Below are 539,332 nucleotides of genomic sequence, written 5' to 3' on the forward strand. Positions count from 1 at the left end.
AAAGCAGATATTGCTAATTTAAAATACGCAAAAGAAGCCAGACAGAAAAGAAGAGGGACCAAGAGAAGAAACGAAGATCAGTATGATTCAGATGATGCTCAGTATGGTGCAGGAAAATATTAGTGGTAAGTGATTCTCATCAACAACTTTACTTTCAGGTACCATGATTTGATAAAGTATTGGGGTTAGAAACATGAATATTTTTAAAATTTGTATTGCAGGTGGTAATAAGTTAATAACAAAGAAAGCTAAATTTTACTAGTGAAAGAATCAAACTTTTTTCCTTAAAAACCATAAGAGGTACTATGTTCATTTTCATTGTAAGTTGAGGCATATAGTTATGTATACGCAGTAAAAATTTCATTGTTTTATCACTTATAGTTCTTTTGAAAAGTGTACCTTTTCAAAGGGTAAAATAACATTGGCAGAGTAGGGATAAAAATTGCCTTCCTTCTCCCCTTAACCAACGGGTTTAAATGAACATCCTGGCACCTGATCATCCATCTGAACGCAGCAAATTATGTGCAACATGCTGTATCCAACCCTAAAACTTTGAACGTTTCTGGCTCTCTAAATAAAATTGATAGAAATTCGGTTCAAACTGATATGTGTACAGCTAATTTACATGCAGAGTGCCCATAATTAAAGTTCCAGTTTCAAAACGCTATAGAAAGATAACCGTTGCTCAGAATGGGTCAAATTTGAACAGCATCTTATTGACGCAAGGGGAAACGGCATGGAACGAAAAATGTGCACACAGACAGACACGCGGTACACGGCTGTTTCTCCGGTTGCATCCGAGATGCCCAACATGACTGACGCCATGAAACATCGCGCATTCCGCGAGCGGAGACTGTGCGCCTGTAGCCCTGCCCAAGTCCTGGACACTCAAGGGTATGAAAAATGGAATTGGCCAATGTCTGCTAACGGTCTGGAGAAAATGATTATGTTGTTGTTGTTGTTGTTGTTGTTGTTGTGGTCTTCAGTACTGAGACTGGTTTGATGCAGCTCTCCATGCTACTCTATCCTGTGCAAGCTTCTTCATCTCCCAGTACCTACTGCAGCCTACATCCTTCTGAATCTGCTTAGTGTACTTATCTCTTGGTCTCCCTCTACGATTTTCACCCTCCACCCTGCCCTCCAGTACTAAATTGGTGATCCCTTGATGCCTCAGAACATATCCCTTCTTCTAGTCAAGTTGTGCCACAAACTCCTCTTCTCCCCAATTCTATTCAATACCTCCTCATTAGTTATGTGATCTACCCATCTAATCTTCAGCATTCTTCTGTAGCACCACATTTCGAAGCTTCTATTCTCTTTTTGTCTAAACTATTTATCGTCCATGTTTCACTTCCATACATGGCTACACTCCATACAAATACTTTCAGAAACGACTTCCTAACACTTAAATCAATACTCGATGTTAATAAATTTTTTCTTCTTCAGAAACGCTTTCCTTGCCATTGCCAGTCTACATTTTATATCCTCTCTACATCGACCATCATCAGTTATTTTGCTCCCCAAATAGCAAAACTCCTTTACTACTTTAAGTGTCTCATTTCCTAATCTAATTCCCGCAGCATCACCCGACTTAATTCGACTACATTCCATTATCCTCGTTTTGTTTTTGTTGATGTTCATCTTATACCCCCCTTCCAAGACACTGTCCATTCCGTTCAACTGCTCTTCCAAGTCCTTTGCTGTTTCTGACAGAATTACAATGTCATCGGCGAACCTCAAAGTTTTTATTTCTTCTCCGTGGATTTTAATACATTCCGAACTTTTCTTTAGTTTCCTTTACTGCTTGCTCAATATACAGATTGAATAGCATCGGGGAGAGGCTACAACCCTGTCTCACTCCCTTCCCAACCACTGCTTCCCTTTCATGTCCCTCGACTCTTATAACTGCCATCTGGTTTCTGTACAAATTGTAAATAGCCTTTCGCTCCCTGTACTTTACCCCTGCCACCTTCAGAAAATTCGAAAAGTCAGGTTCTTTTGAAGTGTAATGTGACAAAGGGAGGAGAGCAGTTCATCCGACGTCTGTCGAAGATGTGGCCACAGCTTTGGAGGAGGGGTCGAGTGGTGGTGTGGAAACATGCAGTGCAAGGGAAATTGCCTGAATGTCCGACATTCCTGCGAGCAAACTGCATAAAATCCTACGAAACGTCCTGCATTGCTATCCACACAAAATCATAGATGTTCAGGAGTTGCTTCCAGCTGACCTGCCAGCTAGACAAATGTTCGCTCTCGAATTTCTTGCTCGCAGGTAAGTAGAAAATGAATGAGCATGGAAGAGTCTGTGGACAGATGAAGCCAATTTCCATCTCCAAGGACATGTCAACGCGCAGAACTGCAGCATATGAACAACGGAAAATCCGCACGAACATCAACCGGTACCACTTCAGTGTGCAAAGGTGACTGTGTGGTGCGGATTGGCGGCACCGTTTATCGCAGAGCCGTATGTTTTCGAGGAGATGAGTCCTGTGGGTCGTGTTTGTTACCTGTACCGCCACTGGTAAACGCTATGAGAGTCTTTTGCCCACCGTCGTCGTTCCAACCTTTCAACAGCGTGGATGTGTGGGTAGGATCATTTTTATGCAAGATGGCGCTCCTCTGCACGTCGCACAGCCAGTGAAGCGGCTACTGCAGAGGCATTTCGGTAACGCTAGAATCACCACCTGTCATTTTCCTACAGGTTGGACACCGATATCACATGATGCTGTGTTCAATACTCCAATTACGAACGTAGCTGAACTGAAGGCACACATTGCAAATCGCATTCAAAACGTGACCCTCGAGACACTTCGGTCTGTTGCGAAACAAGCTTTTTCTCGATTTCAGTTCGTAGCAGTAAATACTAGATATATTGAACATATTAGAAACCGATGTCATTTTGCCTTTTATGCGACTTTTGGCCGCAGGGCAATTAAAAGCCGATGTCATTTTTCTTTTCATGCGGTTTTCGGTCCCAGGACACTTAGAAAACTACTTTCGCCGTCGGATGTGGTACGACCTTGCCATGGCGGTTGGTTGGTTGTTTTGGGGAAGGAGAGCAGACAGAGTGGTCATCGGTCTCATCGGTTTAGGGAAGGATGGGGAAGGAAGTCGGCCGTGCCCTTTCAGAGGAACCATCCTTGCCATGGTGGACAGGCGTATCTAGCTAATTGTGGCACAACTGTTGACTTCACATTGAACTACTCGGATGCTGTAATGTGCAACTCAAACCATATTCATCGTACTGCGATTGATCTTTCATTTGTAGGTGACCTCATTTACGACAAGACGCTATCAATTGCTAAAATTTTCGTTTCCTTTTTCTTTGTTTTGTTTTGTTTCTTGACATTGCCCCCTACGTCAGTAATACACTGTTAAATTTGACGTCATTTGAGCAGTGGTGCTCATTCTACAGCGTTTTGAAACTGTAACTTTAGTTATGGCCAACCCGTACATCAGCTACATGGTAAGAAAAACTGTAACTCGTTGCTGCACCTTTATGGAAAATAACTAAATACACTACCAAGGTTTTGAACATGGCTGTGCTTTAGTGTGCATGCGAGAGCTTCAATGGATTAGAAATAACAGCCTATCAGTTGCAAAATACAGGTTTATTAAATCTTGACCATAGTTTCGAAGGTTTTAGAACGGTCTTCTTCAAAAGAGGTAGGATGTATTAACAGATTATGACATTGTGTATGGAACAAAGATAGTAGCATTACAATAAGGAAAATTACAGGAAATGTTACAAAAAAACTTTTAGAGACGCATACTCACGTAAAATCATATTATCTATAGTCAATGTGGGAGTCGTTACCTCACGCTAGTACATGCCATACACTTAATCACCATTTATGGTACATTATATAAAAGTAGTAGCGGTCCACTGCAGGGCTTTGTCTTAAAACTTTTAAAAAATGTCAGTTTTATACAAGTCTTTAAAGTGGTATACCATATGTTGTTGTATCCTGCGTCAAATATGTGATGTATAGAAAAAGGAAATGTAAGTTTTAAGACAAGGCCCTACAATAGATGGGCACTACCTTTATATAATGTTTTTTAAATGGTTATTAAGTAGATGACATGTATTAGACTGAGTCAACGACTTCCACATTGACTATAGATAATGTGATTTTACGTGAGTATTCTTCTCTAAAAAAATTTTGTAACATTTCCTGTAATTTTGCTTATTGTTATTTTACGATCTTTGTTCGACACGCAATGTCGTTAACTTGTTAGTAAGTCCTACGTTTTCTGAAGAAGACGATTTTAAAACCATCGAGACCATGGTCAAGGTTTAACAAAACTGTGTTTTACAACTGGTTGGTTGTTATCTCTAATCCACTGAGCTATTCAATACACTATGTTCATAACCCCGTAAAATAAATAACTTTTATTACATTTACCTACCTAAACTATCAATATAATTATTACACATTTTTGCCTCCGGTACAGTGGTTAACTTGAATGTTACATTGTTATTCATTTTTTTGTAGTTGTTTCCTTCTCTTTTTCTCTTCCCGAAACCTCTTCATTCTTTGGCTGGGTTCCTGTTTCCCTTGCTCTGTCCGAATTCTACCTTTTTCCTTCCTTTCTTTTACTTCAGTTTTCGTGTTCATAATTTTCTTTCTGAATTTCACTCTTTCATTTACCATTTCTATACAGATCCCTGCTTGTTTTAGGCCTTCTTCTATTTCTGTAAACTATGTTCTTTTGATTGAACTGTTTACTATATAAAAAATCCTCCTTGTGAGTCTGTTGTTCATTCTATGTATGTGTCCAAGTCTGCGTTTTGTGATCATGTTTGTGAGCCTGTGTGTGTGTGTGTGTGTGTGTGTGTGTGTGTGTGTGTGTGTGTTAATATAATAATAAGACAATGTTGAATAAAAGCTGTGAGAGACCATCTCTTTGTCTGACCCTTATATGTATCTCGAATGGGTTTGAGATTTCTCCAATAAATTTTATTTTGGATATGGTATCTGTAAGTGTATGTTGTACAAGTGTCCTAGTTTTTCTATCTGTACCATATTCTTCTAATGTGACAAAGAGGACCTGCCTGTCTATGGAGTTGTACGCCTTGTTAAAGTCCACAAATGTGACTACAGTGTTATTCGTCTGTCTGACCTTCAGGAGCGTTCGCAGGTTCCAAAACCGTTCAATACAGGACCTTCCTTTTCTGAAGCCTACATGGTAGTCACCTATCTTTATCAGCGTGTGGTTCTTATTATTTTGTAAATTACAGATAGAAACACCTAATCTGAAAAACCTTCCTGTACCACTGACGTCCACAGATTGGAAGTCTAGAACGTGCTGCATCCTTGAACCTATAGCAGCAGCGAGGGGAGCGTGTTCCGACTTCCCGCGCTATCATCGTTCGCCCGGCGTCACTGGCCAGTTACGGCAGTACTGTTGGTTGCGTTGCTATTATTTTGCGCTGACCTCTTCAGCTGTAATTCGGAGCCTATTGTGTATTCCGCTACCCAAATTGTTCTCTGATAATCCTGTGAACACACTAGATAATTTAGGGAGTATAATGAATCAAAGAGCGCCTCGATGAGCTTCTGCTAACAAGGGAACCTCCCCATCGCACCCCCCTCAGATTTAGTTATAAGTTGGCACAGTGGATAGGCCTTGAAAAACTGAACACAGATCAATCGAGAAAACAGGAAGAAGTTGTGTGGAACTATGAAAAAAATAAGCAAAATATACAAACTGAGTAGTCCATGCGTAAGATAGGCAACATCAAGGACAGCCTGAGCTCAGCAGCGCCGTGGTCCCGTGGTTAGCGTGAGCAGCTCCGAAAAGAGAGGTCCTTGGTTCGAGTCGTCCCTCGAGTGAAAAGTTTACTTTCTTTACTTTCGCAAAGTTATGATCTGTCCGTTCGTTCATTGACGTTCTGTTCACTGTACTAAGTTTGGTGTCTGTGTTTTGCGACCGCACCGCAAAACCGTGCGATTAGTAGACTAAAGGATGTGTCTCTCCAATGGGAACCGAAAACATTTGATCGCAAGGTCATAGGTCAACCGATTCCTCCACAGGAAAACACGTCTGATATATTCTGTACGAGACTGGTGACGGCATGTGCGTCACATGACAGGAATATGTTGTCGACCCACCTAACTTGTACACTTGGCGAATGGGTAAAAAGATTCTTCTACCTTGCCCGATTTAGGTTTCCTTGTGGATGTGATAATCGCTCCCAAAAAAGTGATGAAAACACAAGAGTTTGTCACATAAACTGCAACAAATCAATGCAACAGTTTCACAGTCGGCGCAGTTACCTCGCATCGGACGGACGGGCGGACAGATAATAATTGTCTGAAAATAAAAAATTAAACTTTTCACTCGAGGGAAGACTTGAACCAAGGACCTCTCGTTCCGCAGCTGCTCACGCTAACCACGGGACCACGGCGCTCTTGAGTTCAGGCTATCCCTGATGTTGCCTATCTTGGGCATGGACTACTGAGTTTGTATATTTTGCTTATTTTTTTCCTAGTTCCACACAACTTCTTCCTGTTTTCTCGATTGATCTGTGTTCAGTTTTTCAAGGCCTATCCACCGTGCCAACTTACAACTAAATCTGAGGGGGGGTGCGATGGGGAGGTTCCCTTGTAAGAACAATAGTTCTGGTCTTCGAACAAAGGGCTTACTTTACCGTCGCTTTCCATAACACAGGAGGTCAGAAGTCTCGATCAATTTCTAAGAAATAATGGCTGCATTTACGCAATAGATAATTATAATCGATTCTAGTGATATCGTTGGCTAATTACTTTTTTTCGGAATATTCAAGAAGAATACTTACGATAATATATCGTGTGGCTGGTGTTAGTCTCCGATTGCGCGGCTTATCTTATATGGCAATCCAAAAGGCGCTCGCTCTAAAATTTTACATGCCAGCAGAAACAAGAGCAAACATTCGCTTACTAGAAAATAAGTTCCAAAGAAATGGAAACTTTGCCGATGAGTCACACTTCGGAGACATCTTGTTCCACACGAGACGGTTCAGCGAATCAGAGGAGAAACCCCAAGAAGTCAGAATGCATCAACCAGTCGTTTTCATGAACGAGTTAGAGGTGGCCAAATGAATGCGCCGAAAGCTTTACACTTAACGCTAATGAAAAAAGCTACCATATTCAGATGCTTCACATATTAGACCACAAAGATTACGTAGCCGGCAGAACTGTGTGTTACGATCTGATAGAAGCTGCACACAGCGAATACGTCATGCATCGCATTTTGTTTACTGAGGTCACATTCCGTATCTGCGGCAAAGTTAACTAACATATCTGCTACATATGAGGTAATGGACCACCACACGCTATCACTGAATGGCAAAGACACACGAAAAGTGAATGTGTGACTAGGATTCAAAAAAGCCACAGTTCGTGGATCCTCAATTGTTGCAAAAGAGTCAGTTACAGGATATACTGTGATATGCTGGAATAGTTCCTGGAACCATAGCTTCAGTAAGAAGATGGAATCACAGCACATTGTTGAACTTGGAGTTCCGCAACAGACTACCCCTATGTGGTCACATGCTGACACAGCGACATCTTCAGTTACGATTACAGTGGTCACGGAATCAACGCGATTCGACCGTCGATCAATGGAAACGTGCCGGCTCTTCGGATAAATCAATTTTTGCTACACTAGGTAGACGGTCGTCTCCACAAACGCCGTCATCGAAGTGAACGGCGGCTCGAAACGTGCAGCGCGCCACGGACGCAGGCTGGTGGGAACAGTATTATGCTATGGGAGGCATTCTCCTTCGCTTGCATGGAACCTCTATTAGTAATCGAATACGCGCTGACAGCTGCCAACCGCCTTCATACCTTCATGCTTGATGTTCTGCCCGACGGAGATGTCCTCTTTCAGCAATGTAATTGTCTGCGTCTCGGAGCCAGAACCGAGCTACAGAATTTCGCCTGATGTAAATCTTATGCAACCCATCTGGGTCGCTATCGGGCGCCATCACCGCGTACGCAAATCAGCAGCCCGTTATTTATGCGAATTACATGACCAGTGCATAGACACCTAATGCCACACACCTCCACAAACATATAAATGAACTGTTGAATCCGTGATGTATTTTGTTCCCTAGACGGACATACAGGTTAATAAGCAAGTGGTCATGATGTTTTGGCTCATCAGCGTACATGGGTATTACTTAAATGCATTCGTAAAATTGGTCTAGATTTTATGACCGCTCTGTACATGGATCTCCAACATGAATAGCTTTCTTATTTTTAACCAGAAGGAAAAAATGACGTTAATCTCGCAATTTTTTTGTCCATTTATTGAGAAAAGGACTTACGAATCGAGTTATCAGAGTTACTTATCAATCAATTTTAATCACATGTCAGGAAACTGAAAAAAGAGTAAACTATCGACAAAAACTGAAATGGTTTAGTCGTAGAATTTATTGTTTGCTTGCAAGAAATCAAAACGGATTTTTTTCGAAAAATCTGTACCTTCCAATAAAAAAACGTAGATGTAAGGGTCGAAGACTACACCGTACTAGAAAATGCCCTTACAACCTGGAACCTAGCTCGCACGAAAATAAATGTTTGTAAATAAAGGCAAAAAACCGTGTTTCGATAAGTTTATAAATATACAATGTTCCACCAAGATCATGCAGTTCAGTTAATTAAAATGCTAAATAAACTTTTTTCATAGCTCTGAAGAAAAAGCAGCGATTCTTACTTTTATATATGTACGAAAATTTTTCTTTCACCCATTGTTTTGTTTGTTATAGAGAAAAATATATTATGTGAAACACACTACAAAAGAGAACTGACTTTGTTGTGTACTTCACATCATTGAACGCTTCCTTTGACAAACAGACAAAAAACCTACCCACAAAATCTACACAGTAAGCAGGTGATGGCACTAACTCTAATATTTGATGTAATGCCATTAAATTTAATTAATGTGTAAGTACAGGAACACTAAATCCTTGATTCATAAACACTTGCAGCATAGAAGAAAGCCGCATTTAATATACAGGTGAGAAGTTCTAGACGAATGATCGTGTATTGTCCTATTTGGGCCTCGAGTCGTACAGCTGTAACACGTTTGACGACAGTTTGGCGGAAAGGAAACCGTTAAGATATGAAATGAGTACTCATTCTGATGAAAAATATTCTATTGACCAGCCGCTACGCCTTTAAAGGATATAACTGCTCTAGCTATAGAAACACAAGCGCTTGTACAGAACCGTTTGCTCGTTTATGATTTTCGACAGCCTCGTAAAACTTTGAACCTCGATTTCTCGCAAACGCCTGAGAAGCGCAACGTACTAGAGCAGCGTGTGTATTTTCTACACCGCATGAAAAAAAAGAGCAGAATCAATGACATTTGCGTATATGCATCATTTGTCTGTGCTGATATTCATGGAATCGTGATTACTCAGCTAGCTGCAAGGAAACTTAGCTTCCATTCTCCAAAATCTACGTCTAAGACATACCCCTCGCCGTGAAATCCTCTTCGATGCCACGTGTTGCTCGTGGAGACTATTTCACTAATTGACACACTGTATAATACTGATTTGGAAAACAGCGGCTAAAAGTAATTATCTGTCCTTTGTAAAGCTCACAATAAAATTTAGAGGTAGGGCAGGAGTTTGTGCTCTCATTTCTCATGCAGAAATCTGTTCTATGTCACAATATTGTGCCGGTTGTTACATGGATCATTTGAAAGCTTGATGGCTGATTCACGCTGAAAACATATTCGTCGAAAATCACTGTATTCAACAACATAACGCAGCATACTTTAATTCCCAGCTGCTTTCTGTATAGTATCCTTTTTTAATGCAAGTAGCAGGATGGCAGTATCGAAATCCTGACTCGAATACAACCTGACATTTCTCGAATGTTCTGGGAATAGCGAGATTATGCATCACCACGAATATCCACATCCACCTTGATTGCAAACGTAAGAGAAGAATGGGCTGCTACACATCCATCCAAGAGGACATAGAACAGACGTGATAAATCGCTGTAAATGATGGTTAATATTTCTCTGTAAACCCCAAATGTGTTGTTCGAAGAAGAATGGAGAGCTTCTTGTCTCGAATAGGCACGAGATCTAAAGACAACGGATAGCAGTGCATTAGATCCGTAATATTTCAGTATAGGGTCACTTCAAGGTTTTCGTAGCGCTTCCAAGATACAGCGAATGTTTGTTACAAGTTGGTGTAAGATAATAAACAGGACAACATCTGATCGTAGCTACATTGAGATATTCAATAACGCCTGTAAAGCTTAAAGTTGCCCCAGAAGCTGCAGATTTCAAAGTGTGCAGAGCAGATTTATACCAGTCTGAATGCTTCTCACGGCGATGAAATGACGGAGCCATGTATACTGAGTCTAAGAATCTAGGAACTGGACCACAAACGACTGGAAAATGATAGTTTTGACAGATGAATCCTGCACCAGGAAACAGAATTATTCCCGCCATACATATGCCTGAAGCGAAACTGGTAGCTGGTACAGACGTAATGTCCGCCGCTCGTGGTCTCGCGGTAGCGTGCTCGCTTCCCGAGCACGGGGTCCCGGGTTCGATTCCCAGCGGGGTCAGGGATTTTCACCTGCCTCGAGATGACTGGGTGTTTGTGTAGTCCTCATCATTTCATCATCCTCCAGGAAAGTGGCGAAATTGGACTGAGCAAAGATTGGATAATTGTACGGGCGCTGATAACCACGCAGTTGAGCGCCCCACAAACCAAACATCATCATCATACAGACGTAATAACATAGGCTAAAGACAGCAGTCAGTGATAGGATCCGTGTGCAAAGAATAATCAAATGTATAAACGTACGGAGGAAGGTGCAGGCCCCTGGTCAGGTTCTGAAGGGTGCGGTAGGGGTGATGTGCCCTCCCCCTATCTCTTTTCTCTCACTTCTCTCTCCCTCCATCAAATATAATACATCAGTGCTGAGTACATTTCTTTTGATTTTTGGAGAGAGAAGAGTCATTATCCCATAATCTCGTAACCTCCCTTCCCATTCCCCATCCGTCGAATACACACTTGTACGAAGCTTCACGTTCTTGCTAGAGCCGGAGATGCGCTGTAAATTGTCCGAGATATGGAGGTCAGGTACAGCAGTGGCCTATGCGACTTCCTTTCATTGACATTAACACCGCCCGTATCAAGCTATTCTAGTAAATGAACCTATCGTGGGTAAAGAAATATGTTAGATGGATTGGTCGTCAATATCTGTAGCTACATATACAGAATAATTCAGCTGCCACTATCGATAGGTTTTAAACAACACGCAACACCTACAGAAAACATGTGCGAGATATTCATATTCTCTCGCTCGCCACCCACAAACTATTAGTACTGCATCAAACATCAAGGGGACCTTTTTGTAGGAAATTTAGAGTAGCTAAATTTTATACTGTGGTACGTTTTCGAGTTATTCAACAAAAGCACGTTTTAAGGTTACTTTTGTAGGTTTTTCTTGAATAACTGGAAAACTATGGCCTCTGGCGAAAACATAGTACCAAATTTAACTACATTAAACTTCCTACGAAAGGTCCTGTTCATTTTTTCTGTAGGACTAAGAGTTTGCGTGTAGCGAGCAACAGTATATGAAGATCTTGTGCGTGGTATCTGAAGGCGTTGCAGGTTACATAAAACCCAAAAACAGGGACAGCTGAATCACCCTGTATACTGCGCCAGCCGGTATGCAGAGTCTGGCAGAGGGTAGTTTGTAGCAATATCAGAGATTTTCTATCCCATTCCATTCGCCCAAGGAGCAAGCCAAGAATTACTGTCTGTATGCAATTGTATGTGCCCCGAGCTTCATCTTGTTCTCATGACCCTAACGTGGGATATACGATGGAGCTAGCAGATTGGTCGCAGTCGTTCTCGAACTTCAGATTTACAAACAGGATTTCCGGAAACAGCGTCGTCTTTCTTCCGAAGATTGCGATGTAAGTTCTCTCTGCTAAACTTCCGTATGGGCTATACCGACCTGTTACTATTCTAGCAACGTGTCTCTGAATTTGTTCAATGTCTGATATGATGCCTACTCGATAAAGACATCAAACGCTGGAACAATACTCTAGAATTCATTGCACAATATTGTTAAATTCAAGTTTTCCTTTAAAGATGCAATATACTTTCGAAGAACCTTCCCAAGAAATCTATGTCTCTAATACTGAGCATAAGTTTTCGCCCAGTTTCATACAGCTTCTTGGTATTACCGCTAAATACGAGGGGCCTTCAGTAAGACCGCAACTCATTTTATTCTGAAAGCAGGTTGGTTTCATTCAGAATTCCAATACACCATATTATTTCCGACTTTTTTGGCCACAAAACCCTATTTTTCGACATAATCTCCGTTCAATGCGAAGGCCATACGCCACCTTACTGCGAGAGCCAACGTCTTGCAGCATCAATACCCTCCCCATCACCCAAATACTGCTTCCCGCGGAGTGGATCCTTCTTTGGGCCAGACAGATCGGAGTTAAAAGGTACGTGATTAGTCTGTATGATGGATGAAGAAGAACAGTCCAATGAAGTTTTATAACCTCCTTCCAGGTGAGCAGACTTCTGTGAGGCTCTACATTGTCGTGGAGAACGGGAAGTTCGCTTGCATTTTTGTGGTGACAAACACGCTGAAGTCGTGTCCTCATTCTCCTGAGTGTAACACAATAAACTTCAGAGGCGATCGTTGCACCATGAGGGAGGACATCGGACAGAATAACCCCTTCAGAATCCCAGAAAACCATCACCGTGACTTTACCGGCTGAAATAGTTCAAATGCCAGAGGGTTCAATGAACCAGCTTCAAGCTGTCTCTCTACCATTCCACTCTCTAACGGCACGCGGGAAAAACGAGCACTAAAATTTTTCTGTGCGAGCTTTGATTTCTCTTATTTTATCGTGATGATCATTTCTCCCTATGTAGGTTGCTGCCAACAGAATGTTTTCGCAATCGGAGGAGAAAACTGGTGATTGAAATTTCATGAGAAGATCCCGTCGCAACGAAAAACGCCTTTGTTTTAATGATTGCCACTCCAATTTACGTACCATGTCTGTGACACTATCTCCCCTATTTCGCGATAATACAAAACGAGCTGCCCTTCCTTGTACTTTTTCGATGTCATCCTGAAACTTCCCCTTCGAACATTAGTTAATTCATTACACGGTGGCGCTAACACGCTGCTTTCGTCTTCACTGTCATTTCTCAGTTTTTCTTTGGAGCCTAGTATTACGTTTTTCACACGCCATTATTGTCTCAATATTTCACACGATAACACAGAAAAGCACAATTTGAAGAGCAAAAATAAGAGAACACATTAACATAGCACTGAAAATAATATCTACTTAATTGCAAGCGCAGCTGCGAAATACTTCGTGCAAATCTACATGCATGCCACAACTGTTTTACTGTACAACAATGAAAGACTGCAGTTACAAAGGAGATTCTCTCTACAATTACGCGATAGCATTTCCCTTCACAGGAATTGCATACGGAATTTTCTTTTAAACTACTTGGTAATTTTTTTGGTAGAATAACTTCTTGTGGTGCACCACTTTAATTACATAAACATTGAGATGTGAATATACGTTTCTGCATGTGGGTTTGTCATGTTTAGATATAAGTTAATGCATTTGCTACTGCTGTTTACCAGACATAGTGCTACTGAATTTCACTTTGTATTACTCTGTTAAGCCAGTTTTACTACTGATTTATTTTTCTTGTTGCTGCACATTGGCTCATATTAGTTGTAATGTTGCATTTGCTTGGTAATTTAGATTTACTGTAGCTTGCTTTGACAATTTCCATTTTTTTTCATTGCTGTTTGTATTAATTGTTTTGTGCTGCTGCATTGCCTCGTCTCTTAGTTTAGCATCTGAGCTCAGTAGATTTAAGTTAGCTTAAGATGGGGTAGGCTATATAAGAGAACGAGTTGTGATGAATTGGAAGAAATGCATTGAGAAGCCATAAGAAAATGGTTTGGCCAAAAAAGTATTTTGAAAGAGGATATGAACCAAAAAAGTAGGGTTTAGGGACAACAGGTTTAGGTAGGATTTTCTTGGAAATAAATGATGAGGTAAGATAATGGAAAATAAATAATGAGGTAAGGAATGTGTGAACATATAAATACGGAAAGCATGCTTGGATAGAATTTTTTTGGTGGAAAGAAATGTTGAAATAAGAGGAAAGATATATGGAATGAAGTTTTGGGGTGGACTGCAGTACCAAATGTCACACTGAAAACAAACCCTGTCCTGTATTTTTGTGTTATTACACTATGTGAATTTGTGTTTTTCCTGTCTTAATGTGTTTAGCTAATTAGAGTTATGTTGTAGAATTTTTCTGATGATATGTTATTTTCTTTGTAAAGATGTTTAGACACTATTTATTCTGTTTTGTTTTAATGCTCATTTGTGAAGTTGATGTTTCGAAAGTTATTCTGATCTTTTATGTATGTACTCATGTCATAATTCCTGTAACACTGATGTATATGTTTATTTCTATTCTTTTGTAAAGTCTATGTTACTACAAATGTTATCTGTACTGATTTGTTTTTAATGATGTATTTTGTACCATTATTATTGTATTCTCATGTTATAATATTGTAATTGACACCAGTTCATCAAATTAAGTAACTTGTAAGCATTCATTTCACTGCACACATTTCTGTTGGTCATAGTATATGCAAAATATGTGAAAAAAAGAGGACTGTTAGTGTTTGGACGTGTGTTGATAATTCAGCAAGGGACTGGTTACCAGCATTGCTGGTTCTAAGGACAATTCAAAAACTCTGTGAGTGCACAAGTGGTGGTTTATGGACTTGCTATATTCTACGCAAGACTCTTCGATGGTGATTGTGCACCTGCACAGTCGCAACAGATGGCTGTTGGCCGTCTCTACAAGGTCTACAGTGGGTCTGCACCTTTGATGACCCACCAATACCATTATTTCTACAAGTACTACAGTGTGTCTGCATCTCTGGTGGCCCACCAATACCGTAACCTCTACCAGGACTACAGTGGGTCTACTCTGTGATGACCTACCTACCAATATTCTTCAAAACTTCGACTGACTCTGCGGTGGGTTTGCTCTGTTGTGGCCCATTACCTGTCTGCATGTCAAGAGTCAGCACTGTCTTTCCGTTGGAAGGACAACACTACTTCTTCAAGACTGCATGGAAATCCACTACTTCCGTGTGCATTTTCTTTTACTGCTCAGACTTTGAGAAAAACACTGCTATTTTACTGTGATGAATGATCAGGACTGTCTTTATGGACTGTGAGAAAATTTTTGCTTTTGACCAACATTCTATCAATAAGTGTGTGCATTTGATATCTTTGTTATTGTAATTATGAAAAATTTTATCAAATCATTATTGGCCACTGCCCAAAACAATTTGTAAAATTTTTTGTGGGGAGCGTGGGGGCTACGTAAGTAGGCTGTTTAGGTTTTCTTATTGGTAACGCCACGTAGCGCTCTGTATGAAAAATCACTGGCTGTGCTGTGTGCAGTCTGTGGCTAGTTTGCATTGTTGTCTGCCATTGTAGTGTTGGGCAGCCGGATGTTAACAGGGCGTAGCGTTGCGCAGTTGGAGGTGAGCCGCCAGCAGTGGTGGATGTGGGGAGAGAAATGGCGGAGTTTTGAAATTTGTAAGACTGGATGTCATGAACTGCTATGTATATTATGACTTTTCAACACTATTAAGGTAAATATATTGTTTGTTCTCTATCAAAATCTTTCATTTGCTAACTATGCCTATCAGTAGTTTGAATCTTTTATTTAGCTGGCAGTAGTGGCGCTCGCTGTATTGCAGTAGTTCGAGTAACGAAGATTTTTGGTGAGGTAAGTGATTTGTGAAAGGTATAGGTTAACGTTAGTCAGGGCCATTCTTTTGGAGGGATTTTTGAAAGTCAGATTGCGTTGCGCTAAAAGTATTGTCACTTTAGTGAATGTTTGAGTACGTTCAGTTTTGCTCAGCTGTTTGAAAAGCAAATAATGTAAGAGGTTTATCAGCACAGTAATTCAGAAATTGTTCTAAGGGGAAGTTTCAATCCGTCAGTCCCACCTGATGCGGATCCCACACCGCACAGCAATACTCCAAAATATGGCGGACAAGCGTGGTTAAGCAGTCTCTGTAGTAGACCTGTTGCACCTTCTAAGTGTTCTGCCAATGAATCGCCTTCAGATTTGTGTGACTTATCGCGTAATCGAAATTTAGCTGATTTCTTTTAGTAATCATGTGAATAACTTCCCACCATACATATATCTTATCTAAATCGTTTTGCAAGTCGTTTTGATCATCTGATGACTTTACAAGACGGTAAATGACAGCATCATCTGCAAACAGTCTAAGACGGCTACTCAGATTGTCTCCTACGTCGTTAATATAGATCAGGAACAATAGAGGGCCTATAACACTTCCTTCGGGAACGCCGGATATTACTTCTGTTTTACTCGATGACTTTCCGTCTATTACTACGAACTGTGACTTTTCTGACAGGAAATCACGAATCCAGTCGCACAACTGAGGCAATACTCCGTAGGCACGCAGTTTGGTTAGCAGACGCTTGTGAGGAACGGTGTCGAAAGCCTTCTGGAAATCTAAAAATATGGGATAAATCTGACATCCCCTGTCGATAGCACTTATTACTTCATGAGTATAAAGAGCTAGTAGTGTTTCACAAGAACGATATTTCCATATTTCTAACTTATGTAGAACTTTGCCAATCTTGGGGATTTTGTGTTCTTGTAAATTTGGCATGCTTTTTTCGTTGCTTCTGCAACAACGATCTGACCCGTTTGTTAAATGCCCCTCGTATTTATATGGTGTGACGAGCTCAAGAAATTTGCGACAAATTTTGTAAAAGGATACTGTCGGGTTTCTTCCGTTTTCTGTGGGAATTATCTAACCTTTATCCGCACTTAACGAGAGGAGACATTCTTTACAGCAAGTGGAAAGTATTTCAGAACGTATCTGCATTTTCTCACGATCGCGTTGCTACGACGCTTTCCTGTAGACGACACAATCGTGAAAGGATAAACTGACACTGCAACTGATCTAACCCGACAATTTTTTTATGTATATTGAGGACATTACGGGCCGTATTACGCTTTCTTGGGCATAACGATGTTACTTTCCTTTCTGTTTGAACATTCACAGCTATGTAACTTACTGGATTCTGTAGTGAATTTTCCATCGATCGAAGTTCTCATCGAAAATTTGCAGGGAGATACTCCATATAAACATATCTCGGATATTAGCCAATGATGTGGTTCAGTGTCTATCGCGCTTCATAAATCTAGGAAGACTGAACTCTCTGCAAACTGCATCTACTGCTTGAAAGATTCCGTTTAGAAATAAAGGAAGCTGTATTTCACACGAGTCTTCGGACGTAAACTATGATCTTCGTATCAGATGTTACGTAATTTCACGTAGTGGAAACAGTTTTCTGTGAAGCGACCTTCGTTTAAGTTTTAGCTTATTCTGTAAATCTGCCAGTTTCGTGTTCAGGAGCAATGCTTTCAATTCTATTGTACTTAAAGTTTGCGAATGGTATAATCTTGATCTGTCCGCGATCAGGCGTTAATAGTTGCCTTCATCTACTCTGAGGCTTTGTTGCTCAATGTGCTTTTAGAGAAAGTTTTGAAATATTCATTTTTGCAGATACTAAATACACACACAGTAGCTTTCAGCAGCGGTTTTAGAAATTAATTCAAGAGAACTTTAATCTTTTGGAACAATAAACATGGTGAATGATACTTAAGTTTTTGAGAGAATCATATCTGTATTCGTAGTTAATTTCAGAGACTGGTCACCAATACACTTTGCTAGGCTAATTCATGTAATAATTAGAGCAGTATTAATGCCACCAAGCATTCAAAGATCATTAAATAAACCTAGATATTCGCATTGTCACAATGTGTGTTGGGTAGTAGGCGTATCTAGTGCAATAGTGTCTAAGGTGAGCCGTCGTACACAATCTGCCGTAGAAAATTATCAACGAAGGGTAATAATAGCTGTAAACGAGTACTCTGGAGTGGTCACCGCCAACTACTGAAAAGGATCGTCACAGTGATAATTAAAGTGTTGTCAGGAATCAAGAAACACCTCATAAATACGTTCTCCGCAACCACGAACGACGTGAATTCCAGAAACGAAACAGTTGCAGACTTTTAGCTATCGTTCGGTTGAAATTTCACTCCACTAACCACTTGCAGCTGAAATAGAATAACACCATTGGAGGAGACCTCATCCATCTTTTAATCGATAAATGGTTAATGTATGTGAATAATCCTGTATCCCCGATGATAATTATGCACCAGACTGTTTCCTAGCTTTTAATATGGAGGTGACTCTGTGATAAGTTGAATAAAAGTTATGTGCTATGCCGTCATTTATAATATTACTGTCCCATGGACGTATTACGGCCTAGGTTTACATGAATATTTCAGGTGCTTAAGTGCTTCATACCTTTTAAGTAATGTCCTGTGGCAACGGTGCCTATCTGAAAATCACCTGTATCGCATTAACACGTGTGTTGAGATATGGTATGATGAACGTATGAATAAACGTCCAAACCTTACCCGGCCTTTCCCAAGATCCCGAACTCAATATTAGTGAGAGTCTGTGGTAGATTTCACTACATGAGATTTAATGTATATTTCTCTTACTTCATAGCTGATGCGTCCAAGTAGCGAATCGCAAACGAATGCTAAAAATGGCATCACGTAGTATATCCATCCATCGCGCAATGGACTGTAGCTGTATGAGAGCTAAATGTGATCCAGAGCAGTCTAAGGTAAGATAATCAGGTAATTACATTGTTTTATTGTGGCAATCTGTGTAACATAAAATATTTCGCTACCTCCATTCATACACGCAAGTCACCATGAGCTGTATGGTGGACTGTGCATAGTGAATGAGTGTTATTTTAGTCTCAGCTTTCTCCGTTAAAAGAGGCGATGGTTCCACCAGGACTGTCTTATTCGAATAATATGTTTCTTTCTTTCTTTCCTTTTTTTTTTTTTTTTTGTTCGTTGCGTTTTGTCTGGGTGGACGTCACAAGACATCCGTTCAAGTTGATCGTTGATTCCTTTTACTCAGTTTTTTATTACAGAGGGCGAGGAGCCCCTCTGACCGAACATGCTGAGCTACCGTGCCGGCGATCCATTGAGCCACCGAGAGTACAGAGTACAGTGCGACTGCAGGGACTACGTCGCGCACGCCTCCCGCGAGACCCACAGTCTCACCTTGTATGTCCACACACTATATTCCTAGTGTCAAACCCCAACACACTCATTACTCGTGGAAGACATTCTTACCAAGTCCCATATGAGTTCGGGGAATATGTTTGCATCCGCACAGAAGAAGGTCATGGCTGGTATTGCCGGAACTATATGCATATGTGGATATGGTGTCTGTTCTTTCGGAAGCGGGAGGCGTGAGCAGATAGTCCCTGCAGTCGCACCGTTCTCCGTGCAATCGGCGGCTCACATGGAAAGAGCGTATGTCATGTAAGGAGAAGATCCAGGGATCGAGTCCCGGTAGGGACACACATTTTCACCTGTCCCCGGTGATATATATCAACGCCCGTCAGCAGCTGAAGGTATTAAATTAAATATTATTTCGTTCTAGACGGCTGCAGGTCATCAATGGTGATCATATAAGTGTACTGGCCGATTTCGATCACATTGCCCTTATCAAGTGTAACGTACATGTAATCATACACAAAGTGCTCAGCAGCAGTCCGAATAGCTTGTAAAGAGGTTGCAGGAGAAAGTTGTGCTGAGAAATAATTGTTAAGAAAAAACTGGGTACGCTCCGCCTTTCAGAGTTATTTAACACTGAAGTTATCAAATCAGGAGTCGCGCGAGCTACTTCAAGCACCTGTCAGAGGCAGTGTCGCCAAACTTTTTCTTAGTTTCGTTTCCTCAAACTGAACAAACTTAGCTTTTGTTGATCCACCTTAAATTTATCACGTCTGAACAGTCAAATTATAACTAGTAAAGAGCATTTCAACAAGTGGTAACTCACGGACCCACAGACATCTGCGTATTAACTCATTATAGCGGGTGCCAGTGTCTGAATTTGAGCGCGCAACTCCTCATTGGCTAACTTCGGTGCTAAATAATTCAGCAACGGCGCAGCGTATCGAAGTTTGAACTTAACAACTATTCCCCAATACAATCTCCCCTGCAACGCCCTTACAAGCTTTTCAGACTGTTCCTGACAATCCTGCCGGCCGGAGTGGCCGAGCGGTTCTAGGCGCTTCAGTCTGGAACCGCGCGACCGCGACGGTCGCAAGTTCGAATCCTGCCTCGGTAATGGATGTGTGTGATATCCTTAGGTTAGATAGGTTTAAGTAGTTCTAAGTTCTAGGGGACTGATGACCTCAGATGTTGAGACCCATAGTGCTCAGAGCCATTTGAACCATTTGAACCTGACAATCCTGTGTCCGAAATATTCATATAATTGATTCGCCTTGATGCATAATGGATCAGCCTTCTTCAGGGTGGATGCACAAGTACGTCTGACCTCCTGCGGGAATCTCAGAGTAGCGGGCATGGAGGGATGGACACGGACTGGGGATATGTGGCGCTCGGTGGGAACCTGGGTCGACCGTGAGGCATGCTGAGGTAGTCCGCCCAGTTGCGCTGAGCAGTATGTCCTTGGAGGCGCAGTACTTAACGCACCTGCTTGGTAAGCAAGAGATTCTTTACACTGAATTAATCCTGGTGTTGTAGAGTTTATCATGACCAACACTCGGATAGCAGGACTATGCGTCAGGTACCGGGTTTCACTCCCAGACATCTCCTCATGCAATAAGGCCATGTGAAACTGTTGTTGGTGACTCAAAAATTGCATTGGGATCAGTAGTACGAGAGGTATAGGCTATTTATTAGGTTGGTATATAAGTTTTTGTTTTGCATGTAGGTATTGGGGTTGCTATAGGTTCATTTATCGATTATCATCTTTTATTTATAGTTCACTGTTGATATATGAGATAAAATATTGTCGTTTCGACACAGTGAGGGAAACTGTCGACGTCGTAGAATGAATGCCAAGAGGAAATACCGAGCGAGGTGGCGCAGTGGATAGCACACTGGATTTGCATTCGGGAGGATGACGGTTCAAACCCGCCTTCGACCATCCTGATTTAGTTTTTCCGTGGTTTCCCTAAATCCCTTCAGGCAAATTCCGGGATGGTTCCTTTGAAAGAGCACGGCCGGCTTCCTTCCCCCTCCTTCCCTCATCCGATGGGACCGATGACGTCGCTGTTTGGTCCCCTCCCCAAATTCACCAACCAACCACGTGGAAATACCGGAACGCTTCCGACATATTCTTCTGTTTGCGTTCAGTAGAGTGCAGACAACCAGAAACATTTGCGCTGTGTATGGGAATAATGCCACTGGACAGAGAACATCAAGAAAACAGTTTTCTCGTTTTAAGGAGAATCGTTTGGCATCAGGAACTCTCCACGTTCAGGAAGATTTTCAGGGTTTGATGAAGATCGTTTAAACGCATTAACCCACAATAATTTACGTCAGTGTACTCGGTAACTGACAAATGTGATGAACTGTGATCGTACGACATTGTCAAAAATCGGGTGTATGTGTGCCGCATGCTCTAAGCCAAAATCAGTGGGTGGCGATTTGTGCATCTCTGCTTACTCTTCATCTATTGGCTAGTGAAAAACACCGACCGTTTCTATCCTGTATCGTTAATGGTGACGGGAAATGGTATCTTTATTTTAACATAAGGAAACATAAACAAAGTAACAACTTCCCGTGCAAAGACCTGCGCACATTCACAATAAACAATCTTATGCATCTGGTGGAACAGCGATGGTGTGATGTACTATGAACTGCTTCCCCGAGGTCGAATCATCACTGCTGACTGTTATTGTCAACAAATGAGGCGTCTATAGACGCAATCCGGAAGCAACAACGAGGAAGGATGAGTGCAGTGATGTTACTCCACGATAACACCCTCCCGTATTCTGCTCGTGTGACAAAAACACTATTCGGGATTTGGGTTAGGAAACCATTTCGTACCCACCTTATTCATCTGATCTTGGGCCGTCAGATTTTCACATTTTCCGTTCGATATCGAACAACCTTCTAGGAACTTCCTTCCCGAATGACAAAGCACTCCGAACGTGGCTCGACGAATTCTTCGCCTCCAAATCGCGTGATACCTACAGTCGTGGAATCGAAAAGTTACCCCAGTATTGCCAGATTGAGAATATATTATTGATGAGTAAATTTTATGTTATATGTCTCTGTTGTGTTCATTAAACTTTTGGAAAAACGCTACGTACTTATGCACCACCTCAATAATTGTACTGGGCTTCTCCCTCACCAATAAAATAAACCAATAAAAAAGTCATTAACGGGAGGAATACTGGCAAAGAAAAAAGGCTAGGATCTGAACAGCGCTCGTCATGAATAGGAGTCCAATGTTTTATTACTACGTCATTACAGTCCGTCTCTCACCACAGACGCTTATAATGTAAAGATACGTACACACATACACGCGCATGCGCGAAAAAGGGAAATGATGTCAATACACACAAAAGAAGAAATTCCGTTCAAGAAGGAGACTGAACAACCGTGCGAAATCTCTGAGCCGGCCGGAGTGACCGTGCGGTTCTAGGCGCTACAGTTGGAACCGCGAGACCGCTACGGTCGCAGGTTTGAATCCTGCCTCGGGCATGGATGTGTGTGATGTCCTTAGGTTGGTTAGGTTTAAGTAGTTCTAAGTTCTAGGGGACTGATGACCTCATAAGTTAAGTTCCATAGTGCTCAGAGCCATTTGAACCACTTTTTGAAATCTCTGAGCCAATTATTCCACACGACTTCCTGTTCATGGCCTGATGATGCAGTGCCAGAATGTGCTGTTGTATCATTGTGGCAGTGTAACTTTGATACATTGCTGTTTACGAACTCTGGGTCCACACACATAGCAGTATGAACACTTTCTCAGTAGAAATTTAACGTTTCTGTTTCTCGCATGATACTGGTACCATAGAAGACATGAAACTCGTTGGCTGTTAACGTGCCGACGTACTTCATAAATTAATCTCTATTAAGGTCCCACACGCCATAAAAGCGTAATGCACTATGGGATCATTTCTGGACATTAAAACCTTTCGCCTTTATGATGGCTTGCCAACGGCCTTGCCACAGTGGTAACACCGTTTCCCGACAGTTCACGGAAGTTAAGCTCTCTCTGGCTGGGCTAGCTCTTCGATGGGTGACCATCCGGTCTGCCGAGTGCTGATGGCAAGCGGGGTACACTCAGCCCTCGTGAGGCAAACTGAAGAGCTACTTGACTGAGAAGTAGCAGCTCCGGTCTCGTGAACTGACATACGATCGGGAGAGTGGTGTGCTGACCACATGCCTCTCTGTATCCGCATCCAGTGATGCCTGTGGGCTGCCAGCTGTCGGTACCGTTGGGCCTTCATGGCCTGTTCCGGCGGAGATTTTTTTATGGCGGCTTTAACCCTTCTGGGAAAACTTTCAACGAGATGTCTGAATGTCTGTGCAGGAACGGCAGCCCATTCTTCCTCAATAGCCGAAACGAGAGAAGGTAGTGGTATTGGACGCTGGTGTCTGGGCCAACCTCAGTCGTTTTACTCATCCCAAAGGTGTTCCTTTGGGTTTATGTCTGGAATCTGGGCAAGGCATTCCATTTTCGCAACGTTATTGTCCAAAACGTATTGCCTCACACTACTGCACTATGTCAGGGCGCATTGTCGTACTGATACAAACAATCATAGTCGCCGAACTGTTCCTCTATTATACGCAATGCTGTAAAATGTGTTCATATTCTCCCATACTTAACAGTTTCAGCACGATAAGGGGACCACACCACACCAACGAAGAATACCCCATATCGTAACACAGTCTCCTTCGTACTTCATTGTTGGCACTACACTGATGGCACGTATCATTGTCCAGGCATTCGCCGAACCCATACTCTTCCATTGGACTGCCACGGGATATAACATGAGTCAACACTACAAATCACTTGTTTTCAGTCATACACTGTCCTGTGGCGACGCCCTTACACCACACCAAGTGTCGCTTAGCACCGGCTACTGATATGTGAGGTTTATGAGAAGCTGCTATACCACTGTACCACATTGTTTTTAGCCCCCTAAACACAGTCATTATGCTATATGGACTGCCGTTACAGCTTTGGAACTCACAAGTGATTCCTTCCGCTGATTCGTGCAAATTTTACAAACACCGTCTGTAAAGCCTGAAGGTCCCTGTCCGTCGGTGCACTATGTATGTCTGCTCTCGGTTTGGCTGTATTTGTTCTTTCACGTTTCCACTTCAAAATCACGAACGGTCAACTTTGGAGGCCTGACGGATTTGCTGTTGGGGTGGCTCACGTTCGAATTCACTGAGCTATACTGACCGATCTGTTCTTCTTTACGAGTAGTCTGCAAAATTCCGAATAGATCGGTGAGGTAAAGATCGTTGTCTAAATGCAAAGTGATTTTATTAACCCAATATTGCACGTTTTTGGGTGTACCAGCATCTTTTAAAATAAAATAAATCACACAACTACATATGAAATAAAAATAGTTTACAAAACCAACATAGGCATACAATAAAAACATTAAAATCATGAGACGTATCCTGGAGCTTCAAGTAACCAATGGACATAATAGTTACATGTTATACTGGTAACAAACACGAGTAAGATTATAAAAGTGGGTATGCCGCTCTACAGCAACATCGTATGAATTTCATACGACTTACAAACAACATTAAACCAAGAGAATTCAAAGCAATTCACAATAAAAGTGAGAAAAGTTTACAGAAGATAAGCGTAATTTAAAATAATTACACAGCATAATTTACAGCATTCCCGGTGTGTCTATTCACGAGGATACACGTGCTGGACCCCAGAGGGTGTTGTATGTAAAAGTACGACGCTACATAGTGGCACAGTTTTAATTGGTGGTATATACAAGTATAATACTTAAAAAGTAAGGGCATTCACTATAAAAAATAAGCATGGCTTGCTAAAACAAATAACATGAACAGTACAGTTCTCTACCTGTTCTAAACAAAAAGTAGCGTACCTAAATGCTAATAAAGTCTCATGTGCTGCATGGCGTAAATAGTTACAAAGAATTAAACATTTACTGCTGAAATATTAGCACAACAAAACAAAATAAGGAACTTTATAGAAACATGTACAACTGAAATTAACCATAATAATCAGAACAGACACTGTGTAACATTTTAGGTATACAAACAAGACAATATTAAAACGACCAGAGGTTCCTGGTCAAGACTAAAAATGAAAGCCGTATACATAACTACACTGGTGTCCAAAATAAAACCAACAAACAGAAATTTTGCAAGGTTGCTTCTATTTTTCCGCAAAACAGTATAATCAGATGATAGTAAAGTAGAAACAATATAAAGAAAACAGAACGTAAACTCAGAGCGAGGTGGCGCAGTGGTTAGCATACTGCACGTGCATTCGCAAGGAAGACGGTTCAAACCCGCATCTGGCCATCCTGATTTAGGCTTTCCGTGATTTGCCTTAATCAAATGCCAAGATGATTTCTTTGGAAGGGCACCGGTGGACAAAAAAAGTTTTTCAGTTTTTGCCAACATTAGGAATTTACACACACATTTCGACAACTGGTTAATGTGCTCAATATGGGGTGTGACCACCTTGGCAGAAATACAGACCTAACAAACGACGGGGCATGCTGTGAATGACGTCATCAATGTCATGGAGAGGCAATAACGCCCATTCTTCCTGCGGAGCTGCACGCAAGTCTTGGGGATGGGTTGGTGGATGCTGACGTGATGCAACCCGTGTCTCTAGTGCATCCCATAGGATTCAAATCGAGTGAGCGAGTAGGCCATGCCATGCGTGCAATATCTTACGTTTCCAGGAAAACATCAACCACACGTGCTCTATGAGGTCGAGCATTATCGTCCAGCAATACTAAGACCTGATGAGATGGGGCATTGCCATTCATAATAAATCCAATGTCATTTAGGAACATGGAGTCCAACAATGGCTGCAAATGGTCTCCAAGTAGCCGAACATAAACATTTCCAGTCAATGATCAGCTCAGCTGGACCAGAGGACCCAGTCCATTCCATGTAAACACAGCCCACACCATTATGGAGGCGCCACCAGCCTGCACAGTGCCTTGTTGACAACGTGGGTCCACGGCTTCGTGGCATCTGCACCACACTGTAACCCTATCATCAGCTGCTACCAACTGAAATGGGGACTCATCTGACCAGGACATGGTTTTCCAGTCATCTAGGATCCAACCGATAAAGTCACGAGCCCAGGAGAGCCGCTGCAGGCAGTGTCGAGCTGTTAGCAAAGGCACTCGTATGGGGTGTCTGGTGTCGCAGCCTATTAACGCCAAATTTCGCAGCACTGTCGTAACGGACACGTTCGTCGTACGTTATGTGTCACATTGATTTCTGCGGTTATTTCACACAGTGTTGCTGGTCTGTTAGCACTGACAACTCTACGTGAATGCCGCTGTTCTCGGTCGTTAAGAGAAGTCCCTCGGCCATAGTGTTGTCCGTGGCAAGAGGCTATGCCTGAAATTTTGTATTCTCGGCACACTCTTGACACTATAGATCTCATAATATCGAATTCCCTAACAATTTCCGAAATAGAATGTCCCATGCCTCTAGCTTTCAAAGTCTGTTAGTACCAGTCGTGCGCCTATAATCACGGCGGACACCCTTTCACATGAATCAGGTGAATCCCTTTTATAACTTGTGTAAACGATACTACCGCCATCTGTATATATGCATATCGCTGTCCCATGACTTGTGTCACTTCAGTGTAATTGATATGATGGCGCTATACAGCGCCTCCCCCACTTTTGCTACGCCATCTGGTGTTCAACATTTGTGTAGTTGTTTAATGATCAATAATCTCTTATCAGTCTGCTCATGTGTTTTACCAATATAACGTAACTGTTATGTCCACTGGTTACTTGAAGTTACAGGGTACGTGTCGTTTTATGATTGTGACTGTTTTATTAGACGTATATGACACTATTGTAGCCGATTTTTATTTCATATACTGTTCTGCGATTTATTATATTTTAACGGATGAAACGCGTAATGCCGGCCGCGGTGGTCATGCGGTTCTAGGCGCTGCAGTCCGGAACCGCGGGATTGCTACGGTCGCAGGTTCGAATCCTGCCTCGGGCATGGATGTGTGTGACGTCCTTAGGTTAGTTAGGTTTAAGTAGTTCTAAGTTCTAGGGGACTGATGACCTAAGATGTTAAGTCTCATAGTGCTCAGAGCCATTTGAACCATTTTGAAACGCGTAATACTGGATTAATATAAAGTCATTTTGCATTCAGTCAGTGACGTTTCCTTCAGCGACTTATTCAGCATTTTGCAGACTAGACATATATTTCGACATGGTCGCATACCTCCTTCGTGACTTTGTATCCTGGCTATGCCATTCTGTTATCACCGTGTCCTCATATTTTTCCTTTATTGTCATTCATTCGCCTCACCTAGTATTGGCGGGGGGGTTGTAGGCGGAGTGGGCTATCAGCGGGTAGAAGTCGCCGCTCTTCAGCCACAGAGGGACAGTTGTAAAAGTTAAAAAGTACAAAGTCGGTGTGTTCTCCGTTGAACATAGGGATACATGAGTGGAATGATGAGTGAGGCTAGACTGCCAAGAAGAAGGGTATCATGGGAATTTAGCAGCTGTGGTAGTGCGTAAGAGCGTGATTGTGTATGCGGATGTTTGGAAGAGGAATGCGAGAGAGTGAAGACGGATGCCATTCCGCACCAATCCTTAGGCTGTGGGTGGAGAGGAGTGAAGAGGGAGGGGTTCCTGACCGGATGAGGCGCGTTGGGCTCTGTTTAGATTAAGAAGGCTAGGTATATATTAGGGCGGATTTCATAGTCGTGTAAGGGAGGGCGATTAAAATTTCGTTGTGAAACAATGTGGAGAGTGTGGATGTGTAGTGTTGGGGGAATGTGGTAGTAGAGGTGCAGTAGAGTACCAGGAGCAGTGAGCAGTGTGAAATTATGGGGTGGGGAGTGTCGAGTTTGTGGGTAATGTAGGGTATTCGAAAGTGTTCAAGACGGAAGAGGAGGGAGGGAAATTTTATACATTGGTAGAGGATGCGGGTCGGGGGGCGTAAGCAGATCCCAAAGGCTAGGCAGAGTGCATGGCGTTCTAGGATCTGTAGGGCGTGATACGAGGAAGGAGGAGCGGAAGTCCATGCCACATTTGCATAGCAGAGAATGGGTCGGATCAGCGACATAGCTATGGAGGATTGTGGAAAGATGCAATCGCCATCTTCGGCTGGATAGTAGTTTTAGTAATTTTAGTCTGCTCTGGGCTTTCTGTAGAATGGTTAGTAGATGGGGCTTCCATGTTAGTCGGCGATCCAGTGTTGGTCCGAGGTATTTTAGTGTGTCAGTTAACTGGATAGGGCGGTTGTAAATCGTAAGATAAAAGTTGTCGGAATGGAATCTGCTGGTGGTACGCTCAATTATTATTGCCTTGGTTCCGGTAGGGTTGATTTCGAGGAGCCACTGGTTGCACCAGGAGATGAACTAATTGAGAAGGAGCTGGAGGGATCTCTCTTCTAGGATATCCTAGAAGAAAGATTAAGGAAAGGTAAACCTACGATTCTAGCATTTGTAGACTTAGAGAAAGCTTTTGACAATATTGATTGGAATATTATCTTTGAAATTCTGAAGGTGGCAGGGGTAAAATACAGGGAGCGAAAGGCTATCTACAATTTGTACAGAAACCAGATGGCAGTTATAAGAGTCGAGGGGTATGAAAGGGAAGCAGTAGTTGGGAAGGGAGTGAGACAGGTTTGTAGGCTATCCCCGATGTTACTCAATCTGTATGTTGAGCAAGAAATAAAGGAAACAAAAAAAAAGTTCGGAGTAGGTATTAAAATCCATGGAGAAGAAATAAGAACTTTGAGGTTCGCCGATGACATTGTAATTCTGTCAGAGACAGCAAAGGACTTGGAGGAGCAGCTGAACAGAATGGACAGTGTCTTGAAAGGAGGGTATAAGATGAACATCAACAAAAGCAAAACAAGGATAATGGAATGTAGTCGAATTAATTCGGGTGATGCTGAGGGAATTAGATTAGGAAATGAGACACTTAAAGTAGTAAAGGAGTTTTGCTATTTGGGGAGCAAAATAACCGATGATGGTCGAAGCAGAGAGGATATAAAATGTAGACTGGCAATGGCAAGGAAAGTGTTTCTGAAGAAGAGAAATTTGTTAACATCGAGTATAGATTTAAGCGTCAAGAAGTCGTTTCTGAAAGTATTTGTATGGATTGTAGCCATGTATGAAAGAGAAACGTGGACGATAAATACACTCCTGGAAATTGAAATAAGAACACAGTGAATTCATTGTCCCAGGAAGGGGAAACTTTATTGACACATTCCTGGGGTCAAATACATCACATGATCACACTGACAGAACCACAGGCACATAGACACAGGCAACAGAGCATGCACAATGTCGGCACTAGTACAGTGTATATCCACCTTTCGCAGCAATGCAGGCTGCTATTCTCCCATGGAGACGATCGTAGAGATGCTGGATGTAGTCCTGTGGAACGGCTTGCCATGCCATATCCACCTGGCGCCTCAGTTGGACCAGCGTTCGTGTTGGACGTGCAGACCGCGTGAGACGACGCTTCATCCAGTCCCAAACATGCTCAATGGGGGACAGATCCGGAGATCTTGCTGGCCAGGGTAGTTGATTTACACCTTCTAGAGCACGTTGGGTGGCACGGGATACATGCGGACGTGCATTGTCCTGTTGGAACAGCAAGTTCCCTTGCCGGTCTAGGAATGGTAGAACGATGGGCTCGATGACGGTTTGGATGTACCGTGCACTATTCAGTGTCCCCTCGACGATCACCAGTGGTGTACGGCCAGTGTAGGAGATCGCTCCCCACACCATGATGCCGGGTGTTGGCCCTGTGTGCCTCGGTCGTATGCAGTCCTGATTGTGGCGCTCACCTGCACGGCGCCAAACACGCATACGACCATCATTGGCACCAAGGCAGAAGCGACTCTCATCGCTGAAGACGACACGTCTCCATTCGTCCCTCCATTCACGCCTGTCGCGACACCACTGGAGGCGGGCTGCACGATGTTGGGGCGTGAGCGGAAAACGGCCTAACGGTGTGCGGGACCGTAGCCCAGCTTCATGGAGACGGTTGCGAATGGTCCTCGCCGATACCCCAGGAGCAACAGTGTCCCTAATTTGCTGGGAAGTGGCGGTGCGGTCCCCTACGGCACTGCGTAGGATCCTACGGTCTTGGCGTGCATCCGTGCGTCGCTGCGGTCCGGTCCCAGGTCGACGGGCACGTGCACCTTCCGCCGACCACTGGCGACAACATCGATGTACTGTGGAGACCTCACGCCCCACGTGTTGAGCAATTCGGCGGTACGTCCACCCGGCCTCCCGCATGCCCACTATACGCCCTCGCTCAAAGTCCGTCAACTGCACATACGGTTCACGTCCACGCTGTCGCGGCATGCTACCAGTGTTAAAGACTGCGATGGAGCTCCGTATGCCACGGCAAACTGGCTGACACTGACGGCGGCGGTGCACAAATGCTGCACAGCTAGCGCCATTCGACGGCCAACACCGCGGTTCCTGGTGTGTCCGCTGTGCCGTGCGTGTGATCATTGCTTGTACAGCCCTCTCGCAGTGTCCGGAGCAAGTATGGTGGGTCTGACACACTGGTGTCAATGTGTTCTTTTTTCGATTTCCGGGAGTGTAGTTTAGACAAGAAGAGAATAGAAGCTTTCGAAATATGGTGCTACAGAAAATGCTGAAGATTAGATGGGTAGATCACATAACTAATGAGGAGGTATTGAATAGAATTGGGGAGAAGAGGAGCTTGTGGCACAACTTGACTAGAAGAAGTGATCTGTTGGTAGGACATGTTCTGAGACATCGAGGGATCACCAATTTAGTATTGGAGGACAGCGTGGAGGGTAAAAATCGTAGAGGGAGACCAAGAGATGAATACACTAAGCAGATTCAGAAGTATGTAGGCTGCAGTAGGCACTGGGAGATGAAGAAGCTTGCACAGGATAGAGTAGCATGGAGAGCTGCATCACACCAGTCACAGGACTGAAGACCACAACAACAACAGCAACTGGAGGGACCGTTGGGATTTCTGTAAAATGGTATAGAGGAAGAGGAAGGCGGAGTCAACGGCATTCTGGTGGAGATGAGAGGGGGAAGGGGCATAGGTATGTCGGCGGTACAGATGACATGCAGGACAGGAGAACCTTGGGGCACACCTGCAATGGGATGGAGTTGAGTACTGCTCTGTTTATGCATGTCATTAGTACGGATGTCTTACAAAGTCCTGTGTATTATGCTGGAATTGATGACATGCTCTAACCATAAGACATGGCCATTATTTATGTAATGACAGATGTTATGTTATAGCTGAAACTGTTTTAACCCTAATCCGTGAAGATGGTCTGTAACTGAAACCGGTCGATATTTGGGTTTTACATAAAAAATCATCTGATGGTCAAACATACCTTTTATATATTTTTTTCCTGGTGAGTTCGACTGACCTTCTCTCACAAAACAGAGTAAGACGTTACTGTGTCGCTATAATTTTGTTCTAGCGTATCTGGAACTGATATTTCATCACAGATTTGAAGCACAATATTTAACATCTCATCTTTATCACAAACGGACGTAATTTTCCATAATCTGAAGGGCAGCCACAAAGATGATCCTATATTGTGTAACTTCCGAATTACGACTGTCTCCTCTATGAAACGGAGACAGCACATTGTCGGTGCTCGTACTATCTACAGTTAATAGACGATAATACAGTTCTGGTATATTGACAAAATACCAATTACAGTGAAATAGAGTTTATCAGTTAAGTCCATCTTTCATTTGCAGGACACACAGCGTGTGTTAGACAAGAAACCTGGCTCTACAGTAATTTAAACGTGCCTATGTATCTTCAGACACTGCGTTAGTATGAGTTTTCATTTTACGCACCCATAACAAAACGAACTGACTATAGGTTGCTTCTCGCCTTCGAGCACTTCTATTGCATCTTTGAATGGCTCTAAAAACGTCACGACTTCATTTACAGTGTTATTATCGTAACCAATAAGATTTTTAAAGACGTCCTTCTCCTTAAGCAATTCCTTGATTTTGTTGCACTGTCTGACTACCGGGTGATCAAAAAGTCAGTATAAATTTGAAAACTTAATAACCCACGGAATAATGTAGATAGAGGGGTAAAAATTGACACACATGCTTGGAATGACATGGGGTTTTATGACACACATACATGCCCGAGACAGGATTCGAGCCTGCGACCGTAGCGGTCACGCGGTTCCAGACTGAAGCGCCTAGAACCGCACGGCCACATAGGCCGGCGTTGCACGCCCAAGTTCAAGCACTAAAGTACGTTAATACCCAGACATCTGGGGCTCTCTGAGTTACCACTTGTTCAAACGCTCATTATGAGTTAAAGTGTGCCTTTTTCGAAAAAGCTAAATTTAATTTCGATGAGGATAGAAACTGAATTAATGAATCAAAATTTGTGCCAAGATCAGGACTTAAGCCCCAGGTCTCCTGCTTACCAGGCAGATATGCTAACCATTATACCATCGTGGTAGTGTGGCTCACACAGCTTCTATCCTTATCGAAGATAAAGTTGAGACTCATATCTCTGCAGGAGAATGTAATTCTATCAGATCAATAGATCACCTATCCCTGTGGTACAGGTGGGATTCCCCATTACGTACAAAGCTGGGGTGCTATTCCAATTTCAGAGAGCATCGGCAATACTGGCGTTTAAAGAAGCGGAAAATGTGCTGAAGGGTTTGTGTGGTGGCGCGGAGTGGCTTCGCGGTTAGAGGCTCCATGTCACTGACTGCGGGACCGCTCCCGCCGGAGGTTCGAGTCCTCCCTCGGGCATGGGTTGTTGTTCAAATGTGTGTGAAATCTTGTGGGACTCAACTGCTAAGGTCATCAGTCCCTAAGCTTGCACACTACTTAACCTAAATTAACCTAAGGACAAACACACACATCCAGGCCCGAGGGACGACTCGAACCTCCGCCAGTCGGGCATGGGTGTGTGTGTGTGTTGTTCTTAGTATAAGTTACTTTAAATAGTGTGTAAGTCTAGGTACCTATGACCTCAGCAGTTTGGCCCCTTAGAAATTCACACACATTTGAACATTTTTTTTAGGTTTGTGTTAGGGAGGGGATTAGACTAGGATAATCCGTGCAACTGTCCGAGCCAGAGTGCCACAGAGATGTAGTGGTTAGCGCATCTGCGTAGTAAGCAGGAGATTCAGGGTCAAGTCTCAGCCGTAAGGCAAGTTTTAATTCATTACTTCACCTTCTATTCTTATCACAGATTACGTTGAGGCTCATATGTCTCCAACAAAATGTAGTTCCATCAAATCACTTCATAAATTTAAGCTACGGGAGCAAAAGCTACGGTTGTTCAGTTTGAGGAAACCAAACGAAGTAGAAGTTTGGCGACACTGTCTTTGGCAGACTGCTTGAATTTGTATACGTATATGTGGTGAATGTTCTTTCGGACATGTCTGAAAGAGCAGACACCAAACTTGATCCTGCAGCCTTATACGACAGTTAATCAAGGGAATAATGATAGTAGCTGCTACTGCGAAATGAATTATGTCATTGGGGGAAGTTAGAAAATTCGTACCGGACCGAGACCGAACACGGATTTCTTCGTTTCTCGTGGACGGTCAGCATTACAGCCTAGGCCGTCTGGACACGGTCCCTGACCGACCGGGATGGCCGTGCGGTTCTACGCGCTACAGTCTGGAACCAAGCAACCGCTACGGTCGCATGTTCGAATCCTGCCTCGGGCATGGATGTGTGTGATGTCCTTAGGTTAGTTCGATTTTATTAGTTCTAAGTTCTAGGCGACTGATGACCTCAGAAGTTAAGTCGCATAGTGCTCAGAGCCGTTTGAACCAACCTGGCTGACCCTTATTTACGACTTTACGACACACTACAGTGAAACCTCACTTAAGGAGCACCTCCCATAACGCCCAATTCCCATAACGAGCAAAACAAATTGTAAAAATATGACTTGATTAACCAGCGACGTATCGCATAACGAGTGACGACGATTTGGTGTGGCGTCTCCAACCGTTCGCGCGTGTTGGGGGAAACGTTCAACAATATGAAAACCTTTCACTGTCGGCAGCGGCATATGACCGACGTCTTTTGAGCGTACGGCAATCTCGGTTTAGCGCTCTTCCTGCTACCATCTTAGTGCAGCTTGTGATTTTTCTAAACTCGTGTTTACACAGTGGTTTTTGTGTGAAAATTTTAATAACCTTCGTAGAAATGTCCCCGAAGATAAAGCACGAAGTAGACGACCATAAGAGAAAGAAAATGACCCTAGAAATGAAACGTTGAATCACTGAAAAACGTGAACGTGGTGTGAGCGTTGCTGATTTAGCACGCACATACAATCGGTCTACATCAACTATTTGCACTATCCTCAAGAACAAGGACAAGATTAAGGAGGCAGATGTTTCAAAGGGAGTGACGAGAGTATCTAAACAACTGTTCCGTATTTTTGACGATGCTCCTTATATGGATAAATGAAAAGCATTTGCAAGGCGGCACTACTAACGAGAACATCATTTGTGAAAAGGCGAGAATGACTTTCGCCGACGTCGTTAAGAAGACCCCAGGATCATCAGCGGTCGAAGAAGTGTTTAAGGGAAGCCGTGGGTGTTTCAACAAGTTTAAGAGAAAAAAAGAATGGTTCAAATGGCTCTGAGCACTATGGGACTTAACATTTGTGGTCATCAGTCCCCTAGAACTCAGAACTACTTAAACCTAACTAACCTAAGGACATCACACACATACATGCCCGAGGCAGCATTCGAACCTGCGACCGTAGCGGTCACGCGGTTCCAGACTGAAGCGCCTAGAACCACTCGGCCACACCGGCCGGCTTAAGAGAAAAACCGGCATCCACAGCATTGTGAGGCACGGCGAAGTAGCCAGCTCTGACTCAGAGACACCAGAGAACTTCGTCAGGCATTTCAAGATGATCGTAGATTCTGAGGGTTATCTGCCGCAGTAGGTTTTGAATTGTCACGAGACGGGTCTATTCTGGAAAAACACTCCAGAGTGTACATTTATAACAGCGGAGGAGAATGCATTGCCCGGTCACGAGAAAATGAAAGCCCGTCTCACTCTTCTATTCTGTGCCAATGCAAGCGTCAGTTTGAAAATGAAACTATTACTTCTTTATCATTCGGAAACTCCACGCGCCTTCAAGAAGTGTAAAGTCCAGAAGAACGTGTTAAATGTGATGTGGAAGTTCAACGGTGAAAAAATATTTGCTTCTTGAGATGAATCTGCCACCCCATGTCTTGCTTGTTGTGGACAACGCTCCTGCCCATTCTCCAAGCCTACAACGCCACCACCTTGAAGAGTTTCAATTCATCAAGATTCAATTTCTGCCTCGCAACATCACTCCGTTACTCCACACTATGAACCAGCAGATTATTTCTAACTTTAAGAAGCTCTACACTAAAGCACTCATCGAGCACTGCTTTCAGTTGACTGAAGCTACCAATCTTACCCTCGGAGAGTTTTGGAAATACTTCAACATCGTTGCCTCCGCCAAGAGAACTCTCATTTCTGTTTCGAAGAAGCTTTGGCCGGAGTGCGTTGTCGAATGTGACTCTGTGGAAATTGCTTGAGATAAATCTGCCACCCCATGTCTTGCTTGTTACCGAGCGAGGTGGCGCAGTGGCTAGCACACTGGACTCCCATTCGGAAGGACGACGGTTCAATCCCGCGTCTGGCCATCCTGATTTAGGTTTTCCGTGATTTCCCTAAATCGCTCCAGCAAAATGCCGGTATGGTTTCTTTGAAAGGGCACGGCCAGCTTCCTTCCCCGTCCTTCCCTAATCCGACGAGACCGGTGACCTCGCTGTCTGGTCTCCCCCCCCCCTCCCCCAAACAACCCAACCCAACTTTTCTTGCTTGTTATGGACAACGCTCCTGCCCATTCTCCAGGCCTACAAGACCACCTGTAGTTCACGAGATTGTATCTTTGGCCAAGAGCATGGGACTAGAAGTGGATAACAATGATATCGATGAGCTTGTGGAAGATCACAGCCAAGAAATGACAACCGAAGAGCTTATGGAGGTACAGTGAGTTTCACAGCAGGAAGTTGTGGAGAGGAGTTCTTCAGAGGGAGAGGAGGAGGCGGTAACAGTTGCATCGTACATTGAAAGCCATCATCCCACTAAAGCAGTGGCTATGCGCGCTAGAAATTTATTTGACGATAATACTGTGTCGCATTTTTTGCAAGTGTTAAAGCGTCGGCAGAACAAAAAACTGTAGCTAGCTTTCTAGTGAAAAAGAATTAATTAGTATCATGAATAATGAAGTACATAATACTGTATGTGTAATTTTCTTCGAATAAACGGCATGAATAAAATAAAACTTTTAGTACTTTTTCTGCATGGGTAGCATTGTCGTATTTTACATTAATCTGTATGGGATAAATTGTTGCACTTAACAAGTGTTTCGCACTACGAGTAATTATCCTCAGTACGCGAGGTTCCGCTGTACTAACGTAGTGCCCCTGCCCATTACGCTCATTACTCGTAGCCATCGCTGATTCCCTTAGGAGTTCAGGTGTGTGTGTGTGTGTGTGTGTGTGTGTGTGTGTGTTTCCGCACAGAAAGGACCATTGGGCCGCCTCTCTCTGTCTCTCTCTCTCTCTCTCTCTCTCTCTCTCTCTCTGGCACTGATAGGTCAAAACAAAATTTTAACAAAATGGTAATTCCGCAGAAACCACTGGAGTTCCAACGCTTAACAGGAACCATCCCAGGATTTGTTTCATGTGATTTGGGAAAAGTTATGGAAATTCACATCAGGATAGCTGGATTCTGAGAAAGTCTAGAGGTGTTGAACTGTTTGTTGATGAAAAGAAATGTTCTTAGTTATTTTATTACAAATTACCCAGATTGTCTACTTCAGAAACAATCGGTTACGCAGTCAAGTAACGAAAAGGAAATTGCATTGAACTGTTGTAATGTACGTTGCTCGATCGAGCCGTCAATGATCTCTGCCAATCTTCACAACTGTCCATGGGTTCTCGGGCTCCAGCTACATTTCTCATTGCATGACAGACTCTGATGGTGTGTAACAAGCCTAAGAGAATTTATCTTTAAACTTTTAATTCGTCATTTGCTCAAAAACAAAGGTGATTTTTGTATTTCATTTTAAAAAAATATTAATACGGTCAGGTATTTGAACACGAATGTTCGCTAGAACAGTGCTGAATACTCAATTTTCAATACAAAGTACAGTAGCGCTCATTTAACCTAATTTCAAGAGGCCAGAATATAGTCAATTCTGTTTAACAAAATTTAAATTAACGATTTTTTTCGTAAAAATATACGACTGTTCAGTTTACTTTCTGTCTTCTTATGGGCACCAACGAAAGAGGGTGTTCTGTTACCATAACCTCTAAAAAATTAATGAAAATAAGTACACTGTACATGTACAAAAAGTATTTCTGGCATTTGTGTAATTGATGAAGTATATGTACATATTGTCAAATGCTTGTTATCATTTTTTTTTAAACAGTGCAGTTAAGCCTACACATATATTGTGGAACAGTATTGTACCCATCGAACTAGTGCATCATGTAATAGAAAAAGCTATAATCTTAAGAGACACTGATTTTATGCCTCTTCTGAAAACGCCATAGCCAGCCCTAGGAACACACAGATCCAGAAATTCCCTGACTCTGGATGGTCTGACGAGCCTTTTCTTGAAGCTTGGACAATAAAATTTGCTGTAAGTGCTGCGTCTTCATCACACTAAGTTACAATCAGAACACATGCTTTAGTTTACAACAATTCTTATACATTACACATTTTACTTGTATACATTAATTTTGGAAAAAAAACCTTAATTATTATTTGTTGGATTGTTGGTCGTAATACTATGGCACTCTCTGAAGATACCAAATCCGGAGAAGCCTGAAATGCCATGGAGACATCAGAAATGGCATAGAGATATCAGAGGAGGTAACAAATCTCTGGAGAACAGCGGCTGCAGCTGCCACTTAAGCGCGACTTTCCGGTGGCATATCTTCATGTTCCTCCTCAGAAAATGGCAGTAAAATATTATCATTCTCTTCTCTATCATAGTCAGAGCTGATGACTGGTTCCTCGGCAGCAAAGATGTTGTCTGCCTGCGACGATACTTCCATACTGACGATACAAGAGGGCACCAGCCCGGTATAAGCCAGCAGAAGAGCAGCATCTGAATCAAAAATTGTATCCGCATTACGAGTAATTTCAAAAGTTGGAGCATAAGTTTCCTCTTCAGTTTCAACTATGTTATCAGTTGCTGTCCAGGTCTTCTTTAAACAGTTAGTTATGGTTTCATCCGAGGTAGGAGATACGTTACAGATAGCTTGCAGTACATTCCAATGTGAAATTGTTTGTTGTAGTTAGATTACACTGATTGGCAGAGCAGCGGTCAAAAGTTAGCAAAGGATTTCTCTTCTTCGCAGCCATTTCTTGTTGAACTATCAAGAGAGAATTGGTCATCCAAGCATTATTACTATTCTCGGAGTGGCATGGTAGATTGAATAGCTTGAAATTTTTAAAGCAACGTGGATTTTTGCATTTGACAATCACTAATAGTTTGTGCTTCTCAGAACGATGTGAATTACAACACAAGACCACCGTCAGTCTCTCCCAGCTGCGTTTTTCTCCATGACGTTTTTCGTTCTCAACATACGTTTTTTAGAGGCATCAAGATGTATAAATGGCCAGCTTCAGCCATATCAAACACATCTCTCGGGTGATACATTCTCGTTTACTCTATGTGCCTCCCCACTGACACCGGCAGCACTGATTTTATGCCTCCTCTGAAAACGCCATAGCCCTCGGAACACACAGACACAGAAATTCCCTTTCTCTGGATGGTCTCCCGAGCCTTTTCTTGAAGCTTGGACAATAGAATTTGCTGTATGTGTATGTCTTGGAACAATTCAAACAGAGAATCCTCCACTACTTCATGTTTGGCTGACCTCATGCGCTTCCTACTGCCGCTAAATGAACAGCTTGCAGGACTTGCCTATAATTTCCGTCTTGCAGTTATTCTCGATGACAGAGTAAACTTCGAAACATGAGAGTGTTCTGCAACCTGTATTTTAAATCTCCACTCCACTGTCGACGATATGTAATTTTCTGATTTTGTTTTACAGTCAGAGCTCGTTTCTGTTTCGACGGCATATTGTGAGTGGTGGAGCGGAAGGACGGAAAACACATTCACCGTTCACGTTGTTGAGTGTCGCACATTCACTCATATTCATAGACCTTTGCAGAATGTTTACGGAGACCTGGCAGTAAACAAAAGCACGGCGAGTCATTGAGCAAGGCGTCTGTCATCATCGCAACAAGGTCGCGCAAACCGGTCCGACCTCCTACGTACCGGCTGGCCGCACACTCCTGCAATGTTGGAACGTACCGACCTTCTCATCCGAGATGATCGACGGACTGCAGTCAAACACCTAGCTGCACAAACTGGACGTCTCTGTTGGTAGTGCTGACACACTCGTCCACCAGTTGGGGTACTCAAAGGTGTGTACCCCCTGCGTTCCTCGGCGCCAAACAGAAGACCATAAATAGCAACGGAGGACCATCTGCACACATTTGCTTGCGCATTACGTGGCTGATCGTGACAGGGGATGAAACATGGGTCCATCACTTCGAACCGGAAGAAAAACGGCAGTCCATCGAGTGGTGCCACACTACCTCTACTCTGAAGAAGAAGTTAAAAGCCGCTGCCTCAGCCAGTAAATTCATGGCGATGGTCTTCTGGGGTTCTGGAGGGATTATTCTGTTTGATGTCCTCCCTCATGGAGCAACGACCAAATATGAAGAGTATTATGCTACCCTCAAGAAATTGAAGAACTCACTTTAGCGTACTCATCGCCACGCAAATACAAACGATCTCCTCCTTCTCCATGACAACGCAAGGCATCACACAAGACTGTGTAGGCGAGAGAAGCTCTCAAAATTTCATTGGACTGTTCTTCCTCATCCACCCTACATCCAGGATCTCGCACCGTCCGACTTCCATATGTTTGGCCCAATGAAGCATGCACTCCGCGGGAAGCAGTATTGGGTTTATGGGGAGGTTTCTGATGCAGCAAGACATTGACTCCGATATTGAGTGGTACCATGCGGGCATACAGGCTCTCCCAGTAAGATGGCGTAAGGCCGTCGCACTGACAGAGGTTATGTTGAAAACTAGCGTTTTGTCGCCAAAGGGGTGAGGAATAATATGGTGTACTGGAATCCCGAATAAAACCAACCCGATTTCAGAAAAAAAGTGAGTCGCATTACTTTTTGAACGCCCCTCGTACATACTTATCCGGTTTAGACGAAGAATAAGATATGTAATACGTAATGTGGAGACCAAATTTTTGTTTTTAGTACGAAACATCTGAAATTCGGTTTAAGCGGTAAGTTTTTCGATGTAATTATGGGTTAATCAAATGTTCGGTTTACCCAATTTCGAAATAACGACTGTTTGCTTTAATACTTTACTTTCTCACACTTTCATTCTTCAAGTTAACAGTGGCCATACTGTGTAGAGCATCTCGTTTGGAACGTGATACGTCACAATTATCGAAATCTGTTAATATTACGTTCCAGTAACAACAGTTCGAAACGAATTCCGGCAAGGATTTGTGATATGCTTGAGGTTATCACACGGTGACTAGGTATGGCACGGAGTGGTGACAGACGATAACGAAGGAATTCCCATAGGCACCAAGAGCTTATAACTTACAAAACAATGTTCAAATGTGTGTGAAATCTTATGAGACTTAACCTCTAAGGTCATCAGTCCCTAAGCTTTCACACTACTTAACCTAAATTATCCGAAGGACAAACCATGCCGGAGGGAGGACTCGAACCTCCACCGGGACCAGCCGCGCAGTACATGACTGTAGCGCCTAAGACCGCTCGGCTAGTCCCGCGCGGCGATAACTTACAGAAATGTTGATAATACAGTACGTAAATCATACCTGAAATCGCAATAATGACTAGTGCGTGATATGGCAAGTCAAAACATTTTTATTTGCAGTCATAGAAACAGGAAACCAAACCTTTCTTTCACATTCAACCAAGACTAGTTCAGGGAAATTTGGAATTTCAGTTTGGAAATCTCAGGCAAATTTTTGGACGAAACCATGTTGCCACCCATTCAGTTTACTTTTTACTCGATAACAGCTTGATCTTCCGTCTCAAAGGAGAGAATGGGGAGATGATATGGAGAGAAAATAAACCTATTCAGCAAACTATTTCCATTCTATAGTTGAAACTAAAGCAATTGCAACTTTCAGTATCAGAACGATCACTGTGCTTTTGTCTGCAGGAGACCCTTCAAATCCAGCGTCAGCACTGCTATGTTGCGACACAACCACTACCGAAAGAAGGATGATCTAACACTTACGATGTTGCTATACAAGTGCACATTCCATTTAATATTACAATTTATAACATTTTCCATTCTAAGAAGCTCTCGACGGCAAGACAATGATCCGGTTTTAAATCTCCTCCTGCTATCCGCATTCATAGGTGGTTTTAGTGCGCCTTATACGCAAAGTGCAGTAGCGTGTGTTGAAGTCCTCGTTGAGGTAAGCAGTTACAATAGAATACAATGTCATTTTTTTAATATTAATTTACGTTTTTGGCGCATTCGTCAATCATCGTGCCGTAAGATACTTCAACTGCAACAGGAGATCATTTTCAATTAATGTCAGAGCTATTATTGAGAGTATAAAGTGCATACATAAAGTTTTTTATTTTTTTTATGTCTGAAAAGCTTGTCTCAGGTGAAGCACTAGATGCAGAAATAATCAGAATAACTTCTAAGAGTTTTACAATTTCACAGTATGCGATCTGGGGTACATTTGACAATAAATTTCTATAAATCACCAACACTTCTATGATGCATTTCTCTGGAAATATATGCAACCACTAGCTGTGGTATTAAACAGGGAAAACCTGAAACCAATCCATAGCAGTCTTTTAGTGAGTTTAATCCAGGTTCAGGGTAACATGGTTTATACTGATCAAAATTACCTACATTTAAAAGTTGCAAAAATAACAAAGAGTCCAAGTTACTGTATCCATCTTGTAACTGTCACAGCACTGTGTACAAAATTTCACGGGCAATTCTTCCAAAGTTTGTTTCCAAACTGACTGCAGTAGGGTTATTATTCCTAGGATGTTTAATTGCTGGTTCAAACTTATGCTAGTCATGAATGACTCTTTCCTACATTCTTTCAGATCCGTCACATTTTGTCTTTAACATTTATTCGGATTCATTAATTTTGTTAGTCAATAGCCTATGTAATAAGCCCTGGTTTGAAATATATCAAATAATATGTCAGTAAGAGGGCAATTATCTGAAAAAGTGTGTTGAACGAAATTTAAACTTACATTCTGCATCGTGGTTTCAAATGCACAAGTAGCAATATAGGCTACTTCGTCCCACATATTTTGATTTATCACAGCCTTTAAAAGTGAAACTAGTTCACTGTACCATTAGATTTTAACGAGAAGGGATGCACAACTCCACTGCTTAGCATATACTCCAGAGAACCATTTCTTTACTGTTTGTTCTAGAGTCCAAGACCTTTTTGCTGACTTGAAAAAAAAAAAAAAAGTTGCATGACTATTCGAAGCGAAGAAAAATTTCTGCACTCTTAGATTTTTGACACGGCATACGATAGTATTGAATTTAGTCGATGGACTAAACAGTGAACGAACACTAAAAATGTTTATCGCTCTCGATTACAGTCCAATCAAATGACGAGCCAAACACCGTTCCATCGTAACTATGAGCATGTTCGTGAATTTTGGAATCATTTAACGAACTTGACTAACAGCTGTGACATAGTGGAGAACTGATGAAACCTGCGAGAAATTACGCACATCAGCTGCTTCACCCAGAATAACTGAGGGAATATTTGGTTAACTTTTCTCCTTTCTTATTTTATTCACGACTGTGTCTGAAATAGAGACAGTCAAGTCATTCTGTAGTAGGTGTGACAGTTCTGTAAATACAGAAGAATGTGCTAAATGGTGTTTCAGCTTTTCATGTGTGTGCGTGAAATCCTATGGGACTTAAGTGCTAAGGTTATCAGTCCCTAAGCTTACCCACAACTTAACCTAAATTATCCTAAGGACAAACACAAACACCCATGCCCGAGGGAGGACTCGAACCTCCGCCAGGACCAGCCGCACAGTCCATGACTGAAGCGCCAAAGACCGCTCGGCTAATCCCGCGTGGCTCAGCTTTTCACTCAGAGGCTACAGAAGTTCAACATAATTGTTGTTTAATCAGATTTTGCGTATTAGGGTGTCCTCACAGCGACTCGTTGCTGTTGTAAAGTTATGCAATGAAATACCATATACAAGATTTCTAGTTATTATGCACGATTCAATTGTAAGTCTATCCATTTGTATTATATCATTCGCCTCTTGGAAATTGCGGACAGCAAAGTTGTTCAGCGGAGTCCCATAATCACACTGGACTGCCCCGCTTCGATTTTTATGATTCTGCTGCTCAGTGTACGATACGCAACGGGCCAGCTTCTTTATCCTATCGCCAACAACAGCACGCCTGTGTGATGGCTATTATAAACTGTTAAGGCTGTTTATAGCGTTGACGTAACATGAACCTACAAACCACATGTGAAATTAGGGTATGTTTTCCGTAGCACCAGGAAAGTTATTACAACATTTAACTGTTACAACCCCACACCAAGATTCCCAGTCGGCCCACTGCGAGACATGGTAAGCTGGTGGTCAGCCACACATCTCGGAGCTCCAGTTGCCACTTGTACACCCTGTTCAGAAAACATCAGACCTTACCTAAATCTTAAATTATAGAAAGCGCGAACTTACGAATTTTGCTAACGGTTCTGAAAAATTGGCAGTACAAATCCAAAAAAAAAAGGAAAAAAAACATAACTTTTGTCAGTCCATGTGAGGAACGCATTTAAAATTTAATTTTTCCTTCAGTTTCGTAATTGTTTCCAATTTACGCAGAAAGCAGTGCTTACCTTATATCCCTTGAATAGACGTTACTGGCCTGGGGCTCTATGACTATCTGCTCCAAGGGTTGAACTGTCAGAAATCTGAAGCTGACAGAGGAGTTTATTTTTTCTATACACGTAGTCTCATATACTTCAGCATTTTGATTGAGCTTTGGCATGACGCATTTAAACAGCTCAGTTGCTGGTAATCAGCAGATAACATTACATATCTTCTGTCTATGGCAGAACAGAAAAAAATCAGAGAGATTTACAAGAGGTCATAGCAAGTGCTTCTGGACTTGATGATTCTGATAGAGCTGTGAAAAGTCATCGGTAAGATGGCAGCACAACAATAACTGGTGCATTCAGGGACGTCTCCAAAAAATACCTCGGAGACATTGCCCAAAACAACTACAAAATATTTCATTTAAAACTGTAGCGTGCGGAGGGACGGGCCCGTACGTAGCCAGTCACTCATGTTTCTGACACATCTGCACCATGCGGGCTGCTGGTCCTCCTTTGGAGACAGTTTACGCACCACGCTAATACATCGAGTATTTGGATTTCACTGATTACAGAAGCTCTGTTTACAGGCTTAACCATCAGCATCGTTCATAGGTAGCAACGCAGCAACTACGACGGCGCTGCTATCGGGTTCCACCCTCCCTCCGCGGGTCAAGTGGTCTTCAAGATCCCAAGTCCACAGCTCGTGGTCTACTGGATAGCGTTAATACTCCCGGATCACGGAGTCCTGGGTTCGATTCCCGGCTGGGGATTTTCTCTGCCCAGGGACTGGGTGCTCGTGTTGTTCTCATCATTTCAGCATAATCATCATTCGTGACAGTGGCTAAATTGGACTGAGTAAACAAATTGGACTGTCTGAAAAATTGGAACTTCGTATGGGCGTTGATGACTGCGCAGTTGAGCGACCAACAAAACCAAACATCATCATAGACGAGGAAGTTGCAGTGCGACTCCAGTCTCTCGAAACCAGCAGGGCGGGAGGAAGCAATGGGATCACAAACATCCTCCTCGAGAATTTGCCTCAGGGGGTCCATTGGCTTGTGGCCGACATCTTCAACCAAGTTTTCCTTTGGAGGACCCACCCTTCCGCGTGGAAACACGCAGAAGTGTCGGTATCCCGAAGACGAACGAGAAGCCTCGGCTGGCGTCGAACTACCGGCCTATCAGCTTGCTCCAGTCCCTCTCAAAGGTATTCAAGAGGCCATGCATGAAACACCTACTGGAGCACGTCAGGCAGTAACGCTTACTTCCAGATGAGTAGTTTGGTTTCTGGAGTGTCATGTCACCTCTCACCAACTGCTGCGCCTGGTGGATCTAGCCATGGGAGCACTGGAGACGAGAGAGTACATCGGGGCGGTACTCCTGGATGTGTCTAGGGTCTCCGACTTGGTGTGACATGACGGCCTCGTGTACGAACTCTCTGTGCACGGGGTTTCGACGTCATTCGGAGTCTTCCTGTGGTCCTACCTCTCTGGCATGACCTTTTATGCTATGGCGAAACAATCAACGTCGAGCCGGCCGTTGGTGGCCGAGCGGTTCTGGCGCTACAGTCTGGAACCGCGCGACCGCTACAGTCGAAGGTTCGAATCCTGCCTCGGGCATGGATGTGTGTGTTGTCCTTAGGTTAGTTAGGTTTAAGTAGTTCTAAGTTCTAGGGGACTTATGACCTCAGCAGTTGAGTCCCATAGTGCTCAGAGCCATTTAAACCATTTGAATCAACGTCGACTGCGAAAACCATATGTTTAGGGGTGTCGCAGGAGTCGGTACTCGGCCCCTTACTATGCATCGCCGACGCGCCGTCGGTTGCATACGTGTGTTTGGCACTCAATGCTGTCGACACGGCCCCGTTCACCCACAGTATGAACGTCGCACTATGGCACGCAGCCTCCAGCTTGGATGTGTTGCCTTGGACGCCTGGGCCACCAAATGGCGGCTCAAAATCAGTGCTGGGAAGATTCAAGCGGTCGTCTTTAGCAGATGGAAGGTGCCGCCGCCTCTGCCCCATCATGTGTACCAAGACGGCTGCCTACCTCGGAGTAAAAATCAATTAGCGTCTTACCTGGCTGCCGCATAGACGCGACATCAGAGACAGGACTGCAAGGCGTTTACACGCGCTCTACCCGCTGCTCGACCCCGAATCGACGCTTTCCCCTCTCCATGGCCTCACGCTTTATCTGACACTGCTTCGTACAGTGTTGTAGAACGCGACCGTGATGCGGGGGTAAGCTGTCGACTCCCACATCTCTATCCTACCGAAACCTTCCCTGGCTTTACCCCACGCACCAGCTCCATGAGGATGTGGGTCACCCATTGTAGATTGATGGGTTCCGACAAACAGCCCATACATTTTATGAAAAGGCAGGCCTCTCCCGCAACCGGCTCTTCAGTAGCGTGGGGCACCAACACAATCACCGGCTGACTACGCATTGGCTGCACCTGTTGTCAGAGTGACACTCTCCGCAATTGCATGAGGATCAACCTCCTCGAATAACTTGCGACCGATCCAGCACGATAGGCCACGATCCCCTACCACGACAAGAAAGGCAGGAACAGCACCTCAGCGCTTACCCTGTGACAGGTCGATTTTTGTTTGGTCGCCCATAACTGTGACTGCGACTCCAGCAGCCAGCTGCAGATGCAGCTCCGCTTGAGACAATTCGCACCGGTACCTACGGCGACCCATCTGTTACAGCATCAGCCGACCTCTGCACCAAGCCGAACCGCTACGTTACGTCGCCCAGCGGCTACCAGCAGCCTTCCTTGGCACTCAGTGCTACTGTTTAATTGTGCTACAGTGAATATTGGATTGACATTCTTTGAAGTTTCATATGTTATTTCTTGCTCTCACATTCTATCATTTCTGTTATTACTGCCAAAGGTGGAACATTAGTTTTCTGTAGCGAGGCTGCAATCATCAATCATTTGCGTGCAATTGCAGACTAGAGAACATAAACCAAATATCACCACCAAAAAGTCAGGATCCATCGTCCTATCTCCAGTAATTTTTATGGAGAGATGGTTACAGCATAGGTTCCAAAAACACTTTAAAAACTAGATTCTGCGTTGTCTGAGAGTTGGAAACTGTTCCTGGAAATGACCATATCCAATACAGTAGGTCGCAAAACATACAATTTAAGGAGAGAGAAATCATCCTTTTCGATTTGTGCGCTACACTAGCTGTGTAGAAAAGGTCCTGTAGCGCTTGATCAATTATAATATTATCTGTTTCCCAGCGGTCATTACGCTTCTCTTTGGTTCGAGAGTTAGTTTGACCTTTCTAAAGGCATAAATACAACACCTTGAAGGCATATGTAAATTGGACATTAAGCGGAATCAGCGTCGACGAGCGAAAATGTGTACCGGACCGAGATTCGAACACAGGATCTCCCGCTTACCATGAAGGCGCGGCAACCACGGCACATCCTGGACACAGCATTATCGCAACTGGGCGGACTACCTCTGCCCAGCTAGGCTTATCAGTTATAACTATGCGTGGTTTCTGATCTTTCGGACATGGATCCACTATCTTCAGTGCAAATGCACAAATACGTCCGATCTCCTGTGGGAATCTCTGCGTAGCGAAAGGGAGTAAAATAGACAGGTGCTGCGGAAGGTGGCGCTCGGTGGGAGTGTGAATCGGCCGTGAAGCGTGCTGAGATACACTACTGGCCATTACAACTGCTACACCACGAAGATGACGTGCTACAGACGAGAAATTTAACCGACAGGAAGAAGATGCTGTGATATACAAATGATTAGCTTTTCAGAGCATTCACGCAAGGTAGATGCCGGTGGCGACACCTACAACGTGCTGACATGAGGAAAGTTTCCAACCGATTTCTCATACACAAACAGCAGTTGACCGGCGTTGCCTGGTGAAACGTTGTTGTGATGCCTCGTGTAAGGATGAGAAATGCGTACCATCACGTTTCCGACTTTGATAAAGGTCGCATTGTAGCCTATCGCGATTGCGGTTTATCGTATCGCGACATTGCCGCTGGCGTAGGTCGAGATCCAATGACTGTTAGCAGAATATGGAATCGGTGGGTTCAGAAGGGTAATACGGAACGCCGTGCTGGATCCCAACGGCCTCGTATCACTAGCAGTCGAGATGACAGGCATCTTATCCGCATGGCTGTAACGGATCGTGCATCCACGCCTCGATCCCTGGGTCAACAGATGGGGACGTTTGCAAGACGACAACCATCTGCACGAACAGTTCGACGACGTTTGCAGCAGCATGGACTATCATCTCGGAGACAATGGCTGTGGTTACCCTTGACGCTGCATCACAGACAGGAGCGCCTGCGATGGTGTACTCAACGACGAACCTGGGTGCACGAATGGCAAAACGTCATTTTTTCGGATGATTCCAGGTTCTGTTTACAGCATCATGATGGTCGCATCCGTGTTTGGCGACATCGCGGTGAACGCACATTGGAAGCGTGTATTCGTCATCGCCATACTGGCGTATCACCCGGCGTGATGGTATGGGGTACCATTGGTTACACATCTCGGTCACCTCTTGTTCGCATTGACCACACTTTGAACAGTGGACGCTATATTTCAGATGTGATACGACCCGTGGCTCTACCCTTCATTCGATCCCTGCGAAACCCTACATTTCAGCAGGGTAATGCACGCCCGCATGTTGCATGTCCTGTACGGGCCTTTCAGTATACAGAAAATGTTCGACTGCTCTGTTTGACTCAATGCCCAGGCGCATCAAGGCCGTTATTACGACCAGAGGTGGTTATTCTGGGTACTGATTTCTCAGGTTCTATGCACGCAAATTGCGTGAAAATGTAATCATATGTCAGTTCTAGTATAATATATTTGTCCAATGAATATCCGTTTATCATCTGCATTTCTTCTTGGTGTAGCAATTTTAATGGCCAGTAGTGTAGTTCGCGCAGTTGAAATAACGCTGTGTCCCGGATGGCGCCGTGGTTATCGCACATGTCTAGTAAGCAGGAGATGCCGGGTTTGAATCTCGGTCCGGTACACATTTTCGCTCGCCGCCGCTGATTCCGCTTAATGACCCGCTGCAGCTGAGAGCAGTGGTCTCCCTCCAATTTACATATAATGATTCACAGCTGCGTATTCTGAATGGTGTCTGTTCTTTCTGACATGTTTTAAAGGAAAATATCTGCACAGAACGGCGACAAGAGTGGACCAGCAGTCATTGGAAACAACCTGTAGATGGCAACGACTCTGCTTGCCGAAATATTGTGGAGAACATACGACATGCCCAGGGTGGACACATGAGTTTCTAAAAGTAATATACCCCAGAGTAACGAGGCCTTTTTATACCACTGCTTGACCATCAATTAAGCAAGCTTTCATAAATCATCTGTGAGCAGCTTTCCACACAACACACTGCATATTGGCACTTGTTACATATTAAATCACTGTTTTAGATCGTAGGTTCAGTCATTCTGCAATATGGTTTATAAGGGGACAAAAAATTATTTTCCATTCACTGGGTTACAGGAAGTAGCAAGTCGGAATGCTTTTCAACAGCAAATGAAGTTCAACTGTACCACTAAATTTCTCATCTGCTACAAATTTCAGTGCCCTTCAGGCAACTAGCTCAGACTGTATGAAACTAACGTTTGTGCATACAAAGTCAATAGGAGAAGGAGTCATTATGTTGGGTAATAGTCTATGTAGGAATTAACAGATAAGTGTATTTGCAGGGCAGACTTTGCAGCATATTGTATTGCCACCTTGTATGCTACAATCTTGTTCAGGCATAGGTTGATATTTTGCTGGGAGAAATCGTGGCTGGATGTGAGGGAGGACAGGACAATGTAATTAGATGGAACACAATGCCTTGGCTTCCTTCTTGCAGTGGCTAAGGTAAGATGGGGTAATTTCAATGTGCATCTTGGTTGAGCACACGTCTCGGGTTTCTTTTTCTAGTAAAACAGCCACACAAGTGTAGTGCTTCTAGCTTTAAATCGTTTGTATACTGTAGTTTAATAATATTTTGTTTTGTGATCAGAAGGCAAGAAATGGTATTTTGGTTGATATGTTCCCTGTTTATTATATGCAATCTATTTTTGGGGATAAGTTATCAAGTCTAGCTATAGTTTTCAGAGTCCAAAAGCATACAATAAAAACTATTTGTGATGTGAAATCAAGAATGTGCTACAATGCCTGTTCAGGGAACTGGGAATGCTACCTACTGCTCTGCAATATATATACTATATTACTTAATGAAATTCAACATAAATAATATATTTCTTTTTTCAGACTAACAGCTCAGCTCGCTAAAAATAAAAATAATTTACATAAAGATTTAAATTCTCTCACTTCGGCCCAAAAGCGTGTCTATTATTCATGAAAAATCATTTTCAGTTACTATTCAATAGGCACAAGAAGTTTATCTATTAATGAAGGTCAGCCATTTATTAATAGCTAACTACTGTTACTCCATTGATGAATTTCTTGGGAGAACCAATTTATATGTATATACACTGGAGCCCAAGAAACTAGTACACCTGCCTAATATCGTGTAGGGCCCCCGCGAGCACCCAAAAGAGCCGCAACACGATGCGGCATGGACTCGACTAACGTCTGACGCGCTGCTGGAGGGAAATTACGCGATGAATCCTGCAGGGCTGTCCATAAATCCTCAAGAGTACGAGGGGATGGAGATCTCTTCTGAACAGCACGTTGCGAGGTATCCCAGATATGCTCAATAATGGTCACGTCTGAGGAGTTTGGTGGGCAGCGGAAGTATTTAAACTCAGAAGAGTGTTCCTGGAGCAACTCTGTAGGAATTCTGGACGTGTGGGGTTTCGCATTGTCCTGCTGTAATTGCCCAGGTCCATCGGAATGCACAATGGACATGAATGTATGCAGGTGTTCAGACAGGATGCTTACGTACGTGTCACCTGTCAGAGTCGTATCTATACGTATCAGGGGTCCCATGTCACTTCAACTACACACACCCCACACCGATTCAGAGCCCCCTACCAGCTTGAAGAGTCCCCTGCTGACATGCAGGGTCCAAGGATTCATGAGGTTGTCTACATACCCCTACACGTCCATCCGCTCGATACTCGTCCGGCCAGGCAACGTGTTTCCAGTCATCAACAGTCCTATGTCGATGTAGAGGGGCCAAGGTGAGGCGTAAAGCTTTGTGTCGTGCAGTCATCAAGGGGGCACAATGGACCTTCGGTTCCGAAAGTTCATATCGATGTTTAGTTGAATGGTTCCCACGCTGACACTTGTAAGGGCTGCATTTCTGTCACATTGAGCGATTCTCTTCAGTCATCTTTGCTCCCGTTCTTGCAGGATCTTTTTCCGGCTGCAACGATGTCGGGGATTTGATGCTTTACCGGATTCCTGGTATTCACGGTGCACTCGTGAAATGGTCGTACGGGAAAAGCTCCACTTCATCGCTACTTCGGAGATGCTGTGTCCGTGTTCCCATCGCTCGTGTGCCGACTATGACACCAAGTTCTTCTTCACTTAAATCTCGATAACCTACCATTCTAGCAGCGCTCGACCGGTTAACGCACTGCTTTCCGAGCGGGAAGACGTGCCGGTCCCTGGCACGAATCCGCCCGGAGGATTAGTGTCGAGTTCCGGTGTGCCGGCCAGTCTGTGGATGGTGTTTAAGGCGGTTTTCCATCTGCCTCGGCGAATGCGGGCTGGTGCCCCTTATTGCGCCTCAGTTACACTATGGCGGCATTTTTGTGCAAACACTGTCTCCACGTACGAGTACACCATAATTACTCTACCACGTAGACAATTGAGGTTACATTCGTCTGGTGTGGGACGTTCCCTGAGGGGTCCGCTGGGGGCCGAACCGCGCAATAATCCTGAGTTCGGTATGTGGCGGTGGTGGGGTAAGTGGACTGCTGTAGCCTGTTGTGGTGTTGTGAACCACTGAGGGCTACGGCGGGGATGAAGCCTCTCCGTCGTTTCTAGATCCCCAGTTCAATACCATACAACACAATAGAATTACAATACAATTCTAGCACCAGTAGCCGATCTAACAATTGCACTTGATGTCTTACATAGGCGTTGCCGACCGCAGCGCCGTACTCTACCTGTTTACATATATCTGTATTTCAATACTCACGCCTATACCAGTGTCTTTGGCGCTTCGGTTTATGATTAATAATACAGTGACGGGAAGCAGTTGAAACACCAAAAAATAATTAACATAGATTAATGAAATATCGGTAGAACGTTTGTCTAGGCAACATATTTAACTGATTAACGTTGCAAGATTACAGGTTAATGTAAGCGCGACATATGTCATTGCAAATGTGAAAGACTTGTACATTAATACCCAGTGTAACGGCCAGAATTTTGAAGACCAACATGCAAACGTGCATGCATTGTGTTGTGCAGGTACTAGATTTCAGTTTGTGGGATGGAGTTCCATACCTGTTACACTTGGTCGGTCAATAAAGGTACGGTTAATGCAGTTTGTGGATGACACTGGAGTTGTACTCTCGTTATGTCCCATACGTGCTCGATTGGAGACCGAGAAGGCCAAGGCAACATGTTGACACTCTGTACAGCATGCTGGGCTACAATAGCGGTATATGGGTAAGCGTTATCGTCTTGGCAAACAGCCTCTGGAATGTTGTTCATGAGTAGTAGCACAACAGGTCGAATCACCTGACAGCCATGAGATTGCTCCTGCTGTCATATGATCTCGCATTGAAGACCATAACTCCAGGTGTAGGTCCAGTGTGTCTAGCACACAGACAGGTTGGTTGAAGGCCCTCTACTGGCTTTTTTCTAGCCAACTCAGGGCCATCACTGGCACCCAGGCAGAACCAGCTTTCATCAGAAAACACAGCAGCCCCCCCCCCCCCACCCCTGCTCTCCAATGAGCTCTCGTTTGATACCACTGAAGTCGCAAATGGCGGTGCTTAGGGGTCTGTGGAATGCAGTCTACAGGGCGTCTGGCTCCGAGCTATCCCTTAAGTAACCGATTTGTAACAGTTCGTTGTGTCACTATAGTGCCACTGCTGCTCAGATTGCTGGTGGAGATACAGTACGATGCGCCAGAGACATACGCCGAACACGATGGTCTTCTCTCTCGGTAGTGCCACATGGCCGTCCGGAGCCCAGTCTTCGTGCGACTGTACATTCTCGCGACCACCGCTGCCAGCAGTCATGTACAATGACAACATTCTTGGCAAATCTTTCTGCAGTATCGCAGAAGAAACATCCAGCTTCTCGGAGCCCTATTATGTGGCCTATTATGTGGGTTAACAGCGTCTTTGTAGCCTTAAAGGCATTCTTGACTGACAGCAACTCACCACGTCCAGTCTTAAAGGTAACTAACGTTCACGACCGTTAGAGCGTGTATTTATAGCAAACCTGATTTTCAACATAGTAATGACGCTACTAGCGCCACTCTTATATGACTGCTCCGAAATTTGAACAGACATCATCTTTCAGTTAGATAAAAACTGAAGAAACTGCAAAAAGGTGGGAAATTAAGGAGATGGAACCTGGATAAACTGACTAAACCAGAGGTTGTAGAGAGTTTCAGGGAGAGCATTGGGGAACGATTGACAAGAATGGGGAAAGAAATACAGTAGATGAAGAATGAGCAGCTTTGAGAGATGAAATAGTGAAGGCAGCAGAGGATCAAGTAGGTAAAAAGACGAGGGCTAGTAGAAATCCTTGGGTAACAGAAGAAATATTGAATTTAATTGATGACAGGAGAAAACATAAAAATGCTGTAAATGAAGCAGGCAAAAAGTAATACAAATGTCTTAAAAAGAGATCGACATGAAGTGAAAAATGGCTAAGCAGGGATGGCTAGAGGGCAAATGTAAGGATGTAGAGGCACATATCACGAGGGGTAGGATAGATACTGCCTACAGGAAAATTAAAGAAACCTTTGGAGAAAAGAGAACCACTTGTATGAACATTAAGAGCCAGTTCTAGGCAAAGAAGGGAAGACAGAAAGATGGAAGTGGTATACAGAGGGTCTATACAAGGGCGATATACTTGAGGACAATATTATGGAAATGGAAGAGCATGTAGACGAAGATGAAATGGGAGATATGACAATGCGTGAAGAGTTTGAAAGAGCACTGAAAGATCTAAGTCGAAACAAGGCCCCGGAAGTCGACAACATTCCATTAGAACTACTGATAGCCTTGGGAGAGCCAGCCCTGACAAAACTCTACCATCTGGTGAGCAAGACGTATGAGACAGGTGAAATACCCTCAGACTTCAAGAAGAATATAATAATTCCAATTCCAAAGAAAGCAGGTGTTGACAGATGTGAAAATTACCGAACTATCAGTTTAATAAGTCACAGCTGCAAAATACTAACGCAAATTCTTTACAGACGAAAGGGAAAACCTGGTAGAAGCCGACCTCAGGGAAGATCAGTTTGGATTCCGTAGAAATTATGGAACACTTGAGGCAATACTGACCCTGAGACTGATCTTAGAAGATAGATTAAGGAAAGGCATTTGTAGACTTAGAGAAAGCTTTTGACAATGTTGACTGAAATACTCTTGTTCAAATCTTGAAGATGGCAGGTGTAAAATACGGGGAGCGAAAGACTATTTACAATTTGTGCAGAAACCAGATGGCAGTTATAAGAGTTGATGGGCACTGCTTAATGGTTGGGAAGGGAGTGAGACAGAGTTGTACCCTATCCCCGATGTTATTCAATCTGTATATCGAGCAAGCAGTAAAGGAAACAGAAGAAATATTCGGAGTAGGAATTAAAATCCGACTTTGAGGTTCGCCGATGACACTGTAATTCTGTCAGGGACAACAAAGGACCTGGAAGAGCAGTTGAACGGAATGGACAGTGTCTTGAAAGGAGGATATAAGATGAACATCAACGAAATCAAAACGAAGATAATGGAATGTAGTCACATTAAATCTGGTGATGCTGAGGGAATTAGATTAAGAAATGAGACACTGAAAGTAGTAGATGAGTTTTGCTATTTGGGGAGCAAAATAACTTATGATGGTCGACGTAGAGATGGTATAAAATGTAGACTGGCAATGGCAGGGAAAGCGTTCCTGAAGAAGAGAAATTTGTTAACATCGAGTATAGGTTTAAGTATAGATTTAAATGTCAGGAAGTCGTTTCTGAAGGTATTGTGTGTAGTGTAGCCATGTATGGAAGTGAAACATGGACGATAAATAGTTTAGACAAGAAGAGAATAGCAGCTTTCGAAATGTAGTGCTACAGAATAATGCTGAAGATTAAATGGGTAGATCACATAACTAAGGAGGAGGTATTGAATAGAATTGGGGAGAAGATAAATTTGTGGCACAATTTGACTAGAAGAAGAGATCGGTTGGTAGGACATGTTCTGAGGCGTCAAGGGATCACCAATTTAGTACTGGGAGGCAGCGTGGAGGGTAAAAATCGTAGAGGGAGACCAAGAGATGAATACCCTAAACAGATTCAGAAGGATGTAGATTGCAGTAGGTACTGGAAGATGAAGAAGAGTGTACAGGATAGAGTACCATGGAGAGCTGTATCAAACTAGTCTCTGGACTGAAGACCACAACAACAACAACATCATATTTCATATGTAGAAACACGCCTACAGACTTTTATTTATGTCGCACAATTCCTTCTTGTTACTGCGTAAAATCTGACTTGTGGTACTGCAGTAATAAGATCATTGTAAACAAGTGTTGTGAACTGATTTCTGTTTGATGGTGAGTGGGTACAACAGCCGCAGAATTATCGCATGGAACTCAATGTATTGTACATGTACATGTTTTGTGACACATTTGTTATTACTTCTTAGAGAAAATATGTTTAAGATTTTTTGACTTATTCCAGATCCATAAGGATAACTACACTTAGGATCTGAGGAAGGGACACAAGCAAATCTATTGTTTTTTGTGGATATCTGTTGTGTATTCCCGTTTTATGAGAAGTTCTAAATCCTTTAGCATTTCCTCATCTTGAATCTATGAAACATGAAGTGTGTTTTACCAAACCTAATCTGATAATAAAATGAATGTGGTCTACACACATACTTAACAATATCTTTTTTCCCTGGCTTTCAGAATTTTCTAAAACTAATTTATCAAGATTATGATGCAATCAAGACAAAGGAATGGTACTTAAGTCTTCTGGAAATAATACAACAAATATACCAAGTAAAGATAGTTTTCTTATGCGTACAATGACACGAAAGAGTTGGGGATACATAGAAATGTTGCACTTGGCGCAGGAGGAGAGAACTATAAGAGTGTGATACCCTTCCGCGCCATTTACTCATGTTGTCGATTACAATTGTGCACCAATTACAAAATGAACAGTTGTGGGTGGTGAACAACAGAGTAAGGTCCATTAAGTCAACAATTACGTGATTTAAATTATTTATGAATACACCGAAAAGGAAATGGAAACAAACCAACAATGAAGTCTATCCAGCTGATGTTTTGTTATTTAGTAGAGTTCAAAATGGTTCAAATGGCTCTGAGCACTATCGGACTTAACTTCTAAGGTCATCAGTACCCTAGAACTTAGAACTACTTAAACCTAACTAACCTAAGGACATCACACACATCCATGCCCGAGGCAGGAATCGAACCTGCGACCGTAGCGGTCGCGCGGCTCCAGACTGTAGCGCCTAGAACCGCTCAGCCACTCCGGCCGGCTTAGTTGAGTTGAAGATTACTGGATGGAGAGGGAATGAAATAAACAGAAGAATAAAAATCGCCTGGTGTGCTTTCGGTAATAAAAAAGTGGTACATGTGCATTCAAAAACTCATCTACAAATGGTAACACATCTACAAAATACATTATAGTAACCTTAAATTATTTCGTCTTGAAAAAAGTAAAACTCTTTATGATGATAATTTATTTGGTAAACTCAGTTTCCCTCAATCAGTTGCAGTTTCAAGATCAGTCTAATAGAAACTGCAATTATATTGTTTTGAAAAGAAATAACTTGACTTGCTAGAAATTAAGCATTTACACCGTGTGGGAAGATTTTATAATATGTAGTGGTTTCCATTCTTGTATTTGGCATAATGCACGTAAACATTTCTATTGTTTTGGCAGAGAGCAATGTTCTGTGGAACAATGCACACAAGAAAAAAAAAGTATGAGGATGTAGTGGTAAATATTCTCGGCTGCCTTCCCAATGTCGCGTTGATGTATAACACAAGTTCAGATAGGGCAAGAACAGATAAATTTGGTATGTCCTTTCTTGATGAATCATCTTGGCATTTCAGGTAAACGTTTAGAGAAATCTTAATCTTGATGACTAGACAGGCATTTGAAATCTGCCTCTGAATTTGAAACCAGTGTGAAAGAGAAAAGTTAGACTTCAATTCATCATTGCAATTGAAGGGATTAGTCATGGGACATTAGCCTAGCTGCAATGCGGATGTTACAGATAATCTCAAAATCCACAAGAGACAATTTGAATGACAAATTCAGCAAACCTACACCACTTCCTTAAGTGTTTTCCCTTCTTGAAAATCTCATAAGTATAGATTAACTACTAATATGAACCTTGTTTGGGTAACTAATGATATAAAAATACCATGCACAAGCTGCGACATAATATGACATACAGTCACAGTCCAGTTACTGATTTTCAACACAGACAGAAGTGGAAAATACTGAAGGGTGTCATCAGATAGAGTAAAACTATCCCTTACACCAAGAGAATGGGAAGCTCATTCCCAAAAAATTTCAAAAATATATGTTCCCAGAATGAAATTTTAAGTCTGCAACGGAGTGTGCGCTGATATGACACTTTCATATCAGCGCACACTCCGCTGCAGAATTAAAATTTCATTCTGGCAACATCGTCAATCTGTGGCTAGGCCATATCTCCGTAATATCCTTTCTTCCAGGAATGCTGGTCTTCCACGCTTCGCAGGAGAGCTTCTGTGAAGTCTGGAAGGTAGGAGACGCGGTACTGGCGGAAGTAAAGCTGTGAGGACGGGTCGTCATTCACACGTGGATGCTTCAGTCGGTAAAGGAGTTTCCCACGAAAGGCAAGGGTCCGGCACGCAGTTTCGACCTGCCAGGAAGTATCATATCAGCGCACACTCCGCTGCAGGATGAAAATTTCATTCTGGAAACATCCCCCAGGCTGTGGGTAAGCCATGTCTCCGCAGTATCCCTTCTTCCCGGAATGCTAGTCTCGCAGGTTTCGCTGGAGAGCTTCTGTGAAGCTTGGAAAGTAGGAGACGAGGAACTGGCAGAAGTAAAGCTCGTGGGTCGTACTTGGGTGGTTCAGTCGGTAGAGCACTTTCTCGTGAAAGGCAAAGGTCCCGATTTAGAGTCACATAGATTTAACCTGCCAGGAAGTTACAAATATATGTTATTCGGTGAAGTAGGTGTCAGAGAAAACAGTGACAGGTGTATTACATGAATTTTGTGTCATGGATAAATGAAATTGCTAGCGATCTACCATGTTTGTGAGAGATGTTGACACTGAGTTAAATGTGATTGAGGAACTCCTTGGTTTGACCCCAGAGCATGGCGTGACTGATGATATATTTTCTTGCTTAGAAATTAGAATGACAAACATGACCTTTGTTAGGAAAGACTTTCCTAGATCACAACAAAGCTCCAGCAATGACTGGTCACAAGCCTGGTGTCGTTGCTTTGGTGAGATAAAAGTTGGAAGAATTTGATATTCCGCAGAAAATACTAGCAATACAGTGTGTTCTACATCACATTTATCTTATAGCAAAATGTTTTAAAATAAATGGCGTCACGCATGTAGTTGTAAAGAACTACTGGTTAGATCACACTACGGTTAACAGGTAAGGGCACAGTAGCAAGCCGCGCCAATGACGTCAGAGTCAACCCGACCAGCGCTCAGTAGCCTGCAATTACCATAGCGTATTATGCTGTGATCGCGTTTGCGAGCGCGTTTACGGCATGTGCCCTCGGAGTCTTTTGCGGCGGCATGTCTGAATAAAATCTTCTCGTTTTCCAAGCCGCATCAATTTCGAACTGACGCTGCTTGAAAACGGAGGATACTTTATTCGTTGCTTACGGGGTTGGGGTTGTTTTTGGGGAAGGAGACCAAACAGCGAGGTCATCGGTCTCATTGGATTAGGGAAGGACGGGGATGGAAATCGGGCGTGCCCTTTCAAAGGAACCATCCCGGCATTTGCCTGGAGCGATTTAGGGAAATCACGGAAAACCTAAATCAGGATGGCCGTACGCGGGATTGAACCGTCGTCCTCCCGAATGCGAGTCCAGTGTCGAACCACTGCGCCACCTCGCTCGGTGTTGCTTACGGTAGTTCGAATTTTCATTAATGACTGGCGATTGAGTACAAAGTTATGCTGTAATTATAAGTGTACTGAGGGATTTTTTGAGTGAGAGTTTAAGTGAAAAATAATGGTCTCCTGCACGATCGCCAGTTGTACTAACCACAACAGACAAAAAAGTAAGTTAGGAATTAAAGAAGATAGGTTTCATATATTTCCTAAAAAAAGAAAAGAAATGAAAAAAATAAGACGAAACGAAAATGGATAAACGCTTTTAAACGTGCAGATTCGTTTCCAGTTGAAAATGCTTGTGTCCGCTAAATACATTTTACTGATTCGCGTTATGAAAGGGATTTGAAAAGTGAACTGTTGAATATTCCTTCGAAAGGCAAAGCTGCCGTAAAGAAACTGAACGTATTTCACGGGTATATATATTACTAACTAATGAAGAAAATGGTTCAAATGGCTCTGAGCACTATGGGACTTAACATCTATGGTCATCAGTCCCCTAGAACTTAGAACTACTTAAACTAACCTAAGGACATCACACAACACCCAGCCATTACGAGGCAGAGAAAATCCCTGACCCCGCCGGGAATCGAACCCGGGAACCCGGGCGTGGGAAGCGAGAGCGCTACCGCACGACCACGAGCTGCGGGCAACTAATGAAGAACTGTGTACTAGAGAAAAGGTAAGCCTTGACAACAAATACTGCTGTGAATGCGACAATGGGTGCTTACGCCACCAGTCGAAACTATGGAAACAGCAATAAAAGATTTAGGCAAAAGAATGCAGCTTTATAGGATCGTCTGTATCGATGTAAAGCTGAGTTACTGAGAGTAAAACATGTTCCAAAAGTGACGCTGGGCTCTTTTACTGACTGTCATAAACAAGTGGTTATGAAAGGACGGTATACTAACCGGCCATCTGAAGATATTCTAAAGGCTGCGACTTTACGTTGCCTATCTTATGAAGCGTTATGTTTTGCCAGGGTCGTATTGAAATATTCTCTTCCTAATGAAGTCGCTATTAAGAGAAAGTTTCACTGATTTAAGCCTCAAAACTAAATTAAAATTAATAACAATATCTGAAAAAGACTTTGCTCTTAGCTGCGATGAAATGAAAGTAAACGCTGATCTATGTTTTGACCAGGCTTAAGACATTATCAGAGGGCCACACAACAATGCTCAAGCTATGGCCATCAGAAGTTTGGTAGGAAATAGGATGCTTTGCATTTTCTATAGCCCTACCTTTGACAAAGCCGTTTCTAAAAACTTGTTGACTAAAACAATTCAAGTAATAGAAAATTTTCAGTTTAAAGTGAGAGCATTTGTGTGTGATCTGGGACCATCAAACAGAAGAGTTATAGAAAATCTAGAAGTTACTTTTGATAACTTAGGGATAGAAAATCCATCAAGCCAAAGCAGGAATGTAAGGGTTTGTTGTGGCCCTCCTCATGCCTTAAAATTCTTACGGAATCATATGCTTGACTATAGTTATCGATTAAAATCTGGTAGTTTTCTCACAAAATAACCGTTCATTAAGGTAGCTGAACTTAAAAACACTGGCGTAGATTTACATTATACCCATACAGTAACTAAGAACCATTTGTTTATTGCTGATACGGAAAGGCAAAACGTAAGGAAACCAGCTGAGTTGTTTTCTCTCACTGTAGCGCAAGTCATTTGTCACAACCTTCCTGAGTTCGGTTGTAAAAGTCATAAAAAATGGATTTGATGTACTGAACTCCAGAACCGCTGTTGATGAATACAAATTAAAAAGTGCAAATGGAAATTTTTACCCTAATAGAATAACTTGTCAGAACTGTACGATCTCATTGTCACAATGAGAGAAATAAGCTAACAGAAACCAAACCCACGCCTGACAGAATATCTGCCCGAAGCAGCTGATCTAACTCCATAATGACCCTTCTGACAGAGCTGTTCACTTGGGGCCGGTCGTACCGCATGAAAGCAGGAACCAAGCCAACATTTGTATGGTTCCTTGCAGAGGCTGTTTTATCCAAGTCACATTCAATATTGTCGCCCTAATCCCTAACAATACTGTTTAGCGCTCCACACACTATCACAACATGATCCTGCTTTGTAAAACCCTAACTCAATGATCCCACATCCTCTATCACTTGGCTAAGACAGGCACTGGGCTTCAAAATACTTGTGACCTAGTACCTGTCACTTAATTTTTCCTGCAAGATTTGGTTCACATCTCTCTCATGGCTACTACCTAACAACAGATCTTTCCTCCTACTTTCTACTTTTTTTTTTAAACTGTTGGTTTCCTGGTGAAAGTCTGTTGAGTATTAACTAAATTTACATCTGCTTGAGCCTCCTCCTTAGTTAACTGTGGTAGCAAGGCAAATCTATTGTTTATGACATTGATGAAACTGTCAGATACTGTTTTCTTTCTGTGGCCCTGTTCTTTGCTACCAGTTCCCACCTATTTCCACCCTTCTCTCCCCTTAACCTCTTCAGTTCCTCCCTAGCACTATCCATTTCAGCCTTGCGGACTCTAATGTCCCTTGCTCTTCAGCTATTTTCCTGTTCCATAAACATACTTTGTAGTACAATATAAGACACCCATTTACTCCGCCACTTCCCATGCCACTGCATTCCTATCAATGTAACCATCTGCTACAACAGCTGCATAGAACCCCAGAACTAACTTTCCTGTGGCAGATCAAACACTTCTCGTCCATGGTGTTTACAAAAATTATCTTGTCATTAAATGTATGTGGAACACGAATATACCTGTATACTATTAATATCGTAACGTAATTCGCTCAAAACAACGTTAAAACTCAAAACCTGTATACCCAAAAAAATAGGCCAAAGATCGCGTATGCGCAATATGGAATTTAAGCGTTTTGAAAAGAAATAAAAAATAGACTTAAAACCTTTAATTCCCTGAGTAGATACAAGACTACTAATTATATGTGTAACGAAAACAACCTAAATGCTTTGGCTTAATACTTACTCAAACGACTTATATTTCTATGAAAACTTTCGTCTAAAGTACGTTGAAACCTGCCGTTCGTATTTCTTTTCGATAAATACGTTGAGACAAGTGAAAAATTCAATAGATAAAATGAAGTAGACTCTACGTAACTTTCTTAGGGTGTAATATTAACTTAATTGACAGTTATTACAGAATTAACTACTTATCTCCACGACTTCAATATTCTAGCATGTGCGGTCTGCGCCAGGGCTTCCTACAGAATGTCGCAAACCTGTTGCTACTATTGGTACGGGGGAATTCACAAGACATGATTTGCATCTAAGTGAGAGAGGGGAGGGTAAATTGACCGGGATGATAGCAAAATCTTTAGATGAGCTTCTTGTTTGTTTAGAAGATTTAAAAATTGAAGGTGGAATAAATGTACTATGGCTGTCCGGACATCATATAATCACAGACATGCAAAAGATAAATGTTGGTGATGTAAGCGTTCAGAACATGTAAGTAGAGACACTGCGAAGAGAGGATGGATTGCCATATCTGCTAAAATTTATCATAGTGTGAAAAATTTAGAAACTAAAAATTCTGTGTAGATAAACATACAGAACCATGTGCCTACGAGCTCAACCTATATAATGGTACTTTTGTAACTGTAGCTGTGTATAGGTCCCCACTGAGAAATTTTCAGCTATTTCTGAAAAGAAACTTAGATTATTTGTTGTGCTATATTTCAGACAGAGGGAAGCAAATTATTGTTTGTGGGTATTTCAACGTAGGTTTTCTGAAAGAGTCCGATAGAAAGCTTGACCATGAAGTATTACTTGATTCTTTCGATTTGATATCATTTATTGATTTTCCTATTCGGGAAATACAGGAAATCAGCGCACTGATAGACAATGATTTTGTACACCAAGATAAATTTAGCCAAATAAAAACTTTTCCTGTTAAGAATAGTCTTTCTGATCATCATGTACAGCTAGTTACAGTAGATGACATAGCTCCATATAGTAATGCAAAACAGTCCTCCAGAACAGTACATTTAACTAACGATTTACAACTGCAAATTTTAGGGAAAGTTTGCAGCACTTAGACTGGGATGAGGTTTACAGGGAGGGAAACTGTTGCTGATTTAAAGTGTAACCTATTTCGTGATACCGTTGTGAATATATTTGTAAACAATTTCCCTAAGAAAACAGCGAAGCGTAATTGTAAGAAACCATCTAAAAAGCTATGGCTTACTAAAGGGATAAAAATATCTTGTAAACAGAAAGTAAATGCAACTTATACCTAGAAGGAGTAATGATCCTGAAAAAGTCAAACATTATAAAAACTACTGCACTGTGTTAAGAAACGTTATTAAAAAGCTCATAAGTATGTACACAATGTCTGAGATTAGCACCTCCGATAAGGAAATTAAAACAGTCTGGAATATTATTAAAACGGAAACAGGACAACCAAGAACACAGGAAGACTATTTTTTATCAGACTCGGTGACAAGTTTCTTACAAAGAGTGGGAAGTAAAAATTTTTTTTAATAATCATTTTCAAGTATTGTAGAGAAAATAGGATACAGCTGTTCAATAGAAAATGCAACGCTGTGTATAAAAAAATCAATACCAGTGCCGTTTGATAAAACTGAAGTTCAACCCACCTCTCCTACTGAAATTAGGATAATAATAAATTCACTCGAAAGTAAAAGCTCACCTGGAACTGATGGCCTTTCCAACAGAGTACTAAAATCTTGTTCCGAACAGCTATGTAGGATTCTCAACCACATATGTAGTGGCTCACTGGAACAGGGCATTTTTCCAGGTAGACTGAAATGTGCTACTGTTAAACCATTGCATAAAAAAGATGATAGGTCTGATACTAACAACTACTGCACAATTCACTTCAGACAGCTTTATTCAAAATTCATAAAAAAGTTATGTATTCAAGAGTACCTTCACTTATCTATGAAAATGAAGTACTACAAAAATGTTAATTTAGTTTTCAGAAATGCTTTTCAACAGGAAACGTTATATATGCTTTCACTGATGAAATAGTAAATGCTCTAAATAAATTAACATCACCCACTGGGATTTTTAGTGAGCTCTCAAAGACTTTTGACTGTGTGGATCATGAAATCCTTCTAGATAAACTTAAGTAATGTGGTATGAATGTGACAGTCCACAATTGGTTTAATTCATATTTAACTGGGTGAATGCAGAATATTCACATTAACAGTACAGATAGTCTACAAAAATCAACAGAGTCCTGTAACTGAGGACATATCAAGAACTGTGTTCCATAAAATCCAGTCCTGAGTCCCCTATTGTTCTTAGTATGTATTAATGTCTTGCCACTCTATATTTACGAAAATGCAAAGCTAGTTCTATTTGCTGATGATACAAGATAATAATCACACCCATCAGACAAGAATTAGCTGAGGAAATCGCAAATAATGTCTTACAGTAAATTATTAAGTGATTCTCAGTAAATTTTGAGAAAACACAGTATATACAGTTCTGTACAGTAAATGGCATAACACCAGTGATACGTATAGACTTTCGAAAGAAGTTTGTTGCTAAGACAGGATATTCAAAATTTCTGGGTGTGTGCATTGATGAGAAAGTGAATTGGAAGAAACAAATTGATGATCTGCTGAAATGTTTGAGTTCAGCTACATATGTTATTAGGGTTCTTGCAAATTTTGGTAATAAGCATATCAGTAATTTAGCCTACTATGCCCATTGTCACTCACTGCATTCATATGGCATCATATTTTGGGGTAATTCATCATAAAGGGGCTCCGGAAAGGCTCAAAATCATGAAAAGTTCAATTTTTACTTTTTTGCGTTTTCTGAATCTGCAGATTATTACCTTTTAATAGATATATAATTTATTCAATTCCAAAGACTACAACTATTTTTAAATTTTTTTTGAAATGTGTTCTACATGGGCGTGACCCACTGTGGCGCTGTTAAACTGCTGTCAAATGGTGTTATTATTAACGTCCGTGTTCATCAGGTACATTTTAGTGATGTGAGATAAAGTATGTGTTGTGGCTAACCTGTGATGGTTCAATATATATCACTGGTGTGATTGTCGATTGTTTCATGTTTATTTACGCTGTCGTTATCTCGAAAATATTCGTAATTAATTCTGTTTCTTGAGTCTCTGTTTTGTTGAAGTATAATACTGAGTAAAAGTAAAGTTATTAGAAATCCTCTGAAGGCTTTTAAGAAAAGGAGAAATGTTGGAAAGCCAAAGGTATGTGCTATTACTGTAAACAATAGAGACGATAACCAAGTGAGTGAACCTAACCTCTCAAGTACACCTGCCCATAGCAGTCAAAGTGGGAAAGAAAATACTTCACAGAAGAAGCTTGGTTCAATGAGTGAAAACTATGAATGTTTTATGGGCGAATCGGATGTGAATGAAATATGTCGGTTCTCAAAGGAATTTTTTCAAACTGTGTAAGATGTATTCATTGTAGTGAAGTTGATCTGGAACTCTCCATAATAAAGCACGTAGGACTTGCTAGTGAAATACAATTGAAATGTGATAAGTGTTCATACATGACCACCTTTTGGAACAGTGTTGCAGTAACTGCAACTGAAGAAAATGGTAGCAAAATCTACGAACACAACAACGAGCGATGCTTGCTTTAGACAAGGTACGCCTTCGGGCTGCAGACAGGACTGTAAAGAGTCTAGAAATACAAGCAAGAGTAAACAGGAGGAGGAACAAGAGGAAGCTGGAGGAGGAGTTTGCAGAGGATGAAGATAATCCATCTTATGGACATGGAATGCACTAAAAAGTTAATCCAATCTTTGTCGCTCGATTCCCAAAACTTTTATTTTCTCATACTAATTACATGTTTTCTAAGGATCTTCCAAACATATTTGTTTCAAACTTTCAGTAAATGTTACACAGTACCTTCTGCATAATTTAACACAGCCTTTTTCCAAAAAACTGTATATTTTTGAATATATAAATACAAAATTGCAAAAAAATGTTGTGAATTTTCATTACAATTGAAAAAAAATCATCTTTAAGAACTGAACTAAAATTTTGTAAAATCCCTGTGTTAGGTTGTAGCCCATATTCCAATAAATAATCTGTAAAAAGTTCAACTTCCTACCTCAAATACTTTGTGAGGAAAGATGTAATTTATAAGCATTATTTTAACAGTGCAAGTATAGGGCGTTCCGGAGCCCCTTAAGAGAAAAAGTATCCCTTGCACAAATGCATGTATTCAGAATAATAGATGAGCTCACTCAAAATCACCTTGCAGACATTTATTTAAGGATCTAGGGATATTTACAGTACCTTCATAATACCTATATTCACTTACGAAGTTTGTTATTAATAATCTATTGCAATTCAAAAATAACAGCGAAGTGCATAGCTACGACACTAGAAGAAAGGATGATCTTCAGTAGGATTTTGGAATATACACTGTATTCGAACATTATGAAGTACCTCGAAGAAAACGCTTTCCTGACACATAGTCAGCCTGGATTCAGAAAATATCGTTCTTATGAAACACAACTAGCTCTTTTACTCATGAAGTAATGAGTGCTATCGATAGGGGATGTCAAATTGATTCCATATTAGATTTCCAGAAGGCTTTCGACACCGTTCCCAAAAAGCGCCTTCTAACCAAACAGCGTGCCTATGCAGTATCGCCTGTTGTGCGAGTGGATTCGTGATTTCTTGTTAGAAAGATCACAGTTCGTAGTAATAGACGGAAAGTCATCGAGTAAAGCAGAAGTAATATTCGGCGTTCCCCAAGGAAGTGTTATAGGCCATCTATTGATATTTATCTATATTAACAACATAGGATACAATCTGAGTAGCCGTCTTAGGTTGTTTGCCACTGATGCTGTCATTTACCTTCTTGTAATGTCGTCAGATGACCAAAACGAATCAGGGCTCGCACAAAAAAAATTTAAGAGCTCGTTTTTTCCGCGTGTGGGGCGAATGCAGTTGGAGTGATATGGGACCCCTGATACGTCTAGATACGACTCTGACAGGTGACAGATACGTAAGCATCCTGTCTAATCACTTGCATCCATTCATATCCATTGTGCATTCCGACGGATTTGGGCAACTCCAACAGGACACTCCATACTTCCAGAATTGCTGCAGAGTGGCTCCAGGAACACTCTTCTGAGTTTCGTCCGAATTAGTACTTACGATTGTATACTGCAATACTGTGAAATTAGGCAGCTTGTAAATACAGTCGTATATTTTAATGATAATTCCCAGCCCCTAAACAAAAAAAAAAAAACCTTGACGCTCGATGGGTTCTTAGCCATAAACAGTTTGGCAGGAATTGCTGCAGCGTCGAGGGAACAAGCTCCATTCATCGTACACAGCGCCGTCAATCAATATACGTACAAGATTTGTGGTTCTAAAGTACGAGGGCAGTCCAGAAAGTAAGAACGTTTGCACTTACAGTCCGAGCACCTGTCTTGCGGTAGTCGCTTATTGGTTTTTGGTGTTGCGGACAGTTGCCACGTACCGCTGTAAGTCAGATCTCGTCAGGTGATACGTGGAGAGATAAGGGTGACCGTGGCTGTACTGACTGCGAATCCCACCGACTGTGAGGTGCGATGTGTTATTCATTTTCTGCAGGCGGAAAGTAATAGACCATGTGACATTCACCGCAGACGTGCTACCGTTTAAGGCGAAGGTGTAATGAATGCAGCCAGAGTCCGAAAGTGGTGCATAATGTTTAAGAATGGGAGAACAGTTGTTCATGACGAAGAAAGATTAGGGCGATCCTCCGTCATCACAGATTCGTTGAAACAAAAGGTGGATCGTATCACCGGAGAGAATAGACCAGTCACGATTAGCGACATGCAACGAACGATGTTAGGAAGTGTGTCGTTCAACTGTACACGACGTTGTCACTCAGCAATTAAGAGTACCACAAAATCTGTGCACGGTGGGTGCCACGCGTGCTCACGGATGACCAGAAAGACGCGGGAATGGTTGCTGCATTTGCGTTATTGGAGGGTTACAAAAGGGATGGCAACACTTTCATTCACCAGTGTTACAGGCGATGAAACATGGGTTTCCCACAACACCCGCGCGACAGTCTATGGAGTGGTAGCCAACGTCAAAATAAAAATCGGATGGCAGCGTCCTAAAAAGGATTGGCAAAAAATGCACATGTAAAACATGTATGTTAAAAAGAAATGTACAAAGATTGAACAGTAGAAGTAAAATATGTTTGTTAAATCAAATGTAAAGTAGTTAAGCTTGAGAGCCATGAGATACCTTTTGTTACAAAATCAATAAAATAGAGTGACGTCGCTAGAAATACGATATGTGCGATGATCAGCAAACAATGGGCTGTCAAATCGCAAACCGTACACAGTATATGCTACAAAAGTCAGCCAACGTACTGGAAGGGGGTGGGAAACTATAAGAAGAAAACAGAATTTATATCTAAATATGCACAAAATTTATTATCAAAATCATTTTTTTGATTTAGTTAGAAGTCTCTATTGACAAGAATATCTCTTGTCCTTAACACTCTCTCTCTCTCTCTCTCTCTCTCTCTCTCTCTCTGTAAGTCTGGCCTGGTATTAATTCGTACTGAACTTTTCGCCCACTTAAACAAATTGTGCAACGCGATCTGACTAAATACTGACAAACGGGACGTCGTCGAGTTACAGCAAGGGAAGTAACCAACTCTCAAATTAATCTGACAGCTTTTGAATACAGCACAATGGCAAGGAAATCAACGCATTTATTGAATTAAGGCCGTACATTCTGCCGAGCTGCGTTATCACCATATCCAAAACGACAGTAAAAGCGACTTTGCCGACTGTCTGATTGCGGATCCCGCACCGTTAGTAGACGCTCACTGCATCTCTGAAACCTGCCTACTCACTTGGACTAATATTATCCGTAACACTCCTCTCTGTGAACTGTTCCGGTATCGTGAGGTGTGCGAATGAGATCAGCTGCTTGCCCACTGTCCAGATAAAGACAGTCTCACTACAAGCACGATAAAATAAAAAAAGCATTTCTACTACCCAACTGCTCTTTCAGCCACTTAATTCCCCGCACTGCTTGCAGAGTGACGAATATATAAGGGACGGGGGGGGGGGGGGGGGTGGAACTTTAATAGTGGCAACTATTTATTTACAGCTCGTACAAAATAGATACGTGCTTCGAAGTTTTACTGACCTTCAAAGTAGTCACCAGCATTGTGTATAACCCGTTGCCAGCGATGTGGAAGTCCTAGGATACTCTTAGCAGTGCCAGTTGTGTTGACGGTTTCAATGGCGCGGTCTATTGCCAGACGAATTTGTAGCAATTCTGAAGCGAATGCCGTGAAGTGTTTCCTTTAGTTTAGAAATCGAATTGAACTCACGAGGGCTTAAGTCAGGGGAATGCAGTAGGTGGTATAGCACTTAGCAGCCCCATCAGTCAAACAAATCAGTAACAGCTTGCACTGTATGTGCTTGAGCATTGTCCTGCAAAATAATGGTCAGTTACCGCAGAAAGTGTCATCATTTCTGTCCCTAAGCTGGTCGTAGGTTGTGTTCCAAAACTGAACAGCATAGAGACAGAAATGATGCAGGATCTAACCATCATTTTGAAGGACAATGCTCAAGCACGTACAGTGCAAGCTGTTACTGATTTGTTTGACTGATGGGGCTGCTAAGTGTTATACCACCTATTGCACTCCCCTGACTTAAGTCCTCGTGAGTTCAACTCGATTTCTAAACTGAAGGGAACACTTCACGGCATTCGCTTCAGAACTGCTACAAATTCGTCGGGCAATAGACCGCACCGCTCGAACCGTCAACACAACGACTTTCACATCGCTGACAACGGGTTATACACAATGCTGGTGACTACTTTGAAGGTCATTAAAACTTTGAAACACGTATCTATCCTATACGAGTTGTAAACCAGTAGTTGCCACTATTAAAGTTCCAACCCTCGTACATTTCGTTTCATAGAGACGCGCTGGTACATCTACACGATAATCAATCGCAGCCTAAGGGCTACTCTGCTGTGCACAAGTTGGCGCAAATCGAGACACGTCCTCTCCGCTCCCGGTGAAGGCTCAGATCCCTCTGCTCTTTACACAAAACTAACAGCTCCGCTATTGCGAAAGAAGATCACAAGGACCGCACATTCCTGCTCATTCACAGGACTCGACTCTAAATGAGTGCGCCCTTCCTACTTCGAGTCATACAGCCTGTCGCCGATCCGCGCTAGTTCACGTAGCAATCGAGCATAAATTTCCATCAGAACTCCCATTCCTGCCCAGTTTTTCAGAAAAGCTAATGGCTGTTCGTTTTTGAAATTTAAGCTGTGGCCATTGGACTGCAGCTGTGCTAGAGCCGTTTCGCCACAACAGACTTTACTTCCCACTCCTCCATGTGCAAACTCTCAATGGCCAGAGTCCTTATAAACGTGTACTACTAACAAGGGGAGGCCTCCAATTGTGAAATTCAGATTCGATTCATACTGCGCATAATAAAAGCTCATGGCCAGAGGTGTAATGTGGCAAAGCACCAAGATGCACTTCTCAGCCGTTGTCGAGAAAATCGACAGTTAAAAGAAACCGTTGCGGTGAAATACTCTCTACGATTAATAATTCTCTACAGCGGCGTGGCGCAGCGGTAATCGCTCGGGTTCGTAATCCGAAGGTCGCCGGATCGAATCTCGCGCTATGCAAGCGCTCGGGTTTGTAATCCGAAGGTCGCCGGATCGAATATCGCGCTATGCAACTTTTTTTTTTTTAGTATTTGTTTTTCATAATTCAAATATATAAAGTATTAATTCCCGGCAATCAGTTGCAGCAATTATGCATATAAGTTGTTGAAAGTCGTTTGTCGTGGAAAAATTGGCGACATAATTATGTTTTCTGCAAACAAAGTTGTATTTCACAAATGTTATTAATTGTCTTCATAATGTTAACCACGTATAGTTAACGGAAGACGTAGAAACGATATTCCGAAACGAATACGTATAGCGTAAGTCAAACGTTCGAATTAGAATAGAGACCCCACGAACACAAATTTGCTGTGGCAGGTATGAAATATAAACTCCGTTACTCGCTCGTTACACTTGAATGACAGATGTTGAATGGGCCGAAACGAGCCGCCGCATAACAGCGTAGTTGCCTGCTAACTTCGATAGAAGGTAGATGCGGTCCCTAGCGCAACTTATAACATTGTCGAAAATCAGTGGGGACGGGAGAGCTTTGGTATACCCTGTTAAAAAAAAACGGAAAAATGGAGGCGGTACAATTGGAGAGCGATCCGCCTTCACCAACATGCATAAGCAATTCATTAATACTTTTTATATATATATATATATATATATATATATATATATATATATATATATATATATATATATTTGAATTACAAAAAACTAGTAGTAAAAAAATTGCATGGCGCTAGATTCGATCCGGCGACCTTCGGATTACGGACCCGAGCGCTTACCGCTGCGCCACAACACTGTAGAAAATTATTAATCGTCGAGAGTATTTCACCGCAACGGTTTCTTTTAACTGTCGATTTTCTCGACAACGGCTGAGAAGTGCATCTTGGTGCTTTGCCACATTACACCTCTGGCCATGAGCTTTTATTATGCGCAGTATGAATCGAATCTGAATTTCACAATTGGCGGCCTCCCCTTGTAAGAGGCCTGCGTCCTCCGTTGTGCCGTGGACACCGGCACGCGTCCTCCCCCAACGACACCGCCCTGAGGCAGCCCATGTAAGAACGATGTTCCGTCCCTGCTAAGCACCGCAGGAGCAGCCCGCTGGTTCGCAATTATCCCTTGAGCATTCAATACAGACGATAAGTAACGCCATCGTAATTGTCTGCATACATCAGTGTTCTAAATACACTACTGGGCATTAAAATTGCTACACCAAGAAGAAATGCAGATGATAAACGGGTATTATTGGACAAATATATTACACTAGAACTGGTATGTGATTACATTTTCACGTAATTTGGGTGCATAGATCCTGAGAAATCAGTACGCAGAACAACCACCTTTGGCCGTAATAACGGCCTTGATACGCCTGGACATTGAGTCAAACAGAGCTTGGATGGTGTGTACAGGTACAGCTGCCCATGCAGCTTTAACACGATACCACAGTTCATCAAGAGTAGTGACTGGCGTATTGTGACGAGCCAGTTGCTCGGCCACCGTTGACCAGACGTTTTCAATCGGTGAGAGATCTGGAGAATGTGCTGGCCAGGGCAGCAGTCGAACATTTTCTGTATCCAGAAAGGCCCGCACAGGATCTGCAACATGCGGTCGTGCATAATCCTGCTGAAATGTAGGGTTTCGCAGGGATCGAATAAAGGGTAGAGAAACGGGTCGAATCACATCTGAAATGTACCGTCCACTGTTCAAAGTGCCGTCAATGCGAACAAGAGGTGACCGAGACGTGTAACCAATGGTACCCCATACCATCACGCCGGGTGATATGCCAGTATGGCGATGACGGATACACGCTTCCAATGTGCGTTCACCGCGATGTCGCCAAACACGGATGCGGCCATCATGATGCTGTAAACAGAACCTGGATTCATCCGAAAAAATGACGTTTTGCCATTCGTGCACCCAGGTCCGTCGTTGAGTACACCATCGCAGGCGCTCCTGTCTGTGATGCAGCGTCAAGGGTAACCGCAGCCACAGTCTCCGAGCTGATAGTCCATGCTGCTGCAAACATCGTCGAACTGTTCGTGCAGATTGTTGTTGTCTTGCGAACGTCCCCATCTGTTGACTCAGGGATCGAGACGTGGCTGCACGATCCGTTACTGCCATGCGGATAGGATGCCTGTCATCTCGACTGCTAGTGATACGAGGCCGTTGGGATCCAGCACGGCATTCCGTATTACCCTCCTGAACCCAACGATTCCATATTCTGCTAACAGTCATTGGATCTCGACCAATGCTAGCAGTAATGTCGCGATAGGTTAAACCGCAATCGCGATAGGCTACAATCCGACCTTTATCAATGTCGGAGACGTGATGGTACGCATTTCTCCTCCTTCACGAGGCATCACAACAACGTTTCACCAGGCAACGCCTGTCAACTGCTGTTTGTGTATGAGAAATCGGTTGTAAACCTTCCTGTCAGCACGTTCTAGGTGTCACCACCGGCGCAAATCTTGTGTGAATGCTCTGAAAAGCTAATCATTTGCATTTCACAGCATTTCTTCCTGTCGGTTTAATTTCACATCTGTAGCACGTCATCTTCGTGGTGTAGCAATTTTAATGGGCAGTAATGTAACTTGTACTTGATTTCTTAGCGTAATTAAAATACAAGTGCTGTTCTACACTGAAGAGCCAAAGAAATTGGTACACCTGCCTAATGTCGTGCAGGGCCCCTGCGAGCACGCAGAAGTACGGCAGCACGACGTGGCATGGACTCGACTAATGTCTGAAGTGCTGCTGGAGGGAAATGACACTATGAATCTTGCAGGGCTGTCCATAAATCCTTAAGAGTACGAGGGGGTGGAGATCTCTTCTGAACAGCACGTTGCAAGGTATCCCAGATATGCTCAACAATGTTCACGTCTGGGGAGTTTGGTGGCCAGCGTAAGTGCTTAAACTCAGAAGAAACTTGCTGGAGCCCCTCTGTAGCAATTCTGGACGTGTGGATGTCTCATTGTCCTGCTGGAATTGCTGAAGTTCGTCGTAATGCACAATGGACATGAATGGATGCAAGTGATCAGACACGATGTTTATGTACGTGTCACATCTCAGAGCCGTATCTAGCCTTATAAGGATCCCATATCACTCCAACTGCACTCACCACGCACCATTACAAAGCCTCACCCAGCTTGTACTGACCCCTGCTGACATGCAGGGTTCATGGAGTCATGAGGTTGTTTCCATACCCATATACGTCCATCCACTCGACACAATTTGAATCGAGACTCGTCCGACCACGCAACATGTTTCCAGACGTGAATAGTCCAATGTCGGTATTGACGGGCCCAGGCGAGGCGTAAAGCTTTGCGTCGTGCAGTCATCAAGTGTACGCGAGTGGGCCTTCGGCGCCGAAAGCCCATATCGATGGTGTTTCGTTGAATGGTTCGCAAGCTGACACTTGTTGGCCGAGCATTGAAATCTGCAGAAATTTACGGAAGCGTTGCACTTTTGTCACGTTGAACGATTCTCCTCAGTCGTCGTTGGTCCCGTTCTTGCAGGATCTTTCTCCTGCCGCAGCAACGTCGGAGATTTGATGTTTTACAGGATTCCTGATGTTCACGGTAAACTTGTGAAATGATCGCACGGGAAAATCCCCACTCCATCGCTACCTCGGAGATGATGTGTCCCAACATTCGTGCGCCGACTATAACACCAGATTTAAACTCACTTAAGTCTTGATAACCTGCCATTGTAGCAGCAGTAACCGATCTAACAACTGCGTCAGACACTTGCTGTCTTACATAGGCATTCTCTACTGGCCTGTTTAAATATCTCTTTATTTGAATACGCATTCCTGTACCAGTTTGGTGCTTCACTGTAATTTCTTCATGTAAGACGTCCATAAAATCCCACGCCTTACAATACTGATGACCTGGAAGGAATTGAACACGCATATATACGAAGTGTAATTATAAACTGTAATAAAGTGTGCAACAATTGAAGGGCAAGTGTGCATTAAATCTTATAAAACCATATAAAATTATTAACAAAAGCTTTTAAACAGACGATAAAACCATGTTTCAAGTGTTAAGCAAACAGACATTTAAAATATAGCATCATTATTATGTAAAAGGAGCTAAACAAAGGAAGGTTCAAATGGCTCTGAGCACTATGGGACTTAACATCTATGGTCATCAGTCCCCTAGAACTTAGAACTACTTAAACCTAACTAACCTAAGGACAGCACACAACACCCAGTCTTCACGAGGCAGAGAAAACCCCTGACCCCGCCGGGAATCGAACCAGGGAACCCGGGCGTGGGAAAACAAAGGAAGGTAAACTGTTCAGATTTTATCATCAGTTTATGGTGACACCATGTGCCATTGGAAGAGCGGTGATTCTTTGAACTGTTCAGAATACTGGAGACGAGGCCGGCCGCTGGACACGCGTTACCGGGAAGCACAAGTGAGCTGCACTCTGGTTTCAATAGAACGGAGTGAACGCCGCAGACCCACATGCGTGCTAGGGTCCCAAGCGCGGTTTTACACGTTGACTTTGTGTGAGAACCGTGCCTGCAGCGTATCTAGATGCTAAAGAGAAGAACACGGCAAGTGCCATCACCCGATTTCCCAGAAGCTTCTTTCAGTGAAAGATGAATCAAAATAACGAACACGTGTCTCGACTTATCCCTAAATGCTCAATCGTTTCTGGGAAAACGGCGGTCAAAGTTTTCGAGGTAGTTTACATGGCTTTTAGAGCGCAATAAGTTGAACCAAAGCGGTGGTACAATGCCTAGCATCGAGGCGTCACACATTTGCGCCCTGCGTTCGAAACCCGGTTATTGTTTTTAATTTGTTTTTGTTTTTCATTTATATAGTCACGTCCGTAAAACGTTACTATACAAATGTTTTCCATTGTATGTTGAAACAATGCTGTCCCTATGCATCTACTAAATGTCTGTTGAATCAATTCAATAAAACAGTAACAGGAAATTATTCGAAATTGTTTTCGGTAAAATTTCTATAGTGTATCTACAGCGCCAGTTTTGAGAAAAATGATCCCTAAGTGTGGTTTGCCGTGAAATTATTGGCAACACATGAAATGTTCAGCAATGTTAAAGACGTTTTTTCCCGAATGAGATTCAAACGAAGAAATGCCACTGTGGTATACCTGCCTTCGCGCGGTGCTCATGGTGTTCGGAATTTCTGTGTCAAATGCTCCTATGATCGGTACCATCCGAGGGGATGCACTAATACTTCCTGAAGAAGAATAAAATGTAAGAATCAATATAAGAATTAATGTAAGAATGAAATGTAAGAACAGGAGCAGTTAAAATGATTGAAACCCTCAAAATACCATAGATACATATTATATAGTAAATGTACGACGCTTATTGTGAAACACACTTGCAATTTCACAATTAATATAACGCCCTTGTATCTCCTAATTTGATACGAAACATTAGCATAGTAATCTTCAATGGAAATTGGTAGAGAAATAAAATAAAATAAAACCAACAACCGAGTTTCGAACACGGAGAGCAAAAGTGAAAAGTCGCGACGCTAGCCACTACGTCCCCGGAGCGGTTAAACTTATTGTCGAGCCAAAACATTATGACATCCTTCTTAATAACTTGTTGATCCATCTCTGAAACGCATTACGTCACCGATTCTGCGTCTCATGGATTCGACAGATTGTTGGTAGGTTTGTGGAGGTATGGCGGACAAGATGTCCACGCACAAGTCACGTAATTTCCGCCGGCCGCTGTGACCGAGCGGTTCTAGGCGCTTCTGTCTGGAACCGCGCTGCTGCTACGGTCGCAGGTTCGAATCCTGCCTCGGTCATGGATGTGTGTGATGTCCTTAGGTTACTTAGGTTTCAGTAGTTCTAAGTCTAAGGGACTGATGACCTCACATGTTAAGTCGCATGGTGCTTAGAGCCATTTCAACCATTTGACCTTTCACGTCTTCCGATTGGCCCTGATACAGATTTTGACGCTTCTGCTGCATCTTGTTGTCACATCGATGCTCAGAATTCTGAATTGCTTCCATCTTTTCCACTGAACTACAATCAAATTGCACAGGCCACTGAAGCTGATCCAGATTTTAACATTTTGCTAACATACATTCGCACATCTTCGCCTCACTCATTGAATAGCATAAAGAACTCTGTAGTGCGCCGATACTTTACACGTCGACATAGTCTCGCTGTACAAAAAGGTGTAATTCTTGTTTAAAATGACAGTGGACAGCTACGAGTGTTGATCCCTAAACCATTGCAAAAAGAAGTGTTGCGGCTACTTCACCAAGGACACTGGGGAATTGTTCGTACGAAACAGTTAGCGCGTCGACACTGTACTTGGCGGGGTATGGACACCCAAACGCCAGCCGGTGTGGCCGTTCGGTTCTAGGCGCTTCAGTTTGCAACCGCGTGACCGCTACGGTCGCAGGTTCGAATCCGGCCTCAGGCATGGATGTGTGTGATGTCCTTTGGTTAGTTAGGTTTAAATAGTTCTAAGTTCTAGGGGACTGATGACCTCAGAAGTTAAGTCCCATACTGCTCAGAGCCATTTGAACCATTTTTGAACACCCAAACAGAGAAGATGATGTCACAGTGTCACGCATGTGCGGAAAATCAGTCCGCTCCGCCACAAAAATGCTCTGTTTGGCCTAAGTCTCAGTCACATGTGCACATAGACTTTGCGGGACCTTTATGGAATTCTCGATGGTTTATTTGGATTGACTCGTATAGCACATTTCCTTTTGCTGTGCTAGTAAACTCGACAACGTCACGTAGCAGAATTCAGGTGTTTTTCTCTAGTTTTTGCCTCGAAGATTTACCTGAAGCAATAGTGTCAGACAACGGACCTCAGTTCAAGTCAAATGAATTTGAAACATTCTGTGAACACAGTGACATGTAGTATCTCACTAGTGCACCGTTCCATCCATAGTCAAGTGACGAAGCGGAACGTTCTGTCAGAACCTTCAAGCAGCAGATGGCCAAACTTCGCTCTGCACACACCAGGGATCAAGCATTGCAATTGTTTCCGCCTCCTATCGTTCGTACCCACGAGATGGACCTTCGCCGGCGGAATTGCTTCACGGCCTCGGCTATCGGACGCTGCTGTACCTGCTCCACCCTCCTCAGCATCCGACAGGGTTTTTAGTCGCAGCAAAGGGAGGGCGCGAGGTGAGATCGTACGCCGACTTGGCACTTGCATGTACTATTGAGTGGTACTTAAGACAGGTAAATAAATTAGTGAAATCAATGTGAAGTGAAGTAGAAATTAGAAAATAAATGAAAAACTTAGTTTAGTTTAGAAGAATTACACAATGGCAAACAGCGGACATAGCAGCAGTGGCAACATCCGGCGCTTGCAAGTCAGCACGTTCAAGAGAAGCCACCGCCCTCCCCACATAAGCGGAAGCTGTAGATTCAGCCGTCTGGGCATCACCCGACCGGCTCACGTGTTTCTCAATTGTCACATGTGATCAAAGGCCCTCGCCTACATTCTAAGAGCCAATGACCGACGATAAGAAGATTATTCGAGAAGCTTTTCAACGTGACAGAAGAGGCAATGACCATGAAGTTGTTCACCTCCAGTGAACTGAAGTGAATAAATACGCGAGACGCAGTGGGCCCGACAAGAGTAGTTTTCAGTTCAGTTTCGGTGCTGAAGACCATCATGCAGGAAGAGACTACATCGTACACAGAAGCACCAAGTCCGCCGCTGTTATGGAATAGCAAGCAGCAGCTTCGCCGCCAGAAGATAGAAGTTAGAAGGTGTTTGAAGACTGATTTTTACGTACCCGGGTGACTCGTGAGGACGGGAAGGAGACGGCCTCACATTAGCAGTCACCTGTGAGCTGGTGATGAAGATCTGACAGCCGAAGACAGGCAAACTGGAGTCCGTTGTTCGAGTCCAGGATTCTGGCCTTCCCCCGCCGCACCGCTCCGCTGGCCGACGCACAACACTGAGACACGCGGCCATTTAGAGAAGAGAAACACTGGGACGCCGCATCCAAGGTATCACCATCCGATTGACGACTTCGTTCTCAATAACTAAACGGGCCACCGCACGAGGTGCGTCTCCAGTCAACTGGGGCGAGACGGCGACACGAGATACACACCGCCAGGCGTAATCAGACGCCGCCGCTCACGCAGCATGAAGGCTTCGCAAACGACACAGCTGCCGCTCTCCCAGCCAGAACAATCCAGTAAGGAAACCATTGTACAAATCTTTCAATAAAAGTTGTCTCATGTAAAAATGCTGATTCATTCTACCTCATACCCGAGCCAAGGAAGAACCCACCCTGCCCGCATGTTGTTAAGAGAGAAAAAGTAATTTATTCAGTGTTTTTCACCCTGACATAATGCTTTAGAATCAAATACCCATTGCCCGCATCTCGTGGTCGTGCGGTAGCGTTCTCGCTTCCCACGCCCGGGTTCCCGGGTTCGATTCCCGGCGGGGTCAGGGATTTTCTCTGCCTCGTGATGGCTGGGTGTTGTGTGCTGTCCTTAGGTTAGTTAGGTTTAAGTAGTTCTAAGTTCTAGGGGACTGATGACCATAGCTGTTAAGTCCCATAGTGCTCAGAGCCATTTGAACCATCAAATACCCATTTAAAGTAATGCTCATCCTGACAACTGACTAGCATCAAAAGAGAGGAAGCCCAGTTACAGTACCTTATTTCAAGTCCAGATGGCTTGCAGCGCCGACATCAAAATCAACCTCGCCCCTGTCATGTGCACGATGATCTTTCAGTGTCTCTTGCCCCAGATTCACGGATCCAGAGGGCACCGCGGCCACAGCAGTCGCCAGAGGGTGTCATCACGACACCGCGGGACAACACCACGGAGATAGAATCTTCGCCTCCTCTGCCTCCTCTCGTCCTAAGGATGGAACTGGACCCGCCCACACCGGAGCAGTCGCCGCTTTCTTCATCTGGTTCATGGCAGCTGGAGGTGGACACCTATTCTTCTGCTCGTTTTCTGGAGGACGTTTATGCCAGAGCATAGGCCGGATGGTGGGGTACGACCGGAAGCTTGACTTCCCCTGCAACCACAGCTTCCCGTCCAGCGATGCGCCCACACTCCTGCCTCCCCCGCCATGGTCGCACTTCCTACACGACGACGGTCCGTCGACTTAGGGTGGGGGAGGGGGGGAGGAATGTTCCGGAGTAACGATAAACGCCGGCAGTAAGATGAAGAACGCAACAGCAGACTGGCTGGCTCTGAGCACTATGGGACTTAAAATCTATGGCCAGCAGTCCCCTAGAACTTAGAACTGCTTAAACCTAACTAACCTAAGGACATCACACAACACCCAGTCATCACGAGGCAGAGAAAATCCCTGACCCCGCCGGGAATCGAACCCGGGAACCCGGGCGTGGGAAGCGAGAACGCTACCGCACGACAACGAGCTGCGGACGGACGCAAGAGCAGAGAAGGCTGTGAGACGACGTCTGCCAATAGTTCGCTGACTAGGACCGCACCAAGACAGGAGCGGCCTCTAAATCCACACTAGTTTGAAGTTCACTGAGTGCCGCTGTTCATGGTGTTGGAATTGCAATGTCCAGAAGTGAAACTGCATACGGAAAGAAGTTAAATGAAGGGCGGTATGTATGGTGGTGTGATTCGTAACGTGACAATATAATGTACATTTTCAGTTTTTCCCAATCTTACGCCAACCCTGCATTACATCTCACTGCCCATCATACTTAAATAAATACATATAACAGGAAAAACAGAGCTCAAACAACTACTTCCATGAACATTGTTGGTTGTAGTCGAATGAACATATATAATTATTATACTGATGAAAATAGCGTAATGAAGCAACATACTGTTCTATGACGTAAATGCGGCAGGCGTTTGTTAATATAGCAATCCGTAGCGTGACACCAAAAGGTGTGCGTACAGGGGATAAGCAAATTAATATGAACAGTGGTAGTAATGGGATGGTTGTGATTGACGGTCAAAAACGCAGGTAAGGCACGTGTCGCGCCGGACTTTAAGTGTTCAGTACGGACTAGGAATCACTGCAGGTTGTTGAGGAATAGTGCATACTTCGTATTTGCATTCAGAGGCCGAGGACGATGTGCAATGAAAGACCTAATAGAGTTCCGAAGAGGGCAGGCTGTGGGGGCCCGATTAGCTGGAGCGCCGGCCGGTGAGGCCGAGCGGCTCTACGCGCTACAGTCTGGAACTGCGCGACCGCTACGATCGCAGGTTCGAATCCTGCCTCGGGTATGGATGTGTGTGATGTCCTTAGGTTAGTTAGGTTTAAGTTAGTTCTAAGTTCTAGGGGACTGATGACCACAGAAGTTAAGTCCCATAGTGCTCAGACCCATTTGAACCATTTTGAACCGTTCTGGTGAAACACAACTGGCTCTTTATTCACACGAAACAATTAATGAGTGCTATCGACAGGGGATCTCAAATAGAGTACATATTACTAGATTTCCAGAAGGCTTTTGGCACCATCCCTCAATCAAACCGCTTGCATGTGGAGTATCACCTCCGTTTTGCGAGTGGGTTCGTAATTTCCGTCAGAAAGGTCATCGTATTCAGTAATTGACGGAAAGTCGCCTAGTAAAATGGAAATGATATCTGGCGTTCCCCGAGGCAGTCTTATAGGCCCTCTTCCATTGTTGCCGGCCGAAGTGGCCGTGCGGTTAAAGGCGCTGCAGTCTGGAACCGCAAGACGGCTACAGTCGCAGGTTCGAATCCTGCCTCGGGCATGGATGTTCGTGATGTCCTTAGGTTAGTTAGGTTTAACTAGTTCTAAGTTCTAGGGGACTAATGACCTCAGCAGTTGAGTCCCATAGTGCTCAGAGCCATTTGAACCATTTTTTTCTTCCATTGTTAATCTATACAAACGATTTAGGAGACGACCTGAGCGCCACACTTGTATTGTTTGCCGATGACGCAGTTGTTTACCGTGTAGTAAAGTCATCAGAAGATCAAAATCAAATGAAATATGATTTAGAGAAGATACCCGTATGGCGAGAAAAGTGACAGTTGACGAAAAGTGTGAGTCACCACATGAGTGTTGAAAGTAATCCGTTAAATTTCGGTTAGACGGTAAATTACACAAATGTGAAGCCCATCAATTCAACTAAATACCTAGGGACCATAATTAGGAACAACTTAAATTGGAACGTCAGGCACTTATGAATGAATTGAGAGTAGTCATGCAAGCGTACATAGAAAGTACGGCATGGCCCTTCTCAAACTATCGAATCCATATTCGCAAGAATGCTGTATATCAATGAGAATGCCACTGCATAATCTTTCCTATTGTAGAGACTGTACATGGTGTTGCACCAACATAATTTGTGGGGTGTCTCTGAAATATCCGAGCATGTGGTATAATCTGTTCTGGCGTAACGACAAATGCCGGCACAAAGATAAAGAACGCAGGAGCAGAGAAGGTTGGTTGGTTGTTTGGGGAAGGAGACCAGACAGCGTGGTCATCGGTCTCATCGGATTAGGGAAGAATGGGGAAGGAAGTCGGCCGTGCCCTTTCAGAGGAACCATCCCGGCATTTGCCTGGAGTGATTTAGGGAAATCACGGAAAACCTAAATCAGGAGGGCCGAACCCGGGATTGAACCGTCGTCCTCCCGAAGCAGAGAAGGTTGTGAGACGTCGTCAGCCAATGACTTTTGAACAATATTAAGGTTGTTCTCTATCAAAATCTTCCATTTGCTAAGTATGCCTATCAGTAGTTAGAGCCTTCAGTAGTTAAAATCTTTTATTTAGCTGGCAGTATTGGCGCTCTCTGTATTGCAGTAGTTCGAGTAACGAAGATTTTTGCGAGGTAAGTTATTCATGAAAGGTATAGGTTATTGTTAGTCGCGGCCATTCTTTTGTAGGGATTATTGAAAGTCAGATTGCGTTGCACTAAAAATATTATGTGTCAGTTTAGTGATGATCAGAATAAGTAAAGAGATAAATGTCTGAGTACATTCACTTTTGCTCAGCTGTTTGAAAATCAAATAAATTAAGAGGGTTACCAGCACAGTAATTCATTAATTTTCCAAAGGGGACGTTTCAGACGGTCACTGAATACTGATCGACGTGAGTAGCATTATGGTGGGACAATAAACTACAGTGTTGATGGGCCACGATCCTCGTGCTTTCGAATTTCGACTCAATCTGATAGACGTTTCTCGTTAACACATGAAGCATAACACGATCTTCTTACAAGGCATCAGTATTCAAATGCTGTATATCAATGAGAATGCCGCTGCGTAATCTTTCCTGTTATAGAGATTGTACATGGTGTTACACCAATATAATTTGTGGAGTGTCTCTGAAATGCTAAACATTTGCATATCCGAGCATGTGGTATAATCTGTTCCGGCGTAACGAAAGATGCCGGCACGAAGATGAACGCAACAGCAGAGAAGGCTGAGAGACAACGTCGGCCAATAACTCGCTGACTAGGACCGCACCACGGCAGCAGCGGCCTCTACAAGAAGTGAATATAAGTGCCGCGCCTGCCAGCTTGGGCCGGACGGTAGAAGACGGACACGAGCAGAGATGTCACTTGTGATCCATATCCATTACTAGCATGGGCATTGTATATAGCAAAGGACACTGATTGTTTGCAGGTCGTCAGTTGCAGAGCACTACATAAGCCGTGACGTGTGATCCATATCCATTACTTGCATGGACATTGTATATGGCGAAAGACATCGATTATTTGAAACTTCCTGGCAGATTAAAACTGTGTGCCGGACAGAGACTCGAACTCGGGGCCTTTGCCTTTCGCAGGCAAGTGCTCTACCAACTGAGCTACCCAAGCACGACTCACGGCCCGTCCTCACAACTTTAAATCCGCCAGTACCTCGTCTCCTACCTTCCAAACTTCACAGAAGCTCTCCTGCGAACCTTGCAGAACTAGCACACCTGGAAGAAAGGATACTGCGGAGACATGGCTTAGCCACAGCCTGGGGGTTGTTTCTAGAATGAAATTTTCAATCTGCAGCAGAGTGTGCGCTAATATGAAACTTCCTGGCAGATTAAAACTGTGTGCTGGACCGAGACTCGAACTCGGGACCTTTGCCTTTCGCGGGCAAGTGCTCTACCAAAGTTGTGATGTCGGGGCGTGAGTCGTGCTTGGGTAGCTCAGTTGGTAAATTTCAATTGCAGATGCAATAACGGAGGGGTATCTATTGAGAGGCGAGACAAACATGTGGTTTCCTAAGAGGGGCAGCAGCGTTTCCACTAGCTGCAAGAGCAACAATCTGGATGATTGACTGATCTGGCCTTGTAACATCAAGCAAAACGGCCTAACTGTGCTAGTACTGTGAATGGCTGAAAGCTAGAAGAAACTACAGCCATAATTTTTCCCGAGGGCATGCCGCTCTACTGTATGGTTAAATGATGATGACATCTTCTTGGGTAAAATATTCCGGAGGTAAAATAGCCTCCGTTCGGATCTCTGTGCGTGGACTACTCAGAAGGATGTCATGCTCGGGAGAATCAAAACTGGCGTTCTAGGGATTGAAGCGTGGAGTGTAAGACCCATTAATCGAGCAGGTAGGTTAAGAAGTTAAAAAGTGAATGGATAGGTTGCAGTTAGATGTAGTGGACATTAGCGAAGTTAGGTGGCAGGAACAACAGGACTTCTGCTCAGGTAATATGGGGGCTACAGTTACAAAATCAAATAGAGGTAATCCAGGAGTATATTTAATAATGATTAAGAAAATAGGAATGTAGGTGAGTTACTATGAACATCACCATAGCCGAGATATACACGAAGCCCACACCCACCACAAAAAAATGGTTCAAATGGTTCTGAGCACTATGGGACTTAACATCTGAGGTCATCAGTCCCCTAGAACTTAGAACTACTTAAACCTAACTAACCTAAGGACATCACACACACCCATGCCCGAGGCAGGATTTGAACCTGCGACCGTAGCGGTCGCGCGCTTCCAGACTGAAGCGCCTAGAACCGCTCGGCCACATGGGCCGGCACTCCCACCACAGAAGTACAAGTTTATGTACTAACTAGCTCCATAAACAATGAAGAGATTGATGAAATTCATGATGAGATAAAAGAAATCATTCAGATAGTTAAGGGAGACGAAATTTAATTGTTATGGGGGATTGGAATTCGACAATAGGAAAAGAAAGAGAAGGAGAAATAATAGGTGAATATGGAATGGGGGAAAGGAATGAAAGAGGAAGCCGCCTGGCAGAATTTTGAGCAGAGCATAATTTAACCATTGCTAACGCTTGGTTTAAGAAACATGAAGAAAGGTTGTATATGTGGGAGACACGTAGAAACAATGGGAGGTTTCAGACTGATTATATAATGGTAAGACAAAGATTTCGGAACAAGATTTTAAACTGTAATTGCAGATGTGGACTTTGATAACAATTTATTAGTTATGAACTGAAGAATAAAACTGAAGAAACTGCAAAAATGTAGGAAATTAAGAAGATGGGATCTCGATAATTTGAAAGAACCAGAGATTGTTGAGAGTTTCAGAGGGGGCATTATGCAACAATTGACTAGAACAGAGGAAAGTAATAGAGTTTAAGACGAATGGATAGCTTTGAAAGATGAAACAGCGAAGTCGGCAGAGGATCAAATGGGGTAAAAAGACATGGCCTAGTACAAATCCTTGGATAACACAGGAGGTATTCAATTTAATTGATGAAAGGAGAAAATATAAAATGCACCAAATGAAGCAGGCGAAAGGGAATACAGACGTCTAAAATATGAGATTGACATGAAGAGCAACATACCGCCACAGGAAAATTAAACAGACCTTTAGAAAAAAGAGAAGTAGCTGTATGAATATCAGATGGGAACCAGTCCTAAGCGAAGAAGGGAAAGCTGAAAGGGGGAAAAATTGGAAATTTGTGGTACGTTCCTATGGGACCAAACTGCTGAGGTCATCGGTCCCAAGGGCTACACACTACTTAATCTAATTTATGCTAACGACAACGTGTTCACACCCATGTCCGAAGGAGCCACGCGAACCGTGGCAAGGAGCCTGAGATCGCGTGGCTGTAATTTACCGTCTAGTAAGGTCATCCGAAGACCAGTATCAGTTGCAAAGCGATTTAGAAAAGTTTGCTGTATGGTGTGGTGGTGTGGCAGGTGGCAGTTGACGCTAAATAACGAAAAGTGTGAGGTGATCCACAGGAGTTCCAAAAGAAATCCGTTGGAATTCGATTACTCGATAAATAGTACAATTCTCAAGGCTGTCAATTCAACTAAGTACCTGGGTGTAAAAATTACGAACAACTTCAGTTGGAAAGACCACATAGATAATACTGTGGGGAAGGCGAGCCAAAGGTTGAGTTTCATTGACAGGACACTTAGAAGATGCAACAAGTCCACTAAAGAGACAGCTTACACTAGACTCCTTCGTCCTCTGTTAGAATATTGCTGCGCGGTGTGGGATCCTTACCAGGTGGGATTGACGGAGGACATCGAAAGGGTGCAAATAAGGGCAGCTCGTTTTGTATTATCACGCAATAGGGGAGAGAGTGTGGCAGATATGATACGCGAGTTGGGATGGAAGTCATTAAAGCATAGACTTTTTCGTCGCGGCGAGATCTATTTACGAAATTTCAGTCACCAACTTTCTCTTCCGAATGCGAAAATATTTTGTTGAGCCCAACCTACATAGGTAGGAATGATCATCAAAATAAAATAAGAGAAATAAGAGCTCGAACAGAAAGGTTTAGGTGTTCGTTTTTCCCGCGCTCTGTTCGGGAGTGGAATGGTAGGGAGATAGTATGATTGTGGTTCGATGAACCCTCTGCCAAGCACTTAAATGTGAATTGCAGAGTAATCATGTAGATGTAGATGTAGAAAGGTAGAAGCAGTTTATTAAGGATCTGTACAAGGGAGACGAACTTGGAGGCAATATTACAGAAATGGAAGAGGACGTAGATGAAGATGAGATGGGAGATACGATACTGCGAGAAGAATTTTATCAAGACCTAAGTCAAAACAAGGCCCCTGGAGTACATGGCATTCCGTCAGAACTATTGAAAGCCTTCGGAGAGCCAGGCATGACAAATCTCTTCCATGTAGTGAGCAAGATGTATGACACTTGGGAAATACATTCAGACTTCAAGAATATTATAATAATTCTAATTCCAAAGAAAGAAGGTGATGACAGCTATGAATATTGTAACAGAAGAATCGTGTAGTGGTTATGATACTAGACCGTTGCATGTATATTTTCAATTTCTATATTCGGTTCGAGTACATTCTAGAGGTATCCACAAATATCAAGAATCATTGTACTGGAATGTTTTGTAATTGTATATATACCGTATGTGTTCTGGTCGGAGGCAGTTCGCTCCACGCTCTTGTACTCAAGTGCTGAATAAACCATCGTTAAGTGAAGTTAGTGTTCGTCATTCATCTAATTACACCTTCTTCTACGTGACAATATTATCGAACTGTAAGTTTACTAAGCCATAGTTCCAAAATACTTACACAAATTCTTTACAGAAGAATGTAAACACTGGTAGAAACCAACCGTTGAGAAGATCAGTTTGGATTCTGGAGAAATGTAGGTACACACAAGGCAATACTGGCCCTACGACTTGTCTTAGAAGATAGGTTAAGGAAAGTCAAACATTCGTTTATAGCATTTTTAGTCTCAAAGAACGCTTTTGACAATGTTGAGTTGAATACTCTCTTTTTGAAATTCTGATGGTAGCAGGTGTAAAATACATGGAGCGAAAGGCTATTTACAACTTGTGTAGAGACCAAACGGCACCTATAAGAGTCAAGGGCATGAAAGGGACGCACTGGTTGATAAGTAAGATAGCGCTGTAGCCTATCCCCGAAGCTGTACATGAGCGAGCAGTAAAGAAAACAAAAGAAAAATTTGGAGTAGGAATAAAGGTTCAGGGAGAAGCCATAAAAACCTTGAGGTTTGCCGATGACGCTATAATTCTATTAGAGACAGTAAAACACTTGAAAGAGCAGATGAGTTTTGTTATTTGGGCAGCAAAATAACTGATGATGGTCGAAGCAGACAGGGAATAGAATGTAGACTGGCAGTGGCAAGAAAAGCATTTCTGAAGAAGAGAAATTTGTTAACAGCGAATATAGATTTAAGTGTTGAGAAGTCTTTTGTGAAGGTATTTGTGTGGAGTGTAGCCAGATTACGATGTGAAACATGGACGATAAACAGTCTAGGCAAGAAGAGAATGGAAACTCTCGAAATGCGATGCTGCAGAAGAATAGAAAAACATTGAACATTAGGTGGGTAAAGCCGGCTGAAGTAGCCGAGCGGTTCTAGGCGCTACAGTCTGGAACCGCGCGACCGGTACGGTCGCAGGTTCGAATCCTGCTTCGGGCATGGATGTGTGTGATGTCCTTAGGTTAGTTAGGTTTAAATAGTTCTAAGTTCCAGGGGACTGATGACCAGAGCAGTTAAGTCCCATAGTGCTCAGAGCCATTTTTTTGGGTACTAATGAGGAGGTACTGAATAGAACTGGGGAGAAAAGGAATTTGTTGCACAACCTGACTACAAGAGGGGATTGATTGATAGGACACATTCTGGGCCGTCAAGGGATCAGCAATTTAGCACTGTAGTGAACTGTGGGTGGTGGAAACCGTAGAGGGAAACAAAGAGACGAATACAGTAGAGAGATTCAGAAGGATGTAATAGATATTCGGCTGTGAAGAGGCTTGCACAGGATAGAATAGCATGGAGAGATACATTAAACCGTCTTCAGACTGAGACCACATCAACAACAACATCATTCGAAATTTTTGGAGAGGGTATTGAGAAATTTAACCTTGCCTCGGTTGAGAAATGCAGACACAGAGTTGCAGTCACTCATTGCATGGAAGAAGAAAATATACTGCCAACGTTCTTTTCCACTGCACTTCCTGAACAATAGAGTAGCTGAGGGATTGTACCTCCTTCTGGCTTGAGAAAATATACATTGAGGGCAATTTGGAGACTATCATTACGATCAGAAGTCAACAGCTTCCCTCGAAATTGTGACACATTTGTGAGCTAAAGCCAGGGATTCTGTCGCCCCGCTATCAGAGTGTCTGCATTATCAGCTACCTCCTTGGAAGCGATTTCACTTTAATTGCGTTTTTACATCAGCAGGGTGATTATCTTTGTTTTTCACAGTCTATAGAAAATTTAGTTGTGAAATTGTTGGTGTCATGGTGCTGCTAAATTGCATCTCCAGAGACTGCTTTTTGCTCGATCTCCTTAAGCACTTCACGGACTTTGTAGTCTTCTGTCTATCCAAGTAAAACATTGAACACAACTTTCGCACTTTGATTGTACTTACTTCCTACATAATAGACATATGAGTTGCAAATTTATTCGAAGTTATGCCCACTCGACCCTACGAGTCAGTATAACAATAAAAAAAACATAAATCACACATACTGTACTGCTATCCAGCAGTGTGGTATCTGGAGGAGGTTTAACAGCTTTTTACGAAGCAGATTTTGTGCCTTTTTCACAATCCACCCTCATCAAACAAAGTTAGGGGATATGCAGCCAGTTCGTAGGTTCTGACGTCCTCTACTTCTTCTTCTGACTGTTTGGCGATAGGCATCCTTTGAAACAAAGTGGTTGGCTCAGTAACCACATTAATGAGGATGACAGAGCTCGCTTGAACTTGACGGTTTTGAAATCATTCCCAGCAATCCCTTGATACCTTAGGTTCCGACCTCCCTGGCCAAGTGACAATTGATTTTTATATCCTTTCATAACCCCATTGTTGACTGATATTGGCACTTGAGGTGTTGGTGAAACCATTCTGAGGCGTAGCGCCTTGTAACGATCCTGCCTTGGAGGCGGTTAAGTGGGAGATGTGTCTAAGAGCTGGATAGTGACAGAGGTGACACGAGACTGGATGCGCACGTAGTTTATGTATCAGCCGAGAGAGGACAATATTGGATAGGGGGACTGTGATTTTAGTTTCGATTGTGCCCACTAGAGTGCACTAAAGTAATAGAATGTTTTTCATAAACTGTTCTAGTATTTTCATAAAGTGTTATGTCTTTTTGTGTATGTAAAATGTTATAAATGTGTTTTAGCAGTATGAATGATGCGTGAGTGTGGTTTAAGATTAATATGAAGATAATTGTAGTATTTAGTGTGGGAACATTTCGAAGAAGTATGGATATGGACAAAGGGGAGTTTTGTAGAATAGATTTGTAAAGTACGTTTATGGTAAATGGAAAGTTAATTCAGGTATAAATAACAATAGTAAATAACTTTATGCATAATCAAAGTTTCAGCATATTAGATAATAACGTCGGCAAAAAGTGCAGTCGTTAGGTTTACTATTTTGAGATTGGTTATTGATGAAAAGCGCGGACTGACGCGGGAGAGTGTTGTTTTGCTATTGGCTGTTGAGTAAACTGACCAATGGTAAAGCAGTATTCTTCGCGCGCCTTTCTCTGCTGGTAGAGAAGACTTAGAGTACTCTAGAGAAGAGTCGAAACCTAACCATGAAAGAGATCGGACGTGTGCAGTAGTAGTAGTTCCGATGGAAATGATAAGTTGCCGGATCTAGCAGTGTTCCATTCGTCAGAAGTGTGGTAAAGTGACGGCATAATTATTCCGATGGGCGTGTAGAAATTTCGGAATTTTTAAGTGAATTTTGTGACAACAAAAGACATATATTCCGCGTGGCGTGTTGAGCAGGGCGGTGGCTAAAAAACTGTGACTGCATTTGGTACCGACAGACTTAATATTTAGCGAGCATTCTCAATCAAAAACAATCAGTATTTTTGTAGCTATTACGTTTTCGGGAAATGCAACACCATAAACTTATTAACTTGAGTGAAAGGGATTGTGAGTGACTGTGTTAAGACTAGCACGGGCTTGGCAGTGATATTTGTTCACCTAAGTTTCAGAATATATTAATTGAGGACAAAATTTCCAACATTTCATTTCTTGTGAACACTTTCACCCGAAACGTAGATTAGTGACTTACATTGCAGCCTGGTTCACGTCGAAGTACAGTAGGTTTCACTCGGCTTTCCTTCTGATGATCTGCTGAGACAATGTTCACAGGTAGGTGCAGGTCCGTCGTAAAGGGACGGAAAGAACCGCGCCGCCGCAATTCCAACCTTTTTTTCGAACAGTTGTCATTATTTACTCTTGCATCACGACTGTATACATATTGGTCAGTCGTTGCAAAGTTTACACCGCAAAAATCCTCAGTCACGTTTGTGACGTATTGGAGCAAACTCATTCAAAGCCTTCACCTTGCCAAGATGTCGGAGCTAAACCCACATGCTCTACTCAGCCCTCTTTCAACCTTCACATCGCTCCATGTTCTGCACCAGCATTTGTCACTGCGTCGAATAGTGAAAACGTTTTTCAAAGTGAATGCTTGAAATTCATGAAGTGGCATGGAGTGCTCCAGAGTGAGCATATCGTGCACTTGGCGTATACATATTGTCCGCTGGTATGGTTATATGGTAGTATGTCTCGTGTGACTTACAGGTGTAGCTTCCAATTTCCCATGTGCTTAGATTCAATAAATGTCAACACCAAAGTTATCATCTGGAACTATTCAATTCACAGATTTGAATTGTGGCCTAGACTGGGATACACTGAAACTGGGTTTCGATTTTTTGTGAAATTTCCTTCCCCCAATCTCTGTCATGTGCATCCAGTGGTCCACTTTAGTCCCCACTGTATAAAATTTGCTCAACATCGACTTGGAAAAGTTTATGGACGGTATTATCACCATACCAAGTGCTCGCAAAACCAATGGGTTCAAATGGCTCTTAGCACTATGGGACTTAACTTCTGAGGTCATCAGTTCCCTAGAACTTAGAACTTCTTAAGCCTAACTAACTTATGGACATCACACATATTCATGCCCGAGGCAGGATTCGAACCTGCGACCGTAGCGGTCACGCGGGTCCGGACTGTAGCGCCTAGATCCGCTCGGCCACCCCGGCCGGCGCAAAACCAATGTATGTCCTCTGAATGCCCTGGCATAGGTATGTATTTTTACAGTGCTGTCGGCTGCGTAGACAGCGTTGAATTTTACTGACAACCCTCTCTCTTCCATAATATACCCCACAGTCCCACTGAAAAACATAAACAACCTATTCATTTGACCACGGCATGTAGTTCAGGGTCTCCCACACAGCTCACTGCCGCATCTCATGCTGTGACGTAGTGAGGCTGATCGAAAGTGATGAAAGTTTTTGCTGCCCCAACGAATGTGTCTTTCCAACAACAGACAACAATTATGTGAATATCGTGTTGTATTCCACAGAAGCTGCATTTATAAAAGGTTGGCGGTCTATGAAGGTTGCCTGGAAAGGTATTTCTTCGGTTACCTCCTTGATAAATTCCTGGAAGATTTCCTGTGCAGCCACAGCAGGAGTGGCACTGATGGAACGATGGTCTCAGTATGAGCGTATGATGTACTTGACCCATTGATGTCAATAGCACCTAAGCCGACATCATTGTTCCTTTCAAAATGTTTCAGTGGTTAAGCTCGTAAGCTTCCAACGATTTATGCTGATGGTACATCCTTTATCCGTTCAGCCTTTTGACCCAATATAACGGATTTTTTGAGAAGGGGGGGAGGGCGAGGGGAAGGTGTGGGGCATCGGATTCCCTCCCATTCTGTGAAATGTGTTTCGTCCATCGAGAGTTTGAATGCTGAAAATGGTGTTGTCGCAGATCATCTGGCAAAGTTCTCGTTGGTTAACAGCCATTATCTATGACACCTCGAATCGAGTTGCTTCCTGCACAAGGAACAAAACTCCATGGAAGAAAGGACATCTGTCAATTGGCGAGAACCCTCTTCTTTGCAAAGAAATACTGCTAAGCCGATCTGAAGAGGGGAGAGGAATGAAACAGGCTACACAGCACTAATCACACGCTATGTGTAACGGCTGCTGATTTTTTCTTCCATTTCTCGAGACCCCTTCGCTTTTTGCTGAGCACCACAGCGTCGATTAAAACTCTAAGAGTCTCAGAAATGAGATCCTCAGTTTCATGTAGAAAGCTTTCTTCCCAGGGTGGGAGTATTCAGTCAAGTTATGTACCTGCGATCTAATGTCTTCCTCAATGGCACGCTTTTCTTCTTTTTCTAGCAGCCTCAGAACGTCTTGATACCAGCATTCATTAGTGTTTTTTTGTCCATTGACTATGAAACATACAACGTAATATCTGCTTGTTGTACCCAAAGTATCATCGCCATATTTCTGAAGGAGATGTCTTCTAATACTGCTTGGATACGGACACAAACCACCTTCAATTATGCTCTATCAATTCTTCCATGGTGCATTGGCATTCTTCATCAGTTTTTTCTAGGAAACAGTAAACTGCTTGCATAGCATCTTCCACCTCACGTCCAGGGGGTCTGCCAACTGCATTGATAGTCTGTGTGGTCTGGAGCAGAGTTTCCATGCGACAGAAAACTGTACTGTGCATCAGCTACTACCAAGTCAGTAACTGGCTATACACACTGTACCACACAGCGGTGACAAGGTGACAACAAACATGGGATACCTCCTAATATCATGTCATACATCATTTTGCCCTGCATAGGGCAGCAACTCGATGTGGCCTGGACTCAATAAATCATTGGAAGTCCCCTGCAGAAATACTGAGACATGGTGCCTCTATAGCTGCACATAATTTCGAAAGTGCTGCTGGCGCATGATTTTGTGCACAAACTGACCTATCGATTATGAAGTATAAACGTTTTATGAGATCCATGTCAGGCGATCTGGGTGGCCAAATCATTTGCTCGGATTGTCCAGAATGCTCTTCAAATCAGTCGCAAACAATTGTGGCCCAGCGCCATGGGGCAATGTCATCCACAAAAATTCCATCATTTTTTGGGAACACGAAGACCGTGAATGGCTGCAAATGGTCTCCAGGTAGCCAAACATAAACATTTTCAGTCAATGTTCGGTTCACGAGGAGCAGAGGACCCAGTCCATTCCATGTAAACACAGACCACACCATTGTGGAGCCACCACCAGATTGCATAGTACCTTGTTGACAACCTGGGTCAATGACTTTGTGGGGTTCCTCACCACACTCGAACCCTACCATCAGCTCTTACTTGCTGAAACTTCGACTCATTCTACTAGGCCACGGTCAGCCACTGCGTTGTCTGTGGTGAGAGGTTAATGCCTGAAATTTCGTGTTCTCAGCACACTCTTGACACTTTGGATCTCGGAATATTACATTGCCTAACGATTTCCTAAGTGGAATGTTTCATGCATCCAGCTCCTACTACTATTCTGTATTCAAAGTCTCTTAATTCCCGTCATGCAACAATAATCACATCGGAAACCTTTTCACATGAATCACCTGAGTACAAATAAAGCTCTGCCAATGCATTGCCCTTCTGCCCTTTTATACCTTGTGTTTACCATCTGCATATGTGCATACCACTGTCTCATGACTTTTGGCACCTTAGTTTATCCTTCTCGTGAATGTGATCGCATTTTCTGAAACGTTAATTTCCTTGCAGGGTGCGCCAAACGATGTTTTGAGTGAGCCTTTTGGTTTGTTTCTTGACATAATGCGGAGGCACCTCCTCTCCAGATGAAAAGCAATGAGTTTTAAAGGCAAAGTCAGGTATAACTGAGAGCAGCAGTTTTTATTCAGGGTTTTATTGGGGCCTCTTCAAATAAGTAGCAATTGACTTTTGTCACGTAATTCTTCCTACATTTGTCATGAATACCTCTTAAATATTAGTCTTACCACACCGTCTCTTCGTACTGTCTTGGATAAAAGATGTCAATCCTTATGAATTCTTCTCGGGTTATCAGCCGAGTGGTGGCGTCGTCTTGTGGCAACGTTTCAATGAGTTTGATGATGGGTACGAAACTCATTGAAACGTTCTACATCTACATTTATACTCCGCAAGCCACCCAACGGTGTGTGGCGGAGGGCACTTTACGTGCCACTGTCATTACCTCCCTTTCCTGTTCCAGTCGCGTATGGTTCGCGGGAAGAACGACTGTCTGAAAGCCTCCGTGCGCGCTCTAATCTCTCTAATTTTACATTCGTGATCTCCTCGGGAGGTATAAGTAGGGGGAAGCAATATATTCGATACCTCATCCAGAAACGCACCCTCTCGAAACCTGGCGAGCAATCTACACCGCGATGCAGAGCGCCTCTAATTGCAGAGTCTGCCACTTGAGTTTATTAAACATCTCCGTAACGCTATCACGGTTACCAAATAACCCTGTGACGAAATGCGCCGCTCTTCTTTGGATCTTGTCTATCTCCTCCGTCAAACCTATCTGGTACGGATCCCACACTGATGAGCAATACTCAAGTATAGGTCAAACGAGTGTTTTGTAAGCCACCTCCTTTGTTGATGGACTACATTTTCTAAGCACTCTCCCAATGAATCTCAACCTGGTACCCGCCTTACCAACAATTAATTTTATATGATCATTCCACTTCAAATCGTTCCGCACGCATACTCCCAGACATTTTACAGAAGTAACTGCTACCAGTGTTTGTTCCGCTATCATATAATCATACAATAAAGGATCCTTCTTTCTATGTATTCGCAATACATTACATTTGTCTATGTTAAGGGACAATTGCCACTCCCTGCACCAAGTGCCTATCCGCTGCAGATCTTCCTGCATTTCGCTACAATTTTCTAATGCTGCAACTTCTCTGTATACTACACCATCATCCGCGAAAAGCCGCATGGAACTTCCGACACTATCTACTAGGTCATTTATATATATTGTGAAAAGCAATGGTCCCATAACACTCCCCTGTGGCACGCCAGAGGTTACTTTAACGTCTGTAGACGTCTCTCCATTGATAACAACATGCTGTGTTCTGTTTGCTAAAAACTCGTCAATCCAGCCACACAGCTGGTCTGATATTCCGTAGGCTCTTACGTTGTTTATCAGGCGACAGTGCGGAACTGTATCGAACGCCTTCCGGAAGTCAAGAAAAATAGCATCTACCTGGGAGCCTGTATCTAATATTTTCTGGGTCTCATGAACAAATAAAGCGAGTTGGGTCTCACACGATCGCTGTTTCCGGAATCCATGTTGATTCCTACATAGTAGATTCTGGGTTTCCAAAAACGACATGATACTCGAGCAAAAAACATGTTCTAAAATTCTACAACAGATCGACGTCAGAGATATAGGTCTATAGTTTTGCGCATCTGCTCGACGACCCTTCTTGAAGACTTGGACTACCTGTGCTCTTTTCCAATCATTTGGAACCCTCCGTTCCTCTAGAGACTTGCGGTACACGGCTGTTAGAAGGGGGGCAAGTTCTTTCGCGTTGCGACAAAACGACGCCGAGAAAGACTGCAATCGCAGATATCAATCCTTTCCCTCTCACAGCACTCGTCTGTGTCCCATCTTTTAACAGTCTGTCACAAATTACACAGTCGGGACGAGACATGCATGCACATAACGACAAAAGCCTTTAAGATCCAACGATGATGTGTTGGTCATTCCGAGCTGACTGACCCACCACAAGGTAAGAGTAGATGGGCTGCGAGACGCTGGAATGGGCCTGGAAGGGAATGTGAGCAACAAATGAATCGTAGGAGCATCCCGTTAGGGGGAAGGGAGTGTGTTTGGTCGTCCTCAAGGAGGCTCACAAAAATATTCATCTCCACAAAATAAAAATGGAATTAAAACGCAGCCAACTTGAAATTAATTTCTAGTGAAACTTTTCGCTCTTTTCATTGTTACCCAGGGATTTTCATCTTTTATTTATATAATTCAGACTTCAGTCATTCAGTGTAAGATTCCATAAAGCTATGGGGTGTACAGACCAGGCGTGCCACGCCAGATGGACCTCTGACGACAGGTCGCAGGTGTCTGACGAGGCTGTCCTCAAAATTTCTATGCAAACAATTGTGACACGCAGCGCGGAAGAGACAGATGGCAGACAAATGCAGTTCGATTCAGCTCACGGATATAAGATAATAAAGTGCAGTCACGTTTTAGGAGCGCGAAATTAATGTACTTTCACGTGGCACAGGGGTTTTTGTTGTTAACATTTATAATAATTTTCGAGTTGTAGGAGGGGGGGGGGGGGGAGGAACGGGGGAGTGGCCGTTTTTGACGTTTTCGCAGAAGGATCAAAGAATCGCTATTTTATTAGCACGATCTAACACCGATACCGCTCGTCACAAAATCGAAGCTGACTGGTGCATTTAGTAGGAATTTGACCAATTTTGTATAGTACGGTCATCTTTGAAAAACGCACAGTTTTAGAGAGGTAAGTGAAAAACTAACAAAACTGCGAAATTTTTTAGGTTTTTTTTTTTTTTTCGTGAAGTCAACAACTTGAGATTCGGATTCGACAGCCCCAAAAATATATACAACAGCCGAGGAAGAAACTTCCGCAATTTTAGTCCGAAAACGGCAGTTCTAACCAGTTGACTGGATTACAAGGAGCAGTCTGGATCTAGCAACCAGACGAGGCGGTGGTTGACCATTCTCCCCAAGACAGCAAGTAAGGGAAACACTACACCATACGGTAACTACTCGGGTATGTGTGATCCTTCCTAGGTTTTTTAAAAGTGGAATTCGAATTGCCTCTCATCATGAGTTGGGAAAGTTTCCAGACACCCAAATGAGATTAAAAGGGGGAGGAGGATTTCTTTATTCTGCCCTGTGAGATGTCATCATATACCATGCTACAATGGACACTGTCATAACCAGGTGACATGACATGAGCTGCAGATAACACAGAAGCCAGCTCCCACATGGAGAAGGGGGCAGTTGTATCCTTCACAAGTGCTGGAATTGAAGTCCAAACTGCTCCTCTCAGCAGCCACCCTGTAGCTATGTAGTGAATCGTTACTGGCGGTGGCTGTACCCTTGACAAAATAGGTCGCCATATTCTGGGTAATGTCTCACAGGTCGGTCTCACCTCTTGACATATGAGGGTTTATAACGCACTGGAAGCATTGTCAAAAGTAATTGTCTTGATGGTCCAGGTGTTATAGTGTGGGAGGGCATAATGTTGCATGGGTGTACTGACTTCCAAACCTCTGAACACAGTACACTCACTGGTCAGTATTATTGTGGCACAGTACTACCTCCCCATGTGCCCCTTTTCAGGTATGTACTTACCGCTGAATTCATTTTTATGGATGCCAATGCACAACTGCATCACTCTGCACTGGTGGAGTGCCTCTTGGAACAAGAGAATCCATGAATGACCAACCAAGAGCTGTCAGCCACACTGTTGGAGGATGGAATGTGGCCAGGATGGGAGCACATTGCAGAGCTATGCATTGCCACCCATGGTAATCATGCACTCTATTATAAAAAATATCCCACCTGTCGTAATGTCTCTCTGGCCGGGGTGGCCGAGCGGTTCTAGATGCTACAGTCTGGAACCGCGCGATGTCTATGGTCGCAGGTTCTAATCCAGCCTCGGGCATGGATGTGTGTGATGTCCTTAGGTTAGTTAGGTTTAAGTAGTTCTAGGGGACTGATGACCTCAGAAGTTAAGTCCCATAGTGCGCAGAGCCATTTGAACCATTTTGTTGTAATGTCTATGGGACCATCATAAATCGCAGTCACTTCAATGTAATTACTGTCTTTGAATACAGGTGTCATTTCTGTTCATCTCATTCCTAATTTCTTTTAGTTACCTTCTGCATTATATCACAGCAGTTCTTTCTATGTAAGATCAAACTTTCAGTGAGCTATGTAACTTGGCTGTGACACATCATGCAAAAGCTACTGTTGTCCTTAAGTTTTGCACCCTGGCATAAGTCCACATTAGTACTTGTTATTTTCTGTACTGTGAAGAATGAGTATTGGGTTCATTGCAACATTGCTGGGAAACTCGTGAACTTTTCCAAATCTCTGTGTTCCTCTTGTTAGTCATCAATATTCATTAGAGGTATCTAATACAACAAAGATAAATACATATCATATGGATCTGAACTTCATCAAATTCTTTCTATTTGATGCTATCTGGGCAGTTTAAGTATCAGTTTTACTGGGTATTATACCAAGCAGCTTCTTATTTGGACTCATAAGCGTAGGTAGACTCAGTTCCAGAAAAACATATGGCATAAAAATCTGGGGCTAGCAAGAACTGAATCCTTGACTTGTATGTCACTTACAGGGGCACTAACCACTAGCCAATGGAGGCACTCTTAGGACTCTGTAAAGATCATTTGTTTGGTATTAGTCAAGTGAGCTGGCTTAAAACAAGTGACAGATTATTGCTTGTAAACTGAATGGTGTTTTAGACATTCTATCAGCTTGCTCATATGGCAATCATTATGAATAAATGACCAGACTTTTGTTTGTGACATATGCCATTAACCCACTGGGAAAGATGTCAAAACTTTCAAAACTTTTTGTTTTCTACATGTACAGTGTAGCTGTGATGTAAGACGTGTTGCTTATCTTCTTCACATTTTCAAAGGACCTGGCCTACAAGAAAAGCATAAAAATGTTCCATCAAACGTGTGCTCTCACTTCCCATTCCTGTCTGTAAGTTTCACGTTTCCATAACACCTTTATGATAATGCAATTTACATAAGCTGTTGTATAATTGGTGGAAAACTTCAGTGAGCATTTTCAACTATAAAAGAGTATATTTATTAAGTATCCATTCATCAAAGTTTTGACATAGGATATAGCTTACTTTGTACATTAGTATACAGTTTTAAATACATCGAGGATCATAAACTCCATAAATGAATGGAACGAGATAAGGACCTCTGACAACCTCGACCTGTCTGAACCAATAAGGCAAACAAATGGAGTACTCCAAAGAGACCCACTAAGCCTACTCCTGTTCATTCTGGCAGCAAAGGACATTATGGAAATCACTCAAGACGAAGATGTCGAAGCATATGACTACACGGACGACATTGTGATAGGCTCAAAAAACTTAAAGAAACTACAGGAGACTATAGAAAATGTGGAAAAATGATGCGCAAAACACAAGTTCATAATCAACACCAACAAGACGGAAATGATGGTATTCAGACCAGGTGGGCAAATCCAAAAAACGACAAGAACTGCACTACAAGGAAAGCAAATATCTATCACAAAAGATTACAAATATCTAGCGATAGCACTCCAGCCCTCTGCAAAGTGCTTCGCTAAACACACAACAGAGAAAGCGACACAGGCCATCAGAGCGATAAACAAAGTAAGTTCCATCAGAACACTAAATCTAGACACAGCTATGGCACTCTTCAAATCAAAAATAATACCGATACTGGTTTATGGGATAGAAATTATATGGATACACCTAAATCAAAAGAACTTAGAAACATTGGAAAGATTAAAAGCAACCTATATCAAAAGAGCATTAGGGGTAGCAAAAACCACAAGATCAAGATTAGTCTACCTTCTCGCCCAAGAGTCTTTCCTCATAGAGGATCTAAGGACAAGGTTCTTACTTCCCAACACATCAGCATTGGAGAACCTACTAAGACCACTACTCAAGAAAAGAGAGGAAGTACCAACGGAATTCTATGGATCCGGGGCCGTGATCGACCACACTTGGACAGCAGCAAATTTTGAGGTGAGACACGTACTTACAGGACTCACAGTACACGGATTCCACCATGAAATTTGTGCAAATACAATATACCACGAACCATCAAACCTTTGCAAGTGTACACTATGTGGACAGTCTTGTGAGAGATACCATATAGAAATATGCAACAAGAGGACCAGATCAATTAGAGACTATGCAATAAATGGTTCAGATGATAATCTGTTATAATACCTGCACTGAATGTAATCTACTACTAAGAATCATGCAGACACTCAATACATCCTTGTAATTCACTCTCAAATGATTGTAAACTAATATATAACCATAATGGCTATTTTGCTGCAATAAATAGTTTATTAAATACATCGTAAATTGATTGAATAACGTAAATAATTTTTAGCACACAATATGATACAGTATATCACTGGAATATAATACATTAGAATAATAGCACAAGATAATATATAGTACAATAGGTAGCAAAAGCAATTTGAGATACATAATACAAAAAAAACCAAATAATTTAAATTTGTGTCAACAGATTTGTTTACAGTGCAATAGCACCTGTGTTCCCACTTTGAACTTTTGTATTTCTTTTATTGTCTTGATGTGGACAGGAATTTTATTGTAAAATCTTTTGCAATTTGCAGTGGTCCATTTTGTCTGAGAGTTGTGCTTACATACTCACTGTCAAAGTCCAAATTTTTTCTGGCATCATATGCATGAACTGCTTGATTTGTGCAAAGTTAGTTGTATTTAGCCTCTGAGATTCTCTATATATAAGTAACTCTCAAGAATGTACAGGCATGGCAGTGGTAGTACCTGGAGTACTTTAAAAAGGAGTTTGCAGAATTTCTGGACATAGTATTTTCAATTAGCCTAATATTCCTCTTCAGTGTTATGAAACAGCATTTGCTGAATGGTGAGTTGCCCCAAAAGGTCATCCCATATCATAGCAGTGATTGTGCTTGGGCATAATACAAATTTTTCAATATTTCTTTCATTTCACATCTAGCAATATTTTAAGCCAGAGTATAATATCCTGAGCTTCTTGCTTGTGTAACCAATGTGTGCGTTCCACATCATGTCATCCTGAATCTGTATTTCTAGAAATTTTGTTGACTTTACAGTTCCTAATTGCTTATCAAATAAATTCATGGTGAAGGTTAATAGATACTTGTTTTGTGTGGTATGAAGGTGCATTGCAACAGTTTCCTCTGTGTTAACAAAAAGATTGTTATTAGTGAACCACTCTGCAATGCGTGTGGTGCAATTTCGTACTTCATATTTTTGTTCTGCAGCAGTTTGCCTTCTATAAATGTATTTGTTTCTTTCTCAAATTTTATATATTTTTGGGAGTTGCTGGATGGCTCTAGATCACTGGTAAATATCAAGACCAACACTGGGCCCAAAACAGAACCTAGAGGCACACCATACTTAAGTTTAACATCATTAGTTATTTTATTTGGCATTGTCATTCCAAGGAGTGCATACTACAATCCATAAAGGCTATTTTTAAGTTCTTAAATGACTTCGATTTACTGTGATTACATTTATGCACTGCAAACAGACTTGAAGCTAATACTACCATTTTGTCCCTTTCTTTGTGAAGAATAGTCACTTATAATAGCTTTTAATTTTTTTGCAGCAGAAGATGTGTAAGTTCTCATCTTTATCTGGGAACAAATCATATTTACTACCTTCCTTGCCAATATTTTGGGACAAAGCTGCTGAATGACTATTTATAAATTTACTAAAACTGCCAGTTTCCAACTGCTGAAACATCTTTCAAATACCCTGCTTTTATCACATCAATAGTTCATTATCTATTGACATTAGAGTATCTTCCATAGGGGCAGAATGTTTCCAAAAATGAAAGTCAGTCTCTACCATGATTAATTCCAGTGCCTCTTCTTGTGCTGTAAAAGATAGAATTGTTAATGTTGTGGTGGTCTTCAGTACAAAGACTGCATGTATCTCCATCTCTGAATAACTACTGCTACCTACATCCTTCTGAAACTACTTACTATATTTATCTCTTGATCTCTCTGTACAATTTTTACCCCCCCCCCCCCCCCACCTCCCACCTCACACACATACTTTCCTCAGTTCCTAAACTGGTGATCCCTTGACGTCTCAGATTGTGTCCTTCCAACCTGTCCCTTCTTCTAGTCAGGTTGTGCCACAAATTTTTCTCCCCAATTCTATTCTGTATATACTCATTAGTTATGTGATCTATCCACCTAATCTTCAGCATTCTTCTGTAACACCATATATCAAAAGCTTCTATCCTCTTCTTATCTAAGCTCTTTATTGTCCATTTTTCTCTTCCATACATGGCTACACTGCACACAAATACTTTCAGAAGAGACTTCCAGGTACTTATATCTGTATTTGATGTTGACAAAATTCTCATCTTCAGAAACACTTTTCTTGCCACTGTCAATCTACATTTTATATCCTCTCTACTTTGGCCATCATCATTTATTTTGGTGCCCAAACAGCAAAAGTCATCTAGTACTTTAAGTGTCTCAGTTCATAACAGAATTACAATGTCATCAGCAAACATCAACGTTTTTATTACTCCTCCCTGAACTTTAATTCCTACTCCACATTTTTCTTTAATTTCCTTCACCATTTTCTCAATGTAAAGATTGAATAATGTCGAAGATAGGCTACAACAATTTCTCACTCCCTTCTCAGTCACTGTTCTCCTTTCATGCCCATTAACTCTTATAACTGCCATCTGATTTCTGTACAAGTTGTAAATAGCCTTACGCTCCCTGCGTTTCACTTTTGCTACCATCAGAAATTTAAATAGTGGGCTCCAGTCAACACTCCAAAAGCTTACTCCAAGTCTGCAAATGCTATAAATGTAGGTATACCTTACCTTAACCTATCTTCTAAGGTAAGTCATAGGGTCAGTATTGCCTCGCATGTTCCTGCATTTCTCCTGAATCCAAATTCATCTTCCTTGAAGTTGGCTTCTGCCAGTTTTTCCATTCTTCTGTAAAGAATTCATGTTCTGATGGAATGTCATCTACTCCTGGAGCCTTGTTTTGACTTAGGTCTTTCAATACTCTATCAAAGTTTTCTTGCAGTAACATATCCTACTCTATCTTCACCTACACCCTCTTCCTGTTCTATAAATGTTCCCTTCAAGTTGCATAGAGCCTCTGTGTACTCCTTCCACCTTTCAATTTTCCCTTGTTTGCTTAGGAACAGATTAACATCTGAGCTCTTGCTACTCATACAGTTGTTTCTCTTTCCTCCAAAGACCTATTTAATTTTCCTGTAGGTGGTATCTATCCTTCCCCTAATGATATATTCTTCTACTTCCTTATGTTTATCCTCTAGCCATTCCTGCTTAGTCATTTTGCAATTGTCATCAATCTCATTTTTTAGACATTTGTATTCACTTTCGCCTGCTTCATTTCCTGTATTTTTATATTTTATCCTTTCATCAGTTAAATTCAACAGCTCGAGTTCTCAATGGATTTCTACCAGGCCTTGTTTTTTTTTTTGCCTATTTGATCCTCTGCTGCCTTCACTGTTTCATCTCTCAGAACAACCCATTTGTCTTCAACTGTATTCCTCTCCCCTATTCTAGTCCCTTGTTACCTGATGCTCCCTCTGAAACTTTCAACATCCTTTAGTCCTTTCAATTTATCCAGGTCCCATCTCCTCAGTTTCCTACCTTTTTGCAATTTCTACAGTTTTAATCTACAGTTCATACCAAATAAATTGTGGTCTGAGTCCACAATTGCTCACGGAAATGTCACAGCACAGAGGTGATAGTAAGTAAGTGAAGAAACATTTAAATCATCGTATATACTTTTGTCAAATAAATTTGGAAAAATAGCTGCTTATCAGGTATCAGCTGAGACTGACAAAGGAGAATGCAATGGCAGTTTTTACACCCAAAAGAAAAGAAAAGTTTGGGAAGATGGGACTATTCAGAGGTGACGTGAAGTGACAAAGCAACCACTGCCATGAGGTGGTCAAGCAGAAAAGGAGAATGGAGAAGCACTGAAAAGTCATTAGGTAAAATGAGACCAGTGGTAAGGTCCACCACAAGGAACAGAAACATATTTGTCCTGTAATACTAATGATAAAAATTAATGAAAACATATATTCATAAAACCATGATGAACATTTGCATAAAAGTATTTAATGAGTTCCCAGTAAATACAGTGTGTCAGATGTGTAACAAGTTGAGAGAATGTCTCACTGGCATGCTGTACTTGAAGATCAAGATGGGACACAAGATAACCATGAGAATTGTTTGCTTTTTAACATTATCAATAAAGATAAAAGTACCTTCTCAATACAGCAAAACATTAATGGTCTGAACGACATTGGTAAACACAATAAAACTCTAACAGTTGATAAGCTTGAAATTATCTAGTCAGAACTCAGAAATATCAAAGGAATTTGCTTGAATTAACACTGGATTATGAAAGTCTATCGCTGTTCTGAATAAACTGGAAACTTTCAAAGTTGTTAGTAGCTTTTTTAGAAGCATCTGATGTCTTGGAGGCTCCTGTAAACTTATTGAAAATGTGTTGCAATATAAAAAGGACATGATTTTTAGGCCTCAAATGGAGAATTTATATTTGAAAGCTGCTATGTAGAATTAGGCCAATTGTTATTCAATTATTTCATAAACAGGAGTCTAGCTGCTGAAATAATTATTTTCAGCAAAATTGTAAAGTCTTTTTGAGAATTTTAAGAAAAAAGAAGGAAAGAAATATATACTGAGTACTGCTGATTTCAACATACAGACAGCACGTGAATCAAGCATTAATACATAGTTTACTGATCTAATTTAAGAATCTGGTTTAAGTCTAAATTTCCCTAATTTTACTAGGGCAAACTGAAGGTCAGAAACATACAGACAATGTTTTAAGAAAATATGCTTATGACTCTACTCATAACTTCTGTTTCAACCCAGGAATTTCCCATCTCTATGCTTAATTGATTGAATTGCCAAAAAGTAAATGTAAAAAGTGCTGGGAAAATCTCTACCAAAAGAGAAGTCAGTGAGGAAAACATATTTTTTCTATTGTAGATTAAACAAGGCTCAGTGCAAGTGCAAAATGAATAATAATCTTGTGAAAACATCAGGAGAGTTTTCTGCTGATCTTCAGTCAAACATTTTCACCAGTAGTCTGCCAGAGAAAGACAACTAATAAATTGAACTAGACTATTGTTGGCATAAAAAGATCTAATGGCAAAAAGAAAAGAAAATTACATGCAGAACTGTTATACCAGTACAAAACAAATCCAGAGTTTCTAATTAATGTTAAAAATTATAAACAAGATATCTAAGGAGCTTTTAAAGGGAGGAAAAGAAATGACCAACAATATAATTCATTCAGAAGCAAAGAAACCAATCAAAGGCAATTGGGCAGTTGTTAAATCAGAACTTGGAATTAAATCCAACAATCAAGAAATTTCAAAAATTAAAATATAAAACACTTTCATTGTAAATCCTACTTAAATACCAGAACAGTTCAATGATTTCTGTAAAAATGGAGCGCAATATGACGTCGATGTAGAACATTACCTAAAAAATAAATATGTATTTCTTTGTATCATAATGTGACTGTATGATTTGTAAATTTGATGCAGTGACTTACAAAAAGGTGGGAAAAACAGTACTACACTTAAAAAACTAAAAATTCTCTAGGATGGGGTGGCATAAACCCCTCCTCTCCAAAGTTTCTTAAAGCAGCTTTCAGTATAATAGCTGGCCCATTCATGATTATAGATCGATCATTTGAAAGGGCTATACTTTCCAGATAAATTGAAATATTGTCATGTTCTGAGTATGAGTGTTGCCAAAGATTGGGTGGCACTGTTTGTGAGAAGTGAATTAGCCAGTTGTCCTATGTGAGAGGGAGTCTTGACCTGGCTGTAATGTTAAATCCCTTATTACAAAATGTAAGTATTGGGAAGTAACTCGAAATAACCCCAGCTAGAAGTGGTTTGAAACTTTTAAATTTATTCCAAAACAGTTCCTACTTGCCTTGAACAAGTACCCATGAAGAGATCAAGTGTTAGTACAGAGATGGTGACTGGCTAGCACCATTCTATCTTGCTTTAAAATGACACAGACTGTATTAACTGAGCCTACACCCAATATACAACACACACATTTCTCCAGCTAGTTGCCTATGAGTTCATTAACTGCACTGATACTACTGCAACTACCTTTGTCTAGCCCCCCCCCCCCCCCATCCAAGTGGATAAAGGATGGAAAAGAACCATCATGGATTAATAGCAAAATTCCGAAGACACTGAGGAGACAGAGGTTGTTGCACTCTCAGTTCAAAAGAGAACGCACAAATGATGACAAATCAATGGTTAATAGAGATTCGTGCATCTGTGAAAAGATCTGTGTGTGAAGCATACAACTACTAATGTCATATCTCAGCGAAAGATCTGGCAGAGGACCCAGGAAAATTCTGGTCCTATGTGAAACTGCTAAGTGGGTCTAAGGCTCCTATTCAGTCCATTGTTGACCAGTGTGGTGTGGCAGTTGAAGACAGCAAATCAAAAGCTGAATTTTTAAATTTCACGTTTGAGAAATTGTTCATGCAGGAGAATCATACACACATACCGTCATTTGACCATTGGACAGACTCTTGTATGGACGACATATTAATAAGCACACCTGGAATAGAGAAACAACTGAAAGATTTGAAAGGAAATAAGTCACCAGGTCTGGGTGGAATCCGAATTCAGTTCTACAGAGTACTCTGTGGCACTGGCTCCTTAGCGAGCTTGTATTTATCATGAATCTCTTCCCAGCACAAAGCCCCAAGGGACTGGAAAAAAGTACAGGTGATGCCTGTATATAAGAAGGATAAGAGAATGGATCCACAAAATTACAGACCAATATCCCTAACTTCAGTTTTCTGCAGAATTCTTGATCATATTCTCAGTTTGAATGTAATAAATTTTCTTGAGACTGACAAGCATATGTCCACAAATCAGCATGGTTTCAGAAAGCATCACTCATGCAAAACTGAGCTTACCCTTTTCTCACCTGATATACTGTGAACTATGGATGAAAGACAACAGGCAGATTCCATATTTCTAGATTTCTTAAAAGCATTTGACATGGTGCTCCATTGCAGGCTGTTAATGAAGGTACAAGCATATGGAATAAGTTCACAGATATGTGAGTGGCTTGAAGACTTCTTAACTAATAGAACCCAGAATGCTGTCCTCAATGGTGAGTGTTCACCAGAAACAAGGGTATCATCAGGAGTGCCCCAGGGTAGTGTGATAGGACTGCTGTTGTTCTCTATATACATAAATGATTTGGCAGACCGCATGGGCAGCAATCTGCATTTGTTTGCTAATGACACTACGGTGTATGGTAAAGTGTCAAAGTTGAGTGATTGTAGGAAGATACAAGATGATATGGACAAAATTTCTAGTTGGTGTGATGAATGGGAGCTAGCTCTGAATGTGGGAAAAATGTAACTTAATGTGGGTGAGTAGGAAAAACATACCTGTAATGTTCCGATACAGTATTATTAAGTGTCCTGATTGACACAGTCAAGCCGTTTCAATATCTGGGCTTAACGTTGCAAAGTGGTATGATATGGAATGAGCATGTGAGGGTTGTGGTAGTAAAGGCGAATGGTCTGCTTCAGTTTATTGGGAGAATTTTAGGAAAGTGTGGTTCATTGGTAAAGGAGACAGCTTATAGGACATTAGTGTGACCTATTCTTGAATAGTGCTTGAGTGTTTGGGATCTGTACCAAGTCAGATTGAATGAGGACATTGAAGCAATTCAGAAGCAGGCTACCAGATTTGTTATTGATAGTTACAGACAACATGTAAGTGTTATCAAAGTGCTTCAGGAACTCAAATGGGAATCCCTGGAGGGTAGGCAATGTTCTTTTCGAGGAAAACTACTGGGAAAATTTCGAGAACCAGCGTTTGAAGCTGACTGATGAATGATCCTACTGCCACCAACATATATTGCGCATAAGAACTATGATGATAAAATAGTTGAAGTTAGGGGTCATATGGAGGCGTACAGACAATTGTTTATGCCCCTTTCTACTTGCAAGTGGAAGAGGAGATCAAATGACTAGTAATGGTACAGGGTACTCTACATCATGCACTGTATGGTAGCTTGCAGAGTATCTACATAGATGCAAAAGTAGAGTAGTGTCAAATTAAAATCCAGTTTTCTTAGACATTTATAACCATTTTTGTCATATTTCTTTCCATAGGGTTACATTTTCTTTTGTGTCAATTTTATATTTCATTTTGATACAATTATAATATTTTTCTGACATGAGATAATTACATTTTGTTACACCATAAAAGTTTCTCTTTGTCTGTTTCTAAAAGATGTTGAGCAGTCTTGCTCTTTTGGATTCCTTTCATAGATCACTATTTCCTCAGTACTACTGTTACAAGATCTTTGCACTAGAATGTTTTCTGGGCCCTGATTTACAATGATAATTGGTACACATATTCGTCCACAACAATCATTGTCATTAAAGTGTTTCCATACAGTTCTAAAGCATTCCATACAACATGTACATTATCTACAAAAATAGATCATCATAACTACTATAATCAGTGTTATACTCACATATATAGTGATGGAATAGTGTGTTAGACACCTGAATTGCCTCATCTTTTCCTGCTGTTTAGTGACCATTCTTTCTGCATCATTTAAACTCTTTCTGACAACTTTCATATCATCTAATTGTGTGACTACATGATCTAATGGTAACTATTAAGTTAGCAATGGAATGTGTGTATTCTCCTTATTTACTATACAACCATCGATTTTTAACTCTATTTGTCATGTTAAACCCTTCTCGGTTTTATTTGTACATATTATTTTGTCTGTTTGTATGAATGTTCTTGTTCCATACCCTGTACATTGACTGTTGAAGTGCACTTTCCCAACTCCTCCCAGTACTACATCCTTTGGAGCTTGCTTCCCACATAATACTGTCAGACCATTCCTCCTTAGGAACCATGTATAACCACTTATTGTTATTTAAATGTGTTCAAATACTTTGATTTAAAGATACAGTCATCTTTACACACTCACTTGGCGTATTAATTACTGTCTGAAGCAACTTTGCTTCACACATCTTCCTGATCAAATGCTGACAATAGTGAAAATGTTTGTCTGCAAAGCATTCTGTTCTTATTTAATTCTTTAGAATCCAATAGTTTTGCATACTCTCTCTTTGCATCATTGATAAGTAAGATCTCCTCCTCTGGTTGGATGAAAACATACTTCCCTGATGGCTGAGTGATTGCTTATAGTAAAGGAAACATTCCATATAACATAAATATGTCATTAGCTACTAAAAGTAACTTTTTTTATATATCCTAACATGCTTTCCCCTACAAAGGCATCTACATTGATAACCTTTAATAAGAGTTATCTGATGATTCAACTAGAGGAACAGAGAACTTCATGTCTAAGTTCGCCTTTTGTTAAACTGAGGAACGTCACAATTTGTGGAGCAATTATTATGTGAGGCTGCAATATTCTATTCTATGCATTAAGTATAGCACTTATCATTTGTTCATATTCTGATTTTATCTCTAAATACATCTACCAATTGTGGCACTTATTTGCATATTGTTACAAATGTTCAAACTCTTTTAAATCCTATGTCTGCCTCTGTAAAACACAATTTGATAAATCTTTCATTCCAAACTTTAAACATTTTTCTTTTCCTTTATCACACTTACTATTCTGTTTACCCCTGATAATATGGCTCTTACAACTGCCACTTGTTTTACATCATCTCAAAAGCCTTTTTGAATTTTTCTCCACCTCTTTTCTGTGCTCCTTGCAATATGTAGCATCAGCTTCATCTAGTGTGCCAAGTGCTACCATCCTTAGCTCCAAATGAAGTTAAACAGGCCATTCTTCTTCTTTTTTCTCATTGTCTCATGCTGTTTCAATTGATGCACCAACTTCTGTAATTCTGTTATTCTTTCTGTATGACATGTCACATATTTGCCTAGCAAGCAACATCCTATTCAGCCTACATGAAGTTCCTTCAGAGTGCCACTACACCTCTGTACTGTTAATTTGCCACATTGTTCAGAATTCTGAAAATGCTCATGTATACCATCAAAATTTACACATGTTACAATTCTGCATGATGTACAATTCTCCATGATGTACTTCTCCTAAATAATTATAGTACAGTTCTGAAGATGTCTCTATTTCTGAAACTTTGAACTCCATTGGAAATTGTTCTGTGTTGGTGCTTTCTGTGATTACTACTACTATTTGAAATGTAATCATGTATCTCTTACCTGTGCTTGATACCTCTAAAGCGCCCACTATGTCCACTGAACACTTTTCAATTATACTTTTCTCAATGTCTGTTACTTTCAGTGGCAATTTTTGTCTTCACCTGCATAAATTTATTTTTTATGGCATGATGGAAATTTCTGTACATATTCTTCTGCCTCACATTTCAATCCTTTCTGTTGTATCTACTGCTTTATCCTCTTGAACATTCTATAGCTGCCCATTGCCCTATTAATAGATTACATTTATTTTATTTAGAATATTTTTCTTTTCTTCCAGACTAATTTCGGTTTCCTTAACCTCTGCCCTGCATTTTCTGCTGACACATTCAGCATTTACCTGTGCCTGCCACACAGTCACCTGACTACCTCTTTCCTTTCTGTCCATCTGATCCCTATCAGTATGGATTAGCTCACTGGGATGTATTCTACTAAGAGCATCTGTACTGATATTCATCCTAGCTGGCTTGTAGATAACCTTGTAATTGTACTTTTCAAGTGTAGGTCTCCAATTCAGGAGCCTCAAACTAGGATCCTTTCCACTGAATATCCATATTAATGGCTTATGTTCTGTTGGCACTGTAAACCATTGTCAATGTATGTACTGTCGCAACTGTTTCACTGTATATCCTGTAGCCAATACTTCTTCCTCTTTGGCACTATAGTTTAATTCTGCCTTGTTTAATGACCCAGGTGCATATAAAATGGGCAAGTCATCACCAACTTTCTTGTCTTGTGATGTAATTGCTCCCAGAGCTGCACTGCTTGCTTCTGTTGTCACTATGAATGGCTTTCAAAAATCTGGCTACTGATGTAATAGTGGATTAACCAACTTCTCCTTTAGTTCCTCAAATGTATCATTTTGTTTTTTGTAGCATTCATATTCTATTCCTTTCTTTAGCAATTCATGAAGTGGCTTCACAATAAACCATCAGTAGTAACCAATTAGATCTACAGTTCTTTCATTGTTCTCGGCTGTGGAAAGAATTACACCTTTTCCACCTTTACCATGTCTGGTACGATTCCCTTCTCTGTAATACAATGACCCAAGAAAATCGTATCTTTTCTTAATAACTCACACTTATCTAGTTGCAGCTTTAATTTATGCTTTCGAACCCTATCAAAATTTAAACAGAGCTTCTCATTATGCTCCTGCAGATTTATTCTTTGCCACACTATATCATCTAGATACACAAAACATGTTATCCCTTGCAGACCTGCCAAATCTTTGTTCATCAGTCACTGAAAACAAAATGGATCTCCTTTCAGTCCTACTGGTATTTGGTTATACTCATAATGTTGATGGTTTGAGCTTAATGCCATCTTATCGCTGTCCTTTTCATCCACCAATATTTGATGGTATTCACTTGCAAGGACAAGCATCAAAAAGTACTTTGCCTGCCTTAGGTGTTCCAAGATATTGGAGATATTTGGTAGTGGAAATGCATCACCTATTGTGACCATGTGCACTTACTACGCACATGTAGCCCACTATAGTTGTCAGAACCAACAATAAAGGTGGGTTCCACACACTCTTACTTTTGACAATTGTTTCATCTTTCAGCATCTGTCTATCTGCTCTTTTGAGACCTCTTCCTGTTCTTCAGGCATTCTGTATAGTCTAGTATTCACCACCAACCTCACGTTCTGTTGCTATTGGTATTCTACACATGACTGTGGATGTATATGAGACTTTCTCACCTGGTAGATGGAATACATTTCCATACTCTTTGCAGACTGCTTCTAATGCATTCTTTTCTTCTGCATTTAAGAGATTCACTCTCAATTGTTTTTGCAAAGTGCTTGCACAGTTTCCTTCTTTTCTATGGCTTCCTTACTACCTTTTATTTCACGCACCTTTACTAATCACAATAATTCTTCCATTGATAACTTGACATTTTAAAAATTTTTCTTTGGCCTCTGGCAAATTTATTGCACTTACTATGCACCTGCCATTTCACACTCTCTCTAATGACTCCAGTATGTATACCTAAGGTACAATTTTTTTTATCAGGATAATTACTTCCCTTTCACTATGAACTTTATCGTCCATGTTCAACCACATTCTCTTTTCCTCGCATGGTCCAATTTCCCCATTGGACTCCTGACTCATCTCAAACTCATATCCTTTCAGTTCCTCCTCCACTTTTAAGAGCATGTCTTGCCCTTGGAATCCTAACACTTTTCCTGCGTAGTCTAATTGTACCTTTTGCTGTATTAGAAAATCTCTATCAGTCAACCTGTCATATTGGATGTCTAGTCCTGACCCACAGACATGAAACTTGTGTCCTATTCCTCCAGTATCCTTCAAACACAGATGCATTTCCACCACATCTAATGTACTTACTGCTTCACTGGTGATACACTTCAGCTGAATCCTTTCTGCTTCATCCATTATAACTGCACAATTTACATGGATACTATTTCTCTTGAACAAGTTAAACTGTGCCCCCATGTCTACTAACAGCTTTAACTTCTTACTTAACTTTTACAATATAACACTAGCACTTTTTTTTGTGGCACAGTCTATGATCTGCACAATGGGCTTTCTTAATGCAACAATGCCTGACTGTGCTGCTTTGTCATTTTCTTGTTTCCCTGAACTTCTTACTTTACCTTGGCTTGCTATGCACTGGCAGTCTACCCTTCCTCCATGCATGCCAACATGCCAAGGTCCTTTATGACAATCTATAGCACAGTGCCCAGTTTGTTCACATTTGCAACAAGTCACATCTCTTTCTCTGATACACAGTACACCACAGTTACGCAGAAGATCACACTGCAAGCATCCCCATTCACTCAGTGAATGTGATCCATTTACCTCTCTAGAATTCTCTTTTAACATGTTTGGATCTATTTCCATCACTTCTTGCCCAAACCACACATTCCTCACCTATATGACCTGGTTTTTCACAACCATAGCAAAACTTTATGAATTTTTTGGTGTCATAGCCCATATCCTTCCTTCCACCCTTTTTCTCCTACATTTGCTTACTGTATGCCCTCACAATCCACACACAAAACATTTCAATTCCTTACTTTCATTAGGTAATGATATTGGTTCATTTGTATGCTCAGTACTTGTTTGTGGACTTATTCCTCTATCTCTCATTGACAACAGTATACTTTCTTCCTGCAGTGCTAATTCCACTGCTAGGCTAACGTAATTTTGTCACTGTGATTTCTAATTGTCATTTGAATTCTATCATTAGTCAACCCTTGTATGAAACATGCTCTTCCTAAAAATTCTACAAACTCTGTGGCATCTTTATGGTTCTCTCTATTTGTAGCCCTGTTTACAGCTGCCAAAAAGTGTCTCTGCATTTCATCAATGTTATTTGCCCACAACAAGATTGGTTCCCCACAGCCTAGTCTCGCCTGAAATATCCTGCAAGCATAAAAGTCTATTGTCCTCTTACTCACATAGTTCTCTTTTAGAATGTGCTTCACTTCTTCCCACATCCCATTCTCTCACAAACAGATTTAGCCAAAATTCCATGTTCACTAATTCAAACATATATTCAATAAAAACCCTTAGGTCTCTCCTGTTACCATCAGAAGAGTTTGCTATAACACACTATGTTCCTTCAAGAACATACATTGCCATTTCCTACTGAACTTATTTTGCTAAGTGGAGCTGTTTTAAACATCTTACAGCTAGTAACTTATAATTATAGTTACGACTATTACAAGTTACTTCAGGTTTGTACCATTTTATTGTGGTGCTTTGAGACAAGTTTACTGCACTGAGTCAATGCCATCACTCACTCTTGCCGCTGCTACTGCTGCTGCTGCTGCGACTGGGCCCCTGGTCCCGAGCTCTTGGACCTTCAGTTGCTTGGGCATGTCCTTATAACCACAATCTGATGCCTCAGCCATTGACCTGCTTGGCTATGTTGGCCCCACACTCATCCTTGACACCGCCTCTGCTACCACAGCCCACTACCAGCTAGGACTCCGTATGGAACTCTGCTGTCATGGAGCAGAATTTCTACTAAGCTAAAAGCTGCTAGCTGCCATAACTTATTGCAATTTTCCATAGTTGCTGTAGCAATCCAAGTAAGTTGGTTACCTTCCACATGACTTTGTGAAAGCCTTTTGTTTGCCCCATACCTGGCACCAAAATTATTTCTTTCTGTCATGTCTCAAGCATGAGTGTTGATAGAGTGTGTGACACAGTTCAAAAGAAGGGAATTAAGGGAATTATCCAGTTGGCCTATGTGAGAGGGCGTCTTGACCTGGCTATAATGTTCTTTCCTTTGTTACAGAAGTGACTTGAAATAACCTCAACTGGAAATGGTTTGCAAATTCTAAATTTATTCAGAAAATAGTTTCAAACTCTTGCCATAGTTGCCTTGAAGGAGATGTACACATGTAGAGGCCAAGTGTTAGCACAGAGATGGTGACTGGGCTAGCACTGTTCCGCCTGGTTTGAAATGAGACTGTCAGTATTAATTAAGCCTGCACCCACTGTATGACACAGAGTTCCCCAGCTATTCACCTATGATTAAATTAACAGTGTTGATGTTAAGACTTGGCTATCTTCTATGGATACAACAATATGCTGATATCAAACCATTATTCAAGAAAAGGCTCCAAAGAAGATATGGAAAACTACCATCCCTTCTCTCATCTTCCAGCATTTTCTAAAATATTTCAAAAGGTTGCTGCAATACAAGTTAGAAATTTAATTTAAAAAATTTATGTCATCTCAGTAAATTAATTTGGTTTCCAAAAAGAGAAAACTCAGGAAACTACAATAACTTGTTTTTTACTTACCAAAAACCTTTCACAGTGTAAACCACTATTTACTTATACACAGATTGGAAAAATATGGCATTGAGGGCTGCATTTTACATTGGTTTAATTCATATGCTGTCATTCAACAGAAAATGGAATCAGAGTGGAAAACCATTTTAAAAGGAATTTCACAAGGCTCGGTATTAGAGCAAACATCATTTTTTATGTAAATGACTCACCACTCAACATAAATTCTCATTCAGTATTATTTACAGTTGGTGCAACAGTGCTGATTGAATACAGCAATGCAGACATACTTCCCAAAAATAATGCACATGCCCAATGCTGATTGAATATAGTAATGCAAACAAACTTCCCAAAAATATTGCAGGTTTCCTAGAAAAATTTAATACCCAATTTCACTGAAATGGATTAAAATTAAGTATTTCAAAAAATTCAACCATTGCAATTTAAAACCATACAATCAAAAGCAAATCATATTCAGATAAAGCAAAAAATTCAGGAACTAAAAGAATCAGACTGTGTCAATTTCTTGAAAATGCATATGGATGAAAAACTGTCATGGTCATCACATATTGCACACTTTGCAAATAAATTAAACAGCCTGGCATTTGCTATGGCAGTTGAAACCAACACGACAACATGTACACAAGAAAAATAGTGTGCCATAGTTACTTTGAACCCATGCTAAAATATGGCATTGCCTTTTGGGGAAAGACAGGTAACATGAAAAGAATACTGACCTTGGCAAAAAAAAAAAAAAAAAACACCAAACAAACAAATTATATGAAACATGCACAAGGAAGGCCAAGAATGCCTTGTCAACCACTACAAAGGGATCTGAATATATTAAGTGTTCTGCCCCTGTACATACATGGATTATTGCACACATCAAATCTTGTCCATTTTTAATAAATAGTTTCCAGCATACATACAATTCAAGGAATTAAGAAAAGCTCATGTTTGCAACCCTCAGTTTTTCGTCCACACTTTGCACTACATAGGAATGATGATTTGTAACAAATTAAAAGATAAAATTTAAAATAGGATCAAGAATAGTTTTCTGAAGAGAAAATTGTACAGCATGCTAGTCCAAAAGTGCTATTACCCAGTAGAGGAATTATTGAAGGATAATGTTGTTACTTGACAAAGAATACAGCAGAAGGAAATAAAATATGTAAACCTACATTATTTCAAATAGTGATCAGTTTCCATGTAGCTTATGAAATTAAATGATATATTATAGTTAAACTGTACATGAACACAGTACACTGAAACTGGACTTTTAGTATAACATTGGTGAGTCACTAGTATGTAAGTTTATGATTTAACTTTTAAAGTATATTATGTGAAAATAAGTTTATAATTCTGATAGCTTTGTGATGAAATAAGGATGACCACATTTCCTTCTCTCTCAATAAAAATGTATTATGTACATGTAACAATTTTAAATTTATTTACAAAAAAGTGACAAAATGCAATCTCACATTTATCAGATACACACTGAATATGGTACAATTTTATGAGGCAGTGTAATCACATATATGGCATGAAATATTTTATTATTAATATAAGTGCACAATCACTTTGCTGAAAATCTGTTATTTAGCTGTCTAGCTTTTGACATTCCACTGTCCAGTCATCTGGTAAAACAGGTTTCATCAGATCTACAAATTGCTGCAAATGACACTTGTCTGTGCAACCAGGAGTGTTGAGAACATGTGGCTCACTGTCAGAAGCATTATTCAAATACAATACCTGTAACAAAGTCAACATTAATTTAATAATACATTGTGTGTATAAGGTGATATTTGATTGGTAAAATATTTTGTTATTATAATGAAAATCTTGATTGAATATAGTGACATGTGATGAAAGTTAGCCATCCACTCACCAGTGAAGTAATGCAACCATGAGAATAACAGACATACAAAACAAACATCCTTTAATCCATTTCTAGAAACTTTGAGTTCTGTTTTCACTTAAGATACATGAGATAGAACTGAACAGGGTCCACACATTTATTATAAAGATTCAAAGGTGCCATGCAAGCTGTATCGTAAACTTCTTCACTATACCAATTAGCACAAAAATTTCCAAACCCAAAACATAAACAGTCTGAAGTATTACTAGACAAAGAAAGAATACTCCACTTCCAGACATCATTTTTTTGAAAATAAGCCATTAAAAAGATAACAAAAATCATAAGGTCACTGAAAAACAGCAAATCTTTCAATTATAACAGTATAACAAGTTAAATACTAAAATGTTGTCCTAACTTGATTGTGCCTCATCGAGTCACCTTTACAATACTCTGATGCATCAAGGTATGTTTCATGAATGACTGAGGTACACAGTTATAGCAGCTGCTTGTGAAAGCTGTAAAAATATATTACTTCAAACTGTAGCTCAGACATCACCCTTTCCAAGTTCTTAAAATTTCTAAGAAGGTAGCTTATTACAAAGGAATGTTGAACCATATTTCTTAAAATTTTATTAACAACTCAGTCTGGATTCCACAAAGGCTTCTCCACAGAGAAACTGATATTAAACACAGGAATAAGATTAAATTCCGAGTGGGAAAACATAAATATTGAGCCCTGTAAGCATCAGTGCTTGGTAGACCCTTGTTGTTGACTGGCATAAATAATCTGTCTGTGACATCTGAGGACTTTTCTGAATTATGATGGCTATTGATGACAGTTACACTGAAAAAGATCCCACAAAAAAACTGGAGAATTATATAATATGACTACAGCCATTTCATAGCAAACACTTAAACATTTAATCGTTGAGATGGTCTGCTTGCTTTGCATTTATAAATTTTACCTTATCTACCGCTCCTATAATTTATAAGAGAATTTGGACTGAAGCTGTAAATTCAACTTAACTCTGATGTTTGTATTAAACAGGTTTTGACATTGTCATTAGGTACACAACTAATATTGTTCTGTGTAAAGTTACATAAAACAGTTACTGAGCTGTGTAAGTGGAAGAGTAGAATCCAAAATAGCTACTTTTCTCACAGTATACCCATATGAAGTAATATATACACATACCTTGGTATCAAATAGACTGCCTAACAAAAAAATTGAAGCACTCAGAAGGGGAGGAGAAGACAAAATAAAACTTAATGTGCTGAGAGGATCTACATCTACATCCACACACATACTCCTGAAGCCACTGTATGGTGCATGATGGAGGGTACCCTGTACCCCTACCAGCTATTTCCTTTTCTGTTTCACTTGTAAATAGAGTGAGCAAAACATGACTAACAATATGTCTCTGTATGTGCCCTAATCTCTCTAATCTTATCTTCTAGGTCCTTACACAAAATGTGCATTGGCAGCAATAGAATTGCTCAGAAGTGAGCCTCAACACTCATTACTTGCATGTTGCTTGAACCTACTGGTAACAAATATAATAGCCTGCCTCTAAATTGCTTCAATGTCTTTCTTTCATCTGACATGGTGCAGATCCCAAACACTTGTGCAGTACTTAACAATGAATCACACTAGTTTCCTGTATGCAGTTTCCTCTACAGATGAACTGCACTTCCGTAAAATTCTCCCAATAACCCCAAGTCAACCATTCAGCTTCCCTACTACAGTCCTTGCCTGCTCATTCCATTTCATATTACTTTGCAATGTTATGCCCTGATATTTAAATGAGGTGACTGTGTCAAGCAGAACACTACTAATATTGTATCCAAACGTTATGGGTTTGTTTTCTTTACTCATCTGCATTAACTTACATTTTTCTACATTTAAAGCTAGCTGCCATTCATCACACCAACTACAAAATTAAATATAAATTTTGTCTAAGTCACCTTGTATCATCCTACAGTCACTCATAACAACACCTGCCCAAACACCATAGTACTATCAGCAAAAAGCCACAGACTGCTACTTACCATGTTCACCAGATCATTTACGGGACACTCATGATGATACCCTTGTCTCTGATGAACACTCACTGGTGAGGACAATTTACTGGGCTATGTTACTTAAGAAACCTTCAAACCACTCACATATCGTGTACCTATCTCATATGCTTGTGCCTCCGTTAACAGTTGGCAGTATAGCACTGTGTCAAATGTTTTATGGGAATCTAGGAATATGGAATCTGCCTGTTGCCATTCATCCACAGTTCACAGGATTTCATGTCAGGAAAGGACAAGTCACTTTACTTTGATGATTACAAAATTAGTCAAATTTACAAAGAGCCCATTTACCAGTTTAACATTTCAGCCCCTCTGGCCTGTAAGCATGTGCTGGTTCAGCTGGGAAAGGTGTCATAAAGCTGTTGTATACTACCCTAAAGTAAACTGGTTTACATCTTTTGTAATTGGTCCTTGATTTCCCAGACACTGGCACCAGGACAAAGTTGACATCTGAGCTGGCCCCACGCATGTTCTATTGGGAACAGATCTGAGGATATTTCTGACCATAGTAGTACCTCAATACCATGCAATCAGTTAATAAAGACACATACCATGTGAGGACAAGCATTGTTCTGTTAAAAAATGGCATGAGAGGAAAAACTTGAGGACATATGATGTCCATAACATGCCATTGTGCCGTGAGAGTTCCCTCAATCACTTCCAATCACAACCTTAAATTCACACCAGATTGGCTCCCCACACTGTGAATCCAGGAGTATCAGCCCTATGCCTCTCCAAAACAGTTGACAAATAGGATGTCTCCCAGGCTGCCTCCATACAAGTCAGTGGTGGAAATCCAGGGTAGTGCAGAACTGCAATTCTACACTGAACATAATGACACCATTCATCAGCAGTCCATGCTTCCAATGCTTGTAAGTTATGAGACCACTCAAAGTGCAGCCAGGGATGTTAATTCCCTATTCTGGCTGCTGCTAGCCTATGACCAATGGTGTGGGATGACACAATGTTGCAGGGAGTCAATTACTTGTTTCTGGATGGCACGCGCAAATGTGAAGAGGTTATGATGAGCTTGGTGGATATTACAGTGATCATCTCTTGTGTTGTCAGATATTGTCAACAAGAATCTTGATGATGCATATGCCTGCTGTCACATTCTCATGTGGTCCAATACCAGGACACTGTCACATCCATATGCCCCACAAATATCTGGATATTGCACAATTTGCCCAGCTGGCCAAATGAGGACCCACAATGAGGCCCCTTTCAAACTCTGTAAGCTGCTGATAACACAGTCTCATTAGATGATGAAATATGTCCATGCCCTTCACAGTGAGCAGCCAACATTGATGTTGTTCACACCCGTTATAAAACCTACCAGGCCTGGTAACAACACTACACATGAACAACACAAATGTATTCCAGTGGCTGTTCCACCTGTCACACATAATTACAACTCTAATCATTTACATACCCACTGATGGTGTGTACATGTATGAAGTTACAATGACATCTGACCATGACCATGACTTCCAGGTGCTTCACTTTTTTTTATCAGGTGTTGTAAAATGATACATGTTTATCCTAATGTTTTAACTCTATATTTCGGATCACTTTCCGACATGGGCATCTGTCATATGGGACAACAAGGAAATCTGAACAGGTGAAAAACTTTCTACTTCAATGACATTTCATCTGTTCCAGTGTCTTCAGGGCTGAATATAGTTCTACAATTCGCTGATGAGCCATAACATTATGGCTAGTTACATAATAACATGTTGGCCCTTTTTGGAACACAATACAACAGCTATTCATCATGGCATGGTGTCACCAAGTCCTTATTACTTTCCCAGAGAAATGTGCCCACAAGTAACAGACTGATGGTGTGTGAGCAAGGAACTGACATTGGATAACACCCCAGCTGTGTTCCATCAGATTCACATCAGGCAAATTTGGTGGTCAAGGCATCAGCCTGAGCTCAATATCATGCTCCTCAAACCACTGTAGCATGAGTGTGGCATATGAAATGGGCAGTTATCCTGCTGGAAGATGCCATTGCCATTGGGGATGACATCTAGTGGAGAGGGCTGCAGGTGGTCCACAATAATGGTCACGTAGTCTACAACTGTCATGGTGCTTTCAATTACTACCCCAGGTACCACAAAAATCAAGGTGAATGTCCCCCATATCGTATCACTGCCTCCACTAACCTACACCAAGGGTGCAGTGCATGCTTTGAGTATCCTTCCACCTGGGTGATGGCATATGCTGACATGACCATCAACTTGGTGTAACCACAAATTTGATTCATCTGACGAAGTGACATGTTTCCTTTGGTCCACAACAGAACAGTAATGAGGACTTGGAAAAATAGGCACCTGCCAAGGGTGCAAACACAGAGGGAGAGTAAAAAAGTCCATTGAAAAAAAGACAGTTCAAAAACTACCAAGGAGAGCTAAGCTAGTTCTGCTACCCCTCATTTTGTTATCTTCTGCCTGCAAGAAGAAGTCTTTCCCTCTGGCAATGATTATAAATGTATGCTGCTGTTACAGTGTCATTTTGTCCCAGTATTATCATAAAGAAATGAGTACCACTGAACAGATGTCTACCATTAACATGAATTATTTGGCAACAGAGTGCTTGGCTGACACAGCTGCATCAATGGATTTTTTGCTGCGGTGATGTAGTTCCTCAAAGCAAATATATGCTTCTGACCAAAGGCTGTTTCAGCTAAAGTATATAACACAATAATACATGAAATGTAACGTAGAGCTTACATATATCACACTCCTTCATCTTACTTACCTGTCAAAAAACACTGTAAATGAAACCTCTGTATCTTATCCTGAAAACTGTACAGCTGAATTTGCTGACAAATAAAAATTGCTGGTGGTTGAATTTGAACTAGTGGCCCGCAGCACACATGCTAACCTCTAGACTGGACTGTATGCACAACATCTCATGGCAATATTGGCACAGACAAGCTAGTTAACAAAATAGCTGCTTTCAGGTTCCAGCTGAAAGAACAGGTGAAAAGCAGTGATATGGCCCCCTTTTGGATATTTGTAAAGGATAGGTCAAGGAATCCTTATCCAGTCATCACAGTAGCTCTAAGGATATTTAAGGACAACACCAGTGATTGCAGCACACAATTTTAGATAATAAGAGAAGCTACTTAAGGTCAATTATGGTGAAAACTGACTGTAAAATTTAGATATTTTGTCAACAGAACACAGCTGCTAAATGTGACTTTTATAACATAATCAATGAACTTGTTTCACTCAAATGAGGAAATTGCAAATTAAAATTGTAACCCTTTTTATTTTATTTCTGATAAGTAATTTAAGCACTACTAAAATAGGGGTGTTCAATAAGTAGTGCAACATTTCTTTTCTGAAAACAGATTGAAGTATACCATATTATTCCCCACTCTTTTGGCTACAGAATTCTATTTTTCAACTTAATCTCTGTTCAATGTGATGGCCTTATGCCACCTTACTGGGAGGCCCCGTATGCCCAAATGGGACAACTCTAATGGTTGACATCAGAGCCAACATCTTGCTGTGGTAATAACCTCCCCATCATCCGCATACTGCTTCCTGTGGAGTGCATCCTTCATTAGGCCAAACCAATGGAAGGTACAAGATCCCCAAGCTGTAGGGTGGATAAAGAAGAACAGTCCAATGAAATTTTGTGAGCTGTATCTTGCGTGAGGCCTTGGTTATCATGGAGAAAGAGAAGTTTGTTTCCATTTTTGTGGCAATGAACACACTAAGTCACTTCTTCAATTTCCTGAGGGTAACAACACAATTCTGAGTTAATTGTCGCAACATGAGCGAGGACATCACTCTTGTTTCTGGTTCGAAGTGATGAACCCATGTTTCAGCACCTGTGACGATGTTCAACAAAAAGTTGTCATGATCAAACCTTGTAATGCACAAGCAATTCTGTACACATGGTCTTTCATTGCTCTTTATGGTGTTCTGTTAGGTGGCGAGAAACCCAGTGGGTACACACCTTTGAGTACTCCAGCTGGTGGACAAGTGTGTCACCACTACCAACAAAGACATCCAGTTGTGCAGCAAGGTGTTGGATTGTGATCCACCGATTACCTCATGAGAGTGTCCTCATGTTCCAGTATTGCATAAGTCACAGCTGTGTGCAGCCAGCCATCACGTGGGAGATCAGACAGGTTTGCACAACCTTGTTGCAATGATAACAATGCCTTGCCCAATGACTCACCATGCTTTTGTTCACTGCCAGGTCTCCACAGACATTCATCAAGTGCATATGAATATCTGTGATGCTCTGGTTTTCCACCAAAACAAACTGAATGACAGCTCTCTGCTTGGAATGCACCTCTTTTACAGGTCCCATTTTGAAGGCTATGCACAGCACTGCAACTTATCAGAACTTCCTGAAACTATAGGGACTGAAGCAGGAATATTCCATGATGTCCCACAACAAGTTCTGAATTTTTCAACCAAAATTGGCTGAGGACAAAAATGGGTTGCATTACTTGTTGGAGGCCCCTTGTAGTGTATGAGAAACAAATAAAATGTATTATATATCATACTTAATACAGTGTGCAATAATTGTCATAAATAATAAAATTTAGATTTTTTTACTTTCAGATTTTCAAAAAATTTATACAAGGTTTAATTTATTTACAACATTGATACTTTTAATTTGCTGTATGTAATATTTTATATTATCAATACAGTTAATTTAAGCAATTTTTTCAGTAATGTTCCATTTTCATTAAACTATACTTACAAGAGTATAAAATTTGCTAAATCTGTGTAGGAAAAACTGCAGGAAAATAGTTTCATGGCAGAGGAGGTTGGCATTCAGGCAAGGGGGAGGGTGGGGTTGGGAGTGGGGGGTCAGCGGAATGGAGTGGGGTGTCACAACTTTGGCAGTCCTACCAGGGGTTCAGTATCACCTTAGCATGACTCTGATCCAGAGTCCAATCTTGATGATGCCATGCCAACTGCAAGCATATTTGACAATGCTATCAGATCATCAAGGGAACATATAGGCAATGTCTGCTGCAGAGCCCCACGTTGAATGGTGTGCTCTGAAACACTTGTGCCTGCATCAGCATTGTACTTTGTCATCAGATCTACCACAGATGACTATCTATCTGGCATATAGTGGGCAATCCTTCAACATCCATGTCCTATAATGATGCATAGACATCCAACACTTTGTTGCCTATTGATGATTTCACTATCCTTCAACCATTTTCCATAGATGCTCACAAGTGTAGCATGAGAATAGCCAATGAGCTCTGCTGTTTCTCTGATTCTCATTCTTTGGTGCCAGCCTATAACAATGTACACTTTGTTGAAGTCATTTATGTGTCAGTGGGTTTCCCCATTTGTTGCCCATATCATTTCAAGAATGATTCCGTAATTGTCTCTGCTTCATTTATATATTTTCTTTGCCACATCACTTGCTTGCACCACCAACAGGTAGTATTCAGTCTCATGGTGGCAATGGTGAAAATGCTTTGGCTCATCATTGTTTATACACCACAATAAAGTTGAGGTAAATACTTGTTTAAAATTTTACCGAATAAAACCTTAAATATATGTACAAAGCTCATTTATTTTTAAATTGTTTCAAACCCAAGAAGCCAAAGAGGCACCCTCTCAGTCTTTATTCATTCTTCACATCCGCCTCTAAAACAGAAGTTTTATTTGGATTCAAAAGGCACTGTTGCTTACAGATTATGAAATGGTTGTTACATTTGCGGGCTGATATACGTGGGGCCTCACCAGTCCAAACACAGACTGGGAATAGGGCTCATTGAAAACACCCCAATGACTAAATTAATTCCTCACAGTACACTGCACATGAATTATTTTAAACCTATCATCCCAACCCAAGTTGGTATTACACGAAGACTCTGTCGAACTAGGATACACAGGCTGCTACCTATGACATACTATGACACACATTTTAAAACATCCAGAGCTTTCAAGAACCTTACGCTCAGGTCCATATGATGTAGCAGCCATGAAGTTTAAAATCAAATGTGCTCCACAAACCTCATACAGGGAGTTCAGAAATCCCCATTACAAAGTTCTACAACTTGTATAGGGGACTCAATAAAGAGTAATTTGAAGAGGAACCCATGTCCAGATGCGTACTGCTTCTGTTGTATGATGGTTTCAATTCAGATGTTTAACTCATCCACTTCTGCTTGAGGAATTGAATTAGGCATGACACAGTACTATTATTAGGTAACAGTTTGAGAGGAAATGTAACAAAACATTCATTTACCACTTAAGGACATTTGATTGTATTAACACTTAAACACTGAACATTACCTGTTTACATTACTCCAAAACAAAAAAGAACCTAGCATACTCTATGTACAGAACATAAAATTTGCCTAGAGATGATGTGGTCATTACTGACGGTTATTCAAAACAAATCTTTCACCAGGCAAGTAACATGTGATGTTGCCCAATCTTGGATGAAAATAGTGGTGTGGACACAGTTGCATTTTTGCAAAGTTGGAATCACATGTCGCACAAGGAGGTCCTTATATTAAGCAGATGCCAGTGTACACCTTATAGGCCTGTGAGGTGTCATCCTCAAAGAAAAACAGACAGAGAATGAAGGAGCTTATAAAATCCCATCACTCAGTCACATAAGTCATGTGTAATGGATGTTCCTGCACAACCCCATATGTGACAATTCTGGACATACACAACACTGTGCAGAGTAAAATGCGCTTTGTCCACCTTAAGGATATTCCATGGCCACGTGTCACCCAGTTCCATCTGTGCCAAAAAATGATAGACAAAGTCATGGAGTTGTAGCCTTTCTTGAGGCTTCATTTGATGCACATTCTGAATACTGTACGGGCACTAGTGTAAAATGCATCACAAACTCTTCTTAACTGTTTCCCAGGACGGAGAGAATTCCCATGACACAGCCTGAGCACTGGTTGCAGAATCTGAAGCACGTGCTGCATGGCAGGCTATAGCTACAACAACTTCATCAACAACTTCTGTGGGAATGAGTTGCCTCCCTCTCCCTCCTGCACCACCTTACACATCCGTTTCTTCAAATTTCTTTATTATATTTTATAGCCCATTTATTAACATCAGGCTTCTTTGCAGTTGTTTCTGTTGATGATATTCCCACAATGCAGTGCTGCTATTGCTGGCATTCTGATAAAACAACTTTACCAGCAGTGCATGATCTTTCTTCTCAACAGTCATTACATTTCGTATGCAAAACTTAACCCTTTATACCAACAGTCACTTCACAAAAGAAGTCAACACGCATTGCCCAGTGACAAACAGCATACTGACATTGAAACAGGGAACATTACACATGCATTCTGATTGCTTACAGCACCATATTTTCACTTAGTGGCAGAAAGTGGAACTATTATCTTTTTCAGCGTACTTCGCAAATGCACTCATTAATGAACATACCTATGATGATGTCACCATCCTGCGATGTATATGGCCTGCACTGCATCACTCAGAACTCTTATGTTTAAATGTAACCACCTAGTATTTCCTATGCAGGTGGTAAGGGCAACACTTTAAGAGCTACTCGAGCATGTGTAGTCCTTCCCAAGTTTTTAATATGGGATTGAAAAAGCATTGCTCCACCAATCATGAAATATCGCATTACCTAAATACATTTTAAAAGGGTGAGGGGGGCATATCTTTAATTCTCTTGCTATGAGCTCCTGTAGCTTACTGTAATAGACTATCATGACCAGGTAATATCAGAAGCTGCAGACAAAACAAATTCAAGCTCCAACATGCAGAAGGGATTACTGTAAGCTTCATGACTGGTAAAACAAAAGTCCCAACAATCCAGATCTACAAACACTTTGCATTATTGGAAAACTGGATCCTAACTAGCAGGGGCAGCAACCATGGCAAAATGTTCCACCATTTATTAGATTTCCATTTGCATTACAGCAGAAACTTGATAACTTCTCTAAATGGAGTGGTCAAGAACTGTTTCTCTTCTTAATAACTCAACAATATTTTATCTTTGCAATCCATAAGGCTGTTTTTTCCAACAGCTGACTTATCTTGAATGCAGACAGAGCTGGGAAACTAACTTTGATTGCAAAGTGGCACTCGAAAGTGGCAACAGAAATGACTTGAGCCTTTTCTAAATCACTCAGAACAATTTGTTACTTCAGTAACCTACAATAAACTTTAGCTAGTTGCTGAATAAGTTGTTTTGCATGAACTCTGTATAATTGTAGAAGTAATTCATTATACCTAGCTGCCTTTTCTCTGGTGGCCAAATTTTATCTGGATTTTTCCACCAGAGTTTCTTTTTAAGGTTTAGCCTACCACAAATAAGTTCCACATCATTATATATTTTCATCCACAGAAGACATATTGAAGACTTCACAGCATCAGAATATTTAAGAGTTTCAAGGAATCATGTAAAAGAAGACTTTACATATTGGCACCAATCATTAACTCCAGAATCTTTCTACTTCAATGGTCAACAAGAAAATGATATCAGACGTAAGTAATACAGTACATAAACATTTTTTTTTAAATTACAGATAATATTTTATCAGCAGGCTGTTCTCCACCAGCAAAATATCTCCACTTAAAATGCTCTACATCTGAGAAATCTCATTCCTTAACTAGTACAACTTTGAAAGACATTCTCCAAATTATTAGGAATATGAAATTTCCCTCTTATTTAGCCTCAGTGATATACCTAGCTACATAATAAAAAGAGGTTGGTAATGAGATAAAATTTGTGTGTGATACAATCAAATGTTCCTTAAGTTAGTGTCCTGGGATCTGTCATCACACAGATTCATTTATTTATTATGACTGCATTTGGTTCTCTGACTGCTTTTGGTTCTCTGAAAGTCACCAGATCTTGTGGAGCATGTATCTTCTGCAGTTTATATGCCTGTTACACATGGGCCACATGCATGTGTTGTCTTCCTTGAAAGCAACTCCTTATTAACAGCACATCAGTTTGGCATTCATAAGAAAATAATTCAAACACTGAAGCTCTCTCTTCATTTAATAATCTGAAACAGTGTGAGTCAATCTAAAACATTACCCTTCTAGTCTTTTTATGAATCCAACAATAGCCTTTGAACTAGTAAATTAATATCTACTCTTACATAACTGGATATATATGGTACAAGATGTGTCTACAATCAGTTTCTCCAATCCTGTCTGTCAAATATAAGGCATCTGATGGAAATAACAACACTTGATGGAAGAACAACTCCTTCAAATAAATTATCCATCACCTCAGGAGAACCACAAGGCTCAATGCTACATTTAATACTCTACATTTGTTAGTACTGATCTCCCTGGAAACCTACTATCAACAGTACTTGTGTTATTTGTTGATAATGCAGCCTTCTCCTCACCTAACACTTCACAATGGCAGAAAAGAAATGACCTAGACAAAAGCAATGAAAGGCCCTTGTACTGGCTGAATGAAAACAACCTTTTGTTGAACATGAATAAAACAGTCAATATGAGCAGAACTACCTTGATGATCTTCTGCTCATGAAAGCACGATCTATCATATTTTGTAGCTAGCATGACTAATTACAGGAATAAATATATAGAATGTCAGTGCAGTCAACATAAATGTAAGACATCTAATTACTATTTTATATGCAATGTCAACATACCTTAACTTCATAACCACTGTCATTTGTTGAATGAAGTTCAATGATAACTGCTGCACCATACTGTGGCTTTAATAGCTCTGTGAACCCCATAGTTTGGAGAACATTCACAATGGTAACATCGTGGGCAGAAAACATGAGAAATTTTGGAGACACAGTTCTTGAAGTGCTTCTTTGTGACTGGATTTTTTCTATAATGTGTTTCACTAAAGGACCTGAAAAATTTAAAATTATTTTAGAATATCTTACAGAATTATTGCACAGCTGCTAACATAAGTCAGAGAAGCAAAAGACAAACCTCCATTAAGACGTTTCATCGTCTGACTTTCAGAAAACAAAGCCAAACTTCTGGCAGCCAGTGTCCTTAATTTATCTGGATAATAACCAGCAGTCCAAGCAGGAAGCTGCAGTTTACGTTTTTCCTGTAAAAGTTAAAAAACTGACAAGCAACACACTAAGCATTTCATCCTGGGAGAATGCCACAAAAAACAGTGTGCTATCAGTGCCATATAATATTATTCTTAGAAAGTAATAGAAGTGGCTATGAGTGGTAATTTAAAAGTAGTTAATCACTAGCTAGTGGAAATTTAAGAGCGAAAAATTATTCAGGTTTCAAATAACGGAAGGAGTATAGACAACATCTACAGTATAGTTGAGGAATTGAGTGACCAATAGCCATGTTCCCAAATTAATGATGGGAATCTCTGGTGATGAAGTACAGAAGACTTGCGCTATTCACAGGAGAACTTCTCACAGTGTGCATTATAGGGTAGCTTTGTAGCATATCGGATGAAGCCTGCGAGTCTAAGCAGTTACTGCAAAGCCCACATTGACAAACAGGACTGCATTTTGGTATGATTTTTCAACATCCAGTCACTTGAAGTTAGTTATAACTAGCAGTGTTGACATTGGCAGTTTCATGCACAATTTTAGCCAACTTTTGAGAGAATGTATCTATGTGTGCTGATAAGTTTCTTCTATCATCAAAGAATACTCCTAAACACCTGTAAACATTGTGATGTATACTTCAACTGTAGTCTAGTTTACAAGTTGGATTCCAGTTTAAGGAAATTTTGCCCCTTAGGCAATGTATATGTAGTTTTATCTGCAGTCATTGGTAATGTCATATCCTTGCAGCAACACTGCATCTTTGTATGTGCAGGGTTTAATTTTCTTTAAGCTTCTGTTTACAGCCCCAGAGACCACTTTCAAGCTATCATCAGCATAAGCCAGAATTCAATCTGCTTAATCAGTGCCATCATACAATTCTAGCAGTGTCTCAGTTATCAAGATCTAGAAAATCTGTCTACATCATTGAGCCCTATAGCCAGTTCTTGGCAATCTTTTTTATTACCTTGTGCTATCAAGTAAGCCATTTGCTGTACAACCTTACAGAAGTCCATGAAAGTTAAATGAAATGGCTCCCCACAAGACATACAGGATTATCATCACAGCACCTTCCTTTACTGATTTTTCTGGAGTTCCCTATCCAGGAAGAAATGAAACTCTGCTACTCACTTTTTTTGACCTGTCACTAACCTGTGTAGAACATGAGCATATACACTCCTGGAAATTGAAATAAGAACACCGTGAATCCATTGTCCCAGGAAGGGGAAACTTTATTGACACATTCCTGGGGTCAGATACATCACATGATCACACTGACAGAACCACAGGCACATAGACACAGGCAACAGAGCATGCACAATGTCGGCACTAGTACAGTGTATATCCACCTTTCGCAGCAATGCAGGCTGCTATTCTCCCATGGAGACGATCGTAGAGATGCTGGATGTAGTCCTGTGGAACGGCTTGCTATGCCATTTCCACCTGGCGCCTCAGTTGGACCAGCGTTTGTGCTGGACGTGCAGACCGCGTGAGATGACGCTTCATCCAGTCCCAAACATGCTCAATGGGGAACAGATCCGGAGATCTTGCTGGCCAGGGTAGTTGATTTACACCTTCTAGAGCACGTTGGGTGGCACGGGATACATGCGGACGTGCATTGTCCTGTTGGAACAGCAAGTTCCCTTGCCAGTCTAGGAATGGTAGAAAGATGGGTTCGATGATGGTTTGGATGTACTGTGCACTGTTCAGTGTCCCGTCGACGATCACCAGTGGTGTACGGCCAGTGTAGGAGATCGCTCCCCGCACCATGATGCTGGGTGTTGGCCCTGTGTGCCTCGGTCGTATGCAGTCCTGATTGTGGCGCTCACCTGCACGGCGCCAAACACGCATACGACCATCATTGGCACCAAGGCAGAAGCGACTATCATCACTGAAGACGACACGTCTCCATTCGTCCCTCCATTCACGCCTGTCGCGACACCACTGGAGGCGGGCTGCACGATGTTGGGGCGTGAGCGGAAGACGGCCTAACGGTGTGCGGGACCGTAGCCCAGCTTCATGGAGACGGTTGCGAATGGTCCTCGCCGATACCCCAGGAGCAACAGTGTCCCTAATTTGCTGGGAAGTGGCGGTGCGGTCCCCTACGGCACTGCGTAGGATCCTACGGTCTTGGCGTGCATCCGTGCGTCGCTGCGGTCCGGTCCCAGGTCGACGGGCACGTGCACCTTCCGCCGACCACTGGCGACAACATCGATGTACTGTGGAGACCTCACGCCCCACGTGTTGAGCAATTCGGCGGTACGTCCACCCGGCCTCCCGCATGCCCACTATACACCCTCACTCAAAGTCCGTCAACTGCACATACGGTTCACGTCCACGCTGTCGCGGCATGCTACCAGTGTTAAAGACTGCGATGGAGCTCTGTATGCCACGGCAAACTGGCTGACACTGACGGCGGCGGTGCACAAATGCTGCGCAGCTAGCGCCATTCGACGGCCAACACCGCGGTTCCTGGTGTGTCCGCTGTGCCGTGCGTGTGATCATTGCTTGTACAGCCCTCTCGCAGTGTCCGGAGCAAGTATGGTGGGTCTGACACACCGGTGTCAATGTGTTCTTTTTTCCATTTCCAGGAGTGTATAATGCCCATGTTGATAAAAACATAAAGGAACTTCCAGAATGAGATTTTCACTCTGCAGCAGAGTGTGCGCTGATGTGAAACTTCCTGGCAGATTAAAACTGTGTGCCCGACCGAGACTCAAACTCGGGAAAGTCCCGAGTTCGAGTCTCAGTCGGGCACACAGTTTTAATCTGCCAGGAAGTTTCATAAAGGAACTTTCTATATCATTTCATTGTTTTTCATATTGAGCCAACATAGCTTCACAGCATATCAAAACAATCCATTTCTATCATATTCAAGTTACATTCTACAGTTCATTGCATTTTCTTAATTTTTCTCCAGTATTGCTGTCAATTTTTTCCTGTCTCTAGCATTTCTATAGTGTTACATGTGGTTAGTATCCACACTTCCCTTTCCTTGCACCACTTATTGGAAAGCACCATATTAGTTGACATCCAGTATCTCCTCATTTCAGTTTTTTCTGAAGTTTTGCTTATTGTGCCTGTTACTGTGAACAGTACCACAAGTTTTTGTTCCATGGTTGCAAAGCCAGGAAAACAAGTGTGGCTTTAATATATATTGCTACTGTAAAGGGTGTGTGCATGTTCCATAAATGTTGCCACTTGACATAGCCAGTCTGACAGTCACACCACATACATTTTGTTTAGATCAACTGTATTCCATTTTGATGGAATAAATTGTTTGAAAGATATAAACACTCTTTGAACAACAACAGGCTTACTGTACAAACATTACCAATACTGTTCCCAATTTTAAAATGGCAGAGGTGTCACTGAAATCTAGCATTCTAAAAAGTAAAAGAAACTGTTGTCTGTACATCACTTCACTGAAAACTGGATTGCTCATAAAAACTTCTCTGGATTAATATCTGCTAATTTTTAGCTGCTTTGTGGGAAGCATGAGAAAATAAACAGATATGAAACAATACATTTCTTCACATCCTGTATCTATCCCCTTTGATAATCATGAATGCAGTGATTCTAAAGCAGTTTCCTTGAATAAATAAAACTGACTGCCTCGTCACCATACATGTCATCATATCTACTGTGAAGAATAACAAGAAGTCTAACAGAGTGCTTGGATCATTTCCTGGTTGACACTTGTGTCCACATGGTGAATCATCAAAACTGTGATTAACTGGATGAAAATCATTTTCTTCCCTGTCAAATTTGTGACTAAACTGTAATTTCTTTCTAAGCATTTCACTATCACTTTCAGAGTCTTTGAATTCACATGAACTATCAATTACATCTCTTGTTGAAGCATAGGACTGTGGTTTACACCTGTTAACATTGATAGCTTAGGACTTTTGCTTTCAGAATATGAGTAGTAGTTATCACTTACATCAACATTGAATAATTCATCTCCACCGTCATTCCTCAGTGAAACTATGAAACCTTTCTCATTTTCTTTGTAGAACAGATGATGACAAAAGCCTTTTTTACCAAATCCTGATGAATATTAAAACACGAAATGAAACTAAATGCAGAAAAATGAGATCACAACAGACAAATTACTGGAAGAGAACTCAGTGACCAGAACTGTAAAAAGCTAATGAGGTGTGGAGCAGAAAATCTGCTGTACATTTAAACTTACCAACAGCACACTGGTACCAGAGTTGTTGCATATCTATACTTGGGATTAGCACTCAGGGATCAGCATGGATGCACAAGTTAAGCCATCAACTGTGCTGAATGAGAACCCAGAGGCCACACTTAAACTCATCAATAGCACCTGGGGAGCAGCGGGGCATAACAAGTTAACTTGTCAATAGCAGTCAAAGGGTTAACCAATCAGCAAGAACTTCATGGTGGCTGACTCCATAAATCATATTTAAATTGCCCATTTAGAAAATGCTCCAGCATTTCTTCTTAGTTCCTCAAGTCTTTGTTCTATGTACCTGCTTACGGTGCTGGTATGTATTTTGTCTTGTGTACCTCTGATCCTTCCTAGTAAATGCTGATGGCTCGGGGTGGAAGAAACTATTTTGCAATGTGCACTCCATGCAATTTTATCCATAGCGCAATGGAAGTGAGATCATGGTTGTAATTTAATAACTCATGAGAGTAATTGGTTCCAACCACTTGTGTAATGTTTATCACCTTAAAATATGATCACATTAAAACTGATGTGTTCACTACATCTCTCCATACAATATTTTTATTATGCAATCAAATCATCTGCACCCATCTATTATTCTGAACTTGTCAGTCTCCAACTACTGGTACCTTACTCTAAACACATCTCCACAAGTTTTCCAATCTTTTGTCATTTTATTCCTGCCTTCAAACACCATTGCTCAACTATATCCACTCCATATTCAGTGAACCCCCTTGTCAACCCATTGTAACACGCAGCCCTTCAGCTTACTCACTTCTTCCATCAACCAGATCTATCAAAACTCCCTCCAAATGTTTCAAAAAATCTACAAGCCAGATAAATCCAGAACACTGGTGTCAACCTATCCACTATTAACAATGATTCCATAGAAGTTTTTTCCTATTCCAAAGGTCTAAATTCAGTCATGCTGGGTTTGTCAAACATCTATACCCCTTCGCAAGATCTGTATAGTGGAAACACTTTCCTTCCATCAACCTCACTGATCAAAATCAAGTGAAATCTAACTCCGAACCTTACCTTTCTGTAATACCTCTGTCCAAGCATTACCTTCTTCCAATCTTACCCAACCAGCTCTGATTACCTTCCAGGAATTCCTTACCTCCAACTTGGTCTCAACTTCATTTCCCAGGTCTCTTCTTGAGAACATAAACCCCTTAGTGGAGGAAAGAACAGTTTCACAATTGTAAAAGAGATTCTGATTTGATTATCAGCCATGCAGACAAAGGTTCTGCCACTATCATGAAGAACTACACTGATTACCTGACAGAAGGTATTGGTCAACTGTCTGATGCTCTCACCTAAAGGCTCAACAACAGTTGTCCCATCCTAGAAGTTCATCATAAACTCTAATACCATCTCAAATTCCTCAGCTGATTCCGGAAACTCCACCTGAGATCATCTCCCTCCTCATCTAAGATATCTCGATGCACAGTCACTTTTTATGTACTTCCTAATATTCATAAATCTAACAATCCTAGATTGTTCCATGGTAATTACTGTGCACCCATAAAAGAAAGCTTTGCTCTCGTTGCCCAACACGTCCAATCCACTGACCACAGCTTAATTTTCTATATCAAGGACACAAATCACTTCCTTCATCACTTCTCCAATCCTCACTCTATTATGACCTGGATTCTTGCTTATCACAATGGACATCATCTGCCCACACATCAATGTCCCTCATGCCCATTACATTATCACCACCAAGCAACATCTGGTGAGCTAATATCTGATGGTCTAATATCTCTGGCAGATGTACGTCCATGAAGCTCTTGATAACTTAAGTGATTAATATTGAAATAAGAGGTAATTTAGTTAATATTACATTTTAGACTAGTGCATTTACTTCTTTGCTAGGCTATCTATTGAATGTTTCACTTTTCTGAGCGTATTTAGATCAAAAAGAAAATATTTCATAAAAACTGATAGTCTTTCATTTTGTTTACATTTTAGGTATAAATTTTGTGCGAGTGTAGATCTTTATGTATTTATTTATTTTTTTACTAGACTGAGCAGTTCAAAGTTAAATTAATTCATGTTGATCATATAGAGTATAGGTAGTTAGTTAATACTTTCGAAAGTAAGTTTAAATGTTCATTTACATTAGCATTTAGTTATATATTACTACAGGCTACAGAACTTCAGTGCTCTTGTGCCTAGTTATTCTCTGCTTTTGTGCAAATTTTGTATAAATTTTTCTGTCAAACTATGTGTGACTAATGTGGCAGTTGCCTTAGAAATCTGAAGGAGGGGTGGGGGGAGGGGGGGTGTTCTGTCAAGACTGTAGGTTATGGTTTCATTGGGGCGAATGTAGCAGTGAGGAAACAGGGTATATAATGAGGCCCTTCCATGGTAACGTAGGTTACATAGAAAGGACAGAAAAATTGCTGAACAGGAGGCAAAAATTTGTACCGTTATGGCTCAATTATCAAATGTGAATTTGGAATTATGTAGGCTATGGGGGAAAAAAGATATTGGGTGCTGGGAAAAGGTAGCAATCAAAAGGCGAAAAAGGGGAACTGCTGAAAAAACTATAGAAATTAAGTTAGTAAACCAGTTTGGCTTTCTATCTGAAGTAGTGGAGGAAGGGCCTCATCCAGATGTAGTTGAATGTAGGCTGAAGCAGAATATTAGCTTAAAGAAAAATGACAGGTCGGCAACAAATCAGAATAGGAAAAGAAGAATTCTGCTTTTAGGTAGCAGTCATGGGAGGGGTGTAGGCCAGCAGCTTCCAGAGAAATTAGGTGCAGGGTACCAGGTCGCAAGTTTTGTGAAACCAAGTACTAGCCTCAGCCAGGTGACAGGAAACTTAGGTCAGCTATGCTGTGACTTTGAAAAAGAAGATAAGGTAATTTGTTGGGGAAGCAGGAAATAGTCTGGCTATGAATCCAAGATATAGTATTAGGAGTGACGTGGACAAAATAGGAGCAGAAACTGGGTGCACAAATGTGGGGTTTGTGGAGGTCTTTCAGTGCCACGATTGGCCCTGGGTAAATGTTGTTGTAAGACATGTTAAGACTGAGCTGAACAGGATGCTACAGTCACCAGCAAAATCTCACAAGTGTTCTTCCAGTTGATGCTATTGGTAGGTAGGATACACTATACATGGCCTGCACCCAAATAGGAAGGGGAAAGATAAGTTAGCTCCACTGCTAGCAGATACTGTAAGGGAGGGGGGGGGGGGGGGGGGAGGCAGTGTCACACAAGGAGTGATCCCTATGGTTAATGGGACCAGGGAAACCGCTTTTTTGGGTTAAAGCCAAAGTCCAGACAGACAAGGACCGAGAAAAAATAATAGAAGAAGTTCCACGTACTCTAAACAGAGATTAAGCTAAGGGTAGTATCAATTTATTTCATCAAAATATCAGTGGAATAAAAAATAAAGTAAATAAGTTGTTAGTGTGTTTACATAACCTCAAACATAAGAATGAGATTGATATGCTTTGTCTGCCTCCACACCATACAACTGTGGCAATGGAAAGTGTCAGTATAAATGGGTATAATTTAGCATCTTACACTTGCAGATTTAGCGTGGATAAAGGAGGAGTTGCCATTTACACAAAATGAGGGCACAAGTACAATACTGTAGAAGTAAGCAAATTTTGTGTCAATCAGCACTGAAGTTTGTGCATGTGAACTACAGGCAGACAATGTAGCGTTGATATTAGCACCAGTGTACGGGTCCCCATTAGGAGATTGGGAGCTATTCATAAAAAGGTTTGACTTCCTATTATGTTGTCTGTCAGACAAAAGGAAGAAGTTATTTGATGATTTCAGTGTAAACTTTCTAAACATTTCTGATAGGAAAAGTGAACTGGAAGTGTTATTAATGACATATAACTTACAAGGGAACCTCCCCATCGCACCTCCCTCAGATTTAGTTATAAGTTGGCACAATGGATAGGCCTTGAAAAACTGAATACAGATCAATCGAGAAAACAGGAAGAAGTTGTGTGGAACTATGAAAAAAATTAGTAAAATATACAAAATGAGTAGTCCAAGTGAAGATAGGCAACATCAACGACTATGGGAGTCAAGGAGCGCCGTGGTCCCCTGGTTAGCGAGAGCAGCTACAGAACGAGAGGTCCTAGGTTCAAGTCTTCCCTCGAGAGAAATGTTTAATTTTTTATTTTTAGTTTATGTGACAAACTCTTACGTTTTCATCACTTTTTTGGGCGTGATTATCACATCCACAAGAAAACCTAAATCGGGCAAGGTAGAAGAATCTTTTTACCCATTCGCTAAGTGTACAAGTTAGGTGGGTCGACAACATATTCCTGCCATGTGACGCACATGCCGTCACCAGTGTCGTATAGAATATATCAGACGTGTTTTCCTGTGGAGGAATCGGTTGACCTATGACCTTGTGATCAAATGTTTTTGGTTCCCATTGGAGAGGCACGTCCTTTCGTCTACTAATCACACGGTTTTGCAGTGCGGTCACAAAACACAGACACTAAACTTATTACAGTGAACAGAGACGTCAATGAACAAATGGACAGATCATAACTTTGCGAAAATAAAGAAAGTAAAATTTTCACTCGAGGGAAGACTTGAACCAAGGACCTCTCATTCCACAGTTACTCACGCTAACCATGGGACCACGGCACTCCTGAGTTTACATTCTCCTTGATGTTGCATATCTTGCGCATGGACTACTTAGTTTGTATATTTTACTAACTTTTTTCATAGTTCCACACAACTTCTTCCTGTTTTCTTGATTGATCTGTGTTCAGTTTTTCAAGTCCCAACCACTGTGCCAACTTATAGCTAAATCTAAGGGGGGTGCGATGGGGAGGTTCCCTTGTTAAAATCAGTGATCAACTTCCCTTCATGTATATATCAAGACAGTAGCACTCTAATAGATAATGTATTTGTACAGCAAGAGGATGTAAAACTAACACATGCCTTCCCTGTGATAAATGGATTATCAGACTGTGATACACAACTAATTAACTTGCAAAACCTGGCAGGGTGTATAATTCAGAAACCATTAAGTAAAGCTGAAAGTCTGGTCAAGCCGGTAGCTATAGGGCACTTCAGAGAGTGTTTAAGAAATGTTAATTGGGGAGATATATATAATGAGCCAATTACTAATGATAAATACAACATGTTTCTTGATACATTTGTATCACTTTTTGAACACTGTTTTCCCAAAAAAATTACTAAATGTAACATCAAATAGTTTTCAAAGAAACCTTGGATTACTACAGGTATTAAAGTGTCTTCAGAAAGAAAAAGAAAATTGTATGAAACAGTAATAATTAGTAAAGACCCAGAAGTAATTTTACACTATAAAATTATTGTAACATACTTAGAAAAGTTGTCATAAAATAAAAAAAATATGTATATTAGAGATGAAATTAACGACACAGGCAATAAAATCAAATCAATATTGAATGTTATATGGATATGGTGTCTGTTCTTTCAGACATGTCCGAAAGAACAGACACCATTGATGACCTGCAGCCATCTAGAACGAAACTGGAATTATTTTAATATCTTCAGCTGTTGACGGGCATTGATACATACAACGAGGTCAGGTGAAAATGTGTGCCCCGATGGGGACTCTAACCCGGGATCTCCTGCTTACATGGCAGACGCTCTATCCATCTGAGCCACTGAGGACACAGAGGATAGCGCAACTGCAGGGACTATCTCGCGCACGCTTCCCGCCTCTGACAATACTGGCCATGACCTCCTCCATCTGTGTGGATGCACACATATTCCCTGAACTCTTACGGGACTTGGTAAGAATGTCTTCCACAAGTAATGAGTGTGTTGGGATGGGACACTGCGAATGTAGTATGTGGACATACAAGGCGAGAATGTAGGTCTCGTGGGAGGCGTGAGCAAGATAGTCCCTGCAGTCATGCTATCCTCTGTGTCCTCGGTGGCTCAGATTGATAGAGCATCTGCCATGTAAGCAGGAGATCCTGAGTTTGAGTCCCAGTTGGGGCACACATTTTCACCTGTCCCCATTGATATGTATCAATGCCCGTCAACAGCTGAAGGTATTAATATAATTCCAATATGGAATGTTGTTGGAAGAGAGACAGGAAAGTGACCACTGGGGTAGGTAGTGTTACTATTCAAGAAAATGAGACCATATTAACCAACAGTACACAAGTAGCTAATGTATTTAGCAACCATTTCTTAAGTGTAGGTGAAAACATTGGTGAGAATAGTCCAAAAGAAAAAGCTAAGTAGTACATGGAAGAGTCGGTTTTGAGAAATCCTTGTCAGATTAATTTTCATCTAACAACCTCTTGTAAAATAAGGAAAATCATTAAATCTTTGAAAAATAAATGTTCTATTGGAGTAGATGACATCTCTAACAAGATATTAAAACAATTTGGTGCAGTTAAAGTTCATGTCCTGAGTTACATCTGTAATACATCACTAACATAAGGTGTTTTCCCAGACAGGTTAAAATATGCCATTGTCAAACCTCTCTACAAAAATAGAGGACACCACGGATGTCAATAACTACCAGCCAGTATCCTTGCCCCCCCCCCCCCCCTCCCCATGAACCATGGACCCTGCTGTTGGTGGGGAGGCTTGCGTGCCTCAACGATACAGATAGCCGTACCGTAGGTGTAACCGCAACGGAGTGGTATCTGTTGAGAGGCCAGACAAACGTGTGGTTCCTGAAGAGGGGCAGCAGCCTTTTCAGTAGTTGCAGGGGCAACAGTCTGGATGATTGACTGATCTGGCCTTGTAAACACTAACCAAAATGGCCTTGCTGTTTTGGTACTGCGAACAGCTGAAAGCAAGGGGAAACTACAGCCGTAATTTTTCCCGAGGGCATGCAGCTTTTCTGTATGATTAAATGATGATGGTGTCCTCTTGGGTAAAATATTCCGGAGGTAAAATAGTCCCCCATTTGGATCTCCGGGTGGGCAATACTCAAGAGGACGTTGTTATGAGGAGAAAGAAAACTGGCATTCTACGGATTGGAGCGTGGAATGTCAGATCCCTTAATCGGGCAGGTAGGTTAGAAAATTTAAAAAGGGAAATGGATAGGTTAAAGTTAGATATAGTGGGAATTAGTGAAGTTTGGTGGCAGGAGGAACAAGACTTTTGGTCATGTGAATACAGGGTTATAAATACAAAATCAAATAGGGGTAATGCAGTAGTAGGTTTAATAATGAGTGCAGGTAAGCTACTACAAACAGCATAATGAATGCATTATTGTGGGCAAGACAGACATGAAGCCAACACCTACTACAGTAGTACAAGTTTATATGCCAATTAGCTCTGCAGATGACAAAGAAATTGATGAAATGTATGATGAGATAAGAGACATTATTCAGGTAGTGAAGGGAGACAAAAGTTTAAAGTAGGTGAACATGGACTGGGGGTAAGAAATGAAAGAGGAAGCCGCCTGGTAGAATTTTGTGCAGAGCATAACGTAATCATAGCTAACACTTGGTTCAAGAATCATGAAAGAAGTTTATATACATGGAAGATCCCTGGAGATCCTAAAAGGTATCAGATAGGTTATATAATGGTAAGACAGAGATTTAGGAACCAGGTTTTAAATTGTAAGACATTTCCAGGGGCAGATGTGGACTCTGACCACAATCTATTGGTTATGAACTATAGATTAAAACTGAAAAAACTGCAAAAAGGTGGGAATTTAAGGAGATGGGACCTAGATAAACTGAAAGAACCAGAGGTTGTACGGAGTTTCAGGGAGAGCATAAGGGAACAATTGACAGGAATGAGGGATGAAATAGTGAAGGCAGCAGAGGATCAAATAGTTAAAAAGACGAGGGCTAGTAGAAACCCTTGGGCAACAGAAGAAATATTGAATTTAATTGATGAAAGGAGAAAATGCAAAAATGCAGTAAGTGAAGCAGGCAAAAAGGAATACAAACGTCTCAAAAATGATATCGACAGGAAGTGCAAAATGGCTAAGCAGGGATGGCTAGAGGACAAATGTAAGGATGTAGAGGTTTATCTCACTAGGGGTAAGATAGATAGTGCCTACAGGAAAATGAAAGAGACCTTTGGAGAAAGGAGAACCACTTGCATGAATATCAAGAGCTTTGATGGAAACCCAGTTCTAAGCAAAGAAGGGAAAGCAGAAAGGTGGAAGGAGTATATAGAGGGTCTATACAAGGGTGATGTACTTGAAGACAATATTATGGAAATGGAAGAGGATGTAGATGAAGATGAAATGGGAGATATGATACTGCATGAAGAGTTTGACAACTCACTGAAGGACCTGAGTCGAAACAAGGCCCCCGGAGTAGACAACATTCCATTAGAACTACTGACAGCCTTGGGAGAGCCAGTCCTGGCAAAACTCTACCATCTGGTGAGCAAGATTTATGAGACAGGCAAAATACCGTCAGACTACAAGAAGAATATAATAATTCCAATCCCAAAGAAAGCAGGTGTTGACAGATGTGAAAATTACCAAACTATCAGTTTAATAAGCCACAGCTGCAAAATACTAACGAGAATTGTTTACAGATGAATGGAAAAACTGATAGAAGCCGACCTTGGGGAAGATCAGTTTGGATTCCGTAGAAATGTTGGAACACGTGAGGCAACACTGACCCTACAACTTATCTTAGAAGAAAGATTAAGGAAAGGCAAACCCACATTTCTAGCATTTGTAGACTTAGAGAAAGCTTTTGACAATGTTGATTCGAATACTCTCTTTCAAATTCTGAAGGTGGTAGGGGCAAAATACAGGGAGCGAAAGCTATTTACAACTTGTACAGAAACCAGATGGCAGTTATTAGAGTTGAGGGGTATGAAAGGGAAGCAGTGGTTGGGAAGGGAGTGAGACAGGGTTGTGGCCTAGCCCCGATGTTATTCAATCTGTATATTGAGCAAGCAATAAAGGAAACAAAAGAAAAGTTTGGAGTAGGTATTAAAATCCATGGAGAAGAAATAAAAACTTTGAGGTTCGCCGATGACATTGTAATTCTCTCAGAGACAGCAAAGGACTTGGAAGAGCAGTTGAACGGAATGGACAGTGTCTTGAAAGGAGGGTATAAGATGAACATCAACAAAAGCAAAACGAGGATAATGGAATGTAGTCGAATTAAGTTGGATGATGCTGAGGGTATTAGATTAGGAAATGAGACACTTAAAGTAGTAAAGGAGTTTTGCTATTTGGGGAGCAAAATAACTGATGATGCTCGAAGCAGAGAGGATATAAAATGTAGACTGGCAATGGCAAGGAATGTGTTTCTGAAGAAGAGAAATTTGTTAACATCGAGTATAGATTTAAGCATCAAGAAGTCGTTTCTGAAAGTATTTGTATGGAGTGTAGCCATGTATGGAAGTGAAACGTGGATGATAAATAGTTTAGACAAAAAGAGAATAGAAGCTTTAGAAATGTGGTGCTACAGAAGAATACTGAAGATTAGATGGGTAGATCACATAACTAATGAGAAGGTATTGAATAGAATTGGGGAGAAGAGGAGCTTGTGGCACAACTTGACTAGAAGAAGGGATCAGTTGGCAGGACATGTTCTGAGACATCGAGGGATCACCAATTTAGTATTGGAGGGCAGCGTGGAGGGTAAAAATCATAGAGGGAGACCAAGAGATGAATACACTAAGCAGATTCAGAAGGATGTAGGCTGCAGTAGGTACTGGGAGATGAAGAAGCTTGCACAGGATAGAGTAGCATGGAGAGCTGCATCAAACCAGTCTCAGGACTGAAGACGACGACAACAACAACAACATCCTTGCCTACAGCATTTTCAAAAATTGACGAGAAAGGTATGTACACAAGAGTGGTCAGCCATGTCAACAATAATAGGATACTTAGTAAATCACAATTTGTATTTCAAAAATGCTGTTCTACTGAAACAGCAATATACAGTTTCACTGCCCACATAACAGAGTCTTTAAGTAGTAAAATGTCACCAAAAGGAATACTCTGTGACTTATCCAAAGCATTTTATTGTGTGAACCATGACATTATGTTACAGAAATTACAATTCTACAGCATAAATGGAACAGCATATGAGTGGTTTAAGTCATATCTAAAAACAGGAAGCAAAAAGTTTCTTTATATGGATTAATTGACTTAAGGAGGGTTTGACCATGGGTCCCCTTCTGTTCTTGATGTATGTGAATTACCTCCTTTCTTCTCTGAAACAAGGAGCTAAATTGACACTGTTTGCTGATGATACAAGCATCATTATTAATCCATTAAAAAAATAAAACTCCAATAGAAAATGATACAAACAATTTCTTTGGAAAAGTTAGTGATTGGTTTTCTGCGAATGGGTTTGCTCTGAACTTTGAAAAAACACAGTGCATCCTATTTTCTACTGCAAGGAGTACAGTTTCTTCAATAAATATAACACATCAATAGAAGTCACTAGCCAAGGTAGAGCAGACTAACTTTTTGATTGTAGATACAGATGAGAATCTTAATTGAAAAATTCATATTTTGGATCTCCTGAAGTGACTAGGTTCAGCAACTTTTGTAATCACAATAATTGCTAATTTTGAGGATACAGAAATTAGCGAGCTAACATAATATGCACACTTCCACTCCCTGACATCATACGGAATAATATTTTGGGGTAACTCAACACTTAGGCAAAAAGTGTTCACTGCTCAAACAAAAGTGTTTGGAATAATGTGTGGGGCTCATAGTCACACATCTTGTCAGCATCTGTTTAAAAGGTTAGGAATTCTTACAACAGCCTCACAGTACATTTACTCAGTAGTAATATTTGTTTTCAAGAACATGGACCAGTTTAAAAACAACAGTGACATTCATGATTATAATACCAGAAGAAAGAAAGACTGACACTATCCTCTACGTAAACTATCTTTGGCACAGAAAGGGGTAAAATATGCTACTGTAAACCTTTTGATAAATTACCAGGTGAAATAAAATGTCTGACAGACAGCAGTAATAGTTTCAAAAATAAATTGAAATCATATAGGTATAATAGATGCATTTTATTCCATTTAATGGAATGGGGTTATTTAAAAAATTTTCAAGATTTTTCCTTTTTTACACTACTGGCCATTAAAATTGCTACACCACGAAGATTATGGGCTACAAACATGAAATTTAACTGACAGGAAGAAGATGCTGTGATATGCAAATGATTAGCTTTTTAGAGCATTCACACAAGGTTGGCGCCAGTGGCGACACCTACAACGTGCTGACATGAAGAAAGTTTCCAACTGATTTCTCATACACAAACAGCAGTTGACCAGCATTGCCTGGTAAAACATTGTTGTGATGCCTCGTGTAAGGAGGAGAAATGTGTACCATCACGTTTCCGACTCTGTCAAAGGTCGGATTGTAGCCTATCGCGATTGCGGTTTATCGTATCGTGACACTGCTGCTCGTGTTGGTCGAGATCCAATTACTGTTAGCAGAATATGGAATCTGTGGGTTCAGGAAGGTAATACGGAATGTTGTGCTGGATCCCAATGGCCTTGTGTCAATAGCAGTCGAGTTGACAGGCATCTTATCCGCATGGCTGTAACGGATTGTGCAGCCATGTCTCAATCCCTGAGTCAACAGATGGGGACGTTTGCAACACAACAAGCATCTGCATGAACAGTTTGACGACGTTTGCAGCAGCGTGGACTGTCAGCTCGGAGACCATTGCTACAGTTACCCTTGACACTACATCACAGACAGGAGCGCCTGCGATGGTGTACTCAATGACGAACCTGGGTGCACGAATGGCAAAACGTCATTTTTTCGAATGAATCCAGGTTTCGTTTACAGCATCATGATGGTCGCATCCATGTTTGGCAACATTGTGGTGAACACACATTGGAAGCATGTATTCATCATTGCCATACTGGCATGTCACCTGGCGTGACGGTATGGGGTGACAATGGTTACATGTCTCCGCCACCTCTTGTTTGCATTGACGGCACTTTGAACAGTGGACATTACATTTCAGATGTGTTACGACCCGTGGCTCTACCCTTAATTCTATGCCTGTGAAACTCTACATTTCAACGGGATAATGCATGACCGCATGTTGCAAGTCCTGTACGGTCCTTTCTGGATACAGAAAATGTTCGACTGCTGCCCTGGCCAGCACATTCTCCAGATCTCTCACCAATTGAAAATGTCTGGTCAATGGTGGCCGAGCAACTGCCTCGTCACGATATGCCAGTCACTACTCTTGATGAACTGTGGTATCGTGTTGAAGCTGCATGGGCAGCTATACCTGTACACGCCATCCAAGCTCTGTTTGACTCAATGCCCAGGCGTATCAAGGCCATTATTACGGCCAGAGGTGGATGTTCTGGGTACTGATTTCTGAGGATCTATGCACCCAAACTGCGTGAAAATGTACTCACATGTCAGTTCTATTACATTTGTCCAATGGATACCCGTTTATCATCTGCATTTCTTGGTGTAGCAATTCTAACGGCCAGAAGTGTAAAAAGAACCTTTGATTCATGTGTGCATTTCTCATTTCTTATGCAGTTGACACATTCCACATTGTAACAGTTTCTGTGAGACTGATCAATGTAACACACACACACACACACACACACACACACACACACACACACACACACACACACACACACACAACTCCATGGTTCTGGCAGTCAGTTGACACATAGGAGCCTAAATGACATTAGTGGGATGAGAAAACTATAATGGAGAATGACATTTAACATGGGATGCTAGTTAAAAAGCAACGAACATGGTAGAAAGGTAAAATGAACAATTACAATGACATTCCTTCTTTAACAGGCCATTTGATGAGAGTTTCTAGATCAACCTGTGTTCATGATCAAAAAATTAAATCTCCTTTGTCAAGCTGCTACAGTAAGTAAAGAGTAGAATACATTCTAGAGCCTGTGCTGTATCTGCTATAACCTTGTATAGCTCAGATGGCAAACACACATTAAAGTGTAAGGGGTTAAAAAAATGATGTTGGGTTAGAAAGCAGGGTGCCATCAGTGTTTTATTAGAGTGAGAGCAAAGAGGTGCAGGATCACTGCATAACAGATGATGACGACTGAGAAAGACAGAGCCCTATATATAGTCTAGCTCCCCCACAGAAATGAGCACTGTATGTGCAAGAGGGATAAAATGTTCCTACATATAGCAATGCTGAGATCATCCATAGGGACAGAACTGCTAGAAAGCCTGGTAGTAGAGTTGCAGCCTAGTAGCAGCAGGAGCCGCCTCATTTCCTGACCTGTGTCCAGGGACCCATGTAAGAGATACATTAGTGCCAGCATCAGTAAGTGAAGGCATTCATGGATCCACTCTACTAAAGGGAGGTGTGTGTACATCACACTAAGGCTCTGGAGAGCACCAAGGAATCAGAGCATGTAACAGACTCAGAGATTCCATGTCCATGAATGTACAAGATGGCCTGATAAAGGGTAAACAGCTCTGCAGTAAAAATTAAACACAGATCTAAAAGACAATATCTGAAAACTTCTTTACCCATAACGAAAGAGCATCCCATACCATGATCATCCTTAAGGCCATTGGTGTAAATGAAGGTGGCCTCCCAGAACTACATACAAAGGTCCAGAAATGTAAAACAAATTACTGTAGCCAGGGTAGTGTTCTTTAGTATTGAAGTAAGTTCAAGATGGGCACAGACCTCTGCATGGAGCCAAGGAGAGGAAAGACTCTTACCTTACAGAAACATAGCACATAATGCAAGATGGAACTTTTGAATGATATAAAAGTGAAATCTCGGAGGCAACAAGGGAGTAGAGCTAGTGTCATATTGCCAGTCAAGGGAGTCATTAATGAGGGAAGCATAAGATGGATAGGTGGACACCAAGGAGAATAGGCAAGTATATTTGCAGAGGACATCATATCAGAATGACAGTGGTAATTTGGCAGCTCCTGGATAGAGGCTCATGACTGAACTGGTAAGGAACACACCAGTAACCAAGTGGATTCTGCAGTGATGAATCATGTTAAGGCTGCATAAAATGAATGGTCATGCAGATGAATGTAAGATCCATCCATAGTCCAGCTTCGATCAGACTAAGGATTGATACAATTGAAGAACAGTCTGGTCCACTCCCCATGACGTGCCTCTTGGAAACTGCACAACATGCAGAAATTGGACAGAGTGAGATGCCAAACAGGACTTAAGAGAGCACCAACATAGTTTTCTGTCAGCTGTTAACACCAACCATTTCATGGTTTCAATGAAAAGGGGTGCAGTGGTACCAAGATGTAAGTATGATAAGAGAAATTCCTTTTGCCAACAAAAATTCTTACGGATAGTTTGTTTAGAGGAAAAGAACATAAGAAAGCTGTGTTCTGCAGAAGGAGAGGTCCAAGTGTGATAATGAATGTGTCAAATTTGAAAGAAATGTGGATTCGACTATGTTGAAGGAAATAATATTAAACTGATTCAGAATATCTGTCATGAGTGTGCATCCTTCCACAGGTTCTGAGAGGGTCCTATATAGGATGGTAGGTCACAGAGCAGCCAGAAAATTGTTGAGAGCTTGGTGATAAGTTGTAGTATATATGCCCTTGTGAGAATAAATGATGGGCAAATGTAGGTGTTGCAAAGAGAAAATGTAACACCAATGAAGGGAGATACAAACAGCAACAACTTGCAATTACATGTTCTACAGAATGATATGGCTATGGACATCCAACTGGATGAGCATCATTACACCACACAGAGCTGGACTGCCCTCCTGAGAGGAAGATTGTAACATACTGGGGTAAAGTGTGGAAGATTGAAGCAGTCTTGAGGCTGTATTTTTGTTTCTCACAGGCAAATAACAGCTGGGGATTGTGAACATGGTAGAACTGCAGATCTGTCCTATGCAGCCTGATGCCCTGTACATTACATTGAAGGATAGCCATACTTAAGGATGAGATATGGAAGTTGCGTTAGGGATGATCATCTTGGCAGTTTCAAAGTATCTTGTTCCATACACATTGAACTTTAGGGTTCAGAAGCAGGAAGATCCTACTCCATTATTTCTTCTGAGGTAGGAGTTTCCTCTCCTGGTCAGTCAGCTGTCTCTGATGTAGAGGATTGGCTGGCAATCCACACTGGTAAAGTGGAGTTGGTCAGAGCAATGTCTTTGCATGGTGTTGATGTTGGAGGAGGGTCTCCAAGTTGTGAAAGGGGAAGACCTTACCCTTTATTTGTCTTCTTAGTTGCTTTGCATTTGATGGATGAGGAGCCAGACATTTGCTGACCAGAGGTAAGCAGCAAATATTCTCAGGACCATTCTCTCCATATGAGCTGCAAGAGACTTCCTGTGATATTATGAAAATACATAGGTAGTAGATGAGGATGTTGCTTTAGTGTTCAAGGATTCTGCAAGTGTGATGTTGAGTTGCAGATCACAGATCTGTGTGGCCACACCCTTTATTGATCATGGTGCAGTTACAATAGTGCTGTAATTGCCAGATAATTGTACATAAGGCTTTTGGATGACAATATTTTCTGGGCAACAGTAAGTGAAACCTTTCTCTCAAAAAATGGTTCAAATGGCTCTGAGCACTATGGGACTCAACTGCTGAGGTCATTAGTCCCCTAGAAATTAGAACTAGTTAAACCTAACTAACCTAAGGACATCACAAACATCCATGCCCGAGGCAGGATTCGAACCTGCGACCGTAGCGGTCTTGCGGTTCCAGACGGCAGCGCCTTTAACCGCACGGCCACTTCGGCCGGCCCTTTCTCTCATCCAGATCTCCTGTATAGCCTGCTTATGAAGGATGAAGTCGCATCATGTCCTATGTATTTAATTCAGTGGGGAGAGGATGTGCAATCTCCCTCAAGTGCATTTCTATAACAATTTATGTATATGGCTGTATTTTTATAGGACATGTAAGTCTGTCTTAAGTGTTGACACTGGTAGCAATGCATCAGGTTTCATATACAGCATCTTATGTTGATGGTATTACATGCTACCTCTATCTTTAGTCAGAGTCCATACAACAAAATGTAAGGAATAGGGTACAGGCAGGCTCCGAGTCAGTTTCTATCCTCTTCTAAACTTGATGGACAGCTTTTATGCCCGGATCAGAAAGGTAACTACAGATATCAACCATGATCATGCCATCAAGCAGTAGGGTGGTAATAAGTCCATGTGTGTAATTCACTGTGCAATATGCTCTACACAGATGAGGTATCCACAGAGGAGCATCAACAATTTTTTGCATGTGAACTCCATTGTCTTGATCAGCAGGGTTCCAATATGTAGATGAGAGGATGACTTAAGAGGGTTTGCAGTTTCTTTCTTCCATGCATACAAATTCCCTGGACTAGAAAAGAAAGAGACAACAGCATGGAATTAATAACAGGACAAGCTTGCAGTATGGAAAAAGAAGCACTACTGCATGGGCTGAGGGCCCATGCTCACCATCGAGTATTCACAATAAGAGTTGTGAGCCCTCAGGGGAGAACCCTCTTGTCTGTTTCATCTTCATTGATGATATGTTCATGATGTGGACCCTGAGCCAAGACACACCATGCTCATACCTGCACAGGCTCAACAGCAGCTCCCCTAGCCATTTAACCTCATCAGTGCATCCAGAACAGCCACTGTCCATGTAATGGCTACCTACGATCAATAGCCCCTCCATTTTAATAGCTATCATCCTTTCCACATTAAAATGTTGCTAATACAGTCTAGTTATCAATGAACAATGCATCTACAGTGACAGACACTGCCAGATTTGCTGGTCTTACTAAGGCCTTCACCGACAAACAAGTTTCCAGATAGGAATTTGAATCCTCCTCCTCTGAAACGTGAGTAGAAGTTAACTATGGCATCACCTTGCTGGGTATCTGTAAAGTTCCTAATAATTCAGCAAAAGCTTTCAGTTTTATAAATTTGGGTGACAAAAGTCATGGGATACCTCCTAATATTTTGCTGGATGTCCTTTTGCTTGGCGTAGTGCAGTAACTTGATGTGGCATGGACTCAACATGCCAGGCCACAGTTTTACAGTCATCTAGGGTCCACCTAACATGGCCACAAACCCAGGAGAGGTGCTGCAGGTGTGCTGTAAGCACAGGTACTCACATCAGTCATCTGCTGCCTCAGCCTGTTAACACAAAATTTCGCTGCATGTCCTAATGGATATCATTCCACATTGATTTCTGCAGTTATTTCCTTCAGTGTTGCTTGTCTGTTACAACTGACAACTCTATGCAAATGTCACTGCTCTTGGTCATTAAGTGAAGGCCTCTGGCCACTGCATTGTCTGTGGTGATTGGTATTGCCTGAAATTTTGTATTCTCAGCATGCTGTTTACACTGCAGATCTTTAAATATTGAATTCCCTAATGATTTCCAAAATGAAATGTCCCGCTTGTCTAGCTCCAATTACCATTCTGCATTCAAAGTCTGTTAATTCCCATCGAGTGCGCATAATCAAGTAAGAAACCTTTTCACATGAATTGCCCAGAACAAATGACTGCCCTTTTATACATCATGTACCTATTATGTGGTGTCACCGCCAGACACCACACTTGCTAGGTGGTAGCCTTTAAATCGGCCGCGGTCCGTTAGTATACGTTGGACCCGCGTGTCGCCACTGTCAGTGATAGCAGACCGAGCACCACCACACGGCAGGTCTAGAGAGACGTCCTGGCACTTGCCCCAGTTGTACAGCCGACTTTGCTAGGAAAGGGTCACTGACAAATACGCTCTCATTTGCCGAGACGATAGTTAGCATAGCCTTCAGCTATGTCATTTGCTACGACCTAGCAAGGCGCCATAGCATTTGATATTTATCTTGAAGCATGTACCGTCAGACCAATGTACACCCCTTATGGATTAAAGTTAAGTATTCTACCAGGACCTCCTGTTTTGCTAGTCTTATTTCTCTGACCTGTTCCAGACCTCACGCCAGTCTGCGTGTAATTAAAAGCGTGCATTTCAGCCTCCTCTAGCAACACAGTGTTGGCTCTACTGCCAACACTTCATATTACACACACACACACACACACACACACACACACACACACACACACACACACACAAATATTTCTCTGAACTGAACAATCACTAAGAAGATATTAGAAAATCATGAAAACTATGACATATGATATGTAATTAAAAGTCATGCAGATAAACAGATCAGGTTTATTTCAGACCTGTACAACCACTACTATGGTATCAAACAGCTGTTTTGTGAAGTCACAATAGATTTAGTTGAAAGCTTAATCCAAGTAACATTTTTAAGATACTGCCTGTCTAATTCTTTGGGAAATTCACAAGCTGACTGCTGAATGGCTAGCTGCAGAGGGGCTACTTTGCTCATGTGTTCAGTCCAGACAAAGCTGCTTAGAGGTGAGCCAGTGAGAAAGTCGTATCTACTTTGCTGGAGAAGAAACAGTTATGTTCACAGGAACTTGTAGTAATTAAGATCACTGAGCATAGTACCAGAACTGTGGTGTGATATGGACATAATTGCTCCAAGATAATGGCTGCTGGATATTATTGCTAGACTTCACTCCATCCTCTTGTTTCCCAATGATAGGAAATGACTCTCTACAGTACCATAGTTACCATTAATTAAGTGCACCATAATTAAATTGTAGACAGAAGATAAGTAAAAAACATAACAGGTTTGTGTGAACATATGACACTAAATCATGCTGGCTAGCAACAGGTCATATTCTTGGATAAATTCTGTTTTAAATCTGATTGCAATGATGCAAGACTTTTACTGATTGTTGCTGAGATGATAGCCATATTTAAATGTGTATTCTAAGGTGTCAAACTGTGTGATGGAGTAACTGTAGTTATTTCACTTCCTACAAACTATAAATATTTTCCATCATTGCTGTTGCCTAATGAAAGCAGTAAACTGTTTGAATCTGCATACTTCTGGATCTATGTTCTCATTTCCTAACATCACATCAACACCATTCCTTTTTTGGCCTGTCCAGTCTACATCTACTCCAGTACTCCAGAAATGACTATGGATGGCATTGTGGAGCGCACTTCATATTAATTTGCTTCTCCTTTACATGTTGCACTAATGAATGCAGTTGGGCAAGAATGATTGTTTGAAGACCTCTGTAAGCATGTTAATCTCTCTTCTATTGTCTTGGTACTTACATGAGGCCCCCAATGAAGACAGAAGAATTGTTTTGTCTATTTTGAATACTGATTCTTCAAACTTGCATAATAGCATTATACAAAATAACTGTCTTCCTTTCTAAAGATTTCTATGTAAGATTCTCGTGCACCTTCACAAAACACTAATTCTAATTCAACCAGTCAGTTAAAAATTTAATAACATGAATTCTTTTGATTACCTTCTTTAATTAGACCTGCAGAGGATCACAAAGATTTTCAAACAAAAGTCTCTTTCGCAACCTAATTTGCAGCTGTACTACAAACTCCCAGAATTCTCCCAACAAATACTAGTCATTCATTTGCATTTACTAAAACTTGTTCTATGTATACTTCCTACTTCTTATCATTAAACAGAATTATGCCTAGATATTTAATCAGAGTCAGACAGCCTATGTACCACCAATACTGTACTCAAAAGCTACCAGTTTTTCTTTTATAGTCAAGTAAATGATCTCTGATTTATCCACAATCATGGCAAGTGGCGATTTATTACACCAGGTGATACTTTGTCCAACATTATCAATTTTGTTGGAGCTAATCATTGGGAAGACTGTCCTCTACCATTTTTGTATGTTTTCTAACAGTTAGGAGTGTCATTTGGTGTCAGATATACTATAATTCAGAAGTACATTAGAAGGGTATCTTTTCCTTCTCTTGTATCTACAGTTTATGAGATACTGTGTTAAAACAAAAGTTGCAACACACACATCATATTTCCTAGAGCTGAGCTGAGTTTCAAGGAGAATATTTTTATTCTTTAATCATGCCATCAGAATATTTTCTGGGATCCTATAACAGACAATCGTTACTGATATTTCTGACTAACTTCATACATATGCTCTTCCATTTACACCTACATCTGTATCTATTAGGTTGGTGTACAAATTCATAGCCTTTTTGTTTTGCATGTCAGTATTCTGGTTGCTAAGGGTCTGTTTATCGACTGTTATTTTTTTATTTGTAGTTGACTATTGCTATCTGAGTTTACATATCATTATTTTGTCATTTGAAGATAGTGAGTGGAGCTGTGGATGTTAGAAAATGGAGTGCCAAGCGGAGAAATTGGAATATTTCTGACATATTCTTCAGTTGAATTCAACAGAGGGGTGACAGCAGCAGAGGCAGCCAGAAATATTTGTGCCATGTATGGGTATAATGCCACTGGACAGAGTATGGCAAGAACATGGGTTTCTTGTTTAAGGAGGATCGTCACATTAGTGAATCTCCATGTTCAGGAGGACCTTCAGGTTTTGAATAAGGTCATTGAAATGCATTTATCCACAATGACCAATGTCAGTGTAACTGAGAAGCAGCAAATGTGATTAACTGTGGCGATTCCACCATCATACAACATCTGCATGTAATTAGGAAGGTTCAAAAATCGCATGTGTGGGTACCGCATACTCTAAGCCAAAATCATGAAGATTAGCAGGTGGTCGTATGTGCATCTTTACTTGCTCATCATCAACTGGCTCATGAACAACAGCAACCATTCTTATCCTGTATCGCTACAGGTGACAAGAAATTTTATCTTGATGCTAACATAACGAAAATAAAGGAATGGTGCAGCTCAAACAGTGCAGCAGTTCCCCATACAATGACCTGCATGCATCTACGAAAGATAATATTACACACCTGCTAGAACGCTGATGGTGCGGTGTACTACAGATTGCTTCCCTAAAATGTAACCACCAATGCTGACATTTATTGCCAACAAGTAACATGTCTTGCAGACACAATCAAAGAACTGCAACCAGGAAAACTGGAAGACTGCATTAAATGATGCTACTCCATGATAATACTTGCCCACATACTGCTAGACTGACAAAAACACTATTCAGGAGTCAGGCTGGGAAATCATTCCACACCCACCTTATCTCATGCCTGAGATCTTCACCTTTTCTGATTTCTATCAAACAATCTTCAAAGAACTTCCTTTCTGGATGAAAATGCACTACAAACATGGCTCAACAGGTTCTTTGCCTCAAAACCACATTATTTCTACAGACACAGAATTGAAAAGTTACCCCATGGGTGGCAGACTGTTGTAAATAGTGAAGGATAATATAGTGACTGAAGTCCCTGTTATGTGTATCTGTTGTGTCTACTAAACTTATGGGAAAAAGAAACACTACAAGCTTATGCATCGACCTAATATATCTATATCTATACTCCAAAAACCACCTTCCAATGTGTGGTGGAGGATGTTCTGTGTACCACTGTCACTTCTTCCATTTTCTGTTCCAGTCACAAATGGTGCATGGGAATGACAGCTGTTGGTAAGCCTCCATGTGTTTTTGAATCTAATTTTCCTTAATGGTCTTTCCACAATATGTATGTAGGAAGAATCAGTGTATTATTAGACTCTTCTAGAAATGCATACTCTTGCAATTTTTAAAGTAAATCACAAAATTGATGCACAAGACTACTTACTAAATGAATTGTGCTGCTATTCTTTTGATCTTCTCTGTCAACTAATCCTGTTTAGGGTCCCAAACTAATGAGCAATTCCCAAGAATCGGCCCAAATGAAGGTTTTGTAAGCTACTTCCATATGATATCACCTCCATGGGTGGATCACACTTCCTGTGGATTCTTCCAATGAATCTCAGACTGGCATCTGCCTTTCCTACAGTTGGTTTTATGTGACTGTTCCACTTTGAATCACTCTGTATGCTCACTACCACATTCTTTAAGTATGTTACCATTTCCAGTGAGTACTGAACAATCATGTAATCACACAATAATGGGTCTTTCCATCAACTTATGTGCAGTGTATTACATCTGTTTATGTTGAAGGTCAATTGCTGGTCCCTGCTCCAAATGTTGACCATCATCAAGTCTTCTTCCTGAGTTTTGCCACAATTTTATAGAGTTATGACTTCTCTACATACAACAGTATCATCCACAAACTGATGAATATCAACTAGAGTGTTTATGTATTGTGAACAGTGCTGGTCCTGCATCACTCCTTTGGAGTGTGACTGAAGTTACTTTCATGTCAGAAGATTTCACTCCATTAAGAATGAAATGTTGTGTTCCATTTCCTACAAACTTTACATTTCAATCACAAAGCTGATCTGATATTGTGTGCACTCACTTTTAAAAAAAATTAAAGATGTGAGTAACTGTATGAAAGACCTAACAGTCGAGAGTCCAGATTGGAATATCAGCAATATTATGAAAAGCAAAGTGTGCTACTCATTGTTAAGATGACAGGCTAAGTTGCAGATAGGCTCAACAAAAACACTGTTACACGCTGAGTTTTTGGCCAAAGTCTTTTTCAGAAAAGAAAAGAAAACACATGCAGTCACACAAGCAAGCACATCTCAAGTACACATGACCACTGTCTCTGGCCATTCTTGCCAGAGCAGCCGCAGATAGAGGCTATGTGTGCAGGAGGTGTGCTTTGTTTTGTATTTTTCTCTTTTCTCAAGATGACTTTGGCCACAAGCTCAATGTGCAACAGTCTTTTCATTGCACCTGTCTGCAACTCAATGTGTCATATTTGTGGTGAGTAGCAATATATCCTTTTCATAATATTGTTGTACCTAACAGCCTCTAGAAGTCTAGGAATACCACAACAACATGATCATTATCAACTGTCTACTGTGTCTCATGAATGAACAGAGTCAGCTGCGCTTCACATGATACACATTTGTAGAATTCATGTTGATGGCTACAGAACAGATTTTTGGTCCCTGTAAAAGTCATAATAGGCAAGCTTGAAACGTGTTCTGAAATTCTACAATGAACTGACATCAGCAGGATAGGCCCATAGTTGTGTGCATTTTTTAGCTAAAGCTTCTTGAAAATGTAAATGACCTGGACATTTTTACGTTCATTTGAAACACATGGAAGAGGCCTGGAGATACTAAAAGGTATCAAATAAATTATATAATGGTAAGACAGAGATTCAGCAACACGGTTTTAAATTGTAAGACATTTCCGGGGGCAGATGAGGACTCTGACCACAATCTATTGGTTATGAACTACAGATTAAAACTGAAGAAACAGCAAAAAGGTGGGAAATGGAGGAGGTGGGACCTGGATAAACTGAAAGAACCAGAGCTTGTAGAGAGCTTCAGGGAGAGCATTAGGGAATGATTGACAAGAATGGGGGGGAAGAAATACAGTAGAAGAAGAATGGGTAGCTTTGAAAGATGAAACAGTGAAGGCAGCAGAGGATCAAGTAGGTAAAAAGAGGGGGGCTGATAGAAATCCTTGGGTAACAGAAGAGATACTGAATTTAATTGATGAAATGAGAAAATACAAAAATTCAATAAATGAAGCAGGCAAAAAGGAATACAAACGTCTCAAAAATGAGATCGACAGGAAGTGCAAAATGGCTAAGCAGGGATGGCTAGAGGACAAATGTAAGGATGTAGAGGCTTATCTCACTAGGGGTAAGATAGATACTGCCTACAGGAAAATTAAAGAGACGTTTGGAGAAAAGAGAACCACTTGTATGAATATCAAGAGCTCAGATGGAACCCCAGTTATAAGCAAAGAAGGGAAAGCAGAAAGGTGGAAGGAGTATATAGAGGGTCTATACAAGTACCATGTTCTTGAGGACTATATCATAGAAATGGAAGAGAATGTAGATGAAAATCAAATAGGAGATATGATATGGCATGAGGAGTTTGACAGGGCACTGAAAGACCTAAGTCGAAACAAGGTCCTGGGATTAGACAACATTCCATTAGAACTGCTGACAGACTTGGAAGAGCCAGTCCTGACACGACTCTACCATCTGGTGAGCAAGATGTATGACACAGGTGAAATACACTCAGACTTCAAGAACAACATTATAATTCCAATCCCAAAGAAAGCAGGTGTTGACAGATGTGAAAATTACCAAACTATCAGTTTAATAAGCCACGGCTGCAAAATACTAACATGAATTCTTTACAGACGAATGGAAAAACTGGTAGAAGCCGACCTCAGGAAAGATCAGTTTGGATTCTGTAGAAATGTTGGAATACGTGTGGCAATACTGACCCTACAACTTATCTTAGAAAATAGATTATGGAAAGACAAACCTACGTTTCTAGCATTTGTAGACTTAGAGAAAGCTTTTGACAATGTTGACTGGAATACTCTCTTTCAAATTCTGAAGGTGGCAGGGATAAAGTACAGGGAGCAAAAGGCTATTTACAATTTGTACAGAAACCAGATGGCAGTTATTAGAGTCGAGGGGTATGAAAGGGAAGCAGTGGTTGGGAAGGGAGTGAGACAGGGTTTTTGCCTATCCCTGATGTTATTCAATCTGTATATTGAGCAAGCAGTAAAGGAAACAAAAGAAAAATTTGGAGTAGGAATTAAAGTCTCTGGAGAAGAAATAAAAACTTTGAGGATCGCCGATGACATTGTAATTCTGTCAGAGGCAGCAAAGGACCTCGAAGAACAGCTGAACAGAATGGACACAGTCTTGAAAGGTGGATATAAGATGAACATCAACTAAAGCAAAATGATGATAATGGAATGTAGTCAAATTAAATTGGGTGATGCTGCAGGAATTAGATTAGGAAATGAGATGCTTAAAGTAGTAAATGAGTTTTGCTATTTGGGGAGCAAAATAACTGATGATGGTCGAAATAGAGAGGATATAAAATGCAGACTGGCAATGGCAAGGAAAGCATTTTTGAAGAAGAGAAATTTGTTAACATCGGATATAGATTTTAGCATGAGGAAGTCGTTTCTGAAGGTATTTGTATGGAATGTGGCCATGTATGGAAGTGAAACGTGGCCGATGAATAGTTTAGACAAGAAGAGAATAGATACTTTAGAAATGTGGTGCTACAGCAGAATGCTGAAGATTAGATGGGTAGATCACATAACTAATGAGGAGGCATTGAACAGAATTGGAGAGAATAGAAATTTGTGGCACAACTTAACTAGAAGAAGGGATCGGTTGGTAGGGCATATTCTAAGGCATGAAGGGATCACCAATTTAGTATTGGAGGGTAAAAATCATAGAGGGAGACCAAGAGATGAATACACTAAACAGATTCAGAAGGATGTAGGTTGCAGTAGGTACTGGGAGACGAAGAAGCTTGCTCAGGATAGAGTAGAATGGAGAGCTGCAGCAAACCAGTCTCTGGACTGAAAACCACAATAACAACATTGGAACACTTTGTTCCCCTAGTGACCTATGGTAGGCTGCTGCTACTAGAAGAAGAGAACATGCTGTTGCATACACTATGTAGAATTGTAAAGTTATTACATCAGGCCCAGTTACCTTCCCCTCTCTTGAGTATTTTCAGTTGTTTTTCTATCGCACAGTCACTCATTTTGATATATGCTATTTTAGCATTAGTGCAACAACTGAAAAGAGGAACTGCACAGAAATTTTCTGCAGTGATGCAATTTTGGAAGAAGTAATTTAGTATTTTGACCTTCTCGCTGTCACCTTCTGTTTCAATGTCATTTTGGTCACTGAGTATATGGCATGGTGGGTTTGATATGCTTACCAATTTAACATAGGATTAAAACTTTTTAGGATTGTCTATGACCCTTATAATGCAAGAGGGTAATCTATAATGTCTTCCACTCACATGTAACTGGATAATCAGTTTAAAACATGAGAGGAATACCGTACCGACAGGTGCTTCATTTGATGTCACAAATGCCTTCCAACATGAAGGGCACTTATATCCACCTTTAATTACTGAATTTAACTTTTCAAATTTACATTTGTTGTCCTCTATTTTACCACCAAATTGATCCATGAATGGTAGTACAGAAGTTTGAAATTCTGTTATGCCTAGTACAAAACCAAGGTGTGTGATTTATACCTATATATGGGAAGAATCTGCCCAAAGAATCTTAACTGGTAAGTTTAAATTTTATGTTAAATTCAAGATAGATTTTCTTATTTAATTTTGCAGGGACTGTGTGAAATTTAATTTATGATCTTATTCTGTGCAATTTAATGCTTCATAATCTACTATAGCAAACATTTTCTGTTATATCCTAGCCAGTAATGCCACCCGAGCCCGCTGCCAAAAGGTTGGCAGCATCGAAGTCCGGACGCCGTCCGCATAAGCAGCGCCAGCGAGACAGGAAATCGCCGCAAGTCTGCGTGCGCCACCGCTGGCTTCTGGTTTCTTAAGCGCTGGAGTCGCGAGCGCTAGGACAGTTCTGTATTCGCCGCTCAGTTGTATACTCGCCACCGAATTGTGTACTTGCTAGTCAGTTGTGTGTTCATCGCACCAGAGTTGTTGTTTGTCGTCAGCCGACGCTGACCTAGCCGCTCCGACTCGAACTAGACAGATTTCTGTAGACACGGAGTTCACTACTCTTTCTGTATCTTCGTTAATAAAGATAAGTACCGACTTTTATTTTATCAATGTTTGGGTTTTCATCTTTCTGTTCACTGTTCCAGCGGACCGGTCGGCCCGCTATTAAAAGTGTGGCGGTGACTTCGTAGGCCGTTTCTACAGCGAATTGTTTGTCGCTACGAACGCCGCCACAAAACTGGCGACGAGGACTTCCGAACTCGTGTGCAGGGCTGGTTCAACTTGTTTCTTGTTATACTAGTTATAGAGATAAAATTTTGGGGGCTGGTTTAATTTGTGTTCACTATGTCTGCCGAATTACAACAGTTGATCTTGTTACAGAGTCAGCAAATACAAAGTTTGGTGGAAGCAATCGCCAAACAAGCTTCTAATCCTCCAACACAAAAGGAACAAGCACAGGCAGCACCACCTTTCCGTGCTTTTGATGCATCAAGAGAAGAATGGCGAGAATAGTTCGCGCAGTTGCAGGCCCACATGACAGTCTACAAAATCACGGGTACTGAGCGGCAGCTTTATTTAATTTCCACTGCAGGCGTGGAAGTCTATCGACTACTTTGTAAGTTGTTCCCGGAATCCAAGCCAGAAGCTTTAGACTATGACGTTGTTGTTAACAAGCTTGCTGAGTATTTCGAGTCGCGAGTTCATGTGGCAGCAGCCAGATTCAAGTTCTTCAGATTAAAGAAACTGCCACATCAATCTAATAAACAGTGGTTAACAGATTCACGGGGCCTCACCCGTCAGTGCCGATTTAATTGTGTGTGTGGAGCTTCCTACAGTGATGTCATGTTACGAGACGCTATTACTCAAAACATTGCAGATTCTCGTGTTCGTGCTGCTATCTTAAAGTTGCCTGACCCGTCATTAGAGACTGTGACGAACATCATTGAAGCCCAAGATACTTTTGACTATGCTGAGTGTGAGTTAGATCAGCCATGTATTTCTCAAATTGCCTGTGCTAAGCAAGTTATGTCACGCCCGCGGCCCCACCGGCAGAGTCAGACTGTAAACACTAGCCGGCCGCGTCATGTTAAACACATTCGTCAGCCGCGTGTGCAAAATGATAGAGTTAAGTCTTGCCCTAAGTGTGTTCTTGCTCATCCTCGTGAACGTTGCCCGTTAAGAAACGCGGTTTGTCACTTTTGTCAAAGGAAAGGACACATCCAGACTGTTTGTTTGCGTAAACGCAAGAACAATTCTAGTGCTGCCCAACCCATGGATATTCATGTTCTTCAAAGCCAGCCCGCCCAGAAGGTCGCGTTTAAAGACTCTTCCACGGTTCGTGTGGGTAATAAACTTGTTCGCAATAAGCCACCCACCCAGCCCTCTGCTATGCGACCCAAGCGTAATTCAAACGCTGTAAAACGTAATGTACAGACTGCAAGTGAAGCGGGAGTTGTTGTTCCACCCGCCTAACCCACGAGTTGTCGTAAGCAGCGAACACGCGCTAAACGCGCTGATTTTGTGTCTTCCGCCTCCACTGCACCGATCCAGAGACAGTGTAATAAACTATTTGTGAAGCTACGCATCCAGGATAAGACCTTCAATTTTCAATTAGACACTGGTGCGTCTGTGACTCTCATAAATAGTGCTACGTATGCGGTTATCGGCCGCCCTAAACTTTCAGCGGCAAAACATTCTTTGGCTACTTATAGTGGGGAACAAATTCCTGTGTTAGGTGTATGTAGCGTGCCAGCCACATTTCGTGGCAATACAAAAACAGTTTCATTCACAGTGCTCCGCGCTACAGACAGTGTAAACATTTTCGGATTAGACTGTTTTGACTTGTTTGGCCTGTCTATCCAAGACAATGTGTTGCAAATTAATTCTGTTGTTGTTCCTCAAGACAGCATAACCGATTTGTGTAAACAATACAGTGACATATTTAAAGACGAACTAGGTTGTGCTGCGAACTTTTCCGCTCATATTACGTTAAAAGATAATGCTCAGCCTCGATTTTTTCGTGCTCGTCCAGTGTCTCACGCCCTCCGGGCACCTGTAGCAGATGAACTTCGTCGTTGGCAAAACAACGGTGTTATTCAACCCGTTTCAGCATAGCCAGTGGGCTTCTCCCTTAGTTATTATAAAGAAACCGTCTGGCAAGTTACGTTTGTGTGCTGATTTTAAGTCGACAGTTAATCCTCAGACTGTCATTGATTCTTTTCCTCTGCCTAGACCGGACGAGCTGATGGATAAGTTAGGGGAAGCTCGTTTCTTTTCCAAAATTGATCTCCGTGAAGCATATTTGCAATTGCCCCTCGACGAGCAATCACAAAAGTATTTTGTCATAAACACGTCGTTGGGGTTGTTGCGTTTTCTGCGTTTGCCTTTTGGTTGTGCGTCAGCTCCAGCTGTTTTTCAGCGTTTTTTGTCACAACTTCTGGCTAATGTGCCATCGTGTTGCAACTATTTAGCCGATATTATTGTGTCCGGTCGGACGCCTGCTGAACATTTCCGTAATTTGGAGTGTTTGTTTACAGTGTTGTCTCAGGCAGGCCTACGTTGTAACATCGATAAATGTTCATTTTTCCTTACGGAGATGGAGTATCTGGGACATGTTATTAATGCTCAAGGCATTCATCCCTCCCAGTCACATTTAGCAGCTATTCGTGATTTGCCCGCCCCTCGCAATCTGCATGAATTGCAAGCAGTTCTTGGCAAATTGACATATTATGTTAGGTTTACACCTAATGCATCACAGATTGCTGCACCGTTGCATCGTCTCCGCCGTAAGAATGTTCCGTTTGTGTGGTCAGCTGATTGCCAATCAGCCTTTCAGCAGCTTAAAGAGGCTTTATTGAATGATCGTTGTCTGGTCCGTTACGACCCTAACAAGCCTCTGGTGTTAGCTTGTGATGCCTCTTCTTTCGGCCTCGGTGCTGTGTTGTCTCACCGAGTCGGTACCACCGAACGTCCTATTGCGTTCGCATCTAAATTGCTAAACAAAGCTCAGTGTAATTATAGCCAATTGGACAAGGAAGCGTTGACTATTGTGTTCGGTGTCACAAAATTCCATCACTACCTCTATGGTAGACCATTCTATTTAGTAACAGATCACAAGCCCCTGACGTCACTGTTTCATCCGTCTAAACCAGTTCCTCAGCGGACAGCTCAGAGACTACAACGTTGGGCTCTTTTGTTATCACAATACCAGTATGAGATACTGTATCGCCCTGCAGCTCAGCATGCAAACGCTGACGCGCTTTCTAGATTGCCGATTGCTGCGGATGATGTCTTCGATTCCTCTGACGACTCTTGCCATCAGATTGACGCCGATGAGCATCAATCCCTCCGGGATTTTCCGATTGATTATCGTCAGGTGGCACGTGAGACAGCTACGGATCCTCATCTGAGTTTACTATTAAGTTTTGTTCAACGTGGTTGGCCGTCCAAGGCAAAGGACATATCGGATCCTGTGGTTCGTCGCTATTATCCGCAACGTCATCTGTTGTCTGTTTCGCACGGAGTTTTGCTGTTACACACCGAGAATGACCAGCTTCGTGTAGTGGTTCCCCAAGTGCTCCAATCCAAGGTCCTCGACTTGTTGCATCAAGGTCATTGGGAAGTGGTCCCGCACCAAGCAGCTTGCCCGCCGTCATTGTACATGGATCGGCATTGATAAGCAGATTACGCAAATGTCTACAGCTTGTTAGACGTGTGCCGAACACCAAGCTGCTCCGCCTCAACGCTATTTTGAGTGGGCACGCCCTGCCGGTCCCTGGCAGCGAGTACATATTGATTTCGCTGGTCCATATTGGAATTCTCGTTGGCTCATCGTGATAGATGCATTTAGTAATTTTCCGTTTGTTGTGCCCATGCAGTCTACAACGTCTGCACAAACTATACAGGCGTTGACTTCAATTTTTTGTATTGAGGGTCTTCCAGAAGTTTTAGTGTCTGACAATGGTCCACAATTTACCTCTGCTGAATTTGAAAGTTTTTGTTCTGCCAATGGCATTCGCCATGTTCTTACTCCGCCGTTCCACCCTCAATCGAATGGTGCAGCGGAACGTTTTGTATGTACATTCAAGGATCATATGTACCGCCTTCGTGCTATGCACTCTCGTCAGCAGGCCCTCATCACGTTCCTGTCGTCGTACCGGACCACGCCACGCGACGGCCCTTCGCCTGCGGAGCTTCTCCACGGCCGTCGTCATCGCACCCTACCACGGTTGTTGCACCCCCCGGATCGACCCGCCGCTTCTGAGCATCGCACGCGTTTTCAGCGCAACGACGCCGTTTTTTTCAGAGTTTATCACGGTCGCCGTCGTTGGGAACGTGGTACCGTGATAAGTGTCCAGGGTCGCGGTTTTTATACTATTCAAGGTGCTACTGGGGTGCACAGGAGGCATCAGAACCAGTTGCGCCGCGCTGGCCGCCCGGATTCTGCCGCTCGTTCTTTGTCCACAGATTTGGTCCGCGGCGGGTTCCAGCCGCGCCTTCCGACTTCGCTGCCGCCCCCAGGGCAGCAGCAGCAGCCGTCGCCGCTACCACGCCGACAGCCCGTCCCGTTGATGCCTCCCGCGCAGCTTCTTCCGAGAGCGCCCCAGGTGGTCGCTCCGGCGCCTGCGGTCCCTCTTCAGTCGCCACCGCCTTCGGAGCTGATGGACGTCGACCCCTCAGCCGGGCCGCCTTCCCAAGCGGTGGCTGTGCAGCCTGTCCTGCAGCCGCTTTCCTTGGGCACCCCCAAGGAGTCTGACACCGCAGCGCCTTGTCCGGCGCCCACTCAGCAGCCGTCGACGCAGCGTCTGGAGACGCTGCCTCTCTTCGTGGGTCCCGCCGCCCCGTCGCGTCCAGTACCAGAAGCTGCGCCCGTGGTCACAGGTGTGCACCCTGACCTCGATTTTCAGTCGGTGTTTCCCGAGGCCCCGCGCAGCCAATGCTGGGGTGCGGACCGGGGACTGCCACCGACAACAGTCTCCGCCCCGGTCTCTTCTGCTACGCCTGCGGCCAGACCCCTCCCCCGCCGTCGACGCTCGCCACGTCATTATTCAACGACGGTGTGGCGATTTGGGGGGGAGGAGTGTTATATCCTAGCCAGTAATGCCACCCGAGCCCGCTGCCAAAAGGTTGGCAGCATCAAAGTCCGGACGCCGTCCGCATAAGCAGCGCCAGCGAGACAGGAAATCGCCGCAAGTCTGCGCGCGCCACCGCTGGTTTCGGGGTTCTTAAGCGCTGGAGTCGCGAGCGCTAGGACAGTTCTGTATTCGCCGCTCAGTTGTATACTCGCCACCGAATTGTGTACTTGCTAGTCAGTTGTGTGTTCATCGCAGCAGAGTTGTTGTTTGTCGTCAGCCGACGCTGACCTAGCCGCTCCGACTCGAACTAGACAGATCTCTGTAGACACGGAGATCACTACTGTGTTTCTGTATCTTCGTTAATAAAGATAAGTACCGACTTTTATTTAATCAGAGTGTTTGGGTTTCATCTTTCTGTTCACTGTTCCAGCGGACCGGTCGGCCCGCTATTAAAAGTGTGGCGGTGACTTCGTAGGCCGTTTCTACAGCGAATTGTTTGTCCCTACGAACGCCGCCACAAAACAATACACTGTGTCTACCCCTTTAATGTGGAGAGTGAGCGTCTTACCATTTCATCCTGCAACTGTGCAAAGGCATTGATAGGACGGCTCCAGTGTGCTGCACCGTGGGCCGCGTTGGATTTTCTGTGCCATATAGCTCCACTCGGTTGCACGGCCTCCATTTGCCTTCAGATTTTGGAGAGGAAATCTTGAGTAGAGTATAAAGGGGTCGGTTGTTTTTTGAAAAACTCTCCTGGTACAGGCAAAGGTTCTCAATACACCAGTTTACCTGGGAGGGTGGAGGGGGCAGATGTGGCTGATTGTCTTCTTTTAATGCATTGCACAATCCCAACAGCACTACTGGAAGGGTGTCAATCCACGAATCCGTCATATGGTATGTTATAAAGGCTTTCAAGGAACGGTATATGAACTCCACAATGCAGTTTTGCAGCTGTGTGATACAGTGAAGTTCTTGTCCCGTACAGCTGGGTCACTGCACAGGATATTTCTGTATCCCACTGCCAATCCTGGTCGACAGTCTCTTGCTGGGGACAGCAATAATGTGAAATCCGTCTGCAGCCAATAATGTGAAATCCATCTGCAGCTGAACATGTGTATCGCAGTTGGTACTTCCAGTGGAATACATTCACCCAACTGGTGTATCTTCAATCATCGCGAGGCAGTATCGGCAGTTACGTGCGACTGGGACTGGGACTGGTCCTACAAAGCCCAAGTATACATGTAAGAATCATGTCTCTCGGATGTTAGTTCTTTGAGAATGAGACTCGGAGGTTGTAATGTCTATTTGCATTCTGCTGTAGCGCGTCACTGATAGTGCTGAATAAGGTGCCCTTCAAAATCACTGGCGGGGCATTGGCAATTGTATGTGCAAGGAGCGTGACTTGCATGAGGCTTGTTTGGTAGGCTTCAGATGGTGCTTGTATTCATCAGTTCAAGTAACAGGTGAGGTACAATGTACTTTGGAGCCAGTGAGAATGGCATAATGGCATGGAGTGGCGTTTGGGCCTCAGCAGCGTGGAGCAAAAATTGTCAGGGCAAGTTTATCTTGCAGGTACCGACGCACTTTGTGAACAGTTTTGTGACCAGGGAGGATTTAAGTGTGGCTTATGTACCAGTTGCAGAAACTCAGAATCCCAGAAATTTCACTGCATTACCACCGATGGTGCAAGCACCCAGATTGATGTGGATTCTGTAGTCATCAAAACTTGGGAAAAGTGTGAGTAGATGTCTTTCATATTTTCCTGACGATGACGATGTCTGTGTATGCAAACCAGAAGCCTAGTCCCCACAAAATCTCATCGATAAAGTGTTAGAAAGTCTGTGCTGTATTCCATAGGCCATATGACATTTATGGGAATGGATGTAGTAACTGAAGTTTTATGGGCAGTCTTCGTTGCCACAGATGGGTTTTAATAAGTTGGTACTCAAAATCTTTGATGTGGTGCACAGGTTAGAGGTCGGCAGTTGTCCAAGCGTTAAGTCCTGTGTAGGCGGCACAGGGGCGTCAGCTGTTCGGTTTCTTTGGTACCAGATGAAAGGGAGAAGCCCATTTGCAGTCTGATGGTCATGCCGTGCCTGCCTGGATCATTGTGTCGAATTCTGCTTTTGTGATGAGGAGTTTGTTGCGAGCCAGTCGTTTGGACCGCGAGAAAACAGGAGGCCCCTCGCGTTGTCCTGATGTGATGCACTGTTGAGTGGTGTGGCGGCGGGCGGCGCGTCGGGGATGGGGGGGTTGTGTGTTTGGGGGGGGGAGGGCAATGACTCGTCTTTGGCGGGTCGCGTAACTGATGCAACTTTCAATTACGTGACCAGATCCAAAACAGACATGTTCTCACATCATGGTTGAAGTCACAGGAAGACAGGAAAAACACCCTGATGGTAGTGTGGGTCTCATCTACAGCCACAAATCGCCACTCGAAATACTTCTATAGATCGATATTCAAATTTAAAGTCACGAACCCATATGTAGGTATGAGTGAACCATTTGTGCGTGACCACGTTAGCTACAGCAGGCACCTGAGAAACACACATATATCTGTGACTGTAACCACCAGAAACTGCATCTTAGTGGTTCTATCTGTTATCAATACACGTTGCGATAGTTGCCTGGGCCGATGTTGCTGGCAGAATTGCCCGCCAGGCGAGTGAGGCTACAGTTCGCTTTTCCTAGCCAGGAAAGCGGGATTGCACCTCTGTGTTCTGTCGCCAAAACGACAGAGGAAAAAGCACTCATTCCAGTCTGGCGAGTGTGAGGTGCGCACGCTGTGTTGTTCATGTGATGGCGTGCTGTCTTGTAACTGCCGCCTGCCGAGTCAGCCTGTCTCTGGCGGGCGTTGCAGTAAACACCTGAGGAATAGCGGCCCCGGATACCTTGTCCGTGATCTCTGTCAACTTGCAGAACTTCACCTCTTGAGTTACAGAGAGAGAGTTTGATACTTTACTTTCCGTGCCCAGGAGAAGGACATCACACTTTTCCTCTCCAGACTTCCACAACCTTTGTGTGATCTACTGTGGCATTTAAAACATATTTCTGAGTACAGGCTGCGTCTGTGTCTTAGCATACTAGTAGATGCTCCGCAGCTCTATTAACGTCTTCCTCATTCCACATGAGATCAATTTTTTTCCTTTCTGTGAGACTCCTGTTCTTAATCTATTATGGGTTCTCCAAGTAATTTAGAGTAGGTGGTGAGCACAACTCATTTATTCATTTTGAGTGTAGCCCTCTTGCTTAGGAGCACTTTACTGTCACATGTATAAAGTCCGGCTTGACGTCTATTGGGACATCTAATGGTTGAATTCGCTGCAAAAGCTTTTTCTTGACTTCAGTGGACGTAGTGTAGGTGTGTAACTGTACGTCAAGTGTTTCGGGTTTTCAGTCTGCTTCTTCTGTTCTATTTCTCCCACCACTCTGTGTCTTATGGGTGGGGATGCAATGCCAACTGACTGGTTGATCTTTGGGACTAAGACTGGTCTAACACACAAAATAGACTGAGTTTTTTGATGCAACGACCACATGCCAGTTATGGATTGATGGTCCACAAAACTGTGCTCTATATTCTCCCACAAAGAAACAGAGACCAGCGCTATTGACTGGAGAATGTGCGGAATTTTTACCTGTGTAAATCTTGTCGACTGTCTCAAGATGTTGTTTCTGCTGCAGATTTTTGCTTTAAAACCTGTACAGTACGTTATAAAAAAAAAGGTTGCGATTCAGAGTAAGTCTAAGGCATATTAGGATCTCACAGGGCTGAATAACCCATAGTCTCCGATTAATATTCACTTTTCTTTCAGCGTCTCTGTTTCTTAAGTGGAAAGCACATCCTTGAGTCTTCTCTAGATTGAGCTTGAGATGATTCTCCCCATTCTCAGCCATTCAAGTGCGTTGCTTATTTTAACTTCAACTTTCCATAGATCCTCCCTTGGGTCGTCACAGCTGTTATCTTCATAGATAATTGCCTTGGATCTGGAAGGTCTTGTTGATCTACATTTGCATCATACTCCGCAAGCCACCTGACGGAGTGTGGCGGAGGGTACTTCTCGTACCAATAACTGATCCGCCTCCTCTGCTCCACTCGCGAATGGCGTGTGGGAAGAATGATTATCGGTAAGTCCTTGTAGTTGCTCTAATCTCCCGAATTTTCTTGTTGTGATCATTTCGTGAGATGTATGTGGGACGAAGTAATATGTTTTCCGACTTTTCCCGGAAAGTGTCTCTCCTAATTTCAATGGTAAACTTCTCCGTGGTGCACAACGTTTCTCTTTTAGCGTCTGCCACCAGAGTTTTTTGAGCATCTCTGTATTGTTCTTGCACCGACCAAACGATCCCGTGACGAAACGTGCCGCTCTTCGTTGGATCTTCTCTCTCTCTTCTACCAGTCCTAACCCAGCAAAGGATCCCAGACTGATGAACAATACCCAAGAATAGGTCGATAAAGTGCCTTGTAAGCCACTTCCTTTGTCGATGTGTTACATTTCCTTAAGATTTTTCCTGTGAATCTCAGTGTGGCATCTGCTTTTCCTCCGATCTGTTTTTTGTGTTCACTCCACTTAAGGTCGCTCTGGATAGTTACTTCCACATATTTTACAGTAGATATTGTTTCCAGCAATTTGATCATTCATATATATGTTGTGGTCTAGGCGTAGCGTCTTTGATTCATAATCAAATACGTCTTCTATCCCGGGTTCGAATCCTGCCGCTACATTAATTCTGATTAACAATCAGCAGTGGCAGCCGAAGAACTCCGGCATAAGAAGTCACCCTAATTCTGCCAACGGCCTTACCAAAGAGGGCGGAAGAGCGGACAGAGGTTCAGAGCACTCTCTGTCCTAGGAATGGGAAACTGCTGCTAAGGTCGGAACAATCAGCAATGATCAACGGCATGAGGATGCAGAAGGCATTGGAAACCACTGCATTCAAGACGCGTAACATGTATCCACAGGACATGTGGCCTGTAATTGAAGAAGTGTCATGATGATCTCTCCAGTGGCAAAAGATTCCGGAATAGTCGCCCATTCGGCTCTCCGGGAGGGGACTGCCAAGGAGGAGGTTGCCATGACAAAAAGGCTGAATAATCAACGAAAGGATAACGTTCTACGAGTTGGGGCGTCGATTGTCAGAAGCTTGAACGTGGTAGGGAAACTAGAAAATCTGAAAATGGAAATGCAAAGGCTCACTCTAGATATGGTAGGGGTCAGTGAAGTGAAGTGGAAAGAAGACAAGGATTTCTGGTCAGATGAGTATAGGGTAATATCAACAGCACCGGAAAAGGATATAATGGGAGTAAGATTCCTTATGAATAAGAAGATAGGGCAGAGAGTGTGTTACTGTGAACAGTTCAGTGGCAGGGTTTTTCTTATCAGAATCAACAGCAAACCAACACCGACAATGATAGTTTAGGTTTACATGCCGACGTCGCAAGCAGAAGATGAAGAGATAAAGAGTATGAGGATATTGAAAGGGTAATACAGTATGTAAAGGAGGATGAAAATCTAATAGTCATGGGGGACTGGAATGCAGTTGTAGAGGAAGGAGTAGAAGAAAAGGTTACAGGAGAGTATGGGCTTGGGACAAGGAACGAGAGAGGAGAAAGACTAATTGAGTTCTGTAACAAGTTTCAGCTAGTAACAGCGAATACTCTGTTCAAGAATCACAAGAGGAAGAGGTATACTTGGAAAAGGCCGGGTAATGTGGGAATATTTCAGTTAGATTACGTCATGGTCAGACAGAGATTCCGAAATCAGATACTGCATTGTAAGCTGTACCCAGGAGCAGATATAGACTCAGATCACAACATAGTAGTGATGAAGAGTAGGCTGAAGTTTAAGACATTAGTCAGGAAGAATCTATAGGCAAAGAAGTGGGATACGTAAATACTAAGGAATGACGAGATATGGTTGAAGTTCTCTAAGGCTATAGATACAGCAATAAGGAATAGCTCAGTAGGCAGTACAGTTGAAGAGGAATGTTGGTTCAAATGGCTCTGAGCACTATGACACTTAACATCTGAGGTCATCAGTCCCCTAGAACTTAGAACAACTTAAACCTAACTAACCTAAGGACATCCATGCCCGAGGCAGAATTCGAACCTGCCACCGTAGCGGTCGCGCGGTTCCAGACTGAAGCGCCTAGAACCGCTCGGCCACACCGGCCGGCGAGGAGGAATGTGTGTCTCTAAAATGGGCCATCACAGAAGTTGGGAAGGAAAACATAGGTACAAAGAAGGTAACTGCGAAGAAACCTTGGGTAATAGAAGAGGTACAAAGAAGGTAACTGCGAAGAAACCGTGGGTAACAGAAGAAATACTTCAATTGATCGATGAAAGGAGGAAGTACAAAAATGTTCCGGGAAACTCGGGAATAGAGAAATACAAGTCGCCGAGGAATGAAATAAATAGGAAGTGCAGGGATGCTAAGACGAAATGGCTGCAGGAAAAATGTGAAGACATCGAAAAAGAAATGATTGTCGGAAGGACAGACTCAGCATACAGGAAAGTCAAAACAACCTTCGGTGACATTAAAATCAAGGGTCATAACATTAAGAGTGCAACGGAAATTCCACTGTTAAATGCAGAGGAGAGAGCGGATAGGTGGGAAGAATACATTGAAAGCCTCTATGAAGGGGAAGATTTGTCTGATGTAATAGAAGAAGAAACAGGAGCCGATTTACAAGAGATAAGGGGATTCAGTATTAGAAACAGAATTTAAAAGAGATTTGGAGGACTTAATATAAAATAAGGCACAAGGGATAGATAACATTCCATCAAAATTTTTAAAATCGTTGGGGGAAGTGACAACAAAACGACTATTAACATTGGTGTGTAGAATGTATGAGTCTGGCGACATATCATCTGACTTTCGAAAAAGCATCATTCACACAATTACGAAGACGGTAAGAGCTGACAAGAGCGAGAATTATCGCCCATTCAGCTTAACAGCTCATGCATCCAAGTTGCTTACAAGAATAATATACATTAGAATGGAAAAGAAAATTGAGGATGCGCTAGATGACGATCATTTTGGATTTAGGAGAGGTAAAAGGCACGAGAGAGGCAATTCTTACGTTGTGGTTAACAATGGAAGCAAGACCAAAGAAAAACCGAGACACGTTCATGGGATTTGTCGACTTGGAAAAAGCGTTCGACAATGTAAAATGGTACAAGATGTTCGAAATTCTCAAAAAAAATAGGGGTAACCTATAGCGAGAGAAGGGTCATATACAATATGTACAACAGCCAAGAGGGGATAATAAGAGTGGACGACAAAGAACGAAGTGCTCGTATTGAAAACGGTGTAAGACAAGAATGTAGCCTAAAGCCTGTACTGTTCAATCTGTACATCGAGGAAGCAATGATGGAAATAAAAAAAAGGTTTAGGAGTGGAATCAAAATTCAAGGTGAAAGGATATCAATGACACTATTCGCTGATGACATTGCTATCTTGAGTGAAAGTGAAGAAGAATTACTTGATCTGCTCAACGGATTGAACAGTCTAATGAGTACAGAGTATGGCTTGAGAGTAAATCGAAGAAAGACGAAGGTAATGAGAAGTAGTAGAAATGAGAACAGCGAGAAACTTAACATTAGGATTGATGGTCACGAAGTAGATGCAGCTAAGGAATTCTGGTACCTAGGCAGTAAAATAACCACTGACGGACGGAGCAAGGAGGACATCAAAAGCAGACTAGCAATGGCAAAAAGGGTATTCCTGACCAAGAGAAGTGTACTAGTATGAAATATCGGCCTTAAATGGATGAAGAAATTTCTGAGAATGTACGTCTGGAGTACAGACTTGTATGGTAGTGAAACATGTACGGTGGGAAAACCGGAACAGAATTGAATCGAAGCATTTGGGATGTGGTGCTAGAGACGAATGTTGAAAATTAGGTGGACTGATAAGGTAAGGAATGAGGAGGTTCTGCGCAGAATCGGAGAGGAAAGGAACATGTGGAAAACACTGATAAGGAGAAGGGACAGGATGATAGGACATCCGTTAAGACATGAGGGAATGACTTCCATGGTACTAGAGGGAGCTGTAGAGGTCAAAAACTGTAGAGGAAGACAGAGATTGTGATACATCCAGCAAATAACTGAGGATGCAGGTTGCAAGTGCTACTCTGAGATGAAGAGGTTAGCACAGGAGAGGAATTGGTGGCAGCATCTATGACCACACACTGCCTTAGGTAATCCACTCTTCTGGTTTCTGCAGCAGCTCTTCTTACCTTTTAGCGTTTGTCATGTCATCTCTGTTCCACCATTCTTAAGTAGTTGATGAGCTATTTCATTCGTCATTACTCTCGTGAATTCCTCTAGTGACTTTTTAGGAACATTGCTTAGATTTTTAATTAGTTTCCATGCCCTCCTACCGTTTTGATGCATATCTAGATCAGCTAAAGGATCTGACCCATTTTACCTTCTGTGATATGTCAACAGTTTCACCTGTTGAATGGTGTTTTCAGCTAGTGGATATCTTTCACATTTATCTTGATAGGTCTCAATTAGGCTAAGTATGTCTGGTTTAAGGCCTGTATGTTATTTAGTTCGGCACCCACGAGATATGTGTTTCTGAGCGATCTTTTTTATTAGGGCTGCGAAACCCTCATTCGATTTAGCAGTCGCTTTAAGTTTTGGAGCTGCACTATCGAGTCCTTTTCAAAAAGTTTCCCAGCGCGCCTTTTTCAAATTGAATTGTCATTTAAAGGAACTTCTTCTGGGCTGATAACTCCAGCCACTGTACAGATTATGGCATTTTTTTTTTTTTTTTTTGGTTTCCATTCCTCGACTGTTGTTACCAAAAGTTGAGCTGCTTGCGCACTGATAAAACATTATCCGGATTATAGCCCTTGCGCCATCTTCCACTTCGAAAAGAAGGTCTCAGTTTCGGGTCATGTATGAGTCTCAGGCTTTCCCTTTCCACCCAGCTCTCCAGCTCATCTCCATTGTTGTCTGTAAGCCCAGCTTGAGCGTCTGCAATTGAAATCTCCCAACACAATCTTGATACTCTTCGAGTTGCATTTAATGGGTTCATCGAAACTGAAGTCTGCATTATGTGTTTTGTAGACAGATGTTATTATGCAGCTTACTAGCTCTGTTGGTAGCAGTTCTATATTGTCCCAGCATGTCAGACTTTCAGATTTAACAAACCCTGGCATTATAGACTCATCTTCCATATTGTTCATAGTGACTTTCTAGGACAAATCAAGTTCCTTCAATTTTTGCGGATCTCCACAGAGGCAGGTGGAGGCAGGTTGACGACTGTGGCTCTGGTAGAACTGATGTTGACAGTTGGTGAGCGATCAACAGGCAGGATGCCTGGGCACGCACTTCCCTAGAACAACTCTTGCAGATAAGTTCATAGTTGTTCCTAGTGTCGTGCCCATGTCTTTCATGTGCTGCACCTACAGTGGCAGCTGCTGTTGCCGTACAGTTTTTCCTGGTGTTGCAACTGTTGCTTTACTTGTTCCATTGTTTTTGTTGCTGTTCTAACTGTTACACGATACTGTCCTCGAAGTGACCACTTTTTAGGACATAATAAATGGCACTCTTCACCTAAAGATAAGTTTCTTTATAGATCTGCCAAATAACAAGATAGATGACAACGGTTACATAAAATAAAATTCCTGACAAAAATAGTGAAGCACCCAGAAGGCATGGTTAGATCTCAGCAGGGCCGACGCAAGCCCAAGTGCCGCTCCGTGCGAGCTGCTAAATTGCCGCCCCCCCCCCCCCCCCCGTTTTTTTTTTCTTTTTTACAAAACGTGTGTGGAATTTTATTTAAACAAATCTGTAGGAAATGTCAGCAATCAATAGCAATTTTTGTTTGTACTTTTCAGATCTACCTAGGTTTCGGCCACTGAGTGGCCAGTCTAAAAATGGTACAAATGGCTCTGAGCACTATGCGACTTAACTTCTGAGGTCATCAGTCGCCTAGAACTTAGAACTAATTAAACCTAACTAACCTAAGGACATCACACACATCCATGCCCGAGGCAGGATTCGAACCTGCGACCGTAGCGGTCACGCGGTTCCAGACTGAAGCGCCTTTAACCGCACGGCCACACCCGCCGGCAGTGGCCAGTCTCAAACCTTTTAATATGTGCTTACATCCAAACCGTCTAACATTACCACGGATAAGTGTTTCCCGGCGATGAAGTAAGAAGTCAATACACTTTACCTATGAAGGAAGGCATGAGACAATAGATGACCCAACAAAACGTTACAAGATTGAATTCTACTATTATCTTTTAGATATAGTAACCACATCTTTGGATGAAAGGTTCAATCAACTGAAATCTCATCGTGATTATTTTGATTTTCTCTACGACATCGGCGAGTTGAAGAATGCACCTCCTGACAGCCTGGACACAAAGTGTAGAAACCTCGCAGCGATTTTGCAAGATGATGAGTCAAGCGACATTGATGCACTGGAGTTGAGGGAAGAACTAAAAGTGCTTTCAACATTGTTGAAACCTGGAATAGGTCCAAAAGAGACTCTAAAGTTTATAGGAAGATATAATTTTCGCCCTAATGTTAACATTGCTCTGAGAATTCTCCTAACACTCCCAATGACAGTAGCGAGTGGAGAGAGGAGTTTCTCAAAACTGAAATTGATAGAGAATAACGATGATGGGATGTTGGGCTTATAGATTTGAATGATGGACGTGGATCGGTAGTACTTGTATGTAGTTTGGGAACGCAAAACAATGCGAGCATATCCGCCGCATGGTCAAAACACAGTCCTGTCACAGTAACTCAGTTCACTCTGTTTCTAGACAGGCTGCAGAAGGTGGCGGATATGGCTTTGTCCGACTTATGCTCAGTTCCGACTTAAAATGGCATGATCACATGCGCAAAGCTGTATAAATGGGAGCAGTTGCAAGATGTGTAGGGACTAACTAAGACCATGTTGGATTTTTACTGCAGCAGATAGGTTCGAGAAAGGTGGCTCATTTCGAGATATGATTCAATTGTGGCTGTGATCCTTCTCAATGAGTCATCGCGTTTAACTCAGTGGATATATATAACGGAACATCTGACATGGTATCGAGGCAGAATACGTTACACATACTGGATAAATATCTAGCGGCGTGAGGGAGTTGCAAATACTGGTCACATGCTGCGTTCCTTAGCCGAATGACTTTCAAAATTCATCGGGCGGGTGTGTGATATGTCCACATTTGAGGATCAGGTTTATAAAGTATATCTGTTTGCGTAAAGGAAATGTCTATGTGCTGTTGTAGGGAGGGTGTGGATTTGACTTGGGGTACTGTGATAACGATGGGAAGAGTATGTCTAGTGCTAAGGAAGGTACAGGTATTTCCAGAGCCACAGCATTCAACAGAGAGTATTTCCAATACTTCGTTCATTGCTGAATACCGTACATTTGAGACCTAGATCGTAAGATTTAATTGTAAGTATAATGATAGAAGAAATATTGAGGCATTTTATAGAATCTGTTCGTGTATGCAAAGTCTGTGGTGGTACTGATTCGCGTTCCCACGTTAATGATAGTGGTCCTCCGATGCAGTGGCCTGTTGGAGTGTAGGAATGTATGATAGTTAACTTTACCATGTTCTAGACGACTGAATAGCGAACTAAGTATGTGCTAGGATGCTTTCGTGATCAAGTGTAACTTTGAGAAGATGGCGCGTTTGGGGTGGAGCGTTATTCCCTCTCAAGTAAATTGTTCAGTCGACTGCTTCTGCACATTTGTTGCCTTTATTTAGTTGAGGGAATATGGATTGTAGTGTGTTGGACACACGTTTGCCTGTTCTCTAGACGTGGGAAAGACCATAATTAGTTTGTAAACAAAATTGATCATGTGGAATCTGTTAAATCACTGACTTCGGTATGCGAGAGTGCGAATATCAGTTTACTCTACTTGTTTCTAGTTAGTCAATGGTTTACAGCACACTGCGCCTCGCTAATGTTTGGTGTTTATGGAGAAATAATTTACAGTCTACATCTGGCGCATTATGTTGCGTTAGCGATCGGGTGGCTAGTGCTGTGTGCTTGATATCGAGAAGAATGGTGGAAATTGTATAATATTATGGCTAAAATACTGGTGTTATTGTAATCGACTAGTCTGGAGATGACTGTAGAAATGCGAGCAAGAAAGCAGAAAGAGTAGAGCGTTTATGCCAAGGGGAAATGAGCATGTCTTTGAACGTCAGTTCTGAGAGTGCCTTCAGTTCGCTGATGTAAAGGGGGTGATTTGATATGGTTGGGGATATGAATTGCTCCAGTATTCTTGCTAGTATAGTACCTATTTGATGACTTGTAGACAAATTTCCCATGTTTAGTTGTCGGTGCAAAATGGTGATCAATGTAAAATAGTTTATTACCACTGAGTATAGCATCTGTAGAAAGAATGAACAGGTTGGGGGTGTATAGATTGAGGGAACTGTCTGTGAAATTTAGCAATCTTTGCAAAATAATCGCTAGAAGTCCGAGAAAGAAAAGGTGGATGGTGCTTCAATACCTGCGGCATAAGTAATTCTACTGGTAAATTCGATAAGAGCAAATGAGAATGCTCGATTGATTGTGGTGGGATATAGAATCAGTGAGAACATTTGTGTATGTTGAGAGCAGGAAGGCTATCACGTTATGTCCGGGAGGAAGACTGGATTAGGCGATATTTTGGTAAACAGGTTCTGTTAGGGTGAGAATTTCCGTGCATACAAGCTGAGGCATGATGAAAGTGGGCGTTAACTGTTTCTGGGACACTATACAATTCCTGAGAGGAAGACTTGGCTCTTTTTTTTATTATTTTTTTTTATTATATGGAGAGATGAGACGTAAGATTGGGAAGGTTGTTACATGAGTTTGTAATTATGCACGTGCACTTGGTGGTGTTGCGTCGGTCATGCTGGGGGGGGGGGGGGGGGTACTTGCAGTTGATCGCATCTGTCAACACACTCTATGCTCTTGTGCATTCAATGGTAAAGACAGGTGGCGCCTGAAGATGCCTCGAATATGAGACTGGTGTAAGTGCTGCTTGGAATGCAACTTTCACCGGTGTTCGGTGGCAGTGGCTGGCAAATGCGACGGAGCGGGTGGGGCCCGAGCTGTGGCTGCCTCCCTTCGTGGGGATTTGTGGCGCACAAGATGAAGCGTCAGTCAATCGTCACTTATGGTCCGTTAGAATCGCTAAGGGGGGAAAGCAGGTTCTGCTATTGTGGAATGGAATTCTGAAGTGTCTTCGCTGGACCGTAGTTAGACTTAGGGTAGCAGGGAAGGCCAAATGCATGTGGCTCTGCTTGGAGTGCGCATTGTGTAAATAAACGCCTGGTCATTCGCAGCATCTACATACAACTCTGGCCTGCGTTCGGCTGCAGCTCGCAGTTGCGCTCCCGCCCAATCACATCAGCATGTGTGTGTAGTCGAACACGTATTTGGATAGGAATTTCCCAGGTATTACGTATGAATGGGAGGTGCGGCCACCTTATGCTTGCAGAAGCCAAGCAGGGGCTGTGCGTGGTTTGACATCTGAGGTATATGTCACTTATCACTACCTCCTGTGTACTCAATGGACTGGGGGCTGTGGACTGTCCTTGCGTGTGTTGATTGCATTATTTCAGGAATGGGTCTGTAGGCCTTCATACGTGGTATTTGAATAGTTTACGAGTACTTAGCATGTCTACACATCATTGTGCTGTATTATTTAAGAGCAGTTTGCAGGTCTGCACTGAAATTATTTCTGAAAATTAAGAGTTGTTTGGCTATTTGGACGTAAATGTTTTACATTATTTACGAGCAGTTCGCGGGTCTGTAGGCTGTGCGATGCGTTATTTTTAACTGTTTACAATTAGGAAGCGTGTGTATAGAGCATTATACATGAGTTATGTAGGAGTGGTTTGCAGGTCTGTATGGTGTGGGACATGTCAGTGCATGTGTTCTGTGATACATCTACTCCATCCCTAAATAAAGTACATTTGTTCGACCATCCATGGGCCTAGTGCAGGCTGAGTCCTTTTACCAGAAACCCTTGGGAGAGGTTGCATCCTGGAGGCTTAGTTTAGTGGTGATGAGCTTTGTTTGCAACAATTTTCTTAGGTTGGTGGCAGAAGAGAAAGTGACCTTTCTTTACCGGCAGAATTCAAACTTGACGCTGGTTCCTAGGCGGAAGTGGCAGTGGGGTGGCTGAGGTTAGTACAAGTGTCCCTTCTTTCCAACAATTTTCTTAGGTTGGCAGAGAAAGTGCAAGTGACCTTTCTTTACTGCCAGAATTAAAACTCAGCACTGGTTCCTAGGAAGAGGAGGCAGTCTGGACCTTGAAAAGTAGTTGAACGCCTTTTCATACTTATATGAATCTGTAAATTGAATTATTTAATATGATTAAAACTGAAATGCAATTAAGTACTTAGGCAATTGATAGCATAGATGCACAATGTGGGTGTTAGCATATTTACAGAAGACTATGTCCGGCGCATGCATGGAGGTGGCAACTGATGGTGTGTGACATAATCGGTCGGACGCCTGTAGGGTGGCGGTGTGGCAGGTGTCTGGTTATAATGCGCACGCGAGAGAGAGGGAGAAGACGATCTCGAGTCAGTTAACTTAGCGAGAGCCTTCTTTGTCGAGCACTCCACATGGTGGACCAGTGGTTGTGTGACGTCTGGGCAGATTCCACTCTCCAGCAAACAACTTTGGCGCCAAGTGTGTTCTTCGTCAGCCATGCAACCACATGGTGGATCGCTAACCGACCACTGTGATGTCGTCATTGGCAGGTTCAAACCTGTCCAGGAAAACAATTTTTGCGCCATAATTGCGGCAGGGCGTTCTTTTGTCCACCAAGTGCTGGACCAACAGACTGACCGTTATGTGACATTTGGGGAGATTCCACTCTTGGGTGACCAATTTTGGCGCGAAACATGTGGGAGGGACGAATACACTTGATGAACGGACAACCTACCATTGTGACGTCAGAATCGGCTGTCCTAGTGGCCACTTGACCAGTGACATGCTCGTGGGCTGCCGCCGACTGGTGGCGCCAGGGGTAGCCTCCTCTGTTGGCGACGATTTGAACTAAGTCAGTTGGAGTTTGGACCTAGTGGCAAGTGCACTGGATGTTGGCATCTCAAAGAAGTGTACTAAGTCTGTTGGAGGACAAGTGATGACAGTACTGCTTGAAATAAAGACATCAGTCCTTTTTTCCTGTAAAGTCAGAGGATGTGAATTACGTTAGTACAAGTGCAGTTTATTATTTGACGCGATTTTGATAGGTTAGCAGTGAAAAAACATAAGTGATGGTCAAAGTTCGTAGGATGTGGACTATTTCATATGCATGATCGATGATGGTGTTGGAGATTTTTGTTATAGATGCAAGGCAAATGGTTTTCTTCGCGCCGAAATTGGACTTCTTAAGTAAATAATAAATGCTAATAATAAATAGAAGTACAGTTTTCCAGACATTATCGTGTTGGAATTTGAATTTGGCCCAATTTTCTAGTGGAGGTAGACCAATAATAATAATAATAATAATAATAATAATAATAATAATAAATGATAATAAACAATAATGAATAATAACGAATAATAATAAAGATAAGTATGGTTTTGCAGCCATTATCCAGTTGGAATTTGAATTTGGCGCCAATTTTTTCTGGAGGGTTTGGTTAGTGGACATAGGACAATTGACCTACTTTCCCGCCAAAATTCGAATTACGCGCCAGTTTTGTGGGGGTTAGGTTAGTGGATGTAGCCCAATTTTCCCTGCTAAAATCCGCCATCTTGAATAACATCACGGCAGCGCTCTCTGGTGGCAGGGGTATGAACTAACACAGTTGGACTCTGGTCCTCGTAGTGAACACACGTGCATGGTGTAAATAATAATAATAAATGATAATAAATGATAATGAATAATAATGAACGATAACAAATGATGATAAATGATAATGGATAATAGTAAAGACAACTATGTTCATCCCGCCATTATTGTGTTGGAATTTTGAGCCAATTTTTGCTACCTTAGTGGACATAACCCAATTGACCTATTTTACCACCATTATTCATATTTCTCGCCATTTTTCTGGGGTTTAGGTTAGTGAAAATACCCCAAATGACCTATTTTCCCGCCATAATCCGCCATGTCGAACGACGTCATGCACTATTACCAAATCTACACGCCACCATCTTGGATGACGTCATCGCCGCCATCTTGAATAAATTTGGCAACAATGCAGAGTGGAACAGAATGAAGGTAGTCCCACTACTGGCACAGTCCTTTCAACGTTTGTGGCAGGGGAAGCTGTTGGCTGTAATTCACTTTTCTGGACAGAGGTATGATTACAGCTTTTGAGACATTGTATCCCAGGAATGGTAGCTCTTGCTTGGCAAAACAACGTTTATCCAGATTTACCATGATTCCAAAATCTTGTAACTTGTCGTAAATAGTGACAATGGTGTTCGAGGCTGCGGGGAAAAATCAGAATATAATCCATGTAACAACATGAAAATGGAAAGTCTTGCAGGGCTTCATGCATAAAACAGTGCAATGTTTGTGCTGCGTTGTGGAGGCCTTAAGGCATCATATTATAATGGAAGAGCCCAAATGGTGTAGCTATGACAGTTTTAAACTAATCCCTCTTCACCACTGATCAGCAAGAAGGCTTTTGCACAGTCAATAACACTGAAGATACATGGGCCCACCACATTTGAGTTCAAGTCCATTACATTCAGCACTGGGTACCTATCTGGAACCGTATGGGAACTGAGGCTCCGATAATCACCACCTGGGCGGGATGTTCCGTTTTTCGTCTCGAGCATGTGCAAAGTAGAAGCCTATGAGGATTGAGATCTAGATACTGAACCATCTGATAGCATTTTACTGAACTCAGACTGAGTTGCTTGTAATTTATCAGGAGGTAGGCATCGTGGGTTTGCGGCCACCCGATGCCCAGTAGTCTAGGGATTGAAATGTCGTGTAGAGTGGCAGCGGTTTTTTCAGGCCAGCGCTGGATCAGTAAGCACAGGATACTTGCTTAGCAGCTGTACACCAAGATCGTTGGCCTCCAGCGCGCGGGCAAGCGAGGGAGGGACAGCGGAGCAAGGGTTCCTCATAGCGGTTGCATGCTGAAGGTCATGAATTGAGGCGTGTGTGGTCGATAAGTCTTCAGCCACGGCAGGCAATTCGCAGCGTAATTCTGCATTACTGTCGCGCAAGCTGGCCCTGGCACTCATTATGGCATTGCTGTGGGATTATATTTCAGATATTTGAGCTACTCACATATGACAGCCCTTCTGTAGCTTTGTTGTCTCAGTGGAAGAACGAATCGACACCTTCCAGCATACCACGCGGATGTGTGGTCTGAGTGGATATGGAAACGGTAACGAATCCTGTTGATGCACTAAGTCTGGCGCGGTTGTTGTGGTCATCTTCGAGTGATGGGGCTTGGTGGTATCACTCAACAATGCAATCTGATTTGGCAGAGGTAGGAGGAGAGTATGACACTTTGTAGAGACATTGATGCACTACATCTAGAATGACAGAAAAATGACGCTAAAAACCCGGGCCTAAGATTGCGTCTATGACATCAGCAACCACAAAAGTCCAGGTGGATTGTAGCTTACCGCCGAAATCCAAAGTCAACTGCACTTTTTCAAATGTTCCAATGTGTGAGCCATCAGCTGCTGTGAGAATAGGTACTTGTTCACTAGAATGGCACACAGTATGTGACTTGTGCTAAACGCTAATTTCAGAGCCTGAATCCATCAAGAAAGTGTCTCCAGTGCACCTGACCATTAGGAAAAGTCTTTGTGATACTGTCACCTAGGATACTTTTCTGTCGTGTTTGACTTGCAGGTGCTTTAACTGACCTCGAGAAGTATGTGCACCTACTGGCATTCGTCTGGGAAGTTTGGGTAATCATATGGTTTGGTACAATGTCGAGTTGCTTTTCTGAACCATTTGTGAAACCAGCACCACCTGAATACACAGCTATTATTAGAAGGTGGGCGAGTGGTATCTTCATGTCGCTGCAACTAGGCGTTAAGACCGGCGAGTTCAGTGATGATATGGGCCATAGACAGCATCAGAGTGGATAGCAGCGGAGAAACAGTGCCCCTTGAAACAAATGAGGCCACAATGCTTGGTTCAGGGCTGCCCACCATAACTTCAGAGTTCATTCACACAAACTGGATCTGCATAAGCAATCGCCACAGAGTCTGCTTTTCACGCTAGTTCACCAATGGGAAGGTCAGAGAAAAGCTGATAATATTATCCGAACATGTGGAGGCAAATGATGGAACCCAAGAGGCTTCAGTGGTTGTTCAGATTTCAGGCCTTGTCCTGCCAACGTGTGTAGGGAACAGAGCATTTTGAAGGGGTAAGTACCAGCTACTAACTCACTCTCCGTGTTTTTTTGTAAAACGCAATTCTGCAGATGGCATAAAATGTTCCAAATTAGCATCCTGAAAAAAGGCAAAAGATTGTTTGTCAAATACATCCGCCAGTTGTTCACTATATAATCATAAGATCTACTTGCCAAATAACAATAATAAATTTCTGCATGTCAGAATCAACACCGCGAAATCAAAATATGGCTGTGACTTGCATTAAGCACAACTGTTCGATGGTTAGCCAGGAAAGTGGAATTTTTATATTCCTGATTCTCATGCGAATACTGTTATCAACAACTGTAACTGGTGGCTGAGTTAATCCCTATTGTGAGGTCTGAGGCTCTTCTTTCAAAAATATGGTTCAAATGGCTCTGAGCACTATGGGACTTAACTGCTGTGGTCATCAGTCCCCTAGAACTTAGAACTTCTTAAACCTAACCTACCTAAGGACATCACAAACATCCATGTCTGAGGCAGGATTCAAACTTGCGACCATAGCGGTCACGAGGTTCCAGACTGTAGCGCCTAGAACCACACGGCCACTCCGGCTGGCAGGCTCTTCTTTAATAGAGATGGTGGGCTCCACAGTGGTGCATAGTATGTATCGGAATGCATGTAGAAAGTAAACTGTTGAACTTGGGGTCACCAATTGTGGGAGGAAGGAAAATTGGGTTTAAGGTTCTGTCGTCTTTGTCCTCATTAGAGATGGCGCACAAGGTCAGATTGTGTCAAAGATGGCAAAGGAAATCAGCCATGCCCTTTTAAAGGAACCATCCTGGCTTTTGCCTGGAACGATTTAGTGAAATTGTGGGAAACCCAAATCTGGATGGCCCAATGGAGGTTTGAACCGTTATTCAAATGGTTCAAATGGCTCTAAGCATTATGGGAATTAACATCTGAGATCATCAGTCCCCTAGACTTAGAACTACTTAAACCTAACCTAAGAGCAACACGCACATCGGTTCCCGAGACAGGATCCGAATCTACGACCGTAGCAGTCGTGTGGTTCCGGACTGAAGTGCCTAGAACCGCTCGGCCGCAATGGCTGGCTGAACCGTTGTTCTCCTGAGTTCAGTGTGCTAGCCACTGTGACACCTCGTTAGGTACGGTACCACTTGTGCGTTCCAGTGGTATACTATTCATTCGAAGTATGCACACAAACAATTTAATTACTCACTAAATACACTGATACAGAAAACACCACACATGAGACACCCATGTAATAGTGTGTCCATAATCCAGTCTCAAAGAACACAAAACAGAAAAGATAATACACGTTATGCAATAGTCTAGCTTTTGATGGTCCATCATGTCAAATCAAGCATGCTGCAGTAGCTAATAGCAATCGTCAAGTACTGTTCACAACAAAATGTGCAAATTCTAAAACTTTCACGTACAGAATGTCACTTGAATTCAATTTTTTCTGTCAATAACAAGTTGCTAACTGTAACTCTTCAAGTTAATGAAGTGCCAATAAATTTTTAAACTGAGCGGGGTTGGCAATATCAATTGTTAACCTGTAGGCATACTGTAAGTTAGGAATGTCATTATTAGCAGACTTTCAGTGTTTCACTCAGGCTATAGCAGTGAAAAGACTGTTTACAACTGATTTTGTATATAAACAGTACATGAAACAGGCTTCATTCGTAGTTGTACAGTGTGTAGGTTCCTGGAGTATAGAATACATCTTGTATGTTTGTCATACTATATGAAGTTGCAACCTAACGATAAAGTGGTGGTTTACCTGCCTCATTGATTTGAAGGATAGATATACTAGCTTGTCATCATCTGAGCATTCATCTTAATTGATTCAGGGAGTTTGCAAAGAATTTCAGTCTAAGTATAAATGTGAATGCAATGACTAAACAGTTTAGTAAAACTGTTCTAGGGAGGTACTCCTAAACACCTGATGGCTATGACTGATTCTAGAGACTAAATGTCAGTCTCATACTGAAACAGTATCCAATATATTTCACATATTTACATGTAGTATGCTTCATTCACGTTGAGACTCAACTGATAATCTTCGCATCAATCTCTTACCATCTATAGGTCTAATAAATTCGTAACAGTATCATTTCTGTGTGTACAAGTATGTTATCTGCAAACAGCCTCATGTTTAACTATTAGGTTAAGAAACATGGCACGAACCTCAGCACTATTAACTACTATCTTCTGGATTTCAAGAATGAACAGAGCGAGCTGAATCTGAGGACTGAAAATCTTGAGTCTGAAGATGAATTTGCAATTGACCACCTGTTTGAAGCTCTATTATATAAATTAATAAATAATAGGTATTTCATCTGATATATTTCTTCTTGGAATTAGCATGAATTGGAAAATTTTCCTATGTTTTATTAGAAAAAATTCAATACGTCATCAATCTGAGAACTGATTTGAACAGCACAGTGTTTTGCTGGGTAAATATGGTACTATTAGAACTGCTACCTTCCTCTGACCTTTAAGCTGACTTAGTATGTTATAGGGGGACCTGCAGTACAATACTGACTTCAAAACACATTGCAACTTGGCAATTTTTGTATGTACATTTCATTGCCAGAGATTAAAGATGAGGCAAGCAACAGAAAAAACCTGAGTACCAGCAGAAGTTTGAACCTTGGAGCTTCACCTCTGACACTTACCCAGTTCCCCATCAAGCCGCACCTTTTACATTTATTTTTTATTTATTCATCCAAAATGTCTTTTCAGATTGTTGGATAAACTATTTACATACTTGTTCAGTAACCCCACAAGATGTGTGAATCGAATAGACAGACATACTGATATGTGTAACATTGCCCATGTCCAGCAGTGGTGCCTGTGATGTGAAAACTGATGATATCACAAGCTAGTTACACGGATTTCCTGACAAGACACATGTAAGGCCTCCTGACCACAGATTTTTTCTCAGTTGCTGTTACCAGACTTTGCTCACACAGGTGAACTATGACCACTATTGATGTTTACTTGGGCTGATTTAGATTTATGTTACATAGTGTTTTTCTTATGAACATGTGGTTTTACACCACCACCAGGCTTCATGGAATTTTGTTGAATATCATACTTACAGAATGTATATGCAGTAAAATTAATAGTACTTGGATTTATTTTAATTTCAGTCATGATAAATCACATATTAATTTCTATTTGGAACTATGGCTTATAATAATTTCTCTTGTAACACAAGGCGCTTGTGCTCAATAAATGTTGCTGGCTTAGAAGTGAGGATTACAAGAGCTTTCAGTGGCACACCTTTCATAGTCTTGTTTCAAGTTTCCTGTATTTCAAGTATGCCAAAAATGCTGCTGCTGAATGGGAGTGATCTAATAACATTGTTCTTATGGTTTTACAAAGAATTATTATCTCCTGTAGAAAACTATTGTAAACTTGTATCACACTATTTCTAATGGAAGTTTTAAAAGCTGATCTCCTTACGGACTCAACACAAAATCTTTTTTACTGCCTTGTATTATGTTCATAGATATTAAAATATTTACTTATTTGTTTCAAATTCCTTCTGATATATTTACAAGATTCTAGTATATACATAAATAGGAGTGGGAGGATTGACAACTTTTGAAACAGGGGCTTGCAAGGATCTGTTTGGCTAGCATGTTACCTTGCTCTTAAAATTCTCTTCCGAATTAAAAAAATGACTGTACTAGAGGGCATATTACCCTACTCCCATCCCCCTTATCCATACGTAATTACGTGCAGTAGGATGTTGTGGAACTAGGAAAGCAGGCAATTCAGACAGTGTGAACACTTATTTCAACAGAAAGTTGGGGCTGTTGCGGTTGAACCGTCTCATGTATGGCATCACTAGTGCACCGGTCATCTTTCAACTTTACTTGGAACAGCTCTTGTGGGATGTTCCCAGATGTATCAACTACCTCAACAACATCATCGTCACCGGCTGTACTGTGGATGAACATCACAGTCATCTGCGACAATTACTCCTGCGCCTGTGGACTGCGGGCCTAAAATGCAACCTTGTTAAATGCTCCTTTTTTTCAACCTGCTATGTCCTACCTGGCTCACATCATTTCCCAGAATGCCATATCTCCTACCTGCTGCCACGTCGCCACTATAGAGGCCCTTCCTTGTCCGAGTGATGTCCACCAATTGCGGTCTTTCCTGGGTAAAATTGTGTACTATCGAAAGTTCATTCCCTCCACTGTTCACATTTCGGCGACCTTCTATCGCCTATGCTGAAATACGGTGCCTTTTCATGGGTCCTCGGCTTGTGTCGGCTTTCTGAACCTTAAAGCGAGGATTGCACTCGGCTGAGAGTCTCATGCTATGGACACCTCAGACTTTGGTATTGGGGCTGTCCTTTCGCACCATCTACCGGATGGATCAGAATGCTCGGTGGCGTACATATCTAAATCCCTTACCGAGGCCCAAAGCAAATATTCCCAAATTGAGGAGGAGGCCCTCGCCATCCTGTTTGCCTGTACCAAATTCCGCCTGTACCTTTATGGTACCTAATTTCGTTTCATCATTGACCATAAGCCCCTTGTGGCCTTATTTTCACCAGCAGCCCAGTTACCCACGAAGAGTTCCCACCGTCTGCAGCAATGGGTCCTATTCCTTTAACGTTTTAGGTACACCATCCACTTCAAGCCCACTGCCCAGCATGCCAACATCGAAGCCTTGTCTCGGCTCCCCTCCAGCCAGGATTCGACGTTCGATTCATTGGACATCCTAATTTTTCAAGTCGATGAAGACATACAGGTAGCGTTGGCGGCATTCCCCGTCACAGCTGCACAGATGGCCCCCACGACGGCCACAGATTCGCTCCTGCAACTGGTGCAGAGCTATATTCTCTGCAGCTGGCTGACGCTTCCTCTGCCTCACACCCAGGCTGACCTCCGATTCTTTTTCTCCATCTGCCATCAACCGGTAGCCATGCTCCTCCATGTGGAACATGACACCTATCCACAAGTCATCGTACCAACATACCTGTGGTCCCAGATTCTCAACGTCTTACATCAAGGTCAATGGGGTATTGTCCGGACAAAAACCCTCACACCTTGCCATATCTTCTGGGTTGGCATGACAGTAGACGTGGAGAGCATGGTCCGGGGTTGTCAGCAATGTACCAAGGCCCTTCTCGCTCTGTGCTAGTCATTCCAATACTGGCCTGCGGCTTCCCTCCCATGATAACGCATCCAGGTGGATCTTGCGTGACACTTCCTTGGCGCTTACTGGTTGCTCATCATGGATTCCTACGCCCAATTCCCTTTCATTGTCCAATGCTCCTCTATCATCACAGAGACTACTATCATGGCCCTGTCCAAAATATTTTCCATTGAAGGCCTACCAGTCACCTTGGTCACTGATAACGGCTCGCAACTTTGCAGTCAAGAGTTCGCCAAATTCTGTCACGATAATGGTATCCACCATGTCTTTACCCCACCTTTTCATCCACAATCCAATAGCAGGGTAGAGAGCCTTTTTTGCACCTTTAAAACTCAGATGCAGAAGTACACGGAGGTCCATTCTCCGGAAGATGCTCTTACGATATTTCTCAGTTTCTACAGGACCACGCTGGTGAGTGACAAGAGTCCAGCCTACTGCTCCATGGTCACCAGCCATGAACGCTACTCCATCTCCTCCTGCCTTGCGCCCGACCTGACGCTTCCAGATATTCATCCGGCTCCAAGGTATGGGCACACGGATTTGGGTCCCAGCCCTGCTGGCTGCCAGTGGTCATTCTCTGGACCTGTAGTCGACAACTGTTCGATGTCTGTCCAGACGACAGGGTGGTTTTGCATCACTGCAACCAATTCCGTCCTCATTTCCTCAACCAGCCGCAGCCCCAATCACCGGATTCTCTCTCTCTCCCATTGCCGTCCTCTTCCGTGAGGCCTATGTTGCTGCCCTCTCCTCAGTTAGTGGGGGATCTTTGAGGAAATGGCCAACAGTCGCGGGCTGCTAGCCCCACATTGCCACCGCCTCCTCTGGACCTGGGACAACCCCGAGACCATCCCCGGGATCCACTTCCTGGCCCCTCTTCGGCGCCGCCCTGGTTGGACAACACAGACGTTCCCATGCTGCTTGCCCAGCCCACTGTTGCCTCGCAACTGCCACCTCTTCGACATTCCCTCAGCATCATGTGGAAGGCGGTGTCCTATTCACCAGCACTCGGATTCCACTGCCTCCGTCAGGACGACTTTACTACCGATCAGCCTATGGCACCAGGCCACATTGGTGCTCTCTCCCGCACAGTCACCCCTGCTGCACCAGATCTTCCAAGGGGGGACAGGTGTTACGCCGTTGTCACGGTAGCCCGTGCAGGCTGGCAACACATCTAACACCACACAGGACTGAGGTTGTCTATGCCCAAGGCGTAAGCAATGGCAAACATTAGCTGTGATTGTGTCTCTTAGCTGTTATTCAGTCATTTCCATTTAGACTCCCATAAATAAAAGTTGTTTTGTAACAACTTTCGAATTGTCAGTTACAACAGTCTGAAAAGCAGATGATGATGTAGTATACAGAGAAGTTGGAGCATTAGAAAATTGCAGCAAAATGCAGGAAGATCTACAGCGGATAGGCACTTGGTGCAGGGAGTGGCAACTGACCCTTAACATAGACAAATGTAGTGTATTGCGAATACATAGAAAGAAGGATCCTTTATTGTATGATTATATGATAGCGGAACAAACAATGGTAGCAGTTACTTCTGTAAAATATCTGGGAGTATGCGTACAGAACGATTTGATGTGGAATGATCATATAAAATTAATTGTTGGTAAGGCAGGTGCCAGGTTGAGATTCATTGATAGGGAGAGTCCTTAGAAAATGTAGTCCATGAATAAAGGAGGTGGCTTACGAAACACTCGTTCGAACTATACTTGAGTATTGCTCATCAGTATGTGATCCGCACCAGGTCGGGTTGACAGAGGAGATAGAGAAGATCCAAAGAAGAGTGGTGCGTTTTGTCACAGGGTTATTTGGTAAGTGTGATAGCATTACGGAGATGCTTAGCAAACTCAAGTGGCAGACTCTGCAAGAGAGGTGGTCTGAATCGAGGTGTAGCTTGCTGTGCAGGTTTCGAGAAGGTGCATTTCTGGATAAGGTATCGAATATACTGCTTCCCCCAACTTATACATCCCGAGGAGATCATGAATGTAAAATTAGAGATATTCGAACACGCACAGAGGCTTTCTGGCAGTCATTTTTCCTTTGAACCATACGCAACTGGAACAGGAAAGGGAGGTAATGACAGTGGCACGTAAAAAGCCCTCCGCCACACACCGTTGGGTGGCTTGCAGAGTATAAATGTAGATGTAGATGTAGAAAAGTCAGCAAACTGGTAGGGAGAGCAGTATTGCTGATTGCATCCCTGTCTGCACTGCATCCACATGACACTGCATTACAGAGACAGTTACAGATACTGGTCAATGTCCTTTGGAACTCAGGGCCTGGCTCAGGAGCTGATTTTTTTTATCATGCTCTTGGCATACAACAAAAAAGTAATTGATATTCTTGTAATTTGGAATAAGACAGTCAGAGTAATGACAAGGGCTGATAAAATTATAAAGTGTATGATTTTGTTCGTTAATATAAAATCTTAATAGTGATCAATTTATACATTTTGGGAGTTTTAATTACATATGTCTTGAACTACCTAACATGATTGTAACAATTCAAAGACATGAGTACAGTGCCAGATCATGTACATCTCTACTCTTACCGCAGAAAATATTAGCAAGACCTAAAAACAGCAGAGTTTATACGGCAACTGAAATAGTCCATAAAACACTTTTTCTAAATACAAAGAATGTTAATAAAACTGTTAAAGAAAATGCTGTACTGTCTCTCATTAGAAACCTCATTCTATTCACCAGAAGAATTCTAAGAAATGCCCAATAGAACATAACCACATCAAACTATGTACATAAAATTTTGCATTAAAAAGAATTAATATTTCAAGCATTTACATGAAATTGTACTTATTCCAAATGACTAACCTGAAATCTGAATAGTTGAAAAAAAGTATCAGTTATCACATTACTGTCCTCTTAAATGTTTTGAGAGTAACAGCAAGGGCATATAACAGAACATACTGTAAGTTTTCATTCACTAAATTCAGTTGGAAACCCGAAGGAACCACCTCCTCTTCTCATACTGCACCCATATGTTCAGAGAGAAGAATGTCAAGGGAATAAAATTTGATTAAGTAGAGTTTGGCAGAAGTATAGTTCATCCAGATGTTCCTTTTGTAAGACGAGCAGCAAGAGTACTTCAGGTAAATCTTACTCTGGCATGCACAGTGACAGAGTTACATGTTACGAGTGTTGTGTCTAGTAATCCTGCATATTCCGTTCACTAGACAAACAGTCAAACAACTTCCATTAATGAGTTTTATTTACAACAAGACAAGTACAAATACTTAACTTTGATCTGAGAATTCTTGTAACGACTGCTGATCTCTATCTGTGTGAAACAGAGTTTGCTAATAAAGAGGCTACAATGTGATGGCTAACAAAGTGGCTAATGTTGAAGCTACTATCAAAGTAGTTGCCACCAGTCAGGCGCGGCGCTTATGTTGTCTTCACCTAGTAGCCACTGTTGTCGTATTGTCCTCCTGGAGGGAGGTCAGTCAGCATGAGATTGGCTGACCTCTTCTCAGAGCCTTCCCTTCATTGTCGTTTCAGACTGGCACTGAATTTACACCATAACAATGAGCATCTTCACTAAATGCAGAATGACTTCTTTTCATCTCATCCAGTGCACACATAGCAGTGAATCACAGTGCCATGCAGAGAGTGAATTGTACCAATTCTGCAGTAAGATGTTCAGCCGAGGTGGATACGTTACTGATGATAATGCTGTGACTAATTGAGTAGTATGGAACTGTAAACAGTTCCTTTTACTCCACAGATATATACAAAACATTATAGTTCACATACAAACTGTTGCTTCTCTCAGACTGGGAAAGCACATAGTGACACTAATACATTGATAAAATGTAACTATATACATGCATAATGATCAGGTTTTTAAATTACTAAGAAAGATGCTCAATATCACTCTGTATTATTTTTTTAATCCCTTTGCTGATTACTAATGTCTGAAAGACTATAAGCTAAGGTGAACTTTGTGGGGCCCTCAGCTATGCACAGCAAAGGATGATGAGGAAAGTCTCACAGCATCAGAATTTCTACTAATCAAAGCTGCATTCATCACTATCTCTGAAAAATGGTCATTTGAAAACAGCTGACATATTATTCATTGAGTATAACACAATACCATGTTACCATAAACTGTGAAGACTGGTCTTAGATTTTGATCCCTCTATTGAATATGAATTCAGTAGAGGGATCAAAATCTAAGACCAGTCTTCACAGTTTATGGTAACATGGTTTTCTACTCAGCACTCTGCAAGGTACAGTATCGAATGTGGGATATGGTACACAGTATCATTATAACTCTCTTCTGGCACTCATATGTATAATTATACACAGACACAGAATTAGCAGTTGTTCCTTGTATCTTTACAAGGGTTCACTAATGTTGGTAAATTCTGTGTAGCATTTCTTATACATTACGGATTATGTATGTATGTGTGTGTGTGTGTGTGTGTGTGTTTGTGTGTGTGTGTGTGTGTGTGTGTGTGGGTGTGCGTGTGTGAGAGTGTGTGTGTGTGTGTGTGTGTGTGTGTGTGTGTGTGTGTGTGTATGTGTGTAAAGGGGTGGGGGGCTGTTCATAGTAGAAAAGAGTAAGCAATCATAACAGTATCATGAACTCACCTTTCTTTTACCATTTCTTATCAGACCTTGTGAAGAAAGTGTATATTATACACAGTTCTCTTTTAAATTTTATGGGGGAATGACAGGTAACAACAAGTGATGAAGATATGAATAGCTGAAGGAATGTTATTTTGATTGCAATGTAAACTTTAATCAGCTTCCTGACAAAGAAGCCATAGAGAAATTTCATAAGCACAGGATGAACAACTATATATCACTTAATTATATTTAAGAGCTTTACATGACTGCAATGGATTCTCATGGTATAGAGAAGCCGTGTGGGGCTGAAAATTGGACTATTTGGAAGTTTGCAGTACAAAATTTATTACATGCAACGGCCAGTGCATATGAAGTATTTATTGGCAATGTAGAAAAACCGGCGCCTTTGCCAGCAGATGCAACATCGGCACAAATACATGTGTTTACCACTTCTTATCAGACCCTGCAAAGAAAATGTATATTATACACAGTTCTCTTTTAAATTTTACAATGGAATAAGGGGTAACAACAAGTGATGAAGATATGAATAGGTAAAGGAATGTTATTCTGATTGCAATGTAAACCTCAATCAGCTTCCTGACAAAGAAGCCATAGAGAGAATCCATAAGCATAGGATGAACAACTATACATCACATAATTATATTTAAGAGTTTCAATTTGAAATTTTGAATGTTCTGATTATAACAAACCACTGATACTCCACACAGTGATATAATAATCATTATTCAATGAATTGACATTGTCCTTATGGCAAACTCATTTATTTAATTATTACATTTTCTTTACATAACATTAAACCACCTTTCAACACACATTACATAGAATTGACATCAAGGGAAATCTCTTTGCCATCGAACTGATTGACCCGTACTAATCCACCAGTAAGTAGACAGCTTCCTGTGTACCTGAAACACGAAACAGTATTGGAGCTTTCTCACACACAAAGCACTTGTTCTATATTTCATTTATAAAAATGCAAGAATTGGGAAATAGGCAACAACTGAAGAAACCAGAGCGCCTTACTGAAATGATACCGGCTAAAATAAATGAGTCAAAGTATTATACAGAGGCTATTAATTCTGTAGACCATGAAAACTGGAGAAGAGCAATGGAGGAAGAAATGAGTTCATTGCTCTTCTCCAGCGTTCATGGTCTACAGAATTAAGAAACTCTGTATAATTCTTTGGCTCATTTATTTCAGCCAGTATCATTCCAGTAAGGCACTCTGGTTTTTTCAGTTGTTGCCTATTTCTCAATTCTCCTTCACTACAACTTTCTTTTGTTGAAGTTAATTGTTTATACTAATCTCTCGGCTGTGTACTATATCTATGTCTTTGATTGGTGTCATAAAATAAAATACATGAGTCTTATTATAGCAACTACGTCATGTGTATGCTTTATGTAGTGTACTTTAGTTCTTGGCTCTGAGCACTATGGGACTTAACATCTATGGTCATCAGTCATACTTTAGTTCTTTCCTGAAGTTTCTGCAGCAGGTTATGGGCCCAGTACATGATTCAAGAAAGGAATTGGGTATTACAATTTTACATTTCGTGGCATGAGAAATGTGTTAGCGTGTGTTATGTGCTATAAATAGTTTGTATTGTATATATAAGAACAACTGCTGCATTTTCCTTTTGTGGAATTTTTGGGCTTGTAAATCTGAACTGTTTTAAGGGACTGCAAAGGATTTTCATGGTATAGAGAAGCTGTGTGGAGCTGAAAATTGGACTATTTGGAGGTTCACAGTTCAAAATTTGTTATGTGCATCAGACAGTGCATACAAAGTGTGTATTGGCTTTGCCAGTGGATTCAACATCAGCACAGATAGATGTGTTTAATGTTGCACTAAAAACATGGGACAAAGCTGATAGTGCAGCGAATCAGGTTATTGTTAGAACTGTGGAAGAAAAAGTCATGGCATTGTTGGTTGCATGTGAGACTGCACGGGACAAGCTACATCCCATGTTTGAATGGAAAACAAAGCAAGCTGCGTATTCTGTTCATCAGAATTCCTAAATTTTTACATGAGTTCAGGCGATGACATGGTGACACATCTCACTTGCTATGAAAACTTGGTTCTTCGAATGCAACAACACAATGTGAAACCTGATGAATCATTGTTAATGGTTTGACTACTTGACACACTGCCTGACAGCTATGAAAGTCTGTGACAGTCATGGTGAACAAGATCTGAAGATCAACAAACACTAAAACATTTGATGGACATGTTAACTTCTGATGACAGTCCTCGTGCTTGTTGGAGGGAGAAATGAGACAAGGTAGCTGCACTTTCTGTTACCAAAGCAAACATTAAAAATGCAGACTGCACCATTATGAGGAATGTTACTTTGTCAAACAAATACGAAAAGTCTACAAACAAAAAGAAGCTCAATGTTTCAGTTATGGATTTCGCCAAATTAAAAAAAATATGTCCAAATGGGAAAAACAAGCAAAAAAAAAAAAAATCCACAACCAAAATAAAAGTGATTTGCCTAACCAGGCTTTGATTGGTGAAGTAATAAATGCAGAATAGGGTGAGGGCTCATGGATCGCTGATTGTGGAGTGACGAATCACATGCTAAGAAAATACATCATTTACTAAGTTTGCAACACCACTACAGATATGCATGGGCAAATATTCAACTATGAACACACTAGGAAAAGGGACTATTTATTTTGAAGCCTTTGTCAATGGAAAATGGAAGTTATGCCATATGGATAATGTTTTGTATACTCCAGAAGGGTGAAGAAATCTCTTTTCTGTATCATCTGCTATGGACAAGGAATTGGACTTTTATTCATCGAAAGACAAGTGTGAGTTCCGAAACAATGGCATTGTAAATGCATGTGGCATACGTAGTGGCAACCTATTGAAGAAGTTGATTCAAGTGACAAAACAAATTCAGCCTTGTGATCCTGAGGTAAGTCTTGCATCAAAGGACTCTCTGCAAATTTGGCATGAACACTTGGGTCATCGAAACAAATGTCATGTCCAACAATTCTTGAAGCAGTGTGGTGTTGAAGCTGAAGATGTTGGTGAAGAATTTTGTGAGGCATGTGTTAAGGGGAAGCAGCATCACAGCAATTCTCAGTTAGGACAGCAGCGTGCCACACAACGTGGAGAAGTGACTCATGCTGATCTGTGTGGACCTATGGAGTGTAAATCGCTGGGAGGAGCACAACATTTTCTTTGCTTCACTTGTGACTTTTCAAGATTATGCATGATATATTTTCTCAAGCAGAAGTCTGAGACTGCAGAGAAGATTGCATAAATCGTGAGCATTGTGAAAAATTTTTGTGGTCAACTACCTAAAGCATTTCAATGTGATGGTGGACGAGAATTTGATAATACTGAAATTAAGATTTGATGAAATTAAATGGCATACAAATCATCATCACAAATCCTTATACTCCAGAGCAGAATGGATGTGCTGAGCGCACTAACAGAACAGTTGTCGAACTGGCTCGAACCGTGCTTCAAGCTCAGGGCCTGCCTTAGTTTTTGTGGGCAGAAGCAGTAAAAACAGTTGTTTATGTGTTAAACAAAACTGGCACAAGTCATGTGCATGGCAAAACACCTTATGAGGTATTCACTGGAAAGACAATACAGCTAAATAAACTTCATATTTATAGAATGAAGCGTTTTGTCCATATTCTGATAGAAAAGCTAAAGAAATGAGATCAAAAGGGAAAAACAGGAATCTTTGTTGGTTATTCTGATGGCATTGATGGCTTTTGAGTGTGAATTGAATCAGAAAAACGGATTATTTGGAGTAAGGATGCTGGCCGATGTGGCCGAATGGTTCTAGGTGCTTCAATCTGGAACCACGCGACCGCTACAGTCGCAGGTTCGAATCCTGCCTTGGGCATGGATGTGTGTGATGTCCTTAGGTTAGTTAGGTTTAAGTAGATCTAAGTTCTAGGGGACTGATTACCTCAGATGTTGAGTCCCATAGTGCTCATAGCCATTTGAACCATTTTTGGAGTAAGGATGTTATTTCTTAACCTGAGAAAACTGGTAAGACAATGGTGTTACTCCAAAGTGAAGCAAGCAATGAAGGACTGAAGAATCATGAAGACACAAGTGTGTTAAAGGAACCTACAAAAGAAAGTTCTAGGGAAAGAAAATTGAGAAACAAGCAACTACTGTAGAAACCAGAGTGTCTTATTGAAATTATGCTGGCTGAAATAAATGAGCCAAAGAATTATACAGAGACAATTAATTCTGTAGACCATGAACACTGGAGAAAAGCTATGGAGGAAGAAATGCCTTCATTGAAGGAAAATGCTACGTGGACTTTGGAACCTCTGCCACCAGACCATAAGCCTATTACAAACCATTCGGTTTATAGAATTAAACATAAGACTTTTGGTAAAATTGACTTTAATGAAATGTTCATTCCTGTTGCTAGATACAATACAATTAGAGCAATTTTGAGTGTTTCTGCTAGTGAGCAACTTCAGTTGGCACAATTCAATGTAAAATCTGCTTTTTTGAATGACTTCTTAAAAGAAGAAATATATATGGAGCAGCCTGAGGGATTTAGTGATGGACCAAATCAGGCATGCAAATTTCATAAAAGTTTATATGAACTCAAACAATCTCCAAGATGCTGTAACCAAGAGTTCAAGGACTTCCTAATAAATCTTAGGCTTGTGGGAAGTAAGGCAGACCTGTGATTGTTATATTGAGAAAACTGCAATGACAAGTTGATGGTAGTTCTGTATGTTGATGATGGATTAATATCTGCAAGTAAGAAGAAGGATACTGAAGTTTTCCTAACAGAAATTCAACATGAGTTTAAAATTACTGTTCAGCCAGTAGGGTATTTCATAAATATTAATGTTGTATGACATGATAATGGACCAATAGAGATTAATCAAGAAAGTTATGCTAAATATATTCTTAGACGGTTTAACATGACAGAGGGAAATCCTGTGACAACTCCAATTGAGCAGTATCTGCAGCCAAATGAGTTAACCAGTGATAAACCAACTAACACTCCATATTGAGAAGCAGTTGGCTGTCTATTTTATTTATCTGTTGGTACAAGGCCCGATATAGCATTTGCAGTGAGCTATGTGTCAAAATTTTTAGAGACTCCCTGAGAAAATCACTGGTCTGTGGTAAAAAGAATCCTAAAGTATATAAAATTTCAGTGTCACTGGGTATAACATGTGATGCTAGCCATGCAAAAGCTGGAGATATATACTGATGTTGATTATGCCAGTGATCCAACAACCAGACGCTCAGTTAGTCGAGTGGTTGCAAGATTTTGCGAAGGAGGAGTTGCCTGGGCTAGTAGGCGGCAACATTGCATATCAATGTCAACAACATAGTCAGAATATGTGGCTGCCAATGAAGGGGCAAGAGAAGGAATATGGCTATCTAAGCTCTATGAAGAAATTTCACCACTGGAGAGTGTTCCTGTTCTTCTTGTTGATAATGCAAGAACTATTAAACTGGCCAAAAATTTTGAATTTCACAAGAGGTCAAAGCATATTGACGTTCACGTGCACTACATCCTTCAGAAAATTCTAGAAGGCCAGCTAGCCATTGAATATGAACCAGGCAATCAGCAAGCTGCAGATATTTCCACCAAACCATTGCCACATGTTCAGCTTAAATATTTAAGATCATTATTTGTAATGTGTTAAGTATGGCATTTAGCAAGAAAAACATTTAAGGGAAGTGTTGAAGTGAAAGGTTTATATTAATCTCTCTTCTGTGTACTATGTCTTTGGTTGGTGTCATATAATAAAATACATGTGTCTTGTTATAGCAACTATGTCATGCGTATGCTTTATGTTGTGCCCTTTAGTCCTTTCTTGAAGTTTCTACAATACTGTACACAGTACCTGTAATATATACCAGTTAGAAATTTGGAAAATTTCCAACCTACACATTAAACTACTGTTGGTATCTAGTATCACTGTACCATGCAGGTTTTAATCTATCCACAATAATGAGTTTTGAAAATTTGCTGCTTTATATCTTTAGAAATTTTCCTTGTCTGCAATCAAGTTGGAGTATACAAACAATGGATTTTCACTTTTGTAGCAAACCTTAGGCAAATGTTCTCCTATAGTCTAGTTGTTGCAGATCCAAGTGAGACAATATCATAAGGTCATAAACACCCCCACACCCCCCGCCCCCACCCCCCACACGTACCCCCACACAAAAAATAGTTCAGTAAAGACATTTATATTTTTACCTATACTAATTTCTAAATTTCTCAGGAAACTTTCAGGGAATAAATTAGAATGACAACCAAGCACCTTGAAAATGACAAATAAGGCTAGGGAATGACAAGCTTCATTTAACACAGACTGTTCTTTTGTTGTTAGCCTATAGAAATGGGATGTGGGTTCGACCAGAAGCAGAGAACATTCCAGTTGGATAAACAGGCCCGTTCACAAAATGACTTTACCTGGTGCCAACATCAAACCTGACATGGTTTGTTAGCACACAAGTAGAGCCAGCGAACTGGAGGAAAGTAAGGAAGGCAAGACAGAAATGGAAAGGTGCTCCTCTGAGTGTGTGTGTGTGAGAGTCAGACAGAGAGAGAGAGAGAGAGAGAGAGAGAGAGAGAGAGCGAGAGAGAGAGAGAGAGAGAGAGAGAGAGCGAGAGAGAGAACATATTGAAACAAATGAAAGAAGCAGCATTCCAATTATTTACATGCCTGTATTGCTATAGTCTCGAGAGTTTTGTTCAAAGTAAAGGTGCTAAGTGAAATACTGTTAATGGTGGGTACAGGCTATAGTTTCATATTACATAAAATATCACACTGTTAAAGTTGGAGATTTTGAAATAATATCATCACTGGCATGTAGTGACAGCAATACTGATTTTAATTAAAAAGCTACCACCTGATATACAGAGCATTTTTATTAACGTATGACTAGTTTCAATAATTAAAGCACCATACTCTGACATAAAATACTTGACTATCAGTACCCCGTCAATGTGAACTGTAGTATAATACGCATATCATACTATAATTCACATTGCTTTGCTTCTGTCATGTGAAAGACATATATCTTCTCCAGCAAGCTTCCTTTTCAGGTCTACAAGCAAATTTTGGCCTACTTATGTTTTAAATTATACAGGGTGAGTCAAAAAAAATAATCCAATTAAAAAAAAACCATGACTGTTTTCTGTTCTATGATTTGCGCAGTGCCGGTCAATAATAACGGTTCACCGTGACTTTTGTATTATGTATGGTGTGGATCCTCCTACAGTACAGAGCATTAGATGATGGCATGAACAATTCCAAGGAACAAACTGTTTGTGTAAAGGTAAATCACTGGACATCCCCAAGTGTTTGAGACAGATCTCGAACACATCTGTCATAGTTTCCCAAGGTGTTCATAGAAATCAGTTCACCTTGTACCTCAACAGCTCGACATGCCCCCAGTGTCCATCTGGCATGTGTTGCGTTGATGTTTACACATGAAACCACACAAAATTCAGCAAAGTACAAGCCCTTCTTGATGGTGACAAGGCATTTACTTAACGATTGAGAACAGCATTGTTTGCTTATAGTTGTCAGTGCTAACAGACAAGCAACACTGCGAAAAATAACTGCAGTAATGCTTGTGGGATGTACAACAAACTTATCTGTTAGGACAGTGCAGCAAAATTTGGTGTTAATGGGTTATGGCAACAGACAAACAACACGAGTGCCTTTGCTAACGGCATGACATCAACTGGAGTGCCTCTCCTTGGCTTGTGACCACATCAGATTTTTGGAAAACTATGATCTGATCAGATGAGTCCCAGTTTCAGTTGGTAAGGGCTGATGGTAGTGTTTGAGTGTGACATAGATGCCACAGAAACCATGGATCCAAGTTCTCAATAAGGCACTGTACAAGCTGGAGGTGACTCGATAATTCTGTGGGCTGTGTTTACATGGAATGGATTGAGTCCTTTGGTACAACTGAACCGATCATTCACTGTAAATGGTTATGTTTGGCTAGTTGGGGGTCATTTGCTGCCATTTGTGGTCGAATTTTTATGGGTAACAATGCACCATGTCATTGGGCCACAATTGTTCACAGGTGGTTTGAAGAACATTCTGGACAATTTGAGCAAATGATTTGGCCACTCCAATTCCTCAACATTAATCCCATGAAAGATTCATGAGACATCATTGAGAGGTCAGACCATGCATAAAGTCCTGCACAGGCAACATTCTCACAATTATGGCTATCTATAGAGGCAGCATGGCTCAATATTTCTGCAAGGGACTTTCAATGAGTTCTTGAGGTCTATGTCATGATGAGTTGCTGCACTACGCAGGGCAAAAGGAGGTCCAACATAGTATTAGGAGGTATCCTTTGACTTTTGTCACCTCAGAATAATTAGCTTCTCACAGTATGAGCTCAGGAATATCTGTTTGAAGCACAATGCAGCTGAAAGCATGAGACTGAATGTGCACAACTTTTTTTAAAATAAAGAGATCTATGTATACATCTGTAATCTCACTCCGCAAAATACTGTGAAGTACATACCAGAGGGTACTCCCATTATGCCCCGTATCTGGTTCTCCTACCATTCCTTTCACTTACGTGTCTGTGTGCTCTGTAATAAGTCTGATTTGGGCTATAGGCCCCCACAAGAACAATGCACAGTCCCTGAACTAGTTCTCTACATTTCTCGCTTAATACTGTTGCCTGGAACATGATAAGTAGGCTTTTATAGCATAGTTGATGTCTATCTTCAGGCATCTGTCAGGTCAGATTTTACAGCATTTCCATTATGTAACTATAGAAAACATTTTAATGGAGAATAGAACCGTGATATTCATGGAGCATGTTAAAACAGTTTTGATCATAACCGAACATTTTCTAACAAACTTCAACCAGTTTCAGTCAAATAGCAATCACCTTCAGATACAATAAAATAGGTACAAGGTATATTTACTTCTATATCTGAATTGTACTTATGTATCAGTGTATATGGTCGTCAGACTGTCTTTCTTTCAGTCACTTTAAGACTGAATTCAGAGTCTTTTAATAAATATTCTATTCTGATCTAAACAGTTTTAAGTTTAATTTTAAGAAATTTTTGTGATTCTCTCTTGTAAGTCAAAAATACCTGGCACAATTAATGCCATCCTTCTCTGTAAACAATCAGTATTCCCATATATATGTGAGTGATTTCAGTTGTGACTCATTGAATTTGTTGTTATAGGATATTATGCATTTGCGTTTCTTATCTCTCCTCCTCTTTCCTTCCCCCCTGATCCCCCTCCCCATAATATCCCGCCAGAATTTTGGTTTTTCAGGCTAAGCAGGCTGCACAGAATAATATGACAATTAAGAGCCACACTGCACATACTGGTTCATTTGAAAAATCAGCCACCTAATTATAATTTTCTTTCCTACTTTACAAATACTGTAATTCACTTGTACCAAGGCTGGGATTAGAACCCAGGTCACCTGCTCACTAAGCAGACATGCTACCTCTTCACCACCTTGGAACAGTGAGTTTACCCAACTGTGTTGCCAACCCTGCAAGCCTCCATCCTCAATCCTAATTCCCGTTCACTCCTCAACCACCTTGGTGTTCCTAGTTTAGGGGGAATATTACGTGGGCTGAGGCATGATAGGGAACTGGGATTGAGGAGGGAGGCACGCCAGGATTGGGTGAGCAGCTGTGCAAAGGCACTGTACCAGTGTGGCATAGCGGTAAGTATATCTGCATAGTGAAGAGGAGACCCAGGTTCGAACCCCGGCCTCAGTACAAATTTTCAACCTCAAATCATGTCACATTCCACATCTGATGCCATCACTATATCCTATAAACTTTCCTAAGGATGTAAAAGCTGTACAAAAATTTCAACCAGTGCCTCAAAAATGAAAGATCCTGAGAATATGGTGTTGACTAGTATTTCCTATAAGAAAAAGTTGGAAATCTTTTATGCTTCTAACGGCACAAACTGTTCAAATGAGGCTTCAAAATATGAAGCAACATGAAAGAGTAATGCTACCTGTTGTATTGTGACAGGAACGGTTGCAGGGTTGCAGCTAACAAAAACGCAGCAGGACGGAACGGGAGTGGCCCGCGAACAAAGAAGATGTACGAACGGGAATGGAAGGACAAACACGATGACAGACAACCAAGCAAGACACCAAGATCAAGAACACAGTAGTAAGCAATGGGGTCACAAGAGATAAACTCACAAAATCAAAGCAATGCCCACTCGTAAATGGGAAGTAAGCACACGCAACATTAACACGATGTCTGTAAGCGAGATATCAACTGACTCAAGGCGAATACCAGGCTGCCTCACTAAGTGAAAGGAAGCCACCTAAATACACAACAGGTTATGTTGATATTGGCCGCTGGGACCACGGGCTCTACAGTGGCACCCTCACGTTAGAGTCGGGCCAGAAACACGCACAGCCACGGCTTAGGTGCGACTGCTGCAGGGACCTCTAGTGGGGATCAAGTTAAATGCTATCTGGTGTGGATTTGAAACCCATGGCGCTCGGTACCAGATCACCAACACTAAGAGGAAATTTAAAAGAAAGTATAAAATCTCTAGTTCTGACAATGACGTGGCTAGTGAACCTTCACAAGTAGACACCAAAGATGATATCAATCTGGATCTTGATGATGATTCTGTGGATGTTATCTGTGCACTTTGCCATAAGAAGTTTTCTGACAATTTCTGTGGAGAACAATGGCTTATGTGCTATTTGTGTTTCAACTGGAATCACAAATTTTGTGATGCAGTGAATAGTGAATGGAGATGGTACACATGTTATTTCTGTCTGAATAACTAGCTCTTAAATTTGTTTTACATAATTCTGGCATAAATAAGCTCATCTGATTAAGGAACCGTGTATTAATTTTCTAATAAATTATAAGTTTTTGTCTTATTTTTTATTTAAATCCACTTACAAAAGCTAATTGAAAATGTGCTCTTCCATTTTCAAACAGGTGCTCCTATTGCCTGGAGATAAAGTAGGAATGTGCATTCATAATATTTAGAACCCAATCTTGAAAAATTTTTGGTTATTGCGGTTTCCTAGTTTATTCAAACTAGCACAGCTTAAGAAGGAATATGGCTAATGCAATCCAAAGGAGGATAATTTATAGAAATATGCATTAAGTTTTTGACCTCTATTTCACAAAACAGGAGGCTGATAAACAGAGTAATAATTATGGTAGACAATATTTGAGGCTCAATACACTTTTAAATCATCTTTCTCCTTGATTTTGCTGTGAATCATAGTGACTATTTCCAGTCAGACAACTATCTGAATGATGTATAGTTTACTGTCACTTCTTCCCTGACAAACTATGTGGAAATAATTTGCCAGAGAATTGCTACTGAATTGCATTAAAAATATTTTGTTGTAAGACCACAGTAACATTGTTTCCAGAAATTAAATTTATAAACTGGGCTGTGAATCGTAACATTGCAGTTCCATGCATGATGATTTATTTTGCAGGTTCTAATGATACAACAAAAAACAGCAACAACTAAAAAAGATCACTATAGGTTAATGTCTAACAACATAAAAGTCACTGGATATGCACGTTAGGCAGGACAAAAAGAAAGGAGGAATGAGCATTTGCCTCGCTGAAAGGAATGTCTTGACAAACCCTGAAAGTAAGTTAGATAAACCTAAACTAGGTTAGAACGGCTGGCATATGAACTGCACCGCTACTAAATATGAATCCAGTGATGTGACCACAGTAACACAGATCTAAATACAGCTTGAAATAAATAAAGTGGCAGTCGACCAAATATCCAGTCTGATAAAACAAAGCTGGCATGGGTGTCCGTGCAGTTCTAGGCGCTACAGTCGCAGGTTCGAATCCTGCCTCGGGCATGGATGTGTGTGATGTCCTTAGGTTAGTTAGGTTTAAGTAGTTCTAAGTTACAGGGGACTGATGACCTCAGCAGTTAAGTCTCATAGTGCTCAGAGCCATTTGAACCATTTTTTGATAAAACAAAACTGAAGCACCGACAGGATATGGTCAAATATAAATGTAATTTCATACGCACAAATACCATTGGCTGGTATGTAAGTGATTAGAGTTGTAGTTCTCTGTAACAGGCAGAAAGGCCAATAGAGTGCATTAGTTTTGTCACATTCAGTGTTGTTACCTACACTGCTCGGATATATATGGGGAGTGAACAGCATCAGAGATTTAGTTATTCCTGTGAAGGACATGGAGATGCCACTCACATTAGACAGAATTATTAGCACCTGACAGAGTTAGAATGTGGTCTCATTGTGGGTTCTCATCCAGCCAGCTCAGTAAGCTGAAGATTATCCAGATTTGTGGGGCATTTGTATGTGGCAATGGGCCATTGTTGGACTGCATGGGAGTGTAAGGGAATGCATACTCATCATCAAGGTTCCTGTCAACCACATGTAACCACCACAAGGGAGTATCACCATACTGTACGTGAAGCACTTCATAACCCTGTCAGATATGCACCTGCCATTTGAGAACAAGCAAGAGGCTACCTGCACCATCCTGTGTTATCCTGCACCATTGATCAGAGACTAGTAGCAGCTGGATTAAGCAATTACTGTCCCATTTTTAGGCTGTCAGTAAACATCACAACACAAACAGCTGCATTTGGAATGATGCTGTGCACAGGAAGACTGGAGTACTGATGAACAGCATTGAATTGTGTTCAACAATGAATTGTGGTTCTGCACTAATCTAGATGATCACTGTTACTGAGTATAATGGCAACCTGGAGAGAGGTCACTTTCTTTTAAGTGTTTTACTCATATAGAGCCACAGCACTGTTATTCCTGGCATCACGGTCTGGAGAGCCATTAGGTATGACTTCTGGTTACAGCTGGTAGTCAGTGAGGGAATTCTGATTTCACAATATTTCAGCAAGAACTTCCTGCCTCTTCATGTGTTACTTCTCAGGCAACACTACTGTGGTGCCAATTTTCAACAGGATACTCATCACTCACACATGGAACATGTCTCTATGAACTGGCTGCATGATATTGCGGTAGGCTACTCTTTTGGCCAGCAAGATTCCAGATCTCTGCCCAACGAACAAGTGGGGGATCAGGTCGGACATCAGTTCCATACCAGTTCCAGTATCAACGATACCAAAGGCTAGTTACAACTGTTGTCCAGCCCTTCCCAGGAGAGGATATAACAGGTTGTATGCACTATTCTAAACATAGTCAATGCATACATGCAGGCCAGAAGAGATATAACGTCATACCGATTAGTGAGCTCTATATCAATTTGAACTCCTATTGTAATATCTGAAATAACATCACTTACTGTATTAATCCATGAAGTTTCATTTTGTTTCTTTCTCTCATTCTGGGTGCTTTACACTTTTTGTCAGGTAGTGTATACTGTTTCCAAATTAACAAAGAACATGGGCCACTTGTTTTAATAAACAATCTTTAATTTTTTGCACTCATGTCAGAGTTATATGTTAAGAATAAAAGTGTTTTTTACTTTAATGCAAATGGTGAATATAATACATCATGATCACAAACTGTCATTTTGTTAGCCAGCTGATGTGGCCGAGCTGTTCTAGGCGCTTCAGTCTGGAACCGCACGACTGCTACGGTCGCAGGTTCGAATCCTGCCTCAGTCACGGATGTGTGTGCTGTCCTTAGGTTAGTTAGGTTTAAGTAGTTCTAAGTTCTACGGGACTGATGACCTCAGATGCTAAGTCCCATAGTGCTCAGAGCCATTTGAACCATTTTTTTGTCAATTTGTTGGTATCTCTTCATAACATATATTCACTAATGACATCTGTCTTAAGTAATCCATCACTGTTTGAAATGGATATTAATACTCAGATCTTCATCACCACAAGAAACAGTACAACTTTATTACTGACAGCTAAAGCTTTCAACAGCTCAGAAACATTTGAAATATGCTGCCATAAAACTATTTTACCACTTACACCAGAACAACAGGTATATCAAGTGTCAATATAAACTTAAATTGTTTCTTCTCCTTCTATTCTAGAAATGAATACCTATTTACAAACTAGAACCACCTTGGAAGAGAAGAGAAATATGAATTTGTTGTTGCAGTACCATGCTGTTGTTCACTTAAACTAACTTACTAAGTGACAAGGCTGAAATGAAGATACAATGAACCAAATATTGCTGAATAAGGCCTTGTTATAAGTTTCAGATTTTTAAACTGGCCTGATAGTATCTTAGGTTTTCTGGAAATTTCTGACATTATCAACTCAGCTGAGTATTAGATCAAATGACTGTACAGCTTACTGAAATGCACACTTGATGCACTTTACACAACCTCCTACTTCATAGCATTAAAACTGATCATAACATGCACTAGAAGAGAAAGTAGGAGGTACAAGAGTTAAGAACATGTTTCTCATTTCTCAGAGTCTGGTACTCAAGGATATATGAAGTTGGTAAGTCAAAGTCTTGCCTTATACAAGAAACTAAAAACTGAAGGAGCATTTGTGATCGAAATAAATAAAAAAATTAACATCCTGTCATTGCCTGAGGAGACATCAAACATAGATCTGAAAAGTAACTAGCAATTTAAATTAAATTATACACTTAATGTTGAAAATAACTAATTTCAGAAAAAAGCTTACTACATGAAAGTCACCATCCCTAACACCATCACAGTAGGTATTATGTAAACCAGATTCAGTAACACTGTAAATTGTTCCTTTTCATTCTGGTCATATATATGACAGATAACTACTAAGTACAAGGGTCTTCTAACATGACAGGTAAATCTCCATGAAAGAATGGAACATTTTTGTTGAGCTTTCATGACTGATAAGCCTGATTATTCCAAGGATTGTATAAAGAAATTAAACAATCTATAGTGTACAGTACATTGTTGACATCTGTCTAAATTGGTCAGTGCGTCGACTATAATTAAAAATGGAGAACACTGAGTTTTGTGCTGCTATTAAACACTTCCATTTGATGAGATGGACTGCCGCACAAATCAAAACGGGATTGGATGAAGTCATGTAGTCTTTGCACCATCATAGGAGACAATTTATTTTTGGATTAATGATCTTAAATGCAGTCGAATAAGCACTGAATATGAAGTACGCTCCTGCTGTCTAATGGAGGTCTCAACAAAGGAAGACATTGATAAAAGCCGTGATATGGTAAGGCAAGACCAACTACTAAAAATTTGTACGCTTTCTGAGCTTTTAGGCATCTCAACTGAGCAAGTGCATAATGTTCTGTACAGAGAATTACCTATGAAGAAGCTGTGTGTGAAGTGGACTCCGCAATTGTTCACAGTTGAGCAAAATTGCATTTGCCACAACATCTCAACACAATGTCTGGTGATGTCTGCAAGATCTTTTGTGTTGATTTGTGACTGTTTATGTAACCTGGATCCCACATGACACACCATCAAAACAATGAATGAAGGCTGGTGAAAGCGCGTCAGAAAAGGCAAAAACAATTTTGACAGCTTGTATGATGATCGCCTCTGTTTTATGGGATTACCAAGGAATAATCCTTATAGATTAACTGTAAAAAGGCATTACCATAACTAGACCCTATTATGATTCATTGTTGGACCATTTGAGTCTAGAAGAGGCTGAAAAAAAAACAAGGTCGGCATGCACATTAGTGGTGTTTCACCAGGATAATGCACCATCCAACACAGCAGTGGTAACAATAGCGCAAGTGCTTGAATTGGGCTTTGACATAATTCCTCATCCACCAGACTTAGCTACAAGTGACTTCTTCCTATTCCCTAACTTGCAACTTTGGTTTGCTAGGGAGAAATTGTCCTCAACTGAAGAAGTGATAGTTGTCATCAGTGAGTAATTTGCAGATTTTGACAAAACATATTTTTATTATGGAATGAAAAAGTTGGAGGATCACTGGACCAAGTGTATATCCATCAAAGGAGACTAAGTCCAGAAGTAAAGTGAGTTGCTCATGAAACAAACATTTTTTCTCAATTTTTTACCAGACATACCAAAACACCATCTCAGATTCTTTTCATATTTTGTAACATGATGAAGTCATTTAGGGTGTAGTGCTACATCCTTCTTATCAGATTATTTTGGAACAGTTCTATAGTTCAGATGACAGCCCTTTGATATATCCTCAAATGTGGATCCTACACTTGTATAATGGTCCTGTTGGGTTGTTAAAACATAAACAGAAGTAGATGTAACTTAACCATTGCTAACAGGAGTTTCTTGTGAAGTATATCTCACAGTGCCCTTACTCTCAACAATCCTCATGATACACTATCCTGTAGGAATGTGTTAAATATGGTAAACAACATTGTTTTTTCAGCAGGCTGGTATTAATATTTGGTAGTTATTTTGTTTTCCACAATTACCTTTTCCACTTGTACACAGCAGTTTACCTCATTAACACTTAGCATTTTTATAAGAATAATAGTCTCCAGTTATCATTTGCCATGATGATGTGTAAATTATATCTGAGGCTCCAAGTAAACAGGTGCAACTGAAGAACTATTGAACATTGTAGTCTCTGCTGCTCCAGCGCTTTCTCAATCATTCATTGTTTATGACTGCACACCAAGAATAGTCTTATTACATTTTTTAAATTATAAAACTGAAGAAAATGACAAACTACACTGCTGAAATGCTTCTAAAATATGAGTAACTTGACTGCATATCTTGCTGTACCTTATTATTTTAATGTTAACTGTGGCACGACAAGCATCCAAGGAACATATAGGGCCCACACTCACTATGAGACTGAAATATCTACACTACTGGCCATTAAAATTGCAACACCAAGAAGAAATGCAGATTATAGATGGGTATTCATTGGACAAATATATTATACTAGAACTGACATGTGATTACATTTTCACACAGTTTGGGTGCATAGATACTGAGAAATCAGTACCCAGAACAACCACCTCTGGCTGTAATAACGGTCTTGATACATCTGGGCATTCAGTCAAACAGAACTTGGATGGCGTGTACAGGTACAGCTGCCCATGCTGCTTCAACACGATACCACAGTTCATCAAGAATAGTGACTGGCGTATTGTGATGAGCCAGTTGCTCGGCCACCATTGACCAGTCATTTTCAATTGGTGAGAGATCTCGAGAATGTGCTCGCCAGAGCAGCAGTTGAACATTTTCTGTATCCAGAAAGGCCCATACAGGACCTGCAACATGCATTCGTGCATTATCCTGCTGAAATGTACAGTTTTGCAGGGATCGAATGAAGGGTAGTGCCACAGGTTGTAACACATCTGAAATGTAACATCCACTGTTCAAAGTGCCATCAATGCGAACAAGAGGTGAATGAGACGTGTAACCAATGGCACCCCATACCATCACACCGGGTGATACGCCAGTAGGGCTATGACGAATACATGCTGCCAATGTGCGTTCACCGTGATGTCGCCGAACACGGATGCGACCATCATGATGCTGTAAACAGAACATGGATTCATCTGAAAAAATGACGTTTTGCCATTTTGCACCCAGGTTTGTCGTTGAGTACATCATCGCAGGAACTCCTGTCTGTGATGCAGCATCAAGGGTAACCGCAGCCACAGTCTCCGAGCTGATAGTCCATGCTGCTGCAAACATCGTTGAACTCTTCATGCAGATGGTTGTTGTCTTGCGAACGTCCCCATCTATTGACTTTGGGATCGAGACGTGGCTGCATGATCCGTTACAGCCTTGCGTATAAGATGCCTGTCATTTCGACTGCTAGTGATACAAGGCCATTGGGATCCAGCACGGCATTTTGTATTACCCTCCTGAACCCACGGATTTCATATTCTGCTAACAGTTGTTGGATCTCGACCAACGCGAGCAGCAATGTCACGATACGATAAACCACAATCGCGATAGGCTACAATCCGACCTTTATCAAAGTCGAAAACCAGATGGTATGCATTTCTCCTCCTTACATGAGGCATCACAACAACATTTCACCAGTCAACTCCGGTCAACTGCTGTTTGTGTATGAGAAATCGGTTGTAAACTTTCCTGATGTCAGCACATTGTAGGTGTCGCCACCGGCGCCAACCTTGTGTGAATGCTCTGAAAATCTAATCATTTGCATATCACAGCATCTTCTTCCTGTCAAATAAATTTCGTGTCTGTGGCACATCATCTTTGTGGTGTAGCAATTTTAATGGCCAGTAGTGTAGTACATCAAGTCTATCAGTACGAGCATGGTGAGGCAACATTCACCATATCCCTCATCAAGGAAACCAACATTATATCCACAGCAACAACCTCACTCCATCACTTAATATCTGATCCCAAGCTTATGATCCTAACAGCCAACAAAAGCTCCACCCCTCTGGTTACGAACTGCAGGGATTACCTAGCAGAGGGGTTCCACCAGCTGTCTGATATACCCACCTAAAAACACTGTCACAAAGAGTCTATTCCAGAAATCCAGCATGATCACTAGTCCCTCCTCATATCCTTAAGTCCATCTCAGAGGCTCTCCGTTGAGTCTGTCTCTCTCCTCAACACCACCACTCCCCACAGTGCTACCTTCTACATGCTTTCTGAAGTCCATAAACCCAACCACTCAGGATGCCCTACTGCCACACTGAGGGCACCTCTCCTCTTGTGCAGCACTACATGCAGCCTATAACCTGTAACCTACCCTCTAATATAAAAGACACTAACCACATCCACTGCCAACTCTGCACAGTTCATTTTCCTTTACCACTCAGAGCCCTGCTCAGCCCTATCAATGCCACCTCCCTCTACACTAACATCCCAAATGACAATGGCCCTGTTACCATTTAACATTGACTTTACCAATGGCAAACCAACTCCAAACCTGCAATCTCCTTTCCGGTCACCGTGATCAATTTTATTCTCGCCCACAATTACTACTCCTTTGAAGGGATCAACTACAGATGAACCTGTTGTACAGCAATGAACAACCACAAGTAAGCGTTCTATGCCAACCTATTCACAGGCTATCAAGGGGAGTGCATCCTAACCACTCAGAATCTAAAAACAGTAACCTGGTTCAGATTAACTGATGACATTTTTGTGATCTGGACCAAGGGTGAAAAAAACCCTGTTGACATGCTTCCAGAATCACAACACCACCTCTCCAATCATTTCACCTAGTCCTCCTCAATGCAACATGCCAACTTCCTTGATGTTGACCTTCACCTCAAGGATAAATCAGTGCCTCTGTCTCCATCAGATGTGTCAACCACAACCAATACCTCCATTCTGACAGCTGACATCCATTTCATACCAAGAAGTCCCTTCCATACAGCTTCAGTACCACTGGTCCTCACATCTTTAGTGTCATACAGTCACTCTCCAAATATACCAAGAATCTCACTGAGGCCTTCACAGACCGAAATTAATCTCTCAACCTCACCCAGAAACAGATCTCCCATACGTAGTCTCTCAACTTACCTAACATCTCTCACACATCCATTGTGTATGAGGATGGATCCCATAGTGGAAATAACCATCTACAACTTAAGCACATCAAAATAAATTAACGAACAGACAACAGATTCTGTAGGGTTGAAAGTAGTATTAGTTGTTGGGTAACTCATTAAGAGATTTTTTTGTAGTTTTTATTAGCAGATTTAGTTGTGGTACTAAAAGAATTAAGTACTAGAAATACATAGTTAATAAATATATTGCTATTGAAGTAAATGTGATTTGTGTGCCCTGTTTTAGTTTTTCAGGTAATATACTGTAATTATGAAGAAAAAAATATCCACTGTCTGGCCATAATGGAGAGCTATCCTCGAGGCTCAATACCTCTAAGGGCTGGAGCAAGTCAATCACATTCTCTGCCAGTGTTCTGAATACCTCTAGCCATGACTGGAAAGGAGAAATATCCTACCTACTATACTCACCACCCCTTCCACAGTGGTATCCTGCTGCGTGCCAACCCTACGCAATATCTCTGCCCATCCATACTCCGTCCCTTGTCCCAAACCCTTGCATCAAGGATCATATCCCTGCAATAGACCTAAATGCAAAACCTATCCCATAAATCCTCCCTCTACCACCTACTTCAGTCCTGTCACAGACATCTTCTGCATCGTAAAAGTAAGGACTGTTTGTAAAAGGAGCCATTTCATTACAAACTATGATGCAACCACTCTGCGGCTATCTGCACGGGCATGAAACTACCAAGTTGTCTGCATGAATGGCCACCGCCAATCAGTGGCTAATGTGCAGCTGGATCACTTTGTTGCTGAGTATTCTGCTTAGTATGATGTGCTTTACTTTAATGACTACTTCACAGCTGGCACCCTCTGAATTATTTCCACCTACTACAGATTTTTGGAACTGTGCAGCATAACCTCCCCCTAAAACATATACCTTTTCCACGTAAAGTCCTTGGCCTCAGTCTCCAGTAGCCCCTGTCCTAAACCTAGCAATTAACTTCTCCGCTTCCCCTCCGATACTGCACATGCTTCCTAATCCACCAATGCAGCTTCCAGTCTTTTCCCCTTCCCTATTTGTTTGTGGTGCTGTAGTGCTAACAAGAAGAGACTCTGACATTTTACGTATCACTCCATATAAAGCACTAATGGATCCTCAGTCTCAGCAACTTAAGAGTAGAGTAGTGATTTGTTCAGGAAAAATAAATAATGTTCACACAACAAGTTGTGACAATTTATACACTATGCAGCTGAAGTCAACTAAAAATTTTCTTCTCATTACATTTAATAATTTGTTTTGCCTGGGCTCTGTTGCATACTGGTTCATACTTAGACTGTCCATTTATCAGTAAACAGAAGAAACCTTACACAAGATAGAAGAAAACTGCATTTGAAAACATTGCAAACAGTAGTGTCAAAATGCTGTAGAATTTTATCATGAAGATGATACAATACACTTGCCACATGCACTTTATTATTCTGTATCAGAAGGACAAGAAAAAACCAGTTTTCTTCTATTTTAACATATTATTATAATATTATTCTTAAAGTGGCAATTATTACTCACAACAAATTTGGCACAACTACTGCATTATTGTAAATAGTTAAATATCCTGAATTAATAGGCAATGTCTTAAGTATCGTCAGTATTCTATAAATTAAATGAAATCTTAAAATTTTGTTAGTAATTTGATTTCAGATAGTGATAGTAGTAAACTATGTTGTGAGACATAATAAAGTGTTTTCATAACTTCAAACAGCTCATTTAAAATACATTTCAGAGCACTGTAACCTGTCCAGATAAAAGAGCATGTTAAAGCACTCACTTCCAGGACACATAAAGGCACATCAGCTAAATGTCAAATCCACCTCATATATTAATAATGCGGTTTATGGGCTATTCTGGCTATGATTTTTAGCCAGTTTCCATACTTTACCTTGTATATAAAACCATTTAAGAAGATAGGGCAGACTAACAGCAGCCTCTCAGCACATTTACTCTCTCATATGAAGTTTGGTATGAGGAACCAGTAACACTTTTGGGAAAAAAAATTGGTAGCATTTTTAAATATAAGTGTAGGATCAAAAGTACCAGTAGCACTTATTATAAGCAAATTTGCCTACTCAAGGACAGAAGGAGGGAATGCACAGCCCTAAAAATATCTGAGAGAGTCCTTTGTGAATTAAATGTGCTGGCAGCTAATGAAAGACTGAAATAGACATTAAACTCATTTTTCACTTGGAATCTTCTCCTATACCACATACTGAGATTGAAGTAAAGATTGACTTATGTAAATGATGAGCATATAGCAATATTTCGACTATACAAACATATTTCTCCTTCTATATAATTGGAAATGGTCACCAATATACTCCTAGAACATGCAAATAACTACAAAATACTTCTTCAATAACCATCTAAAAGATGCTCTGAGTGAACACTCATGTTATGTCACTAGAGCCATTCCTAATCAGAACATATCTGGTGCCAGGACGTCATATTATGTACAAAAAAATTCCTACACATTTGGAAGAAAATCAATGTATTGGGAATCCCTTTGCGGTATACAATGGGTTTTTATGGATAAACAGCTCTAATATATATCTAAGAACACTTATGCTATCTGTCAGACATTTTATATCTTTGTATAGAATATTAAAGAGTTTTATGGCTGAGAATTGCATTCCTTTCTGTGCCACAGTTAGATTCACCAAGGGGAAGTGCAGATCACTTTTTATTCTGGCATTGTATAGGCGAATATCTCTGTTACTATCAAACTACAGTGAGTTGAGAATGAAAGTTCAAATAGTTGAAATGGCTCTGAGCACTATGGGACTTAACATCTGTGGTCATCAGTCCCCTAGAACTTAGAACAACTTAAACCTAACTAACCTAAGGACATCACACACATCCATGCCCGAGGCAGGATTCGAACCTGCAACCGTAGCAATCACGAGAATGAATGTAATGAGGTAATAAATGTGCTGCAACGATGTGTTTAAAATTCCCTATTGCTTAACAGATTCCTCAAAAATTTATATGTGTTGTCATCACATTTAATTCTAATTACTTTCTTTTGTGTAGAAAATACTTTTTGCCTAAGTGGTGAGTTATCCTGGGATAAACTGATTAATCACTAACATTTGACATGAACAGCAATGGACCCATAGTAGAACTCTTTGGATTAATCAGTGTATTTTCTCCCCATGAAGGTGAAATGGTATCTCTCTTTGCAATTTCAATACAACAAATAACCAAAATTGCAAAATATCTCTATTACTTGATCATGTTTAGTTTTGGGTTTTTATTCATAACCCATCCTCAAATCATCCATCCAATCAGAATAAATGTTACTCCAGACACCAAAAATTCATTACAGTCAGTTTGCACAGAAGTACAAAGAAAGTGATCACAAAACTGGATACACATTTCATGATCATTTGCACTGCACTCCATTTTGCTAATAATTGTCATGATTTTTTGCTGTGTGGAATAATATTCGTTCTGCTTCGATGGATGATCTGAGAATGAGTTATGAATAAAAACCTAAAACTGGTGATCATCAAGTAATAAAAAGAGCATTTTGCAACTTTAGCTGTTTGTCATATGGAAATGGTATCACAAGTTGCTGGCCCTTCAACAACCTAGCATGCTGGAAGCCTGTGTCCCTCTTTGTATTACCCACAAGCCTAGTGTAACATTTTTCATCCTGATTCATAAATAGGAACTAAATCTGGCATGTGCTGAACAAGCTATCGCATAAAAACTTAATTTCTCTTATGGTATATTGTGATTGAACAATAAAAACTCTTTAATAAGTCAGAGACAATTCCAGCTGATGATCCTTTACCATTTAAAAAATTTTACTATCTGTTAACTGAAGGCATTATCAGCTTTATCAATAGAGTGATTCTTTTGAGATCCCAACGGTGATTTTGTAAGTATCTCATTACTAGTCAGAGGGATGACAACAATTAAGAAAGTTACATAAGAGGTAAGAGTTGTCAATATTTAGTAACATCTGTGAAGTCAGCTTTCTTATAAAATATGCCCAACAATGGTGTACATTAACATGTATGAGAAAGTTCACTCTGAGCTAATCAAATAACTGCAGCCACAAAACGAATTATGTACACAATACACAATGGATCAGAAACATATGATTAATACAAAGAGAAAACACTCACCAAATGAAACAATCACACTGATGGTATGGATGGCAACTGTAAATGAGATTTGTTCCTGTGTTCGATAACAGATTAATCACATTCTAGGAAAGGGTATGGGCATTTCTGGTATCAGACAGTAAGGGCTACACAACAGAAAACCTATATTTCTAATAGTTTGTGAAATTTTAAGAGAGTCAAGGAGAAAAAGTAAACAAGTAGCTTTCCTTTATGAGTTTTGGCAAGAAATAGGATTTGGTAGTGAACATTTGACTAGAGAAAATTCTGTTCACAGTACTACAGCTATCATTCTTGCACAGTTGGAGTTTCACATCAAGTCATGCAAATGAGTGCTCACACTGATGGGTATACGAGGGTGTCCCTTGAATACCAGAATAACAATACTGTGGGCAGATCTTGTGTCATATGTATTTCTGCCACTAGGCACGTATAGTGCAACTTATTGCTAGTACAGTGCACCTGTGTTGTCATTTGGCTTGTTCTGTTCATCTGCAGTGATTGTTTTTGCTGGTACTCTTTTATTCTTGTTTCACTTTTATGATGACAAGTTTAAGTGAACAACACCTAGCTGTGAAATTTTATTTTCTACTTGGTAAATATGTTGCTGAAACTGTTTTAATGTTGAAAACAGCTTACCAAGATGAAGCTATGGGAAAAACTCAAGCATACGAGTAGTTTGCTCAATTTAAAACTGGCGACATGTCAATTGATGTTAAACCTTTTTCTGGACATCAGTCAACTGCCCAAATCAATGATAGTTTGTGCCATTGGGTCAGACCATCAATTAAACCTTTACTTGGAAGTTTTAAACACAACAGTGTTTATCAAAAAAGACTTGATTTGTGGAAGACAGGAAATGGTTCTACCAACACAACAATGCACCTGCACACACAGCCATCTCTGTTAGACAGTTTTTGGGTAAAATTGGCATGCACCTTACTCACCTGACTTCTCTCTCTTCGACTTTTTCTTATTTCCATGCATGAAAAGATGCATGAAAGGACACCAATCTGACAACATTAAAGAAGTCAAAAAAGGAGGTAGAAGCTTTCGGCTATTTCTAAAGATGACTACAAAAAATGTTTTGAACATTGGAAGTGCCAGTGGGAGAAAAGTATTAGTTATAATGGAAAGTATTTTCAAGGGGATCAGGTCATTTTGTACATAGTTTGAAAATATATAGCTTCTAAAAAATAATTCCAGTTTTTCTTTTTGGGTATCCCATAATATTAGATGGAATAAGTATTAACTTGCACTTTGATCATATTTGTTGGATCCTAAGATTGATGAGGTTGTTGTCTTTGATACATTTAAGTGAGTTGAAAGAGACATTAACATCCAACATTTAAGTATTTGTGCATTTATCTTCAACAAAATATAGAGCTAATAAGGAAATTAAGTTTCTGAAATAACACAGTTTTATGAATCATGAAATTAAACACAAACACAATTTCCAAATATATTTTGTCTCATTCTTCTCTAACATTTTACTCTAGTCACTAGTGTATAAGTTGTCAGAAATACATTATTTTGTCTTCTGGCATTCAGAACCAAAATAAAACCATATGTTATAGCAAACTCCAGGAAGAGAGAGAGATTTGAGTGCTGAAGGTTAAAAAAGGAAGGCAGTTCACCCAGGCCCCAACATCAGATTAATTCACCTGTAGGAGATCCTCATCATGAGGTCATAGTGACCTGCCTTTACTTTCTAACCTTCTACATCTACTTTTATTTCACAATCCACTATGGTGGAAGGTACCTTGTACCATAACTAATAATTCCCTTTCCTATCTCACTCACAAATCGAACAATGGAGAAATAAATGTCTGTTTGCTTAAATATGAACACTAATTTCTTTTTTCTTCTTTTCATGATCTTTACTGTGGCAATAAAGTTGTTCTGTGGTCTTTCACAGCGGCTTATTCTCTATTTTTTTTCAATAGGTGTTTCATGACAAGAACATAAACTTCCCTCCAGAAAATTGCCAGCATTGAGGATATGAATTCAACAAATCATTGGAAGTCACATGCCGAAATACTGAGCCATCCTGCCTCTATTCCCATTCTTAATTGTGAAAGAGTTGCTGATGCAGGATTTTTGTACATGAACTGACCTCTCAATTATGTCCCATAAATGTTTGACAGGATTCATATCAAGCAGTCTGGGTGGCCAAATCATTTGGTCAAATCATCCAGAATGTTCTTCAAATACAAACAACTGTGGCCCAGTGACATGGTGCATTTTCATCCATAAAAAGTTTATCATTGTTTGGCAACATGAAGTCCATGAATGGCTGCAAATGCTCTCAAAATAGCCAAACAAAACCATTTACATTCAATAATTCGTTCAGTTGTACCAGAGGACCCAGTCTGTTCCATGTACACCCACCCCACACAATTATGGAGCCGCCAACAGCTTGCACAGTGCCTTGTTGACAACATGGTCCATGGCTTCGAGGGGTCTGTGACACACTCGATCCCTACCATCAGCTATTACAAAGTGAAATTAGGACTCATCTGACCAAGCCTTGGTTTTCCAGCCATCTAGTGTCGAAAGGATATGATTATGAGCTCAGAAGAGGCAATGCAGGTGATTTAGTGCTGTCAGCAAAGGTATTCACATTGGTCATCTCTGCCACAGCCCAATAATAGCAAATTTCACCACACTGTCCTAACAGATACGTTTGTCATATATTACACATTGAATTCTGCGGTTTTTTTTTTTTTTTTTTTTTTTTTTTTTTTTTAATGCAGTGTTGCTTGTCTGATTAGCGCTGACACTCTACCCAAAAGCCACTGCTCTCCATCATTAAGTGAAGGCCATTGGAAATTGCATTTTCTGAAAGGTGATGCCTGAAATTTGGTATTGCCAGCAAACACTTGACACTGTGGATCTTGGAATATTGAAGTCCACAATGATTTCCGAAAAGGTTTCCCAAGCCCCAGATTTGTAGGCTGTCTCGCTCACATATGATAGGTGTGTTATGGGAGTAGTATCGACCTGCTTTTTTGACCTGTTATAGAGGAGCCATACATGCACATGGGCAGACATGGGAGAATGTCGAAATGAATAGAGCAGGAGATGGACAGAGAGAGATAGCAGGAGAGAATAGGTAATTACGGAGGGAGCAGGAAGGGAGAATGAGGTGGACACAAAGACAGGAGGATGAAGAGTTAGAGGTGGGAAGGGGGATGGAGGAAATATATGCAATATATGTATAAAATGCATATATGGTCAAGGCCACAGGGGAAAGGCTAGTCATAAAATACTTTCATTACATTGCATTTTTCATCAAGTATTGAGTAGTCCGCCCCTGGTAGCTGAGTGGTCAGCACGACGGAATGTCATACCAAACGGCCCGGGTTCGATTCCCGGGTCGGTCGGAGATTTTCTCCGCTCAGGGACTGGGTGATGTGTTGTCCTTATCATTATCATTTCATCCCCAAGGACACGCAATTTGCCGAACTGGCGTCAACTAGAAAGCCTTGCACCAGGCGAACGGTCTACCCAACGGGAGGCCCTAGCCACATGACATTTCCATTTCCATCAAGTATTGAGTGCAAATGGTGCACCAGAATAACATTTACATAATTCCTTAACACTGATTAGCCAGAACATTATGACCAATAACCCACTATCGATATAAACCCTTCCAGGTGACAGCAAAGTGATGCGCAAGGAATGACTACTAGTCAGACACACACACAGTGCATGTAGTATCAGTGAGTGTGCTGACCATGTTCAGAATGAGTAATGCACACCACCTGTCTGAGTTTGACCAAGGGCAGATTGTGATAGCCTGGAAGTTCAGCATGAGCATTTCAGAAACTTCATAACTTGCCGGGTGTTTGAGGAGTTCTGTGGTGAGTGTCTTCAACATGTGGCAAAACCAAGGTAAAACCACGTCCAGACACTGTGCAGTTGGGCGACCACCCCTCATTACAGGTGTCAGATTTCATAGGCTGGGCATACTCGTAAAACAGGATTCATGGTGGACTGTGGTGGAACTAACATCAGACTTTAATACTGGGCAGAATACAAGTGTGTCTGAACACACAGTGCACTGGACACTCCTAATGATGGGAGTCTGCAGTCGACGACACATACATGTGCCAATGTTAACATCATGATGCCTACAACTGAAACTGACATAGGTACGTGACGATTGGTACTGGATGGTGGGGCAGTAGCAGAGTGCGACAAGGTCTGATGCAGATGAATCCTGATACCTTCTTCATCATGCCAATTGGAGGGTGCAAATCAGTCATCTTCCAGGGGAACAGCTTCTTGACAGCTGTACCATAGGATCAAGACAGGGCGGTGAGATCTCCATTATGCTCTGGGGTACATTCATGTGGGCATCCATGGGTCCAGTTGAGCCGGTGCATGATGGCCAAGGATTAACGTACACTGGTTGCAGACCATGCACACTGCTTGATGAGGATGATGTTTCCTGACAGCAGTGGCATCTTCCAGCAAGATAATGTGACATGTCACAATGCCAGGAGTGTGACAGAGTTGTCTGAGGAACACAGTAGCGATTTCCAGTTAGCATGCTGCCCCCCCCCCCCCCCCCCCCCCCGCCCTCCTCCCCAACTTGCCATATCTGAGCCCGATCAAACTCATCCGGGATGTGATTGAACGTGGCGTCGAAGGACATCGCCCCACCCCATTCCAGTAATTTACGGGAATTAGGTGACTTGCGTGTGCAGACGTGGTGCCTGCTCCCTCCAGCGATCTAGCAAGGCCTGGTTGATTCCACACCACAATGCATCATTGTTGTTATCAATGCCAAAGGTGGACATACCGGCTTTTAGGCAGGTGGTCATAATGTTCTGACTGATCAGTACATGTCAGTAATGTCAATTTACTTCCAAAATGGGTGCCTAACAAAATCCACTACTGTAAAAGTAACTTCCATCATAGGATGCACTTCAGCTGAACACTTCATAAAAATGACTCTCAATTTGGAGTACCAATAAAAACAAAATAACTCACTGTAGGTTGACACATAAAGTTGGTTTTCTAAGGTCAGTTACAGTTAAAAGAAATGATAAAAACCTATGTATTTGTGAAAGTTTTGGAGAATCAGCAGCAATTTCTACACTCTCAAATTAGTCATGTTCATATTAAAACATGTAAAGCAGTTTTTATTTACTTTAACATCCTTCATTAGAAAAACTGCTAAGAAAACGATAATGAAGCCTCTACCAGATTACTGCACAGTGTACAATGTATCCAGATGAGGCTGATAATGGATAGATGAAATGGGAAAATAGGTTGTCTTAGTGGTGATGCTTTTGTTTCCCTGCAAAAAAAAAAAAAAAATCATGTCTAGTAGTAGATGCATGGAAGTGTGACCAATTATCTGTCTATAATAAATTTGTTTCAGTAAATTCTAAAACTAATTTTCACTGAATATGCCAATAACATCCTAAAGTTCCTCACATTACACATTGTTGGGGGATGTGAACATAAAATTATTTCAATTAAACGTTGAACTGATGGGTATTATCATTCATTTCTTTCATAATCTGCCCTTAGCTGGCTAAAGAAGGACATTTATCATTAGGAAGATATTCAGATGTCATAATTCATACAGTGAAGTGTTGGAAGTCTATACCAATAAAAGAACAATGTCACCCCCATATGTAAAAGGCACATAACTGTGTCATAGCAATAGTTTATTTAGGAAGGACTACTTAAGGAACATGTAGCAGCATGAATGTAACATAACTGCAGTCAAATCTCCATTTACAAGGTTTAATTAGTGTGTCTCATGAAAAATAAATGAGTTGAAACTGCTGATAATTAAATACACTGACAGAGATTCTGAACATTTCCTTGGGCAGTGTCATCAACACATTGCATTAATTGCTTTAGCAGCACCTACACTAGGTCAGAAGTGCACTTGTTCAATAGTAGATAAGAATGGGGTTTGATTACAGGCTACTTATAGCTGAAATTGGTAAGAATTCTCTCACTCCCACTACTATAAGTGTTGAAAGTAGCCTTTATCATTACCATTATGCCTATAAAATCAATAATGAAGACACAAATTAGACAGCATCTGATTTTCCATCAGCTTTGAGTGGCATAAAATCACATTTCTAGCATTCATTTTCCCACAACCATTGGTTAAAATATGACAGAACATGTAACTGTGGCGAAACTTAGGGGCAAACATCTATGTCAGTATCTCACACTGAGAAATCCTTCATCTAAGCTATAGTTGTTCTCTTTCTCCACACTTCTACAACTAAGCTATGACTCCTTTTCTAATGAACTCAATGACAGTGGGATGCTAAATTATCTTCTCAGTGTTAGCTGAAACGCTGTTGAAGATGATTTTAGCAATGTTTTGAAGTAAATGACACATATCAGATTATTAAAATGGAGAGTTACAAGTCTGCAAGGTATGGTGCTGCATATTAGAGATGGTGTCTGCCAGGGAGTTATCATGTAAAAGTGTATTTCTTAAACAGGAATGAATATGTGTGTTTGTTTGTAAGTGTGTGGGACTGGATTGTTCAAAAACAGTGCAAATGGTTCTGAGCACTATGGGACCTAACGTATGAGGCCATCAGCCCCCTAAACTTAGAACTACTTCAACCTAACTAACCTAAGGACATCACACACATCCATGCCCGAGGCAAGATTCGAACCTGTGACCTTAGCAGCAGCGCGGTTCCGGACTGAAGCGCTTAGAACAGCTCGGCTGCAAGGGCCAGCTGGGACAGGATGAGTGGTGGTAGTATGTGGTCAGAGAAAACTATATATGCCATTTATCCCCTCACTGAAGATAGATTCTCATGATCTTAAAATACCTCGTATATTGATCAGGATGATCCATATTTGCTCTAACTCCATTGGCTACCTCTGTAAAGCTCACACACTTCTTGGATTGTAAATAAGGGACGAAATATCGTAACAGATATTGGATACCAATAATAAATTAAAACTTTTCAAAACAGTTAAAGTAAATCATAACTTTAAACAATAATGGCAGCAGGATCCTGGTGTGTTGGAAGCAGTACTGTTATGACAAGAAGTGGCCATTGACACGATCAAATATTATTAAGTACCATGTCAAAGACAGTAATGAAAATAATTTTTTTTTATATTACTGAACAATTAAACAAATAAGTGTAAAGACATATGCATGATGTTCTCTTCTGCTTTTGATGCACTGCATCTAACTGGCTGTGAGCCTGTTGTGGCATAATATTTAATCTCTGTAGTTAGATTAAAATTTGCACCTATATATGGGCAGCAGAATTGTATGGTACTAAAATCTATATTCATACTCTGTAAACCACTGCTAACTGCATGGCATCGGGTATGTCCCATCATACCAACACCAGTTACTAGGGCTTTTGACTGTTCCACTCACATATGTAATGTGGGAAGGATGACTCTTGAAATGCCACTGTGTGTGCCGTACTTAATCGATAAGTTTGTCCTAATGATCACTATAGGTGTGATAAGCAAGGGATTGTAGTATTTTCTTCAGGCCATCATTTAAAGCCTCTTCTCAAAACTTTGTAAGCAGACTTCTGTGGGCTAGTTGATGTCTATCCTCAAGGATCTGCCATTTCAGTTCTTTCAACATCTCTGTGACATTCATCCAGAGATAAAGCAAATCTGTAACCATTCCTGCTGCCATCATCTCTATACGTTCATTATCGCCTGTTAGTCCTATTTGGTATACAAGTTCCACACACATGAGTAATATTCTATGATGGGTTACACGAGTGATTTATAAGCTATTAGAGTTTCCTTTGTAGACTTACTGCATTTCCCTAATATTCTACCAATAACCAAAAGTCTGCCACCCGATTTACCCATGACTGAGCTTACGTCGTCGTTTAATTTCATGTCACTACAAAGAGTTACACCCAAGTATTTGTATGAATTGACGGATTCCAACTGTGACTGATGGATGTTAGTGTCATAAACTGCTTCCAAGATCATGATGAATACATGATGAAACTACACATAAACATCTGCAGTAAACAGAAATCCCATAAATACATATCCTTGAAGCTTCTGCAACTAGGTGAACTTACCTGGCCCTATTTCAAACAGGAAGAGTACTTGAATGTGAGTGAGAAGTACAGCAGAGAATGTTTTACTGATAGGACTGTGTCAATTGTGCGGTTTTTTATAGACCTACATACCTTGCATAACGTAGTACTAAAAGAAAAACTCATTCCCTTTTTTCTTCTTCATTTGGATGTGTGTCTTCTTGAGGCTTTTGGTCCCTTGGCTGACCCAAGAAATATTGGAGAACGATTTTAAATCTTCTGCACGAAAAGAGAACTCCCCAAGCAGTGACAAACAAAGCCATTGCGTACATAGTTATTTCCATAAACATGATTCTACGTTACGTAAGTAGCACCTGTCCCAGCACGAGTACCAAAGGCCTACCGCTGGAGTGGTGAATGTCGGTTGCAATTTTGAAACAGTTGACAGCAGTCTGCGATAGTAAAGGGTCAGAAAAGTAAAAACATTTTGTGCGATCGTTGGACTCGAAAGAAAATACAGTTTTCACATTCATTTAATGAAAACCACTCCAGATGCTATTGGAAACTACTGCGTCCACGTTGTCCCTCTGCACAAAATTTTTCCGAAGAACTTAAAAATGGCCTGCTGCAAAATACGAAACCAGTAGTGGACGCAATAAAGTTCTCAATGCCAACTTGAGCGATCTTCAATAAAAAAGGAAGAGGGTTGCGGATTCAGCACATCTTCCGAACATGGAGTAACTAATCGTTTTATTAGTGCAGACCCATCTCTCTTTTGATGTACCGGTAACATAGTAATTGTAGCCATCTTCCTGAAGCAGCTGTTTTGTCTATACAGCTTGCTTCCCTGACCATTCAGCTTAAGTTCATGCACAATTGTCCCACATGAATATGAATCAAATATCACATATAGCACTGTAGCCGTAATTCATGAAACAAGACACAATTCACCATCCACTAATGATACGGCGCAAATTTCATCCCGCAACCGAAAATTAGAATTATTGGTACACATTCTCTCATTTAGTGTCACGTTTTTCGTTACGGATATGTACGACGTTAATATGAATGAGTGGTGTCTGTTCCTTTGAACCAGTGGCGTAGCGTGGTTGTAAAGGTTGGGGAGAGACTATATTTATTATAGGTAGACTAAAAGTACAATAAACTATAATTTAAACAGATGAAACAAAATGCATCAAATAAAACAACAACTACTACTACTACTACCACTACCGCTGCCACTAATAACAATAATAATAATAATAATAACTAACTTGTTCAAGAAACGATGACAAATTTGTAGAACTCCAGCAGCAAGAGAAGAAGCACTTACATTTTCTTGTATACAAGCGCAATGCGCCTGTCTTTTCTTCTCACAAATGAGTCTATTGTCGGTCTACAAAGATCTGATCACTGGATAGCTCACCAATTAGTGTCTTTTCTATTGCTAACGTGCTCAAACACGACAGCCGGGTGTTGGACATTGAATTCCTTGAATAATTCTTCACTCGTTTAAGAGTACTCATGCTTCGTTCACTGCTTGCTGTAGTTGCAGGTAGGATCAAAACCAAACGCAGGAACTTCGTTGTTTCTTCATAAACACAGTCTAAATCATTGTTGACAGTGTACTTTAAGAGGATTCTTGGAGATGGTTGTTTTTTCACATCAGCGTATATGTTACAGAGTGCATTTTCAAGTTGTTCTTGTTTGAAAAGAGGGTACTGTTCTAATAACTGAAGCAGTTTCAACTTTGGGAATTCTTTTTGATAGTTCGAGAAACACTTTTCGTTCTAAAGTTCACAAATTGAATTTGGGGAAACGCTTGAAATCTTCTTTCCATCTGAACAATCTGCAAATGCAGTATCTCGTAAGTTAGTGCCCTGAGAGATGTCTTTTGACTGTCACGGAATGATAAGTTGCCATTCAAACACAAACTGCATTTAATGCATTCATCAACGAATGTTTCCGTTCTTAATTGCCGTAAGTTTCTCAGAACAGTTCTTATTTCGTCGTGCCAAGCAGTTATACTGATACATTTTGGCTGAAGAACATTAAAGAATTGAACAACATAAACAAAGCAGTCTCGGTAGAAACAAAGCAAGTAGACAAACGTAGGATCATCCATCCGTCGTTTCATTCTCACAGCACAGCTCAAAGATTCAGGGTCCCACTGAGAGTCTGTATCATCAATTGTATAATTTAAAACACTATATAGCTCTGAGAACTGACTAGATATTGTTCAAACTGCCCTGGAATGAAAGTTCCAGCGAGTATTGCTTGCATGTGGCAGTTTAAATCCTTTCTCTTAGCAATACAGTTCGTTTTGATGATTTGCTGAAAAAAGCAGTTATATCTCCATAAACATCGTAAAATCCAACGAATCTTTCCTCAATTTTGTCTGCAATACAGTATCTGAATATTATACTCATTTGACTCTTGCATGACATGTCTAATATTTCATCAGCTTCAATCGAAATGAAATTGCAGTTCTGAATTTCAGACCTTATTTTCTCATTAACTGCCAGAGTTACCATTTCTATTACATCATTCTGTATATCTGGAGAAGTTCCTTTAAAGGTTGAAGAGATGACAAATGGTCTTGGATTAACTGCTCTCCTTGAGCTAGTAAATCCAACAATTCCAGATAGTTATCTTTGTAGCTGGAGGATTCATCCTCTCGATGGTCGCGAAAGGTTAGTTCTTGTTTACAAAGAATTACAATTGCCTGAATAATACAAGCCAATACTCTCCTATTGGATACAACTTGTTCGTTGTATTTTATTGCTGTCAGCCGAGCGGCTTCAGAAAGGGCGTTCTCAATTCTACTTTTGCCCAATAACAGAAATGATTCTTTGTTCTGCAGGTGATGTTTTGATATCTGGTGCTTTGGTGCATTCCGGTCAAAGTTTTTTATTGTACAAATGCCCTCATTGCACTATTCCTTTTCACCACCAAACAGAAGACATATATAACAATATAATCTGTTATTAACTGCAATCGCAGTCAGCCAAGTATACTTTTCGTACCAGGCTGTCTGAAAAGTGAGTTTTTGTTTGGCTTCACTTAAAAACTACACTGAGTATAGGAGTAGGTCGTTTGTCCTTCAATTCGAACTTTTATTCGTACGGTATGTTAATGTAGAAAAAGGCGTTTTTAATAAAAATTCTGTAAGGTGTTCAGTTGCTCGCTCACTCATGTTGGTGACACAACGAAATTATGCACTAAAATCTCACAAGAATGACTATGAACACAAACCGCGCGACTGTTCACTTCTGTGTTAAAATCCTGCATAGAAGCGGCAGAGACTAGTCTCGATGCCTGCTAGCAAGTGCAGCGCACCGGTATTCGTGGAAGAGAGGAAGTGGAGGGGGCGCAGGCGCACACAGCCAGGTAAGGGAAGGTAAGGGAAGGGAGGCAGAGACTGAGAGCAGTCGAGTCTCAAGCAGGCAAATACGCCAATACCCAGGGTGCGGCGCGGGCTACAACACTGATGTCACATTTAGAGCTCTTAGCAGAAAGTTATTTATATTTTTGTTATGAATTACTATTGAATCTTTTTTAAGCACAAATACAGGGGAGACTAAGTCTCAAAGTCTCCCCTCACGCTACGACACTGCTTTGGACATGTCTGAAAGAACAAACACCACATAGAATTCGCAGCTGTGAAACACATTATGTAGAAGAGAAAGGAAAGAAACTATTGATGTCAGCTGCATTAGGGCTTTATGCGGAATCAGCAGTGATGAAAGAAAATGTGTGCCAAACCAAGACTCAGCTGCTTACTAGGCACTTGCTTTAGAAATTGCGCCACCCAGACGCATTGTTCATCGCGAATGCGTGGCTGTCTCAGCACACATACCGGCTGACCCACACTGGCATGGAGTGCCACCTAACTGCAGTCCCCCTCCATGTCATCCTTGCTCGCTACTCTTAGATTTCCGCAGAAGGTTGAACGTAATTGTGCATCCACACTGAAGGTAGAAGACTCATTACCTATCAAGTGAATCAGTTATATGAATGCATAGTCTCCATTCTTTCGGACACACTGAAAACGACAGACACCACGCGGGATCTGCAGCTGTAAAACACATTACGTAAATTGAAGGTAAAGGGACTTTCGGTGTCAGCTGCATTGGGAATTTATGTAGAATCAGAGGCGATGAGCGAAAATATGTGCTGAAAAAGTCAACATGGAATGTTCTGCTGACTAGGCAGTTGGATTAACAACTGCACCACGCGCACACAGTGTTTATCACGACGACACAGACTATCTTGGCTCACCTTCTGGCCAAACAACACTCCCACTCAGTGTCACCTATATGCAGTCCCTGTCCATGTTCTCCATGCTCGCTATTTTGAGATTCCTGCAGAAGGTTGTGCGTAACTGTGCATCTGCACTGAAGGTGGTGGATACGAATCAGTTATATGAACGCATGGCGACTGTTCTTTCAGAAATGACCAAAATGACAGACACTAAGTGGAATCCGCAGCTGTAACAAATATTATGTAAACTGAAGGTGGAGGGGGTAGAAGGAAAGAAAAGAAAAGGAACTATTGATGTCAGCTGAATTGGGACTTAATGTTGATTCAGTGGTAATGAGCGAAAGTGTGTGCCAGACTCGGTTTCAACAAGGGATCTCCTGCTTATTAGGCAGTTGTGGTAACAACTGGGCCACCTTCTTTTTTTGTTTTCTTTTTTGCCCCTGGACAAGAAAGGGAAAACTACAAAAATATCTACTTGCCATCGCCACTTGTCCCTAACAAAAAAAAATGCACCTCTTCAGGCGTTGGCGCCTATCTAGGCCTATCCCAAAACAACTAACCTATTACTACAAGGGTGTAGGAAAAGAAAAAAGTAAGGGGGAAGAACATAGAGAGTAGCGATGAAAATGAAAGTAGTTGTGTATGGGCTTGTTTTAGTTCGTTTATTTTATTGCATTTTTATGTTATTTTTTGTTGTCTTTATGCTTAGATACAGGGTGGTCCATTGATAATGTCCGGGCCAAATATCTCACGAAATAAGCGTCAAACGAAAAAACTTCAATGAACGAAACTCGTCTAGCTTGAAGGGGAAAACCAGATGGCGCTATGGTTGGCCCACTGCCCTAGGTCAAACGGACATCAACTGGTTTTTTTAAAAATAGGAACCCCCATTTTAATTACTTATTCGTGTAGTACATAAAGAATTATGAATGTTTTAGTTGGACCATTTTTTTCGCTTTGTGATAGATGGCACTGTAGTAGTCACAAACGTATAAGTACGTGGTATCATATAACATTCCGCCAGTGTGGACAGTATTTGCTTCGTGATACATTACTCGCGTTGAAAAGGGCCGTTTACCAATTGCAGAAAAGGTCTATATCGTGTTAATGTATGGCTATTGTGATCAAAATGCCCAACGGGCGTGTGCTATGTATACTGCTCGGTATCCTAGACGACTTCATCCAAGTGTCCGGACCGTTCGCCAGATAGTTACGTTATTTAAGGATACAGGAAGTGTTCAGCCACATGTGAAACGTCAATCACGACCTGCAATAAATGATGATGCCCAAGTAGGTGTTTTAGCTGCTGTTGTGGCTAATCCGCGCCGGCCAGAGTGGCCGAGCGGTTCTGGGCGCTACAGTCTGGAGCCGCGCAACCGCTACGGTCGCAGGTTCGAATCCTGCTTCAGGCATGGATGTGTGTGGTGTCCTTAGGTTAGTTAGGTTTAAGTAGTTCTACGTTCTAGGGGACTGATGACCTCAGAAGTTAAGTCCCATAGTGCTCAGAGCCATTTTGCTAATCCGCACATCAGTAGCAGACAAATTGCGCGAGAATCGGGAATCTCAAAAACGTCGGTGTTGAGAATGCTGCATCAACATCGATTGCACACGTACCATATTTCTATGCGCCAGGAATTGCATGGTGACGACTTTGAACGTCGTGTACGGTTCTGCCACTGGGCAGAAGAGAAATTACGGGACAATGACAGATATTTGCACGCTTTCTATTTGGCGACGAAGCGTCATTCACCAACAGCGGTAACGTAAATCGGCATAATATACACTATTGGGCAACGGAAAATCCACAATGGCGGCGACAAGTGGAACATCAGTGACCCTGGCGGGTTAATGTATGGTGCGGCATTATGGGAGGAAGGATAATTGGCCCCTATTTTATCGATGACAATCTAAATGGTGCAATGTATGCTGATTTCCTACATAATGTTCTACCGATGTTACTAGAAGATGTTTCACTGCATGACAGAATGACGATGTACTTCCAACATAATGGATGTCCGGCACATAGCTCGCGTGCGGTTGAAGCGGTATTGAATAGCATGTTTCATGACAGGTGGATTGGTTGTCGAAGCATCATACCATGGCCCGTACGTTCACAGGATCTGACGTCCCCGGATTTCTTTCTGTGGGGAAAGCTGAAGGATATTTGCTACCGTGATCCACCGACAACGCCTGACATCATGCGTCAGCGCATTGTCAATGCGTGTGTGAAATTACGGAAGGCGAACTACTCGCTGTTGAGAGGAATGTCGTTACACGCATTGCCAAATGCATTGAGGTTGATCGACTTCATTTTGAGCATTTATTGCATTAATGTGGTATTTACAGGTAATCACGCTGTAACAGCATGCATTCTCAGAAATGATAAGTTCACAAAGGTACATGTATCACATTGGAAGAACCGAAATAAAATGTTCAAACGTACCTACGTTCTGTATTTTAATTTAAAAAACCTACCTGTTCTCAAATGTTCGTCTAAAATTGTGAGCCATATGTTTGTGACTATTACAGCACCATCTATCACAAAGCGAAAAAAGTGGTTCAACTAAAACATTCATATTTCTTTACATATTACACGAATATGCAATAAAAAATGGGGGTTCCTATTTAAACAAACGCAGTTGATATCCGTTTGACCTATGGCAGCGCCATCTAGCGGGCCAACCATAGTGCCATCTGGTTTCCCCCTTCAAGCAAGACAAGCTTCGTTCTTTGCAGTTTTTTCGTTTGACGCTTATTTCGTGAGATATTTGGACCGGTCACAATCAATGGAATACCCTGTATATATATTTTTATTTTCTTTTACTTATTAACTTTTTTTTTAATTTTTAAATGTTTTAAATTAAATTAGTCTATGTACCAGAATTCCAGGAGTCACTAACGCCTTCTGATTGGCGGAACGTCCAAATGTGTCTTCTCGAAAATTTAATGGAGATTCTGTTTGTAGTGGCTTCAGAACATCATTTCGGGAAAAAGGTATCAGCATCTCATGGCTTGGGCGTTTCGGCTGGAGGGCGGGTCATGAAAGGCGCTCCGTAGAAAACTGGAAAAGAACATGTTGTATCTGGGGTTGAGAACAAGTGTACAGTGTCGATCGTTAGGGTACGTCCAGTAACCTAGTTCTGAATTCTCGTCAGGGCCACAAATGTAGCGGACCGTATGGCAGCGTATCCAATTCACAGCAATAGCTTTTGGTGCAGGGTAGTGAATCACATCCAGGAATAAAAGCAACAGGAAAATGATCTGAGCAGGTGTCTGTTGGGTAAGGAAAGCTAAGATATGCTGCACGAGCCTCCAGACGTCAGACAATGGACCACATGAGAACTGAGGAGCGTCTGTGTCCTCCACACCACAGTAAACGCAGGTGGGTGTGCAGTGAGGCGGATGTGGTGCAAATGAAACTGGTTGACCTGTTTGCCATTGATGGTGATATGCCAGGTGGACTGGACGCTGATATCAATATAACCAGCGTGTTGCGCTTATCACACACGACGACATGTGATCTGGGGAAACGTGTTCAATGAAGTTGGGGGATCGACAAAGTTGTAATGTGTCATCTACAGTCTTTGTCCAGAGTATACATAAAGGGGTAAGGAGTGCAGGATGTAACTTAATTCAAGAAAGAAGTGTCGAAAGTGATAAAAGGGGGTTGTAATGTCTTACAACATGACTGGGACTGACATGGAGACTGGCGTGCATTCATGCAAAAACAGTCCGATCAGGTTCGTCAGGCAGCGACGCCAGACTTTCAGTCGGGAGTTAACAAAAAGTGCCATAACTCTGTCTGGCACATGGAATACGCCCACTCCACCATCCTCCTGTGGGAGGGCAAGGATGAATACTGAACTTTAAATAACATCCCGGTACAGACAAAGGATTCCATCGTCATCAACTTATGACGTGTGAGGGTAATCGGGACCAGAAACTTGTGCCACATAGGGGATGTGTGAGGCGTGGTAAACATTTACTTACTGCCCATGCTGTACAATGTCGAAGGATGTAAACCAGTGGTCCACACGGTTAACTCTGATCATTTGGAGGAGACGTCTACTACTGGTTGCCGCTGAACACCTGGACAAAGTGTTTATCACAGTGTTTATTGCAGTTGCATGACTATCTCCCAGTATCTCATAGCCAAGCTACTCACCCATCTAGTACCACCTATCCACAGTCCCCATCATATCCTCCATGCTCATTATCTCGAGATTGCTGCAGAAGCTTGAACATAATTGTGCATCTGCTCTGACTGTGGTGAATTGGTTGCCCATCAAGGTGAATAAATTATACAGATGTCAAAAGAACAGACACCATACATTCATTTAACTTATTTACCTCAATAGAGAATGAATCCACATCTTCAGTGTGGATGCACAATTACATTTGTCCTGCAGAAATCTCAAAGTAGAGATGGAGAGTGTGGAGGACACGAACAGTGACTGCTGATAGGCTGGTTCTGGTGGGAGTGTGGGTCAGCCATGGTGGAGGGGGAGGGGGGGCAAGATAGTTCGCCCAGTTGCCAGAAACACTGTGTACAGGTGGTGCAGTGGTTAATGCAATTTCCTAGTAAACAGTAGATCCCTGATCGAATCTCTGTGTGACACACGTTTTCACTTGTTGCTGCTGATTCTGCATGAACTCCCGATACAGCTGCCATCAATGGTTCCTTCCCTTTTCTTTCCTTTCCTCTCCATCTACCTTCAGTTTACATAATATGTATCATAGCGGCATATTCCGCATGGTCTGTTCTTTCAGAAATGGGCGGGGGTTTTGGTCAGATGGGAGGCATGGCGAGACAGTCCATGCAATTGTGGTAAACAGTGTGTCTGGTTGGTGCAGTGGTTAATGCAACTACCTCTCCTCTCGTCATCGATAGTTGCTAGTAAAGCTAAAGCAGCCAGTTTAGGCGTCTTCGTTTCGTAAACACTTGTCTATATGTTATTTAGCTCGCGCGCGTCAACTGCAGTCAACAACTGCCGCTGGAGCGCGCTGCCGTCGCATGTGAGCACGCTGGGTCGCGCGTACCGTATGCACGAGTCGCATCGTTTCTGAGCGTTCAGCAGCACGGTGGACTCGGCACACTCAACGCTCAACGTTGGAATGCACGGTCCGTGTGCCGACGGCTTTAGGCGTGTTATGGTGTCCTTCAGGGACATGGCTGCCAAGAAGGGAAAGAACCAATGTGCACTCCGTGTGCATACCGGGTAGAGTGACTCCAGATGTGGAAAGGATATTTCCGGATGACATGAAGAGCACAGGATGCAGCAAACTACAGGTGGTTGCTCACGTCAGTACCAAAGATGCTTGTCATTTTGGATCAGAAGAGATTCTCTCTGGTTTCGAGCGGCTGACAGAAGTGGTAAAGGTTGCCAGTCTTGCTTGAAAGATGAAAGGAGAGCTCACATTTGCAGCATAGTCGACAGGACCGATTGCGGACCTCTGGTACAGAGCCGAGTGGAGGGTCTGAATCAGAGACTCAGGCGGTTCTGCGACCATGTAGGCTGCAGATTCCTCGACTTGCGCCAAAGGGTGGTTGGGTTTTGTGTTCCACTGAATAGGTCAGGTGTCCACTATACGCAGGAGGTGGCTACAGGGTAGCAGGGGTTGTGTGGAGTGGACTGGGCGGTCTTTTAGGTTAGAGGGTCTCGGGAAGACACAAGAAGGGCTTCAGTCGCAGAGGGTGCACGGTGAACACAGGAAGAACGTAGATACAGGAGCCATAGGTATAACAGTTGTAAATTGTTGTAGCTGTGTTGGGAAAGTACCAGAGCTCCAAGCGCTAATAGAAAGCACTGATGCTCAAATCGTTATAGGCACTGAAAGCGGGAGAAGAAGCTCAGCCGAAATTTTTGCGAAGAACCTAACGGTGTTCCGAAAGGATATGCTAAACACGATTGGCGGTGGCGTGTTTGTTGCCGTTAGAAGTAGATTATCTTGTCGCGAAATTGAAGTAGATAGTTCCTGTGAGTTGGCAACCGGAGTGAAATGATAATTGGATCCTTTTACCGACCTCCCAATTCAGATGATACAGTTGCTGAAAGATTCTAAGAAAACTTGAGTTGGATTTCAACTCGCACCTGACTCATACGGTTATAGTTGGTGGTGGCTTTAATTTACCTTCGATATGTTGGCGAAAATACGTTTTTAATTCCGGAGGTACACATAAAACATCATCGGAAATTGTGCTAGACGCATTCTCTGAAAATTATTTCGAGCAGTTAGTTCCTGAGCCCACACGAATAGTAAACGGTTGTGAAAACACACTTGACCACTTAGCAACAAACAATCCTAAAAACGAGGATCAAAACCGATACTGGGATTAGCGAACACAGGGTTGTCGTAGCGAGATTTAATATTGTAACCCCCAAACCCTCAAAAACAAACGAAAAATATACCTATTCAAAAAAGCAGATAAAAATTCACTTCACGCCTTCCTGAGAGACAATGTCCACTCCTTCCAATTTAATAATGTAAGTGTAGACCAGATGTGGCTTGAATTCAAAGAAATAGTATCGGCAGCAGTTGAGAGATTTATACCAAATAAATTAACAAACGACGGAGTTGATCCTAATTAGTACACAAAACCGGTCAGAATACTGTTGAAGAAACAACGAAACAAACATGTCAAATTTAAACAGACGCAAAGTCCTCAATATTGGCGATCTTTTACAGAAGCTCGAAATTTAGCGCGGACTTCAATGCGAGATGCTTATAACATTTTCCACAACGAAACTTTGTCTCGAAACCTGGCAGAAAATCCAAAGGGATTCTGCTCGTATGTGAAGTATGTTAGGGGCAAGAAACAATCAAAGCCTTCTCTGAGCAATAGCCATGGAGATACTATCGAAGACAGTGCTGCCAAAGCAGGGTTACTAAACACAGCCTTCCTAAATGCCTTCACAAAACCTTCCAAAATGCCTTCACAAAAGAAGGCGAAGTAAATATTCCAGAATTCGAATCAAGAACAGCTGCCAACATGAGTAACGTAGAAGTAAATATCCTCGGAATAGTGAAGCAACTTTAATCACTTAATAAAGGCAAGTCTTCTGGTCCAGACTGTATACCAGTTAGGTTCCTTTCAGAGTATGCATTAGCTCCATACTCAACAAGCATTCACAACCGGTCGCTTGACGAAAGATCAGCACCCAAGACTGGAAAGTTGCACAGGTCACACTAACATGCAAGAAAGGTAATAGGAGTAATCCACATAATTACTGGCCCATATCATCACCGTCGATATGCAGCAGGATTTGGAACATATATTGTGTTCGAACATTATGAATACTTCGAAGAAAACGGTCTATTGACACACAGTCAACATGGGTATAGAAAACAGCGTTCTTGTGAAGTACAACTAGCTCTTTATTCGCATGAATTGTTGTGTGCTATTGACAAGGGATTTCAGATCGATTCCGTATTTCTGAATTTCCGGAAGGCTTTTGACACTGTACCACACAAGCAGCTTGTAGTGAAATTGCGTTCTTATGGAATATCGTCTCAGTTATGAGATTGGATTTGTGACTTCCTGTCAGAAAGGTCACAGTTCGTAGTAACTGACGAAAAGTCATCGAGTAAAACAGAAGTGATTTCTGGTGTTGAACAAGGTTGTTTTATAGGCCCTTTGCTGTTACTTATCTATATAAACGGTTTGGGAGACAATCTGAGCAGCCGTCTTCGGTTGTTTGTAGATGACGCTGTCGTTTATCGACTAATAAAGTCATCAGAAGATCAAAACAAATTGCGAAACGATTTAGAAAAGATATCTGAATGGTGCGAAAATTGGCAGTTGACCCTAAATAACGAAAAGTGTGAGGTCATCCACATTAGTGCTAAAAGGAATTCGTTAAACTTCGGTTACACGATAAATCAGCCAAATCTAAAGGCCGTACATTCAACTAAATACCAAGGCATTACAATTACGAACAACTTCAATTGGAAGGAACACATAGAAAATGTGTGGGGTAGGCTAACCAAAGACTGAGTTTTATTGGCAGGACACTTATAAAATGTAACAGATCTACTAAGGAGACTGCCTACACTACGCTTGTCGCTCCTCTTTTAGAATACTGCTGCACGGTGTGGGATCCTTACCAGATAGGACTGACGGAGTACATCGAAAAAGTTCAAAGAGGGCAGCACGTTTTGTATTATCAAGAAATATGGGAGAGAGCGTGACTGAAATGATACAGGATTTGGGCTGGACACCATTAAAAGAAAGGCGTTTTTCGTTGCGACGGGATCTTCTCACGAAATTCCAATCACCAACTTTCTCCTCCGAACGCGAAAATATTTTGTTGACACCGACCTACATAGAGAGAAACGATCACCACGGTAAAATAAGGGAAATCAGAGCCCGTACGGAAAGATATAGGTGTTCGTTCTTTCCACGCACTATACGACGTTGGAATACTAGAGAATTGTATAGGTGGTTCGATGAACCCCCTGCCAGGCACTTAAATGTGATTTGCAAAGTCTCCATGTAGATGTAGATGTAGATGTAGATGTAGATGACGAGGTGTGCGTCCAGCGACGGAAGGGCGAGGGTGACAATTTGTGTGAGGTCAGATTTAAACTTTTCGAAGGCCGTTTTCATTTCAGGCGTCCACGTCATGCTCGTTTGCCGGGATGCCTGTAAAAATTAATGACTCCGAGGAAACTTTGTAGGTGTTGATGGTCCAAGGGATGAGGGAGGAGGCGAATTTGTTTCTTTTCTCCAGCGTGGGGCATATCCCCAAAGTGTCAACCAAATGTCCAACGAAGTTGACACAGTTACTGTAGTTGTCATATGTTGTTATTAATTGTGCCACTAACTTGCCCAACATGGTGCGTAAATGAATCTCATGTTCATCAGGAAACTGCGAGAAAATTATCACGTCAACTAGGTAAGCATAACAGATATTAAATAGCAGGCTGTCAGTAAACCTCTGCCAGGTCCGAGCCGCTTTTTTTAACCTGTAAGTCATAAATAAAAAATAAAAACGACCGAATGACGTGATTATTGTAATTTTTGGTATATCCTCATCAGCCATAGGTATCCGAAAATAGATCCTTTTGGATTCAGTAACACTGACTATGGTAGTACCAGCAAGTTCGGGCGGCCGGAGTGGCCGTACGGTTCTAGGCACTAAACTCAGGAACCGCGCGACCGCTACGGTCGCAGGTTTGAATCCTGCCTCGGTCATGGATGTGTGTGATGTACTTAGGTTAGTTAGGTTTAATTAGTTCTAAGTTCTAGGCGACGTGTGACCTCAGAGGTTAAGTCGCATAGTGCTCAGAGCCATTTGAACCATTTTTTGAACCAGCAAGTTCATGTGCGAAGTCTTGTAAGTTCAGTACAGGGCAGCTGTCTATTACAATCATGGCGTTGAAGTACAGATAATCGCCAAACAGTCGCCAAGTACGAGGGTCGGCACTTTAATAATGGCAATTATTTATTTACAGCTCGCGCAAAATAGATACGTGTTTCAAAGTTTTACTGACCTTCAGAGTAGTCACCAGAATTGTGTATAACCCATTGCCAGCGATGTGGAAGTCGTAGGAGACTCTTAGCCGTGCCAGTTGTGTTAACTGCTCGAGCGACACAGTCTACTGCCCGACGAATTTGTCGCAGTTCTGAAGTGAATGCTATGAAGTGTTTCCTCCAGTTTAGAAATCGAATTGAACTTACGAGGGCTTAAGTCAGGGGCATGCAGTAGGTGGCACAGCACTTAGCAGCCCCATCAGTCAAACAAATCAGTAACAGCTTGCACTGTACGTGCTTGAGCATTGTCCTGCAAAATGATGGTCACGTCCTGCAGAAAGTGTCATCACTTCTGTCTCTAAGCTGGTCGTAGGTTGTATTCCAAAAACGAACAGCGAGCTTGATAGGAGAAGCCCAGGCATTTTGGATGGCTCTGCACAATACCAGCATGCAAGAGTTTGTCCATGGTGGCTTTTGCCGCTTTCAGTTTGTTGGGAGGTAGGAAACGAAGATGATGGCAGACTAGCAGGCTGGGGTTGTTGTTGATGCAGTGAACTATCCTGTCAGAGATGGTACAAATAGTCTGTGGCCAGATGGTCCGGCATGACGTGGGATCTGAGGACATAGTGATAGGTGTTATTGTAACACCATCATCAACAGACAACCTGGTCGCAGAGGCACTGTCAGTAACACTGGGTGTGGTTGGGGGAGAACATTTAGGTAATGGAACTTGAATGAACTGTTTTGAGGCCGACGCAATGTCTTCATCATCAGGAAATGGGTGTAGATGTGGCAGAACAGTGAGTTGTTGTGCTGTATGAAGCTCACTAAATGTCTTGACGATGCATAAATGGAGAATGTCATTGGCTGCTCGCATATCTCAGTTGGAACACCACAATTCAGAGTGCATGACAGATGTCATGTGGAGCTCACCAGTAAGCATTTGGCATTTCAAGATAACATCGAGGGGCGTCTCTGACTGCGAAGTAGGATATGATGGCATATAATTCGCAGGAAGCGAGTCACTGGACTTGCTGCTGATCAGCTTTTGGCCATCGTGGTGCAGGAGTAAGATGGGTTCCACCATTTCAGCCACCAAGAACTTCCAGGGCATAGGTGATGGAGGTGGTGCCAACCACCAGTATCCCAGTCATTAGCTGTGCAAAGTTGCATGGGTGAAGGTGAAAATGTAGCAAGAGTGAGAGATTGCGTAATCAGCTGACAATAGCTCTGTTGATTAGAAGGAAAGAATTTAGTTGTGCATCTTAAACAAAGAGGCGAGAGCCATCTGGTAGTAGATGAGACCAGCAGATGGTGTTAAAAGTGATTATTTGTGGAGACCTGAAGTGGACGAGTGACCTGATGCACTGGTACCAGGCCGTGAGAGCAGTTTGGGTATGAACAAGGCTGTATGCAACGTAGTGTGTCAGAGCTAAAGTGAGGGTGGAACCAGCAGAGGCAGAGCATGCTAGCAGGTGTAGTGCCCAGCCGATCCGCACTGTTTTTACTGGCAGGTAAGGATCAGCGACCGGGTGGAGGCGCACCAGTGATAGTCTGCACTGTAGGCATTTTTTTATGTTTGGCACCCAGAAAACCTCATGGAGCAGTAGTGAATGTAAGGTTCAGCGAGTCCAGTAGACGTTGGGTGGCTGGCTTCTGCGTGGTAGGAAGTGCACAGTGGTGACCAAGATCACAGGCAGTGTGTTGGCTAGGCTCAGCTGGGTTCTTTTGTTGCCGAAATTTAGGTGGGGATGCTGTCAGCTGTAGCGCATTTACAATGAGAATTAATGAAGAGGCAGTTCTGTGCAAACGCTAACATTCTGTCAGCCATGCATAGTTTGAAATATGGTGAAGCATCCTTGTACATGAGCATCGCTGATTGAATGCTCTCCAGCAGTTTTAATAGTCACAAATTCCACAGGGCATAATCCAGGGTAGGCTCATATCAGTTTACAGGTGAAGCTTGTGCCACAGTGTGAAAGGCCTTCTGCGATAGAGTGAGGTTCAGTTATCACTAGATGAGGTTGTTCCTCTGCTGAGTGGGATAGGCGTTGAAACAGTAGGGCCTTGAGACGCTTGTATTTGTTTGTTTGTGTGTGGACATCAAGCAGAAAGTCACTAATGGGATCGGCGTTATCACTGAGGTGCTTAAGAAGTACTGCAAATTTGTCATTGTCCTCAGTGATGCCTGTGGACTGCATTATGCACTCAGTAAGAGTGAACCACAGCATAGACGAGTCCATGTTCAACAGATGGAGTCTTGCTGAGGATATGCAGAATGATAAGGGTCATGGTTATGTGAGGCTGGCAGCAACATGACGTAAGCACTGCCTGACACGGTAGATGCAGCATGAGCAGAGGTGTCATGGAGTAGCGCATCATAAAGTGGCAAAGAGATACACAGCACTGTAGGCACAGTAGGCATGGAAGCATTGGGAAGCAGCGCATCATAACATGGGAAAGAGAAATGTGACACAATATGCGTGGCAGGTATGGAAGCATTCGGACGGATTGTGTCATGAGGAGATAAATGAATATGCGTTGCAATAGACATGAGCCAAGTGTGGAGGTGGGCGTGACCGGCAGGTGCACGGGAGCTGCTGGATGCTGTGAGTACATGGTATCCTCATGAGGTAATGAATCTATTGAGGCAGTTTGTTGAATCTGGACGTTACACATGCATAGAGTAGTTGCAGTGTGTGAGCATCACGTGTAGCGCTAGTGGATACATGTGAACGTGGGTGAGGGGTGTAGATGTGATGTTACTCAGGTGACGTGGCAGCAATTGCGATGCAGATGATATGGGCGAATGCTGCATGAAAACATAGTATGTGTCGGGTAGTTTGCTTTTATGTCCAGGAAGATCACTTGAACCCATATTATTTTGTCCATGAGGCAGTAAATTGTTGTAAATTGGTTTGGACTTAAAGAGTGTATATGGGGATAAGTGTCATTATTTCCCACATGGGAGCTCAAGTACTATTTGTACTAAGAAATGGTACAGCAGGAAGCCATTGTTCAGCTGGAATCACATTCATTGTCATAGCCGAATTTCTAGGCAAATAGTAACCTGGCATCATTACAGTGCTGTCCCTGATAAGGCACACAGGGAAATCAAAATATTTAATTGGCCAGTTTGGTGTGAAGTGACGTGAGTTTGGCGTGGTAGATGTGGAAACAATGGAAGCATTGTCATCGGTTCACTACACACTGCTGAATTGGATACTTTGCCCAGGATTTGGCGAAATTGTACCATACTGAAGCACGGAAAGTTCATGGAATTCACAGGCTTGACAATGAGGCGTGATTGATGTCCCTCAGAGTAGGAAATGGTTGAGCTGAAGGGAGCTGCTGCATTGTAGGACAACAGAATGGTGTGGGGAATTTTATATTTTACATGCAGCGTAGCCACGTCATATACTACAACACTGGGTCCATATGCTTTGCCTTATTTGTCGCACAAAAATTGCATTAAAAGACGAACATTTAGCCTCAGGCTGCGATCACAGTGGCGCCGATATCGGTGGATTCCGCTGGCTACCGACATCGGACGAATATGTCTGATCTTTTAAAATCAGCCGGCGGGGGTGGCCGTGCGGTTCTAGGCGCTACAGTCTGGAACCGCGTTACCGCTACGGTCGCAGGCTCGAATCCTGCCTCGGGCATGGATGTGTGTGATGTCCTTAGGTTAGTTAGGTTTAAGTAGTTTTAAGTTCTAGGGGACTGATGACCTCAGAAGTTAAGTCCCATAGTGCTCAGAGCCATTTTTAAAATCAGTACGCTACTATGTGCACAATCACAATGTAGCTGATCGAACGTACAGACTTAGGACGAAAACCGATGAAATACAAATCAAAAAAATGGTTCAAATGGCTATGAGCACTATGGGACTTAACTTCTGAGGTCATCAGCCCCCTTGAACGTAGAACTACTTAAACCTAACTAACGTAAGGACATCACACACATCCATGCCCGAGGCAGGATGCGAACCTGCGACCGTAGCGTCGCGCGGTTTCAGACTGTAGCGCCTAGAACCGCTCGGCCACTCCGGCCGGCCTAAATTCAAATCAGTTCGTTTTCGTAAGTAATACTGGCTGACGTAACACGAAATATAGACTGTGAAAACTGACAATTTCATTCAAAGAAGGAGATTGTGTTATCCTGAGGATGACATATATAATCTGGATATAATTCAGAATATATGGACTGAAATCGCAGGTTTATTGCGAATCACAAGCAGGCAAAATTTGTGTTGGAAATTTAACCTCAAAAATAATTTGTTCACTTGAAAGGGATGGTGTCTTAAAGTCGCTGCAGTGGGTTGTAATAGGTGTACATTAATTGCCTAGAAATTATTACTTCAGCTTAGTGGTGTTTTTGTGCCAGTAGGATGGTGATTCTCTTACATGAAGTGGTTTGCAAATGTGGCATATCCTTTTCCACTTTTCAGTGGTTTAGGTGTTCAGAGTATCTTATTCGAAGTTTTATGTTTGTCTTTCACGAGTATTCTGAATGACAGCCGCTGAAGCTTAATTAACGTATGTCTGCACAACTTAAAATAAATTCAGCATAACAGGGTGTTTTAATTATGCTTTTCAAGGCTACTACGAATCATCTGGAGTAAGTAACAGAAAATTTCTCATTCATGTAATATGTTTGTAAAACGTGTCTGTTAATTCCAGAAACTAAGGGCAGAGGATACAGTACTCGCCACGTTCTTTTCAAGACAGATATATAGCTCATGCACATGCATTCGGCATCTTTTTAATAGCAAAAGCCGCATTGTAGCACTCGTCTCCAAGCACACAGAGACGTTGTGTTATTCATCTCATCCTTGAAGGTTAAAATCAAACCTCTCCTTGGCCCCATCAAACACTGAAGAGGGAGATCGGACGCGCTGTGGCCAAGCTGTCGGCCGATGTTATCGGGCGACCTCTGGCCGTGGCATCTGACGACCGTTGTCGCTGCCACTGTGAATGTAACCTTAGGCTCAGGTATATCGGCGATTGTTAACGCAACTTTCGAGTGATAAATAATGCAAGAAATACGGACCCAGCGCTGTGGTATATGACGTGATTACATGGTACGGATATTAATGCACATTGTAGATTAGATGAGTACTTGTTCCATAGATCATGAATACGACACTTCGTAATGATGTGGAACGTGTCAGGTTAATAAAAGGTATCTATACAAGATATTACATTACACAAAATATTACATGACACTTAATATTTTTAATTTTTTTTTTTGGGGGGGGGGAGGGGGAATTACCCACTGACTATAACCATAAATTCATCTAATGAGTATAAGGAGTTGCCATTAAGAAATTCTTTTAATTTCCTTTTAATTGCTATATGGCTATCTGTCAGACTTATGATGCAATGGTAAGTGACCAAAGACTTTTGTGGCAGCATAATTTACCTCCTTCTGAGCCAAAGTTAGATTTAACCTTGAGTAGTGAAGATCATCCTTTGTCCTAGTGTTGTAGCCATGTACACTGCTATTACTTTTGAATTCGTTCGGACTGTTAATAACAAATTTCGTAAGTGAATATATATATATATATATATATATATATATATATATATATATATTGTGAGGCTACAGTAAGGATCTCTAGCTCTTTAAATAATTGTCTGCAGGATGATCTTGGATGCGCTCCAGCAATTATTCTGATTACACGCTTTTGTGCAATGAACACTCTTTTACCCCAGAATATGACGCCATACGAAAGCAGAGAATGAAAATAGGAGTGGTAAGCTAATTTACCCCCCATGAACCATAGACCTTGCCGTTGGTGGAGAGGCTTGCGTGCCTCAGCGATACAGATGGCCGTACCGTAGGTGCAACCTCAACGGAGGGGTATTTGTTGAGAGGCCAGACAAACGTGTGGTTCTTGAAGAGGGGCAGCAGCCTTTTCAGTAGTTGCAGGGGCAACAGTCTGGATGATTGACTAATCTGGCCTTGTAACACTAACCAAAACGGCCTTGCTGTGATGGTACTGAGAACGGCTGAAAGCAAGGGGAAACTACGGCCGTAATTTTTCCCGAGGGCATGCAGCTTTGCTGTATGGTTAAATGATGATGGCGTACTCTTGGATAAAATATTCCGGAGGTAAAATAGTCCCCCATTCGGATCTCTGGGCGGGGACTACTCAAGAGGACGTCATTATCAGGAAAAAGAAAACTGACGTTCTACGGATCGGAGCGTGGAATGTCAGATCCCTTAATCGGGCAGGTAGGTTAGAAAATTTAAAAAGGGAAATGGATAGGTTAAAGTTAGACATAGTGGGAATTAGTGAAGTTCGGTGGCAGGACGAACAAGACTTTTGGTCAGGTGAATACAGGGTGATAAATACAAAATCAAATAGGGGTAAATCAGGAGTAGCTTTAATAATGAATAAAAAAAATTGGAGTGCAGGTAAGCTACTATAAACAGCATAGTGATCGCATTATTGTGGCCAAGATAGACAAGAAGCCCACGTCTACTACAGTAGTACAAGTTTACATGCCAACTAGCTCTGCAGATCATGAAGAAATTGATGAAATGTATGATGAGATAAAAGAAATTATTCAGGTAGTGAACGGAAACGAAAATTTAATAGTCATGGGTGACTGGAATTCGAGAGTAGGAAAAGGAAGAGAAGGAAACGTAGTAGGTGAATATGGATTGGGGCCAAGAAATGAAAGAGGAAGCCGCCTCGTAGAGTTTTACACAGAGCATAACTTAATCACAGCTAACACTTGGTTCAAGAATCATGAAAGAAGGTTGTATACATGGAAGAATCCTGGAGATACTAGAAGGTATCAGATAGATTATATAATGGTAAGACAGAGATTTAGGAACCAGGTTTTAAATTGTAAGACATCTCAGGGGCAGATGTGGACTCTGACCACAATCTATTGGTTATGAACTGTAGATTAAAACTGAAGAAACTGCAAAAAGGTGGGAATTTAAGGAGATAGGACCTGGATAAACTGAAAGAACCAGAGGTTGTAGAAAGTTTCAGGGAGAGCATAGGGGAACAATTGACAGAAATGGGGGAAAGAAGTACAGTAGAAGAAGAATGGGTAGCTCTGAGGGATGAAGTAGTGAAGGCAGCAAAGGATCAAGTAGGTAAAAAGACGAGGGCTAGTAGAAATCCTTGGGTAACAGAAGAAATATTGAATTTAATTGATGAAAGGAGAAAATATAAAAATGCAGTAAATGAAGCAGGCAAAAAGGAATACAAACGTCTCAAAAATGAGATCGACAGGAAGTGCAAAATGGCTAAGCAGTGGTGGCTAGAGGACAAATGTAAGGATATAGAGGCTTATCTCACGAGGGGTAAGATAGATACTGCCTACAGGAAAATTAAAGAGACCTTAGGAGAAAAGAGAACCACTTGTATGAATATCAACAGCTCAGATCGAAACACAGTTATAAGCAAAGAAGGGAAAGCAGAAAGGTGGAAGGAGTATATAGAGGGTCTATACAAGGGCGATGTACTTGAGGACAATATTATGGAAATGGAAGAGGATGAAAATGAAGATGAAATGGGAGATACGATACTGCGTGAAGAGTTTCACACAGCACTGAAAGACCTGAGTCGAAACAAGGCCCCGGGAGTAGACAACATTCCATTAGAACTACTGACGGCCTTGGGAGAGCCAGTCCTGACAAAACTCTACCATCTGGTGAGCAAGATGCATGAGACAGGCGAAATACCCTCAGACTTCAAGAAGAATATAATAATTCCAATCCCAAAGATAGCAGGTGTTGACAGATGTGAAAATTACCGAGCAATCAGTTTAATAAGTCACAGCTGCAAAATACTAACACGAATTCTTTACAGACGAATGGAAAAACTGGTAGAAGCCGACCTCGGGGAAGATCAGTTTGGATTCTGTAGAAATATTGGAACACGTGAGGCAATACTGACCTTACGACTTATCTTAGAAGAAAGATTAAGGAAAGGCAAACCTACATTTCTAGCATTCGTAGACTTAGAGAAAGCTTTTGATAATGTTGACTGGAATACTCTCTTTCAAATTCTAAAGGTGGCAGGGGTAAAATACAGGGAGTGAAAGGCTGTTTACAATTTGTACAGAAAGCAGATGGCAGTTGTAAGAGTCGAGGGGCATGAAAGGGAAGCAGTGGTTGGGAAGGGAGTGAGACAGGGTTTTAGCCTCTCCCCAATGTTACTCAATCTGTGTATTGAGCAAGCAGTAAAGGAAACAAAAGAAAAATTCGGGGTAGGTATTAAAATCCATGGAGAAGAAATAAAAACTTTGAGGTTTGCCGATGACATTGTAATTCTATCAGAGACAGCAAAGGACTTGCAAGAGCAGTTGAACGGAATGGACAGTCTCTTGAAAGGAGGATATAAGATGAACATCAACAAAACCAAACGAGGGTAATGGAATGTAGTCGAATTAAGTCGGGTGATGCTGAGGGAATTAGATTAGGAAATGAGACACTTAAAATAGTAAAGGAGTTTTGCTATTTGGGGAGCAAAATAACTGATGATGGTCGAAGTAGAGAGGATATAAAATGTAGACTGGCAACGGCAAGGAAAGCGTTTCTGAAGAAGAGGAATTTGTTAACATAGAGTATAGATTTAAGTGTCAGGAAGACGTTTCTGAAAGTACTTGTATGGAGTGTAGCCATGTGTGGAAGTGAAACATGGACGATAAATAGTTTGGACAAGAAGAGAATAGAAGCTTTCGAAATGTGGTGCTACAGAAGAATGCTGAAGATTAGATGGGTAGATCACATAACTAATGATGAAGTATTGAATAGAGTTGGGGAGAAGAGGAGTTTGTGGCACAACTTGACAAAAAGAAGGGAACAGTTAGTAGGACATGTTCTGAGGCATCAAGGGATCACACATTTAGCATTGGAGGTCAGCGTGGAGGGTAAAAATCGTAGAGGGAGACCAAGAGATGAATACACTAAGCAGATACAGAAGGATGTAGGTTGCAGTAAGTACTGGGAGATGAAGAAGCTTGCACAGGATAGGGTAGCATGGCGAGCTGCATCAAACCAGTCTCAGGACTGAAGACCACAACAACAACAACAAGCTAATTTACTGAGATGTATATCGCAAAAATTTGCAATGACCCTAATAGCATAAGTAGCTGAACTCAAACGTTTCAGCAGACCTTTTTCCGGTTCAACCCCTCATCAATGCATACAGCTAGAAATTTTGAATATTCTACCTTAGCTACCGATTTCTGATCGAAGTCTATATTTATTACTGGTGTCTTTCCATTTACTGTATGGAACTGTATATACTGTGTTTTGTCAAAGTTTAATGGAGCCAATTTGCAGAGAACCACTTAATGATTTTCTGAAAAACATCGTTTACAATTTCACCAGTTAATTCTTGTCTGTTGGGTGTGATAGCTATATTGTATCATCGGCAAAAAGTACCAGCTTTGCATCTTCGTGAATATAGAATGGCAAGTCATTAATATATATTAAGAACAGCAGAGGACCCAAGACCGAACCTTGAGGCACCCCATTCTTGACTGTTCCCCAGTTTGAGAAATCACCTATTTTTTGCATATTATGTGAACTGCTTATTTGAACTTTCTTCACTCTTCCAGTTAGGTATGATTTAAACGATTTGAGCGCTGCCCCATTAATACTTGAGCTTATCTAGAAGTATTCCATGATTTACACAATCAAAAGTCTTTGAGAGATCACAAAAAATCCCAGTGGGTGATATCCGGTTACTCAGAGCGTTTAATATAAGGATAGGCGTGTTCCCAAGGTCGTACCGCAGACGGATGGGTCCGGGCCCATTTTCTTACGTCTGAAGACGCAACTTGTAGCGGCTACATGTGCGTTAAATAACACAGTGTTGTGGCCATCGACTACCAGTGGCCACAGTTGTTGAGGGTTGCTTTACCTTCCCATTAGTAAGCGTGGGTAGTCCGATACTCACAATGGAGTTTATTCACAGTCAAGTGCTTATAATGGAGGTTGAAAAGCTGAACTGTTTTATGGTGTTCGCCACACTGATTATAAAAATCGTTATAAGAAACAAGATGCATCGACGAGTGTATGTTAAACGCTTGTCGGAGACCGACAAAGAAATGTGGAAGCAGAAGAAAGAAATGAAATAGGTAAGCATTTGTAGTATTATTTATTTATAGTTCTTAAAATAGTATAGCAATAACACTGAACACATCCTCTTTTTCCCTTAGAGATATTAATGATGGACCTAATGAACTCAGACATTCAGTAAAACTGCTAGGCATTCATCTTGATTTCAAACTGTGCTGGAATACGCACACAGAAAAGCTGTGCAGTAAGTTGGCAAGAGTTCTACACGGTGTTGCAAAAAGGTACGGCCAAACTTTCAGGAAACATTCCTCACACACAAATAAAGAAAAGACATTATGTGGACATGTGTCCGGAAACGCTTGATTTCCATGTTAGAGCTCATTTTAGTTTCGTCAGTATGTTCTTCCACCTACGCTCAATGGAGCACATTACCATGATTTCATACGGGATACTCTACCTGTGCTGCTAGAACATGTGCCTTTACAAGTACGACACAACATGTGGTTCATGCACAATGGAGCTCCTGCACATTTCAGTCGAAGTGTTTGTACGCCTCTCAACAACAGATTCGGTGATCGATGGATTGGTAGAGGCGGACCAATTCCATGGCCTCCACGCTCTCCTGACCTCAACCCTCTTGACTTTCATTTATGGGGGCATTTGAAAGCTCTTGTCTACGCACACCCGGTACCAAATGTAGAGAGTCTTCGTGCTCGTATTGTGGACGGCTGTGATACAATACGCCATTCTGCAAGGCTGCATCAGCGCATCAGGAATTCCATGCGACGGAGGGTGGATGCATGTATCCTCGCTAACGGAGGACATTTTGAACATTTCCTGTAACAAAGTGTTTGAAGTCACGCTGGTACGTTCTGTTGCTCTGTGTTTCCATTCCATGATTAATGTGATTTGAAGAGAAGTAATAAAATGAGCTCTAACATGGAAAGTAAGTGTTTCCGGACACATGTCCACATAACATATTTTCTTTCTTTGTGTGTGAGGAATGTTTCCTGAAAGTTTGGCCGTACCTTTTTGTATCACCCTGTATATCTCCTTAGAAAACTGAAGGATTGTGTCGGTAAGGAGTGCATACTTATGGCATACCATGCCTTTTTCCATACTCATCTGTATTATGGAATACCTCTTTGGGGAAACTCTGCTGGGGCAAAAGATGTTTCCCTCTGGAAGAAGAAAGCCATTAGATGTATTTTTGGTGTGAGCAATTTAACTTCTTGCAGACAGTACTTCATGGAGCACAAAATTCTTTCAGTTCCCAGTCTACACATACTTAAAGCTATTATGCAGGCCAAAGAGAATGCCCACATGTATGAAAGCAGGTCAGATGTGCACTCATATGAAACCAGAAATAGGAACTTATTAGACATTCCTTGGACACGTTTGAGTAAAATCCAGAATAATTTTTTACATGGTGGCAAAACATTTTACAACAATACATCACATGGAACGAGGGAATTGCATGAGAATAGATTTAAAATGGTGGTACAGACATGGTTGAAAGAGAAAACATTCTATAGCATAAGTGAATTCCTACATAATGAAAAAATATGATTCTCTATTATTATAAATGTGAATGTTATCAAAGAAACTGTAATTTATGTCATACAACTATACTGACCTTTTATATAATCATATACCATATGTTAACTTTTGTGTAATCATTTGTACCAGAATCTGTATAACTATGTAACTACTGACCTTATGTATAACCATTTGTATAACCATCTAACGATGCCTATACAACACAACAGTTGTCTACAGGCAACCAAATAAATATGAAATAAATATGAAAATATCACGAACATCGATTGGTCTCATTGTTATTGTGCGATGTTTGGTTCAATTATACTGTGCAATTATTTGCGGGTGGATATCGATCCATCTGCGTGAAACACAAAGATGAATTGCATCCACATCTGGGTTTTCACTGTTATGTTCAGACGTTCCACGATACTCGCCTTCAGGTGGATGAACGTCGAGTAGTGATGTATTCCATACCATTCCATCACAGCCTTGACATATTTATTGAAAAACTCAGCGCCGTGATCTGTTGGAAGGTTGTCTGGGCTTCGATTTGTCCCCGTCTGCAGCACTCCATCAAACACATGCGCGACTTCCTTTCCTGTTTTCGCTGTCACAGGTAATGCCCAGGCATATTTATATTAAGTATCAATGACCATTAAAATATATTTGAATCCGTTATTCACACTTGAATATTCCCTCATGTCGACAAGATCCGCCTGCCACAGGTCGTTTGCTGGTTTGTGCAGTTGTCTAGCTACTTATTCGATGATGCCTGTCTCTCTAAGCTCAGAAATTATTGAAAAAACTTCATTCGAATGAGCTATATTACCAGCGGCAGTTGATGCCATGAGCAGTCGTAGGCTGTCTATTAGCTCAATGGCGTCGTCGTAATATACATACACTGCGGGCGTCGATTGCTCACTCTTTTATGCTGCATGTCAGTATCATCACCACTGCTATTTTTTCACCATCCAAAATAGTTCTTAAAGGGATCTGTATTTCACATTGCTTCGGGTTTTTGTATTCTTATGTAAATCAGTTAAAAGCATTATTTCGCGAAACATTTCCAGATCTAAGGCGAATAATTTACAGTTTTTGTGGGTCTTAGGAAAATAAGGTTCAGCAGACTGGGTGTTCTTTGAAATTGTTTATCGCCGATTTGTATCATTTTTTCATTTAAAGTTATAGGCTGTGTGCCGAACATGTATGGTTTCTCACGACTAATACCGAATGTTTTGTCTATCCTGTGACGGTTAATGGAATCGGCAATAGCGTCATCGTCGTCGTAGCGGAATTTCGCTGAGGGTTCATCGACGGATTCAGTAACTGGTTTAAAGGTTTATCGCAGTGTCAGCTCTTGCTTCAAATGGCCTAACCTCAGCAACCGTAACTTGTCGCGAACGATCTTCCGTGCATCGATGACTTTATGCTTAGTGAACTTCTCGGTGTATACTAATCGGACTTCTGTGCAGCGTGAGGTTGTATATATCCGCTCTTCTTCTTATGCTAGTCACTGTTCTCGGCAACAGCTATTTTCCCTTCAGTTAAGTTGCCTATCTTCTTTTCAATTGCGTTAACCCGTTCGTACACTGTCCCGTTCTCAATGACAGCTATTCCCCCTCCAGTTAAACTGTTTACTTTCTTCTCTCTTCTCGGTTACATTAACCCGATCATTCAGTGTATTGTTCAGCCTCAGAAGAGTTTGACAATACGTCTCTAGTACCTTGCGTACAGCTCCAACCTTATGTTCGAGAGTTTGAATTTTCGCGTCCACGTAAAAGCGAATGTTTTGTCTATGTACACCCTTCCTACCAAACTGAGCTCCCGGCATGCGTGCGAATTTATCCATGGTGATGCGTGTACTGATGTACTAAAGTCTTTGCATGGCTGTATATGTAGCAACTCATGGAAGTTCCGTCTGTACCTACCATCATTCAGTTTTCTTGTTTTATCAGTAAGGAGAAACCCATACTGTGGTTCCAGCAATCTGCGCATATCTTTACAAAATCATTGAATGACATGTCGGTTCCTACATGAGCCTGGTAAATGTGTTTGAAATTCAGATTGTCCTCTTTTAATGCTATAATTATGTTTGCATTATCCCTCACCAGCTGTTTTGGGATTCTGGAATATGTCTTACTCAGATAAGATACATCAACAGCCATATGGCGACAGAAACAGAAATATCGCCTACCTTGATCTTGGTTTCCCACAACAACATCGTCAAATATGAACACTGTATTTGGCTTTACTTTTTCCGGTGGAGGGATATCTCTGCTCTCATTGAATGTCGCGTATGTCACACCCTGCAGAATCTCCTGTAATAGATGGTATTTGGGCTGAAACAGTGTTTTTGAAAATACCCATACATGCTCAAAGCGGACTCCATCTGGATGTGTTAGCAGCAACATGAGAACATGTGTCTTGCCACAGTTGGATGGACCTACAATTACAGCAGAGTCCCGCTAATCCGAACCCTGGTAATCCGAACGTTCGTTTAGTCCGAACATTAAGAATGTTAGTCTAAGTATAGCAAACTGCTGTACATACACACTATTGTAATTTACACAGTATAGTAAATATGTATTAGAAAAATTGGCAAGAAAACATTAGGTTTAAACAATGCATAACAATGAACGGAAAGCTATCAAACTTACTAAAATACAGCGGACACTTTATCCCTACTTTTTAGATGACAAAAACTCATTGTTTTTTGGCGTAATGAAGACAGTTTGTTATATGACACATAGTTGCGCCATCGTCTGTTAAACATCAAATCAGCAGGTGTAGCAGTGGGCTGGTGCTCCAAATAACATAACGCGAGGTCGAGAACTTCTGCTGCGTCACTGTGTGGCACCGGCTCTCCTTTATCACTTTCAGGCTCGTTGTCACTTCCGTCACAGTAGTCCACTACTTCCTGGTCATGAGTCACAACAGCAGCTAAATCAGCGTCAGTAAGGTTGTGCCCCATCCGCTGCCATCTACTCATCTACGTCTCCTTCACTAGCTTCTTCACATCCAGGCATTGTCTGTATCATTTGTAGTACATCTTCCTCTTCATTTTCAACTAGGTTGTCCTGAAATTCGAGAGATGTCCAGTTTTCTCCACGATTTTCTCAGAGTATTTTCTGAAATATTCTGCCATGCCTCAGTGGCCCAATAAACAACATCCTTCATATTGGTCTTTTTAATTTTGTCCAGTAAAGGAGTGCTATCATCTTGGATCAGTACTCTTAAAAATTGTTCTCTGTAAATCAGTTTTAATGCTAGCAGTACGCCCTGGTCCATCGGCTGTAGAAGTGGTGTAACATTCGGCGGCAAAAACTTCGCCACAATTTCTCCATCACATAGTTCCTCAGTGCTGGGGTGAGATGGCACTCGATCAATCAAAATAACTGCACAGGGAGACAAACGATTTTCCTTAGAAAACCGTCGAACAGAGGGAACAAACTGACCGCGAAACCATCCTTTGAACAGCTTACCATCCATCCGTGCTTTTTTCTGGTTGTATATGGCAAGAACTTCATGTGGCAGTTTTTAAAAGCTCGGGGCCTAGCAGATTTGCCGATCAGTATTAAAGGCAGTTTGTGATTACCAGCAGCGTTGCTGCACGCTAATAAAGTCACACGATCTTTGTACATTTTAAAACCAGGAGCATGGTCTTCTGCTTTTGATGCGAGGCTTTTTATTGGAAATGCCCTAAAATTAAGGCCAGTCTCGTCAGCGTTATAAATTTGTTGGGGAGAATACTTTCCTTCCCTTATCATTTTTTCAAACTCACCCAAGTATTCTTTCACTGCATCATGGTCAGAAGAAAGCTTCTCTCCACTAATTGTTAGCTGGCGGATTCAATGACGTTTTTTGAATCCGTCCAGCCAACCCGTACTCGCACTAAAAGACTCATCACCTTTCATTAACTTGTTCAGGTAAACAGCCTTCTCCTCTCAACGGAGTTGTTTCTCTTTCCTGCGTAAACCAAAGGAAAAGAGCTTCATCCACTTTATCGTACTGGGACTGTTTCAAAGTCTGCCGAATGTGGAGTGTTTTTCTCGAAGACGTTGCACAGGACTGTTCAAGCTTCACTCGGTTCTTCTTCCAATCACAAATGGTTGCTTTACCAACACCCAGTTCCGTTGCCAAAATGGTTCAAATGGCTCTGAGCACTATGGGACTCAACATCTGAGGTCATAAGTCCCGTAGAACTTAGAACTACTTAAACCTAACTAACCTAAGGACAACACACACATCCATGCCCGAGGCAGGATTCGAACCTGCGACCGTAGCGGTCGCGTGGTTCCAGACTGAAGCGCCTAGAACCGCTCGGCCACTCCTCCGTTGCCAGTTTAGATACATTATCACCTTTGTCTATCCGCTTCAAAGCATTCAGTTCTTCTTTGAGAGCTAACGTTGTATGTTTCCGTTTACTCATGACGAAAATACGTACACCACTACACCTGAATGAATACAATACAACTGTTACGCGTGCCAGCGATCGATAACTAACATAACCAAGCACTTTGCGAGCCAGCTGCCAGTGCACTGACCTCAGACACTACAAAGGTCTCAACAATGCACAACAACAAGGGCAGGGAGTGAGAGTGAGCCATTGTTCCCACACTTGTTCCCATTTGCTACCATGGTGTACCTATTACCTGCTTGGTATACTTCATTCTAGAAACTCGTCACCATAATTCCGGCTAATCCGAACAAATCGGTAATCCGAACAAGGTCCAGTCCCAATTAGTTCGGATTAGTATTGCACTATGTTGTGGGGAAGGAGTGCGCCATTCTTCTCCATCCGGTCTTCTTGCGCACCGTCACAGCTCCAGTCGCTTACAACTAAGTCTTGATGCTTCACCCACTCTGCCATGATACCTACTACGTCAGGTACTGGCGTGCAATGCATTTTTACAGAAGATAATGAACACTATGCCCTTTCTATGATGCCGACCATTTCAAGTACTGGCGTGCAATGGGGTTTTAATGAGAATTTAGTTAAATGACATAACTTTCTGCTGTTGCATGTTTCCAGTGAAAATAGTGGGGCAATAGCTTTAGTACTTGCAATATAATAAGAGGTAAGAAATGAAAAACACATACATGGTCATATACATTTACTTATTCAGTAATCGTACACAGGATGCACTACATCAACTGGTTCTTTCTTTATCTTAACGCCATTACAGGGTATAAAAAATAAAGCCTCCTTGTAAGCATAGAATTCAGCACGGTTTTCTCTCAAACTTATTGCCGGTACATTAGCTTTCGCCAGCACCATACTGACCCACTGTTCGGAGTCATCTACATGCACACTGTTCATACTTAGATACTCTGCAATATCTCTGTACACAGCTTTAACACAAGGCAGCCATCTGTTCAGTCTTTCCAACACACTGGATAGTACCATCTGTAGATCAAAAAAGTTTTGATTGGTGGAATACTGTAGATAAATGGATGCATGTTGATGGAACATCTTTTAGAGCATATAACAGAAATACAACACCAAAAATCAGCTGTAATGACTGAAACTTCCTGGCAGATTAAAACTGTGTGCCGAACCGAGACTTGAACTCAGGACCTGCAAGGTTTGCAGGAGAGCTTCTGTAAAGTTTGGAAAGTAGAAGACGAGGTACTGGCAAAAGTAAAGCTGTGAGGATGGGGCGTGAGTCGTGCTTGGGTGGCTCAGTCGGTAGAGCACTTGCCTGCGAAAGGCAAAGGTCCCGAGTTCGAGTCTCAGTACAGCACACCGTTTTAATCTGCCAGGAAGTTTCATAATGGCGCACACTCCGTTGCAGAGTGAAAGTCTCATTCTGGGAGCTGTAATTACTGGTTATGGGATCGTCAGCCCCAGAAGTCTGATTTTCACAGAAACAGGAATCATATACCACAAATTCAAACAAAAAGCAAATCCTATCTCTGTCAACCTTCAACTTATGGGTTCAAACCAGTCACAACCAGAAGCAAGTTGACATGCGACAAAGTTAACCATAAGTGAAGACCTCAATGTAGAGCCAAATGCTAGTGAAGCCAGGCAGATAATGTAAATAGTGCAAAGGACAAAGGGATACTGTGAGTGGAGGTGGAATTGTGAATAGTTGTAAATAAACCAGTACCTGTGTTTCTGCAAAATCTGAGGACAAATTTTCTCTGTAGGTGGGAGAAAATGTAATGGGTACAACTATAAACGAGACTTTGAAGTGGAGAATGAAAATATGGGACACCTCCAAGATCAGTCAGTGATTGCCAGTGGACAGCGTGGTTGGCAGCTTTGCAACGCCTCCATGATGATAGGTCATGTGTGCTGACAGTGCACCAGCCTGCAGGGAGTATTGCAGCCTGACAGCAACAACTGGGCCATTGCCTGTTCTAGACTATTATTTATAACACACTAATTCCACTACTAGTGTGAAATCAGCATGGGGCTGTGGTATTTAAGGGTGCACGAACCAGCTTGTCATCACTGAACAGCTAGGCAGTTATGTGATGCCACCACTCCACTGCTCCATGCTGTGCTGATGACGCAGACACCTTTGCCTCCACTGCCACACGAACCACTGCATCCCACCTAAGTGCCGGGCACCAAGGGCAGGCTCACACTTTGCTGTTATCCTGAATTACAATGTGAGGGTCCAGGCTGCTATGTCCTTACCAGGGTGCCCACCCCCACGTGTACGTGCACACACACACACACACATATATATATATATATATATATATATATATATATATATATATATATATATATATATATATATATATATATATATATATGATGTAACAACAAATCATCCAACAGGCACATCCACATGCAGTCCAGATTTCTGTCATCAGGGAATGACTATCCATAGACAGACCTCCTTATGCATGAAGAATGGTAATGATGGTGGAATAAAATTATACATGTATTGAAAAATAGACATTAGTGATAACCTATGTAATTTAAAACTACATGGAGTGGAATCCAAAATTTTTGGGACTGGTGCTACCATCTGGAAAGTAAGAGTAGTAGATCTTTGCACTGCTAAGTGGCAACAGCTGGATATCTGATGAGTCTGTGCGGAGTGGCATTAAGCTGGGAGGATGTGTTGTGTGCCCACAGTGATTTCCGTATCAAATTCTGTGTGAATCTCAGGAAAAGTGCTACGGAGACCCTTGCAATGATTCAACAAGTGTTTGGGGGAAGAGCCCCGGCTCTCCAAGACACAAAAAAGTGAGACAGGTGAGGAGCGTGATCATTGTTTACTTTGATACCGAGGGAATTGTGCACAAAGTATTCGTCACATCCAACAAATCAGTGAATTCCGTGTACTACTGGTACATTTTGCGATGGCTCCGTGGAAACGTACGGTGACGATGGCCCAAAATCTGATGTCGAGGGAACAGGCTGCTGCATCACGACAACGCACCCTGTCACACGTCCTTGCTCACCAGGAACTTTTTTGGCAAAAAACAACACGGTGGTTTTATGGCACCCACCGTACTCGCCAGATTTTGCACCTTGCAATTCGCGCTATTGCCAAAACTGAAACTCAAGTTGAAAGACCGTCGGTTCGACACTCTAGAGAGGATTTGAGAAGCATCGCTGGCAGTGATAAACACTCTCAAAGAACAGGACTTCCAGGAAACATTTGACCAGTGGCAGAAGCACTGGGACTGGTGTGTACGTGTGGACGGGAACTACTTCGAGGCTTATGGTGACCATTAATCCAAAGGTAAGGTTTTCAACAGATGGCAGCACTAATCCCAGATATTTTGGGTAGCACCTCGTACTTTTACAACACACAGCTGTTTCTTTTCATCAACCATAATCCATAATCCATTAACAGTTGCCTTCAGCTCCAAAACTTGATTACAAGAAATGCCTTCACAATGTTTACAGCAATGGTTCTTTTTTTTTATTTTTAGTAGACACAACAATCAAATGCAAATACTCCTGTACTGATACCCGTGTTCGTTACACATCTATGTAGCACAAGTCACAGGGCTTTGTGTACCACTGTCACTTCCCCCTTTTCCTGTCTCCAGTTAGGAATGGTTCACAGGAACAATGACTGCCAGTAAGCCTCCACATGGCCCGAATCCATCTAATTTTTTCTTCACAGTATTTTCACGAGATATATGTATGAGGAAGCAATCTATTTCTCGACTCTTCTAGGAATGTACACTCTCGGAACTTCAACAGTACACCACACCTCTCCAGCAGCATCTGCCACTGGAGCCAGTTGACCATCTCCAGGATGCTTTCATGCTCAGTAAATGAACCTGTAACAAAGCGTGCTGTCCTCCAATGGATCTTCTGTATTTCCTTTATCAATCCTATCTGGTACAGATCCCACACTGACGAGTAATATTCAAGTATTCTTCGAACAAAGGATTTGAAATACTACTTCATTTGTTGACGGACAAAATTTCCCAAGATTCTTCCAATGAATCGGTCTCACATCTGCATTTCCTGTGATTACTTTTATGTGGTTGTTTCACTTTAAATTGCTCCATTCACATACTCCTAAATATTTTATGAAATGATTGCTTCCAATGATTGTTCTGCATTTGCGTACTCATGCATTAACCATTTAACTGCTCTGGATGTGTTAATGCACGTGCCTTTGTACCTGTGCGTGTGTGCTAGGAATGTCTTTATGTGTGCCACCACTCGTCCTATCTGGTACTCTGAATGTGTCTACGCGTACTATTTAAATCAAAGCTGCAAAATTGAAGAAAATGTGGCTTCTTATTGGAAAATGAACAGTTAAAATTTTCTCACTCTTCAGAAGATCGCCAGCACAATATTGTGCGTACCAGCATCTACCTCTGACTCTGAAAGAAATTTTACTGCTGCTGGTTTCATTTTCAACACCACAGTCGCTTTTACACCCGCACAGTGCTTATGCTCTTCTTTTTATTCATAATAATTCTGTCAGAGACAAATGAGTGATATATATGCTGGAACTCTTTTCAGACATTAATCTTCAGTTTCTGCTGTATGTAGTGGTGAAAGGTTTTTGTTTACTGCACATTTTGCTGCATATTTCTGAGTTACATATGCAGTTTTTCATATTACCTTTGTTATTTGGTATGAAATAAAACTTAGCTTGTTTCCAAAATATTGTTGAGCAACAGGGCCAATGTTGGGAGCTTTACATCAGCCTTAGCTTATCATGTTTTGGTTGATTGGTTGGTTTGTTTGTTTGTTTGGGATATAAAAACACCCAACCCCTCACCTAAAAAGAAAACGAATGGAACGAACAAAAAACAGGGGAAACATACACCACAAGGAAAAGAAGAAGAAAGTCTTAAAACCTTAGAGCATATAGTCTGGGCTGGCTGATCACAATAATGAAAGAGGAGGCGCCAGCCACTCTGCAACACATTAAAATGTCCATCCCAAAAAGACAAGGCAAGATAAACATATATAGGGAAAACATGACCACCAAGACAAACAAATGCAAAGAAAGTGCGACAGAGTTAAAATGGAGGGAGGGTGGCGACCTTAGAGAGAAGGCTAAATGCCCACCCTTAGATGGTACGATAAAAACCCCCCCTCACGAATGAAACACAAAACTAAATCTGCTGCTGAGACATTGTCACCCAACACCGAAGGTAGGGCACTGGGAAGGTTACAAATCTGCCACAGAGTGGATAAAAGTGGGCAATCAAGTAAAATGTGGACGACAGTCATATGTGAGCCACTGTGACACCAAAGTGAGGTCCACGCGAGGGAGGAGGTAGCCATGTGTTACTCACGTATGGCCAATGCGGAGTCAGCAGAGAACCACAGAGTCCCTGCAAGAGGCCGGCATGGAGGTCTTCCACACATTCGTAGTCTCCTTAATCGCACGCAGTTTGTTGTGCGTACCTAGACAATGCCATTCCCCCTCCCATAGGTGAAACACCTTGCGGTGTAATAATGATCACAGGTCAGTTACAGGGATGCCGATTTCCAGAAGCCGTTTCCATGTAGCATGTTGGCAAGTTCATTTCCTGGGATTCCGACGTGGCCTGGGGTCCACAACACCACAGGACGACTGGACCATTCCAGATCAAAGATGGATTCCTGGATGGTCACTACCAAAAGATCGCGAGCGTCAATAGCTTGTAGGCTTTTCAAAGAGTCAGTACAGAGAAGAAACAACTCATCAGGGCACAAGCAGATGCACTCAAGAGCAAGAAAAATGGCCACCAGCTCCGCAGTGAAACCACTGCAGCCATCTTGCAAGGAGTGCTGTTCAGTATGTCCTCCATGGACAAATGCGAAGCCAACGTGACCATCAGGCATTGAGCTGTCAGTATAAACCACTTCATGGTCCCGGTACATGTCAAGAATTGAGAGGAAGTGACAGCAGAGAGCTCTGGGGTTAACTGAGTCCTTAGGACCATGTGAAAGAGCCAGGCATAGCTTTGGCCTAGGTGTACATGGAGGTGTACGTGAATTGACCCTGAGAACAGGTGGTAAAGGCAAGGACTCCACTTCAGACAGAAGAGATTGGACGCAAACCAATATCTTAAGCCCAGATCTGGGCCTCCGATGCAGGAGATGAACTGCCGTGGATGGGAAAATGAGATGGTAATTCGGATGCTCAGGAGAACTATGAATGTGCGGAACATAGCTGGCGAGCAGTTGTGCACCCCTAACCTTTAATGGAGGGACTTGGGCCTCCACCAGGACGCTGGTCACCGGACTAGTCCTAAATGGTCCTGTTGCCAGTCGATTGCCACAGTGGTGTACTGGGTCGAGTAAACGCAACACTGAGGGCACCGCCGAACCACAAACCAGACTCCCATAGCCAAGGTGGGATTGAACAAGGGCTCTGTAGAACTGCAGCAGCATAGAGTAATACGCACCCCAGTTGGTGTTGTTCAGGCAGCATAGGGCATTGAGGTGCTACCAGCACTTCCACTTGAGCTGACGAAGGTGAGGAAGCCATGTCAATCGGGCATCGAAAACCAGTCGTAAGAATCAATATGTCCCACTACAGTAAGTGGATCATCATTAAGATAAAGTTTTTGTTCTGGATGAACAGTAAGATGCCGACAGAAGTGCATGACACATGACTTCACAGCTGAAAACTGGAAGCCGTGGGCTGGGGCCCATGATTGCGCCTTGTGGATGGCTCCCTGTAGACGCCGCTTACCAACAACAGTACTGGAGGAGCAGTACGAAATACAGAAGTCGTCTGCATACAGAGAAGGTGAGACTGATGGCTCGACAGCTGCTGCTAGACCGTTAATGGCCACTAAAAATAGAGACACACTCAATACAGAACCCTGCGAGACCCCATTCTCCTGGATATGGGGAGAACTGTGAGAGGCGCCAACTTTGACACAGAAAGTACGGAGCGATAGGAAATTTTGGATAAAAATCAGGCGGAGGCACCTGGAGATACCATTCATATAATGTGGCAAGAATATGGTGTTGCCAGGTTGTGTCTTAAGCTTTTCGTAAATAAAAAGAGACAGCTACCAGCTGTTGGCACTGGAAAAGGCTGTTCAGATGACAGACTAGAGGGAAACTAGATTATTAATGGTAAAGCGATACTGGCGGAAACCGCCCTGGCATGGAGCCAGGAGGCCCCTTGACTCCAGGACCCTACACAACCACCGACTTATCATACATTCTAGCAGCTTACAAAGAACGTTGGTGAGACTGATGGGCCAATAGCTATCCACACCAAGTAGGTTTTTACCAGGTTTGAGCACAGGAATGATGGTTATCTCCCGCCACTGCAATGGAAAGACACCATCGCACCAGGTCCGGTTGAAGATTACGAGGTGATTCCACTTGTAGTCCAATGAGAGATGTTTGATCATCTGACTGTGGATCTGATCTGGCCCAGGAGCTGTGTCGGGGCAATGTGCGAGTACGTTGAGGAGCTCCCACTCTGTAAATGGAGCATTATAGGGTTCACTGTGACGTTCAGTGAACGAGATGGCTTTCTTTTTCATCCGCCGTTTGAGGGTGTAAAATGCTGGGGGATAATTCTCTGATGAAGAGGCTGGAGCATAGTGCTCAACAAAGCACTCGGCAACAGCGGTTGCATCAGCAGATAAGACGCCATTGATGTTAATGCCACTAACACCTGTCGGGGTCTAGTACCCTGATCTTCGTACAGACTTGGGAAGGTGACATATGGCACCCAATGGTCGAGACATACCTCTCCCGACATGCCCGTTTCCATCTTTTTATGAACTGGCAAATGCAGGCACGGAGCCGTTTAAAAGTTATTAGGTGCTCTAGGTACTGACTTTCACTGGGGAGGGGGGGGGGGGGGGGCACCCTAAGGAACAAGGGATCGTGTTTTCTGCCGCAGACACAATTGTTCTAGTGACCTGCTCAACTATCACATCGATGGTATCATGTGGAGGAGATTCAACAGTGACAGCAGAGGTGAAAGCTTCCCAGTCTTCCTTGTTTAAAGCCCATCTTGGTAGATGTCCGGGGCAATGACACTGGGGGAGTGACGGGAAGATGTGAAAGTGGTCACTACCACACGTTATCGTGGGCTCTCCGGTGGACAGATGGGGGAGGTCCTGCGCTGCAGAGGGGTAAATCAATGGCCGAGTTAAGGGCACACTGAAATGTGTAGGGACCCCAGTATATAAGAGGCAGATGTCAAGTTGAGATAGGAAAGTTCTGACATCTCTACGTCGGTCAGCAAGCACAGTGCCACCCCACAAGGGATTATGGGCATTCAAATCTCCAAAAAGTAGGAAAGTTTTAGGGAGTTGATGAATCAGTGCAGCCAACACATTCAGGGGTACTGCACCATCTGGAGGAAGATATACGTTGCAGACAGTTATTTCCCACATCATCCTTATCCTGACAGCCACAGCTTCAAGAGGGGTTTGAAGGGACACAGGTTCACTGCATACCGAGTTTAGGACATAGACATAAACTCCACCTGACACACTATTAAAGTCGCTACAGTTATTGTAATATCCCCTATAGCTGCAAAGGGCAGGGGTCTACATTGCCAGGAGCTGGGTTTCCTTGAGGGCAATGCAGAAAGCAGGTGTGAAGCTTAACAGTTGCCGTAGCTCAGCCAGGTGGTGAAGAAAACCGTAGCAATTCCACTGGAGGATGACATTATCGTGAGGCTCGGAAGGCATGAAGCATGCAATGAGGCAGGTTGCGCCTCAGGGTCACCTGCTGCCACCGATTAAGTATTTGTATCCATTCCTATTGTGGATGAGCCATCAGTGAGATCCAGGTCCACAGGGGATAGTGAGATCTCCACCTCATCTGCAGGTGCAGAATTGGTAGGAAGTTGTGGTGTTGGGGCCACCAGAGGGTCCTTTTTCTTAGCAGACTTCTTTGTTTGCTTAGCCTCTCACTTCTCGTTAGGGGCTTGCTGGCAGGACTTCTCTGAAGTAGCTTCAGGCATGGAGGAAGACCGAGAAGCTCTTCGTCCAGCAGCTTTTGGCTCCTTTAGTCACTGGCGAGTGTCCACTGTGGCATTAGTGGACAACTTGGGAGAGAGGATACCAAGGGACCCCTTCTACATGACAGGAGCCGGAGAAGGCTGTTGCTCCTCCAGCTGAGTGGAGGGGACCGATGTCCCCTGCATTTGGAAGGGCCTTGCTCCCAAAGAAGGTACTTTGGGAGCAACGGAAGGAGATTTTTCCCCCTACCATCAAGGGGGGCAGATGTAGCCTGGAGGCCCAGAGGGCCAACTGTTCATGGCACAGAGTGTGGCACGACTGTTATTTGTGATGGTGATGTTTACGTAGCTGCAGCGTACGTGGATGTCAACCAAACGGGGTGTAATCGTTCAAATTTATGTTCAGCCTCTTGGTAAGTCAACCAGTCCAAAGTATTGTACTTCACGACTTTCTGCTCCTTTCGGAGTACTGTGCAGTCTGGTGGGCAGGGGGAGTGCTGCTCTTCGCAGTTGATACAAGTGGGAGGAGGTGCACAGGGAATATTTGGATGCAGTGGACGTCCACAGTCTCATCATGTGGCGTTGGAAGTGCCGCGGGAAGACGTGCCCAGATTTCCAGCACTTAAAGCACCGCATTGGGGGAGGGACGTATGGTTAAACGTCACAGCGGTAAACCATCACCTTGACCTTTTCTGGCAATCAATCACCCTCGAGGGCCAAGATGAAGGAATCTGTAGCAATCCTGTTGTCTTTGGGTCCCCTGTAAATGCGCCAGATGAAATGAACACCCTGACGTTCTAAATTGGCACGGAGCTTGTTGTCAGACTGCAAGAGGTAATCACGATGGAAAATAATCCCCTGGACCATGTTGAGGCTTTTATGGGGAGTGACAGAAACAGGAATATCACCCAGCCGGTCACAAATCCGAATCAAGACTGCACCACTTCTGATCCTGGACAGTGCTGTCACTTCCCCAAACTTATCCTCAAGATGTTCAACAAAAAATTGAGGCTTCAGTGGTAGGAAGGAGTCCCCGACCATTCTGCTACAGACTAAATACTGAGGTGAATATGGCTCTCTTCTTACTGTAGCCCTACGTTCCTCCCACGGCATAGCGAGGGACGGGAACAATTTAGGGTCATATCTGTCAGCATTGTACTCAATCTTGTCCTTCTTGGAGACTGCCAGCACAATACAGTCACCAGGAAGAGATGACTTAGTACGGTTCATTGCGGGTCATCCACCCTGATGCCATCCACTCCGACCAAGGGCTTTCCCCACGGGCGCCATCCAGCCACAGCAAAGGCCACCTAGCATGATGGCCATTGCTGGGAGTCCTTATGCCCCAGGAAGACAGGCATCTACTCCTTGGCATACGTGGGGCGTTTCCAGCTCAGGCATCAGTAGTGCAATCCCTGTGTTGTCAGGGGGCACCACCAAATGGATACATGACGACCCCACCACAACGGACTGGTTATCGTGCTGGATATTGGGTACAGAGAAATCCAATCCTGTCATGGGGGTGAAAGAGGACAGGAAACAATGGAAGAAGATGACATATCCCAGAAAGTGTCCTCACCCAAATAGTTGAATGGCAGGTGAAGATGCAGAGCCATGACAAGAGGTTCAGGAGATTGAATCTAAGGGCACTCATGCACCACTTAAGGTGTCCTTCCCCACATGGCCCACACTTCTGTAGAATTTGGAAAGTGGCAGGTCAACCCGTAACATGGGACCTGGACTTATAGGGCTGAACAATGAGACACTCCTTTTAGTCGTATCTTACGATGGGCAGGGATACCTCGGGCCTATTCTAACCCATGGACCTGCAGGGGGAGATGTGTTTTGAAGTTAGTATTTTGAACAATATATGTCTTTAATCACAAGTGTCTTGATTGTAATTTTTGTAAGGGTGTCTCACCCGAGAGTCAGCAGGCACATTTTCTCTATTGTTTCCGCATATATTTTGGTACCCGTCACGTCTTTCAAGCAATGTCCAGCTTCGATGGAAAGCGTCGCTTTGTTTCCCATTACAAACAAAATGAATTTTACATGCCCATTTGACAGACTGATGACAAATTAGTATAGTGGGATATTCGTTTTACCAATATGTGTTAACAAGGACAGCAAAACAAGATAGCCAGTACTCCAGCAGTGACAGCACCGTCCTGATTCCCACTTACTGCTAACACCATGCAGCAGAAATAATACATATCTATACAGTGAATATTGCATTAGGCTAATTTGGGACCACTCTGTTGAATGGACATGTACAATTCTGATTTAGAAATAATTTTCTTTGTAACAGAAAAGAAGCCGACACTTTCTGACAGGACCTCGTTGCACGAGAGACTTAATGAGAAGTATTTGTTCAGGTCGACCCCATCTACACATTGCAAGAACGAAACTGCAAATACCTGCTGAAAATAAAAGAAAAAATGTGCCTGATGACCCACTGCAATGAGTAATAATCAGAACAAAAAATCAATAATGTTGTTTCAAAAGTAACACATGAAGCCATCATGAAACACTCACTGTAGTCATTTAAAATATATCTCATAAATATGAGCATAGTGCCTGAGAACAAAAAAGTAAGGGTAGCTGATGGCAGGAAACACGTGCTGCTCCCACACGTCACTCAGCGCTCGTGCCCCTTCGTAGCACTGAATGGCCGTGTCGTATGTGGTGGACTGGGTCGCAAAAGCACGCCACTGTGCACCACTCTGGATCTGGAGAACATTTCTTTGATCCCTACAGTTCCGATTTTTTTCTGAAGATAAGATCGGGATGTTCACCTGCTTTTTGGTAAATTCTAGAATGCAGCAGCCTAGGATTCTGGAGTGACTCTCAGAAAAGGACCATGGCAAAGCTTTGAATCCATGATGGTGCAATCTGTCTTGTCACATGTGATAATATACACAGTTGTTAAGCTATATAGGACCAATTTAAACAGTCACTTGTGCAACAGAACAAGAAGAAAAGCACGGGAGCTACTCCAAAATATGCATATTTTGGACAGAGATGCCACTGAGCATCAATAGGAAAATTAATGTTAACACACAGAACCATAGAGAGAACAATTCACGCAATGAGGCAGAACTGTTTGAAGCTGAACAAAGGGCATAACACACATTTTTGAATGGTCTACACAGTAAAGCTGGTCGCACGGTTAGACTGGAGCACTGCAAGACATTTGAAGAAACAATACAAATGGCAGCTCAATTCATAGAAGAGCTATGGAGGCCTCAACTTAATGAGAAACTGGATCATCCTGTTTTCAAACCATAACCAGAAACAAACTATTGTTGGAGCAGCCAACAAAGTACAACTTCATGTAAGACAAAATTCAATGTTTTGCCTGTAGAGTGGAGGACACATTTCACAAAACTACAAGAAGGGGAACACAGAAGACATGGCCACGAATGGGGGGGGGACTTTGGTAGGAGTATGTTAAATGATAGAGGGAAAGGAAGGACCAACATTACTTCAGCCTACCAAAAAGCAAAAGTTACTGTGAGCTCAACTAATGACCGCACAAAGGTCTGCTGATTAATGCAATTTATCATGGTGAAAACACAGGGGATCAGATTTCTGTGATATGTTCTGTGTAATCAAGGAAGAAAGTTGGTGGCAGCAAAGTTGTACAGCTAAAGGGTTAAATGGCACCTGGGTGCACAACTGAAGGGAAGTTGTGATTTGACTTCCTGACAGACCAAGACGAATATGCTTCAGAAAAGTGATAAACAGAGAAAAACATGGGAAAAGTACATGTTGATGTTAGATTTCCCAGTAGCTAACCATGCTCAGATCAATGTAGCACAATGAGAAATCCAATTTGGTCTTCCCAATTATGGCTGCAACGGAAATTCTAAAAATCATACTCAAACGAATGCTAGTGTCTGTGAGGTAATACCAAAACTGTGAAACAACACAGTTATGCTATACTGAATTTACACACGTTTGACTGAATGTGAGCGCATTTGTTTCTCACCTTCTGAACAGAGCGGAATGACAATGGAAAAAGGAACTATGTGAGCTTCTCTATGCAATAAATTACAATTGACATTTTCTAGTGAGGAAAAAAAAATGATGATGGCATCCTCTTGGGTAAAATATTCCGGAGGTAAAATAGTCCCCCATTCGGATCTCTAGGTGGGGACTACTCAAGTGGACGTCGTCATCAGGAGAAAGAAAACTGGCGTTCTACGGATCGGAGTGTGGAATGTCAGATCCCTTAATCGAGCAGGTAGGTTAGAAAATTTAAAAAGGGAAATGGATAGGTTAAAGTTAGATATAGTGGGAATTAGTGAAGTTCGGTGGCAGGATGAACAAGACTTTTGGTCAGGTGAATACAGGGTTATAAATACAAAATCAAATAGGGGTAATGCAGGAGTAGGTTTAATAATGAATAAAAAAAAAATAGGAATGCGGCTAAGCTACTACAAACAGCATAGTGAACACATTATTGTGGCCAAGATAGACACGAAGCCCACGCCTACTACAGTAGTACAAGTTTATATGCCAACTAGCTTTGCAGATGAAGAAATTGATGAAATGTATGATGAGATAAAATAAATTATTCAGGTAGTGAACGGAAACGAAAATTTAATAGTCATGGGTGACTGGAATTTGACAGTAGGAAAAGGAAGAGAAGGAAACGTAGTAGGTGAATATGGATTGGGGGTAAGAAACGCAAGAGGAAGTCACCTGGTAAAATTTTGCACAGAGCGTAATTTAATCGTAGCTAACACTTGGTTCAAGAATAATGAAAGAAGGTTGTATACATGGAAGAACCCTGGAGATACTAGAAAGTTTCAGATAGATTATATAATGGTAAGACAGAGATTTAGGAACCAGATTTTAAATTGTAAGACATTTCCAGGGGCAGATGTGGACTCTGACCACAATCTATTGGTTATGAATCGTAGATTAAAACTGAAGAAACTGCAAAAAGGTGGGAATTTAAGGAGATGGGACCTGGATAAACTGAAAGAACCAGAGGTTGTACAGAGTTTCAGGGAGAGCAGAAGGGAACAATTGACAGGAATGGGGGAAAGAAATACAGTAGAACAAGAATGGGTAGCTTTGAGGGATGAAGTAGTGAAGGCAGCAAAGAATCAAGTAGGTAAAAAGACGAGGGCTAGTAGAAATCCTTGGATAACAGAAGAAATATTGAATTTAATTGATGAAAGGCGAAAATACAAAACTGCAGTATGTGAAGCAGGCAAAAAGGAATACAAACGTCTCAAAAATGAGATCGACAGGAAGCATAAAATGGCTAAGCAGGGATGGCTAGAGGACAAATGTAAGGATGTAGAGGCTTATCTCACGAGGGGTAAGATAGATACTGCCTACAGGAAAATTAAAGAGACCTTCGGAGAAAAGAGAACCACTTGCATGAATATCAAGAGCTCAGATGGAAACCCAGTTCTAAGCAAAGAAGGGAAAGCAGAAACGTGGAAGGAGTATATAGAGGGTCTATACAGGGGCGATGTTCTTGAGGACAATATTATGGAAATGGAAGAGGAGGTAGATGAAGATGAAATGGGAAATGTGATACTGCGTGAAGAGTTTGACAGAGCACTGAAAGACCTAAGTAGAAACAAGGCCCCAGGAGTAGATAACATTCCATTAGAACTACTGACAGCCTTGGGAGAGCCAGTCCTGACAAAACTCTACCATCTGGTGAGCAAGATGTATGAGACAGGCGAAACTTCCTCAGACTTCAAGAAGAATATAATAATTCCAATCCCAAAGAAAGCAGGTGTTGACAGATGTGAAAATTGCCGAACTATCAGTTTAATAAGTCACAGCTGCAAAATACTAACGCAAATTCTTTACAGACGAATGGAAGAACTGGTAGAAGCCAACCTCGGGGAAGATCACTTTTGGATTCCGCAGAAATGTTGGAACACATGAGGCAATACTGACCCTACGACTTATCTTAGAAGAAAGATTAAGGAAAGGCAAATCTATGTCTCTAGCATTTGTAGACTTAGAGAAAGCTTTTGACAATGTTGACTGGAATACTCTCTTTCAAATTCTGAAGGTGCCAGGGGTAAAATACAGGGAGCGAAAGGCTATTTACGATTTGTACAGAAAGCAGATGGCAGTTGTAAGAGTCAAGGGGCATGAAAGAGAAGCAGCGGTTGGGAAGGTAGTGAGACAGGGTTGTAGCCTCTCCCCGATGCTATTCAATCAGTATATTGAGCAAGCAGTAAAGGAAACAAAAGAAAAATTTGGAGTAGGTATTAAAATCCATGGAGAAGAGATAAAAACTTTGAGGTTCGCCAAAGACATTGTAATTCTGTCAGAGACAGCAAAGGACTTGGAAGAGCAGTTGAACGGAATGGACAGTGTCTTGAAAGGAGGATATAAGATTAACATCAACAAAAGCAAAATGAGGATAATGGAATGTGGTCAAATTAAGTCGGGTGATGCTGAGGAAATTAGATTAGGAAATGAGACACTTAAAGTAGTAAAGGAGTTTTGCTATTTGGGGAGCAAAATAACTGATGATTGTCGAAGTGGAGAGGATGTAAAATGTAGACTGGCAATGGCAAGGAAAGCGTTTCTGAAGAAGAGAAATTTGTTAACATCGAGTATAGATTTAAGTGTCAGGAAGACGTTTCTGATAGTATTTGTATGAAGTGTAGCCATGTGTGGAAGTGAAACATGGATGATAAATAGTTTGGACAAGAAGAGAATAGAAGCTTTCAAAATGTGGTGCTACAGAAGAATGCTGAAGATTAGATGGGTAGATCACATAACTAATGAAGAGGTGTTGAATAGGATTGGGGAGAAGAGAAGTTTGTGGCACAACTTGACTAGAAGAAGGGATCGGTTGGTAGGACATGTTCTAAGGCATCAAGGGATCACCAATTTTGTACTGGAGAGCAGCGTGGAGGGTAAAAATCGTAGAGGGAGACCAAGAGATGAATACACTAAGCAGATTCAAAAGGATGTAGGCTGCAGTAGGTGCTAGGAGATGAAGCTTGCACAGGCTAGAGTAGCATGGAGATCTGCATCAAATCAGTCTCAGGACTGAAGACCACCACCACCACCACCACCACCACCACCACCACCACCACCACCACAACAACAACAACAACAACAACAACAGTGAGAAAAGAATTCACTGCCATCACGTATCATGCAGAACTGAATTGGCTACTAAAACTGAAGGATCCCAGAAGTAGATTACCTAGGTGGGCATCACATTTAGGTGAGTACCAATTCACAGTAGTTCATCGACATTGAAAACTACACAGTAATGTGAACTAATTAAGTAAGAGCGTCAGAGTGTGTTCCCCAAAAGGCAGAGAACAACAATTGATGAACATGTGATAGGTCAATATGTACTTTCAATCCTGGAAACAAGATCCTAAATTTGAAGTAGTTGGCGTAACACCTTACAAGAGCAGTGATAAATGTAACCTTATTGTTGTACCTGAAAGCCTATGAGAACAAGTGTTAACAGAAAGTCATCGCAGTCCATTCCCAAGACAGACGCGAAAGAGCAAGTAACCTATGAGTAGTGCAACTCTACTGGCAGTCAAACTGGAAAGCAGATGCTTACAGTTATGTTCCATGTTATGATTATGGAATAAGCAGAAAGATATGGGCAAAACAAAATGATCTCTACAAGAACTCCCAGAAACTTTTTGAATGTGTGGATTTGGATATTACTTGTTCCTTAGCAAAATCAAAAAAATGAGAATCATTATATTTTGACCATTCTAGATCACTTTTCAAGATAATTGTACCAATTCTGGACCAAAGTGGTGTGTATTATTAGTTACACTGGATCTTCCAATAGAGCTCACTGTCTTCTACAAGTAGCAACCAAGTTTCCAATTTTACTTCCAACTCGTTACAGCAAGTACGCAGATTGCTGATAATTAATGAGCTAATGGTGACGCAAATTCCCTGAGGGGAATGTACAGCTCGAAACAGTTCATCGAACCACCGCGAAAATTGGAAGTTATTATGTTGTCAGTGGGCATCATTTGTGGGACACACAATACATCCTGTGTTTACAACATGAAGGTTCATACTGCCACTCAGCTCTTGTGAAACTATCTACAGTGTGTGAATGACCTCGCAGTTTGACTTTGCAACATCAGCAAGAGGCAGCAGCAACGAACATGTCAGAGACATAGCAAACAAATGACTAGAAGTGTGGAAGCATGTATAGGCTTGTAATTATCAGTCATTCTTCCATCACTCTGCTCAATGTGATCACACATACATGTAATAGCGGTAAGGAGTAAAGACTTTTACAACAAACTGAATTACGTATATTGGCATTAATGTTCCCACACCCCATAACTACTCATCCTGATGCATCCTGAAATAAACCCATGATATGTGTAACACTTACTAGTGTTCAAGAAACATGATCAATGGTACATTACATTTCTACCAAAACCCTATGAATCAACGAACACACACCTATGTTTTCTTGATACATAATTTGCAATTTAAAGTATTATTTCTAAAGACCAGATTATATGCATAATAAAAACCTTAAAATATGCATGAAACGTGCTTAAAAATGTATGAAAATTGATGAAATATGCAAGAACAAATAATAAAAAAAACATGGTTACTGTGTGCATTATATCTCAAAGTCGAACCTGTGCCTATCAATTATGAGGAAGAGCACTGGCCACACGAAAAATCTGTACATTTAGAAAGCTGACATCATTTTCCGAATACTTTCTGGTAGAGGTTACGAAGGAGACCTTTCTGGAATTATTTTATAAAAATTTGCAAAATGGGGATGCATACCATGTTTCAAGAACTGTTCCTTCTTTGCTATTGTTGTCGGTAACCAGCAGATGTGGTACGAGTGAGTCGCAGCGAAAAAATCGATATGTACAGGACCAACTTCGAGATATATCGCATGCAGAGGGGCATGCTCAAAAACTCCGAAATATTTTATTTAAAAAACAACATACAATCACAAATTTTTTTGAACAGCATTAACTTTTAGTTAATACTATTGGACCAAATCATTCACAATTTATTTTACATTTTTCTACTACTGTAAACATAAACAACCACGTACTGTTCCAAATGTTCGGTAGTAAGATTGTGTCTTTGATCACTCAGAGCATTTTTATAAGCAGAAAAGGACCTTTCTACATCAACTGAGATAACCGAGCAGTATTTGAATTTGGGTTGTTTTTTTTTTTTACATGTTCCATTGATCAATCACACGGTACAGTAGCCATTATCATGTGGAACGTGTCAAGTCCACAAGCAATGCACATATGAAATAAGATTTTTTAACACAATACTAAGTTAAAGAGTAATATTTCTATTATTTACCCCATTCCTTTAAATTGCACAAAATGGATATACTATACTTATGTATTTATTTACTCCTCTTCAAGAATTCATCTATGGTATAGGAGGAGTTGTCAAGGAGATACGATTTCAATTTATTTTTGAAGCTATTACTGCAGTCTGTCAGACATTTTATTTCATCTGGTAATTTGTCGAAAATTTTTATAGCAGCATATTTTACCCTTTCTGTGGCAAAGATAGGTTGAGTAAAGGATAGTGTAAGTCTTTCTTTTTTATGGTATTATAATCATGAATGTCACTGTAGTTTTTAAAGTGGTCCATGTTGTTGAGAACAAATTTCATTAGTAAGTAAATGTACTGCAAGGCTGTTGTAAGAATTCCCAATCTTTTAAAAAGATGCCTACATTATGTGCGACTATGAACCCCATAAGTTATTCTAACCACTTTCTTTTGAGCAGTGAATACTTTTTGTCTAAATGTTTAGTTACCCCAAAATATTATTCCGTATGACATCAGAAAGTGAAAGTATGCAAAGCATGTTAGCTTACTAATTTCTATATCCTCAAAATAGGCAATTATTCTGATTGCAAAAGTTGCTGAGCCTGGTCGCTTTAGAAGATCCAAAATATGAAATTTCCAATTAAGATTCTCATCTATATGTACACCCAAAAACTTAGTATGCTCTACCCTGTCTACTGACTTCTGTTGATGTGTTATATTTATTGAAGAAACTGTACTTTTTGCAGCAGAAAATTGGATTTACTGTGTTTTTTCAAAGTTTAGAGCAAGCCCATTCGCAGAAAACCAATTAATGACTTTTCCAAAGACGTTATTTGTATAATTTTCAATTGGAGTTTCTTTAACTGGATTAATAATTATGCCTGTATCATCAGCAAACAGTGTAAGTTCAGCTTCCTGTTTCAGATAGGAAGGGAGGTCGTTCACATATATCAAGAACAGAAGGGGATCCATGATTGAACCATGTGGAACACCTAATGTAATTTCATCCCAGTTAGATGAAGTGGCAAACTTATTTAATTCACTGGACCTATGTAAGGAAACTTTTTGCTTCCTGTTCCGTAGGTATGACTCGTATGCTATTCCATTTATACCGTATAGTTGTAATTTCTGTAACATAATGTCATGGTTCATACAATCAAATGCTTTGGAAAAGTCACAGAAAATTCCTATTGGTGACATTTTACTATTTAAAGACTATATTATGTGGACAATGAAATTGTATATTGCTGTCTCAGTGGAACAGCATTTTTGAAATCCAAACTGTGATTTACTAAGTATCCCATTACTGTTGAGATGGCTAACCACTCGAGTACATTACTTTCTCGAAGATTTTTGAAAATGCTCTAAGCAAGGATACTGACCGATAATTATTGTCATCTGTGGTGTCCCCCTTTTGTAGAGAGGCCTGACAATGGCATATTTTAACCTGTCTGGGAAAATACCTTGAGTTAGTGATGCATTACATGTGTGAATCAGAACATCAGCTGTAATTGCTCCAATTGTTTTGATATCTTATTAGAGATTCATCTACTCCAACAGAACATTTATTTTTCAAAGATTTAATAATTTTACTTATTTCACAAGAGGCTGTTAGGTGAAAGTTAATCTGACTACATTTTTTCAAAACAGACTCTTCCATGTACTGTCTGGCTTTTTCTTTTGAACTGCTCTCACCAATTTTTTCTCCTACACTTAAGAAATGGTTGTTAAATACATTAGCTACTTGTGTACTGTTGGTTAGGATGCTCTCATTCTCTTTAATAGTAATACTACCTACCCCAGCAGTTACTTTTCGTGTCTCCCTCCTAACAACATTCCATATCGATTTGATTTTTTTACGGAGTTGTTAATTTCTTCTCTAACATATATATTTCTTGATTCCCTTACAACTTTTCTTAGTATGTTACAATAATTTTTATAGTGTAAAACTACTGCTGGATCTTTGCTAGTTCTTGCTGTCTCACACAGTTTTCTTTCCCTTTATGAAGACACTTTAATACCTGTAGTAATCCAAGGTTTCTTTGAAAAGTGTGTGGTGTTACATTTAGTAATTTTCTTTGGGAATAAATGTTCAAAAAGGGATATAAATTAATCAAGAAATGTGTTGCATTTATCATTAGCATTTGGCTCATTATATACATCTCCCCAATTAACATTTCTTAAGCTTTCTCTAAAGTGCTCTATAGATACCGGGTTGAGCGAGCTCACACTTTTACTTAATGGTTTCTGGACTCTACACCCTGTTAGGTTCTGTAAGTTAATCAGTTGTGCATCATGGTCGAACAATCCATATATCACAGGGAAAGCGTGTGTTATACATCCTCTTTCTGTACAAATACATTATCTATTAGCGAGCTACTGTCCTGCGCTATACATGTACGGAAACTGATCACTGATTCTAAGTTATATGTTGTTAATAACACTTATAGTTCACTTTCCCTATCAGAATTACTTAGAAAGTTTACATTGAAATCACCACAGATTAATAACTACTACTTTTTGTCCGACAGACTTTTTCATGAATAGCTCCCAGTCTCCTAATGGAGACCTGTAGACTGTTGCTAATATCAATACTACATTATCTAGCTGAAGTTCACATGCACAAAACTCAAAGTGCAGATCAACACAAAATTTGCTTACTTCTACAGTTTTGCATTTAACCCTTGTTTTATGAAAATTGAAACTCCTTCATCCATCCTATATCTACAAGTGTAAGATGCTAAATTATACCCACTTATACTGACACTATACATGCCCACAGTTACAATATGTTGGCACTTATGGTTTCTGGTAAAAGTTCACCTGTTGCATTAATAAAACTATCAAATTGGCACAAGGGTTCAAAGCCTGGATTATTGTTTAAAATGTTTTCGAACTTTTCTTGGGAATACCTCCGGCAATGAGGAGTTCACTAGAATAATTTTATTCATTAACTGAATAGATTCATTCAATGCCAAACCTTGAGTTTCAAGCTTTTTAATACTTGCAGGTATATGGGAAAAATGAGTACTAATCACAGCAATGTCTTTTTTAATACAGGAATCATTAAAAGCTTCCTTGCACTGGCAAACTGCCAACGTCTCTGCACTATCGAAATTGTTTACTATCCCTCTAATGGCCTCAAAATGTTCATTTAAAAAAACACAGCTTCAACCCACATACCCCAACGAGTTACCACTGGTTCGGGAGGTCAAGGCACGTTTGGTGTTTTTTCCTTTGTACGTCTTGATGCAAGCAGGAGCCTTTAGAAACACTGTCTTTGAGGATGAAATCAGTTTATTGACATTCACAAATGTGGAACGTACTCCTTCAGCAAGGTGATGTACTCAATGAGCAAAGCACGTCCCATTAATCAAATTGGGATAAAACACTCTGAGGGCTTTTCCTGCTTTGATCATATAGGGAGCAGCATCTGAAATAAACACAAACACCCTTTCATCTGCAGAAGATTCTGGAAATATTTTTCTAATACCCTCATTCACAAATCTGGCAATCATAGGATGATCTACTTTTTCAAGTTCTTTGCAGGCCGCTAAATAGGTAGAAGAAGGCTCTTCTTTTAAAGCACCAACAATTAAGTTTGCAATGTAAAGGCCACAAGTGTGTGTAGTTTCATCAACTGAAATCCAGATAATGCTGTCCTCGAGTTCATAGTGTATTTCTTCCAGAACATTTACGTAAATTGTCGGTATGTAATTTTTATGCAGTGTTGATTCATCTGATATATATTATGATTTAAGCATTATTTGTGCAGGAAGCCTTTGAGGATAGGGTTTGTATGTTTGTGAAGAGGAATGTTGCTTGCAGTGAATGCTTCACACACATCCATGTTCAACCAACTTTTTGTTTTCCTTTGGACAAATCCCTGGTACTGCAACTTGCTGGTCCTTTCTTCTGCATTCCTGTGATACGACGACTTGTCTTGACATGCTGGTCTATTTGAAACTTTTTTTTTTTGTACGGAACGTTTCTCTCACAAACTTGACAATATAAAGCAATTTCGTCATATGTAAATGTTTCAGGATGGTCAGCTATCCATGAAATGACGTTTCTTTTTTCAGGCAACATGGCACACAACATGTTGTAAACACGTTCAACTGTGTGTAAATGGAAAGCTAAACTGAAACCACGGACATGCGACTGAAAGCTTGATTAGTTTAATTCAACTGTTACCGACGCGTACGGTATGACAGTGGAGGGGATTAACCTGGATTAGCCAGTGCAGGAACATTGACTGTCTGCCTGTTCCTGTTCCTCTTCTGTAATGATTTCACTATGCAGTGGCCTCTCGGTTAGTGATTGCATGCAGTTCTAGGTTGCGGTCAATCTGTAAGACATCAAAACTAGATCGAGCTAGAGACTGCCCATCTAAATTTTTAAAATATTGTAAACATAGGTGAAAATATGCATCGTGACTAGTTTTTAGTCAAAATATGCAGTAACCAATGAGAAGGAGCCAAATATGCCAATGCATAAGCAACATCCAAATGCATATAAACCAGTCTCTAATTACTACTGTTAACAGTAAGGAGAGAAAGGGGAGAGGATGGCTGAATGCTCAATAAGTATATGAAAACATTTTATTTTAATATCACAGGCAGTATCAACATATAATTTTTCAAATGAATTATTGTCCATCTGATGCTGGAGGACCTCGTCGAAAGGAAGATTTCTTCTGCGTTGCAGTATCAGTTATGCTTGCATGCAAACTTCCAACACTAAAAGGGAGAAAAGTGAATGAATATCAAAGGCAACAGAGTAGCAAAGCAAAGTTGCAACACATACCATAAAATTAAATTTTTAAACTTTGAACTTCAGCAAATAATAAAAATTTAAAAAAATAAATAAAAAAGAAAAAAATGCGGGTCAGTCAACTGGTCAAATATGTGGTAGGCATACATTTATTTGCTGACTATTCATACATTAAAATAACAACAACCACCTCCCTCTTCACAATCAAAAATATGAAATTTACATACCTGTTTACATTTATTTCAGCAGTTAAACTGCTGGAAGCCGACACATCATCAAGCGTCAGCTGAAACAATTTATTGCATTTACTGTATATGACATTTAAAGCTACTGCTTGCTTTATTAAAAACACATTCTTCGACTTCAACATAATGTTTAAACAAATTGCAAAAATAACAATATATACACAAACTGAACTGAGTGATGTTGATAACTGATATAATTATTGCAAGAACACACACACACACACACACACACACACACACACACACACACACACACAGTGTCGGACCACTGCAGGACATGCAGGAAAAGTGTCAATAAGGTTCTGGAAGGTGCCAACAGGGATGTGGAGCCATGCCAGCTCCAGTGCTGTGGCCAGCTAGGCTAGGTTTCACGGTCGAGGATCCATGGCACAAACAACCTGATCGAGGTTGTCCCAGAGATTCTTGATCAGGTTTAAATCTGGGGAGTTTGGTGGCCAGGAGAGCACAGTCAACTCATCCTGGCCCTCTTCGAACTACACATGTGTAAAGTGAGCTGTGCGACATGCTCCTTGTCCTGCTGGTACATGTGAACGTGCCTAGGATAAACAAATTGCAAGTAAGGGCAAACATGGTCCCCAAGAATAGATGCATACTTTCATTGCTGCACTCTCTCTTCCACAATGATAAGATCATCAAGGGAATGCCATGAAAACATTCCCCAGACCATAATGTTCCCTCCTCCCACGGACAACAGAATAAGGAGGTAAACCATTCTGGGTCCTGGTGAGCAAGAAGTTCTTCGACGCCTCTGTACGCCTTGATGTCGCTTTGAGAACTGTTGTGGCTGTGTGTGTAAAGAAAATAACTTGTTTTGTGTCAATCGTGAGCAAGGGTCACTGAAATTGGGCTGTGGCACAATGCATTAATATTGCTCAAAAGATAACAAACATTATTTATCACGCATTTCCCAAAGATGAGCAACAGTTCGACACAAACATGCAGCCAAAGTGAATGTGGTAACTGTACATGCACGTTCAATTCAATTTTGGCCTGAAGATTATGAATGAGATTCAAGAAACAAACTTCTAGGGTTACTTTCCAGAAGGAAGCTACTACCCAAAGCAATCCCCAGCACAAACTGACATGGAGAATAAACTACACAAAGCCAGGATGTAAGCAAAGAGGTAAGAAGCAAGAGCATAAATAACAATCCAATTAATTATAGCTAAAAAATTATCTTAAAATAAATTTTTAAACATAAAAAAGTGACCTAATGACAACACACCACATTACTGAAGCACACTTAAATCTAAGACGACGTGCAAAGCAGAATGAATTCGTTATTGGTGTCTTTGATTTCTCGAGCTCTAAGAGTTCCAAAAGATGAATGCTCACCTCTGCAACGGGGATGTGGAATGAATGTCACAATTCAGGAGAATACTCTAAAGAGACTGCTAGACATTTGTTCCCGAGTGCAAGGTGGTGATAGAGACAGTTTGTTGCCTTTCGAAAAAGGTTTCATTACGTCAATAAGATCTCTCTTTGGACTTTTTGAAAGTCTAAAAAGTATGAAAGTCAGCTACATATTAACTTCCAGACTAAATGAAGATCGCTTGGAAAAATTTTCTCCTAGGGTATGAGGATTAGAAATATTTTGTATTTGAAGAGAGAAATGAGGTGTGTCTCCTTAAATTTCCAGGTAATGCAAGTGATACTTCCTTCTCTGGAAACACACCAATTACTGAAGAATTAAATGCAGAGTCTTTTTCAGTGTAATGTCGACCCAGATTCTGTATCCCTAAGTTTTATTACAAATTAACTCTGTATAAATGTTGTCGAGGGATCACCAACGCGAGAAATCCCAGAAGCTGTGAATGCCTAAGAAAATTTATTAACATGCTAGCTGAGTATTTGGAATTGCCATGGTACGTATTTATTCCAATCTTCTATTAGTCCACCTCCTTCCCCCTGTCTCTGTCAAACCACCTCCTCCCATTCCTCTTTCTGTCCATATCCTCCTCCTCCCCCCCCCCCCCCCACCCTGTCAATATGCTGCTTCCTCCTCCGTCCATCTGCTCATTCCCTCTCCTCCTCCACCTCTCTCTGTTCATCTCATCTTATCCTTTTTCCTTTCTCTGTCCATTTCCTCGTCCCCCTCTATCTACGAGTCTCCTCCCCCCCCCCCCCCTCTATGTTCATCACCTGCCATTTCCTTTCTGTGTCAATCTCCTCCTCTCCCCTCTCTGTCCCCTAGCTCTGTCCGTCTCCTCCTATCTGTGCCTCTCTCCTCCTCCCCCCTCAGTATCTGCCCTCCTCCTCCTTTCTCTCCCCACATTATCACAGTAATCCAAACAAGAGACTGGCAGTTCTTACCCCATCAGTATTTCTTTCCAAATTGTAACCAGTGTGTGTACCAAATCATAAATTTTTCCAGGGGTTTACGATGAGTTGTTTACAGACGGCTTTGCTCGTATATCTACATGTCAAATTTATTTCACACATATTTAACATATTTCATGCATATTTGTACATATATTTCGACTATATGTCTAGCGAATTTCAACCTGCAGTTTCATTTTCAGGCATCTTAATGTTTATATCGTATCTGCTGAGCTACATGCTGTATAGTGACATAATTTTGCAGGTACATAAAGTGGCATATGTGATACAGTCTGCAAAATGTGTTGTGAATAGAGTTAGTAGTAATGAAGTAATAAATTAAAAAATCATGCATGGTGTGGCCGTTTCTCAAGCATCTCTCTGTGTGTAATGTCATATCTCCTGTACTGTATGTCATGTAATGATACAGTCTTTTAGGTACATTCAGTGGCACATGCGATTACTGTTTCCGAAATGTGTTGCAAATTGAGTTAGCAGCAAAGAAGTAATAAATTTAACCATCATGCTTGGTGCAGTAGTTTTTCACGCATTCACTGTTTATGACCTCATACCTCCCGAACTAAATGTCGTACAGATCTCTTATGTCCATGATTTTGGTGTTCATGTTTAATTACAAAATAGATTACATGTATGTATGTATGGTCCCAAACTGGTGGTTCGAGAGGTTTGCAAGAAATAAGCTCTTGTCTAATAGAACACCTGACTCTCCATGGCAGTAATGGCAAACATATTTTCACATACTCTCGCTCATGCAGCAATCAAAACTGCAACACAAATGTTTTTCTCCGTCTTATAAAATACCTGCAAAATACGAGAGGTAACACAAACTATTGTCTTAAAAGTTCCTTCCGCCAGGACACAGTTACCTTCCAAATGATACAGATTTTTCTTTTATTAAAAAGAGACTAAAAACTAGTCATCACATCTTTTGTCTAAGAGATCAGTATGATGATGTTCTTAGCTGCAAGGAAAGTAACACTGATTACCTAACAGAAATGAACCACGAAAACTTCCATTCAACAGCAAACTTAGAAAAATGTATCACCCATAGGAAAAGAAATGTTGAAGGTGAAACAATTAACTAGCTGACAATGAGATGGATCAATACTGAGAAGGCTGAACCATTTGCTATCCAATATAAAACTACTTTCTCAGCAGAAATGCCATTTGGAAAAATTAATATCCCCACAAAAAATGGAAACTGACCTTTAGAAAGTCTAGCTGATGTTCCACATGGTCTTCTTTATAGTACATGAAGACTGATCTCCATGGTGTGCGGGAGGGGGGGGGGGGGGGGGGGAGACCGCATTTTCTACTTGTACATTAAGTACTATTTAATTACTTACATTAATACTTGTGATTTTTTCATGTAAAATGGTCCTGTTTGTGTTTATTTGTTTCACAAAATTGCCTGTATTCAAACCACACAATATTTTGTCAACACCTTTCAGTCGGCAATGTGACTCACTCCATACAAAGCAGTTTTTCTTATGGGAGAGACAGCCATTGAATTTTTTTATATATTTATAAAGTGCTGAAAACGTAACCTTAACATCAGTTTATTCTAAATATGCTGAAAAATTTTAGAGCTTTTTTTAAAATAACTCAATAACTAATTGTTTGTACTGAACATTTTCATTTGATGGAGTCAGTCAGCTTGGCTTCTGAATGCCCCATACATGCATACATATATACGCACACCCACTTTTATAATTTGTATGGATGAGGTAAAACTGTGTGGTTGTGCAGCAATTCTGGATGTTCTTCCAGATGCAGTGAAATACATTGCAAGTTATACTGCATTTAAGTACCAAAACAATGATAAATTGTTAGGTATTCCAGTAGCAAAAAGTGAATTAGAAGAGTCTATTGCAGACTGGATATCAATTACATCTCACGATGATCATTACTCTCCAATACGAGCACGGAAAAACAACATGTTGCAGTTTGAAGGAGAATTTGTTGATTTTAATGGAAACGGAGTGCGCAAACAAAAAAATGTTGTAAAGTCTCTGTGCTCTATTTTGAAACAGTTTCCACACAGTTATTGCTCTTTATGTAGGAACAAGAACATTCATTTAAGGATTAGGTCTCTGAATCAATAAGCAAAATTGGAAACTATAAAGATATATGCACAAGGAGGAAGCTACTATGGATTTCACCTTCATCTGATAAACGGCAACAGAAATGTGGAACAGTCTACACTACCATCTGTTTCTACACCAAACAAGTGAGTTATGTTTCATCTTAATTATCATTTCCTAATGTGTAATACATCTGTCATGCCACTTTATTTAATTTGTTCAACTATGTATTGAACCAAATTGAAAGTAAAATGAATGAATAACACCCCAAAGCAAGTGTGGTGCAGTACATCTACTGAATAATCAAACTGCTGTGCTATGCTATGCTGTGCTGCCTCACCGTGATGTCAGCGGGCTCCCGCCAATAGATCGCATTTCTGCTGGAATGTCCCACACCCCCATTCCCACCTCCAGCCTGATACCCCTTGCTTTCAGATGTTTCATGCCATACACACCAACGGTCACCTGACCAATTAATCTGGAAAGGCCATTTATCGTCACTCAATGAATGTCCAATTGTGGTATTGGCATGCAAATTCCAGCCTTCACCACTGAGCTGACGGTGCCAGAACTGCTGTAGCAGTAGCTTAAGACTATGTCATACACACAGGATGCAGGCATTCAAATTTTCTCTTAGCTTCAGTGTAGGTCAGTCTGTCTAGCGTCTTGTACTCCACAATTTTCCTTTCGTTCTGGAGAATCCTGCAGTCAGGCGAGCAAGGCGTATGGTGCTCTCCACAGCTGACCCAGATGGGAGGCAGGGCACATGGAGTATTGGGAAGTGATGGGCGTCCGCAATCTCGGCATGTGACGCTAGAAGTACAGCGGGAAAACATATGGCCGAACTTCCAGCACAGGGGAGGGATATAGGGCTTTACATCACACCGGTAGACCATCACGTTGACCTTCTCGGGCAATGTATCACCCTCAAAGGCCAAGATGAAGGCACCGGTGGCAACCTGATTATCCTTCGGACTCCAGTCGACACGCCACACAAAATTTACACCTCACTGCTCTAAATTGGTGCGCAGCTCATCATCGGACTGCAAAAGAAGGTCTCTGTGAAATATGATACCCTGGACCATGTAAGTGATGGTTATAGAAATATCCCCCAGCTTGTCACAAGCAAGTAACTCCCGTGACTGGGCAGAAGATGCTGTTTTGATCAAGACTGACCCAGATCTCATTTTGGACAAGCCCTCCACCTTCCCAAACTTGTCCTCTAAATGCTCAACAAAAAACTGAGGCTTCATTGTCATGAAAGATTCCCCATCAGCTCTCGAACATCTAAGGTACTGGCGCGAATAAGATCCGCTGCCATCCTTAGCATGACGTTCTTCCCATGGTGTGGCCAGGGAGGGGAATAATTTGGGGTCATACTTCTGTGCGTTGAATTGAGCTCATGATCGCTTAGAGACTGCTGGTGTTTCACCACCAGTAAGAGATGATGGACTACGCTTCATCATGTGCCATCCGCCCTGATGCCACCCACTCTGACCAGGGGCGCTTCCCACAGGCGCAACCCAGCCGTAGCAAAGGCCACCTGGCAGGATGGCCATTGCCGGGAGTCCCGATACCCCAGAGGATGGGCATCTACCCCTTGGCATACATAGGGAGATAATGGCGCAGGCATCAGCAGAGCAATCCCTGTGTGGTCGGGGGGCTACAACCAACAGGGTATGTGGCAGCCCCACCACAACGGACTGGCTACCGAGCTGGATATCAGGTGCAAAGAAGTCCATGGTCATCGTCGACGTAGAAATTGACACTGCATAATGCATGGTCGAAAATGAACCCAGGAAGGTGTGCTCGCCCAAGAGATGGAGAATGGGCAGGACTGCAATGCAGCAACAAGAAAGTAGGCTAAAGATCTCAATGCACGATGGACACGATCCACCTTATAACGCACCCTTCCCCAGTTGGCTCGCTCTTCGGGAAAATCCGAAGAATGGAGATCAAACCCTACAGAGGACCATCACATAAAGGCCGAAACGTGTGAAACTCCTTTCAGTCACTTCGTACGACAGGCAGGAATACCTCGGGCCTATTCTAAACCCCGGACCCACAGAGGGATTTCACAACCTTTAACTGAGGAGGAAGCACGTACTGAATTATCTGCTCAAAAACTTGAGAAGCCCTCCCATGCTCAATATTTATTTTGCAATAATACTGACCCTCTATGAGCAGTATTGACAGTCTGTACAATATATTGAAGGAGACTAGAGAGCTTTAAACAATTCTGACACACATTCACTATATGGCAATGTATATTGTACCATGTAAGGGCAGTGATGTGCAATAAACAGCAGTTCCTACTGAGATCAAGAGAAATTCAATTCACACTGAATGAATTTCTGCAGAGAAATGAAAAAATTAGATGACAAAAGATCAGGGCGTGTGCTGGAGTATGTATATTAAAGCATCATGCAGTACTTTGTAAACAGGCACAAACTTCATTTCTCAGATGCCATATACCTCATTGTCCAAAATGGCAGAGGGAACTGAAGCCCATGTGTCATGATAGTCAGCAGAAAAGTTTATTTTACTTATAGTAGTTTTCAGAATTGGCAAATAGGATCAGGGCAGCTGTCCTGTCAGCATAAATGTTTTTCTTCCTTGCACTCCACAGACATCAGATCACATAAGCTTTCAATTAGTAATCAGTAAATAATTGTTTTATTTTTTTTTTTAATTTTTTTTTTTGCAACAGTTGTTACAGTAGAGGACACACAGAAAACACAGCATGTGTACACAATAATTTACAATTTCCTTGTTTAATTTTTAATTAGTTTTTGTTGTTTATGAAGCTACAACACAGTGAATGAGCCAGTGGCCCATTGAAACATGTACTGGAAGATTTTCAGGCTAATTTCATCTATTCTGCATAATTTCTGCTTGTGTTTTGCAAGGCAAGCAACAATACATATGAGTTCCACATTTTTGCGCACCAACATGTTCACTACAAAGGCATGAATATTGCGCAATTTTATTGTGCTGTCCTTGGCCTTGCACTTTCCTGCAATATATTGGCACAATACTACTGCGCATACATATTAAGTGTGTGAGGGCCCCGTCACAAAAGGTGTTCAATAATGTTGCAATATGGAGCCTGTTGAACTTAGCAGAGTAACAAATTATTCACATATTGATTAAACCATTCTTTAAGAATGCCACTCTTTGAATTGGGACACAATCATCTTGGAATCAAGTGTCCTCCTCATAGAACTAAGGTGGTTGAAATTCATGGGTGATCTCTGCTAGTACCCACAGTTTCATATTTTAAAACAGAGGGTTTTTTCATTACTTCGACTATGATGTGAGTGTGTGTGTGTGTGTGTGTGTGTGTGTGTGTGTGTGTGTGTTTGACTGGAGGGGAGGGGGGGTTCGGCACTGCCTATAGGTGCACTAAGGAATATTCTCATCCAAGTTACCACTTTTATAAATTAAAATTAAATTGTCTGCTAAATTTTTACAAAAAAATCTACTAAAATTATTAGATGGAATGTGTACAAACTTTTACTTACATTTCCCAAAACTACAGCTCCCTGTTCTTTGTCTGTATCCTCATCATCATCATCATCATCATCATCATCATCATCATCAGCTTCAAGAACCTGAACTACTATACTCTCTCCTGAGAGTGTCAATGGAAGACTCTTTGTAACCTTGACCGGAACAGGTGTCTGTGCTGGTATAACCAACACTTTATCATCGTTTGCCTGAAATGCACAGACCACATGAAACTGCCAAATGACATATTAAAGTATTCAACATTTTTAATATTTATTTCAGTAAAGAAATAAGAACCACAGCAAAGTGAATTAGTAGATAAAAATGAAACACACAAAAGAAGTTAGTAAGAAAACTGACAGAAAAATATGACAAAAGTTTAAAAAAATTTGATTTCTTGTTGGTTTTATATAGTTTTATGTTATCTCACATGAAAGTGGATGAAGGTTATGTCACAATGAATTGAACTTGAAAATAGCAATACAGGAAATGTGATGCATTCAAGGTATTCTCACACTTTTTGTTCAATTGATTTAAATATTATTATTTTGGTCTACTTAAAAATCAGTTATTAATTAGGATTCTCTCTCTCTATTACTTTTTGAAGCATTTTCTGGCAAAATTGTCTGTTCTTGTAATAGGGCACGTAACTGTTACTCCAACAACCAATAGAAGATCTCACAGCATCCTTATCACATTATACCTAATTATTCCATTTGTTTTGATTACAATCATGCTGTCTCTCCAACACAGCCACTATCACTAAATCTATTAAGCACAAATGTATTAACAAAAGGCATCATACACCTCTCTGTCATATACATGAGAAGAAATTAGGACATTATCATTTTTATCCATTATTCCTTGGTCATAAACCTATATAACTGCTCATAGTTTAGAAATTTTATAGATTAATACCTGATGTTTGTACTACTGCACACTTGTCTTTATCTCAGAAAAAAGACAAAAAAAACTGATAAGACATCAGCCCTAGGTGACCACACAATGCCAACCCTTCACTGTTTCACCTACTGCCTAAAGCATCATTGAATGAAACTACTGGAAGAATATGCAAACTCAGTCATTAGTGTCAGCATTCAAAACAGGAACCAACAATTTTCCTGCAAGATGACCGGCAGCTGTTTCCAGAAAAACCAGTTTTTCTGTCAATGACACCCAGTCATAGAACATTAAAAAATACATCCACAACTTTCCCCCGTCTGCATGGATGCTGCATTTCATTTTAAACAATGCTATGGTGCCAACTGTACATCTCATAAGCAAGTAAATGTACTGTGATAACAGAATGCGACTCCTACCTCATTAAATATAAGACAGCATACCATCACCATTAGTTTGGAATTGTAGTGGATCACTGCTGCTGTCTGAGAGAAATATTGTCACATCAAAACAAAAACACGACACTTAGAACTCAAAGCATGTTTATTATCGACACCAAAGCACCCAGACCAGAACTGACCTCCTGCATAGAGACTACAGCTATTTATACAGACATTTAATACTCCAGATTATTCAAACATTACGAACATAAGATATTTCTAGAACCTCCCAGAAATGATAAACACTAAATAACAAATAACTGCTAGTGGTCGGATCTGAACTCGTGACCAACAGCACACCTGCTGACAATGCTAACCACTACACTACACCACTACACTTCACGTGCCACAGCTCGCTTCATCATTAGTTCTCGCTGGAGCAGACTACAGCACCCTAGATCTAGATCTCGTTAACGGTCCTCCGTATGGCAGTGCTGGTGGATTCTCACGTTGTGGTCACGTCATTATATCCTCTTCACTAGTACAAGCATTGAAAGTAGCCCCTCCCTTCAAAGCTCCAGGATCCTCGAGTCGGTCTTCAGTTTTCTCGAACCTCCCACCGTCAGTGTGAGTCTCTGGACTGTAACAGGGCTTCACACAGAGGACTCGTGCTTTCATCTTCGTGACAAAGGGTTACAGTCCTCAATGTCGTATGTTATTATGCGACACACAATTAAGGATACGACGAGACCCAAACTAGGACTACAGTAACATTTTCAATAGTCTCACTATCCGCACAGATATAAAACTCCGTACCGACTCCCCTCGGCTGTACTTCACCGGTCGGTGCTCGGCGTTAAGAGTGCATTCGGTATTTAATCTGGGCATACAGGGTTCATATTCGAGCCAGCTGCTTTGCTCCTTCGGTCTTTGTAATGCGCTTCATTTAGTCATCTCGAGTATCGTCCAGCCGAACCAGGAATAGGGTATCCACAGTCGTTTTGGCCTCGTAACCACAGAACAGAAAGAAAAGTGAGAAGCTTTCAGTTTCTCGCTTCGCTCAGTCGTGTGCGAATGTCACTACAGTCAGTACCGATCCCACTCTCTCTGTTCCGTGTCGACGTACATCAAGACCGTACCTGCCAACCTGTTACTAAAGTGTACTGTGAGGCCATTCGCGTGTGGAAGGCGTGCAGTATTTTCCCGGTCAGCCTAGATTTTCTAATGTTATGTCAGCACGTCCGTAACTGAGGAATACTTTGCTCCATCGAAGAAGTCCAGGGTGTCATCGACACACAGCAACGGACAGACATCTTCCTTTGTGATATTGTTCAGTACCCGAGATCTGACACAGAAATGCCATGTTCCATCTTTGCTCTTCACAAGGACCGTCGGAGAAGACCATCGAAGAGGACCGAGGACACACTAAACATTCAATGATGTTACCTCGCAGCATCATCTCCACTTCCTCCGGGATCATCCGTCATTCTACCAGAGAAACTTTATACGAGTGCTGGCCAATCGGTGAATTATCCTTAGTGTCGATACAGTGTTTTACCATAGGCTGCTTCCCTGGCTGCTCTTCGCTCGGGATTTGAAAGCGTCCGAAAACTGATGCAGAAGGACCACAACTGACATTGTCCCTCGGTGACGTCAGGTCCCATCGGCAGTTCGATACTAGCTTCCTTCCCCGTGTCGTCTGTAGTGGTAGTAGAGCACGTTTCTTCACCAGTGTCACTAAGCTGACCCTCCTGGACTGGTTCGGCTATCTCTGAGCACGTACCTTTAGGGACGAGTTGTGGCTGCTCGTGACACTCCTCGCCCATCTAGAATGCTTATTGTCACCACCGGTCTGTAGATTTCTTTCGGGAGATGTCTTGACGTCGAGGAAGGGGTAACGACGACTTCGGTGGCAAACAAATGCCCGGAAGCAATCATTGTTATCTGTTGTTGTTGAAATAGCTTTATCAGTCTGGAGCTCTGATCTTCCACACTGTGATGCCCGCAGCAAGTTTCCCCTGAAAATAATATTGTGACTTTGTTCTGTTTAAATGGCAAATTTTAAAGGCTGTGTTCTGTTATCGATAGTTATTCCTGCAATACGTGTTCCTGTCAGCTACACATATTTCCTTTTTGTGACTTCCACACAATTATTTTCATATCACAGAATGCAGTATTCTTTAGGTAGCAATAAGCATTTGACATAACAGAAAAAGAATCCCCAGAGTTCACTAGCACCTGACACAGTCGGCCGTGAATGATGTCAGTGAGTTTTCCTGACATCTCGATAACTGTTGTCCGCAGACGATTTCCATCTGTGGCAGCCTTTCGGTGGTTAGCCGAGTGGCCAGTACCTCCGCACAGTGACAGGAAATGCCTATGGCGTGTTGGGGAGTGACCCATTGTGGATACAGTGATTAGCTTCGGTCCATAGATCGACTGTAATCGTTTGCAGTTGACTGGTACGAATAGCACTGTTGCGATTGCTGATGTCTTGTGGCATAATAGTCATCTAATAGTCTTCTTCCGCTGCAGTAGCGTACAAAGTATCCACGCCACCAACAGTGAAAACAAACTGTTTGTTGTCCTCCACCCTCAAATGTCTGTTCTTCTGCAGGGCATTTTACATGGTGGATTAGTTGGTTGTACCTGTGTTAGTTGGATGCTAGGTTATGACCTGACAACAGCAACATAAGTCCAAGTCCATTTTCCATGGCACATCCCACAGGTGGTGGAGATTAGTGTCAAAGAACAATACACTTCTCCTTCAACATTTTCTATTACCTCCTGATGTATGGGGTCTACATTACTGGTCACCAATTCTTGAGTGTACTTGGTCTGACAGTTCTGGCTGCCACAAAATGCTGTCTCTCTTCTCTTACAATCTGGTATATGAGAGTAGTGAGATCATGGTGGTCTTCTTTAACTTCCACGGGGACTACTTTCAGGAATCAACCCTCTTCCTTTCTATTGCTTTTCCTTGATGTGCTTGTACCACTTGATGAATTCTTCTGTTGTTGTAACATTCTGTTGATTGTCACCAAAAGTTTCTTTCAGTTCAGCCTGAAATTCATCCCTGGTATTGAGCTCATCATCTTTGTTTTATTTATTTATTTATAATGTATTTTACATGTACTACATAGGACCATATTAAGTAGCAAATCTCCATGGTCATGGAATGAAGTCAGTATATGAAATTGACTTCAGAAAAGTAATAACACAAAAAATAAAATACACACAAATCCCATGCAGATGACAAGCTGCGAATATATACTAGCATAATCAACAATATAATACAGAATTAACTTAATTGTTTTCCAGGAACTCCCTGAAAAATTGAAAAGAGCGAGCCATGAGGAAAGTCTCCAGTTTAGACTTGACAGTGCAAAGATTACTGCTACGGTTTTTTAATTCTTGTGGCAGCTTACTGAAAATGAATGCAGCAGAATACTGCATGCCTTTCTGTACAAGAGTCAAGGCGCAATACAAATGCAGATTCGATTTCTGCCTACTAGTTGCTAATTCTCGGAATACGCTCATATTGTTAACAACAAACGACACTAAAGAAAATATACACCCATTAAAAAAAGTTAAGCACATAATTGGTTCTCGCATCTCAAATTAAGATAGATATCTTATACTGTATTTTTTGATGTCACGGAGTATTATGCAAATGAAAGCTATACATTCTCTTGGAACCAATTATGAAATGAAAAAGGAACATTTGGGAAAAAAAGTTGCAATGACCTCCAACATCAAAAAACATTAAATGGTTTGTATAGCACACAGTTCAGTAATGCGTAGGTCCTCAACGAACCCTCAGGCACTCTTGAATGGGACAGGGTGCGCTCAGTACCAAATCATTGCAGACCTCTTGGGACGTTTGTCCCACTCCTCAATGGCAGCATTCCTGAGAGCTTCAGTCATTAATGGAGGATACTGACGACTAGAAATCGCTCTTTTGAGCACGCTCCATGTATGCTCTATGCAGTTATATCAGGGGAGCATGCTAACCAATCCACTCCTCAGATCTCACATCCTGTCAGATACCAACACACACTGAGAAGTCTCTGCAAAACAACTGACTATGGGTTGTAGAATGTTGTTTTCATACACTGCAGTAGTCATGTTGCCTTCAATTGGAATGAGTGGTGTGCGGTGGCCCTACACGATACCTGGCCATAATAAAATTGAGCCACCGGATTGTTGGTGACATTCCACAGTCATTTAGAGATGTCTATATTCCCCTTTTCGCCTCCATATGCAAATAGAGTTGTTGTCAGGATGCAAGCCTATTTGCAATTCACCTGTTAACAGCATTTTGGTCCATTGGAGTCGTATCCAAGGTTCACGTGCTCTAGCCCCTCTTACGCAAGCACCCCTGTGATGTGGACGAAGTGCTAGAGTCTTGAGAGGTCTTCAGCTGTACGAACCCCTATCATAAAGTCTGTTGTGCACCTATTGGCCTGATAATGATATTTGTGATGTTTCTTTCTCTCATATTCTGTGTGAAGTTGATATCCCCACAGCAACATGCCGTACTTATTCTCCGAGCAAAGAGTCCTCAAAGTTGGTGGAAGAAAAGGGGTTCTAATACAAAAAAATATTATCTAAGCATTGAAAGGTCTCATCACGTGTAGTTCTGAATCAACTTGAATGCAGATTGCAGCACCAGCATTTTGTGCAGTATTGACAGTATTGGTTTTTGACAAAATGTTTAAATATTATAAACAAAATGCTATGTATTTCTACATTGAGTTAATTTGGTTGTGACAGAGGTAAGAAAGTGTTCATATGTCGTGTACTGTACAAGTTGCTCCATATTTTATAAAGTGTAATTTTTTTTTATATATTGCAATTTTCCTTCAATTTGGATACTGTTATGTGTACTTATGTGTGTATGTGTGTACGTAGTATGAAGATTGAAGAAAACTGCAACAAGATGAAGGCACTCAGAAAAGGCCTCCAGAACTGTGGCTTCCAATCGAAGCAGATGAGACCATCTCTCCCAACACTAGCATTGGTGGGGAGATAAAATGTTCCAATATTCAAGGACCCAATTGAGCTGACGAGCCACCATCCATTCTAGTAACTTGCAGGGGACACTGGTCAGACTGCTGGGCCGGTAACTATCAAGGGATGATATATTCTTGCTAGGCTTAAGGACAGAAACCTCAATCGTCTCTCCACTGAGAGGAGAAAATGCCTCAGAGCTAAATATGATGGATCTGTAGAAAGGCCAACTTTAAGGGCAAGGACGGAATGGAAGGCTGCCACTGATAACCTTGAAGGGTGCGGTGTGTAGCCCACACCCACGATGAAGAGCCAGAAGAACACAGAGGGTACAGAGAGCATTCCCAAAACACCCGTTTGCTCAGGTTGTGTAAGTAACGGGCTTTGGCGCAAAGGTAATACGGAGGACAGGTGCCGCTTCAGATGTTGCAAGGTGCTACAACAATTGCAAACAGTGGTGGCAATAGCCATGCTCTGCCATGGAACTGGCCAATGGTGACTGGTGCCCATCAAGTGGGAACAGCAATGCCCGCAGCACAGACTTTCTCATCTGACACATCACGGACGACAACCTGACAAAGAAGGTGGAAACACGACACGGGAGGTATACAGAGGACAATGACAGAAATCTCAGCAAGGAAACCTGGTCATCAGGAGGTGGGGAGGGAATGAGAGAACCAACGGGAAATGGTCACTACACAGAGGTCACCATGTGGCGGCCAGGAACGAAGGAGGAGAGGGGAAGAGAGGAAATCAGTGGCAGAGGTGCCACATGCAGCACTAAAAGAGTAGGGGAACCATCATGAAGATGACACAGGTCATGGTCTGCAAGAAACTGGTCGAGGAGGAACCCCTGACTAGATGAAGAAGCACTGCCCCACAAAGGGTGATAGGCACTAAAATCCCAAGGAGGAGGAAGGGAGGGGTGAGTTGCCGGAGAGCATTTAGGGCAGCAGATATAGGTGGCCTGGCAGGGAGCGAGATAGAGATTGCAAACTGTGATGGCAGAGTCCAAGTGGACCCAAACGGCAACCGCTTCCAATGTGGTATGAATGAGACCCGTGTACTAACAATATCCATACAGACCAACATGCAGACACCCTCAGAAGCCCTCAATGGGCCAACCTGGTTCTGACAGAAAGCACAGAACTCAGTAAGGGACAGTAAGTGAGCATTAGTAAAATGAGATTCCTCAAGAACAACACAAGCTGATGAGTGAAAGGCAATACGGGATTGCAACTCTGGGAGGTGAAGGTAGTATTCGTTACAGTTCCTCACTGAGCGGGTATCGAAATGGGAGTTGAATGGGCTGGAGCCAGTCACGTCACATAAATTAGATGTCAGACTCAGGTTGTGAGCGGGGGAGATGACACCTACAGGAGACATTGTAGGAGGGGGCCTTGTCCTGGTATTTATGTTTTCTCTTCTTCTCTTTCATAGGTTGAGGAGGGCAGAGCACAGAGGGAGAGCACGATTTGAAAGATCCAGAACTGAGAAAGAGGAGGCAACCTTGGGGCACACAGACTGTATGTCCTGTAGCCGAGTTGTGGTAGCTGATGCTGATAGGAGGGGTCACGGGAGGGACACCCGTCACTCTTGGGTGCTGAAGAAGGGAGGCACTTCTATGACCGAGGAGGTGGAGTGGCACCCAGAAGGCAGAGCGTGAGAACCACAGGGGAGGGGCCAAGCAGAGGGGGCAGGACTCTGATAAGAGACACATAAGAGGGCGAAAGGATATAACAGAGGCAAAAATTGAAGACATCAACACATCGTCGATCCAGGAACTTACAGTCTTGTATCTTCCTTTCTTTCTTGTAAGCTGGGCAATCTAGTGAGCACGAAGTGTGATGGTCATGACAATTTACGGACACAGGTAGCAGAACACAGGGGCTCCCCCCCATGAAGTGGGTGGCCACAGCCACCACATAGAGGGTCTGCTGTACATTGGGAAGGCATGTGCCTGAAACCCAAGAACCAAACGGAACTCGTGGGTGGCAGGCTATACAGGCTCACGTCACACCAATCTCACATAACCTTGACCTCTTGAGAGGGTATCTCCCCAAAAAGCCAGAATAAAGGCGGCGATATTGGTGTGGGCATTTTTACGAGCTTTCTGCACATGTTAAACAAAATGAACACACCATTGTTCCAGATAAGCCTGCAGTTCCTCATCAGTTTGAAGGATGAGGCCCCTATGGAAAATGACTCCCTGGACCATATTCAGAGACTGGTGACGTGTAACAGACAGCGGGGCATTGCCAAGATGATCACAAGCAAGAATAGCTGCAGATTGGGTGGAAGAAGAACCTTTGATCGACAGGGAACCCAACTGCATTTTCCACAAAAAATAGCGGATTTGTGGGGGTGAATGTGTCCCTGTCCATCCTAGTGCAGACCCAGTAGCAGGGAAGGTGTTTCAGTCCAAGCCGGCGAGCCTGGACCTCCTCCCAGGGTGTGGCCAGGGAAGGGAAGGTGGCAGAATCATAAGAAGCAGCATTCAATGATACATTACTACTTTAAGACACGGCCATAGGAGAACGGCCAGGTTTTTGGAGCTCGATATGCCTCTTGTGCAAAGTATTCACCTCGATACCACTCACTTCGATCAGGGGCTCTCCCCATGGACCCCACCCAGCCATGACAAGAAGCATCTGGTATGGTGGCCATAGCAGTGAGTTCTGATTCTCCAGAATAACAAGCAACCACTCCTAGGCACATATGAGGAGGCAACAGCTCAGGCATCAGAAGTGTGTCCTGTGTTGTCAAGGGGGTCAGTCAGATGGGTACATAACAGTCCCACCACACGCGCTGGCTAGACGTGCTGGTGATCGAAGTGGAGGGGGGCTATGGCAGGGAGGGAAGAGAGGAGGGAAGTGGGCAGAGGAATCCATGCCATAGACACTGAGGAGGGAGTTCTTCCCCAAATGGCTCACACTACAAACAGAAAATTTAGATGTAAATGGAAGGAGGATAACAGCAGTCAGCTGCAGTGGGACATTCAGTGGAATCATCTTAATGTCCCCGTGTAGCTGACAGCAGTGACCGCCCTTCCATTTACAAATAGTGTTCACAGTTGCAGTAGCTACATGGTGTGTGTTCTTTTGAAGGAACAAACACTACGCATTCACGTAAGTCTGGACGGGCAATGGATCCACTTTCTTCAGTGTGAATGCACGAAATACATCTGACCACGTGTGGGAAACTGAGTAGCGACGGGAGTATAATTGATAGGGACTGCAGATAGGTACCACTTGGCGGGAGTGTGGATTGGCCGTGAGACGTACCAAAGTAGTTCACACAGTTGCGATAATGCTTTGTCCTGGATGTCACAATGGTTATCGCACCTCCCTAGTAAGCAGGAGATCCCGGGCTCAAATACCGATCCAGTACACATTTTCGCTTGATGCCGCCGATTCCGCTTAATGTCCCCTTCCAATTACATATAGTGTTCACAGCTGTGGGATCTGTGTGGTGTCTGTTGCTTCAAAAGAACAGACACTACACATTCATATAAGAAAATTTAGAAGTGGGGTCAAACCACAAAGAGGGACCAATAACGCTAAAAAGGATGAAAGAGAAAAAGCGAGGGAAACAAAACTGCAAGGAATACAGGAAACCAGATGGATAGCCAGGTCGACGTAAATAAGATAATCGAGGAAGGGGGAGGAGGTGGCAGCGGGGAAGGAGAGAAGGCAGTGAAAGGACACGAGGGAAGGAAATGCAGCCCAGGAAGGAAGAATGGTCTGCAATAACTTGGGGCCCTGTGAGCACCATGCACGAACTCATGGAAGAATTCTGAGCCCCCTGGGGCATGTTAGTTGAAGTGTGCAGGGGCAGTGGGTTGCCAAATAATGAGGCCAGGATGATTATGGGACTGGATGATGTGTTTTCAAGATGACTCATCTGCAACTATTGCTTGGTAGTCATACTGACAAAGGATTGTCCTGCATTTGCAGCAGAGTAATGGCTGCTTTCACAGGTTGCCTGGCTTCTGTCCACACTTCTGTCCACATTAAACTGACTAACCACCAACGATACTTGTATTTCAACAGCTGTTATCCCTTTCACAAGAAAAAATCCCTCGCATGCTGCGTAGCCACCCAAGAATGACATATCTGGAGTGGTGAGAACCCCCTTGCTCAACATGCTGAAGCCTTCACAACGGTTTTCACAGACACATGATACAACCCCCATCCCCAAACCTAGTCCACAAACATATTTACTGTGCCATTGCCTCACACATCCCCAATCCTACCACAATCCCTACAAGTCAGTTACAAAGCAGCACTTCCCTTGTGAACCTGCATCACCCTGGCTGGAACAATGGAACCATATCCATCGCCAGGGCTGATTATATCTCATCCTGCTCTGAAATGAGGGACATCCTACCAGGGATCCTTCCCATCCCTCCTAAAGTGGTGTTCTGTCGCTCACCCAAACTACAGAACAGCCTAGCCCATCCCTATGCCAACCCTAACTCCCAACCCCATGACACAGGGATTATATCCCTGTGGCAGACCAAGGCCCAATCCAAGCACCCAGCACGTTCTACCCCCATCACAACCACTGCATCTGCCGCAAAACAGCATTGGCACCATTAGTCTATTTTGTGTGTGTGTGTGTGTGTGTGTGTGTGTGTGTGTGTGTGTGTGTGTGTTTTATACTCTAACTCTTCAATGGATAACTACAAAAGTCTGCAAGTGTTCTTTCTTTTGTCTGTGCCTGTCAACATCCCAACACTTCTGCTTTTCATCGAGTGGTCTTTAATCCTAAACTTTAAGTTCTTTATGTGACGTAAATTTCAACAATTCCATTTCAACTAGTTTTCCACTATAATTATTAGCTTTTTACCTCCTTATATGAAATACCCTTGTTTATGACAATGTGAACTTAAGTTTCCTTCTTGAAATATAAAAATGGATTGTTATCACATCAAGGAATTAGTTATATTTAAAAACAAAGATGATTTGACTTACCAAACGAAAGCGCTGGCACGTCGATAGACACACAAACAAACACAAACATGCACACAAAATTCTAGCTTTCGCAACCAGCGGTTGCTTCGTCAGGAAAGAGGGAAGGAGAGGGAAAGACGAAAGGATGTGGGTTTTAAGGGAGAGGGTAAGGAGTCATTCCAATCCCGGGAGCGGAAAGACTTACTTTAGGGGGAAAAAAGGGGTATACACTCGCGCGCGCGCGCACATACACACATATCCACCTGCACATACACAGTCTCACAGTTTTGTGACTGTGTATGTGCGGATGGATATGTGTGTGTGTGTGTGTGTGTGTGTGTGTGTGTGCTCTGAAATGAGGTAAATCTTTCCGCTCCTGGGATTGGAATGACTCCTTACCCTCTCCCTTAAAACCCACATCCTTTCGTCTTTCCCTCTCCTTCCCTCTTTCCTGACGAAGCAACCGCTGGTTGCGAAAGCTAGAATTTTGTGTGCACGTTTGTGTTTGTTTGTGTGTCTATCGACGTGCCAGCGCTTTCGTTTTGTAAGTCACATCATCTTTGTTTTTAAATATATTTTTCCCACGTGGAATGTTTCCCTCTACTATATTCAAGGAATTAGTTATATAGTAATATCTACATCTACATCCATACTCTGCAAGACACCTGATTGTGTGTGGCGGGGGGTACCTTGAGTACCTCTATCGGGTTCTCCCTTCCATTCCAGTCTCTTATTGTTCGTGGAAAGAAAGATTGTCAGTATGCCTCTGTGTGGGCTCTAATCTCTCTGATTTTATCCTCATGGTCTCTTTGCGAGATATACGTAGGAGGGAGCAATATACTTTTTGACTCCTTGGTGAAGGTTTGTTCTCCAAACTTCAACAAAAGCCAGAGCAAACAAACAAAGACCAACATGCATCAATTAAACAATTAGAGGAAAACGAAATCTTAAGACAGCCACCAGAACAAGCACAAATAGAATACGAAGTGACACATGTTAGATATAGAAGAAAAAATTCAGCTGACATATATAGAATACAAAGACACAAATACAGACATTAGACCATTCTTGCATAGACCACCAAATAACCCACAAGTCGAAACAACAATAAAAACTATCAACAAAATCATACACAACAAAATAAATGAAAATACAACTATGGAAGAGTTACAACTACTGGTTTATATAGGAGCACTCACTACACTAAATATACACACTAGGCAGAGATCAGAACAAACCAGTACACAGAAGAAACCCACAAAACCAGCATGGCAACACAGGCTACAGATCAGAATAGAAAAACTGAGGAAAGACATCGGACAGCTAACACAATTTATAAGAAATGAAATATCAGACAAAAAACGAAAAAGGTTAGGTAAAATCTCACAGCAAGAAGCAATAGAGCAATTAGATGAAAAGAAGCAGAAATTACAAGCATTGGCCAAACGACTTAGAAGATACAAAAAAAGTGAAAATAGAAGGAAACAAAACCAAACATTCAACACAAACCAAAAGAGATTTCACCAAACAATAGATAACACACACATTAAAATAGACAATCCACCAAACATAACAGACATGGAACACTTCTGGAGCAACATACGGTCAAACCCGGTACAACATAACAGGCATGCACGGTGGATACAAGCAGAAACAGACACATACAAGATGATACCACAAATGCCTGAAGTGATAATTTTGCAACATGAAGTCACCCGAGCAATTAATTCTACACACAATTGGAAAGCCCCTGGAAAAGATAAAATAGCAAATTACTGGCTAAAGAAGTTCACCTCAACACATTCACATCTAACTAAATTATTTAACAGTTACATTGCAGACCCATACACATTCCCTGATACACTTGCACATGGAATAACCTATCTGAAACCTAAAGATCAAGCAGACACAGCAAACCCAGCTAAATATCGCCCCATAACATGCCTACCAACAATCTACAAAATATTAACTTCAGTCATTACACAGAAATTAATGACACATACAACACAGAACAAAATTATAAATGAAGAACAAAAAGGCTGCTGCAAAGGAGCACGAGTATGTAAAGAGCAACTGATCATAGATACAGAGGTGACATATCAAGCTAAAACTAAACAAAGGTCGCTACACTACGCATACATTGATTACCAAAAAGCTTTTGATAGTGTACCCCACTCAGGGTTACTACAGATATTGGAAATATACAAAGTAGATCCTAAATTGATACAGTTTCTAAACATAGTAATGAAAAACTGGAAAACCACACTTAATATTCAAACAAATTCAGATAACATCACATCACAGCCAATACAGATTAAGCGTGGAATATACCAAGGAGACTCATTAAGTCCTTTCTGGTTCTGCCTTGCTCTGAACCCACTATCCAACATGCTAAATAATACAAATTATGGATACAATATTACTCGAACATACCCGCACAAAATCACACATTTGCTATACATGGATGATCTAAAACTACTGGCAGCAACAAATCAACAACTCAACCAATTACTAAAGATAACAGAAGTATTCAGCAATGATATAAATATGGCTTTTGGAACAGACAACTGTAAGAAAAATAGCATAGTAAAGGAAAACACACTAAACAAGAAGATTACATATTGAAAAACCACAGTGACTCCATAGAAGCGATGGAAAAAACAGATGCCTATAAATATCTAGGATACAGACAAAAAATAGGAATAGATAATACAAATATTAAAGAAGAACTAAAAGAAAAATATAGACAAAGGCTAACAAAAATACTGAGAACAGAATTGACAGCAAGAAACAAGACAAAAGCTATAAATACTTATGCTATGCCAATATTGCCCTACTCATTTGGAGTAGTGAAATGGAGTAACACACCCCTAGAAGCACTCAATACACTTACACGATCACAATGCCACAAATATAGAATACATCACATACATTCAGCAACAGAAAGATTCACATTAAGCAGAAAGGAAGGAGGAAGGGGATTCATCGACATAAAAAACCTACATTATGGACAGGTAGACAATTTAAGAAAATTCTTTCTAGAACGGGCAGAAACTAGCAAAATACACAAAGCAATCACTCATATAAATACATCGGCTACACCACTGCAATTTCATAACCACCTTTACAACCCTTTAGATCATGTAACATCAGCAGATACGAAGAAAGTAAATTGGAAAAAGAAAACACTACATGGCAAGCACCCGTATCATCTAACACAGCCACACATCGATCAAGACGCATCCAACACACGGCTAAGAAAAGGCAATATATACAGTGAGACGGAAGGATTCATGATTGCAATACAGGATCAAACAATAAATACCAGATATTCCAGCAAGCATATTATTAAAGATCCCAATACTACAACAGATAAATGCAGACTTTGCAAACAACAAATAGAAACAGTAGATCACATCACAAGTGGATGTACAATACTAGCAAATACAGAATACCCCAGAAGACATGACAATGTAGCAAAAATAATACATCAACAGCTTGCCTTACAACATAAACTTATAAAACAACACGTTCCCACATACAAGTATGCACCACAAAATGTACTGGAGAATGATGAATACAAATTATACTGGAACAGAACCATTACAACAGATAAAACAACACCACATAACAAACCTGACATCATACTCACCAATAAAAAGAAGAAATTAACACAACTAATCGAAATATCCATACCCAATACAACAAATATACAAAAGAAAACAGGAGAAAAAATTGAAAAATACATCCAACTGGCTGAGGAAGTCAAGGACATGTGGCATCAGAACGAAGTTGACATCATACCAATTATACTATCAACTACAGGAGTCATACCACACAATATCCACCATTACATCAATACAATACAGCTACATCCAAACTTATATATACAATTACAGAAATCCGTAATTATTGATACATGTTCAATTACCCGAAAGCTCCTAAATGCAATATAACATATACCGTACAGTTAAAAGGAAGTGACGCTTGATCAAGGTCCGCGTCACGTCCCATTTTTAACCAGACTTAACGTCTGAGAAAGTAAAGAAATAATAATAATAAAAGTATTTACGCACACCAACCATTCAAAGTCACTCAAGAAGTTCCTAACTGCTGATCTTCACAAGGAGATCATGTGATGATATAGGACTAAATCAGAACTACACTAACTGAGTTCCTTACCTTCATAAAAATTGATTTTGTTACAACTGGGATATCATATGATAGATGATCACAACCTGGGTCAAATGGTTCTTTCAGATAACTACCATGCTTCGCAGCACCCAGGGCAATCAGTTCATCGGGATTTACACTACATAATAACTCTGAATTGGGAAACATTTCTGAGACAGATTGCTGAATTATCGGGATTTTCGCAGATCCACCGCACAGGAGCACCTAAAAGAAATATTTCAGAATTCTGTAGTACACTCATAACATTAGTAGAAATAAGGAAAGGTCTGAAAAGTTAAATAGACATACAAGAGGGAGCTTATGTAACTAGTAACATAAATCTTACTCTGGTCAATATAGTAATTCTTAAACAATTCAGTAATGTGTAATCAAACAATGGAAACTCCAGAAAAGAATATCAGCAATGTAGGAAAAGACAGATTGCTACTTACTGTGAAGAAGAAACAACAAGTTGCAGACAACACAATTAAAAGACACTCACTTATAGCTTTTGGCCACAGCTTCATAAGTAGAAGGCAAAACACACACACACACACACACACACACACACACACACACACACACACACACAGCCACCATTTCCAGCATCTCGGGCCACAATGCTTACGGTAAGTAGCTATCTGTCAGTAATTTGTAAACTATTTAGCATAACTATAACAGAGTCATGCTGTTTCACTTTATGGATCATTCTGTCCCAAAACTGACGCAGAACAATATATTTCAATAACCAGGTGCTACAATGATGCATCCGTCAGGAAACGAATTCTTGTATACAAATGCTGGAAAACAATAGCGCGCCATCCACTAAGACAAATCTCATACAAACATTATACAAAATCTCAGGCAGAATCACGGACGTATATTAAAGGTGGATGATGTACAAAAAGTGCAAATGGATGATGAGAGATCGTTCATTTACTTGCTGTACAAAAATAAGAGAACGGTTTGCTTCAATTTGTATTTCGTCTTCATTACAAGAAAACGGAGACACTAGTATCTGAAGAGATCATAACAGAGGTGAAATGATATGTAAAGTAGCACACTTTGTTTGACAGAAACAGCTTTGTGTTTCACAAGTGAGTCAATGGAGGAGCAGCAGCAATGCGAGACAATTTGCAGTATGGTATCACTTATAAATCCTCATGCTCTCTAGAGACAGCATCACAATAAGCATGTGCAGTGCAACAAAGAACAACAATTGTATGATGCCTCTTCCCCATATTTTGACTCACTGAACAGTCAATCACAAATTTATTTCAAATTAACTATACCTGTTACCAATAAGGATGAGAACAGCTTCATGTGTAAGACATCTCAAAATATAAACACAAAAGGTATAAATCTGACAGAAAAAACTACTTTACAAGACAAATAAATGTTAGTTTGAGTTGATATCTTCCTTCTAAATGAAGCTCAGCAATCTACGTACATCACAAAAGACACAATATACAGAATATACTGTATGAGCTACAAAAGGTACATGGCCTAGCCAAAAGAGCAGCCAATTTTCCTTTATATCAGTGTCAATGTGTGCTGGATGTACATCAGTGCATATGACCATTTTCATACATGTCATGGCATTCACACAGCAAACTCTCCACAGGGTATCTACTGTAGACAGTGGAATAAGTCTTATAACATTGGAATAGAACAATTATGGAACACACAGATCTCTTACAGGGTGTATACGGGGACAAGGAGAAAAAATTCCTGGATCTCCCAGTGAAAAATACATTTTCTCCCGTGTGGAAATACACTTTTTCCCTGTTAAGTGACATTATACTTTCCGTCAGAACTGTAAAACTTATCAATCCTTTGAACGGATATGGTTTTATACAGCAGGATAGAATTTCTCAGCACTTTAGAAAATGAAACTCAGGGGGAAGAAACACGTTCTGGGAAGATCTTTGATGGGCAGCAACATGTATGCTGCATATTTTTGTATTAAGAAAGTATAAATTCGAATTCCACCAAAGGAAAAGTTGATGGCTTAAGTTAATATCCATAGTGTTGCTACACGAAAAGCAAAGCTTTCACATAGAATATTTGTCTCTAATATTAATAAGCTACAGGAGAAGCTAAGCTTTCACATATAATGTTCATCTGTTTAGTGCATGTTCCACTTTAAGATACATCACACAAATACGCCAGTAAAATTTTTAATACCGACATAAATCTCTGATCTTCTGGGCTCAAAATTCTTCTAAATGGCTCGTCATCAAAGAGTTGCTTTTTAAATGAGAGCAAACACTCTGCGATTTAAGAAATTCATTGTACATTCTTGCACATAGTTCCGTTTGCGTAAAAGGAAATTTACTTTGAAAATATCGCTTTTCGAACCGCAATTCTCAATATTTTCCTGCGACCTGTTAAAAATAGATTCATTTCAGCAGTTGCCAGAGAGCACCAGATAAGAGGCGTCACCAAGCTTGCACAGCTACGGTGACGTAGGAAGCCCGTATGTTCGTACATGTAAAACATTAAAAGATCTTTCTTACAGTATGTCATAAGATAAACAAGACATCAGAGGACACACCAAGAGCATCGGAAGTTCGTGAACCATACTAAAAAGCATAGTTTGACTTAAAGCGCACATTCGCATGTCCAGATTCCCAATGATGTAGGCCTCAACCTCATATTAAGCTTTTCAGTGTGGTTTTCAGGATGTAAATTTTCTTGGTGTACCAGTACTGTATTATCTCATGTTTGGATCTTTATTATGGCATAATTCCGTACGTGCTAGAAGATGGAATCGTGCACTTGAAATGCAGTGAACAGCTGAAACTAGCCTATGGAGTGGAATTAAACACTGCGTGTCAAATTTACTGCCTCAGCAGGAAAGCTTAATAAAAGCCAAATTTCTTTAGAAAACCGACAAAAATAACTACACTGTTCTGCAAGGTGATTAATGCTTGACTGTCAGAAAGGTGGAAATAAAATAAATTCTGAAACTAGTAACACATTTTAGCCTACCATAATTATGTGAATGTATTTTAATTCACTTGATAGCTCCCAACCACAGAAATATGTCTTTTTTTCATTTGACGTGAGAGCAGTAAACGAAGAGGAAACACAAAAATCACTAAACGTAAACACGTGTCACGTGGAGACCCTCCACTATAGCTCAGACTGCTCTGCACACATAAAAAAAAAAATTCAAAAAAGTTCATTTTGTAGCGCACATCTTTCTGAAGAGTCTGATACATAAAACATGTATCTGAGAGGAAATGTAAGAGATGTTATTTGGTCTTAAGTGTGCCGAAGTGCAGTGCCACGCCTCTTCAAACAACGTTCTTATACCACACATCACTGTATTTCGCTCTGTGTAACTCAAAGGTGTATATTTTGTAACGGATCCCATCAAACTATTTCAGGACTGTGGAAATTAAAATTCCTGTAGTGTCTCTCCTTCTCCCAGTCAGCCGGTTTGACATTCTGCCCCTCTTATTTTTAAAAAACATGCAATTAATACTGGATGGGATTATTTGTAACCAGGAGAACAAGAACTCTTCACAAAATCAGGACTCTTTATTACCTATTAGCTAATAACTTGCTCTTCTGTGTGACATAAAATTAAATATAGGATACCTAAAACCAGTAAAGACAAGAGACATGCAAGACAGTACACATTTCTTCAATCCTTAGGTCCTAGTGATTTTTCTCTCTAATCTTGCTACAGCTTTACATGGTGTGCTTTCCTTTCTGCGAAAGAGCTATTACCTCATCAAAGTTTGTCAAACATTTTGCTACATGATAAATCGAAATGTCGTCTAATACTGAAGAAGCTGTTAATACAAATAGTACCCAAGAATGGTGTGGTTTCTCAATCTAACTACATCTGTTTTGTCACTGTTTCCTGGATAAAACGAAATAGGCCATTCCAATACTGCAGCAATTGTAACACACACCAAATAAGAAAGACTGTTTTGGCAATAATGATCATTTTTATATTACAGCAATATAATTCACGAAGTAGCAGCACAAAATATCTATTTTCCTGCTACAATCAAAAAGCTTTATGTTAGGAACTAGTTTCAAATTTCATTCATATGCTCCAGTTTCATGCACGAGAATAAAATTTTTGTATGAATTTGGAATCGTCATATTCTTCCATAATTTGTGTGATGTCCCCATTTCTTCTCCTTCCTCGTACTAACAAACAATCTTGTCATCATTAACTCTGTAACTATTCCTACTACTGTCAAAACTCATTCTCCGTTTAACTTTACTAACCCTGTCACAATCACTGGTTTAGTTATCCAGCGATTATTCTCCGGTTAGGTGTTAGTATGTGTTCGTACAATGCATTTTCCGCACTACTCCCAGAATGGAACTTAAGCAGCTGCTAGCTCGTGACTACAACTGGCCCTGTCTAATGTAGCGATGTGGCCAAAAATTTTCCGTCAAAATTCACTTTCCTGGATACACCGAGAAGATAATACATAATCTTTCTTACCTGTTATTCCTGTTAGCCATTTATTTCAACTATGGTAATCTGAATCTATGGATTTCGCTAGTAATTATAACAACGCTGAACATTTGCAAACCAAATCAACCACATAAACAAGCAGCAGTTGGCATTCACCGGTTTGGCTTTATTCCGCTCAGCTCGTATAGCCCCGTCCCGTTTTGTCTGGAGGAAAGTTCATGTCTAGATGTGATGAGGATTCCCCTGGCAGAGATATCACGTACACTATGCACGCATTCAAAAATCAAATTAGAATGTGTTCAAAAATGTAATGTCCAAAAACCAGCAGAGGTGCATTTCAAAATCATATGAACAATCGACAGACCGACGTGCGCCGGATGCTAGGTGCTTTGTAAAAGAAGGTTTTTTCCCCTTCAAGAATATGAATCTGCCCTCTCCCCCCGCAATTGTTGCCCGGTTCAGATACAACTGTTTGCGCCCGCCCCCCCCCCCCCCCCCCCCCCCCACTAGATCCAGGACTGCTGCGCACGCGTCAATGTGGCAGCTTGGGCGCGCCAGTAAAATTTTTCCAGGTACCCCATGTGGCTGGTTGCACAGCCAACAGCCACATTTCTGTAGCCAGAAGCGGGAGAAGGTATCACTCACATGCCTGTGCATGAGCCCGCTCGTAACTGCTTAAATGAATCTAATTTAAACAGTTGTGACGCCACACTCATCGCAGGCAATTCGTTGTTATGAAGCATTGCATAGTCTTCCTACAGCCTTTAACACATTATGCTGTTGACAGACGCTTGTACGTGCACTGTGTTATTTTATATGGCGCATTTCCTTTGCAATTTAAGTTTTATTTTCATTTTTTTCTCTCGTTCATGTTTTAATGCTGCAGTATTATTCTGGAGTAGCGGGATACACTAATATCCTTTGTTAGAGTATTGGTTCTTACCAGTCAAAGTTACACAAATTTAACTGGAAACTAAAACAACGAAAAATTTCCAGAATTCTAAAAAATTCCCTGGTTTTTCCTGGTTTTCTCCCGGATGAACAAATTCCCGGGTTTTTCCCAGATCTCCCGGTTGTCCCGGGTCGTATACACCATGTCTTACAGATTGGGGAAAACAGCAACAGTATAGAAGATGCCAACATAAAATATGTTTAAGATCAGGTCAACTGCTTTAGGAATGGCAAGGGAGTGACAGACTGCCTCTGTCAATGCCAGTGTCACCTTCTGACATGAAGAACCACTTTCAGGATTAAAAATTTGAGAAAAATAGACTCTATAAATGACAACTGATGAATTGTGCATTACCAAATGTGCTCCACATCATTGCCCTGGAAGAAGATGGCAAGCAGATATTTTGCCTGCTTAAAGGCAAAATTCATGGAAATCTCTGGAAATTTAATTACTGTGTAATTCTTCCTTTGAATCACACTGATATGAAATGAAACCTTGTGCTTGCAGTTTAGTATGGAATCAAAGTGACAACTGATGCAATAGCACTCGTTGTCCTTCTCAAAAACCACAAAGAAAGGAAAAGGAAGATAATAGATTGCAATGTACCATTCATTGTAATTAGAGAGAGAGAACACAAGCACAGATATGATCAAAATGAGGAAGGAAATAGGACAAGCTTTTCTGTAACGAACAATCCCAGCAAATGCTATATCTATTTCAGAGGGGGAGAGGGAGGGACTATGACAACCCTAAATGTGAATGGCTCGATGTCGATTTGAATTCTGGTCCTTCTGAATATGAATTCAGTGTGCTAACTACAGAGTTCCCTGGTGCAGGGTGGAGTGGCTACGAGCCAGCACGGTGCAAACAGGCGACGGAGGCGAGGTGGGAGCCCGAGAGGTTCCAGGGAAAGGCAGCTACAAATCTAACAAGTTCTTACATTGAGACATCTCAGCTGCTCGATAGACTATCAGTGGCCAGCTGGCCACTGAATTCCACTGTGCTGGCTGCTCACATTCCACACAATACTGATGCGGCTTTTGCCCCGAGCGTTTGCAGCATGTTCTTGACGATGCTGTGTGGCCCCGGCTGACACCCAGCTGAGTCACAGTAGGGGATGCCTACCATGTGAAGATGCCTAGTGTGGATACCTGCTGCACTCTGAGCAGTGGTCAGCCATGCTACTGGAGATGACCTGGTGTAGTCCACTGCAAATTGGGACTAATTGTGGGGAGGGACTTAGTGTATAGAGCTGTTGTCCATCTGTGGCCTCAAACCAGTGACTTTTTATTGGCAGGTCCACGTGGTATCCTCATTTGGCAAAACCCTGTCGCCCCAATTCGGCTGCAAGACTAAGAATAAATCCATTACAAAAATTACTTGTACTTATTGTCAATAGCAGTGCACCATTCATTCATGCATATGCAGCACTATCAGTCACGTATCCAAAAAATCCACTGCCACTGTCAGTTTGGACAACTGCCTTGCCCTTTGCTGCATTAGTATATGCAGCACTGCTGAGTTCACTGTTTCAACAAGCTAACCTACATCAAAACACTGCACTGGCCTTGTTGAATTATTACAGTGACACCATCCCGTGCTCGCATGCTTTCATAGCTGTGGCAATGCACTGCTCAGATTTACTCTAATATGGCCATACATGAGAGTTGAGATAAACTTGGGTATTTAAAAAAAAAAAAAAAAAAATCCAACCCAGTGGGTCAAATTTAGTTTTTGTGGGTTTTATTGTTTTTTCTATTTTTCACATTGACGATAGTTCAATTAAAATTCCTATTATTAACTTATTCAAAATGTAACCCATTCTTATAATTACTTTATTAGGCCCCTTTTCTTGCCCTGCTAGCACTGCATCCATTGAGAGGATCTTCTCCACCTACTGGCTTGTTTGGTCAAAATTAAGAAATAATTTAGGAGAGAAAGGACCTGACAAATTAGTGAAGATCTAAAAAATTTCTGCATGCTTCAAAAAGAATGTACTTTACATTCATTATTAAAGTTTTTTTCTGGTAGTGTAAATGTTATTTATCTGTGTGTCTTATATTGCAAGAAAAGTTAAATACAATATTAATTAAAAAATTCTTCCGATATTAAATAGTTGCCTCGATGGCTTCTTTGAATTTGAGTAAGGCTAACTATATTGTGTTATACTACTTTACAAGCGCCGCCCCCCCCCCCCCCCCCGCCCCTACACACACGCACGCGCACCCGCACCCGCACGCGCACGCGCACCATTTTCATATCACACTACTTGTTTGTACAAATTACAAATAAATTTTATACCCAAAACAACTAGCAAGTTGCTGACGTGTTAGATACGGCATCAAATCTTTCTTACTAAGCTGCTTATTGCTATTTGCTTAGAAGTCTTCTTTTTGCACTTGTTTTCACTTCTGGCAATTTAAACCTTCATGGCTTGTCCCAGTGCTTCCTTTTCTCTTAATCCTAAATTTACACCTACTCTACATTCACACTACAAAGTTATGCTCTCACTCTCTCTTATGCTCTATGGATCTAGTCTACTAAAACCTGTATTATTGGTGGTTTATGCTGATGACTGGCTCTCCACCTCAAAAGAATAAAAGCTACACGCACCAGAGTCAGAGCCACTGTAGCACTTGGTACTGCAGCACTCACAATCATTGTCATATGTCGTCATCCTTCTCTGAAATGCTCTACGTGTTGCATTAAGTGCTTGGATGAAATGACCCCTTCCTGCACAGCAATAGATCATTCCAGGGAATGGATTAGGTCAGGTTCTAGAGTTTGATTAATAAATTTTACATTCTGCATTGGTAACAACTCTAAAGGCACATGCGGCAATTACAACTTTGTCTGTGAGATGTTCAATTGCACAATTCTTGTAATTGTGGCTAGTAGATGGAAGGTTCACCCTCTTATGTCACATGTAGTAACATTTACTAATAACCTACTTACCATTTTAAAGTTCAATCCGTCTGGCCTCCATGAGCTTCCCCAGACTTCTATGTATTCCAAAGGCTCGATACGTGCTCACAAATTGTTATTCAGTGTGTTTTTCTGTCAATGGGTGACCGACGATATGGTGTGCCTGTGTCTTCTGCACTGAGGAAACTTTATAATCTTCTCACACCATGATGAGCTGCTATGCAATTACAAGAGGTGGTTTGCTAGCCTCAGAGCATACAGTGGAGCTGATCATAAAAGGTTTGGTGGCCAACACTATTTCCGCATGATTGACTGCTTCACAGGTTTTCATCTAGAATGACTGAGCATACTGACACATCACACAACCATAATCAACTTGAGACCAGGCAAAATGCACTATATAAAAAAAAAAGAGCTCTTAAGTTCTGCCTACTTCCCATATTCTGTGACCAACATATCTAAAAATACTGAGTGCTTCCAGAGTTCACTCATTTTGCTTTCTTACATACAGCAGCACAGCTTGCGACAGACTAATCGGAGTTGAAAATCTTGACAATTGAACTGAAGCAGCTAAGACATATGAACTAATATTCTCATTTATTTGCCTTGCACTTGCTGCTGGTATACACTAGACAGCAATACTCATGGTAAATAAAAGAAGAAGTGAAGATTAGGGTCTTATAGCCCACCAATGACAAGGAAGTGAGAGTACGAGCTCAGTGTATGCAGGTATCGGGAACGAAATCACCCACATCCCTTTCAAGGGAACCGTTCTGGCATTTGCCTACATTTATTTGGAGAAATCACAGAAGTTTAAATTTCACACTGTGTCCCGGATGGTTCAGTGGTTACTGCACCTGTCTAGTATGCAGGAGAGCCCAGATTTGAGTCTCGGTCCAGTACACATTTTCGCTCATCGCCACCAATTCCACTTAACGTCCTGCGGCAGCTGACAGCAGTTATCCCCCTTCAATTTACATATAATTTTTCATAGCTGCAGATTCTGCACCGTGATACCACCTTGCATCTGTGACATACAATGAAGAGCCAAAGAAACTAGTACACTTGCCTAATATCGTGTGGAATGTGTGGTTCATCCATAAAGGAGACCAAGTATAGAATACTAGTACAACCCATTCTTGAGTACTGCTCGAGTGTTTGGGATCCCCACCAGGTCGCATAAAAGGAAGCATCGAAGCAATTCACAGGCAGGCTGCTTGGTTTGTTACCAGTAGGTTCGATCAACAAATGATTATTACTAAGGTGCTTCGTGAACTGAAATGGAAATCCCTGGAGGGAAGACCTCATTCTTTTTGTGAAATACTATTGAGAAAAGTCAGAGAATCAGCATTTGCTGCTGACTGAAGAATGATTCTACTGCCATCAATGTAGTACATTTTGCTTAAGGACCATGACAATAAGATAAGAGATATTACAGTTCATATGGAGGCACGTAGACAGTTGCTTTTTCCCTTGCTCTATTTGCAAGTGGACAGGAAAGGAAATGATTAGTGTTGGTACAAGGTACCGTCTGTCATGCACCATAAGATGGCTTGCCGAGTACATATGTAGACATAGAGCTTGAAAATTCACCTGAAAGTATGATGCTATGGTCATAGCCTTGAATCACTGACACAGAAGAGCAATACAGTATAATAAAATAAAAAATAAAAAATAAGAAATAGAACATGAGCATTATCACAAGAAGAAACACCTGACTCAGAATTGTTACACAGTGCAAAAGGGAATGGTAAATGGGAGGGTTGGGGGCATGGAAGGGTATGAGGGACTGGGGAAGGGATGGAGAAAGAGTAATGTTGTAAAATGGTAGTAACTCTACCAGATGACTCACCTTGTTTATGTGTCTGCAATCGATACCTGCTTGGCTCAGTGCTTCTTCTATGGGGGCAGTACACATTTTCACAGCTGCACTAATCAAATTTTCAAATCGTGCTCTTGTAACATTGTAGCTAAAGTCTGTTCCTTCACACAAAGACTCAATAAAACAATGAGCTGTACTCATTGTGGACAAAATGTGTTTGCACTGCTCTGCAGCATTGTACAATTTAGCCATAGCACGCCGACTATCATTTGGATCCAACTTCCATTTCCTGCAATAAGAAGAAAGTATTATGTTTAAATGGCCCACACATATTGAATAATGGTATCACTAGTCAGTCTTCCTTCTTTTATTAAAAATTTGGAAAGCAAACAGTTAAGGTTGTTATAGTAGTTTTTCACCACAACAACTGCTCAGTTTTTGATGTGTTCCAATAAAAAACTCTATAGTAGAATTAAGGGAACTGATAATTACATATCAAAAAGATAGATTACTACTCACCACATATGGGAGGTGCTTGGTGGCAAACAGGCACACTGAAAGAAGACTGTTTGACACTGTAAGCTAAAATACTAAGTCCTTTGTCAGATGTAGACAATCTCTCTCTCTCTCTCTCTCTCTCTCTGTCTCTCTCTCTCTCTCTCTCTCTCTCTCTCTCTCTCTCTCTCTCTCTCTCTCTCCCTCTCCTCCCCGCCCCGCCCCCACCCCTCCATATACACACTATGGCCCAATGTCTCCACTGTTTAAAAATACACACATTTAGACTGTATCTCTTAATACATGGTGTTCTGCATTTATTGTAGCACCACAAAAGGCAGAGATGACAAAAAGGGGGGGAAATGAAATGGCAAAACTTAATTGCGTGCTGGTTCACAGCCACCATAAGAGGCTCATACCAATTGATAAGACCCAATGATTTAACAGGATATTTAAGGTACCTAGATTAAAAGACAGCCAAGTCCATTTCTTTTGAACATGGACTTCCAAGCAGCATTAAAACTTCCATAAAATGTGTACACGTTATTAAGTAAAACGCAATAATATCCTTCAAAATCAATGACGAGTCTATTCAAAAATAACGTCAAAATTGCATTTCAATGCAAAACGCCCAGCTTCAGAGACAATCGCTTCAAAAACTAGTCAACTAACTGTAAAGTTCTTACAAGTCCGTTATATAGGAGACCATGTTCATATAAGCAGACACCTGACTGCACATGAGCATGGAAGACAGTATTGTTCGGAAGTGGATTTTCTTTAGTTTTGAGTCTAAATATCCTGATATCTGTGACCTGATTTTATATAGGTTACAAACAAATATTCTGTTATGGAATATCATTCATATAAGTGATAAAAACATTCTCTTCCCTGGAAACGGGAGGGGGGGCAGGCAATAGTGTATAGAACACTTGTGAGACTCATTATTGAGTACTGCTAGAGTGTTTGGGATCCACATCAGGATGGATTAGAGGAAGACATCAAAGCAATTCAAAAGCGTGTCGGTAGATTTGTTACCAGTAGGTTCAATCAACATGAAAGTATTGCAGAGATACTTCGTGAACCCACATGGTAATCCCCGGAGGAAAGCTGGCATTCTTTTCCCGAAACACTACTGAGAGAACTTAGAAAATCAGCATCTGCAGCCAACTGCAGAACAATTCTACTGCCACCAACATAGCATCACATATGGACTGCACAGACAATGTAAAAGAAATTAGGACTCGTATGGTAGCATATGAACAGTCATTTTCCCCTCACTCTGTTTGCAAGTGGAACAGGAAAGAAAATGACTAACATTCATACAAGTTACCCTCTGTCGGGCACCATTAGGTGACCTGCAGAGTATGTATGTAGATGCAGAACAGAGGAGGTTGCAAGGTATTATGTTATTTCTTTCTCAGTACAGGAAATTTTAATGACCAACATAATTTTTTTAATTTTCGTTTCTTCTAAAAATACCACGCAATGCCTGCTCCTAGCAGCTGACTATCTGAGCAATTTAGACAGAAGTCTGGCACTGAACATAATGTCCTGGCTTTGAAGGTGTCTTTCCTGTGGTGTTACCACACCATTGGCATTTGTAGCACCACATTAGATTGGGTACCTAAAGTTTTACTTTTAGTATAATAAATAAAACCTTGATGAGTTCTAGGATAGCCAACTGAATGTTACGGTGAAGGCAACAGTTCTCTACAGTTCACCATTCACTTACATCATCAAATTCCTCTCTTCTGTTATGCTTCCGATTCCCCACTACTTTTTCAGTTCAGCAGTGTCAATGTCCATGACGTCCCTACAACTTACAAGGCCTTATGGTAGCTGAGGGTATCGTGTTTTTCTACTCCACAACAAAGACATTCTGACAAGATTGTGCCTTTCAACAATGATCAAAGTTCAATTTCCTGGTGCAGTTCCAGAGGGTTTTGGTGACTGCTAGTGACCCACCCGTAACATGGAGATATTTCTTTCGTCTTAGTTGGGATCCACATGCATTCCCACAAACAGCTTGGGTTCTGTACAGTCCACCCAGATAGGGAGCACTGACTGCCTATGTAGGTGTTATAAAACTACGGTGTGGCAGGTTCACCTGAGGTTACCACTAACGACCATTTCTCCTCAATGGTCATCCATCGTATCAGCACACATCTATAAGGTCTTTTCTTCTTCTTTTTTTTTTTTTTTTTTTTTTTTTTTTTTTTTTTTTTTTTTTTTTAGAGAGAGGGAGGACATCATGCTTCAATTGTCATAGCCATGTAGTGTACCAATTAAGTAAACCTGGCACAAATAATGCTGGGCAAGCCAGTAATCAACAGACTGCACAAAGAGTGGCCTAGTTGGTTGGTTTAAAAGAGTGAGGAAGGGACCAAACTATGAGGTCATCGGTCCACTGTTCCAAAGGAAACAATGCCACAAGGGTGAGAGTAAGACAATGGGACGAGACCAAAGAGAATGAAAGGAAAAATGACAACGTCTGAAGGTCAACACACTTAAATGGACAAAAGGGGGCAAGAAAACCACAAAGACGCAAAAAACAGGTAGAAGATCTTAAATCAAAAAAGCACGTTACCATGGCTGGCTGACAATGAGGATAAAAAGGAAAAGCCAGCCACTATGCAACACATTAAAACCCTCACCCTGAAGGCACGAGGGTGGAGGACACACAGGAATGAAGGACATGTGCTAAAACTTGGAGAAAATGATAAAACACACCCTCAAGAATAAAATGTAAAACTAAAGCTGCTGTTGAGGCATTATTGCCCAACACTGAAGGTAGGGTGCTGGGAAGGTTAAAAGTCCGCTGCAGAGCGGCGGAAAGTGAGCAGTCCGGCAAGAGATGGACGACTGTCATTCGTGAGCCACAGTGACACTGAGGTGGGTCATCACGAAGGAGGAGGTAACCATGAGACAGCCACGTATGGCCAATGCGGAGCCGACAGAGAAACACAGAGTCCCTGTGAGAGGCACGCACAGAGGTCTTCCACACATTCGTAGTTTCCTTAAGGGCACGCAGAGGCACGCACAGAGGTCTTCCACACATTCGTAGTTTCCTCAAGGGCACGCAGCTTGCTGTGCATACTGAGGTTATGCCATTCTGTCTCCCAAAGCCACAAAACCTTGCGGCGTAATACTAAGCTCAGGTCAGTTTCAGAGAAGCCGATCTCCATAAGCGGTTTCTGCATAGCCCGTTTAGCCAACCTGTCGGCAAATTCATTGCCTGGGATTCCTACTTTACCTGGGGTCCGGACAAACACCACTGAATGACTGGACCATTCCAGGGCATAGACGGACTCCTGGATGGTCGCTACCAAAGGATGATGAGGGTAGCACTGGTCAGTAGCTTGTAGGCTGCTCAAGGAATCAGTACACAGGATAAATGACTCACTTGGGCATGAGTGGATGTGCTCAAGAGCACGAGATATGGCCGCCAGCTCTGCAGTGAAAACACTGCAGCCATCACGCAAGGAATGCTGCTCTATATGTCCTCCGTGACCATAGGCAAAGCCAACATGACCATTAGCCATCGAACCATCGGTGTAAACCACTTTGTGGCCCCGGTACGTGACGAGAATCGAAGCTGCAGCCTAGATGTACACGACTGAGGTGTTCGTGAATGAACCTCAAGTGTAGGTGGTGAAGGCAACAACTGAAGTTCAGACAGAAGGGTTTGAACACGAACTGCAAGTGTAAGCCCTGACCTGGGCCGCCGATGCAGGAGATGAACCGCCACAGGCAGGAAAAGGAGACCGAAATTCAGATGCGCAAGAGAACTACAAACGTATGCAATGTAACTGGAGAGCAACTGTGCACGCCTAACCTGCAAAGGAGGGACTCCGGCCTCCACCAGGACACTATTCACCAGACTCATCCTAATAGCGTCTGTCACTAGGCAAACGCCACAGTGGTGCACTGGGTCGAGCAAACGCAATGCTGAGGGTGCAGCCGAACCATAAACCAGACTCCCATACTCAAGGCGGGATTGAACAAGGGCTCTGTAGAGCTGCAGTAGCGTACAGCGATCTGCACCCCAATTGGCGTTGCTCAGGCAGCGAAGGGCATTGAAGTGCTGCCAGCATTTCTGCTTAAGGTGACTGAGGTGAGAAAGCCAAGTCAATCGGGCGTCAAAAAACAGTTCTAAGAATCGATATGTCTCCACTACAGTGAGTGGATCGACATTAAGGTGAAGTTCTGGTTCCAGATGAACAATACAACACCAACAGAAGTGCATTATACACGACTTTGCGGCCGAAAACTGGAAACCGTGGGCTACAGCCCATGACTGCGCCTTGTGGATGGCACCCTGTAGGCACCACTCAGCAACACCAATACTGGTGGAACAGTGTGAAATTCAGAAGTCGTCTGCATACAGAGACAGTGGGACGGATGGCCCTACAGCTGCTGCTACACCATTAATGGCCACTAAAAATAGAGATACACTCAATACGAAGCCCTGCAGGACCCCTCTCTCCTGGAAATGGGGCGAACTATGGGAGGCATCAACCTAGACACGGAAAGTATTAAGTGACAGGAAATTTTAGATAAAAATAACAGGAGTGGGCCTCTGAGACCACACTTGCATAATGTGGCAAGGATATGATGTTGCCAGGTGGTGTCATATGCTTTTTGTAAATCAAACAAGACGGCACCTAGGTGTTGGCATCTGGAAAAGGCTGTTCAGATGGCAGACTCTTGGGACACAAGATTATCAGTGTTAGAGCAACCCTGGCGGAAGCCGCCCTGGCATGGAGTCAGTGGACCACGTGACTCCAGGAGCCAACACAACCACAGACACACCATACACTCCAGGAGCTTACAAAGAACATTGGTGAGGCTGATGGTCCGATAGCTATCCACTTCAAGCGGGTTTTTACCGAGTTTAAGCATCGGAATGATGGTGCTCTCCCACCACTGGGATGGAAAGACGAGACGCAACTGATCCGATTGAAGATGACAAGGAGATGTCACTTGTAGTCAGATGAGAGATGTTTAATCATCTGACCATGGATCTGATCTGGCCCAGGAGCTGTGTCAGGGCAATGTGCAAGGGCACTGAGGAGCTCCCACTATGTAAATGGGGCGTTATAGGGTTCACTGTGGGGTGTAGCGAACGAGAGGGCTTTCCTTTCCATCCACCGTTTCAGGGTGCAAAAGGGGGGGGGGGGGGGGTTAGATCGCCGAAGCAGAGCCTCAAGCATAGTGCTCAGCAATCGCGTTAGCGCCGGTTGACAACACACCATTGATGTTAATGCCAGGGACACCTGTTGGGATCTGGTACAAAAAAGACGTCTGATCTTCGTCCAGACTTGGGAAAGTGACGTACGGCATCCAATGGAAGAGACTTATCTCTCCCAACACTCCTCCATCCGTAATTTGATAATCTGGCGAACGCCGACAAGGAGCCGCTTAAAGGCTATGAGGTGATCCAGGGAAGGGTGCCACTTATGCTGCTGTAGAGCTCGCTGATGCTCCTTAATTGCCTCAGTGACTTCTGTCAACCACCAAGGGGGCATCTAAAAGAGCGAGGGATTGCGTTTTCCTCTGCATTAACGACTGTTGTAGTCACCTGCTCAACCATCACACCCATGTTACCCTGTGGGGGAGAGTCAATGGTGCCCGCAGAGGTCAAAGTTTCCCAGTCCACCTTGTTTAAAAACCCATCTCGATAAGTGACCGTTGGCCTGATGCCAGGGCAGTGACAGGAAGATGGGGAAGTGGTCACAACTGCACAGGTCGTCATGTGCTCTCCAGTGGATATATGGGAGACGTCCTGGGCTGCAAATGGGTAAATCAATGGCTGAGTAACTACCATGAGCCACAATAAAATGTGTGGTGGCCCCAGTATTTACGAGGAAGAGGTCGAACTGAGACAGTAAAGCTTCGACATCACTGCCTTGGCCACTAAGTACGGTGCCACCCCACAAGGGGTTATGGGTGTTAAAATATCCAAAAAGTAGGAAAGGTTTAGGGAGTTGATTAATCAGTGCAGCTAATACATTCAGGGGTATTGCACCATCTGGAGGAAGATATACATTGCAGACAGTTATTTCCTGTGTCGCCCTTATGCTGACGGCCACTGCTTCAAGAGGGGTTTGAAGGGGCACTGTTACACTACAGACTGAGTTTAGGACATAAATGCAAACTCCAGCTGACACACTATTATAGTTGCTACGGTTCCTGTAATATCCCTTATAGCCATGGAGGGATGGGGTCCGCACTGCCGGGAACCAGGTTTCCTGAAGTGCAATGTAGATAGCAGGTGTCAAGCTTAACAGTTGCCGTAGCTCAGCCAGCCGGTGGAAAAAGTCATCGTGATTCCACTGAAGGATGACATCATGAGACTGGGAAATCAGTACCCAGAACAATCACCTCTGGCTGTTATAACGGCCTTGATATGCCTGGGCATTAAGTCAAACAGAGCTTGGATGGCATGTACAGGTACAGCTGCCAATGCAGCTTCAACACAATACCACAGTTCATCAAGAGTAGTGACTGGTGTATTGTGACGAGCCAGCTGCTTGGCCACCATTGACCAGACGTTTTCAATTGATGAGAGATCTGGAGACTGTGCTGGCCAGGGCAGCAGTCTAACATTTTCTGTATCCAGAAAGGCCTGTACAGGACCTGCAACATGCGGTTGTGCATTATACTGCTGAAATGTATGGTTTTGCAGGGATCGAATGAAGGGTAGAGCCACGGGTCGTAACACATCTGAGATGTAACGTCCACTGTTCAAAGTGCCGTCAATGCGAACAAGGTGTGACCGAGACGTGTAACCAATGGCAGCCCATACCATCACGCTGGGTGATACGCCAGTATGGCGATGACGAATACACGCTTCCAATGTGCTTTCAGCGTGATGTCGCCAAACACGGATGCGCCATCATGATGCTGTAAACAGAACCTGAATTCATTCGATAAAATGATGTTTTGCGATTCGTGCACCAAGGTTTGTCGTTGAGTACACATTCGCAGGCGCTCCAGTCTGTGATGCAGCGTCAAGGGTAACCGCAGTCATGGTCTCCGAGCTGATAGTCCATGCTGCTGCAAACGTCGTCGAACTGTTCATGCAGATGGTTGTTGTCTTGCAAACGTCCCCATCCGTTGACTCAGGGATCGAGACATGGCTGCATGATCCGTTACTGCCATGCGGATAAGATGCCTGTCTTCTCGATTGCTAGCGATACGAGGCCACTGGGATCCAGCACGGCGTTCCGTATTACACTCCTGAACCCACCGATTCCATATTCTGCTAACAGTCATTGGATCTCGACCAACGCGAGCAGCAATGTAGTAATACGATAAACTGCAAGTGCGATAGGCTACAATCCGACCTTTATCAAAGTCGGAAAAGTGATGGTAGGCATTTCTCCTCCTTACACGAGGCTTCACAACAACGTTTCACCAGGCAACGCCGGTCTACTGCTGTTTGTGTATGAGAAATTGGTTGGAAACTTTCCTCATGTCAGCACGTTGTAGGTGTCACCACCGGCGCCAACCTTGTGTGAATGCTCTGAAAAGCTTACCATTTGCATATCACAGCACCTTCTTCCTGTCAGTTGAATTTCGGGTCTGTAGCACGTCATCTTCGTGGTGTAGCAATTTTTATGGCCAGTACTGTAGGTCCTCAGCAGATGCGAGCATCTCCACCTCATCCCCAGATGCAGACCTTGTAGGTAGCGGTGGTGTGGGTGCCACCACAATTTCCTTGGTCATAGAGGTCTTCTTTTTGGACTTTTCTCTCTGCTCCTTGGGTCTCTCTGGCTGAGAGGGTTTCACTAATTCAGTCTCCGGGACTCAGGATGATTGTGAAACCCTACAACCAGCTACTTTTGGGCACTTTGGCCACTGGCAGCATCATCTTTCCCACTAGCAGAAAGCTGGGAAGAAAGTGACCCAAGGGATCCCTTCCTGGCGAGAGGAGCTGAAGAAGACTTACACTTCTCCAGCTGAGAAGTGGGGCTGGTGTCCCCGATGGTTGGTGGGGCAGTGCTCCCGAGGTAGGCGATGCGGGAGCAACAGGTGGGAATTCAAGACTGACCCAGAACGCATTTTGGACAAGCCCTCCACCTCCCTAAACTTGTCCTGTAAATGCTCTACAAAAAACTGTGACTTCATCGAAACAAAGGAGTCCCCATCAGCTCTCTTACGTACGAGGTACCAGGGTGAATAAGGTTCGCTGCCATCCTTAGCCTGGCGTTCCCCCATGGGAGGGGAATGATTTAGGGTCAGAATTTCTTGCATTGTACTGAGACGTGGAACTCTTAGAGACTGCTGGTGGCTGATCACCGCCAAGTGATGATGTGGTACACTTCATTGCGCATCATCTGCCCCGATGCCACCCACTCTGACCAGGGGCCCTCCCCACGGGCGCCACCCAGCCACAGCAAAGGCCACCTGGCACGATGGCCATTGCCGGGAGTCCTGATGCCCCAGAGTGACAGGCATATCCTTGGCATATGTTGGGAGTTAACAGCGCAGGCATCAGCAGAGCCATCCCCGTTTTGTCAGGGGGCTACAACCAACAGGGTACATGGTGGCCCCACCACAACGGACTGGCTGCCATGCTGGATATGAGGTGCAAAGAAGTCCCTGGTCATCGTTGGTGCAGAAAGCGACACTGCACAGTGCATGGTGGAAAACACATTCAGGAAGGTTCCTTGCCCAAGATATGGAGGATGAGCTGGACTGCAATGCAACGGCGAGGAAGTGGGCTAAAGATCTCTATAGACAATGGACAGGATAAACCATGTAAGGCGCCCTTCCCCAATTCGCTCACTCTTTGGGAAAATTTTGAAAAATGGAGGTCAAACCCTACAGGGGACCACCCCATAGAGGCCGAAACATATGAGACTCGTTTTTGTCACCTCTTAGGACAGACAGGAATACCTCGGGCCTATTGTAATCCCTGGACCCGCAGGGGGGAGTGTGTGTAGTGATCGGCCGCACACGGTAGGTCGATTAGATCGCTAACTATCACTAGTAGCTGTTGTAACGTTCATACTGTAAGCAAAGACACATTTTTATCATAGCAGTTCATCAACACATTTCTTTATTCGTTTGAATTTTGTAAATGATAGAATGACAACGGAATAAGAAAGATAATAATTGGAAGTGTAAAACTATGTGAAATGGTGTGATTTACATTTAATATTTTAAAAATTACATTCAAATCCTCTGCTTGTAACTTCTTGTTATGCATATTAGAGTGCACAGGTAAAGGTGGCTGTCAGCAACAAATAAGACAAAGTAGATGAGTGTAGGCTTTCACAGAACACGAACGGGGGAAACTGGAGGACACTTCAGATTTGCATGTTCAAGATGATACATGTAAATAAAGTACAGCTATTAAGAAATGGAAAATGAGACTAAAATCATAAAATATGGATTTATGTGAGGATTAATGGTGTGAGTGGTCACGAAAACAAATCTGTTATACAATAGAGAGACTTTCATTGACAAAGAAACCATGTGATCACAAGGTGTGTAAAGATACTACTAAAGTGCACTGCTATAAATTAACATTATATGCAGCAAGACTATTTTCTAATACTCTTAATATGCTCCTTGTTATTATTATGTATAAAACATTAACTCCAGCAGCTTACTCATGCAGAAATAATATATGAAAAGGAAGATTTGTTACATATATTAAGACAGAACACAAGTTCAAAAACATTAAGGCAAGTAGTTTTTGAAGTGATCAGCATACAGAGAAGTGTATCTGTGAATTATATAGATACCCACAAGGAAATTTTAAACTATTTATAAGGGATCTGGATTCCTTACTGTGCTATCTGTCAGGCAGCAGCAAGCAGTTAATGGTCTGTGGTGACTTCAATGCACATTTTCTAAAGGATCCTGATAGGAAAAATAGGGAACTTTATTTGGATCACACAATTTGATTCCAGTAATTAACTTTCCAACACAGATGGATAAAGACTGTAGGACCCTAATTGGTTTTAAAGCTCAAAGCCAGAAAAATACCGTTTACCCAGTAACAAATGCTCTCTCTGAACATGATGCACTGTTTGTTAGGATAAATTACCTAGTGCCTTACAGTATGGATACACTTAAGTGGAAATCAGAATAATTAATGCCTCCACAACAGATGTTTTTAAGAACAGCTTACAAGAGATAACCTGAGATGAAATTTATGCTGAACCAAATGCTAAATTAAATTTTATCTATTCCATGATAAATTCATTTAATTATTTGAAAATACCTTTCCATATATGCTAATTAGAAAGAATATTAAATGGCCATATGAAAACCATGGATCACTACAGCGATTAAAATATCATCTTCAAGGAAAAGGAAAATGTACCTATTAGCAAGAACAAGTATCGATCCAGCTGTAGTTGCACACAACAAAACTACTCAAAATTACTAAGAAAAATTATTAAAAATTCAAGAAACCTTCACATCACGTCAGAAATCAGTAATTCTGACAACAGACTTGGGGCTTTATGGAATGCAGTGAAACGAGAGACAGGACAATGAGGCACAGGATATCACCACTACTGAACTAAATGGCAGTGATGTAATGATGAGTCACGGGTAGTAAGTACATTTAATAACTGGTAGAAAGTATAGGGACAAACAGTTAAAGGGGAAAATCACAGCAGTGTGTTGAAACTCTCATAAAATTCAATCGTATGAATGTATTACCAACTTCTCCTTCTGAAATTCAGAAAATTATCCATACTCTTGAAAATAAAAGCTCATCTGGTTTAGATAGTGTTTCCAATACAATATTATAAAGTTTTGTTCCAATATAAAAAGCATGGTCTTATCTGAAATATGTGATGTATCACTAACATAACTCATTTTTCCAAAGAGGCTGAAATATTCTGTTGTCAAACCTCTCTTTAAGAAAGGTGATAAAAAGAGATGTCAGTTCAATAACTACTGACCAGCTTCACTGCTGACACCATTTTCCAAAATGTTTGAGAAAGTGATGTATTCTAGAATATTATCTCACCTTAGCAGCACTGATATCCTCAACGAACCACAGTTTGGGTTTCAGAAGAGTTGCTCTACTGAGAATGCCATTTACATATTCCCTTGCCAAATTTTACGAGCACTAAATAATAAAATAGCGCCATCTGGTATTTTCTGCAACTTATCTAAGGCATCTGATTATGTGAATCGCAGTATTCTCTTAGATAAATTGAAGTTTGTTGGGATTGATGGTATAACCAACCAATCAATGCCATAGCTACACAAAAGACTGCAGAATGTTGTACTTAGTAAGTCTAGCAATATATTCCAGGGATTTAATTTTGGAACTCTTAAAACAGCTTAGTTCAGCTGCATTTGCACTTAGAATCATTGTAAACCTTGGGGAGACAAATCAGTAAGGTGACATATTTTGCATACTTTAATTCAATAATGTCATATGGAATAATGTCCTAGGGTAACTCATCTTTCTTTTGTAAGTCTTCGTTGCTCAAAAATGTGGGCCCAGAATATTATGTAATGTTCACTCATGATCATCTTGAAGACATTTGTTTAACTCTAGCAATACCAACACATTTTTCCCGACAGTTGCCCTAAAAAAAATTTTTTAAACAGAAATATTCATTATTTGTTCTTTACTTGCATCAACAACATACTTTTTAAATACATACTAATATGTAAGTAGGGTCCAGAACCTAAAAATATATTTTACCAAACTCTTAGTAATATCAACGCACTTTCAGTAATGTGGGCTATCAATGAGTGCTACTTTAAGCCCGCCATAAAAATAATTTAAGAAATGGAAATTTCATCAAGATTTTTATTTACAACATACTACTTAAATAGTTACTGATGTGCAAGTATGGACCTAAACCTGAAAATATTTAGTATGACATTCACTGGGAAAGTGACATCTAATCTTAAGATTTAAATTTTTGGGGTAAGTTTAACTGAAAATTTTAAAGCATTTGCAGAATCTGGTAGAAGAATTCATTAAAAATCTATAAATATTTCTTTTTTAATCTTAAAATATAAAGTAACTGACTAGATTACGATATTTTTATAAGGCGGACATTCCACCAGGACATGAGCAAATGTTTGCAAGGGAATGATACTGCCTACGGGTAAATTAAGAGGGATTTGGAAAAAAAGAGAAGCAGCTGTATGAATATCATGAGCTTAGATGGAGAACCAGTACCAAGCAAACGGGGGAAAGCAGAAATGTGGAAGAAATATATAGATGAGCTATACAAGGGAAATTAAGTTGAAGGCAGTATTATAGAAAGGGGAAAAGGAAGTAGATGAAGATGAGATGGGAGCTATGATACTGCAAGAGTAATTTGACCTAGGACCAAAAGATCTATGCCAAAACAAGGCCCCTGAGGTACATTTTTATCAGTAACATCTGCTGATGTCCTTTTGAGAACCAGTCATGACAAAACTACGCACCCTGGTGTGCAAAATATATGAGACAACAGGCAAATACCTTCAAACTTCAAGAAGAATAATTCCAATTCCAAAGGAAGTAGTTGCTGACAGGTGTGACTATTACCAAAATATCAGTATAGTAATTCATGGTTGCAAAATACTGAAATTATTTACAAAAGGGAAAAACTGGTAGAAGCCAACACCAGGAAAGATTAATAGCAATTATAAGGGTTGAAAGGCATGAAAGGGAAGAAGTGATTGAGAAGGGAAAGAGACAGGGCTCTAGCCTATCCTTGGTGTTATTCAACTGGTACAATGAGCAAGCAGTGAAGGAAACCAAAGAAAAACTTAGAAATAGTGTTTACAGGTAATCATGCACAGGGCTCAAGTTTATGTCACACACTGTCCGTTTTGCTATCAAGATGTAATTCCACTGTTTATGCCCTGGTTCCTTCTATCTTTAAATTTATATTTATCAACATTTACTTAGCAAATATTTGGTTACATATCCAGTTATTTTCTGAGCTAATATTTCCCATCATTTCAAAATGGTAAGGATGTGTAACAAGAGTTATGCTATCTTGGTTGATTAAATTGCCTTCCCAGTCTCTCATACATGCTTCTCTTTTCTGGGCACAAGCAACCCATCCTAATGAATTTTTTGTACCAGTGCTAAATGGCCTTCCTTGGTGGCTTCTTACCATACTTGGTTCTAAGCATCCATTGAACAGCTGTAGTACACTCGTTTTTGTCGAACTCCAACACACAGAAAACCTGCCACGTTTGCAACTAGCCCTTACTATCGGCAAATTACCAAACTACATGGTATACATGGAAAAAAACCTACAGGGTTTCTCTTCAAGACGACATGTATGATATCTGTACAATGTTTGGTTCTTACGCAATAAATAATTGAAAGTGTTCCCGGACTTTATGTAACCCTGTATTAAAGCTACACAGTTTTTCTCCATTACATTATCTCACATTATAATACATTTCACCATATAAATGCAACCTTGCATGGGTTCTTGTCTTATGGTTGTACAGTCAATAAGGAACACTACCTGTAAGTTAAGTGCTGTTTGCATGAAGCAGTCCTAAAAAAAACCTGCCAGAACTGTGGCAAAACTACTCGTGGAAATTGCACCACGATAATGCTCCCGTTCAGATCTCAATGCTTGATCACGATTTTTTGGCAAAAGCCAAAAACGTTATGTCGCCTCAGCCACCATACTCACCAAACATGGCCAAATGCAACTTTTTCCTATACCTGAGGTCGATGAGAACAATGAGAGAACGTTGTTTTGCCACCCCTGATGAGATAAAAACAGAATCACTGAAGGAGCTGAACATCATAACGAAAAGTGAATTTCAGAAGCACTTCCAAGATTGGAAAAAGTGCTGGCGTAAGTGTATCATATCTGAGGGGGATTACTTTGAAGCGGAAAAGGCTGATGATTATGAATAAACAAAGATTCTTTAGGAAAATAAAAATTTCCATTACTTTTTGATCACAAATCATACATAGGGTAATTATCAACAATATTACAATAACACAGTGTCAAGAAGAGAGACATCTTGTAATAACAGAGACCAATTGAACTCACTGGTGAAATACTTCGGCGAGGAAGTTGGCAAGTATTTCTGTGAACTTGTCCCCTCCGAAGTTTGCTTTACACACATGGCCTTTCACTGTGTACATTCCTGCACAGCACAATACAACTGTAACATCCATTGTAGCTCCCCCCAGGCGATAAACGAGGCACATCCTGCAGGAGGTATGTAATCATTACTCATAAATTATTTATAAATACAAATTATATAATTACAAACAATGTTATACTAAACAACGATTACTCAATTTCTGGATAAAAAAACACAAAAAATTAAACCCAGTAATTATTTACAAGAACTGACTAATTTATATATGGGAGTATACAGGTTTGATTCCACATCCTACCATCCAAATTAAGGATTACACAAAATAACAAGAAGAATACATAAATTTTCTCACATGACATCTGTCCTCTAGGTTCTTGAAAGATGCTGTCACCATTAAAACAACATATTTCATTATAATACAGTCCAAGCAGAAACAACTGAGTAACACATGCACATATTTCTGTATGTGGTTTCTTTATTTTATCAGATAAAAAGGAAGAAATATAAAAGTTTAACATTTTGTCAACCCAGAACATTAGGAACAGAACATTAGCTCATGAGGAGATGTGAAGGAAATGGCACTGGAATCAAATTATTATTGCATTTCTCTGAAGTGAGAAGAGGAAATCACAGAAAACTTAAATTAAAATGGCCAGGTGGAGATTTGAACCTCACTCATCTTGAAAGTGAGTCCAGATTTTGGTTTGTTATATCAACTCAATTTGAAAAAATTTAAGAGAATCATTTGATGATTACATTTCAATTATGTCCCTTTTTGCAGCTCTCTCTCTCTCTCTCTCTCTCTCTCTCTCTCTCTCTCAATAAAAGTCTGAAGCCTCCACATACCTCACCACCATAAACACACTGAACAATGGATGCCCATACAGGACATGGGGATTTGCACCTAAATTATATTAGTATTTTTTCACACATCTATGTAGGTTTAAGATCATTATCAAGATCTATAACATCTACCACAGTCTCTGCAAACACACTTTGGTTTACATAGATAACATAACCAAATATCTGCATTTTACAGTTCTGAAAAATTACACCCTGTTACTGAATTTTCCTTAGCATAAAATGCAAAAGAGACAGAGCCTCAGAATGTAGAACAGCTGTACAGCCGGTACTAGACTGTCTGCGATTCTAAACTGTTACTTCCGGAGCCAACTAAACCAAACAACCAGAAATGAATGAAGTCATCACCAGCCAATGGCACTGCCCGATAACTATGACCTGCTGCCTTTTCAGGGATTGGGATTCTGTTGTATAGGGGTAATTATAAGGAATGTTACTTACAACCAGTGAGGTGCCAGTATTGTAATTTGGCTGGGAATGACTTCCTATGCATGCGAGTGGTGCCAGCTGTGTGCAGCACAAGACGAAGCAATGGCCACAAAGTGCATCAGTGTTCTGAATAACACTGGGCTATTATCCTTCATAAGGAATAGTGTAGTTTGTTCTTGTAACCGTGCCTGTGTGTATTGTGGTTGATGCTTTCATTAGAGTGGTGTGTTAAGAGTTTGCACAAATGCCAAAAACAGAAACAATGACAATCCAGGAAATGGATGAACTCTTGGCAAGGCAGTTTGCCGAGCTAAAGGAGATAAATGAAGCTTTGCAAAGAGAGGGAGACATTTAATAGCGAGAATGAGCATAAACAAGTGGATGTAGTGGAAGCAAAAGCTTTGGTTAGTTCACCTATCCCTTCTCTGGATCCTGTCACAGCTAATCTAGCAACTCCTTTTTTGAATAGGGCAACCGAGGATGTCTCAATGTTCAGTGATGACCTGGAAGCTGCCGCTAGGTTGGGCAGTTGGTCAGACAAGACATCCTTGGATGTGTCTAAATTACAGTTGGTTGTGATGCAAGCAGCATACATCAGTACCATCAAGTGCTGGATAAAGCACAGACATTTAAGCAGCTTAAGAAGGCCCACTAACCACGTTATCGCAAGCAGAATATTGCAAGGCTTTTTTTAGAGAACAGCTTAATGGGTTGTCTCAAAAGTGAAGTGAGTTGGTAGAGGCATTCATAGGCAGAATTAGGAAAATCAATGCTAACTTGTACGAGCTTACACAGAAAGTAGAAGCAGACAGAATTACTCCACAAGAAGAGGAGAACAGGAATCAGATGTGTTTTTAAGAGGACTTCCAGCAGACATGTCAAGGAGAGCGACAATGGAAAACCCGAAGGATTTTGCTGCCACCATTATGGCTGCTAAGCAAGTGGAAGAGATCAATATTGTGGCCTGAGTACAAGATAAGGGTTGTGTGTTTCTTTTTCCACACAAAGGTGAAATGCTACAGCTGTGGACATATGGACCATGTTAAAAAGCAATGCAGAAAACTTCAGTGTTACAAATGTGGGTGGGTACTGACCTTCAGATGATGCGTGTTGCAGAGGTACTGGAATGCAATAACAAGATGGACATGTTGCACTATATTGTGCACTGAAGCCTGGTACATGTGAAGGAAATAGATGGGGATTGTATGGTTTTGGAAAGTGTGGATGATTTTAGCTCTGATAAGTTGAGCTTATAGATTGCAAACTTGGAGATCATGGACGAGTATAATCTGGGTAGGTCGTGTGAGGACCTTTGCCACAACCAGACCATCAACACAATTGCATTATGCAAGAAGGTAAAACAATTTGGAGGGAAGAGATAAGTCAACAATGAAAGTCTTGTTAATATGATTTGTCAACCTGTTCAATCCCGGTCAATCATTACCTGCAATACTGGTAACTCGCCATACCATACCAACGGTTAACAATGCTCTAGTGTATAAGAAGCCGTACAGGATACCTAGGCAGCTATAACCTATACTGGAAGAATTTATTGATCAACTGCTGGCTGAGGGCAATACTGAAACAAAGTTACAATCCATGGGCAGCTACCATTGTAATAGTCCTGAAAAAATCATAGAATGGAACAAAAAAGCACAGATTTTGCTGCATGAGCGGTGATGGACAGACATCCTGTACTAAATATAATGGAGATTAGAGAGAACTTAAGTCAATGTAAATACTTCACAATGTGTATGAGGAGTGGTTATCACTGTTGGAAGTGGTTCTGGAAGGGCGGCCAAAGACCACATTTACTGTCCCTTGGAGTCACTATCAATATTTTAGGCTGCCATTTGGTCTGAAGAATGTGCCAGCTATCTCGGAGGCTATTAGTATCCGATGGAGTGCTCAGAGGATTAAAATCAAGACTGTTTTTTATCTCAACAACATAATTGCATTTTCTAAGGATATGGAAGAGCACATGCAATGGTCAGAGGAATTCTTTAAGAGGCTAAATCCAGCACAGTTAACACTCTGTAATGAGAGAAAGATGTGAATATTGACGCACGCCTAACTTCTGCAGAATGTGTTTTCTTACCACCACAAACTACATAGCAGTTTCAATCATTTTTATGGTTCTGTAATTAATAATGGGAATTCATTGAAGAGTTTGCCGAAATTGCTAAGCTATTGAATCATTTGTTGAAAAAAGGTGCGGAATTTCCATAGTCAACTTTTAGACAGCATTTGAAAAATTGAAGGGAGCATTGACAACAAACCTGGTACTGATATTCCCAAACTATGAGGGACAATTTATTCTGTCATGTTTCACTAGGCATGGCCTCCACCTCAGAAGGTATGGGAAGGGGAAGCTGGCAAAGCTTATAGACGACAGTGTAGTGGGTGTTGGTAGGATCACTCATGGAAAAATTCCTGTAGTAGTTGATGTTGAAGCTGCACCTATTTTAGAGTGAAGACAGCTGATATGTATACCTGCTAAAAGGAAGTCCCTCTAACTAAAGGCTTATATTCAGAGGAAGTCATGTTTCCAAGAAGAGAAGGAATTAGCATATTTCATCAAAATATAAAAGGTATTAGAGATAAAGTTAGTGAACTGCTTACAGATGTGATTCTGGAATTATTGGTATATTGGAGTACCACAAAATAATTTGACAATTCAGGGGCTTCCTTTACCAGGATACAGATTAGCTGGCTGTTTTTCAAGGAGTTCTTTGTGGGGTGGGGAAGTTGCTTCTTGTTGTTGTGGTCTTCAGTCCTGAGACTGGTTTGATGCAGCTCTCCGTGCTACTCTATCCTGTGCAAGCTTCTTCATCTCCCAGTACCTACTGCAACATACATCCTTGTCAATCTGCTTAGTGTATTCATCTCTTGGTCTCCCTCTACGATTTTTACCCTCCACGCTGCCCTCCAATACTAAATTGGTGATCCCTTGATGCCTAAGAACATGTCCTACCAACCGATCCCTTCTTCTAGTCAAGTTGTGCCACAAACTTCTCTTCTCCCCAATCCTATTCAACACCTCCTCATTAGTTATGTGATCTACCCATCTAATCATAAGCATTCTTCTGTAGCACCACATTTTGAAAGCTTCTGTTCTCTTCTTGTCCAAACTATTTATCGTCCATGTTTCACTTCCTTACATGGCTACACTCCACACAAATACTTTCAGAAACGACTTCCTGACACTTAAATCTATACTCGATGTTAACAAATTTCTCTTCTTCAGAAATGCTTTCCTTGCCATTGCCAGTCTACATTTCATATCCTCTCTACTTCGACCATCATCAGTTATTTTGCTCCCCAAATAGCAAAACTCCTTTACTACTTTAAGTGTCTCATTTCCTAATCTAATACCCTCAGCATCACCCGACTTAATTCGACTACATTCCATTATCCTCGTTTAGCTTTTGTTGATGTTAATCTTATACCCTCCTTTCAAGACACTGTCCATTCCGTTCAACTGCTCTTCCAAGCCCTTTACTGTCTCTGAAAGAATTACAATGTTATCGGCAAACCTCAAAGTTTTTATTTCTTCTCCATGGATTTTGATACCTACTCCTAATTTTTCTTTTGTTTCCTTTACTACTTGCTCAATATACAGATTGAATAACATTGGGGAGAGGCTACAAGCCTGTCTCACTCCCTTCCCAACCACTGCTTCCCTTTCATGTCCCTCGACTCTTAAAACTGCCATCTGGTTTCTGTACAGATTGTAAATAACCTTTGGCTCCCTATATTTTACCCCCGCCACCTTTAGAATTTGAAAGAGAGTATTCCAGTCAACATTGTCAAAAGCGTTCTCTAAGTCTACAAATGATAGAAACGTACGTTTGCCTTTCCTTAATCTTTCTTTTAAGATAAGTCGTAGGGTCAGTATTGCCTCACGTGTTCCAATATTTCTACGGAATCCAAACTGATCTTCCCCTAAGTTGGCTTCTACTAGTTTTTTCATTCGTCTGTAAAGAATTCGCATTAGTATTTTGCAACCGTGACTTATTAAACTGATAGTTCGGTAATTTTCACATCTGTCAACACCTGCTTTCTTTGGGATTGGAATTATTATATTCTTCTTGAAGTCTGAGGGTATTTCGCCTGTCTCATGCATCTTGCTCACCAGATGGTAGAGTTTTGTCAGGACTGGCTCTCCCAAGGCCGTCAGTAGTTCTAATGGAATGTTGTCTACTCCCGGGGCCTTGTTTCGACTCAGGTCTTTCAGTGCTGTGTGAAACTCTTCACGCAGTATCGTATCTCCCATTTCATCTTCATTTTCATCCTCTTCCATTTCCATAATATTGTCCTCAAGTACATCGCCCTTGTATAGACCCTCCATATACTCCTTCCACCTTTCTGCTTTCCCTTCTTTGCTTATAACTGTGTTTCGATCTGAGCTGCTGATATTCATACAAGTGGTTCTCTTTTCTCCGAAGGTCTCTTTAATTTTCCTGTAGGCAGTATCTATCTTACCCCTAGTGAGATAAGCCTCTATATCCTTACATTTGTCCTCTAGCCACCACTGCTTAGCCATTTTGCACTTCCTGTCGATCTCATTTTTCAGACGTTTGTATTCTTTTTTGCCTGCTTCATTTACTGCATTTTTATATTTTCTCCTTTCATCAATTAAATTCAATATTTCTTCTGTTACGCAAGGATTTCTACTAGCCCTCGTCTTTTTACCTACTTGATCCTTTGCTGCCTTCACTACTTCATCCCTCAAAGCTACCCATTCTTCTTCTACTGTATTTCTTTCCCCCATTCCTACCATTTGTTCTCTTACGCTCTCCCTGAAACTCTGTGCAACCTCTGGTTTAGTCAGTTTATCCAGGTCCCATCTCCTTAAATTCTCGCCTTTTTGCAGTTTCTTCAGTTTTAATCTACTGTTCATAACCAATAGATTGTGGTCAGAGCCCACATCTGCCCCTGGAAATGTCTTACAATTTAAAACCTGGTTCCTAAATCTCTGTCTTACCATTATATAATCTATCTGAAATCTGTCAGTTTCTCCAGGCTTCTTCCATGTATACAACCTTCTTTTATGATTCTTGAACCAAGTGTTAGCTATGATTAAGTTGTGCTCTGTGCAAAATTCTACCAGGCGGCTTCCTCTTTCATTTCTTAGCACCAATCCATGTTTACCTACTACGTTTCCTTCTCTCCCTTTTCCTACTAGCGAATTCCAGTCACCCACGACTATTAAATTTTCGTCTCCCTTCACTATCTGAATAATTTCTTTTATTTCATCATACATTTCTTAAATTTCTTCGTCATCTGCAGAGCTAGCTTGTACTACTGTAGTAGGCATGTATTTTAAATTAACTAAGGCCTTTGATTGTGTAGATCACAAAATACTGCTCCAGAAGTTGGACCATTACGGAATACGGGGAGTAGCTCACAATTGGTTCACCTCTTATTTTAGCAACAGACAGCAAGAGGTTATTATTCACAATGTTGAGAATGGCTGTGATGTGGGGGTCTCAGTGGGGTACAGTCAAGTGGGGGCAGACCCTGGGATCGGTGTTGGTGCCACTCCTGTTCCTTATTTATATAAATGATATGCCCTCTAGTATTATGGGTAACTAAAATATTTCTGTTTCCCGATGACACTAGCTTGGTAGTAAAGGATGTTGTGTCCAACATTGGCTTGGTTTCAAATAGTGCAGTTCATGACCTAAGTTCATGGCTAGTAGAAAATAAACTAACACCAAATCACAGTAAGACTCAGTTTCTACAGTTTCTAACACACAATTCAACAAAACCTGACATTTTAATTTCACAGAGTGGGCATATTTAGTGAAACTGAACAGTTAAAATTTCTAGGTGCTCAGATAGATAGTAAACTGTCGTGGGAAGCCCACATTTAGGATCTTGTTCAAAGACTTAATGCTGCCATTTTTACTATTGGAACAATATCTGAAGTGAGCGATCATTCGACACAAAAATTAGTCTACTTTGCTTATTTTCATTCGCTTGTATCATATGGTGGTATATTTTGGGGTAAGTTCTTGTTGTATTGTAGATTGCATTTACTTAAATTTATGGATTGACTTTTTTTGGGTTCATATACATTTTATTTTTATCTATTATTACTTTTATGTTGTAATTTCATGTACTGACGTGTTCCATGACCTGGGAGATTTTCTCCTCAGTTTGGTCCTATGGAACTTGACATATAAATAAAATAAATAAAATTAATTTGAATGTTGATTTTTGTGCATCATTATCTGACAGGCCATTACTAAATTTGATCACAATGTGCTTCTCAATTTGAAGACAAGCTATTGAAAACAATACGTATGATCCTGCGACTATTTCCCCACGCTCTAGTTGCAAAGTGTGGCATCTTTATCAGATTGGAAGTTTATTAATGTTATTTTTGCTGTGTATCTTATAAACTGAGATTGACAAAGTCCTAAGTCTGGAAAGTAAAGTCATCTCACCGAACTGAGAGGTGAAGTGAAAACTATACTTAAAAATAACCCATCTTTAATCCAGTTTCTAAAAATATGGATTGTACCTAGTAAGATGTCCTAGGTCTTTGAGGCATGTGGTTTACAATATATCATGTGAGTTTGGAGTGAATTATTACAACAGTGTAATCACATTATTAATGAACAGTGCAAGAAACACTCCAAAATGTATAACTAAGACGTTGTGAGAAACCATTCATTGCAAAGCATGGTGTTACCAACACACACAAATTATTATTTGACAACACTGAAATCCTGGCACACACCTTGTGTTACTGGGATTCATTTATCAAGAAAGCAGTGGAGATCCACAAGTGTCCTAAATTTTTTAATGGAGTTGATGGCGTCACCTGAATCCCAACATGGAGGAAAGATCTAGAAAACAATATAAACCCCATACTAATGTGAGTGGCTGATCTGTTTCCTTATCATTGTTGTGGTATTATTGGTAAAGCGAGCATAAGCATGAGCATGAGCAGTACTAAAGAAAGCACGAGAGCTTTAAATCTGACAGATATGTGTTGACTAGAGTTTGTTTACATCTTACAGTTTGTCATACCAAGGTATTAAGGAGACATTTTGGGAACTTGCTTACCTGTTTTACCTGTTTTGGTGAATTTCAGTAGTTGTTTCTGTTTGAGTGAGTGTATGTTCAGTGAATTCTGGAAGTAGTCAAAGTTACAGGTTTTTAGTTATTCCAAGATAGATACCAGAGACTTTATGCTCATTTCATTAATAATGTATCAAGTTACATCTTCATTTTAATATTTGGTGGCTAAAATCTGCTTCATTTTAAATGATCAAGACCTTTTATTTAAAAAAAAAAAAAAAAATTACACGGACATGATCAAATCTGGTAGAAGTAATATTACTGAATATATTGCTGTGTTAGTCTAGAACAAAATTAGGTAAGTAGAACCCAACAACATACAGATACTAACTTTATATAAATTAATCCATTGAGTAGGAGGAGTGGTCAAACAGAAATTATTTCAGTTGTTTTTAAAACTTTTATTATGTGCCTGCACCCTTAATCTGTAGGTGATGTTTTCAAATATTTTTACAGCTGAGTAAGTTAAGTTGTGAATAGTGGAGGCAATTTTTGTTCCAAGTGTTAGACTTACAAACAATACTACTATTTTTAAATTGTGCCTGATGCCTCACAACAAACTTCATAAGAGAGGTTGTTAGGATGCCTAAATTTTTAAACAATTGCCTTCATGAAGTTTGAGGATGACCACCAGATATCCTTACAGAATATTTCTGTATGATGAATATCTTGGTGGGAAAGGATGTTGTGTGCAACATTGGCTCGGATTCAAATAGTGCAGTTCATGACCTAAGTTTGTGGCTTGTAGAAAATAAACTAACGCTAAATCACAGTTTCTAGCACACAATTCAAAAAACCTGATGTTTTAATTGCAAAGAATGGGCATATGATTAGTGAAACTGTAAAGTTCAAATTTCTAGGTGTTCAGATAGATAGTAGACTGTTGTGGAAAAGCCAAGTTCAGGATCTTGTTCAAAGACTTTGTGCTGCCACTTTTACTATTCGAATCATATCTGAAGTGAGTGATCATTCGACATGAAAATTAGCCTACTTTGCTTATTTTCATTCGCTTATATCATATGGTATTATATTTTGGGGTAACTCATCCCACTCTAAAACGATATTTAAGGCTCAGAAAGAGGCAGTTTAGGTAATAAGTGGTGTAGGTTCATGAACCTCTTGTCGAACCCTGTTCACGAGTCTGGGTATTTTGACATTGGCCTCTCAATATATATATTCCTTAAAGTCATTTCTTGTTAACAATATTAGCTTATTCCCAAGAATGAGTAGCTTTCACTCAGTTAATAATTGCCAGAAATCAAACCTGCATTTGGATCAGACTTCCTTAACTGTTGTGCAGAAGGGTGTACAGTATACTGCTGCATCCATTTTCAATAAGCTACCACAAAAATTCAAAACTCTTTCAAATCGAAACCGAAGAGTTTCCTCATAACTCACTCCTATTCTGTCAAGGAGTTCCTTGAAAAGTTAAGTTGATACTTTTTGTATGGTTGATTGCATTTACTTAAACTTATGGACTGACTGACTTTCGGGTTCATAAACATTTATTTTTATCTGTTATAACTTTTATGTTTTAATTTCATGTACTGACACGTTCCATGACCTTGGAGATTTGCTCCCAAATTTGGTCCTACAGAACCTGACATGTAAATAAATAAATAAACTAAATAGACATGAACAGTCAGGTGATTGAATATATTCCCAGTTAGGATGTAGATGGCAAGGAACACCTGACAGAATATGCATTGATACAGATGAATAAGTAGAACAGAACTATTCAACCACAGAGATGGAAATGTTGGCTGTTATTTATGCTATTACGTATTTCCACTATTATTCGTACACGAAAAAGTTTAAAGTTGTGACAGACCATGCTGTGTTGAAGTGATTGCTGGGACCACAAGAGGCTCGAAGTATGTTAACGTATTGTGCTCTGAAATCAAGTGAATTTAACTATGAAGGCATATACCAATCAGGAAAGAAAAACAGAATTTTGAGAGCCCAAGAAGGAAGATTTGATTTCAAGTATTTAGGGCATAGCTGCAGTCCACAAAGCACTATGGCCTGTTGTGTAGGAATATGAAATACAGCCCCAGTGTGGTGCCAACTGCGCTTGAAATGATTAATGACTATCATATGACCTTATACATGGTATTTCATTAAGAATGGTCTATATTCAAGGATATTACAGGAACGATCATTCGAAGCGAAAAAATCTGGTAAAGATGGACTCCAAAATGCATGTCGTAAGAGCTATGAACACCTCATATTCGATACTGTGAACCAAATCTCTTCTACCATGAGCTCTTTGCTTTCCATATTTTGGTAGGTGGGTAGTATGGGCCAAACCAAGAAAAAATTGTGTACTAAACATAGGCTCTAAAAAGCATACCTTAAGAGCTATGAACCCTTGTTCAGTAGAAAAGATGTCTTTCACAGTAGCAAAGCTATTAAAGATATGCATTTTTGAGTCCACATTTACCTGACAATTTTTTCTTGTTGTGGTCCATTCTACCTCATCCCAAAATATGGAAAGCATGTTTCATAGAATCAAAGATGAAGAAAGCTCATAACTGTTACAGTATGCATTTTAAAACAAGTACAGTGGCAAAGACAATGGTGAAAAGCTGGTTGCTGAAGTTTAGTGTTCCTGATACAATAATTACAAATCAGGGCACTAATTTTATATCCAGTATGATTAAGCACCTATGTCATTTACTAAGCACTCACAAGCTCAGGACTAGCCCTTGGCTCCCTCAGTCTATCAGGAAAACAGAATACATTCACTGTACAGTTGGTAAGATGCTGAGTAGTTGTTGTGAACTTCCATCACAATGATTGGTACATTTACCTTCTGTATGTCATGTCAGCTTACAATTCTGATGTCCAGTGTAGTGTTGGTCCATCACCATATGAGGTAATATATGGTACAAATCTGACTTCTGTTTTTGTGGTGATTAAGCCTAAAATTGGAAAAACTGGGAATCAGTTACGAAGTTTGCAATGACATTACACAATGTTTGGAAGAAGGTAAAGACAGCAAACACAGATGCACTAGAGAGTCAATAGCAAATAGGATCACATATAGACCAATTACCACAGTTCAGAATTGGTCAATGGGTCTTAGTGATGAATCCCTGCTCACCTACGAACAAAACAATGAAATTTCTGATGACGCCACAGACCATAGCAGGTCATAAAAATGAAGTCACTCATTAATGAAAAGTTATAATTATGAACAAAGACTCCCATTGTTCATGATGGACATGTTAAGCCATTTAAGGGAACTGTGATGCTCTACTTCAAGTGCTGACATCACTGCCAGTAGAGAGCACTAAATCTAAGAAAGCAAGGGAAGAAGGATGAGCAAAGTGTGCATTATGTGCCTTACGCAATTAGATCACAATGAGGAGTAACAATGATTGTTTTGTTTTAAGACATTAAAACAACTAAGGTCATATGCGTCCATGTCAGAACAGTAGAACACAAAGATGAGAAAGGAGTTAAAAGCAACTACAACCAACGGACAGCCTCTCTTGGAGAAACAGCCATAAAGACAATGGAGGTCCTGAACTAAAGATTAAATATCTTTCGCCATACTGCTACAACGGATAAAAAGCAAAACACGGTCAACAGCTCTCTCACTGTTCACTAAAATGGCCGATAAATTGGACAGCAAACATACAGTACAACTTAAGTGGTTAAAAAAGGGCATCCCATAAGGAAGTGCCGAACAGTTAAACGTTGATGACAATGAGCATTAAGAAAGTGGTGGGAAACACCACTTAACAAATGATGGCTAAAAAGACAGTGCCCAACACTCAACCTAGCTAAAATGATCTCCTCGTGGCAAGGGGGCCAAGAGAAGGTTGTCCAAGCTACTGGGAGAGGTTTAATTCCCTGCAGCTTATTAGTGTGAAGGGAAGACTAGTGGTGATGCCAAAGTGACACCACTTGCTGACAGATGGCGATAAGCAGATCATCGGAAGGAATGGAAGAACTAGCTGGCTGAGGTAGGAGGACTGCAACCTTGGCAGCAGCATCAGCAGCCTCGTTTCGCATCAGACCAATGTGACCAGGAACCCACATAAACATCACTGTGGCCCCATCAAGAGTGAGGAAGTGAAAGTTTTCCTGGACCCACTGCACTAAGGGATGGATGATGTGCATCACACACAGGCTCTGAGGGTATAGAGTCACAGCAAATGACACAATCGAACAGCCTGTGTCACTGGATGTATGATGTGGCCTGATACAGGGTACCGCTCTGCTGTAAATACTGAGCAGTCTTCCAGAAGCTGACACCAAAAATGCTCTGTGGAAATAACGAAAGCACACTCAATACTATGGTCAGTCGGGGAGCCATCAGCATTCAAAAAGGTACTACCGCGAAGTTCCGTACGAAGATCAAAAAATCTTCTGGGGATAGAGCGAGTCTGGAGTAGTCTCCTTATGAATCAAATGAAGTACAAGGTGAACGTGAGCCGCTGCGCGAAGCCAAGGTGGTGAAGGGTTCACACCCAAAGGAAAAGTGGCAGGTAGTTTCAAGTTAATCTGCTGGTGCAATAACCGAAAGCAAACTCCAGGAGATAACAGAGAAGAGGGACATGCACCATACTGACGGTCAAAGGAGGAGGCATAGGATGAGTAGCCAGGCACGGCAGACAAACGGCATGCATACCTGCTGAGGAGAGCATGTATGTACAGTATGTAGTGGGTTGTTTGGGTGCACGACAGCAAGGTCTTCAGCGCCCACTCCCAGTAACAGATTAAGATGGGTGCCAAGAAAATACTCAGAATAGTAAGATAAAACAGAACGTAAAATACAGGTAACAAGCTTGGAAAAATATGTGCCTACCCACACCAAAGTGTGGGACGAAGCATGCTGTCAGCAGTAAAACTTGGACAACACAGGAAGGCAGTGGTAGAGGGACCTAAAACAATATAGCAGATGGGAGTGGCTAGCTGACCACAAGGAAAAAAGGGAGGAGCCAGCCACTTTGCAAGACACAAAAACCTCCAGCCTAGAAGTTTAGACCAGAGTCCAGACACCTCACAAAACTTTAAAATCCTAGGCACATACATCTCATCATTAGCTAAAACACAGGGCAGATCCCCATCAACTTGTGCTTCTGCCCTTGCATCACGGTATGAAATGCAGTCTGTTAAAACGTGCCAGACAGAGATGTGCGCACCACAAGCATCACAAAACGGGGGATCCTCCCCCCCCCCCCCGTAATAGAAAGCTATGTGTGAGAGGACAGCGCCCAATCCGAAGACGCACGAGGGTCACTTCTTCCCACCTCAGCAACCGGCAGGAGGAACACCACAGCCGAGTTGTTGACTTCACCAGCAGCAGTTTATTGGCAGTCACCGCCAGCAATTCTTCCTCTCACAACTCCACGCACTTCTTGTGGAGTGCAGAAATGACTGACTGCTCTCTGCAGGCCTCCTTGGCAGCCCGATTGGCCCATATTCCTACATGACCAGGCACCCAGCAGAAGGACACCTCCTTACCCTGCCGTTGGAGCAAGTACAGTTGGTCATATATCAGCTGAACCATCTCAGTTGGGTACAGATTCTGCAGTGATTGTAAGGCACTAAGAGAATCAGAGCAGAGGAGAAATCGATTGCCCCGAACATGATCCATCCACTCCATTGCCTTCAGGATCGCATGGAGCTCCGCTGCGAAAACAGTATATTCATCAGGGAGGCGAATCCGGGTAACATATCAGGTAACATTACAGAGCAGCCAATGAAATTCTCCTGTTTGGAGCCATCAGTGTAAATGACGGTAAAACCGTGACGCACACCTAAAATGTCAAAAAACAGAGACTGGAATGTAAAATCTGGTGTACTATCTTTCTTAAAATTAGTCAAATCTAAAATAAGTCTGGGTCTCCGGAGGAGTCAAGGTGGAAATCTGCTCCAACCGTGACGGAAAACATGAAGACAAGCCATATCCATCGCAGAGAGGCAATCCCGTGCGTGAATCCCCTAGGGCCGCATCGCTCGTTGCCGGTTATGAAATAGCCGTGCCAGAGGAAGCTGAGCAATGGTATGGTATGCAGGTGTGTATGGTGTGGACAAAGTTTTACACGCCTGGCGCACCATAAGTAGCCGCCACCGCATATGAAGTGGCGGTTCACCAGCCTCTGCACAGGGGCTTGGTATGGGGCTAGTTCTGAATGCCCCAGTGGCCAACCGAAGCCCTTCATGGTGCACAACGTTCAACATCTTTAAGTAAGAAGGCCTCTAAGACCCATACACCATGCACCCATAATCGAGCTGAGATAGCACAAACGCCCTGTAAAACTGGAGCAGACAAGTCCTGTCGGCTACCCATGTACTGTGGCTAAGATATTTTAAAATACTTAAAGCCTAAGCGACAGTCGTTTTAGGTCTTTAAGATGAGGTAACCACGTAAACTTCGAGCAAAAAACGGGCCCCACAAATCTCACCGTGTCTTTAAAAGCAAGGACAGTGTCCCTCATCCTCAACTCAGTAAAAGGTTACAAACGAACGAGAACGGTGAAAAAGAATACATGTGAACTTGTCAGTGGAAAACTTAAAACCACTCTTCTGCGCCCAGTCATCCAAATGTCTAAGAGTAAGTTGCAACTGATGCGTTGTTGTTGCAAGGCTTGAAGAAGAGCAAAACAAAGAGAAATCATCCACAAACAAGGAACACTGGACAGGGCTTTTCACTATGGAGGTAATGCTATTAGTAGTGATGGCAAAGACAGTCACACTTAAAACACTACCCTGAGGGACACCGTTCTCCTGCTCAAAGCAGTCAAACAGGAGTCACCAATTTGGTATCTAAAATATCGTGGCGAGAGGAAAGACTGAATAAAAAGAGGAAGACAACCACGAAAATCCCATTCATGAAGCTGCTCCAGGATGAGACGCCTCCAAGTGGTATCGTAGGCCTTCTCGATGTCAAAAAATGCACCTAGAAGGTGATGATGGTGGTGGAAAACTTGCTGTATAGCCGCCTCCAGGAGGGCAAGGTTATCGAAGGTGGAACAAACCCTCCTGAACCCACACTGAAAGCGACTAAGGACTTGCCGGGATTCTAACATCCAGACAAGGCGCTGGTTGACCATCCGCTCCCAGGTCTTTCTTGTGCAACTAGTGAGGGCAACACTATGGTAGCTACTTGGGCTCATGTGGTCTTTCCAGGTTTTAAAAAGGGAATTAAAACTGCCTCATGCCACGAGTCAGGAAAGTGACATGACGCCCAAATGGCATTAAAAAGTGCGAGGAGAATTTCTTTGTTGCGCCTTGTGAGGTGCCGTAGCATACTGTAATGGATCCTGTCGTGACCAGGTGATGTGTCACGATAATGCAGAATCCAACTCCCACATGGAAAATGGGCAATTGTAAATTTCATTAGAAGTGGACTGGAAGTCCAGAGTATACCTCTCAGCAAACGCTCTATGGCACTGGAAACCCGGATCCTGACTGGCTGTTGCAGTAACCGTGGCAAAATACGCTGCCATAGCGTGGGCAATGTCTCGTGGATCCGTGTGGAGAGTGCCATTATTCATTACAGCAGCCATGGGTCACCTCCCTCCTCTCCCAGAAATTCTCCTGATGGTCTCCCACACAATCGAACTTTTGGTGGAACGATTAATGGCGTTCAGGCACTGTTGCCACCACCTCGTCTTGCTCTCTCTAATAATGCCGCGACATTTTGCCCTCGCCACCTGAAAGGTTGCAAGATTCTCAGCAGTCGGCCGACACTGGAACTGGCACAGAGCCGCACGCCTGGTCCTGATTGCAGAGCAGCATTCGGCACTCCACCAAGGGACAGGTTGCCTCTTCCGGTGGCCTGTGGACTGTGGAATGGATGCTGCAGTGGCATGGTGGACCATTTTTGTAATATGATCCACCCACGCCTCAACATTCACACAGTGTTCGAACTGGGCCAACTGGCTATGAAGTGTCCAGTTGGCCCCACTGAGCACCCACTGCAGAACGGCGTGCTCAAAATCCACATTGTACAGTGGTTAGTAAATTGCGAGACTCAAGCCACCATACCAGCCTGTCATGACTCATACAATCCATCACATTGCAAACAAAGCTGGTGAGAGAAATAGGGCAATAGAGAGAAGGAAGGCGTCTGTCCTAACTGGGCTTAGGTACGTGTATGACAGTGGCTTCACGTAAGCATCTGGGAAACATGCCCACTGTCCAGATACGATTGTACATATGAAGGAGAAAGTGGTTGCCCGAAATAGAAAGGTGAACATCGTCCAGCCCTGGGGTGGAGGAGTGGGATGAAATGTGAACATGATTTAGCTCCCTCATAGTAAAAGCAGTGTTGTAACACTCAATTCTGGGAAGAGAAGGGTATCACCTGAGCCTCATCCCCTCGTTTCCGATGGATGGAGGCAGGGTGACAGTGGGTGGAGCTCAACACCTCCGCAAAATAGTGGTGTTGGAAGAGAGCAATAGGATCCACTACATCATCATCTGCTATGGTCAGGACGGAAACTGGGGAATGGACCTTGGTCCCAGAGAGCCGCCCGAGTTTGGCCCACACGATGGAAGAGGGAGTGGAACTGTTAAAAGAACTAGTATTCAGCTGTCTTTTTTGCCATCCCAAAGAACACGACAACACTGCACATGCAAGTGTTTATAACAATTACAGTTCTGCATCATAGGATGATGGTCAAAAACGAGGAGCCCATGTCTCCGTGTGCGAATTGGATCACAGTATACCTCAGTCAACCATGGGACAGGGACATCGTGTGGTGAAGACGAGGTGCGAGGAATGGAATATTTTGTGGTGGTTAGGATAACTTTGGCAAGGGATTCTACCTGGTCATCACAATTGTGGAAAAGTTGTTTGCCAAAGGTCGCTACGGAGGAGTAAAGCCGCCAGTCGGCTTTAGAAAGCAGCCATTTTGGTTTGCACATTGGGGGGGGGGGGGGGGGGAGGGGGGGCGGGTGGGGGGGAGTGTGTAGGAGTCAGCAAATGGATAGTGCACAGTAGTAAATGGTCACTCAAGTATTTATCACAGAGAATAGACCACTCGAGGCTACGGGCAAACTGGGCAGTGCGGAATAAGAGGTCCAAATGGGAATCAGTGGGTGTCGAGTCTGACAGGAACATGGGTGTTCCAGCATTAAGGCAGATGAGGTTGAGTTAATTGAGGTCAGCCAAGATGGCATGTCAAGGACAGGTTTGCGAAGAGCCCCAAAGGCGATGATGTGCATTAAAGTCATCGAGCAGCAAAAAGAGGTGAGGGAGTTGCCCAATCAGCTGGAGGTAGTCTGCCCTGGTGACACCGAAAGATGGAGGAATGTAAACAGTACGAAGGGAAAAGGTGAAGCAAGGAAGGAAAATGCGGACTGCAACAGCTTGCAGCTAGGTGTTCAGGGAGACGATGTGATTATGAAGGTCATCCCAGATGAGCAGCATGACTCTCCTACGAGATGGAATGCCATCCTCATGGGGGAGGTCAAAGTGGACCAGAAAGAAATGCAAAAGGTCAAAGTGATTGTGATGACACAATTTTGTTTCCTGGAAGCACAGAGTAAGAAGACGCTGCTATTCCAAGAGCATCCATAATTCCTACTTGTTGGATCTAAGGTCGTGAATGTTCCACTGGATGAGAGGTCTTAACGGGGAAAGGGGAGGGGAGGGGAGAAAAAGTGAAGGGGTGTCACCTAGGCAGCTGCCAAGTGCCAGCCTTCGAAGATACTCTGCTACAGGGAATGGTGCAGAGGCTGGAGGATCTTGCTCCACGAGATCTACAGAGGCATCGACATTCTCCCACAGTCCCTCTGTGGAGTCCAGGGCAGAAAAACATTTGGTGTTGCGCACTGGTGACACGGAGGTCAGCCACGTGAGGGTACCACATGGTGAAACCATTGATGAGGATCTCCATGCAGGCGAAGGAGAAGACCGTTTGCCTCTGTTTTACTTCTTGGAGTCTTTGTGGTTGGCAGATGATGATTCAGGTGTTTGTTGGCTGGAGGGACGTGAAAAGTCTTTGTAGGAGTATTCCTTCTGTTCTTTCCAGCCTGCTGGTTGTGGAACAGGTGATTTCGCCGAGTGAGGTGAAAATTTGGTGGCCGGTTGCACAGTTGGAGCAGAAAGAGATTGGGATGCTACCATGACAGGGCGATTTTACAACATCTTTTGTGGAACGAGATGCAGCAGGAATGGTATCGTTAACCGCCGGATGGTAAAATGCAGGGTTTCTGACTAGCCAATAACTTACGACTGACTGGGTAAGGTACTTTTTCCATCACCCAGATCTCCTGGACAGCCCACTCATCAAGATACGTGGGACAATCAAGGAAGGAGGGTGCGTGGTAGCCATTGGAATGATACAGCGAGGAGGAGGAGGAGGAGGAGGAGGAGGCAGACACTTGTTATTGTGAGCATCCATACCACAGGTTAAACATTTGGCCAGGTGTCGACAGGACAGTCGAGTGTCACCCAATGGACTTCAATGAAGCCTTAAAGAGATAAGTTTGGATTTCTGCCTCAGACAGACCATCGATCAGCCTACTGTAAATAACGCCAACGAAGAATTCAGTGTTCCACGGGCCTCGTCACAGTTGTGCTTAACAATCACAAGTAGTCTCCAAAAGTACAGTGCCTCTATGTCAACGAGAGCAGGATTTTACAGGGCCAGTGGTTGCATCAATACCTTTCTGAATAATGACTGAATTAATCGTTGCAAAAGACTGACGTCTTCAGTACACGAAACCACAAGGAACTGCAGTGCAGCTGGGAGGGTCATTGAATCGTTAGATTCTTTCAGTTTATGTTTTGTGTACTGAGATGATGACGTTGGCTAACTGAAGGAAATACCCCACGATTGCCAGCGTCTCTGATGGCACGCTCCTTCCAATTGTGGTGGCCCTCCTCAGAGGGGGGGCACGTCCACCTTAGGTGATTGTTCACACCTCCCAAATGCCTGACAGAGGGACCAATTGGCAATTTGGGATGGTGACAGCTCAGGCTATCAACCCTCCCTGTGCCCGGCCTGTACCAAGGGATAGGTGTGAACCCTACCTGTCGACCCGGGGATGGGAATTACACATTAGCCAGTCATCTGTTATGCATCAGATGCATGGGCCAGCCTTCAGGAGAGCGCAGAGAGGAAGAAGAAAAAGAGGATTCTCAAACACTGAAGTGGAGGAAAGATAGGAGAATGGGGAAAAAAACACAGTGGAATGACTTATGATATCAGGCTACTGAAAATGCAGGATACATTCCCAAAATTATCCCGTACATGCTCCGCAAGGGAGGGGAAAAAGAATAGCAAGAGGATAGACGTGCAGCACGAAAGGGAAAAGATGCTGCAAAGGCTGGGGCTTCGTGGTAGCCAAGCATGAACTCACCAAAGAATGACGACACTCCTGGGGGGTGGGTGGGGGCGCATTGTGTTTTGGGGCTTCCTTCACAAACATTCAAACGGGTGCAATAACCCTCGTGATTCCACATCCCTTCATGGGAGGTGTAGTGGACACATTACAAAACTGACAATTCAAAACAAGAGTTTTAACCTCTTGCCACTGAAGTTGAGACGTGATGCACAAGAGATAAGGAACAAAATACAAAGACTGCAGGAAACATTTTTGGAATTGCATTGGGAAGCAGAAAAAGGAGTATTAACAAAAATACAGGGAGAATACCAGCGGTTATGACTTTTGTACGAGACAGAGAGAACAGTTATATTAGGTAACAGACTTAGCACGACGAGCATTGGTGAGATTAACAAGGATGGGGTAACGGTTCAAATATCAGTGTAGTTCCCACTGTTGAGTGGGGATACACGGTTCATCTGCGCTCAGTGAAATGGAGAGCCATAGGACAATTTGTATTGGTAAAGCAGAGGAAGTGTCACTAGTCTTAGACCGGAAGGAAACCTACGTACTGATGTTGGCATACGATCGTGCCGAAGAGGGAACGGTACAGTATGTCTGAAGAGGTGGGTTCAGGCTAGTGTGCTGGCATGTGAAATACAACTACTTTCAGAGGAGCCAGAAGTAGCCAGATGTCAGAAGGGAGCACTAACATTGCACCCATATTTTCCAAAATTAGGTTCACTATGTATTTTCCCCCACAGGTGGCAACAGTGAACTGCTAAGAGCAAGAAAGGCCGAAGGGAATCACAAGGTTAGAGTTACAGAACGACGGAATGCTAGTCAATGGTATGTAGCAGGGACAATGTTTCGGCTTCCAGCTACTATCACTGGAATAACGATGAGAAATCTGACCCAGCATTTATTGTATTGGCTGGAGATACAGCCAGACATGTTGACTACTAAGAACCTAACCTCTCTGAATGAAACACCCAGGATCTCCTCAATTCATTAGATGAGTTGACAGCATCACAAGGGGGACAGACAGCCACTGAACACATGGCACAGTATGTATGGGAGCATCGCAATAAGCAACACCACAGTGTTTTAACTACATCAGTTTCTAGTGTTGTATTGATTCTGACAGCATTTTCTGTTCTCTATATCTACCTTAAATAGAAACCCAAACACCAACCTTGAACTGAGAAGTACATCAAACACCAATCAACTAGATAACTGGTAGCAATTAAGGATTACCCAAGTAAGATAGAAGTACAACCTACTTTTTAAATGACAAGGAATAAGTGTGATTGCTAATTGTAAAATGTTTGAGAGAATGTGTTAAGATGCGAGAAAGGGATCAAATGATTGTACTAGTTTGTAAATAACTCAGTGGGAAGACATTTTCGTGGGGGCACAAGATTGTCCAGAGGACTGACCTTAGTTAAGATGTTTCACCATTAAGAATATGGTCAATGAACTTGTGATTTAGACCAGACTAGAATAAGGAAGAAACAAAGTGTCCCATATACAAAGGTCATTTTGTGAATATATATCAAGAGTTACAGAAGCACTTTAAACAAAATCTGGGGCATACTTTTTAAAGGAGAGGGGTGTGTGGCACCACAAAATATTGTACTTGGTGTAGCCAGGTAAAAATTAAGACACCTTCCCTGGTATTGCAAGAAGCCATAGAAAGCATGAGTGTTAAGCAATGCCCTAGTCTGACGCCAATTCTGTAAAACGACAACATATGGAGAGACGTGGCAGCACTCTGTTGATCACAAACTATGAAGAAAAAAAAACTTGTTCAGAGTGTAAGAACATTCATTCAGGGATCTGACAAAGCAGAAGATGTTAGCCAGTGCCTCCAAAGAGTGAAGTTGGTTAATATTACCTCTCTGGTTATGTTCCTTCAGGAGATGACAAAACAAGAACGGCAGAACGAATTTATTTATCACCAGTCAAAAGTGGTGTCAGGCTACTACGGTTTGTTGCCTTTTCCAGGCTTGGGGTGCCGCTGTCTGAAGTGACCAGCAGACTCTCGTAGTCCCTTCACCGCCCCTGTATCGGATCCCTATTCTCAGATGTTCCCAGACATGCTAAGTCTACTGACACCCAGCTACGAAAAGCAACCTATGTTGATCTGCTGTCTACTCATCCAACAGTCTGCAAGCTTCTACAGAATCACAAATCCCATCCTGGGAACTCTACTACTGCTAGTCACAGTGCCACTATTCGTGCCGTGTCTGATGTAACAATATTAGTGCCTCTCTTCCGGCGGGTTTCCTGGTGGCCTACAGTATGAGCGTGGAGACTTGCAGCCAGACTTCCACCATTGCAAGGGTAAGTGGGCTTCCTGTTACCCACTTCTGCTTCTGTTGGCAGACTCCAATGCTGGGGGTTGCATCTCCTGTTTTGGGAGCCGCAACGTGGTCTGGTACGCCTCTGCGAACCCTGTGCCGAGATGTTCTGCTACAACTAGGCAGTGCAGCAGACAAGCAGGAGAATGACCTGCTGCTTCTGACATCAATCACCACGACAATACTGGCCATGAGCTGACAATAGCATCCCTCGACTGGGCGCGTACTGCTCGACCTACAAGCACTATTGGCCTGGAGCAAAGTCCCGACTACTGTTGTTCTCTGAATAACAAATGTTAACGTTGTCAATACTGTTTTTGTAACATCCCAAAAGGAATCTGCCAGGTATCCACTCACCTCACAGCTGCTCACCCTGACCTGGGTGACTAATAATGACCTTCTGACCTTGATCTACCCATCACTGACAGGGACCTCAACAGTCGACCAATGTGGTCATTACAATATGCACTGGCACTGCCCACTTAAAACTCTACAGATATTTCCCTTGGATGCTGTTGAGCCATTACAATCATCGTTACCATTATTTCAACTCTCAATTTGGGGGGGAGGGGGGGGGTGCTAATGCCAGAAAATGCTAGAATTGTATTGGAATCCCAGTAGTGCAGTGACATTTGAATCCTAGTAGTGCAGTGAAGTTCGCTGTGATTAATGTATATTCTACTTGTGTGTGCTCCTTGTGTTAGTTATATTAGTTATTAATTTCTATACTCTATATAGTGTTAAGAATGTAGGTTGCAGTAGGTACTGGGAGATTAAGCTTGCGCAGGATAGAATAGCATGGAGAGCTGCATCAAACCAGTCTCTGGACTGAAGACTACAACAACAAAAAAACATATAGTGTTAATATAAAATGAACACTCCTTGGGTCCATCTGCATCACCACTAATTCAAAGGGACAATCTGGCAGGAGCAGTATGATTTTGCAAAACAGACTTATGATGTAGCTGTGTACACAGAGTGGGGACTCACTTTGTTACTGTTCAGTTTACAGACACATTATAGCATCAACATTATGCTGAATTTAATTTCACCTTTGCCTGTTATGTGCCACAATCTGCACAAAATCCCAGCTCCTAAAAAACATTTCTGCCATATTACAATTTGGTGACTGTTGCACATCGCTCTTTTGAAGAGCTTCCACTCAAAAAATTTGAAGTTCAAGAGCAGTGCAGGAAATATTCACTGAATTTAAGAGATTTAAGAGACTGTGTCAAGAAGTAAAGTCACACAAAAGACCACGCATTGTTTAATACTTGGCTCATCCAGTTTTGCATTGATCCTCCCATATAATATTCTCCACAACTGTGGACTGAGAAAAGTGTGAGCAAATTTAAAGTAACTAACTGTGGCAATATACAACATGACTGTTTGTGCAGTTATCACTTTTACAGCCACACAGTAAATACAGGCAGTATTGCAAATTTCAACAATACAGCAAAGCCTACCAATTATTTCTGATAATACCTAGCGTAAACAGCAACAATTGAATATGCATTCCCAGGTTAAAAGCCCAGGTAAACAAAACCAAATGATTCATTATGAACTGGCTGAGAATGCAGATAATTTTTAGTTCCTTTCTATAGTTCCACTGGACTGACCATTCACAGTAAGATACCTGCTTTCTGGTGTGTTCCAATTTTTTTCCCCCTAAACAGTATTGGATGAGTAAGCAGTACATTTCACGACAATTTCAACAAAGCAATAGAAAAACATCTCCAAATTTTAGCACTGTATTACAGTATAAGCAAACTGCACAACCACTTCAAATACTGTAACATGGCAGTAATTACTAAATTTGTCAAACATTTATCAGAGCTGGTTAGAATGGGACATGGGCAGCACTGGGATTTCAAATCCAGCCTCACCATTGGCGAATCAGCACTTTCAATATTCTCTCAATGAATAGCAATCTGTAATTTGTTTTATACACTAGTTGTTTCATATGCCCTTTTACCTGAAACTGCTTCTTATATCAGTATTTGGAAACTGAACTCAGGAACTTATCAACAATATGTTTCAAGGCAGTCCATTCATCCTCATTTACAGACTATCGTAAGACATTGTGTATAATAATAATCTTCTATAGATACACAATTTCACTTCTGTTTTCTAAGGAAAGTATTTATTAATAAACTACAAAGCAAGGGACTGTCTGTAAGTGCTGCTTAAATTGTTTATTGAGATTCTCATGTGCAGTATAAACAGAAACAGTCTATCACATATACCAAACACACAGAAAAAAATAAATGATGTTCCAATAAACTCATCAAATGTACAATATGCTAAAATGTCCGTAAGGGAGGAAAAGTGAAAAGACAATTGTTGGAAACACATTCCATGATCTCATCTATTCATTACATGCAAAATTGTTAATATATTGTAGTTTCCAAAAATCAAGAAATATGCCATCTATTAGAGTGCCACAACCTACAACCACTGCACAATTTTTGACATGAAAAGAGCAAGTAACATTTTTTAATCTCTGTGAAGATACTTAAAAGGACCAAAAATTATGATTTAATGTCCTCTCAAGGGCAAAGTCATCAGAGTAGGAACAAAAGCTTGGATTGGTTGGGGGGGGGGGGGGGGGGGGGAGGAAATCAGCAATCAGCAGTGTCCTTTTCAAAGGAACCATCCTGAGATTTGTCTTAAGAGATTTAGGGAAGCCACAGAAAATAAAACTCTGGATGGCCATATGGGGATTTGAAAAACTGACCTCTTGAATGTCAGACCACCATATTAGCCACTTTTTCCCCCTGCTAGCTCAGATATTTAAAGAAAATTTGTTTAACCTCTTTTTTCTATAAAATACTTATAAAGGTTGGCCCACAGGAAATAGTATATCTTCAATTGGCCACCCTGCAAAGGTGTAGATTATTCACACCATCTACTGGATTTAATCAGGTCCACATCATATGCCATTCAGTTCAGTATGGAACGCTGGCCAGTGCATATGCATACTGAGGCAATAGGGGAGTTATGTCACGTGCAGAGCATTGCAGCAGTCTATGCTCCATGGTAGAGTCTGCCTTTTCCATGTTCCAGACAGATGAAACAATGGTGTAAGACAGACTGTGGAGCCAGTGTGAAACATAAGGGACCTGAAATGACAATCTGAATGCCAGTAAATATCCAATGATTTCATGCAGCTCTGCAACAAAGCCCACAGTGATCAGTCTGTCACCATTCCAGACCATCACAGATCCTTCACACGTCTTTGCTGGGGATTGTGAAATAGGATTTGAAGTTTCCTCCTTATAAGATGCAAGTGGCTCAACAGTTACAGCGAGGAGATAAAAGTGAGTTGGTACAATTTCCACGCAATGTTACTGGATAGAATTGACCAGTAAGAGGTATTTCTGATGAATCTCGTGATGTTTGATGAAGCAAACTTTCATTTGAATAGGTTTTATCAATAAATCAATCTTTCAATATTACTCTAGACACAAATCTGTAGCTCATTCATGAAAAGTTGCAGGATAGCTCACATGTCATCATCTGGTGTGCTTTTTGACAGTTCACTGGAATCATTGGGCCATATTTTTTTGAAGACAACAACAATGGGAAGTCAGTACGTGTCAGTTCTGAGCAGTATGCGGCCTTTATCAATAATTTCTTCAGTCCACACAGTGCAGGGAAGTTTTCATCTAAACACAATATGGTTTGAGAAAGATGGGGCTTTTAACTCAATTACTAAACTGAGGTGCCACTTTCCACATCGATTACTATTATGATTCAGTGTTATCCCATGGCTAGTGAGAGCACCTGATCTTTCGGCAGCAAATTTTTTTCTGTGGGATCATCTTAAGAAAAAAGCTTTTTTCATGGCTCCACAATACTGATCAATTGAAAGCCATGATACATAAAGACACAGAGAAAATTCTTCAAGAAATAGTTGAGAATTCAACAAGGACCTTCCACAAACCTCTTTAGCAATGTATCACCAATGATGTACATTTTATGAAATAAACTTTTGTTTGGCTTTTCAATAATGGTAACGTGTGTAGAACAGTTACCTATAAGTTATACTGGTCTAAATATAAGCTAAACTTCGTAATAACCAAATGAAAAGTACTACTTCCTGAGGGCAACCCTGTATTGGAACAATTTATTAAGGCACTTCTGTGATGTTCTTGGTATGGTTAAACAAATGTAAATTGTAAACCTCTTATTTGAATCTCATCCATTAACCCAACTTGGTAAGGACACCAAATTGCCAAAGAATTGGTCAAATGAAGGTTTCATAGGTGAGCTCCTTTGTGAATAAATTGCACTTCCTACAAATCCTTTCAACAAATAAAAGCCTGGCTGGCATCTGATTTCCCCAAAGTCAGATTTTTGTGTCTAGTCCACCTTATATCACTAAGCACATGAACTCTACATCCTGATTTCTATGACTGATCACTGATTGGGTACTCAAACATTATTATACTTTTCATTTATCTAGAAGCACAATATTAGATTTATTTATACTGACAGTCAGTAATTAGTCTTTGCACCAAGTACTGATAAATTACAAGTCTTTCTGGAATTTGTAACAATTTTCTAATGTCAGTATTATCTGGCACAACATAACACAATAAAGTGAACAGTAATCCTACTTAAACTTCTTGGTGGATTAAAACTGTGTGCCAAATTAAGATCTGAACTGGTACGAACCTTTGCCTTTTATGGGTAAATGCTCTACCAAGGGAGTTATCCAGAAACGACTTGCAACACCCCCCCCCCCCCCCACCACCCCACAGTTCTAATAATATTCCTACTGTACTTCCGCTCAGTACACAGGATGCTACTTTATTTCTATCTGTGGATCCCTTTACTAACAACATAGTGGACTCTTATTTGCAAGCAAGTCTTCAATCCTGCTTCATGCCTGTTCCGATATTTTAAAAGCATATAGCTTATTTACTATGCAACAGTGTAGAACTGCACAGCACATCTGATCACAAGGTTTTCCTGAAATGAAAATTATTTAATTGTGACAAATCAAAAGTTGAAACTCATGCTTTCAATTTTCTCGCCCATATAGACAGGAAATCGAATTCGAGCTACTAGGTGCCACCCCCAGACACTCCTACATTGCTGTAGGATAGGCACGGGTAACCTGCGGGCCTAATTCACATAATTACTTAAGCTCACAGACCACTTTTCAAGTGATGCAATAGTAGTGCTTCAGGTGCAGGAAGTGACAACTGTAGCACCTGTGACAATGTTTATGGGAGTGACACACCACTATGAATGGCACCCTGCTGCCATTTAAATCAGTACATTTCCTGAGTAGTCAGTAGCTTTCATGTCATTGTCACCTGTTACCAATGTTTACAATCCATCAATGTGTAACACAGATGTAGGCAGTACGCAATAAGTAACATGTGGGGGGAGTCAGCGGTGGTATAATTGCATTATGCATGTGCAGAGTAAGAAAAACTGACAGTGGTCTGTGTCACGAGTTGCAAACCCGAGGCAAGGTGAGCATCAGCAGAAATATCCAAAAATAGGTCTTGGATGGAGTACAATGTGAGTGCCTCACACTCTCCCCAAAAATTTCTTCTGCAGGTCAAACTGAAACCAATGATGGGCCGAATCCGGCCTGCAGGCAACTGGTTGCCCACCTATCCTATACATCATCAGTACTATTGTCAGTTCTCAAACAGCCAATCACATAAAATTCAAGAAAGGAAAAAGCATTGCAGCATATGCAATAACCAGTATCACAAGCATAAATTTCAGATCACTCCAACTTCTTCAATAGATACCAGGATTTTAACTCTCAAGAGTAAGAATTTTTCATAAGGATGATAGTATTTCAAGCAAAATATTAAAAGCATGTACTTCAGCTACAGCTGATGTTTACATCCATATTTTTAATGCATCACTTTCACAAGGTATCTTTCGAGACCAGCCAAAGCCCAACAATATTAGAAAACTTTTTAAGAAAGGTAATAGGACAGACGTTAATAACTAATGACTAATTTCACTATGAACTTCATTTTCTAAAGTTGCTGCAAAAGGTAATGTATTGAAGAATGGTCATGTCTATCTACAAATATACTGTCAGTCAAAATTTGAATGCCAGATGAGTCTCTCCACTAAATATGGCCTCTACCGTTTCACTGACCACATACTGAAATATCTGACTGGCGAGTCAATACCTACCAGGACGTTCTTGTGATGTATGTATGACATTTGATTTTGTAAATCACAACATTGTTTTGGATAAACTTAAAAAGTTCAGTTTTCAAGGTACAATGCTTTAAGTGGTTGAATTTATACTGCACTGACAGGAAGAAAATGGCCATGTTAGATAGCTCATGAAGTTTTAATGATGAATCTCCCCCTGAGTGTGGACAAATTATTACAGGCATTCCATAGAGTTCAATTCTGGGAAAACTCCTGTTCATGATATGTATAAATGATCTTCCACCTTACAGTAATAAAGCAGAAATGGTGTTCTTTGATGATAATGCAACAATCACAATCAAGACCTTCAGAGGTGTGACAACAGACTGATCAATAAAAGAAATGCTAAAAAATATTGATTCTCGGAATATTACTTAGAAAACATACACTTCACTGAAATCTGTACAAGGCAAGATATATCACCAGCAACAATAATTGAGCACTGGGAGATGGGAAGCATGTAAAATCAATTGTTCAAAATTCCTAGGTGCATATATAGACCAAAACTTGAATAGAAAATCACATATTACAGATTTCTTAAAATGCTTGAATTCAGCAACATTTTCTCTACATGTAATTGCTGATTTTTTTAATGATAGCATTAAAAAACCAGCTTACTTTGCACACTGTCATTCATTGATGTGACTGGAAATAGTTTTTTTGAGGCAATTCTACACACAGACACTAAGTATTCATCATACAGAAATATTCTGTAAGGATATCTGGTGGTCATCCTCAAACTTCATGAAGGCAATTGTTTAAAAATTTAGGCATCCTAACAACCTCTCTTATGAAGTTTGTTGTGAGGCATCAGGCACAATTTAAAAATAGTAGTATTGTTTGTAAGTCTAACACTTGGAACAAAAATTGCCTCCACTATTCACAACTTAACTTACTCAGCTGTAAAAATATTTGAAAACATCACCTACAAATTAAGGGTGCAGGCACATAATAAAAGTTTTAAAAACAACTGAAATAATTTCTGTTTGACAACTCCTCCTACTCAATGGATTAATTTATATAAAGTTAGTATCTGTATGTTGTTGGGTTCTACTTACCTAATTTTGTTCTAGACTAACACAGCAATATATTCAGTAATATTACTTCTACCAGATTTGATCATGTCCGTGTAATTTTTTTTTTTTAATAAAAAGTCTTGATCATTTAAAATGAAGCAGATTTTAGCCACCAAATATTAAAATGAAGATGTAACTTGATACATTGTTAATGAAATGAGCATAAAGTCTCTGGTATCTATCTTGGAATAACTAAAAACCTGTAACTTTGACTACTTCCAGAATTCACTGAACATACACTCACTCAAACAGAAACAACTACTGAAATTCACCAAAACAGGTAAGCAAGTTCCCAAACTGTCTCCTTAATACCTTGGTATGACAAACTGTAAGATGTAAACAAACTCTAGTCAACACATATCTGTCAGATTTAAAGCTCTCGTGCTTTCTTTAGTACTGCTCATGCTCATGCTTATGCTCGCTTTACCAATAATACCACAACAATGATAAGGAAACAGATCAGCCACTCACATTAGTATGGGGTTTATATTGTTTTCTAGATCTTTCCTCCATGTTGGGATTCAGGTGACGCCATCAACTCCATTAAAAAATTTAGGACACTTGTGGATCTCCACTGCTTTCTTGATAAATGAATCCCAGTAACACAAGGTGTGTGCCAGGATTTCAGTGTTGTCAAATAATAATTTGTGTGTGTTGGTAACACCATGCTTTGCAATGAATGGTTTCTCACAACGTCTTAGTTATACATTTTGGAGTGTTTCTTGCACTGTTCATTAATAATGTGATTACACTGTTGTAATAATTCACTCCAAACTCACATGATATATTGTAAACCACATGCCTCAAAGACCTAGGACATCTTACTAGGTACAATCCATATTTTTAGAAACTGGATTAAAGATGGGTTATTTTTAAGTATAGTTTTCACTTCACCTCTCAGTTCGGTGAGATGACTTTACTTTCCAGACTTAGGACTTTGTCAATCTCAGTTTATAAGATACACATCAAATTAATTTGGTAAAGATTTCAATATTGTATTTTTGACTAATTTACAGCAAAAATAACATTAATAAACTTCCAATCTGATAAAGATGTCACACTTTGCAACTAGAGCGTGGGGAAATAGTCGCAGGATCATACGTATTGTTTTCAATAGCTTGTCTTCAAATTGAGAAGCACATTGTGATCAAATTTAGTAATGGCCTGTCAGATAATGATGTACAAAAATCAACATTCAAATTAATTTTATTTATTTTATTTAGATGTCAAGTTCCATAGGACCAAACTGAGGAGAAAATCTCCCAGGTCATGGAACACGTCAGTACATGAAATTACAACATAAAAGTAATAATAGATAAAAATAAAATGTATATGAACCCAAAAAAAGTCAATCCATAAATTTAAGTAAATGCAATCTACAATACAACAAGAACTTACCCCAAAATATACCACCATATGATACAAGCGAATGAAAATAAGCAAAGTAGACTAATTTTTGTGTCGAATGATCGCTCACTTCAGATATTGTTCCAATAGTAAAAATGGCAGCATTAAGTCTTTGAACAAGATCCTAAATGTGGGCTTCCCACGACAGTTTACTATCTATCTGAGCACCTAGAAATTTTAACTGTTCAGTTTCACTAAATATGCCCACTCTGTGAAATTAAAATGTCAGGTTTTGTTGAATTGTGTGTTAGAAACTGTAAAAACTGAGTCTTACTGTGATTTGGAGTTAATTTATTTTCTACAAGCCATGAACTTAGGTCAATGTTGGACACAACATCCTTTACTACCAAGCTAGTGTCATCAGCAAACAGAAATATTTTAGAGTTACCCATAATACTAGACGGCATATCATTTATATAAATACGGAACAGGAGTGGCCCCAACACTGAAACAGACTCACATTCCACAACAGCAAACAACAGATTTAGAGATATGGGTCCTATTGCAACATAGGCATTTAAATCTAATACTGCAGAGCATATCTGGCAAGAGCTCTACAAAAAAAAAAGGTTAAAACAATTCATTGCATCAACACAGTAAGTAGACCTCTAAACAAAATTAAAACTATAATGCAAGTAGTGAAAGAAGTTTAACAGTAGTAGGTGGCTGCTCATCATATTACATCTCATCATGGTTCGTGTTTTGAGACAGCCTTCTTTTCTGCAGCTACCCAACAAAAGCATGAACATTTAATCAGTTATTAAAATAGTGGAAGACTCATCTGTAAATAAAAAGTATCAATTAGGCTGGAAATGACCTGTACAAATTATGTTAGAGGTACTCTGTCTCAAAGACATGCTGAACAGGGGACTCAATCACTTTATAACTTATGGAGACAATGTAGACAATATCAAGCCAATTTTCTTTCTATCAGTAATTTTTTTTTTGGTTCTCCGGAGAAGAAAATGTTTATGAAAAAAGTAACATATGGCCAAGGACGGCAATCCATCTCGTGGTGGAGTCGTGCTGCTTATTCGTGATGACATTCGTAGTCAAACCCTCTCACTCAACATCCGGCTGCAAGCTGTTGCAGTCCGCATTCTCCTTCCTCGCTTCACCTTTTCTCTTTGTACCGCCTAAATCCCTGTCATTCGGTTTCAGCAGGGCAGACTTCCTCTAGCTCGTTGGGAAAGTCCCAAATCTTTTTGCTGCTCAGTGACTTTGATGCGCATCACCCCCTTTGCAGCTCTTTGTGAACCTGTCCGTAAAGTGCCCTCTCCGCTGACCTTCTCGATCAACTCAACCTCTTCTGCCTTAACACTGAAGCACCAACGTTCCTTTCAGACTCGACACACTCTTATTCCCATTTGGACCTCTCATTCTGCACTGCCCAGCTTGCCCGTCGTCTCGAGTGGTGTGTTCCCTTTTAGACATACTTGAGCAACCATTTCACCACATCCTATCTGCCGACTCCTCCCTCATCTACTTACTAAATTAATTGGCAGCTTTCAAAGGCAGACTGGAGGCTTTACTCCTCCCTGGTGACCTTTGACAAACGACATTTCCCCAGTTGTGATGACCTTACAAACGTTATCCTTACCGCTGCAGAATGTTCTATTCCTCACATTTCCACTTTACCACATCATGTCACAGTCCTTGGTGGACTGACGCGTACCGTGACAACTCATGTGCGGACACACACTCTCAGCGTTTTTAACACTGGAGAACTGCATTTGATGTGAACAGTCGCGTGCGCAGTGTCATCACCCTCTTTGGGATGCCAAAGGAGCTAGCTGGATTTCATTTACTAATTCTTTTAACAGTTCCGCTCTGTCTTCCATTGTGTGGGCTAAATTCCAACGACTCTCTGGGCCCAAGGTCAATTCACCAATTTCTGGCCTGATCGGAGCAGATAATGTCATTGTGGAACCCATTGCTATATCCACCACCTAGGGCCACTATTTTGCAAATATTTCAAGCTCCACCCATTACCGCACTACCTTCCTCCATTGGAAACAAATGGAGGAGGCTTGGGTAATACCCTTCTCCTCTTAGAATTTTAAATGCTACAATGCAGCTTTTCCTATGTGGGAGCTGATCACTCTCACTGTATCCCTATCTTTCACCCCACAGCCGGATGATGTTCGCATTCAGATGTTGCAGCACCTTTCTCTTGCGGGCTAACATTTTCTGCTTAATACATACAACCACATCTGGGTAGATGGCATGCTCCCCAGATGCTGGTATGAAGCCTTCATCATACCCATTCCTCAGCCCAGTAAGGACAAAGACCTTCCTTCTAGCTACCACCCCATTTCCCTCACTAGCTATGTTTGCAAGGTTTAGAACATATGATTAATGCCCGGGTGGTATGGTGACTCAAGTCTCGCAAATTACTAACGACTGCACAGTGTGGATTTCAGGCGTGCCATTCTGAAGTTGACCATCTCACCACTTTGGCAACCCATGTCATGAACAGTTTTCTGCAACAATAACTGACTGTGGACGTGCTTTTTGATCTGGAGAAATCCTTCGGCACCAGCTAGAGGACCGGTACCCTCTGTACTCTTTACATGTGGGGCTTTCCAGTCTGCCTGCCACGTTTCCTTCAGGAATTTTTAAAAGACAGACTTCTCAAAGCACGTGTGGAATGTGACTTGTAGGACACTTTTATCCATGAAAATTGGATGCCTCAGGGGTCCATCCTGACATTCGTTGTCCTTGCTATTGCCATTGACCCTATTATGGCCTGTCTCCCGCTGGGTATTTCCGGGTCCCTTTTTGTTGACGATTTTGCCACCTATTGCAGTTCCCCATGGACTTGTCTCCTTGAGCGAAGTCTTCAGCATTGTCTCATTGTCTTTACTCATGCAGCATCAACAATGGCTTTCGCTTTTCCACTGACAAAACCATTTGTATGAAATTCTGGCTGCACAATGGGTTTCTTCCACCTTCTTTATACCGGGTGATCAAAAAGTCAGTATAAATTCGAAAACTTAATAAACCATGAAATAATGTGGATAGAGAGGTAAAAATTGACACACATGCTTGGAATGACATGGGGTTTTATTAGAACCGAAGAAAAAAAAAAACCATTTTGCTAGACGCGTGAAAGATCTCTTGCGCGCGTCGTTTGATGATGATCGTTTGCTCAGCTGCCACTTTCGTCATGGGCCTCCCAGGTCCCCAGACCTCAGTCCATGCGATTATTGGCTTTGGGGTTACCTGAAGTCGCAAGTGTATCGTGATCGACCGACATCTCTAGGGATGCTGAAAGACCACATCTGACGCCAATGCCCCACCATAAATCCGGACATGCTTTGTAGTGCTGTTCATATTATTCCTCGACTACAGCTATTGTTGAGGAATGATGGTGGACATATTGAGCATTTCCTGTAAAGATCATCATCTGTGATTTGTCTTACTTTGTTATGCTAATTATTGCTATTCTGATCAGATGAAGCGCCATCTGTCTGACATTTTTTGAACTTTTGGATTTTTTTTTGTTCTAATAAAACCCCATGTCATTCCAAGTATGTGTGTCAATTTGTACCTCTCTATCTACATTATTCCGTGATTTATTCAGTTCTCAAATTTATACTGACTTTTTGATCACCCGGTCTTGGGCCTGTTGCTCTACCGTTTGTTGAAACTACGAAATTCCTGCGGCTCATGATTGATAGAAACTTTCTTGGTCCTCCCACATGTCTTACCTGGCTGCCCGCTGTACCCTGTCCGTCAGTGTTCTACGGGTCCTCAGTGGTACTTCCTGGGGAGTGGTCTGGACCACCCTCCTTCGTTTGTACAGATCCCTTGGCCTTTTGAAAGTAGACTATGGATGCTCCGTTTATGCATCTGCACATCCATCCATCTTACACTGTCTAAATACAATCTACCACCATCGAATCCATGTGGCCACTGGCACCTTTTACACCAGCCCAGTTGAAAGTCTCTATGCAGAAGCTGCCTCACTACTGCGGTCATAACGACATGATGTTCTCCTCAGCAGATACACATGCCATTTGTCTGCCATACCTGGCCACTCATCTTATGTCGCCTCCTTCAACGGCTTATTTGACCGCCAGTAGGTGTGTCCCTCTTCTCCGTTACCTCCTGGAGTTCACTTTTGGTTACTGCTCCAGCAGCCTCACTTCACGCTATCTGCCACTTTCCCGAAGGATGTGTACCCTTCACCACCCTGACTTTCTGTGGTGGCCCATGTTCACCTTGAACTTGATTCGCTTCCTTAGGAAACTTCTCCAGATTCGATCTATCGGTGTAAGTTTCTCAACCTTTGCACGGAACTTAGTGATACTACCTTTGTGTACACTGTTGGCTCTCTGAATGACCATGGTGTCTGGTATGCCTGATCATTGCCACCGACCATTTTCGATATCTGCTTCCAGAACACTGCTCAGTATTAACAGCAGAGCTCTTTGCTCTGTATCAGGCCACACGGTACATCCAGCGACACAGGCTTTTCAATTTCGTCATCTGCTCGGATTCTCTCAGTGATTTTCAGAGCCTCTGTATGCTGTACACTGTCTATCCCTTAGTGCAACAGGTCAAAGAAAGCTTCCACTTGCTCTGTCTTGATGGATGGTCTGACAGGAAACAAAGCTGCTGACACTGTTGCCAAGGCTGCTGACACTGTTGCCAAGTCTGCAGTCCTCCTACATCATCGAGCTAGTTCTTCCATTCCTTCCGATGATCTCCATGTTGTCTTTTATCAGAAGGTGGTGTCACTTTGACATTAAAATTGGTCTTCCATTCATGGGAACAAACTCCAGGGAATGAAACATCTCCCAGAAGCTTGGCCGATCTCCTCTCTCAGCCCTTTCGCCGCAAGGAGCTGATTTTAGCTAGGTTACGTACTGGGTACTGTCTTTTTACCCATCGTCATTTGTCAAGTGGTGACCCACCATCACTTTGTGCTAACTGTCATCAACCTTTGACCATTAGCTGTTTCCTGACCAAATGTCTCTCTTTTAACCACTTACGTTCTACTGTATGTTTGCTGACTGAGTTATCGGTCGTTTTAGCAAACGGCACATTGGATGTTGATTGTGTTTTACTTTTTATCCATCATAGCAATATAGCGAACGACATTTAATATTTAATTCATGGTCTTCATAGTCTCTATGACATATTTCGTGTACCTTTCTCCAAGAGTAAGTCCTTGTTTTGCCTGCCTTTCCTTCCGTTGATTGGGCTTAACGTGCAGTCACATTTAACTCCTTTTTCATCTTGGTGTTCAAAGGTTCTGACATGGGCGTGTATGACTTTAGTGTGTTGTTGAAGTTACAGTTTGTATGCGGGACAGGAGTGCCAACAGAAATTATTTCTTTTTTCTCTTTTTGCAAGTAGTTTGTAACAACTGTTCACAGCTTGTGACTGGTAGATTACTATTCTAAATAATCTGTTCTTAATTATGACTACAATAAAAACACCACCATTCTTATTTAATTAATGATGACATTATAACATCTAACAATGGAAAATCCAGGATGGAATAATGTCAGTATTATGAAAAAGATAGATTGCCAATCACCATATAGCAGAGATTTTGAGTCGCAATCTGGTCTCGACAACCAGAGACTGTGTGTGACTGACTCTCTCTCTCTCTCTCTCTCTCTCTCTCTCTCTCTCTCTCTCTCTCTGTCTGTCTGTCTGTCTGTCTGTCTGTGTGTGTGTGTGTGTGTGTGTGTGTGTGTGTGTGTGTGTGAAAACTTACTTGTTTGACAGTATTTTAATTATGCCTATCTGCAATTCAACATTTCTGCTACATGGAGAGTAGCACTCTATCCCTTTCATAATACTGACATGGTTTTATGTATTTTAGGTATGCTAGATTCACAATTTCTGACTCATGATGATGACCTATTCAATCGGCAGTTTATATTTCAGAATATAACATTCTTAAGAGGAGTTGGTTGGTTGACTGGATGATTAAAGGGACCAAACTACTAGGTCATCAGTCCCTTTTTCCTCAGACAGACAGGTCTACATGCCTGTAGATCAGATAGCCTACCACACAAAACCCAGGGGAGGAAAACCATAAGGTCTATGAAGGTGAGATAATGGACAAGAAGAAGAAAGAAAGAAAGAAAGACAGAGAGAGAGCACAAGAAAGGTGTTCCCTCTAGGGAGCAGCCAGAAGCCTCCGAAAGCACAGTGCAATGCAATGAGGGAACATACATCCCAGTCCCCCCCCCCCCCCTTTACCAGATTTAGCCCACTCAGAAATCACCTAGGAAAGACTAGCAACATGGACACGACGAGAGAAGTACAGAGAGACAAAAGACGAACAAGTCTAACAGACCATGGGGGGGGGGGGGGGGGGGGGGGGAGGGGAGTAAAAGAGCAGGTAAGGTGAGGACCAGGCTGCACCACAATGCCCAGATAGCCACAGCACGGACTTGGCAGAGGAGGCAAAGAGTGTTCTGCCAACCCATCAATGGGCCAATATGGGGAAGTGGACCTACCTTGAAGAGAGCGGTGAAAGCTCCCTTCAAGAATAAAACGTAAAACTAAGTCAGCCACTGAGGCACTGTCTCCTAACACCAGAGACAGCACGTGAGGGAGATTAAGAGCCCACTGCATGGTGGCTAAGTTCGGACAGTCCAGCAAAATGTGGACCACCAGCAAATGGGAACCACAATGACAGAGAGGTGGGTCTTTGCGACAGAAGAGATGACCAAGAGTTAGCCAAGTATGGCCAATACGCAGCCAGCAAAAGGACGATCAAGTCTTTGAGAGAGGCCCACATGAAGGACCTCCACAGATTTGTAGTCTCCTTCATCACCCTACTTTGTTTGGCAAAGTCAGAGTGAGCCATTCCTGATTCCCTAACCTTCATGGCATAATACCGATCAGAGGTTCATTACTGGAATACCAACATCACAAATCAGTTTACAGGTAGCCAGTTTGGCCAGGCTACCAGCAAGTTCATTTCCCAGGATCCTGATGTGGCCTGGGGTCCAGACATACAGGGAACCCTGGATAGCAATTACCAAGGGACGGTGAAGGTAACATTGGTCAAGAGATGCAAACTGCACAAGGAGTTGCTGAAGATGAGAGAGGATCCACCGGTGCAGAAACTAATATGTTCAAGAGCACGAGAGATGGCTACCAACTCCGCAGTGAAAACATTACAACCATTTGGCAGGGAGCACAGTTCAGTGTCACATGCGAGTATAAGCAAAGCCCACGTGACCAGCACCCATTAAGTCATCAGTACAGACTACTTCTGAACCCCAAGATATGACAAGAATGGCTAAAAATTGGTGGCAGACGGCCTCAGAAGGAACCGAGTCTTTCAGATCTGGTGATAGGTCAAGACAACGCTGTGGCCGAGGGATGCACCACGAATGTGTAGTGAATGGGCCTGGAGGAGAGGTGATAGAGGAAACAACTGGAGTTCAGAGAGGAGAGACAGGATGTGGATTGCGATTGTAATCCTTGATCTGGACTGCTGTTGCGGGGGATGGATTCCGGTGTTTCGACGGGATTGTATCAGGGCTTTGTAAAGCTGTGGAAAGGTAGTACGATCTGCATCCCAGCTGGTGTTACTCAGGCAGTGAAGACTATTAAGGTGCAGCTAACACTTTCGATCAATCTAGCATAGATGGGGAATCCACGTCAACTTAGGATCCAAGACCAGTCCAAAAAACCAAAATGTTCCCACCACATTGAGTAGTTGGGTGTTGAGGTAAAGTTCTGGTTGTGGGTGAACACTACAATGTTGACAGAAGTGCATAACATGAGTTTTGACACTAAAGTGAAAGCCATGGGTGAGGTCCCATGACTGCGCCTTTCCTATGGCACCTTGCAGTCGATGTTCAGCGACATCCATACTAACAGAGCCCTGTGGTACCCCATTCTCTCGTCGGATTGGGGGAGGAGGGGAGGGGGGTGGGGGGTGGTACTGTGGGAAGCAGCAAGTTGAACCTGCAAAGTATGGTGGGATAAGAAGATGTGTACAGTAGCTAGGATGTGGGGTCTTAAGCCTTTTACAGGTCGAAGAAGATGGCTATAAGGTGTTGATATTGGACAAAAGCTGTTTGGATGGCAGACTCCAGGCAATCCAGATTTTCAGTATAGAGTCACCTCGGCAAAAACCGCCCTAGGATGGAGGCAGAAGACCCCGAGACTCAAGGAGCCAACACAGCCGCCAGCTCACCATGCATTCAAACAACTTGTAGAGAACACTGGTGAGATTAACTGGGTAATAACTATTCATCTCTAGAGGGTGCTTGCCCTGTTTCAGTACTGGGATGATGATGATTTGTCGCTGCTGCAATGGGAAGTCGCCCTCACTCCAGGATGCAGTTAAAGATGGCAAGGATATGACACTGACAATCCACAGATAGGTGCTTGATCATCTGGTTGAGGATGTGGTCCGATCCTGGGGCAGTGGGCTAGGACACTGACAAATCCCCATTCACTGAATGGAGCATTATACGGATCCAGGTGGTGTGCAGTAAAAGATAACTGCTTTTGCTCTACCCACTTTTTTAGGACACAAAAAAGGGTTGACAGTTCTCAGACTCAGAGGCTCTAGCATAATACAGAGAAAAATGTGGCACCTGTGTTAGTGTAGATGGCACCATTCAACGGAACACCACCAGGTACACCTGCAGGTGTCTGGTATCTGTAGATACATCTGACCTTGGCTCAAACCTATGAAGGGAAAATTCACAGTCTGATGGTTGAAGCATACTGTTCCTTGCATTCTTGTTTCCATTGTTTTATTGGATGGCAGACCCAGGCATGGAGCCACTGAAAGGCAATAACGTGCTCCATCGATGGGTGCCACTTATGGTGCTGGAGAGCTCGCCTACGATCTCTAATGGCCTCTGCAATTTCTGATGACCATCCAGGTATTGTCTTCTGTCGGGGTGCACAGAAGGAATAGGGAATCGCCAAAATCAGCTGCTCAAATAATGGTTGTAGTTGTATTCTGGACTGCCTCATCAATATCTCCATGCAGTGGGGAGCCAAGGGCAACAAAAAAGGCAAAAGCATCCCAGTCAACACGGCTGAGAGTCCATCTGGGCAGGCGTCCATGGGAGTGACGCTTTCTTTCACATCACTTCGGTATAATGTCACCCTGACCTTTTCAGGTAATGAATCACCATCAAAGGCCAACATGAAGGCACTGGTAGTGACACTGTTGTCCTTTGGTCCCCAATGTACATGACTAACAAAGTCTGCATCCTGGCACTCCAAGTTGGTGCATAGCTCAGCATCAGATTGTAAGAGCAGGTCCCTGAACCATATTTAGACTATTATGGGGAGTGACAGTCACCGGTATGTCACCCACCTTGTTAAGAGCTAGTAGCACCCGTGATTGGGCAGAGGATACTGTTTTGATCAAAATTGACCCACTTTTCATTTTAGAAATGGCTGCCACTTCCCCAAGCTTGACTTCTATGTTCTCCACAAAGAAGAAGGGTTCTGTGGCCAAGAAGGAATCCCCATCAATCCTTGAGCAAACTAATTATTGGGGGGACAGGGGGGGGATATTTCTCTGCTTGCCGCTTAGCCCTATGGAAGGAAACATTTTATGGTCATATCTCTCTGCACTTAAGTAGTACTTTCCTTCCATAGAGACTGCTGGGATCATACAGCTACCGGCGGAAGATAACTTCATCCGATTCATTTGCGGCTCATCCGCCATGGTGCCTCCCACTTCGAATGGGGGCTCTTGCCATGTGCGCCACCCAGCCGCAGAAAATGGCTACGTGACCAGTAATCCGTTGCTCGGAGTCCCCATGTCCCAGTCACAATGGGCACATGCACATAAACCTTGGCATACATGGGAAGTTTTCAGCTCAGACACCAACAATACAGTACCCACGTGGCCACCACCATGACAGGATGGCCACTATGCTGGAGCTTACACTGCATTGGGTGACGTTCCCTGCATGGTTAAACATTTCTGGAGAATCTGAAAACTGATGGCAGGTCAAACCTAACAACGGGGACTATGTCTTTACTTAATGAAAAGTTGTAGAAAACAAAAAAAAGCGGAAACTCTAATCCCAGTCACAAACGAGATCTGAACTGGGTCTGCATCAAGAAAACCATACAAAGGAGAGGCAGAGGGAGAAAGGGACAGTGGAAGTATAAGCTTGCAGGACAGAAACGAAGTAATGCTGCAAAGCATGGGGCCCCATGGTAGCCAAGCAGGTAGGTACTGACACGAGAGTTGTGAGCCCTCAGGGGCTAAATGAGTAATATTGTCATTGAACCTTGGTGGGTCCTTCCCCACATCTCACTACATCCCATCACACAAACTCAACCAGCATGTTTCTGACAAGGCTTGTGAATTTCTCCCATTAATCAATATTCTCCTTCCCAGATGTAAATAGTTGCTCAGATAGTTTGTTGTCATTTTATTGACACATCATGCACAACTTTTCATTCAACACCACTGATCAATGATGCTGCTGTAGCTCTGTGTTTGTTGATTCATCCATTTATTTTCACTGAATTGAAAAGTTCACATTTTTTTATTGACAGCATAAATTGTATACTTACATCATATGTATTCTACTTAGTTGGCTGTCCAAGATAATTTTCAGATAAGATATTTAGTACAATTTCACTTGAACCGCCATCCCTGCCATCTGTGTCATGCATGGCTGGCTAACAGGAACCTCTCCTATGGCTAAAACACGATCAGGTAATTTATCAGAAATATTTTTCCACAAATCTTCCGTAGCATTCCATGCCATCTCAACTGATGTAGTGTGTCACCAATAGATAGTTTTAGTAAGAAATTTTGGCCCACCTTTAAGGCTTAACTTTACCCAAATTATCTATTGTTGACTGCATTTATCTCATTACACAAAAAGAGACTTGTCACATATATATTTCAGTCAGAATTTAAGATTTTGTTTCTGTTTGTTTCTAGTTGTACCCAATTTTCTGTTCCACTTGCTACACAAGCAATGCTGTTTAAGCAAGTCACAGTAACTCAGTGATCTTGCCTTGAATACTTGTCCAGTTACCTAATATTCAGTTTTCATTTTCACAGTTGACTTATATGGCTATTTGATCTCCTCAATATGAAATACATGTGAAGTGATCATGGCTCTTTGGTGTTCAACATCTAAAGGTAAACAGGCTTACAAAGTAATTTATCTAAAAAAAAAAAAAAAAAAGGATGCAAACTAGACATATTGCGCTATTGAAGGAAATCCTTTCTGCGGGTACTGCATGCCTAACCAATTCAGGGAGGCACTTTAAAATTCTACATCCAATACAGATTAAGTCAAGGAATCTGCACCCAAGATCACCAAAAAATCAATGGAGCCTCTAGTTTAAATCCACCTGGCTCCAAACCAAGGATTCCAATCAATACTGGGCATGAAAGAACAAATTGTGAACTGTGATTCCATTAGACGAGTGACACCACCAAAAGGAACTAAGATGATGACAAGCATTACTTACAACCAGCTGTAACAATTGCACTAAACAGATGGCTGCAGAGCTGCTTCTGTATCTCAGACGAGACCTTCCCACAGTAAACATATGGGATATCCAAAGGACTTCCTTTATGATCTGATTGTTATTTCCCCGAGGAGATCCATCATCTGCGTTAAATTGGAAACCTAATAATGAGCAATCTGACCGTAGTCTAGATCATGCAGGATCATTGACCTCAGGGTCAAAAGATAAAGCAACTGATGTGGGCTCATGTAACAACAGTAAACATGTCTTTCTCATATACACTTCACTATAAAATAATATTTTACTGCTATTTATGCAGATTTCCTCAACAAACTGAACCACTGACATCTTAACATAAAAGTTTCATCTGTTAATAAGAAATTAATAATTTATTTGGAGAAATGTAACCCACAAAACACAGCACTGAAACATATCACTGTGGAATGTTTATCAGCTCTATTGATGAAAACATCAGCCTATGTGCACATGCTATGCAGTGTTTTGGGGCCAAAGCCCTCAGAGTAAAGTCTAAGGAGAAAACATGCATTCCTCCAATCTTATGTAGGCTAGTCAATAGTGGAAACAACAATTTCAATAATGAGCAGCATATTCGCCCTAAAATATATGTTAACAATGTTGAACACCTCATTTAGTAGCTAAAGATCATGCAGATTGTTTCATAACTCATCACGAACACCAAGAATAACATACTGCATTACAGCACTCACCCTCTCTCATCTGGGGACTCAACACCATAGCCTTGAGCAAGCAAGGCTGCTATAGGTTCACTAATTACTTGCAGAACATCGAATCCTGCATCTTCCGCTGCATGTGCCAGTGCCCGACGACTACACTTCGAAAAATTTAAGGGGACACACAGGACTGTGCGCAGATCTGTATCTGGAGGTACACATGTGGAAGCAAAGCCTGAAACAAATAACAAAAAAGAAAGAAATGCTTTACATTACTACCAAACCACAAGCTTCATATTTGTATACAAACACTATATTTATTGTTGATTGACAGCTAGCTGGCTGGTCGTCAGTAGAGTCAATGCCTACAGCTTATTCTTTTCCATCAAATAATTTGAAACACTTAAAAAACTCACAGTACAAATATGATGCAGCACTGGAAAACTTGTTAAATTGACATGCGACCCCATTAAAAGCAGGATCTTGCATTCGCAACATAAGTATTCCTGTAAATTGCTTTGTTCTACCACCAAATTCCTCGAAAGTTACAGAATCAGAAAAGCTACCCATAGATTAGTTCGGTACCTGCATCAAAAATTTGTAATTCATTTTTTTTAGGGGCAGGAACATTTTGTGAATGGGCCAAAGAGTTTTGTTACTGCAAAGTATTGATTCCACTGTGAGAGTACTTATTAGTTACATGTTCAAAAGGAAAACTCTAATAGTTTAATCATTTTGTGTAATAGGACAGTGTGAAAAAATGAGTGAAAAGTCACCGAGACCAAATCATTCTCTCTATTTCAGCAATCATATTCCCACTTGACAGCTTCTACAAGCAAAACATGTCAAAGCACTACACCAAAGGAAGTCAGCATTTAGAAGATAGAAGTATATCTGTGATAATACAGGATGGATGTATTTAACCATTGCACTACCTGATAAAATCTGTAGCCACTCTTTGGTGGCTATGTCTTTTTATCCTGCACAAAAAATGTGTATAAAATTTTAAAGCCCAAAACTTCTTCAAATTGGCTGCCTTGTCAGGATCCAATTCTGTACAGATTGCTCGCAAAGATAGCAACCAAAGTAAGATTGTAATTTTGACATGTTACATATACACTGTCCAGTCACATTAATGTGACCATCAGTCGAAAGCCTGAATAACCACCTTTTGCTGCATAGACCACTGCGAGACATGCAGGAATAGTGATAGTGAAGTTCTGGAGGGTAACAACACGGATATGGAGCCATGCAGACTCCAGTGCCATGGCCAGAATGTGACAGGTTTCTCTTGAGAATCCACCGCGAGAACAGCTCGATCGAGGTGGTCCCACAGATTATCAACCGGGTTTAAATCCAGAGGGTCTGGTGGCCAGGGGGGTACAGTAAATTCATCCTGGTGCTCTTCATACCACACACACACACACACACACACACACACACACACACACACACACACACACACACTCTCTGTGACACATTACATTGTCCTGCTGGTAAATGCCATTGTGTGAAGGAAAAAACGAACTGCATGTATGAGTGAACATGGTAACCAAGGCTAGATGCATACTTATATCAATCATCTGTGCCTTTCAGAATGACAAAATAACTCGGGTAATGCCTTGAATATATTCCCCAGACCATAAAGCTCCCTCCTCCAGCCTGGACCCCTTTGCTTTCAGATGATTCACACTGTGCACACCAATGGCCAGCTGTCCAATGGAGCATAAAACGTGATTCATCTGAAAAGGCAACCTGTCACCACTCAGTGGACACCCAGCTGCAGTGCTGGCGAGCTAATTCCAGTCTTTGTTGCCGATGAACACCAGTTAGCAAGAGTGCACAAACCAGGCACCTGCTGCAGAGAACCATACACAGCAATGTTTGCTGAACGGTCATTGAGGAGACATTTTTGGTAGCCATGGGTTTATCTGGGCAGTCTGATGCTTAGCTGTTTTGGAAATTCTTCCACCCTTGGCCAGAAAGTCAATGATCATGTCCTTCTGGAAGTCAGATAAACCGCTCTGTTTCCACATTATAACGACTGCGATGTTTTCCATGTTCCCCAACACACTTTATATACCCTCCCCCGCTGGCGCTGCCACCTGCTGTTTGTGAGTGGTTATTCATGCTGATTCCAAACATAGACAGTGGTCACACTGTTGTTACTGGATTGTGCATAACACCTTTGTCAGTCTCTGGATTAATTACAACAGAGATATGTTGCAATTTTTTCCAGCTAGTGTGTTGAACAACAGAATCATTTTAAGTAATTACTGCTCACAATCTAACAATGCGGGTATAGTATTAAGAATGGAGTGTCGAATGATACAATTTATACTCTGAGGAATATCTCCTATGATGCCCAAATGGATCATTAAGTAGTTAAGATCCTACTGTCAGTTTATAAACTAGTTGTATTATAAGAAAAACATGAAACAGACAGTATTAATACATAACTGACAAACAAAGAATCATAATAATATGAGTAAATATACTGCTACAGATTTCTGAAAACAACTATCAGACAACATATATAAGTGCCTGAAGGTCAGTGCTCTTAGTATCTTTTCTTAATAATGTCTGTAGCTTCTGTCTGTAGTTTTTATGCTTACACTAGCAATTAGTGAATAATGGAAATCCAGTCAACCATGTTTTCAGACAAAGATAAAGAAAAGAAGGAAAAATAATGTCTAAGGTAGGGTGGACAGTGATCAGTGATGTCTGAGTAAGCTGTATTGCCTACTCAAGTTGTGTACACACACACACACACACACACACACACACACACACACACACACAAGTTACAACTCTTACAACACTAGACAGTATAAAATGTAATTACAATTTTTCTACTTTGGAGCAAAGCAGTTTGATACATTTCTTAGAGTAGCTTAATACATTTAATCAAGAAACAAATTTGCTAACTGAAAACCAAGTTTGCACTACTTTCTAACAAAAGAACAATCTCTGTGAATTTAGTTTAGTAGCGGCATTGGTGAGCTCTACTGCAAAGAATGGAAAGTTTGAAAAGTCATCACCCCTCTGTGTCATAAAAGGTGAAGTATTAGTTTATTTGGCCAAAGATGGTGTCAACAACCATTCCATAGTACACTTGGATGTATACAACTAAAATGAATTTGGGGGACCACAGGAAACCTAAGTCAGGCTGGCTGGACTGGGATCCAAACAACTTTCCTCCAAAATACAAGAACAGCATTCTTGATCACTAACCACCACATTCCATCAGTGAAGCCTAAAGAAGTCTACACACACTTTTGGTAAAACTCCATCTTATTCTTTACACTCCCTATACAGTTTTTGATGTACAAATCTAAAACCACTCCTGATCATAACTGTTTGTTGAACAGATAAATTATGCTTGAATTCAGTAAGTTCCCAAGGTAATTATTTGATTCATTACTGTAGTCATACTTAAAAAGACAGTTTCATCTCAGATATTTAACCAGAGTTATGTCAGTAACAAGTATTTCACGGCAAGTCACATGGGGGATAACAACTGCAAAGCAAAGCAATAATCTGAAGGTCCCATCATGATCATAGTCCATGGTGGGCTTCAGTTTATTAGTAAAATATTGGAAAACTGTGGTATCCTTACAAATTTACTATGGAATATTCCTCAACCATCTGGGGTGAGTGACTGAAGCTCTGATAAAGTCAGAGGCTACACATGTGATCTGGCAGACATTGTGAGAAATATGTCAACAAATTGATGAAAATGAATATTGGAAACTTTAAGTGGTTCATCCCGCAGTTCTCCACATTTCTTCCCATAAATGTGTATTACGTAAATTTAAATAAATTCAACAGAAATAGCACGAGGTACAGAAATTAAACTATTACAGCATGTGAATGAGCGGATAGGTATTCGCAGACAAACTGTGAGAGCCACACTGCACCTGTGGTCATACAGCTCAGGGAGTAGAAGTATTGACTACGAAAGGCATAGGTTCAAGTCTGAGATTCAGTCAAGTGAAAAGTTTTATTCTGAAGGAAAATTTCATTACACGTACACTCCAATGTAAAGTGAAAGATTCATTTTTATTAAACACAATTAATCATATCAGCCATTTCAAATGGAAAAAAAAGTAGCAAAAGCAATTATTACTTCTTGTTCATTCTTACGACACAAACCCAGGCCCGAGGACTGCATGGGTAGCAGAGGCCAGCAGATTGCACAGTTACAACACGAGTGATGGAAGGTCAGGACAGAGGGACTGGTCCCCCACCTCCACAGGCACACACACTGTGATCCTCTCAACCATCCTCCAGTGAGAAGGGACATGAGGCACAGGTGGCGGTCATCTTAGTTCCAGCCTGAGCATCGGAAGTGACGACAGGGTGCCAAATGCGACTGTGGTCACAGCCAGAGCTGTTTCGTGTTGGTGGGTCAGACAGTCATGTCTGGCCTTAACATCAAGCCACTGATGCTCTCTGTCACCAATGATGACCCCTTGGGTCCATCCCAGACACCAACTGCATATGCATGCCCAGACAGACATTCCACCCACATGCAGGCCTATAGGCAGGTTTGGCACACAGCACAGGATGCAGGAGGTCTAATGGTGTACAATATCAACTCAAATGCAGTATTTCAGCCAGATGATGTCTGCAAGGTCTTCAGCAGCTGTGTTTTAAATGTATGGACCATCTGCTCAATCTCCCCATTAGGAGCACAGTGAAACAGGGTGGTTATCGCATTACAGCCACAGACAGCCTAAAGCTGCATCTACGTAAATGGGGGCTAATTATCCAACACCAGGGAATAAGTGGCACTCCCTCAAGGTAGAATACCATCATGAGGTCACAAGTGGTAGAAATGGTGGTAATGAACAGCATCCACGCCACGTAAGGGAAGTTTTGAGAGGGTGGCCACCACCAAAAGCCACATAACAACCTGAAATGTCACGGTAAAATCAACGAGGACCTTCTCCGACAAGTTATCAGGATGGGGCCACGACGAGGAACCTTGACCGTGGGACAAGTGATTGAGAGATCAGGCATGACACGAGCCGTGTGCGCATTCAATGTCTGCATTGATGTTGGGCCAGTACACGTGCTGTGGGGCTAGTGCCTCCATACATGTCCTCCACCAATGACAAGCACAAAGGAGCTGGAGGATGCGGGGACAGAGCGAGGATAGAATGATGGTCAGGTTTTCGAGAGTCCTCTGCAGCCATCATTAAAACATCATTTGTAGCATTGAATCAGTAGCATAACATGAAATAATTGTGAAAGGCTAGATCAGTAAGGCTCAAAACATTCTCTGGACACCTCTCCAGTACCTCAGACAAAACTTTCAACAGGACGGGATCGTGAAACAACACAGTGGATACCTCACGTGCAGTCAGAAGGAATTGAACCAGGATTTATTGTGGATGTTGGTCCAGGGAAAACAAACTGTTTCCTTGTGGTTGAACTGCACATTGGCACCAAGAGGAATTGGGGGTAGGGTGTTCACGTAGGTGAGCTGGGTGAAAGTGGATTTTAATTGATACCCAATCAAAAACAATGCCCAATTCTGCATACAATGCATCATCTTTTCCAGGAGTTTAGAACAATGCACAAACAACAAAATCAAGGCTTTGAGCTTTGCAGTCGCTCAACAGGTGTAATTTGCTGCCATACAGTCTACATTCCAGAGGTGAGAGCAACTGGCCATTCACTACTACCCGACACCTTATGGGACAAAACAACCGCTATACCATATCGGGAAGTGTCTGTCTCGAGTGTCAAGGGCAGGTCCAATGCATATAGTGTCAGTCACAATGCCACCTTGAAACTGTACTTAATGTTCTGATATGCCAATTGGCAGGTGGTCAACCACACAAATTTGACACCCTTCTTGCATAGTCGATCTAGGGGATCTGTGGTTTGTGCCACCTAGGGAATAAACTTGACACAGAACATGATTCTACCCAGAAACAACTAGCTGCTTAAGGTCAGTAGTGGCCAACATATTAGTGATTACGTCAATGTGGTCACACGTGTGCACGATACTATAGCGACCTGGGGTCACTGGGGCCTCTAAGGTACAGAGGCTGTGAAATGGTGGGTTGTGGAAGCAGTGGTGCTGGCCAGGGATGGACAGGTATAGTGTATTTTATATTTCTTGAATTACAGCACTGGAGTGTCTGGATAAAGGAGACCATAATTAGGGTGTTTTGGGGTGCAGCAAATGCAGAGCGCATAAGATATCAGCTGTTGTTGGTGCAAAACTTGCAGAAGTGGAATCCCCTGCCTCTGTGAGAAGACTAATCACGGGGCTAGTCCAGAAGGCACCAGTCGCAAGTCGGACCCCACAATGGTTGATGGGATCTAGTATCTACAATGTTGAAGGTGACGCAAAACCATAGACAAGACTCCCGTAGTCTAAACGAGACTGGGCATGTGCTTTGTACAATCGCAGGAGAATAGAGTGGTCTGCACCTCAGGTGGTATCGCACAGACATCTGAGAACATTGAGACGTAACCAGCACATCCTCTTCAGCTGGCGAAGACGAGGGAGTCGTGTCAACCGGACATCGAAGACCAGACCCAAGAAGAGACGGGTGTCCACCACCTCGAGGGATTGGCCATCGAGGAACAGGTCCGGATGAGGATGGACTATATGGCGACGGCAGAAATACGTGACATACAATTTGGTCACCGAAAACTGAAAGCCATGGGAGAGAGCCCAAGATTGCACCCGGTAGATTGCCCCCCTGTAGACGGCTTTCTGCAGCGCCCACGACAGAGGAAGCGACATACGTACAAAAATCGTCAACATACAAAGACGTGAACACTGTCGGCCCAGCAGCCACTACCAGTCCATTAATGGTGATGAAAAAAAGAGGGACGCTCAGTACAGAACTCTGTGGAACCCCATTTTCTTACCGATGGGAAGTGCTGTAGGAGGAACCAACTTGGACCCAGAAAGAGCGACATGAAAGAAAGTTATGGATAAAAATGGGCAGAGCACCACAAAGACCCCAGTCGTGAAGGGTGGTGAGGATGTGGTGGCACTAGTTGGTGCCGTAGGCTTTATGCAGGTCAAAGAAGACTGCAATGAGGTGTTGCCAATGGGCAAAAGCCGACCGGATAGCAGACTCCAGGTGGAATAAGTTATCCAATGTAGAGTGGCCACGGCAGAAACCACCTGAGTCGATGACAAAAGGTCGCAGAATTCGAGGATCCAAAACAGCCGCCAACTCACCAGGCGTTCAACGAGCTTGCAGAGGGTGTTGGTAAGGCTAATTGGACAGTAGCTATCCAACTGAAGAGGTGGCTGCCCAGGCTTCAACACCGGAATAACAATGCTTTCCTGCCACTGGGTAGGAAATACCCCCTCACTCCACAGATGGTTGAAAAGGGTCTGTACATGACGGTGGCCAGCCACCGATAAGTGATGGAGCATTTGGTTATGTATCCAATCCGGTCCAGGAGACGTGTCAGGACGAAGGGTGAGGGTGCTGGTGAATTCCCACTCGCTAAATGGGGCATTACAAGGCTCCAAGCAGCGAGAAATGAAAGACAAAGGCAGTCGTTATGAGCGCTGTTTGAGGAGGAGGAGGAGGAACAAGGGCGGATACTGAGTCGACGCAGAGGCTTGGGCAAAGTGTTGAGCGAAACACTCTGCAACAAAGTACAGATGGGAAGGACAACACCATGCACAGAAATTCCTGCAACGGGACAATAGCCAAAAATTTGCCTGAGTTTTGCCCAGTCTTGTGAAGAGCAGGTGTGTGGTCCTATGGCAGATACATACCATTACCAGCAAATCCGTTTCTGAAATTTGATTGCAGCAATTTCCAGAGTCCACTATGGGACCATCATACCATCATTTGACAGGGGAGGGGGGAACCCCGAGGAAGAAGGGATGGCTGAAACAGCTGTGGCAAGAATGGCGGCAGTTAAAGTCTGTGTAGACTCATCAATACTACGGTGTGGTAGTATGGGGGGGATGGTAGCAGAGGAGAAGGCACCCCAATCAGCTGTAGAGAAGGCCCACCTGGGAGGGTGACGGAGCAAGACATACTGAAGGAAGGTCAAAACAATCGGGTAATGATCGCTGTCACATAAGTCATCGTGGACACCCCACTGAATGGAGGGAAGAAGGCTGGGACTGCAGATGATGAGGCCAATGGAAGAGAAAGTGCCGTGTGCCACACTTAAGTCTGTGGGAGTACCGGTGTTACAGAGGTCAAGCGCTGCCAGAACAGATTCAACTGTCCTGCCCAGGGCAATAGCCGGGTGACTACCCCAAAGAGGGTTGTGGGCATTGAAGTCCCCTACAAGCAGGGAGGGAGAAGGGAGTTGTTGAAGAAGGGTGGTTAGGGCAAGGGATGTGGGTGGCCTGTCAGGCAGGAGGTAGAGATTACAGATTGTGATTGGAGTGGTCAGATCGACCCTGACAGCAATTGCTTCCAGAGTGGTATGGAGGGGAACCCATTTATTATATTGTCTTTGCGCACCAAGGTGCAAACACCAGCAGCCTGCACAGGGCCAATCTGATTTCAACAGAAAGCATGGAACCCATGAAGGGTGGGTGAGTAAGAATTGACAAAATGGGTCTCTTGGAGAACAATACAAGCAGCAGAGTAGGAAGAAAGAAGGGGCTGCAACTCCAGGAGGTGACGCAAATAGCCATTACAATTCCACTGGAGGATTCTCAAGCTGGAGTCCAAATGGCAAGCGAACAGACCGGAGCCGGTCACGCCACCGAGTCGCCATCCATCACCGATAAGGATGGAGTAATGTCCATATAAGTGGGGTCAGACTGTTGGTTCATTGGCTGGAGGAGGGGAAGGTGGCACATCAGGGGGGTACCTGAGGGGCCTTGCGCTTGTTCCCTTGTTCTTGTGTTTCTGCTGCTTCTCTTGTGATGGAACAGAAGGGCAGACTGCAGTGTGGTAGGACACAGAATTACACCTGACAATAGCGGCCCCCACCGGCCGCAGATCGTGCGGCCTATGTGGAGCTGCAGATCGCCTTTCAGGGGGTGCCGGGAAGAGGAGTCCCGGGAGGGAGCTCCAGTACCATCGGCTGCCGAAGAAGGGGAGCGCTTCTCTGGCGGGGGAGGGGGATTAGCACCCAAAGGGGGGAGGGTGAGGGGGAGGGGGAATTTGGGCGCGGCTTGGAAGAGGAGGGGGTACGAAGGGGAGTGGACATAACTGAAGCAAAAGCAGAAGTTAGAGGCACAGGATGGAGCCGGTCATACTTTCGACAAGCCTCGGTGTAGGTAAGTCGATCTAAAGTCTTGTACTCTTGAATCCGTCATTCTTTCACATACACCAGGCATGCTGGCGAGTGCGGAGGATGCTGCGCATCACAACTGATGCACACAGGCGGAGGACCACAGGCACTCCCCTCATGGAGGGGGCGCCCACAGTCACCACAGAGGTGATAACTGGTGGAGCGGGAAGACCTGTGTCCAAACCGTAAGCATTTAAAGCATCTCATCAGTGGTGGAATGTAAGGTTTTACATCACACCGATACACCACCACCTTTACCTTCTCTGGGAGGATATCCCCCTCGAAGGCCAGAAAAAAGGAGTCTCTATCAGTGTGATTGTTTTTAAGGCCTCGCTGTACAATGTGGATAAATCGGACTCCTTGCCGCTCGAGGTTTGCATGGAGCTCCTCGTCAGTTTGGAGAAGAAGATCCCAGTAGAAAATGATACCCTGTACCAAGTTCAAAGATTGGTGGGGTGCGACGGAGACTGTGCTGTGGTCATAAGTCCCCTAGAACTTAGAACTACTTAAACCTAACTAACCTAAGGACATCACACACATCTATGCCCAAGGCAGGATTCGAACCTGCGACCATAGCGGTCGTGCGGTTCCAGACTGTAGCGCCTTTAACCGCTCGGCCACTCCGGCCGGCCTCTGCAGACTGGGCAGGAGAAGATGTCTTTATGAGCAAAGAACCGGACTGCATTTTACTCGTGGATTCCACTTCATGATACTTATCTTTAATCGCCTCAACAAAAAAACAAAGGCTTGGTCATGGCAAAACTCTCACCACCTGTCCTGATACAAACCAGGTACCGAGGGAAAGGTTTCAACCCAAGTCGGCAAGCTTGACCTTCTTCCCATGGGGTGGCGAGGGAGGGGAAGGCCAAAGGATCGGAAGGACTATCATGTCTACTATCACTCTTAGAAATGGCCAAAGAATGGCCAGGATATTGAAGCCTTTCCCACTTCATATGCAAGGCGTCTGCTCTAGTACCACCCACCCTGACCAGGGGCTCGCCCAGTGGGCACTACCCCGCCATAGCGAGGGCCGTCTGGCACGGCAGCCATTGCTGGGAGTTCTGATGCCCCAAAGTGATGAGCATCAACTCCTTGGCATACACGAGCCGTTAACAGCTCAGTTACTAGCAGTGTGATCCCTGTGTTGTCAGGGGGCTCAGCCAGTTGGGTACTTAACAGCCCCACCACACGGACTGGCTACCATGCTGGTGACCTAGCATGAAGGGGGGCCAGGGTGCAAGGGGGAAAATGGAGGGGTGGGGAGGGGAGGCTGAGATGAGCCTCCAACATGGAAACTAGGTAGGGAGTTCATCCCCAAATGCTCACACTGACGGAAAATGTTGGAAATGGAGGTCAAACTCCAAGGGGACCAAAACGCTGAAAAGGAGATGGAAACAGCAAACTAAACAATTGCACATACCAAAACAAAGCCGGGAGGAAAGCCAAGTCGACATGAATTCCACCAAGAGGGAAAGGAGGGGCCACGGGGAAAGGAGCAAGGACAGGAAAGGAAAGGAGAGGAACAGGGACGGTAATGCAGGTCTGGGAAAAGGAAGGAGATTGCAAATAGCTCGGAGTCCTGTGCACGCCACACACGTACCCACAAAGGGACTGTCGGCCCCCTGGATGGACATACGACGGAACTTCCAACATTGAAAACACCACATTGGGGGAGGGATATAGGGCTTCACATCACAGCAGTAGACCATCACCTTGATCTTCTCAGGTAATGTATCTCCCTCAAAGGCCAAGATGAAGGCACCGGTGGCAACCTGCTTATCCCTCGGACCCTGATGGACACGCCAAACGAAATGTACACTTCGCCATTCTAACCTGGTGCACAGCTCATCGTCGGACTGCAAAAGAAGGTCCCTGTGAATTATGATACCCTGGACCATATTTAAGTGCTTATGGGGCACGATGATTACAGAAACATCCCCCAGCTTGTCACAACAACTGAGTAACACCCGTGACTAGGCAGAGGATGCTGTTTTGATCAAGACTGACCCAGATCTCATCTTGGACAATCCCTCAACCCCCCCCCCCCCCCCAAACTTCTCCTCTAAATGCTCAACAGAAAACTGAGGCTTCATTATCATGAAAGATTCCCGATCAGCTCTCAAACATATAAAGTAGCGGGGCGAATAAGAGCTGCTGCCATCCTTAACCTGATGTCCCTCCCATGGTGTGGTCAGGGAGGGGAACAATTTGGGGTCTTAATTCTGTGTGTTGAATTGAGCCTGTGAACGCTGAAAGACTACTGGTGTTTGACCACCAGTAAGAGATGATGTACTACGCTTCATCGGGTGTCATCCGCCCTGATGCCACCCACTCCAACCAGGGGGGCTCCCCACGGGTGCCATCCAGCCACAGCATAGGCCACCTGGCAGGATGGCCATTGCCAGGAGTCCCGATACCCCAGGAGGATGGGTATCTACCCCTGGCATATGAGGAGAGTTAATGGCGCAGGGATCAGCAGAGAGATCCCTGTGTGGTCAGGGAGCTACAACCAACAGGGAACATGGTGGCCCCACCGCAATTGACTGGCTATGGTACTGGACATCAGGTGCAACCAAGCAAACAAGTCCATCATCATTGTCAGCATAGAAACGATACTACACAGTTGATGGAAAAATACGTACCCAGGAGGGTGACCTCGCCCAACAGTTGGAGAATGAGCAGAAGTGCAAATCCACGTCAACTAAGGCTGTGATAGGTATCAGCGCACGATTGACACGATGCACCATGTAAGGGGCACTTCAGAAAAATTTTGAAAAATGGGGGTCAAACCCAACAGGGGACCATCACAAAGGCTGAAACATGTGAGACTCCTTTTAGTCACCTCTTACGACAGGTAGGAATACCTCAGGCCTATTCTAACCCCCGGACCCGCAGGGGAGTTTTTAGACAGTGTAAGAAGGATGGACATGTAGATGCATAAACGGAACACCCATAGCCTAGTTTTGAATGGACAAGGGATCAGTACAAACGTCCGATCCCCTCCCCAGGAAGTACCACTGAGGACACACAGGACACTGAGGGACCAGGTGCAGCATGCAGCAAGGCAAGACACATGGGAGAACCATGAAAGTTTCCCATCAAGTGCGAGCCTGAGGAATTCCATTGTTCCAGTGAACGGATGAGCAACAGGCCCAAGATGTAAAGATGGTGGAAGAAACCCAATGCGCTACTACAAATTCATACAAACGGATTTGTTAGTGGAAAATCAAAAGCCATTGTCAATATGCCATAAGTAAGACGATTGAAACATCGCTGAAGATGCCTCTGAAGGCAATAACTCACAAAATCATTACTGAAACAGGAGCCAGAGATGCCTGGCGGGAGACAAGCCATTATAGAGTTAATGGCTATAGCAAAAAAGGATGACACTCAGGATGGAGCCCTGAGGCACTCCAATTTCCTGGTTAAAAGCGTCCAACAAGGCAGAAACCACAGTTACATTGAGAACTCTGTCTTGTAAAAATTCCTGAAGGAAATGGGGCAAGCAGCCTCTGAAGCTCTTTGTATGGAGAGTATGAAGGATACCCGTCCTCCAGCAGGTGTTATAAGTTTTCTCCAAATCAAAAAACACATCCCACAGTCTGGTACTTCTGCAGAAAACCATTCACGACATGGATTGACAAAGTCATGAGATGGTCAACTGCCGAACGGCAGGCTAGGAATCCACACTGTGCAGTAGTTAGTAACTGCGAGACTCAAGCCATCATACCAGCCGGGCATTAATCATACATTCCATCAGCTTGCAAACACAGCTGGTGAGAGAAATGGGGCAGTCGCTGGAAATCTGCTCAGATGTCATTGTATGTATGGAGGAGAAAATGCCTTACCCACAAGAGAAAGGTACTGCAACATCTGAATGTGAACATCATCCAGCCCGGGATGAAGCAAGAGTGTGATCTAGCTCCCTCACAGTAAAGGTGGCAGGATTCACAATTATGAAAGGAGAAGGGTATCACCCGAGCCGTCTCCACTCATTTCGGATGGAAGACGGCAGGGCAATAGTCGGTAAAGCTCAAAATCTCCAGAAAATAGCGACCTAAGGTGTTGGAGACAGCTGTGGGGTCCAAGATGACACCATCTGCTACTGTTAGGCCGGAAATTGGGGAATGGACCTAGGTCCAAGAGAGAAAACAAGTAAATGGAATCTAGCTAGTATTTTTGCTGTCCCGAAGAAGCCGACGACACTGTGCCCCCGACTGTTTACGGCACCATTTTCACTGACGATTTTGCTCAAAATGGCTCTGAGCACTATGGGACTTAACTACTGTGATCATCAGTCCCCTAGAACTTAGAACTACTTAAACCAAACTAACCTAAGGACATCACACACATCCATGCCCGAGGCAGGATTCGAACCTGCGACCGTAGCAGTCGCGCGGTTCCGGACTGCGCGCCTAGAACCGCTAGACCACCGCGGCCGGCGACGATTTTGCCATCAATTGTTATTCTCCATGGACTTGTCCGCTTGAGCAGTGTCTTCAGCACTGTCTCGATCTTATTTACTCATGGAACATCGACAATGGCTTTCAGTTTTCCACTGACAAAACAGTTTGTATGAATTTCTGGTGCCACAACGAGTTTCTTCCACCATCTTTATATCTTGGGCCTGTTGCTCTTCCGTTCGTTGAAACTATGAAATTACTAGGACTTGTGCTCCATTGGAAACTTTCTTGGTCCTCCCATGTGTCTTACCTGACCGCCTGCTGTACCCTGTCCCTCAGTATACTGTGTGTTCTCTGTGGTACTTCCTGGGGAACGGATTGGGCCACCCTCCTCTGCTTGTACCGGTCCCTTGTCCATTTCAAACTAGACTATGGGTCTTTTGTTTGCGCATCTGCACATCCGTCCATCTTATGCTGCCTGAGTACAATCCATCACTGGCGCCTTTTACACTATCCTGGTTGAGAGTCTTTATGCTGAAACTGCCAAACTACCACTGTCATTCCGACATCATGTTCTCCTCAGCTGATATGCATGCTGTTTGTCTGCCATACCTGGCCACTCATCCTATGCCTCCTCCAATAACTCCTTTGACCACCTGCATGGGGCATGCCCCTCTTCTCTAATACCTCCTGGAGTTTGCTTTCGGCTAATGCACAGCAGCTTAACTTCATGCTACCTGCTACTTTTTCTTTGGGTGTGAACCCTTCACCACCTTGGCTTCGTGCAGTGGTCTGTGTTCACCTTTTACTTCATTGGATTCCTAAGGACTTGCTCTGTCCCCATAAGTTTCTTGATATTCGCACGGAACTTCATGGTAGTACCTTGGTGTACATTGATGGCTCTCTGACTGACCACAATATTGGGTATGCCTTCATCACTGGCACTAAACATTTTTGATATCAGCTTTCAGAACACTACTCAGTATTTACAACAGAGCTGGCCCTATATATATATTAAATATGTCCGCTTGAGTCTGTATATGTGTGGATGTATATGCGTGTGTGTGCGAGTGTATACCTGTCCTTTTTTCCCCCTAAGGTAAGTCTTTCCGCTCCCGGGATTGGAATGACTCCTTACCCTCTCCCTCAAAACCCACATCCTTTCGTCTTTCCCTCTCCTTCCCTCTTTCCTGATGAGGCAACAGTTTGTTGCGAAAGCTTGAATTTTATGTGTATGTTTGTGTTTGTTTGTGTGTCTATCGACCTGCCAGCGCTTTCGTTTGGTAAGTCACATCATCTTTTAGGGCACAAAACTGCTACAGTCATAAGCACCCATTCTGTGGCTTAGTGAAGGGTAAAAAACCGTATGTCAAATCAGCAGCAATGGGAGCAAAACTCAAGTAGGAGGGAAACTAAAAACGGAAGGAAATCTTAGAAAATTGCTATTGACGGGAGCTGTTTTCTCCAAAAGAAAGCTTCAAATGACCGATGTCTTCTTACTAACACTGATAAACTCAAGGATGCGATAAGGTGAGCGTGCATCATAAGTGAAAGGTGTCTCACCGTCCACAATTGAGAGCAGTGGGGACAAAATGGGGGATGATCCCCACTTAGAAGATGTCAGTGGCTAAAAAGACAGTGCCCAATCCGGAGTCTAGTTAAAATTACCTCCTCCCAACAGCAAGGCTGGGAGGAAGAGGTCCAAGCGCAGGAAATAGGTTTTATGTCCCGTAATTTATTATCCTGAAGTGCAGACCAATGTGTGTGCCATAAAAGAGCAACACGATGACACAAAATGCTCTGTAGATCGGCAAAGGGAACCGTGTGAACAGTGGGCCAAGGAAGAGAGACAGCAGCCTTTGCCAATATATTGGCTGCCTCATTTCCGCAGATACCAACATGCACTGGGATCCAGAGGAATGCCACAGTGAGAGGATGGGGGGTGGACAATCACCCTCATGGGCATCCCTGCCACAGGTAACGCATTTGGCCACATTGGAACATGACTGGGTGGTATGATTAAACCTCTGACACCGATAGCAACATGTAGGGTTGGGGATGTACGGGTGAAGTGAAATTACCTCATATCCCATTTTAATGTTCGATGGAAGTTGAACTCTGTCAAACATCAAGAAGAGAGTGTGGGTTGGTACCAATTCCTTTTCAACTCTTTTCATTACTCGATATACTACCATTACTCCCTGATCAGACAGGTAATTTTGAATGTCCTCATTTGATAATCCGTCAAGTGATCGGGTATAAACCACCCCACGCGATGAGTTTAATGTATGGTGTGCTTCCACCCGGACAGGAAAGGTGTGTAGCAGTGTAGTTCGAAGCAATTTGTGTGCTTGGAGGGCACTGTCTGTTTCTAACCACAAGGTCCCAATTGCATAACTGGGAACAAGACTTTACAGGACACCTTTCTGAATAATGAAAGGGTTTACTGTTGAGAAGTCTTGACCTTCACAAGATCAAGAAACAACTAGGAACTTTCTCAGTGAGGGAAGAGTTTTCTGTGGCTGAGACTCACTAGCTTTCTTTTGTGGAAGTAGAAGAAACCATTGCGAAAGTATCACCCATGATTACTGGCGTCTCTGATGGCGCAGTCCTTCCAAGTGGGGGGCCTCTCTGAGGGCACTCCCACCTTAGGTTATTGTCCACACCTCAGATCACACCTTCCGAAGAACTGACAGAGGGTCCAATGGGCACGTTCGGAAGGTACCAGCTCGGCTAATCGCCCCTCCCTGGGCCTGACCTTTACCAGGGGGTACGTACATGTCCTACTTGTCTACCCGGGATGGGGAATTACGCATTACCCCATCACTGGCTACACGTGAGAACACATTGGTCGGCCTTCAGACACCCACAGGGAGGAAAGAAACAGGAAGGGAGGAACAAAGAAAAAGGATAGAAGAGAAGAATTCTCAAAAGCCCAAGTGGAGAAGAAGATAAAGAGGAGAATCATGGAAAAGAAAAGGACAAAGTAGGGACAGAGACTTTCCATTATAGAGATGAAAGAAGAGAAACCACGTCATAGAATTACAAGCGTCCGTCTCCAGATGTAAATGCGAAACATACTTCCAAAGACAGGGAGAAGGGGAAGAGGAAGGGAAAGGGCGGGGCGGGGTGGGGGGAGGATGCAGAAAGGGAAAGTATGCAGCCCAGAGAGGAAAAAGAGCTACACTAGCTCAGGGTCCCGTGCTTGCCACACACACATCCACAAAACAGTTGTGGCCCCCTGGGTGGGTCAGAGCCTCTTGCGTGCTGCACACCATCCATCCCTTAGTGCAGTGGGTCCAGGAACGCTTTCACTTCCTCACTTTTGATGGGGCCACTGTGATGTTTATGTAGGTTTCTGGTCACGTCAGTCTGATGGGAAATGCGGCTGCTGTTACTGCTGCCAAGGCTGCAGTCCTCCTATCTTGACTAGCTAGTTCTTCCATTCCTTCTGATGATCTCCTTATTGCCATCTGTCAGCAAGTCGTGTCACTTTGGTAAGACCATTGGTCTTCCCTTCATGCGAACAAGATCCGGGGAATTAAAACTCTCCCAGCAGCTTGGCCGACCTCCTCTTGGTCATCTCACCATGATAAGATCATTTTCGCTAGGTTGCATGTTGGGCATTGTCTTTTTAACCATCACCATTTGTTAAGTGGAATCCCTCACCACTGTATGCTCATTGTCATCAAACTTTTATGGTTCGCTATTTCCGGATGGAATGTCCCTATTTTTTAACCACCTATGTTCTACTGTATGTTTGCTGTCTGAATTATCGGCCATTTTAGTGAGCAGCGAGAGAGCTGTCAACCGTGTTTTACTTTTTATCTGTTGTAGCAGTATGGCGAAGGACATTTAATCTTTAGTTTAGGACCTCCATATTTTATGGCTGTTTCTCCAAGGGAATGGCTGTCCATCAATTGGGCTTGTAGTCGCATTTAACTCCTTTTTCCTCTTCTGACATGGGCGTGTATGACCTTAGTTGTTTTAGCACCTTAAAACAAAACAAAACAAAACAATCATTATTACTCCTCATTGTGATCTAATTGCGTAAGGCACTTAATGCACACTTTGCTGATCCTTCCTTCATTGCTTTCTTAGATTTAGTGCCCTCTATTGGCGGTGATGTCAGCATCTGCAGCGGAGCATCACAGTTCCCTTAAATGGCTTAACATGTCCAACGTGAACGATGAGGGGGTCTTTGTTGGTAATTACAACTTTACGTTAATGAGTGAATTCATTTTTATGATCTGCTATGGTCCGTGGTGTTGTCAGGAATTTCTTTGCTTTGTCCTTAGGTGAGCAGGGATTCGTCACTAAGACCCACTGGCCAACTCCAAACTGCAGTAATTGGCCGATATGTCATCCTGCTTGCTCTTGACGGTCGATTGCTTCTGTGTTTGCTTTCTTTAACTTCTTACAAACATCATGTAACGTCTTTGCAAACTTCGTAACTGATTCCCAGTTTTTCCAATTTTAGGCTTAATCACCTCAAAAAGAGAAGGCAGGTTTGTACCATATATTACCTCACATGGTGATAGACCAACACTACACTGGACATCAGAATTGTAAGCTGACATGACATATGGAAGGTAAATGTACCAATCATTGTGATGGAAGTTCACAACAACTACTCAACATCTTACCAACGGTACAGTGAATGTATTCTGTTTTCCTGATAGACTGAGGGAGCCAAGGGCTAGTCCTGAGCTTGTGAGTGCTTAGTAAATGACATAGGTGCTTAATCATACTGGATATAAAATTAGTGCCCTGACATCGAAATAAGTGTCCAAGGAATAGAAAAGCAACTGGAATCACTTGACAGAGGAAAGTCCACTGGACCTGACGGGATACCAATTCGATTCTACACAGAGTACGCGAAAGAACTTGCCCCCCTTCTAACAGCCATGTACCGCAAGTCTCTAGAGGAATGGAAGGTTCCAAATGACTGGAAAAGAGCACAGGTAGTCCCAGACTTCAAGAAGGGTCGTCGAGCAGATGCTCAAAACTATAGACCTATATATCTGACGTCGATCTGCTGTAGAATTTTAGAACATGTTTTTTGCTCGCGTATCATGTCGGTTTTGGAAACCCAGAATCTACTCTGTAGGAATCAACATGGATTCCGGAATCAGCGATCGTGTGAGACCCAACTCGCTTTATTTGTTCATGAGACCCAGAAAATATTAGACACAGGCTCCCAGGTAGATGCTATTTTCCTTGACTTCCGGAAGGCGTTCGATACAGTTCCGCACTGTCGCCTGATAAACAAAGTAAGAGCCTACGGAATATCAGACCAGCTGTGTGGCTGGATTGAAGAGTTTTTAGCAAACAGAACACAGCATGCTGTTATCAATGGAGAGACGTCTACAGACGTTAAAGTAACCTCTGGCATACCACAGGGGAGTGTTATGGGACCACTGCTTTTCACAATATATATAAATGACCTAGTAGATAGTGTCGGAAGTTCCATGCGGCTTTTCGCAGATGATGCTGTAGTATACAGAGAAGTTGCAGCATTAGAAAATTGTAGCGAAATACAGGAAGATCTGCAGCGGATAGGCACTTGGTGCAGGGAGTGGCAACATAGACAAATGTAATGTATTGCGAATACATAGAAAGAAGGATGCTTTGTTGTATGATTATATGATAGCGGAACAAACACCGGTAGCAGTTACTTCTGTAACATATCTGGGAGTATGCGTGCTGAACGATTTGAAGTGGAATGATCGTATAAAATTAATTGTTGGTAAGGCGGGTACCAGGTTGAGATTCATTGGGAGAGTGCTTAGAAAATGTAGTCCATCAACAAAGGAGGTGGCTTACAAAACACTCGTTCAACCTATACTTGAGTATTGCTCATCAGTGTGGGATCCGTACCAGATCGGGTTGACGGAGGAGATAGAGAAGATCCAAAGAAGAGTGGCGCATTTCATCACAGGGTTATTTGGTAACCGTGATAGTGTTACGCAGACGTTTTGCAAACTCAAGTGGCAGACTCTGCAAGAGAGGCGCTCTGCATCGCGCTGTAGCTTGCTCGCCAGGTTTCGGGAGGGTGCATTTCTGGATGAGGTATCGGATATATTGCTTCCCCCTACTTATATCTCCTGCGGAGATCACGAATGTAAAATTAGAGAGATTCGAGTGCGCACAGAGGCTTTCAGACAGTCGTTCTTCCCGCGAACCATACGCGACTGGAACAGAAAAGGGAGGTAATGACAGTGGCACGTAAAGTGCCCTCCGCCACACACTGTTGGGTGGTTTGCGGAGTATAAATTTAGATGTAGATCTGTAATTATTGTATCAGGAACACTAAACTTCAGCAACCAGCTTTTCACCATTGTCTTTGCCACTGCACTTGCTTTAAAATGCATACTGCAACAGTTATGAGCTTTCTTCATCTTTGATTCTATGAAACATGCTTTCCATATTTTGGGATGAGGTAGAATGGACCACAACAAGAAAAAATTGTCAGGTAAATGTGGACTCTAAAATGCATATCTTTAATAGCTTTGCTACTGTGAAAGACATCTTTTCTACTGAACAAGGGTTCATAGCTCTTAAGGTATGCATTTTAGAGTCTATGTTTACTACACAATTTTTTCTTGGTTTGGTCCATACTACCCCCTACCAAAATATGGAAAGCAAAGAGCTCACGGTAGAAGAGATTTGGTTCACAGTATCGAATATGAGGTGTTCATAGCTCTTACGACATGCGTTTTGGAGTCCATCTTTACCAGATTTTTTTGCTTCGCGTGATCGTTCCTTTAATATCACTGTATATAGACCATTCGTAATGAAATACCATGTATAAGGTCATATGATAGTCGTTAATCATGTCAAGCGCAGTTGGCACCACACTGGGGCTGTATTTCATCTTCCTACACAACAGGCCATAGTGCTTTGTGGACTGCAGCTGTGGCCTAAATACTTTAAATCAAATCTTCCTTCTTGGGCTCTCAGAATTCTGTTTTTCTTTCCTGATTGGTGTATGACTTCATAGTTGAATTCACTTGATTTCAGAGCACAATATGTTGACATACTTGCGAGCCTCTTGTGGTCCCAGCAATCACTTCACAAATTTAAACTTTTTCGTGTACAAACAACAATGGAAATACGTAATAGCATAAATAACAGCCAACATTTCCATCTCTGTGGTTGAATAGTTCTGTTCTGCTTATTCATCTGTGTCAATGCATATTCTTCCAAGTGTTTGTTGCCATCTACATCGTAACTGGGAATACATTCAATCACCTGACTGCTCATGTCACACAACAGAATAAATTCTCACTCATAGTTTGGGAACACTGGTACCAGGTTCGTTGTCAATGCTCCCTTCAATTTTTCAAATGCTGTCTGAAAGTTGACTACGGAAATTCCACATCGTTTTTCAACAAATGATTCAACAGCTTAGCAATTTTGGCAAACTTCTCAACAAATTCCCTATAGTAATTACAGAGTCCTAAAAATGATTTAAACTGCTTTGTTGTTTGTGGTGGTAAGAAAACAATTTCTGCAGAAGTTAACCAATTTGTCTTTTCTTTCTTTTTTGTGGGGTTTTAGGGCACAAAACATCTAAGGACATGGGCACCCAGTAGAGAACCACAGAATGCTGGGACCGCAAGGGTAAAATATCGTTGCGAGGTGAAAAAAAAATCTAAAACATCAAGACGTTACGGAAGAGTATCTGAAAGACATCGACAAGACACCGGAGTCACCAGGTCGAAATCAAATCTCTTGTCATATTACTGCTTTTTAAAAAACTTAAAAAGCAAGCCACAGCTCGCACGTCATCTACTAAAATGTCTGGCAAAGCGGTGGTAGCGCAACCCTGAGATGTACGTGGCTAAAATATGGGCAGAGGACCAGGAAATGTCTGACCGTTAATGGCTGGCTACAGAAAGGACAGCTGGTTGCAGGGTCACCACTCAACAAATGGTGGTGACTAAAGTGGCAGTGCCCTGCTCGTAACCAAGCTAACAGTTCTTCCTCACGGCGAGACAGCCAGAACGAAGTCGACCAGGCTGGTGGGTGAGCTTTGGCTTCTCTTAGTTTGTTCCCATGAAGGGAGCACCACATGCCAAAGTGAAATGATGCGCCAATAGAGGAAAGTACAAATATCTTGGGAGGGAACAGAGTAAGAGGCGGGCTGACCACGATGGACGGCGGCCCTGGCTGCAACATCAGCTGCGTCATTCCCAGGCAAACTAACATGACCAGGAACCCACATGAACTTCACTTGGGCTCTCCCATCCGGTAACAAATGGAGGCAGTCCTGCATCCGCCGGACGATGGGGTTGACTGGATCGGGATCATCTAGACTCTGAAGGGTACTGAGAGAGTCGGAGCAGATCACACAACGAGTGAGCTGCTGCCTACGGACGCAGTGAACAGCCTGATAGAGGGCACAAAGCTCTGCTGTAAAAATTGTGAACTGGTCAAGAAGCCGGTATTGAAACTTATTGGTCCCGACGACAAAAGCACAGCCAACACCGAATGGTGTATATTCAGGGATATTAAAGGAACGATCATTCGAAGCAAAATAATCTGGTAAAGATGGACTCCAAAACGCATGTCTTAAGAGCTATGAACACCTCATATTCGATACTGTGAACCAAATCTCTTCTACCATGAGCTCTTTGCTTTCCATATTTTGGCAGGGGGTAGCATGGACCAAACCAAAAAAAAATTGTGTAGTAAACATAGGCTCTAAAATTCATACCTTAAGAGCTGTGAACCCTTGTTCAGTAGAAAAGGTGTCTTTCACAGTAGCAAAGCTATTAAAGATGTGCAATTTAGAGTCCACGTTTATCTGACAATTTTTTTCTTGTTGTGGCCCGTTCTACCATCATTGTACAAAAATATGCTATCGGCAAGTTGTGAGCGATAGGTCAGCTGGGGAGTCAAATTCTTCGGGAACAAGCTGAGGTGAAAATGGAAACAAACCTGTGTCTGAAGCCAAGGTGGTGAAGGGCTCTCCCCCATTCGGAAAGTGGCAGTAAGTGTGAACTGCAGCTGCTGAAGCAGGTGACGAAAGCAGACACCGGGAGGCCACAGAAAAGAAACATATATCTCGTACTGGCGGTCAAGAAAAGGTCAAAGGTTGGGTGGCCTGGCAGCATGGAAGAAAGCCGATACGCATACCTACCGAGTATGATGTCATGCTGGTATGACAGTGGTAGTTCACCAGCTTCTGCGTAGAGACTTTCAACAGAGATAGTACAGAAGGCACCGGCGGAGAGACAGATCCCCGAATGGTGTATTCGGACGGCCTAAGATAGATGGCCGTGCAGGGGAGTAGACAATGCATCCATAATCCAACTTGGAGTGGACAAGAGATTGATAGAGGCGGAGGGGGGCAGTCCGGTCAGCTCCCCAAGAGGTACCACTCAATACATGAAGGATATTGAGGGATCAGGTGGAGCGTGAGGCCAGGTAGGACATGTGGGGAGACCAACTGAGTTTCCTATCGAACATAAGCCCTAAGAACTTTATTGCATCCACGAACGGGAGAGCATTTTGGCCCAGTCACAAGGACGGTGGAAGAAACGCCTTGTTCCACCAGAAGTTGACGCAAATGGATTTGGTAGTAGAAAAGCGGAAACCATTTATGACACTCCACAAATAGAGATGGTCCAGACAACACTGAAGACACATTGCAGGAGACACATCCACTGGGAGCTGCAATAGATAGCAAAGTCTTCAACAAAAAGAGCCAAAAATGCCAGCTGGAAGGCAGTCCATAATAGGATTGATGGCTACGGCGAAGAGGACGACACTCAGTAAGGAGCCCTGAGGCACCCTGTTACTTGTGAAAAGGTGTGAGATAAGGAGGAACCTACACATACCCGTTAAAAATTCCAAGATGAAAGTGGGAAGACGACCACAGAGGCTCCATGTGTGCATAGTACGCAGAACGTAGAATGCCTGTCTGGCAACACGTATCATAGGCTTTCTCCAAATCAAAGAAAACGGCCACTGTTTATCGCTTCTGCAGAACATTATTCATGATGAACATCAACAGGGTGACGAGATGATCAACCACTGAGCACCGCTTTCGGAACCCACACTGAACATTAGTGAGAAGATGGTGTGACTAGAGCCACCACACTAATCGACCATTTATCATGGGTTCCATCACCTTACAAACGCTGCTGCTAAGGGAAATTGGACGATAGCTGGAAGGAAGAGATTTTATCTCTACCAGGCTTAGGTAGGGGAACAATAGTAGCTCCATGCCAAAGCGTGGGAAATACACTGTCAGTCAAAATACAGTTGTAGGTATTCAGGAGAAAGCGTTTTCCCGCAGGAGGAAGATTCTGCAGCATGAGGACGTGGATTGTATCGGGCCCAGGAGCAGAAGACCAGGATGAGGAGAGAACACGCTCGAGCTCCCTCATAGTAAAAGGAGTATTGTAGCATTCTCGATTCAAAGAGAGAAAACAGGTTGCACGAGCCTCCTCCGCCTGCTTCCGAGGAAGGCAGGCAGGATGGTAGTGGGTGGAGCTAGAAACCTCCGCAAAGTACCGGCCCAAAGCACTGGAAATATCGACAGGGTCGACTATGACGTTTCCCGCCACAGTCAGACCAGGAATCAGGGAGGGGGTGGTAGTCCCGAAAAGCCAGTGCAGGACACCCCAAGTAAAGTAAAGTAAATCTGTTGAACGAGCTGGTGAAGGAAACCCAGCATGCCTTCCTGCTTTCCTTAATAGTGCAACGGCACTGTGCACGTAGTTGCTTGTAGCGGATGCAGTTCGTTAACATAGGACGACAGTGAAAGACACGAAGCGCATGTCGTCGGACACGAATCGCATTGCCGCACTCCACAATCCACCAAGGGACCCGGACCCAATGGAGAGAAGTAGTAGTATGAGGGCTAGAGGATTTGGCAGCTGAGAGAATAACATCCATGAGGTGCTCGACCTGATAATCACAGCTGGAATTGGCCGTTTGTCAAAGACTGCCAAGGAGAAATATAACCTCCAGTCAGCAAGAGAGAATTACCAATGAACGGGCAGCTGTGGTGGGGTATGAGTGTACAGGCGAGTCACACAAGGGAAGTGGTCACTCGATTAAGTATCGGTAAGAGCACACCACTTGGGAAGTCGAGCGAGCTGGGCACAGCAGATCGAAAGGTCTAAGTGGGAATAAGTGTGCGTGAAATCAGGGAGAAACGTAACTTTGCCAGCATTAAGGCACACAAGATTAAGATGATTAAGAAGAACTGCCAAAAAAAGAACCTCTCGGGCAGGCGACAGGCAAGCCTCAAAGAGGATGATGGGCACTGGTGTCAATGAGGAGTAGAAAGGGTGGAGGAAACTGAGCAACAAGCTACATCAGGTCTGCCCTAGTGACAGCAGAAAACGAAGGGATGTAAATAGTGCAGAGGAAAAAGGTAAATTCGGGAAGGAAAACTCGGACAGCAACTGCTTGCAGGTGGGTGTGCAATGGGATAGGATGATGACAAACATCATCTCGTAGAAGCAGCATGACCCCAACTACAAGCGAACATTGCGATCGCAGGAGCAGCTGGAGGTACACCCTGTTAGACTGAAGGCCACGGATATTTCATTGTAAAAGGGCCATAAAATTTAGGAAAACTGGAGAATGAAGAACACACACTCACCTCGACGGCCGCTTAGGGTGAGCCGTCGAGGGAGGATGGCCACTGGAATCCACGGGTGGAGGATCTTTGTCCATCAATTCAGCAGGATCAATGGAGCTTCCCCGGTGTCGATCAGTTGAAAAGGGCTGACGAGTCAAAGAGGGGGAAGACTGTTTGCCTTTAGATGATTGTTTTAGCTTTTGGCAATTGGCAGAATGGCCAGACGGCTGCAAACTCGAAGTACGCAAGAAATCTTCCTGGGAATATTCCTTTATGAATTGACGGTTCACTGGCTGCATTGCAACTGTCTTCGTCGGTGAGGGTGAAGAACGGGTAGCAGAATCCGCAGCCAGGGAAGCGGGAGATGGAGTGTCAGCTTGAAGGCCACCATCGAACTGAACTGTAAGTCACAAGTTTGCGTAGCCGTGTTTTTCATGGGATGGGGTGAGGCTAACACGGTGCTGTAGCTTCCAGACAAAGGGACAGTCGATTTACGGCTTGCCGACAGTTTCCGGGCAACAGGAAAAGGTACCTTCTCCTTCACCCTTATCACCTGAACAGCCCGCTTGTCTTGATAGATGGGACAAGACAAAAAGAAGCAGCATGGTCTCCATGACAATTAACGCAGTGGGGGGAAGGAGGTGGACAGGTGCCTTCGTGTGCATCCCTGCTGCAAGTGACACATTTGGCTGCATTTCTACATGACGTTCTGGTATGATTGAACTGGTGGCATTTATAACATCTGAATGGATTGGGAATTTACAGGCGCACGGGGCCTGCATTTATCTTGGTAGGAAGCGTTAACCGAACTAAAGTCGGGAACAATGTGCGAGGCAGCTTCCTTTTTCATAACTCGATGAACAGCATTAACACCCTGATCCGATAGATAATTAGTTATTTCACACTCTGTCAAACCATCCAACAGCCAGTTGTAGATAACATCACGGGACGAGTTAAGTGTCCTTGTGAGCCTCCACTTTTAAACGATATTTGTGGATGATTTGGGCCTTGAATAGTTTCTGAGCCTGGAGAGCACAATCAATTTCCAAAAGCAGAGTACCACTGCGGAGTCGAGAGCATGACTTCACCGGGCCGGTGATTCCATCAACGCCTTTCTGTATAACAAAGGGGTTTTCAGTAGTAAAAGTCTGGTTTTCGTCTAAACGTGAGACCACTAGATATCGAGGCGCAACAGGAAGAGACATTGAGGCAGGAGCCTCATTCCACTTTCGTTTACGGGAAACACTCAGAGAAAGAGAAGGAAAGTCAGTCATTGGGAGAAAGTCGCCCACGATTGCCAGCGTCTCCGATTGTGCGCTCCTTCCAGCCAGGGGCCCTCCAAAGGGGAACTCCCCGCCTCAGGTGATTGTCCTCACCTCAGGTCACACCTCCCGAACGACAGACAGAGGGACCAATCGGCAGAGGAGGAAGGTAACAGCTCAAGCAATCACCCCTCCCTGGGCGTGGCCTGTACCAGGGGGTACATGGGGGGCCTATATTCCAACTCAGGGCTGGGAATTACCAATTACTCAGTCTCTTGCAATGCGACAAACGCATGGGTGGCCATCAGGCACACACAGGGAGGAGAAAAAAAGATATGAAGGAAAGGAGGAAAGAAAGAATGGCCCCAAACACCGCAGCAGAGGAAAAAGAGAGGGGCACGCGGAAAGAGGGGCACGCGGAAAGAGGGGCACGCGGAAAGAGGGGCACGCGGAAAGAGGGGCACGCGGAAAGAGGGGCACGCGGAAAGAGGGGCACGCGAAAGAGGGGTACGCGAAAGAGGGGCACGCGAAAGAGGGGCACGCGAAAGAGGGGCACGCGAAAGAGGGGTACGCGAAAGAGCGGCACACGGAAATAGCAGTCATAACATTCAAGATCCCAGCATAACTGGCAGGCAACCAACCTTTCAACCAGTTTGCAGAGACCATCGGTCCATCTAAACAGATAGTAACTATCAATGGAAATTGGATTTTGATCAGCTTTATGATGGAACAATGACACTAACTTGCCACTGTGAAGGGAAGACACCATTGAGCCAAATACGGCTTAATATCCTGAGAAAAGGCAGCAGTTGAGTAACAGTCAGACTTTTATCAGTGAAAGGTTCATTACATAATTCGGCATGCCAAGATGTGAACAATAAGGGGATGTTTTCATTTCGTCGCTTACGCATCTTGAAAGCAGTCGCATAAGAAGAGGTCACCACCATCGTCATGAAGGGGGACGGAAAGTTGTAAATCTTTGGCAGTCCAGTCAACTACAGAGCTTGGCCCACACTTGAGGTACAGAGGCATACGTTCCCAGGAAGGAGACTTAGCACTCCTAGAATTTCTTACTATTGTGTTTAATTAGATAGTAAGCCTTAGCACGAAGTCACTTAAAGGTGATACAGATCGTCTGCGAAAGATGTTGCTAGAAATGTTGCAACATACTTTGGCAATCCTGAACAGCTATTGAAATGTCTTTAGTCCACCATGGCACCAGTCGGTGATGGAGGGGACCCGTAAAATGGGGAACAGCAGCTCTAGCAGCATGGGTGATCGCATCAGAGATCTTGCACATCCTCATCAATGCAGTCTAATAGAGAGGGGGCGAAGTTAACAGTATAGTTATACATCTGCCAGTTGGCTCTTCAAAGCAGCCGCTGTGGTAGTCAATCTATCTGGCAGTATCATGTAGTGACCAACACAGAAAAGTCATGAGATTGGGGGAAGAGATGGTAGATCGACAGGCAAAAAGATGTCATGGGGGCACAGAAGTGGGTTCACTGTCGACGCACAGTTCACGGTCAATAAGAAGTTGGTCAGTCAGAAGACTCCTACCAGAAGAAGTGGTATGCCCGTAAAGGAGGTAGTGTTGATTGAAGTACCCAAGTAGAATAAGAAATTGGGAAAGTTGCTGCAATAAGGTGGTCATACTCACTGAAATATCAGTACACTGGAAATCACCCCTTTTTAATCTGGCTGTTTAACTTACAGAATAGAGCACAAAGCTATACAGGAGGACAAACTCGCAAATGGGATAGGTAATATCAATTATACCATTAAAGATATATTATTGCATAAATAAATTAATTTATGAGGCATGTCCAGAATGTAAGTATTGTTTTGGGGAAAAAATAAAAAAATAAAAACCTCATAAAACATTTTTTTCAAACTAAAATTTATTTTTACAAGAAAGATCATTTCTTAGACTATTTTTCTACATAGTTGCCACCATTGTTCAGACATTTGTCATAGAGGGAAACCAACTTTTCTATGTCCAGTTCATAGAAAGATGTTGCCAGTGAAGACAGCCAATGATGAACAGAGTTTTAACTGAGTATCAACGCTGTCAAAGCACCTTCCTCCAAACTTGAGCTTTACATTCAAGAACAAATGATAGCCAGAAGGTGCAAGGTCAGAGCTGTACAGTAAGGTGATCGAACCGCTCCCAACCGAATTTCTGAACAAGGTTTTGTGTGAAACCAGCAGAATGGGGACATGCATTTAATGAAGCAACACAATGCCTGGACTGAGCATTCCATGCCTTTTGTTTTGAATTGCACGTCAAAGTTTCCTCCATGTTCCACAGTACTGATCTGCACTGAGGATTTCACATCTGGGAAGGAACTCAACAAGCAGAAAACTATGCAAAAAATGGTTGGTTGTTTGATTGGGGTTGAAGGGACCAAACAGCAAGATTATCAGTCCCTTGTTTCAAATGCTGTCCATTGAGACAGACTGACATCTCACAAAAGTCAAAACAAGAAAAGCTAAAAGGCTAAAAAACATAGAAGTGCAGTCGTGTTGTCAATGGTGAAAACAAAATGAGGGAAGTCAAGAAGTGAGTAACTCTGAGGCTATGCTAGAGGCAGGAAATATTCCACCTCTGATGCAGTACAGGCAAGACCACCTGCTATTCAAAAGCGTTCAACTGCTAGAATGTAGAAGTGTGTATTGTAAAAGGAGACTAACCAATTCTAAAAAGTGATAAAAACAGAGTAAAAGGGAAAGAAAAGAGGATCTTGGCCAAGGAGGGGAGTCAGGGATCTCCAAACACAGCTTACATTGGGAGACACCCCAACCCTCATCACCCTGCCCCTACTCCAGAGCGAGAGGAGGAGGAGGATATTAGTGTTTAACGTCCCGTCGACAACGAGGTCATTAGAGACGGAGCGCAAGCTCGGGTGAGGGAAGGATTGGGAAGGAAATCGGCCATGCCCTTTCAAAGGAACCATCCCGGCATTTGCCTGAAGCGATTTAGGGAAATCACGGAAAACCTAAATCAGGATGGCCGGAGACGGGTTTGAACCGTCGTCCTCCCGAATGCGAGTCCAGTGTGCTAACCACTGTGCCACCTCGCTCGGTACTCCAGAGCGAGATTAAAAACCTTAAAACTGAGAATAAAAACCACTTTCATGGAGGAAACAGAACCAGTTCGACCATCCGCGAATCTTTTGCCAACATTAAAGGTAAAGTGTGGGGAAGTCTGTACTTAGTACGCAGAGCCAAAAGAAGGGGGCATTCCACCAAAAGTAGGCTACTGACTGGAAGGCTCCACAATCACAAAGTGGGGGTGGCTCATTACGCAAAAGAAAACCATGGGTCAGCCTGGTATGGCCAATGTGGAGATGACACAGGGTGGTCTAGTCCTTTTGGGAGAGATGGAAGGAAAAATGCCACAGGACAGGTGTCACCTTAATTGCATGAAGTTTAATAGACAGGGAGGTAGCCTCCCAAGAGTTGGCCCATGATTGTGTGAAGTGGGATTTGATGTGAAGCCGTAAATCCGCCCCATGAGGGGTTACAGAGAAGGGGAGCGTCAGTGACTGCTCACAGAGCTAAACAATCAGCAAGCTCATTGCCTGGTATACCCACATGACCAGGGACCAAAAGGAAGTCACCGGAACAACAGCACAGTGAAGATAAGCGAGACAGTTGTGGATGGTCGAGACCAAGGGATGGCGGGAAAAACCCCGGTCAATAGCGAGAAGGCCACTCGAGTCCGTACATAGCAAAACACGGTGGAGTTGGAACTGTTTAATAAAGGTAAGGGCCTGGGAAATTGCCATCAATTGCACAGTAAACACGGCACATGTAGTTGGCAGGAGATGATTTTCCATGCCAACGGAGGACGTGAAGGCATATCCCACACAATCAGCAGATTTAGAGCCATCAGTGTAAAAAACAACAGCACCCCAAAACTCCCATAAAATTTGGTCGAAAGCACAATGGAACACCATTAAAATCATGGCGAAGAGACGCAAGGCAGAGCCCAACTGGTAAACCCGCCTGAGGGCGGGAATCAGGTGGGCAACGTCCTTGGTCTGGGAACAGAACAGGAAAGGAAGGATGAGTGGGGGAGGAACGGACAGCAATTCCATAAGAAACCAGAAGCTGGGACCACCAAACAGAAAGGGGGGAGATCCCAGCTTCAACCAGGAGACTATCAACAGGGCTAGTAGGGAAGGCACCAGTGGCCAAACGGATACCATGATGGTGGACGGGATCCAGAAAGCGCAGTGTGGAAGGAGCAGCTGAACCATAAACTTGAGAACCATAGTCCGAGCAAGACAGCACCATGGCTCGATAAAGGCGGAGAAGGATGGAGCGGTCCGCACCCCAAGAGATGTGTGCAAGTAAGCGAAGGAGATTGAGTTTACAAAAACATCCTACCTTCAGAAGTCTAATATGAGGCAGTCAAGTGAGCTTGTTGTTGAAAAGAAGACCCAGCAAACGAAACTGTGGGACCACAGGTAATCATTAAGCATCGAGGTAGAGCTCCAGATCGGGGTGGATCGTAGTACAGAGACAGAAGTGGACCATCTGCGATTTTAAAGGAGAGAATTGAAACCTGCATGAGAGGGCCCATGCAGAGGCATGCCGTGTAGCTCCCTAGAGCTGCCACTCTGCAGAGGCCATCGAAGAGGAACTAACCCAAATGCAGAAATCATCCACATACAGAGCAGGGGTGACCAAAGGACCGACAGACACCACAAGTCCATTTATAGCAATGAGGAATAGAAGTACATTCAATACAGAACCCTGTGGGCTGTCATTCTCCTGGGTCTGTGGAGAACTGAAAATGGTACCAACCCGAACCCTGAACAACCGATGGAACAGGAACTGGCAGATAAAAATCTGGAGCGAGCCCTGAAGACCCCACTCGGCAGAAGTGTTACAGTGGTTGATAGGCAAACACAAAAGAAAGAAAACTGACTAGCTTTCAAAGTTATCCTTTGATGATCTAAAGTAACACGCACGCACATGCCTATGCCCCTACACGGTGGCGACAGGACTAACAGTGCAAATGCTATTTTTTGGCAGGTTGACTGGTTGTGGTGGGGCCACTATCAGGAGAGGTAGATGAAAGCGGGGAGAGGCACTGGGGGGTGGGTGGCTAGCAGCTCGCAGGGAGGCAGCCAGTTTGACAGTTAGGAATGCAGTAGGGACAGGCGACAGGTATATAGGTGGCACGATTGTATTGGCCAGTGGAAAGCGGCACATGCTGAAGGTGAACTGGGGATATGAACTGGAAGGGGTGACAGGATGGAGGAAAGGGAAACTGTTGGGAGGAGGGTGTAGGGACAGTGAGATATCGGACTGAGTCCAGGATGATTATGGGTGTGGACAATGTGTTGTAAAGGTAACTCCCACCCGCATAGTTTAGAGGAGTTGGTGGTGGAGGGAAGGCACCTGATGGCTCAATTTGTGAAGCAGCCATTGGATTTAAACATGCAGTGCTCAGCTGCATTTTGGCCACTAGGTGGTCAACTTTGTTCTTGACAACAGTATGGCGGTGGCCGTTCATCCTGGTGGACAGCTGATAGACAATCATACCAACATAAAGAGCTGAGCGGTGTTGAAATATGATATGGCTGCTTTTGCTGGTGGTCCGGTCTCTGATAGGGTAGGATAAGCCTGTGATAAGACTGGAGGAGGAGGTGCTGGGTGGGTGGATTTGGCAGGTCTTGTATCTTTGTCTGTCACAGGGATATTATCCCTGAGGCACATGGTTAGGACTAGAATGTTGTGTAGGTTTGATGGGCGATGAAACACCACTTTGAGAGGATTGTGGAAGGAAGGGGGGGGGGGGGGGGGAGGATCTTGGGTAGGATGAGATATAGTTAAAGCCTTGGCAAAGGAAATGGTTCAATTGTTCCAGTCTGGGGTATAATAGGTGACATTGGGGGCACTCCTTTGTAGCTGATTCTTGGGTGTGGTGGGAGGACTGGTTGCATGTGTCAATATGGCACAGAAATCCCTCTGTGGACTAGGTTTGGGGGGTATTGCCTGTCTGTGTAGGCCTTTGTGAGGCCTTCAGCACACTGGACACGGGAATTCTTGTCACTACAGGTATGTCATTCATATATGGCTAGGCTGTACAGCAGGCATTTTTTGCTGTGGAAAGGATGACAGCTGTCAAAATTCAGGCACTGCTGGGGGTCAGTGGGTTTCAAGCAGATAGAGGTGTGGATAGAGCCATCAGAGATGTGGAGGTCAACGTCCAGGAAGGCAGCATGTTGGGTACAGGAGGACCAAGTGAAGGGGATGGGAGAAAAGGTGTTGAGGTTGTGAAGGAATGATTATGAAGATATCAATGAACCTGAACCAGACTAGGGGTTGAGAGTTTTTGGAGGTAGGAAGGTTTCCTCTAGATAGCCCATAAAGAGGTTGGCATAGGAGGGTGTCATAAAGGTGCCCATGGTTGTGCCACTAAGTTGTTCGTTAACTTTCCCCTCAAAGGAAAAGTAGTTGTAGGTGCGACCCCAACCTGTCATCCCCTTCTAATTCATGTACCCATTTCACCTTCAGCATGTGCCGCTTCCCACCAGCTGCTACAATCAGGCCAGCCCATGTACTTGCCACCCCTCCCTCACACACTCCAAGCAGGCAAACTGGCCGCATCCCTCTGAGCCACTAGCCACCCATCACCAATCTCTCTCCTTGCCTCCCTACACACTCCACCTGATACTACCCTGACAACAGACAATTCGACTGCCAAAAAAGAGCACTTGCAGTCTTAGTCCAGACAGTAACCTGTAGGAGCATAGATTTGTGTGTGTGTGTGTGTGTGTGTGTGTGTGTGTGTGTGTGTGTGTGTGTTTTATGGTTCAAATGGCTCTGAGCACTATGGGACTTAAAATCTATGGTCATCAGTATTTAAATTCTACAAGAACTTTCCAATAACAGTTGATAGAATGTTTTGTTTCCTGGTAGCCTGAAGTGATACTAAATTTAAACTAAAACTTACGTAATTTCTTTTGGGAAAAAAAATTCAAACACTTGACATATTACTTTCGACTTGAGTAATTTACAAGCATCCAAAAAGTGTTAATCCAAGATTACAGCAGAGCTTTGTGTTCACCTGCATCAATTCCAAATACCAGGGACTCAATACTCAAGAGAAATTGATAAGGCAGGTAACTGAGAAAGCAGTTCATTGTTCTGTTTTGTTTTGTTTTGTTTTGTTTTAGGATGCAAAAAACAACTGAGGTCAGATGCACCCAAGTCAAAACTATAGGACGCAAACACAGAGACAAGGGAAACGAGTAGATGTCAGTCCCAATGGAAAGAATAGAAGAAATCTAAACAAGGCACATGGAAAAAGGACTAAAAAAATGCCATACAAAAGTGGAGATCCCAAACTAAAAATTAAATGGATTTCGCCATATTGCTTCTGTGGATAAAAAGTAAAATGTGGGCAACAGCCTGCACATCATTTGCTAAAACAGCTGATAAATTACACGGCAAACCCAAGATGGAACGTAAATTAGTAAAAAAAGGGCATTCCAGCAGGTAGTGGCAGACAGTTAAAATTTGGGCACAATGTGTACACAGTGGTGGGGCAGCGCCACTGAGCAAATGACGATGGCTAAAAAAGGCAGTGCCCAATATGCAGCCAAGTTAAAATAATCTCCTCTCAGTTGGAGGGCCAAGAGGAGGTCGTCCAAGGTGCTGGGAGAGGCTTAATATGCAAGCTTATTCCCATGAAGGGGGGACCATTGGCAATGCCAAAGGGACACCACCTCCTGACAGATGGCAACGCAGAGATCATCGGAGGGAATAGAGGTACTCACGGGCTGACGTAAGAGGACTGCAGCCTCGTTTCCTGGCAGACCAACATGACCAGGGACCCACAGAAACATGACATTGGCTCCACCAAGAGTGAGCAAGTGACAGTTTTCCTGTACCCACTGCACTAAGGGATGAGCAGTGTACAGAGCAGAGAGACTTTGAAGGGCACTGAGTGACTCAGAGCAGAGGACACAGTTGGGAAGGCTGTGTCGCCGGATGTACTCTGCGGCCTGATACAAGGAGAGAAGCTCAGCTGTAAATACTGAGGAGTTAGCCAGAACCCGATATCGAAAGACATAGGTGCCAATGACGAATGCACACCCAACCCCATGGTCTGTCCAAGAGCCATCAGTGTATACAAAGGTACTATCACTAGGTTCCATGCAAAGGTCGTGAAACTGAAGGCGATAGACCAAGGCTGGAGTAGTGTCCTTAGGAAGCAAATGAAGGCTCAGGTTAACATTGGCTGCTTCACGAATCCCAGGTGGTGAAGGGTTCACACCCAAAGGGAAAGTTGCAGGTAGCGTGAAGTTAAGCCACCGGTAGCAAGTGGCAAAAACTGACTCCAGGAGGCAACAGAGAAGAGGGACGAGCCCCATACTGACGATCAAAGGAGGAAGTATAGGAAGGGTGGCCACGCATGGCAGACGAACGGCATGCATACCTGCTGAGGAGAAAGTCACGGCGGTACGACAGTGGTAGTTCAGCAGCTTCAGCATACAGACTCTCAACCGGGCTGGTGTAAAATATGCCTGTCGCCAAACGGATGCCACGATGATGGATAGTGTAGAGACAGCGTAAAAGGGATGGGCATGCTGGGTGCATAAACAAAGCACCCACAGGTGAGTTTCAAATGGACAAGGAACCGGTACAAATGAAGGAGGGTGGTTCGATCGGCACCCCAAGAAGTACAATTGAGGACACTTAGGTCATTGAGGGACTGTGTACAGCGGGCTGACAGGTAAGATCCATGGGAGGATCAAGCGAGTTTTGTATCAAGCATTAGCCCAAGGAATTTCGTAGTGCCAACAAACGGAAGGGCAACAGGCCCAAGATGTAGAGATGTGGGGGTAACCATTTTCACTGCCAGAAATTTAGACGGTTTTGTAAGTGGAAAAGCGAAAGCCATCGGCGATGCTCCAGGAGTGAAGACGATCAAGAAAGCACTGAAGATGTCGCTCAATGAGACAGGTCTGTGGAGAACTGCAATAGATGGCAAAATCATCGACAAAAAGAGAGCTGGCTATGCCTGGCGGGAGACAGGCCATGATAGGGTTAATGGCGATAGCAAAGAGTATGATGCTCAAGACGGAACCCTGAGGTACACCATTTGCCTGAATAAAAGTGTCCGACAAAGCACAACCTCCACGCACCTTGAAAACTCTTCCTGTAAAAATGCCCGAAAAGAACAGGGTAGGCCCCCACGGAAGCCCCACGTGTAAAGAGTATGGAGGATACCAGTTCTCCAGCAGGTATCGTCGGTCTTCTCGAAATCGAAAAACACGGCCACAGCCTGGGACTTCTGCAGAAAACCATTCATGACATGGGTGGACAAAGTAATGAGTTGGTCAAGTGCAGAACGCCGCGCTCTAAATCCACACTGTACATTCTTGAGTAAATGGCGAGATTCGAGCCACCACACCAGCCGGGCATGAATCATACGTTCTATCACCTTGGAAACTCAACTGGTACGAGAGATGGTGCGGTAGCTAGAAGGAAGGTTTTTGTCCTTATTGGGTATGACAGTAGCTTCACGCCAGCATCCAGAAAATGTGCCCTCAGCCAAGATGTGGTTGTATGTGTTAAGCAAAAAGTGCTTGCCCGCAAGAGAGGTGCTGCAACATCTGAATGTGGATAGTGGTTGGTTGGTTGTTTTGGGGAAGGAGACCAGACAGCGAGGTCATCGGTCTCATCGGATTAGGGAAGGACGGGGAAGGAAGTCGGCCGTGCCCTTTGAAAGGAACCATCCCGGCATTTGCCTGGAGCGCAAGTAGCAGCATTACTGCATTTACTAGGCAATCTTGTATTTTAATAACCGTTTAAATTTTGTTGATTTGTTTGCGCTCTCTGTAGATTAGTTCAGACGTTCTTTGCAAAACAGTTTTTAGCATGGATAGGGACTGCAACTGCTGTGTTCGGATGCAGGCTGAGTTGGCATCCCTTCGCTCCCAGCTTCAGGCAGTGTTGGCTTCGGTCACACAGCTTGAGGCTGTTGCCAATGGGCATCACTGTGGGGGTCCGGATGGGGGTTTGTCGGGGACGGCCAGCTCTTCCCACGCATCCCCTGATCGGACTAAGACTGTGGTTGCCCGGGATACTGCCCGCATTGAGGCTGATCCCTCACCTGTGGTAGAGTGGGAGGTCGTCTCAAGGTGTGGCAGGGGGCGAAAGACATTCCGGAGGGCTGAACGGAAAGCCTCTCCAGTTTGTCTGACAAACCGGTTTCAGGCTCTGTCTCAGGCTGATACTGATCTTCGGCCTGACATGGCTGCTTGTCCTGTTCCAGAGGTTGCCCCTCAGTCTGCAAGATCCGGGCAGTCGCAGAGGGTGGGCTTACTGGTAGTTGGGAGCTCCAACGTCAGGCGCGTAATGGGGCCCCTTAGGGAAATGGCAGTAAGAGAGGGGAAGAAAACCAATGTGCACTCCGTGTGCATACCGGGGGGGAGTCATTCCAGATGTGGAAAGGGTCCTTCCGGATGCTATGAAGGGTACAGGGTGCACCCATCTGCAGGTGGTCGCTCATGTCGGCACCAATGATGTGTGTCGCTATGGATCGGAGGAAATCCTCTCTGGCTTCCGGCGGCTATCTGATTTGGTGAAGACTGCCAGTCTCGCTAGCGGGATGAAAGCAGAGCTCACCATCTGCAGCATCGTCGACAGGACTGACTGCGGACCTTTGGTACAGAGCCGAGTGGAGGGTCTGAATCAGAGGCTGAGACGGTTCTGCGACTGTGTGGGCTGCAGATTCCTCGACTTGCGCCATAGGGTGGTGGGGTTTCGGGTTCCGCTGGATAGGTCAGGAGTCCACTACACCCAACAAGCGGCTACACGGGTAGCAGGGGTTGTGTGGCGTGGGCTGGGCGGTTTTTTAGGTTAGATGGCCTTGGGCAAGTACAGAAAGGGCAACAGCCTCAACGGGTGCGGGGCAAAGTCAGGACATGCGGGGACCAAGCAGCAATCGGTATTGTAATTGTCAACTGTCGAAGCTGCATTGGTAAAGTACCAGAACTTCAAGCGCTGATAGAAAGCACCGAAGCTGAAATCGTTACAGGTACAGAAAGCTGGCTTAAGCCAGAGATAAATTCTGCCGAAATTTTTACAAAGGTACAGACGGTGTTTAGAAAGGATAGATTGCATGCAACCGGTGGTGGAGTGTTCGTCGCTGTTAGTGGTAGTTTATCCTGTAGTGAAGTAGAAGTGGATAGTCCCTGTGAATTATTATGGGTGGAGGTTACACTCAACAACCGAACTAGGTTAATAATTGGCTCCTTTTACCGACCTCCCGACTCAGCAGCATTAGTGGCAGTACAACTGAGAGAAAATTTGGAATACATTTCACATAAATTTTCTCAGCATGTTATAGTCTTAGGTGGAGATTTCAATTTACCAGATATAGACTGGGACACTCAGATGTTTAGGACGGGTGGTAGGGACAGAGCATCGAGTGACATTATACTGAGTGCACTATCCGAAAATTACCTCGAGCAATTAAACAGAGAACCGACTCGTGGAGATAACATCTTGGACCTACTGATAACAAACAGACCCGAACTTTTCGACTCTGTATGTACAGAACAGGGAATCAGTGATCATAAGGCCGTTGCAGCATCCCCGAATATGGAAGTTAATAGGAATATAAAAAAAGGGAGGAAGGTTTATCTGTTTAGCAAGAGTAATAGAAGGCAGATTTCAGACTACCTAACAGATCAAAACGAAAATTTCTGTTCCGACACTGACAATGTTGAGTGTTTATGGAAAAAGTTCAAGGTAATCCTAAAATGCGTTTTAGACAGGTACGTGCCGAGTAAAACTGTGAGGGACGGGAAAAACCCACCGTGGTACAACAATAAAGTTAGGAAACTATTGCGAAAGCAAAGAGAGCTTCACTCCAAGTTCAAACGCAGCCAAAACCTCTCAGACAAACAGAAGCTAAACGATGTCAAAGTTAGCGTAAGGAGGGCTATGCGTGAAGCGTTCAGTGAATTCGAAAGTAAAATTCTATATACCGACTTGACAGAAAATCCTAGGAAGTTCTGGTCTTACGTTAAATCAGTAAGTGGCTCGAAACAGCATATCCAGACACTACGGGATGATGATGGCATTGAAACAGAGGATGACACGCGTAAAGCTGAAATACTAAACACCTTTTTCCAAAGCTGTTTCACAGAGGAAGACCGCACTGCAGTTCCTTCTCTAAATCCTCGCACAAACGAAAAAATGGCTGACATCGAAATAAATGTCCAAGGAATAGAAAAGCAACTGGAATCACTCAATAGAGGGAAGTCCACTGGACCTGACGGGCTACCAATTCGATTCTACACAGAGTACGCGAAAGAACTTGCCCCCCTTCTAACAGCCGTGTACCGCAAGTCTCTAGAGGAACGGAGGGTTCCAAATGATTGGAAAAGAGCACAGGTAGTCCCAGTCTTCAAGAAGGGTCGTCGAGCAGATGCGCAAAACTATAGACCTATATCTCTGACGTCGATCTGTTGTAGAATTTTAGAACATGTTTTTTGCTCGAGTATCATGTCAGTTTTGGAAACCCAGAATCTACTATGTAGGAATCAACATGGATTCCGGAAACAGCGATCGTGTGAGACCCAACTCGCTTTATTCGTTCATGAGACCCAGAAAATATTAGATACAGGCTCCCAGGTAGATGCTATTTTCCTTGACTTCAGGAAGGCGGTCGATACAGTTCCGCACCGTCGCCTGATAAACAAAGTAAGAGCCTACGGAATATCAGACCAGCTGTGTGGCTGGATTGAAGAGTTTTTAGCAAACAGAACACAGCATGTTGTTATCAATGGAGAGACGTCTACAGACGTTAAAGTAACCTCTGGCGTGCCACAGGGGAGTGTTATGGGACCATTGCTTTTCACAATATATATAAATGACCTAGTAGATAGTGTCGGAAGTTCCATGCGGCTTTTCGCGGATGATGCTGTAGTATACAGAGAAGTTGCAGCATTAGAAAATTGTAGCGAAATGCAGGAAGATCTGCAGCGGATAGGCACTTGGTGCAGGGAGTGGCAACTGACCCTTAACATAGGCAAATGTAATGTATTGCGAATACATAGAAAGAAGGATCCTTTATTGTATGATTATATGATAGCGGAACAAACACTGGTAGCAGTTACTTCTGTAAAATATCTGGGAGTATGCGTGCTGAACGATTTGAAGTGTAATGATCATATAAAATTAATTGTTGGTAAGGCAGGTACCAGGTTGAGATTCATTGGGAGAGTGCTTAGAAAATGTAGTCCATCAACAAAGGAGGTGGCTTACAAAACACTCGTTCGACCTATACCGTGATAGCGTTACGGAGATGTTTAATAAACTCAAGTGGCAGACTCTGCAAGAGAGGCACTCTGCATCGCGGTGTAGCTTGCTCGCCAGGTTTCGAGAGGGTGCGTTTCTGGATGAGGTATCGAATATATTGCTTCTCCCTACTTATACCTCCCGAGGAGATCACGAATGTAAAATTAGAGAGATTAGAGCGCGCACGGAGGCTTTCAGACAGTCGTTCTTCCCGCGAACCATACGCGACTGGAACAGGAAAGGGAGGTAATGACAGTGGCACGTAAAGTGCCCTCCGCCACACACCGTTGGGTGGCTTGCAGAATATAAATGTAGATGTAGATGTAGATGTAGGGAAATCACTGTGGATAGTGTCTGGTCCTGGGGTGGAGGACCGGGATGAACTGAGAGCATGATCTAGCTACCACCTCATAGTGAAGGCGGCATTGTAGCACTGACGATTCTGAGAAGAGGAGGGTATCGCCCGAGCCTCCTATGGATAAGGGCAGAGTGATAGTGGGAAGAGATCAAAACTTCCGCAAAATGGCGGCCCAAGGTGTTGGAGATAGCAACAGGATCCACGATGACAGCGGCGCCTACTGTCAGGACAGAAATGGGGGAATGGATCTTTGTTCCAGAGAGCCATCAGAGGTTGGCCCAAACAACAGAGAAAGGTGTGGAACTGTTAAAAGAACTAGTGAACAAAATCCAACTAGCTCTCTTGCTATCCCGAAGAACTCGACGACACTTTGCACGCTGGAAATAATGAATGCAATTTTCCAGCACAGGGATGCAGTTAAAAATGCAGAAAGCACGTCTCCGTGCATGAATTGCGTTGTGACATGCCTCAGTCCACCAAGGGAATGGGACATGACGTGGAACTGAGGAAGTGCAATGAGTTCTGCAGCAGTAAGGATAACACTTGTGAGATAGTCCACCCGGTCATCACAACTGCCATTGCGGACGAATGATGATTATGAAGATGACACAACACCCAATCATCTTGAGGCAAGGAAAATCCCTGACCCCACCAGGAATTGAACCCGGGACCCCGTACTCAGGAAGCGAGAATGCTACCGCAAGACATATCAAACGCAAATGTGCTGGTAAAATTTGAAATAGTGGCATCAATGGCTGGTCTTCTGTGCTCAAAATTTTTCCAAGTGACTGGTCAACAAAGTGTTAAGGTTTGAATGACAGTCAAACACTCTGTGATTTAAAAAATTCATTGCAGAGTCCGACACTTAACATAATTTATCTTGTATAAAAGTATATTTACTTTTAAAGTAAAGTTTCTCAAACTACGTTTCACAAATTTTCCCGCAACCTGTTAGAATTTAAACTGTTGTGATGCCACGCTCATCGAAAGCAGTTTGTTGTTATGGAGTATTGCATAGTCTTTGTCCTAAAGCCTTTGACACATTTTGTTGCTGGCAGACAGTTGTGTGGACCACGTTTTGTTGCAAGTGGTGCATTTTCTTTGTAACTTAAGTTTTATATTGGTGTTTTTCTCTCATTTATGTTTTATTGGTGCAGTAGTTTGCTGTAGTAGTGGGCTAAAGTAAAATTCTTTGTTAGTGTATCAGTTCTTACCAGTCACAATGACAATAATTTAACTCAAAACCAAAAGCCCAGACTTCTAAAAAATTCCAGGGTTTTTGCCAGATTTCCTGGCTGTCCTAGAGCCTATACATTTTGACGCCATAACAGTGAACTCAGAAATGTATTGCATTACCCTCAGAAAATTGAAGAAATGACTTTAGAGTGTTCAGTGTCACAAAAATGCAAAAAACTTATCTTTCTTCATGACACTGCAAGGCCTCACATACGGCTGTGCATCCAAGAGGAGCTCACAAAACTTCATTGGACTGTTCTTCCTCATCCACCCTATAGCCCGGCCCAGGTGCTGCACCTTCCAACTTCCATCTGTTTGGCCTAATGAAGGATGCACTCCACGGGAAGCAGTACATAGATGATGGGGCGGTTATTGATGCAGCAAGATGTTAGGTCTGACATCGACCAGTAGAGTAGTACCATGCGGGCATACAAGCCCTCCCTGAAAGATGGCATAAGGCTGCCACACTGAACTGAAATTACGTTGTAAAATAGGGTTTTGTAGCCAAAAGAGTGGGGAATAAAATGATGTATTGCATGGATGGCCAAGAATTCAGCTCATGGGCCTGGCCCGGGCACGAGTGCCAAAGTGCTTAGCTTTGCTTCACATTTCCCCCACTACCACACCACGCTGTCTGAGCACAAAGAGGGGTAAGAGGGAAAACTGTGAATGTGCTGCATTTAAAATGTCAGTACAGTCGCACTGCATGCTACTTGGTTTTATATTTTACATTTCTCAACAACATAGAACACACACAAAACAAATTTCCAGTATTTTTTAATTATTTTTGGTGCACTGAAGACATAATATGATTTTTAACTGGTACAAACTGTTTGTGTATAGACAGATCTATACAATTTCACTGAGTTTGACACATAATTTGCCACATATCGCAACTTACTTAATTTCATAATTGAAAAGAGGTCCTTCACACAAATATGTCAATCAAAGTATTGTAGCGTTTTTGCAACCTCATTATGGAGACTTGGAAACTCTACCTGAGGAAAGCAATGCTGACATGCTGGGCAGTTTTAGCACAAAAAGATTTCTCATTAAAACTAGAATTACCTTGCAGGTCAATCAGTTACATCTGCACATGCACAGTGGTGCTTTCAACTGAAATGGCAAACGATCTCGAAAACAGATCAGAAACAGATGTAAGATTGACAGTGCCCTCAAGATCTTTATAAAACTATTCTTGTAATTCCTTCAAGGCCACACTGAATTCTTCAAACTTTGCGTTCAACAATTTGATGTTCTTTTTAAATGTATCCCCATCAAATCAGAAATAAGTTACTTTGTAACATCTTGCTGGGGGCAATGTGCAGTGAAATCCATTTAAAACGCGAAGTATACATTCCATTCTAATTTTTGTTCTTGCACACCTTTGTCCTTAATAAATTAAACAATAGCAAGTTTTAAATTGATAAATCATTCCAGACATGTTCCTTGACTTAACCAACATACTTTGCAGTAATATATAAAGTATCCATACTATTCATTCAGTTCCACTGAAAACTGTTGATTCTGAATGGAATAATGCGTGCGACTTCAGAAATTTTTATTATTTGTATCACCAATTTCTTCACATGCTGCAGGCCAGCAAATTTAGCAGAAAGTGCTTTTTGATGTACAGAACAATGAGTTACATCTGCTGATCATTGTAATTCTTTGCTCTTTCATTGTCAACTAAATCTTTAAATTCTTTCTGCATGGTATTGTAATGTCATTTCATAGCAAATATGTAGTATCTGTCGCTTATGCAAATTGCGATTTCTCATCCCTCTCTCCTGTCATTCCCATTCATTTTAACAGATTGTGAAGACAGTTCGCTAGATTACCTCTTTTTGAGCAAACAGCCACTGGACCTTCACGCCACGATCAAACAGCGAAGGTTAAACGGCGCTGACAGTACGATTCTGCCGAACTCCGAGTTTTACCAACTGAAAAATACCGCACTGCAATGCTAAATGAAACATAGCACTGTTCCACGTACTTCTAAGGACTGAGCAAAGCAGAGTGGGAGGCTGAGTCTTGGCCTGCCCACAGCCTGCACATGCTGCACACATGAATCTTGGACACTGTGGCCGGCTCTGATGTATTGGAATCCTGAAAAAAACCAACTGGTTTTCAGAACAAAAGTGTTGCATTACACATTGAACACCCCTAGTAATATTCATTAACTAGACCTTCATTAACATACATACTCCACAAGCCATTTCACGGTGCATGGCGGAGGACATCTTGTCCCTCTACTAAAGTGCACATCATTTACGACGGCGGCCGAGTTTAGGTTCGTTCTGCGCATCTGACGTCACAAAACATAGTCAGCCAATGAACAGAGAACGACGTTGCCAGAGCTCGACTGCAGTGCAGAGCACGGACGAGTGACTTCAGTTTTAGAAACGTTCAGTCATAAATAAAGTAATTGAACAAAAGCAATGTCTTGATAGCAGACTTTCTTTTACAGAAAGTTTGGAAAAAGCATTCTTTATACCAATTGCTTCATATTGTATTAATTAATTAAAACAAACAAGCAATAAGCCTCCAATTCAGGCGATAACAAGGAAAGGTGTCTATCATTCTCACTAACCTCTTTTTCGCAATAAAGAAGAGCGGTAATTGTTTATTTCCTATTGTACTTCGACGAAATGTGAGTAATTCATAGTCATACCAGCAGTGTTTGTCGGTATTTTGCGTGCCATTTTAAAGTTCTGCCGGATATTTATTGAAGGATGAGCTGCGTTAGCGTAATGGTTAAATATTTTGGTTGCCAAGCGAAAGGTTGTGAGTTCAAATCTTGTTTGATGCTTAATATTTTCTTTATTTAAAAACAATATCGAAGTGTCTTACTTTATGAATTTTATTCGTTTGAATGTAATTTTTTGAAATTTGTAGTGGCAACTAAAATCGACAATATGGAAAGTATATGCTATGGACTTTTACCTCTGCAAACTCTTCAAAATTTCGTGCAGTGGTTTACTACATGTAATGCTGCACAATAACTGCGTTGAACATCCAAACAAAATTAAGTCAGTTATGTGGGGAGGTATCAGTCAAGAAGATGTGTAAAAATCAAATTTTTGGGCCAAATAGTTTTTGTGAAATCGAATGATAAAGTGTGTCAAAGCAGTCGAAACACCACGTGTCTGCACAGGCGAGCAGTGCAGTTGGGGGGTTGGGTTGTTTGGGGGAAGAGACCAAACAGCGAGGTCATCGGTCTCATCGAATTGGGGAAGGACGGGGAAGGTAGTCGGCCGTGCCCTTTCAAAGGAACCATCCCGGCATTTGCCTGGAGCGGTTTAGGGAAATCACGGAAAACCTAAATCTGGATAGCCGGACGCGGGATTGAACCTCCCGAATGCGAGTCCAGTGTGCTAACCACTGCGCCACCTCGCTCGGTGAGCAGTGCAGTGATGACAAAATCGCGCACAGCCCGGAATGCGGGGAGCATGTCTCTACAGCAGCGAAAGGGTTAATGCGGCCGTGGTGGCTTTACTTCATAAACTGCTCGCTCCCCCCTAAACGTAAGTTTGAGAACTATACTATGGCGCTGTTCTCTTGGCGCGTACAACTGGCAACGCAGCAATCTCCCGCATCTGGGCGGGCATGCGCGAACCGCCAAGATAAAAGAATTTAACTATAGTCACTTCCTTTCCAGTTCCATTCGCAAATAGTGTGAGGGAAAAACTACTATCTATATGCTTCCATATATATCTTCATGGTTGGTTGGTTGGCTGGTTGGTTGGTTTAAAGGCACGAGAAGGGACGAAACTACAAAGTCATCGGTCCCTTGTTCCTAACAAAACAATGCCACAAGTGTGACAATAAAACAGACGAAACATATAACACAAAGCAGAAAGGAAGAAAAAGCCACAAGAATGAAGGGAATGCGATGAACACTAAAAGGAACAAAAGAGGACAAGAAAGCAACAGAGAGACACTAGAAACAGAAGAGAGTAAAACATGTAAGCAAATTACAGTGGCTGGTCAACCACGAGGATAAAAAGGGAAAGTCAGCCACTCTGCAACACATTAAAATCTCCACCCTAAAAGCGTTAGAGTGGAGGACACACAGGGACAAAGTACATGAGCTAAAACCTACGTAGAAGTATAAAACCCACTCTCACAGGTAAAACGTAAAACTAAAGCTGCTGTGGAGGCACTGTCGTCCAACACCGAAGGCAGGGTGCTGGGAAAGTTAAGAGTCTGCCGCAGAGCGGCTTAAAAGTGGGCAGTCCAGCATTAGGTGGATGACTGTCATTTGGGAGCCACAGCGACACTGAGGTGGGTCCTCGTGTCGGAGTAGGTAACCATGCGTTAGCCACGTATGGCCAATGCGGAGCTGGCAGAGGACAACTTATTCCCTGCGAGAGGCCTGCATGGAAGACTTCCACACATTCATAGTCTCCTTAATGACTGTTTGTTGTGCATGCTGTTATGCCATTCCGTCTCCCAAACACGGAAAACCCTGTGGTGTAAGAAAGAAAGCAAGTCAGCTTCGGAGATGCCTATCTCCGGAAGTGGATTCGGCGTCGTCTGTTTGGCCAGCCTGTCGGCAAGTCCGTTGCCGGGAATTCCGACGTGTCCTGGGGTCCACACAAACAAGACGGAACGGCGGGACTGTTCCAGAACATAGATGGACTCCTGAATGGATGCTACCAGAGGGTGGCAAGGGTAGCACTGGTCCATATCTTGCAGGCTGCTCAAAGAGTCAGTACACTCACCAGGGCATGAGCGGATGAACTCAAGAGCACGAGATATGGCTGCCAGCTCCGCAGTGAAAACACTGCAGCCAACTGGCAAGGAGTGCTGCTCAATATGTCCTCCATGAACATATGCAAAGCCTATGTGACCAACACTCATTGAGCCGTCAGTGTAAACCACTTCAGAGCTCCGAAACACGTCAAGAATCGAGAGGAAGTGACAGCGGAGAGCGGCGAGATTAATGGGGTCCTTAGGGCCACGCAAAAGATCCAGACGAAGCTGCGGCCGAGGCGTACGTGAACGGACCGCAAGTAGAGGTGGTGAAGAGAAGAACTCCGGTTCGGAGAGAAGCGACCGCACACAAACTGCAACCGTTAGTCCTGATCTTGGACGCCGATGCGGGAAATGGACTGCCACGGGCAAGAAAAGGAGACGGTAATTTGGATGCTCAGGGGAACTATGAATTTGTGCTGCGTAACTAGCGAGCAGTTGCGTACATCTGATCTGCAGTGGAGGGACACCAGCCTCCACCAGTAAGCTGGTCACCGGACTCATCCTAAAAGCTCCTGTCACTAGTCGAACCCCACAGTGGTGCACAGGGTCGAGTAAATGCAATGCTGAAGGTGCTGCTGAACCATAAACCACACTACCATAGTCAATTCACAATTGGTCCACAGCTCGTGGTCGTGCGGTAGCATTCTCACTTCCCACGCCTGGGTTCCCGGGTTCGATTCCCGGCGGGGTCAGGGATTTTCTCTGCCTCGTGATGACTGGGTGTTGTGTGATGTCCTTAGGTTAGTTACGTTTAAGTAGTTCTAAGTTCTCGGGGACTGATGACCATAGATGTTTAGTCCCATAATGCTCAGAGCCATTTGAACCAATTCACAATTGGACAAGGGCTCTGTAGAGCTACAGCAGCGTACAGCGATCTGAACACCAACTGGTGTTGCTCAGGCAACGGAGGGCATTGAGGTGCTGCCAGAAATTCCGCTTCAACTGACGAAAATGAGGCTTAAGCTGACGAAAATGAGGCTTAAGCTGACGAAAATGAGGGAGCCAAGTCAATCGGGCCTCAAAAACCAGTCCTAGGAATTGATATGTCTCCACTACAGTGAGTGGATCATCATTAAGGTAAAGTGTGGGTTCCGGATGAACGGTACGCTGCTGACAGAAGTGCATGAGAGACAACTTTGCAGCTGAAAACTGGAAGCCATGGGCTAGAGCCCATGACTGCGCCTTGTGGATGGCTCCCTGGAGGCGCCGCTCAGCAACAGCAGTACTGGAGCAGCAGTACGAAATGCAGAAGTTGTCTGCATACAGAGAAGGTGAGACGGAGGGCTCAACAGCTACTGCTAGACCATTAATGGCTACTAAAAATAGAGAGACACTCAATACAGAGCCCTGCGGGACTCCATTCTCCTGGACATGTATGGATCTATGGGAGTCACCAACTTGGGCACGGGAAGTACGGAGCGACAGAAAGTTTTGGATAAAAATCAGGAGTGGTCCCTGGAGACCCCACTCATACAATGTGGCAAGGATACTATGTCGCCAAGTCATGTCGTATGCTTTACGCAAGTCAAAAAAGATGGCAACCAGGTCTTGCCGTCTCGAAAAGGCTGTTCAGATGGCAGACTCGATGGACACAAGATCATCAGTGGTAGAGCAACCCTGGCAGAAGCTGCTCTGACATGGAGCCAGCAAGCCACATGACTCCAGGACCCAACCCAACTGGTGACGTACCATACGTTCCAGCAGCTTACAAAGAACACAGGTGAGGCCGATGGGCCAATAGTTATCCACATCAAGCAGGTTTTTACCGGGTTTGGGCACTGGAATGATGGTGCTCTCCCGCCACTGCGATGGATAGATGCCATCGCACCAGATCCAGTTCAAGATGACGAAAAGATGTCGCTTGTAGTCAGATGAGAGATGTTTAATCATCTGGCTGTGGATGCGATCAGGCCCAGGAGCTGTGTCGGGGCAATGTGCAAGGGCACTGAGGAGCTCCCCACTCCGTAAATGGGGCGTTATAGGATTCACTTTCACTGCAGGGTGCAGTCAATGAGAGGATATTCCCTTCCAGCCGCCGTTTCAGTGTGCAAAAGGCTAGTGGGTAATTCTCTGATGCAGAGGCATGAGCGAAGTGCTCAGCAAAGTGCTAGACAATCGCGTTTGCGTCAGTACATAACTTGCCATTTATGGTAACACCGGAGACAGGTGTTGGTGCCTATACCTGAAACGACGTTTGATCTTTGCCCAGACTTGGAAAGGTGACACGTGGCATCCAATGGTTGAGACATATCTCTCCCAACACTTCTTCCCATGTTTGATAAGGTAGCGAATACGGGCCCAGACCCATTTATAGGCTACGAGGTGCTCCGGAGAAGGGTGCCGCTTATGCCACTGTAGAGCTCGCCGATGCTACTTAATTCCTTCAGCGACTTCCGGAAACCACCAAGTGACTGCCTTACGCCTCAGGCACCCTAAAGAGCAAGGGATCGTGTTTCCTGTGGCAGAAACAATTGTGCTAGTCATATCAATGTTACCGTGTGGAGGAGATTCAGTGGTGACAGCAGAGGTAAAAGTTCCCCAGTCCACCTTGTTCAAAGCCCATCTGGGCAGGTATCCATGTGCCTGACGCTGGGGGAGTGACAGGAAGATGGGGAAGTGGTCACTACCACACAGGTCATCATGTGCTCTCCAGTGGATAGATGGGAGAAGTCATGGACTGCAAATTGATAAATCAATGGCCGAGTAACTACCATGAGTCACACTGAAATGTGTGGCGCCCCAGTATTTAAGAGGCAGAGGTCGAACTGAGACAGTAAAGTTTCAACATCTCTGCCTCGACCAGTAAGCATGGTACCACCCCACAAGGGGTTATGGGCATTAATATCTCCCAGAAGTAGGAAAGGTTTATGGAGTTGATCAATCAGTGCAGCTCATACATTCAGGGGTACTGCACCATCCACAGGAACATATACATTGCAGACAGTTATTTCCTGTGTCGTCGTCATTCTGACAGCCACAGCCTCAAGATGGGTTTGAAGTGGCAAATGTTCACTACAAACCAAGTTTAGGACAAAACGCAGACTCCACCTGACACTCGATTATAGTCACTACGGTTCCTGTAATATCCCTTATAGCCGCAGAGTGCAGGGGTCCACATTGCTGGGAACCAGGTTTCCTGGACGGCAATGCAGATAGCAGGTGTAAAGCTTAATAGTTGCCGTAGCTCAGCCATGCGGTGTAAAAAACAGCCACAATTTCACTGGAGGATGACATCGTGAGACTGGGAAGGCATGGAACATTCAATGAGGCAGTTTACGCCTCACAGTCACCAACTGCCACCGATTTATTGCCTGAGCAGTCTATATCCATTGTGTCTGAGGGTCTGGAGAGACCTAGGTCCTCAGTGGATGCCAAAATCTCCACCCTATCCTCAGCTGCAGAGCTTGTAGGTAGCCGAGGTGTGAGTGCCACCGCAATTTCCTTGGTCTTAGGGGTTTTCTTTTTGGATTTCCCTCGCTGCTCCTTGGGTTTCCCTGGCTCAGAGGAGTTCACTGGCTCAATCTCCAGGACTGAGGATGAGTGTGAAGCCGTATGACCAGCTGCTTTTTGGGCTCTTCAGCCACTGGCAGGTGTCGTCTTTCCCACTAGAAGAAACCTGGGAAGGGAGGGACCCAAGGGACCCCTCCCTAGCGAGAGAAGCCGAAGAAGACTTACGCTTCTCCGGCTTAGAAGTGGGGATGGATGTCCCCGATGATTGGGGGGGGGGGGGGGGGTGTTTCTCCCAAAGTAGGTGGTGCAGGAGCAACAGGGAGGGAAATGACCTCCACCATCAAGGGGGCAGCTGTAATCTTCCGGCTCTTAGAGGTGACCTGTGTTGGTGGAGCTGATGGTGCCAGAACTGTTGTAGCGGCGGCGTAAGACGATGTCATATGCACAGGATGCTGGAGTTCAAATATTCTCTTAGCCTCAGTGTAGGTCAGTCTGACCAGGGTCTTTTACTCCATGATTTTCCTTTCTTTCTGGAGAATCCTGCAGAAAGGCGAGCAAGGCGAATGGTGCTCTCCACAGCTGACACAGATGGGAGGCGGGGCATATGGTGTAATGGGATGTGACGGGCGTCCGCAATCTCGGCATGTGATGCTGGAAGTACAGCGGGAAATGTACACCTCGTCGCTCTAAATTGATGCACAGCTCATCATCGGACTGCAAAAGGTCTCTGTGAAATATGATACCCTGGACCATATTTAAGCTCTTATGGGGTGTGATGGTTACAGAAACACTTAAAGCACCGCATCGGGGGAGGGATATAGGGCTTTACATCACACAGGTAGTCCATCATCTTGACCTTCTCGGGCAATGTATCACCCTCGAAGGCCAAGATGAAGGCACCGGTGGAAACCTGATTATCCTTTGGAACCCGGTGGACATGCCGAACGAAATGTACACCTCGCCGCTCTAAATTGATGCACAGCTCATCATCGGACTGCAAAAGGTCTCTGTGAAATATGATACCCTGGACCATATTTAAGCTCTTATGGGGTGTGTTGGTTACAGAAACATCCCCCCAGCTTGTCACATGCAAGTAACTCCCGTGACTGGGAATAGGATGCTGTTTTGATCAAGACTGCCCCAGATCTCATTTTGGACAAGCCCTCTACCTCCCCGAACTTGTCCTCTAAATGCTCAACAAAAAACTGGGGTTTCATCGTCTTGAAAGATTCGCCATCAGCTCTCGAACGTACAAGGTACCGGGGCAAATAATATCCGCTGCCATCCTTTGCTTGCTGTTCCTCCCATGGTGTGGCCAGGGAGTGGAACGATTTGGGGTCGTACTCTGTTCGTTGAATTGAGCTCGTCATTGCTTGGAGACTGCTGGTGTTTCACCACCAGCAAGAGATGATGGACTACGCTTCGTCGTGCATCATCCGCCCTGATGCCACTGACTCTGACCAGGGGTCCTCCCCAAATGCGCCACCCAACCACAGCAAAGGCCACCTGGCAGGATGGTCATTGCCGGGAGTCCCGATGGCCCAGGGGATGCGCATCTACCCCTTGGCATACGTAGGGAGGTAACGGCGCAGGCATCAGCAGAGCAATCCCTGTGTTGTCAGGGGACTACAATCAACAGGGTACATGATGGCCCCACCACAACCGACTGGCTACCATGCTGGATATCAGGTGCAAAGAAGTCCATGGTCATCGTCGACACAGAAATCGACACTGCATAGTGCATGGTGGAAAACGCACCCAGGAAGATGTCCTCACCCAAGAGATGGAGAATGGGCAGGACTGCAAAGCGACAACGAGAAAGTGGGCTAAAGATCTCAATTCAAGATGGACACGACACACCTTGTAAGGCGCCCTTCCCCAATTGGCTCGCTCTTCGGGAAAATTTTGGAGAATGGAGGCCAAAATGTGTGAAACTCCTTTTAGTCTCCTCATACGACAGGCAGGAAAACCTCAGGCCTATTCTAACCCCCGGACCTGCAGGGGGTATATCTTCATGGTCATTATGCAAAATGTATGTTGGCAACAGCAGAATCTTTCTGTAGTCAGCTGCAAATGCTGGTTCTTTAAATTTCCTCAACAGTGTTCTGCGAAAACATCTTCTCCCCTCCAGGGATTTCCATTTGAGTTCATGAGGCATCTCCATAATAATTGTGTGCTGATTGAACCTACCAGTAACAAATCTAACAGCCCACCTCTGAATTGCTTTGATGTCCAACCCAACCAGGTGGGGATCCCAAGCCCTCTAGCAGTATTCAAGAATGGTTTGCACGGTCTCCTTTACATATGATGTCCACTTTCCAAAGACCAAAGCCACTCATTTGCCCTCCCTACTACCATCCTTATGTGCTTGTTCCATTTCATATCACTTTGAAACATTATGCCAAGCTATTTAATCGACATGACTGTATCAAGCAGCACACTGGTATTGCTCCATTTGGTCATCATGGACTTGTTTTACCTACACATCTACATTAACTTAAATTTTTTCTAGATTTAGAGCAGGCTATCACTCATCACACCAACTACAAATTTTGTCTAAGTCATCTTGTATCCTCCTACAGACACTCAATGACATCTTCCCGTACAACTCAGCATTATCAGCAAACAGCCACAGACTGCTGCTCACCCTGTCCATCAGATCATTTATGCATATAGGGAGTAAGATCAGTCCTATTACACTGCCCTAGGGCACTCCTGACAAACACTCATCACACAGTATTCCTGTGGCTCTTGGAGCTATTTAGTAATGCCCTTAATGTCTGCAGAATACCACATCAGGGAAAAAACATGAGTTACTGTCACTCTAAAACTTGGAAATAATGTAAGTAGCTTCAGAAATGCCATACCTATTTCTTTCTTGAAGTAAATAATTAAGAAATCAATGAGGCACTTCACTGAATAGTATAAGTGCTGAGTCACAGACATGCACACAAAATGAATGAAAACTTTACTAGCTTAGGGACAAATCATTTAACAAACTAGAGTACACATATATATGCGCACACACCCACATACTCTTGCAGTTACATTGGGCCAGCTGAACACATATCACTGGGCTTGCAGTCTAGGAAGTATACTGGGGTTAAGTGTTTTGTGTGTTGTCAGGGAGGGAGTGGACGGGTGAAGAAGTAAGGAGGCAGGAAGCGACAGGAGGGGTTGGGGAAAGATAGCCGATGGCTAAGAGGGAGGCAGCTGGTATGCAGGATAGGAATGTGACATACAGGCACCAGAGCCAGTGAGTCGTGGTGTATGATGATAATATGGAGAAGTGCACTGGGAGGGGTGACAGAGCAGATGGAGGGGAGACTTGCGTAGAGGGTGTGGGTGCAGTGGGTTAGCAGAAATTTGATGCCAGGAGGAGTGTGGGAATGGAGGACATGTTGCAAGGATAGCTCCCATCCATGTAGTTGAGAAAAGCTGATACCTGGGTGAAGAACTAAAATGGCATGGGTTGTGAGGCAGCTGTTGAACTCTAGCATGTTGTGCTCAGCAGAGTGTTCTGCCACTGGGTGGTCGGTCAACTCTGCTCCTGGTTGCTGTTTGGCAGTGGTCATACACGGGTAATACGCTGTGCAGGAATTGCAGCAAATATGGCATATGGCATGGCTGCTTTCACAGGTGGCCCTGCCACTGGTGGGACAGGATAAGCCTGGGATAGGACTAGAGTAGGGTGTACTGTGTGAGTGAATGGTGCGGGTCTGACACCTGGATCTTGCACAGGGATAGGACCCCTGCGACAGTGGTTGGGAGTGGGAGTGTCACAGGGATGGATGAGGATATTGTGGAGGTTGGGTGAGGAGCAGAATACCACTTTAGGAGGGGTGGGAAGGACGTCTTTAATTTGCAGGCCTGATGATGTATGTAGCGCAGCCACTACTGTTTGTGTGCTACTACGAAAATTGCAGCTTTGCCACAGCATGTGTGAGAAGCCTTAGAAGCTGGCGGGAGCCAAAACACCATCATGGCAGTTGCAGCAACCGGCCTATTCACACATTATGAGCTGAACTGGCCTGAGCATTGCAATACCAATGACACAGCAAGAGGATATGGCTACTGTGGGGGTGGATGGCCAGTTTCCACACTGAGTGCTGGACTTAGTATACTGTACATGGTTAGAAGCAGTACATCGCAGCAACAAAATGAGCACAGAACCAGTAAAAATACCCAGTAATTCTAGCTAAAGGGAATCCACTCTGGCAGCCACCACAAGTTTGAGCCTTCACCACCAGACTCACAGTCCACCTTCTTGGACTTGGTGCCCTCGCACTGGCGAGCTGCCCTGCAACTTGCTATGGCCACAGCGGACTTCTGCCCTGGAGGACAACAATTCAAGGCCAGGACAATGCAGTCATTCACCATCCCACATTGGTTTGATGGTTGGTTGGTTGATTTAAAGAGGGGGGCATGGGACCAAACTGCTAGGTCATCGGTCCCTTGTTCCTATTAAAACAATTCCACAAGGGCGATAATAAAACAAATGCGACTTACAACACAAAACTGGGAGAAAGGGAAAAAACCACAAGAAAGACAGAAGAGCAATGAACACTACAATTGACAAAATAGGACAAGAAAACCACAGAGACATGCAAGAAACAGGTAGAAGGGATTAAAACAAGAGAGCAGATGACCATGGCTGGCTGATCATGAGAGGATAAGGCAACCACTCTGCAACACATTAAAATGGTTCAAATGGCTCTGAGCACTATGGGACTTAACATCTATGGTCATCAGTCCACATTAAAACCTCCAGCATAAAACTACTAGTATGGAGGACACAGAGGGACAAATGACATGCGCTAAAACGTACATAGAATGATAAAACCAACCCACACATATAAAACATAAAACTAAATCAGCCGATGAGGCATTGTCAGCTAAAATGAATGGAAACAAGTCTGGAAACCGAATATTACGTCATATGGAAGCCAAAGTAGGGCAGTGCAACAGAATATTGGCCACTGTCAACTGGATGCCGCACCGACACTGAGGTGGGTCTTCATGGCGCAGGAGACAGCCATGGGTCACCCAAGCGTGGCCAATGCGGAGTCGACAGAGAACCACAGAGTCCCTGCACGAGGCCCACATGGAGGACTTCGACACATTCACAGCCCCCTTAATGACATGCACTTTGTTATGCGTGCCGAGGTTATGCCATTCCTTATCCCAAAGCAGAAAAACTTGCGGTGTAACAATGAATGAACGTCAGTTACAGGGATGCCGATCTCCAAAAGCGGGTTCCGTGTACCCTGTTTGGCCAGCCTGTCAGCAAGTTCATTGCCTGGGATTCCGACGTGCCCTGGGATCCAGACAAACAACACTGAATGATGGGACCATTCCAGGGCATAGATGGAATCCTGGATGGTCGCTACCAAAGGATGGCAAGGGTAGCACTGGTCGATAGCTTTGAGGCTCAGGAGTCACTACAGAGAAGAAACAACTCACCAGGACATGAACAGATGCAGTCAAGAGCAAAAGATATGGCCGCCAGCTCTGCAGTGAAACTGCAGCAATGTGGCAAGAAGTGCTGTTCAATATGTCCTCTGTGAACACAGGCGAAGCCAACGTGACCATCAAGCCATCGGTGTAAACTACTTCAGAGCCCCGGGACATGTCAAGAATCGAGAGGAAGTGACAGCGGAGAGCCACGGGTTTAACTGAGTCCTTAGGGCCATGTGAAAGATTCAGACAAAGCTACGGCCTAGGTTTACACCGTCGAGGTGTATGTGAATGGACCTTGAGTAGAGGTGGTAAAGGGAAGGACTCCAATTCAGACAGAAGGGATCGGATGCAAACAGCAATCTTAAGCCCTGACCTGGGCCGCCGATGCGGGAGATGAACCACGATGGTTGGGAAAAGGAGACAGTAATTTGGATGCTCAGGAGAACTAACTCACGTGCAGTTGTGCACGCCTGATCTGTAATGGAATGACTCCAGCCCCCACCAGTAAACTGGTCACTGGATTTGTCCTAAAAGCTCCCATCACTAGTCGAACTCCACAGTGGTGCACTGGGTCTAGTTACTGCAAGGCTGCCGAACCATACACCAGTCTCCCATAGTCAAGGCAGGACCGAACAAGGGCTCTGTAGAGATGCAGCAGTGTAGAACGATCTGCACCCCAGTTGGTGTTGCTCAGGCACCGGAGGGCACTGTGGGGCTGCCAGCACTTCCGCTTAAGCTGACGAAGGTGGGGGAGCAAAGTCAATCAAGTGTTGAAAACCAGTCCTCAGAATCAATATGTCTCCACTACAGTGAGTGGATTGTCATTAAGGTAAAGTTTAGGTTCTGGATGAATGGTACGACGCTGACAGAAGTTCATAACACACGACTTTGTAGCCGAAAACTGGAAGCTGTGGGCTAGAGCCCATGATTGCACCTTGTGGATGGCTCCCTGTAGGTACCACCACTCAGCAACACCAGTACTGGTGGAGCAGTATGAAATGCAGAAGTCGTCTGCATACAGAGAAGGTGAGACGGACAACCCTACAACTGCTGCTAGACCATTAATGGCCACTAAAAATAAAGAGACACTCAATACAGAGCCCTGCGGGACCCCATTCTCCTGGATATGGGGGAACTATGGGAGGCACCAACTTGGACATGGAAAGTACGAGGTGACAGGAAATTCTCGGTAAAAATCACGGGTGGACCTCGGAGACCTCACTCATACAATGTGGCAAGGATATGATGTCGTCATGAAGTGTCATACACTTTTCGCAAATCAAGAAAGACAGCAAGCATCTGGAAAAGGCTGTTCGTATGGCAGACTCTAGGGACACAAGATTATCAGTGGTAGAGCGAGCCTGGCGGAAGTGGCCCTGACATGGAGCCAGTAGGCCACGTGACTCCAGGAGCCAACACAACTGCCGACAACTGCCAACTTATCATACGTTCTAACAGCTTACAAAGAATTATGTTGAGGCTGATTGGCTGGTAGCTATCCACATCAAGCAGGTTTTTACTGGGTTTTAGCACTGGAATGATGGTGTTCTCCCACCATTGTGATGGGAATATGCTGTTGCACCAGATCTGGTTGAAGATCATGAGGAGGTCTCGCTGGTAGTCCGATGAGAGATGTTTAATCATCTGACCATGGATCCGATCTGGCCAAGGAGCTGTGTCAGGACAATGTGCAAGGACGTTGGGGAGCTCCCACTAAGTAAATGGAACATTATAGGGTTCACTGTGATGTTCAGTTAATGAGAAGAATTTCCCTTCCATCCGCCGTTTGAGAGTACGAAAGGCTGCAGAGTAATTCTCCAAAGCAGAGGCTCAAGCATAGAGCTCAGCAATTGCGTTTGCGTCGGTAGATAACACTCCATTGATATTAAGGCCAGGGACACCTGTCGGGGTCTGGTACCCAAAGACACGTCTGATCTTCGTCCAGACTTGTGAAGGCAACGTATGGTACCCAATGTTTGAGATGTACCTATCCTAAAACACCTGTTTTCGTCTTTTTATAAAAAAAAAAAAAAAAAAAATGGCTCTGAGCACTATGGGACTCAACTGCTGAGGTCATCAGTCCCCTACAACTTAGAACTACTTAAACCTAACTAACCTAAGGACATCACACACATCCATGACCGTGGCAGGATTCGAACCTGCGACCATAGTGGTCGCGCAGTTCTAGACTGTAGCGCCTAGAACTGCTCGGCCACTCCGGCCGGCTATTTTTATAAGTTTGCAAATGTGGGCACGGCGACATTTAAAAGCTATTAAGTGCTTCAGGGAAGGGTGCCACTCATGTCACTGTAGAGCTCATCGACACTGTTTAATGGCCTCAGCAATTTCTGGCGACCACCAACGTACTGACTTCCACTGGGGGCACCCTATGGAACAAGGGATTACATTTTCTGCTGCAGAAATGATTGTTCTGGTAACCCGCTCAACCACCACATCAATGGTACCATGTGGGGGAGATTCAATGGTAACAGCAGAGGTGAAAGCTTCCCAGTCTGCCATGTTTAAAGCTCACCTGGGTAGATATCTGGGGAAAGACGCCGGGGGAGTGATAGGAAGATGGGGAAGTGGTCACTACCAAACAAGTCATTGTGGGCTCTCCAGTAGACAGATGAGAGAAGTCCTGGGCTGCAAAGTAATAAATCAATGGCCGAGTAAGTACTATGAGCCACACTGAAATGTGTGGGGGCCCTAGTATTTAAGAGGCAGAGGTCGAGTTTAGACAGTAAATTTTCGACCTCGACCAGTAAGCATGGTGCCACCCCACAAGGGGTTATGGGCATAAAAATATGTTGATGAATCAGTGCAGCCAATATGTTCAGGGATGCGGCACCACCTGGAGGAAGATGTACATTGCGGACTGTTATTTCCAGACAGCCACAGCTTCAAGAAGAGTTTGAAGGGGCACAGTTTCACTACATACCGAGTCCAGGATACAGATGCAAACAACACCTGACACTATTATATTCGGTATGGTTCTTGTAATATCCCCTATAGCTGCGGAGGGCAGGGGTCCGCTTTGCCGGGAACCAGGTTTCCTGGAGGGCAATGCAAGCTTAACATCTACCATATTTCAGCCAGCTGGTGGGAAAAATCGCAGCAATTCCACTGGAGGATGACATTATCATGAGGCTGGGAAGGCATGAAGCACTCAAGGAGGCAATTTACGCCTCAGGGTCACCTGCTACCACCTACTGAGTACCTGTGCAATCAATATCCATTGTGTCCGAGCGGCCAGCTAGATATAGGTCCTCGGGGGACGACAGAATCTCCACCTCAGACTCAGATGCAGAGCCTGTAGGTAGTGGTAGTGTGGGTGCCACCGCAGTGTCTTGGTTCTTGGGGGTCTTTTTCTTTTTAGGTTTATCTCGCTGCTCCTTAGGTTTCTCTGGCTGGGAGAGCTTCGCTGATTCAGACTAAGGGACACAGGAGGATCATGAAGCCCTATGACCAGCTGCCCGTGGGCGCTTCAGCCACTGGTGGGTGTCCACTTTCCAACTGGTAGGAACCTGGGAAGGGAGCGACCCAAGAGACCCTTTCTTAGTGAGAGGAGCTGAAGAAGACTGATGCTTCTCCAGTTGAGAAGTGGGGACTATGCCCTGATGGTTGAGGGGGCATTGCTTCCAAAGTAGGTGCTGCAGGAGCAACAGGGATAGAAGTGCCCCCCACCATCAAGGTGCAGGTGGAGTCTTACAGCTCTGAGAGCCAACTGTAAATGGCAGAACTGATGGGGCTACAACCTTTGTCTTAGTGGTGGCATGAGAGGATGTCATATGCACAGGATGTAGCTGTTCAAATTTTCTCGTAGCCTCAGTGTAGGTCAGTCAGTCCAGTGTCTTGTATTCCATGACTTTCCTTTCGTTCTGTAGAATCCTGCAGTCTGGCGAGGCATATGGTGCTCTCTGCAGTTGACACATATGGGGCAGGTGGGGGGGGGGGGGGGGGGGGGGGCACATAGAGCATTGGGATGTGAAGAACGTCCACAATCTCGACAGGTGACGCTGGAAGTACAATGGGAAGACATATGGCCGAACTTCCAGCACCACATTGGGGGAGGGATATATGGCTTGACATCACAGCAGTAGACCTTGACCTTCTCAGGTAATGTGTCACCCTCGAAGGCCAAGATGAAGGCACTGGTGGCAACCTGATTATCCCTCGGACCCCGATGGAAGCGCCGCACAAAATGAACCCCTCGCCGCTCTAAATTGGAATGCAGCTCATCATCAGGCTGCAAAAGAAAGTCCCTGTGAAATAGAATCGCATTTTGGACAATCCCTCCACCTACCCAAACTTGTCCTCTAAATACTCCACAAAAAAGATGAAAGATTCCCCATCAGCTCTCGTACGTACGGGATACTGGGGCAAATTAAGGTCACTGCCATACTTAGCCAGGCGTTCCTCCCTTGGTGTGGTCACGATTTGGAGTCCTACTTCTTCGCATTAAAGTTAGATCTCGACCATATAGAGAACGCTGGTGTTGGACCACCAGCAAGAGATGATGTAGTACACGTCATGGCATGTCATTCGCCCTAATGGCACCCACTCTGACCAGGGGCCCTCACCACGGGCACCACCCAGCTTCAGCAAAGGCACCAGGGAGATGGATATCTACTCCTTGGTATATGTGAGGAGTTAACGGCGCAGGCATCAGCAGAGTGATCCCTGTGTTGTCAGGGGGCTACAACCAATAGGGTACACTGCAGCCCCACCGCAACGGACTGACTACCATGTTGGATATGAGGTGCAAAGAAGTCCACGATCATCGTCAGTGCAGAAAGAGACACCGCACAGTGGATGGAGGAAAAGGCACGCGGGAAGATACCCTCACGCAACATATGGAGAATGAGTGGAACTGCAAAGTCATGGTGATAAAGAACGCTGAAGGTTTCAGTGCACTAGGGACACGATGCACCATGTAAGGCCCCCTTCCCCAATTAGCTCGCTTTTCACAAGAATTTTGGAGAATGGAGATCAAACCCTACGGGGGCCTTCACTGAAGGCCAAAACGTTTGAGGCTCCTTTTAGTTGCCTGTTATGACAGGCAGGAATACCTTGGGCCTATTCTAACCCCTGGAACCGCAGCGGGGTCCTACGCTGCTGCAGGTATCCTGGTGCTGAGCACCTTCGTCCACTAGGGCAAGTTCCACTTTTATATAAAAACTCTTAACACTTTTTAAATAAAACGAAAATTATGAATATTCTACATCTTTATAATTCATGTCTACATGTTTGCAGCCATCTGCCACTAGAGGTCTCCGAATTGAGCATAAAACAAGTTTGTGCACGAGAAACAGCGTGCTGTAATCGGGTTCTGAAATTGAAGAGCCTGTCCACACATGAATCACCCACTCCTTCAGCATGACAATGCCAAACCCCACATGGGCACTGCGACATCTGCAACAATTCAATGCCTCGAGTTCATTGTTATTGATCATCCTCCACACAGTCCAACTTGGTCCCATCCAATTTTCATCTGTTTCCATAACTTACAGAATACATTCGAGGCCTTCACTTTGATAGTGATGAAGTGTTGCAAGCAGAGGTGAGGTTGTAGCTCCATCAACAAAGTCAAACATTCTACAGTGGCGGTATCAACAAACTTGTCTCTGGAAAAAAGGACATTTTGTCTATGGAATGCGTGACTGATTATTTTATAAAATTTTTTTTGTTTATTTGTAGACGCAATCACATATTTATGACACAGTCATTACCAGTTTCATCCATACAATAACAATTTTCAGATTCTAAAGGCGGCATACACTGAATACAGGTTCATGCGTTGTCGAACCCATGAACCTGTGTTCAGTGTATGCCGCCTTTAGAATCTAAAGATGGTCATTGCATGGCTGAAACCGGTTACGACTGTGTCATAAACATGTGATTGTGTCCATAAATGAAAAAAAAATTTTTTTTAAATTACAAACTTTTCTCTCATTTGCGGAAATGTGTCCATCACCTGTGTGTATGGTGAGAAACAAATATTTAGACATGAAGACATGGTAATAACATCTGTTTTATATAGCAAGCTTTAAGAGTTTTCACATAAAAAATTCGGGGGCATTACTTTTTGGCATGTCCTCTTAGTACTAAATACCTTGCAACAGCACAAATGTGGTTGGTTGGGTGCTGGGGGAGGGGGATTTTAAAAAAGAGTGATGGGGCTGTAGATGATGGGCATATCCAAGAGCTGACTTGGCAAGACTCAGTATCAGGAGTGGGCATAAAGTGGTGATTGGATCCCTCTATCGACTGCCACATTCCCCTCCTGATTTAACTGAAAATTTTAAACCAAACCCCAGTTAACTTATGCCTAAGTTCCCCAATCACACAGTAATCATCCAACAATAAATTGGGAAACTTGCAGTTTTCTTAGTAGTGAACATGACCAGACATCATGTACTAAATACCTTTGCTGACAATTACCTAGAACAAATAGTTCAGAACCCCACTCATGACGGAAATATTTTGGATCAATAAAGCAACTAAGGGACTTTATCTCTTTGAGAATGTCTACATCAAAACTGGTATTAGTGATCATGACACAAATGTTGCAACAATGATTACCAAAGTACAAAGGTAAACTAACACAAAGGTATATATGTTCAGTAAACTAGGCAAAAAATCAGTAGTGCCATATCTCAATGATGAACTTTAAACTATCAGTACACGGCAGGAGTATGTTGAGAAACTCTGGCTCAAGTTTAAAAGAATAGTTGGCCAGGCACTGGAAAGATATGTACCCAGTAGAACAGTTCATAATGGGAGGAAACCTCCACGATTTACAGTCACTGTAAAGAAACTTCTAAAGAAACCGAGACTACTACATAACAGGTGTAAAAGAAAGCATAGGGCTATGGATAGGAGATGCCGAGTGAAACATACTTGGCTGTCAAGAAAGGAATGCATGAAGCCTTCAATGACTACTGCAGCAGAATACTGTCAAATGATCTTACATAAAACTCAAAGAAATTCTGGTTGTATGTAAAGGCTGTTAGTCGCACCAAAGATAATGTATAGTCACTTGCATATGAGATACAAACTGAAATTAAGGGTAGCAAAGGAAAAGCACAAACGATTAACTGTTTTTCAAATGTTCCTTTACACAGGAAAACCCTGGAGAATTGCCCCAGTTTAATCTTTCTACCACTGAAAAGATGAGCGCAGTAAGTGTTAGTGGAGCTGAGAAACAGCTGAAAGCATGAAAACTGAACAAAGCTGATGGCCTGATGGAATCCCTATCAGAGTCCATCCCGAATTTGGGGCCGAGTTAGCCTCCCTTCTAACTATAACCCATCTAATATCACAAAGAAAAAACTGTGTCCAGTAGTTGGAAGAAAGTACATATCACATATGTTTACAAGGAGGATAGTAGAAATGATCCACAAAACTACCGTCCATTATCCTTGAGATTCATTTCTTGTAGAATCTTAGAACATATTCTGAGCTCAAACATAATGTGGTATTACAAACAGAATGAAAACTTCGAACATATGAAACCTAACTCACACTTCTCTCACGTGACTTACTGAAAGCTATGGATCAGGGCAGTCAGGTAGATGCAGTATTTCTTGAACTCTGAAAGGCATCCGAATCACAACCACATCTATGCATATTGTCAAATGTATGTTCATATGGGGTATCAAGTGAAATTTGTGACTGAATTGAAGATTTTTTGGTAGGGAGGACACAGCATGTTATCATGGATGGAGATCACCATCAGATGATGTACATGCAACTTCAGGTGTGCCCCAGGAAAGTGTGTTGGGGTCCTTGCTATTCATGTTTTATATTAATGACCTTGAAGACCGTATTAATAGTAACCTCAGACTTTTTGCAGATGATTCAGTTACCTACAATGAAGTACTGTCTGAAAGAAGCTGTATAAATATTCAGTCAGATCTCGGTAAGATTTCAAAGTGATGCAAAGATTGGCAACTTGATTTAAATGTTCACAAATGTAAAATTGTGTCTTCACAAAATGATAAAAAAGGGCGTTATCCTATGACTGGTATATCAACAAGTCACAGATGGAATTGGCCAACTAATACAAAAAGCCGAGTTTTAACACTTTGTATGGTTATGAACTGGTATGATCACATAGTCTCAGTCACAGGTAAAGCAGGTGGTAGACTTTGGTTTATTGGTAGAATACTGGAGAAATGCAACCAGTTTATGAAGGAGATTGCTTACAAATCACTCATACAACCTATTCTAGAATACCACTCATATGTCTGTGACCCGTACCAAATACGACTAACAGGGGATATTGTACGAGGGTAATCCCAAAAGTAAGGTCTCCTATTTTTTTTATAAGTACATAGACCTGTTTATTTCTACAATAGTTTACATCAGTTTACAGCTTGAACATTTAGCTATTTTTCAACAATCACCAATTCTGTCGATGCATTTTTGTAGACACTGTGGCAGTTTTTGTATGCCCATGTCATACCAGCTCGCCGCCATGCTGTTCAGAAAGTTGTGAACCTCTTCTTTCACCACACTGTTGGAACTGAATCGCTTTCCAGCCAAATGTCCTTTCAACCCAGGGAACAGGTGATAGTCACTGGGTGCCAAGTCAGGGCTACAGGGTGGGTGGGTGATTGTGTTCCACTGAAACTGTTGCAGGAGGGCAACGGTTTGCCGAGCGATGTGTGGGCGAGCATTGTCATGGAGAATGTGTACGCCCTTGCTCAACATTCCTCTTCTCTGGTTCTGAATTGCTTGTTTGAGTTTTTTCAGTCTCACAGTACCTGTAAGCATTAATTGTGGTCCCAGCAATTTTAGGGGGGGCTGACTTTTCTGAGCGAATTTGTCTTAATTTTTCTGGCTGAATATGGTTCTTAAAATTCTTTTCATATGGCCACATTTCATTTCTTCCAACAAAATGCTGTCCAAGATATAACAGCTCAAAGTTGCCAGAAATTCACACTCACTCCGACTATATCCCAGCCAGTATTGCTTCGAGGAACGTTAAACTTAACCAGTGTTCATCAGGGACATGAACAAATGTTAACATAAGGTGATGCCCGAGCAGGAAAACATTCTGAAATTTGGCAGTCTGACATGGAATGACCCAGGAACAATGTGACTGGGATTACATGGCTGTGGATTGCTAATTAGCGAGACAATTTACAAAATAACGGGGCCTACATTTCACCTTACAGCTACTGTTATGGGGACCACCAGTATGAACATAACATAAACACAGTTGTACTAGCCGGACAAACCACTAGTGGTGCTCCCAGCATTAAATCTGACCTAACTCAATGGTACATTAGAATCTGACCTCATCCTCTGCCTGAACCAACTCGTAGCAACCCAGGAGGGAGTATATACCTGTGGAATAAATCCTTCAGCATGTGCAGCAGTAGCAGGAAAAAGTGTCTTACAGTTATGACCATTATGATCATTAGTCTCACAGTATCCAGCACCACAACACTTCTGACTCTGTTCTGTGCAGCCTTCATCTGCCTTAAATGGAGGGCTGCCCATCCATGTGAACCCCCACTACACCAGCTACCAGCAGACTGGATTATCAATCATGTATAATCCACAAAAAAAAGGTGGGAAATGAAGGGTTAAAAATTGTTGTTATATGTGAGCATTTAATGTACAAAAGCTATGGAATCTGTTTCCTAGCATTTAAAATGGTCTGCAGATTTTTTACTTATGTGACAGAATGCTGATGCACCTAACAGCATGGTACACTTAAGTGGCTTTTATCTCTTTTTTTATGGCAAACGACATTTTGCATAAGTGCCAACAATGCTAACAGTTGAATTCTGTTGTGCAATTTTACAAGGAGTCCATGAGAATTTACTGTCAAGTAACTGTAAGCAAGAGTGGGCATTTGAGCACACTATCCTGTCAGTTGCAGTGGAGATTTCAGGCACGTTACTACGTTACTAGATACACGTAAACTGAAAACCAGTTAGCTAGAATTGTAGATTGAGTTCACAGCTGCTGAACACTGCGGTTCAAGCTGACAAGCACATAAGGAGCAAATGAATATATTGTACACTGTTTTTCATGTACGTTGAGTCTTTGCAGATCAACCAGAGGCAGAGACCCGGTATACTGAAGAAGGGAGGTATGTAGAGCAGCCACTATTTTTGGGGCACTACTATGAAAATAGTAGCTCTGCCTCAGCAGGTACAAAAAGCCTTCTAAGCTGGCGGGAGCCCAAACACTGTCATGGCAGTTGTGGCAACTGGCCTGTTCATACACTCTGGGCCGATCCAGCCTCAGCATTGCAATACTGATGACACAGCAAGAGGACAGGATTTCTGCAGGACTGGCTGGGCAGTTTCCACAACTTTGAGTGATGGACTTTTTACACCATACGTGGTTAGAAGCAGTGCATTGGCTCAACAAATGAGCACCTAACGAGTACAAACACCCAGTATTTCTAGCCAAAGGGTTCTAATCTGGCAGCACCAACCATGAAGAGAGGTGATATGGTTCTACAAGCAACCACCATGAGTCTGAGCCTTCACCACAATCAGTCTGACTGCAGGCCCCGAGTCCACCTTCTTAGACTTTACACCTTCCCACCAGTGATCTGCCTTCCAGGGCATTCCGGCCACAGCACAGCAGAGCCCAGGAGGGTACCAATTCAAGACCAGGGCAGTGCAGGTTGCATAACCTTTACAATTCAGTATTGTATGGCCATTTATTGCAACACATAGGGTTAGGTACATAATGCCTAAGTCGGAGGAACCTTGCCATAATGCAGCATCGGAGAAATGAAGGTTGCAGTTGAGGTGGCAGTCTTCTCAATTGCCCCATTGTTCCTTGATGTCCTTGTTCCACATCCATTATCTCCTGTGATGCCATTCTCATTTTAGTTCCGAGATATCTATGTCAATAATATCATTGCATGTGACCACACCCTTGCTCGAGTTACGTCATAGCCACCCAATTTTTGTGAGTTCTTAAGAAGTTCTGCTCAACCAATAAGGAACCGTTTCGTAACCGCTTAGTAGATTTTAAGGCAAGCCCTTCCAAGCCTTTACAAATGCTCAGGCACGCATCGGTAATTCCACAGTTTTCTCCACAAATGAATTTTCTTTCGATACATTTTTTCAGGTAGCAATTTTTCCATGTGTGGAATACTTGTGATTACAGAAATGTAAAACAGTTTTGGCAAAAACCACCTACTGGAAATTGTTGAAATCAGTAACAGTTCATCTTCTAGTAACGTTTATCCTCAGAAACTGAAACCTATTTTCTTTATCACAGATTTCCAGTTTCTGTGCTTATGCACATTTTCTCTGAGCTACTCAAAGTAAAACATCACATGCTTTTGGTGGAAGAATCTGCAGGGTCAACAGGGTTTTACACTTCTGGAATTACCTGTCACAAAGACAGCTCAAGCTAGAGAGTGTTCTTGATTCACTTTGTAGGAAGTACCAGAAATTTGTTATATGTGGTGACTTCAATATAAATTTTGTATATGATGGTGGGGAGAAAGAAAAAAAAGAGGCTGTTTGTAGAGCTCAGAAATTAATATGATCTGATGCAGATTGTGTTTTTTCCAACTAGGGTGCAGAGGAACAGTAGCACAGCCATAGACAATATTTTTATTCTTTCTTCGTTACTAGGATAGGCATTCTGTTAGGAAAAGGGTGAACAGCCTCTCAGACCACGATGCACAAATCCTAACACTCAAAGGCTTTAGTACTCAAACAAATGTTACACTTAATTACAAACTATGTAGGAAAGTTAATCCAACAGCATTAGAGAGTTTTTTAAACCTTGTCATGGAACGAGTGTGGCAGGATGTTTATAGTGCCAATAACAGATGATAAATGTAATGCTTTCCGTAACACATTTCTCGTGCTCTCTGAGAGTGGCTTCCCATTAGAACATTCTGAACGGGGTACTACCAGTAAAAGGCAGCCTGGGTGCTGACTAGTGGGATAAGGATATCATGTAGAACAAAGCAGGAATTATATGAAAATGTTAGAAGTAGTCACAACCAAGTGACAGTAGTGAGGTGCTTAAAAATGTTATTAGGAAGGCTAAGAGTATGTGGTATGCAAACAGAAAAGCTAATTCACAAGATAAAATTAAAACCATATGGTCAGTTGTGACGGAAACGTCCCGTCAGCAGCACAAGCTCGACAATATTAAGTCAGTTCGCAGTAAAAATATTTCTGTTACTGATAAATCAGATATATGTACGGTATTTAACAATCATTTTCTGAGCATTGCTGGTGAATTAAATAAATATTTAGTTCCTATAGGGAATCATATAACTTTCTTGGCAAATGCCTTTCTGAGATTGATGTCTGAAATACTCCTCTGTGAAACAGACAAGAGGGAGATTGAGTCAATAATTAAATCACTGAAAACTAAGGACTCTCATGGTTATGATGGAGTGCCTAGCAGAATATTAAATACTGTGCTGCACATGTTAGCCTTGTATTTAGCCATATTCGTAATTTTTCCTTTAGGAATGGTCAGTTTCCTGAACGATTAAAGTACTCAGTAGTAAAGCCACTTTATAAGAAGGGAGAAAGGGATAATGTAGATAATTTTAGAGCTATTTCTATGCCATCAGTGTTTGCTACAGTTACTGAAAAGGCTGTGTATGTAAGGATAATTGATCATTTTATATCACACGATTTGCTATCAAATGTAGAGTTCGGCTTTAGAAGTTGTTTAACAACTGAAAATGCTATATTCTCTTTCCTCTATGAGGTACTGGATGGGTTAAACAGAAGGTCTCGAACGCCAGGCATATTTTTTTATTTAACTCCGGCATTTGACTGTGTTGATCACAAAATATTGCTCCAGAAGTTGGCCCATTATGGAATACGGTGATTTACTCACAATTGGTTCACCTCCTACTTTAGCAACAGAGAGTAAAAGGTCATTATTCATAATGTTGAGAATGGCTGTGATGTGGGGTCTCAGTGGGGATGCCCCAGGGATCAGTGTTGGGGCCACTCTAGCTCCTTATTCATATAAATGATATGTCCTCTAATATTGCGAGTAACTCTAAAATAATTCTGTTTGCTGATGACACTAGCTTGGTAGTAAAAGATGTTGTGTGCAACATTGGCTTGGTTTCAAATAGAGCAGTTCATGACGTAAGTTCATGGCTTGTAGAAAATAAACTATCTCCAAATCACAGTAAGACTCATACAATACAACTAAACCTGATGTTTTAATTTCACAGAATGGGCATATGATTAGTGAAACTGAAAAGTTCAAACTTCTATGTGTTCAGATAGATAGTAAGCTCTCGTGGAGAGCCCACACTCAGGATCTTGCTAAAAGACTTAATGCTGCCATTTTCACTATTCGAATTGTATCTGAAGTGAGTGATCATTCGACACGAAAATTGGTCTACTTTCCTTATTTTCATTCACTCATGCCGTATGATGGTATATTTTGGGGTAACTCTTCACATTCTAAAAGAATATTTTTGGCTCAGAAATGGGCAGTTCAGGCAATAAGTGGTGCAAGTTCACGAACCTCTTGTCAACCCCTGTTCACGAGCCTGGGTATTTTGACATTGGCCTCTCAATATATATATTCCTTACTGTCATTTCTTGTTAACAATATTAGCTTATTCCCAAGAATAAGTAGCTTTCACTCAGTTAATACTTGGCAGAAATCAAACCTGCATTTGGATCAGACTTCCTTAACTGTTGTGCAGAAGGGTGTGCAGTATATTGCTGCATCCATTTTCAATAAGCTACCACTCGAATTCAAGAATCTTAGCAGTGATCCACAAGCTTTCAAGTCAAAACTGAAGAGTTTCCTTGTGGGTCACTACTCCTATTCTGTCGAGGAGTTCCTTGAAAACTTAAGCTGCTTCTTGTTGTATTGTTGATTGCGTTTACTCAAATTTACGGGCTAACTTTTTTCGGGTTCATAAGCATTTATTTTTATCTGTTATTACTTTTATGTTTTAATTTCATGTACTGACATGTTCCATGACCTTGGAGATTTCCTCCTCAATTTGGTCATACGGAGCTCGAGGTGAAAATAAAAAATAAATAAATAAATTCATACACTTCCTATGTGATTCCCCCTTTGTGTACATTTATCTTGGGACTGATTCAAGCTGACTCAAAATTAAGAAACAATATAGAATATGTGAACAAGTTTGGAAAGTTAGCTTTCTCTTAAGAAAGTGCAGCAAACTGTAATCAACCGAGAATTTGGGACATTAAGAGAGGGAACGCATTTTTCTCTCTGTGCAAATAGTGGGATTTAAAGTCTCACAATAAAATGTCATTAGAGATGAAGCACAAGCTTGGAAGAGATGAAGCACAAGCTTGGAATAGAAGGGTGGGGAAGGAAGTTGGCTACATCCTTTTTACAGGGACCAACCCAAGCATCTGTCTTTAACAATTTAGGGAAACCCCAGAAGATCTGTATCTGAATGATTGGATGATTGTGTGAACCACAATCTTTCAGAAAGAAAGTTCAACTTCCACTTAGTCTTTCCCAGTAATAAACACTGGACCTGCATTCAGGAGGATGTTGGTTCAAATCACTTGGTCTATCACAGCAAAAGAACACTTGCAAACAGTCTACACACATATGACTGAATCACCAACAACAGATAATTAAAACTGTACCACTAATAGCTGTATGAATCAGATGAAGTAGTGTCACATAAGTATGCCACTGAAAGGCATGGTCTCCTTATGGCGATATTTGAATAGCAATCACTGTAAAAATGAAGTTGCGGCAACAGTGTGCATACATAGTCAGAGGATGAGCAAACAACTAATTGGCAATTCATGTAGAAGAGGACATTAGGGATACCAATTCGATTCTACACAGAGTACGCGAAAGAACTCGCCCCCCTTCTAACAGCCGTGTACCGCAAGTCTCTAGAGGAACGGAGGGTTCCAAATGATTGGAAAAGAGCACAGATAGTCCCAGTCTTCAAGAAGGGTCGTCGAGCAGATGCGCAAAACTATAGACCTATATCTCTGACGTCGGTCTCTTGTAGAATTTTAGAACATGTTTTTTGCTCGCGTATCATGTAATTTCTGGAAACCCAGAATCTACTACGTAGGAATCAACATGGATTCCGGAAACAGCGATCGTGTGAGACCCAACTCGCTTTATTCGTTCATGAGACCCAGAAAATATTAGATACAGGCTCCCAGGTAGATGCTATTTTTCTTGACTTCCGGAAGGCGTTCGATACAGTTCCGCACTGTCGCCTGATAAACAAAGTAAGAGCCTACGGAATATCAGACCAGCTGTGTGGCTGGATTGAAGAGTTTTTAGCAAACAGAACACAGCATGTTGTTATCAATGGAGAGACGTCTACAGACGTTAAAATAACCTCTGGCGTGCCACAGGGGAGTGTTATGGGACCATTGCTTTTCACAATATACACTCCTGGAAATTGAAATAAGAACACCGTGAATTCATTGTCCCAGGAAGGGGAAACTTTATTGACACATTCCTGGGGTCAGATACATCACATGATCACACTGACAGAACCACAGGCACATAGACACAGGCAACAGAGCATGCACAATGTCGGCACTAGTACAGTGTATATCCACCTTTCGCAGCAATGCAGGCTGCTATTCTCCCATGGAGACGATCGTAGAGATGCTGGATGTAGTCCTGTGGAACGGATTGCCATGCCATTTCCACCTGCCGCCTCAGTTGGACCAGCGTTCGTGCTGGACGTGCAGACCGCGTGAGACGACGCTTCATCCAGTCCCAAACATGCTCAATGGGGGACAGATCCGGAGATCTTGCTGGCCAGGGTAGTTGACTTACACCTTCTAGAGCACGTTGGGTGGCACGGGATACATGCGGACGTGCATTGTCCTGTTGGAACAGCAAGTTCCCTTGCCGGTCTAGGAATGGTAGAACGATGGGTTCGATGACGGTTTGGATGTACCGTGCACTATTCAGTGTCCCCTCGACGATCACCAGTGGTGTACGGCCAGTGTAGGAGATCGCTCCCCACACCATGATGCCGGGTGTTGGCCCTGTGTGCCTCGGTCGTATGCAGTCCTGATTGTGGCGCTCACCTGCACGGCGCCAAACACGCATACGACCATCATTGGCACCAAGGCAGAAGCGACTCTCATCGTTGAAGACGACACGTCTCCATTCGTCCCTCCATTCACGCCTGTCGGGACACCACTGGAGGCGGGCTGCACGATGTTGGGGCGTGAGCGGAAGACGGCCTAACGGTGTGCGGGACCGTAGCCCAGCTTCATGGAGACGGTTGCGAATGGTCCTCGCCGATACCCCAGGAGCAACAGTGTCCCTAATTTGCTGGGAAGTGGCGGTGCGGTCCCCTACGGCACTGCGTAGGATCCTACGGTCTTGGCGTGCATCCGTGCGTTGCTGCTGTCCGGTCCCAGGTCGACGGGCACGTGCACCTTCCGCCGACCACTGGCGACAACATCGATGTACTGTGGAGACCTCACGCCCCACGTGTTGAGCAATTCGGCGGTACGTCCACCCGGCCTCCCGCATGCCCACTATATGCCCTCGCTCAAAGTCCGTCAACTGCACATACGGTTCACGTCCACGCTGTCGCGGCATGCTACCGGTGTTAAAGACTGCGATGCAGCTCCGTATGCCACGGCAAACTGGCTGACACTGACGGCGGCGGTGCACAAATGCTGCGCAGCTAGCGCCATTCGACGGCCAACACCGCGGTTCCTGGTGTGTCCGCTGTGCCGTGCGTGTGATCATTGCTTGTACAGCCCTCTCGCAGTGTCCGGAGCAAGTATGGTGGATCTGACACACCGGTGTAAATGTGTTCTTTTTTCCATTTCCAGGAGTGTATATAAATGACCTAGTAGATAGTGTCGGAAGTTCCATGCGGCTTTTCGCGGATGATGCTGTAGTATACAGAGAAGTTGCAGCATTAGAAAATTGTAGCGAAATGCAGGAAGATCTGCAGCGGATAGGCACTTGGTGCAGGGAGTGGCAACTGACCCTTAACATAGACAAATGTAATGTATTGCAAATACATAGAAAGAAGGATCCTTTATTGTATGATTATATGATAGCGGAACAAACACTGGTAGCAGTTACTTCTGTAAAATATATGGGAGTATGCGTGCGGAACGATTTGAAGTGGAATGATCATATAAAATTAATTGTTGGTAAGGCGGGGTACCAGGTTGAGATTCATTGGGAGAGTGCTTAGAAAATGTAGTCCATCAACAAAGGAGGTGGCTTACAAAACACTCGTTCGACCTATACTTGAGTATTGCTCATCAGTGTGGGATCCGTACCAGATCGGTCTGACGGAGGAGATAGAGAAGATCCAAAGAAGAGCGGCGCGTTTCATCACAGGGTTATTTGGTAACCGTGATAGCGTTACAGAGATGTTTAATAAACTCAAGTGGCAGACTCTGCAAGAGAGGCGCTCTGCATCGCGCTGTAGCTTGCTCGCCAGGTTTCGAGAGGGTGCGTTTCTGGATGAGGTATCGAATATATTGCTTCCCCCTACTTATACCTCCCGAGGAGATCACGAATGTAAAATTAGAGAGATTAGAGCGCGCACGGAGGCTTTCAGACAGTCGTTCTTCCCGCGAACCATACGCGACTGGAACAGGAAAGGGAGGTAATGACAGTGGCACGTAAAGTGCCCTCCGCCACACTCCATTGGGTGGCTTGCGGAGTATCAATGTAGATGTAGATGTAGCACAGGGAGAACTGACCTTCTCCTCCTCACCACCAACTTAGCTATGCTACTATAGAAGACTTTTCTGGCAGACACTGGAGTGGTAGTGATACATTATCCAGAACACCACATAGTTTTGAATCAGTTGATTAACCATCAAATGTGGGGAAGCTTCAGTTAGTTTTGAGAGATTTGGTTATGATCAAACTTTCTTCGCCAAATCTCCCTTAACTGGCATCACTAGTATAACAAAATTTGCAGTGTCAGACATTACCCATACCCACCCTCCCTCCCTTTCCTGTGCATTAGAATTAAACTGGATCAAAAATTTTCAGGAAACATAACTTACCCCTTCTCTTGCAATTTTTTTTTTAAATTTCATTTACAATCTACAGGGTGAGGCAAACAGAAGTAGCACTGGGAACATAGTTCCAGTGTACAATGAAACACAGCAGAGAAAAGGAAATACAGTACTAACAGAAAACAGCAGATCTTGAAAGTAATCACCATTTATCTCTTGGCACTTTTGGGCCCTTATCAGCAAGGTGCTGAAGATGGATCGAAGCTGATCTGCTGGAATTACTGCAATATCATCTGATATGTTCTGCTGCAGTTCTTGAAGACAACGAGGGTTGTGGCAATACACCTTAGACTTGAGGGCTCCCCACACAAATTAATCACACAATGATAGATCAAGTGACCTGCTTGGCCAGCCAGGGCCACAACAAGACTGACCTCTCCTAACAACTCAGTAAGGCATGTAGACTGTGTAAATGTGCTCTAAAGGTTCAGCCGGCTGTATGGGGAGTTGCTCCATCGTGCTGGAAGTAACTGTATGTCTTTTCCCTCTCTGTCAATGCTGCCACAAATGGTCGTCTAATCATATATTCTTGCCCGAGCTACTTTTATTTGCCCCACACTGTACGTACCAGAATACTAGGAGAAGATATGTCTATTACTCAATAAAGGTATTTAGACTTCAGCCGCCAGTTCTAGTTTGCATGACAAGAAAGATCAAATATGCCAAAGTGCATTAGATATGGTGGAAATGTACACATCAGGCTACACCGTATATCAATCTGTTATCAAAATCTTTATGTTTGATACACATTCGTTGACTTCCTGCTCATGATCAAATTGCAGCCTTCCAAATTAATGTAAACCTGTCATGAAAATCACTGTTTCGGGATAGGTGGCACTACCATACTCCAGCCAGCAGCTGGTGATCTAATTTTAAATAGTGTGAAGCAGCCATACCTAGAAGAAAATTTAGCTCAAGCTGATAATTACATTTCTTATAAATCTTAATGTCAAGATGAGAAAACTAATACATCTCTGTGATCCAAGAGCAGTACGGGTCATTCCTTTAAAATTATAGTTTGGTAGCTCCTAAGGCGACCATGGCAGGATTTAGTCATATTCAGTACATGGGTACCTACATATCTTAATAGAAAACTGCCAAATAGCACTGTTATAACTCTAACCATTTTTGATAAATTCAGGTTTGAAGACACAATGGTGTGTACTGGTCATTAGTAAAGAACCAATTTCTGTATTTTCACACACTTGCTACTCACTAATGAGGTGACCTACAGACCTCAAGTTTTTTAGGCATCTACTACGCCAGTCAGTAAGTTGATATATTGCATAAAAAGTAGGATACATCTTCAGTTTTTTATTAAAAATGTTGAGAAACACACTTTTCCATGATGTGCTTTACATTTGTGATTTCTTAAAATCATAACATTCCAGAGGGGAACAGTACAGACTTCATCTTATGCACTGTAACTCTTTAGTGCTAGTATCAAGTATAAATGGCAATTGAAACTGGTAGTTCTTACCTTCACTTAAAGATGACTCCATCACAAAAAAAGTCAAATTTGACGAATTTCAAAGTCCTGTGGGGTACATAGACAACTGTATCACAACTTTATTTTTTGCTGAAATTTTTACATATCGGGTAACAACGTTAGGTGCAAAGAAGAAAATGAAAATGCCACTTACACATGCCATCCACATTCAACACTACAGGGCACCGATAAATAAAAACGTGTATTCTTTGTTTTTTTCCCCAAATATATGTGTGGTTCACCTCTGGATAAGAACTGTAAACACTTCAGAGCTGAAAACAGTTATCAGTCTTTTTCTCAGTACATATGTTGCACAACATGGCACTGATCGAAGTAGTAGGTAGTGATTCAGCTACCGTAAAAAACAGGTTGATCCAAAATGTGTGTAAAATGTAACAGAAATGTAAGAAATGGTATCTTGGGTGATTTGTGGGATCATTGGAATCACTTCACTTGTGCAAACATTACCACAAATGACCAACCTGAAGAAAGCACAGAGTGGATTTGTCCTAGGTAACATTGTAAAACTTATCTGATGAAGATAAAAATTCTTTGTTATGAATTATTGCTGAGCTACAAGAGTACTTAAAAATACTGAGTGATGAAAACCAAAGACTCCAGCATACCTTGGAAGAGAGTAATCATCAAGTATGTCTCAATATATCTAAACCAGAAGGATTGCCAGAAAGCAAGGGTACGACTTTAATAACTCACAATAACAGGTCCAGCAGAGCATGCGAAACTATGAAATCAAAGAGGAGTCCTTACAAACCCATCAACATGAGAAGGATTTTGTTCTATCAATTAACAACAAACACAATTCATTCCAAAACATGGATGATATTGAAATCGCATCAGCACGCTCATCTGATAGGGCAATGCAAGACACTCAAAACTTAGTAAATAGCAAACTAGTATATAAGAAGAAATGTAAAATCAAGATTAACACAGACAGTTATGCGCGAGGATTATCAGTTATGTTAATGGAAAGTGGACCTTCTGTGCCGGAAGAGTTTAAAATAGAAGGAATCGTTAAATTAGGGGCTGGTTTGCAAGATGTTTCAACATCTATTAAGAAAGACAGCACAGCCCCCTAGTACAAAGAATTTGTAGTAGTAATGGCTGGAGCGAACATCATCAGCGGAAATGAGAGGAAGACAGCTACATTGACACTGAAGAAGACACTAAGTGTTAACCCACACCAATATGATTATCATCGATGTGCTTCATCAACATGATTTGCCTCAGTAGTCATGTGTGACTAAGGAAGTGGAGCAAACCAAGAAGAAGTACAAAGCTATCTGTAAACACTTTAGGAATGTTTCCTTACCTAACACTAGTAGTTACCGCAGAGTTTGGCATACCAAGCATGGCCAACATCTCAACAAACTAGGTAAATGTGTTTTAAGTGATGCAAGTCTAAGAATATTATTGGATAAACTTAGGTAGGAAGACAGATCAATACTATGGGTTATGTTTCAACTGAGATGATAAAAAACTTACAGGATTAGACCAGGTTGGATGTTCCAGTGCCACATGAACACAAGCTGATCAACTTTTACATAGTAACATTGGCCTACGTCAATTAAGTATATATGAAAAAAGTAATGCCAAAAGTAGAGTTTAGGACAGGCTACCTCAATGTTCAAGGTATGGCAGATACAAATCTAATAGTTAATGATTTTTCAAATGAAAACATGTTGGACATTTTATATTTAAGTGAACATTGGTGTAAAAAGGAAGGGCTTAGGTACAAAGTACTGAATGATTACACATTACCTAGTTGGTATAATAGAGGACTCGTCTTCATCACTTGCATGGGGGAAGGGGGGGGGGGGGGGGGGGGGGAGGTAGCAATACACATAAAAACATCTCTTGGGGCAAACTGTGGTAGGTCATATCTCAACACCCTTTGTGTTGAAATGCATTAATGCAATTGGAAATATCACATCTAGTAACAGAGTCTTGAGCTAGATGTAGGAGTAGTGTACAGGCCACTGATGACCTCTTAATGTACATCTGTACTATACCAAAATGGGAAACAGACAAATTCTCATCAGTGGGGATGTCAGTTCAAGTTTTGACATACTGCAGCACAAAAAAACTGTGACTGAGCTCAAACATGTGCTTCAACAATTTAACCTTTTGTATGTTAACTGTAAATCTACAAGAGGCTCTACCTGTCTTGGTAATATATTTACAAATATTAAGAGAACTTTTATGTCCTCTAATGTAATTAGTGTCTCTTTCTCAATCATGATGCAGTATTTATTAGACGTAGTATTGTAACTTCCAACACCTCCAAACCAAAATCTAAAACTGTGACTACTAGAGCAATTAGTAAAGAGAAGATTGATAGGTTTAGACATGCCCTCACTTGTTAAAACTGGGACTCCCTTTTCAGTAGGCTTCAACATTGTTCCTCTGATATTGTTTTCACTGAGTTTTTCTCTGCATTTTTAAATATGTTTGAAAGCAACGTTCCTCTGGAAAAATTACAGGAATATTAGTAGCAGCTTAAAAAAAAAAAAAAGGATTGGTGTACTCCAGAGTTAGGGCAATTGAAAAATACTGTCATAATGTATTCTGGTGCAAATATAAAAATTATCCTCAACTGCATAAAGTATTGTATGCTAAAGGTATATATAGGTATAAAGGTATATACAAGTATAAATAAAATAGAAAGAAACATTCCACATGGGAAAAATACATTAAAAACAAAGATTCCATGACTTACCAAGCGGGAAAACGCCGGTAGATAGGCACAATAAATAAACACACACAAACACACACACAAAATTTCGAGCTTTCGCAACCCACGGTTGCTTCGTCAGGAAAGAGGGAAGGTGAGGGAATGATGAAAGGATGTGGGTTTTAAGGGAGAGAGTAAGGAGTCAGTCCTATCCCGGGAGCGGAAAGACTTACCTTAGCGGGAAAAAAAGGACAGGTATACACTCGCGCGCGCACACACACACACACACACACACACACACACACACACACACACATATCCATCCGCACATATACAGACACAAGCAGACATATTTAAAGGCTGACTGACATCTCTGCCCATACTCTTCGCCTTTAAATATGTCTGCTCGTGTCTGTATATGTGTGGATGGATATGTGTGTGTGTGTGTGTGTGTGTGTGTGTGTGTGTGTGTGTGCGCGCGCGCGAGTGTATACCTGTCCTTTTTCCCCCTAAGGTAAGTCTTTCCGCTCACGGGATTGGAATGACTCCTTACCCTCTCCCTTAAAATCCATATCCTTTCATCTTTCCCTCTCCTTCCCTCTTTCCTGACGAAGCAACCGTGGGTTGCGAAAGCTCGAAATTTTGTGTGTGTGTTTGTGTGTGTTTTTTTTATTGTGCCTATATACAAGCATAGATAGGTAATCGATGAAGCAAATGAACTACATAATATAGCAAACTGAAAAGTCAACATAAAAAGCCAGGAGTGTAATCAACTCTATTGTACACACCAAACAAATTGATATTACCATAACCCAAGAAGAATTTAATAAATTTTGCATCCAATCTACAGAAAATATTAGTAGTACCACAAATAAACCTCCATGAAAATGCACTTAGTATAATGGATAACTGGTTCGAAAAGCATCCCCTGGGCATGTTTACTTACACGGAAGAATGTCCAAAAACCATTCCGAAAATAGTGAAAAATTTCAAAAGCTAAGCTAGTGTTGATACCTATAAACTGTCTTGCAATTTGTTGAAAGACGTTATTGACTGTATAATTTATCCCCTAACTTACTGTGAAAATATATGTCTAGGTGATAGTAAGTTTCTTGATCTACTAGAAATTTCTGGAGTTGTGCCTATATATAAAAAAGGCAAAAAGAACAGTCCCGCTAGTTGTAGGCCTATATCCATAATCCCTGTACTCTATAAAAATTTTTATGATCAAGTTAGTACTTATCAAACAATGGAAACTGCAGGTAGGGAAAAAAAAAAAAAAAAAAAACCACACACACACCGCCGTCACCAACTCCAGCATTCTGGCTCGAGATGTTGGAGTTGGCGGTCACGTGTGCTTGCTTGTGTGTGTGAACGATGTTTGTGTGTCTCTCTTACTGATGAAGGCTGTCTTTTAACTGTGCCTGTCTGCAACTTAATGTATCTTCCTTATGGTAAGCAGCAATCTGTCCTTTCTTCCAAGTTAGTGTTTACTTGGATAAATTGGATACAATTAGTGACAAATAATTTGGATTTAGAAAAAGTAAATCCACAACTGATGCAATGGATTCTCTAGTAAAATTTGTCCTAGATGTGTTCGAGGCTAAGGGGTATTCCCAAGCTACATTCTGTACCTGAGCAGAGCTTTGACTGCACAGAGCATGATACTTTGTTGAATAAGTTATTCTACTATGGTTTTGATGGCAACAGCTTAAATACGTTTCAATCTCTGCTACAGAACTGCACACCAAGTGTGTTTTTTTTTTTTTTTTTTTTTTGGTGGTTTTAGGGCGCACAACGTCAAAGGTCATTAGCGCCCAGACTACGTTACGAATGCACCGCGAGGCACAAGTTTAAAACAGCAACTAAAAGGGAAAACACGATAAAAGACAGATTGACAGGCATAGGATTAAAAAGAAAAAAAAACAGCATAATCAAATGCCCTTAGACAGGTTTGTCAAGTTGATAAAACGAAGAATGCGAGCAGCTGCTCCTGGGTCATCCGCTAAAATGGCATGGCAGGCCAAGATCAAGACGCAGTGTATTAAAATCCGGACAGGACGTTAAAATGTGGCGGACCGTCAGCAATTGCCCACATGGGCAGAACGGCGCCGGCGCAGCCGTCAGCAGATGGCGATGGCTGAACCGGCAGTGTCCAATTCGTAACTGGGCCATAACGACCTCCTCCTGCCGAGAAGGGTGTGAGGAGGACGTCCAAGCCGCGGGAAGAGGTTTCAAGGCCCGAAGCTTTTTTTTTTTTTTTTTTAGGGCGCAAAACTGCTATGGTCATTAGCGCCCGGTCCGTGACTTAGGAAACAGTAAAAACCGAAAATGGAAACCAGCAGCAGTGGGAACGAAACTCAAAAAATTGGAGAAACTAAAAGCAGAAGGAAGGCTTCAAAATCCACTACAGAAAGGGGTTGGTTGTCCCCAAAAAAAAAGCTTCAAATGACTGACGTCATTTCACTGGCACTGATAAACTCGAGAACGCGATCGGCCGAGCGCGTGTCATCTGCTAAAATTGACGATATATCAGGCGACATCTGTAGACACGCGCATAACGGAGTAAAATGGGGGCACTCAATTAAAAGGTGTCTTACCGTCCAAAGCTGAGAGCAGTGGGGACAGAGTGGGGAAGGATCGCCGCTTAAAAGATGTCGATGGCTAAAAAGACAGTGCCCTATCCGGAGTCTAGTTAAAATTACCTCCTCCCGACGACACGTTCGGGAGGAAGAGGTCCAAGCACAAGGAAGAGCTTTCACGTCCTGCAATTTATTATGGGGAAGTGTCGACCAATCTGGGTGCCATAAAAGAACAACACGATGACATAAAATGCTCCGTAGATCGGCGATGGGAATCGATTGAATAGCTGGCCGAAGAAGAGAGACTGCAGCCTTGGCCGCAATATCAGCCGCCTCATTTCCACAGATACCAACGTGTCCCGGGAGCCAGAGGAACGCCACCGAGACGCCCCCAGGTGGAGCAAGCGCAGACAGTCCTGAATCCGGTGGACCAGAGAGTGCACAGGGTAAAGAGCTAGGAGACTGAGGAGAGAGCTGAGAGAATCTGAGCAGATAACATACTGTATCTGCTGATGGCGGTGGATGTAGTGGACAGCCTGGAGAACAGCGTAAAGTTCTACAGTATAAACCGAACACTGGTCAGGAAGCCGAAACTGATTTAGGGTGTTGCCAACAATATAGGCACTCCCTACACCTAACGATGTTTTCGAGCCATCAGTGTAAATAAATGTGGCTTCCTTCATTTGTGCACATAGAGCAGCAAATGCCCGGCGATAAACAAGTGAAGGGGTACCATCCTTGGGAAATTGACAAAGGTCACGGAGCAGGCAGATCCGGGGACGGAGCCAAGGCGGTGCTGTACCCCAAGTTGTCAGGAAGGTTTTAGGAAAGCGGAAGGAAAGAGAATGGAGCAGTTGACGAAACGCGGACTCCCGGTGGTAGTAGGGAGGAGGGGCGGCCTGCATACCCTACATCAAAGGAGGTGTCGAAAAAAATGTCATGGGCTGGATTAGCAGGCATGGAAGTCAGATGGCTAGCATAACGACTCAGAAGGACTGCTCGCCGATTGGACAGTGGAGGTTCAGCAGTCTCAGCATAAAGGCTTTCCACAGGGCTGGTGTAAAAACCTCCAGACACTAAACGTAATCCTCGGTGGTGGATAGAGTCGAGACAACGAAGAATAGACGGCCGAGCAGAGGAGTAAACTATGCTTCCATAGTCCAATTTCGAGCGCACTAAGGCGCAATAGACGCGGTGAAGGACCACTCGGTCTGCTCCCCAGGACATACCATTCAGGACACGGAGGGTGTTGAGCGATCGCAGACAGCGAGCCGAAAGATAGGAAACGTGGGAGGACCAGCACAGTTTTCTGTCAAACATAAGACCCAAGAATTTAGCGACGTCCGAAAATGGAAGGTTGACATGTCTTAGATGTAAGGAGGGTGGAAGAAACTCCTTACGTCGCCAAAAATTAACACAAATGGTCTTACTGGGAGAAAAACGGAAGCCGGTTTCGGTGCTCTAAGAGTAGAGGCAATCGAGACATCCTTGAAGACGTCGTTCAAGAAGGCTGGTCCGTTGAGAGCTGTAGAAGATCGCAAAATCGTCCACAAAGAGGGAGCCCGAGACATCAGGAAGGAGACAATCAATAATTGGATTTATGGCAATAGCAAACAGTGCAACACTTAGCACGGAGCCCTGGGGTACCCCCGTTTTCTTGGGAGAAAGTACGGGAGCGAGTAGTGTTCACCCGCACTCTAAATGTGCGCTCTGTCATAAATTCGCGAAGAAAAAGGGGCAGCCGACCTCGAAAGCCCCAAGAGAACAGTGTGCGGAGGATGCCTGTCCTCCAACAGGTATCGTATGCTCTCTCCAGATCAAAAAATATTGCTACTGTTTGGCGTTCCCGGAGAAAATTGTTCATGATATAAGTGGAGAAAGAAACAAGATGGTCAACTGCAGAACGATGCTTTCGGAAACCGCATTGGGCAGGTGTTAAAAGACTGCGGGACTCCAGTCACCAAGCTAAAGGGCAATTCACCATACGCTCCAAAACCTTACACACACTACTCGCGAGAGAAATGGGGCGATAGCTAGAGGGGAGATGTTTGTCCTTTCCAGGTTTCGGAACAGGAACGACGATAGCTTCCCGCCATCGTCTGGGAAAAGTACTGTCGGTCCAAATTCGATTATAAAGGTGAAGGAGGTAACGCAGACTATGGGTTGATAAATGCAGGAACATTTGGATGTGGATACCATCCGGTCCTGGGGCGGAGGAGCGAGAAGAAGAGAGTGCATGTTGGAGTTCCCGCATGGAGAAAACAGTATTATAGCTCTCGCGACTTTGAGAGAAGAAAGCAAGAGGTTGCACTTCCGCTGCATGTTTCTTCGAGAGAAACGCTGGTGGCTAATTTGAAGAGCTCGAAATCTCAGCAAAATGTTTACCCAAGGAGTTAGAAATTGCGACGGCGTCCACTAACGTATCACACGCGACAGTGAGCCCAGAGACCGGGGAGAAACTAGGCGCGCCTGATAACCGTCGAATCAGACTCCAAACTTCCGGAGGAGGGAGTGAAGGTGTTAAATGAGCTAATAAAGAATTTCCAGCTTGCCTTCTTGCTATCGCGGATGACGCAACGGCATCGCGCACGGAACGGCTTATAGCGGATACAGTTGGCCAAAGTAGGATGGTGGCGGAAAACGCGAAGAGCACGTCGCCGCTCACGTATTACGTCACGGCATGCCTCGTTCCACCAAGGAAGTGGAGGGCGCCGGGGCAATTCGGAGGTGCGTGGTATTGAACGTTCCGCAGCTGTAAGAATAACGTCGGTAATATGTGAGACCTCATCGCCGACGCTAGGAAAGTGACGGTCATCGAATGTCGCTAGAGACGAAAAAAGTGTCCAATCGGCTTGGGCAAACTTCCAGCGTCGCGGGCGCATATAGGGCAGTTGGGGCTGCAGTCTAAGGACACATGGAAAGTGTTCACTCGAGTGTGTATCATCAAGGGCGAACCATTCGAAGCACCGAGCTAGCGGAACAGTACCGACCGAAAGGTCCAAATGAGAGAAATTTGTCGTAGAGGCAGACAAAAATGTAGGGACCCCAGTGTTGGGGCAAACTAGATCCGCTTGGTGGAAGACGTCTAGCAATAGTGAGCCACGTGGACAAGGATGTGGAGATCCCTAAAGCGGGTGGTGGGCATTGAAGTCCCCAACCAGCAAATAGGGGGGTGGAAGCTGACCAAGAAGATGAAGGAGATCAGCTCGTGCCATTGGTGTGGATGATGGAATGTATACAGTACAAAGAGAAAAGGTATATCCAGAAAGGGAAAGACGGACAGCGACAGCTTGGAAGGAAGTGTTTAAGTGGATTGGGTGATAATGGAGAGTATCACGGAGAAGAATCAGGAGTCCTCCATGGGCTGGAGTGCCTTCAACAGAGGGGAGATCAAATCGGATGGACTGAAAAATGGGGGAGAACAAAGCGGTCATGGGGACGCAGCTTTGTTTCCTGAAGACAGAAGATGACCGGCGAGTAGGATCGTAAGAGGATCGACAATTCATCCCGATTGGCTCGAATGCTGCGGATATTCCAGTGGATAATGGACATAGGGTGAACAGAAAATGGAGGAATGTGACCAAGGTTGCCGTCAACTCAACGACTGCTCAGAGCTTGCGACCGACAGCATGGAATGGCATTCAGCCGAAGGCAGAAGATCCTGATCCATAGGTTGTTCAGGAGCAGCTCCTGCCACCAGCGATCGGCCGGTTGATCGGTCGCCAGCAGTGCGCCTCGGCGACACAGGAGACGGCCGAGGGCGATTTCCGCCAGGTGGTGCTGTAGATGAGACACGCCTTGGCGGAGAAGGAGATGAACTGGGTTTCTTATTAGCCTTCTTGGAAATATGATGTTTAGATGAAGGAGAAACCGATGGTTGTGAAGTTAGGGTACGTAAAAAATCTTCACGAGTATGTTCTTTTTTCAAAGTCTTGGTGTCTGACTTTTGGGCTCGAGATTTAGCAGAACCCGATGAAGAGTGAGCCATAGAGTGGGCAGGCGAAAGTGGTGAGGTTGAACGGGCGATCTTTGCGCTGGCCGATCTGACGACCGTGGCACTAAAGGTGAGGTCACAAGTCCACGTGGCCGCCTCCTTTGTTGGCTGCGGATAAGCAAGGACAGTGCTGAATTTTCCTGTCTGAGGCATGGTGGGCTGTCGACTGGCGAATAATTTTCGAGCAGCAAAGGTTGACAGCTTTTCCTTCACTCTGATTTTTCGTCTTTAAAAATGGGGCAATCTCGAGAGGAAGCAGCGTGGTCACCCATACAGTTGATGCAGCGAGGGGATGGACATGGACAAGCACCCTCATGGGCATCCTTGCCACACGTAACACATTTGGCCGGATTGGAACAGGACTGGCTGGTGTGATTGAACCGCTGACATTGATAGCAACGCGTAGGGTTTGGGACGTAATGGCGAACGGAAATTATCTCATAGCCTGCTTTGATTTTGGATGGGAGTTGAACTTTGTCAAATGTCAAGAGGACAGTGCGGGTTGGAATGATATTCGTGTCAACCCTTTTCATAGCTCTATGAACAGCCGTTACACCCTGGTCAGACAGGTAGTGCTGAATTTCGTCGTCAGACAATCCATCGAGGGAGCGTGTATAAACGACTCCACGCGTGGAATTTAAAGTACGGTGCGGTTCCACGTGGGCAGGGAAGGTGTGGAGAAGTGAAGTACGCAGCAATTTTTGTGCCTGGAGGGCACTGACTGTTTCTAACAACAAGGAGCCATTCCGTAATCTGGAACAAGACTTTACAAGACCTGCAATTGCGTCGACACCTTTCTGAATAATGAAAGGGTTGACCGTGGAGAAGTCGTGACCTTCATCAGACCGAGAAACAACAAGGAACTGTGGCAACGATTGAAGAACTGTCTGTGGCTGAGACTCAGTGAACTTACGCTTGTGAGCAGACATAGTGGAAGGTGAGGAAACCATTGCAGAAGAATCCCCCATGATTACCGGCGTCTCCAATGGCGCGCTCCTCCCTTGTGGGGGCCCTCTCTGAGGACACTCCCGCCTTAGGTGATTGTTCACACCTCCCGACAAACGGACGGAGAGACCAATCGGCACTTTCGGAAGTTATCAGCTCGGGTAATCACCCCTCCCTGGGCCTGGCTGTTACCAGGGGGTATGTACGTGTCCTACCTGTCTAACCGGGGCGGGGAATTATGCGTTACCCCGTCACCGGCTACGCAGGAAAATGCGTGGGTAGGCCTTCAGACACGCACAGGGAGGAAGAAAGAGAAAGGGAAAAACAAAGAAAGGGAAAGGAAAGAAGAGAGGTCTCAAACGCCGCAGCGGAGAAAAGGGTAAAGAGAAGAGGTAAGGAAAAGAGAAGGACAAAGGAAGGATGAAGACATACAAGCAGAGACGGCGAAGAATGCGTTACATTTATGAACATCCGTCTCCGGACGTAGGCACAAACCATACTCCCAGAGGGGAAGAAAGGGAAGGAAAGAGCCAGAGGTGAGGGGTGGGGGGGGGGGGGGGCGAAGACGGGGGATAGGGAAGGATGCGGAAAAGGAAGGTATGCAGCCCGGAAAGGAAGGAGGGCCATATTAGCTCGGGGTCCCGTGCTCGCTACGCACGTATCCACAAAAGAGTTGTGGACCCCCTGGGGGGCCGAAGCTTGTTGTTCCTAAGTGCAGCCCAATCGGCATGCCACAGCGATAAAATGCGCCGACAAATGACCCTGCTACAATCTGATGAAGGGCCACAACAAGAAGCTGTCCGAGGCTGGAGGACCGCAGCCTTGGCTGCGGCATCTGCAGCTTCGTTCCCAGGGATACCGACATGGCCAGGAACCCACATAAAGCTAACCAGAGAACCGTCGTCCACCAGCTGCTGAAGAGAGCGTTGGATCCGGTGCACGAAAGGGTGAACTGGATACGGATCACTTAGGCTCTGGATGGCGCTCAGGGAATCGGAGCAGATGACATAAGCAGAATGTCGGTGGCGGCAGATGTAAAGAACAGCCTGGTAGAGGGCAAAGAGCTCAGCTGTGAAGACCGAACAATGGCCATGGAGCCGGTATTTGAAACTTTGTGCCCCGACAATAAAAGAACACCCGACCCCGTCATTGGTCTTAGAGCCACCTGTATAAATCAAGGTCATATTAATGAACTTCAAACGAAGTTCGACAAAACGGGAGTGGTATACCAAACCGGGGGTAACCTCCTTTGGGAGCGAGCTGAGGTCAAGGTGAACGCGAACCTGAGCCTGGAGCCAAGGTGGCGTGTGGCTATCGCCCACTCTAAAGGTTGCAGGGAGTGAAAAATCAAGGTGTTGAAGGAGGCGACGAAAGCGAACTCCAGGGGGTAGCAGGGCAGAGACATACAACCCGTATTGACGGTCGAGAGAGTCGTCAAAAAAGGAACGATAAGACAGGTGGTCGGGCATTGACAGTAGCCGACAGGCATACCGACAAAGCAGTATATCGCGCCGGTATGTGAGTGGCAATTCACCGGCTTTGGCATGAAGACTCTTGACAAGACTAGTACAAAACGCTCCGATTGCAAGACGTAAACCCCGATGTTGTATGGAGTTGAGGCGGCATAAGATGGACAGCCGTGCAGAGGAGTATACGAAGCTCCCATAATCCAGCTTGGAGTGGGCGATCGACCGATATAGGCGAAGTAGGACGGTTCGATCCGCTCCCCATGACATACCACTGAGAACACGGAGAACATGTAGAGAACGAATACAACGGGCAGCCAAATATGACACATGTGGAGACCAGCTAAGTTTCCTGTCAAATGTAAGACCTAAAAATTTTGTTGCCTCCACGAATGGGAGAGCAACAGGACCGAGTCGTAAGGACGGTGGGAGAAATTCTTTGTAGCACCAGAAGTTAATACAGACCGTCTTCTCGGCAGAAAAACAGAAGCCATTGGCGACACTCCAGGAGTAAAGACGGTCAAGAGAACGCTGAAGACAGCGCTCCAGGAAACATGTACGCTGCGCGCTGCAATAGATGGTAAAATCGTCCACGAAAAGGGAGCCTGATACATCAGCTGGGAGGCAATCCATTATTGGATTGATCGCTATGGCGAAGAGAGCGACGCTCAAAACTGAGCCTTGTGGCACCCCATTCTCCTGGCGAAAGGTGTCTGACAGGACAGAACCCACATGTACCCTGAACTGTCGATCCATTAAAAAGGAATGAATAATAAGTGGGAGGCGACCGCGAAGGCCCCATATATGAATGGTGCGAAGAATGCCCGCCCTCCAACAGGTGTCGTAAGCCCTCTCCAAATCAAAGAACACAGCCGCGGTCGGGTGCTACCGCAAAGAGGTTATTCATAATGAAGGTCGACAAGGTAACCAGATGGTCAACAGCAGAGCGGCGCCTACGAAATCCAAATTGTACATTGGTAAGTAGGCATCGAGATTCGAGCATCCAAACCAAACGAGAGTTAACCATTCGCTCCATCACCTTACACACACAGCTGGTAAGCGAGATGGGTCGATAACTGGAAGGCAAGTGCTTGTCCTTCCCCGGCTTAGGAATCGGTACAACAATAGACTCGCACCAGCATGCGGGAACATGTCCCTCAATCCAGACGCGATTATAAGTATGAAGAAGGAAACCTTTACCCGCAGGAGAAAGGTTCTTCAGCATCTGAATATGAATAGAATCAGGCCCTGGAGTGGAGAACCGTGACCGGGCAAGTGCATTTACGAGTTCCCGCATGGTGAATGGGGCATTATAACTTACACGATTCGAGGAGCGGAAGTTAGGTGGCCTAGCCTCCTCTGCCTGTTTTCGGAGGGGGGGGGGGGGGGGGGGGGGGGGGGGGGGGGGGAAAGGCAGGGTGGTAATGAGCGGAGCTCGAAACCTCTGCGAAAAAGCGGCCAAAGGCATTGGAGACATCCTCAGGGGCCTCAAGGACGTCATTCGCGACCGTCAAGCCAAAAACTGGTGAGTGGACCTTAGTGCCAGATAGCCGGCGCAGGCTACCCCAGACAACAGAAGAAGGGGTAAAACTGTTGAAGGTGCTTGTGAAAGCAGCCCAGCTGGCTTTCTTTAATAATATGACGACACTGCACACGTAATCGTTTATAATTGATACAATTCGCCACTGTAGGGTGGCGTTTAAAGGTGCATAAAGCACGTCGACAAGCACGTAAAGCGTCCCTACATGCTGTGGTCCACCAGGGGACCGGTACGCGACGTGGAGAAGAAGTAGTGTGAGGGATGGAATATTCAGCAGCAGTGAGAATGACTTCCATGAGGTGTGCGACCTGACTATCGCAGCTTGTGAAAGTTTGATCCTGAAAGGTCGCCCTGGAAGAGAAGAGCCCCCAGTCTGCTTTGGAGATGTTCCAACTAGTTTAGCACGGAGAGGGGGTATGATGCAGGAGATGGATAACACACGGGAAGTGGTCGCTCGAATATGTATCAGAAAGTGCATACCACTCACACCGGCGTGCAAGTTGGGTAGTACATATAGAGAGGTCTAAATGGGAACAGGTGTGATATGTGTCCTAAAGAAAAGTAGGGGCGCCAGTATTGAGGCAGACAAGATTGAGCTGGTTGAAAAGGTCTGCTAACAGAGAGCCCCTCGGGCAGGATGCTGGAGAGCCCCAAAGGGGATGGTGGGCATTGAAGTCTCCAGTTAACAAATATGGTGCAGATAACTGAGCAATAATTTGCATCATGTCTGCCCTGGTAACGGCAGACGACGATGGAGTGTAAACGGTACAAATGGAAAATGTAAAAGTGGGGAGAGTAATTCGGATGGCAACTGCCTGCAAGCCGGTGTGCAATGTGATGGGATCGTAGTAAATACCATCCCAGACCAGCAACATAACCCCTCCATGATCCGGAATACCTACCACAGGGTGTAGGTCAAAACGCACAGAGGTGTAGTGTGCCAAGGCAATTTGATCGCATGGGTGTAGCTTCGTTTCCTGGAGGGCTACGACGAGCGGACAGTGCAAGCGGAGCAGCAACTTCAAGTCCTCTTGGTTCGAGCGAATGCTGCGAATATTCCAGTGAATAAGTGCCATCGTGAGAAGAAAAGGAAGATGAAAGAAGGGGTCACCTCGAAGGCCGCTGAGGGCCTGGCTTCGAGCGAGCTCTGCCGCCGCTATCAGTAGGCGGACAGTCATCGTCCATTGGTTCTATAGGTTCATCGGACATCTTGTTAAGATGGCCGGGAGGGGGAGCTTTCTCTGCAGGTGAACAGCCAGATGTTCGGCTACCAGCGGTGCGGCCAAGCAAAAGGGATGACGGCCTGGGGCGGCATCGGCTGGGTGGCGCAGGAGAAGAAATGTGCCGTGGCGGAGAAGGAGAACTGTGCTTCCTATGAGCCTTCTTGGAAGGTCGTTTAGTTGAAGTACTGGTCGATGGCTTGGAGTTCGAGGTACGTAGGAAGTCTGCACGGGACGGTTCCTTCTTGAAGGCCCATGCATCTGACTTCTGGGTCTTCGTCTTGGCAGAAGCTGATGAAGGTGCTTGTGTCTGAGGGGTGACGGGAGGAAGAGGAGACATCCACCGCGCGATCTTAGCACTGGCCGAACGGACGACCGTGGTGCTGAAGGTCAGATCGCATGCCTGTGTCGCCACCTCCCTGGTAGTCTGAGGACAGGCAAGGACAGTACTGTATCTCCCCGCTGGCAGCAGCGTGGGCTTCCTACTAGCAAATAGCTTGCGAGCAGCCGAGGTGGACACTTTATCTTTGACCCGAATTTCTTGGATACAGCGTTCTTCCTTGTAGATGGGACAGTTGCGGGAGGACACTGCATGGTCACCATGACAGTTCACACAACGAGGAGACGGAGGTGGACAGTCACCCTCATGGACATCCCTGCCACAAGTGACACATTTAGCCACATTGGAACAAGACTGGCGAGTGTGATTAAAATGCTGACACTGGTAGCAGCACGTAGGTGTCAGGACATAGGGGCGAACAGAAATAACCTCGTAGCCCGCTTTGATGTGCGACAGCAGCTGAACACTATCAAAGGTCAAGAAAAGTGTCCGGGTCGGTACAAGGTCATTGTTGACCTTTTTCATGACCCTACGGACAGCCGTCACGCCCTGCTCAGCGAGGAAAGACTGAATCTCCTCGTCAGTCAATCCGTCGAGTGATCTAGTATATACAACACCATGAGACGAATTCAAAGTGCGGTGAGCCTCCACCCGGACAGGGAACGTGTACGGGAGTGTGGCCCGAAGCAGTTTTTGTGCCTGAAAGGCGCTCTCAGTCTCCAGTAACAAGGTACCATTACGCAACCTGGTACAACACTTGACCGATCCGGCTATGGCATCTACGCCCTTCTGGATAACGAAAGGGTTGACAGAGGAAAAATCCTTTCCATCCTCAAATCGAGAAACTACCACGAATTGTGGGGCAGGCGGTAGTACTTTTGTCACTGGTGGCTGGTCAAGTTTCCGTTTGTGGGCAGAAGTCGAGAGAGAAGAAGAAGAGAAATCCATTGCGGAGGAATCCCCCATGATTGCCAGCGTCTCCGATGGCACGCTCCTTCCTTGTGGGGACCCTCTCAGAGGGCACTCCCGCCTTAAGTGAATATTTACACCTCAGGTCACACCTCCCGAGAAACAGACGGAGGGACCAATCGGCATGGTCAGAAGGTATCAGCTCAGGCAATCACCCCTCCCTGGGCCTGACCTTTACCAGGGGGTACGTGCGTGCCTTACTTGTCTACCCAGGGTGGGGAATTACGCGTTACCCCGTCACCAGCTACGCGTGCGAACGCGTGGGTCGGCCTTCAGGCGCGCACAGGGAGGAAGGAAGAAGAGGAAAAAGAAGAGAGAGAGGGAGAGAGAGGACAGACTGTCTCAAACCCTGAGACGGAGACCGAAGAAGCCAAGGAGAAGAAGGCAAGGAGAAGAAGGCAAGGAGAAGAAGGCAAGGAGAAGAAGGCAAGGAGAAGAAGGCAAGGAGAAGAAGGCAAGGAGAAGAAGGCAAGGAGAAGAAGGCAAGGAGAAGAAGGCAAGGAGAAGAAGGCAAGGAGAAGAAGGCAAGGGAAAGAGTAAGGAAGACAGTGAGATGGAGAAGAACAAAGAAAGGAACCAACAATGGAAGGAACAAACGAGAAGAAGTGAAAAACCAAAATGACCACAAATATAGGTCGTGGAACCATCCGTCTCAGGACACAGGCGCTAACTACCCCCTTGAAGGGGAGGGACTCCTTTTAGTCGCCTCTTACGACAGGCAGGAATACCTCGGGCCTATTCTAACCCCCGGACCCGCAGGGGGGCACACACCAAGTTGTGTGCATTGATAGCGAGAAGTTAAATTTGGTTTACGTTAGGCCTGGAGTGCTACAAGGATCGGTGTTCAGACCTTTATTGTTTTTATTACTAATCCGTGTTTATTTATAAATTCTCACATGACAACATCAGCAACATTGACTGGATATGCCAGTTGCTATTATAGCCGACCAACAGGCTACAACAGGGAAGCTGACAAGCTCGCACACTAACGCACAAAGAAACCGCCAACACCGCCCTACACTGTTAATCCAATATACAACCTATCAAGACACTAAATGATGATGAACCTAACTGTTACTGGTATGCTGACACTGACCGAGAAGCTGCAGCCGCCGAGAAACACCACTGCACAACATCAAAGGCATCTGCCTGCAAGATACCCACTAGAATCAAAATCTAGCCTTGCGTGACCTGTTGCAGACAGCAAGAAAACTGCTACTGCTCGTAAAATCTGACCCAACTATCACACAGGTTTCTTTCCCTTGGCTCTTGCCTTGGCACTTTTTTCCCTTTTGCCCTTCAAATCGCTACCTTTCGATCAACTTTCGACTCAATCTATCTCCAGATGAGCGGATATGATCGGTTAATCATAACCAGACATATGCAAACATCGCAGTACCTACAAGGCCAACACAAAACATCTTTGCATATTGGTTAGTTTTCACTGAGTGAGGCCTCGCAGGATGTGGGTACTGCGATGTTTTCTTACTAAATGAAAGTAAAACACACGTACTTAATTTTAGCCTCTAAGAGATTCCTAACCATCATGAATTAAAAACTACTAAACTTTTAGATGTTCTTACTGACAATAAATTGGCCTGGAAACCACATATTAACTACATATTTTCTAGACTTTTCAAGAGTTATTTATTTAACTACAAATTTATATCTAAAAACACAGATGATGTGACTTACCGAACGAAAGTGCTGGCAGGTCGATAGACACACAAACGAACACAAACGTACACATGAAATTCAAGCTTTCGCAACAAACTGTTGCCTCATCAGGAAAGAGGGAAGGAGAGGGAAAGACGAAAGGATGTGGCTTTTAAGGGAGAGGGTAAGGAGTCATTCTAATCCTGGGAGCGGAAAGACTTACCTTAGGGGGAAAAAAGGGGTATACACTCGTGCGCACACACACACACACACACATATATCCATCCGCACATACACAGACATGTCTGCTGTGTCTCCCCGACCATGACGGCGCTTGTCCGAGGCTTCTTTCGTTCTGTCCTGAACCAACTAATCACACTAAAAGGGGGATTAGCCCTATTAGTGGTTTGTTCTTTTTCGTCACCTTTTACGACTGGCAGAACATACCGGAGGCCTATTCTTTTCCTGGGCCTCCACGGGATTTTTTATTATTATTTCACTGTTAGTTGTCTTTTCAGTGTAAAGAATTACAATAGATAACTTTGGTGCACAAATGAGGCGATATATTTCTATTCTGTTTTACTGTAAATTAAAAACAAACTTCGGCGAAAACTAAGAAAAGCAGCAAGCAATAATGAGAGACGTTAAGAACTTTGAATATATACCAGTATATGCTGATATAGAACCTCCACAAAGAAAAATGTCATAAAAAAAAATAAAAAATCGAATACAAAGATGGAAACTGCATTTTTAAAACACACACACCTTGCATATAACTGTTTTCCTTGATATCTTGATGCAAAAATGAAATGAGTTCACTTAAAGGTAAGAGATATGATTTTTCTCCAAAGCACTTATTGTCATGTTTATAAAACTGTGCACCATGTCTTTGTAATGATAGGACATCTGCCTTAGACGTCACAATGGCAAAGGGTAGCCAAACAGCATCATTCCAACTGGACCAATGAAGGAATTGTGAATCTGTAGGGGGCATATAGTTAATCTCAACATCTTTAAATTCACGTGATTGGTGGAAAATGTGTCTTGTGTACCAGACTTTGTGGAATTTGAAAGCCACATTCTGCTCAACTTGCAATCGTTCCCAAAAAGCATTTTCATGAGTTTCCATAGCAACAGTGCTCCCATTTGCATTCATTGGAAGTCTCTTCATTAGAAAGGTGATAGCAGCAATGACTAGAAATGCTTGTTTCAATTGGGTTTCTGAAACTGTCACTGTGCTGTACCTGTATTTCAAGAAACCTTCATGCAATTTTATGTGAATCTTCTTGTTATGAACGATTGTGGAAGGAGTCTTTAATTCCTTGCACAAAGTCTTGAAATATTATCATTTTCGTAAGATATAACTACTTCTTCTCTGACAATTCCAGGTAACATCTTTTGACCACTCCTGCATTCTGGAGCAGCAATTAAACCATGCATCTCTTTAATTGTTCTTTCTCCAAGTCCGATGTGCTCTAGGACACCAACAGTAGAAGTTACTCTGACAATACTCAATAAAGGTGGAGCAGATAAAAACTTGAAACTGTCCATTACGAGCTGAATTCTACATTTCTGAGTTAGGAGCTCCTTATATCGGAAAATTGGTTGCATTGTTCACAGGGCACTCCAGACAATACAGGGTGCTAATATGCTTTGCTTCTTCACAGATCAAGTAACATTAAGGTTTCTCAGAACACAGGTACAGTATAGCAATGACATTTCCAGTAATGTGATTGCACCACACATTACTACTCACTGCAATTAACACCTTTATAATAAAGAGACTTCCCACATATAAAAAAGGAGCAGTGTCGCAATGGGAGCTCATGAAATGGTTTGCAGAAAAGGTTGCAAGTCAGGCAGAACGTGGCTTTCAAATACAACAAAATTTGGCACACAGGACCCATTTCCCAGGCATCACATGAGTTTAAAGATGTTGAGATTAACTGCATGCCTACTGCTGATTTACAATTCCCTTCATGGCTAGCTTGGAATGATGCTGTTTGGGTCCCCTTCTCCAATGCTACTACACGCCAGGCAGATTCCCATCATTACAAAGACACAGTGAGGAGTTGTATAAACATGACAACAAGTGCTTCGGAAAAAAATAATATCTCTCACATTTAAGTGAACTCATTTTGCTTCTGCATCAAGATGTCGAGGAAAACAGTTATATGCAAAGTGGAAGGGTTTTAAAGTTAGTTTCCTTCTTTATATTTGAATTTGTTTATCAAAATGTTCTTTGTAAAATTTTTGTATCTGTACATATAAGTACATATTTAAAGTTATTACTGTGTCTCATTACTGCTTACACCATTTCTTATGTTTCATTTAACTAGTCTTTTTAAGTTGCAGTGACAGAATATGAATGTATCACCTCATTTGTGCACCCACATTGTCCCTTAATTCCTTACACAGGAAAGACACTTAACAGGGAAATACAACATACCCACTGAGAAAAATGATTCATAACTGTTTTCAGCTCTAAATTGTTTACAGTTCTGACCTACAGGTCAATTTTTCAAGGAATACACGTTTTTATTATTAATGCCCTGTATTCTTTGCAGATAAGATTGCTGACAGATATATAAACATTTCAGCAAAAAATCATATTGTGATTCAATTGTCTATGTACCTCACAGGACTTTGAAATTTGTCAAATTGGCCCTTTTTTGTGATGGAGTCAGCTTTAAGTGAAGGTAAGAACTACTAATTTCAATGCTAAAAGCTTGTCATTGTTATTTATACTTAATGCTAGCACTAAAGAGTTATAGTGCGTACGATGAAGTCTGCATTTTTTCCCTCTGAAGTTATAATTTGTAAAAAATCACACATGTAAAGCACATGACGGAGAAAGAGCAATTCTCAACGTTATTCATAAAGAACAGAGATGTATCCTACTTTTTATGCAATATATCAACTTAATGACTCACACAGTACATGACTAAAATACTTTATGTCTGTAGGTCACCTCATTACTGAATAGCAAGTGTCTGAGAATACGGAAACCGGTTCCTGACTAATGACTGGGTACCCACCCATGAATCTTCAAACCTGAATTTATCAAAAATGGTAAGAGTTAGAACAGTGCTATTTGGCAGTTTTACTACTGAGACATGTGGGCATCCATGTTCCAAATATGACTAAATTCTGAAATAGCCACATTTTCACCCCCTGTGAGATTACACGGAATGAACCATACTAGCTACTCGTAGGAATATGAGATCGGGGCGATACGCATAAAAACATTTCTACATACCAAACAGCTTTTTGTAAATGCACGTCATGGCTCCTTCTGGGGTATACACAGCAATCTTGTCTTCATCTCGGATTTCATATTTCAGGCCTCCTTCAGTCACTATTTTACATTTCACTGACTTGATATGATGCTCAAGTTCGTCGTCAGGAATACTGTCATTTAAGAGTTTCTTATTGCGAACGATTGTACATGTGGCATTTCTAATAAGAGCTGCCTTCGCTGGGAGTCCAACAGTCTGAAACACATTCGATCTCTTAAATTTTGATCACGAAGCGGAATTACGGAACAGTGGTAAACCAACTAAATTAAGAAGTAACAGGCAATTTCAGCTTAGAGGGCACTATTCAAATAAACTGCTGCTTAGTACAAAATTTCCTTACCTCTTCACCGTCTACAAACGCGACTATTGCAGGCATTATTCTGTTGCCACTGTCGTCGGCTATAATATCAACTTTCCCATCCTGAGAAACAAAACGTAAAATAATGTCAAAGTTACATTGATATGATCTTATTAGAACGTTTCTCACGAATACATTCGAGCTAGAAGAATAATCGTTCATGACTTCACTTCTGGCACATTAGAAGTTCTCAGTGAACAACAAATATGAAAAACATTACCAACCTTACAATACGCCAAGCAGGCTGAAGAATTACCCACATGAATGCCAAAAACACCAGCCATTTTGCTAGTCTTCGACGACAACAAACCGTACACGATGCGCGAACAACACACTACTGCCGCCAAAACTCAAATATTAACGCGTCTTTGTTTTCCTCTGCATAGCGTTCAAAGAAGTATTCTGCTGTCAAAGACGTAATCAAGGATGTTAGAAGGGGAGATATGTCAGTCATAAAAATAAGAAATACGAAAATATTCAGTAATTAGTACGAATTTCATTTTTCCAGATGCCACTAGCGAAATAGCGCATTATTAAAGAAATAAAAATATCAATACTGAATTGTTAATTGAAAACATTTTCATAAAAAACCTAAATGAAATTGTGATCCATATTATCTTTCGCGTTTCATGGTGTTTTTTCTGTGTAGCTTAAAAATCTGATATTTGTTAATTGCAATGAGCGCAATTTTCCATCAACTCGTTTAGTATAATTAATTGTGTAAAGGAACGTCTGTCGGTAATAACGCGGATAAGTCAAGGCTGTGCATAAATAAGCCAAAATCGTTTTGCCTATTTATTTGTTATCATCTCACCAAAATTAAAGAACAAAAGAGTGGGATCATGTAGAAATGTGTAATGAAATAAGTCGGATATTTCCATGTATGACAGACTTAATTAGTATTTGCATTTGTAATGGGTGAATTTTTCCCTGTGAACTGTTGTGATACCTGCGTATTACGAACGCGAGATCATTTTACTTTGGGTTCGTCTTTAGTATCCGAAAGATTTCCAGCTCCTGCTGGGTGATAAATTAGTGTTGTAGAAGCTGTTTAAAGTCGTAGCAAACACCGCAGTACCTTGATCTCTGTTGTTAAACACTATTTTTATGTAATTTCGTCAGTGTCATTCCAACCCATCTTATCGTGCTTTAATAATTGAGACATGGATGTAAGAACATACTAGCAGTGCGGGACTGCATGAAACAAATACTGCACTGTATGACCATAACGAATGTTCCTGATGCGTTGCTACATTCTCTTTCCACCTTTAAAACTCTGCAGCAAAAGTTAAAAGTGTGTGAATCACATACACAGAAAGCTTATGTGGCACTGGCAACAATAAAATAATTTGGCTTCTACAGAACTTCAGCCTAAATTTGTATTGTCTCATGCATACGTATCTTTCACCTAGACAATGGTACCATATTCTTTAAGGTCTTCCTTTTTTTTCTAGTTGTGTTACAAAAAATGCCGCAACACTCCGGTCACAATTTTCAGTTTTTACGTTTTCTCGCAAGGAGTCAATTTCTTCCTAGGCTATTCGCTTAAATAATTCACTGAAAATACATCACAACCCACGTTATCGCACTAACTACAGAAACTCAAAACTACTTTAGCACGATGACAACCCAAACTCAAATGAACACAATGTTACCCGTTAAACTCAGCACGTCTATTTTTACCAGCAGAGGGCACCAGCAAATATAACAACATGGCACCTAGAAACACAACCAACTCAAAAACTCCACATCGTCGTGACGTCACACACCACAATACCATTACGTCACGGGTCAAAGCAGACGGGTGGAATCGGACGCTTCCGTTGATCCAGCCAGAAGGCATAAACAAAACAAAAAAAAGAAAAACTTATTTAGGTTGGCCATTGCCACTGCTTGTTCTGTCATTGCGCATTCAAGAACGTAATTATGAAATTAATTTCACTGACGAAAGTGCCAATGATAATGTGTGAGGTGGTGATGGTTGGTACAATTTTAATTAAAATCTATAATACAAACGTAAATTTCCTATCCAATCCTTATGAAAGTATATTTACATATTCTGTGTGTGGTATATTTTGAGTTATTTAGTTTCAATGTCAAGTAGTAAGGGGTACCCTTTACTACTTGAAATTAGTACAGTTACTAAGCGCACCTCCTTCCGCATGGAAAGAAACCTGATAGTTTCATTATATTGCACTGATAAATGAAAATGGAAGTGGCACATATACACACTTTCATGTTATTCTATGGAAGTCTCTAGGAGACAACACATTTAAGTTAAGAAAGGTTCCTCTACACCCAGGGTCACCTTGACTGCTGACTGGTGACAGTCTGGGATAGGAAGGGAAAAGATTAATTGGAGGATGTGAAGTCATACTGCATATTAATGCAAGGGCCTACTAAATTAATTTTCTGGTGGTAAATCCATTGCTCTATATAGATTAGAATCACAAGTCTAGTAAATTTTAGTTTCAGTTTGCAGGCCTGTAATTTCCACAGGGTTCTCATATACATCTACATCTACATCCATACTCCGCAAGCCATCTGACAGTGTATGGCAGAGATCGGTAGCTGTTCATCTCTTACCGAGATGACTGAACATAGAAAATGTGGCAGAAATCAGAGATGTTTAACTTGAAAGGATTGCTTTGTGTTGTTTACATAGAATGATCCACTAATGTCGTTTTTCATTACATTCCTCACAGAATCAAGCAAATACTTCCCGCCTTCCTCCCCTCATCTGATCTAATCCTCTGGAAACTGATTTACTTGAATGTCAAACATTGCTCACATTGAAGCTACCACTTTGGAAACAGCTGCTGACATTTCAGGTAATGTAATGTAATGTATTAAGTGCTCTAGGTTGCTGTATGTGTACCCATCCATGCAAAAGTAGATACATCCAAAAATAATTTAGTCTTCCTCTGATAACTAAATTATAACTGGGAATTCACACACAATGTTCTACAGAGAACTTTAAAGCGTGGCTAACAAGCTATATCTTTGTGGTTATATATATATATATATATATATATATATATATATATATATATATATATATGTGTGTGTGTGTGTGTGTGTGTGTGTGTGTGTGTGTGTGTGTTCCAAGTTCTTATTTTTGTATGTGCTGGCAGTTTATTGTGACAACAGAAATACCACCCTGTAATTTGTATATGGTTAGGAAATCGGTGTATTTATGCATCGTAATGTGCTGTGATTGTATATCTCACATTGTACCTGAATTTTATTGTAAATGACTAATACATTTTTTAAATGCATGACATGGAGCTATCTATCTTTCATTGCACTACAAGTTTCAGCATTATTTATTCACCAGTTAAATGTCATAGGAATAAGAACAATCTACGTGAAGATTACCTACCAGCTGTCCACCTGGATGAATGGCCACTACCAAACTATAGCCAAGAGGAAAGTAGACCACCCTGTGGCACAACATGCAGCTGAACACAACATGCCTGATTTCAATGGCTGCTTCACCAACCAAGCCATCCACCACCAACTTTTCTCAACTGCACAGATTGGAGTTACCCTTACAACACATTCTGTGATCCTGTAATTATCCCGGACTCAACCTATGGTAACATACTGTCCCCACACCCTCCACCCAACATTTCCCACCCTCTCTGTCCTAATACCTCCTCCCCATTCTCATCGCCTACACTCTTTCTTTGTCATCCTCTGCTAATGCACCTGCCCATCTTTCTCTGCTCCTCTACTTTTTCATTCCATTTACCCCAATTCCCTGCTCCACAACCTCCTGACGCTGTGCCTGATAGCGTTCTAGTACCTGCACACCTCGCAAGATGACACTCCTTTCTTCCCTAACCTATACACTGCTAGCACTTCCCCTTCCCTCACCCCATTCAAATTACTGCTTCTATCTTACAGTATAGTTGCACTCCAGCCTGTGCTGCCAGAGTTGGCAGTCAGGAAACGATGGAGAGGCTTCGTCCTGCCATAGCCCTAACAGTTCACAACCCCACAACAGACCACAGCAGACCACCCACCCCACTGCCGCCCCACACAAAACCCAGGTTTATTGTGCAGTTCAGCCCCCATTTGACCCCCCCCCCCCCCCCCCGGGGAACATCTCATACCAGACAAGTATAAACCCCAAATGTTTGCGTGGTAGAGTAATTATGGTTTACGTGTACATGGAGACAGAATTTGACATAGTGTGACTGAGGTGGAATAAGGGGAACCAGCCCTCAATCGCTGAGGCTTCCCACTCGGGAAACAGCGCATTAGGCTGCACGGATATCTGCGTGAGGTGTGCTTGCTTGTAGTAATGAATGGTGTGTGTTACTCTTTTTCCAATTGACTGTGGCCGAAGGCTTATGTGTAAGTGTCTTTTAATTGGGCCTATCTGCAACTTAGCAGGTTATCTGTATGGCAAGTAGTAATCTATCTTTTCTGCTCTGTTAAAAGTACCAAATACATAATGTAAAAAGGAAAAGATGGAAAAGGTTTCACACAAAGATGAAAGTTCCAGGTATTGAAAATGAGATATTTTTATCAAAACAATGTTATTTATCAAAATGCAAGTATAGCTACAGGTCTCTGATTGTTAACAAAAATTCAGTCTTTGAAGCAATCAAACTATGTGTGTATCTGAAGTACAAAACATAAAAGGTGCTACTGAAGTAATTTCATTCTTCTATAATATTGTTAAAAAAATACAGATTATTGGCACTACTGATATATCTAATAGATTAATGTGCACATCACAACAAGCAAAGTTTGATTACTGCACTATGCTTTAAAGAGAACAAAATGTGTGTGCATTATTTATCAAAATATTTAAAGATCTGTTGTATAAATTACGAAACACATGTAACATTACTGTTGACCTAACTTTCAGCTTATAAGTGCACTTGCCAATGACTGAAAAATGCTGTCACTCTGTTCAAACTACATGACACCTCAATGAAACAACATTGATACACCTTCATACAGGTTGGAAATGAGGGTTGATATGCTTTGAACTATCCATTTTCAGCTATTTTAGAAAGTCACCCAGGCATTATAGTGCATCCACGCTAAGTTATTAACTTTATCTTGTATTACAAAATGTTCTTGATCTTCTGCTGACATTGCTAACTTATGCTATTACGTAGTGGAGACTACAAGAATCTTTGATGAAATAACATGCTGAACAGTAGACTGTGACTGCCACAACCTTAATTATGGTGACTGCCATGGTTGATACTACTGAGCGTAATGATGGTCATTTGATATGGTGACTACCATTACCCTGAATGTATGATGGGTACTGTTAGGGTATGAGGCTACTTGACACTTTGCCCCTATACAGGGTGTTACAAAAAGGTACGGTCAAACTTTCAGGAAACATTCCTCACACACAAATAAAGAAAAGATTTTATGTGGACTTGCGTCCGGAAACGCTTAATTTCCATGTTAGATCTCATTTTAGTTTCTTCCACCTACGCTCAATGGAGCACGTTATCATGATTTCATACGGGATACTCTACCTGTGCTGCTAGAACATGCGCCTTTACAAGTACGACACAACATGTGGTTCATGCACGATGGAGCTCCTGCACATTGCAGATGAAGTATAAGACCGCTTCTCAGCAACAGATTCGGTGACCGATGGATTGGTAGAGGCTGACCAATTACATGGCCTCCATGCTGTCCTGACCTCAACCCTCTTGACATTCATTTATGGGGGCATTTGAAAGCTCTTGTCTACACAACCCCAGTACCAAATGTAGAGACTCTTCGTGCTCGTATTGTGGACGGCTGTGATACAATACACCATTCTCCAGGGCTGCATCGGTGCATCAGGGATTCCATGCGACAGAGGGTGGATGCATGTATCCATGCTAACGGAGGACATTTTGAACATTTCCTGTAACAAAGTGTTTGAAGTCACGCTGGTACATTCTGTTGCTGTGTGTTTCCATTCCATGATTAATGTGATTTGAAGAGAAGTAATAAAATGAGCTCTAACATGGAAAGTAAGCGTTTCCGGACACATGTCCACATAACATATTTTCTTTCTTTGTGTGTGAGGAATGTTTCCTGATAGTTTGGCCGTATCTTTTTGTAATACCCTGTATGTCACCATGATACAGCAAAATTGTAACCAATTCTCCCATTTTACATACAGTTATAGATAAAAAACGAGCTCCTGGCCAGGCCGTGAATGCCAAAGGGCTATCCACTGGCCACCGTGTCATCCTCTGCATTGCAGTGTCAAGCAGATGTGTTATTGAGGGACATGTGATCAGCACTCTGCTATCTTGGCCTTTTGGCAGATTTTCTGGACAGTGGAGCCACTACTAGTCAGTCAAGTAGCTCCTCAGTTGCAATCACAAGGCTGAGTACATCCCATACCAGTCCTCCACCAAGGAAAAATCCTTGGCAGTATGGAGGACTTGAACCCAGGTCCTCCGTGTGCCAACCATTTATGCTGACCAGTCACTTATGTAGGCAGACAGTTATAGATTAGGCAAAAATGTAATTGTACAAATTGCCCCATCCATTGTCAATGGTACACGAAATTATAACAAATTGTCCCAATACACCTCGTGTTTCACAAAACTAACAAATTGTATCGTACGTCATCATTGTGACATGAAATTGTAACAAATTGCACCATATGTTGCTAACTAAGAACATGTATAAATGACATCAGCATAAATGACAATGTTTGAAACAATTTCTTAGCAGTTTGTGTAACAATGACAATGAAAAGGGCTGTATACTACAGTTTTGTGCAAGAATGTTGATGTATGTGGCTATTTTTGATAATTTTGTGTAAGAGTTGTGATATCTTGCACTTTCGTGCAACAACGTAGATGTATGGGGCAATTTGTTACAATTTTGTAAAGTAGTGCTGATGAATGGACCCATTTTTTTGAATTTTGTTTCGTGTTTGGGATACTATTTAAGATCCAGATCCAATAGCTGATACTCACTGTTGGGTTATAGCCACATGTGTCAACTTCTGCTGTTAGAATACTATTTGAGACCCAGTAGCTGACACTCACTGTCAGGTTATGCCACATACACTACAAGCTTTTGGTATTAGAATACAGTTTTGAGATCCAGTAGCTGAGACCAACTGACAGGGCATTATTTTTTTAATTGTTGAGTAAAATCGTACATTAAAAGTAATGGTAGTTGTACTGATCAGGATAATAGCAATCATCATGTAAACTTACTATCATGACACCAGTAGTATCCAACATGCGTTTCAGCTCATGGTAGACACCTTAATTGGGATAATGGCAGCCGCCAGTGTTAAGAATACTATTTGGGATTCAGTAGCTGACACCCACTCTCTGGTTATATCACATACACACACTGTCACCACAGATTTGGGGTATGGTGGAATTTGTTACACTTTTATGTAACATGGTGATGTATTGTGGCAATCAGTTACAAATGTGCTGTAACATAACGATGCATAGGGCAATTTGTTACCATTTTGCTGTAACAGGCCTGTGTATGGGGTAGATTTGGAAATTTGTGTCAAGTTCTATGGGACTAAACTGCAAAGGTCATCGGTCCCTTGCCTTGTTGTTGTTGTGGTCTTCAGTCCTGAGACCGGTTTGATGCAGCTCTCCATGCTACTCTATCCTGTGCAAGCTTCTTCACCTCCTGATACGTACTGCAGCCTACACCCTTCTGAATCTGCTTAGTGTATTCATCTCTTGGTCTCCCTCTACGATTTTTACCCTCCACACTGCCCTCCTGTACTAAATTGGTGATCCCTTGATGTCTCAGAACATGTCCTGCCAACCGATCCCTTCTTCTTGTCAAGTTGTGCCACAAACTGCTCTTCTCCCCAATCCTATTCAATACTTCCTCATTAGTTACATGATCTACCCATCTAATCTTCAGCATTCTTCTGTAGCACCACATTTCAAAAGCTTCTATTCTCTTCTTGTCCAAACTATTTATCGTTCATGTTTCACGTCCATACATGGCTACACTCCATACAAATACTTTCAGAAACGACTTCCTGACACTTAAATCTATACTGGATGTTAACAAATTTCTCTTCTTCAGAAACGCTTTCCTTGCCATTGCCAGTCTACATATTATATCCTCTCTACTTCGACCATCATCAGTTACTTTGCTCCCCAAATAGCAAAACTCGTTTACTACTTTAAGTGTCTCATTTCCTAATCTAATTCCCTCAGCATCGCCTGACTTAATTCGACTACATTCCATTATCCTCATTTTGCTTTTGTTGATGTTCATCTTATATCCTTTCAAGACACTGTCCATTGCGTTCAGCTGCTCTTCCAAGTCCTTTGCTGTCTCTGACAGAACTACAATGTCATCGGCGAACCTTAAAGTTTTTATTTCTTCTCCATGGATTTTAATACCTACTCCGAATTTTTCTTTTGTTTCCTTTACTGCTTCCTCAATATACAGATTGAATAACATTGGGGAGAGGCTACAACCCTGTCTCACTCCCTTCCCAACCACTGCTTCCCTTTCATGCCCTCGACTCATAACTGCCATCTGGTTTCTGTACAAATTGTACATAGCCTTTCGCTCCCTGTATTTTACCCCTGCCACCTTCAGAATTTGAAAGAGATTATTCCAGTCAACATTGTCAAAAGCTTTCTCCAAGTCTACAAATGCTACAAACGTAGGTTTGCCTTTCCTTAATCTTTCTTCTAAGATAAGTCGTAGGGTCAGTATTGCCTCACGTCTTCCCATATTTCTACGAAATCCAAACTAATCTTCCCCGAGGTCAGCTTCTACCAGTTTTTCCATTCGTCTGTACAGAATTCGCGTTAGTATTTTGCATCCGTGACTTATTAAACTGACAGTTCGGTAATTTTCACATCTGTCAATGTGTGCTTTCTTTGGGATTGGAATTATTATATTCTTCTTGAAGTCTGAGGGTATTTCGCCTGTCTCATACATTTTGCTCAGCAGATGGTAGAGTTTTGTCAGGACTGGCTCTCCCAAGGCTGTCAGTAGTTCTAATGGAATGTTGTCTACTCCCGGGGCCTTGTGTCGACTTAGGTCTTTCAGAGCTCTATCAAATTCTTCACGCAGTATCATATCTCCCATTTCATCTTCATCTACATCCTCTTCCATTTCCATATTTTTTTTTGTTTTTTTTTTTTTTGTTTGGGGTTTAAGGGCGCTCAACTACTGAGGTCATTAGCGCCCAGTCACAAGTGTTAGAGCACATAGAATCTAGTAAAACTCAAGGGGGGGGGGACCCCAGAAAGTTCTTACAAAGATGCAGATAAAATAAGTGAAGGAGTTAGATGAATTTGGACAAGCCAGTCAAAGCAATGAAACGAAGAACACGAGCAGCTGCTAGAGCGTCATCAGCTAAAATATCCTGTAAAGTAGATGGCAGAGACAGGACAACACGAGACTGACTAAAACGGGGACACGACAATAAAACATGGCGCACTGTTAATGCATGACCACAAGGGCACTGCAGGGCTGGGTCACTGGAGAGCAGGTAGGCTAAACCGGCAATGCCCAATCTGCAACCTGGTCAGAAGGACCTCTTCTCGCCGAGATGGTCGGGAGGAGGTTGTCCAAGCAGTTGGGATCGGTTTTACTGCCCGGAGCTTGTTTCCTTGAAGTGATGACCAAGTATCCCACCACAAAGACACAAGCCTCTTACAAACAACCCCACTAATGTCAGATGACGGGACACAATGGGAGGCTGTCCGAGGCAGGAGGACTGCAGCCTCATTCCCAGGCACTCCTACATGGCCGGGAACCCACAGAAAGCTGACAGGAGAGCCATCAGCAGCAGAAGAATGGAGGGACTGCTGGGTCCGTTGCACCAAGGGATGGACCGGATATGGAGCTCCAAGGCTCTGAAGAGCACTGAGTGAATCAGAGCAGAGTACATACGATGAATGGCGGTGGCGGCGGGCATACTGAATGGCCTGATGGAGAGCAAAAAGCTCGGCCGTAAAGCTGGAACACTGGTCGAGGAGCCGGTATTTAAAGGTGCCGGCCCCGACGACAAAGGCACAGCCGACACCATCGTCAGTTTTGGAGCCATCAGTGTAAATAAAGGTGTGACTGGCAAGTCGCACACGAAGTTCGACAAACCGTGAGCAATACACTACAGCCAGAGTACCCTCCTTCGGGAGCGAGCTGAGGTCGAGATAAATATGAACCGGGGCCTGGAGCCACGGTGGTGTCGGGCTCTCACCCTCTCTGAAGATGGTAGGGAGGGCAAAATCCAATTGTCGAAGTAGGCGACGAAAGCGGACTCCAGGGGGCAGCAGGGCAGACACATACAACCCATACTGACGGTCGAGAGAATCGGCGAAGAAGGACTGATAAGAGGGGTGGCCGGGCATTGACAACAGCCGGCAGGCATACCAACAAAGCAGTACGTCGCGCCGGTAGGTCAATGGTAATGCGGCAGCTTCAGCATAAAGACTCTCGATGGGACTAGTGTAGAATGCTCCGGTCGCAAGACGTAACCCCCAATGGTGGATGGAGTTGAGACGGCGTAAGAGGGATGGCCGAGCAGACGAGTAGACGAGGCTCCCATAATCCAGCTTTGATCGGACTATGGACCGATACAAGCAAAGCAGGACAGTGCAATCCACTCCCCAAGATGAACCAATAAGAACTCTAAGGACATTAAGGGAACGTGTACAAAGGGCAGCCAAATAAAAGATGTGCAGAGACCAACAAAGTTTCCTGTCTAGTGTGAGCCCTAGAAACTTAGTTGTGAATGGGAGAACAACGGGACCGAGATGTAAGGATGGCGGAAGGAACGCTTTATATCGCCAAAAGTTGATGCAAACCGTCTTCTCTTCAGAGAACCGGAAGCCATTTGCCACACTCCATGAGTATAGGCTGTCTAGACAACGCTGAAGGCAGCGCTCCAGGAGGCATGTTCTCTGGGCACTGCAGTGGATCGCGAAGTCATCGACAAAAAGAGAGCCTGAGACATTAGGTGGAATGCAATCCATAATTGGATTGATCGCTATGGCAAAAAGGGCTACGCTCAAGATGGAGCCCTGAGGCACTCCGTTCTCCTGGAGGAAGACGTCGGACAATACGGAACCCACACATACCCTAAAACTTTGATCTGTTAAAAAGGAATCAATAAAAAGAGGCAGGCGACCACGTAGACCCCACCTGTGCATAGTGCGGAGGATACCTCCCCTCCAACAGGTATCATAAGCCTTCTCCAAATCAAAGAACACGGCTACCGTTTGGCGCTTTCGCAAAAAGTTGTTCATGATGAATGTCGACAAGGTCACAAGGTGGTCAACAGCGAAGCGGCGGCGATGAAAGCCGCATTCAACATTGGTAAGTAGCCATCGAGATTCAAGAAACCAAACTAACCGAGCGTTAACCATGGGCTCCATCACCTTACAGACACAGCTTGTAAGAGAAATGGGGCGGTAACTAGAAGGAAGGTGTCTATCCTTCCCAGGTTTGGGTATAGGAACAACGACAGCGTCACGCCAATGCATGGGGACTTGACCTTCGGTCCAGACGCGATTGTAGGTACGAAGAAGGAAGCTTTTGCCTGCCGGAGAAAGGTGGGCCAGCATCTGAACGTGAATGGCATCTGGCCCCAGAGCAGAGGACCGGGACAGTGCAAGTGCACGTTCGAGTTCCCGCATAGTAAAGGGGGCATTATAATTTTCCAGATTCAGCGAGTGGAAGGAAGGTCGCCGAGCCTCTTCTGCCTCTTTCCTGGGAAGGAAGGCAGGGTGGTAATGGGCGGAGCTTGAAACCTCCGCGAAAAAGCGGCCGAAGGCGTTGGAGACATCCACAGGATCAACAAGGACCTCATTACCTGAAGTCAGGCCAGGTACCGAGGAGTGGGCCTTAATGCCCGACAGCCGGCGCAGGCCACCCCAGACGACAGAAGAGGGAGTAAAACTGTTAAAGGAGCTGGTGAAAGAGGCCCAAAAAGCTTTTTTGCTGTCTTTGATGACTCTACGGCATTGCGCTCGGAGTCGTTTGTATCCAATACAATTCGCCAACGTAGGATGGCGGCGAAAGGTGCGTAAAGCACGTCGTCGAGCACGGATAGCGTCTCTACAAGCCTCATTCCACCAGGGGACGGGAACGCGATGTGAAGAAGAGGTAGTACGAGGAATGGAACGTTCGACAGCATGGATGATAACAGCCATGAGGTATTCGACCTGACTGTCACGACTGAGAAGTTCGTGGTCCGGAAAGGTCGCCAGGGAGGAGTAAAGTCCCCAGTCAGCTTTCGGTGTGTTCCAGCTCGAAGGACGTGGGGATGGGGTGTGGTGCAGGAGACGAACGACACAGGGGAAGTGGTCGCTCGAATAGGTGTCAGAAAGGACATACCACTCGAACCGACGGGCAAGAGTGGTAGAACAAATCGAGAGGTCCAAGTGGGAGTAGGTATGAGTAGAGTCCGAGAGGAAAGTCGGGGTGCCAGTATTGAAGCAGACAAGATTGAGATGGTTGAAGACATCCGCCAAGAGGGAGCCTCTCTGACAGGATGCAGGAGAGCCCCAAAGGGGATGATGGGCAATGAAGTCGCCAAACAATAAAAACGGCGGAGGAAGCTGAACAATCAGGTGCATCATGTCAGCCCGACTAACTGCGGATGACGATGAAGTGTAGACAGTACAAACGGAAAAAGTAAAGGCAGAAAGAGTAATACGGACAGCTATTGCTTGGAGTGGGGTGGTCAATGGGATGGGATGGTAATAGACATCGTCCCGAATGAGCAACATGACCCCACCATGAGCTGGAATACCGTCCACAGGGGTGAGGTCAGACCGCTCCCAGGTATAGTGGGGAAAAGCAATACGGTCAGTTGGGCGCAACTTGGTTTCCTGGAGACCAAGGACGAGCGGACAGTGCAGGCAGAGGAGCAGTTGTAATTCCTCCTGATTAGATCGAATACCTCTTATGTTCCAATGTAACAAAGCCATCGCTAGTCAGAAAAAAGGGGGAACAAAATGGGTGAAGAGCTGGTCACCTCGATGGCCACAGAGGGCCAGGTTTCGAGGGAACAACGCTACAACTGGCGGGAGGCGGATCCTGTTCCATCGAGTCATCGCCAGCTGCGGCCACTTTCCCGGGTTGCGTAGGAGGGGCAGCATCATTCGCCGACGAGAGGTCAGCTAAGTGCCTGGCAGCAGAGCATCCCGGCGAAACTGAGGACGGCCGAGAGCAGGATAGGGGTGAGGATACTGTGAAAGGAGTGGACGCGACTGAGGCAAACGAAGTTGTCAACGTCATGGGATGGAGGCAGTCATACTTCTTCCTGGCCTCAGAATAAGAGAGGCGATCCAAAGTTTTTAATTCTTGAATCTTCTTCTCGATCTGATACACAGGGCAGTCTAAAGATCTAGGCGAGTGGATGCCAGGACAATTGACGCACCAAGGTGTTGGGGTGCATGTATGTTCCTCACGAAGAGGACGTCCACAATCGCCACAAAGGGGCTCAGCCCCACACCGTGACGACATGTGCCCAAAGCGCAAACACCGAAAGCAGCGCATAGGAGGCGGGACGTAAGGTCGCACGTCGCACCGGTAGCACATCACCTTTACCTTCTCCGGGAGAACGTCCCCCTCGAAGGCGAGGATAAAGGCCCCAGTGTCGATGCGACGGTCTTTGGGGCCGCGCTGGAGTCGCTGGAAGAAATGCACGCATCGGCGCTCCAGGTTGGCCCTGAGCTCCTCATCAGATTGCAGCAGGAGGTCCCGATGAAAAATAACCCCCTGCGTCCTATTCAGTGCCAGATGCGGGACAATGGACACTGGGATGTCCCCTAGTCGGTCGCACGCCTGGAGCGCCGCCGACTGAGTGGCGGAGGTGGTCTTTATAAGAACGGACCCCGAACGCATTTTACTGAGAGCCTCGATTTCCCCAAAGATGTTCTCGATGTGCTGGACAAAGAACATGGGCTTGGAGGTGGCGAACGTCCCCCCATCGGTCCGAGAACAGACTAAATAGCAGGGGAAGTACTTCCCCCCAAGCTGGCAGGCCTGTCCTTCCTCCCAGGGAGTGGCCTAGGGGGAAAGGGCAGGAGAACCAGAACCAGAGACAGTACCTTTCTTTTTAAAAGACTCGGCCGCAGAGCGACCTGATACATGTTGTCGTTTCATCTGCGAAACGTCCGCCCCGATACCACCCACTCCGACCCGGGGCTCTCCCCACGGGCGCCAGCCAGCCTCAGCAAGGGCCACCTGGCAGGATGACCGTTGCCGGGAGTCCCGATGCCCCAAGGGGACGGGCATCTACTCCTTGGCCGACGTGGGGAGGGTGCAGCTCAGGTATCGGCAGTACGATCCCTGTGTTGTCAGGGGGCTACAACCTAGAGGGTACATGACGACCCCACCACAACGGGCTGGTTACCGTGCTGGATTTTGGGTGCCATGGAAAGTCCATCATGATCGTAGGTGCAGATGGGGACGCACTATGGGCGTAACTTGTGCAACCTATCAGGCGTTTAGGCCCAATTTGAGGAATAGTGGGTGTGGTTACAACGCCGTTACAATGCTGAGTGCCAAGGTCTTAGTGCACTGAAGACCAGTGAGACACCACGTAAGGCGTCGTTCCCCTAAAGGTTCGTACTTCCGTAGAATTTTGAAAAATGGAGGTCAAACCCCAAGGGGGACCATCGCAGGAAACGCCGAAATGGTTGAAACTCCTTTTAGTCGCCTCTTACGACAGGCAGGAATACCTTGGGCCTATTCTTACCCCGGACCCGCAGGGGGATTTCCATAATATTGTCCTCAAGAACATCGCCCTTGTATAGTCCCTCTATATACTCCTTCCACCTTTCTGCTTTCCCTTCTTTGCTTAAAACTGGGTTTCCATCTGAGCCCTTGATATTCATACAAGTGGTTCTCTTTTCTCCAAAGGTCTCTTTAATTTTCCTGTAGACAGCATCTATCTTACCCCTAGTGAGGTAAGCCTCTACATACTTACATCTGTCATTTAGCCATGCCTGCTTAGCCATTTTGCACTTCCTGTCGATCTCATTTTTGAGACGTTTGTATTCCTTTTTTCCTGCTTTATTTACTGCATTTTTATATTTTCTCCTTTCATCAATTAAATTCAGTATTTCTTCTGTCACCCAAGGATTTCTACTAGCCCTCGTCTTTTTACCGACTTGATCCTCTGCTGCCTTCACCACTTCATCCCTCAAAGCTATCCATTCTTCGTCTACTGTATTTCCTTCCCCCATTCTTGTCAATTGTTCCTTTGTGCTCTTCCTGAAACTCTCTACAACGTCTGGTTCTTTCAGTTTATCCAGATCCCATCTCCTCAAATTCCCACGTTTTTGCAGTTTCTTCAGTTTTAATCTACAGTTCATAACCAATAGATTGTGGTCAGAGTCCACATCTGCCCCTGGAAATGTCTTACAATTTAAAACCTGTTTCCTAAATCTCTGTCTTACCATTATATAATCTATCTGATATCTTCTAGTATCTCCAGGGTTCTTCCATGTATACAACCTTCTTTCATGATTCTTGAACCAAGTGTTAGCTATGATTAAGTTATGCTCTGCGCAAAATTCTACCAGGCGGCTTCCTCTTTCATTTCTTAGCCCCAATCCATATTCACCTACCATGTTTCCTTCTATCCCTTTTCCTACTCTCGAATTCCAATCACCCATGACTATTAAATTTTCATCTTCCTTCACTACCTGAATAATTTCTTCATCATCTGCAGAGCTAGTTGGCATATAGACTTGTACTACTGTTGTAGGTGTGGGCTTCGTGTCTATCTTGGCCACAATAATGCGTTCACTATGCTGTTTGTAGTAGCTTACCTGAACTCCTATTTCTTTATTCATTATTAAACCTACTCCTGCATTACCCCTATTTGATTTTGTATTTATAACCCTGTATTCACCTGACCAAAAATCTTGTTCCTCCTGCCACCGAACTTTGCTAATTCCCACTATGTCTAACTTTAACCTATCCATTTCCCTTTTTAAATTTTCTAATCTACCTGCCCGATTAAGGGATCTGACATTCGACGCTCCGATCCGTAGAACGCCAGTTTTCTTTCTCCTGATAACGACGTCCTCCTGAGTAGTCCCCGCCCGGAGATCCAAATGGGGGACTACTTTACCGCCGGAATATTTTACCCAAGAGGACGCCATCATCATTTATCCATACAGTAGAGCCGCATGCCCTCGCGAAAAACTACGGCCGTAGTTTCCCCTTGCTTTCAGCCGTTCGCAGTACCAGCACAGCAAGGCCGTTTTGGTTAATGTTACAAGGCCAGATCAGTCAATCATCCAGACTGCTGCCCCTGCAACTACTGAAAAGGCTGTTGCCCCTCTTCAGGAACCATACGTTTGTCTGGCCTCTCAACAGGTACCCTTCCGTTGTGGTTGCACCTACGGCACGGCTATCTGTGTCGCTGAGGCACACAAGCTTCCCCACCAACGGCAAGGTCTATGGTTCATGGGGGGAGTCCCTAGCCTTACACACTACTTACTCTAACTTATGCTAAGGACAACACATGCACCCATGCCCGAGGGAGGACTCGAACCTGCAACGGAGGGAGCAGTGCAAACCATGGCAAGACGCCCTTGACTGCGCAGCAGTGTAGGGGGTCAATTTGTTACTATTTTACTGTAAAATGGCGATGTATGGGGCAAATTGTCATGTACTCTCCATTGTGCAGTAACATAAGTTAGCATTATCAGCAGAAGATGCCAAACATTTTGTACTGCAAAATGAAGTCACTATAATATTTGGATGACTCAAAAGTTGTTGAAAGTGGGTAGTCAACAGCTTAACAACCTTCATTTTTTTACCTATATGAATGTCTATTATTACTGTTCAGTGTGCTAGTTCATCAAAGTGTCATGTATTTTCCACTGTGAGACAGCAGTTTTCAACAAGTACACACTTTAAGCCATAAGTTAGATCAGCAACAGTGACAGTGTGTTTTGTAATATTATGGAACAAACCCTAATATTTTTTGATAAATAATATAGACAGTTTTTAGTGTTTTTAAAGTGTGGTACAACAATCGATTTAGACTCATTGCCAAGCGCAGTTTTGCCTATAACTTATGTCAGTAGTCCAAATAAGTGAACCATGTGATTTTTTAAAATGTTATAGAACAATTAAAGTATGACAGTACTGACATGTATGTTTGGTAAGTGAAACCTTTACATATTTTGATAAATAAAACAGACGATTTTATTTTGGTCCAAAGACTGAATTTTCGACCATGCTCAGTGACCTGCACTTATACTTGCATATTATGATATACAGTCCATGTGTGTTTTGTACAAAAAATCTTTACATATATTCATAAGTCATTTTATTTTGGTGCAATAATCGAATTTTTGGGGTATCGAAATTTCCCTCTCTGTATGGAACCTTATCCAGTTTTCATAGTTATACTTGTGTGTTGCAGTTTAAGCTATACAATGCATTAAAGAGCTCATTGAACTGTGCCATTTTTGATACAGTATGGTATGTTTAAGCGTCAGAAAACGTAATGGTGGCTAAACATGCTACCAAAGATAGATCCCAGATCAAAAGTAATTGAAAAGCTAAAGTAATTGAAAAAGCTATAGTAGCCAGGTAATAACATTAATTATATTTTTCTTGGTGCATCATTTTCTTTTCTCCTAAACTGATGCTTGCTCAGTTTATACTTGCAACACAGCCTCAATTAGGTGTAGGATGAAGCGTCAACGGCTACTGCAGCATTTTATTTTCAGCCACATGTGTTTTGTACTATTCTCGAAAAATTTAGTCATAGAAATAGCATTGCAAACTTAATTTTAGAGCCAACAGTCGTGATTTATGCGTCAGGTCCAAGTTACACAGTAACTGCGCTCTTGCAGTAGCTGACACATTATAATAGCTAGCACGTGTTTTGTAGACTAATAATATAGACAATTTAGACTTGGAAATAGCACTGTGACACTTAATTTGAGAGACCATAATCATTTTTTAAGTGTCAAGTGTAAGTTATACAATAACTGCACTCTTTCAGTAACTGACACATCATTTTAACTAACATGTGTTTATAGATCAATAATACAGATGATATAAACGTGGAAACAATATTGACATTATCATTGTTTGTGCTTAGAAATTATTGATAAATACTACAAGACATGGAAGTACTGCAAGTTACACACTTTATGTATTTTTGACAGACATTTTGGATATGGAAATAACATTATCATAAACATTATGTTGCTAATGAAGCTTATGTATTTTTGAGATATATTTTAGACTTGAAATTAACATTATGACCTTTGATAGGCATATTATTTTAGCTAACATGTGCTTTGTACAGCTACAGAATAATAATACTGACAATTTAGATTGGTTGTTTGATTTGGTGAGAAGGGACTAAAGAACGAGGTCATCAGTCCCATCAAATTAGGGAAGAATGGGGAAGGAAGTTGGCTGTGCCCTTTCAAAGGAACAATTCCGGCATTTTCATGAAGCGATTTAGGGAAATCATGAAGAACCTATATCAGTATGGCCTTAAACAGGTTTGAACCATCATCCTCCCGAATGTGAATCCAGTGTGCTAACCACTGCGCTACCTCATTTGGTGACAATTTAGATCTGTAAATATTTTGGCATAAGTTTTGGTGAGATTGGTCATCTTCCATTGTAACTAAGTACGCATGAACTAGTTTCGAGTTTTCCTGCCCCTGCCAAAATTTTATCCACAGTTGCTAATTTGGTTTATAGGATTATTTTGAACTTCCTACCAAGAGGGAGTGAGATGCCTCTTTACATACTGCAGTTGCCTTGTTCGGAATTCCTGTCCCTGTCAAAATTTGCATTCCCACTATGGGGAGCAGGAATGCGGATGCAGTGACCTACTTCCACTTTTGATGTCCCTAGCACTATTAGCTCAATACAGTGTCAGTGTTCAACAATCGCTGTCTTGTATTAGAGAATCGCACCTGTCAATTTTGTAGGAAGGTAGTGAGACCTGGACAACTTAGTCCGGAAACGAATGTTTTGTTGATAAACTACAAAAATATGTACGGAGTCAGTCACATTGATAAAAGACCAATATTTCGAATAGAAATCATTTACTCATAAATGCTATGATCTTTATCATATGTTAGTAATTTGAAAATTCTTACTTGTAGTGATACTTCGTGATGAGTGTGTCTCACCCATCTCTGGTTTGAGAATATTTTTTCACACAAGTGACTCATGATATGGTGCCCCACCTCACTTCTCCTTTTTCTCATACTCATCTGACCATGTTAGTTTTCGTTACTAACCCGTTCTCTGCTGAGGACGTGTATACACATCCTGCTATGCCGATCTCGAGGTGCTGTGGACGTGTATAAGCTCGCCGTTTGGGCTTTCCTATTGCGCTGTGGACTTCTGCGTCCTGACCTGTTGAGTTCCCGCTGCTGTGGACGAGTTATTTACACGTCTTGCTGAATAAAAATGTTTGGTGTATTTATTATACAACGTATGTGCCTTAGTGCGTGTTATCATTCGCAAAAAACGTCGTTTCGATATCTTGTATCGTTTATGAGGTATGACTATTGTTATGACCACGTGATTCCCGATGTGCAAGGATGTGAATGAGTTCATTGCTCCCGACCGTTCGTCGGATATAAAACCCAATAACTAGTGAACGAAATGAGATATTGTTCTCCTCTCAATTTTAAATAAAATTTCGATATCCTACATACATTTCATTCTCAGCAATTTTAGGGCTAAAATTAACCACATACAACGTTGACGCAATGCACTTTTACCTCTGCAGACTCTTAAAAACTTTGTGCAATGTTTTACTTAATTTGACGTCGCGCAGTAAGTATGATGGATAGCGAAAAGAAATTCAGATCCTTATTGAGTGAAGATATCCGACTATAAGATGCGCAAATATCAATTTTTTTCATCTGATTGTTTTCGAAATATCGAATGGTAACTTTTGTGTTAGCAGAAGAGCCAACACCGTGTTACGAGTGGAGGCCGAAATGCACGCGTTTTAGCTCACGCAGGCTGGCGTGAGGAGGTAAGAACTGTACTGACGTGAGGTCTGGAACATGACAAGGAATGAGAATTCAGAAAGCGGACGTAATTAGTTTGATACTTAACTTTAATCCATTAATGATGAACGTCGCTCTTGACTTACATGATTCACAATATTATCTGTTCAGAATACATACTTGAAGACAGTAATTATAGTGACTGAATATGGCGCCTTGCTAGGTCGTAGCAAATGACGTAACTGAAGGCTGTGCTAAACTGTCGTCTCTGCAAATGAGAGCGTATGTAGTCAGTGAACCGTCGCTAGCAAAGTCGGCTGTACAACTGGGGCGAGTGCTAAGGAGTCTCTCTAGACTAGACCTGCCGTGTGGCGGCGCTCAGTCTTCAATCACTGATAGTGGCGACACGCGAGTCCGACGTATACTAACGGACCGCGGCCGATTTAAAGGCTACCACCTAGCAACTGTGGCGTCTGGCGGTGACACCAGAGTAACTATTTCGTATCGGCCAGAACGCTACCTCTCAGCACGGGCATTCCAACATTTAGTGAGTAGTAGAGCCATAAAAAAGCCACCCTCGCCATATAATGGAGAGAGCATGTCTGCAACAGCAAAAGGACTAATTGTGATATTTCGTGTATAGAAATATTTGGTTGTGACGCCTCTGATGCCCCTTCCACATTGGCACCTCTCTCATGATGGTGCCCCAAGTGATGATTTGTGTTGTTTGGACTTTAAACAGGGTGGGCCCAGGCTCACTAATAATATTCTTGGCCCACCTTCTGATGTACACAAAAAAGATGGTCAAATTTCAGAATAAAAGACTAAAGCTAAAATTAAAATAAACTGTATATATTTATAGGCATCAGGTAAAGCACTCCATCAATTTGTCAAACAGATTTGTATTGTCCCGTATTATAGCTGTAAACCGAAACATATATATTTGAAGTGAATTTTATGAAAAAAGCTAACGTCAACCTATATATTGATGCCTACATGCTGAGCTACAAGCGAACAAACCAGTCGATCGATCTATCGAACCAACAGTTCTTCCCCAGTTTTTTTTTTCTATTGGCACGTAAGTTTTATAGTTTGCATTAATGGTGAACAATATAATCATATTTAGTATCATCATGGTGTGTGATTTGTTTATTGTAGTGAATTGTATGTGATTATAGTAACATGACAGAACAGCTTAGCATATCAGTCTTCTTGAGTCGCCAACGAAAAGTTACTAAACCAAATTAGGACATTACAATCTCTTTGTCTGTAACTGAAGAGTTTAAATTTCACGATCCAGGAAATGAAGTATATAGAAACCTTTTTATGATCATGAAACAGTAGCAGAAGAATTAAAACAGTTGTAAAATGAAAATCTGAATGAAAATAAAATTAACGATTTATTTTCTATTCCTAGCAATAGTCCCAGCATCTGCTTGAGTTTGTGATACATCCACAAAACCTACTGATGAATCAAAACAACCTCTATTATGGCATTTTCCTTTTCACTTGTACTGAGACGGATGAAAATTCCAGCCAGGTTGGTACGAAATTCGCCCATGGCTGGAATATAGTATCATACGTGATGCTGCATTTTGTTGTATGTATCGATTATTGCATGCCCAAACTGAAGACAGAAAAACAGAATTGGTTAGTTTTATGAGTGAGTGTTTCAGTATTTGCAAAAGAGCAACTGGGTCTAATTCTCCCTATAAGTAGCATGAGAACGCCTGCGCAGCCACTGACCGAGCGCGGCGTCGCATTCCCCGGACTGCGCACATCAGCATGTCTCCACCACGACACGAGCGGTGGGGTTGAGCTATCGGAAAATGTATTGGGAGAACCAACAATAAAGAGGAAGATAGCTAATAACAGCCACCTTCTTCTACCCAGCCACGCCTTACAACCCCAACCACGACACTCGCTCCGGTCATCCTATCACAAAATGAAATTCTTAGCACCATAATCATGATCGTGCTAGAGCATATCCCAGATGAAGCAAAACAAGCCCAGTATTCTGCCCTAATTGTTGATGAGTCAAAAGACTGTTCAAAAACTGAGTAACTATCAACTGTAGTTGAATAATGTTTGCCAGCCGCGGTGGCTGATCGGTTCTAGGTGCTTCAGAGCAGAACCGCGCAACCGCTATGGTCGCAGGTTCGAATCCTGCCTCGGGCATGGAGGTGTGTGATGTCCTTAGGTTAGTTAGGTGTAAGGAGTTCTAAGTTCTAGGGGGCTTATGACCTCAGATGTTAAGTCCCATAGCGCTCAGAGCCATTTGAACCATTTTTGAATACTATTTACATGGTAACACGCTCGAAGGTATCTAGGCTTTGAACCATCAAAATAACTACACGCGTCTCCTTTGATAGTCTGCATATAAAAAAAAGTAGCACACTGTGAAGATAATTTAAATTACTGTGTTGCACAAACTACAGTTCTGAGTGGTTCTTGTGTAGTTGTTCAAGCTCTTTTAAGCAGGGAAGTCACACAAGCCATATATACATGCTGTATGAACCATAAGTTGAATTTCATCATAGTAGCAACATGTGGAGGGATCAAGACACAGCAGATTTTTTTTTGTATGACACTGCAGGAACTTTTATGAGTAAGGGAGCAGTGCAGAAAATGTTTATTGATGCACAAGAAAACTGAAGAGGGGAGAAATGAAATTAAAAAGTTTGTGACACTAGATGGACTTGTTACTATGGCTTATGTTTGGCTATGAATAAGACAGTTGAAGGTACCATTGTAACCCTAATACACATTCTGGCAGAAAATTCAGAACGAGATTTAGAAGCATTAGGGTTTTGTGCAAAGTTCAATTTTTATTTTCTTTTTCTTTTATGGTTGGTTGGTTGTTTTGGGGAAGGAGACCAGACATCGAGGTCATCGGTCTCATCGGATGAGGGAAGGATGGGGAAGGAAGTCGGCCGTGCCCTTTGAAAGGAACCATCCCGGCATTTGCCTGAAGCGATTTAGGGAAATCACGGAAAACCTTAATCAGGATGGCCGGACGCGGGATTGAACCGTCGTCCTCCTGAATGCGAGTCCAGTGTCGAACCACTGCGCCACCTCGCTCGGTTTTTCTTTTATGTCTGTTCTCAAGTTTGCCAGAAAAGTGCATCAGTATATGGTTTCCTTCAGGGCAAAGACTGTGATATTGTTTCTGCAATCAACTTAGTAGAAGCTACAAGTGATCATTTCAACCAAATGCATAGATCAGGCTTAGGTTTCACTTGTGTATGGAAAGAGAGTGTAGATATGGCAACAAAACTAGGTGCTGATACTCCCAAAGACTCTGCTTTTCTTGGTAGAATTCGAAAGCTGCCAAAACATCGTGATTAATAGGTTTGTGATTTGCTGAATAAAGATAGTCTGGAACCTGTATAACCAACTGGTTTCAAATATTTAGTATATGATAAAGTTTTATATATAATAGACAATGAACTTGAGAGATATTTTATCTCAAACTCCAGAATAATTAAATAAATCACTTGGAAATTAGTTGACAACATACTCAGGCAAGATGGCGTCTACTGTGGTTGTTCATAGTGATCAAGCGAAAAAAAGTTACAGTTTTGTCGTAAAAAATGCAAATTGTGGGAAGTATGACAGTGAAATAGTGAAATATTGAGATCCTTTTGTAGCAGTAATGGTACAGGTACGAATGTTATGCTGCTATGTAAAGATAGCAGCACATTAAAAGTGTTTCAGTTGAAGTGAATCTGTATTATTTCTCTTTCCCATGTACTTGACATTAACGCTGCCAAGATTGATAGTTAGTTCCGTGTTATAACGCGTTAAGTAGGGAAAGTTTAATTATAACCACCCGGTACGTCAACAATACATGGTGTAGCCGGTATGCTCCCTAACCTGTGTCCTTTATTGCACAAAACTCGTTATTTAACGTATGGTATAGCCACGTATCTGCGGTAAGAAAACGTTGCGGCATTTTCCCTAAAACTGCTACAGTAAAAACGCCCATATAGCCTTACCCTTAGCCTTAAGCAAAACAGCAGTCAGTTTAAAAACAATGAAGAGAAAAGAACCTCAAAGGAAAGAAATCAGCCCTCCACAATCGAGTGCCTTGTTTCGACTCTCTCATTACCGGTATTTTCTCACAGAGAAGATGGTATTCTTCGCTTCTAAACTGAAACGTCTATTAATTGAACTCGTCCCCCGTTACATTCATACTTAGGTAAATTTCTACGGACGCCCGTGCATCGATGAAACTCTTCCTTTAAATACCAGTCTTGCATCTTTCTTCCCAAGGCTCGAGTTTATATGGTCGTTAACCCTTAAGTCAGTACTAACAGATACTCATATACAGGATGGTCCATTGATCGTAACCGGGCCAAATATCTCACGAAATAAGCGTCAAACGAAGAAAACTACAAAGAACGAAACTTGTCTAGCTTGAAGGGGAAAACCAGATGGCACTATGGTTGGCCCGCTAGATGGCGCTGCCATAGGTCAAAAGGATCTCAACTGCGTTTTTTAAAATAGGAACACTTCAAGCTGTCGGTGCCCTTTGAGTACAATAGTAGATTCTGTTGCACTGAATGGAAAAGGCACAATGCCAAGATCTGTCCTGAAGAGTAACTCTTCTAACAGTCTTTGCTTTGAACCTTTTCCGGGAGTTCAGAATTAGATTCTGATAAACTTCTGCAGCATTTCTGTATCAATTGGACCTTCACATTGACGATGAAACACACAAACTGCATCCATATTGAATACAAAAGGGGCAATGCCAACTTTTGTCCAGGGGGAGTAACGCTTTAAACAGTGTGTGCTTTGAATCTTATCTGGGAGTTTGGTAGTAGATTCCGATATACCACTGTAAGGTTTACAGTAATCCTTAGATCGTCATATTGACGATGAAACACAGAAATTGCATCGGGATTGAATACAAAAGGCCCAATGCTGGCTTCTGTCAATGGGGAGGAACGCTTCAAAGCGTTCGTGATTAGAACATTTATTGGGAGTCCAGTAGTATATTCCGATACACCACTGCAGGCTTACTGTAACCCTTGGACCTTCACATTGACGATGAAACACAGAAATTATATCAGGATTGAATATCAAAGGCACAATGCCATCTTCCGCCCAGAGTGAGTAACCCTTCAAACGATCTGTGGTTTGAACCTTTCCTGGGAGTCCAGTATCAGATTTTGACACACCTCTGCAGATTTTCTGTAACCCTTGGACCTTCACATTGACGATGAAACACAGAAATTGCATTAGGATTGAATACAAAAGGCACAATACACACCCGTGTCAAGGGGGAGTAACCCTTCAAACACACTGTGTTAAAATCTTTACTGGGATATCAGTATTATATTTTGATTAACCACGACATGTTTACAGCAACGATTGGGCCTTCTCATTGACGATGTAACAAAGAAATTGCACCGTGATTGAATGAAAAAGGCACAATGCCAACTTCTGTCCAGGGGGAGTAACACTTCAAACTGTCGGTGCTTTGAACCTTCCCTTTGAGTACAATAGTAGATTCCGTTGCACCACTGCAGCTTTACTGTTACCCTTAAACCTTCACATTGACAATGAAACACACCAACTGCATGTGGATTGAATACAAAATACACAATGCCAACTTTTGTGCAGGGGGAGTAACGCTTCAAACAGGCTGTGCTTTGAACCTTTTCTGGGAGTCCAGTATTAGATTCCGATGCACCACTGCAGAATTACTGTAACCCTTCGAACTTCATATAGACGATCAAACACAGAAATTGTATCGTGATTGAAAACAAAACCACAATGTCGAGTTCTGTCCAGGGGGAGTAACGCCTCAAACGTTTTGTGATTAGAACCTTTCATTGGAATCCAGTAGTAGATTCCGACGCACCACTGCATGTCTACCGAAACCCTTGGACCTTCACATTGAGGATAAATCAAGGAGATTGCATCGTGATTGTATACGAAAAGCACAATGCCGACTTCTGTCCACGGGGAGAGACGCTTCATACACTCTGAGCCTTGAACCTTTCCTGGGAGCCCAGTATTAGATTCTGATACACTTCTGCAGTATTTCTGTACCAATTGGACCTTCACATTGACGATGAAGCACGGAAATTGCATCTCTAGTGAATACAAAATACAAAATGCCGACTTCTGACCTGGAGGAGTAACGCTTCAAACAGTGTGTAATTTGAAACTTTCCTGGGAGTCCAGTATTAGATTCCGATGCACCACTGCAGGTTAACTGTATACCTTCTACATTCATACTGACAATTAAACACACAAATTCCATCTGGATTGAATACAAAATATCACAAAGCCGACTTATATCCGGTGGGTGTAACGCATCAATCACCCTGTGCTTTTTCCTGGGTGTACAATAGTGGATTCCGAGGCACAACGGCAGCTTTACTGTTACCCCAGGACCTTCACATTGATGATGAAACACACAAATTGCATCCGGATTGAATACAAAAGGGGCAATGCCCACTTCTGTCTAGTGGTAGTAACGCTTTAAACAGTCTGTGCATTGAACTTTTTCTGGGAGTCCAGTAGTAGACTCTGATATACCACTGCAGGTTTACTGTAGTCTTTGGACTTCTGTCCAGGGGGAGTAACGCATTAAACTGTCTGTGTTTGAACCTTTCCTGAGAGTCCAGTAGTAGATTCCGATGCACCACTGTAGGTTTACTGTAACCCTTGGACCTTCGTATTGACGATAAATCACAGAGATTTCTTCGGGGTTGAATACAAAAGGCACAATGCCGACCTCCGTCCAGAGTGAGTAACGCTTCAAACAATCTGTGGTTTTAACCTTTCCTGGGAGTGCAGTATTAGATTCCGATGCACCATTGCAACATCAATGTAACCCTTGGACCTTCACATAGTCGATCAAACACAGAAATTGCATCGGGATTGAATACAAAAGGCACAATGATGACTTCTGTCCAGGGGGAGTAATGCATCAAACTGCTTGTGCTTTGAAGCTTTCCTGGGAGTCCAGAAGTAGATTCCGATACACCATTGCATGTTTACAGTAACCCTTATACCTTCGTATTGACGATAAATCCCAGAGATTGCATCGTGATTGTATACAAAAGGCACAATGCCGACTTCCGTCCAGAGTGAGTAACCACTGAAACAATCTGTGGCTTGAACCTTTCCTGGGCGTCCAGTATTAGATTGCGATGCACCATTGCAGCATTAACGTAACTGTTGGACCTTCACATTGACGATAAAACAAAGAAATTGCATCGGGATTGAATACAAAATGCACAATGACGACTTTTGTCCAGGGGAGTAACGATTCATACAGTCTGTGATATGAAAGATTCCTGAGAGACAAGTATTAGCTTCCGATGCACGACGGCAAGCTTACTGTATCCCTTTGACGTTCACAGTGACGATGTAACATTGAAATTGCATCGCGATTGAATACAAAATATCACAATGCCGACCTCTGTCCAGGGGGAGGAATACTTCAAACAGTCTGTGCTTTGAACTTTTCCTTTGAGTACAATAGTATATTCCGACGCACCATTGCAGCTTTACTGTTACCCTTAAACCTTCACATTGACAATGAAACACACCAACTGCATGCGAATTGAATACAAAATGCACAAGACCAACTTTTGTGCAGGTGGAGTAACGCTTCAAACAGGCTGTGCTTTGAACCTTTTCTGGGAGTCCAGTATTAAATTTCCGATGCACCACTGTAGATTTACTGTAACCCATCGAACTTCATATAGACGATGAAACACAGAAAATTTTATCGCGATTGAAAACAAAAGCCACAAAGCCGACTTCTGTCCAGGGGGAGTGGCGTTTTAAACACTCTGTGCTTTGAACATTTCCTGGGAGGCCAGTATTAGATTCTGATGCACCACTGCATGTCTACCGTAAACCTTGGTCCTTCAGATTGACGATAAATCACAGAGATTGCATCGTAACTGTATACAAAAGGCACAATGCAGATTTCTGTCCAGGGGGAGTGACGCTTCAAACAGTCTGAGCTTTGAACCTTATCTGGGAGTCCAGTACTAGATTCTCATACACCTCTGCAGCATTTCTGTAACCCTTGGACCCTTACATTGACGATGAAGCACAGAAATTTGCATTTGGAGTGACTACAAAATACACAATGCCGGCTTCTGTCCAGGAGGAGTAACGCTTCAAACAGTATGTAATTCGAAACTTTCCAGGGAGTCCAGTATTAAATTCCGATGCCCACTGCAAGTTAACTGTATACCTTCTACATTCATGCAGACAATGAAACACAGAAATTCCATCGGGATTGAATACAAAATAACACAATGCCGACTTTTGTCCAAGGGACGTAACGCATCAAACAGTCTGTGTTTTTTCCTGGGAGTACAATAGTAGATTTCGAAGCACAACTGCAGCTTTACTGTTACCTCAGGGCCTTCACATTGACGATCAAACACACAATCTGCATCCGGATCGAATACAAAAGGGACAATGCGAACTTTTGTCCAGGTGTAGTAACGCTTTAAACAGTCTGTCCTTTAAACCTTTACTGGGAGTCCAGTAGTAGATTCCGATGCATCACTCCAGGTTTACTGTAGCCCTTGTACCTTCACATTGACTATGAAACACACAAATAGCATCAGGATTGAATACAAAAGGCGTAATTCCGGCTTCTGTCAAGGGGGAGTAACGCTTCAAACAGTCTGCTCTTTGAGCATTTATTGGGAGTCCAGTAGTACATTCCTATGGACCACTGCAGGCTTACTGTAACCCTTCGACCTTCAGATTGACGATGAAAGACTGAAATTGCATTATGATTGAATACGAAAGGCACAATACAAACTTGTGCCCAGGGAGTTACCCTTCAAACAGTCTGAGTTAAAAACTTCCCTGGGAGACCAGTATTAGATTCCGAAGCACCACGGCAGGCTTACTGTCTCGCTTGGACGTCCACACTGATGATGTAACACACAAATTGCATCGGAATTGAATTCAAAAGGCACAATGAGGACTTCTGGTCATGGTCTTCTAACAGTGTGTGCTTTGAAACCTTACTGGGAGTCCAGCATTAGATTCCGATGCACCGCTGTGGGTATACTGTAACCCTTCGAACTTCATATAGACGTTGAAACAAAAAAATTGCATCGGCATTGAATACAAAAGCCACAATGCCGACTTCTGTCCAGGTGGAGTAACGCATCAAAATGTCTGTGCTTTGAACCATTTCGGGGAGTCCAGTAGTAGATTCCGATGCACTACTGCATTTTTACTGTAACCCTTGGACTTTATTATAGACAATAAATCACAGAGATTGCATTGTGATTGTATACAGAAGGCACAAAGCCGACTTGTGTTCAGAGGAAGTGACGCTTCAAACAGTCTGCGCTTTGTACCTTTTCTGGGAGTGCAGTATTAGATTCCGATGCACCACTGCAGGTTTAATGTAGCCTTTGGGCCTTCATAGTGACGATGAAACACTGAAAATGATTCGGGATTGAAGACAAAAGGCACAATGCCGACTTCTGTCCAGGGGGAGTAACGATTAAAACAGTCTGTGTTTGAACATTTCCTGCGAGTCTTGTAGTATATTCCGATGCACCACTGCAGGTTTACTGTAACCCCTGGACTTTCACATTGGTGATTAAATACAGAAATTGCATCGGGATTGAATACAAAATCCACAATGCGAACTTATGTCAGGGGGAGCAGCGCTTCAAACAGCATGTACTATGAACCTTACCTGGGAGTCCAGTAGTAGATTCCAATGCACCACTGCAGGCCAACTGTAACCCTTGGACGTTCACATTGCCGATGAAACACAGATGTTGCATCGGGATAGAATACAAAAGTCACAATGCAGACTTACGTCCAGAGTGAATAACGGTTAAAAGCATTCTGTGCTTTGAACCTTTCCAGGGAGTCTAGTATAAGATTCCGATGCAACATTGCAGCATTAATTTAACCCTTGGATCTTAACATTGACGATGAAACACACAAATTGAATCGGGACCGAATACAAAATGCACAATGCCGGTTTCTGTCAAGGGGGAGTGACGCTACAGCAGTCTGTGCTTTGAACTGAACGTGGGAGTCCAGTAGTACATTCTGATGCACCAATGCAGGCTTACCGTAACCCTTGGACCTTCACATTGTCGGTGAAATACAGAAATTGCATCGGAATTGAATACAAAATGCACAATTCAGACTTACGTCCAGAGTGAGTAACGCTTCAAACAATCTGTGGTTTTGCCTTTCCTGGGAGTCCAGATGCAACATTGCAGCATTAATGTAACCCTTGGGCCTTAAACTTGACGATGAAACGCAGTAGTTGCATAGGCACTGAATACAAAAGGCACAATACCGACCTCTGTCCAGGGGATGTAACGCGCCACTCTGTCTTTGGTTTGAATCTTTCCTGGGAGTCCAGTTGTAGATTCCAATGCACCACTGCAGGTTTACTGTAACCCTTGGAAGTTCGTATTGACGATGAATCACAGACATTGCATTGGGATTGAATACAAAAGCCACAATGCCAACTTCTGTTCAGGGGGAGTAACGCATCAAACAGTCTGTGTTTGAACCTTTCGTGGGAGTCCAGTAGTTAATTGCGATGCGCCACTGCAGGCTCACTGTAACCCTTGGACCTTCACATAGACTATGAAACACAGAAATTGCATTAGGATTGAATACAGATGGCACAATACACACTTGTGACCAGGGGAGTAACCATTCAAAGAGTCTCTGTTAACAACTTTCCTGGGAGACCAGTATTAGATAATGATTAACCACAACATGTTTACTGTAACCCTTGGGCCTTCTCATTGACGATGAAACACAGAAATTGCGTCCGGATTGAATACAAAAGGCATAATCCACATTTTTGTGCAGGGGGAGTAACACTTCAAACAGTCTGTGTTAAAAACTTTCTTGGGAAACCAGTGTTAGATTATGATGCAATACGGCACATTTACTGGAACCCCGTGTGCCTTCACATTGACGATGAAACAGAGAAATTGCATTCGAACGGAATATAAACGGCACATTGACGACTTCTGTCCACGGTTAGTTACGCCTCATACAGTCCGTGATATGGAAGTTTCCTGGGCGACCCGTGTTAGATTAGGATGCACCACGGCGGGATTACTGTTTCCCTTGGACGTTCACATTGACGATGAAACACAGAAATTGCATCGGGATTGAATACAAAAAGCACAATGCCGACCTTTCAAACAGTATGTAATTTGAAACTTTCCTTTGAGTCCAGTATTAGATTCCGATGCACAACTGCAGATTTACTGTAGCCTTTGGGCCTTCATAGTGACGATGAAACACTGAAACAGAATCGGGATTGAAGACAAAAGGCACAATGCCGACTTACTGAAATCCCTGGGGCCTCCACATTGACGATGAAACACACCTACAGCATTCAGATTGAATGCAAAAGGGACAATGACAATTTTTCTCCAGTGGGAGTAACGCTTCAAAAAGTCTGTGCTTTGAACCTTTTCTGGGAGTCCAGCAGTAGATTCCGATGCACCACTGCAGGTTTACTATAGCCCTTGGACCTTCACATGGATGAAGAAACACACAAATTGAATCGGGATTGAATACAAAATGCACAATCCCGGTTTCTATCAAGGTGGAGTAAAGCTACAACAGTTTGTGCTTTTAACATTTATTGGGAGTCCAGTAGTAAATTCTGATGCACCAATGCAGGCTTACCGTAACCCTTGGACCTTCACATTCTCCATGAAATACAGAAATTGCATTGGGATTGAATACAAAAGGCAGATTTCCTACTTACGTCCAGAGTGAGTAACGCTTCAAATTGATTGCAAAAGGCACATTCCGACGTCCGTCCAGAGTGAATAACGCTTCAAACAGTCTATGATTTGAACCTTTCCAGGGAATCCAGTATAAGATTCCGATGCAACATTGCAGCATTAATGTGACCCTTGGATCTTAACAATGACGATGAAACACAATAATTGCATCTGGATTAAATACAAAAGTCAAAATGTCGATTTCTCTCCAGGGGGAGTAACTTTTCAAACTGTCTGTGCGTGGAACACTTATTGGGAATCCAGTAGTATATTCTTATGTACCACTTCAGACTTACTGTAGCCCTTGGACCTTCACACTGACGATGTAATACAGAAATTGTTTTGGATTTGAATGCAAAAAGCACAATGCCGACTTCCGTACAGAGTGAGTAATGCTTCAAACAGTCTGTGCTTAGGACCTTTTCTGGGAGTCCAGTAGTAAATTCCAATGCAGCACTGCAAATTTACTGTAGCCTTTGGACCTTCACAGTGACGATGAAATACAGTAATTGCATCTGGATTGAATGCAAAAGGCACAATGCCGACTTCTGTCCAGAGGGAGTAACGCTTCATACAGATTGTAATTCGAAACTTTCCTGGGAGTCCAGTATTATATTCCGATTCACCACTGCAACTTTACTGTAATCCTTCGAATTTCATACTGACGATTATACACAGAAATTCCATCGGAATTGAATACAAAATATCACAATGCCGACTTCTGTCCAGGGGGAGTAATGCTTCAGTCTCTGCTTTTTCCTAGCAGTACAATAGTAAATTACGATGCACAACTGCAGCTTTACTGTTACCCTTGGACCCTCACATTGTTGATGAAACACACAAACCGAATCCCCATTGAATACAAAAGGCACAATGCTGACTTCCGTCCATGAGCAACTTTTCAAACACTCTGTACTTTGAACCTTTCCTGAGAATCCAGTAGTAGATTCCGGTGCACCACTTGCAGCCTTACTGTGACCCTTGGACTATCACATTTATGACGAAACAGAGAAACTGGATCGTGATTAAATAAGTAAGGCACAATGCAAACTTTTGTCCAGGAGGAATAACGCTTCAAACAATCTGGGCTTTTGAACTTTTATTTTGAGTCCAGTAGTACATTCCGATGCACCACTGCAGTCATAGTGTAACCCTTGGACCTTCCCATTGAAGATGAAAGACAGAAATTGCAACGGGCATGAATACAAAAAGGAAAATGCAAACTTTTGCTCAGGAGGAGTAACGCATCAAACTGTCTGCGCTTTGAAAGTTTCCTGGGAGTCCCGTAGTAGATTCTGATGCACCACTGCAGGCTTACTGAATCTTGGGACGTTCACATAGACCATGAAACATATTAATTGGATCGGGATTAAATACAAAAGGCACAATGCCGACTTCCGTCCAGATTAAGTCACGCTTCAAACAGTCTGTGCTTTGAACCTTACCTGGGAGTCCAGTAGTAGATTCCGGTGCACCACTCCAGCTTTACTGCAAACCTTCGACGTACATACTGACGATGAAACACAAAAATTCCATCGGAATTAAAAACATGATATCACAATGCCGACTTTTGGCCAGGGGGAGTAACGTTTCAAACAGTCTGTGCTTTTTCCTGGCAGTACAATAGACGACTTCTATGCCCCACTGCAGCGTTTCTGTTATCCTTGGACCTTCACATTAACGATGAAACACAGACTTTGCATCGGGATTGAATACAAATGGCCCAATGCCGGCATCTGTCAAGGGGGAGTAATGCTTCAAACAGTCTGTGTTTGAACATTTATTGGGAGTCCAGTAGTACAATCCGATGCACCACTGCGGCCTTACTGTAACCCTTGGACCTTCAAACTGACGATGAAGCACAGAAAATGCATCGTGATTGAATACAAAAGGCACAATGCCGGCTTCTGTCCAGGAGGAGTAACGCTTCAAACAGTCTGTGTTTTGAACATTTATTGGGAGTCCAGTAATAGCCTACATTGCGCTGCAAAACTGCAAGCTTACTGCAACCCTTGAAATTTCACATTTATGATGAACCACAGAAACTGCATCGAGAATATATACAAAAGGCACAATGAAAACTTTTGTCCAGGAGGAGTAACGCTTCAAATAGTCTGTGATTTGAACATTTCCTGGGAGTCCAGTAGTAGATTACGATGCATCACTGCAAGCTTACTGTAACCCTTGTACCTTCACATTGACGATCAAACACAGAAATGACATCGGGATTGAATACAAAATTCACAATGCTGTCTACCATTCAGGGGGATTAACGCTTCAAACAGTGTGTACTTTGAAACATTTCTGGGAGTTCAGTATTAGATTCCGATGCACCACTGCAGGTTTACTGTAAACCTTCGACCTTCATACTGACGATGAAACAAAGAAACTGCATTAGGATTGAATACAATACACACTTGTGTCCAGCGGGAGTAACGCCTCAAGCAATCTGTGTTAAAAATTTTCCTGGGAGCCCAGTATTAGATTATGATTCACCACGACATGTTTATTGTAACCCTTGCGCCTTCACATTGACAATGAAACACAGAAATTGTTAGTAACGCTTCATACAGCCTGTGATATGAAACTTGCCTGGCAGACCAGTAGCCCATTCCGATGCACCACTGCAGGCTTACTGTAACCCTTGGGCCTTCACATTGACGATCAAACACAGAATTACATCGGGATTGGATGCAAAATGCTCGATGACGACTTCTGTCCAGGGCGAGTAATGCTTCATACAGTCTGTGATACGAAAATTTCCTGGGAGACCAGTATTAGATTCAGATGCACGACAGTAGGCTTACTGTATCCCTTGGATGTTCACAGTGACGATGAAACACAGAAATTCCATCTGGATTATATACAAAATGTCACAATGCCGACTTCAGTACAAGGGGAGTAACGCTTCAAACAGACTGTGCTTTTTCCTGGGTGCACAACAGTAGATTCCGATGCACCAAAGCAGTTTTACTGTTACCCTTGGACCTTCACATTGACGATGAAACACACAAACTGCATAAGGATTAAATACAAAAGGCACATGCGGACTTCCACATAGAGTGAGAAAGGCTTCAAACAGTCTGTGCCATGAACCTTACCTGAGAGTCCAGGAGTAGATTCAGATGCACCACTGCAGGCTTACTGACTGTGCTTTGAACCTTTATTGGGAGTCCAGTAGTATATTCCGATGCACCACTGCAGGGTTACTGTAACCCTTGGACTTTCATATTCACCTTGAAACACAGAAATTGCATCGGAATAGAATATAAAATATCACGATGCTGACTTCTGTCCATGGGGAGTAACACATCTAACAGTGTGTAATTTGAACTTTTCCACGGAGTACAGTAGTAGTATCCGATGCACCACTGCAGCTTTAGTCTCACCCTTGGATCTTCACGTTGACGATGAAACACTCAAATTGCATCTGGATTGAATACAAAAAGCACAGTGCCTACTTTTGTCCAGGGGGAGTAACTTTTCAAAGAGTCTGTGCTTTGAACCTTTTCTGGGAGTCCTGTAGTAGAGTCTGATGCACTACTGAAGGTTTACTGTAGCCCTTGGACATTCACATTGACGATGAAATACATAAATTGCATCAGGTTTGAATACATAAAGCCCAATGTCGACTTCTGTCAAGGGGAGCAACGCTTCAAAAGTCTGTGCTTTGAACCGAACGTGGGAGTCCAGTAGTAAATTCCCATGCACTACTGCAGGTTTACTGTAACCCTTGGACCTTCACATTGACGATGAAACACAGAAATTGCATCCGGATGGAACACAACCTTCACAATGCAGACTTCTGTCCAGGGGGAGTAACACTTCAAACGGTCTCTGCTTTGAACCTTTTCTGGGAGTCCAGTAGTCGATTCCGATGCACCACTGCAGGCTTACTATAATCCTTTGACGTTCCCATTGACGGTAAAACACAGAAATTGCTTCGGGATTGAATACAAAAGGCACAATGCCGACTTCTGTCCAGGTAGAGTAACGCTTCAAACAGCCTGTGCCTTGAACCTTTATTGGGAGTCCGTTAGTATATTCCGATGTATCACTGCAGGCTTACTGTAACCTTTGGAGTTTCACATTGACCTTGAAACAGAGAAATTGCATCGGGATGGAATACTAAAGGCACAATGCGCCTTTCATGACCCGCCTTCCAGCGGAAACGTCCAAGCCATGAGATGCCGATACCTTTTTCTCGACATGATATTCTGAAGCCACTACAAACAGAATCTCCATTAAATTTTCAAGAAGACACATTTGGACGTTCCGCCAATCAGAGGCGTTATTGACTCCTGGAATTCTGGTACATAGACTAATTTAATTTTAAAATTTTAAAAATTAAAAAAAAGTAAATAAGTGAAAGAAAATAAAAATATATATACAGGGTGTTCCACTGATCGTGACCGGTCCAAATATCTCACGAAATAAGCGTCAAACGAAGAAAACTACAAAGTACGAAACTTGTCTAGCTTGAAGGGGAAAACCAGATGGCAGTATGGTTGGCCCACTAGATGGCGCTGCCATAGGTCAAAAGGATCTCAACTGCGTTTGTTTTAAAACAGGAACCCCCATTTTTTATTACATATTCGTGTAGTATGTAAAGAAATATGAATGTTTTAGTTGGACCACTGTTTTCGCTTTGTGATAGATGGTGCTGTAATAGTCACAAGTTGATAACAGGAAGTTATGGTATATTGGTAATTTTTACTTATGGACCGTCTGACAGCAACTGAATAAAACACAATTTTAGTGCCATACGCGTTTCGCCTTTATTTTCTGCAAGGCATGATCAGTGGCCTGGAATATGTACATATGTTAGCTATTTAATTTACATTTTTGTCACAGTGCCTATAGGTTATAAACAGTTCTGGTGGTTGGTATTTCCTATTAAGTAGTAATGTTTTGAACTGTACTTACAGGTTGCGTGGACAATTTCTTACATATTACGCTCCTGTAGCATTTTGTGTGTTGTTCTTCTTCTTATGAACACCAATTTGCGGTTTTTCCCCACATTCCACAGTACTGTGAACTGAACGCTTGTTTTAATGCAATGTTTTAGTTTCTGTTGCCGACTGTCGAATGTTTTTGCCAAAGATCGAATGTTATTGCCAACCCTATGAGTGTAACTACTGAAGTATCTGTGGTCTGTTCGTGTATGCATATGTGTGTGTGTGTGTGTGTGTGTGTGTGTGTGTGTGTGTGTGTGTGTGTGTGTGTGTATTTTGTTGTGATCTATGTTTTTTGTGCTGTGTGTGTGTGTGTGTGTGTGTGTGTGTGTGTGTGTCTGTATAATGGGGTGATATAATTTATTTTATTTATTTTTTATTGGCTGTGTGTGTGTGTGTGTGTGTGTGGTGTGTGTGTGTGTGTGTGTGTGTGTGTGTGTGTGTGTGGCCAGATGGTGTGGGGAAGAGCTTTTTTGTTTTATGTAATCATTTCCTTTACTAAGTGTAGTAGGGAGCCTGTGCTGATGTGAGTTTGTTCATTTATCACATGTTTGTTTTCTGCTATGGCTTTCTGGATGTGGAAGTTTTCTTGCATTTGTATAAGATGTTTGTCATGGTTGCTTATTCTCATTATTTTCATTTCTTGTTCCATGTTTGTAGGATTATGGTTATAATGTTTTAAATGCTCTGCAAAAGTGGAATGGTTTGTTTCATACTTCCAACCTCTGATATGTTCTTTGTATCTTGTTTCAAAATTCCTGCATGTCATGCCTATGTATACTGCATCACAACTTTGACAGTCAAGTTTATATATTCCTGATTGTTGGAATTTGTCCCTCTTGGTAGCTGGCTGGCTTAGGTGTGATTGAAGGGTTTGCCCAGGCTTATATGCTATTTTGAAACCCTGTCTCTTTAGGATGTTTGCACCTCTGTGTGTTAGTTTATGTGTGTAGGTCATGGTGTATCATCTGGTTCTTTTCCGTGTGGTGTTGTCATTGTGTGTGCTTGTTGAGTGTGTTTGTAAGTTTTCAGCTTGTGAGTTCATTTGTATTCTGGAAATGTTGTGTTAGTTTTGTATTTGTGTTTTTATTTTTTGATTGATCGTGTGTACCACATGTGTGTTATACCCGTTGTTCCTAGCTATTTGTATGATTGTACTCACATCTTGTTCATAGTTTCTCTTGCTGAGTGGGATTCTGTGTAATCTATGTAACATGTGTCTTAGTGCTGCAAGTTTTTGGCTGTGGGGGTGGTCGGATGTGGAATGTATTAATGTGTCTGTGGCTGTTGGTTTTCTAAAGATGTTAAATGTATGTTTGCCATTTTATTTTTTAATTGTAATGTCAAGAAAATTTATTTGATTTTCTTTTTCAAGTGTGAATTTTATGTTCTGATGAGCTTTGTTTATTTCTGAATGGAGTTCATCTATTTTTTCACTTGGCTCATCTACCAGACAAATAATGTCATCCACATATCTGTACCAATATGTGATTTTGAAACTTTCATTTGTGGTTATCTTTTCAAATATCTGATTTTCTAGGTGACTGATGAAAATGTTTGCTAGTGTTCCTGATATTGGGGATCCCATGGGCAGTCCATCAGTTTGTAGATAATATTCTTTCTCAAACTGAGAGTAGTTTTGTTCAGTTGTCAGTCTGAGCATATCTGTTATTTTCTTTATTGCGTCTGTGGTGAGGTTGCTGTGGGATGAGAGATTTTGTTCTATGATTTCTATTGTTTCTGTGATAGGGATGGAGGTATACATATTTTCTATATCGAATGAAATCAGTGATGCTGTATGTGGTACCTGTATGTTCTGTATGTTTTCTACTAGGTTTCCTGTGTTTATCACTGTTCTGTTGTTTTCTACTTTATAGTGTTCTGTAACTAACTTTTGGAGGTGTTTGGCTATGCGGTATGTTGGGACTTTCTTGAAGTTGACAACAGCTCTCATTGGCATTCTGTCTTTATGTACTTTCAGTTGACTGCGGAGTGTTGGTGCTTGTGGGTTTTTCTTTGTTAAGTAGTATTTCTGTTTGTCTGTGAGTGTGTGTTCAATGGTTCTCAGTGTTCGTTTCACATTTGCCTGGAATCGTTCAGTTGGATCTGACTTCAGTTTTTGTATGGCATTGGTATTTATGTATTCCTTGGTTTTTGTGATGTATTGCTCTTTATCCATGAGTGCTATTACATTTCCCTTGTCTGCTCTTGTTATTAATATGTTATCGTTTGTTAACTTTTGTTGTAACCTTTTCATAGTGGCTGCTTCTGTTTGGTTGTTCTTATTGTGTGTCTGCTGTGTTTGTTTTATTACGCATTTTATTTCTTCTTTTACTAGTTCTCTTGTCAGTCCTATGTTTATTTCATAATTATTTTGTTGTTCTTCATGTGTAAGGATGTGTTCAGTTTCTACTATGAGATTTTCTATGTAATGATTGTTCACTTTGCTATTGGTGCAGTGTTTCAAACCTTTTTCCAAGAGCATTTTTTTCATTTTAGTGTAATTCTGTCTCTGTTAGGTTAACTAAGCGTGGATGGAATGTGTGTTGGTGTTCATGTGGTTTCACATTTAAAACGTTAATGTATTTTTGCGTCTTTTTTACTGTTAGTTTCATTATCTTCTGTTTATGTTTGTTTTGTAAATGTTTCATTGCTGTGTATGTGTTGTGTTCAGTTTTTTCTACTAGTGTCATGAAAACTGCGGCGTTAGCTACGTTTTTTGCCAATTCTAGATGAGTCTCATAGAGCATCATGTTTAGGTGCTGTTTTTTCGAATACAGCATCTTAATTTCATGTAGTAACCAATATCGTCCTGCAAATGATTTCGACTTTTGTGCCACTGTAGAACTGTTTTTAACCTTTACATTAATGTAACTTGGAATTAAATCGTTCTTTTTGCATGTTTTGTTGAATTTTATGTGCTGTATCGTCTTATGGAGTTTCAGATGAATTTTCTTGAACCTGTTGTACACGTTGACAGGGAATGCTTGACATAGCTTTCAGACGGTCCATAAGTAAAAATTACCGATATACCGTAATATTACATGCAACTGAGGAAGACAGGACTACAAAAGCTGAAGATGATAACAGGAAGGTTTTTTAAATTAAAATACAGAACGTAGGTACGTTTGAACATTTTATTTCGATTGTTCCAATGTGATCCATGTACCTTTGTGAACTTATCATTTCTGAGAATGCATCCTGTTGCAGCGTGATTACCTGTAAATACCAGATTAATGCAATAAATGCTCAAAATGGTGTCCATCAACCTCAATGCACTTGGCAATACGTGTAACGACATTCCTCTCAACAGCGAGTAGTTCGCCTTCCGTAATTTTCGCACATGCATTTACAATGCGCTGACGCATGTTGTCAGGCGTTGTCGGTAGTTCACGATAGTAAATATCCTTCAACTTCCCCCACAGAAAGAAATCAGGGGCCGTCAGAACCGTTGAACGTGCGGGCCATGGTATGGTGCTTCGACGACCAATTCACCTGTCATGAAATATGCTACTGAATACCGCTTCAACCGCACGCAAGCTATCTGCCAGATATCCATCGTGTTGGAAGTACATCGTCATTCTGTCATGCAGTGAAACATCTTGTAGTAACATCGGTAGAACATTGTGTAGGAAATCAGCATACATTGCACCATTTAGATTGCCATCGATAAAATAGGGGCCAATTGTCCTTCCTCCCATAATGCTGCACCATACATAAACCCGCCAAGGTCACTGATGTTCCACTTGTCGCAGCCAATGTGGATTTTCCGTTGCCCAATAGTGTATATTATGGCGATTTACGTTACCGCTGTTGGTGAATGACGCTTCGTCGCTTAACAGAACGCGTGCAAAAAATCTGTCATCGTCCTGTAATTTCTCTTCTGCCCAGTGGCAAAACTGTACACGAAGTTCAAAGTCGTCACCATGCAATTCCTGGTGCGTAGAAATATGGTACGGGTGCAATCGATGTTGATGTAGCATTCTCAACACCGACGTTTTTGAGATTCCCGATTCTGGCGCAATTTGTCTGCTGCTGATGTGCGGATTAGCAAAATGGCTCTGAGCACTATGGGACTTAACTTCTGAGGTTATCAGTCTCCTGGAACTTAGAACTACTTAAACCTAACTAACCTAAGGACACCACACATATCCATGTCTGAAGCAGGATTCGAAGCTGCAACCGTAGCGGTTGCGCGGCTCCAGACTGTAGCGCCTAGAACCTCTCGGCCAGTCCGGCCGGCGCGGATTAGCCACAACAGCAGCTAAAACACCTACTTGGGCATCATCATTTATTGCAGGTCGTGACTGACGTTTCACATGTGGCTAAACACTTCCCATTTCCTTAAATAACATTACTATCTGGCGAACGCTCCGGACACTTGGATGAAGTCGTCCAGGATACTGAGCAGTATACATAGCACACGCCCGTTGGGCATTTTGTTCATAATAGCCATACACCAACATGACACCGACCTTTTCTGTAATTGGTAAACGGTCCTTTTCAACGCGAGTAATGTATGACGAAGCAAATACCGTTCACACTGGCGGATTGTTATGTTATACCATGTACTTATACGTTTGTGACTATTCTTGTTTCATGAATTATGGCTACAGTGCTATATGTGACATTTGATTCATATTCATGTGGGACAATTGTGCATGAACTCGAGTTGAATAGCCATGGAAGCAAGCTGTATGGACAAAACAGCTGCTTCAGGAAGATGGCTACAATTACTATGTTACCAGTACATCAAAAGTTTGCACTAATAAACGTCTGCACTAATAAAACAATTAGTTGCTCCATGTTCAGAAGATGTGCTGAATCCGCAACCCTCTTCCTTTTTTAATGAATATCGCTCAAGTTGGCGTTGAGAACTTTATTGCGTCCACTACCGGTTTCATATTTTGCATCAGGCCATTTTTAAGTTCTTCAGAAAAATTTTGTGCAGAGGGACAACGTGGACGCAGTAGTTTCCAACAGCATCTGGAGTGGTTTTCATTAAATGAATAACTTTATTGCGTCCACTACCGGTTTCGTTTTTGACATCAGGCCGGTTTTAAGTTCTTCGGAAAAATTTTGTGCAGTGCGGCAATGTGGACGCAATAGTTTCCGACAGCAACTGGAGTGGTTTTCATTAAATGAATAAGAAAACAGTATTTTCTTTCGAGTCCAACGATCGCGCCAAATGTTTTTACTTCTCTGATCCTTTACTATCGCAGACTGCTGTCAACTGTTTCAAAATTCCAACCGACATTCACCACTTCAGTGGTAGGCCTAAGGTACTCGTGCTGGGACAGGTGCTACTTACGTAACGTAGAACCATGTTTATGGAAATAACTATGTACGCAATGGCTTTGTTTGTCACTGCTTGGGGAGTTTTCTTTTCGTGCAGAAGGTTTAAAATCATTCTCCAATATTTCTTGGGTCAGCCAAGGGACCAAAAGCCTCAAGAAGACACACATCCAAATGAAGAAAAAAAAAGGGAATGAGTTTTTCTTTTACTACTATGCAATGCAAGGTACGTAGGTCTATAAAAAAACCGCACAATTCACACAGTCCTGTCAGTAAAGCATTCTCTGCTGTACTTCTCACCCACATTCAAGTACTCTTCCTATTTGAAATAGGGCCAGGTACGTTCACCTAGTTGCGTAAGTGTCAAGGATATATATTTATGGGATTTCTGTTTACTGCAGATGTTTAAGTGTAGTCTCATCATGTATTCGTCATGATCTTGGAAGCAGTTTCATGAGTAAAAGTTGGAATCCGTGAATTCATACAAATACTTGGGTATAACTCTTTATAGGTACATGAAATTAAACGATCACATAAGCTCAGTCATGGGTAAAGCAGGTGGCAGACTTTTGGTTATTAGTAGAATACTAGGGAAATGCAGTCAGTCTACAAAGGAAACACTAATAGCTTGTAAAGTACTCGTGCAACCCATCACAGAATATTACTCATGTGTATGGAACCTGTATTCCAAACAGGACTAACAGGCGGTAATGAACGTAAACAGATGATGGCAGCAGGAATAGTCACAGATTTGCTTTATCTCTGGACGAATGTCACAGAGATGTTTTGAAAGAACTGAACTGGCAGATCCTTGAGGATAGACATCAAGTAGCCCACAGAAGTCTGCTCACAAAGTTTTGAGAAGAGGCTTTAAATGATGGCCTGAAGAATATACTAAAATCCCTTGCTTATCACTCATATAGTGATCGTGAGGACAAACTTATCGATTAAGCACGGCACACACAGTTGCATTTCAAGAGTCATTCTTCCCACATTACATGTGTGAGTGGAACAGTCAAAAGCCCTAGTAACTGGTGTTGATATGATGGGACATACCCTCTGCCATGCAGTTAGCAGTGGCTTACAGAGTATGAATATAGATTTTACTACCATACAATTCCACTGCCCATACATAGGTGCAAATTTTAATCTAACTACAGATATTAAATACTATGCCACACTAGGCTCACAGCCAGTTAAATGCAGTGTATCAAAAGCAGAAGAGAACATCATGCAGGTGTTTTTACACTTATTTGTTTAATTGTTCAGTAATATAAAAAAGTTATTTTCATTACTGTCTCTGACATGGAACTTAATACTATTTGATCGTGCCAATGGCCACTTCTTGTCATAACAGTACTGCTTCCAACACACGAGGATCCTACTGCCATTATTTTTTAAAGTTATGATTTACTTTAACTGCCTTGAAATGTTTTAATTTATTATTGGTATCCAATATCTGTTATGATATTTCGTCCCTTATTTACTATCCAAGCAGAGTGTGAGCTTTACAGAGGTAACCAATATGGATCATCCAGATCAACACACAGGGTATTTTTAGATCATGAGACTCTACCTTCAGTGAGGGGATAAATGTTATATAAAGTTTTCTCTCACCATACACTACCACCACGCATCCTGTCCCAGCTGGCCAATGCGGCCGAGCAGTTCTAAGCACTTCAGTGTGGAACCGCGCTGCTGCTAAGGTCACAGGTCCGAATCCGGTCTCGGGCATGGATGTGTGTTATGTCCTTAGGTTAGTTAGATTTAAGTAGTTCTAAGTTTAGAGGACTGATGGCCTTATATGTTAAGTCCCATAGTGCTCAGAACCATTTGAACTATTTTTGAACAATCCAGTCCCACACACTTGCAAACAAACACACTTATTCATTTCTGTTTAAGAAATACACTTTTACGTGATAACTCCCTGGCAGACACCATCTCTAATATGCAGCACCATACCTTGCAGACTCGTAACTCTCCATTTTAATAATCTGATATTTGTCATTTACTTCAAAACATTGCTAAAATCATCTTCAACAGCGTTTCAGCTAACAATGAGAAGCTAATTTAGCATCACACTGTCATCGAGTTCATTAGAAAAGGAGTCAGCTTAGTTGTAAAAGCGTGGAGAAAGAGATCAACTATAGCTTGGATGAAGTATTTCTCAGTGTGAAATACTGACATAGAAGTTTCCCACTAAGTTTTGCCACAGTTACATGTTCAGTCCTATTTTAACCTATGGATGTGGGAAAATGAATGCTAGAAATGCCATTTTATGCCACTCAAAGCTGATGGAAAATCAGATGCTGTCTCATTTGTGTCTTCATAATTGATTTTATTGGCCTAATGTTAATGATAAAGGCTACTTTCAACACTAATAGGAGTGGGAGTGAGAGAATTCTAACCAATTTCAACTGTAAGTAGCGTGTAATCAAACCCCATTCTTATCTACTATTGAACAAGTGCACTTCTGACCTAGTGTAGGTGCTGCTCAAGCAAGTAATGCAATGTGTTCATGACACTGCCCAAGAAATGTTCAGAATCTTTGTCACTTTATTTAATTATCAACAGTTTTAACTTATTTATTTTTGATGAGACAGATTAATTAAACTCTGTAAATGGAGATTTCACTGCAGTTATGTTACATTCATGCTGATACATGTTCCTTAAGTGGTCCTTTCTAAATAAACTATTGCTGTGATACAGTTATGTGCCGTTTACATATGGGTGTGGCATTGTTCTTTTATTGGTGTGGATTTCAACACTTCACTGTATGAATTATGACATCTGAATATCTTCCTAACGATACATGTCCTTCTTTATCCAGCCTAGGGCAGATTATGAAAGAAATGAATGATAATACGCATCAGTTCAAAGTTTAATTGAAATAATTTTATGTTCGCATCCCCCACTGATGTGTAATGTGAGGAACTTTAGTATGTTCTTGGCATATTGAGTGAAAACCAATTTTTAAATTTACTAAAACAGATTTATTATAGACAGATAATTGCTCACATTTTCATGCATCTACTACTAGACATGATTTTTTTTGCAGGGAGACAAAAGCATCACCACTAAAACAACCTTGTTTCCCATTTCATCTATCCATTATCAGCCTCATCTGGATACAATGTACACAGTGCATTAATCTGGTAGAGGCTTTATTATCATTTTCTTAGCAATTTTTCTAATGAAAGATGTTAAAGTAAATGAAAACTGCTTTACATCTTTTAATACGAACATGACTAATTTGAGAGTGTAGAAATTGCTGTAGATTCTTGCAAACTTTCACAAGTGCATAGGTTTTAATCATTTCTTTTAACTGTGACTGAACTTAGAAAAACCAACTTTATGTGTCAACTTTCAGTAAGTTATTTCGTTTTTATTGGTACTCCAAATTGAGAGTCACTTTTATGAAGTGTTCAGTTGAAGTGCACCCTATGATGGAAGTTACTTTTACAGTGGTGAATTTTGTTAGGCACCCATTTTGGAAGTAAATTGACATTACTGACATATACTGATCAGTCAGAACATTATGACCACCTACCTAAAAGCCTGTATGTCCACCTTTGGCATTGATAACAACAATGATGCGTTATGGCATGGAATCAGCGGGGCCTTGCTAGATCGCTGGAGGGAGCTGGCACCACGTCCGCACACGCAAGTCACCTAATTCCCGTAAATTACTGGGATGGGGTGGGGCGATGTCCTCCGACGCCACGTTCAATCACATCCTGTATGTTTTTGTTCGGGCTCACATCTGGCAAGTTGGGGGGGCCAGCGTGCTAACTGGAAATTGCTACTGTGTTCTTCAGACAACTCTGTCACACTTCTGGCATTGTGACATGGTACATTATCTTGCTGGAAAATGCCACTGCTGTCTGGAAACATTATCCTCATCAAGCAGTGCGCACGGTCTGCAACCAGTGTACGATAATCCTTGCCCATCTTGATGGTTTGCACCAGCTCAACTGGACCCATGGATGCCCACGTGAATGTTCCCCAGAGCATAATGGAGCTGTCACCGCCCTGTCTTGATTCTGCGGTACAGCTGTCAAGAAGCTGTTCTCCTGGAAGATGACTGATTTGCGCCCTCCCATTGTCATGATGAAGAAGGTATCAGGATTCATCAGCATCAGACCTTGTGCCACTCTGACACTGCCCCACCTTCCAGTACCAATGATCACGTATCTATTTCAGTTTCAGTTGTCGACATCATGATGTTAACATTAGCACATGTATGTGTCGTCGGGTGCAGACTCCCATCATAAGGAGCATCCAGTGCACTGCGTGTTCAGTCACACTTGTATTCTGCCCAGTATTAAAGTCTGATGTTACTTCTGCCACAGTCCACCATGTGTCCTATTTTACCAGTATGCCCGGCCTATGACATCTGACACCTGTAATGAGGGGTGGTCGCACAACTGAGCAGTGTCTGGATGTGGTTTTACCTTGGTTTTGCAACATGTTGAAGACTCTCACCACAGCACTTCTCAAACACCTGAAAGTTATGCAGTTTCTGAAATGCTCATGCTGAGCTTCCAGGCTATCACAATCTGCCCTTGGTCAAACTCAGACAGGTGGTGTGCCTTACTCATTCTGCACATGGACAGCACACTCACTGACACTACATGCACCATGTATATGACTGACTAGTAGTCATTCCACACACGTCACTCTGCTGTCACCTGGAAGGGTTTATATCGATGGTGGGTTATTGGTCATAGTGTTCTGGCTAATCAGTGTTAAGGTTATGTAAACGTTACTCTGGTGCACCATTTGCACTCAATACTTGCTAAAAATTTAGATTTTTTAGCTGCAGCAATATAATGAAAGTATTTTATGAATAGGCTTTCCCCTGTGGCCTTCAACATGTTCGCATTTTACACATATATTGCATACATTTCCTCCACCCCCCTTCCCATCTCTAACTTTTCGTCGTCCTGTCATTGTGTCCACCTCATTCTCCCTTCCTGCTCCCTCTGTCCTTACCTATTCTCTCCTGCTATCTATCTCTGTCCATCTCCTCCTCTATTCATTTCGACATTCCCGTATGTGGTCCCATCCGCATGTATGGCTGCTGTATAACAGGTCAAAAGAGCAGGTCAATACTACTCTCACAACACACGTATCATGTGTGAGTGAGGCAGCCTACATATCTGAGGCTTGGGAAACCTTTTCTTGCCTCTTACTTATAGCCTGCCATGAAAATTATCTTCATAACACATGCCAAAATTACCCCTACACAACATGCCTGTCTTGCAGGGCAGCATGTAAGGCACAGTCTAAAAAATAGTGGTTTGGACTGAAAAACATTCCTGGAGAATAGCTGTTATTCATCTTCTGGTTTGGTTGGACCAGATCAGTAGCATTATCAGTCTCTTGAGAGAGCTGACAAGAATAGTCAAAGGTGTCACATAAGGAGCAAGCATGAGGGAGAACCGCAGTAGAAGTATCACTTATCTTCTAGTTCATATGGAATTCTTCAAATTTATCCTTATTTTCATGGAATTGGAAATCAAATTATTTGATGGTAATAATAGTAGCTTACGCACCACTCCCTCTTCCCTACTATAAAAAAAAAAAAAAAAAAAATGTAAACATTATCTTTTCTTACGGCATTGTATTACATTCATGAGTAACACTTAATTTAACAACATTTGAGAACTCTATGTTCCGTTAAATTATAAATCTTGTCAGGCCAAATTTTTGAAACATACCCACTGTACATTATGGAATAGACCTACACACAAAACCTGTGATTTCCAGTGCCTATCAGGCTACTCTGCACACTGCAATATTTCTCATGATGGCACACCTGGAGCTCTGTAGTGGTTCTGGAATGAACTTTGGATACCCCTCAAACAAGTAGATCAAGAACTGAGAGAAAAATTTAGGAATACCATTAATGTACAAAAGTTTTTATGTGAAATTTTTGTAAGAGATATTACTTTTTGCTGCTTGAATTTAACACGAAGACAAAGTGAGACTAACTTTTAATTAGTGCTCCAGGGTGGAAATCTTTCTACTGCTCACGCTGAAAAATTCTGCAGCTGCAAATTCACATAATCATACTTATTTCATCTTATTAACTGACAGGGAGTTTCTCTTTGACATTGCCGTAATAACATTAAAATTAATGAAATATGAGCAGTAAGAACATCATGTAAAAAATATGATGTAGGTGTACATTCATATCACAACATCTTTATCAAGACCTCACCTTGTGATTGTATCAATCAACATAGAAGGATTGTCTGTTGCCAAAGAAGAACTCCTGCAACATATTGCCAAGGAACCTAGGTGTGATATTTTATGTATACAAGAAACCCATCGAGATGACACCATGAGAAGACCAAAAATCCTTGGGATGAAACTGGCAGTTGAGCGACCCCATAGACAATATGGCAGTGCTATCTTTGTGAGGAACGATATAGCTGTTCTCTCTACCTCACTTACAGAATTCAACAATATTGAAATACTGTCTGTAGAACTGAATGGTTGTATTGTGTCGTCAATTTACAAACCCCCAGGAGCAGATTTCCAATTTTCACCTACAGACAACTACACCAATCAACAAGCTCACTTTATTGTTGGAGATTTCAATAGTCATAGCAGTGTTTGGGGTTATGCTGAGGACGACAGTAATGGTGAAGCAGTTTTGACTTGGGCTGATACCAACCATCTTAATCTTGTCCATGATAATAAACTCCCACCATCTTTTAACAGTGGGCGTTGGAAACGTGGGTATAACCCCGACTTAATTTTTGTTAGCGAGAACATAGCTCACCAATGCAGAAAAACTGTTCTAAATCCGATACCAAATACTCAACACCGCCCCATAGGCTGCCAAGTGTTTGCAGCCATTACTCCTAGAATCACATCATTCCGAAGGCGATACAATTTCAAGAAAGCAGACTGGCAGAAGTTTGCTGATCTCCTTGACTCAGAAGTTTCACGCATAGAACCCTCAGTTTCCAACTATGATGAGTTTGTAGAAGCCGTGAAAAGATGCTCAAGACTCTCAACTCCCAGAGGCTGTCGAGTTAACTACATACCTGGCTTGACAGAAGAATCCGTGAAGCATCTACATAACTATATCCAACTTTTCAATGATAATCCTTACAGCATTGAAACCTTAACTGCTGGCCAAAATTTATCCTCAGCCTTAGCCAAATCCAAAAAAGAACGATGGATAGAGCTACTCGAGAACCTTGATATGTCTAAAAGCAGTCAGAAAGCCTGGCAGTTGCTGCGACGCCTGAACAACGACCCTGTCCACAATCATGGCCATGCAAACATTGCACCAGATCAAATTGCTCATCATCTAGTTCAGAATGGAAGGGTCAATTGTTCTAAAGATAGAACAAAACTCAAAAGAGAACCTGAACGTGAAAACAACCATATATCAAATGACTTCATCTTACAAGAACTCAGAACCGCAATTCAGAAATGCAAAAATGGTAAAGCGCCTGGTCTAGACGACCTAATGATTGAGCAAATTAAACATTTTGGTCCCATCACGGAAAGATGGCTTCTGCAATTCTATAATGGTTGTCTGAAGCGGAAACAGATCCCTGCCATCTGGAGGAAAACTAAAGTTATTCCCTTACTAAAACCTGGAAAGGGTGCAGCTGATCCCAAGAACTACCGACCGATTTCGCTCCTTTGCCATTTGTATAAAATCTATGAAAGAATGTTGCTAAATAGACTCACTCCCATTGTTGAAAAACAACTCATACCTCAACAAGCAGGTTTCCGACCTGGAAAGAATTGTACAGCACAAGTCCTTAATCTGACTGAACATATTGAAGAGGGATATGAAAAAGGATACATTTCCGGGGCTGTCTTCGTGGATCTCACAGCAGCATATGACACCATCCAACATCGACAATTATTGCACAAAGTCTACTACATCACTAGAGACATTAATTTCACCAGAACTGTGCAGACACTTTTGGAAAACCGGCGATTCTATGTGGAGTTCCAAGGAAGAAAGAGTAGATGGAGAAGTCAAAGGAATGGCTTGCCTCAGGGTAGTGTCCTTTCCCCCATATTGTTCAACATATTTACAAATGACCAGCCTCAACCTTCTCTTACAAAGAGTTTCATCTATGCAGATGATCTTGCCTTAGTCACACAAGCCAGAGATTTTGACACAGTAGAAAACCAGCTTACTGTTGCTCTCAAGGACCTATCTGAGTACTACAGAGTCAATAACTTAAGACCGAACCCTGCTAAAACTCAAGTTTGTGCTTTCCACCTACGCAATCGAGAGGCCTATAGAAAACTTACAGTGTTTTGGGAAGATCAAGAGCTTGAACATTGTTTCTACCCCAAATATCTGGGTGTCACCTTAGATCGAACGTTGACCTACAGAAAACACTGCACTAACACCAAGCAGAAAGTTGCTGCTCGTAACAACATCCTGCGGAAGCTCACTGGCAGCGTTTGGGGTGCAGATCCCAAACTACTAAGAACATCAGCCTTGGCCTTGTGTTATTCCGCAGCTGAATACGCATGTCCTGTATGGTACAAGTCATCTCATGCAAAGCAGGTTGATGTGGCCCTGAACGAAACCTGCAGGACAGTAACGGGATGCCTCAAAGCTACACCTATTGATAAACTCCATAAACTAGCAGGTATTGCTCCTCCAGACATAAGGCGTGAAGTCGCAGCCAAACTTGAGAGACATAAAGCAGATCATAACACCGATCACCTGCTACATGGATACCAGCTACCAATTAGTAGACTCAAATCTAGGAGGAGCTTCATGAGAACTACTACACCCCTCACCGGTCGGACTGGAGCAGCCAGACTATCTCAGTGGACAGCAAAATCTGACAGTAACGATTGGATGACTCCTTCTGAGACCCTTCCTCCTGGTGGAAATCAAGTCTGGACAGTGTGGAAGTCCCTAAATCGGCTCAGGAGTGGCGTCGGACGAACTAAGGACAATCTGTTTAAATGGGGCTTCATGAAGGAATCTTCCACCTTGTGTGACTGCGGAGAAGAACAGACAACCAAACATTTAATTAACTGTCCTAGATGTCCTGTATCATGTTCCACACAAGAGCTTGTTGATGTTTCAGACAATGCTGCTGCCGTTGCACAATTTTGGGCTAATACCGTTTAGTTTGTTCTTTTATGATTTGACCTGATTTGTTATATTGTATATATTGTAAATATTGTTGTAATGTTTTTGACTCGAAATAAATAAACAACATCTGAGCATATTGTGGGTAGTAGATAACAGTTTGTGTTAGATCAGTGAATATATTGTGTTGTACATTGAGGTGACTAAAGTCATGGGATAGTAATATATGAAAATGTAAAGATGGCAGTAGAATTGTGTACACAAGATATAAAAGGGCAGTGTATTGATGGAGCTGTCATATGTAATTCAAATGAAAAGGTTCCGACATGATTATGGCTGAATGACTGGATTTAAGAGACTGAACATAGAACAGTAGTTGGAGCTGGACTCATGGGATATTCCATTTCAGAAATCATTGTGAACTCCAATATTCCAAGATCCACAGTGTCAAGCGTTTTCTGGCAATACCAAATTTCAGGCATCACCTTTCATGACAGACAATACAGCTTCCAATGGCCTTCACTTAATGATGGAGAGCAGTGGCATTTGTGTAGAGTGTCAGTGCTAATCAGACAAGCAAAACTTCACTAAAAAAAAAAAAAACGCAGAAATCAATGTGGAATATATGACGAACATATCTGTTAGGACAGTGTGATGAAATTTGCTATTATTGGGCTGTGGGAGAGATGACAAATGCGAATACCTTTGCTGATAGCACTAAATCACCTGCAGTGCCTCTTCTTGGACACTAGATGGCAGGAATACCAAGGCCTGGTCAGATGAGTCCCAGTTTCACTTTGTAAGAGCTGATGGTAGGGATCGAGTGTGTCACAGACCCCTCGAAGCCATGGACCACGTTGTCAACAAGCCACTGTGCAAGCTGTTGGCGGCTCCATAATGGTGTGGGCTTGGCATACACGGAACGAACTGGGTCCTCTGGTACAACTGAATGAATTATTGAATGTAAATGGTTTTGTTTGGCTATTTGGAGACCATTTGCAGCCATTCATGGAGTTCATGTTCCCAAACAATGATAAAATTTTTATGGATGAAAATGCACCATGTCACTGGGCCCCAGTTGTTTGTGATTCATTTGAAGAACATTCTGGAAGATTTGACCAAATGATTTGGCCACCCAGACTGCCTGACATGAATTCTGTCAAACATTTATGGGACGCAATTGAGAGGTCAGTTGATGTACAAAAATCCTGCATCAGCAACTCTTTCACAATTAAGAATGGGTATAGAGGCAGGATGGCTCAGTATTTCTGCATGTGACTTCCAATGACTTGTTGAATACCTATCCCCAGTGCTGGCAATTTTCTGGAGGGAAGATTATGTTCTTGTCATGAAACACCTATTGAAAAAAATTAGAGAATAATCCCCTGTGACAGACCACAGAACAACTTTACTGCACACAGTAAACATCATGAAGAGAAGAAAAAAGAAATTAGTGCTCATATTTAAGAAAACAGACAGTCGTTACTCCCTTGTTAGATTTGTGAGTGGGATACAAAAGGGAATTATTAGTTGTGGTACAAGGTACCTTCCACCGTAGTGGATTGTGAAATAAAAGTAGATGTAGAAGGTTAGATATTAAAGGCAGGTCACTATGACCTCATGATGAGGATCTCCTACAGGTGAATTAATCTGATGTTGGGGCCTGGGTGAACTCGCTTCATTTTTTAACCTTCAGCACTCAAATCTCTCTCTCTTCCTGGAGTTTGCTATAACATAGGTTTTTTTTTCTTTTGAATTCCAGAAGACAAAATAATGTGTTTATGACAACTTATACACTAGAGTAAAATGTTAGAGAATAATGAGACAAAATATATTTGGGAATTGTGTTTGTGTTTAATTTCGTGATTCATAAAACTGTGTTATTTCAGAAACTAATTTCTTTATTAACTCTATATTTTGTTGAAGATAAATACACAAACATGTAAATGTTGGATGTTAATGTCCCTTTTAACTCACTTAAATGTATCAAAGACAACAACCTCAACAACCTTAGGATCCAACAAATATGATCAAAGTGCAAGTTAATACTTATTCCGTCTAATATTATGAGGTTGGGGTTGTTTTGGCGAAGACCAGCCAATGAAGTCATCAGTCTCATCGGTATAGGGAAGGACAGGGAAGGAAGTCGGCTGTGCCCTTTGAAAGGAACCATCCCGGCATTTGCCTGGAGTGATTTAGGGAAATCACGGAAAACCTAAATCAGGATGGCCGGACGTGGGATTGAACCGTCGTCCTCCCATAATATTATGGGATACCCAAAAAGAAAAACTTAAATTATTTTTTAGAAGCTATATATTTTCAAATTGTGTAGAAAATAACCTGATCCCCTTCAAAATACTTTCCATTATAACTAATACTTTTCTCCCACTGGCGCTTCCACTGTTCAAAATATTTTTTTGTAGTCGTCTTTAGAAATGGCTGACAGCTCCTATCTCCTTTTTTAACTTCTTTAATGTTGTCAGATTGGTGTCCTTTCATGCACCTTTTCATGCATTGAAATAAGAAAAAGTCGAAGAGACTCAAGTCAGGTGAGTAAGGTGCATGCCATTTTTACCCAAAAACTGTCTAACAGTGATGGCTGTGTGCAGGTGCATTGTCGTTTTGGAAGAACCATTTCCTGTCTTCCACAAATCATGTTCAAAAATGGTTCAAATGGCTCTGAGCACCATGGGACTTAACTTCTGAGGTCATCAGCCCCTAGAATGTAGAATTACTTAAACCTTAACTAACCTAAGGACATCACACAAATCCACGCCCGAGGCAGGATTTGAACCTGCGACCGTAGTGGTCGCGCGGTTCCAGACTGTAGCACCTAGAACCGCTCGGTCACCCAGGCCGGCACAAATCATGTCTTTTTTGACAAACACTGTTCTGTTTAAAACTTCAAAGTAAAGGTTTAGTTGATGGTGTGACCCGATGATACAAACTATCATTGATTTGGGCAGTTGATTGATGTCCAGAAAAAGGTTTAACATCAATTGACATGTCGCCAGTTTTAAATTGAGCAAACTAATCGTATGCTTGAGTTTTTCCCATAGCTTTATCCTGGTAAGCTGATTTCAACATTAAAACAGTTTCAGCAACATATTTACCAAGTATAAAATAAAATTTCGCAGATATGTGTTGTTCACTTAAACTTGTCATCATAAAAGTAAAACAAGAACAAAACAATACCAGCAAAAACAATCACTGCAGATGAACAGAACAAGCCAAATGACAACACAGGTGCACTGTACTAGCAATAAGTTGCACTATACGTGCCTAGTGGCAGAAATACATACGACACAAGATCCGTCCTCAGTATTGTTTTTCTGGTATTTAAGGGACACCCTCGTATACCCATCAGTGTGAGCACTCATTTGCATGACTTGATGTGAAACTCCAACTGTGCAAGAATGATAGCTGTGGTACTGCAACACAGAATTTTCTCTAGTCAAATGTTCACTACCAAATCCTATTTCTTGCCAAAACTCATAAAGGAAAGCTACTTGATTACTTTTTCTCCTTGAACTCTCTTAAAATTTCACAAATTATTAGAAATATAGGTTTTTTGTTGTGTAGCCCTTACTGTCTGATACCAGAAATGCCAATACCCTTTCCTAGAATGTGGTTAATCTGTTATTGAACACATGAACAAATCTCATTTCCAGTTGCCATCCATACTGTCAGTGTGGTTGTTTCATTTGGTGAGTGTTTTCTCTTGGTATTAATCATATATTTCTGATCCATTGTGTATTGTATACATAATTCAGGTTTGAATCTGCAGTTATTTGATTAGCTCAGAGTAAACTTTCTCAGACAGGTTAACGTACACCATTGTTGGGCATATTTTATAAGAAAGCTGACTTCACAGATGTTACTAAATATTGACAACTCTCACCTCTTACGTAACATTCATAATTGTTGTCATCCACCTGAATAGTAATTGGATACTTACAAAATCACAGTTGGGATCTCAAAAGCATCACTCTACTGATAAAGCTGATAATATCTTCACTTAACAGATAGTAAAATTTTTAAATAGTAAAGGATCATCACTTGGAATTGTCTCTGACTTATTAAAGACATTTTATTGTTCAATCAAAATGTACTGTAAGAGAAATTAAGTTTTTATGGGATAGCTTGTTCAGCACATGCCAGATTTAGTTCCTATTTGTGAATCAGGATGAAAAATGTTACACTAGGCTTGTGGGTAATACAAAGAGGGACATAAGTTTCCAGCATGCTGGGTTGTTGAAGGGCCAGCTACTTGTGATACCATTTCCATATGACAAACAGCTAAAGTTGCAAAATGCTCTTTTTATTACTTGATGATTACCAGTTTCAGGCTTGTATTCATAGCTCATTCTCAGATCATCCAACCAAGCAGAACAAATATTATTCCACGCAGCAAAAAATCATGACAATTATTAGCAAAATGGAATACAGTGAAAATGATCATGACACGTGTATCCACTTTTGTGATCACTTTCATTGTACTCCTGTGAAAACTGACTGTTATGAATTTTTGGTGTCTGGAGTAACATTTGTTCTGATTGGATGAATGATTTGAGGATGGGTTATGAATAAAAACCCAAAACTAGACATGATCAAGTAATAGAGATATTTTGCAATTTTGTTTATTTGGTATATTGAAATTGCAAACAGGGACACCATATTACCTTCATGGGGAGAAATTACACTGATTAATCCAAAGAGTTCTATTATGGGCCCATTGCTGTTCATGTCCAATGTTAGTGATTAATCAGTTTATCCCACGATAACTATCCACTTAGGCAACAAGTATTCTCTACACAAAAGGAAGTAATTAGAATTAAATGTGATGACAACACATATAAATTTTCGAGGAATCTGTTAAGCAATAGGGAATTTTAAACACATCTTTGCAGCACATTTATTCACTCATTATATTTGTTCTCAACACACTGTAGTTTGAAAGTAACAGAGATATTCGCCAATACAATGCTAGAATAAAAAGTGATCTGCACTTCCCTTTGGTGAATCTAACTGTGGCACAGGAAGGAATGCAATTCTCAGCCATAAAACTCTTTGATATTCTATTCAAAGATATAAAATGTCTGACATATAGTGTAAGAGTTCTTAGATATATATTACAGTTGTTTATCCATAAAAACCCATTGTATACCACAGAGGAATTCCCACTACATTGATTTCCTTCTAAATGTGTAGGAATTCTTTTGTCCTGGCACCAGACGTGTTCTAAATAGGAATGGCTCTAGTGACATAACATGAGGGTTCACTCAGAGTATCTTTTAGATGGTTCTTGAAGAAGTATTTTGTAGCTATTTGCATGTTCTGGGAGTATATTGGTGACCATTTCCAATTATGTAGAAAGAGAAGTAGGTTTGTATAATCGAAATATTGCTATATGCTCATCATTTACATAAATCAATTTTTACTTCAATCTCAGTTATATGTGGTATAGGAGAAGATTCCAAGTGAAAAATGAGTTTAATGACTATTTCAGTCTTTCATTAAAGTTATGAAAACACTTTCTTATGTCTCACTACGTAGTTTACTCCTATCACTATCTGAAATCAAATTAGTAACAAAATTTTAAGATTTAATTTAATTTATAGAATACTGACAATACTTTAGACATTGTCTATTAATTCAAGATCCTTAACTATTTACAATAATGCAGTAGTTGTGCCAAATTTGTTGTAAGTAATAATTGCCACTTTAAGAATAATACCATAATAATATGTTAAAATAGAAGAAAACTGTTTTTTTTTCTGGTTCTTCTGATACAGAATAATAAAGTGCATGTGGCAAGTGTATTGTATCGTCTTCATGATAAAATTCTACAACATTTTGACACTACTGTTTGCAATGTTTTCAAATGCAGTTTTCTTCTATCTTGTGTAAAGTTTCTTCTGATTACTGATTAATGGACAGTCTAAGTATGAACCAGTATGCAACAGAGCCCAGGCAAAACAAATTATTAAATGTAATGAGAAGAAAACTTTTAGTTGAGTTCAGCTGCATAGTGTATAAATTGTCACAACTTGCTATGTGAACATTATATATTTTTCCAACTGTAAGGGCTTCACATTGCGCACATGTTCCCACTGAACTCTACTCTTAAGTTGCTGAGACTGAGGATCCATTAGTGCTTTACGTGGAGTGATACGTAAAATGTCAGTCTCTTCTTGTTAGCACTACAGCACCACAAACTATACAGCTGCTACATCTGTTGAGCAAGGAAGCCATTGGGAAATGAAACATTGATAAAGAAAAGTATGTACATAAAGGAGTCACTTAGTGACACACAAGCACAATGGAAAAGACTGCTAAAATATTAAGCTTTCAGACAGAGTCCATCTTCTGAAATAAAAAACAGGCACACTACCACAACTCACAAACACATGGCCAGTGTCTCCAGGTGCAGGGACATGACAGCAACTGTGTCTGATGTGCGTGGATGGTGAGGATTAGGGGAAGGCACAACCTGGGGAGGAGGAGGGATTGCAAAGAAAGGTTGGGGAAAGACACTTTGCTACCTGTAGGAGAGTGCAGGGATGTGGTGGGGACAGGATAGGGTTGCTAGGTGTAGAGTTTTGTGGCTGTGCTTCATCAGGAGTGGGGGAGAGTGAGGGGAAAGGTATGGAGGGAAATAGGGAAGGGGAAAAGACTGGAAGCTGCGCTGGTGGATTAGGAAGCATGTGCAGTATTGGAGTGGAAACGGAGAAGTTAATGGCAAGGTTTAGGACAGGGTCTACTGGAGACTGAGGCCAGGGAGTTTACATGGAAAAGGGATATGTATTAGGGGGAGATTATGCTGCACAGTTCGTAAAAGCTGAAGTAGGTGGAAATAATTCAGAAGGTGCCAACTGTGAATTAGTCATTAAAGTAAAGCACATCATACTGAGCAGAATACTCAGAAAATAAGTGATCCAGCTGCACCTTAGCCACAGATTGGCGGTGGCCATTCATTCAGACAACTTGGTAGTTTCACGCCCATGCAGATAGCCGCAGAGTGGTTGCAGCGTAGTTTGTAGATGACATGGCTGGTTTTACAAGTAGTCCTTACTTTTATGATGCAGAAGATGCCTGTGACAGGACTGGAGTAGGTTGTAGTGGGAGGATTTATGGGACAGGTTTTGCATTTAGGTCTATTGCAGGGATATGATCCTTGATGCAAGGGTTTGGGACAAGGGACAGAGTAGGGATGGGAAGAGATATTGCGTAGGGTTGGCAGGCAGCAGGATACCACTGAGGAAGGGGTGGTGAGTATAGTAAGTAGGATATTTCTAGTTTCCAGTCATGGCTAGAGGTATTCACTACACTGGCGAAGAATGGTATTGACTTGCTCCAGCCCTTAGTGGTATTGAGCCTCGAGGCTAGCTCTCCATTATGGTCAGACAGTGGATATATTTTTCTTCATAATTACAGACTATTACCTGAAAAACTAAATTAGGGCAGACAAATCACATTTCCTTCAATAGCAATATATTTATTAACTATGTATTTCTAGTACTTAATTCTTTTAGTACCACAACTATGTCTGCTAATAAAAAAACTACAAAAAATTCTCTAATGAGTTACCCAACAACTAATACTACTTTAAACCCTACTGAATCTGTTGTCTGTTAGTTAATTTATTTTGATGTGCTTAAGTTGTAGATGGTTATTTCCTCTATGGGATCCATCCTCATACACAATGGATGTGTGAGATATATTAGGTAAGTGGGGTCATACTTGGAGAGGGACTGTGTGACACTAAAGATGTAATGACCATTACTTGGAGAGGGACTGTATGACACTAAAGATGTAATGACCATTGGTATTGAAGCTGTATAAAAGGGACTTCTTGGTATGAAATGGATGTCAGCTGTCAGAATGGAGGTATTGTTTGTGGTTGACACATCTGATGGAGACAGAGGTACTGATTTATCCTTGAGGTGAAGGTCAACATCAAGGAAGTTGGCATGTTGCATTGAGGAGGACTAGGTGAAATGATAGGAGAGGTGGTGTTGAGATTCTGGAAGCATGTGAACAGGGTTTTTTCACCCTTGGTCCAGCTCACAAAAATGTCATCAGTTAATCTGAACCAGGTGACTGTTTTTAGATTCTGGGTGGTTAGGATGCACTCCCCTTGATAGCCTGTGAATAGGTTGGCATAGGATGCTTACTTGTGATTGCTCATTGTTGTACAATAGGTTCATTTGTAGTTGATCCCTTCAAAGGAGTAATAATTTTGGGTCAGAATAAAATTGATCACGGTGACTGGAAAGGAGATTGTAGGTTTTGAGTTGGTTTGGCATTGGTAAAGTTAATGTTCAATGGTAGCAGGTCCACTGTCATTGGGGACGTTAGTGTAGAGGGAGGTGGCATTGATGTAGATGAGCAGGGCTCTGAGTGGTAAAGGAAAAGCAACTGTGCAGAGTTGGCAGTGGATGTGGTTGGTGTCTTTTATATTAGAGGGTAGGTTACAGGTTATAGGCTGCATGTAGTGCTGCACAAGAAGAGAGGTGTGTCAGTAGGGCATCCTGAGTGGTTGGGTTTATGGACTTCAGAAAGCCTGTAGAAGGTAGCAGTGTGGGGAGTGGTTGTGTTGAGGAGAGAGACAGACTCGAGGGAGAGCCTCTGGGATGGACTTAAGGATATGAGGAGGGACTAGTGAACATGCTGGATTTCTGGAATAGACTCTTTGTGACAAGGTTTTTAGGTGGGTATATTAGACAGCTGGTGGAACGCCTCTGCTAGGTAATTTCTGCAGTTCATAACCAGAGTGGTGGAGATTTTGTTGGCTGGTAGGGTCATAAGCTCGGGATCGGATTTTAAGTGATGGAGTGAGGTTCTTGCTGTGAATCAAATGTTAGTTTCCTTGATGAGGGGTATGGTGAATGTTACCTCACCATGCTCGTACTGATAAAGACTTGATGTACTACACTACTGGCCATTAAAATTGTTACACCACGAAGATCTCGTGCTACAGGCGCGAAATTTATCCGACAGGAAGAAGATGCTGTGATATGCAAATGATTAGCTTTTCAGAGCATTCGCACAAGGTTGGCGCCAGTGGCAACACCTACAATGTGTTGACATGAGGAAAGTTTCCAACCGATTTCTCATACACAAACAGCAGTAGATCGGCGTTGCCTGGTGAAACATTGTTGTGATGCCTCGTGTAAGGAGGAGAAATGCGTACCATCACATTTCCACGTTTCCAACTTTGATAAAGGTCAGATTGTAGCATATTGCGATTGCAGTTTATCACATCGTGACATTGCTGCTCGCGTTGGTCGAGATCCAACAACTGTTTGCAGAATATGAAATCGGTGGGTTCAGGAGGGTAGTAAGAAACGCCATGCTGGATCTCAATGGCCTAGTATCACTAGCAGTCAAGATGACAGGCATCTTATCCACGTGGCTGTAACAGATCGTGCAGCCACGTCTTGATCCCAGAGTCAATAGATGGTGATGTTTGCAAGACAACAACCATCTGTGCGAACAGTTTGACGACATTTTGCAGCAGCATGGACTATCAGCTTGGAGACTGTGGCTGCGGTTACCCTTGACGCTGCATCACAGACAGGAATGCCTTCGATGGTGTACTCAATGATGAACCTGGGTGCACGAATGGCAAAACGTCATTTTTTCGGATGAATCCAGGTTCTGTTTACAGCATCATGATTTTCGCATCCATGTTTGGCGACATCTCAGTGAACACACATTGGAAGTGTGTATTCATCATAGCTCTACTGGTGTATCACTCGGCGTGATGCTATGAGATGCCATTGGTTACACGTCTCAGTCACCTCTTGTTCGCATTGACGCCACTTTGAACAGTGGACGTTACATTTCAGATGTGTTACGACCCGTGGCTCTATCCTTCATTTGATCCCTGCGAAACCCTACATTTCAGCAGGATAATGCATGACCGCATGTTGCAGGTCCTGTATGAGCATTTCTGGATACAGAAAATGTTTGTTTGACTGCTGCCCTGGTCAGCAAAATCTCCAGATCTCTCAGCAATTGAAAACGTCTGGTCAATGGTGGTCGAGCAACTGGCTCGTCACAATACGCCAGTCACTTCTCTTGATGAATTGTGGTATCGTGTTGAAACTGCAAGGGCAGCTGTACCTGTACACGCCATCCAAGCTCTGTTTGACTCAATGTCCAGGTGTATCAAGGCCATTATTACGGCCAGAGGTGGTTGTTATGGGTACTGATTTCTCAGGATCTATGCACCCACATTCCATGAAAATGTAATCACATGTCAGTTCTAGTATAACATATTTGTCCAATGAATACCCGTTTATCATCTGCATTTCTTCTTGGTGTAGCAATTTTAATGGCCAGTAGTGTAGATATTTCAGTCTCAGAGTGAGTGTGGGCCCTGTATGTTCCTTGGATGCTTGTCATGCCAAAGTTAACATTAAAATAATAAGGTACAGCAAGATATGCAGTCATGTTAGTCATATTTTAGAAGCATTCCAGCAGCATAGTTTGACATTTTCTTCAGTTTTATAATTTAAAAAATGTAATAAGATTATTCTTGGTGTGCAGTCATAAACAATGAATGAATGAGAAAGCACTGGTGCAGCAGAGACTACAGTGTTCAATAGTTCTTCAGTTGCACCTGTTTACTTGGAGCCTCAGATATAATTTACACATGATCATTGCGAATGATAACTGACCCTTGCGGTAGCATTCTAGCTTCTCGAGCACGGGGTGCCGGGTCCCGTCGGGGTCAGGGATTTTCCCTGCCTCGAGATGAGTGGATATTGTTGTGTCGTCTTCATCATCATCATTCACCCCCTTTATGGTTGGAGGAAGCCAATGGCAAACCATCTCCACTAGGACCTTGCCTAGTATGGCGGTGCAGGTCTCCTGCATCGTTCCCTTACACTGTGTCACGGAGTATGGGACATCGTGATCATCATCATCAACTGGAGACTATTATTCTCATAAAAATGTTAAGTGTTAATGAGGTAAACTGCTGTGTACAAGTAAAAAAGGTGATTGTGGAAAACAAAATAACTGCCAAATATTAAAACCAGCCTGCTGAAAAAACAATGTTGTTTACCATACTTAACATATTCCTACAGGATAGTGTATCATGAGAAATGCAGAGAGTAAGGGCACTGTGAGATATTCTTCACAAGGAACTCCTGTTAGTAAAGGTTAAGGTACATCTACTTCTGTTTATGTTTCAACAGCCCAACAGGACCATTATACAACTGTAGGATCCACATTTGAGGATATGTCAAAGGGCTGTCATCTGAAATATAGAACTGTTCCAAAATAATGTGATAAGAAGGATGTAGCACTACACCCTAAATGACTTCATCATGTTACAAAATATGAGAAGAATCTGAAATGGTGTTTTGGTATGTCTGGTAAAAAAATGAGAAAAAAATGTTTGTTTCATAAACAACTCACTTTGCTTCTGGACTTAGTCTCCTTTGATGGATATACACTTGGTCCAGTGATGCTCCAGCTTTTTTATTCCATAATAAAAATATGTTTTGTCAAAATCTACAAATTACTCATTGACGACAACTATCACTTCATCAGTTGGTGACAATTTCTTCCTAGCAAGCCAGAGTTGCAAGTTAGGTAATAGGAAGAAGTCACTTGTGGCTAAGTCTGGTGAACAGGGTGGATGAGGAACTATGTCAAAGCCCAATTCATGCACTTGCGCTGTTGTTACCACTGATGTGTTGGATGGTGCATTATCCTGCTGAAACACCACTAACGTGCATGCCAATCTTGTTTTTTTTTTTTTCAGTCTCAACAAGACTCAAATGGTCCAACAATGAATCATAATAGGGTCTAGTTATGGTAATGTCTTTCTCCAATTAATCTATAAGGATTATTCATTGGGAATCCCATAAAACAGTGGCGATCATCATAGAAGCTGTGAAAATTGTCCTTGCCTTTTTTAATGCACTTTCACAAGCCTTCATTCATTGTTTTGACTCTGGTGTGTAAATTGGGATCCAGGTTACATAAACAGTCACACATCAACACAAAAGTCTTGCAGACATCACCAGACATTGTGTTGAGATGTTGTGCCAAATGCAATTTTGCTCAATTGTGAACAATTGCGGAGTCCACTTTGCACACAGCTTCTTCATAGCCAATTCTCTGTACAGAACAATATTCACTTGCTCGGTTGAGATGCCTAAAAGTTCAGAAAGCTTACAAATTTTTAGTTGATGGTCTTGCATTACCATATCATGGATTTTATCAGTGTATTCCTTTGTTGCGACCTCCATTAGACAGCAGGAGTGTACTTCATATTCAGTGCTTATTTGACCACATTTAAGATCATTAATCCAAAATTAAATTGTCTCCTATGATGGTGTAGAGACTAGATGACTTCATCCAATCCCGTTTTGATTTGTGTGGCAGCCCATCTCATCAAATGGAAGTGTTTAATAGCAGCACAAAACTCAGTGTTCTCTATTTTTAATTATAATCGACACACTGACCAATTTAGACAGATTTCAACAGTACTGTACACTATACATTGTTGAATTTCTTTATACAATCATTGGAATAATCAGGCTTATCAGTCATGAAAGCTCAACAAAAATGTTCGATTCTTTCATGGAGATTTACCTGTCTTATCAAAAGACCCTCGTACTTAGTAGTTGTCCGTCACATATATGACCAGAATGAAAAGGAACAATTTACAGTGTTACTGAATCTGGTTTACATAACACCTACTGTGATGGTGTTAGGGATGGTGACTTTCATGTAGTAAGCTTTTTTCTGAAATTAGTTATTTTCAACATTAAGTGTATAATTTAATTTAAATTGCTAGTTACTTTTCAGATCTATGTTTGATGTCTCCTCAGGCAATGACAGGATGTTAATTTTTTTATTTATTTCGATCACAAATACTCCTTCACTTTTTAGTCTCTTGTATAAGGCAAGACTTCGACTTACCAACTTCATATATCCTGGAGTACCAGACTCTGAGAAATGAGAAACATGTTCTTAACTCTTGTACCTCCTACTTTCTCTTCTAGTGCATGTTATGATTAATTTTAATGCTATGAAGAAGGAAATTTCATCAAGTGCTTCAAGTGTGCATTTCAGTAAGCTGTACAATCATTTGATCCAATACTCAGCTGAGTTGATAATGTCAGAAATTTCCAGAGAACCTAAGATAATCTTAGGGCAGTTCAAAAATCTGAAACTTATAACAAGGCCTTATTCAGCAATATTTGGTTCATTGTATTTCCATTTCAGACTTGTCACTTAGTAAAATTTTGTGTATGTATGGCATGTTTAAGTGAACAACATCAAGGTATTGCAATACCAAATTCATATTTCTCATCTCTTCTAAGGTGGTTCTAGTTTGTAAATAGGTATTCATTTCTAGTATAGAAGGAGAAGAAACAATTTAAGTTTATATTGACACTTGATATACCTGTTGTTATGGAGTAAATGGCGAAATAGTTTTATGGCAGCATATTTCAAATGTTTCTGAGCTGTTGAAAGCTTTAAGTGTCGGTAATAAAGTTATACTGTTTCTTGTGGTGATAAAGATGTCAGTTTTAATATTCATTTCAAACAGTGATGGATTACTCAAGACAGATGCCATTAGTGAATATATGTTAGAAGAGATACCAACAAAATGATAGTTTGGGATCATGTCATATTATATTCACCATTTGCATTAGAGTAATAAACACTTTTATTCTTAAGATATAACTCTGTGTGACATGAGTGCAAAAAATGAAAGTTTGTTTATTAAAACACGTGGCCCATGTGCTTTGTTAACTTGGAAATAGTATATACTACCTGGCAAAAAGTGTAAAGCACCAAGAATGGGAGAAAGAAACAAAATGAAACTTCATGGATTGATACAGTATGTGACGTTATTTCAGATATTACAATATGAGTTCAAATTGATATAGAACTTGGTAGTATGAGCTCACTAATCAGTATGAAGTTATATCTCTTTTGGCATACATGTATGCATTGGCTATGTTTAGAATAGCGAATAAAAACTTTTATATCTTCTCCTGGGGAGGGCTGGACAACAGTTGTAACTAGCCCTTGGTATTGTTGATACTGGAACTGGTATGGAACTGATGTCCGAGCTGATCCCACACTTGTTCATTGGGGAGAGATCTGGAATCTTGCTGGCCAAAAGAGTAGCCTACCTCAACATCATGCAGACAGTTCATAGATACATGCTCCATGTGTGAGTGGTGAGTGTCCTGTTGAAAATTGGCACCACAAGAGTGTTGCCTGAGAAGTAACACATGAAGAGGCAGGAAGTTCTTGATGAAATATTGTGACATCAGAATTCCCTCACTGACTACCAGCTGTAACCAGAAGTTATACCTAATGGCTCTCCAGACTGTGATGCCAGGAATAACACCGCTGTGACTCTATAAAACATCGAATTCATTGTTGAACACAATGCAATGCCATTCATCAGTACTCCAGTCTTCCTGTACACAGCATCTTTCCAAATGCAGTTGTTTGTGTTGTGATGTTTACTGATAGCCTAAAAATGGGACAGCAATTGCCTAATCCAACTGCTACTAGTCTCTCATCAATGGTGCAGGATAACACAGGATGTTGTAAGTAGGCCCTTGTTTGTTCTCAAATGGCAGGTGAAATGTGACAGGGTTATGAAGTGCTTCACGTACAATATGGTGATACTCCCTTGTGGTGGTTACATGTGGTTGACGGGCCGGCCGAAGTGGCCGAGCGGTTAAAGGCGCTACAGTCTGGAACCGCACGACCGCGACGGTTGCAGGTTCGAATCCTGCCTCGGGCATGGATGTGTGTGATGTCCTTAGGTTAGTTAGGTTTAAGTAGTTATAAGTTCTAGGGGACTTATGACCACAGCAGTTGAGTCCCATAGTGCTCAGAGCCATTTGAACCATTTTTTTGTGGTTGACAGGAACCGCAATGACGAGTATGTTTCCCTTACACTGTTTGAAAATGGAAGAGCACATATTGGATTAGCTTTTGTAAGAGGATTTAAATTAAAAGGAAGATAAAAGTTTAGAATAGGAAAATTTAAGAGGTAGTTATTGAGACAGACAGAACATTTGTACCATTTCCATTCAGTATTCACTGCATCACAAAATTTGTGATTCCAGTTGAACCACAAAGAGCACGTAAGTCACTGTTCATCAGTGAAATTGTCAGAAAACTTCTTAAGACATAATGTACAGAAAGCATCCACAGAATCGCAATCAAGGTCCAGATTGATATCACCTTTTTTGTCTACTTTTGAAGGTTTGTGAGCAAAATCATTGTTAGAACTTGAGCTTTTATACTTTCTTTTAACTTTCATCTTAGTGTTGGCAGAATTACTCTTTCATGCTGCTCCACACCTTGAAGCCTCATTTGAAGTGTTTGTGCGTTTAGAAGCATAAAAGATTTCCAGCTTTTTCTTACAAGAAGAAATAGTCAACACCATATTCTCGGGACCCTTCAGTTTTGAGACACTGGTTGAAATTTTGGAACATCTTTTACATCCTTGGGAAAGTTTATAGGATAGAGTGATGGCATCAGATGTGGAATGCAACGTGGGTTGAGGTTGATCCTCACCAATAGACTGAATATGGCTGTCAGTGCTATGTGATATAATCTTAAGTGCTAGATCAAATGTGTTTGTATTTGCAAGTATTTAAGGCCCACATTGAGCTTCAGAAATAGGCTTTAATTGGTTATCATTCAGTTCATGAATACAGTCAGCTTCAGTAAATACTGAGTTATTATAAGGACAGATACCAGTGACATGAAAACCACTCAGTGCATTAATCACGATTGCTGCTCTAACGTATGCTTTGTCCATGAGTTCAGCTACTTCACACTGTGTCACAATTCTACCCTAGTTACTGTAAATCCACCTCTCAGTTTCTTGAATATAAAGTTTTAAATGGCTCCATGAAAGCAATATCTAGAGGCTACATCCTATGCATGGTATGAGGTGTAATACAGACATGGACAAAATCTTGGAATAACTCAAGGAGGAACTCCCTTCATTAGCTTCAAGTCCTGCTTTTTTCTCGGGAAAGCTATATTGGAGTGACATACTAGTCGGCACCTGACATGGTGTTCAGAGATCTCCTTTCTGCCTATGACATTGTAAACTGCCAATTTTCCTTTCACACAAATAAGTTTCACATTTCTGCCTTGGACAGTTGTGATTCCAGTTTTATGTATGTTAATGTTCTGGTAGGGTTGACCTTGAATTTAGCAGCTCTGCTTTTAAAATACAGAAAAATGGCTTCACATTGTTTTGAATAATGCGTACGTTTCCAGCTCTTGTCAATGATTGTGGTGTTCCTGTTGTTAACTGGGAAAAATTTCTTTTCAAAAATAAGTCAATCCACTTTTAATCTGCAATATTTTCTGGTTTAGAAGAGAGGTGAGGCAGATTGTTCTTTAAGGCAAGCTCATACACCATCTGCTTTAACTCCTTATGTGTCAAACCAAAAATAATCTTTTGCCCTTCTGTATAGTACTAGATCAATTCGTTCTCTACTTCACATGTCATCATGTTTCCTTCCAAGTGTCCACCCCCGTAAGCTGAGTGGTCTGTGCGGTGGAATGCCATACCAAGGGGCCCGGGTTTGGTACCCTTCTGGGGCAGGAGATTTTTCTCTTCATCATCATTTCATCCCCATCTCTGACGCACAAGTTGCCCAATGTGGCATCAAATGCAACAAGTACTTGCCCTCTGCTGCCGAACTTTCCCAAATGGGGGACTCCTGGCCCTCACTGCTTTATGCTCATTTCCATTTTTCCTTCCAAGTTTCTGTCTTACAACTGTAGTTTCCTTTTCAGTTTGTCGTTTTGCACATCTCTCAAATTGTTGATCTGGGTACTTCATACATCTTAAACGCTCTCATCATTCCCATTTCTTTTTCTCTGGACAGACGGACAGAAGTAACTATGACATTTATTGGTTAACAAATTGAAACAATTGCTCCTAATATCGCCTGGTGGTAATATCAGTATCCATTTGATGGGTGATATTGGGAACACAGTTCATTCAACACCAATTTACACATGACAGCTCTTCAAAACACCTTTCCTGATTTTTAATATTATGACTGGTATCCTTATTTAATATATTTTCCAATGGTTTAAATGAAATGTAAACATTTACTTAGTAGTTTCCTTGATTTATTGCAGTCAGTAATATTGTTGGACGCAGCTTCAAACATTATAGATGCCATACTGTTTCCTCCATCACTCTGAGGAAGCTTGCAACTAACACTGGCCATTGCAAAATTGCAGAAATTCAAGGTTATCACAGAAACCCACAGATGACGTGGGTAGCAGCTTCAAAATACAAGTAGGTGATAGTGGTGTAGGGCAATATCATTTAACACCAGACTGTTACAGGCATCTTATTCATAACATTAATTAAACACTGTTGTCAGTATATCATGAAATGATAATATAAATTGTATGAGATAATTATTTATCCATGATATGTGTGTGTTGCAGACTAACTAAGTACTTCTAAACAGTGACAGGCTACACATTGTACAGTACTTCATCCTATACTTGAAACTCCATACTCATCCTTAACACAAAACATAACTTCTCATTTGACAAACATAGAAATAAAACTGAAAGAGATGGCCTCCACTGATGTAAATTTAAATTTTCAAAATGGCTGCAGTATATCCATGTATCATTGTTACTCATAGCACTATGTATCATTGACTGTTACATAAAAATTTGTGAAAATTACATCATCTTAAATGGACATTATGCTATACATAATGTAAACCACCATAAATCAGCAGTTATGCCTACATGATCATACATTCTGTTTCACCTGTAGAATTCATATACTGTGAAGCCTTCACTTATTGCAGTCACGAACTTTAAATATTGTAGTACAAATGAAAGAGGACTTTGATATAGTCCCTCCAGAGTTTGCCACATAATTGTATTCAAAACAATATTCAATCAAAGATAATAACAGATGATTCACTTTTTTACACAGCTTAATAATTCTATGTCTAATATAGCTTATTAATATTACCAAAAAGATTTCCCACAACCCAGGTGGTGTGCTAATTATTATTTTCTTATAAAATAAATGTGGAGCTGTTGATGCAAATAATTGTTGTTCTTTAAACAGTAGAATATCCAGGATGGAATGTAATAATGTTATGAAAAAGATAGTCGGTACTCACCTTATAGTGGAGATGCTTAGCTGCAGATAGGCACAGCAAAAAGACTGTCAGAAAGTGAGCGTTCGGCCAATTAGGCCTTCAATGGAATCAGACAACATGCACACAAACTCATGCAACACATTAAGGTGACCCATCGAGTTTCAGACAGGCACAACAGAAAGTCTGTTACACATTACAGCTGTTGGCCAAAGAGTTCTTCAGCAATGTAAACACATACAACCACACTCGCACAACCAAGCACACCACATACACACATGGCCACTACCACCAGCAGCTCAGACTAGATTCACATCTATGGTGTACATATACATACTGAAGTGACAAATGAAAATTTGTACTGAGGTCGGGATTCGAACCTGGGTCTCCTCCTCACTATGCAGATGCACTTACCGCTATGCCACACTCGTACAGTGCCTTTGCACAGCTGCTCACACAACCCTGGCGTGCCTCGCTCCTCAGTCCCAGTTCCGTATCATGCCTCAGCCCATTTAGTATTCCCCCTAAACTAGGAACACCAAGGTGGTTGAGGAGTGAACGGGAGTTAGGATTTAGGAGGGAGGCTTGCAGGTTTGCCCACGCAGTTGGGTAAACTCACTGTGCCGAGGTGGTGAAGAGGTAGCATGTCTGCCTAACGAACAGGTGACCTGTGTTCGAATCCCAGCCTTGGTACAAGTGAATTACAATATTTGTAAAGTGGGAAAGGAAATTATAGTTAGGTGACTGATTTTTAAATGAACCAGTATGTGCAGTGTGGCTCTTAATTGTCATTTTATTCTGTGCAGCCTGCTTAGCCTGAAACAGCAAATTTCTGGCGGGATATGAAGGGGCGGGGGGGGGGGGGGGGGCGGCAAGGAAAGAGGAGGAGGGATAAGAAATGCAAAAGCATAGTATCCTATAACAACAAATTCAATGAGTCACAACTGAAATCACTCACATATATAAGGGAATGCTGATTGTTTACAGAGAACGATGGCATTAATTGTGCCAGGTATTTTTGACTTACAAGAGAGAATCACAAAAAGTTCTTAAAATTAAACTTAAAACAGTTTTGGTCAGAATAGAACATTTATTAAAAGACTGCAACTGATTTCAGTTAAAAAGTGACTGAAAGAAAGACAGTCTGAAGACCATATACACTGATTCATAAGTACAATTCAAATATAGAAGGAAATATACCTTGTACCTATTTTATTGTATCTGAAGGTGATTGCTATTTGATTGAAACTGGTTGAAATTTGTTAGAAAATGTTCAGTTATGGTCAAAACTGTTTTAATGTGCTCCATGTAGATCACTGTTCTATTCTCCATTAAAATGTTTTTTAAAGTTACATAATGGAAATGCTGTAAAACCTGACCTGACAGATGCCTGAAGATAGACATCAACTATCCTATAAAAGCCTACTTATCATGTTTCAGGCAACAGCATTAAGTGAAAAATGTAGAGAGATAGTTCAGGGACTGTGCATTGTTCCTGTGGGGCTCTATAGCCTAAATCAGACTATTACAGAGCACACAGAGACGTAAGTGAAAGGAATGGCAGGAGAACCTGATAAGGGGCTAATGGGAGTACCCTCTGTTATGTACTTCACATCATTTTGGGGAGTGAGGTTGCAGATGTATACATAGATCTCTTTATTTTAAAAACAGTTGTGCACATTTAGTCTCATGCTTTCAGGTGCATTGTGTTTCAAAAAGATATTCCTGAGCCCATACTGTGAGAAGCTAATTATTCTGAGGTGCAAAAGTCATAATATACCTCCTAATACTATGTTGGACCTCCTTTTGCCCTGCGTAGTGGAGCAACTCAACATGACATAGAACTCAAGAACTTATAGGAAGTCCCCTGCAGAAATATTGAGCCATGCTGCCTCTATAGCCATCCATAATTATGAGAATGTTGCCTGTGCAGGACTTTATACATGGTCTGACCTCTCAATGATGTCCCATAAATCTTTGATGGGATTAATGTTGAGTCATTGGAGTGGCCAAATCATTTGCTCAAATTGTCCAGAGTGTTCTTCAAACCATTTGTGAACAATTGTATCCCAATGATATGGTGCATTGTTACCCATAAAAATTCGTCCACAAATGGTAGCAAATGACCTCCAAGTAGCCAAACATAACCATTTCCAGTGAATGATCGGTTCAGTTGTACCAGAGGACCCAATTCATTCCATGTAAACACAGCCCACAGAATTATCGAGTCACGTCCAGCTTGCACAGTGCCTTATTCACAACTTGGATCCATGGTTTCTGTGGGATCTATGCCACACTCGAACACTACCATCAGCCCTTACCAACTGAAACTGGGACTCATCTGATCAGATCATAGTTTTCAATAATCTCATGTGGTCCTGAGCAAGGAGAGGCACTGCAGGTGATGTCATGCTGTTAGCAAAGGCACTCGCGTTGGTTGGCTGTCGCCATAACCCATTAACACCAAATTTTGCTGCACTGTACATCCCACAAACATTTCTGCAGTTATTTCACACAGTGTTGCCTGTCTGTCAGCACTGACAACTATAAGCAAACAATGCTGCTCTCGATCGTTAAGTAAATGCCTTGTCATCTTCAAGAAGGGCTTGTACTTTGCTGAATTTTGTTTTGTTTCATGTGTAAACATCAACACAACACATGCCAGATGGACATTGGACGCATGTTGAGCTGTTGAGGTACAAGGTGAACTGATTTCTATGAACTTCTTGTGAAACTATGTCGGATGTGTTCAAGATCTGTCTCAGACACTTGGGGATGTCCAGTGATTTACGTTTACACAAACAGTTTGTTCCTTGGAATTGTTTATGCCATCATCAAATGCTCTGTACTGTAGGAGGATCCACATCATACATAATACGAAAGTCATGTTGAACCATTATTATAGACCGGCACTGCGCAAATCATAGAACAGAAAACCCTTTCTGTTGTCCTGACACCATTTTTAGAAGAATTTGGGGGGGGGGGGGGGGGGAGTAGGAGGGCACCCTGTTGCTACCTAGCAGTAACCATGTAAAACTTGAGAATTTGCTCCTTTAAATGGTAAGTTGCTCATGCATTGATATCAAATAACACAACAGTCATCATGTTGTTTTGCTTTCTTTTTTTTTTTTGGATTATTCTTTTTGACTCACCCTGTATAATTTAAAACATAGGTAGGCCAAAGTTTGCTTGCAGACCTGAAAAAGAAGCTTGCATTACATTGCTTCCTGGAGAAGATATATGTCTTTCACATGACAGAAGCAAAGCAATGTGAATTATGGTATGATATGCATATTATACTACATTTCACATTGACAGGGTACTGATAGTCAAGTATTTTATCTCAGAGGATGGTGCTTTAATTATTGAAACTAGTCATATGTTAATATAAATGCTTTGTATTTCAGGTGGTATCTTTTTAATTAAAATCAATATTGCTGTCACTTAATGCCACTGATGATACAATTTCAAAATCTCACAACTGTAACAATGTGATATTTTATGTAATATCGAACTATAGCCTGTACCCACCATTAACAGTATTTCACTTAGCACCTTGACTTTGAACAAAACTCTGGAGACTATAGCTATACAGGCATGTAAATAATTGGAATGCTGCTTCTTTCATTTGTTTCAATCTCTCTCTCTCTCTCTCACACACACACACACACACACACACACACACACACACACACACACACACACACACACACTCAAGAGGAGCACCTTTCCCTTTCTGTCTTGCCTTCCTTACTTTCCTGCAGTTCGCTGGCTCTACTTGTGTGCTAACAAACCATGTCGGGTTTGATGTTGGCATCAGGTAAAGTCAGTTTGTGAACAGGCCTGTTTATCCAGCTGGAATGTTCTCTGCTTCTGGTTAAACCCCCATCCCATCTCTATTGGCTAGCAACAAAAGAGCAGTCTGTGTTAAATGCAGCTTGTCATTCCCTAGCCTTTTATTCCCTGAAAGTTTTCCAAGAAATTTAAAAATAAGTAAATGTAAAAATATAAATGTATTTACTGAACTATTTTTTGTTGGGGGTGGGTTTGTGACCTTATGATATTGTCTCACTTGGATCTGCAGCAACTAGACTATAGGAGAACATTTGCCAAAGGTTTGCTACAAAAACTGAAAATCCATTGTTTGTATACTGCGACTTGATTACAGACAAGGAAAATTTCTAAAGATATAAAGCAGCTAATTCTCAAAATTCATTATTGTGGATAGATTAAAATCTGCATGGTACAGTGACACTACATACCAACAGTAGTTTAAATTTAATGTGTGGGTTGGAAATTTTCCAAATTTCTAACTGGCACGTATTACTGGTACTGTGTACAGTATTGTAGAAACTTCAAGAAAGAACTAAAGGGCACAACATACACATGACATAGTTGCTATAACAAGACACATGTATTTTATTATATGACACCAACCAAAGACATAGTACACAGAAGAGAAATTAATATAAACCTTTCGATTCAACACGTCCCTTAAATGTTTTTCTTGCTAAATGCAGTACTTAACACATTCCAAATAATGATCTTAAATTTGGTGGGAATATCTGCAGCTTGCAGATTGCCTGGTTCATGCTCAATGGCTAGCTGGTCTTCTAGAATTTTCTGATGGATGTAGTGCATGTGAACATCAATATGCTTTGACCCCTTGTGAAATTCAGAATTTTTGGCCAGTTTAATAGTTTTTGCATTATCAACAAGAAGAAAACACTCTCCAGTGGTGAAATTTCTTCATAGAGCTTAGATAGTCATATTCCTTCTCTTGCCCCTTCCATATTCCTTCTCTTGTCCCTTCATTGGCAGCCACATACTCTGACTATGTTGTTGACATTGATATGCAATGTTGCCGCCTACTAGCCCAGGTAACTGCTCCTTTACAAAATCTTGCAACCACTCCACTAACTGAGCGTCAGTTTGCTGGATCACTGGCATAATCACCATCAGTATGTATCTCCAGTCTCCTGTTTTCATGGCTAGCATCATACTTTATACCCAATGACACTGAAACTTTTATATACTTTAGGACTCTTTTTACCACAGACCAGTGATTTTCTTGATTCTCTAAAAATTTTGACACATAGCTCATTGCAAATGCTATATTGGGTCTTGTACCAACAGATAAATATGTAAGACAGCCAACTACTTCTCGATATGGAGCATTAGTTACACTATCACTGGTTAACTCATTTGGCTGCAGATACTGCTCAATTGGAGTTGTCATAGGATTTCCCTCTGTCATGTTAAACCATCGAAGAATATCTTTAGCATAACTTTCTTGATTAATCTCTATTAATCCATTATCATGACATACAACATTAATATTTAAGAAATACCCTACTGGCTCAACAGTAATTTTAAACTCATCTTGAATTTCCTTTAGGAAAAC

At 42.3% G+C, this 539,332-nt stretch overlaps 2 protein-coding genes across 2 annotated transcripts; both read right to left on the bottom strand.

Annotated features, from left to right (window-relative positions):
• Positions 1-117,235: 117,235 nt before the first annotated feature.
• On the bottom strand, positions 117,236-165,888 carry LOC124771265 (prostatic acid phosphatase-like). The gene is made up of 4 exons (XM_047249296.1): positions 165,775-165,888; positions 129,503-129,626; positions 129,208-129,419; positions 117,236-117,388 (listed from the first exon to the last, which is right to left on the bottom strand). Exons 1-4 carry the CDS (start codon positions 165,886-165,888, stop codon positions 117,236-117,238), a joined length of 603 nt encoding a protein of 200 aa, XP_047105252.1.
• Positions 165,889-194,126: 28,238 nt separating this feature from the next.
• LOC124771266 (heat shock 70 kDa protein 14-like) lies at positions 194,127-465,054 on the bottom strand. Its single transcript, XM_047249297.1, has 11 exons — positions 464,868-465,054; positions 464,626-464,706; positions 464,246-464,480; positions 368,976-369,174; positions 326,006-326,167; positions 311,529-311,787; positions 301,359-301,574; positions 287,248-287,313; positions 285,943-286,137; positions 277,956-278,014; positions 194,127-194,230 (listed from the first exon to the last, which is right to left on the bottom strand). Exons 1-11 carry the CDS (start codon positions 464,925-464,927, stop codon positions 194,140-194,142), a joined length of 1,623 nt encoding a protein of 540 aa, XP_047105253.1. The 5' UTR covers positions 464,928-465,054; the 3' UTR covers positions 194,127-194,139.
• Positions 465,055-539,332: the final 74,278 nt, after the last annotated feature.

Source organism: Schistocerca piceifrons, unplaced genomic scaffold (genome assembly GCF_021461385.2).
Source record: "Schistocerca piceifrons isolate TAMUIC-IGC-003096 unplaced genomic scaffold, iqSchPice1.1 HiC_scaffold_901, whole genome shotgun sequence".
NCBI lineage: Eukaryota > Metazoa > Arthropoda > Insecta > Orthoptera > Acrididae > Schistocerca > Schistocerca piceifrons.

Bases quoted from the DNA above. Each gene is read 5' to 3' on its own strand.
- LOC124771265 (XM_047249296.1), bottom strand. From the start codon at position 165,888: ATGGAGGCCGTGCAACCGAGTGGAGCTATATGGCACAGAAAATCCAAC. The intron at 129,627-165,774 runs GTAAGACGCTCA...TAACTTTTACAG, and splicing joins CACAGTTGCAGGATGAAATG to GAAAAACGTAAACTGCAGCT. The intron at 117,389-129,207 runs GTATGTTGACAT...ACTTTGTTACAG, and splicing joins ACAGTGGTTATGAAGTTAAG to GTATTGTATTTGAATAATGC.
- LOC124771266 (XM_047249297.1), bottom strand. From the start codon at position 464,927: ATGGCTGGTGTTTTTGGCATTCATGTGGGTAATTCTTCAGCCTGCTTG. The intron at 326,168-368,975 runs GTGAGTGCTGTA...TACCTCCTGCAG, and splicing joins GAGTCCCCAGATGAGAGAGG to GATGTGCCTCGTTTATCGCC. The intron at 278,015-285,942 runs GTAAGTAAAAGT...AAATTGTTTCAG, and splicing joins GAGCTGTAGTTTTGGGAAAT to CTGACGCTTGATGATGTGTC.